This window comes from Rattus norvegicus, chromosome 5, assembly GCF_036323735.1.
Source record: "Rattus norvegicus strain BN/NHsdMcwi chromosome 5, GRCr8, whole genome shotgun sequence".
Lineage (NCBI taxonomy): Eukaryota > Metazoa > Chordata > Mammalia > Rodentia > Muridae > Rattus > Rattus norvegicus.
This window is the reverse complement of record NC_086023.1, coordinates 127,768,762-128,339,047: the sequence shown is the minus strand read 5'-3', so window position 1 is coordinate 128,339,047 and position 570,286 is coordinate 127,768,762. Positions and strand designations below refer to the sequence as shown.

The window sequence follows — 570,286 nt, the reverse complement described above, 5'->3', positions numbered from 1 at the left end:
CTTCTCCTGAGAAGACCTGACTTGTTTTTATGTGGTTTCTCTGCCCCAGTGTAGGTGTATGCAAAAGTCCCTGGGATGGGGATCTGTACTCAGAGGGGTAGACTTCCTCGTCCATCCCTCCAGGTCCTGGAGTGGGCCCCTGGTAAGGTGTATGATGAGAGGGAGTACAGCACAGGCCCCATCATAAGAGTTTCACAGGCGAATAAAAGAATGAATGAATGGCCAGGTGTGCAACTTTAATCCTGGCACTCGGAGGCAGAGGCAGGCAGATCTCTGAGTTTGATGATGCCAGCCTGGTGTATAGATCAAGGTCCAGGATAGCCTGGGCTACACAGAGAAACCCTGTCTTGGAAGAAAAGAAGAAGAAGAAGAAGAAGAAGAAGAAGAAGAAGAAGAAGGAGGAGGAGGAGGAGGAGGAGGAGGAGGAGGAGGAGGAGGAGGAGGAGGAGGAGGAGGAGGAGGAGGAAGAGGAGGAGGAGGAGGAGGAGGAGGAGGAGAAGGAGAAGAAGAAGGAGAAGGAGAAGGAGAAGGAGAAGGAGAAGGAGAAGAAGAAGAAGGAAAAGACAGGGTTGGTGGCACATGCTTTTAATCTTAAAACTTGGGAGGAGGGGTTGGGGATTTAGCTCAGTGGGAGAGCGCTTGCCTAGCAAGCACAAGGCCCTGGGTTTGGTCCCCAGCTCCAAAAAAAAAGAAAAGGAAAAAAAAAAAACTTGGGAGGAAGAAGCAGATGCAGGCAGATGTGAGTTCGAGACCAGCCTGGTCTACAAACCGAGTTGTAGAACAGCCAGGACTACACAAAGAAACCCTGTCTTCAAAACAAAAGGATGGGGGTTGGGGATTTAGCTCAGTGGTAGAGCGCTTGCCTAGGAAGCGCAAGGCCCTGGGTTCGGTCCCCAGCTCCGGAAAAAAAAAAGAACCAAAAAAAAAGAACCAAAAAAAAAGAACCAAAAAAAAAACAAAAACAAAAACAAAAACAAAACAAAACAAAAGGATGGGCTGGAGAGATGGCTCAGCAGTTAAGAGCACTGACTGCTCTTCCAGAGGTCATGAGTTCAATTCCCAGCAACCACATGGTGGCTCACAACCATCTGTAAAGAGATCCGATGCCCTCTTCTAGTGTATCTGAAGACAGCTACAGTGTACTCATATACAATAAATAAATAAATCTTTTTTTTTTTGGTTCTTTTTTTCGGAGCTGGGGACCGAACCCAGGGCCTTGCGCTTCCTAGGTAAGCGCTCTACCACTGAGCTAAATCCCCAGCCTAAATAAATCTTTAAAACAAACAAGCAAACAAAAAAAAGGATGAATGAATGAGGGATGGTAAAATGGCTCATCAAGGTAAAAGGAGAGTATAGCCTCGTCTAAATTGTCTGACCTCCTCACTTGCACACACACATGCACACACCCACACACAGCATGCATCAATAATATATATATTAATTTTTAAGTAAGTGAATAGGAAAAAGAATGATTATTACACCAAATACAGGTCCCGCAGGGTGGACTGAACCACTTAACCCAAGTAGCCTGGACGGTCACTCCCTGTGCCTGTTTTCTTGCTAGATTGTTGTAAGTGTTTTAAAAAGTGGTCAATTTAAGCTGAGCCGGGCGGTGTAAACCACCAAGCTACTTGGGATGCTTAAGCAGGAGGCCAAAAGTTCAAAGCCAGATGAGAATCTGTCTCAAAATAAAAGGGAACAATAAAAAATCTCAATGGGGGCAGAAATATGGCATTAAAAACAAACAAAAAGACAAACAGCAATGACAAAAACACTTTACAATTATTATTGTTGTCTTAAAAAAATAAAAACAAAAACTGAGAATGACACCCGTGGTCTGTCCTGGAACCTACGATATAGGCCAGGTCAGCCTTGAATTCACAGCCTGTCTCTGCGCTGGGATTTAATATATGAGTACACTACCAGGTCCAATACCTTCAAATTCCAAGAGGCTGGAGAGATGGATTGCTCTTGCAAAGGAACAGCTCACAATTAACTCCAGCTCCTGAGACACAACACCTTCTTCTGGCCTCCTCTGACACTGCACTTAGGTGTACAAACCCACATACGGACACACACACACACACACACACACACAACTAAAATTTAAAATAGAGAGGCATGCAGAGTTATAGGAATTCCAGGCCAACTTGATCTACATAACAAGATCCAATAAGCCAGAGCTACATAGTGAGACCCAGTCTCAAATCAATCAATCAATCAATCCTAGGGACTATAGAGCTGCTGGCTCAGTTGTTAAGAGTACTTGTTGATCTTCAAAGGACCTGAGTTCAAGGACTAGCACCCAAATGGTAGGTCACAACCATCTGTAACTCCCCTCCCCCTCACAGGATCCGATGCAGGCATCAACCATACACGTGGCACACACATATACATGAAAGCAAAATAGTCACACATAAAATAGAATGAATAAATCAATCGACTCCCACCAGAAACTGGGAGGCAGAGGCAGGTGGATCTCTGTGAGTTTAAAGTCAGCCTGGTTTACACAGTAAGCTCAGACAGGACAGCCAGAGCTATGCAGAGACCATCTCAAAACAAAACAATAACCAAACAGACCTGGAGAAATGTCTCAGCAATTGAGAATACTTCCTGATTTTTCAGAGGTCCTGAGTTCCACTCCCGGAACTCACATTGAAACCAGCCTGCAACTCCAGTTCCAGAGGATCTGACACCCTCTTTTGGCCTCCTCAAGCACCTGTACATACATACGCATTAATACAATAAACCTTTCAAAGTATATACATACATATAAAGTAAATGCAGTTCTAAGTGGATATACTTTAACATACTCATTTTATAAACAGTGATGGTGGAGCCAGATGTCTAGTTACAATCCTGACTCTGCCACTTGCTAGGTAACCTGTGCCTCAGTTTCTCTTATGAGCAAGGAAAATAATAATCACTTGTTCCTCAGATTTAGGGGAAGATATTTACTCCAAAAAATACTGAATAGTGTGTTAGAAATGGGGAAAATACCTTAAATAAACTATTATTATTATTATTATTATTATTATTATTATTATTATTATAGTGCTTCATTTTGGTTTATATTATTAGCTTATAGCCCAGAAAGCTGCAGGCAGGAAGCTCACTGCTACCCCTCTCTGCTGCCTTTCCCAGAGGCTTTTGCTTTCCTTGGAGTGTAGAGCAGATCAGGGAGACCCTGAAGATACTGAAAACTGCTCTTGACATTTCACCATGGAACGACCTGGTGCTGGTTTTGGCAACAGTGAGACATCATGACATTCTTAGACATCTGTGCTCAGGTCCTAGCCAGCCAGCAAAAGGCACATGATGAAGTGGAAAGTGTCCAAGACTCGGAGTCTGGAGGCGTTGTTTGTCTTTTTTTCCCCTTGTACGGGTGGGAGGATAGGGTGGGGAGGGTCGGGAGAGTGGGGAGGGTGAGGGGTAGTATTTTCATCACACCGAATAAAACATCTCTGTCTACTAAACATGTTCTCCATGCAATGGACCTGTGCAATTGCTGTAAACAAAGAACAATCCTGCTGTTACGGGGCTCAGATGGAGTCTGGGGTAAACACACAGAAAGTGCAATGGGCCTTCTGGTAGTCCCCAGGCTGCAGGAGGGAGCAGAGATGTCTTTGATGAGTCAGCCCCAGGTCAGACAGACTCCAAGGACAATATGGACAGAGTACAACCTGTTCAAAAGCAGTGCAGAAAGCCCAGTGTGGCCCAGGAACTGAAGGTTATTACAGAGAACACCACAGTGGAGTGCGGGCTGTGCCTCTGTGTGTGTGTGTGTGTGTGTGTGTGTGTGTGTGTGTGTGTCTGTGAGTGTGTATGTGAGTGTGTCTGTGTCTGTGTGAGTGTGTGTGTGTCTGTGTGTGAGAGAGTGTGTGTGCATGTGTGTGAGTGTGTGTGTGTGAGAGGTGTGTGTGAGTGTCTGTGTGTATGTGAGTGTGTGTGTGTGAGTGTGAGTGTGTGTGTCTGTGTGTATGTGAGTGTGTGTGTGTCTGTGTGAGTGTGTCTGTGTGCGTGTGAGTGTGTGTCTGTGTGTGAGAGAGTGTGTGAGAGTGTGTATGTGTGTGAGTGTGTGTGTGAGAGTGTGTGTGTCTGTGTGTGAGTGTGTGTGAGTGTGTGTCTATGTGTGAGAGTGTGCGTCTCTGTGTGTTGCGTGTGTGTGAGTGTGAATGTGTGTGTCTGTGTGTGAGTTTGTGTGTGTGAATGTGTGTGTGAGTGTGCAAGTGTGTGTGTCTTGTGTGAGTGTGCGTGCGTGTGTCTGTGTGAGTGTGTGTGACTGTGTGTCTATGTGCGTGTGTGTGTGTGTGTGTGTGTATGAGAGAGAGAGAGAGTGTGTGTGTGTGTGTAGATGTTGAAGGTGGGTGACAGTGTAGTCACTGACACTGGGTTATATTATTTACAGAACAGATTTCCTCTGTCCTTGATAACCTCATCAGTAAAGTTCTTTTTTCTCTCTCTAAATGTTTACTACAGCGGAACAATCTGCTAATGCCTGTCTGGCTGTTCACAGAGAGGGAGAGACAGTTGCAAATCCTAAGAATGCAGGGGGCGGGGCGGGGGGTCTTCTCATTAGTCTGGGACAAGAGTTCTCAAGTTTCTGGTTGCATCAGAGCAAGCTATGGCTTTTGCTTTGGTTTTGCTGCTGAGGGTGAAACCCCGGGCCCCACACTGGAGAGGCAAGCACCCTACAACAAGCTTTACCTCCAACATTTTTTTTTGTACTCTATCTTGAGACAAAGACTCTCTCCGTTTTCCAGGCAAGCCTTGAATTTGTGACCCTCCTGCCTCGACTTCCGGAGTAGCTAGAATTACAGACCTGCGCCAGCAGGAGCCAACGTGAGGGCTTATAAACAAAGAACAGTTTGCTGTTTCTTACTCCTCACCCCAGCCGAAGTCGGTCGGGCTGAAGTGAGTCCTCAGATTTGCATTTTTAACAAGTTCCAGCTGCTGCTGCTGCTGCTGCTGCTGCTGCTGCTACCCTGGGGACCTCCCTCACAGCACAAGTGGCTCCGAAGAACAAAGACAAGCTTTGTGGACTCTGGTCACAGAGGTCAGAGACCCCACACAGAGCAGAGCCCGAGAACCTGGTAGAATTTGTTCCCCAGGACCCCATGTATATGGGATAGACGAGGGTGGACCAGAATGAGGAGCTGCCTATAAATCTCAGGCAGCATAGATTCCACCCCAACCCGACTTCAGCGTTGCTGGTTTGAATTTGTTCACCCTGAGGAGGTTTTCACTGGGCTTGGCTGGTCAAAGTCCAGCGTTAGAAACTAACTGCCCACCCCGTGAGACAGGCTCCCCTCCCCCCAGAGCACAGACAGGGAGGAGGCCCTGTGAGCTGACACACAAACACAAATAGTCTGAGCTCACTGGGGCTGCCAGGCTCACATCGACCAGCAATTATTTCTTGTAAATTGCTTTCCGGGTTATGTTCAGAACATGTGCCTGTGACTCCCTGAGAACAAACACTCAGAGGACACAGAGCGAGGGCGTGGGGGCTGGCTGCGGAGTGGGCTGCTTACGAAGGGGGACTAAGAGTCTGCATCTTCAGCCAAATTTTAGAGACTAATCTTGCACTCCCCTCTATCATCCTGCCAAAGAGTAGTCCATCCCCTTTTTCCAAACATCCACTCATCTGTCTGTCTGTCTGTCCCCGTAAGAAGCTGGTCATAAGGCTGGAGAGATGGCTCATGCATTAAGAACATTGGCTGGGGCTGGGGATTTAGCTCAGTGGTAGAGCACTTACCTAGGAAGCGCAAGGCCCTGGGTTCGGTCCCCAGCTCCGGAAAAAAAAGAACCAAAAAAAAAAAAAAAAAAAAAAAAACATTGGCTGCTCTTCCAAAGGACACAGGTTCTATTCCCAGTACCCACGTAGTGACTTACAACCGTCCATAACCGCTGTCCCAGGGCATCCAATGGCCTCTCCCAGCATCTCATGCACACATGTGATACCCAGACATATGTGAGAGCAAGACAAGCACACATATAACAAAATCTTTTTAAACAGCAGCAGCAGCAGCAGCAGCAGCAGCTCTTGCCTGTAGGTGTGCTATAGGTGTCTGTAGGAAATGGCTAACCTGGTCAGAGACTTCAGGAAGGAAATGGTGTGTGAATCAAGTCCCAAATGCACTGGCTAACTTTGTGGTGCAAGGCAAGGGACACAGGAAGAATCACAGATGAGGAGAGGGGACAGGAGGCTGCAAGTGGCTCTCTCTCTCACTGGGTAACAAGGTGAACAATGGCAAGAGAAGAAGCTGGTGCTGAGAATCAGGGCCGGAAGCCCTCCTTTGCCCTGGTCAGAGGTTGGGAGTTTAACTTGACAGCAATGTATGGGAGGACTCATTCTCCTGAGTCTGCAAGGCTCTCTGCTCTGGGGAAACTTATTGAGTTCCGGCCCTGGAGATCAGAATAGTTCATCTGTAGGACCATGGTGGCTCATGTGCACACAGGATGACCCTCACACCAGACAGACCCTTATCTCAGAGCACAGAGCACAGTATACTGGCCTCCTCTAAGGCAACGGAAGCCAAGCTGTAAGCAAGTACCCAGGAGAGCCACGTGGACAGAGCATTCCCAGCACTCTGATTGGCTCTTGCACACCTCACCATGCCTCACAGACCACCCCAGTGGATGGTCTACTTTGGGTGTTGCTTGACCTCATGTTGTGACCCTACTGGAATGGATCCTATCGATAGAGGCTCACTAAAATGAAGAGTAAGCTTGACCCGAGAAACCCTGAAGAAGTCAAAGTTGTCAGGTAAATGTAGGGTACGGGATAAGGACCATTAGAGCCTGGATTCTAACACCAGAAAAAAAGAGATAATCTAGAATCCTTTGTGGGGGAAATCTAATTGAATTTGACCTTGGTGGAACATGACGATATTTGATGGTGTCAAACAAAGCAAAAGTGTCTTTGTTTGTGAGACCCGTCTGGGTAAACCAGGCTGGCCTCAAAATCTTCCCGTTTCTGTATACCAAGGGTTGGGATTACAGATATGAACCGCATCTGGCTTTGATGGAACCATCTAAAATGGAGGTGGGTCAGCAGTTAAGAGCACTGGCTGCAGGTTCAGCTGCCAGCACTCACATGGTGGGTTAAAACCATCTGTAAATACAGTTCCAGGGAATCTGACCCCCTTCACGGGAATTAGAGCCACAAGAAGGGTGCATGTAGGCAACACTTGTGCACATAAATACAAAAAATTAAGACTAAAAACAAGGATGGGACCATATCTAGCCCCACCCCCAACTCTCCAGCCCCCCTCCCCCTACCACAACAACCAACATACATTCACATCTTTTGCTCTGGGTTCTGAGAACAAAGAAATAAAATCATCTTAATTCCTGTCCTTGATAGATCCCTCAGCCTATTGGGAAGAACTAAATAGACAGTGACATTATATAGTGTGAAGTGAGATATGACTTCTTCCTTCTCAAGTTCAGGGCAAGATCAGCCCGTGGAGAGGTGAGGGCTCCATTTTCAAGTGTCTTTCCCTTCAGAAAAGGAGCTCCCTTTGTGCAACCATCTTCCCCGCCTCACTCCGGGTTCATTCACCCCACCTCTCTCCCTGTGCGTTTCCATGGAGACCGCAAGCCCCTCGAAGCTTCCTGTGTTTCTGCACCCCTCCCCCCACGCCATCTCTCTTAGTTGCAGAGTCCCTCTAGGCTTGATAATATCCAGAACTTTCCCCAGGCAGGAATTATTATTCGCGTACGGTATCTGTGAAAGCTGAGACCCAGACGTTAAGCGATTCGCTCCTGGCTCCGCCTGCCGCCAGTCTGAAGCTCGGACACCCCTCCGCCTTGCACACTCAGCCTTCTGTGCGCAGCCGGCTGGCCTCCTCTCCACCTAGGCTTATTTCTCTTTTTTCCCTTCCCTATCTTTGGTAGTTCAACTTTTTTTTTCCTTATTAGAAAATCAGGGGGCTGGGGATTTAGCTCAGTGGTAGAGCACTTACCTAGGAAGCGCAAGGCCCTGGGTTCGGTCCCCAGCTCCGAAAAAAAGAACCAAAAAAAAAAAAAAGAAAATCAGAATATGTTCTGACTAAAACGACAAATGACATGAAGCTCAATCCTTACATTAGTGACTTTAAATCTATTCTTGGACTCGCTGTTTCCGAGTCCTTGGTGAACTGAAGCAGTACTGGATGATAAAGACCTGCCAAAAAGCCATCTCAGGATGCACCAGCCCCGAGTATGCTCAGGCAACAGTGTTACTCACGGTTCTGAGCCTTGCAATATGCCTGAGTACACTAAGAAAAACCATTTATGACCAGGCCAAATTTACCCAAGACACGGAGAGAATTTAGATAAAAGGCACCAAGTAATTAGAACTGTAGTTCTAGAAGACAAGAACATCAAAACCTTGACATATGGGAAGTAGACTGTCCTACAAGGCTGCTTCCCAAACCCGTAAGCCTATTTTTGTCTTCTGCACACTAATCTGAAGGTGTCATACTTAACACGGTAACAATACAGGCGTGAAAGGACAGTACAGATTGTGATGTGCTTATTATATGCCATTTATTCTTATTAAATGAACGTTTGGGGCTGGAGAGAGAGCTCAGATGCGGGGTGATCACCCTGTTCCGTTTCCAGCACCTACCTACATGGTGGCTCACAAATAAGTAACTTCAGTTCTACAGGTTCTGAAGCAGCTTCTGATCTCCTTGGGCTTCTCTATACACTTGGTATACATACAAACACTGGCACACATGGACATGCACATAAAATAAAAATAAACAAAGATGCCTTAGATTTTTTTTTTTCCTTCAGCTCACCTCCCTGACCCCTTGGCACATTGATCATGAAGTCTATTGCTACTAAAAGAGCCAGAGTCTAATCTCAGACTTTCTTACTCTATCTGTCTGAGAAGACCACGTCTGGAGCCCAGTACAGGGTGGGGACTCTCAGGCCACTAGGGAGAAGCAGCTATGTGGCTGTCCACCACCTGGGCTCACCCATGGAGCTGGCGCCTCATTCACAGTCTCAGCTTGTCCCCCTTCCCCAGCCAGCCTCCCTTCGGGCTGCATTTTCTGCCCCATCCATATTCATGGCATGTTTTCCTTCTATTAGTTCCAATTAAGCCACTTCGTCAATGTTTCTGGAACTAAAACTTCCGGCACTTAGCTTGGGAACAGAGGATCCTACCTGTTCCCCTCCCCCACCTCCTCACTACCTAAGTCATCTGTCCCCTCCTCAACACCCCCACCTCACCCTACCTAACTCACCTGTCCCCTCCTCACCACTACCTAAGCCCCAAGCTTTCCCTCTACTCTACACCCCAGGCCAGATTGCCAGATGCATTTCTCTCATTGCAGGTTCTGTCAGGTACATGGAGTTCTGTCACCATAGCCTTGTAGGTGGAGACAGCTGACTCACCCCAGGGGTTGAATAAACCTGCCTCTTGCGGATGCCTCCTGGGGAACTGTAAACAAGGTCCATCCAGATAAGCACCAGAGGAATGAGTCCAGCTCAGTGAACTAACTTTCCTGGGCTTACTTTGAGACACCTGGGAGACCCTAACACAATCACTTCACGGAACGGAATGGTCTCACCCTAGCCTGGAGGCCCCTTCTTCGGTTAATCTCCCACACTCAATATATTATTTTGCCTTGGGGGCCCCCATGCAGCTGAAGCAGAATTGCAAACAGGTGGAGCTGAGCGCCTGGAGGAGAGCGGCTAGAATCTCAGGTGATGCTCTAATGACCTCCCCCCACCTCCCTTTTCTATGAGAAAACACCAAACAGCCATGTTCTATGTTGGGAATGGTTTCACAAGATCCTGGGAGGACCATGTTACGCAGCAGCTACCCATTTGTTCTGATGAGACCACTTCACAAAATGAAAAGACAGCAGCACATGTCCCTGCGAGTTCACACGCGTGTGTGGACACCACCAGTTCCAGCCAGGCACTACTTAGCATTTACATGGTTTCATTGAGTGAGGCCCTCATCTCCGTGTAAGAGTGTGATGGTTGGTTTTAATCTCAAGTTGCCACCCATTAGAATCACTTGAGAAGAGGCCTCACCTGAAAAACTATCCTGGTTGCTTTAATTGCTATGGGAAGACCCCGCCCCAAATGTGGCATCTTGGATAAAAAGATCATGGCAAAGGGAAGACCATACACCGTTAGCTCGAGGGTTGATTTACCCTGTAGCTGCTGCCGACTCATTCGCTGAAGTTAGAGCCAGTGTTTCCAGGTTTCTACCATGCTCTAGGGACAAGTGACTCTCAAGAAATCCACTAGATTTTCAGAGCCAGATTGAGACTTTGGAGGAACCCAGCCCCCTGGATTGAGCAAGACCAGCCTTTAGGGTGTGAAAGAGCTATTACTTCTGTTTATATAAATTCATGTTCGTCCTGTCAATTCAGTTTCCTGTCTCCCAGACTCAGGGTTGTTTTGAAAGTTATGATCAAACAGCTCAACTATAAAGTGTCCAACAATAATGTATTGTAACGGAAAGGATATCTAAGTGGTGACTTAGATATCCAGCACTTGGGAGGTGGAGGGAGGAGGATCAGGAGCTCCAGGTCATCTTTGGTTACACATGGAGTTGGAGGTCAGCCTGGGCTACATAAAGATTTGTCTCAAAAACAGAAACAAGACAAAGGGAAGGATTGAAGGGAGGAAGAAATCCAAATATAAAGATGTCTATCGTCAGCCCCGTGCTGGTCACTGTTGGTCACTGTGGCATTGTGGGATCTTGCCCACTGCAGACATCTTCAATGACCTCTGACGGGCCTCATCTTCTGCCTCATTCCCAGCGGATTCAAACTTGACAAATCCAGGCTCACACTGGGTCAGGAGATAGTCATTGATTCCTCCAAACAGGAAAATATTTTGGATGTGGGATGACCCAAGACCATCTGTCCACCCTAGCAGACAATGACCTTGAATCAGGTGATAGTCCATTTTACAGATAAAGACTTAGGCCCTGAAAGATGTATTCACTGTCACCCAGCCTCACAGAAGTAGAGGAGCCCCATAATCTATGGAACAGCTAAGAGCTGATGTTCCTCCCCCTCAGTAATAGCTCTCGCTAGGAGAATTTGCTTGGAGTAGGTTTTCAAGGACTCATCCACATTCCCTGGGACTCTGGGGTTGACTTCTATCCCTGGTCACAACCACAGTTGTGTTTTCTCCAAGACGATTCCTATGCACAGCCCCACTTCCCACTGTCACCAGAACCTGTCCTCTCCCTCGTCACTGTGGTGCTTTCTGCTCACTAGAGCCTCTTAGAGTCTCTGACTTCAGTGCACACGGAGTACATGATCACCTTCTGACGCCGTTGGGGAACCTGCCTCAGTGCTGGCAGGACAGATGGAGCACTTGGGGCTGGAGATAGGGTCTATGCATCTCGGAACCCTTGAGTTTGATCAGAAGCAGGGCATTAGCAAGATTTATTAGGGGCCAATGAATGATTTATTACCAGAGAAACCTGGTTTGAAGCCAAATCTTGGAGCCTGATATCTTTGAACCTAGATCTCAAGGGAACAGAGAGAGGAGGACGTGAGATGGGGGCTGGCTTCATGTTCTCTTCTCCGTTTCTTCTTCTACTCTTCCAAGCAGCCTACTGTCCATGCCCGGGAGCTAAAAGATCAGAATGGAGAATACAGATACACAAGTTCTAACCGCTAGTGTGGCCTGTGTCACGACACAGAAGCTGTGGGGCTTCTGGGAGAGCAGAGGAGAATCCCAACTGGTGTGAGAACCACCAAAGTTCCCCCACCAAGGGTTGGGAACAGAGCAAAAGCACATGAAAGTTTCCAGGTGCTGAGATGTGGGCCTCAGGTCAAGGTGCTAACAGCTACAGACTGTCCAGTCTTTGGGCTATGCATGTTTAGTCTATTTGAGTCTAATTACCTCCAGGTTTCTTTCCCCAGCTATTCCAATAACTCACAAATTTAAGTCTGTAGCAATCAATTCCAACCAGGAGAGGATAATTGACTCCTAACGTGTGCAGACATTTTCTGATTTTGAGAGAACAGAGTCTTCTGGAGGTGCAAAGTGTTCCTTTCTAGCCATCAAGCTGCCCTGTCCTCTCACGCCAGCCCACTCCTCTGCCAGCTCCTGCACCAACATCTGGGTAGGCCATTTATGCCTCTGATGTCTACCTTAGACACTTGGCTTTAAATTAAGTCCATGGTGACCAGGTGAGCAGTTCTGAACCGAGGCAGGAGGACTGACTTCAAACCTGAGCTCCTGTGTGCAGACCTCATCTGTGGTGCCTTGTGATGAAACACAGCTCTCCCTTCCCTTAGGAACTCTGCTTTCCTGCCAATGACAAGGGTGATCCGGTGCAAACACAGCCCAGGCCTCTTCCTGCCTTGATGCTCTACGACTGGGGCATGTACTTTATTCAGTCTGAGGTTCTGTGGGGTCTGGACACTAGAATGGACCCAGAAAACAAGAGCCCTGGTAAGATTCTCCCCAGATCCAGGTGTCCCATATGCCCCCGCCAGCTCTGAGGGAGGTTCCCCGAGAGCATCAGAAGGTTAGCATGTACTCTGTGCAGGTACTGAAGGCACAGAAGTACACAAAGTCCACCAGGGCCTTGAACTGGCCAGACCCCTGAAACATTTCCAAGAAGAATGGACAGAGTCAGAAAGTGATAGGTAAGCAGGCAGGTGCCATTAAGAAAGGATTCCAACAGTAAGTTGGTGCTGCCTCCTCCCTGTCCTCTTCCTCTTCTGAGTCCCAGACATCCCAGGCCAGTCTTGAACTCACTATTAGACAGGCGTGACCTTGAACTTGTGATCTCCTTCCTCATCCCCAGTGCTGGGATTACACTTGTGCTACCATGTGACTCTTATTGGATGCTGGGGATTGAACCCAGGGATCTGTGCGTGCTAGGCAAGCACGCTGCCAACTGAGCTAGAGTCTCAGCTGCATCCGTTGGTTCATTAAGGAGCCCTTAGAGGGCACTGAGCAAGGGCACGTTGGAGACTCATACTGAATCCTTGATGTAACCAAGCAAGGAGCATGCCAGGACATCTGGAAGGTTTTTCAGGGACTTAGTCACATTCTAGAACATGCTAACATTCTGACACACTGTTTCAGGGCTGCCCATGTCTTCACTTTGCCAGTCCATTTAAGGAACTTCTGCCCCACCCCAATTCCACAACATCAGCCAGCATGACAACTAAAACATCTCCCCTACAAGCATTCACTCTTCTCTTCATTCTTTAGATCAGTAACTTTAATATTTTGGAGAATGTAAACCTCCTTGAAGAAAGCGTTAGGAGTGATAAAATGCCTGTTTCCTCCTCCCTGAGAAAGAATTTGCATGTAAATTTTATATATCATTTCATATATTCAATGAAGATTCTTGGCAGAGTCCTTAGACTCTAAGGTAAGAGCTATTTAATTTTACCCTGTCTTGATCCAGAGGACGTTTAAGATAAATCCAGATCGACAGGTTTAAGACAAGTCAAGAGGAGACTGGATAAAAACAGGGCACAGGGGCTGGGGATTTAGCTCAGTGGTAGAGCGCTTACCTAGGAAGCGCAAGGCCCTGGGTTCAGTCCCCAGCTCCGAAAAAAAAGAACCAAAAAAAAAAAAAAAAGAAAAGAAAAACAGGGCACAAAGTGGAGCCTGGACTGAGCCCTGCACAGCTGCTGTGCCCTACAGCTAGGTCTGTGTCATCTGTTTAGCTCTGAGACTCCAGCAAGCAGGGTAAAGAGGGAAACAGGTCCCTTACACAGGTCACAGTGTCCACGAGATAAAAACAAACCACTTATTCCTGGGAAGAGGCACAGCCAGTCTCAGTGTGGCAGACAGATGAGATTCCTTCCTGAAAGACTCTCGAAGAATGACAAAGGACAGGTCTCAGCAGAGCCTGCCTCAGACTGCGATGCTTTCCCAGAACAACCAATGTCTCCTCTCTTGCCTGGAACTCTCTGGGTTTTAGTGCAGTCTGAGGCAAATGGAGAAGACTGGTCTCATTTCTGTTTTAAATGTAACTTTATATTTATTTATTTTATGTGCACTGGTGTCTTACCTGAATGTATGTCTGTGGGAGGATGTTGGATTTCTTGGAACTAGAGTTACAGATAATTTTGAGCTGCCATGTGGGTGCCGGGAATCGTACTTACCCGGGTCCTCTGGAAGAGTGGTGAGCGCTCTTAACTGCTGAGCCACCTCTCCAGCCTTGACCAGTCTAATTTTGAGTTACAGCTCAGCTAACGTATGGGTCAATGAGACTACTTATCAGGTAAAGCACTTGCCACCAAGCCCGATGACTGGAGTTTCATCTCCAGAAGCCACGTGGTAGAAGGAGAGAACTGAATCCCACAAGTTGTCCCTTGACTTCCAAGAAAATGTTGAATGCGGCATTGAATGGTTTTTGGTTTGTTTGTTTTATGTGTATTGGAGTTTTGCAAGAGTGTTGAATCCCCTGGGACTGGAGTTACAGACAGTGGTGAGCTGCTATGTGGGTGCTGGGACTTGAACCTGGGTCCTTTGAAAGAGCTGCCAAAGCTCTTAACTGCCGAATCATCATCTCTCTAGTGCCTCATATGAAATGGTTTTTGTTGTTGTTGTTTTTTAAAATATATTTTATGTGTACAGACCTTTTTGTCTGCATATATGTCTGTGCACAGCTTGCATGTCTGATGCTCATGAAAGCCAAGACAGGACTTCAGATACCCTGGAATTGGAATTAGCTGTCACATAAGTGTTGGGACTTGAACCCAGGTCCTCTGGAAGAGCGGCCAGTGTCTTAACTGCTGAGCCATCTCTCCAGCGCCCTCCCCCAAACATGCACACTTGTTTTTAAAAGCTTTTGTAAACCAGGAATATAATCCAGTTGGAAAAGAACAAGTTTGAACACTTAAGCTTCTCCCTTCCATCCCCAGTGTGGTGTGTGTGTGTGTGTGTGTGTGTGTGTGTGTGTGTGTGTGTGGTGAAGGCAATACAACCACAACAAAACTACTTTAAGATTAGTCTAAGGGGTTGGGGATTTAGCTCAGTGGTAGAGCGCTTGCATAGCAAGCGCAAGGCCCTGGGTTCGGTCCTCAGCTCCAGAAAAAAAAAAAAAAAAAAAAAAAAAAAGCTAAAAAAAAAAAAAAAGATTAGTCTGCAAAGTTGTACATAATTAAAATTATTCTTGGTTTACTTGGTTTGGTTTATTTTGGGCGGGGGGGGGGCGCACGGTGAGTTGAGATAGAATTTCTCCGTGTAACATCCCTGGCTGCCCTCAAACTCACTTTGTAGACCAGGCTGGTCTCAAACTCACAAATATCTGCTCGCCTCTGTCTCCTGGGTGCTGGGATTAAAGGCTTGCTCCACCACACCCAGCTAATTTTTATTTTTTTAAAGATTTATTTATTTATTATATATAAGTACACCGTAACTGTCTTCAGACACACCAGAAGACGTCATCGAATCCCATTACAGATGGTTGTGAGCCACCATGTGGTTGCTGGGATTTGAACTCAGGACCTCTGGAAGAGCAGTCAGTGCTCTTAACCACTGAGCTATCTCTCCAGCCCCTAATTTTTATTTTTTGAGGTAGGCTCTCATGTAGCCCAGGCTAGCCTCAGATTTCTTAAACACCTGATCCTTCTGCTTCTACCTCCCAAATGCTGGCATTACAGATGTGCATCACCACACACAGCTCAACATTCCACCTGTAAAGTCTCTCACTACTCGCCCCTGAAGGAAAACCGAGCACTGTCACGGACATGCGCAGCTCTTCCTCCCCGCCCATGGAATAGGCTACCATCCCTTCAGTGTGACAACTGATGGCAATATTGACTGCCCAAGGGCAGCATCACTAGAGTCCTGTTCCATGTACAAGATCCAACACATGAAGGAACTTATGAGGCAGCCTGCCACTGGGACTCACGGAAGGGACAGTCAACTTACCTCTCCTCTGACACCCTAACCCTAACCCTGGTTGGTGCTGGGTATACACTGTATATTTTCTATTTCTGCCTCTAGTCTTTTGATAGCAAATATAATTGAATTCTGTAAGCTGAACAAAGACTGTACCTATCCCACAAAATTTCTGTAAGACTTTAAAAGGCTCAGTATTGTGGGCTGTGGCTGTTGTGGTCAATTGGTCACTTGGACTGGGTTTGGTCCTCTAGAAACTACTGACAAACAGTAATCTTTATGTGTATTTAATACAGGTAGTTTGTTTTATGTCTTTAGACTTTTGGTTTACATTTTTGAAACAGGGTTTTTATGTAGCCCAGGCTGGCCTTGAACTCCCGAACCTCTCGAGTCTACCTACTGAGTGCTTGGATTCTAGGCATATGCCACTGCATGTGGTGCTGCAGATGGAATTCAGGGTGCCATGCAGACTTGTCAATCACTACCAACTGAGCTACAGTCCCAGCCCACTACCCTCTATGGTGATTCTGCATAGAAGCCCTGTTGGGAATTTGGCAAAGGACCCTGTAGCAGAGAGAGGCTGTAGGGGTTGGTCCTCAATAATCATAGAGGACCACAGAGGTTCCTAGAGCATAATGGACAACCTTCTTCAGAGTCTTCCAGAGTGGGCGTTCCAACTCTCACGTGGGCTGCTTTAAGTGGGAGAGTGGGCCCTGTGGCCTCGCCTCTGTCACCACACTTGGTAAGGGACTCCAAACACACCCAGACAGCAACAGTTCCTGAGTTCCTGGTGTTTAGACTGCACAGCCCCTTCCCATGTGGCTTGATGGTCCCTGGGGGCAGGCAGCCCTGGCTGGCTGGGATCTGTCTGGAGGACTGGCACACTGGGCTGTGTGCCAGGAAGGCGGCCACAAACCAATGAGACACAGAAAACGAAAACATGACACCGTGGAATGCTGTGCAGATGTGAGGGGCTGGGATTAGCAGACAGAGGTGAGTTCAGAGGCCAGAGAGACTGGAGTTTGGACTGTGCCTGCAGAGAGGGAGGGAGCAAATGGGATTGATTCTGAAGGCTCAGAGTGGAATATATCTGTTACTTAGTTCCCAGAGGCTTAGAGAATGACGGTTAGACTGTGATTGAAATTCTAGGATAATGACCATGAAGTCTGACTTAACTTTTAGGACAGAACCACCTTCTCCACCATTTAACAGTGCTGTGAACATCAAGCCCCTTACCTCTCCCAAGACTCAGTTTACATATCTCTCAAATGGGAACTCTGTGACATGCCTATACTGTAGAATTGTTGTGAGGATTAGATAAAATGACTAATGCTGCTACATGGTACTTCACGTATGTTGGTTCTGCTAGCAAGGTTTATGTATGTAAACTTTATCCTCACACTAATCCAGGGGACATTTTCTTCCTCACCTTTGAGGTGACGAAATGGAAGCACAGAGAGGCCAAAATAACTTGCCCCAAGTCACACAGCTAACAAGTGGTGGAGATAGGATTTAACCTCCTGTGGAGACAGACCATTGTTCACCAAGCTGCTATTGCATTCCTTCCCGCGAAGCAGTTACTTGCACACAAGAACTGCTCGTCTCCATCAGCTGCCAGCATCACAACTGCATTTTGACAGTGTATTTTGCATACTGTGATTACATTTTGTCTATTAGGGAATCTTTCTGAGCCTAAATTCCCTCACCTCACACCTCTCCTCTGTGGTTTCCAGTTTGATCCCCAGAATTTGTCTAGTGCCGGACTTCTCCCTTGTATCTCCACAGTCTTGAAGAGATTTGCAGTAGCCACCAGACCTGGTGTGGCTGCGGCCAGCTTCCTTCCTGTCTGTTGGTGACTCAGCCATTAACCTAAATGATGGGATCACAGGACTGACAAGCCTCTGACAGATCCCAGAACCACTGCAGGCCTGGAGCAGATGCCTTCCACTCCAGAGCCCAGCAGCTACATAAACAAACTACACAATTTGCAGGGTCCAGTATATAATTAAAAACGCAGGGTATCCTAGTGTAGTTTCTGTCGCTGTAATAAACGCCATAGCAGAAAGCAATTTGGGGGAAGAAAGGGTTTACTTGGCTTACCTACCTCCACCCTGAGGGAAACCAGGGCAGGGGATCAAGGCATGAACCCAGAGGCAGGAGCTGACGCAGAACCAGAGAGGTTCCAGTTAGGTTGTCTCTGTTCCCCAGTGACAGAGGAGAAAGGTTCGTGGTTTAGCTAGTTCATGTGAGTCCCTCAAGCAAGACCTACCACCTGTCGCTCCGATAGCTTAGGGTGCTTGGTAAATTTGCTTTGGGGAAGTAGGACTTTTACAGTTACTGGCATGTGCCATGTCTTTATGAAGCTCTGAGGGCAGAGAAAGAAGCCTAAAGAACCATAAGCCCAGTGGTTCTCAAGCTTCCTAAAGCAGAAACCCTTTAATAAAGTTCCTCGTGTTGTAGTCACCCCAACCTACATTTTTTTGTAATATTATTGTTACTACATAACTGTAATTTTGCTACTGTTACAAATTGTAATGTAAATATCTGTGTTTTCTGATTTTAGGCAACCCCTGTGAAAAGGTGGTTTGACCTCCAAAGGGGTCTGACCCACAGGTTGAGCACTGCTAATGTCTAGCTCAAGCCAAACATGGACCAGGAGCTTTAATCCAGACTCCACCCTTTGCAAAGGTACAGGCCCTGAGTGGACCCTGCATCCTTTGTTCATCTCCTGCCAAGTGCCCACTAGAAGCTGAATCTAGACAGTGCAAAATGAAGGAAACATTAGGCTCCAAGAAAGTTAAAGGCCAGCTGGGCTCGCACCTCTGCTACATAAAGCCTATATGTAGATGCCAGGCCTTAACCTGAGATTCATTCTGATCTTTTTCCTTTATTTGTTTATTTATTTGTTTGTTTTGTTTTGTTTTGAAACAGGGTCTTAAGTTTGTAGCCCCAGATGACCGGGAACTCATCCTATAGGCCTTGAATCTGCAGCAATTGCAGGGCTGGGATTAAAAGTGTGTGACACCTCATCCAGCCGCAACCTGGTGTTTATAGGATCCTGGGTCAAATTCCCCTGAGGCACCAACTCTGAGGCCTGGGAATTTGTCTGCTATTCCAGGACCCTTCTGAGGTCCTAAGAGTATTCTTTTCTACTCACAAAATCGGGGCCACTGGCAGTCTATGCTCAACCCCAGGCCTACCGCATACTCACTATGACCTTGGGCAAACTATATCTGAGCCCCAGTTTCCTCATCTGCAAAATGGGCCCCACATTGCCCAGCCTTCCTCCTGGTACTCTCTTCTGGGAGGTCTCTGCACACAAAAGGCAATTGAGGTCGACATTCCCACCCCATAGCAGCTTCCTGATCACAGCTTGCGCCACTGGCATCTGGAGAGTGCTGGGGCTTCAGGGAACCTGGTCAGAGGCCATCAGTGGGTGGGGAGCAGTGTCAGCTGCTATTCCTGGAGTAATGGAACCCAGCTGGTTTCAGGTTCCCTCAGGGAACCCTGGCCCGGGGCAGTTTGCTAAAGGTGAGCAGAGTATCCAGTTTAGGCATGTTCTCCTGAGCCCTCCACGTGGCCAAGCTGAGAGGACTCTGAAGCACAGAGTGCACTGTGGGAACACCGTGTCCCTCTGCAGCTGGACTTGGCTTCTAACTCAAATCCCCCCCACAACCCCCGTTTGGCATTTAGCCTAGGCTCCGCCCACTGTTACCTGGCAACAGCCAGGTGTGCCTGACTCACTGTAAAAGGGGCTGCTTGCCCCCTCCTCACTCTCTTGCTCTCTTCTCCTCTTGAACTTGTTCCCTTACTCTCTTCCCCCTTTCTCCCCATTCCCCTACCGGCCCTCTCTCCATATACTCATGGCCAACCTCTACTCCTCTCCTCTATTACTCTCCCTCTCTCTCTGCCTTGCTATCAAACCCCCCTCCTCATGCTCAAAATAAACTCTATACTATACCATCTTGTGGCTGGTCCTTCAGGGGAAAGGGATGCCTCAGCATGGGCCTGCAGAGGCAACCCCTACCCCACACTATACAGATCCTCCAACAAACGTATTCCTTCCTCTCATCTTTTTATAAAACACAACACCCAGAATCTACTCCAGCCTCAAGACAGGGCGTGTGTGCTGCTTGGCTTCCAACATCTGAACGGAAGGATGTAGGCAGGTCACAACTAACCCCAGTTGCTGTGCCCAGGGTCTGTTGTGTTCCTAGTAGCTACTTTGGCTGAGACTCGGTTTCTCTGTCTGAAAAGTGGGGAGAATAAGTTTCCTTGCAGAGTTGCTGTCCTCTCAGACTAGAATAGTTTGCACTCAAACAGGGGTCCTGATGGAGACCATGTGCTCCTAAGTGAAAAATGCTATCAGCGTTTCTTCATGTAAAAGCTTAGTTTCCAGAGCCCTGCTGTTGGGAGGCAGTAGAACTTTTGGGGGCAGGGGGCTTAGAGGTAAGTGTTTTGTATGTGGATATGTATGTGAGACATGTATGTATGTGCCTTCATGTTTACTTGTGTATGCAAGTGGAGCCCAGAGTCTGACAGCAAGTATCTCCCTGGACCACTCTCCACCTTATATATTGAGGTACCTGTATCCAGAGATTGCTGATGTGGGCCAGGCTAACGAGTTCTGCTTGTTCTGGGGATCCCCTGTCTCCATCACCCAAGCTGTGGGATTGTAGGACGACCACACCCACCTGGCTTTCCTTCTGAGGCTCTGACCTCTGTTCCACATGTTTATACAGCAAGTGCTTTACCTGTGAGTCATCCTTCCAGGCTCACTCCCTCTTGGCAGTCCTTCCTTTCTCTTTTGGTTTTTCAAGACAGGGTTTCTCTGTGTAGCCCGGTCTGTTCCGAAACTTCTCTGTAGACCAGGCTGGCCTCAAACTCACAGAGGATTAAAGTTTTGGGCAACCACTGCCTGGTCCCATTGGTAGTTCTTAAGAATGTTGTTACATAGCTGGTGGTGTGTAATCCTAGTGCTGTAAGAATTTCACTAATTCAGGGCTAGCCTTGGCAATGTAGCAAGCTGTGGTTGTTTGAATGAGGTAGCCCTAATAAGCTCATATATCTAAATCTTGGTCCTCAGTTGGCTATTTGGGAAGGAGTAAGAAGTGTGGCCCTTCTGGAGGAGGTGTATTACTGGGAACTGGGCCCCAACTAAATGCTTTCTTTTATATTGGAGAATATATGTATATTCTTTTATATTGCCTTATAAAAGATGTTTTCTCATCCAGGTAATGGTGGTAAGTGCCTTTAATCCTACATCTTGGGAGGCAGAGGCAAGCAGATCCCTTATCAGAGTTTTGATGCCAACCTGGTCTGCAGAGTGAGTTTTGGGACAGCCAGGACACAGAAACCTTGTCTCAAATAGGTGTTTTATCATAGCGACAGAAATGTAACTAACGTAGTAGCCCGGGCTATTTGTCGAGACACTGCCTCAAAACAAAAGCAAAACATAAAATAATGAGAAAAGAGGGCTGGAGAGATGGCTCAGCGGTTAAGAGCACCTGACTGTTCTTCCAGAGGTCCTGAGTTCAATTCCCAGCAACCACATGGTGGCTCACAACCATCTGTAAAGAGATCCGATGCCCTCTTCTGGTGTATCTGAAGACAGCTACAGTGTACTTATATACAATAAATGAATACATCTAAAAAAAATAATAATAATGAGAAAAGAGATGTGACCGCGAGTCAGCTCCAGGTCAGCACTAGCTGCAGAAGCCCGAGACTCTGAGCTTGATTCTGGGTCCCTACATAAAGGTTCAAAGAACTAGCATCACAAAGTTGACCTCTGACCTCCATGTGATCACTATGACAATTGCTCCCACACACTCATCATGCACACAGATACAGGAATGGATCAATGAATAGCTACATATTTAAAATAAGAAAAGGGGAGCCAGATGGTGGTGGTGGCTCACACCATTAATCCCAGCACTTGGGAGGCAGAGGCAGTCAGATCTCTTACGTGGGTCTCAACCTTACAGCAGTCCTCCTGCCTGAACAGTGGAGTATGGGCATATGTTCCACATCCAGCTAACATAGTCCATTCACGTGACCAAGCATTTCTCCAAAATGCTGCCATCTGAATGTTTAACAAACTTGCTGGAAGACAGGATTTGCCTACAGAGTTTTCCTTCCTGTCTCTTCCCTTCTGCACGAGTGTGACATTTATCTTTACCGAGCGTAGAAATGAATCTGGTGTAATCCATGCTCCAGGCTTGTATATTCTGCTCCAAACCCTGTGAAAACAGAGGAGGAGAAGCACAAGGAGTTTGAACACTGCAGATCTCAGGGATCCAGGAGGGCTCCCAGGAGGCGACATCTGGGCTATTTTGAGGTTACTAGTACTCGTCCAGGCTCATGTCAAGGAGCAAGAAAGCAAGATGTTGGGGTTGGGGATTTAGCTCAGTGGTAGAGCGCTTGCCTAGGAAGTGCAAGGCCCTGGGTTCGGTCCCCAGCTCCGAAAAAAAAAAGAACCAAAAAAAAAAAAAAAAAAAAAAAAAAGAAAAAGAAAGCAAGATGTTGCAATGTCATTGTGTTTAAAAGTAAAGCTGAGGGGTTAGGGCTGTGACTCTGTTGGTAGAATGCTTACTTAGCTTGCTGAAGGCCCTGGGTTCAAGCCCCACCATGGCAGAAACTGGGTGTGGTGCTGCATGTCTGTAAACCCAGTACTTGGGAGGTACAGGCGGAAAGATCAGGAATTTAAGGCCACCTCTGGCTGCACAGTGAGTTGGCCAGCCTGGGATACATGGTGCTGTGCCTCAAAAACAACAAACGCCAGGAGCAGGACACAGAGGGCGGCTCCAGCTGGGGAGGGTCTGCTTCACTCACTGGTCCAGGCTGCCCTGCCTGAGTGCTTATGACTCCTCTGGGCTTTGTTTCAAGTCTGGAATTTCATTCACCAGGTCAAGAATCCCTCTTCTTTAAACAGATGCCCTAGAAGAAGGGGAAGTAGGGTGCCTACTGCTAGAGACAGGGGATCTCAGGAAATGAAAGGAGACTGCGATCTTGGTCCCTGTTAAGAAGTAGCCATGATGAACAAAGACCATCACCTTTTTTTTTTTCTTTTTTGTTTCTGTTTTTGAGATAGGGTCTCTACATCACCCTTGCTGTCCTGGAACTAGATCTGTAGCCTAGGCTTGCCTCAAACTCAGTGGTCTACCTGCCTCTGCCTCCCAAATGCTGAGAATAAAGGTGTCTACCACAATGCCATCAAGTATTTAGAAAAAACGTTTCATCCGAATGTTTGGTACATGCCTTCAATCCCAGAGAGGCAGGAGGCACTGTGTGAGTTCAAGTCCAGCCTGTCTGCACAGTGAGTGCTCTAGGACAGCCAGCTGGAACTGTGTAAGGAGACCCCCCTCCCCCACCTCCCCCACCTCCACCTCAAGAACAAAGAGTGATAACCACCTTTAATCTTAGCTCCCAGGAGGTTAGATGCAGGCAGTTTTGTTAAGGTTTAAGTTAGGACCAATGTTGGTGTCTCGGCTCGCTTCCTGGACAAAATACCATGTTAGTTAGGGTTTAAATCGCGCTCTCACCCTGATAAAGCACACCAAGCCAACATGGTTCCACGTGGAGAGGTTTAATGAGCGAAGAAGAGGAGAGGAGAGGAAAGGCTGGCCATGGGCATGTGGGGGGGAAAGGGGGATGGGGAGAGAAGGGACGGGGGTGGGGGGCAAGAGAGCAGGGAAGGGAGAACAAAGAGCGAGAGAAGTAAGAGGGAGGGGGCAAGCAGCCCCCTTTACAGTCAGGCACAGCTGGCTGTTGCCAGGCAACTGTGGGGCACACCTGGCTGTTCCCAGGTAGCTGTGGGGGTGGAGCTTAGACAGAATACCAACGAGTTTGAAGTCATAGTAGTCTACAGAGCTAGTTCTGCTGAGCTAGTTCTCAGGATAGCCAGGGTTACACAAAGAAGCCCTGTCTCCCAAATCCCGGGGGTGTGGTGGTGGTGGTGGGGAGAAGCCAATACAATAATATAATAATTGTCAAAAATTATTACTTAAAAAAAAACTTGCAAATAAATAAAAGCACCACACATTAAAATAAACCAGATCCAACATCTTTGTAACTCAATGAACTTCTATGCAGTGAGACGGCATTTGGAATGGAGCTGTGAGCACGACATTAAATTTTAAATCTTCAGTATTGGAATATATTTTATTCAAAACCAAAACAAAATCGTGAGAGAATTAGAACTAGGAAAGCATTAGCCTGATGTCATTTTTCATAACTCATGTCCATCACCTGCACTCAGTCCTTCCTCAATTATTCTTAGTAGTCTAAGCATATGTGGCTTACTTAGGATTCCTTGGCCATGAGGATATTAATATTGGTCTTTGGCATTAAATGGCCAAGCCAATGCTTTAAGATGCTAGGGTGGCAATGCTGGATCCTGTCCCTTCATTATTTCAAAATTTTAGAAAAATGCTTTTTAAGCTCAGAGCCCAATAAAAGAGGTGACTTTACCTTCAGTGTGCTTGAGCCCGGTTAGCTACAGCTGACTGGACGGAGGACTTGTTTACAACCCTGTGAGCCACAGAGAGCCTTAGTGTGAGAAGGAGCCCAAGTTTGATTTGTCTTGGTGGGGGGCTGTCAAGTCATCTCAGCAAGCAGTCACTGAAGGCTTGTGACTCCCTCATGTCTCTGAGGGTAGAGATAGAACTGGCTAGATCCCTTGTTCCCCAAGAACTCACATTTGTGTGAGGAGCAGAGACCACAAGTACAGAGGCTGGCAAGTGTCATCAATGCTCTGACAGGTGGGAGCTATGTGTAGGAGCAGGGACTACTGCACTACCGCAGCCTGGAGGAACGTGCAACCTTTCAGCCCAAGAGACCAGAGCCAGAGGGGTTCCAGGAGAAGGTCCAGTATAGGCAACCTGGGTATTTTTGTTGTTTCTTTCTCATTTCATTCATAATAAACTTACAAATGAAAGTGTATATATTCAAGGTATACAATGTGATGGATGTATACATTCTGTACTGACTGTCAGTAATTATTGAACACATCCACCCCCACTGCTATCATGTGTGTGCTGATCACCTTTTGTTGTTAGGTGGTAGTGAACACCAACTACAGGTAAATCCCTGATGCAGAAGCCCAAGGAACGAGAAGGAGCCGAATACAGTGGCAGGAGTTGGCACGGGGGTGGGAGACATGTTGGGCAAAGGACTGTCTCTCCGATTTAAACAGTTCAGAGGCCTGATATATAAACTGTAATACAATCGTCACTCATAGGGCCAGAGGAGGAGCAACAGCTGGGGACAGCTTCCACTGGGAGCCCCCAGCAGGTGCTGTTCTCAGGGAGTGTGTTCAGGCAGCAGAGAAAAGAGAGGCCCCAAGTCCCCTGCCCTGGGGCCCACCTCTTGCAGCTGCTCTATGCCATCAAACCCCCTCCCCAGAAAGCCCTTTCCTTTGCTCCCCAGATAGTCAGTGATGGCAGCTGGTTTTAAAAGCTAGACTCCCACAGAAGCTAACAATACCATGGGGCAAGAAACAATGACCTAACTGAAGAATCTGCCATTACAGTCCATCATTCTACGATGACTGCTGTGACTTAATCCTCCCAAGGATCTGACAGAACGCTTTCTTATCTACCTGAACACAGAACGTTGGGTAACTTGTCCAAGATCAGAGAGTCAATAAAATGCAGAACAAAGAGTGAAAACCAGTCTATGCCCCTTGGACCTAAAGAGTGAGGTCTGGGGCCACACAATGGCCCCAAACCTCTTGGGCTGCTTCCAAGAGAAGATCTGCGCTTGCAGCGTGGAAGCCAAAGCTTTCTGTGACTGTTTAAACTCCTCTTATCATCACCATCATTAGCATGTGTGGGTAGCTGCATACAGGGAGCCTGGAGGTTGGTTTCCTTTGCCCTGTTTATTTGAGGGTTCTGGGGATTGAACTCTAAGTATCAGGTTTGGGGGAGGGGGGCAAGCACTATTACCCACTGAACCATCTTAAGAGTCGCTAAAACAATTACTTTTTGATGAATTTTTCTCATTCCTGGTCAGGTTCCCTACACAGATTAATCCCTCTCACTGATCCCAAATGGATCCCAAATGGTGCATACCTGCACGACACAGCCAGGCCACTCTCTCTGCCCTGTGCTGCTCCACACAAAAGTTTTCAAGCAATTTCATAAAACAAACAAACCAAAAAACAAACAAACAAAAAAAAAAACAAAAAAACTTATTTTTAGATGTATTTATATCTATCTTAAAACCCAGCAAACAGCTGTTTCTTGTTCAACCCATTCACACAAGCGTCAAATCAGAATGAATGGCTCCCACTGTCTTTGGAATTGCCCAAGCTAAAATTTATGTTTCTCTTTAAATTCATGCTTGGCTGTACTCTAAATTTTGTTTATCCTGTTGCCTCAATCTCTTACCCGCCCTCCCTTGCCTCACACTCCTCAGTTCAGGCCCCACATCATCCATGTGTCCCACATTGGAACTAATTTTTTTTTTTTAAACAGAGCCTCATTATGCAGCTCAGAGTGGCTTGGAATTCAATCCTCTAAGTCCCCGGAGCTCCGGGATTACAAGCCACATCTGGCTTGAAATGTAACATTCTGACAGCTAACCTTCTCTATTGTTCCCAGCTCCATCTCAGGATGTGACCTAATGATGTAGGCACCTCAGGTCCCAGGCAGGAGTTACTCCATAAATGAGACTAAGTACCCCACGGCCAAGTAAACTGACCCCTCAGCATCTCGGACACCATCCTTTAACTGTGAAGGCAGGATTCTTTTCTTCTTGTCTTTGTTTGGTTTTTCAAGACAGGGTTTTTCTGTGTAGACCAGGACGCCCTCTGTGGACCAAACTGGACTTGAATTCAAAGTTCTCCCTGTCTCTGCTGTGTGCTTCAAAGCCATCACACTTGGGTTTGACAAGATGATGAAAAGATGAAAAGGCAAAAGTATTTGCAACAAAGAATGCTGGTATTTATGAAAACATGGGTTTTTTTTGGCATAAACTTTTTTAAAAGATTTTTTTTATTCATTTATTATAAGTACACTGTAGCTGTCTTCAGACACACCAGAAAAGGGCATCAGATCTCATTATAGATGGTTGTGAGCCACCATGTGGTTGCAGGGATTTGAACTCAGGACTTCTGGAAGAGCATTCAGTGCTCTTAACCGCTGAGCCATCTCTCCAGCCCTTGCATAAACTCTTAATGTTTAAAAAATTTATTATTTTTATGTTTTGTCTACATTTATGCATATACACGTGTGTGCCTGGTGCCTGAAGAGGTCATAAGAGGGCACTGGGTCCTTTGGAACTGGAGCTGGGGATAGCTAGCTGTAAGGCATTATGTAGGCACTGGGAACCCATGTCTTCTGCAAAAGCAGCAACTGCTCTTAACTACTGAGCCCTCCCAATTCTGGTTGTTTTGTTGTTGTTGTTGTTTTGATTTTTCTTTTTTTACTTTTTTTTAGTATAGAATAGAGTTTTATTCAGGGCATGGGGAGGGGAGTTAAGAGGGTAGTAGGGCAGAGAAAGAGAGAGAAGTAGAGGGGGCTGGGGATTTAGCTCAGTGGTAGAGCGCTTGCCTAGCAAGCGAAAGGCCCTGGGTTCGGTCCCCAGCTCCTAAAAAAAAAAAAAAAAGAAAAAAAAAAAGAAAAGAAAAGAGAAGTAGAAAAGTACAGGCTCGCCATGAGTATGTGGAGAGAAGGGGGAGGGGAATAGGGAGAGAAGGGACAAAGGGGTAAGAGGGTGAGAGCAAGAGGGAGCAAGAGCATTTTGATTTTTCAATACAGAGTTTCTTTGTCTAACAGCACTGGCTGTCCTGGAACTCACTTTGTAGACCAAGCTGGCCTCTAACTCTCAGAGATTCACCTGCCTTCCAAATGCTGGACCAATTCTTAATTTAAAAGGGGGCTAATTTGGGGGCTGGAGAGATGGCTCAGAAGTTTAAGGGTACTGGCTGATCTTCTAAGGTTCAATTCCCAGCAACCACATGGTGGTGCATAACCGGCTATGAGATATGGTGCCCTCTTCTGGTGTGCAGGCAGAATACTCTATACACAGTAAGTACGTCTTTAAGAAAAAAAGAAAGCTAATTTTCATTATGTGTATGGGTATGTGTGTGAGGTCCAAACTGAACCTCTTCCAGGACCTCTTGAATGAGACTCACAGAGGCGGTGATCAATACATAAGCAAGAGGAGTTTAATCATTCTGACATGTTGGGTTGTCCCACTTCAAGGGGCAGACTTTAACAGAGAATCATATACCTTGCAAACAATTGGGGCAGAATTTGCACAATGGTAACTAGGCAGGGTACTATGTGCATTTGGTGGAGCGAAACCACTTTCAGATCAGACTCTGTGTACTGTTCAAGACCTTCCCCAGGGCGTCGGTTGGAAGTCACAGGTAGTTTGGCTTGCAGCTGTTCCAGGAACTAAACCAGCATTTTTCTTTCTAGAAGGGAGGGTCCTTGAGCTGGGAGGTTTGTGGTGGGAATTCCCCACTGGCCCCAGACTGGCTCTTTCATGAGTGTGGGTATTCTCCAAGGCTCGAGGCACTGCATCCACGGGATCTGTAGTTACACGCAGTTGTGAGCTGCTTGACATGGGTGTTGGGAATTAAACTCGGGTCCTCTGTAAGTGTTCTTAATCACTGAGCCACCTCTCCAGAATATAATACTCAATTTTTGGATGGGGCCTAGAGAGATGTTATCAGCCACTGACTGCACGTGCTGTAGACAGGGGTGGTGGCACAGGTCTCTAGCCACTTGGGAAGCAGAGTGAGTTCCAGGACAGCCAGGGCTACATAAGAACTTGTCTTAGACTCCCCCTCTCCCCCAACCTCCCCCCACAAAATCCCAAAACACCCAAAACGAAACAAAAGAAAACTGTTGCCCTTCTAGAGGACCTGAGTTTAGTTCCCAGGACCCATATGGTGGCTCACAACTTCCTGAGACTCCAGCTCTAGGCTACTAGCACACAAGAGGTGAGCAGACCTACAGACATGCAGCCAAAATACACATATACACAGTTATGTTAAAAAATAAGGTTAAAACAAATTGTATGTGTGTGTACGCATGCACAGGTGGCTGAGAAGCCCAAAGGAGGGCACGAGACAGCTGTAGGCAGCCATGTGGGTGCTGGAAATCAAACCTGGGTCCTTGGAAGAACAGCAGTGCTCTCAACCAGAGTCACCTCTCAAGCTCCCAACCCCACCCCACCTTATTTAAAAAAAAAAAAAAAGCATCAGTGTGTGCCAGCATCCTGCTTTTTCATCCACTGGCATCTCGGCTGCTTGGACCTTTGGCTGATATTTCTATGAACACAGGCTACAAAGAAGTCCCAGGAGACCCAGCTTTCAGTTCCCTGCAGATGTGCATACAGAGGTGGAATTACTGGCTCACGGGGCTAATTTAAAATTTCCTATCTTTCTCACTATCAGGTGCCTAAACACATAGGCTTAGTCTGCCTCTGACTAATCCAGAACGGTAAACATCCCTAAGAGCTAAAGTCCAGGCACTGTCTTCTAAGCTGATAGTCACAAACCTTTGCAAGCAATTTATTTCATAAAATAATTTATTTCTAAGCTGTCAATTTTCCACCAACAGTATGTAAGGCTCCAATTTATACATGACATTTGTGTTAATAGTAGTGGTCCTACTGGGTGTGAGGTAGTATCTGGGTGACTTTGTTTTGAATACATTTTCTTAGAGCTTTGGTTCACAGCAAAATTGAGACAATATAGCAATTTCCTATGTATGAAAAGATCAGCCCTTACACAAAACAGCCTCACCACCCTCTGCTGACGGCTTATGTAAACACACCATCCCTAAAGCCCTGGCTTACCTCACGGTTCACTCTTCACATTTTTCCAACTTGAAAAAATGGCTCATGACCTGTATTTACTGGCAAAAGTACCATACAGAATGGTCTCGTGAGCCTAAAATACTGTTCTCCAACCATCCTGCCATGTGAACTTCTTTTAGAGTTTTATGCTCTGTATAAATGACTTTTGCCTGTGTATATACTGGTGTTCCATGTATGCCTGCAGAGGCCAGAAGAGGTTATCGGAACCCCTGACACAGGACTTAGAAGGGTCTGAGCTGACATGAGGGTGACAGAACCAAACTCAGGTCCTCGATAAGAGGAGTTAGTGCTCCTATCTGCTAGGTCAGCTCTGCGGTCAGCCACCTCAGATTTAACTGCAGTGCTGGAACTGATAAGGCCCAGGAACAGTGCTCTACCATGAGCCACAATGCCAAGCTCTAACTTATCTCTAGTTTTTTTCTTTTTTGGTTTTTCAAGACAAGGTTGCTATATACAACCCTGGATGGCCTCCAACTCAAGAGATCCACCTGCCTCTGCCTTCTGAGAGCTAAGACTTTTTGAGGATGCCAGTATCCTACAGTTGTAATCAAGAATCCTTTCAGATTGGCCTTCCATTTGTTAAGGCCCTCTATGTCTTTTGTGACTCATTAATTTTGTAGTAGATGTCCCATCGTCTTTACTGAAGGACACCTTCATTGCTTCCAAGTTTGGGCAATTATAAATAGGCTCCTAAGGAAACACACATGCTGCTTTTGGTATGAGGATCTTTTTAATTCCCCTGGGGAATTAGAAACGTACAAGATTACCAAAAGACACTGTATATTTCGTTTAAATACTGATCAACTGTCTCCCCAAGTGGCTGTGCCATTGTTTGTCCCTGTTCATGACGCATGTCCCTGCCACTCCGAATTCCCCCTGCACTGCGGTTTGGCCCCTCTAGTCACAGCAGTGTTCAGTGCAGTATACACCCTCCTGCCATGCTACGGAGGGCATCTCATACATACATTTGCTATTTCTCTATCTTTTTTCCCCTTTAGACAGGGTCTCACTATGTACCCATAGTCATTTGTCTCGTTTTACATGTTTTATTCCATGTATTCATTTACTGCGTGTGCACGCCTTCATGGGTGAGAGGGCATTGTGCAGGACTCAGGTGTCTACTTCCACTGTGTGATCTCAGGGATTAAACGTGGGTCATCAGGAGCTGCAGACTCGTTGGTGACTCGTTCATGTGGTTTTTATGTATAGCTGCCCAGGGTTAGTATCTTCCCAGTGCCTTTTGTTGGCCTCTGGTGTTCAATCATACCAAATACTATTTTCAAGACATTCTAAAAACAAACTTGTTGTCTTTTAAAAGCTGTCTGTGTGCTCAGGAAAAACGGTCTCCTGTACCAACTTCAGAGGGCAGTGGCTGTGCTTACAACCTTCAAAGCCTTTCTTCTAGAGCAGCCGGCTGCCAGCCTGGAAAAGGGGGCCAGGGTAGTGACGGAAAAGGACAAGCTCGCCCCCTGGTGACAAGTACAGAGACAACAGAAGGAAAAAATTCTTAAAAAGGCACACACACAAAGACAGCCACCATGATGAACACACTCCATCCATTCTGCCAGGATCTGGAGACCAATAGCACAGCAGATGGAAAAGCAACGGAAACACTTCATTCATCTGGACGGTTAACAGATTCGGTCCTGCCTGGCAATGTGGTGTACGCCTGTAATCCCTGCACCAGTGGGGCTGGGGCAGGGCTAGGAGTTTAAGGCCAGCAGAAGGCTGCTCAGGGCCTGTTTTTAAAAAAAAAAAAAAAAAAGTAGGAATAAAAAGGCTCTGTTGAGTGGACAACTTCCTGTCAGCATGTCCCAAATTCCTATCTGGAGCTGCTTCCAGAGTCATCTGTCTTCCTGCGAGGAACAGAGCCAGTCGAGAGGCTAATTTTTAACTGCCAGCGACTTGTCTAGAGGAGGGAGGCTTAGGTTTTGTCTCCTTTGGCAACAGCAAGGCTAATATAACCACCTCAACTCTCTTCAGCACAAGGCTCCTGATCCCTCTAAATCTGCTGAAAGGTCTGACTGTATCGGCAAGGAGCCCACACCACCGTTGGGTTATATAAGGCAGAGGGCGGCAGTCGTGACTGCTCGCTGTTCTAAGACCTCTGTTATGCAAATTAGGATACTTTCTAATTTTCAAGCTCTTCCGACTAAAATGATAATGATTGCTGACTCTTTCAGGCCCATGGCTGCGAAGTTTCCCAACTTCTCTTTGTCTCCCCAAGCCCCCAAAATCTACAGCCCCGCAGTTTACTCCTATTCTTCATAGGTCCAGTCTAGAAATTAACACACACACACCCCATAAACGTAGGTGTCCTCATAGAGCAAACACAAAGGATTATTTACTAAAACACTTCTGATCACTCCCAGCAGGTGACACTCTGGAGCAGATGGCACTGAGTGACCTTCAAGGGCTCATCTGTGATCAGAGAGGAGCTGCCAGGGTGAAGCTGTTGCTTGGAAGGGGGTGGGCCACACGTCACCCAAATGTTAAAGGTTGGACGTTCTTCTGCTGTTCTTTGTGCAGCTGCTGGGCCCTGTTTTTCAACATTTCAGCCTTGGCCTCGTCCTTATCAACACCATCCCCCAGTTTGTACATGCGGCTGGCATTGGCACAGGCCCAAACATGGCCCAGGTCGCAGGCCTTCATTGAATATTTACACGCCAGACCCATGTCCTTAGGAAAGCCAGGGGCGCCCTGGAGAAACATGGCACTGAGGTTGAAGCAGCTGGCTGCGTAGCTGCCATCACAGGCCCTGGTGTAATAGTCCCTGGCCTTCCCCAGGTCAGGCTGGCCATCCTCATTAACCTGTCCGTCATGTGCCAATAGCCCAACATTGTGACAGGATTCCACAGACTTCTTTCCTGGTTTCTCACAGGCCATCAGAAAGCAGGAAAAGGCAGCCTTTAGGTCCTGAGTGAGGCCACCTGCAAAGACAGAAAACAAAGAAGAAAAAGTAAACTCAAGGGCTGGCTAGAAAGCCCAGTGGAGAGCTTTTGCCTAACATTCAGCAGGCCAGGGTTCAATCCTTAGTCACCAGGGCTGAACCTTTGCTTCTAGCCAAGGTTGGGGAACAATCCCCGAGTCAAATCCTGTAAGCTAAAGCAATATGGAGGAGGGTAGCCAGTTAGGTAGCTATGAAATCTTTGGTTCACACACTTTCTTACAGGGAAGCCAAGACAGGAAGAGACATGCCAAATCCGAGCACCAGAGACTACCTCCTGGGGCTACAGTGAGAACAGAGCGTTTTAAAATAAGTAACTGGATGTTTCTTAATCTAAACTTACAGTTGGCGCTACATATTTATGAGTTCTGCATATGCAGATTCCATTAGTTAAAAACACTATTACAGCATTCAAACCAGACAGCAGCTGCAAATTTAACTAACCACGGACTGAAAATATTCCGGGGACAAAACCATGGCTGTGGTAAAAAAATGTATGGACTTCCCCCATCATCATTCCCAGAACAGTACACCGTATGACAACTATTGACAGTAGTGTTTATCCTGTCTTAGGTAACACAAACTAGAAATGATTTCAAGTGTATGGAAGGATGTGTGTGTATTTATGTGAAAACTCTGTGCACTAGGACCTAGAGAACCTATCCATTCTGATCCTACAAAGTTCCAAGAACAAACCTCCCAGGGCAGACTTAACAAACAAACAAACAAACAAACAAACAAACAAACAAGGCCCAGTGTGTGGTATACTACTTTAATCTCAACACTTGAAAGGCAGGAAGCAGGAGGATGTCTGTGAGTTCCATGATACCCAGATCTACATAATAGAGAGAACTGTCTCAAAACAAACACACACGCACAAGAAAACAAAACTGCTAAAAAACTAGAAAAGGAAGAAATGATCCAGGAGCTGGGAATGGCAGCAGATATCTATAATCCTAGCTCAAAGAAGAGGAAGGGGAAGACAAAGTTTCAGATCACCTAAGCTACAAAAGGTTGTCTAAAAAAGTGGTGGTCATTTTTTTTTTATTTATCCCCAGTTCTGGGACTTTGTTCTTTTTGAAATAAAGTCTTATTACATGTACTCAGGCTGGCCTTGAACTCTTGAGTGCTGTGGTTGGGGATGCGCCATAGTGTCTGACAAAGATTAGAACTCAAGTCCTTTCTCCTTTCTGTGAGCCAAATTTAGTGACTTACTTTCTTTTTTTAAAGAATGATTTATTTATTTTATGTATGTGAGTATACTGTAGCTGTCTTCAGACACACCAGAAGAGGGCATCAGATCCTATAACAGATGGTTGTGAGCCACACCATATGGTTGCTGGGAACTGAACTCAGGACCTCTGAAAGAGCAGTCAGTCCTCTTAACCACTGAGCCATCTCTCTGGCCCTAGTAGCTTACTTCTAAAAAACAGAACGTGATAGAAATGAAAAAATGTGGCTCTCTAATATAGACCATAAAAGACACTGCTGGGCTGTCAAGATAGTTGTCAGGTAAAGGCTTACTAGCAAGTCTGACCTCAGTTCAATTCCTGGGACTGACATGGTAGAGAGAACTGACTCCTGCAAAGTATCCCTCTGACCTTCACACATTCACTATGGTACACACATGCCCACAGAGACAGACACTCATAAATAAATGCTCATTTTAAAAGGTATTGGATTCTGTTCTCTCTCTCTAAGAAAGGATTTTCCTATTACATAGTTTTGGTTGTCCTGGAACTTTCTTATGTAGCTTAGGCTAGCCTCAGAAGATATACATCTGTCTCTGGCTCCAAATGCTGTGCCTGTCCAATGCTCTTGCCTCTCCTTCCCTGCCTTCCTTCTCTCTTATTTTAACAAATATAAATGGGTGCCTGCATATGTGCCTTAGTATCACATGCATGCCTGTGGGGCATCAGATAGAGAACTGGAGTTACAGAATGTTGTAACTGCTATGTGGTAATGGGAATGGAACCCAGCTCTCCTGGAAGAGCAGCCAGTGTAAACCACTGAGCCAAACACTCTTGGATTTCTTTACTGGGGTACTTACTTTGAAGGAAATAAAAACAGGTCGTGAGGAGACATGATGAAGCAGCCCAGAGAGAAGGAGAGCTCACCGTTGCCGGGATCTCCTGACAAGAGCTGACAGGACTAGAGTGAGAGGTCAACATTTAAATGGGAGCTTTAGTCAAGCCTTCAGCAACTACAGCAATGCCTCCCTGTCCAGGGTTTTGACCAAGACACTCTGCTAAACCAACCCTGAACTCCTAACCCACAGAGGAGAAGAGATAACTTATTATCTGGTAAAAACTTAGCATTATCTATTAAGATAATGTCAATTAGGATATGAGAAAAAAATATAAAGGCTAATTACTCAACTCTGCTCAGCATATCCTAATGGCTTTACTAATATTTCATTTTTAAATTTTATTTATTTTATACAAGTATTTTGCCTGTGTGTATGTACATGCACCTCTGTGCAAGCATGGTGCTTGAGGAGGTCAGAAGCTGAGTCTCCTGGAACTAGACTTACAAATGGTTGTGAACCTGGCTCCTCTGCCAGAACAAGTGCTCTTAACTACTAAGCCATCTCTACAGCCCACATATTAATGTCTTTACCTGAGCTGCCCAAAGTAATTCCATTTTGTTCTAGTTTATCTAATTCTATCCAACTGCTCCCCAGACCCCCACACACACATCCTGCTGAGCAGAGCGTTCTCATGCAGTTTCTGGAGGTCCATTGTTTTACAACATAAAACAAACTGTTTTAACAAACCCACACCCAAAACCCACCCCGTGTGATGCAACTGTGATCTGGACTTTACCAACCCACCCTACTTCAACTCAGGGGAGAGTTCTTTCTGGTGTGAATCTTCTCTCAGCCACTGACAAATAAAGAATTCTTGGTGGTCTGTAGTCTACTCCAATACGCATTTCATCCATCCACCCACCCATCCATCCATCCACCCATCCATCCATCCACCCATCCATCCACCCACCCACCCATCCATCCATCCACCCATCCATCCATCCATCCATCCACCCATCCATCTACCCATCTATCCACCCATCCATCGATCTACCCACCCATCCACCCATCCATCCATCCATCCATCCACCTACCCATCCATCGATCTACCCACCCATCCATCGATCTACCCACCTATCCACCCACCCACCCATCCATCCATCCATCCATCCATCCATCCATCCATCCATCCATCCATCCATTTGCCCACCCACCCATCCATCGATCTACCCACCCACCTATCATCCCCACAACAATCCTATGGAGCAAGAACTATTTCCTTACATTTTTCTTTTGAGTTCTGAGACAGGATCTCAATCTGTAATCCAACTGCACTAAGTCCAGGCCCTACTTCTCCCAGTCTACAGGTGATAAAACTGGTGCACAGAGTTAAGAATGGCTAGCTAAGGCTGGGATGGTTGTAAGGCCTCATCTGTAATTTCCCACTCAACAAGCAGAGCCAGAAGGTTCCTGAACACTCCAGGCTAGTGTGGACTACAATTGAATTCTAGATCAGTGTCTTAGGGTTTCTTTTTGATTTTAGACCCTGGGTCAAGGGATTGAGGTGCATAGTTCATGTATCAAAGCTGACCTGACTTCCAGGTTCTCCCAGCATCCCTCAGTCCCTACCTGGCATATCCTGTCCCTACCCCTAAACTTTCCAGCCCAGTGGCTGGGCTGCCCTTGCTCCAGAGGCTTTTCCTGGAATAATCCAGACATTTGGCCTCCCCCTCCCCTTTCTTCTCCTTCTCTCCTGTTGTCTCTCTTTCTTCCCCCACTACCCATGGCGACTCCCCTGGCCTCAATCCTTGGGGCCAGTGAACTCGCCCAAGAGCAGCTTCCCAATGAACCTGCCTTTAATATAATCTAATCTGGCTTGAATTGGATCATTTTATCGACAGAGAAATAACCAATCAGGTTCTATTGCTGTGCTGAAACACCATTACTAAAAGCAACTTGGGGAGGAAAGGGTTCATTTGGCTACACCTCCATAGTGTATCACTGAAGGAAGTCAGGGCAGGAACTCAAGCAGGATAGAAACCCAGAGGCAGGAGCTGATGCAGAGGTCAGGGAGGATGCTACTTACTGGCTTGCTCCCCATGGTTTGCTCAGACTGCTTCTATAGAACCCAGGACCACCTGCCCAGGATGGCACTACCTACCGTGGGCTGGACTTTCCCACATTATATTAATGAAGAGAATGCCCTACAGCCTGATCTAATGGAGGCAGTTTTTCAACTGGGGTTCCTTCCTTTCAGACAACTCTAGCCAGCACAGTCAGTGAAGCTACAGTAAAACCCTGCTTTATTAACTAACCAAGGTCCTACAGTGTGCAAACAGTAACCCCAAAGGTTGCTTCACTTAAAGAGCCATGTTCTTGGGGCTGGGGATTTAGCTCAGTGGTAGAGCGCTTACCTAGGAAGCGCAAGGCCCTGGGTTCGGTCCCCAGCTCCGAAAAAAAGAACCAAAAAAAAAAAAAAAAAAAAAAAAAAGAGCCATGTTCTTCCACTACCTCCCTGCTGAACCCCTGACTGTACTCTGTCCACAACAGTCCCCCAGGCCTGTGAAGACCTGCATCTCCTCACCTTTTCCAGTCACGTAATAGCCCCCCAGCTTGTAACAGCTGTCACCATGCCCATATTTCTCACAGTTGAACTTCAGCACCTTTGCGGCTTCATCAAAATTCTTTTGGATTCCTTCCAGATAGTCCACCAGTCGATAGCAACCTAGAGAAGAGGGAAGAGTAATCATGCCAGCAGCTGCTGTTCAGGGGGCCCAGGTACAATCAGATCAAGTCTAGCTCTCAACTGTGCCAATCAGATTTAGCAGAGACGCAGTGTCCAGCCTTTCTTAAAAGGGGACGTGTCTCCCACTGGCCAGCAATGTACAGATCAGGAGACCAACCCCAGCAATGGCTCCACCTCTACCAGACCATCTGATCCCTGTTGGCCTGGCCTAACCACTAGCCGACTTCCAATGACTGACACTGTACTAGCTTTGAAACCTCTCTGCAAGTTCTGTAATAAAATCACTAAAACCTGTAAGAGTTTGTGAATGTCTCTTGCAGTAGAAAACCAGAATCGAGAGGTAACCAACTACCTTACTCCCTGGCCTGGGGAACCTGAAGCCCAGAAAATAGAAGTGGAAGATACCAAAGCAGTGGGGAGTAAGTTTCCCATATCTGGGATTCCCCAGTTCTAGCCAGTGTCTTAGCATTCCCAGCAGCATTGAAGAGCATTTTCAGTCATCAAATATTTGAAGATATTTATATACACTAGCTCATGTATGAAAGTATATGACAGGGCTGGAGAAATGGCTCAGCGGTTAAGAGCACTGGTGGCTCTTCCAGAAGTCCTGAGTTCAAATCCCAGCAACCACATGGTGGCCCACAACCATCTGTAATGAGATCTGATGCCCTCTTCTGGTGTGCATGAAGACAGCTACAGTGTACTTATATATAATAAATAAATTTAAAAAAAAAAACAAAGTATATGACAGATACAACTGCTAAGCACACTGTCATTTGCCCTCCTAATATTTATAGGCTTAAGCCAGGCATGCATGCAAGTGCACATCTATAGTGTGCACTCCCAAGGTGGAGACAAGATAAGGAGTTCAAAGTCACCCTTCAGACCTTATGAAAGAGCATAGCTCAGGCAGGCTAGGAAAGGAGGAAATACAATAATAAAGAACTTAGTTTTCAAACACTACATCAAATTAAATAAGACAGGCTGATAAGATAGTTTATTGAAGGTCTTACAGTTAACATAGTTTGGGCACCAAGGAAGGTCTCACCAAGGACTGTGATAGCTGAGCTGAGACCGAAATATAAAGAAAGCATTAGTTACTTAAGGACTGAGGGGCCGAAGGTGCTGCGCCCAACAAAGCAAACACAAGGCCCTGGGCGGCTCCACCCCTATCAGACAACGAAACGGAGAGGGTCCAGAAAGTCCAGGAGAAAGACTGTGTAGATAAACGGAGAAGAGGAAATAAACACAGCACAAATATGGTAGGAGGAGGCTGAGGTAAGGAGGCATGAAGACAAGAACCTATAAAACACCCAAAGAAATCAGTGCTGTGCCTCTCCATGGTGAGCATGTTACTCCAAACTATAAAGGACAGAAGGGGTTTCAGGAGTAGGAGCGTGGGGCTGGAGGTGTAGCTCAGTGGCACAGTCCCCGACTATAGTTCCGGAAGCTCTTGGTTCAATCCCAGTCCCCACAATGAAAAACAATACTGAGAAATCTCTTAAAAAGAGGAGAAGTGATGATTCACTTTGCATTTTAAAAAACATCGCACAAATGCGTTTATTTGCACCTGCCTGGATGATTGCAGAGGAAGCTAACTAGTGAGAGAGCATTCTAACATTGAGAACAAATAATTCATGTTATTTTTATGCGTTTGAGACAGGGTCTTATATAACCTAGGCTGGAGCAGAACTCACTATGTAGCTAAGGATGTCCCTCGAGTGCTAGGATCACACACCAAGCATGTGCAGCCATATGCAGCCTGAGCCAGGACTAGTACTCAGGGCCTCATGTACACTAGGCGAGCACTCAACCACCAGACCTACAGTCCTGCCCTCGGCAGTTCTCACACTGCTCTCCTCTACTCCCTGCTCTGCATCTCCTCCACATAACTAACACACCAACTACCACCAACTCCTCAAACAAGCCTACAGAATCAGGCCTTACTCAGAAGGCAGGGTACACTGCAGCAGGCTTCCTGTACAAACTTAATTCTGCAACGGGAGCTAGAGCTCAGTAGAAAACTTGCCTACCACACTCAGAAGCCCTGGGTCTGAGCCTCAGGACAGCAAAACAACAAAAATTAATTTGACTTGATTCTGAGCAATCCTGAATTCCAAAAGAGCACTTTGTTCTCCCACCTCTCTCTCCCCCACTGACTGCACAGCTCACTTCTGTGGACTATGCCCAACCACCCCGGTCCTCAGAGGGTCCATTCCTCTGAAATCTCTCTTCCACTGTGGCACGGACTAGCTCCCAAAGATCCTGGGTTCCTCATCCAGAGTCACGCTATAGTGGACTCATTTCAAAAAATACCAAGTTGTTTCTTGGGAATTAGACTTTAAGCTACTGGAAAGGTAGGCCAGGGCCATTTTCATTCTTTTCCCTTAAATAAAACAATAGGACAACAACTCACAGACACTGGATGCGTCTCAGGGCATCAATCAACCATACACTCCACTACCTTATTGCACACAAGAGGCCATTTCTGCCTCTGACCTTTTCATTTCCTCTGCCTGGCAAAGACTTACAATGAATGGTTCCTTTCCTCCTTCAAAGCTTTATTCAAAAGCCATGCCATTGGGCAGTGTCTTTCATTTAGTTCTTTTATCCTATTTCACTTACTTTTTTAAAAAAATTGAATTTTGTGCTGGGTGGTGGTCCACACCTTCCAGCACTTTGGAGACAGAGGCTAGCAGATATCTAAGTTTCAGGCTAGCCTGGTTGACAGAGGGGAGTTCCAGGCCAGGCAAAGCTACATAATGACAGTCTCAAGAAAAAAAAAAGGTTTAATTTTATTATTTTAAATTATGGACATGTGTGTATATGAGCATGTGGTGTGGAGGCAGCAGAGGCCAGAGGCATTGGATCTCCTAGAACTGGAGTTACAGATGCTTGTAAACTGCCCCATGAGGGTGCTCCAGTCGTCTTGCAAAAGCAGTATGGGTTCCTGACTGCTGGACCATCACTCCAGTCTCCTCTCCAATTCTTCTTTTTGGACCCGGTTTTGCTATGTAGTCCAGACTGGTCCTTAAACTCCCGAGTTCTAAGTGATCCTCCTTCCTCAGCCTCCAGAACGCTAGAATTACAGGCGCGTGATCCAAGTCTGGCTCGCGCTTACTACTGTCATATTTCACTTATTTCCTGTATGTTACCGATTCCCTCAAAGACAGGTACGCGGAGGTTCCATTTTCCGTCACACCTAAAGTGCTAGCACCCCAAACCCGACTACACAGCGTCTAGCTTGCGTGCTCCGCCCTCTGAAGCAGGCCCCGCCCACATGCCGGTAGTGTTCCCTGACCCTGTCCTTAGGCGTCCTCGGCTCGCCACGTGACCATGTCCGCATGCCCACGCTCGCGTCCCTCCCCTATGTCCCAGGCTGCGCGTTCAGCGCTCACCCTCCGGGTCCTTTTCGCGGTAGCACTGGTAGTGGCACTCCACCTCCATGTTCTCCAGGAAGGACTTCACCTGCTCCTCATCCTGGAAGTCAACCAAGCCCGCCATGACTCCGACTCCTACAAATCGCGTTTAGCTCCGCCCCCAATCACGTGAGCCAGCCCAGGGGCGGGGCATTCCGGCGGCGTGCGTGACGTCAGCGCTCTGCAGTATGGGGGCGGAGGGGAGGAGACGACAACAGCTTCCCATCAACCTTTGCGTTGGCAACGTCCTCTGTCAATTTTTCTTCACATTTTTGGACACCCCTCCTTAAACGTTTTCTCCCTGTAGTCAGGACCAGCCATCCGTTTTTTAGTCCCGGTTTAAAGCCGACTCAGGCGGGAGTTCCGATCCCTGCCTTCCCAAAGCTTGCAGCATGCTCTGCAGCATCGTAAAGCAGATCTTGAAATTCATTTGGGAAAGCATTTATTTGGGCAGCAAGCATTTTGAGTACCTTGTGTGTCCCATATATGGCCAGTCATCTAGCTTAGTAGACATGGTAGTGAATAAGAGATCTGCCTCAAACAAGAGGCAAAGAGTGAGAGCAGAGGTTGCCCAAATACACATGCGTGTTAACATATATACACACCACCTCGCTCATAGAACTGTTATGTTAGATAGGATGATGTAAGTGAAATTTTTGGCATAAAATCTAGTATATAGTAAAGATTAGCTATTCTATATTCATTTAAAACTGTTTTGTTACATAAGTATAGGCATAGAAGTAGGCCTCTGTGATAGTTTCCAAAAAAATCAGATATTATTTTCAGTATAGACATTCTAACATTACTAAATAAAATTCGTATTGCTTAATGTTAGGGGAAAATTAGTTTAAAGACTTTAGGGAAATTTTATTTTTGGGTTCAGGGTGTTATGAATTCAGGTTTATTATATAAATATGTGTATAGGTTGCAGTCATCTTTTTAAAAAATGTTTAGGTAAATATATCTTAAGATTGGTTAGCTTCTGGATATTCTACTATTCTCATCAGCTGAGAACACTACCACAACATGGTGGTGATAGCTAGTGTTAGGACAGCAGCATGGTGGACTGAAACCAAGGAATGCTACAAAGTCACACGATCCAACAGATCTAACCAATTTATTAAACCGAAGAGGTTTATTGGGGCAGGGGAAAGGGAGAGGCCACTTGGGAGTGGGCTCATGATTTTTAAAAGCAGTTTCAAGACACATCTTTCACAGGATAGCACAAGATCTGCTTTACTCCAAAGCCTCTGAGTAAAACTGACATTTCAAGGTGGCTACTTTTATGTCTGGTTTCTCTTGTTTTTCCTTTCCATAGATCTCACTTTAAGACAATCCTCCCCAACCCCACTCAGCCTACTGAGTATTATTACAGATACAGGATACCACATCCAGCTACCCATGTTCTTTATTTTGTTTATATCCCTAGTCACTAGAGGGAGCCCTTAGAATACATGTTCCAGGCTGGAAAAACCTAACCTTTAGTTTTGAGCCTCCCTCCTTAACCTACTCCTAACCTAATCAAGTAGATGCTTACTTGATTTCGTTCCGTATAATTGAGACAGGCTGACTCCATGACAGGCTTCAAATTGGCAGTTTAGGAGTCTAGGCCTAAATCTCTGTTTCCAAGAACTGAGAAGTCCAGGCCTCAGAAGAGGCCTGACCACCAGGCCTGAGGCAAGGACAATGAGTCAGCAGCAGTTTCCAAACTTCAACAACAGTTTCCAGACTTCCCCAGCAGCAGTTTCCAGCCCCCACCCCCAACCCCACCCAGCCCCAGCAATGGTTCAGGATGCCTCTAGAGATAGAGCGAACAGATTAAGATAGAGGTCACCTATCCCTCTCTGGAATTCCCCTAATGTGTTATAAATTGGGCCTGTGAGCTCACTTCGTGGTCTCCATCTTTATAGATAGTAGACCCCAGCATGCTGGACTTCTGCAGAATTAAACACTCTTTGAGTTTGCATACTATTTGAGTCTGAGGTTTTATTCTTTGGCAAATCACTGACCCTTACCTAATATATTACGAAGTGGAAACTTAAGGGTTCTTTGGAAAATCAGTTGTGTGGGATGGCGTTTTGCTGGGGCAAACAAGTGGAGGAGTATTTTCCTGAAGAAGACACAGGTGAAAGAATGCTCTGCTAAAGCAAGCATGTGAAAGGACACGTCATGGAGGAGCCTTCAATAACAACATACTTGTACTGGTCCTCCTTACATTGTATAGTTGAGCTCCATTTGTCAGGACTCCATAGAGAGAAACTTATCAAAAAACTTCTGGTTGTGTGCCGTGACTTCTGCTGCTTCCTTGGACTCGGGCTGACTGGCAGAGTGATGTCAGCTAAGAGAGGCTCATATGCTGAGGCAAGACGTGGTGAGGCAAGACCGATGGAGGACATGATGGTTGGAGGGAGTATAAACAGCACTCCATGGATAGTGAGAGGGCTTGCTTGTAGATCAAGCTCGGCCACACTTCTTGGTCTCGAATCTTTGCTGATCTTTGTTGAGAGATGCACAGCCAAGAACTTCTCCTGGTGGTGTTCTTCTCCCTGACCCTCCTGCTGACTCGTGCCGATTTGGCTGAGGCCTGGCTGTCTCAGCTAAGTTATGTCACCTCTGATTTGTGTTTGCTATCTAGACTCTACCAAACTGGACTGCTGGTGTATCCATGAAGTGTTTGTGAGTGGATTGAGCTCCCACTGCTGACCTGTGAACTGAACTGCCGATTTCCAGACAACACAGATGAGAGTTGCTCCAAAGAACAATTTCTAAACAGATCCACTTCCCCCATATTCTTCCTTTCCCACCACCTCTGGAGGGTGTTGGGCTAGAAGGGAGGTTAAAGCGTTTAAGAACCATTGTTAAAAGTAATCATTGAGGGGGTTGGGGATTTAGCTCAGTGGTAGAGCACTTGCTAGGCAAGCGCTGGGTTCGGTCCCCAGCTCCGGAGAAAGAAAAAAGAAAAAAGAAAAAAAAAGAAAGAAAGACAAAAAAAGTAATCATTGAAAAAAATGAAAGCTACAGTATTACGAAAGGACTAGCTTTGTTGGGGAGACAGATCTTAGTTGAGAATCATGACCTCACTCTGAGGAGGGAGCCCTTTCCCATTGTGCTCAAGGTCCTGGGTTCAATCCTCAGTGCTGGAGGTAGGAGGGTGGAGAGAAGAAAAAGAGGAGGAATAGGAGGATAAAGGTGCTTGCCGCCAGGGGCACTGAGTTCAAACTACAGGACTCTCACAGTGAAGGAGAGAACTGACACCCATGAGTTGTCTTCAAGGTCACCCTTGATTATGTACTAAATTGAGATAAACCTGAGTTAAGGAGTGAGACCTAGTCTCAAACCAACAGCAATAACAACAAACAGACAAAACTAGGGGGAAAGGTAGGAATTCCAATACCATATTTATTCATTTGTGAGCCTGGACCTCATTTCTATCCTCTAAGTACAAATCTATTGCCTCCCGTCAACGTAACTAAAAAAAAATCTGTGTGTGTTTTATGCTTAGCATGGTGCCTGGTTCAATATAGCGACTGTTGAAGAAATGTTTCTTGTCATTCAGGGAACGGCATAAAACTCTTTGTTCCACCAGATTGATTTCTATGTCCCTTCGATGGTAAGAGGGTCCAGAAAGAGGAAGGAGCTGTAGTTTAGCTCAGTGGTAGGGCGTTTGGCATGTGCAAGGCCCCGGGCTGGATGCCCAACTCTATGAGAAAATAGAATAAAAATAGAACAGGATTCAGTGGAGATGCTACAGATAATTAAAGTCAAGGACTGGCCACAAGAACTGCTTTTCTCTTAGTCTTTATTTATGGAGTTAAACTGCAGTGGAAGTACTGAGCAGTAGAGGGCAGTAGAGGGGTGGTGAACAAAGGTGCCTCGGGGACAAACTCTCAGTGTGCTTTCTTTGTTGTTTTGTTTTTGAGACAGGGTGTCACTGTGTGGGCCTGACTGGCCTAGAACTCACTGACTATAGACCAAGCCGGCACAGAATGCACAGAGAATCTGCCTGCCTCTACCTCTCCAGGGCTGGGGTCAAATTACACCTGGCCACAAATGTAAGCTCTTTTTTTTTTTTTTTTTTTAAGATTTATTTATTTATTTCATGTGAGTACACTGTAGCCGCCTTCAGACAGACCAGAAGAGGTCATCGGATCCCATTACAGATGGTTGTGAGCCACCATGTGGTTGCTGGGAATTGAACTCAGGACCTCTGGAAGAGCAGTCAGTGCTCTTAACCACTGAGCCATCTCTCCAGCCCCCGAGTTCTTATTCTTTTTTTTTTTTTTTTTTCTGGAGCTGGGGACCGAACCCAGGGCCTTGTGCTTGCTAGGCAAGTGCTCTACCACTGAGCTAAATCCCCAACACCCCAAGTTCTTATTCTTAATGGTGAAAGGAAAGCTAATTACAAACAGCACAGACCTACAAGATGGCTCAGTGGGTAGTGGCAATTGCTGTACAAGCCTGCCAGTCTTGAGTTTGATCCTCAGAACCCACATAAAAGTGGAAGGAAAGAATCAAATCTATGCTGTGCAATGGTGGCAAATGCTTTTAATTTCAACACTCAGGAGGAAGAGGAAGGGGGATATCTGAGTTCAAGGCCATCTTGGTCTACAGAGAGTTCTAGGATAGCTAGGGCTACACAGAGAAACTCTGTCTCCAGAAAACCAACCAACCAAAGAACAGAATTAACTTCCCAAAATTGTCCTCTGGCTTCCATGTGTTCACTAAGATACACACCTGTCTCATAACACATACAATAGCATAATTTTTAAAAATAAGCTCCAGTGTGATCATTTCATCCCTTAGATTAATAAAGACTGTTGTCCTAGAGATTAGCAGTTAAGAGTACTTACAGCTCTCACAGAGAATGATAGGTCAGTTCCCCCTCCCCCGCTATACTGAAGGTCATAACCACCAACTTCAGCTTTGAGCACTCTGCTGTCCTCTTCTGGATTCCCGGGGCACCTGCACACATGGCACATACACACATATGCAAATTTAAACATTTTAATCTTAAAAAAAGGGGGGGGGGCTGGAGAGATGGCTCAGCAGTTAAGAGCACTGACTGCTCTTCCAGTGGTCCTGAGTTCAATTCCCAGCAACCACATGGTGGCTCACAACCATCTGTAATGGGATCTGATGCCCTCTTCTGGTGTGTCTGAAGATAGCTACAGTGGACTCACATACATAAAATAAATAAATAATAAAAATACATAAATAAAGTGTGCCGGAGCTAGGGGTTTCACACAGTGATAGAGTGCTTGCCTAGCTCTCCTGGGTTCAGCCCCAGGAGTTCCAGGATGGCTTGGAAAACAGCAAGACATTATTTAAAAACAAAAAGTATTTAGGCTGAGGAAGTAGCTCATCTGTTGAAGAACTTGCCTGGTACCCTGTGTTCAGTCTTCATCACTTCATAAGACAGGCATGGTGCGATCCTAGCACTTGTGAGGTAGAGGCAAGAGGGTCAGAGTTCAAGGCCATCTTCAGTTGCATATCAAGTTCTAGGCCAGTCAGAGTTTCATGAAACACCTTTCCCTCTCCTTTTCCCTTCCCCTCCCCCTTTTCTCTCTCTTTCTGGTTTTCCAGACAGGGTTTTTCTGTAGTCCAGGCTGTCCTGGAACTCACTTTGTAGACTAGGCTTGCCTTGAATGCAGAGCTGCCTGCTTCTGCCTCCCAATTAAAGATATGTGCCACAATGCCCAGCTAAGACTCTTTTCTTTTCTTTTCTTTTTTCTTTTTTTTTTTTCTGAGTTGGGGACCGAACCCAGGGCCTTGCGCTTGCTAGGCAAGCGCTCTACCACTGAGCTAAATCCCCAACCCCAAGACTCTTTTCTTAAAAATTAATTTCAGTCAGGCATTGTGACACATGTTTATATTCAGGTGGCTGTGACAGGAAGATAGCCCTGTGTTAAAGGCTAACCTGGGCTACATGTCAAGATCTATAAACTGTACAAACACTGTTCTCAGTTAAACAAGAACAGTTTATTGAATGCACACACCAGAAGAGGACATCAGATCCTATTATAGATGGTTGTGAGCCACCATGCGGTTGCTGGGATTTGAACTCAGGACCTCTGGAAGAACAGTCAGTGCTCTTAACCACTGAGCCATCTCTCCAGCCCCTTCAGATCACCTTTATTAGCAGACAAAATAGTAAGAGCACATGCTAAAACCATGCCATCGGGGCTGGAGAGATGACTCAGCGGTTATGGACATTTGTGGCTCATGAAAGGCTCCATCATGAAGAGCCACGTTCACATCCCAACACCTACACTGGGAAGCTCACACACACTGGGAACTCTAGCTCCATGGGACTCAGTGCCCTCTTCTGACCTCATTGGGCACTGGTTCTTTTTTTTTTTTTTTTTTCTTTTCTTTTTTTTTTTCGGAGCTGGGGACCAAACCCAGGGCCTTGTGCTCGCTAGGCAAGCACTCTACCACTGAGCTAAATCCCCAACCCCTGGGCACTGGTTCTTGTCTGTGTATATCCACACACATGTACAAGCATACAAGAAATTAAAAGAATAGATAAATCGTTTTTAAAATGCCCTCTTCCTTCCTTCCCTCTTTTCCTCCTTCCTTCCTTCCTTCCTTCTTTTCCTCTGGTTCTGTTTGTTTTTAAAGATGGGGTTTCTCTGTGTAGCCCTGGCTGTCCTGGAATTCATTCTGTAGGTCAGGCTGGCCTACAACTAGGAGATCTACTGACTCTGTCTCCCAAGTGCTGGGATCAAAGAAGTGCCCTGCTAGGGCCCAGCTCAGTTCTTTTCTTTCTATTCTCTTTAATGTATGTGGCTGTTCTGTATGTGCAGTTATGTCTATGTACCACCCGTGTGCCTGGTACTCAGAAGAGAGAGAGAGAGAGAGAGAGAGAGAGAGAGAGAGAGAGACTGAGACTCTGATTACTTGGAACTGGAGTTGCAGATTGTGGCGGGCCACTATGTAGGTGCTGAGACTCAATTAGGGTCCTCTGGAGGAGCAGCCAGAGCTCTTAACGGCTGAACCAACTTCCCAGGTCTCTATATTTAGCCTTACGAGCTATTTCAGGAGAAGCATTGATATCTGCTTTCTGTTGGTGTCCTAGTTAGGGCTTCTATTGCTGTGATGAAACACCATAGCAAAAAACAAATTGAGGCCATGGAGGGGTACTGCTTACTGGCTTGCTCCCCACGGTTCATTTAACTTGATTCTTATAGAATCCAGAACCATCAGCCCAGGAATGACCCCATGTACAATGGCCTGGGGCCCTCCCATATCAATCACCAATTAAGAAAATGCCCTACAGGCTACTTACAGCCCAATCTTATGGAGGCATTTTCTCAGTTGAGTTCTCCCCTCTCAGATGATTCTAGTCTCTGTCAAGTCAACCTAAAATTAGACAGCACAGTTAGAGTATGTTGCCTTTTGTTCGTTTCATTAATTGACTGGTTTTTGTGACAGTTGCATTTATCTCAGACTGGCCTCAAACTCATATATGAGCCTCTGATTCTCCTCCAGCCTCTACCTCTGGAGTACATCACTGTGCCAGGGTGGATCTAACCCAGTCCTTCATGCATGTTAGACAGGCACTCTGCTTGGTGTCTGCTCATTGGTTCTCTCAGGTTGTTACACAAAGGAGTTACACTAGTCCAAGAACATTGTATAAGCTTTGAGGTTTTAAAACTCCTGACAAGGGGGCTGGGGAGATGGCTCAGCAGTTAAGAGCACCCGACTACTCTTCCAGAGGTCCTGAGTTCAATTCCCAGCAACCACATGGTGGCTCACAACCATCTGTAAAGAGATCCGATGCCCTCTTCAGGTGTGTCTGAAGACAGCTACAGTGTACTTATATATAATAAATGAATGAATAAATCTTAAAAAAAAAAAACCTCCTGACAAGGGACAGGAGGGATATTCTACTCGTTGCAAGGGAATTATCGCCAAAACTTGGAGAGCCATAAGCATTTGGAAACTCGAGAACGAACGTTCAGCTGATTGTTCTTAGCCTGTGCACCCTCTCTTAGGAATTGTCGTGTGTTCTTACTCTGGTCATCCTGTAGCTGAATTACTTCATATTCTGGAGGCTCGGTTGCAATACCATTGCAGACGAATTCATTCCTAAATGCATCAGTAGTTTCTTCTTATGGTAGCTATCGGCAGACCCTCGGAAAGTAGTAAGGGTCTGTGTTGGGTGGCTCAGAGTCCTCAGTGCTGGCGTAAAGCAAGTCATCATCCTTCCTTGCATCATCAAAGGGGTTCGAAGAATGAAGGTTCTGAATAGTGGACATTCAGCATGATTCCTTTCCTTGGGTGGCGTGGCCAATGGCAGGCAGCTGTATGTGTGTTGCGGGGGCGTGTAGGGAAGTGAGAGAGCTCTGGGAGGAGGCAGTTGAGGACTTGAAGGTGGGTCAGTGATTCTTGTTTTTATTGCATTTATTTATTTGCTTGTGTGTGTGAGTGTGTAGTGTGTGTGTGTGTATGTGTGTGTGTGTGTGTGTGTGCTCTTGTGTGTGCACCTGTGTGCAAGGCCAGAGAACTTAGGGTAGTATTCTCTAGTGTCAGCTGAAATTTTATTGTTTTGTTGTTTCAATATATATTTAAAAAATTAATTTTATGTGTACAAATGTTTGGCCTATATGTATGTATTTGCACCAGGTACATGCCTGGTTCCTGCAGAGGCCAGACAACGGATCTCCTGGAGTTGTAGTTATAGGCAGTAGTGAACTGTCATGTATGTGGGTATGGGAACTGAGCTATCTCTTCAGCAGCCCCCACCTTACCCCAACTCTCATCTTTTTTTTTTCCGGAGCTGGGGACCGAACCCAGGGCCTTGCGCATGCTAGGCAAGCGCTCTACCGCTGAGCTAAATCCCCAGCCCCAACTCTCATCTTTTGAGATAGAGTCTTATGCATTATAGTCTAGATGGTTTCAGACTGTTTCTGTGTTTGTTTTTGAGACAGGGTCTAATGCTGGCTGGTGTGAAACTCATAGGGATCCTCCTGCCTCAGCCACTTCCCCAGCCCCGTTCAGTCTGGGTAATTCTGCCATCACATCTGCTTAAACTTGTTTTTAGTATGGAGCCAAGATTGTCCTTGAACTCCTGATCCTCTGGCCACCATGCCCAGTCTAATGGTTCTGCAAACACGTAAGAAAAGAGGTTCAGACATGTAAAGGTCTCTCACCACACAACCAGCATCCTGCCTGTGGCAGAGCTGCAGGACCAATTATGTTTTGCTATGAGGTCATTGTGGAGGCTTGGGATTGGTGTTTGTATATTAACTGACTTCCCTCAGCTCCTTTGCACTCATAGTGACAAAGAGTCTGGACAGGGTTCTACCTCAGTGTCCTAAGACTTTCTCAGCTCTATGTCTTTGCAGATCTCCTGAGAACCTTCTGAAATGGGCAGCACAGCAGTGGGGGTGACCTGCTTTTCCTGCTGTGGCCAGCCTATTGCTCAAGCCAGGGAGCCTGCCGCCCTCCCCCACTACCTCCTTCCTCCCACCCCAGGCTATGACAGCTGCCACCTGAGCTCAGACTGCAGATCAAGGGTGATTGACTTCAAGTCACACCACCATCACATGACTGATGGCCCAGAGGCTGAGTAAAGCTGTGGATCTGTAAACCCCTGAGCTTGAAGCTGGATGGGTCCTGCTTTACAAGGGGAGATATGGAGTTCATAGAGGAGGAGGCTTGGCACCAAGGCACAATCAAAGTCAGTGACAGCCCTGAACTCCTTTTTTCCTCTGAGGGTAACAAGTTGGCTGGGAATGTTTCCAACTCTGTCTTTGGACTCCTCTAGATTAGGGTTTCTTTTCTTTTCTTCTTTTTAAAGAATGTTTTCTACTTATAAATTAGTGTATGTCTGCCTGTGAGGACAGAGGTTATCAGATCACCTGGAGCTAGAGTTACAGACAGTTGTAAGCTTGCCTGATGTGTGGTGGAAATTGAACTTGGATCCTTATCGAGGAAAAGACTATGTGCCTTTCATCACCGAGCCATCTCTCCAGCCTCTAGATTAGGGTTTCTTAAAACTTTTCCACTCCCAACTCTCTCTCATCAAAGAATTTCTAAGTGACTCCAGGTCTATAAGTAAATCATTTGCTCATAATAAATAATTAAAAGGTTTGTGTGTGTGTTGTTTTTGTTTTTTGGTGTAGGTAGGAAAGTGAGACAGAGTCTTGCTCTGCAGCCCAGTCTGGCCTAGAACTCACAATTCTTTTTTTTTTTTTGGGGTTCTTTTTTTCAGAGCTGGGGACCGAACCCAGGGCCTTGCGCTTCCTAGGTAAGTGCTCTACCACTGAGCTAAATCCCCAGCCCCCGAACTCACAATTCTTTTGCTGGGTGTTTGTCCAGGGCTGTAATTCTAGCACTCAGGAGTTAGAGGGCAGATCAAGGTCCTCCTTGACTTCATATACTAGCCTTGCCACATCAGACCTTACCTCAGAAAACCAAAACAATGGGCTGGAGAGAAGGTTCACGAGTGAGTTAAGATCACTGATTGCCCTTCCACAGGACCAGTTCTTATACCAACACTCACATGGCAGCTCCCTACAGTATGTTAGCGCCAGTTCCTGGAGCTCACACGCCCTCTTCTGGCGTTTTGGGGCATTGCATGAACATGGTCATGTTCATGCAGACAAAACACCTCTATAGGTCATTTTCCTTGTCTTTCTATCCTAACTAAAAAAATAATGAGTAAACAACTTTGTTAGGGAGATCGCGCAGATGTGTAAGCTAAGGATCATGTAGGAGGAGATGTGTTTGCTTGAGAGTCTTCCTCAGGTAGAAAAAGGCAGAACTGAAGGACTCTTGGAGTTTGAACTGTCTGACCCCTTTGAACACCAGCCTGCTCTACCTAGGGAGTTCAAGGCCAACCAGGAGACCTCGTGAGTGAGACCTCGTCTCAAACAAACAAACAAACAAACAAACAAACAAACAAACAAACAAGCCTTTCACTGTAGCAAGCACTCTTCCAGGTTGTAGAGATATATCAATGAACAAAGAGATAAAAAACAAACAAGCAAACAAACAAAACCCCCGGCCCCTGTGTAGTGTAAATCTTAGCAATGTTTGAGGACGATATCATATAATTAATGAAAATGGCATGTGATGCTTGGTGTTACGTGGATACGTATCACACACTCAGCAAATGCCAATTGCTATCAGCAGGGAATGAGCCTGAAAACAGAAGCCACTTCCTTGTGTTACATGAAGCTGCTAGTTCCTGGGGAACTGCCTATGTCATCAGAACTTAAAGCAGGGCTTAGGGCAAAGCCGGGCTGGGCAAATATTGAAGAATGCATCATCAGAAGTCAGAGATCAAGCCATGAATGGTGGCCACACCTTTGATCCCAGCACTCAAGAGACAGAAGTAGGTGGATTTCTGTGAGTTCAAGGCCAGCCTGGTCTACAGAGCAAAATTCCAGGACAGCCAGGGCTACACAGGAAAACCCTATCTTGTAAAACAAAACAACAAACTAAAAAGAAAAAAAAGAAAAAAGAAAGAAGGAAAAAGAGAAAGAAAGACCAACATTGAAGTTTCTCTGCCTTTACTATGGTGTCTTTAAACCCACAGCTCAAACATAAGTCACAAACTGCAGATATGCCTTCTGCCCGTCATCTGTAGATTCCACACCTACCAGTATTGAAAGGTAACTTCCTCAACACATCGCATGTTGCGATAGGTCTGGAACGTGGTTGCTATGTTGTCAGGTCTGTGTTAAATCAATGAATGGACACCTTAACATTAGAGATTTGAGCAAACCCAGGCATGGAGGTACACCTATGATTCCAGGACTCAGGAGGTTGATAGGGAAAGATGGCAGACAGATGGCCCACTCTAGGCAGGCAGATGCTACTTTACATCCTGCGCTTGTTTTGTTGGGAGAGGCAGAGGGGAGATGTTGAAACACAGGAAGTGGCACCAGATAGTTAATCCCAGTTCTTGGTTTCTTTGTGTTGTGTGCTGTTTGCTTGTCCGTCTGTTTGAGACAGAGTAAGGTCTCACTGTGTAACTGTGGCCTGGAACTTGCTGTTGACCAGGCTGTCCTTGAACTCTCGGAGAGCTGCTGCGTCTGCTTCCTGCATGCTGGGATTATAGATCTATGTCACTATGCAATGAGGCTCTTACTTTCTATCCTACCCCAAGGCTAGGAGGAGAGACACTAACTTTAATCCTAAGAATTTTCTTTGTGTTTAATTGTGTGTAGGTGTGTGTGTCTGTGGGTATGCACATTCAACTGCAGAGGGCAGGTGGCAGATCCCCGGGGGCTAGAGTTACAGGTGTTATGAGCCACTTGACGTCGAAGCTGAAAATGAGCCAGTCAGTCTCCCCTGCACTCAGGCTTTCTTCCTACAAGCCCCCAGCCTCAGATCAGGTCCCGACACGCAACCTTGGTCTCACTCCCAGCCTAGTTCTCCTTGAGATTGGACTGGTCGGCCTTGGGCCATGGGCAGGCAGCTGAGGTTTCTTTCTCTTACATAGCTGGCCTTATTTCCTATCTTTCATTTGGGTGCCTATTTTACCAGACTACGAACTCCTAAAGGTTAGGAACCCAGTCTGGTTTATTTGACCACTTGGTCCCACCTGTCACTAGGAACTTGATAGGTATCCCATTAATTCTCTGTGGCCAGTGATTTCCAAAATGTTTTCTGAGTGTAATGCATATTTTTGTATTTTTAGAAATACAAAACCCCTGAGAGTTGGGACCTGATATTCATACTGAAGGGTCCGGTTGGTGGTTATAGCCATGCATGCCGAGTGCAGACTTGGGGAAGTTCAAGTGACCCGGTTGCAAATCTAAGGGCATAGAAAGAAGCTGGTTTTGTGGTAAATTATCTCAAGTCAGCTTAGATATAGCGCCTTCTAAAAAAAGCTTACAGCACATACACTATGATTGGAGCAACACAGATGTTAGCATGGCCCCTGTGCATGGACAACACTCAAATCCATTCCATATTTTTAATTAGGAATGGTGATTTATAGATTCCAAGACTCAGGAAGCTGAAGCAGGATTTCCATGAGTCAGTGCAGTACAGGCTACACAGTGAGAGCCTGTCTCTATGAAGAAACAGCCACGGGCCCTAGAGAGATGGCTCAGTGGTTAGGATTGGGTGCTGTTTGAGCAGGGGATCTAAATTAGCTTCTCAACATCCCTGTTGGACTATTTACCTGTAACACCAACTCCATGGGACCCCACATCTTCTGCTAGACTCTTTGGGTATCTGTAATCATTTACACACATTACACCACACACTCACACACACACACTCACACACACACACTTAAAACTAAAGAAAATAAATCCTTAAATAAAATCAATTCAAATCAGCAACAACTAAGCCTCCAGGATTCCTGAAGTCCCCCACCAAAACATAGCAATGGCTACACGTGTGTACTCAAGCATGAGGGAATTAAGTTTTTGTTTTTGTTTTTTTTTTTCTTTTAGAGCTGGGGACCGAACCCAGGGCCTTGCGCTTGCTAGGCAAGCTCTCTACCACTGAGCTAAATCCCCAACCCCGGGAATTAAGTTAATAATAAGTTAATGTGGACTTCTAAATGTCACCGAGTGCTGACCGTCAGAAAGGCACCTGTGCCAGCAGGGTGTTCTAACCAAGTGTCACACAGCACTGAAGATGAAACACGAGCTTGCTATCTTTGGAGTGATCTGCTCCAGCCTGCCTTTCCAGCGCTCTCTCCTACTTCTGGCCACACTGTTTGCACAGACAGTAATAAGACAGTAACGATGGCTTAAACCCATTGTCTGGATTCATGCTTCAGCTTCACATAAGTCAGTCTCTCTACTTCCTCCACTTTCCCAACATTTAGATAATTCTCCCTTGGGGAAAACAGTTCACCTGAAAAAGTGTTGTAGAAGCCTTCTCTGACCCGACTGCTTACCTGGGCTGGGTATCTCTGCCTTCCAATAGGTTTCAGAGTTTTGTCTATGTAGCCCTGGCTGGCCTGGAACTTGCTACATAGATCAGGGTGGCCTTAAACTCACAGAGATTCAGCTACCTCTGCCTCCAGGGTGTTGGAATTAAAGGCATACCCTACCACATCCAGGTGGATTTTTGTGTATTTCTTGTTTTGTTGATGCTGGGAGTAAAACCCAGCGCCCCGTGAGACACAATCATGAACTCTTCGGGTGACATACATCGCAAGTCCCGGCTGTGCCATGTGTTCTATTTTTTTTTTTTTTTTTTTTTTTTTGGTTCTTTTTTTCGGAGCTGGGGACCGAACCCAGGGCCTTGCGCTTCCTAGGTAAGCGCTCTGCCACTGAGCTAAATCCCCAGCCCTTATGTGTTCTATTTTTGAGACAGGTTTGCCACATTGTCCAGTTGAGTCTCTTGACTTCCAAGCTCTGATGATCCTCCTGCCTCGGTGTGCTGCACAGTTTTATGTTAACTTGACATAAGCTAAACTCTTCTGAAAGGAGGAAACCTCAGTTGAAAAAACGCCTCCATGGCTTGTGTGTCAGCTCCCGCTTCCAGGTCTCTGCTCTGCTTGGGTTCCTTCCTGTCCCGACTTCCTTTAGTGGTGAACTGTAGGAACACGGAAGTTTAAATAAAGCCTTTCCTCCCTGAGCTGCTTTAGTCATGGTGTTTCACCACAGCATAGTAACTTTAACAAAGACATTCAGCCGCCTTAGTGGCTGGAACTACAGGTGCAGGCCGCTGTCCCCGCCCAACCATTCTTCTTTGATTGACGGATCGTGTTCTTTTTCTATTATGGGCCTTTTCCTACCATGACACTGGAGGATAAGGGCTAGTTCTTATTCATTTGTGCGTCCAGGTGTTCCTATACACAGCAGGACACTAAGGAAAAGTATTCATTGGGCAGGTGATCAGCAGGAAGAATGAAGAATAAAGGAGTTATTGGTTAAGGAGTCAGAATAGAATTCCTACTCAGTCTATACTTTTAAATTTTAAATATTTATGTTTTTAATTATTTTTCTGTGTTATGGGTGTATTGCTTACATGTGTGTCTATGCCCAGTGCATGTGGCTAGTGTCCTTGGATGCCAGCGGAGGACACCAGATCCCCTAGGATTGGAGTTAAAGACGGTTATGAGCTGTCACGTGGGTGCTGGGAATTGAACTGGGTCCTCTGGAAGAGCAGCCAGCACTTTAAACGACTGAGTTGTCTCTCTCCAGCTCCATCTCTCCTGTGCTGCTCCCTTTTCTCTCCCAGAAAGTGAAAGGTTCTTACTCTGTGACTCAGACTGGCTTAGAACTTACTGTCTAGCCTAAGCTAAGCTTAAACTCATAGCACTCCTTCTGCCTCAGCCTTCCAAATGTTGAGATCACAGTCTTGGACAGTCACATCCTGGTCTAAGAATTAAAAATTCTAGAGCCAAAGCCTAGCCTAGTCTAATTAAATTGGAATATTTGGGTGATTAACTAAGGATTTATGGTTTTGGAAGCTCCATAAATTGTTCTAATGTGAAGTCGGTGTTGCAAACTACTGGTTTTTAGGGGAAAATATCACAGCCTAAACTTAGGTTCCTTGAAGAAGAAATATAGAAAAGGAGGGACAGAGACCTGGGAAATCACTCTTGGAGCCTGGCAGTGATAGCACATCTTTAAGCTCAGCGCTCAGGAGGTAGAAGTGGCAGATCTTTGAGTTTGGGGACAGCCTAGACTTCAGTGTTTCAGTGTGAGCTCAAAATAGCCAGAGGGCTACACAGAGAAACCATGTCTCAAAAAAAAAAAAAAAAGAAAGAAAGAAAAGAAAAAAGAAAGAAAAAAATTACTCACATCATTCCTGGTTTGGGAAGATCTTTGCAAAGCTTCCAGGGATGGTGGGTACTTCTGTTGGCTAAGTGTCTGCTTCAAAATCTTGAAGACTCGCGTTTGCTCCCAGATTCCCTGTGAAAAGGCTTAGTGGTGTATGTTTGTAATGGCAGCCGGAAAGGCAGAGGCAGGAGGACCTTGGGGTTTACTGGGGAGCCAATAGAGCATAATTGGTGAGCCCCAGGCTAATGAGAGACCTCCTCTCAAAAATAAGATGGTGTCCACCATATGGGTTATCAGGTAAAGATGCTTGCTTCCAAGCCTGACAACCAGAGTTTGACCCCTTGGATCTACGTGGTGGAAAGAGAGAACCCCTAGTCCCTGGAAGTTGATCTCTGACCTTCACAGAAGTGCCACGGCAGTCTCGCACCCATACATACACCCCTACAGAAGAAAACCTGTAAAATCCCAGTGACATATAAACTGCTAAGATGTTAAGTTGGTGGATTTTGAGTGAATGCTTGGTGGTAAACCCTAAGGGGGAAGAAAGTATGCAGGATGAGCCCAGGCGGTGTTTAAAATGGGGAGGGAAGGGCTGGAGAGATGGCTCAGCAGTTAAGAGCACCCGACTGCTCTTCCAGAGGTCATGAGTTCAATTCCCAGCAACCACATGGTGGCTCACAACCATCTGTAGAGAGATCTGATGCCCTCTTCTGGTGTATCTGAAGACAGCTACAGTGTACTTATATATAATAAATAAATAAATCTTTAAAAAAAAAATGGGGAGGGAAGTGACTGTTAGGCAAACATGAGTTTGGGTTTCGGGCATCCTCACAAAACGTCAGGGGCAATAATAAAGCAGTTCTGTAGCCTCCCAGCTGGAGAAAGGGGCGGAGACAGGCCTAGGTGGAAAACTCCAGGTTCAATGACAGAGCCCTTCCTTTGAGGCAGGGTCTTTCCCTGAACCTGGGTATATTTGTTTGTTCTCTTTTTCTGTGATAAAACACCATGACCAAAAAGCAACTTGTAGAAGAAAGGGTTTTATTTGGCTTCCATGTCACCGTCACTGTTCATCACTGATGGACAGCAGGAACCTTGAGGCAGGAACTGAAGTAGAGACTACGGAGGAATGCTGCTTACTGGCTTGTTCCCCATGGGGACAAAGCAAAGCTCAGCCTGCTGCTTTCTTATACAACCTGGGACCATCAGGGGTGGCACTGCCCACAGTGGGATGGGCTTGCCCATGTCAATCATTAATCAAGGAAATGCTCTACCGACTTGCCTAAAGGTCAGTTTGCAAAGGCATTTTTATCAGTTGAGTTCCTTCTTCTCAGATGAGCCTTGCTTCTCAGATGAGCTACCACAGTGGTCTATCATTTTTCTCAGTGAGTCTAGAATCCAGATAGCCCTGTGATCTTCTTGTGCGGGCCTACCTCAGAGTTTGACTTATAGGCATGAGTGGGCTACCTGGCTTGTTAGATGGGTGCTGGGGTCCCAACTCTGTCTGACTCTCCTTCTGGTTTCTATCCAAATCAGTTTCCTTTGCCTTCTGGAATCAAACAGAAGTAACAAAGAAGACACACTGCAGCAGGAGAATGGCGCTCAAGGTCTTCCAGGATCACTATCACCAACGTGTCCTGAGGGCAGGTTGGCAAGGCAATATCTTGGAGTCAATGCAGACATGGGGAAACAGGAATTCTGGGAAAGGCACCAAACAAATTGCTTTGAAAAGTGGGACAGGTGCTGGGAAATGGCGGAGCAGTTAAGAGAGCTTGCTATACTTGACTTGGGTTCCTGGTACCCAAGTCTGCTGGCTCACCAGTGCCAGGACTACAGATCCAGGGATTTGACATTCTTCTGGCCTCTGAGAGTGCATTCACACACATATACACATAAATAAAAAATAAAACCAATCCTTAGCATAAAACACATGCTTTTAATTCTAGCACTCTAGAGGCAGAATCAGGTGGATGTCTGTGTGTTTGAAGCGGCCTGGTCTATAGAGTGGATTCCAGACAGCTATGTAGAAAGACTCCGTCTCAAAAACAAACAAAGAGACAAACAAAAACTAAGATGAAAGGTAATTAGGACTAATGATGTAGCAGTCAAATCAGCCCATGACTGGGAGTGATTTTTTTTTCTTTTGTATTTTTTTTTTTAAAAGATTTATTTATTTTATGTATGTGAGTACACTGTGGCTGTCTTCAGACACACCAGAAGAGGGCATCAGATCCTATTCCAGATGGTTGTGAGCCACCATGTGGGTGCTGGGAATTGATCTCAGGCCCTCTGGAAGAGCAGCCAGTGCTCTTAACTCCTGAGCCATCTCTCCAGCCCCCTCTTTCAGACTTTTATTTTATTTTATTTCATTTTATTATTATTATTATTATTATTTTTTTGGTTCTTTTTTTCGGAGCTGGGGACCGAACCCAGGGCCTTGCGCTTCCTAGGTAAGTGCTCTACCACTGAGCTAAATCCCCAGCCCCAGACTTTTTATTTTTAATTATGTGAATAATGTATGTGTATTGTATGGGCATGTGAGTGGAGAGGCCAGAGAGGGTGCCAGATCTCCGGGAGCAGAGTTACAGTGAGTCATCCACCACGGGTGCTGAGAACTTGGCTTCTTCAGAAAAGCAGCACTAACCACTGAGCCACATAACCAGCCTCTAGAGAGGATCCTTTAGGGAAACTTCTCTGAATCTGGGGTCCTCATGCATAGTTGGAAAGCAGCTCAGTGTCTTGTGCTGTTTACAGAGTGGCAGCTGGCATTTTCCCATAGTAAGCTTGGCTCTCCATGTAGGGGAGGAAGTCACTTACCTTTAGTTAGTCCCCAAAAGATAGAAGACTTTCAGAATAGTTCCTGCCCTCAAAGTTTCAGGGCTATGAATCTTAAAAATAACAGCAAAGCAAGGCAGGTGTGATGCTGTACACTTTTAATCCCAGAATTAGAAGGAGCCTGAACCATCAGACTCACTTTTTTTTTCCAGACTCACTTTAAAAATGTATTTTTTTTACATTATTTTATTTAAGTGTGTGACTGGGTAATTACTATAGAGTTCTCCTTTATCATAATATTAATATATTCTTAGTCAGTCCCTCCACTTTTCTTTTTTCTTTTCATTTTTTTGGACACAGACTCTTACACTGTAGACCAGCTTGGCCAGAACACACTGTAGACCAGGCTGGCCTCAAAATCTCCCTGCCCTGGACTCCTGAGCGCTGCTGTCTTAGGCATGAATTATCACCCCTGTAAGTCAGCTCCTTTTTGAGCAGTTCTGGTGAGCAGGAGCTGGAAAAGCCTAGGCACACAGCCCACGTGGGATAATTCTCACTCTTACATTGTTCTTTATTTGTCTACAGTCTGCTCTCCAGAAGCTTCCTGTTGCTTCTGTTGCTTTGGTTCTCTCTCCCAGGGAGGCAGACAAGTCCACACAGTAGCTTAGCAACTTGGGACTCCCCTTGGCTTGGGCTATGCACAAACTTCAGTTCTAACAACTCACCTAGCAAACCCATTGGCAACCTAGGACCCCCTCCTGTAACAAGTCCCATTCAACACACTCTAAACAATGAGGTAAGCTCCTTCCCCCCACCTCCTGACAACCATCAGACATACTCACAATTTGATCATACTGTAGATCTGGGGACTGAGGTGCAATCAGCCTGGATGGTGGTGGTGGTGGTGGTGGTGGTGGTGGTGGTGGTGGTGGTGGTGGTGGTGGTGGTGGTAATGATATTTTGAAGCAAAGCCTCACTATGTAACTCTGACTAGCCTGGAATTCACTATGTAGATTAGTCTGGCCTGGAACTCAGAGAGATTCACTTGTTCCTGCTTCCTGCATGCTGGGATTAGGGCATGGGCCAGACTGAATTAGTTTTGGTGCAAGTACAATAAAGCAAACTGTCCTCTGAGTGAACTTCATGGAGAATCTTCCATTGCCTATAATTAAAATCAGATGCATTATGGGAATGTCCATGCACAGTAAGCAAAGACTTACTCAGTCAAAAAAGAGAATGATCTATGCTGTACCCTTTAGCAACCAAAGGCTTCCTTCTTTTGAACCATATAAAATGAAACCCCGAACAATAATCAGACCTCTCGAGTAACTTCCTTCATGTGACCTGCTGTCAATCTTTTAAAAACATTTACATTTATTCATTTATGTATATATATACAGAAGTCAGAGAATGACTTGGGGGAGTCAGTTTTCTCCTTCCAAACATGTGGGTCTCTAGGATCAAACTGGATCAGACTCAGGTCATCAAACGTAAGAGGCAAGTATGCTTTCCTGCTGAATTTTACCAGTCCTCAACACCAATCTCAACAGTATATTTCTTTCTGATTTCTACTATTGCTTTTCTTTCTTTCTTTTTTAAGATTTACTTATTTTATTTATATGAATACACTGTCGCTGTCTTCAGACACACCAGAAGAGGGCATCAGATCCCATCACAGATGGTTGTGAGCCACCATGTGGTTGCTGAGAATTGAACTCAGGACCTCTGGAAGAGCAGTCAGTGCTCTTAACCTCTGAGCCATCTCTCCAGCCCAATTCTAAATCTATCAATCTTTTCCTTTATGGCTTTTGTTTTTTAGTTAAGATTTATTTTATTTTTAACTATGTATATTGTGTGCAGGCATGCACAAGTGCAGGTGATACAGGCATTTGTGAACTGCCTCAGAGTTGTGCTAGGAACTCAGGTTCTCTATAGCTGCAATCTGAGCTCTTAACCCATGAGCTGTCTCTCCATCCCTTTCTGAATGGCATTAGCTTTTGTTTTCTATTTAAAAGTATTTTCTTCATGTTGAAATTATGAAATATTTCTCCCAATTTTTTTTTATTTCATTTCTTTGTTCACATTTCGGTTTATCCTGCTGCATAGTATGTGGTGTAGATTTGTATCAAAAATTTTCTAAGTAGCTAACTTCTTATGGTAACACCAAATACAATCTCACCCTTTCTTTTTCTTATTGATTTGATATTATATCTTCGTTTTTATTTTTTTTTTTCAAGACAAGTTTTCTCTTTGTAACAACCCTGGCTGTCCAGGACTTGTTTTGTAGACTAGACTGGCCTCAAACTCACTGAGATCCGCCTGCCTCTGCATCCTCAGTGCTGAGATTAAAGGAATGAGCCACCATGCCCAGCTGATATTCTATCTTGATGTTATATTACCATGTATATTGGTTATATTTTTGGACTTCCTAATTTGTTTTACTGACTACACATCAACTTTAGCTCCATGCTCCACTTTTTGTTTTTAGACAAGATTATTATGTAGGACCCAATCAGCCCTACGTCCAGAAGGTCCCACTCATGAAAACATGGAGATGGAAATCGATGCAATAAGCAAGAGGTTTAATGATCCAGCGCACTGGGGTGACCCTGAAGACAAAGTCCACACCCTTTATACTGTTTCAGGTATAGGCTTTAAGTTACAGCATGAGTTGGTTATTTCTCATTGGTGGGGCCTATTACCTTTTTGAATTCATTGGTGGCCACCTATTGTCCTTTGAATTCATTGGTGGGAGGCCCTTGGTGGGGAAATATCTTTGGAATGCAGAGGGTTTGGTGAAGGATCACTGCTAAGGGCCGTTAGCTCATTTCCTGGAACAGGGTATTATCCTAAATTCCACCTGGTGTTTGCCTAAGGCAGCCTTTGTCCTTAAGTTTGAACCTTACAATTGTTGCTTGATTTTTTTGGTTTGGTTTTTTTGGGGGGTTTCTAGCTCTGTAGACCAGGCTAGCTTTGAACTCAGATCCGCTTGTTTCTTCTGCCTCTAAAGACCTGTGCCATCACTGCCCAGCTTTTCAGACAAGATCTTACTGTGTAGCCCCAGCTGGTCTAGAACTTATAGGCTACCCTGGAATTCACAAGGATCCCACTGTTTCTGCATCGTAAATGCTGGAATTAAAGGAGCGTGCCACCATACTTGGCCTTGTTTTTTTTTTTTTTTTTTTTATTTATTTATTTATTTATTTATTTATTTATTTTTTTGAGATAAAGTCTTGGCTTTTTATAGCCTAGGTTGGCCTAGAACTTGCTAAGTGGTCTACCAAGTACTGCTTGGCCATGTGGAAGGGGATGGTGTGACATGGTTTCCTGCCTCTGGAACACGGCCAGCAGGGTGTGGTCCTCCCCAAGTATTGACAGTTGCTGTGTGTGAGGCTTGTGTATACATATTTCCAAGGTTAATTACTTCATGATAATCAGAGACAGCTGGAGTCCAGGAGGCAAGGATGTGTCTAATGTCTCAGCAAAATGGAAAAGGCTGAGAACTTCAGGAGAGCCCTTAAGGCTGTGGGAAAGAGCTCTGTAAACAGGAGTTCAAAAACATATAATTTCTCAACTATGCAAAATATAAAGATGTGATATAAATTGTATAAGGAGCTTCACAGACCTAAAAAAAACAGAGGCAGCTACACTATGAGCCAGTTTGTAAAAAAGATACAAAAACAGACAGATTTCTGAGTTCAAGATCAACCTGGGACAGGTTGAATTTAGGTTTAGGCACGGTCGGAATGGTAATCTCAGGATGGGATCTCTCCCGGCTAGGTTATTGTCTGTGTTTACAAAGACAGGCAGATCTCTGAATTCATTTGCAATGCTTAGAGAAAAAAAAATGCACTTGCTGTTGCTGTCCTTTTCCTAAGAGTCAAGGGGCTAAGGTCATGTGGGATGGTCAAGAGGGAACCTGGAGTAAAAGTCTGAATTGATATGCAAATAAAAGAACTGTACTTTTAGTCTGCATGAAAGGAGCTAGCAGAAATTGATAGTTCTTTTTTTCCAGAATGTTTTCTAGCAAGAGCTAAACTGTCTAGAGAGCTCTAGAGAAAGAACATAGCTCTTTGAGATTTTTTTTTTTTTAAACTGGATTTCTGATTTTGGTTAGAAAACCCATGAAGAGTGAACACATCTCTTTTAGAATTTTTCATAGCTCTTTTGGAATTTTTTTAACTGGATTTCTGACTGTGGACCCAAGAATTACTTAGAGAGGTAACATAGCTCTTTTAGACTCTTCTAGAAAATCCAAGAACTTTTTTTTTTTTTTTTTTAATAGCAGCATTTCTGATTCTGGCCACAAAACCCATGAGCTATCAAGAGACCTTTTAGAATTTTTTTTCTAGCAAGAGAGAGGTGTCTCAGTAGAGAGCTATCTCAAGCAGGCTACAGACAAGCTATCTACAGAGAACTGCGTAGGGAGTCATCTGGAGTAGACTACAAGGCTGCCAGCTTGTACCCACAATTTGACTTTGAGTCGTTCTTTTGCTGCTCCCAAACACCCCTTCCTCAGGACCCCCAACCAAGCTGAGAGAGGAGAGATAGGGATGGTAAAATCAGTGGTGGGGTGCTTGCCCTGCTTCTAAGTGTGCTGGCCTGAATTTGATCCCTGGGTTCCATGTGATGAAAGAAGCCAGCTGCCAAAGGATATTGTCTGACTTCCATGCTCCATGGTGAAGGACCGTAGTTCTTACTGAAGTGTAAGAGCTATTAAGAATCTTGGTCTGGGGGTTGGGGATTTAGCTCAGTGGTAGAGCGCTTGCCTAGGAAGCACAGGGCCCTGGGTTCGGTCCCCAGCTCCAAAAACAAAAAAAAAAAACAAAAACAAACAAACAAACAAACAAACAAAACAAACCAAAGAATCTTGGTCTGGTTGAAAGGAAGTAGGTTATGGGGTTCCTGTGAAGGATCCTAGGGGCTTTTGCCAGCCTTACACCCATTGCCTCAGGTCAAGATCAGGCCAAGTACCAGCTTCCCACCTCAGGTCAAGGCTAGACCAAGTTCCATTCTCTACCCACAGTTCTTGGGAGGAGCAGGGACATTCTTGAAAAACCACAGAAGGTACTGATAATCATCTGACCTTCTGGTCCCAGATAGAGTTCAAATGCATGTCCTATGCTTGCTAGTCAATAGATTCAAAGGTCAATATGCTTAGCCAATAAGTTTAAACTGTAACCTTGGTGATTTAACCTGTACCCCTAAAAATATAAAAACTGCTTGTTCTAGCCATTTGGGGTTGCCTTCTAATCACTTGCTACCAGGGTCTGATTAAAGGTCGACCCTGATGTGCCGGAAAAAATAAACTTCTTGAGTTTGCATCGAACTCTGTTCTCATGTCTCATTTGGGGGTTCTCCTGGTAGTTAAGGCTCACTTTGAGCCTTACATTGGCACACATATATGTACACACACACACACACACACACACACACACACACACACACACACGCACAGGCACACACGGTGGAGCACAATAAAGGAAGACACCTTATATTAACCTCTGGCTTCTACATGTGCATGTGAACCTGCACACACCTTATATATAAAGAAGAAACAGAGTGTAGCGATACACAATTTTAATTTCACTTTTGGTACAAAAGTAGATGGATCTCTGTGTGTTAGAGGCCCACTTTGCTTTATAGTGAACTCTAGGCCAGCCAGTGCTACATAGTGAGACAAAACAAATCATCATCATCATATTGGCTGGACATGCTCAGTGGTGGAGCACTTGCCTAGCATGATTGACCTGCTTGGGACTTAATCCCTGCACACACACACACACACACACACACACACACACACACACGCCTGTCCAGTTCAACTAATTTAAACTTATCCTTGTCTAACTTATGAATGAGTGGGACTCAGACTATGGTTATTTAATTTGGTTTTGACAATTACAGGGAGTAACCTCTAATGTACTTTTCTTTTCTTTTTTTTTTTTTTTTGGTTCTTTTTTTCGGAGCTGGGGACCGAACCCAGGGCCTTGCGCTTCCTAGGCAAGCGCTCTACCACTGAGCTAAATCCCCAGCCCCTCTAATGTACTTTTCTAATTGCTGGCCTGGCTACTTCCCTAGTAGTGTACCCCAGTTACTTGCTGTTTCTCTTGGCCATGAGCTCATATTCCATCTCTTCCCATGTTAGCTTCCTCCTCTTCCTCCTCCCTCCTCTTCTTCCTCCTCTCCCCTCTTCCTCTTCTCCCTCTCCTCTTCCTTCTCCTCCCCCTCTCATCTTCCTCCTCCTCCCCTCTCATCTTCCTCCTCCCCCTCTCATCTTCCTCCTCCTCCCCCCTCTTCCTCCTCCTCCTCTTCCTCCTCCTCCCCCTCTTCTTCTTCCTCCTCCTCCCTCCCTCTCTCTCTCTCTCTCTCTCTCTCTCTCTCTCTCTCTCTCTGCAACCATCCACCAGATAACTCAAAATCTGCCTACCTCTAATCCCTCCAGTGATTGGCTGTACCGTTTTTAATTAACCAATAGCTTTAAGTGAAGGAGCAAGTTTTGCACAACAAAAGCTGCCAAATGTGAGCATTCACTCCTAGGAAACTAGACCTTCAGGAACAGAGTTTGGCATTACCATACACAGCAACAGACCAAACCTCCACACTAGAGTAATCAAATTCACAGAGATTAAAAAATTAGGTCTATGCGAGTTTTGAGTGTGTCTCAGGTAGAGAGCTTGCATAGCACATATGAGGCCATCGACTTAATATCCAGCACTGCAGCAACCTCAACAAAAGGTAGCACAGTGCTTGCCAAGGGACGGTGAGAAAGAATATGGGCATAGACATTCAGTTTTGCAAGAGCAGCAGAGTCTGAGCAGTGAGGATGTTGCCCAAGAGGAGAACACTTGCACAGCATGTGCAAAGCCTTGTGGTTAATTCCCAGGACCACACACAAGGTGAAAGCAATCAAGTGGCAGCCTTCTGGAAGTGCCTGTTTGGCAATAGCTATACTAGTACTTAATGCTGCCCTGATTGTATTAAAAATGGAAGATGGCCAAGTGGCAAAAGGCCAGGGGGTTAGGTCTCCAGAAGGTGTGCTCTGGAAAAACAGTGACATACTTTCTCTAGCAAGGCTACACTTCCTAATATCGCCATCCTCTGTGGGCCAAGCATTCAAACACAGGAGTCTGTGGGGGCCATACCTATTCAAACCATCACAGCGGAGAAATGGGAAAGTTGAAGCAAGCATGGACTTCATAGTGAATTCAAGGCTAGCCTGCGCTACAGAGAGGGAAAAAAGTATAGAAGTGGAATTTCAGGAGGTCTGGAAGTCACTGTCAGTGATAAAAACTTACATGGATGTTCTCTTTTGTCCATTTAAGTTGTCAGTGATTTGAAGGCAAAAATGATTAGGTAAACGAGCACGAGGAAGGAAGTATGGGAGGCCTGGGAAGAGAGACTTGAAGTAGCTATCTAGATGGTGGAAAAGTACAGTGTAGCCAAGCAGCGTTGGAACATAAGATCAAAGGAAGGAGAGGCATTCAGTCCCACAGTGTGCTTTGGGGTTTCCCCCAAGCTGTGGCTTCACTGCAGGTTCAGGATCGGAACTTTAAATTTACATGTTTTAATTTATTTTATGTGTGTGAGTGTTTTGCCTATGTGTCAGACGCATGCATGGTGCCTTCAGAGTCCAGAAGAGGGTGTCAGATCCCCTGAAAGTGTAGTTATGGTTTTGAGCCTCCGTGTGGGTGTTGAGAACTGAACCTGGGTCCTCTGAAGAGCAGCCAGTGCTCTTAACTGCAGAGCCATCTTCCAGTCCCTGGAGTGCTTTTTGATAGTAAAAAGGAAAGAGAGGAGATAGAGAAAGGAAGTGAATATTGGGATGTGACTCAGTGGCAGGCAGAACACGGGCCTATATGCTATATAGAGGGACCCTGTCTCAAAAAAACAAAACAAAAACAACAAAACAAAATCATATAACAGAATGCTGAAATCACTAAGAACAATGACAACAAAAATTAATGACTATGAATCAGAAGTTAAAATTTGAAGAATGAGGGTAACCACGGCAGTCTCCTGGAGGTTAGGTTTAAATCTCTTCCAAAGCAGAAAAAAAGCGAATCCCTGTGAGAGGGCGTTGGCCCCTTTAAGGGTTGGTGTTCGGGAAAGGGAGTTTACGCTGAGAAGGGGCGGAGTCTGAAGGGGGTGGGATCACCGGGGGGCGGGGCAAGGCAGGCACGGGGAGAGGGGCGGGACTTCTAGGGGGCAGGGCGCGGTAGGCTCGGCGAGAGAGGGGCGGGACCTCGCGTGGGGGGAGGCGGGGCGCAGCAGGCGCGGCGAGCGAGGCGGAGTCTGAGTTTCGGTCAGGCTGCGGCAGCGGCTGCTGTAGTTCAGAAGAGCGAGGCCGAGGCCTGGGCCCAGCCCGGAGCCGCTGCCTGACCGGAGCCACCTGGAGCCCCCGCGCCGGGTGATCTTAGCGGCGGGCTCGGGCTCGGCCGGCAACCACACGCAGGACCGAGGCTGCATGCCGGAGGACCAGGCCCACACAGCCATGGTAAGCTAGCGCGGCCTGTCCCCCTCCTCCCCCCTCCCCCCGGGCTACCGCCGGGCAGCCGTCTCACTCTTCTTCCCGCACCCTTGGCCTCTGCCTCCTCCGGCTTGCGTTTCCCATCCACCAGCTGGAGCAAACACCTTTAGGAGACATCCCTTAATCTCCCTTCTCTCCGGTGACACCCTTTTGTCCCCCGGTGACAGCCTCCTTCGCATTCTCCTCGTCCCCCCTCCCTGTCCTTAACCCTCGCCTTTCTCCTCAACCATTTTACCTTTCTCCTCTATGGTCGTTAATCTCTTCCCACCCCACACTTTTCGTTCTCACACTTTGCTTCCTTTCCCTCCTCGATCCCCTTCACCCTTCTGTCTCCAGCGCCCCTTCTTCCCCTTGGTCCTCGACCATCCGCATTTCCTCTGTCGCTCGTCGGATGTCCTCCGTCGCCGGCTCACACATCTGTCCCCATTTCCTTCTGCAGGCTTCAGGGGGCTAACTAAGCAGGAGCAATTTGAAGGCAATTGCTTCCCAGGAGCTGTTGGGCGGGCACATACAGATTAGTAGTCTTTCTTTCCCCTTTCTGTTTTGGAGTGGGGAAGTGAGGGGAGATTGGCGGTATGGAAGATTAGTCTGGAAGCGTTACTACCTAGTGTCATTGCAAAAACCGGAGTGAGGTGTGTTATAGAGTACATCTTGAAGCCTTTTGCCATCATCAGGCCTTTTGACAGAAATAGTGAAAAAGGTTGTGAAATTTTTATTTTGAATGCGTTTTCATGTGGAGTTACTGTTTGGGAAATTAAAAATCTCTTGTATTTTGCAGGCTTGACAGTTGTTGCTCAGAACACATGATTTGTTTTTTGTTAGGCAGAGACCAAGGGCATTTGAGGTCTGAATATCAGGTTGGCAGTCAGATTGTGACAGTCCTTCGAATACCTTCCTTCTAAAGGTTGTATTTGTTTTGCCCTTTCTGCCCTCTCTTGGAGAGACCCTTTCTTTGCAAATTTTCCTCTGCTTCAAAATGGCTGTGACTACAGCCCTCTTTTGAAGTGAGTTACCCGTGTTTTGCAGTGTATATATTGAAAGCATTGTTCCATCATATACAATTGGCTAAATTTTGATCTCTGGGAGGAATAATACATTCTAGTCAAAAAGACTTCCTGCTAATCATAGTTTCCTAGTTTGTATTTCCCTCTATCTGGTTTTTAGGAAGGTAACTTACTATCTGGTTATTTAACCAGGAAACCCTCCCTCCCTCCCTCCCTCCCTCCTTCCCTCCCTCCCTCATGGACTCTGCCTCTTCTCTATTGTCTTTCCCCAGTGATTTCGGCTCTCAGGCTCTCACTTGTAACTGCTCTCACTGTGTGCTGATCTGCTCCTTCCCATGTTAGAGTCAGGAAACAACTGGGCCTTCCTTAATTCCCTTTAGTCCCAGTGCCCAGGTCAAGTAGACACTTGGATGATTTGATTTAGATCTCATTTCCTTACCTGACAAATGCAGTCTCTCACTGAAATGTGAGGTACCCGGCAATCTACTCAGGGCGAGCTGAAGCATATTTTGGTGCAGAAAGGAGTAGAGTAAGATGTAGCAATGACTCCAGACTAGAGGGCCATCTTGCTGGAGAAGGTTGCAGGCTGTTAGACTTTTGGCCTTTCCACCGACTGAATGAGTATAGAAAGAGGACTGGGATTCAAAGAATCATTTGAGCTGGGCCTGAATGATGGACCATTTGGGAAGGAAGGAAGAAGACTTCATCTCAAGTGTGAAAGATATGTTGTGAAAAGTTGGGTACTCCTTCAGTCCCACCACTGGGGAGGCAGAGACAGCTGGATCCTTGGGGTCAGCCTGCTCTAGAGAGTTCTAGAAGAGCCAGGGCTACAAGAGAGACTGTTTCTGGGGGAAATGATTTATAGTGAAGGATTACATGTTTACTACCTGGAAGGATGGAAGAAATAGGATGTGGTGAGAAAGGAATTGTCTTAGTCCGCTAGGTTGCTGTAACAAAACACCATCAGTTGGCTAGCTCATCACAAACTTTATGAGCTTTGGAGCAGAGACAACCCAGGGACAAGGACCAGCACATATATTGTCTGTTTTCTTCCTTTGAGAGTGTGTATAGAGATGGCCATATGTGCTCATGTGTGTGTGTGCATGCGTGTGGAGGCCAGAGTTGTTGTTTTTAATATTTTGGATTTTTTTTTTTCTTTTTCTTTTTTTCGGAGCTGGGGACTGAACCCAGGCCCTTGCGCTTGCTAGGCAAGCGCTCTACCACTGAGCTAAATCCCCAACCCCAATATTTTGGATTTTTAAAAGATATGTATGAGTTACTTGCCCGTGTATATGATGTGTACTACACGTGTGCCTGGTGCCTGTGGAGGTCAGAAGAGGGTGGCAGGTCCCTTGGAACTGGAGTTATGCATGGCTGTAAGCCATTATTTGGGTATTGGGAACTGAGCCTTGGTCTTTGAAAGAGCAACAAGTGTGCTTTAACAGCTGAGCCATCTCTCCAACTCCCCTTATTTGTGTAGTTTTTTGAGACGGGATCCTTTACTGGATCTGAAGCTTGCCCATTTGACTAGACTGGCCTGGTCAGTGAGCCCCAGGGACCTGCCTGTCCCTGTCTCCCAGCACCTGGGTTACAGGCGCACATTGCTGTGCTGAGCTCTTGTGTGTGTAGGGAGGACCCAAGTGCTCTCAAGGGAGGCGTTTATATTTCCCTAGCTCCTCCTTTCTCTCCTACAGCAGAGCCTCAGTGTAGGCTGGTTTAAAACTCACAGTGTAGATAGTGGAGGACAATCTTGAACTCCTGATCCACTGCCTCAGCCTCTCTAGTGCTGAGATTTTAGGTATGTGCCACAATGCCTGGTTTATGTAGAGCTGTATATTGAACCCAGACCCTTGTGCATGTTAGGCAAGGAGTCTGTCAGCACAGGCATTCTGAGTTCCCCGTTTTGGTTTAAGACAGTCATGTTACATAGCTCTACCTTGTCATGTGGGACTGGCTGGGCTCCGACTGAAGGGTGTCTTCCTGCCACAAGCCTCCCGAGTGCTGGCATGCGCCACCATGCCCAGTGTCTAGAGGGAATTTTTGCCCTGGTTCATAGATGGCATGTTTTCCCTGTATCTCCTGGGACAGAGGAGGAAGGCTCTTCTCTGGGGCCTCTTTTTTTTTTTTTTTTTTCTTTTTTTCCCCGGAGCTGGGCCTGAACCCAGGGCCTTGTGCTTGCTAGGCAAGCACTCTACCACTGAGCTAAATCCCCAACCCCATGGGGCCTCTTTTATATGAAAGCACTATTCTCATTCAGACAGGTGATCTAACCACTTTTCCAAAGGCCCCACCTACTTATACATCATCTTACAGGCTAGAATAAGTATTCAACATATGAATTTGGGAGAAACACAGCAGATAATTGGGAATTATTGTGTTTTAAACTTCATATTCAGCTAACTAGAGTTGTTCTTGTTTGTTAAATATGTACACAGAGTAAGTATGTGGGAAGGGTGAAGAGGAGAGTAGTAGCCCATTGTGGGCTGGAGATTACTAACAGGGGCTGCGTTTTGTTTTTCTTGCAGTAGTTTAATATATTTAGCAAATAGTCAGATGATTGTTACAAAGCTTCGTATTATACATTTTCAAGTGTTATGGTGCATTTTGAATACTTGATATATTTAAGGCAGAGGTTTTCAAAGTTTACTGTGAATCAGGGAGGACTTGCTTGGCTGCCTACTGCAGATCTTGATCTATTACATTTGGAGTTGAGCCTGAGAGTTGGCGTTTCTCTCAAGAACTGATATAAGTATAAGACTGATACTTGAGATTTAACATGCAGCCCTGACCTTCCACTCATCCAACAGTGTTTCTGGAGTGCCATCTGACTGTGTTTGCACAGGGAATATGGACAAAACAGGTGTGGTCCCTGCCTCCTCATATCTCTATGTATATAGAGTAGTTTTAACTGTGAACAGTTTTAACATACTTAAACATGTGCTGTGAAAGACAAGGTAGCATCACGGAATATGGTAGTCAGTGGTGGCTTTGGAGAGGACCCTTGTTTCAAGTGGAGTCTTGAGGAATTACATTTGAAGAGTTCTGTTGCAAAGACACAGTATAGTCAGGAGGAACCACATGTGCACTTGACTTTCCTTCCAAGAAATTCAGGGAAATCCTGATGGTCCTGCCTACTCCTCAAAAGATGAAGAACAATAACAACAACTCCTGGGTCACACCCATCCTATTAGCAGCTCACACAATACATTGGCTGTCATTTTTTTATTTCTAGCAGTTATTGGTTAGAGTCTGTCTCATCTTCAGGTATACAACAGTGATGAAAGCGGATCTCTGAGTTCAAGGCCAGCCTGTACTACAGAGTGAGATCCAGGACAGACAAGGCTACACAGTAAAACCATATCTGAAAAAAAATAACAAGACTTGGGCTGGAGAGATGGCTCAGCGGTTAAGAGCACTGACTGCTCTTCCAGAGGTCCTGAGTTCGATTCCCAGCAACCACATGGTGGCTCACAACCATCTGTAAAGGGATCCGATGCCCTCTTCTGGTCTGAAGACAGCTACAGTGTACTCATATACATAAAAAAATAAATAAATCTTTAAAAAAAAATAACAAGACCAAAAAAGCCCCCCCTCCAAAAAAAAAAACCAAACAAACAAATCAAAACCAGAAAACAACCACAACAACAAAATGGGTGCAGTGGAGCATCCCTTTAATCAGGAGGTAGAGGCAGGAGGATCTCTGCCAGTTCAAAGCCAGCCTGGTCTACATATCGAGTACCAGGGCAGTCAGGACTACAAAGAAAGCCCCTGTCTCACAAACAAAAACCACTCCGAATAGAATGTTGAAGAACACTTGATGTTCTTCCAGTGGACCCAAGTTCAATGCCCAGAACCTGTATCAGGTGGCTCACAGCTACTGTAACCCCAGCTCCAGGGAATACCTCTGGTCTCTACAGACACCAGCATTTACATGCACATACTCACACTGACATACGTAATTAGAAATAAAAATGAATCTTAAAAACAGAGGGGGGCTGGAGAGATGGCTCAGTGGTTAAGAGCACCCGACTACTCTTCCAGAGGTCCTGAGTTCAATTCCCAGCAACCACATGGTGGCTCACAACCATCTGTAAAGAGATCCGATCCCCTCTTCTGGTGTGTCTGAAGACAGCTACAGTGTACTCATATATAATAAATGAATAAATCTTAAAAAAAAAAAAAAAAAAAAACAGAGGGGAGGGGTTGGGTATTTAGCTCAGTAGGCCCTGGGTTCGGTCCCCAGCTCCGAAAAAAAGAAAAAAAAAAAACAACAAAAATCACAGAGGGGATATTGGGAGAAGGAGGAGAGATATGGACAGGGGAATATGGAGTGGAGGGAGGGCCAACAAAACTAAAAGTACAATAGTTCCTCAAAGGATACTGGGAAGAAATCTCTTAGGGGTTCAGAGTGCTTTTGATGCTGCTCCAGGGTTTGGTCCTCAGTATCCACATCTTCTGGCTTACAATCTCTTATAACTCCAGCTCCAGAGGCTCTGATGCCCTCTTCTGGCCTCTGGCTGCTCTAGGCACCCGCACTCACATCCACATATTCCCAGATGGATGCACATAATTTAAAATAAGTTAGAAACAATAATATAATAGCTCGAATGTGAAATGTCTTCCATGTGCTCTTGTGTTTGAAGTTAACTGACCTGGGGAGTGCATTGCCACAGGGAAGGACTTTTGAGTAGTAGCTGGGCCTGGCTCAGGCCTTAGCCCTTTGCTGTCTAACTGCCAGTGGGATGGGTGGGATGTAACCAACTGCCTCACTTCCGCTGGCATGCCGTTCTCACCATGGAGGAATGGATGAACTTGGAGCCAGAATAAATCCTTCCCTTGAGTTGCTTTTGTCAGGTAGTTCTGGCACGAGGACGAGAAATGCTGAACATCAAGAGGGTAGAGGCACAGCTGCTGTGTTCCTAAGCTCATGCTAGCTCTGATTACTTGAGTTACGAGGTCTATTCAAGATTGAGCTAATCAGGACTCTGTCGTGGAGAAGGGAGAAGCTCATGGGTCCGTCCTTCCCTGGTATGAAAACAGAAGAGGGGCTACTAGGAGGAGAAGGGGATTGGTGGGAAGGGGCAAGAGAGACTAATAAGGGAGGAGCTGGGGATTGGTGCATGCCTTAGTCTCAGATGACAGTGGAGGATCAGGAGTTCAGAGTCATGCTTGGTCACTCTTGAGGTCTCTCCCTCAAAAAGCAAAACAGAATAACAAAAGTCACTAGTAGGCTAGGTAGAATGTGTTCTAGAAACTGAGTTTGGCATTGAGGGTGTGCTAGATGGAACCTGTGACCTTGAGCCATGTTAAGTTCCCTGCTATCTTAAACAGCTTGATGCTGTTTGCTACCTTTGTGAGATGGGCTCTTGCTGTATTGTCCAGGCTGGACTAGAAATGGTAGATCAGGAGATCTCTGCCTCACTCTCTCTCAGGTGCTAAGACCACAGGTGCAGCCACTGTACCCAGGTGGAAAGGCTGTGGAGTACTGTTACATTCGAATGGAATGGGGGACATCTATTGTTCAGTTGAGGCAATAAATGTGTAAACTCTCACTGTCACCATGTTATAATAGCGACTTATTTAAAATTACTTATTTTTAAATGATATTGTTTATTCATGTGTTGAGTATATGTCTGGAGGTCAAGTGACAACTTACAGTAGTCCTTTCCTCCCACCAGTGGAGCTTGGGGATTGAACTCAGGTCCTTAGGGACAAAGGTTGTCTTTCAGCAAGTGCCTTTACTTAGTGATTTAAATCGGAGGAAAGCATGTAAGAAAAATAATTGCAAGGACCTAGTATACCACTCTTTGGCTAAGTGTGTTTTCTGTAGTTACCTTACTGTGGCATCAGTGAGGGCAGATTGCTGATACTTTTGGAATTTTCCTAATTCTTAGTTTCTTATAAACTGCCTTTAGGGGTTTATTAAATTATTAAAAATAGTATACCACTAATTCCAGTATTTGGAAGGAACAAGAGGATCTTGAGTCAGCCTGGACTACATAGTGAAAGCCATGTCTCAAAAAAATTAAGGTTGGGAGTGTCACTCAGTCGAAGAGCACTTGGTCAGCATGTGCAAGGCCTGGCGTTAGACTCTCCAGGACCACAAAACAACTAATGATACATTTAGTAAAATTCTGTATTTAGGGCTGGAGAGATGGCTCGGTGGTTAAGAGCACTGACTGCTCTTCCAGAGATCCTGAGTTCAAATCCCAGTAACTACATGGTGGCTCACAACCATCTGTAATGAGATCTGTTGGCTTCTTCTGGTGTGTCTGAAAACAGCTACCGTGTACTTATATATAATAAATAAATAAATCTTTAAAAAAATCGGTGTTTATTAGAGTTCTTGCGAAAGTCATGAATTAGAGTATTAGCGTTTCTTTTTTTTTTTTTTTCCGGAGCTGGGGACCGAACCCAGGGCCTTGCGTTTGCTAGGCAAGCACTCTACCACTGAGTATTAGCGTTTCTTTTTTTTTTTTTTTTGGTTCTTTTTTTTGGAGCTGGGGACCGAACCCAGGGCCTTGCGCTTCCTAGGCAAGCGCTCTACCACTGAGCTAAATCCCCAACCCCGAGTATTAGCGTTTCTTAACTTTATTACATTTTGTTTGCTTTTAAAGATTGTTTTTTGGTAGCTGGACCCATTGGTACACACTTTTAACCTCGGTACTCTTTGAGGCAGAGGCAGGCAGGCAGGAATAAAAAAATGTTTTGTAGCATTGAATATTAAACTCAACTTTGTTCCAAGGCAGGTGCTCTACCTCTGAGCCATACTCCTGTCCCATGGATTGCTGATAACACCTTTATTGTCCTATAATAGCTGAGTATAGATTATATGAAGTATTAGTCATCCTGTAAAAATGCACAGAAAAATTACACTTATGTATAGGGAAGCTAAGGATAACTTTAACAATGTTCTTTTAGTCCTGGCTGCCCTGGAACACAGAGATCTATCTACCTGCCACTGACTCCCAAGTACTAAGATGAAGGATGACCTCCTCCACCACCCAACCCAGCAGTGTTCTTTTAAATCATTTATTTATTTATCTTTATTTGGAGTAGAGTAGCAGGGTGTGGATAGGCCTGCAGAGGTCAGAAGAAGGTGTGCATATTCCCCGGAGCTACAGTTACAGGTGGTTGTAAGCTGCTCAGTATAGGTGCTAGGAGTCAAACTCAGGTCTTTAGAAAAACAGCAAGTACTCTTAATCACTGGGCTATTGCCTGGGACCAAATACACTTCCCTTTTCTTTTCTTTCCTTTTCTTTTCTTTTCTTTCCTTTTCTTTCTTCCTTCCTTCCTTTCTTTCTTTCTTCTTTTTTTTTAATTTATTTTATTTACATAAGTACACTGTAGTTGTCTTCAGACACCAGAAGAGGGCATCAGATCCCATTACAGATGGTTGTGAGCCACCATGCGGTTGCTGGGAATTGAACTCAGGACCTGGAAGTCATTGCTCTTAACCGTTGACCCCTCTTTTTTCTCTTTTTAGGGGGTGGGGCAGGGGAAAAGACTCGCTATCCCTTTGGCTGACCTAGAGCCGAGAATGTAGACAGGCTGGCGCACAGACCCAGAGCTCTGTCTGTTTGTCTCCAGTGTTAGGATCAGAGGCACGTGCTGTCATGCCCACCTAACAATGTTTAAGGTTATTATCGAGTCTCAAGAACACATCTTTGGCACCTTCTGAATAAATAATACTTTCCTAAGGCTTCGAAGTATGAAATAGTTAGATCTAGACCTTGTCACATACATGTAAATGCCTTGTTATAAGACAGGGCAGAGCTGGACATGGCAGGACCTGTAATCACAGGATTAGGAGGCTGAGGATCAGGAGTTCAAGACCAATGACATGGGGAGTTGGAGAAGGCCAGCATGGTGGTGCCACAGGAGACCTTATCTTACAAAAACAAAACTTGACCTGGAGAGATGGCGCATTGGTTAAGAACAGTTGTTGTTCTCACAGAGCACCTAGGTTCGATTCCCAGCACCCACATGGTGGTTCACAACTAACTGAACTCCAGTTCCAGGGGATCCTATGGCCTCTTCTGACCTCTGAAAGCAGCAGGAGTGCTTGTGGTGCACACACATTCATGCAAATAAAACATATAAAATGAATAAATCTAAATAAAAAACAAAACAGCAAAAACCAGATGGTGGCTGGGAGATGGCTCATTTGATGAGTGCTTACTTAGCATGTGAGCATGAGGACTCACTCAGTCTTGAGCCCCAGCACCCCTCTGAAAAGCTGGCCACCGTGGCTAGCACCTGTCCTCCCGCTGCTGGGGAAACAGAGGGAGGAGGATCACCAGAACTTTCATCTGTCTGCAGTGGGCTCCAGATTCAGTGAGAGACCTTTTTTTAAAAAAATAATAAGGTTGAGGGCTTTTAAAGTGGGATTTAAAAAAAATGGATTATTGAATTAAAACTTAACAAAAGGGGAAAAAAAGATTTCTAAGAGAGAGGGAAGGTGAGAGGATTCATTAAGTGAGGGTACTTGCCACTGAGCCTGATGACCTCAGTCCGGTCCCTGGGATTCGCCTGGGGAGTTCCAGGCAAGCCAGGGCTACATAGTAAGAACTTTTTCTTTCTTTTTTTTTTTTCTTTCTTTTTTTTTAAATTTTATTTTATTTTATTTATTATATATAACTACACTGTAGCTGTCTTCAGATACACCAGAAGAGGGCATTAGATCTCTTTACAGATGGTTGTGAGCCACCATGTGGTTGCTGGGAATTGAACTCAGGACCTCTGGAAGAGCAGTCGGGTGCTCTTGACCGCTGAGCCATTGTAAGAACTTTTTCTTTTTCTTTTCTTTTTTTTTTTTTTTTTCTTTTTTCTTTTTTTCGGAGCTGGGGACCGAACCCAGGGCCTTCCGCTTGCTAGGCAAGCGCTCTACCACTGAGCTAAATCCCCAACTCCGTAAGAACTTTTTCTAAGAACAAGAACGACACTGTCTGGTAAGATGACTTAGCTGGTCAAGGCATCTGCCGTGCAAGCCTGGCAGTCTGTGTTTGATCCTAGGGATCCATGCAAAGGGGAGAGGGGAGACTGACTCCAAAGTCGTCCTGTGACTTCTGCACAGGCAACATGGCACATGCATCCCCCCTCTCCATACACCATGCAGACATACGAAACAGTAGTAACAGGCTGATGTGGGTTAGCTGGGAGAGTGCCTGCCTAACCCAACATGTAAGACATTTTGAGTTAGATTTCATAGCACTTAAGAAGCCAGGTATAGTGCGTGCATACCTTCCCCCCCAAACAACAAAACCCAAAGGTTTGGTAGGTGTGGTAGCACACACCTTTCATCCAGTGCTAGGGATGCAGAGGCAGGCAGATGTTGATGAGTTTGAGTCCTTGGTCTACAATAGAGAGATCCAGGATAACCAGGGATATGTAGTGAAGCCCTGCCTTTAAGAACAACACATTTTTCCAAAGGATTTCATGGCCCTTGATTTATGCTGATAAATACCTTTCATGAAGCACTTGGAAGGACAACTGGGAAGATGGCTCAGTGGGTAAAGGGTCTGTTGTGTTAACATGTTGTGCTTGAGTTCACGCACTTCCGAAGCACCCATGTCAATAGCTGGGCGTGGTTCTCTGGGCTGTAATCCTGGTGCCCATGGGAGGAGGTGGGCAGATCCCCTGGCGCTTATTGGCCAGCCAGTCTAACAAGTTGATGGCTGGGTAATAGCCCTCGCTGTCCTGGAAGTCACTCTGTAGACCAGGCTGGCTTTGAACTTAGAGATCCACCTGCCTCTGCTTCCCACACGCTGGGATTAAAGGTGTGAGCCACCACTACCTGACCTGCAAGTTGATGTTTCTTAGGCTTAGTGAGAACCCTGTCTCAAAACATAAGATGACAAGGGATTAAGGAAGACACTAGATGTCAACCTCTGTTCAGACACACAGACACACACACACACACACACACACACACACACACACACACACACACACACACACAAATGTTTCCTTGACAAGTTGTGCTGGCACTGAAACTTTTATCTTTTATACTAATTGTGAAGAAGACTGTCAGGCTTGTACAAATTATCTTACAAAACACCTGGCATGTAAGCAAGAGGGCCAGTTTGGATTTCTAGAACCCACAAAACATGAAAAAGGAAATAAGAATGAGAATGTTGTCTTTCCTGCTCAGATTTTGTTGTTGTTCTTCCTGTTTTATCTGAGACAGGAGATCCCAATAATTTGTATCTTTTGGCACTGAAAACCTTCAAGAAACATGACACTGAATCTGCTTCATCGTGAGTAGGAAGGAAAGCTAGTAGGAAGTGAGAAATGTTGTTGAATGACTCTTGGTTCTCTACATTTTCTTTAAAATTTCATTTACTGTTAATAGGTTACATATATGGTGCAGTCTGGACGTGGAGGTCAGAGGACAACTTCATGAAGTCTGTTCCTTCCATCTACCTTTTATGTGAGCTCTCGGGATCCAACTCTGATTTCAGTCTTACACAGCAAGTGTCTTTAAAGACTTGCTCAGCCGTCTTGCTAGTATCTCCAATCCCTTCCCCACTACTCTCTGGAGGCGAGGTCTCAGATAGTCCAGGCTGGAATTGAACTCTTTATGTAACCAAGGACAGACGAATTCCTGGTCCTCCTCCCTTCACCTCCCAAGTACTGGTATTGTAGCAGAGGGAGGATACATGTACATTTGTGTACTCCGCTGATCCACATGAAACCTATGGGTAGGTCTTGCTAGTTTGGTCTCATGACTTTTGTAACCACACATTGTATTACACAAGTTAGGATGTGATATGTTTACATGGGCAGCAGTGGGTTTATAAAGGAAGAACTTTGTGTTTGATAGTGAGTGTTTCATGTGTGGTAGGATTCAACAAATAGTTGAATAAAGTATTGTGCATGGTAACACAACGCTGGACTCTAGTTCTTTGCCTCTGAGTTCTACTCCTAAAATTTACTATTTTTTTTTAAGTCTAGAATGATGTCCCAGTTGTTAATATTAAGCTGTCAGGTATCCCCTTAAGCCTTACTTCCACTGTGAAATCCTTAGTTACAATGGCTTGTTCCCTTCCACACTGTAGTGTAACTTTTTTTTTTTTCTATTTTTTGGAGCTGGGGACCAAACCCAGGCCTTGCGCTTCCTAGGTAAGCGCTCTACCACTGAGCTAAATCCCCAGCCCCTCAAAACCTATTTTTAATGATGGTTCCTAAACACTTTAACCTCCCTTTTAGCCCACCACCCAGAAGAGGAGGTAGGAAAGAAGGGATATGGGGGCAGCGGCAGGAGGGGTGGTGGTGGTGGTGGTGGTGGTGGTGGTGGTGGTGGTGGTGGTGGTGGACCTGTTTAGAAAGGTTCTTTGGAGCAACTCCTGTCTGTGTTGTCTGGAAATTGGCAGTTCAGTTCACAGGTCAGCAGTGGCAGCTCGATTCACTTGCAAACACTTCCCAGATACACAGCAGCCCAGTTCTGTAGAGTTGGGATAGCAAACACAGATCAGCAGCAGTGGGACATCCTAGCAGAGACAGCCAGGCCTCAGCCTTGGCTCTAGTCACCACGAGGGACCTGGAGGGACAGTAGAAATTCTTTGTCAGGGAAGTGAAGACCCCTGAAGACTCAAGACCCATAAGCACTGTACAGCTAGCTCTATAAACAAGCCAAGCAAGTCCTACTTATACATCATGTGTCCTCTGGGTCGTGCGTCTGTCTCAGCGGACATCACTGCTAATCAGCCTGAGTCTGCAGAAGCAGCAAGAAACTGCAGCACACCACCAGAAGTTTCTTGGTGCATTTCTGTGGAGTACGGACAAATAGAGCCCAGCTACATAATATAAGATGGACCAATACATTTCGTGCCATTAGCAAAGAATCTTTCATCATGCGTCCTTTCACGTGCTTGCTTTAGCAGAACATCCTCTCTCCTGTGTCTGTTCAATAAAACATTCCTTCACGGGTCTGTTTTAGTCTTTCACCTGTGTCCACTTCAGGACAACACTCCTTCACATGTTTGCCCCAGCAAAACAGCATCTAACACAACTGACTTTCCAAAGAGCCCTTAGGTTCCCACTTCACTGTAGCAGTGATTTTATGGTGCCATGCTAACGAACCTGGCTGTCTCCAAGTTGTGAACTGTTTGCGAATGGGGATGTTTGCGAATGGGGACTGTATGTAATGTCTTTCTTCAGCTTTGTGTGATAAGCACTTAGTACATGAGTCGATAGAAAAGTGTTGAGTGAACAAATGTGTATGACTTGTAGAGGATCACATACACTGATGTTCACTATGTGAGTTGTGAGGGAGGAAAGAGGAAAGTCAAACTCCTGAGGGAAGTGTGGGGTGATAAGGAGTACTAGATCAGATAAGTTTCCTTTGCTAACTTGTTGGTACTTTGACCTAGCACGGGAAGAGTGGGGGAGAAAGCCACATGACTTCTGGAAGAATTATAAAGCCAGTCCCTTCATATAAATATGTGCAAGTTATTTATCTGTAATTTGTAGGAGTAGCCCTCTAGAAAACAAAATTCTTTTTAGTTTTATATAAAAATATTTTTCTTTTTTTTCTTTTTTGGTCTTTTTTTTCGGAGCTGGGGACCGAATCCAGGGCCTTGTGCTTCCTAGGCAAGCGCTCTACCACTGAGCTAAATCCCCAGCCCCTATTTTTCTTTTTTTACGTCCACTTTATGGAAAATATTTTGGGGGTAAGGCATAGATGAACAGAATCTTCTGGTGACTGAATTGACTTCAACTTATTAAATATGATCTTGAACTTCTGGCTAAACACTTTTTTTTTTTAGCCCTCTAGCCTCTTAAAGCCTATTTAATGTTATTCTCTTTCACTTTCTTTCCTTCCTTATTTACCTCAAGAGAGGCAGAGGCAGGGGATCTCTCTGAGTTCAAGTCTACCTGGTGTACATAGTGAGATCCATCTCAAACAAACAAGCAATCAAAAGACCTGGGTCTGAGCTTCAGCACAAAACCAGGAACAATTCCCCCATTTGTCCAGTAGCTCATCATACCTGTATTTTTTTTTTAAATGCGGACTGGTGGTTTCCCTGCATGCGTGTCACGTGATGGTGTTGGATTCCCTGGAACTGAGTTACAGTTGTGAGCTGCCATGTAGATGCTGGGAATTGAACCTGGGTCCTTTGGAAGAGTAGCTAGCGCCATCTCTCCGGCCCCTAATACATGTATCCTGGAGGATGATACCATCTGTGTCCTTGAGACAACCTTATTGACTTTCCTCACTTGTTAGATGTCAGAAAGGGGTAGAGTGGAGGGGTTTGATTACACCTGGTCTCAGATGCTTGTTTCTAGAAGTCTGAGTTGGTGGATTCAGTGGTAGAAGATAATAGTGGGGTAGTGACACTGAGCTGTGCAATCCCTGGCAGTGCAAGAGAAGCAAAAATCAGTACCCCTAGAGGTGCTTTCTTGGGAAGTAGGGTGGTTAGGAGTCAAGTGGGTCTGTGTGTACTGAGGTGATGCTTGTCTGTGCCTCAGGTCCAGTCTTTCATTTCAGGTCTAACCTTGTGACTTAATATTTCCCTCCCGTTGTTGTCTCTTTTGTCAAGGAGTGAAGTACGTTTGTGCTGGACAGCTCGCCTGTTTAATACCCATTGTGGCTGTGATGCAGTAGGTGTTATTTTAGGCTTATGACTATATCAGTGAACAGAACATTTTTCTTTCTGGTGGAACTTACATTCTATAATAAGCGTTAGCATTGACTCAGCTGTTAGCGTGCTGGCACTACTTCAAGAGTTCTGCGTTAGAGTGTAGTTATTCTGACAACAGTCCCATGGGGGTAGGTGTTGTTTTCTGCATTTTTTAGGTCATGGATTGAAGTACAGGAAAACTAAGTTCTAATAAATTCATTGCCTAATAAATTTACATAGTTTTGTAAACGGCATTTTAATTCAGACATCTGGAGTCCCAAGTCCAAGATATTACTGAGTCCTTCAAAAAGATGTTAATGAAAGTATATTTCACAGCCAGATGTAATGATACATACCTACAGGACTCGGAAACTGAGCAGGAAGTTTGACGCTGAGGGCAGCTTGAGCTCATAGAGTGTTCCAGGCCAATTCTTTCTATTATTATTAAATGAAGTGTAGGTTGAAGAAATGGCTCAGAGGGGATAGGAGTGTAGAGGACCGAGTTTCCAACACTCACATCAGGCTGCTGGCAGTTGCCTGTAATTTTAGATCAAATAGTCAGTCTTCTGACTTCCTTGGGTATCCATGAACACGTGATATATTCATACTGACATGTATATGTCAATAAAAATAAAATAAATCTTAAAAAAAAAAGGCAAGAACACCTGTGTACGTGTGCTAGAAAGAAGGTCCAGAGGTTAAGAGCACTTACTGCTCTTACAGGGACAACAGTTTGGTTTCCAGCATCCATGCTGGTGGCTCACAACTCCCAGAACGCAAGCTTCAATATACTTTCTTTTTTTTCTTTTTCTTTTTTTCGGAGCTGGGGACCGAACCCAGGGCCTTGTGCTTGCTAGGCAAGCGCTCTACCACTGAGCTAGATCCCCAACCCCTTCAATATACTTTCTGGACACACACACACACACACACACACACTCTCTCTCTCTCTCTCTCTCTCTCTCTCTCTCTCTCTCACTCTCTCTCACTCTATACACAGACACACTTTTTCTAAATAAATAAATGAGTAAATAAATGAATACATATATATAGACAGACATACAGACATACTTGAAAAGTGAACTCTTAGGACTAGAGAGATGGCTTAACAGCTAAGCACTAGCTGCCCCTGTGGAGGACCTAGGTTCAGTTCCTAGTACCTACGTGGTGGCTCATCACCTGTAATTCATTCTAGGGGATCCAGTACTTTCTTCTGTCTCTGTGGACATGAAGCATACATGTCACATATGCAGACAACACACACAAAGACAAACGTAAGAAAAGGAAACTTGCAAAAAATTAAAGGTTAAAAAACTGATTTTTTTTTACATTTATTTATTTAAATGTAAACAGGAATATGGAGATCAGAGTACATTGTGACAGGAGTTGGCTCTCTCCTACCACATGGCTTCCAGGGATCAAACTCAGATTATCAGACTTTGTGGCAAGCACTTTTACCTGCTGAGCCATCTTTCTGGCCCCTAGGCTTGTGTTAATATAGTGAGATCTAGTCTATAAAATAATAAATTAATAATCTCTATAATAAAGTTGTTCTTTATGCCCCCATGTTCCCCATTCTGATGATAGTGGACTAACCTCTGAAACTGTTAGCAAACCTCTGATTAAATGCTTTCTTTTTTAAGAGTGGCCTTGGTCATGTATCTCTTTACTGCAGTAGGACAGTGACTAAGACAGAAGGTTCTAACTGTGTGTGCACTTCGGCATATGTACCATACATAGTAATTAAATAAAAATGTAGTAAAAAGACTTGGGATGTGCGTTTTTGAGATAGGGCTTCTTCGTGTAGCCTTGGCTGTACTGGAACTTGCTCTGTAGACCAGGCTGGCCTCACACTCACCTGTCTGCCTCTGCCTCCTGCCTGCTAGGATTGAAGGCATGAGTCATCTTACTTAAAGGGGCTGGAGAGATGGCTCAGCGGTTAAGAGCATTGACTGCTCTTCCAGAGGTCCTGAGTTCAATTCCCAGCAACCACATGGTGGCTCACAACCATCTGTAAAGAGATCTGATGCCCTCTTCTGGTGTATCTGAAGACAGCTACAGTGTACTTACATATAATAAATGAATAAATCTTTAAAAAAAAATAAATAAAAGTACTTAAAAACAATACAAAACACAACAGCAAAGTCTTTGAGGTGCATGGGAAAGGGACACTAGGAGTGCTTCTGTTGTCTTTTGATGGACTTGTTAACCTTGGGGACCTTTCAAGTAGGAGAAGACATCTTGAACTTACTCAGAAGAGTTAGAGGTGAACCCACTACATAAAGCCAGCAACTCTAAAGGACCTGCACTCCTGGCGAAAATTTAGTTGTCAATTTGACACAACCTAAAATCACCCAGGAAGAATTTCAGTGAGAGATTGTCTATATCAGGCTTGTCTTGGGGGGCTGTCTGGGTTGCCTTAATTGGTTTGGGAAGACTGAGCCTGAAAGTGGGTCCTGGCTATGCAAGAGTGGAGAAGGGCATCTGGGCAAGCATGGATGTGCTCGTTTCTCTCCGTTCTGTGAAGATGGTGTGGGTAGTTGAAGCTCCTGACGACTTGATTTACCTTCTGTGATGTACTCAAATCTGGAATTGTGTACTAAAATAAGCTGCCCACCTCTGTTGCAGTATATTTTTATACCAACAAGTGAAATTATAATAGGAAACACATTTTTAGTACTAAAGTGAATTTTATCCTGAGAAATTACCTGTAAGACCCTGATGTCTTGGGCTTTTGAGATGGCTCAGTGGTTAAGAGCACCGATTGCTCTTCCGGAGATCCTGAGTTCAAATCCCAGCAACCACATGGTGGCTCACAACCATCTGTAATGGGATTTGCTGTCCTTTTCTAGTGTGTCTGGACAGCTGTAATAATTTATGTAATAAATACATAAATCTTAAAAAAAGAATCTGGGGGCTGGGGATTTAGCTCAGTGGTAGAGCGCTTGCCTAGCAAGCACAAGGCCCTGGGTTCGGTCCCCAGCTCCGAAAAAAAGAAAAAAAGAAAAAAAAAAAAGGAATCTGATGACTTTGGTTGTTGTTTTGTCTTTTGAGACAAGGTCTCTGTGTGGCCCTGGCTGGCCTTGAACTCAATCTGCCTGCTTCAGCCTCCGGAGTGCTGGATTGAAGAGCACCACCTCTGCCAGGTGAAACTGTTGTCTTATGTGTCTGAGATTTGGGCTTGTATTACTCTGGGGAAGGCTAGTTACTGAGTGGCTTGTATCAGCTCTTAAGCAGCTCACCTCATCCTGACAGCAGCATCCTAAGTGTCACTGTTATCCTGTCTTACACAGATGGATGTGCAGCTGAAGTCAGGATAGCTGGTTGAATTGCCTAGTATGATTTGATTACAGTTCAAGTCTCGGCCAGCCTGGTCTAACTAGCCAGCTCCAGTACCTGTGGGGAAGGTGCCTCCTCATTAGTAAGCTGTGTTATGTCTTACTGCTTGCTTCTTCAGGGTCTTGTAGCAAGGGAACCGAAGGATCTGAATGCGCTTTGCTCCTTTTAAGACAGTGTTGAGTATCATCCCTAAAGGGTGCTTCTTGCACTTGACAAAAACATAGACCTTATTACCTAGAGGTTCTGATGTCACCAGGTCTGCCACTGAGGAATTAGAGCAGTTTCACTACTTCTAATACCTGATGTTTCCAGCAAATTGTCTTCTGACTTCTATCTACACACCGTGTCATACACACAAGGGAATACAAAACATACTTACATACATATAGAATAAATACTCTGAAAAGGTTTTTAAAGTGAGGGTGAGGAATAAAGGAAAAATGGTTAATTATTATAAAATGGCACAATTGAACAGAAAGTACCTAATAGATGGATAACTGTACTTATATTTTAATATTATTATTGGGAACATTTTAAGAATTTATTTCTGGACTCCCCTCTTACCCCCCCCCCCTTGCTCTTTGTTCGCGCGTGCCCGCTCTCTCTCTGTCTTTCCCCCCTTCCCCTTTCCCCCCTTCCCCTTTCCCCCCTTCTCCTTTCCCCTTTCCCCCTTTCCCCTTTCCCCTTTCCCCCCTTCCTCGTTCCCCCTTCCCCTTCCCCCATTCCCCTTTCCCCCCTTCCCCTTTCCCCCTGGCCGACCTTTCTTCTCCTCTACCCTTTTTCTTTCATTAAACCTCTCCATGTGGGAAAAAAAAAGAGTTTATTTCTGTTACTAAAGTATTTATACTTTATTCTGATTTTTTTCAGACGAGAATAACTTGGTTAAACTTTTTATTATTATTTTTACCCTAGACTGATGGCACTCATCTGTAGTGGTAGGAAGATCAGGAGTTTAAAGTCTAAGATACATGAGACTCTGCCTCAAGTAACAAACAAAAACCTCACAAAACAAAACTTAAATAAATGCACTTTTGGTTTTATTGAAATGTAACACAGGTACTAAATTCCCTTTTTTGTTTTTGTTTGTTTGAAACAGAACCTCATGTAGTCCAGACTGGCTTCTGACTATGTAGCAGAGGATGACCCTGAATTCCTGGTTTTTCTTGCCCTTGCCTCCCTTGATGGGATTTCAAGCACACACATCACATTGGCTCCATTTTGTTCAGTTTTGTTTTCTGGAATCAGGTTTATTGTTGAACTTGGATGGTTTTGCTTCTGCCTCTCAGATGCTGGGTTTGCGGGCGTGAGCCACCCTGCTTGACTCAGATTATTTTACATACAACTCAATCATATCAGATTTGAGTGAAAACTTTGTAGGGAATTAAGTCGAAAAGTAAAGTAAGATTACATTTTGGAAGGTGTCTAAGCTAGGCTTACTATTGTTACAACAAAACATCATGACCAAGAAGCAAGTTGGGAAGGAAAGGGTTTATTTGGCTTACACTTCAGTTTGCTGTTCATGTTGAAGGAAGTCAGGGCAGGAACCCAAACAGGGCAGGAACCTGGAGACAGGAGCTGATGTAGAGGGGTGCTGCTTCCTGGTGGACTCCCTCTGGCTTGCTCAGCCTTGTTCCTTATAGAACCCAGAACCACCAGCCCAGGGATGGCACCACCCACAATGGGCTGGGCCCTCTCATCAGTCACTAATTAAGAAAAAAGTTTGTCAGGTTGCTCTACGACTGGGCAGAGAAGGATTCAGATGTAAAAATCAATAGTTTAAGAATTTTGTCTCTGTGGCTGCACCTGGCGGAGCTCAACTTTAACTTAGTCCTCCAAACACAGAAGCAGGTGGATCTCTGAGATCACAGTGTTCCCTGTCTGTCTCTAGGCAGCACATGTGAATGAGTAAATGAGTGCCTTCATCTCTGCTTTTCTGGAAACTAATCTGTTCATTTTATGTTTCTTCCTGTATTCCAAGGAGGAAGCATCTCCCTATTCCTTACTTGACATCTGCTTGAGTTTCCTGACCACCAACCTTGAGAAGTTCTGTTCAGCAAGACAAGATGGAACCCTGTGTCTGCAGGAACCGGGAGTATTTCCACAGGAGGTGGCTGATCGACTTCTTCAGACCATAGCTCTTCATGGTAAATGATAAGAGATGAAAGAGACAAATTGTGTGCTGTTAGTTGGCATTGGATTTTAAAGTACTGTCGTGGCTTATTTAATTATTTTCTTAGAAATAGTAGAAAAAGTCAGAAAAATCTGGTTCTAGGAAAAGGAATTCAGGTATTTTTACATGTTTTGCTTCAGACTTAATTAATTTTTTTCTGTCCAACTTAGGCAAAACTTTTTCTTTTTTGATTTGAGAAACAATTCTTTAAAAGACACACACACATTTAGATTTATTTTTATATATGGATGAGTGTTTGCATGTATATGCACCTGAGTGTCCCTGGTACCCATGGAGATCAGAAGGTGCCAGGTCCCTTTGAACTGGAGTTAGGGATGGTCGTGAACCATTATGTGGATACTGGGATCTGAACCCTGGCCCTCTCCAAGAAGAGCAAATGCTCTTAACCACTAAGCATCTCTTCAAGACTAAAAAGTGATTCTTAGGTCACAAGGAACTTCTCTTAACCACAGCACTTCTGGTTAGAAGGCAACATGTATATAAATACATCTTATCTTGACAGTGGTAGAGTCATACTATTATGAAGACACTGGTTTCTGCTCTTGACTTTTTTTTTTTGGTTCTTTTTTTTCGGAGCTGGGGACCGAACCCAGGGCCTTGCGCTTCCTAGGCAAGCGCTCTACCACTGAGCTAAATCTCCAACCCCTTGCTCTTGACTTTTAAAGTGAGATATTACAGATAATTTTACACATGTTCTAAGACATTTCTTTAACATTTCATGTATCCCACGATAGCCTCAAACTCTCTATGTCAATGAAGATGGCCTCCTAATGGTGTTGCAACCACAAAGTTCCAGGTTGCTGGTATTACAGTTCATGTTGTTTTGTGCAATGTTGGGAATTGAACCCAGGGCTTTGTTTATGTTAGGCAGGTACTTTACCAACTAAGCTACATCTTGAAAATACATTGGAAAAGTATTATCTGTGAAATTATAGTTCTGTAATTGAGATTTTTTGTTATTTCTGTTTAAAATTTAACTGTAAAATGTAAAATTAAACTGTAATAAAGTACCTGTCCTTCTTTAGGGTTTAAAAACTCTGACAAATAAGGAATATGATTTGTTCACAGTTAGGAGATAGAATGAGCAATTAGGTGTGGTGGTTTGAATGAGAGTGGCCCCTCTAGGCTCATATGTTTGAGTACTTGGTCCCCAGTTAAGCAAAGTATTTGGGAAAGATTAGGAGGTGTGCCACTTAGGGTGAGCTTTGAGGTTTCAAAAACTTACACCATCACAGCTAGCTCTAGCTTTTTCTGCCTGGTGCTTGTGGATCAGATGTACACTCTCAGCCACTGTTCCAGTGCCGTGCCTGTCTGCCTGCTGCCACATTCCTACCATGTGGTCATGGGTTCTGTCTGACACCAGCAAGCTCTAAGTAAATGCTTTAGTTTATAAGTTATCTTGATCATGGTGTTTCTTAGCAACAATAGAATTGTAATAAATATCCCTGTTTAAATATAAATGTTGGAACTTAGTACAGTGCTAGTAAGTGGTAGATTCCCAGTTATTTGCATATCTGTCTCCTCAAACATATGCCTTCCCCACTGTGCCGTACAGCCTTCCTATATCTACGTTTGATGTCCCTGCTTTTAGAGGCTGGACTTACCGTTTTACTGTGATGTATGTGTAAAATACTGTTGGGATGCTGGAAAGATGGCTCAGTGGGTAAAGGACTTGCAACGTAAGCATAAAGGCTTAGGATCCCCACTGTCTTGTGAGACGCTAGGTGTGTTAAGGGATGAAAACAAGAGGACAACTGTGGCCACCCTGACTTAAATAAAAAAAAAAAAAATAAAGACTCACAAGTTCCAGGTTCAGTAAGAGACCCTGTCTGGAAGATGACGAAGTGTGAGGACACTTGAGAACCCCCTCTGGCCTCTGTAGAAACCCTCCACCCCATCTATATTAAATGTAAGGAAAGAAAAAAAGAAAAATAGTGTTCGGTGTGAATGCATAAATGAGTAATTTGTTTCCATTGGTAAAGCAGACATATGTGCAGCCGAGTGCAGGTGAGTGCAGGGGCTCAGGGTGCCGACAGGTTGCAAGGTGCATTATTAAGAAAGGGCTGTGTTATTGCAACTCTGCATGCCCAGAGTTGGTTGCTAAGCTATTCCCTCTGCTTGCTTCACTCGGTTTTTGTTCTCCACAAGTTTCATGAAGACTTTTAAATGTCTAATGGTACCTAAGCTTTGAACAGGCTGGTAAGTGCTCCACCACTTAGCTACAAACCTCAGACCAAAAAAAAAAAACGGCCTTAGCTCTGATTTGATATTGGCCATCTCCCAGCTTGAATGGCATCAGTAGTATGGACTAGCTGAGATAACAGTAAAAACCCTTCCTTTAACTCCATAGTATTTATTTATCTTGACACAAATGCTTACAGCCACAGACTGGTCTTAGAGGACATTTTATAGGTACAGCTGTTATTTTTTTCTTAGTAGGTGTTGTTTGATGTGTAATATTTTTTGAGACATGGCTCCAAAGTGTCATATACTTGCAACACTGTTGTCCCCCCCTCCCCCCCAGCTGGGGACTGAACCCAGGGCCTTGCGCTTCCTAGGCAAGCGCTCTGCCACTGAGCTAAATCCCCAACCCAACACTGTTGTTTTATAGGTCATGTCTGAGTGACTTTTTATTTCCTTTACTCATTTTATTTGCATTTTCCTACACAGAAGATCTGTAACTGCCTGGTGGTTTTTTGTTTGCTTGCTTTTTTTCTCTCTTTTTTTTTTTTCCGGAGCTGGGGACTGAACCCAGGGCCTTGTGCTTCCTAGGCAAGCGCTCTACCACTGAGCTAAATCCCCAACCCCTTTCTCTCTCTCTCTCTCTCTCTCTCTCTCTCTCTCTCTCTCTCTCTTTCTCTTTTTTTTTTTTTTTTTTTTTTTTTGGAGCTGGGGACCAACCCAGGGCCTTGCGCTTCCTAGGCAAGCTCTCTACCACTGAGCTAAATCCCCAACCCCTTTTTTTCTCTTTTTAAAGGGAAAAAAGCCCTACTTATTTTACTTACTGTATTCAAGTATATGTATATGTGTGTGAGACTGGGGGGGCAGACAGACAGACAGACAGGGTTTAACTATGTAGTGAACTCACAGTGATCTTTTTGCCTCAGTCTCTTTAGTGCTGGGGTTATGGTGAGTACTTATGCCTAGATGCTAAACCATTTCAGTAAGGTTTCAAGCACTGGCTACAAGTCTGAGGCCAATCAGATACAAGGTGAGACCAGGACTTAGAAACAGACAAACCCCAGCAGAGGTTGCTGATAGTTTCCTGGGTGAGTAGGGTTGCTGCCAAGCCTAAGACCTGAGTTCCATTCTAGGGGTCCATGTGGTGGGAGGAAAGAACTAACTCCACATAGTTTCCTCTGACCTCCATACCTTTCTTTTTTTTTTTTTTTTTTTTTTTTTGGTTCTTTTTTTCGGAGCTGGGGACCGAACCCAGGGCCTTGCGCTTCCTAGGTAAGCGCTCTACCGCTGAGCTAAATCCCCAGCCCCCTCCATACCTTTCATGAGCACACATGTGCACACACATACATAATTAAATACAAATTTTAAAACTTAAAAAAACTGGGCTGGAGAGATGACTCAGTGGTTAAGAGCACTGACTGCTCTTTCAGAGGTCCTGAGTTCAATTCCCAGCAACCACATGGTGTCTCACAACAATCTGTAACTGGATTTGATCCGATGCCCTCTTCTGATGTGTCTGAAGACAACTACAGTGTACTCACATACATAAAATAAATAATAAATTTAAAAAAAAACTTAAAAAACTAAAGCCAGGTGTGGTTTGAGGCCAGCCTGGTTTACAAAGCAAATTCTAGGACAGCTAGGGCACACAGGGAAACCCTTTCTATAAAACAAAATAAAAAACCAAACCAAAGCAACCAAACAAATAAAAAAAACTAAACTAAAATAAAGTGGTTTCAGATCTGGCTGTTTGTTTGTTGTTTATTTTTTGAGACAGGGTCTGTATGTATTTCTACTGCCCTGGAGCTGGCTATGTAGGTAAGGCTGGCCTTAAACTCACAGAGATCTGCCTGTCTTTGCCTTCTGGGTGCTGGGATTAAAGGTGTGTGGCTAGTGGTTTAATAATGAATTCTAACTATATACTATGTGTATAAATATGCTTATATATGTAATAATGTATTGTGAACTTAAATTAGAAATATATTGGTATCAATATATTAGTGTAAAGTTTAAACCTCACTCATGCATAAACTGTGCAAAGTCCCTGGAAGGTTCTCTTCCATAGTTACTTTGTATCCAGACTGATGGAGACCAGCCCTCATAACACCACTTCTCTAGAACTTGAAGTTCTCTCCTTTGTCACAGAAGAAGAGAGCATAGGGAATCACAGTTGGTTCTCAGGTGCTTAAGCCTACAGCCCTTTAGCTCTAACTGGCATGTGGTCCTACCTGATTGTGAGGAAGCATAGCTGCTTATGTATCTATAGGATGAAGAGAACCAGGTGTTGGTGAATCTCTGCAATGTCTGTCCCATTCTGATTCTGCTGTTTCAAGCTCCATAAACTTGGAAAGTTTTCTTTTGTGGCTTAGTCTAGGCAACAATATCTTCATCTCACCAAATTGTATCAAGCAAGTAAAATAAGGCACATGGAAGTATGTTGGTGTGTGATGGATTTTTTTGCTATTCTTTGTTTTTGGTTTTTTGTTTTTGTTCTTGTTTTTGTGTGTGTATGTGTATATATATATTTAAAATGCTGCTTATTTCTCCCCAGGTCTCCTGAATGATGGAACTGTGGGAATTTTCAGAGGTAACCAGATGCGCCTAAAGCGAGCTTGCATTCGCAAAGCCAAGATTTCTGCTGTTGCTTTCCGGAAAGCCTTTTGCCACCACAAGCTAGTAGAACTCGATGCCACAGGTGTGAATGCTGACATCACTATCACAGACATCATAAGTGGCCTTGGCAGTAACAAGTGGATCCAGCAGAATCTTCAGTGCTTAGTACTAAACTCGTTAACCCTGTCCCTCGAGGATCCGTACGAGCGGTGCTTCAGCCGGCTCTCTGGTCTTCGGGCTCTGAGCATCACTAACGTGCTCTTTTACAACGAAGATCTGGCTGAAGTGGCTTCCTTGCCTAGACTGGAGAGCCTGGATATTTCCAACACCTCAATCACAGATATCACTGCCCTGCTGGCCTGCAAAGACAGACTCAAGTCGCTCACCATGCATCATTTGAAATGTCTAAAAATGACAACTACCCAGATCTTGGATGTTGTTCGGGAACTAAAACATCTGAATCATCTTGACATCTCGGATGATAAGCAGTTTACATCAGACATAGCCCTTCGATTATTAGAGCAAAAGGACATCTTGCCCAATCTTGTCTCCCTGGATGTTTCCGGGAGAAAGCACGTGACAGATAAAGCTGTTGAAGCCTTTATACTGCAGCGGCCCAGCATGCAATTTGTAGGTTTGCTGGCCACAGATGCTGGGTACTCTGAGTTCCTTACGGGCAAAGGACACTTGAAGGTTAGATTTTAAAACTTGTATTTTGTTTGACTGGTTGGTTTTTCTTTTTAGTTCCTCAAGTCTTCATTAGGGTAAATGTGTAATATTTGAAACACTATGATACAAGGTATGGAAATAATTGTATAGTGGGAAGGCTTGCATTAGCATAATAATCCCAATTAAAAGCCCAGGGGGGGGGAGGGCTGGAGAGATGGCTCAGTGGTTAAGAGTGTTGGCTGTACTTCCAGAGGACCGGGCCTGGGTTCAACCCCCAGCATACCCACGTGGTAGCTTACAACCATGGTAACCAGTCCCAGGGGATCTGATGCCTTCTTTTACTATTCACATGCACTAGGCACATGTGTAGTGAACAGACATACATGCAGACAAAATCATACACATAAGTAAGTAAGTAATATATATTTTAAAGAGTGACTCAGGCATGGAGCTTCATGTCTGTAGAAGACTGAGACAGGAGGGTTTGATGCCAGCCAAGGCTACATAGCAAGGACCAGGTAGTCAGGTTTATATCATGAGGACCTGTCTCAGAACAATCAAGAAAAGACATTAAAACTTTTTAATTCAAATATGTATAAAGTTATTTCTTTGACTACTGATTTGCCACCTCAGGTTGAAGGAAGAGAGCTCAGAATGCCTCTATCTTTTGTTGGAATTATTCAGTTTAATTGGTAAGAATGGTGTCTGAAATGGTTATCTCAGTATTGTGATTAGTGTAGGGTTGTTTTTTGGCTTTATGTGCCGGCTCATAAGGCCACAGTAATGGATGCAAAACCAGCCAATATAATTTCCCAGTATTTATGTGGGGCAGGCATCTATGGTACTTTCATAAGCATTGCTTGCTTTGGTGCCTCAGTTTACAGATGCTGGGATTACAGATGTGAGCCACTGTATCTAATTTAAAAAAATAGTTGGGGGCTGTAGAGATGGCTCAGCAGTTGAGAGCACTGTCTACTCTTCCAGAGGATCTGGGTTCACTTCCCAGCACCCACATGGCAGCTCACAACTGACTGTAGCTCTTGTTCCTAGGTGTCCAACACCCTCACACAGACACTGCAAGCAAAATACCAATGCATTAAAAAAGAAAAAGAAAAAAATGGATTTTTCCTATCTGCCTGCCTGCCTGCCTGCCTGCCTGCCTGCCTGCCTGCCTGCCTCCCTCCTTCCCTCTCTCCCTCCCTCCCCCCCTCACTCTTTCGTTCTTTGTTTCTTAAAAATGGGGTCTCATCACTGTGTAGCCCTGCCTGGCATGGAACCCTGCTGGTGCAGGAGGCTGACCTTGAATTCACAGTGATCCTTCTGCCTTTATCTCTAGAGTGCTGGGATTAAAGGAGTGTGCCTCTATAACTTGTCCCAAAAGATGTTCTCTTTTTTTTGGTTGATTTTGTGTATGCAAATGTTTTGCTTGGATGCATGTTTACCATTTGCTCCTAACAGCAGAGCCATCTCTCTCTAGCCTCAGAAATGGTTTTCTTAAGGGTCACGGCCTGCTGATGTTAGTACCTGCCCCATGTCTCAGAATGTTAGAATCGGAAGCTTGTGTGCTTCCCACTACGCTCCACCCTCTATTGAACTAGGTTGTGGTTTGCCTTTTCCTTGGTTTCAACCCCACCACAGCTGGTTTCAGAATTCCTCCTGTGGTTTTTGTCACCATTAGTTTTCTCAGCCTTGCACTTCCCAAGTTCGGTTCTTCCAGTCGCTGGCCACCTTGTTCCTGCTGCTCGATTTATCAACCAGGCTATGGCTCTGAACGTCTAAGAATTCCTGGAAATCTGCTCAATCCAGTGTTAATTCTCAGACTTCATCCTAGTGGTATTGGACTCAGTTGCCGTTGATTTCTTCCTTGTAAGACTTTGCTTAGCTTCTAGATATCACACTGGCCGTGTTTTATTTTCTCTTCCTTGTTTTATTGCTTCTCGTTTTCTTTTACCATGATTTCCCTCATTTTCTAAGGCTTCTGATCTTGAAACCTTCCATTGCCACAGTCTTGCTAAGTTGTGTTTTATTTTGTTTCTATAACGGATATTTCCGGTCTGAGAAGCCATTATTCTTTTACTTTAGTTCTGCTTATTGTATTTTATTTTGTGCGCTTTTTTAGGGTCTTGACTTTTTTTTTTTTTTTAAAGATTTATTCATTTATTATATATAAGTACACTGTAGCTGTCTTCAGATACACCAGAAGAGGGCATCAGATCTCTTTACAGATGGTTGTGAGCCACCATGTGGTTGCTGGGAATTGAACTCAGGACCTCTGGAAGAGCAGTCGGTGCTCTTAACCGCTGAGCCATCTCTCCAGCCCCGGGTCTTGACTTTTATTACACTTACTTATTGGAGGAGTTGTGCATGCTTCTGCATGGTGCAGATAAATCAGGTATTTATCTTCTGTACCATGTGGGTCCCAGGAATTGAACCGAGGTCATCAGATTCCTTCAAATTGCCCCCTAGCCTCCACACATGAGCCATGGTACACATGTCTTCAATAAATAAAGGTGAAAACACTTCTTTTGGAATGTCTTTTTAAAGATTTATTTTAGGTGGGGCACAGTGGCATACAACTTTAATCTCCAAACTTGGGACGTAGAGGCAGGCAGATCTTTTGAGTTTGAGACCAGCCTGGTCTAGAAAGTGAGTTCCAGGATATCGAGGGTACAGAGAGAAACCCTGTCTCAAAAAACCAAAACTCTCTCTCTATATATATATTTGTGTGCATGTATGTGAAAGAGAGACAGACAGACAGTGAAAGCTAAAGAAGCTGGATTTCCCCATGAAGCTTGTGAGCTGCTCAGTGTGGGTGATGGGAATCAAACTCTAATCTTCTGCAAGAGCAACATGCTCTCTTAACCTCTGAGGCAGCTGCTCATCCCTGGGGTGTTTTTGCAACATCTTGTAGTTAATGGGTTCCTCTTTCTCTTCCCTTTTGTTTTTATTTTTTAGATTTTTAAGTCTTATGTGTGATGCTGGGAATCAAACTCAGGTACCCTTATAACCACTAAGTCTTTTTTTTTTTTTTTTTTGGTTCTTTTTTTCGGAGCTGGGGACCGAACCCAGGGCCTTGCGCTTCCTAAGCAATCGCTCTAACACTGAGCTAAATCCCCAACCCCACCACTAAGCCATCTTCACAGCTCTGTTCCTTTTTTTCTTTTGAGTTAGGATCTCACTAGGTAGCCATAGCTGGCCTCAAACTCAGAGGTCCTCCTATCTCCCATGTGCTGGAATTAAAGGCCTATAACACTGTGCCCACTCCTCACAGCTCCCCGCCTTTTTTGAGACAGGTTATCACTGTGGTTCCTGACTCACCTGGAACTCCTTAGCTGGGACTCTGTCCTCCAGCCTCCTTGTCACTGGGTTTAAAGGCATGTCCTACACCTACCACCCTCTCTCCCTCCCTCCCTCCCTCCCTCCCTTCCTTTTTTGGGGTGTTTGGGGGGGGGTCAAGATGGTTTCTTTGTATAACTCTGGCTGCCCTAGATCTTGCTCTGTAGACCAGCCTGGCCTTTAACCCGCAGAGATCCTCATGCCTCTGCCTCTGGGATTAAAGGCATGCGCCACCACTGCCCAGCCAACCCCCTCTTTCTTTTCTTTCTTTTTCTAAAATTAAAAAATTATTACATGTATAAGTATGTGCCATAGTTTACCTGTGAAGATCATAGGACAACTTGGTTTGTCTGTGTGTGTCCCAGGAACTGAATTCAGTTTTCATGCTGGATGACGGTGCCTTTTTTTTATTCTAATCTCATAGGCCATTCCTTCCTTTTCTTTTCCCTTAAACTTGTCTACTGGTGGTGCGTGCCTTTAATCCCCGCACTTGGCAGTCATAGGCAGGTTAATCACTGTTTTGGGCCAACCTGGTCTAGGCCAGCCAAGGATACATAATGAAATTGTCTCATTCAAAACAAAACAAACAAGACCAGTTCCCTCAGACTTTCAGAACTTTCCTCTTAATAGAATTTTAGATTTTTTTTTTTTTTTTTGGTTACACATGCACAAAGTCCATATTTCTTTTTTGAGGGGGAGGGTTAGGGGTTGGGATAGGTAGGGTATTGCTGTATCACACACTGACCTGGAACTTTCTGTGTGGTTCAGGCTTGTTTTGAAATTAGGATTCTCCTTCCTCAACCTCCTAAATGTCGAGATTCACTTGTGAGCCACCATTCCTATATTTTGTACAAATTACTGGCTAGGTTTGGAGTTTAATTAGATTAAAGTTTGATCTTTTTGGCAAGACCCTTACATGTTGTATTCTTTGACTGGGCTGTCCGTGATGTCTAGTCATACGTTCCTGTAAAGTCAGTACCTATTGGTATGTAGAATCAGTTATAATTCACTGGGGATTATACAGTACCTAGGTCTGATCATTCATTGGAGATCATTATGATGTCTTGGCTATTGTATGTGTGTCTGTACACGCATGATATATGTGTACATGCATGTGCTCTGGAGAGGGTGTACATGTCAGAGCACACCTTTGTTAAATTGTTTCTCCTCTACAACCTTTACTTGAGGTTCATGGATCAAACTAGGGTTGTCATATATGCCAATCAAGCATCCCACCCCCTGACGGAGCCCTCTCAACAGCTGTGTATCTTAATTGTTTCTTTCTCGCTTGCTAGTTTGGTTACTTTATAGATTCACTTCTCATTATCTGTATTTGATTGCACAGTGGTCCCTGAACCACAGTTTCACATAATTATATTAACCTTTGTGAATTAAGTTATATTTAATTTTGAATAAACCCTCTTAGGGAGCTCGATAGATCTGGGGAAATTAACAGATCTATTAGATGAATATGTGCTAAGTGTTCTACGGTCACTGTTGGTGTTCGGTGAGTGGTCACCACACTACACTACATGGGTCGCTAAGTGGAGAATCATCATAACTAGGAAAAAGAGATTTGGGGGAACCTGACTTAGATTGGTGCGTCAGGAAAGGCTTTCTCTAAAGATGGGCTTGACCTGATGTAGGAAGTGTAAGTACAAATTAGTGAAGCAAAGAGAGAACGTTTTTAAAGGTTTATTTATTTATTATATATAAGTACACTGTAGCTGTCTTCAGACACACCAGAAGAGGACATCAGATCCCATTACAGGTGGTTGTGAGCCACCATGTGGTTGCTGGGAATTGAACTCAGGACCTCTGGAAGAGCAGTCGGGTGCTCTTTTTTTTTTTTTTTTAAAGGATTTATTTATTATATATAAACACACCAGAAAAGGGCATCAGATCTCATTACAGATGGTTGTGAGCCACCATGTGGTTGCTGGGATTTGAACTCAGGACCTCGGGAAGAGCAGTCAGTGCTCTTAACCGCTGAGCCATCTCTCCAGCCCTGAGAGAACGTTTTTAAAGTGGACATTGTATGTGATGACCTGCTGAGGCAGAGCTTGGCTTATCGAAGGATCGAGAGAAAGGCCAACAATGCCAATCGTGTTAGGATTCAAGGGAAAGAATTTACCCTAAGAGGCAGCCTGAATCTGAGACAGCAAGAGTTAAATGACAACAGAGTTAAATGTCTAGAGATTTATTCTAGGTGCTGTGTAGGAAATGCTCCCTACAGGCTTATGTCGAGTTCTTCGTCCAGTCTGCATCTCTGGAGGATGATGGCTGTGGGTGGTTAGGAAGAACCATCCCACTTGTTTCATATCTTATTTGGTTATGCTAAGTACCATTTACAGCTGATGTTAAGACGGGGAGAGGTGAGGGTGAGAAGAAGTCTAAAGACTCATCTTTTGGCTCTGTCCACAGGTATCTGGAGAAGCCAATGAAACCCAAATTGCAGAAGCGCTAAGGCGGTACAGTGAACGGGCATTTTTTGTCCGGGAGGCTTTGTTTCATCTTTTTAGCCTGACTCATGTGATGGAGAAAACAAAGCCAGACATTTTAAAGGTAAGAACAAGAAACTGGTGATGAAAAAATTTGAAATTACTTTTCTAGTAGATTTTGTGTATTTAGTCTTTGACTTTTATTTTATTTCTTTATTGTTTTTTTTAAAAGATTTATTTATTTATTATATTATATAAGTACACTGTAGCTGTCTTCAGACACACCAGAAGAGGGTATCAGGTCTCATTACAGATGGTTGTGAGCCACCATATGGTTGCTGGGATTTGAACTCAGGACCTCTGGAAGAGCAGACAGTGCTCTTAACCACTGAGCCATCTCTCCAGCCCCTTCTTTATTGTTTTTAATAGGATTGATGATCCCAGTTCCAGTTATTAATTATAAATGAGAAGTTAATTGCATATCATTATTGAAGTTATAGTAGTCTCATTAAGTAATGCTTTCCAGTGCTATATAATTACTTCAGACCAGTAGTATCCCCTGTGATGTTTTATTACAAAAAAATGAAAGTATAGGGTGGGCTCTGTGTCCTGCTCTGTCTGCCAACCTTGGATGGCTTCCCACTCAGAAGAGCTTTATAGAAAAATATTAGAACTCTGTAAGGTAGGGTGGCTACAGAGACGGCTCACTGGGAAAAAGCATTACTGGGCAAGCATGAAGATCAGAGTTTAGCTCCTAGCAGCACATTAAAAAGGCCAGTGGTTTTTGTGTGCCTTAGCTCCTGTGCTGGGGCCAGGTGAGACAGGAGATTGCTAGGGCTCGCTGGCCCCAGGGAAGGCCCATGAGGTGTAGTGTGACACAGCAGGGCAACCAGTTCTCTCCTCCAGTCTCCATGTCTCCATATCTACACACACATGCACATACACCACTCACACACACTACCCACATCCCCAAAGTAAATGTGGCTCGATTGGTAGAGAGATCTTTGCAAATTGGGGCCACCCTAGTCTGCATAGTGAGTTTTAGGTCAGCCAGGGCTACATGGTGAGACCTTGTCTCAAAAACAAAAAAGTTCCACTAATGTAGATCTGGATCTGTAACCCATGTTAACAGTCCTGTCTTTTTTATGTGTGGTCCTAGGTTCAGTCCTTACTATGACACAAAACAGCATACACACACACACACACACACACACACACACACACACACACACCACCTCCACATCCACACACACACACACACACACACACACACACACACACACACACCACCTCCACATCCACACACACAGCACCCACCCACACACACCTACAACCACGCACCACACATGCACACAGGTATATTCAGCTCAACATGGGGGAGTCGATCCTTAACTTCAGGATTCAGGGGCTGAGGTAGAAGGATCACCAGTTAGACCCCAAGTGAGCTCCACAGCAAGTCTGAGAGCGACCTGGGTTTCAGAGGGAGCGCCTGAGGCTGCGCAGAGGGTTCAGAGCATTTGTTGCTCTCGCAGACTCCCAGGTTTGACTCCCAGCATCCGCATGCCGGCTCACAGCCGTCAGTAATGGGATCCGTGACTTCTCCTGGTCTGTCTGAAGACAGCTACAGTGTACTCATATAAATAAAATAAGTAAATCTTTAAAAAGAAAAGTAAGGAGTCCTTGTCTTAATAAAAATTTAAAGTCAGGCGTGGGTGTTTGCCATTAACTCTGGCACTTGTGAGACAGAGACAAGCAATTCTCTCTGAGTTTGATGCCAGCCTGGTCTACAAATTGAGTTTTAGGCTGGCCAGGGCTATGTACTGAAACCCTGTCTCAAGAGAGAGATGGCTGGGTAGTTATAACAGCATATTTGCTGCACCCAGTGTATAGCTTAGTGGTAGAATACTTACTTGTGTTTGAGCACAAATATTCATAAATAATAATAACCAACATATTTATGAATACAAGAAACTTAGATTTGATAAGGCTACCTGGGCCGCAGGGATCTATACCTGTATCTTTTCTATAAATCTTATGTAATCATTTCCTTGAGTAGACAGACAAGGAAATTATCTGGTAAATCCATGGAGAAATCAACTGTAGAAAGGCTGACAAAAGATCATTTATGGGTGGGGAAGGTGGCATGTATGTTTGTGTCTTGGTAAGGAGAATGCATGGGGTAGTTAGAATCTGAAGTTCTTGTCTAGTTAGGTCTGTTTTTTTAGTGTGGTTAAAAGCTAGGTTTTCCAGGGCTGGATAGAGGGCTCAGTGTTTAATTAAGAGCACTTGCCAGTGACTCACAACTACCTATCTGTAACTTCAGTTCCAACTGATCCAATGCCCTCTTCTGGTAAACAAACAAACAAAATTTGGTGGTTGGTTTGTTTTAGAGAAAGGGCTTCTTCCCTGTGGTGGAGCCCTGGCTGTCCTGGAACTCTGTAGACCAATCTGGCCTTGAGCTCACGGCGATCAGCCTGCCTCTCTGCCTTTTGAGTGCTAGAATTAAAGGTAGGTCTCACCACTGTCCAGGTATAAAATAAATTTGAAAGAAAGCTAAGTTTTCAGCCAAACTGAAGAATGCGGAAGACCTTAGAGGGGAACGAAGACAGTTTTCTCATCGGGGAGAGGCTGTGTTTCATTGCATCTAACTGGCAGCACTGTCAGGGAAGGGACAGGGAATTGAGAATGATTGCCCTAGGCTCTTTGCATGTGAACGTGCTTTTGAGGTTACTCTGGAGCAACTGCAAAGCAGCCTCATTCTATGATGAGGGTTTGGATTTATGAGGTGAATTAAGAGCACTAATTGTCTTTTTGTTATTTTCAGCTTGTGGTTACTGGGATGAGAAACCATCCTATGAATTTGCCTGTGCAGCTGGCTGCAAGTGCCTGTGTGTTTAACTTAACTAAACAGGACCTTGCCTTAGGCATGCCTGTCCGGCTCCTCGCCGACGTGACCCATTTGCTGCTCAAGGCCATGGAACATTTTCCTAATCACCAGCAGGTAAGCAGACACCTTCGAATTCCCACTCTGTGGTCCTGGGTTGTCCTTTACTGCCTCCTACTTGCACATAGTTGAGTTTAATAAAGCAGGTGTTTTGTTTGTTGTTTTGCTCTTTTGAAGCAGGAGCTCATGTAGCCCAAGTTGCTCTTGAAGTCCTGATCCTCTCAAATCCATTTCCAAAGTCCTGAGATTAGGCATACATCACCATGCCCAGAATGAAAACTTATTGTGGTTCTAGGCATGGTGCCTATAATTTTTGCCTTTAATCCTAGTACTAGTACTTGGAAGACAGAGAGGCTGGTGGATTTCTGTAAGTTTGAGGATAGCTTGGTTTTGGAGCAGACAGAGCTTCATAAAAAAAACAACCAAGAGCTGGAGAGATGGCTCAGTGGTTAGAGCACTAACTGCTCTTCCACAGGTCCTGAGTTCAATTCCCAGCAACCACATGGTGGCTCACAACCATCTGTAATGGGATCTGATGCCCTCTTCTGGTGTGTCTGAAGACAGTGACAGTGTACTCACATATAGAAATAAATCTAAAAACCAAACGAAACCAAAAACATATTGATGTATTTCACAAAGGAAAACTGAGAAAAAAAATTCAGAATAAAAGATTAGGATGTAAAAGTATGGAAAAAATATGTGTGAAGGGCTTTGCAATATTAGGCTAGCACTCTGACACTAAGCCAGATGTCTTTTGGAGAGAGGAAAACATATTAAAACTGGGCACGAGATGTAGCTCAGTTGGTAGGATGTTTGCCTAGCTTACACAAATCTCTGGGTTTAATTCCCAGTACTGAATAAAAATGGGCATGGTAGTGCATCTCTGCAGTCCAGCACTCAAAATGTGAGAGCAAGAGTTCAAGGTCTTGTTCACCTGCATAGTGAGTTTAAGACTCTCCTGCAGTACAGGACACTCAAAAAAACAAAAAAACAAAAAAACAAAAAAAAACCCAAGTGTAATAAAACTAACCTGTGATAAGCATACAGCTCTGTGCATAGGCTGTAAACCACACTAATGGGAATTGTATATATGTGAATTTTATCTTGATAAATTTGTAACATAGTTCAAAAGAACCTGTGTAAATACTATGCTAATTAAAAAGTATGAATATTATGTAATATGACAAATTAGAAGCACCAACTATGTCTGGGGTTAGTCATACAACAGAGTACTTAAAAACAGTAAGGCATGGCTGGGCATGGTTGAGCACATCTTAAATCCCAGTGATCCCAGCACTTAGGGGGAACTGGCAGGCAGAACTCTGAAGGTTCCAGGACAGCCAGGGCTGCTTAGAGAGACGAGACCCAAACCAAGCACAAAAACACATAGTAGTGAGAAGATTATAAAAGCAGCTGCAGAGACAACGATGGAGAGGTCTGCCTGGCCTAGCCCTAGGCGGGACCATGCATATTCACAGCAAGGGGGCACTCTGTCACCCACAAGTACAGACAACCCAAGTGCCTACAGAGGAAGATGGGATGTAGCTGTATGGGAGAAGTGACTTCTGTAGTCTGTAGTCTGTAGTCTGCAAGGGAAGCTAGTCAATGTGGCCTTTCAGCAGGAAACTATCAATGACAGCCTCCGACCACAACCTTGATCGGTCTCCGCAGAATAGAACATACATGATTTCATGAATTCACGTGAGAGACTGAGTGTTAACCAGTATGTTCATTATTAGTATTTCTGTTGAGAAGGGGCCCAGGTAGCCTTGAACTTCTGATCTTTCTGCCTTTTCTCAGTGTTGGGGTCACAGGCAGACCTATGCATCATACCCTGCTTTATCCAATGTCATTTAAACAGAAATACATAGGCTGGGTGATGGTGGCACACACCTTTAATCCTAGCACGTGGGAGGCAGAAGCAGGGTGATCTCTGAGTTTCAGGCTAGCCTACTCTACACTGAGAGTTCCAGAATAGCCAGAGCTATATAGAGAAACCCTATCTCTAAAGCCCAAAAATCCAACCCCACCTTTCTCAAAACAAAACAAAACAAAACCAAAAACATGTTTTTTTTTAAGTTATTGGACTGACAAGATGGCTCAGTGGGTAGAGGCTGTTGCACTTAAGTCTACTGACCTGAGTTTGATTCATACTAATTCTACAAGGTGACAGGAGAGAACTGACTCCTGTGAGTTGTCCTCTGACTTTCACACATGACCATGTGCCCTGGCAGGCATGTGTGTACCTACACACACACACACACACACACACACACACACACACACACACACACACACACAGCACCACCACCACCACCACCAAACGAAACACTAGGAGGGAAAAAAGGGCTAGTGATGCGGCTTAGCAGGTAAGGATGTTTGCCACCAAGGCTGACAGCCTGAGTTCAACCTCTAGGACCCATATAGAGAAAGGAGATAAATGAAGAGGCCCCTCAAGTTGTCCTCTGATTCCCCCACAAACACACAGATGGATGCATAAAGTATAATAATTTTTCCAAAGTTAAAGACTTTTAAATTAAAAATTTATGCAGACCAGGTCTGGTGGTAAAGTCCTATAACCCAAGCACTCAGGAGGGGGAGCTGAAAGATCAGGACCACAGTCATCCTTGACTGTAGTGACTTCAAGCCAGGCTTGGGCGGTGGTGTCTGACTAGTAAAGATGGAGAAGCACTGCCCTATAATATACATTTTTTAATCTTTTATTTATTTAATAACATTTGGAGAGTGAGTCAAGTGCTTGCTGGATAATCATAAGGACCTGAGTTCAGATCTCCAGCACTTGTGTAGGAGTTGGGCGTGGGAACACATACCTGTAACTCCACTGCAGAGCAGAGGCAGAGGCAGAGGCAGAGGCAGGGGGATCCTGGGAGCTCTTCGCATGGCTAGCGTAGCTGAATCTTGTATGTTGGTTAGTTTTCCAGTCTGTATCGAGCAAGTGAAGGGAGAAGGGGATGTTACAGCAACAGGAGCAGAGGACTGCCTGGTCATAGTGCGTCAGTAGTCAAGTCATGGTGGCTTCTGGTGTTTAGCACACATCTTCCATTTATACAGTCCAGGATCCTAGTTTAGGGGATGGTACCACCCACAGTAGTTGACTCTTCTCACCTCAGTTAACCTAATCAAGATAATCCCTCAGAGATGCTCAGAGACCCATTCTTCATGTGATTCTATCAAATTAACAATTAACCATCATAGTAAGAGACCCTGTGACTTTGTCTCAAAAAATAATGTGAAGAGTAATAGTGGACAGTTAGCAGTGTACCGCTGGCTTCCACATGCTCATACACATCATACCACACATACACTCCACAAATAAATTGTTTTAAATGAGTACATTTAATATTGCCTAAGTTATGGGGCTAGTGGTTAAGAGCACTTGCTGCTCTTTCAGAGGGCCTAGATGAGTTCCCGGCACCTGCATAGCAGCCAGCAGTCACTCACCTGCAACTCCAGCTTCAGGGGATCTGACGCCCTCTTCTGGCCTGTGCAGGCATTGCATATCCATGGTACACATGGCATGTCAAGTTTGAATTTTCATATTCGTTCTGCTCAGCTGGTAAAAGTCCATGCCAATGTTCCCCAATCGTAATGCTTGTCCATCCTCCACTCTGGTGACAAGCCACTTGGCCTTTCTATTCCCCTAATAGGTCCACTGCTTTTGTTAACCATTTTCCAAGATATTGGCTCCGACATAACCTGCTCTTTGAAATGTTGCCTTACACTAAGAGCTCTGAAGTCTGTTTTCTGTGCTTCCAGACATTTCGGATAGGGAGTGCTGCACTGCTGGGAGCTCAAGAGAGGCAGGCAGGACAGTTGAAAACCAGGCAGGCTTCCTGAGAGACGTAAATACCTGAGCCTAGTACTGGAGCCTAAGAATATAGCTCAGTTGTGAGTGCTTGCTTTGACTTGACAAAGCCCAGGGTTCCTTGCTTGCCTGTAATCCCAGCACTCCAGAAGTGAAAGCGGGAAGATTAAAAGTTCAAAGTCATCCTCACTACTCCGTGAGTCATAGTCCAATTGTGCCACATGAGAACAGTCTCAAAACAGATAGAACGGGTGTGGGGTGCAGGGAGGGCTGCAGAGCTGACTTAGTGCTTAAGACTTGTTCTTAGGAGGACCGAGCATTGGGTCTCAGTACCAACAGGGAGGCTCGCAGGGATCCATTGTTGGATATACATGTTGTGTGCATATATACACACAGGCAAAACACTCATAAAGTTAAAATAAATAAACGTTTTTTAAAGTTAAAAGGTCTTCAATGTTCATAATTTAATGTACTGATATAAGACCTGAATTGAATTACCGTGTTTAAAAGTACAAAGTTTTCCTAAAGTAATCGATTTATTGATAGCAATGATAAAGAACTAACTTTAAAAGAAGAAAATGTTGGTTAGGTGTCACAGCACAGACCTTTAATCCCAGCGCTCAGGAGGCAGGGGCAGGTTGCTCTTTGATGATTCAAGCCCAGCCTGGTCTACGTAGTGACTTCCTGGACAGCCAAAGCTACATCATCTAGAGATGTCTGAACAAGACCACAAATCTGTTCTCAAGATTTAAGAGCAGTCGCTGGAGCTGGGGCAGAGTTTGGTTGCAGTGTTGCCTTGCAACACGAGCCCTGGTTCAGTGTCTCGCACTTCGCATGTTCACGCCGTCCTCACACACATTCAAATATATATATATATATTTTTTTTGGTTCTTTTTTTCGGAGTTGGGGACTGAACCCAGGGCCTTGCGCTTCCTAGGTAAGCGCTCTACCACTGAGCTAAATCCCCAGCCCTCAAATACATTTTTTAAACAGTTTTTTAAAGACTGACTTTGGCTAAAAGATAACAGAACGATGTTCTATTCAGGTTGTTATTTTCTCTCTTTCTCTCTCTCTCTCTCTCTTTCCTTATTATTCTTTAGTTACAGAAGAATTGCCTCCTCTCACTTTGCAGTGACCGGATTCTTCAAGATGTTCCATTTAACAGGCAAGTGATAGCTTAACAACTGGAGTTCAATCCCGAAGACCCATGTGGTAGAAAGAGAGGTGACTCCCTCAATTGTCCTCTAATGTCTGCACGCATGCTGTGTGAGAGCATGCTTGTCTGCGCACACTCACATTTAGATATCTGGTTTTAAAAGGTTTTAACAGAATATGCTTAAAACAGCAGAAATACTAAAATGATTTCACTGTTGAAGATAAAATGCCAGTATTTCTACATTATGTGTGCATGCATGTGTGTGGGCGCGTGTTGTTAATATGTGTTTGCACACCATGCATGTGTTATCAATGTGAAAACCAGAGGTTGACATTGGGTGTTTTCCTCAATCGCTCCTCACTTTATTTTTCTGAGACAGGGTCTCTCACTGAACCTGGAGTTCACGGAGTGGGCTAGACTGGCTGGCCCTCAAGTCCTCGGGATCCTCCTGTCTCTGCCTCCCCAGGGTTAAGATTGCAGGTATGTGCTGCCATGCCGAGAGCTCTTTTACATGGTTGCTGGGGATTTGACTCAGGACCTCATGCTTGCACAGTGAGCCTTTACCAACTGAGCTTTCTTCTCCGCTCCCGAGCTCCTGTGTCTCCACTGCTGCTCTCATTTTGATGAGCACAATGGTGCAGGCCTGGAATCTCAGTAGGAGAATCAGAAGGTCAAAGTCTGCCTGGAAATTAGGGAGACTCTGTCTCAAAATAAAAACAAAAGAGACGGGTGTGGTAGCAAATGCCAGTAATCCCAGCACATGGAAGATGGAGGCCAGAAGATTAGCAGTTCAGAGTCATCTTTGGCTATAGAGAGTTTGAGGATAGTCTGAGGTACATGAGAGTCTATCTCAAAAAGGACTAGAGTGGGCAAGATGACTTAACTGGTAAAAACCTGACCAGGTTCAAACTCTAGAGCTAATTCTCAGAAGTTGTCCTCTGATGGCCACAATATATATCAGCGTATGTACACACTCATGCACATCAGAGACAAACACTCACCACTAGCAAGTAAAATAAAAATAAACAATGCAAGTAAATAAGATACAGGGCTAGGGAGGTAGCTCTGTGGTAAAGCATTGGCTTAGACAAGATCCTGGGTCCAATCCCTAGCACAGGAAAGAAACCAGAAAGGCAATGGTTCCAAAACACTAACAGGTGACTCGTAGTCTCTTTCATTAAGAGGAAGCTTCCCTTTTCTTCACACATACTGAGTTGTACCATCCACCCTCCTCGGGCTCCCTGAAACCATGCCTGGATCTCCAAGATTGAGGAAACCCTCTTGTGTTTTCAGGTTTGAAGCAGCCAAGCTTGTCATGCAGTGGCTTTGCAACCACGAAGATCAGAACATGCAGCGAATGGCAGTAGCTATCATTTCCATCCTGGCTGCCAAGGTACCTGAACTTCGCTGAGTTATTTCCTAATGGCAGCTGTTTCTCATTCCAGTTCCTCCCGCCCACACTGTGTGCCAGAGAAGCTCAGGCACCTCTTCTCTAGCCCCGTTAGCTGTGTTAAATGTTGCAGAATGGGGGTTGATGGGCTATTCCAGCCTTGCTGTGGAGGCTGTTGTGGCGATCTGTGGTAAACTCGCACCAGTTAATTCTTAGACATTCACTTCATCTTGTATTTGTTTCCAGCTTTCCACAGAGCAAACCGCACAGCTTGGTGCTGAGCTCTTCATCGTTAGGGTAAGTTTACTCTCCCTCGTTGTAGGCCACTGCATAGTGTTTGTTTGTTTTTAATTTTTAAGTAAATTTGCTTCCATGTAGATCTGTGTAACGTGTAGAATGGCCTAGAGCTTGTGGAGGCCAAAAAGTGCATTGTTTTGTCTGTGTATACATTTGCATTCCTGGGACTAGAGTGACACATGGTTGTGAGCCGCCATTGCGGGGCTGAGAGTTGAACTCAGGTCCTTTTGAAGAGCAGCCAGTGCTCTTGGTCAATGAGCCTTCTCCCTGATAGTTTAGTTCTCTCGTCTCTCCCTCCCCATCTCCCATCTCCTCTCCTCCTGACCAAGAGCACTGTGGTATATCTTTTGTGAGTGGGTATGGCTGTGAGTCTGTTCCTGGGGATCTGAGCCAGGGTAGGCTTCACACATGCTAAGTCAACTTTCTACTGCAGAGCCACCCCTGTTCCAGCCTATCTCTCTCTATATCTTAACTAGTTCCCTTTTTCTATTTGTTTGTTTGTGTGCTTTATGTGCCTGAGTGTGTGTACATTTGCATACCAGAAGTTGTGAGCCACCATTGTGGGTACTGAGAGTTGGACTTCGGGCCTCCAGAAGAGCAACCAGTGCTCCTAACTACTCAGCCCCCTCTCTCTCCTTCACTTTTTCTAAATGAAAGTTCTCAACTTTTTAAAATATTTGTAGAGCTAGGGATTGGTGCCTATGCCAGGCAGACGTTCCACCACTGAGCTTGTATTTTTTCCAATACATTTATGTATTTAATTTTTATATGTATGAGTCTTTTGTGCACACATCTGAATGTACCATGGGAAGGCCTGGTGCCTGCAGAGGTCAGCAGGTGGCAGATACTCTGAATCTGGAGTTATAGGTGGTTGTGAGCCACCATGTGGATGCTGAGAGTCAAATCCAGGTCTTTGCAAAAACAACAAATAGTATTTAACTATCGAGCCATTTCTCCAGGCCCAAATGCATTTTTTTTAAATGTAACTTTAGTCCTTGACAGATGTAGACAGCCATGAACTAGTAGCCAGTCCTGTGCTCAGGGCCTAAGAGCACTTGCTGCTCTTGCAGAGGACTGGGTTCAGTTTCCAGCTACTACACTGGGTGGCCTATGGCACAATTCTACTCAGGGGATTCATTGCGCTTCTAGCCTCCATGGGCAGCTACTCACACATGGTACATTCATACACTCAGATACACACACACACACACACACACACACACACACACACACACACTAATTTTATTGTAAATAAAAATAAAAAGATCCCTTTTCAGAGCCAGGCATGGTGGTACATGTCTTCAATCCCAGCACTTGGGAGACACAGGCAAACGGTTAGGGCCAGAGTAGTCTACATAGTGAATCCTAGGCTAGCTAGGGCTACTTAATGAGACCTTAATTTAGACCTTGTCTAAAAACAGAGATAGAGAGCTTTGGGGAACTAAAAGTAGATATCCCAGTAATGGTGGCTGAAAGTACATTAAAAGATTTTCGTGTAACTGGAGTTAGTAGTAACGATGACAACAACTCCTTTGTTGGTTTGAGATTGAACCCAGAGACTGAGGCATGTTATTCTCAAGAGCTGGGAGTAAAGGCACGCCCTTCCTTGAAACCTGCATTTCTTAGGCTAGTTATGATAGACATAGCTTATACGATGACATGTCAGAGCCATTATTATCTTAGTACCCAGTGTAGACTTCAATTCTGTTATCATTGTGTGTGTGGCCCAAGAGGGACTTGAAGCTGTGACAGTTCTCCTGCACAGCAGTGGTACAGGGGTGAATTACCATGCCCAGCCTTTTCATTCTTGTCTTAAAGATAACTTGAAATTTGTTAGAATTAGTCCTTCTAATTCTTTAACAAGTTGATAATGACCAAATTACTTTATATTTTTTAGATTAAATTTACGTCCCTGGAAAATGGTACTATTGGTATTATTTGCTGTATGTTAATAAAACTAATTTTGTCTCCGTTCACTCCCTCTTCCTTTTTTATATTTTGTTTTGTTTTGCTTTTAGTTTTTTTCAGACAGGGTTTCCCTGTGTAGCCTTGGCTGTCCTAGAACTTATTGTGTAGACCAGGTCGGCCTCCAACTCAAGAGATCCTCCTGCCTCTGCTTCCCAAGTGCTGCAATTAAAGGCATGTGCTACCACTGCCCTGCTCCCTCTTCCTTTTTTTAAGTCCCAGATTTTATTATAATGGTATACTGTGACTAATTAAGATCCTTGATTCAAGGCTCAGCAGTAAAGGCAACTGCCACCAAACCTAATAAGCTGAGCTTCATCTTCAGTGGTGGAAGAAGAGAACCAACTTCTGCAAGTTTTCTTCTGACCAAAGGAGCTCAGTGTTTCATACATTCATTGGTGTGTGTGTGTTTGTGTGTGTGTGTGTGTGTGTGTGTGTGCGTGCGTGCGCTCGCGCGCGCATGTGAACACACACACACACACACACACACACACACACAAGAAAGAATAAAAGGAAAGGAGCAAGCAGAAGGCTGGGCTGCAGCTCAGTGAGTGAAGCACACCTGTGTCCTTGGCACCGTGCAAACCCCGTGTGCCTGTAGTTGTAGCACTTGGGAGGTGGGAACTGAAGGACAGATATTCAAAGTCATCCTTGGTGGATAGTGAGTTTGAGGCTATGTGAAACCCTACTCAGAGAGGAAGAGAGGCAAAGAACAGAACAAGTACTCTGCTTATATAGAGTCCAGTTTGGTGCTCCATACAATGAACTAACAAGTATTCTTTACAGAAAAGCAAAAAGAAAATTAAGGGATGGATAGGAAGGGAAAATGAAGGTCCAAACTAAGGGATTGTTGGCTGAGGCTTGACTTAGAGGCTAGCATTTGCTACTCTTAGGGTTTCTGTTTTTGTGGTAAAGCATCATGACCAAGATCAACTTGGAGAAGAAAGTTTATTTCATTTTACAGCTTGCAGTCTGTCATCCAGGAAATCCAGGGACTGATGCAGAGGCCATGGAGGACACTTGGTCAGCTGCTTTCTTATACATCCCTAGGATTACCTGTTCAGTGGGAGCACCGTCCACAGCGGGTCCCTTTGCAGTCATTAATGGAGGAAATGCACTACAGAATTGCCTACAGGCAAATCTTCTCAATTGAGAGACCCTCTTCCAAAGTGACCGTAGCTTGTGCCAGGTTGACTGGCCCTGGGTTGCAATAGCAGCACTGCCTTAAGAAACAATACAGGAGCTGGGGATTTAGCTCAGTGGTAGAGCGCTTACCTAGGAAGCGCAAGGCCCTGGGTTCGGTCCCCAGCTCCGAAAAAAAGAACCAAAAAAAAAAAAAAAAAGAGAAAAAAAGAAACAATACAAAACCAAACTGGATCAAGCAAATGGCTCAGAAAATACCGGTGCTTCTTGCCAACCATGACATGAGTTCAGTCCCAACGACCTGCATAGTGGAAAGAAAACCAATTCCTGTAAGTCGTTCTCAGACCTCTGCACACCTCTGGCATGGATGTGATTCACATAGACAGTAGATATAAGTATAGTTTACATTTTTTAGAACCATCGCAGGGGATGCTTTAAGCTAGGAAATTAGTCCTCGTGGGTTTGTGATTATTGGTAATCTCAAATTTAACAATTCAATAAAGAAAACATAATTCCTTTTTCCTTCCTTTTAGCAACTTCTTCAAATAGTGAAGCAGAAAACTAATCAAAATTCCGTGGACACTACATTGAAATTTACTTTGAGTGCACTTTGGAACCTTACAGATGAGTCCCCAACGACGTGCAGACACTTCATTGAAAATCAAGGGTTGGAACTCTTCATGAGGGTTCTAGAGGTTAGAATGGAAACTTACCTAATAGTTTGGACAGTTTCTATAACCATTTCTCTATTATATTTGTTCCTTTAGATAGTTATACATTTCTCTTTCTTTTGCAGTCTTTCCCAACCGAGTCATCCATTCAACAAAAAGTTCTAGGACTTTTGGTAAGATATAAACCTTTCCTGATAAATTGTAAGCCATAACTACTTTCTGTCTGAGTGTGTCCATTAGAGGTTGTTGCTTGGGCCCTCGAGACTGTGAAGATGTAACTCAGTTGGCGAGTGTCTGCCTAACATGCATAAAGCCCTGGTTGGTCTTTAACACTGTATAAAATGAGTGTTGCCAGCCAATGGTTGCTCACGCGTTTCATCCCAGAACTCTGGAAGCAGAGACAGGAGAATCTCTGAGTTTGAGGCCAGCCTGGTTTACAGAACAAGTTTCAGGACAGGGAAGCCTACCCAGAGGAACCCTGTCTTGAAAAACCACAAAAAGAAAAAAGAAAGTGCGGGTAGCACGTGATGCCAGCACCGGGGAGGTGGACACAGGAGGAGTAGACTTGCAGAGTCCTGCGATGCATGGTGATTTGCTCAGCGGTTAACAGTATTGGGTTGCTCTTCCAGATATATTCACATGGAGAATCACAAGGATCTGTAACTCTAGCCCCAGGGGATCTGATGCCCTTGTCTGGCTCTGTAGGCACTTTAGGCAGCTGGTGCATAGATGTAGATTCAGGCACTCACATTAAAAAAAGTCTCCTAAGAGTCTTTAATGGCAGTCAGTGGCAAGATAGCATCAGGAACAGAGTTGAGAATTCACATCTTGAATTGGAAGCATGACACAGAAGGGACGCGCTGGAATGGTGCAAAGCTTTGAAACCTTAAAATGTGCTCCCACTGACCATCTTCTCCAGCAAGGCCACACTCCCTAAGCCTTCTGACAGCTTCATTAGTTGTTCATCAGGTGTTCAAGCATCCAAGACTAAGGGAGACATTTGTCCCTCAAGCTACCGCGATTCCCTTACTTTAATTGTGAACTGCCCAGCTTGTATGTGTGTCAGAGAGCACGTGAGTGCTTGTGGCATAGTGTCTGAGAACTGCTCTGGTTCTGCCTCCTTCGCAGAAGACTAACTTTTCTGCCCTCTTTTTCTCCAGAACAATATAGCGGAAGTGCAGGAGCTGCACTCTGAACTAATGTGGAAGGATTTTATAGACCACATCAGCAGTCTCCTGCACAGTGTTGAAGTAGAAGTCAGTTACTTTGCAGCTGGAATTATCGCCCACTTAATATCCAGGGGTGAACAAGCATGGACCTTGAGCCGAAGCCAGAGGAATTCTCTTCTTGATGACTTGGTAGAGTCATTTGGTGGTTCCTGGAATGATGCCCGCTACACTTGTAATGGTTAAGTCTGGAAGCTTTATAATGAAGCGATAGTTAAATAAATCTTGTAACATGTCCTATGTCTGTGTCTTCCAGCATTCAGCTATTTTGAAATGGCCAACTCCAGAGTGTGAGATGGTAGCATACAGGTAATTAGCATGATTAAGGAATCTCGTCGTTGTTCTTACCGTCTTCTGCAAGTACAGTCTCACTGTACTGTTTCTCCGTAAAGTAAAGTGGTTGCTCATCGTGCTGCCTGCTCATAGTCCCAGCTGGGAGCTGAGGCAGAACTGTCAAGTTCCAGTCTATTCTGGACTATAGGACAAGAACCTGCCTCAAAGTGGATTTACAAAAATATTTTGACTTATTTTCTACTATTCATTAATTATCCCATCATTCCATGTTATTGAAGGCATATCTCTGAAATATATCTGTTCTTTAAATTTAAAGATGACCAAGAGGACTGGAGTTATATGTCTGGCAGAGTACAGTGTGTCATTCCTAAAATCCTGGGCTTGTGATCCCCATCACCACATAACTGCATGTGGCAGCCCAAGCCTGTAATGCTCATGCCGAGCGCCAGAGGCAGGAAAATGAGAAGTTGAAGGTCATCCTGGGCTACACAGCAAGCTTGGGGTCAGCCTGGGATACATGAGACTCTGTCACTTAACTCCCATCCTACCTCCCCCCAGACAACAACAACAACAACAACACAGGCACTCTGGCAGGCTAAGTCCTATGACAATTAGATGACAAGACAGGCACCTCACTGTCTTAACATTTCCAGTGCTGCATGATTTTATTATACTTACTTTTATTGCCCACTTCTTATATCCTGGTATGTTTTTGATTTCTTTAGTTTTTTGAGATTTCATTTTAGTTTTATATCTATGGTGTTTTGCCCGATTGTATCACTGTGCACTGTGTTGCATGCATGGCCCTCAGAGGCCATTGGATCCTCTGGAATGGAGTTGCAAATGGTTGTGAGCCACCATGTGGATGTTGGGAATCTGGCCTGGATCCTCTGGAAGGTGGCCAGTGCTCGTAACTGCTGTGTCATCGCTCCAGACCCTCGTCACAGTTTTTAAACCCCTGTTTGTTCAGACCAATACAGACAAACAGGCATATCCAATACTTTTGCCATGGTGTTCTACTGTTTATCACTGTCTTCAATTTTCTACTTTACAAACTGAGGTCTTTAAAGCGAGCAAGTCTTAAGGCCCAGTGTGGTGGCTCATCTCTATACTGGTGGTCCTCAAGAGGCAGAGACAGGTCGGGGGTGGGGGTGGGGGATGGTTCAGTGGGTAAAAGAGCTTACCTGATCATCTGAGTTAGATGTCTTCTACCTACAGTGGAAGGAGAGAACTGGCTCCCAAGAGTTGTCCTCTGGGCTCTGAATGCTTGCTGTGGCGTGTGGGCTTACACACACAGCACAGTGTACTCACACACACAGCACAGTGATAACTGACTTTTTAAGAGAGGTACCGCTGTGGGGCTTGCCTGTTTTTCTCCGACCTTTAAGATCTCTTGGTCATGTGTGGCTCAGCTGTGCTGTTTCTGGAGCTCACAGCCCCAGTGCCTGTGCATATTTGTTTATGATTCTTCTGTTTCCTTGGTGAATGGTTACTTTATTAATATATGGTAATCTTTACTTTTTCTGCCTCCCCGTTCCCCCTTTTATGTCAGGGGCTCTCTACATCACCCTGGCATCCTGGAACTCACCAGGCTCAACTCACAGATCCATCTGCCTCTGTTTCCCAATTAGAGGTGCATACCACAAGCTTCTTCTGACTGATTTTTTAAAAAAAGATTTATTTATCTATTATAAGTACACTGTAGCTGTCTTCAGGCACACCAGAAGAGGGCATCAGATCTCATTACAGATGGTTGTGAGCCACCATATGGTTGCTGGGAATTGAACTCAGGACCTCTGGAAGAGCCGTCAGTGCTCTTAACCTCTGAGCCATCTCTCCAGCCCCCCCTGACTGATTTTAAAATGCACCTTTTTTTCGAATATTTAAGTTGGGAAGACCAAAAAAAGAAAAAGAAAAGCTTTTGAAAGATCCACACTCCCCTCCCCTAATACAGTCTTGCATACCTCTGGTGCACCATGGAGTTTCTCAGTGCAACCCTTTCTGAAATAGGCATGACAAAGTAAAGCTGTGTGTTGCTCCTTCTTATCAGTCTAGAAATGGCATATATTTTCTTAAAGTTATAGGAATCACTACCTAGAAAATGATACTTTGTATAAAATGTGACTTTGATTCTTTTGAACCTTTAGGTCCTTTAATCCATTCTTTCCACTACTTGGCTGTTTTACAACTCCTGGAGTCCAGCTGTGGGCAGTTTGGGCCATGCAACATGTCTGCAGCAAGAACCGTATGTACCAAAAATAGAACTATGGTTCAAATTAAATTCTCCTTCATACCAAGTCATTTTTGGGGGAGTGAAAGATTTTTGAGTGTTCCTGTGTAGTTCTGGCAAGCTGGTGTAGAGCTCACTCTGTAGCTCAGTTGGCCATCAACTCTGCAGAGTCTGTGGGTATGGGGTTTGCCTGCATATCTGTTTGTACACCACTTACCTGCTGTCAAATCCCCTAGAACTGGAGTTAGAGAGTGGTGAGCCACCGTGTGTGGTGCTCTGTGCTGCTGAACCATCCCTCAGCCTCCAGAAGGCCTTTGGTTGCTTGCTCGGTTGGGTTTTGTTGTTGTTGTTATTGTTTTGTTTTTATTTTTTTTAAAGATTTATTTATTTATTATATATAAGTACACTGTAGCTGTCTTCAGATACACCAGAAGAGGGAATCGGATCTCTTTACAGATGGTTGTGAGCCACCATGTGGTTGCTGGGAATTGAACTCATGACCTCTGAAAGAGCAGTCGGGTGCTCTTAACCGCTGAGCCATCTCTCCAGCCCTTGTTTTTATTTTTTGAAACAAGGTTTTTCTGTGTAGTCCTGGCTGTCTTGGAACTCACTCTGTAGACCAAGCTGGCCCGGAACTCAGAGATTTGCCAGCTCTGCATGTGCCACCATTATCTGGATCCAGAAAGTCATTTTTAAGTATATATTGCATTGTTTTGTGTTTTGTTTGAAAAAGGTCTCACTGGGTAGATCAGGCTAGTCTTGAACTGGCAGAGATCCGCTTGCCTCTCCCTCCCAAATGCTAGGCATAAAGACGTGTACCATGACTGTCTGCACTGATTTTTAAGAATGTTTACTTTTTAGTGTATATGTGGTGTATGTATGGCTTTGTGGACACATGCATACACATTTGAGGAGTCCATTGCCTTCTGCCTTATTCTCACCGAACCAGGAGTTGGCTGTTTTGAGTAGGTTGGCTGTCCAGGGACTTCCTAGGACTTTCTTTTCTCTGTCCCATATGGCCCTGCTTTTTTATGTTCTAGGATTAGACTTCAGGCTCAGCCATCTAAATCTCCAGCCCCTTTTCTGTGCTCTGGCACACAAGGGGAACATAGACACACATATATAAAATACCCATACACAGACATAGACATATATACATAGACATATATAAAATACCCATGCAAGGGGAACATAGACATACATATATAAAATACTCATACACATAAATTAACTTTTAAGAAGATTCCTGAATTAAAGGGGATAAAGTGGAGATGATCAGAGACACCTGATTTGTGAGGCTTGTTTGGTTTTGTGGAGGCAGGGTCTTAAGATGTGAATTTGCTTCGTGCACTACTTTTGATGTGTTTTTTATTGTTTTAAGCTCTGAAGAACTTGTTTTGTTTGTGGGATGACTTTAAAACATTTCTCTTGTTTTCTTTCAGCTTCAAGGTATTGCAGCATGCTGATTGAAGAAGGAGGACTACAGCATTTGTACAACATCAAAGAGCATGAGCAGACAGATCCCTATGTCCAGCAGATTGCTGTAGCCATTCTGGACAGTTTAGAGAAACACATTGTGCGCCATGGAAGGCCCCCTCCCTGTAAAAAGCAGCCCCAGGCCCGACTGAATTGATAGCCATAGATAGTTGGGTACGAACAAACAGCATTTTTGTGGTGGGTTCATTTGGAATAGCGTGCTCTCTGGTGTTTGGGGGCGGGGTGGGGTGTGTGTGGTAAGAGTCTGTGATCCTTTGGAATTGGTAATGTACAGTACTGCCCATGTGAACAGTCTGATTTGTTTTGTGATTTTTAACTTACGAGGCAAGAAAGGTCTTCCTTCAATATTGTCTCTTAGGAAATCTTTCAGTGTTTGAACTTAACCTGTGCTTGAGATTCTACAGTTTCATGATAAGCTGCACGCACTCCTACTCAGACTTCCCTTGCAGGTGAGCAAGGCTGACTTGACTTCAGCTCCGCCTCCATGTAATTTTATATTGCTCCTGTAAAAATGCCCCCATTCTCTGTGTGTCTTTCACAAGATGCCCTTCTTTGTGTGAGTGGAAGCTGTTGTGTTTCTAGAAGCTTCTTGCTGTCAGGAGCCTGAATGGCAGTCAAAGGAATATAAAAGAAAGAAAGACTATGAAAGAAGGACAGAGTCGAAAAGGAATTAGGAAGTGCTTTTGTGGAGTTGCTCTGAAAATGGGTAAGGTTCTCCTGGTGTCCCTCTGCTAAGGTGGGAGGGAGCAGAAGCTGTTCTCCATGATGAAGACTGGAAGCACAGACCATTGCTATCCCTTCTTTCCCAAAGTCATTCTTATTCAGTGGGATAGAGACTGTTCTTGGAGTTAATTTGCTTAGTTAAAATACAGTTGACAACAGAAAATTTGTTGCAAAAATTTAAACTTGAGTTGGGGTGTGGCTCAGCGGTAGAGCATGTTCTGGGGATGTATGAATTCAATATCCAGCACCACACACAACAAAAAGGTAACTGTTCCTTCTGTTCAAATATGTGTATCTGTCAGGCATAAGTGGCTTATGCCTGCAATCTTACCACTCAGGAAACTAAGCAGGAGGAGTGCTGTGAGTCTGAGGCCAGTCTGTGTTAGAGAGTGACAGGTAGTGTCTCTCCATTATGTGTTCACGTTAGAAAAAGGTGCAAGAGAAGAGTGGGCAGCTGCTAGATGGCTAAATGTGTAGTCGACTGGGTAAATGCGAATGTTCTGATGGATTATTTTTTAGGCAGTTGCCTTTCCTTCAAGATTATTGATATATGAAGAATCAGTTATCATCCTATGAACCTGGGAGGCAGCAAATTACTAACACTTAATTTCCACTATAATTTTAAGTTGGGAATAAGTCAGACCTATAATCCAGTAATGACAAGGGTGAGACAGAAGGAATTACAGCTGGAGGTAAGCTAGGCCACAAAGTTGCAAGCCAGCCTGGGCTATATGGGGAGACCCTTTCTCACATAACAAAAGGTTTTTATTTTAAGGCAGTCTTGGTGGCACTCGCCCTTAATTCAGAACACTAAAAAGCAGGTGGCTTTCAGGGTCAGCATGGACTTGATAGCAAGACCCCATCTCAAAACAAACAAGGACACTCACACCTTGTTCTGTAAATAGGTTTAGTCTGAAATCTCTTCTGACCACATTCATACATGTCTAAAAGGTTTTCAGTAGAGTTTTAAAGTAAGTCAGGACTATTTGAGTTTGGGAAGGAGCTAGCTTAAGCTGTGCATCTGGGCGCGCACCTGCACCCTAGTGTTTGGAGAACAAAGGTGAGGGGAACTCAAGGGAACATGAGTTCTAAGCCAGCCTGGGCTACAAGAGTAAGCTACAACTCACTGCAGCATGCTGTCAACGTGTAGACCCATGTCTTACACTACTGTCACACTCCTTGGACTTGAGTGTTTCAGACTCCCCTCATAGGGGTGAATACTGAATCAAACTGAAAGAAAACAGACACGTAGAGTTTATCAAAAGCCATATTAAACCATGATTTATTTCTTACTTCATTGGTTCAAGGAGTTTTGAAAGCTATAAAATGTATTTTTACCTGATATGGTTGCTCAAACCCATGATCTACCACTGGAGAGACAAGATTGTCATTTTGAGGCTAGCCTGGGCTACCTAGTGGTGCTTGACTCAGCAGCCTCTACCCCAAAAAGATGCATTTTTCATAGTTAAACACATTTCAGAGAAAAAGTCTTTCAATGGAGTAGTTTTTGCTTTTTGTTGATATTTCTCCCTCAATTTTAATATCTAAGACAAAATTCTGACAATACAATACAGTCTGCAGTAGTTAGCAAATTGGTGGTGTTTCCTACACAGTACACTTCAGAAATATTTGAGGACTTTGGCTTCAAGTGTTGCAACAAAAATACATGTTCTTATAGGCTATTGCAAACCTTGCCATTACAAAGTTTCAGAGAAATAAAGTCAGGTGGTGGTGTACACCTGTAATCCCAGTGTCAGCAGCCACATAGTAAATTCAGAACCAGCATTGGTCACCTGATATCCTATCTGGAGAAGCAGAACAAGAAATGGTCAAAAGGACTGCGGAATGGTTCCAGATAACCTGATGCATGAAGACTCAAAACCAATTCAGTTTATATTTTCCAGGCCAGTCAGGACTGGATTGCAAAAAAAACCCAACTTAAACAAAAAGCAAAAAATCCCTAAACTCAAAGTGACTGGATCTCAAGTAAATCAAGATGTTAGTGCCTCTGTGGTTTTTCTTTGTCCGTTGGGTGGTGGTGTTTTGCTTTTCAGATAGAGCCTCACTATGTGTAGACCCTCCAAGGCTGTAGTCTGTGTTGATCTCATTCAGCTATATTCAGACAGTCCTCAGCAAGTGCGAGGGTCCCAGGCACGTGCTACCATGTCTGCCTGTGGGATGGTTTTCTTTTTGTTTTGTTTGTTTTTGTTTTTCGAGACAGGGTTTCTCTGTGTATGTAGTCTTGGCCGCCCTGGAACAAGTTTTTGTTTCCAGAATGCTAGGATTAAAGGTGTGCACCACCCACTGCCCAGCTCTGGGGTGGTTCTGGAATTTTCAACAATCCTGAATATGGGTAAAGTGTAGTAAATGCATGTGTGTGTTTATAGATTACAAACCCAGCCATCCTCCTCAGCCTCCTGTTTGTAATTGGTTGGTACTTCAGAGCCATCGGCTTTGCCGTGTGCTTTCAGCATAGTTCAGACTGACCCGAATGGCCTTGTTGAACTCATCAGTGTTCAGACATAAGCCAATGGGCCATGAATAGCAAGACTTGGATCTGCTGAAAGAAATACATGCACAAGGACCCAGGTTCAGTCCCCAGCAACCTCCCACAGAGGAAGCAGAATTATTAGACTTTGTAAGACTGGAGTCGAATAAAGCAAAATATAGCAAATCAAAGCATCTGGGTTTTGTGTACTGAGTATGTTTTGCCGTGGTCTTTGTACTCTGAAGTTTGTTTTCCTTCTGGGTTGAGAGTGCTACTCAGCTCATTACTGAAGTGAGTCATCCTGAGTTCAGCTCCTACTATCAGAAAAAAGAGACGATGATATTTAATGGTCTCTTTTTAAGTTATCAATAAAGCCATAAATCAAGAAGTAGTGGGGGGGGTGGCCACAGTGGTTATTGATCTTACCTGAGGATTTAAAAATTCCTATTAGGCCATCAAGTTGATGAGTTGATCATAATTATTGTTAACCTAGACAGGAAGGGTACTCTGGCTTACCCAGAGTGAGGATGGAAGAAACTATCTTGGGAGTTTGCTTCTATATTTTTTGTTTCTAAAGAACCAAAGGTCCATGTTTAAAACTACCAACCAACCATCCTCGATGGTGCATGCCTTTAATTCAGTACTTGGGAGGCGGAGGCAGGCAGATCTCTGTGAGTTCAAGGTCTGGTCTATAGAATTCTAGGTCAGGGCTATGTAGTGCGACCTTGTCTCAAAAAGCCAACCAACCAAACAAAAATAAAACAAAACCTCACATCAATCATAAAAATGCAGTTAATGACGTTTCTCTTACTAATGGGTCCTTTTAGGCTGCTCTCTGGTCAGTTTTTGTCTTACTCGTTGTGACTTTTTGCTTTGTCTTGTGGAATCAGAGCTAACTTAAAACTCTCCACCATCCTGCCTGTGTCGGCCAAGTGCACCACCTGCTAAGCTTCTTAGTCACTTGTTGTGCTTGTTTGAAATTGAAGGCGTGTTAGGATAAGGCCGGTCTGTCTTTGGTGCTCTCTGGCCATGGGTTCCCCCTTTGGTCCATGCTGGTAAAAAATGTAGAAACAGTAAACTTAGCTCAGCTTTTGGCTTTGTTATTAGAGATGGGATCCTCTGTAGCCCAAGCTGGTCTCAAGCTCACCATGTATCTGAGGATGACTGTACTCTGTTTGCCTCTCCATGCTATGCCGTGGTTATGGTCACGGCCACTCCCCCCAGCTATTTTCTGCCCTTTTCGAGACAGAATCTTGACATATATTCCATGTTGGCCTCAGACCTCTGAGTGTTGGGATTATGGGAATGCACCAAGCCAGGCTTAGCTTGGTGTTTTATGTTTTAAAATGCATCTTCCTCCTCCTGGGAGCCCAGAACAATGTATAACCATACTCAAAGTTGAAAGGGGGAGAAGAGGTAACCGAAATGAGCCATTTTGTGCACCTTTATTTGGTTCTTTTTTTTTTTTTTTCCCCAGAGCTGGGGACCGAACCCAGGGCCTTGCGCTTCCTAGGCAAGCGCTCTACCACTGAGCTAAATCCCCAACCCCGTGAGCCATTTTGTAACGGTAATTTTCAGTCTGTTTCCTCGCCAATGGCGCACTTTCATTAATTGGTTATTATGGGACTTTAATTGGGTTTTAAACAGTATCAATAAGCTAAAGGCAAACATTCAGTGTCTACTCTCAGCTGACATGGACTCTTCTAGTTTTATCTACATATTTATGTGGAGAGACTGTTTGGGTGAGATCTGCTCAGAGACTGCGTCCAGAGAGGTTTGCAAACTGTTTTCCTTCTTAAACCCTGTGTAGTGGTTTCAGATGATTTTGTTTATCTCGTGGATATTGGATGTTTACTCCTTGTCATTTGCTGTGTGTTGACCCAGTTTTAATTTTCAGTGTTAACTCAAAGTGTTCGTTTTAGCAATGATGCAGAGCCCACCAGTGATAGGAATAAGAGTATGGTAGAGAAGTTTGCATTGGGTTTTAGGCTCTTCACAGCTGTGTTACCTAGAATTCCATGGACTCTGCATGATGTGTGTGGCACCCTGGTCCATGCAGTTGTTTGTTTCCAAGACTTAACCCTGACAACTCAACACTGATAACTAATAGTCTAAGAAAGAACTTCTTCCCGCCTTTCCACTCTACTTTAAAAAAAATTAATTATGTAAAACTGAATGCAGTTTCTTATCCTGTGCTGACAGGATGCCTCTGTAGGACACAGCCTAGATGACAGTCAGACCAATGACAAGTAAGAAATATGCCAGCAGTGTGGTAGCTTGTGCATATGACCCTAAGGGGGCAGAGCTGGGCCAGGGAGACCCCTACTTCTGCACCATCTTGGGCTATACCCCTATATTCCCAACTACCAGGGAGGCTGAAGCAGGAGGATCACCTGAGGACTTAGGTGATTCCCAAGTTTAAAGTGAGACTGGGCAACACAGTATGATCCAGCCTTAAAAACAGAATTGTAGCTGAGTGTGTGCTGATACACAGTTTCATCCCAGCACTCAGGAGGCAGAGGCAGATGGACCTCTGAGTTAGAGGCCAGCCTGGTCTACAGAGAGAGAGTTCTAGGACAGCCTGGACTGCACAGAGAAGCCCTGTCTAGGGGGCTTAGAGGGAATATATTTATAGTTTTCAGTTTCAAAATTTATGTTGTGGCAAATCATAAATATTTCATTAATGGTAAACACTTGACTTTGAGCTTACTTTATAGAAAATTTTGAGTTCTTTTAAGTTTTTTGTTTTGTTTGGGAGTAAGACTCAAATGTACAAGTCAAATGTGTGTAGCTCTTGCTGTCTTGGAACTTGCTATGAAGACCAGGCCTGCCTCTGCCTCCTGAATGCAGGGACTAACGGCATGTGCCAATACACTGGGCTCTTTTAACCTTGTTTTAATCAACTTTGGAGCAAGATGTTCTTTAATTAATGAAAAAATTAAGGCTCTTTCACAAAGGGAAATCTTTTATAGCATTTTCCTCTAAATCAACGTTATGTGAAGATTAGAATTCTCAGATAATTTGCAGAAACTTTTTTTTTTAAGTCACTGACTTGTGGGACATTGAGATGACTCAGCAGGTAAAGGTGCTTGTGCCAAGCCTGAGTTCAGTTCCTCATGGTAGAAGGAGAGACCTGGCTCTCACGAGTTCTCTGATCCCCTGTGTGCATCATGTACACTCATGCCCCATGCTAAATAGATAAGTATAGCAAACTTATCAGCGTTTAATATCACTCAGAGGCAGAGCAGAAGGACTGTGGGCTAGAGGCCGGCTTGGGCTGCTAATGAGGCCCATCTTGGGCTACATGGAAAGATCCTATTGAAAAATCCAAAAAAGTGACTAATGGCAAAAGTGACAAACGACAAAATGTCTGAGGTTAAGGTTTCCTCTGTCAGAGGCTGGACTTATGCACGGAGAGGCTGTCTTTTGCTGGGATTGTGGGATTTAACTCTTCCCAAGACATGCAAAACCCATGGGAAAGTCGAATGTGTGTGCATTTCAGATCCAGCTCTAGATTGTCTGGGCTGGAGTATTCTGTATGGCCTGGTAGACGGGAATGTTCTGCACGTAAATCATGTATCTTCAGATGGGACATCTCTTAAGTATTAATGTTGTGTGTACAGACTGGGATTTTTCTTTTGCCTAAATAAATGTTACAAATTTTATGTAAAGCGTGGTCTACTTTTACTTCAAATACTTTGAAATTTAGCATTGAACCAAGCTCTATATTCCTCAGTAATCCATTGTGCTTTCAGAAATCTGCAAAAGTCTGCTAGATCATCATTCCTTAGTGAAATACTTACGCTAGAACCAGGCTTACTGTCAGTACACGCCTGTATTCCCAGCACTTGGGGAGACTGAACCAGGAGTCCAAGGCCGGCCTGTGTGATGCAGTGAGATCTCAAAAAAAAAGAAAATCTAGATTCATCACTCAGTGGAATATCAGACATGCTTTAAGAAAGACCCTTTAGGGAATTTAATTTTAATGGAGAATAATAAATAATAGTGTTCAACAATATTCCAGAACAGTCCATAGTGCTTATTACAGGGATCAAAGACCACACCTAATTCTAACTGGACATTAAGTCCAATTAGTCCGAAAAGAATTCCTGCTGGGTGATGGTGCACACCTTTAATCCCAGCACTTGGAGGCAGAGGCAGGCAGAGACCTCAGAAAGTTTGAGATCAGCCTAGTCTACAAACCAAGTTCAAAGACAGCCAGGGCTAGAGAAACCCTACTTTGAAAAAACTTTACAAACTAAGAAAAGGCTTCCTGGAGGAAATGATCCCTTGGTTTGTTACAAACCGTGGAGACAGAAGTGAAGCTGCACCCCCTCCCTACTCAGGCACAGTGGGGATCTCAGCAGAAGTGGTTCAGTGTCTAAGCACTGGCCACTCCAAAGGACAGGAGTCAATTCCCAGCACCCACCTCTGCCCTCTCGGGCACTGCATGCATGTGGTGTACAGGTATACATACAAACACATAGACAAGTCAGCCTGGCAGAGTGCTCATAATTTAACGTTGGCACTTAGGAGGCTGGCGTTTGATTGACTCAAGTGTTCAAGGATAGCCTGGGCTACAGAATGGGACACTGTCTCGATTTAAAAAAAAAAGGGAAGAAAAACTCAGTGGTGGCTCATATAATACTAACATTGGAAAATAGATTTAGAATCAGAAGTTCAAAGTGATCTACCACTGAGCTATATTCCAATCCTTTTAAAGTTCTTTTCCACCAGGCAGTGGTAGTGCATGCCTACAATCCCAGCACTTGGGATGCAGAGGCAGGCGGGTCTCTTGAGTTTGAGGCCAGTCTGGTCTACGGAGGTAGTTCCAAAACAGCAAGGGCCACACAGAGAATCCCTGCCTTAAAAACAAAAACATAAATAGAATAGATAAATGAATGACTGAAAATCTGAGTGTGTTGTGTATTACTGTAATTCCTTTACTGGGGAGGTAGAAGTAGGAGGATTGGAAATTCTGGGTTATCCTTGGCTATATAATGAGAGGCAAGCCCGAGTTATGTGAGATGTTATCTTAACAAAACAAAAACCAAGCTGGATATGGTGGTGCATGCCACCAAGCCCAGCTCTTACAATGTTTCTTGTTTATTTTTAGATTGTGTATAGCTATATAACTCGATAGCCTAAGCTGGCTTCAAAGTCACTAAGTAGCCCAGGCTGGACTTTAACTCATGACACTATTCTTGCTTACCCAGGGATCACAGACATGCCAACTCATGTGGATCCTGTTCCTATCATTCTTTCATCAGGGCTGGGTATAGTGTGACATAGAACTAGACAAGTTTTACCACCGAGTTCATCCTCAGGCCCGTAGAACATTTTTCTATATAATTCTTAAAGTTATTTTCCCTAACATTATATTATCTGTCCAGTAACTGACTGAGTAAAGTTTTGTTTTTTATTGCCCCACATAGGTTTACCTTGTTTTTGAGACAGGATCTTCCTGTGTGAGGCCTCCTGTCCCCAGAGTGCCAGGACTAGTCATGTATCTTTAGGTCCTGCTCTCCTTTTCATATATAATTTATTTATTTGGGGAGGCCTGGAGCTCAAGTCCTGGCACCCACATGGCAGCTCACAACTGTCTGTATCTTCCAGGGGATCTGATTCCCTCTTCTGGACAAGTACACATAAATATGCAGATAAATGTAGATAAAACACCCAAGCACGTAAGGTGAAATAAAAACTTCATTCAGAGTTGTTTTTGGTGTCTGTCTGGTGTGTGGGTACTGTCACATCTGTGCACATGCAGAGAGCAATGTTGAGGTAGCTTCTTGTATCACTCTGCCTCACTCCCTTAAGACATAGGCTACCCACCCCACCCCCACCCCACCCCAGCATTCAGGTACGGAGGTGTGACTCAGTGGATGAAGGCCAAAGACTAATGACCTCTGGCCTTGTAACTTTCTAACTGTTCTGGGGGCCAGAGCCAACTCTTTGCTGCTCTTTGTTGTGGCCAAAAGCTGTTGCATGTAGGTAGCTCTTGCCACCCTGCCTAAGTTCCAGAACTGGCAGTGCTACCAGCCCCCACCCAGATTCCTTTGAATCCACAGATAAAAACACAGGCGCACACATTACTCAATTTCAACTTGCCTTATTCCCTCAATTGCTGGGCATTTTTAAATTCCCCTGGTTAGGGTGCCCTTCCCAGAATTCTCAGCTCAGCACCCTAAATCTGCACTCAACTTCAGTTGCTCTGCCACCTTCAGTCCCAGCTCAACATCCCCAACCTCTCACCTGTAGTCTCGGCCAGTGGCCACTATGCCGGAGGTCTGACAAGGCTGGTCACCTCTCCCTCAGAAGCATGGCAAACTCTCCCTCTCTCTTTCCTGCTTCTGTTCTCTTGCTGGCAGGGGCCTGGAAGTCCCACCTATTCCATTTGCCCAGCAAAAGGGCTTCTTTACTGATAGATCAAAAACCAACTGGGGAAGAGTACCTTAGTATCAGAGCCATCCCTGTACAAATGTTGTGGTTGCCCTGGTGCCGTTTGTATTCTGATGTTAATTCTGCTTCCTCAAGAGGGGCTGCCATACTTGGGATTTCTTGTGAACCTTCTCCCCATTTTAACTGGTCAAATAAAGTCTAGAACCTGTGATTGGGCAGTGGAAGGGAAAGATGGGGCTGGGCATTTTAGAGAGTAGCGGGGAGAGTAGAGAATAAGAGGAAGATGGCCTGGAGAAGCTGCACGTAGCAAGGGATCTCCCGGGGGCTGGGGAACACAGTACTGTAGAGGTGAGTCTGCCCAGTCTAGTGTGCAGCTTATAAATATTCTGAGTTGTGTGGTTTTGCAAGAGTTTACTGGGGTTGGAGATTTAATGCAACAAAAAGCCTTTGGCTTCTGGCAACTTACCTCTTGCTGATATCAACAAGGGGAAAAGAAAAAGACTCACCTAAGACCATTGGAAACCATTGAAAACTATGTATTGATTGCTTCCTCTCTTGTCCACGGCCTTCTAGTCACCATTCCCAAGCTCCAAGATAGTAACTCATTGTCAGGATCTAACTCTATTTCATGGAGTTAAGGGGAGGATGGGGGGAGCAGGGGCTGAAGAGACGGCTCAGTGGTTAAGAGCACTCGCTCTTCTTGCAGAGGACTCAGGTTCAGCTCCCAGCACCCACATGAAGGAAGGCTGTCTATAACTACAGTTCCCAAAGATCTGATACCCACTCCTGACCTCCACAGGCAAATAGAATGGATACATAAAATCAGACTTGGGCTGGAGAGATGGCTCAGCGGTTAAGAGCACTGACAACCATCTGTAATGGGATCCGATGCCCTCTTCTGGTGTGTCTGAAGACAGCTACAGTGTACTTATATATAATAAATAAATAAATCTTTAAAAAAATAAAATCAGGGCTGGAGAGATGGCTCAGCAGTTAGGAGCACTGACTGCTCTTCCAGAGGTCCTGAGTTCAATTCCCAGCAACCACATGGTGGCTCACAACCATCTGTAATGGGATCTGATGCCTTCTTCTGGTGTACCTGAAGACAGCTACAGTGTACTTATATATAGTAAATGAATAAATCTTTAAAAAAAGAAATATTTATAAAAAATAAAATCAGACTCATACACATACACATAAAATAATTAAAGAGGGGCTGGAGAGATGGCTCAGTGGTTAAGAGCATTGACTGCTCTTCCAGAGGTCCTGAGTTCAATTCCCAGCAACCACATGGTGGCTCACAACCATCTGTAATGAGATCTGATGCCCTCTTCTGGTGCCTCTGAAGACAACTGCAATGTACTTACATATAATAAATAAATAAATCTTTAAAAAAATAATTAAAGAAAAAAGTACAGGGACCAGGGAGTAGCTCGATGCCCTCTCCTGGCGTGTATGAAGACAGCGACAGTGTACACACATAGGTAAAATAAATAATAAATCTTTTTAAAAGATTTAATCTCTCACAGTTTTAAGCACACACAAAAAAAGTATTAAAAAAAAAGAGAGAGAGAGTACGGGGATCAGGAAAACTCACTTTAATCATGTTGTTACCAGGGAGTCCATTTGCGATTGCCACATGATATGGGAATCAGACTTCCCTCCTGGGGTTTGTAATCTCATCAATAAAGGAAACTGAGAATGGATTTAAACAGAAGATCAAGGAAAATGTTATTAGAGTTTAAAAAAAACAATGGCCAGGATAGTATAGGTGAGCTGTCAATCTCAGCAGCTGCCTGGAGTAAGAGAATTGTCGAGGAAAGGAAAAGAGCTATACCAGGGGAGGTACTGATGTGACCCAGTGGCCAGAAGAGAGAGAGGCCGGGAGGGGGTGGCACATGCCTTTAATCCCAGTACTTGGGAGGCAGATGCAGGGGGATCTCTTGAGTTTGAAGCCAACTTGAAAAACCTTTTCAAAAAAAAAAAAAAATCAAAGGTTAAAGTTTTGCTTAAAAAGGGAGGTAAAGGGGTTGGGGATTTGGCTCAGAGGTAGAGCACTTGCCTAGCAACCGCAAGGCCCTGGGTTCGGTCCCCAGCTCTGAAAAAAAGAAAAAAAAAAAAAAGGGAGGTAAACCTGGTACACTGTGCAAGGAGAGGGAAATCGGGGAGCAAAACTACATTGTCTCATTAAAGGAACAATTACCCCACCTGTTGTCTGAATATACATTTTATTTCATGTGTATGAGCATTTCGCTTTCATGTATGTATGCACACCACATATGTGCCTGTTGTTCATGGAGGCCCATCATCAGGCTGTCTCGATCTGCCAGCTCCCAATAATGAATGGGGCATTTTTATTTGTTTATGAATGCTTAGGCCTATAGCTTAGGCTTGTTCCAAACGACCTCAGAGAACTTAATTAACCCATTTATTCTAATTAAGCTCTGCTGTGCCACCATTGTATCTGCCTGTCAGACTCCCTGTGGATTCCCCACTCCCTCCAGTTCCTATGTCTGCCTGGATGTCCCGCCTTTCCTCTCCTGTCAGCTCTTTATTAAACCCATCAGGTGATGGGGAAGAACGTTTACAAAACATGATGCAGGTGCTGAACAATTAGAATAACAAGACCAAAATCCAGACAGTATTCAGCTCTCTGCTGTTACAAAAATCAACACAGGAATAATCCAAATACACGCTTTACCCAATGCACACGAAGATTATCCCGACAGAGGCCAGAAGAGGGGAGTCGGATCCCCTGGAACTAGAGTTAGGGACAATTCTGAGTCACCATGTGGGTACTGGAATCAAGTCGGGTCCTCTGGAAGAGCAGTAAGAACTCTTTACAGCTGAGCCATCTCTCCAGGTTCTTTAGCATGGAGTAATGTAAGCCCGCCTTCCCAGAGATGTCCTCTTAGCAGGTCACTTGACCTGACCAGCTGCAATGTTAAGTCTCCACCCAGGCTAGGAATTCTAATCTGTCGATCAGAGTTTTCCTTGAATGGGCCTCTTATTGTTAAATAGATATGCAATCTATATCTTATCACTTAATATTCAGAACTTCTGAACTCAGTCTCCATGTAGATTCCAGCCTGTGAAAAGAGGAAGTGTGGCTGTCATGGTGGTACACCCCTTCAGCACCAGCACTGGTGAGGCAGAGGCAGAGGCAGAGGCAGATGTACCTCTGTGAGTCCCAGGACAGCCTGGTCTACATAATCAGGCTAACCAGTGAGATTTTATCTAGAAACCAAATCAAACCAAACCAAACAGCACGTTATGCTGAGGCAGGATAGGCAGCAGGTACATGAGATGACAGAGCCCTCGTCTCTGAAGCCTCTCAGCAGAGGAGCAGAATTCACAAAATTAATTTTCAACTGCTTAAGGCCTTCCCTCCCCCCAGGTCTAAACCTGCACCTCTCTATAGTCGCACCAGAAACAAGGCACAGTTGTCACGGTTTTACCTCCGCCAGCCAATGCATGGCCAAAGCCACCTCAGCTATCAAAAGGGGTAGGAGTGTTTCTTAGCAGTGCTTTTGAGATGTAACTTGAGAGCTATCAAAATGGCATACATATATGGATTACGCTGTGACAATTAATTGTGCCTCTATCTCAGTAACCATATTTGGATCTGCCTTCCTTTCTAAGAGCCTTTTTATTAACTCTCAGGTTTAAGCCTGTATTAAGCGTTAATAGAGTCCCCAAATTGACCTCATCATCTACCAGCTAGTCCTGACATTAATTCTTTTAGCATTGAAGCCACAAATCCCAGTATCTGGAGTTCAAGGCCCCTCGCAGCAACATAATAATTTATAGGCTGGCCTGGGCTCCATGATCCTCTCTCTCAACAAACATTTCCAGAGGCTGGCAAGGCAGCTCAGTGGGGCTTCGGCCATGTAAGTTTGGCATCCCAATGTCAATCTCTGATACCCATGGAAAGGTATAAGAAAGAACTTACTCAGGCTGGAGAGATGGCTCAGTGGTTAAGAGCACTGACTGCTCTTCCAGAGGTCCTGAGTTCAAATCCCAGCAACCACATGGTGGTTCACAACCATCCGTGTTGAGATCTGATGCCCTCTTCTGGTGTGTCTAAAGACAGTGACAGTGTACTCATCATATATAAAATGAATAAATAAAATCTAAAAAAAAAAAAAAAAAAGAAAGAACTTACTCCACAAAGTTGTGGCAAACATCTTTACAAGCTGAGCCATCTCACCTGTCCTCAATATGCTTTCCTCTCTCTCTCTCTCTCTCTCTCTCTCTCTCTCTCTCTCTCTCTCTCTCTCTCTCTCTCTCTCTCTCTCTCTCTCTCTCTCTCTCTCTCTCGATAGGTTCGCATCATACAGAACTGTCTGTCCTGGAACTAGAACTCTCTATGTAGACCAGACTTGCCTCAAAGTCACAGAAACCCACCTACTTCTGCTTCCTCCTAAGCGCCGGGATTAAAGATGTGTGCCACTAAACCTGGCTTCCAATATGCTCTTAATCAGTCTGAGAAAGGAACAGGATCCAATTTAATATGCAAGTCTATCTTCAAACTCTGACCGGTCTTCCCTCGCTCAGAGGATAGAGCCGCTTGGCGTTTGTCGTCTTTGATTCTCGGCTTCTCCTTGCTCAGTGCTGTTACTCTAGAGGCTTCTACAGGGAGCAGGGCATTTCCTCCCTAAAGGTGAGGCTGAAGACACTAACAACGGGCACAGGGATCCTTTGGAGCGAAGGTGGAGCCGGTAGAACGTGCGGGAAGAAATCCCGAGCGAGCTGGTGAGACGGCTCCGTGGGTGAAGACACTGAAGCCCCCTGAACTCACTTCTACAAGTTGTCCTCTGGTCCTCACACGTCACGGCGTGCGAGTGACTCCCCGAAACACATTTATACACAAAAGTAATAAAAATGCTGGGTTCGATCCCCAGCTCCGAAAAAAAAAGAACCAAAAAAAAAAAAAAGTAATAAAAATGTCTAAAAAGAAGAGATAAAAGAGAAGAAAAAATAATTCTAGGGGCTGGGGATTTAGCTCAGTGGTAGAGCGCTTACCTAGGAAGCGCAAGGCCCTGGGTTCGGTCCCCAGCTCCGAAAAAAAAAGAACCAAAAAAAAAATAATAATAATAATTCTTACCTTGTAGAGTATGTAGCTTGGTGAGTGCTTAGCATGTATGAAAAGGCCTGTGGGGGTTGGGGATTTAGTTCAGTGGTAGAGCGCTTGCCTAGCAAGCACAAGGCCCTGGGTTTGGTCCTCAGCTCCGGAAAAACAAAAACAAACAAACAAACAACAACAACAACAACAACAAAACAAAAACAAAAAAACAAAAAAAGAAAAAGAAAGAGCCTGTGCCTTGTTCCCCTTCGCCAAAACATATACATCTTATCGGTGAAAGAAATTGTCAAAAACAAACAAAAAACCCAAGTGAACAAAAATACCTCACCAGATACTTTCAACTCTTTATAACCTAAGCATAAATCTCCTCTAGGATTTAGGGCCTTGTGCTTGCTAGGCAAGTGCTCTACCACTGAGCTAAATCCCCAACCCCCATAAATCTTTTTTTTTTTTTCTTTTCTTGTTTTCGGAGCTGGGGACCGAACCCAGGGCCTTGTGCTTGCTAGGCAAGTGCTCTACCACTGAGCTAAATCCCCAACCCCCCCATGTCTTTTTTTTTTTTTTTTTTAAGATTTATTTATTCTATAAGTACACTTGTAGTTGTTTTCAGACACACCAGAAGAGGGCATCAGATCTCATTACAGATGGTTGTGAGCCACCATGTGGTTGCTGGGAATTGAACTCAGGACCTCTGCAAGAGCAGTCAGTGCTCTTAACCACTGAGCCATCTTTCCAGTCCCATCCTATCTCTTTATAGGATGGGGTCTGTTACCTCAGGACTTATGAGGTAAAGACAGAAAGATGAGGAGTTCAAGGCCACCATGGGCTACTTGAGAAGGCTGTCTCATAAAAATAAAAATCAGGGCTGCTCATGTTACGCAGTTGGTAGAGGGCTTACATACCATGTGCAAAGCCTTAGCCCAGCTTCCAGTTCTGCATAAAGCAGTCATAAAAGCTCATGCCTATATGTAAAGCATGTGGGAGGTGGAGGCAGGAGGATCAGAAGTTTAAAGGAATCCAGGGGCTAGAGAGTTGGCTCGACAGTTTAGATACTCTTCCAGAGGACCGAGGTTTGATTTCCAGCACCCACACAGAAGCTCACAACCATCTGTGATACAATGCCAAGGGTCCAATGTCCTCTTCTGGCCAAATGGAAGGCCATTCTAGACTACTGAAGACCCCATCTCAAAAAATAAAAGAAAACCAAAGGGAACTGGTGTGGTGGTTCAAACCTATAATCCCAGCACCCAGCATTAAGGCAAGGGGGGTTCCAGGCCAGCCTGGGCTATAGACTGAGACACTGTCACCCCACCCTCCAGCCCCTACTCCCTGCCAAACACCAACAATAAGAAAATAACACAGTCTATAGATAACTGCAGCATATGGAGTAAATATTGTTTCCATTAATCTGTTTATTTTCAATTAATCTTTAGGTTCGCAACAGACCTCTGTAGCTGGAATAAACATTGTTTTCCCTTTTAGTGGGGCTCTGTTTTTTTATTTTTATTTTTTTAAGATTTATTTATTTATTATATATAAGTACACTGTAGCTGTCTTCAGACACACCAGAAGAGGGCATCAGATCTCAATACAGATGGTTGTGGGCCACCATGTGGTTGCTGGGATTTGAACTCAGGACCTCTGGAAGAGCAGTCAGTGCTCCTAACCACTGAGCCATCTCTTCAGCCCTATTTTTGATTTTTTAAAAGATTTATTTATTTATTTATTTATTTATTTATTGGTTCTTTTTTTTCGGAGCTGGGGACCGAACCCAGGGCCTTGTGCTTCCTAGGCAAGCACTCTACCACTGAGCTAAATCCCCAACCCCTACTTATTTATTTATATAAGTACACCGTAGCTGTCTTCAGATACACCAGAAGAGGGCATCTGATCTCTTTACAGATGGTTGTGAGCCACCATGCGGTTGCTGGAAATTGAACTCAGGACCTCTGGAAGAGCAGTTAGTGCTCTTAACCACTGAGCCAATCCCCTAGCCCTTGATTTTTTTTTTTTTTAAACAAATAACAATAAATAGAAAAACAATGTCAGAATAAAGTTCTGGGGTCTCAGTGGGTAAAACACTGGCTGTGCTTACCTGACAACCCGAATTTGAGCCTCAGATCCCATTGTATATGCAGCACACACAGACACACACACCAGCAACAACAGAACCCCACCACAAACAAAAAACACACCATAAACATACATAATAGTAAACTAAAATTTAAGAACAAAAATACAAGACAGTCTTTCAAATGCGATATATTTAGGTCTGTTGTTTGTATTTTGCTGTATCAGAGCGTTGACCATGCTAGGCCAGCAGTCCTGATTCTTCATCTCCCAAATTCTGAGATTACAGATGTGCACCACCACCATCCCAACTTAAATCACAAATTTTTATTTTATTTTATTAGATATATTTCTTTACTTACATTTCAAATGGTATTCCCTTTCCCAGTTTCCTGTCCATAAGCCCCCATCCCCACCCCCTCACGGGTGTTATCCCCATCCACCCCCCTAACTGCCCCTCCCCCCAGACATCCCCCTGCACTGGGGGTCCAACCTTGGCAGGACCTAAATCACAAATTTTTATAATGAGATTTTGATTTCTTTTGGCCCTACCTAGTCCATAACTCACAGAGATCAACCTGCCTCCCTCTTAGAGTACTGGGTTATCACTCCCAGGTAAAATCCCTTCATCTTGACTCTTCTGACTTTCTTCAATGGCTTGTTCTCATCCTTGAAATTCTTTCCTTACAAAGTTCTGAGTGAGCGAAGTCTAACAGCCACGCCCCCGCATCTCTAGCAGCCACGCCCCCGCATCTCCTGCCGCAACCCTGGTAAATTCAGGGCCAGCTGTTTTGAACTCACCTTCCACCTTAGGAGGTGGAAGTAGGAGAATCAGTTCAAGGTCATCTTCGGCTATAAAGCAAATTCCAGGCTGTTGAAAAAGAAAACAGGCCGGAAAGGAAAGTGTTTCCTGGTCATTTGTTCTTGAAAGCTAACTTTAACATTTGAATTCCTTCATCTAGTCTGGAAGTGCCTGACCTTGCATATATCTTATCTTAATTCTCATTTCTGCCTGTGTGCTCTCAAGTAATCTTACTGTGGGGAAAATTAAGCAATCTCTCGCAATCCAAGGGATCGAAATTCGCTCTCGGTCTCTGCCTCTCACCTCTGTCTGTCTCTGTCTCTCACCCGCCTTGGCCTGGATCCCAGCAATAGCTGTATGTTAAATTAAATAAGACTGTCTTAAAGTAGTGGAGGCTGAGGTTAGCTTCAAACTAGTTTTCTGAAGAAAACCTTCAACTTTTGATCTTCCGGTTTCCACTTCTCTGTGCTCGTATAAAAACAGGTGCTGTGTTTTTGAAATTTTATTGTGTGTGCGTGTCGTGTGTGTAAGCGGATATAACACTGCACACTGTAGGCTATCCCCATCCACCCAGGTCAGCAGCCCCTAGAAATGTTTTGTACGGTTAGTTACAATCGAGGCGTCAAAACGTGACTGGTATCATACTTCTGGGACAAAGCCTTTTTGAAAATGCATTTTAATTTGTCTAAAGAACTTAAAAGTCTGGGATGGGGTAGAAATCTTGCCTACAATGCGCTGTAGATTCCTACTTTAACCCATCCAAAAAAAAAAACAAAAAACCAAAAAACCTCCTTTAATACTTGGGAGGCAGAGGTAGGCGGATCTCTGAGTTTTGAGTTCCAGGACAGCCAGGAAACCTGTCTCAAAACAAAACACCTCTCCCCCGTAAAAAAAAAAAAAAAAAAAAAAAAAAAAAAAAAAAAAAAGTAAGAACAAAATAAAAATTTACAATCAAATACACTGCGCACTGTGCTACGGCCCTCACCGCCGCGAGTCCGAGGGCGGTCGGCCTCCGAGGGGTGAACAGGAGTTGGGTGGCTGAGCCTGGGGAGCGAGGACCATTGGACGTGCGGCCGGGGGCGGGGTCGCGGTGGACCTGTGCGCGGCGTGGGGCGGCGATTCAAACGCCGGGCGACCTTCCTGCGCTCTCCTCCTGTGCTCCGCGGCGCGACGTCGGCGTCCGGGCTCGCGCGAGCGGGGGCGTCATGGTCCACTTCTTGCACCCGTTGCTGTGGCCGCGGACCCTCGTCCTGCCCTACGCCCAGCAGGACGCGCAGGGCCACTGCTTGGTGCAGGTGAGTGTGGCTGCCGTCCGGGGCCCCGGGGCGCCCGCCCGTCGTGCAGCCCGGCCCGCGGGCTGGTTGCGGGGCGGCCTCCTCCTGGCGGGCGGGCGAGTTGGGCGTGACGGTTCTCTGAGTTCGCGGGCAGGCGGGCCGGGCTCCGTGGACACCACGTCCCGCCCTCGCGTGTTCCTGTTCATTGCGCTGCTGAGGAAGGCGCCCGAGTTCAAGCCCCAGCCATGCTGAGCACCCGCTGCGAGCAGGCGCCACCCCCTCGGGTTACCCCCGAACCCGGCTCCTCTCTTCAGACCTCCAGCGCAGTCTGGTCTCCTCAGTCTGCTCCCTTCAGACGCCCTCACCTCAGCACCCCCCATCCCGCCGCTCCACTTAGACCCTTTAGCCCTTCCTTCCCGGTCGTCCCGGTAGAATCTTCTTAGTTCCCCATTCAGAGGCACTCCCCAGCCGTCCTCCCACCTGCCCCATTAACGGAGTGCAGAATGCAGAATCCCCCAGGTTGACTGGGGTCTACACTGAAACTGAGGGTCAAGTGACTCTGGATGCTCAGTGCCACCGCGGGGAACGAAAAGTACAATGGTGATACCTCGTTGTTATTGCGGTCCCCAGACAGGGTTTTTTTGTTTTGTTTTGTTTTGTGTCCCCCCCCCCCCCCCCCCCCCCCCCGGAGCTGGGGACTGAACCCAGGGCCTTGCGGCGCTCTACCGCTGAGCTAAATCCCCAACCCCAGACAGGGTTTCTAAGTGTAAGAACTTTGGCTGTCCTGGAACTCACGCTGTAGTCCATGCTGGCCTTGAACTCAGAGATCAGGCTGCCTCTGCCCAAGTGCCCACCTCTTAAGGAGGATCACTGAGTTCTAGGCCAGGAGACACCTCCCAACCAAATTAAAAAAAAAAAAATCTAATGATGAGGGGCCAATCGGAGAAGAGTTCAGAGAGCAGTTAGGAGTCTGGCTGAGATGGTGCTCTTTGTTGTTATAGGATCTGGGGATGAACATCCCTTGGTAGTCTGCTTCTCCACTGAGGTACACCTAGGCTGAAGTTGTGTGTGTGTGAGATGGGGTTTCCACTGTAGCCCAGACTGGCTTCAAACTCAGTCTCTCCACCACTGGAATTACAAACGACCACACTGCAATATGGTCACCCCCTTTTTCCCTCGAACTCATCACTGAGATCTCCTGCCTCTGCCTTCTGATTTAAAAGGGTGCAGCTCAGCCCTGAGTTTTGAAAGGTTTGTGTAAAATTGAGTTACACTTAGAAATACATTAAACTGATTCCCGTATATTAACTTTGTATTCTCCTAACCTTCAGAAGTTACTTATTTTCTCCAGCTTAAAAAGAAGACAGCTTGCTGTAATATGTTCTCTCTTTCCACTATGTTGGTTTTGGGGTCAAGCTCAGGTGGTGAGGCACCTTTGTCTGCTGTCTATCTTTCTGGGCCCCTACTTATTTTTTGAATTATGGGTATGAGACTGGTGAGATGGCTCAACAATTAAGACCTGGATTGAGTTCCCAGCACCCATGTGTGCCTATGAGTGCAGATTCCCTCAGATTCCAGAAGAGTATGGTCAATTCTCTAAGTCTACAGTTGCAGACAGATGTGGGTGCTGGGAAAAGAACTTCTGCCCTCTTAACCTCTGAGCCATCTTCTTAGCCCCTATTTTAATTTTTTTTTTATTGGAAATAAAATTCCACCCAAGATCAGGCTGGTCTGGAACTAAGTAGCTGGCCTTGCATTCTCAATTCTTTTTGCTTGTCTCTGGTTACAAGAGAAGCATTTTACCTTGAAGGTTTTTTGTTTTGTTTCTTTTTTTAAAGTAAAGACTTATCTATTTATTATATATGAGTACACTGTAGCTATCTTCAGACACAGCAGAGGAGGGCATCAGATCTCATTACAGATGGTTGTGAGCCCCAAGTGGTTGCTGGGAATTGAACTCCGGATCTCTGGAAGAGCAATCAGTGCTCTTAACCGCTGAGCCATCTCTCCAGTTCTGCCCTTGAAGGTTAACTCTCATGCCTACCTATTTCTCTGGGAGTTAATAAGAGTTCTTTGTCTATCTCCATATTTATAAAAGGAGACATTTGCTGAGCTTTGGTGGTACACAACTTTAATCCCAGCACTCAGGAAGTGGATGGATCTGTTAGTTCTAGGCTAACCTAGTCTACAGAGTAACTTACAGGATAGCCAAGGCTACACAGAGAAACCCTGTCTCAAAAAGAAACAGAAAAGGAGAAAAAAAAAAAAAAAGGACAGCATTTCTAGAACTTAAACAGATTGTTTGCTTTTAACATCTATCAAGAAATTTACTCTCTATTCAGTTTATCAAATTTATTGGAGGGAAATCTTCATGGAGTTTTAAAATTGTTTTTTGTTATAATTTTTTTTAATTTATTTATTTTATGTATATGAGTGCACTGTAGCTGTCTTCAGACACACCAGAAGAGGGCATCAGATCCCATTACAGATGGTTGTGAGCCACCATGTGGTTGCTGGGATTTGAACTCAGGGTCTCTGGAAGAGCAGTCAGTGCTCTTAACCGCTGAGCCATCTCTCCAGCCCTTTTTTTTTTTTTTTTTGAGACAGGGTTTCTTTGTGTAGCCCCTGACTATCCTAGAACTCACTCTGTAGACCCTGCTGGCCTTGAACTCAGAGATCTATCTGGCTGCCTCTGCCTCCTGAGTACTGGGATTAAAAGTGTGTGCCACCACCACCTACCTATAAATTTTCTTTTTAGCGTATATGATATTTGTAATTTTTTCCTGGTTACTATCTTTTCACCACACACCTTTTTATTTTATTAGTTGTGGGTCATATCTTTATAACTTCCTTTATTTTGCTTAGCTGATGTGTAATTTGGATTTTTTTAAAAAGATTTATTTATTTATTATATATAAGTACACTGTAGCTGTCTTCAGAAACACCAGAAGAGGGCATCAGATCCCATTTAAGATGGTTGTGAGCCACCATGTGGTTGCTGGGAATTGAACTCAGGACCTCTGGAAGAGCACTCTGTGCTCTTTACTGCTGAGCCATCTCTCCAGCCCTAATCTGGGTTTTTTGTTTATCCTTGTCTTCTATGTTCTAGACTGGCCTCTAGCTCCCGGTGTAGCCCAGGGTGTCCTTGAATTCCTGATTGTCCTGCCTCTATATCACAAGGGGTGGGATTATAGGTTTGGACCTGTAATTCTTTTTTATGGATTATATGTAATGTGTGTGCCTTGGACACGTTTGTGGAGGTCAGATGACAATTGGGGGTTTGTTTTGTTCTTCTGTCATATGTACTGAACTCAGTGTTTCAGCTTGGATGGGAGGACCTTTACCTACTGATATCTCTCCAGCCCAAGAAATCAAATTCTATTGTTATGACACACACACACACACACACACACACACACACACACACACACACACACAGAGAGAGAGAGAGAGAGAGAGAGAGATTGATTTTGAGATATAAGGCTCAAATATGATCTCTCTTGGTTCACTCAAAAATTAAAAAATTTTTACTTTATGTGCATTGATATTTTGCCTGCATGTATGTGTGAATGGGGGTGTCTGAGTCCCTGGAACTAGAGTCGCAGACAGTTGTGAGCTGCCTTATGGGTGCTGGAAATTAAACCTGGGTCCTCTGGAAGAGAAGCCAGTGTTCTTTTTTTATTGGACATTTTATGTATTTACATTTCAAATGTTATCCTCTCCACCCCTCTCATCCTCCCCACCCCCACACCCCAAGCCAGTGTTCTTAACTGTTAAGCCATCTTTCTAGCCCTGTGGTTTGCTCAGATTAAAACACATATTTTAGAGGCTGGAGAGATGGTTCAGAGGTTAAGAGCAGTTTTGTTCTTGAAGACAGGTTCAGTACCCAGCACCCACATGTGTCAGTATTGACTCTAGTTCTAAGGGATCCACATATACGCGGCACATACATGCAGGCAAAATACTCATACACATAATAATACTTTTTTAAAAGTCAGTATATTCTGTTATTGGTTCCAAACGTCTACAGATGTTCAAATGGTCGTAGTCTTGGGCTTGGGAAATGGCTCAGAGGTTAAGTGTGCATACTGTTCTTGCTCATGTCTTGAGTTTGGTTCCTGGCCATCTATGTTGAGTGACTCATAACTGCCTGTAACTTCAGCTCCAGGGGATTCTGACATTTCTGACCTCTGAATACCTGCATTTGTGTGCATGGAGCCACACACAGGCACACACTCATATGCAAATCTTCTTTTTTTTAAAGTTAGTATTTATTAGGTGTGGTTGTGCACATGTATAATTCCAACAGAAGCAGGGGAATCATTGAAGGTTCAAACCAACTTGGTCTACACGGCTAGTTGCAAGACAGCTTGCCTTCTGCTTCAGTTTCTCTGGTCTGATTATAGTGTAATTATAGGCTTATATCACCAGGCCTGGGTTTATCCCCTCCCCCATCCATCTCTTTTTCTTTATCTATTCTCTTTTTCTTTATCTATCTATCTATCTCTCTCTCTCTCTCTCTCTTTCTTTCTTTCTTTCTTTCTTTCTTTCTTTCTTTCTTTCTTTCTTTTTAAGACAGTGTCCCATTGTGTGGCTCTGGCTGTCCTCGAACTCACTATGTAGACTGGCTGAACTCTGCACCCCAAGTGGTGGGATTAAAGGCAAGTGCCACCATGTCCAGCCTTTCCTTTTTTTTCTTTCCCTACTGACCCATCTTGCTGGCCCTTCCACATTATTTGTTAAAACAGAGTCTACATTGGAGCTAATTAAACAGACAAATTAATAGTGAAAAGTAAAAATGTATTTATTCAACATGACTGTGTTTGGCAAGAGTGGCAGAAAGACCCAGTGGCACCCCTGAGTACACATCCCAAGTTTATCTATGGAGTCTTGAATGTGAATTTTAGGTTTAAGCAGAGGGCCAGAGTTATACATTACAGGAAGAGGCAAAATGTGGTTCTTCTTGTCACTGACCTAGCATTGTCTTGGTTCCAGTCAGTCCTGCAAGGTAGTGTAGTAAATTCCAGTGGTCCTTAGCAGAAGACAGTTTCCCCCTGGGTGGCCCCAGGCTTCAGCCTTTCTTCCTGGAGCATGATGCTAGAGGAAACTGCAATTTCTTGCCATATGTCCTTGTACTAGTCCATTGGCCAAAGCAAGAGATAGAAACCTCTCTTTAGAATATACTCATTCCTGCTGTGCAGATTGCTTTTATCTCTAAACCCACATCTTGTTTCTGGTGGACTAGCTGGTCACTCCTAGGATCTACTTGTCTCTGTCCTCTGACACTGGAGTTATAAAAGCTTCATTCTTTTATCTGGATACTAGGGTTCTGTTCTCACCTTTCTGTGTGGCTAGATGGCCCATCTCTCCAGCCCTGGGAGGGTCCTTGTAAATTTCAGGGGCTTCCAGAGACTTGTCAGTTGTATATTGCAGAGCCTTGTTAAGAAATCTCCAGGGTGGACTGTTGCAGTTCAGAGGAAATTGTAGCACACCAGTAATTGAGGCTGGAGTTGAGTTCCTGGTCTTTCTGCCCCTGGGGTACCCGGCTCAAAGGTGTGCCCCATCATGCCTGGTTAAGAAAAGTTTTTTTCTTTTTTGTTTTTTTAGTGGGCAAAGATAGGATTGCCATGAGTAAGATGTTTGTTTGTTTTGTGTTTTTGAGACAGGGTTTCTCTGTGTAGTTCTGGCTGTCCGGAACTCACTCTGTAGACCAGTCTGGCCTTGAACTCACAGAGATCTGCCTGCCTCTGCTTCTGAGTGCTGAGATTCCACTGTCTAGTGAGTAAGTTTTATATGAATAGGTTAGTGGGGTTTGGAGGTGTGTGTAAGTGTGAAGTTTTGCTATGTTATACAGGCCAACCTTGAACTGCTGTAGGGGAGCAGTTCGACCTCTGCTTCTCGGACATCTTAGACTGCGAGGTGGGTACCTAGAGGGGCTTTGTGTGTGTGTGTTTTATTATTTCTTTCTTTTCACTTAATTTAATTCATGTATATGTATGTTTTACATGCATGTATGTTAAGTGAACTGTGTGTGTCAAAGGTAGCCAGAAGAGGGCGTGGAATGCTCTGGAACTGGAATTAAATTAATTGTAAGCTGCCACGTGGGTGCTGGGAATCTGAACTTGCTTCCTCTGAAAGAGCAGCCAGCCAAACAGCCAACAGTAGTCAAACACCTGCCTCATGAACATTGAAATTACAGTCAGTTTTTACTTTTAATATACAACAAATATGAAAGAATTGTTGAATATTGGACCTAGAAAAAGTCTATTTTAAAAGACTTACTTTTATGTTTATGTGTTTGAGTGCTTCACCTGCGCGCGCGCGCCTGTGTGTGTGCGTGTGTGTGTGCGTGTGTGTGTGTGTGTGTGTGTGTGTGTGTACACCATGTCTGCAGGGCCCACAGAGCTCAGAAGAAGATGTTGTATACCCTGGAACTGTTATAAACCTCAGAGCTGCCATGTGGGTGCTGGGATCCAAACCCTGGCCCTCTTCAAGAGCAGCCAGTTCTCTTAACTGTCAAGCTCCAGTTCCAGCCGCGGTAATCTAGGTTTTCATCAAAAAAGGATTTGCCTAAGGTCGAAAGTTAGAGAGCTGAAGCTGAGGCTTGAAACCAGTGGATTGTGGACTGGGGATGTACTGAAATGAGCTTGTGGCTCCTGCTTGTCACCCCAGCTTTGGGAAGTGGATGTAGGAGAATTACAAGTTCAGGGTCATCTTTGGTCCCATAATGAACCTGAGGCTGGTCTGTAATGGAGGAGACATTGCCTAAAATGACAAAAGCCCAGAAAATATGCAGAGTGGATCATTTCTAACATCTGGGATGCTGAGTAGTGGAATTTCAAGTTGGAGGTCAGACTTGGCTACCAGAGAGACCCTACTCATAAGTCGGTAAATAAATAAAAGTGTCTAGCTTTGAAATGATCCTCTGCCTGTACCTGCCGCTGCCCCTTTTCCACCTAAATTCTGGGTTCACAGGTTGCGCTACCCATTAATTAAATTAATTAATTAGTTGCAACTAATTTAAAAAATCATCTTTTTAGAAGAAATTATTTATTTCAGTTACTTTGTGGGTGCAGGTATGTGGAGGTAAGAGGCCAACTCTGAAGGGTTAGTTCTTCCCTGCGACCTTGCTCCTCTAGGGAATTGAACACAGATTGTGAGGCTGGGAAGAAGTAACTGAGCCATGCTGTTCGCCCCAAAAGTGTTTGTCTGTAGTCAAGTTATCCGGGAGGCTGAGATAGGCGGATTGCTCGAGCTCAGGTTTTCAGGGCATGTCAAGTAAATCAATATGCCAGGCACAGTGGCTCAAGTTTGTAATCCCGGTACCTGGACAGAGGAGGCAAGAGATTCACTGACAGTCTGAGGCCAGTCGAGCATTGGGTTGTTTTTCTAGGACCTTCTGGGACATGGAGTGACTTATGTGGGAGAAGCTCATGGAAGGAAGGTGGGAGTGCGGATAACTTGGGGGAGTCACTGTATAGGTCCTAGTCATCAAACTCAGGCTCGGCAGCAAGTATAAGCACTGAGAATTCTAAAACTATGAACTTTAAAAACTGCCTTAGTGTTATCTCATAGGTTCTGGTAAGCTGTACATTTGATTTAAGAAGTGATAGTATTGCAATATTAGTATTATTATTATTAATTACTATCGAGGCAGGTTCTTGCTATGTATACCCGGTTGGCCTTGAACTCACTGTGAAGACCAGGTTGGTCTTGAACGCAGAGATCTGCTTTGCCTACCAAGGGCTAGAATGAAAGCTGCGTTGTCCTGCCCGTCAGGTTGTTCTGTTGTTGTTCTTTAATTTAGTGTGTGCTGTATGGAAAGCAGAGGACGCCTATAGAACCTACTTCTTCTCAAAGATAGAGTCTGACCATCAGGCGAGGTGGTAAAAAGCACCTTTACCTGCTGAGTCATCTTGCTGACCATGGTCACTTTCATGTTGAATGTTTGCCGGTGAATTCTAACATTTTTTTCCTTTTCCCCTTTTGGTGCTTTAGGAGGAAGCATCGCCCTACCCTTTGGTCAACATCTGCATGGATGTCTTAATCGCCAAATTGGACAAATGGTGTTCTAAAAGACCTGATGGAACACTGTGTCTTCCAGAGCATTGGTATTTCCCTCACGAAATAGCTGATAAATTCCTTGAGAGGATGGCTTGGCAAGGTACGAAGTGTTCTCTAAAGTGTAGTCTTACAGTACTTTGCTGTTCTTTTTTTGTCTTTGTTTTTTTGTGACCCACTGAGGCGTCACTGAGGGGTAATTTACAGGAGCGTGGGTACACCTTCAGTGGCTATACCCTTTAGGCCAACAACCCCCCAGTATCCGCCGCCCCTCCCCCATGCACATCGACCATTAGTTACATATATATCCTCATGGAGGATGAGCCCTGGTGATTCCCTTCCTCCTCTCACAGAATGCTGACAGGCTCCGGTTTTATGTGGCTCTTGTACTGAGTAAAGAAGGCACTGAGTGAAGAAGGCCGTGGCTGTGTTACAGAGGAAGAGAGTGTTCCTCCACAGGCCACTCCCTCCTCTGCCTTTTGACATTCTTTCCCTCCCTCTCTGCTGCATTGTTCTGTGAGCTTTGGAATGGGGCAGTAGAGCACACCCTCAGGGCTTGGTGTATGGTTTCCTGTGTGTGTGTTTACAGAGGACTTCAGATGATCTGTTCTATCATTTCTTTCCTTAGCCCCTTAGTAAGAGACATAGTCAGCCAGGCAAGGCCTAGTAACCCCATCTCCACAGTCACACAGCACTGAGGTGATAGGCATGTTCGGTCATGCTGGGCTCTTTACTTGAGTTCTGGAGATTTGAACTCAGGTTTTCATGTTCGAGTAGCAGATGCTCATACTCACTAAGCCATTTTCCCACCTCCAGCAGCCAGGTATTCTTTTTTTTTTTTTTTTAAAGATTTATTTATTATATATAAGTACACTGTAGCTGTCTCCAGACACACCAGAAGAGGGCATCAGATCTCATTACAGATGGTTGTTAGCCACCATGTGGTTGCTGGGATTTGAACTCAGGACCTCTGGAAGAGCAGTCAGTGCTCTTAACCACTGAGCCATCTCTCCAGCCCCAGGTATTCTTAGTGTTTGACCAGTTATACGTCCGCAGCCTCTTCACAACTGACAGCAGCGCTGATCTATGGGCATAAACGTATTTACAAGGTAGTTTCACGGGCATTTCATGTCCAGTGACCCAAACAACAGCTGTGCCTTCCTGACTATGCATAGCCTGTACCTCCCGGCTTTTGACTAAGTGTATAGTACCAGAGATGAATTCCCTCTGTGGCATGGACTCCCAGTCCAACCAAGAGCTGCTGCTTATTCCTGTAGCAGACTGGCCACTGTTGCACCAATGGCCAGGCCTTACCTGGCACCTCAGGAGTGTAGTGTGCATAGTCTGAAGCTGAGTAAAGCCTGATGACAGTTCTCCCCAACATCCTGCCTAGCGTCTTCAGCACTCTATAAGGGCTGGTTAGCAGGAGGATGATCTCAGCTCAGTTCCAGCTTGATTGCTGTGTCCTCCAATCAGTCCAATCAGAGTGCATGGAGTCTTCAGCAGTAGAGGGCTCCCAACAACAGTGTCAGTAGCCAGTGAACCTCAGTGCTTAATTATTGGGAAAATACCTTTACTTAGAGTTCTTACTTTGATTATCTCAGTCTTCATAGGGTGACCTAAGATTTTGAAGTTATTCCTGCTGCCGGCCTGATGGGTAAAGAAAATAAAGCCATTGTCAGTCTGTTGTGTGAATCGGAATAGCAGTCATGCTCAGCTTCGTAAGGATCTGAGGCCAGTCTGGGTTCTAATATTCTGTCTGGGGGTAAACAAAACAGAGAAGAGACCAGCAAGCAGGCTCAGTGGGTCAGGGCACTGACCATTGGACATGATGGCCTGGCTTCTGTCCATGGGACTTATATGGTAGAAGGAAAGAACTGAATTCCAAGTTGTCTTCTGACTCACACCTTCACCATGGCATAAATACATATTAGAAAATTAAAACAGCAGCAAGAAACAAACAGCGAGAGGGAATTAAAGGTTCTGTTTGATTTGTTATCTTAAAGATTTTGGTTTTTTACATTCGTGTGTGTGTGTGTGTGTGTGTGTGTGTGTGTGTGTGTCTGTCTGTCTGTCTGTCTGTCTGTCTGTCTGTCTGCACACACAACAGGAGTGGAAGCCAGAGGGCAATTTGCAAAGGTTCATTTTCTCCACCAGTGGGTTCCAATGTTCCAATGCTCAGACTCTGCAGCAAGCTCTTTCGACTACTGAGCCGTTTCACTGCCCCTTTAAAGTTTTTATTTTATTTAAGATAGGGTCTCACCACGTAAACCTGCTGGCCCGGAGCGTGCTATGTAGTTCAGACTAGCCTCAAAACTTGTAGAGGTCCTTGTGTCTCCAGGCAGGTACTGCCACACAAACCTATTTTCTTTAAAAGAAGATTTCATTTCTTATATGTATTAATGTTTTTCCTGCACGTACATATGTGCATGTATGCTTGGTGCTCAAGAAGATCAGGTAAAGGCATCAGATTCCTGAAATAGGAGTTACAGGTGGTTTTGAGCTGCCGTGTGGCTACTGAGAACTGAACATGGGTCCCTTGCAAGAGCAGCCAGTGCCATCTCTCCAGCCCTTACTTCATTATTTTTGAGACAAGTCTTCTTGAACTCCAGTATGCAAGTGATCCTTTGCCTCAGCCTCTTGATGACTTGAGTCTGTGGCCCGCATCACCATGCCTGAATCTGGTTATTTTAGAGAATTCTGGATGGGTTAAGTATCCCTTGTGCATTCGGCCGGGAAGGTTTTGGATTTGGGAATACAGTTGGACACCTTTTTCTTTAGATTTTTTTATTAGATATATTTCTTTATTTACATTTCAAATGTTATTCCCCTTCCTGGTTTCCTGTCCATAAGCCCCCATCTTCTCCCCTCCCTTCCTCCTCCCCTATATGGGTATTCCCCCCATCAATCCCCCTTACTGCCCCCCGCCCCATATTCCCCTGCACTGGGGATCCAACCTTGGCAGGACCAAGGGCTTCCCCATCCACTGGTGCCCCAACAAGGCTATTCTCTGCTACCTATGCAGTTGGAGCCCTGGGTCAATCCATGCATAGTCTTTCAGTAGTGGTTTAGTCCCTGGAAGCTCTGGTTGGTTGGCACTGTTCTTATGGGGTTGCAAGCCCCTTCAGCTCTTTCACTCCTTTCTCTAATTCCCTCCAAGGGGGCCCTGTTCTCAGTTCAGTGGTTGCTGCTAGCATTGACCTCTGTGTTGAACGTGCTCTGGCTGTGTCTCTCAGGACAGTTGGACGTCTTTAATGTGAAAATCTGAAGTGCTCCAAACCACAAAGCTCTTTCGGTGCCATCTCATTCCTGGGTGAAGTTATTCCAGTTATTTACTGTCCCCAAAATTGTTTTGTTCGTTTCTTTTTGTTTTGGACAGGGTTTCATGCATCCTCCCCCAGGCTGACCTCAAACTCAAATATAAGGTCGAGGATGCTCTTGAACTCATGATTCCTTCTGTCTCTACCTCCCAAATGCTGAGATTACAGGTGTCCACCATCACACCTGGCCAGGTCTTTCTAAGAATATAAATGTAAGCTGGGTGTGGCTGCTGGACTACAGAAGGAGTCCCTGTCTAACACACACACACACACACACACACACACACACACACACACACACACACACACAACACACATAACATACACACAACCCCACATACACACAAACACATATACACACACATACACTCACGAACACACACACACACACACAACTTCTCTAGAGCGCTTCACTCTCACCAGTCCCAATTTTATTATGTTCTTCCTTTGAGTACAAGGGGACTGTTTTGTTTTTGGTGTTTTTTTTTTTTTTTTTTTTTTTTTTTTGGTTCTTTTTTTCGGAGCTGGGGACCGAACCCAGGGCCTTGCGCTTCCTAGGCAAGCGCTCTACCACTGAGCTAAGTCCCCAGCCCACAAGGGGACTGTTTTAATCATCTACCGGTGTGCCCTTCTAGATTGAGTTCCTTGTCTGATATGCCCGTTGCTTAGGATGGAATCCCATATAGACAGTGCTTTGTAACTCTTTGCTAAATGGAGTTTAGTGCACCCTCTTTGTTTTACAGACGAAGAAAATGACGTCTTCCAGGGTGGGAGGGATGGCTCAGCAGTTAGCACCCACATGGTGGCTTACAACTGTCTGTAATATTGGTTCCAAAAGAGTGGATGTCCTCTTCTAACTTCCATGGGCACCAGTCACAAACATGATACCCATAGACACAGGAGGGCAAAAACATGGATACAAATAAAATAAGTCACTCTAAAAGTCTCTCCATTCCAATCTTAACATCTTAAAATCTTTTAAAAAAGAAAATGAAGGCCTAAAGATTAAGTAATTAGCTTCTTAACTCCTCCTGTATTTGGACTTAAAGTGATCATAACAAAAAGGCCAGGTGTAGCGGCACACACCTTTAGTCCCAGCACTGGGGAAGCAGGCAGAGCTCCGAGTTTGAGGCCAGCCTGGTCTACAGAGTTCCAGGACACTCAGAGCTACATAGTAAGATTCTATCTTGAAGTCCCCTCCCCCAAAAGTAATTATAGTGGAGTTACTTACTTATTGTTTGCCTGCCTATTTGATTTTGTGTTCTGTTTCTACAAACAGGGTTGGTGTAGATAAGTCTGAGTTCAACCTTCCACAAGTAGACCTTGGGCAAGATGAACTCTTTTTTTTTTTTTTTCCCATCTTTATTAACTTGAGTATTTCTTATTTACATTTCGAGTGTTATTCCCTTTCCCTGTTTCCAGGCAAACATCCCCCTCCCCCCCTTCCTTATGGGTGTACCCCTCCCCATCCTCCCCCCATTGCCACAATCCCCAAAACAATCTAGTTCACTGGGGGTTCAGTCTTAGCAGGACCCAGGGCTTCCCCTTCCACTGGTGCGCTTACTAGGCTATTCATTGCTACCTATGAGGTCAGAGTCTAGGGTCAGTCCGTGTATAGTCTTTAGGTAGTGGCTTAGTCCCTGGAAGCTCTGGTTGGTTGGCACTGTTGCTCATATGGGATCTCAAGCCCCTTCAAGCTTTTCCAGTCCTTTCTCTGATTCCTTCAACGGGGTTCCTGTTCTCAGTTCAGTGGTTTGCTGCTGGCATTCGCCTATGTATTTCTTTCTTTCTTTTTTTTAAAGATTTATTTATTTATTTATTATACATAAGTACACTGTAGCTGTCTTCATGCACATCAGAAGAGGGCATCAGATCTCATTACAGATGATTGTGAGCCACCATGTGGTTGCTGGGATTTGAACTCAGGACCTCAGGAAGAGCAGTCAGTGCTCTTAACCACTGAGCCATCATCTCTCCAGCCCCAAGATGAACTTTTTTTTTTCTTTTTTTTTTTTGGTTCTTTTTTTTTTCAGAGCTGGGGACCGAACCCAGGGCCTTGCGCTTCCTAGGTAAGCGCTCTACCACTGAGCTAAATCCCCAGCCCCCCAAGATGAACTCTTGAAGCTTCCGTTTCTTCACCTAACAGCACTAATTATATTGTTCTCCTGTCGAGTTAGTGCAAAAAGTAAATGAGAGAAGCTGGTAGAGGGTTTAGAAGAGCATCTGGCACAGCCAGCAGTAACCGTGGTGAGAATATTCTAGCAGCGTCTGTCCTCCTCATTCACTGCTGTGTCATAGTCAGGAAAGGCATGAGGTCTGGTTGTCGTTGAAAGTGGTTCTGCTTTTCTTGCAGGCAAGCTGACCGACAGGACAGCAAGCATTTTCCAAGGCAAGCAGGTGAGCCTGAAGCTGATGAACATTCGGAGAGTCAAACTCTCGGCAGCAGCCTTCACACAGGCCTTCTGCCATCACAAGCTCACCGAAGTGGATGCCACCTCAGTGGACTCCCAGCTTCTCGCCCCAGACATCGTCCACGCTCTCCAGGGCAGTGCCTGGATCCAGAAAAACCTTCAGTGTCTTGTGTTAGACTCGGTTAGCGTCCCTCAGAACTCAGGGCTACTAGCCTTGGGTCAGTTCACCGGCCTTCACACCTTGAGCCTTGCCAATGTGTCCTTTCGCAATGAAGACCTAGTTGGCGTTTCTCAGTTACCCAGCCTGGAAAGCTTGGATATCTCCAATACTCTGGTCACCGACATCTCCGCACTCCTCTCCTGTAAGAACCGGCTCAGGTCCCTCACCATGCACTATCTGAAGTGCCTGGCCATGAACAACCCACAGATTCTCGACGTTATCCGTCAGCTGAAATGCCTGCTTCACCTTGATATTTCTGACCACAGGCAGCTCAAATCAGACCTGGCTTTTTATTTGTTACAGCAGAAGGACATCCTGCCCAACCTCATATCCCTGGATATTTCGGGGGGCACTGACATCACTGATCAAGTTGTGGAGTCCTTTCTGCAGCACCGGCCTGCCATGCGATTTGTGGGACTCTTGTATACAGATGCTGGTTACTCTGATTTCTTTATGGGAAGGCAGGACTTGAAGGTTTGTCCTAACGTACATTTCGTTTTATTCGTTCGGAGCATTATAGGTTCTTGTACATTAGACTCTATATTGGGAGGCGGGGATACTTGTCTAAAATCCTCCTCAGGAATTGTGGTGGTGAGGGGTAGCCCTTTTGTTGGGGACCCCCCAAACCTGCATGGTTTTATTAATTGCCCTTAAATCTTATAGCAGCCTCCATCCCGCTGAGCACTTTTTTATAGTGAACACAGTGGTGTTCAGTGGAGTGTAGGACGGGTGGATATGGTGAAGTTGGACTTGTTCTTTTACTAACTGTGAGTGCTTCTGATTTCTCTCTTGATGGAGGCTGCTATTCACTCCAGATAGGTGCGTTGGACAGCCAGTCGAGGCAGGGAGTGTTTTTATATGACAGCAGCCGTTAGAAATGGAGTAAGCCAGAGGAGAGTTTTTAAAGTTTTTATGAGTGTAATTATTACTACAGGTATAATCATTTACCCTACTGCAATTTTTTTTTTTTGGCTGACTAGTGAGAGTAACTTCCAGGGCCTCCAGGATATCTTTTCCGAGAAGATTGGTGGCAATGTAGAAAAGGAATTCTAAATTCTAGGTAGCCCATATAAAAGACACATAATCAAGGTATTTTGTTTACAAGCAGTAAGCCTAGATTGGGCAGGTTTGAGCTACTCCAACTTACCTCCCAGCCATGTGTCCCCTGTTACTTGCTGTTTCTCCTAGTCCCAGGCTCATGGTCCACCTCCTCTCATAGCAGCTTCCTCCTTTCTTCCTGTGATTTCTTCTTTCTCCTCTTTTTACTATCTTTGACCCCCAGCCAGGTATCTGAAAACCTACCACAGGCTTTAGTCTTTTATATTAACCAATTAACTTGGGGGGCAAAAATTTCATGCAACAAAAGCTGGTGTCCTCACTAGGGGCAATCAGATCTTGGGGGCCGTTATTTAGCATTTGAATGCATAGCACCAGACCAACCCCTGAAGCACTGTTGGCCTTGAGAGCAGGTAGGCCAGTCAGGGTCTCCTCACAGTAAGCCTGTCTGGTGGTGAAGGCATGGGAGCAATCTTGAATGCCTATAATCTGAGACCTGGGAATTACTTCCCAGAAGCAAACTCAGGTCAGGCCTTTATTTTTGGGGGCAGTTGACAGAGTTCCCTTTTCAAAAGGTTCCTTAGCTGAACACAAACTAGAATGTGTGAGTCTGAGGCAGGTGAATTATAAGTTTAAAATCATTTTGGGGGTATGTGTTAAAACCCTGTTTCAACAAAAGCATTTTCTTGTCCGTTTAGTAGAGCCCTGGAATAATGATGTTCATGGTAGAGGCAGGGGGATTGTTTTGAGTTTCTTTTCACTTTGTAAGATCCTTATTCTCCTGTCCCCTGGGTTTTTGTTCTTTACTACTGAGGACTGTTGGGGAAAAAAAATCCTGGGCTGGAGAGATGGCTCAGCAGTTAAGAGCACTGACTGCTCTTCCAGAGATCCTGAGTTCAGTTCCCAACAACCACATGGTGGCTCACGGCCATCTGTATTGGGATCTGATACTCTCTTCTTGTGTGTCTGAAGACAGTTTTAGTATAGACATAAAATAAATAAATAAAACCTTGAAAAAACAATCCTCACCGGCTAGGCAGTGGAGGTGCACATCTTTAATGCCAGCACTTGGGAGGCAGAGGCAGGTGGATCTCTGAGTTTGAGGCCTGCTTGTTCTACAGAATGAGTTCCAGGATCCCAGGGCTACACAGAGAAAAGTGTCTCAAAAAAACAAGACAAAACAAATTTCTTATTGATTTTATGTTTGGAGAGAGACTATAGGAGAGGGTGTCGTAGAAGGAGGTGTGATTGAAAATCAGGAGAGCTCCGTTAGCTCTGGGCTACTTGGAATGGACTATTTAAAACACGTTATCCTGGGGCTGGGGATTTAGCTCAGTGGTAGAGCGCTTGCCTAGCAAGCGCAAGGCCCTGGGTTTGGTCCCCAGCTCCGAAAAAAAGAAAAAAGAAAAAAAGAAAAAAAACAAAACAAAACATGTTATCCTGTAATAACAGGGAAGAGGTGTAGCACGTGAGAAGTGGGGTTAAACCCTGAGAATGAGCGAGATCCTTTCCCCTGCCTTACCAGATGTTTCTCCTACATGAGTGCTGAGCCTCCTGATAGGCCTCCATGACTGTTGACTGTTGACTTTGCACATGCTCTGTGGCTTGTTTGATGATGTTTGCGTTAGGCACTGTACCCTGGGCTTCACGTGGTTTACCACTAGGACAAATCTCCAAACCACAGCTAGTTGAGGTTTTGTGGCTTTGATTTTTTTTTTTTTCTTGATTCAGACAAGGGTTGCTTATGTAGGACCTGGCTGTCCTCAAGTTTGAGACAGTTCCCTTACTTCTGTCTCCCAAGTGCTGGGATTCCAGGTACACACCACCCAGTCACAGTCTTAACTGGACTAGAGTTGCAGGGAGATGTATGTGATTCCCACATCAGCGCCTGCTTGCTTCATTACTGTACTGAGCTGCACATTTTACCCGTTGGATGGATCTGTGAGTGGGGGTTGAAGAACAGGGTTTGTTTTGAGCGTTGGCAGGACCCAGATGCTGTGTGAGGAGGTGAACGACCGGTCTGTAACTCCGTGTTTTTCAGGTTGCTGGAGGAGCCAACATGAGTCAGATTTCTGAAGCACTGAGTCGGTACAGGCACCGGTCATGTTTTGTGAAGGAAGCGCTCTATAGGCTCTTCACGGAAACACTTTCCTTGCGGGTCATCCTGCCTGTCGTGCTAAAGGTACCTTAGATTTTACCGTGTCTCACTCGGGCAATCAAAAATTGTTTACCCGCAGTCATGGTGGCCACAGCTTTCATTCTAGAGGCATCTGAAGAACAGGTCAGTTTGAGATCCAGGCCAGCCTAGTCTACAGAGTGAGCTCCAGGCCAGCTAATGCTACACAGTGAGACCTTGTCTCAGAAGCCAGAAAAATTGTTTATTGACCACTCACTACAGTAGCTCATTTTGTTAAATTGTTTTATGACAGTTTCTCTTTGTAGCCCCGGCTGGTCTTACTCCTTATTAATTGTGGGCTAAGTATACTCATCAAGATAGAATAGTGAGCCAAAAAATATGTGGGAAAGAGAAAAAAGAGAATAATTGTAGATTTAATTGTTCCATGTTTGTTTGAGCATCTGAATCTGGATGAGATCAACTTCCTTCTTTCTTTTTTAAGTCAGACGTAACCCTGGCTGACTTGGAACTCATTGTGTAGACCAGGCTAACTTCAAACTCACAGAGGTCCACCTGTTTCTGGCTCCTGAGTGCTGGCATTAAAGTTGTGTGCTCTCTCACCCAATTTTAAATCAACTTTTCCCCAGCCCCCAACTTTAATTCCAAATGTTTAAAATCTGGTCTGAGGCGGGCAGGAAGGTAATTGAAGCATTGTGACCTTTCCAGTGTTATCTTTTTTTTTTTTTTTTTTTTTTTTTGGTTCTTTTTTTCGGAGCTGGGGACCGAACCCAGGGCCTTGCGCTTCCTAGGCAAGCGCTCTACCACTGAGCTAAATCCCCAACCCCATTCCAGTGTTATCTTCTCTCTCTCTCTCTCTCTCTCTCTCTCTGTTTCTCTCCTTCCTTCCTTCTTTCCTTCTTTCTTTTTTTAGAATTATTTATTTTATGTATATGAGTAGTACACGCTAGCTGTCTTTAGACACACCAGAAGAGGGCATCAGATCTCTTTTTTTTTTTTTTTTTTTTTCTGGAGCTGGGGACCGAACCCAGGACCTTGCGCTTGCTAGGCAAGCGCTCGCTAGGCAAGCGCTCTACCACTGAGCTAAATCCCCTACCCACAAGGGCAACAGATCTCATTACAGATGATTGTGAGCCACCATGTAATTTCTGGGAATTGAACTCAGGACCTCTGGAAGAGCAGTCAGTGCTCTTAACCACTGAGCCATCTCTCCAGACCCAGTATTATATTTTCTACTTTTATTTATTTATTTTTCCTTTTCTTTTTTTCCGGAGCTGGGGACCGAACCCGGGCCTTGCGCTTGCTAGGCAAGCGCTCTACCACTGAGCTAAATCCCCAACCCCTATTTTCTACTTTTACATTCTTCTGTCCATAACTCACCCCATCCTTTTGTCCGTCTTGTAGTTCGGTTTTTAATTTTCTCTTTTGCTTTCCTTTCTTGCCTCCATCTCTTGTCCAGTGCACTTTGTAAGTGAAGTCTTCCAGTGTTGTCTCCTCACTTCCACTGCCCCCTTCATTTGTACCTCTTCTCTGCTGCTTTTTTCAGTTTTATGTCTGGCATCCCTCGGTGTTAACAGGATTTATTCTAAGGGGTTAAGCATAATCTGAATCACTGTAGAACATGCCTGAATCCTAGCTCTTAGAAGACTGGGGCAGGAGGATTGCTGAGTTTAAGGTCAGCCTACCTCCACAATGAGACCCTATCTGGAATATCCCCCGAATGGCATAATCTGGCTGATGTTTATGTCTGGCAATGTGTGTCACGGTCGCTTGGGTGACGCTCAGGAAATGGTCAGATAATTCATGATGCAGATGAGAAGTAAAGGTCTGGAGTCATCCAGCTAGTTAATGGCTACACGTGAACTTGAAGCAATTGCCGCTGCTCCTCAGTGTCCTACAGAATCAATGCTAAGAATAGGAAAAGTCTGATATTGGTCCAATAAAGCAAATAACTTGTAGCAAGGAATCGTTAATGGTGTCTCATGTAACCACAAGCTTTTCCATCTGCACCCCAGTTCCCAGATAGTTACTCAGAGGCTTTTTTATTATGTAAATGCCTAGGCTTAAGCTAGGCCAGCTCATACCTCAATTGATTATTCCATTCATTCATCCTATGTCTACCTCATAGCTGGTTTCAGCTGACTTCTTCCATCTGACTTCTTTCGATTCCCTGTGGTGAATCTTCCTGTGCTTGTATCCCATCATTCCTCTCTCTCTCCGCCTCGGATCATTAGCCATCAGATCTTTATTGACAGGTGATGCTTTCACACAGTACACAAGAGATGATCCCTGCATCTCCTCCTTTTAGTCCAATAAAAGCCTCTCTCTAACACCAGTAACCTACATACAATAAGAGCACGTATAAAAACTATCAAGGGGGGCTGGAGAGATGGCTCAGGGGTTAAGAGCATTGGCTGCTTTTCCACAGGTCCTGAGTTCAAATCCCAATGAGATCTGGTGCCCCCTTCTGGTATGCAGGCATACATGCAAGTAGAATGTTGTATACATAATAAATAAATCTTAAAAAAAAACCTATCAGATAAGAATTGCACTTTCTATCATAACATACACTACCAACCTAAAAATTGCTTAGACTGTAAGACATTTTCTTAAATCCTAGACAACTTAAGCCTGATTTTGAGACTGTAACACCATCAGAGACCTGAGAAGGATAAATATTACCTGAGTAAACAGGAAGTACAAGCAAACTGCTTCCAAAACTATAGCAAGGACAGAGGTGGCTGGATGGCTGGGCTGTCTGTCACCCAAGGTTTCTCTGTGTGGTTGGAGTGTCACCTTCTGCAGATATCGAAAAACTTTGCTGTGAAGCAGGAATTCTAAAGGACTTGCCTACCCTGTCCTTGCGAAGCTCGCTATGCCCGCTTGTCCTCAGCTGGGGCAGCATGCTGTCTGCAGCTGAGATAAGGACAGGTTTCTGCCCGGTGGCAGCTTTGTCACCTTTGAAGCAAACTCCATATGTTCATCATGTCTCACTGTCGTGAGAAGCCTTTTATTAATAAAAATACTTAAACGTCATATTCTGTAGATCTCTGAGGTTTTTGAAGATCAACTTTCTGTAGTATATCTGAATCGGCAAATATCGCTTGTTTCTAGCTATTTTCTATCTGTTCAAGTTTGAAAACATTTACAGGAAGCTAAATAAAGCTTTTTTTTTTTTTATTAACTAAACTAGTAGCTAACAAGACTCCACATGTGGTTGACTAAACCACTTGAACTTGTTAATTACCCTGAACAGTTTCGAAGACTAGGATTTTACGTTGCATTTAAATGAGTAGATAGAATACTTTAAACAAGAGTTGAAACAAATATGCAGTATATTATAGCAAATACATACCCTTAAATTATGAATATACAAAATTTCATGTAAGTATAAAATTATTTGACTTGTTGCTCTCTTTAGCTTAAAGGTAATTTAATTCCCTAACTTTTTGGGAATGAGGTCTTTCTCTAAAAACTGCCTCCTGCTGTCTGTGGGTGATGTTCTTCGTTGGGGACCCTAAGGACATTGGTGTATTGGCCAAGCCCTAGGAAAGCTAGCTGTGTCGCTTGTTGTCCAGTCTCTGTGTGGTGAGAAGTCCTTGAGATTTTTGTGGGAATTACGTTTGAGTTCATGTGTGAGGTGGGATCATCTGGGCTGCTTGGTGTCTGTTTTGTTGTTCTTGGTTTCCTCCCTCTTGTCCCGCTGCCGAGATCTTTAGGAGGTCTTCCTCTGTCAGATTTAATCTTTATTAGTTTTGATGGAATCCATAGCTTTTCTTCTCCTGTTGAAACAAAGGCAAAACCTCTTCCCCAACTCAACACGTTCCCTGCCTTACAGTCTGAGATTTTCACACGTGAAAGCTGATCTAATTCTTCAGTCCTTTCTAGAATCCAGCGTTGCTTCAGCGGCTGTGCTGCCTCTCTCGTGGGCATGTAAGACATTTAGTCAGTAAAGCGTTAGTCTGTCTCAGGGAGGTTCCTCACCCCCTTCTCTTCTGTGAGCATCTCCTTTACGGTCGGTCGTGTTCGATCTCTCTCTCTACAGCCTCTCAACCTGAAGGACTGTGTGATGCACCAGTAATGTGTTTTATACCACAGTGTTTAAAATAACTCTCATATTCTGATGGATGCATACATATGTTGAAGTGTCATCAGCCTCAATCTCTAAAGGAATCTCCAAGAGAGCCACTGTCTCTCAGTGCGAAATCTCAGAATCATTCCTTTCAGAATCCAAGGCAGAAGCCCCTTGGAATTCTGCATCGCCCGCCCGCATGGTGTATTAGCACATGTACATTTTTTTATTTTTAAGTTTCAGATTCTATAAAATGAAGCACATTCTGTGACATTGTTCTCAGGTAACTCTATTAAACATAATCTGTATTTTTTTTTAACCTTTTCCAAACTTTATTCCCAGGTGTCTTCAGCTTAATTTGCTGCAAAAAATGAATTAAGTATAAGCGAAAACTGAAAAAAGCTGCAGTGTCCGGGGGGCTTGGGCTTAAAAATATTAGAGATCTAGATAGATTTTGTCAGATCCATAATAAACAAAATTTTTTTAAAAAGGAGCCATGATATAAAACAGCAGCTCCTGTTGTAACTTCTGCCAAGGGTCACCTTCTTCAGATGTCGCTTCAGTTCAGTTTGCCGCATTCTTAGCTTCATCAAAATTCTCCACCAGATCTGGAACTTCATCCTCCTCCTCCTCTCCAGTAGCAAGTGCTACTTCTCCGTCCACAGATAGTTCGGGCAGAGCTACAGCCGGTCTCCTCAGACTGGTCAGACCGTCTGCACCAAGCTGGTTTAGGATGCTGGGAAGCATTTCTGTCAGCTGCTTTGCTCGGCGTGGCCTGTCATGGTGAAGGTGTTTGCTGCCAGAGACGCCTGGACTTTAGGGTTGTTAAAATGGACCACTGTTCCTTGGTTTGTAAACATGTTCACCTCTTCAATACCAGAGATACTGTTTACCCCTAACTTCTTTAAGGAGAACTGCAGTTTTTCTTATCGTCTGCTGTGGCTGTTCCGTGAACCACCTTCTTTCTAGGAGCAGTTCCTGTCCCACCAATGCACGAGTGTTTCCTGGTTCATGATCGTTTCTTTCATCTTGTCAGAGTGGAAATGGGGCCGCACGGGGTTCTAAGGTTCACGCTCAGGGGGTCTCGGGCAGACCAGCTGAGATAAGGCGGGCAGACCAGCTGAGATAAGGCGCACACACGCGGGGACGCCAGTAATCTGTATTCTTAACTCAGCATAAGTCTTTTAATCTAGGAATTTAATAGCCTGCCATTCTGTAATTTCGTCATAAGGTGGCCCTGTAGGCTTTAGAGCAGATTCCTCTGAAATTTCTTCATGCTTCACAGGATTGTCTTAAATTTTGCTTTATTGTTTGTAACTTAGCTAGGATGTTTTTCAGTTATTTCCTTATCTAAGTCTTCTTTCTTCTGATCCCTCCTAAAAGGGACATATAAAATTGTAATTGTTACTGAAAACAAAAATTCTTTGTATGTTGAGAAGTGAAACAAAATCATAGGGGATCCAGATGCATTGTGTCATTGCATTTTCTCTTTTTTTTAACATAAAAGATATTTTTCTTTTTAATCTCTCTCCACTGGACTCTTGCCTGTTGCAGACTTTCCCCCCCAAGCACCAACGTAGATTCAGGCCCTCGTGGCCGCCCACTCTCGGGAAGGTGGCGCCTGGCTGCCCTGAGCTGCCACCTTTCTGGCTCCTGGCCATTGCCAGCTTTTCCCATGGGCAAGGCTCAGTCCCTCTGTAGCTCCTGTGAGGTGCACTAAGGCCCTACAGTCGAATCCCACTAAAAGCAAATTTATCTTCAGCTTGTGGCTATAGGAATGAGGAACCATCCGTTGGATCTGCCAGTGCAGTTCACAGCCAGTGCTTGTGCCCTCAACCTAACACACCAGGGCCTGGCCAGGGGAATGCCTGTTCGCCTGTTGTCAGAGATCACCTATCTACTTTTCAAAGCAACGAAAAATTTCCCCTACTACCAACAGGTAATTTGAATTAAATACTTGACTGATTTTTAACTTTAGAAAACATTTATGAATATATGTATTATTGAATTGCAGTTTTTAAGGATAAAATGGGACTTAATGTTATAGAAAGAAGCAGGAAATATGGATAAGAAATGAAGCTGATAAAGCTTGGTGACGCACGCCTTTAATCCCTGTCCTTGAGAGGCAAAGGCAGGCAGACTTCTGCATTTGAGGCCAGCCTGGTCTACAGAGTGAGTTCCAGAACAACCAAGGAAGGCTACACAGAGAAACACCATCTTTTCTTTTCTTTTCTTTTTTTTTTTTTTTTTCCTTTTTTTCCGAGCTGGGGACCGAACCCAGGGCCTCTCGCTTGCTAGGCAAGCGCTCTACCGCTGAGCTAAATCCCCAACCCCGAGAAACACCATCTTAAAGAACCAAAAATACAAACATAAAGACAAAATCATTTGCTAAGAATCATCTATTAACACATCAGGCGAGATGTGGTGATGCCCACCTGTAATCCCAGCACTTGGGAGGGGGAAAGCGTAGGATCCGGATTTTCAGGCCAAGGTCAGCCATGGCTACGGGAGAGCCCGTCTCTAACAAACAAAAACCCCAGCAGGGGAGAAAGTTGAGTTGGGGCCGACAAGTTGGCTTAGGAGGTAAGAGTGCCAAACCTTAAGACCTGAGTTTGATCCTTGAGACAGGTGATGGAAGGAGAAAACTACCTTCCAGAAGTTGCTTCCTGCTTCCTGTGCATGTGTGTGCTAAAAATGAAAGCCATGAAATGTTTAGCAGCAAATTTGACTCCTTAGTAATCAAAGATATCTTAGGTTATAAACAGCAAAGTCTATGAATTTTTTTTCTTTTTTGGGGGTGGGGACATGTGTAGCTCAGTGAAAGAGGACTTGCCTAGCATATGTAAGGTTAAGGCCCTGCTTTCCAGCTCGCTCCAGTACCAAAAACCAAAGCCATCACCATTGAAAGTTCTTGGGCTGGCAATGTAGCTCGGTGGAATGGGCGCTTACCCAGCATGCATGAGGTTTGTCTTAGTTAGGGCTTCTTTCTCTCTTCAGTTTTTCGAGACATGGTTTCTCTGGGTGACCCCGGCTGTCCTAGAACTCCCTCTATAGACTCAGCTGGCTTTCAACTCAGAGAGATTCCCCTGTTTCTGCTTTCTTCTGAGTGCTGGGATTAAAGTTGGGCGCCATCACCACCCAGCGATGTAATGTACTTTTTAAAGGACTCCTGTCTGACAAGAAAGAAGTGAACTACTGCTACGTGAAACATAGGGTGAATCTAAAAACATGAGTCAAGCAAAACATACTGAAAGAGTGGGTAACAAGAGTCCATTTAAATCCTATTTCTGGCAGTAGCTAAAGTAAAGACATCTGCCACCATCCTGGTAATCCAAGGCCAATCTCCTGGTCCCACATGTTGGAAGAAGAAATGGATTGTACCAGGTTGCCCTCTGACCTCCATGTTTGTGTGCTATGACATGTGTACATACAGACATGTATACCCACACACACACACATCCAGACACACACCAAGTTAAAAATAAGAGTTGGTTCTTAAGCTCATCAGTCATGTCAGCCGTGTGTGTATGTATGTGTGTGTGTGTGTGCGCCTGTGTGTGTGTGCCTGTTTGTGTGTGTGTGCCTGTGTGTGTGCGCGTGTGTGTGTGTGTGCGCGTGTGTGTGCACTTTTGTGTTTTGCCTGTATGTATGCCTGTGAGAGGATGTCAGATCTTGGAGTTACAGACAGTCATAAGCTGCCGTCCGGGGGCTGAGAACTGATCCCGGATCCTCTGAAGAGCACTGGTTGCTCTCTTAACTGCTGAGGCGTCTCTCCAGCGGTGGCCCGGTCTTAACTTTCTTTCGGAATGGAGTATCACATTTGCTTATGAATGTTTGTCCTTTGTTCCCTAAAAGTTACAGAAGAATTGCCTTCTCTCCTTAACCAGTTCCAGGATTCTTATGGACGTTCCATTTGACAGGCAAGTAAAGGTAGAGCGTCATCTGACTGAGCTCGGGCCAGCCTCACTGGTGGTCCTGGCTTCGGATTACTAGTGTAATGGGGGCCTGCCTGGTTAAGGCTGAGGTAAGGTGTTGGGCAGAAGGTTTTCTTGAGCCTCTTTCACAGAGTGATTGGTGGCATCCTGGTTACACAAATCCAAGGGACTCCAGTGGGGCTAGGAAACACCAAGCTCTTCTAGCCCTCCTCCTTCTGCACAGAACTTCCTCTTCTGTAAAATAATGGCTCTTTAAGAGGATCAGATAGGAATATAGCTGTGCTTTGAAGTGTTGTGAAGAACTTGTTTCTGTTATTTTTAGTTATTCACATTTTTTGAGATTGTCCTTCTGAGGTGTTATGTAGTTACGTAGCTATTTCTTTTTTTTTTTTTTTCTTTTTTTTTGGTTCTTTTTTTCGGAGCTGGGGACCGAACCCAGGGCCTTGCGCTTCCTAGGCAAGCGCTCTACCACTGAGCTAAGTCCCCAACCCCATACTGTAGCTATTTCTATTGAGGTTTTTGGAACGTAAACATTTGGGGGCTGTTGCCAGAGGGCAGAGCAGTGAAGTCTAAACTGAGCGCTGATGGAGTGAGCCGCTAAGGATGGGTGACTTTGTTCCTGCAGCATTTTCGTACTATTTACAATTCAGCTTACAAATTACACATTGCCTTATTTTTCTTCAGTCTTTTTGGGGTATAGAATCCCCCCCAACCTCCCCCCCCCAATGAACTTTTTCTGGACTGCCCATCCCATGTTTTATTTATTTATTTATCCCTGGAAGGCACTTCTCTTGGGCTTTCTCTGAAATGTTCTTAATTTTTTTTTTAGTGTATGTTGTATACAATACTGGATTTCATTGTGGTGTTTTCATACCTGTATAATATACTTAAGTTATATTCATTTCCCATTGCTTTCTTGTTTCCTTCCAGCCTGAGCCTCTTCTTCACAACTAGTCAGTCACCCTTCTGCCCTTCATGTCTTTGTGTGAACCAGTTAGCTTGATTCGACTAGGAATACTTACAGGAGGATGGGTGAGGGGTTTATTTATAAGGAGGGGGCATGGGCAGCTTATCAGGGGCCACACCACTGAAGAAAGTGTCCTTCCCTCTGCTCTAAGCCATTAACTGGGTAGGCTTAAGGGATGGGGCCCTCTGAGGCCCTCTTCTGTAAGCATTTAACAGTGGGGAGCGTCTCATTGGAGCTGGGCCTCAGGGCCCCTCTGCTGTCAGTCTTTAACCACGTGCATACTCTAGGGAAAGAGAATAAAGGATTATTTCCGCTTGTTATTTATAATTTTGTAAACTTAACCTGATTGTGAGGAAAAATATGTTCTGCCTTTCAGGTTTGACGCTGCCAGGCTTGTTCTGAGGTGGGTGTGCAAGCGTGAGAGCCCAAAGATGCAGATGATGGCAGTGAGCATCACCTCCATCCTAGCCCTGAAGGTGGGCGTGTGCCACAGTCACCATTTCTGCCCCTCCCTGGGCTTGGGAGAACTTTGGCGATTCACTTGGGCCTTCTGTTTGCTTTCAGCTCTCACCTGAGGAGATCGAACAGTTCCAGGAGGAGCTTGCTTTAGCAGTCAAGGTGAGCTGCTAGGCTGAGGTGGTCACCGCCCCCTCCTGTCCTACCCTGCTTGCTGGGAATCGATCCCATGGCCTTGTAGCGGAAGCATATCCTTGGCCCTTAATAACTGTGAAAATAGAAGAAATTTATCAATGTGGTTTTTAAGTCCTTTTATTCTGTAATAAATAGAGAAGAGGTTATGTGAAATGCAGCAGTGTTTGAATGGGAAAGGCAAAATGGAGGGTCAGATCCAGCCAGATATGAATCAGATGAGGCACTTTTTTGAGGGAGTTGGGGGTTTGAGACAAAAGTTTTCCTGGCTGTCCTGAAACTCACTTTGTAGACCAGGCTGGCCTAGAACTCACAGAGATCTGCCTGCCTCTGCCTCCAGAGCGCTAGGATTAACGGTGTGCACCACCACTGCCTGGCAAATGCCACTTTCTTGAATAATAATAGTCATAATCTAGGAGAGTGAAAATATGGCACCTTAATATTGCGGCGAATAGGAACTAGCACTGGGGAAGACGGGAGGATTGCAGAAGAGATAGAGCAAAAACCTCCTGACACTCAGAGCGGGCTGGAGAAGTGACAAAGTGGGGAAAGGCACCTTGCCACCAAGCTTAACAACACGCATTTGCTCACTGTCCCCATATGGGAGGAGAGAACAAATTCCTGAAAGTTGTCCTCTGACCTTCATACATACAAAGTGGTACATGCATTCTCAGGCACACGCACATGCACATGTACATGTATGCACTCACACAATAAATAAAACTGTAATTTAAAATATACTTTTAAAGACAATGGTTTAAAAACACTCGAGCCCAGGTCTGGCACTCAAGCTCTTTGTATGAGGGGGTAGGGGGGTAGGTACCTGTTTTACAGTGAGCCAAAAGCCCTGTGTCCTGCTCTGTCACTCTCTGCTTTACTTCCTGGAGAAAGGGTCTCACGCTAAGGGTGGAGCTAGGCTGGCAACTAGCAAACCCCAGGTTTTTATACGGGTGCTAGAATTCAAACTCAAGTCCTGATGTTTACTTAAGAAACAGCCAGATGTGCCTGACCCAGTATAAAAGGGGCTGCTTGCCCCTCATCACTCTCTTTTGCCCTCTTTCCTCTCTGTTCCTTCTCTCCCCATTTCCCTTCCCCTCTCACTCTCCATATTTTCATGGCTTGCATTTAACCCCCTCTCACTCTCCCCTTGCTCCCCTCTCCTCCCTCAATTCCCTTCCCCATGCCCTAAATAAACTCTATACTGTATATTCCTTCCTGTGCTGGTACCTTAGGGGGAAGGGATGCCTCATCCCTGGTTTCCTTTTCTTTTTTATAAAATACAACAAGAAGTCCTTTTTTTTTCTTTTCTTTTCTTTTTTTCTTTTTTTTTTTTTTTGAGACAGGGTATCAGTATGTAGCTTTGGCAGGCCTGGAAGTTGATATGTAGACTAGTTTGGCCTAAAACTCTGCCTTTCTTTGCTGGAATTAAGGGCACGTGCCTCCATGCTTAAGATGTACTCTAGGGGCTGGGGATTTAGCTCAGTGGTAGAGCGCTTGCCTAGGAAGCGCAAGGCCCTGGGTTCGGTCCCCAGCTCCGAAAAAAAGAACAAAAAAAAAAAAAAAAAAAAAAAAAAAAAAGATGTACTCTAGCCTGCTGGGCAGTGATGGTGAATGCCTTAAGTCATGGCACTTGGGAGGCAGAGGCAGGCATATCTCTATGAGTTGGAGGCCAACCTGATCTACAGAGCAAGTTCCAGGACAGCCAGGGTTAAACAGAGAAACCCTGTCTCCAAAACAAAACAAACAAAAAACCAGAAAGAAGACAGAGGGAAGAAAGTGTCCTTATTCACTGAGCTAACCAGATGTGGTGGTGTACAACTTTAGTCCAGCACTGGAGGCCAGAAATGGGATTCTTTGAGTTCAAGGCCACCCTGGTCTACATAGTGAGTTCTAGGACAGCTAGGGCTACCTGGGAGAACCCTGTCTCAAAACAAAATGCAAGATTTATTTTATGTATGTCTGAGATAGGTATTTGTGACCAGGCCGGGACTAGAACTGAAAAGCTTCATGTGTGCTACAAGTACTCTATGAACCAAGCCGTATTACTAGCTCCACTTGTAGGACCCTCTTCCCCTTCTTACACAGAAGTGAGTAGGTTTAACTCTGTCTCTGGCTTTTAGGAACTTCTAACAATCATCAGACAAAAGATGGCTGAGAATTTAAATGATGTCACCCTCTTGTTTACTCTGAAAGCGCTTTGGAACCTTACGGATGAGTGTCCATTGGCCTGCAAGTACTTTATTGAAAATGAAGGATTAGCAACCATCGTCCAAGTCTTAGAGGTGGGAAGACGGGATTGCGTTTTGATATCAAGTTCTTTCTTCGTGATAAAGTAACCTGAGTATTCTTTCTTATAGACATTTTCAGTGTCTGCAATACAGAGCAAAGTGCTTGGACTTTTGGTAAGATGAACTGATTGAATTGACTTTAATTAAAACTCATACAGCACCTACTTTGTGATGGGCACTGCTGTAGTCAGTTTAAATGCATAGATTCATTTAATTTCCATTAAATTCTGAGCAAACATAACCCTTGTATGGTAATTCTGTTGCTGTGAACAGCCTACATCTTAGTGACTTAAAATAGTAGCTGTCTGGGGCTGGAGAGATGGCTTAGTGATTAAGAGTACTGGTTGCTTTTCTGGAAGACCTAGATTTGATTCTTAGCACCCACATAGCAGCTTACAATCATGTAACTCAGTCCTGGGGGATCCAATGTCTTCTCCTAGCCTCTGTAGGCACTACATGCACATGGTATACAGACATACTCAAAATAAAATCAAAAGTTAAAAAAATAATGGTAGCTCTCTTATTTACTGAAAACTCTGTAGATGTATTGTACCCAGCTGTAACTCCAGTTCCAGGGAGGAAAACAAGTTTGAGGCCAGCCTGGGCTCCATAGGAAGATCCTGACTCAGAAATCAAAACCAACCAAATGAGAGAGACTAGGAAACAGCTTAGTACAAGAACGTGAACTTGAATCCCCAGTACCCAGGTAAAGAGCTGGATGTGGTCTGTAATCCTGGCATTGGAGACACAGAGATAGGAGGGAAAATAAAATAAAATAATAAAATAAAAACAAAAACAAAAGGCTCACAGCCTAGCCAGTCTAGCCAAATCTTTTGTGCTCTAGGTTCAGTGAGGAATCTTGTCTGAATAAGTAAGAAGATTGATTGAGGAAGACAGCATAAGACAGCATATGTTGACCTCTGGCTTCCATACACATGTGCACTATATACCTATATACACTCTCTCTCTCTCTCTCTCTCTCTCTCTCTCTCTCTCTCTCTCTCTCTCACTCACTCACTCTCTCCCCTCAGGAACAAGTGGGCCTATAATTTGGTGTCTGCAGTTGTGCTGGTCTTGAGGAGAGATTTGTGTGGCTGAAATATCTAGATGACCTGATCCTGCTGTCAGAGAGATGACACTATGGTCTGCCGAGTCTTGTGGTTTAAGAACCTCAGAGTGGCAATGGAGGGCAGGACCTCACCTACAGGACCTTCCCAGACCCTGCTTGTATCCTGCTTGCTAATGTCAACCAAGGCAGTTGATAAGATCAAGCTGGGATTGAGGGCAGTGGTCATCCCTCACGGGAGGAGCAGCAGAATCCCATTGCTAAGGAATGTCAGAAACAGTTATTTTCGAGCTAAGCAGAGTCATGTGTTCAGACTGCACTCCGTCTACAGTGTGCAGGCAGGAACCGTTTGTCTTGCGTTGTTAGAAAGAGGGAGAACCAAAGAGCAAACGCAGGCAGGCGGCCTGGCTCCAGACTTTCCAATGGGAGCCCACTGGTTCTCAAGGCACTTAAATTTTCAGAAACTTCTAAAACCATTTGTCTGTGCTGCCTCTTGATCAAGATATTCCATGGTTCAGAAATTAGGAGTGGCTAGAAGAGTTGGGAATTTGGAGGAAAAGTGGGAAAAGGGAAAGCAGTAGAAGATAATCTCAGGAAGTTGAACAGGAACCTTGTAGTCTTCGATGGGAAACGCCTTATATGCTAATACAACAGTCCTTTTGTCCTCCTGGGAGCCTGGTAGACTGCTAAAGACTTACAAGAGCGTTTGATCATCAGTTAGGCTAGTGGAACTTGTGTCTCTTTGTTGGGAACTAATGCGTTATTATCCAGGGCTCAGCTGCAGAAGGAAAGACTGAATAGCTTGGACCTCAGAAAGAGGCCAATGGCTGCCTCAGACTGGCCCTGAGGACTGAAGGAGTTGAGAGGCCAATGGCTGCCTCAAACTGGCCCTGAGGACTGAAGGAGTTGAAGTGCTAACTTTACTTTTTATCGTGGTTCAACTTCACCCCTCCAGGCCTTTGTAAAGCCTCTGAATACAAAGCACCTAATGGGTGAGGCTTCAGAGTTTAGATCTCTTCATGCAAACCTCTCCCCTCTGGTATGAGCAGGTCCTACCACTTCTTCCTTCCCCACCAACAGAGGGTGGTGCCTCGGGTAGGCTGTCACATCATATACAACCCACAGAATCTCCACTGCCTCAGAATGTCAGCAAGGATGTGCTTGGAGAAGGACAGTCACATTTCCAGGAACTTCAGACATCCTTTAAGAGTTTAACAGGAAACTGAGATCTCAGTCCTGCAGCCACAGGAAATGAATTCTGAGTGAGGCTGGAAGTAGATTTGCCTCACTGGAGTCTCTGGATAAGGATGTGACAATGTGAGCCCTCGTGGTAGAGACCCAAGCCGAGTCATGCCCTCTCTCTTGCCCTGTAGGAGCTGTGAGGTGGTAAAAACATTATTTTAAGCCAGTAAGTTTGTGGTGATTTATTACACAGCATAGAGGATGAATGTAATCTGTTAAAGCCAACAGGGCGGCAGTTTTCCTTTTTAAATTACAATGTTAATTAATGTAACATTGAATTAACCCCAGCAATGTAAAGCATCTGGCGAGGCCTAGATTTGAACTCCCTAGTTCAAGCAGTTACTAGCGGTGCAAACCTGTCAAGTTTCTTGGCAGGATTGGACATTAACTGAGAGATAATACAGACAAAGCTGTTTGTCTTCCTCTCGCGCTGTGCCTAGCACTTAGTAAATGCTCTACTCTGTGATTCGCTGTTAATGATTGTGGTCCTCAGGACAGGGTGGATTGGGAGGGAGGTGGGGAGCTGGGGTAAGTGCTGGGACTCCTCGTGTAAAGGGAGCAATGGGGAAGGTGCTAGTTCCTCATCCTTTTCCTGTCCTGCTGTGCTCTGCCCTGCTGCCCTGTAGAACAACATGGCTGAAGTCAGAGAGCTCTCTCCCGCGCTGGTGACAGAAGATTTGATGGAACACACCGTCAGTTTGCTCCACAGCAGCGACATAGAAGTGAGCTTCTTGGCTGCAGGAGTAATAGCCCACCTGACCTGTGACAGACAGCAATGGCTATCCCACAGCCCGCGAAGGCGTGCTCTTCTCCAGGACTTGGTACAAGAATCAGTCTTTACAAAATCCAGAGTAATTTCTTAGACAACTTACTTTTCTTTTCTTTTTTTTTTTTTTTTTGAAGAAATGAAGTTTATTTGGGACGTGGGAAGGTGTCTGGGGAAGGGAGTAGAGGCAGAAAAAAAAGAAAGAAAGGAGACAGAGAAGGGCGGAGGGAGAGGGAGAGGGAGAGGGAGGAGAGGGAGAGGGAGAGGGAGAGAGGGAGCCAACTTACTTTTCTTGATCATGAGTTTTAGAAAAACTCTGCGTCTAGTGAATTGCCACTCATCCCATTAAATGTTATTAGCAATAATTTCTTAGTTTTTCTGTTCGGATTTTGTTGTTTATTTTTGAAGTACGTTTCTTTGTGTAGCTCAGACTCTGCTTAGATGCATGGTGGTTCTCCTGCCTTTGACTCACTGCTGGGCTTTTGGATTGCCAGTGTGAGCCACCATGCCTAACTCAAACGATAGTTTCAGAGTTTTGTATTTTTTTTAAAGTGTGTGTGTGTGTGTGTGTGTGTGTGTGTGTGTGTGTGTGTGTGTGTGAGAGAGAGAGAGAGAGAGAGAGAGAGAGAGAGAGAGAGAGAATACTTCCTGTATGCAACTGCTTGTGAAAGCCAAAAGAGGGCATTGGGTGTTGGAGTTGCAGGCAGAAGTGAGCTGCCCAAAGTGCTTCTGGGAACCAATCTTTGGTCCTCTACAAAAGCAACGAGTGCTCTTTTAACTGCCAAGCCATTTCTCTCACATCTATTTTTTTTTCTTTTTTTTTTTTTTCCGGAGCTGGGGACCGAACCCAGGGCCTTGCGCTTGCTAGGCAAGCGCTTTACCACTGAGCTAAATCCCCAACCCCCTCTCTCACATCTAAATGTTTGTATTTTCACATTTTCCTGGGAGCCAGTGAAATGTGTAATGAGTGGAATGTATCAGCTGGGATTTCAGGTTGGAGAGGTGTGGATTAGGTGTCCTTAGGCAGAGCTTACACAGAGAAGAAACTTCTGTTTTCATGGAAACAGCCAGAAAGGCTCAGGAAGCCCAGTGAAGGAAGAAAGTGGGGACAGGGCTGCCTCAACATGGAGCATTTAGATGTCCTGTTCAGTGTGGTTTTCTCACCCTTAATGGCTCATCAGGTTGCCCTGATCAGAACCTTTTTGGGAAGGTCAGGCTCTGCTAAGCCAATCATTTGAACCTTTCAGCCAGATGCCTGGTGGTTTTGTTGTTTGCTTATTCAAACATGGCCTCACTCTGCAGCCCAGGCCGACCTGGGGCTCCTGGCAGTCCTAGTTCCTAGAAGAATTAAGGAGGCAGGTGGTGGTGCACACCTTTAATCCCAGCACTTGGGAGGCAGAGGTAGGCAGATCTCTGTGAGTTTGAGACCAGCCTGGTCTACAGAGTTCCACGACAGCCAGGGAAACCCTGTCTCGAAAAACAAAACAAAACAAAAAGATTTAAGGAAAATGTATAAGTAAATGCACAGTCAGCCACTATCTCTAAAAGGGGGTCTTTGCTTTGTTTAAAAGATTTTTTTTTAACCTTTTAGGTTATATGAATGGATGTTTTGCTTACACATATGTCTCTGTACCATGTGTGCAGTGTCTGTAAAGGCCAGAAGAGGGCATCAGATTGCCTGGGGATGGAGTTACAGATGGTTGTGAGCCACTGTATGGGTGCAGGACCTCTGGAAGAGCAGCCAGAACTCTTAACCCACTGAGCCATCTCTCCAGCTCTGCTTTAAATCTTTTTAAAATCAATCCCATTTTAAAAAAATGTTCAATGTGTAATGTGAAATAGCCTATGTGGTTATTATTTTAAGCAATAGAATTAAACAACAGCACACTCTACTCTTGGTTTCTCCCTCTCTTTTGGAGTACAGCACTTAACCATCCAGAACTGGCCAAGTTCACGGTGTGACATGTCAGCATTGGTGACCTACAGGTAATTTTAAAGTATTTAGCGCTTCAGTCTGTTCTTCTGTGTACTCTGCAGTGACACAGTGATAAGGAATTACACCAAGTGGCCTTGTGCTCAGATCCTGTGGTTCAGAAAATTCTAAAAGCTTTAAGGCTCAGTTTTCTTATCAAGGGAGACAGTGTGAAGTTGTTCCTCCCTTCCTTAGATATGGGTCTATTGCTGCAAGGAAAACACCATCACCACAAAGCAGGTGGGAAGGAAGGAGTTTATTTGGCTTAAACTTCTGCATTGCTGTTCATCATGGAAGGAAGCCAGGACAGGAACTCCAGCAGGCCAGGATCCTGGAGGCAGAAGCTGATGCAGAGGCCATGGAGGGGGCCGCTTACTGGCCTCGCCTTGGCTTTGTTCTGCTTGATTTCTTATAGAGTCCTGGACCACCAGCCCAGGGATGGCACCACTCAAAATGGGCTGCCCTCCTCCCCCATCACTTATGAGAAAATGCCTCACAGCTGATCTGTGGAGGCATTCCCTCAACTGAGGCTCTTTCTCTCTGATGGCTCTAGCTTTTGTCAAGCTGACACACAAAACTAGCCAGTACACCCCCCTATATAGACTGCATAACAGAACAGACCCTCTAGGGAAAATACTGAAACTTTTTATATCCTAGAGTCCTAAATTGGCATCTTTGTATCTTTTTAGATCTTTCAAAGCATTTCCCCCACTCCTTGTCAACTTCTCTCAGCCAGAAGTTCAGCGCTGGGCACTGTGGGCCATACATCATGTTTGCAATAAAAACCGTATGTATTCAATGTACATTCACAGCAGTTGTTTTCCAGTTAATATCCTGTGTAATGAGTGAGTTTAGAATTGTTTTAAGACAGTGTTCTATCTACCGAACAAACAAAAAGAGTAAAGCCAGGCAGTGGTGGCAGTGGTAGCACACACTTAATTTTGGCACTTAGGAGGCAGAGGCCACGGTGGATCTCTGAGTTTGAGGCTAGTAGCCTGGTCTACACAGTAATTTCCAGGAAAGCTAGGGCTACACGGAGAAAGCCCTGTCTCCAAAACAAAACTAAACTAACAAGCAAGCAAAAAAAAAAAAAAAAAAAAAAAAAAAAAGGAAAGAAAAGAGGAACTCTTTCCTGGGTCAAGGGAGACAACCCAGTGGGTAAAAACACTTGCTGAACAAGGTTAACAGCCTGAGTTGGATCCCCAGAACCCATCTGCCTTTGTCTTTGTCTCACTCTCTCTCTTTTTTTTTTTTTAGATTTATTTATTCATTTTATGTATGAGTACACTGCAGCTGTCCTCAGACATACCAGAAGAGGGAACCAGATCCCATTACAGATGATTGTGCATGTGGTTGCTGGAAATTGAACTCAGGACCTCTGGAAGAGCAGTCAGTCCTCTTAACTGCTGAGCCATCTCTCCAGCCCCTGTCGTTGTCTCTTACTGTTGTTCTTTTACTGTAAAGAGACACCCTTGGGCTATAAAGAGAATGGGCATCTAGCAGTGGGGGAGGGACGCTCCTGAGCTGGAGGGAGTTGGGGCAGGGGAGGAGGTGAGAAGGGTAGGACTTTGAAATGTGTAGTGTATTTGTGATCCTGAGAGAGCCCGGAGGCCAGCATGAGCTTTGATATGCTAATAGGCACCACAGTAGCCGTAGGTCCCTTCTGCTAAAGGTCGGGGGAAATGATTGCTTTTGGGAGAACAGTTTCACAAGGTCCTGGGAAGTACTGGCCGTATCTTACTGCCAGAAATCCACCTGTAGTTAAGGTTCAGTTCATTGGAGCTCTTTGGAGTTGGTGAGTTGGAGTTCCCTTTGGACATACAAGGAACCAGCAAAAGCAGTAAGTAAGTCACAACTGCTGAGCCATTTCTCCAGCTCTGGTGTGCTCCTTTTCCTAAAAGCTAGACCTAAAGAGGTTTGAAGCATAGCGTTGTCTGGGAGAAACACACTATAATGACCGTCTGTGGTTTCATCATGTCTAATTACCGAGGAATTGACTCATTTTTACCTGTTAATTCCTAGGCCTTAAAGACTTCAGTCTTTCTGCGAATGTGGTAAAATGTGAACATTTAAAATGCCAGTTGTCCATGGAGTGTCTGTTTTTCTTTTAGCTAGCAAATACTGCAAGCTGTTGTTAGAGGAAGGAGGACTTCAGCTCATGTACGACATCCAGGAGCACGATCAGGCCAGTGCCCAGGTGAGGCAGATGGTGTCCTCCATCCTGAAGGAGTTCAGGATGCACTTCACAAGCTTCCGGAGACCCCCACAACCCCAGCGCCCTTTTTGACCTAGGGCCCTTTTGCGGGTGCTGCTTCTTAAAGACAGGACTTTCGTCTCTTGAGTAATGGGATTTTGAAACCAGTTTTTGGTTTACCAGTTGTTGGCATTTATTAACTGACTGTCTTTTGCTTTTCTCTGTGGCAAAAAGATTGGGTCCTTGGCTGGGCAGTGGGAGGCAGAGAGACAGGTGGATCTTAGTGAGTTCAAGCCCAGCCAGGACTACACAGAGAAACCCTGTCTTGAAAAAACAAGAAATGATTGGGTCCCTCTTATTCCTTCAGAACAGGGGAGAAAACTTTAGGGAGACCTTGGTGTTGTTCATTTCCTCAGCTGCTCCAGGTTAGCAGTGGCTGAGTCTGGCCTTGAGCGCAGCAATGCTACTGCTTCAGTGCTGGGGCTGCCAGCATGAGCTGCCAGACCCTGACAGCTTTAACTTTCTTTTGTTTCTCCTCCAATCTGAGGAATCAGATCATTGAGTGTGTGTGTGAACATGTGGGGTTGAAGTGCAGGCCTGGGGCTGAGGACTGAAGTGAGAGAAAAGAGTACATTGGAAATCCTCACTTTGGAAAAGCTATGTCCAAAGCTGAGAGAAAGATGAAGGGCCCCAGAAAGGCTGCAGAACATTTCAGTGGATGCTTTTCCTAATGTGGACACAAAAGGGGGTGGTTTTATGAGAACCAGCCCTGGCAGTAATGAACACCATCTGCAGTTGTGCCCTGCAGAACCATTGAGAAAGTAAATAGTAAATTCCTCTTTGGATATTAGAGAGCTTTTTTCTTTAGATTCTCTTCTCTCTCTCTCTCTCTCTCTCTCTCTCTCTCTCTCTCTCTCTCTCTCTGTGTGTGTGTGTGTGTGTCTGTGTGTCTGTGTGTCTGTGTCTGTGTCTGTGTCTGTGTGTTAGTGGCCTGCATGTTTGGGCACCATGTGTGAGTCTGGTATTCACCAAGATCAGAAGGCAGTGGATCCACTAGAACTGGAGTTAGGATGGCTGGGAGCTACCACATGGGCATTGGGAACCAAACCCCAGTCCTCTGAAGAGCAGCGGATGAACTTAACTACTGAGCCATCTCTGTAGGCCCCTGGGTATTAGAGTTTTGTGCCTTTAGCTAGTGTGGTACGGACCTAAGACATTACTCTGTGCACGTGTGTTTGTGTTACATCCATGCGTGCGTCCAAGTAAATGCCTGCAGAGGCCAGAAGAGCATTGAATTTGGAGCTAGGGTTACAGACAGTTGTCAGCTGGGCTGGGGACCAAGCTTGGGTCCTCTGCTCGAGTAGTAAGCACTGTTACTCACTCACTCTTACCCATCTTTCTGGCCAAGTCTCTTAACTGGAGTTGTAGCGTAAGCCCTCTCTGAGCATCAGTTGAGGAAGGAACTCATTCTTAACTATTCCAAGCTACAGTCCCAGCAATGAGAAGGAACAGGTAGATGGATCTGAAGTTAAGGCGCCTTGGCTACATATCACCTTGCTTCTGCTCTTCACTGCCTCAGATAATAAGGTTCTTAGTTTGTGAACCTGGGTCCTAGTACCTGGGAACACTGTATTCCCTTTGCTAGCGGGAAGGTGTGAATGGGGGTATCTGGTATAGTCTGTTGGCATTTCATCTAGGCGCCTCCCCACAGTTGCCTGGCAACAGCCAGGTGTGCCTGACTCACTATAAAAGGGGCTGCTTGCCCCCTCCTCTCTCTCCTGCTTTTGCCCCTTACCCTCTTTCCCCAACCCCCTCCCCTCTCTCCACATGCTCATAGTTGGCCTTTACTTCCCTACTCTGTCTTTCTCTGTTACCACCTCAACTCCCCTCCCCATGCTCTAATGAACTCTATTCTATACTGTACCTGGTACCTCAGGGAGAAGGGATGCCTCAGCATGGGCCATCGGAGGCACCCACTTGCCCCAAACCACTGTCCACCAAAGCACATTCCTTCTCTCTCTTTTTTATAAAACACAACAACAGCATCTGTCTAAACTGGTACTGTTTTTTCCCCAACAGTCTTCCATTGTCCCAACCTATGCTTCTGTGACTCCAGACCAGGGTTGTGCTGAGGATGCTCACCAGAGCTCAGGTCTTGGTAGAAGATGAGGCAGGCACTTAGGTGTGCAGAGGTCTGAGGAGCTTGTTACCTTCCACCTCACCTTTGCTCGAGCTAATGCAAATGCCAAGGCACCAAGTCACTGTTGCCCACCTGATTCCCTGTCCCTTCTCTAACCCTTTGTCAGTGCTCCTGGAGACTACCAAAGGCATCCATTGCCCCCAGCCCCAACAACTCCAGTACAAGCTAACAGTTGCAGCCTGTTTATTTAACACAGGGATTATCATCACAAATGATAATTTCCAGATATAAAAGCTGAGAGGTTAAATGGTTTGTCCAGAATTCCCTGAGTCATCTACAGAGAGCTGGAATCCGGCTCCGGACACTAAGTCAGATAAACCTGGCTGGATTTATTCTGTGAGAGGAAATGAAGGCGACCTTCACTGTTCCATCCACAGTGATCAGAGCCAATGACACAGACCCAAAATTTGCTTGAGTGTAGAGAACCAGGCAGCCCTGGATCCCAGTGACTAGCCAAGGTGAGCAATATGGAAAGTGGCAGTGGTTATCATGGTCAGCACCTTGGTTCTAGGTACCATGCCAATCACAGTGTTCTTGTGAAGAAACTGAAGAGCCTGCTGCAAACTTCTCCTCTGGATCCTTTATGGTGTGTGCTTAAAGGTAGCTGGGTTACTTGCCCACAAATTTGGGAGGTCGTTTCTCCCTGAAGGCTGCCATCCCTTCCAGCCGGTCCTGGGTTGGGATGTTCTACAAAGATACACTGGATATTAGTTTGGGAGGAACAGGATAAGAGACTAAAAAATGGCTGTTGCATAAGTGAATCTAACAGCTGGGCCGTGCAAAGTCGTGAGCCTCAGAGGCTGCTGTCTCTGGAAGGCCAGCCTCTAGCAGTGTGCAGTCTGAGAAGTTAGAACAGGATCTGAAGAATTCAGAGCACACATGAGGATGTCATTGGGTTCTGTGCACAAGTAGAGAGTAGTTTGAGCAAAATAGTATGCTCTTGGGTATATAACTGCATGTTCTAACTCAGCCTTAGCATACCAATTCCTCCCGATGGAGGCAGCTGGAGTCGGGCAGCAAAAGCCACTTTTTCACTCTGTGAAGCATCCATGTGTTCTATGAGTCTCTGGCTACCAAATGATTAAGGAGAGTCTCCAGGAGAAGAAAGACCTGTGATTCCCTTGGTGCTACTCAGGCTAGTTCGGAGGCACTGGCATAGTTAGACTGCATAAGGCTCCCATGTTTGCCTAGCCCCCAACAAGTGTGCACAAACAAACAGTAGTTATATACCTGGGCATAGCACATATGTTCAATGGCCATCCCTGATGCGATGTCCACCTGCAAAAAAACGTAATCCCCGAGTCAATGACTTTGACCAACCACATTCACACAGAAAAGCAGGCTCACCCTACTGTCTCTACCAGTTTGAACAGAAATGACTGCTACTTAGTAACTGATGCCTAGATTTTAACAACAGTGATAAATAAAATGGGAGGTGGTGTGATGTGACGTGGCTATTAGGTATAGGTGGCTTCTTCAGCCAGTGGCTCTTCCTCTTGACCTCTGGCCATGCCTTTTGTCACTGTAAGGATGGTCTCTGACACTGGCATAGTCACTAGTAAGCATGGTTCAAAACTTAAGTTTCCAAAACAAGTGTTTGTGTCTGTTGAGAAGTGTCTGAGACATGGTGGAAGGGTGGGGTAATCTAACCCGGGTCCCAGACGTAGTAGTGAGTGGGAGAGCTGGTCTTTGCTTCCTGGTTGCCATCTTGCCATTCCTAAACAAAACAACCATCTTATATGCCTGTCTTTCGGTTTGTACCTTCACTTTTCTCTGGAAATACCCCTCCCTCTCCCCTGTACCTCCCCATCAAGGATTGAACACAACACACACACACACACACACACACACACACACACACACACCCCAAATCAAGGAATGGACATAGGGCTTCAGGAGTGTGAGGCAAGTTTTCTATACAGTGAGGCAGAGTAGTTTAGGGTGACCACAATTTTGGGATTATAGGTGCCATCGTGCCTTGTCACTAATCATCATTCTTTGTTATTTTTCTCTGGCTAACCTTGAAATCCCAGATCTTCTTGTCTCTGCCTCCTGAGTGCTGGGATTAAAAACTTGCCTATCCACCCTCACCCTTTCAGAGGTTATTTAACTCACTGTCTACATATGACTACCTAGCAAACTGCTCATCAGTATGGGAAAGAAGCCACTTTGCCAGGCCATTCTCCTGCCTCCACCTCCTAGATGTGTGCTATCTTTCAGGTACAGAGGAGCTATCACCCCACTGGTCGCCAGGGTTGATCAGCTGATCTGGCTGGCTAAGCAGGTGTTCCCTTCCTCCCTCCCCACTCCATGGAAGCTGGGAGCTTGGCCAGAGAACGGATGATCTTCCCCAAATAGAATAGCTGTGCTCTCCTGCTAGAACCTCCAAACAAGTTCTCAAATATCAAAAGTGAGCAGCGCTGGGGTTGAAGCCAGGGCCATATGCTGGCTAGGCAAACCCTGAGCTCGTCCCCTACACTGGCTATTCTGTGGAGAATGCCGTATACGCTCTACGTAAGCAGTGGACTACTTCATCCCTGCATCTCAGTTCATCTCAGGCAGGGCTGGCGCAGTATGCAGGGCAAGAATTGACAGATTAATGTTCTGAGACCCGCACTTATGTTATATAACTAACCCCGAGCCCAAACGCAGGTACATGAGCTGAGGACCCCACAGACCTGCTTTTCTGAACCTGCTTCTTCTCTATGCAGAAGTGGTCCGGATAGAATGCACTCAGGTTACCACACTTCCCACTGAAGTGAGGTGCATGCACATCAAAATCTGACTCCAGGGGTGTTGGGATTCTGACTCTACAGCTGCGTGGTAGAAATGTACTATATCAGAAATATACTATATCAGAAATATACTATATCAGAAACATACTACATCCTAGCCAATGAATGACATATCAATCCCGACCAGTACAATCTTACCTCCATTCCTCTGTCGATGGCAACTTTGCCCAGGCGCACAGCAATGGGAGCCTAGAGGAGAGCATCCAGAGACTTGAACTAAAGAAATGTATAGCGGCCTGAGCCCAGCTTTCCCACCGATAGGGAATATTTCTGTACTGGTCATTCTTCTACCTCAAAGCTTCCTCCCTGAAGTTATCTTTCAGCCTATTCTAGCGTGCCCTACACATTACAGCCCACAAAGCATACATGTCTTTGGGCTGGACATTAAACCCAGAGTAGGCAAGGGCTCTCCTTAGACCCACAGAGGGCCCCTCACTTCTGAGCAGACACGTGAAGAGGGTTGCTGAGGCCGATCTTTCCCTTGTGGTCCTTAGCCTCGGATTGTAGGGCATATGCCACGCGGTCACGGAATGCTTAGGGAAATTTATTCTCCTGATGTGAAATAGAGGCTCGTGGGATTGAAGAACTGGGGCACGTGTATTCAGCGAGTCTTCCAAACCCCAATCACTTACCCACTGATGATCCCGCCCATCCCTCATCCCGACAAGTGCTGCTAGTGTTTGAGTTTATTTATTTACTGCATCTACACTCCAGAACCATTCCCTATTCGGTGGTTTGCCCACTAGGTGGTAACTGCTTACACCATCCCTATTCAGAAAGTCCTAGCAGTGGACAAAGTTATCAGTATGGGTAGGCGGCCAGTATTGTGGTACACAAAGGTATCTTTACCTTTACTTTACAGATTTTGGGTCTCATTATGTGGCTCTGGCTAGCCTGGAACTTGCTATGTAGACCAGGCTGGCCTCCAGGCCTCTGTCAGGTTTAAAGGTGTATATTAACATTCCTGGCTTCTTATTTTTGGTGGTGCTAAGGATTGGACCTAGCTAGTCTTGTGCACCACTGAGTCACATCTCCCACCCTTCCTTTAGCTACTTCAGAAGCTCTAAGTTCTTGTTTCATGCTTCACTCTTTGGAAGTCTGAACCACCTTGCACTTGTTGAGTTTACTCAAAAGGTGACAGCCTTCATGTCCAGCTGGCTTGCTAACTTGGCTCCCTCTGTGGAGGCTTCTGTCATTCTCTTGGTCATTCTGAGTTCTGTATGAGCTCAGACACTTTCCACTTATGCACTGTCCTTTGCCAAAGAAAACACAAAATTGGTGTGAGACAAATTAATTGTCCCTGGCTCCCAAATTAAAGGACATCCATCCCAGTATGAGGGATTATTTCAATTTAGGATGAGAGGGCACTTCCCCTTCTCTGTGGAAAGCAAATTACTTGCAGACTTAAGACGGGATCTCTCCTCCCCCAACCTTCTGTGTGCTAGCATTACAGTTAGCTCCCACAACTGGCTTCAAATGTAATCTTTTGTTTTGTTTGGTCTTGTTTTGTTTTGAGACAAGGTCTATCTGTGTAGCCCTGGCTGTCCTGGAACTCACTCTGTAGACCAGACTGGCCAGAAACAGAGAGATTCACCTGCTTCTGTGTCCCAAGTGCTGAGATTAAAGGTGTGTGCCACCATCGCCTGGCTCAGATGTAAACTTAAAGTTAAACTTTGTGCTAATACTGTTGTAAGATTATATTTTGGCTGTTTTGTTACACTTTAAAATGTTTTGGAATTAATATATTTGACCTCAAGTTATTAAAATTTTGTACATATTCTACTTCATAGGAGTGTCTGTGTGTTTGTGTGTATGCATACCTGTGTTGATATGTGGAGACGGGGTGAGAGCCTCAGCCTCACACTTCCTCGTTGGGGATGCAGGTCCACATTGTTTGAGACATGGTCTCTCCTTAGTTCCCCGATTATGGTTAAGGTGTCTGGCCTCTAAGCACCGGCCTTCCCCTCCCCCCTTTTGACATTAGTTTGGGGATTGAATTCAGATTCTCATGCAGGGGAAGGGACACTTTGCTTGCTAATCTCCCTAGTCACACATTCTGCAGTCTTATTTTTAAGTCTCATTGTAATCATGCGACAGTCACTTGGTGGCCTTGAGGAGGTCAGTTGCCTTACACCTTTTTGAAAACAAGAAGAGCTCTCAACTGTGCCTCCTGCTCCAGCTTCCTTTATGGAAAGCCAGCAGGCCTCAAGGTCATGGAGACCCTAGTCAGCTAGATCCTAAGTCTCTAAGCCAGCCCAGCAAGCAGTTCAAATCTTGTGAGATCACCCCAGAACTCATGCAGATAGCCCAGGCTATCCTTTAACTCACTAGCTAAGGGTCAGTGCCTGCTTAGCATGCACGAAGTCCTCTCTATCAACTCCTAGTCCTTCCTTCCTTAAGGATTTAAAAAAATGAGTTAACGTATGTTCTGAATATTTCAAGACACAACCACCACGGTAGAAAAGGGGACTGGTAGCAGCATATCTAGTTTTCCAGTCCTTGGGGGACACACTGTCACATGTGCCTCTTGGCATTTGAAAGGTATCTAGTGTGGATGAGGGACTGTTTGGCCATGCCCCATACAAGAGATGAAGGTCGCCATCATCAGTTAGTAGACATTGTAGCTTTGATGGCTTGAAGCCCACTAGATTCCCATCCTCAGTTCACTTTTGTGTTTTAGTTCAGAATTAAAGTTGGTGACAGAACAGGTGCCAAAACTCCAGGGCATGGGTCTTGTGCAGTTCTAGGAAACATCTGGTCTCTGGCCCTCTTCCCACCATCCCTCCCTTCTGTGCCCCTGTCGCGCGCCTAATGTCCCGCCAGTAAGAACGACGCGTGGCAACAGGATTCTTCTGCGAGCAAGCCTTTACTGTGTTACAGCTCTTCTTAGTGTTACAGCTCTCTTAGTGTTACAGCTCTCTTGAACAGGGACTCCGAGCAGCAAAATCGCTCGGCTTATATAGACAACAGTATGCTAATTATCTCTCAGGGATTGGTGGGGCTTGGATCACCCCACTACTTGTCCTCCAGGGATTGGCCGAGAATGAATCACCTCATTAGCATATTAACGGTCAACTAACACCTGGTGCATAAACCGCACATGTGCAGTACCGCTGTTCACCACTAGAGGGAGCCCTAGCAAGGGGACAAGCCTGCACATGCGCAGTAAGTCGTTTATATCCAGACAAGGCTGGATGTCGGCGCCATCTTTGTTTCGCCGCGCCGCTCTCTACATCTCCCCCTTTTTTGTTTAATAAAATGACTGGTCTAGATCTGGGTGTCACGTCAATCTTGTCATTGCTCCTGTCTTAGGTCGTTCTCATCCAAACTCGGCCTTACCCGTCATAGAGTTACCCTATCGCCACCGGGCCCCGTGTCTTAGGTTGGTCCGAGTTCGAGGAAAGTTGCCCGTCCCTGGATACAATGACTCCACATGACTGTGACAAAAATGATCTAGGGCGAACTCTTGATCTTTCAAAGAGGCCAGCCATATGTTGGGAGAAGCACCCTTTTTAATGGTGGTCATAGCCTGGTAAACAACCATTTTGTGTCTGGCATGTTCTCTTTTTAAACAGCCAATAAGCCAGAGACCTACTCCGCATCCCAGGAGGACAATAGCTCCCCGGGACAAACATGCCCGCCCACTCCTTGAAAAGGGAGAAAGCATTGGTAATCCATGAGGTAAAGTCTTCAACTGTGATGGGGTCCAGCCTAGTGCTGTTGAGGACAGCAATCTGCATCAGCAATTGTCTTGATAGTTGCTCTGCTTTCATGGACCAGTTTCCTTTCAGATAATTCGAGATTTCTTTGCTCTGTTGAAAATTCTGAGAAAAGTTAGCTCACAAAGGAATAATGCATAAACCTCTAAGGGAGGAAACACAAGACAGCTGTGTCATATGATACAGTGCTTCAATTTGTTCTTGAACTAAATCTATCCTTTGATTGGCTAATAGAAGGCCAGATGCCAAATGGGTATTAAATTCTTCTTGTATCTCTAGCACCACTGCAGTTCTTTCTACAATCTGATTGACAGTCTCAGCCGTCTGTATTTGATTGGTCATAGCGATTTCAGCTGTGGTAGCTGCGGCAGCAGACAGCACAATGGCTGAAATTATGGCTGCCGTAATTCCAAAATCTCTTTTGGCTCTCAGCAAATTAAGAATAGGAAAGCTATCTGGGTTTGCCTCCACTGGGATTGGCACAAAGGAGGGAATCTTAACCATCACTGCGGTGTCATTAGTGCCATCCCAGCATTCAGCTAAATAGCAGACTACATCAGAGCTATTACAATTTAAAGCACCACTGCTTACATTAGTGCTTATCAGAAAAAAGGTGATCTAGCACATACTGAAGTACTAGTGGCAGTATTATTTACCAAGAGGTTATTATATTGAATATTGATCAACCTGGTATCACCTTTTTCTGGTAGCTGAAACATTATACAGCATGAAGTTCTCTCCCATTAACCTAGCAAAGGGGGTCAGGGATGTATATGCCCCTTGCTCATTGGACAGCACCCATTGAAACCAAGACCAGAGATTATGCTTGTCAGTCTTATTCTCAAAACAGTAGAATTGCTATGAACTGGCATGGGTACTGGCCAGGATCTGGCAATAGCCCACAGGGTGAGCGAATTAACCTGTATTACCATTCCCAGTAGTAATAGTAGGGTTCGTAGTCTCATCTTCAGGAAGAGCAGAAGGCAATTTTCGAGTCAAACGCTCAGGTACCCAAATTGGATTTTCTTGATTCTGCGGAAAAACACAAATCGCTCCCCTAGATCTCGAAATCACGGGATCTGGGCCACGCCATTCATCAGTTAAGACATCCTTCCACTTTACTTCTACATTAGTTATAGGTGTAGTAGCAGCATGGCGATCCGTGGCAGAACGGCCATGCGCATCCAAAATTAAGAAATTTAGAGTAAAAAGAGCTAAAGAAAGTTGTTCTTTTGGTGTTCAGCTGCTGGCAATTCCCCCTTTTTGTTTTTGTATAAGCTCTTTTAAGGTACGATGTACTCTTTCCACAATTCCTTGACCTTGGGGATTGTATGGCAATCTTGTAGTATGTTTGACCTGCATTGTCTGGCAAAATGCCTGAAAGGACTTTGCAGTGTAGGCAGGCCTGTTGTCTGTCTTGAGACTATCAGGCTTTCCCCAGGCTGCCCATGCCTCTAAGCAATGGCTAATGGCATTACGAGCCTTTTCACCAGTCATCAGAGTAGCATGTATAATACCGGAATAGGTATCAACAGAAACATGAGCATATTTTAAATTTCCAAATTGAGATATGTGTGTGACATCCATCTGCCAAAGTTTTAGCTGGATCAGACCACGAGGGTTAATACCACATGAGGAGGGTGGTGAAATTGAACACAATTTTGGCAACGTAACACCACATCACAAGCTGCAGCTCTAGAGATTTTTAAATTTTTGTTGAAGAGTAAAAGCAGGTACATGAAACTTTTGATGAAATCCTCTAGCGAGATCAACCGGAGTGGCATGAAAAATAAACTCTCTACGAGTACTAGCATCCACCAGGGTGTTATTACTGGTCATGGGACCAGGCAAATTAGTATGGGCTCGAATATGTTGTATAAAAATTTTATTTTTTCTGGCCCAAATCAAATTTTGTAATTCTAAAAGAATTTGACATACAGTACTAGTCGACCGAATTGGCCCTGCAATTTCAAGTGAGCGCACCGCATTAACTACATAAGCAGAGTCAGAAATTAAAAAAATCATGAAATCTTTTGAAAACTTCCAATACAATTTTACGTTCTGTAATTTGGGGGGTGCCTGGACTATATTGAATTAATACTGGTTCTTGAGAATCAACCATATAGGCACCTACACCTGTTTTGGAGCCATCTGTATAAATATTTAACGCTCCAGACAAAGGCTCTGAGGCAGTGACCTTTGGAAAAATCACTGGATGTTCAGTAAAAAATTGTAGCAAAGGCATCCCAATTTAGACCTGTTTCCCTAGATTGGCTCATGCCACATGTTATCTAGAATGACTCCATCCAAATTTTCCAGTTTTATGTCAACTTTCTGTTACCAATGTTACATTTTTTTAACCATATCCAATAACTTAAAAGCCAATAGTCCATAACCAAGGCATGTAGAGAATATTTATACATTTAAAACCAATCAGAAAACAAAAATGAAGTGGCTACACATACCTTTAATATTTAAATCAATCACCATTTTTACTTTTTCTAGCTGTAGTTTTAAGAGAAACACCTTGTCACCTGTTGAGTCCAATAATCACAGTCAAAGATTTTTCTAAGAGAGACAGCGATCAGTTCCGTTACCTTAGAAGCTGTGAAGCTCCTTGTGTCTTTAGGATCGGCTAGTGTAAACATTTAGCCAGCCCCCTGGGGAGCTTGCCCAGCCGACTTAGGCTTCTAGCTACAGATGCAGGCTCCAAAAGCCAATTGAAACTTTTTATTTATTTGTTCCTTTCTTGAAAGGAGTTAAAGCTACATCAATGGGTGAATCAACCAGCATTTAAAATTTTAACCTTTTCTTTTAAACATGAAACACAAAACATTCAAGCAAGGAGAAGCAAAACCCAGACATAAATTGACATACATGGACAGCTTGGTGCACCAAGGACAGACAATAGACACAGAGGAAAAGAACTAGATGGTGTTCCACCAAAAGGACCCAAACATCCTACCTAAAGAACCCAGAACCAGAAATAAGCACTTCTCCAATAGGAGCCAGCAAGGAGGCAAGACGTCTCCCACCTCCTTCTGTTCCCAGGAGAGCTCCAAAAAGTTTAAGCTCATTTCCTTCTTTTGCCAAAGCATCTGTGGAGAGTTCGGGAGGAATGTTTTTCTCAACCCCATTCTCTCTCTTGTCCAGGGTGTAAACTGTCTGTAGTCAGGGTCCAAAGACTAGAAGCATCTATGAGAATCGACTTTGCTTCTCTAGATTTTAACATAACTCTAAAAGAACACATACACAAAAACATTTTACCATTATTACCTTGTCCACTACCACTACCCCAAATCTTTATCTTTGCACATGCTTTCAGTTTCTGTGATCCTTCTGAATTCTGCTTACTGGGGCCTTTAAAATCTGTATCCACCACCTGAGTTCCCATTCGAGGGGTCAATATGAGTCTGGTGGTCGAACTGAGGTCGAGTCCTGCGCTTCCCTTGTTGCTCTGCGGGAGGCCCGGGACCCGATGGTTCTACCTTTAGTTTCACTTTCTCTAAGCTGTCGGTGATGCTTTCTAGATTGTCTGACATTTCTAAGGTCAAGGCTTTTAAAGAATATATCTTATTTGTTTCCTGGTCCTGATTATCCTCTTTTTTTATCTCTGCCTTCTCTCTGTTCCTTTTATCTCCTTTTCTTTTCTTTTTTTCTTTGGAGACCTTTTCTCCCTCTGACATACTTTGTTGCTCTGCAAGGACCCTCTGATCTGTCCTAACGGCTCTAACGGCTTCCTCACATTGTTTATCCTCTAAGCAGGCAGGGACCATTTGCCAAAGAGGTTTTGGTCCGGGCTTAAGATTGCTGTCAGTGGCTTCTCTATCCCACACAAAGAAAAAAAGAAACAAAATTACCAGCCTTGCCCACAAAGGATCCATAACTTTAGGTTTCTTCACAGTGGCTCTCCACCTAGGCCCATATCTTTCTTCCTCATATATGGCTGCCTCTTCCTCTAATTCCTCCTCCTCGGACTCTGACAACTCTTGCTCAGAGTCACTGCCAGCCAGTTCTAAGGCTTCTAATTCTTTTAATGGATACAAAGTATCCTCTCCGGTTGACTTGTACTTCGTCCTCCGGGGCATACCTATTTTTTCCTCTGGCAGCGTTTCTTCCGCCTTTTGTATCTCTTTCACTTTTGTTTTAGTAACCTTTTTCTTTTTTGCGCGCTCCTAATTTCTCACTCCGCTCCGTTTCTGACATGCTCTGTTAAATCCAAAAAGGGGCATGTCTCTCGGAAGCCTAATTTCTCACTCTGCTCCGTTTCTGACATGCTCTGTTAAATCCAAAAAGGGGCATGCCTCTCGGAAGCCTAATCTCTCACTCTGCTCCGTTTCTGACATGCTCTCTTCCAAAAAGGGGCATGCCTCTCGAAGCTTACCTTTTAATTTACCTTCTCGCAGTTCTGAATCCTCTTCAGCACACTGAAGGGTCCCCTGGCACCGGCGATGTTGGTTCCCGGGTTTCGGCACCACTTGTCGCGCGCCTAATGTCCCGCCAGTAAGAACGACGCGTGGCAACAGGATTCTTCTGCGAGCAAGCCTTTACTGTGTTACAGCTCTTCTTAGTGTTACAGCTCTCTTAGTGTTACAGCTCTCTTGAACAGGGACTCCGAGCAGCAAAATCGCTCGGCTTATATAGACAACAGTATGCTAATTATCTCTCAGGGATTGGTGGGGCTTGGATCACCCCACTACTTGTCCTCCAGGGATTGGCCGAGAATGAATCACCTCATTAGCATATTAACGGTCAACTAACACCTGGTGCATAAACCGCACATGTGCAGTACCGCTGTTCACCACTAGAGGGAGCCCTAGCAAGGGGACAAGCCTGCACATGCGCAGTAAGTCGTTTATATCCAGACAAGGCTGGATGTCGGCGCCATCTTTGTTTCGCCGCGCCGCTCTCTACATGCCCCAGCTGTCACCATACCTGGGGCAGGATCTCCTGTGCCAGTGCCAGTGCCCTGTGGTAGGCAGCATCACCCTCCTCATTCTGAGCCACAGCATGATTTACCAGGCCCAACTCATGGGCTTGTACCCCATTCAGTCTCCGGCCTGTGAAGATGAGCTCCTTCGCTAGGGCCACGCCCAGGCAGCGGGGCAGCCTCTGAGTCCCTCCTGTCAGTATGGAGAGGTGAGAACAGTCAGTCAGGCTGAGAAAGGCAACCTGGAGAAGCTTATCTTAGGAAAGGTCAGGATGGGAGGCGGAAAGGACTGAGGACGAGGAAGTGAGGAAGAGTTGGGTGAAGTTACCGGCTCCTGGGAGAAGTCCTCGAGTGGTCTCAATTAGCCCCATGACAGCGGAGGAAGCTGTTTAAACAGAACAGAATGAACTTGCCCATCCTCCATTACTAGTCCACAGCTCTGCCTCTCCAGCTACTTCCTCGTGGTCCTGCCGGAGGACCACGAAGAATCCCAGCCTGAGCTGGGGGGCCCAGACCAGCAACCACTACCCCAGCTCCTGCAGCTGCAATCGTCAGCTTTTCCCTTCCTGAGCATCCACAATGGGAAAGGCTGCCCTTCTGCCCTTGTCAGACAGGCCAGGGAGCATGCCTGGATATATATTTTAATATTCCTGAGTTTGAAAGAGAAGGCATGAGGGGCTGGGTACATCTGTGGCACTCAGTCTGCCTCTAAGAAGGGCTCTCCCAGCTAAGTGTGACCTTGGAAAGTGACCAGTGACCTTTGTTATCCTCCACTACATAGGGCTCAACCCTATAACAAGCCCGGCGGGCGTTATAAACCAGATGACCCTGCCCAGTGACTTCTGCAATGAATCAAATAAGCCGACTTGGCCAAATTTAGATGGTCACAGCCCGGCTTGCTTGTCCCACACCATCCTCCCAATTCCCACTACCAAGTACCTGCTATGCGGAGGTCACAGGCGAGGGCAAGCTCCAAGCCGCCACCTAAGGCAAACCCATCCATGGCCGCAATGGTGGGTGCCGGGAAGGCTGCTGTGGAGACAAAGACTGGTTCAGCCTGCAGAGGCTGCAGGTCTGGGACAGAGGGACGAGGGGGCAGCCTGGAGGGTCTTGCAGATCCCAGATTAGGGAAGCTCACATGGTACCTCAGCCAGGTTATCTGAGAAGGAAACTTTTCTTCCAATAAGGTAAATTTCGGGCCCAGTCAGGGATTGGGAAGTGTGCTGATGCCAGAAGGCCTACTCTCTTGCTGGGGGACCTGCCTTCCTGTGTGCCGAGCCCTTGGCAAGGGTGCCAGCACACACTGGAGGCCTTAAAGGGTGGCTGCGAATTCAGGGAGCTGGGAAGGGCATGCTAGGCAATAAATAGGAACAGCCAAAGCCCGAAAGTCTGTTCCGTGAACTTGACGGCTCTGGAGTTACTGGACAGGAACTCAGAGGCCCACTGGTTACTGGGCACACAGCTAAAAAACTAAGGTTACCCCTCTAATAGAAGTAGCTTGTAGCACGGTGGCATATGCACACCTGCATTTCCAGCAACGGGGAAGTCCACCCAGACTACCTAGAGTGTCTAAAATAGAAGGAAGAGTAGATAGGCCCCTCCCTATCCATGTAACCCCTGTACCCCTCCTGAGAGCATCATCTGTGTCTCCATTGAGCTCAAAACAGAATAAGGTCTGTCTTTGGAGAAGGGGTGGGGTCAGGCAGAGGCAGTGCCAGTGCCAGCAGGGGCTCCCGGCCCTCCTCCCAACTCTCACCGATCTCACTCATCAGGCCTCGGAGCCGCTGGACAAAGGTCCCCACCTCCGCTGCACTCATCCGCTCCCGTTCCTTCAGGTCTGCACCTGCAGAGGGCAAGCTGCTGGAGGCCACTAGGAAATGGCCTGTTAGGGAATCCCAGGAGGTCAAAGGAGATCTGAGCAGTAGCAGGCAGGTAGGAAGGAAAGGAACCAGGAAGCCAGAAGCGGGTATCAGTGCAGAGAGGGGCAACCACAGCATCAAAATAAAGTGGGACTGCTTCAGAGTGGACATCCTTTGTACATCAGAGAACACTCTCAGGCGCTGGAAGATGGCTCAGTGGTTAGCACTGACAGTTCTTCCAGAGGACCTGATTCAATTCCCAGCACTAACTTGGTTAGTTAGTTAACAGCCATCTGTAACTCCAATTCCAAAGGATCCGATACACTCTTCTGGACTCTTTGGACACTGTGTGCATACATGGTGGCAAAACACACACACACACACACACACACACACACACACACACACACACACACACATAAATTAAAGAATCTTTAAAAAAATAAAAAAGAACACTATCAAGAACATGAAGAGGAGGGCTGGAGGGATGGCTCAGAGGTTAAGAGCACTGACTGCTCTTCCAGAGGTCCTGAGTTCAAATCCCAGCAACCACATGGTGGCTCACAACCATCTGTACTGGGGTCTGATGCCCTCTTCTGGTGTGTCTGAGGACAGCTACAGTGTACTCACATACATAAAATAAATAAATAAATTAAAAAAAAAAAGAGCATGAAGAGGAAACAATTTTTCTTCTCTCCCCCTTTTTTCCCAGACACTGTCATACAAGTGTAGCCCTGGCTGTCCTGGAACTATGTAGACCAAGGTGGCCTCAGACAGAGATGCGCCTGCCTTTGTAGAGTGCTGATGTTAAAGGCATGTGCCTTTAAATGATTTCAGTTTTGTTTTAAAGGGTGTGTATGTTATGTTTGTGTGCATCTATGCGGAGGTCAGAAGAAAGCAATGGAACTATGGAGCCGCAGTTTCAGATGGTCGTTAGCCATCTGACTTGAGTGCTGGGACCCAAACTCGGGTCCTCTGTAATAGCAGTTGTGGCTGTTTGAATAAGAGTGGTTCTGATTGGCTCATACATTTGAATGTTCCGTCCTAGGAAGTAGCGCTATTTGAGAAGGATTAGGAGGTGTGGTCTTGTTGGACTAAGTGTGTTGTTGCTGGCCTTCTTCCCTCTCCCCCCCCACCCCCCCCTTCAGATCAGGATGTAGCTCTCAACTGTTTTTCCAGCACCACACCTGCCTAAAACAAAAGTATATGCTCTTAATTACTGAGCCACCTCTCCAGCTCCAGTGAGAAAAGACCTCCCACAAAAACAAGAATCACAAGTTGGGGTGGTGGCACACACGTTAATTCCAGCGCTCAGAGGATCAGAAGTCCAAGATCACCTTCAGCTACAAAGAGTTCAAGGCCAGTCTGGGCTACAGGAAAATGTCTCTTTAAAAAGAAAAGTTAATTATTAATCACTTTTATCTTTTTGTCAGTCTCAAAAGTGCTGGGAATATAGCATGTCTTCATGCTTAGCTAATTAATTCTTTTTAACTTTTGTTTTGTTTTGGACACAGGGTTTCTCTGTGTAACAGCCCTGGCTGTCCTGGAACTCACATTGTAGACCAGGCTGGCCTTGAACTCAGAAATCCACCTACCTCTGCTTCTCAAGCACAGGTACTAAAGGTGAATACTACCATGCCCAGCCCATTAATTCTTTAAAGGTTGGGTCAGTAGGGTGCAAGGGGGCTGATAATTGGGGTTTTTTTCTTCCCTCTTATAGGCTTGGGGTGCATGTTTCTCTGACCTTTGAAACAAGTTCAAGGCACCTTTGTAAGAGCCAGATGATGCAGGTTTGAGCAGCTCTAGTGATAAGGACTGACAATTACCTTGTGAGCATGTTGGGACTCAATGTCTCCATATCCTCCATAAAGAGTCAGAAGGAAGCAAGGCAGAACAGAAAGAACAAAGATATGGGTCAGAGAGGCCAAGTTCAAACTGAATCTTACTCTCTGTCCCTACCCTCACTAAGCTGTATTAACTGAACTTGGCAAGGAACTTTACCTGTCTGCGTCTTCAAGTGAGTTCATATCTGTAAAATGGGAACCTACCTTATGCTAGAGCCCTAAGGCACCCCAATCCCTGAAGAAGAGAGGGTGGCAGGGAACCCACCTGCACAGAACACGCCCTTCACTGCACTTCTGAAGAGCAGGACTCGGACTTGCTGGTCTTCCCGAAGCTGGGCCAGAGCTTCCAGCAACTATGGAGGACAGAGGGCAGATATAGTCAGATACCTCCTGGGCCATCCCTGGCTACACCGTGGTTTACCCTCACTCACCTCGCTGACAAAGACATTCCCCAAGGCATTTCGGGCATGAGGTCTGTTCATCAGAATCTCAGTGATTCCTGCAAGGGACAGGCGGCTTTGAGTGACAGACGGGAAGCCTGGAGTGAGCTAGCTGTCACTGCTCAGAGAAGCTGAGGCCTGGAAGCAGGAGCATGTACGCTGTAGCAAGCCACACAATCGGGTCTCAGTGTCTCCAACCAAAGAATAGAAAACCCCATGCTCTTTCTGCCCAGAAAGGGCTTGCTGACCCTGAGGCAAAGTAACATGAGAAACGGGCGACCAGCATGGCACCCCCCCACAAACTCACTCATGCACATGCCTTTAATTCCATAGCTCCCACCCCTAACCACTCATTTTCCTCTAGACAGTAATATTCTGGCCAATATCCTATCCACCAGCCCGGATCGAGAAATAGACCTGAAGCGACCACCACGGACCCTGACCACGACAGCCCCCCTCCCCCCAGGATCACCTTCATGAATCCTATCCCAGAAAATCGCTACTCTTTTTTTTTTTTTTTTTTTCCCTTTGGTTCTTTTTTTCAGAGCTGGGGACAGAACCCAGGACCTTGCGCTTCCTAGGCAAGCGCTCTACCACTGAGCTAAATCCCCAACCCCGAAAATCGCTACTCTTAATAGTGTGTGGAGATGGGATCTGAGTAAGGCAAGTAACCCAGACCCGCCTCCAACATGAGATCCACCCACTTGCCTCTAGTTTTTGTTTTGAGACGATGTCTCATATAGCCCAGGGCAGTCTTGAACTCCTGCTCTCTGGCTTCTACCTATCAAGTATTAGGCTTACAAGAGTACACCGCTATGTCAGCAAGAGATCCGGTCTTTTTTGTTGTTGTTTTTATTTTTTTTGTTTGTTTTGGTTTTCTGAACAGGGCTTCACTTGGAAGAGATTTACTCTTCCGAATATTAATTTCAGGGGCCGTAGCTGCCAGGCCTTGACAATTTGAGTTTATCCCTGGGACCCACATAATGAAGAATCAAAACCGTCGAGTTATCCTCCGACCTCCACACACCCAAAATACGTGTTCTTGGCCTTGTAGAAATCTCTTATTTTGGCGAAGGGGCTAGTCAGCTCCTTGACTGTCCCGAGCCAGACGTTGTTACTTCCGGATCATGCCACTCCAGCTGAAGCCACCAGTTTCTGTTCCGGGGTCCTCGCTATCAAAGCTGTCTCAGATTATGCCAGCTGGAAACTTCAGTTTACCTCCCTGTGGCCAGGTTTGCTCAGCAGACCCCCTCCTCTGACTACCCCTAGTGGCCAGCAGGTATAAGGCTTTACTAGAAAATTGCAGGTTTACTACCGGGAAGAGGAGTGAAAGACACACTCGTTGTTAATTACGTTGGAATTCTTTTAAATGTTTCATTTATTGTGGGGCAGTGATGGCCGACACCTTTAATCTCAGCACCAAGGAGGCAGAGGCAGGCGGGACTCCAGGTTCCAGGCCAGCCTGGTCTACATAGTGAATTCCAGGACAGCCAGGGATATACAGAGGAACCCTGTCTCAAAAAACAAACCGAAGAACCCAACGAGAAAACAAACAAAAAGAGCATTTACTTACTTAGCGTGTGCGTGTGTGTACGTGAGTGGACATGCACATTCCATGTCCAGTGTGTGGCAATTAGAAGACATCTTGAGTGAGCTGGGTCTTAATCCCGTGAAATTTGGGATTAAGTTTGGATCTTGTCAGGTTTGGTGGCCAGGGCTCTGCCCCCTAAGCCATCTCGGTCCAAGTATAATATTATGGTTATTGTTATTGTCATCATCATTATTAAACACAAGGTCTCACTATGTATTATTTTATATTATTATTGTTGTTATTATTATTAAACACAAGGTCTCACTACGTAGCCCTGGCTGGCCATGTACAATTGGAGATCTACCTGCTTCTGCCTCCCAAGTGCTAGCATTAAAGGTATTTGCCTCCACATCAAGCCCCAAGATGCAATTCTCTCTTGCCCAGAGTCTTGACCAGACTCGAAGATGGGGGAATCCGTTCTCTTCCTATGTCCCCATAACTTTCCCTGTTTGTCTATTCTGCCTTGGTGAGACCCTGGTGGTATTTAGTGTCTGTCAAAAATGATGTGCACAGGACATGTGTATATCAGCAGGAAGGTGGTGGTTTAGATCTATTCAGAAAAACAGATCTTCAAAACTTGGTGCAGGCCTTGAAAGGCTTCGAGGAGATACTATAAAAAACCCAGGGCAATGCCATCTATTCCAGAGGATCTGGATTCAAGTCCTAGAACTCATGTGGCTGTTCACAACTGTCTGTAACTCCAGTTCTGGGGATACAACGCCCTCTTCTGGCCTCCATAGACGTAAATGCCCACAAAGGACATGAGAAGATTTTTTTAAAATGTGACCCGTGGCAAATACAACTACACACATTCAGTAATAAAAGAAGTAAATAAGCTGGACGGTGGTGGCGCACACCATTAATCCCAGTACTCAGGAGGCAGAGGCAAGTGGATCTCTGTAAGTTCAAGTCCGGCCTGGTCTACAGAGCGAGCCCCAGGGCAGCCAGGGATGTTATAAAAGAGAAACCCTGTGGCGGGGGTGGGGTGGGGGAGGGTGTTGGTGCCCAAATAAAACAAACAAACAAAGAGAAAAGAAGAACAAGAAGCAGCAAATAAAGATAAAACATCAAACTTGGGAATGGCGGTGAGATGGGGTTACATTGGAGAAAGGGATCCGCACCTGAGGTCCAAACAAACACACGCATGCTTCACAGCATATTTTTGTACAATGAAAGACCTTGCTGCTGACCGTTGTGAACTTTCCCTGTGTGTCCGTGGACCCTGGCAACTCTGTGCCTCCTTCCCTCCCTCCTTGTCCCCTCAGGTCCAGCCAGATTGGCTCCGCCGCCGCCCCGCCCCCTCCCCGATCATTGCCAAGGCTCTACAAGGGAAAAGTCCTGGCCAACACTGTTGTCCAGATCTCCTGGCGCACAACTTCACCCCCAGCTCTCCTCTCCGCTCCATACCTCCCCAGGCCTCCAGAGAGTCTGGGGAGCTCCCTGTCTGCCCTGGGCGCCCTGAGATCCAATCCTGCTCTCCTGCCTCAGTCTCCCCGCGTGTTGGATCTCCGCACACAACTTTACCTTGGTTGGGACCTGTCAGCGCCTGCACTTGGATTTCGGGTGTCCTGGTCGACGCGTGGGCAGCGCAGCCGCGGGCCCCCGGGGACATCCAGGGGCGCCGGAGGCGCAGCGCGCGGGGCAGGGCACGTAGCATCGGAGAGCTCTGGGTGGCGCAGAGAACCGCGACCTCCTTCGCTGAAAATCGAAGTTCCGGGGCGGGCGAGGCCTCTTCAAAGGGCTCCACCTACGGGCGGAGAGAAGGGTGCGGCGCTCTGCGACCCTGCAGACCCCGAGGTCACTGGTGTGTGAAAGCTCAGCTCCTCCGTGAGATGTCGGCAGATTTCCTCCGAATGCGCGGCTAGGAAGGTGGTGTCCAAAACCGGATGTGTTGTGTGCACCTTCTTCACGTGTACCCTCAGTTCATGCCATTTCGTTAGTTACTGGGCGGTGGTCTGCATTATGTCCCAGAGCCTATAAGATCGCGTCTGGCTCCCGGTTTGACCAAGTACTTTGGCTCACAGAAATAGTTCTGAACCGCCAGTTTCTGTCCTCCACAGTCCACCTAGCCTACCTTTGCAGAGGCCTTGCAGGGACCTGGTTGGGCAATCCAGGGTAAATCAGTCTAGAGTCTGAGGTGAACAGTCAAGCTGTGGGTGCACTGTTAGGCCATCTAAGAGTACAACTCAAGCCACTGATATTTGTATGTGTGGGAGCAGAGGGAGACGGCTGTCTCGGTTAAACAGTACCACAGATAGTCAGAGATCATCGGTAACTACGTAGTGATCTGAAGACCAGCCTGTGGCAAGCAAAACAAAATAACACAGCAAACGATACAATCTATTTTCAAAGTGCTAGAAGGAAAAAAAAAAAAAAGGAAAAAACAAAAAAACCTGTTTATCAGGAATCCTGTGTTCAGTAAACTGAAGAAGCAGCTGAATGCTGTGACTTGGATTCCAGATCTCTACAGGTTGAGGCAGGCTGATTTCTGTGTGTTCAAAGCTAGCCTGGTCTACATTGATTTTTGGGTCAGCCAGGGCTCCACTGAGGTGCTGTCAGAAAAGAAAGGAAGGAAGGAAGGAAAGAAGGAAGAAAAGAAAGAAAAAAATCCTTGCAAAGTTACCAAAAGAGAACAGGACTGGCTATGTGAATATCAGACAAAATGACTTTATTTGTCTGTCTCTGTGTGTATGAGGGTTTTGCTGTGTACCACCTGTGAGCCTGGTTTCCAGTGGAGGACAGAAGACAGTCGTCATCTTTTCTGAACGGGAAAGACAGGCAGATTTGCTGTGAGTTTAAAGGCAGCCAGGCTTATATAATTAGACCCCGTTTCAATTTTTTTAAAAAAGTCTTTTAGGGTTGGGGATTTAGCTCAGTGGTAGAGCCCTGGGTTCAGTCCCCAGCTCCGAAAAATAGAAAAGAAAAAAAAAAGTCTTTTAACCTAAAAAATTCTTTTTTATTTTTCGTGCATGAGTGTTTTGCCTATGTGTGCCTGTGCACCCTGTGTTAGCCTGGTGCCCCCAGAGCCACAGGGGTGTCCGTTCTCCTGAAATTACAGGCATTTGTGAGCCACCTCGAAGGAACTAGATATTGAATAAAGATACCTGCAGGAGTTACAAGACTTGACACAATTCAGATTCAAATTCGGTGAGTTTGTTCTTACTGGTAGCAGGACAGGCAACCTTAGAGCAATACAGTGTGCAGGGCGGGAGTAGAGGTTAAGGGAGGTTTTAAGGGCAGGCAAATCAGAAAGATTTGAATTGCAAAGACCCATGGAATTCTCTGAGGGGCAGGGAAATCGCTTTCCTTTCCTCCATCGACTTTCCCTTCCTTATTAGCAAGTAATAAAAGGCATTTCATCCCTCTGCCGCGCGGTGCTAAGCAGATTTTACAGAAGAAAGGCATGTTGTTAATTCCTCACAACCTATTATCCTGTTCTTTTGGTTTGGTTTGGTTTGGTTTGGTTTGGTTTGGTTTGGTTTGGTTTGGTTTGGTTTCTCAAGACAGGGTTTCTGTGTTGCCCTGGCTATCCTGACTTTCACTCTGTAGATCAGGCTGGCCTCGAACCTGGAGATTCTCCTGTCTCTGCCTCCCAAGTGTAGGTTTAAAGGCATGCACCGCCACATTCTGACTCTGCTATCCTATTATCACACCCGCAGGTCACTAGAATCTCTAAGGCATTGCAGAGCAAAGGGTCAGCAGCCCTTAAGGGATGCCTGGCTCCATATTTAGTCTCTTTAGTCATCAGGGACCAATGTAAGTTAGTGAATGGCTAAGGTCTGAGTGCTCCAGTGACTGGGATTCAGCAGTTCATTTTTGATCAGGCAAAAACAAGGTGTCTCGTCCACACAAACCATCTCACCAGGCCCTCCTAGAGAGAGAGAGGGAGAGAGAGGGTGATGATAAGGGACAGAGAAAGGAGGTTTGATCAATGTGACAATGTTAGGAAAAAGAAAGGTTTGATAGTCCCAGGTCTATCTTTGGAGCCCTGAATGATTCCTCAGAGTGGAACATTTGAATAGAAAAATAAAACAAAGGACAAAGAGTGTATACAATTGATGTCTTGGCCACGTGTGGGTGTGGTTTGTCTGATCCTGTCTCTGTCTTCTTCAAAATGTTCCAAAGAATCCCTGTTGATTGAGGGGAGGGATCGGCTGCTAGGAGACAATGGGCGTGCTCCAATACACGCCCATTGGTAGGTTCTGCTGTTCTTGGAATTCAATTTGACTGCAGTTAAGACAAGAACTAATTTCAAAGGAAAAGATGTAACCACAGTGACAGCAGCAAGATAGACTTATCTTACCTCCATCCCCGAGTTGAAGAAAACATAGAAATGTTCCAAAGACTGTTCCTAACGGTTCCTGTACAACATCATAGGTTTTCAGTGGAATATAGTTATTTCATTAAGAAAATAATGCTTCACAGTGGTGGTGGTGGCACACACCTTTAATCCCAGCACTTGGGAGGCAGAAGCAGGTAGATCTCTGAGTTTGAGCCCAGCCTGGTCTACACAGTAATCCAGGACAGCCAGGGCTACACAGAGAAACCATGTCTCTAAAAACCAAATAAATAAATAAATAAATAAATAAATAAATAAATTTTTCTTTTTTTAAAGATTTATTTGTTTTATGTAAGTATACTGTATACTATTATTGTCTTAAGATATACCAGAAGAGGGCATAGGATCCCATTACAGATGGTTGTGAGCCACCATGTGGTTGCTGGGAATTGAACTCAGGACCTCTGGAAGAGCAGTCAGTGCTCTTCACTGCTAAGGCATCTCTCCAGCCCCAAGAAATATTTTCTAAAAACAAAATAGAAAGAAATCATCACATAAAAGAAGATATAAATGTTACAGATATGAAATGTATTTTTGTTAAATAGGGTTGAAAAAGTAAAAAAAAAACATTCTTCAAATTGTTCAGTGGCAAATCAGTTTCATTTGAGGATAAAAGATTGCTTCAAATGGAAATACTAATGAGGAAAGAAACCAAAAGCTTAAGTGTATTATAGAAGGCGCCAGTCAACAAGGCACAGAAATTATATGAGTTACACTGTAAAGGACACTGTGCTGGCATCTTGGCATCTAGGGACAGGGAAGCTAGTTGGGAATTGCCTCAGTCAGATTGGCCTATGGATATGTCTGTGAAGCATCCTCTTTCCTTTTGAGATAGGGTCTCAGGGTGTAGCCTTGGATATCCTGGAACTCACAGAGACTCACTTGCTTCTATCTCCTAATGTAAGACTCTCAGAGAGAATCTTCCCTCAGGAGGGAGATCCTCGAGCCCAATGACCAGTCTGAGTCCACAGGCTGTAATCTGTAAGAGGATTTTTATTGATCAGGATATACAGGTACCTGTGGGTGTCCCAGTCAATTCGGAAGACTGGCGCGTCTAACAGAACCAGGGACGGGTTTTTATAGGGTATTGGGGAGCAGAAGCAGGCTTACAGAAGCAGATGTATGGTTGGTGGATTCAAGTGAGGCGCGGATGTATGGTTACACCCAATTGGCTATTTAAATGAGGTTGTCACACAGCAAGAGAATACGTGCAGGTTGGGGCGTCCGGAATGTCAGGGGCTAGGGGCTTATCTCTTGTTAGGTGGCCCATAAAACAATATCAATAATTTAGACTGGTTTCTGTATTTTGTTTTCTTTTATGGTCTGTTTCGTCTAAATGATGGGTCAGCTTGTCCCACAAAGCTTGGACCCATCTGAACTTTCCCAGGCTTATTTTAGTTCTGAGTCTGTGTATCTAAAAACTTACTTTTTACTTCTATAGTTGAGGGCCTTGGGCTTGTACAATTCCCTTTTTGGGAGGGGGTCTTTCACTAGTGCTGGAATTAAAAGCACATGCCACCAAGCCTCCCGGCCCTGCATTTTCTTGAGTAATGATTATCATGGGAGGGCCTGTCCTGCTGTGGTCCAGAGCAGGTGGTCCTGTGTTATATAAGAAAGAAGCAGGCTGAACAGGCCTTCAAGAACAAGTCAGTAAGCAGCATTCCTTCCTGGTCTGTCCTGGAGCTCCCTCGGTAGGCGGGCTGGACTTGAACTCAGATCCAGCTGCCTCTGCCTCCGGAGAGCTGGATTCCAGGTATGCACCACCACATTATCTACACATTAGAAGGAAGTCACAAAAGCCATCAGCGGTGCCCCCAGCACCAAATATTAACCTTTGAATTAGCTTTTGGGGTTCTCAACAGCAGAAATAAAATAGTCTTAAAGGAGTCATATACGTGCAGGAACCTGGAGAGGCTGGGCGTAGCTGGAGTTGCAGTTACGAGCTTCTTGACTGGTCTGGGAAATGAACTCTGGTCCTCTGAAAGAGTAGTAATCTCTTCAGTACTGAACCATCTCTCCAGCCCCCAGTACTTCCCCCTCCTTTTTTTTTTTTTTAAAGACAGGATCTCACTGTATATATAGCCATGGCTGGTCTGAAACCCAGGCTGGCCTTGCAGAGATCTGCCTGGCTCTGAATTTTGAGATTAAAGTATGGCTGGTCTTTGCTTCTTTGGGGTTCTTCTTTTTCCCACCCTTTATTCCCCGCTCCCTGGTTTCATTAAACTAACACTAGATAGGGGAGAAACAACAATAGGGAAAGGAACTAGGAAAATCTCTGAATCTGATTTCTTTCCTTTTGTTTCTTCTTTGAGTTTGACACCTAACCAACTGCTACCACCCCCTGTGAATGACCAAGGGCCACCAACCCTGCCGCTCAGGGGCCCTAGCATTTACCTACCCTCCCAAATGTCACACAGCTGGCAAAACCACGCCTCTGCTAGAGCACAAGGCAAATCATAGCCAGCTGCTTAGGACGCTCCAAAGCAGCCCCACATCCCCACACCTGGGATTAAAACAGAATCATATTCTTATAATATTTCTGTATTTTTTCAAAAGAACCCCAAATTCCAGAAGCCTCACTACACTAGAGGTGTGAACGAGTACGCTCAGTTTAAGACGGCAACTCTCCTCACGTCCATGAGAAATCGGAGCACTGGAGAATAAGTGCCCTCAGCGGTGTTCTACAAAACAGGGCTTTGTCCTCTCTGCCAAAGGAGAGTGCTTGTGCAAAGCCTTGTTTTTTCTGTCCTTGGTAAGGCATAAACTTCACTATGGCATCCTTAGGTGGCAGTACAGACCTATAAAACTGAAAGACCCCCCCCTTAAAAGGAAAATTATACGAGTGTAAGGTCCACAACTATAAAAGTAAAAAGTAAGTCTTAAGATTCACAGACTCAGAGCTGAAACAGGCCCGGGCAGGTCCAGGCACACCCAGGCCCTGTGGGGCCTGCCCCGCCGTTAAAATTGACAGACCACAAAGATAAGGAAGGAGGAATGCAGAACCAGCCCGAGGTATTGGAACTGACTCATAGGCCATCTGGCAGGAAGGGATAAGCCCCTAGCCCCTGACATACCGGACGCCCCAGCCTGCACGAACTCTTTTGCTGTGTTTTAACCTCATTTGAATATGTTTGAAATAGCCAATTGTGTAACCATACCTCTGCGCCTCATTTGAATATGTTTGAAATAGCCAATTGGGTGTAACCATGCATCCACACCTCATTTGAATCCACCAATCAAGTCCCTGTAACCATGCATGTGCTTCTGTATGCCTGCTTCTGCTCCCCAGAACCCTATAAAAACCCATCCCTGGTCCTGCTGGGTGTGCCAGTCCTTCCGAGCTGACTGAGACGCTCGCAGGTACCTGTGTATCTGGACAATAAACCCTCTTGCTGATTGCATCCAGTGGTCTCGGCCTGGTCATTGGGCTTGGGGATCTCCTTCCTGAGGGAAGATTCTCACTGAGGGTCTTTCAAAACAAGTTGTCAGGAGCTAAAAGCAGGAGGATCGGAAGTTGAAGTCAAGGCCAGTCTGGGATACCTGAGAACATCCCTTAAAGGGAAATAAAGTAGAATGAAACTACCTGACCAAGCAGGTCACTTTTGGGAGCAAGCCGCACAAAGATGGCTTTCCCTGGCAATGCACGGTCATGGTTTTGCTGGCTCTCACCTTTCAGGCGGCCGTTGATTGTTGTGATCATGTCACTCATGTGCGGACCTAGTATTTTCAAACTGCTTGGGTGCTTGTGTCTTCTAGGATATAGCGACTGTAGGTTAAACTGTAGAGCAGGGATTCCAGACAACTCCTACCACAGGGGTGAAAATCCTTCTCTTCAACTGATGGCCAAAATAGGGACGTAGTTCCCCCGGGCCAGGACTCTGCCCACCCCATCACGGAAGGAGTTATGGGAGATGGGTCGTTCAGCTCCCACTGGTGATTCCTAGGACAACGGTTCTCAACGAAGCTGGCATAGAGGAAATGAAAGCTGTCACCCTCTCAAGGACAGGGAGACAACTCAACATGGTCGGCTTTGGCAACCTGAGGAGTCCATCCCCCCGACGCTCCTCACATTTTACAAACCACAACTGAGACTCCAGCAACAAGAGGATTTGATACTTCTGGCCTCCGTGGGCACCTACCCCCACCCCACCCCAGTACACATAATTAAAAATTATTTTTACAAATATTTCAGGAAAACAAAAAGGTACTCTGAAGAAGTGCTTATGCCGTATGTATTCCCGAAGGCAGAAGAGAATAAAGATGTACCCATGTGGCTTCTCCAAGCAAGAATAAGTAGTTAATTCTCTTGTCAGCCACCATTTATACCATTTTGGTGGTTTTCAAATTACACCTCAAAGGCTTGTTATCTAGTTTTGGTCAACTTGACACAGCTTAGAAGGAACGTCAGCTGAGAAATGCCTCCATCACGTTGGCCTGTGGGGACATTTCCTTGGCTAATGGTTGATGTGGGAGGGCCCACCCCACTGTGAGTGATTCCACCTCCGGACCTGGTCACTTACATAACCTCTGGGTTATATAAGAAATCAAGCTACGGGCTGGAGAGATGGCTCAGCGGTTAAGAGCACCTGACTGCTCTTCCAGAGGTCATGAGTTCAATTCCCAGCAACCACATGGTGGCTCAGAACCATCTGTAAAGAGATCCGATGCCCTCTTCTGGTGTGTGTGAAGACAGCTACAGTGTACTTATATATAATAAATGAAAAAAAAAAAAAAAAGAAATCAAGCTACGCAAATCATGAGCAAGCTGGTACCTATGTAGTTTCCCCCCGTGGTTCCTGTCCCCGACTTCCGTCAGTGACCCACTGTTACCAGGAAGTGTAAAAGGAAAGAATTCCTTTTCTCCTCTAAATTGGTTTGGTCTGAGTCTTACCACAGCAACAGAGAAGCAAACTAAGACACCTGGGAATAAGGAACTATATCTATCAGATTGGCCTGTGGGTATGTCTTTGATTTGCTGATTAATGTGGGAGGGTCCAGTCCATCGGGAGCATTCCAATACCCTGCAGCGGGAGGGTCTGAGCTGTGTAAAAAATGGGTCGGTGAGAAGCAAGGAAGGTAGGTAGGTGGTAGGTAGGTGAGGAAGGCAACAAGCAGCAGTCCTCGGTAATCTTTTGCTTTAGTTCCTGCCCTGCCTTCCAGCAGTGATGGATTGTAACCTGGAAGTTATAGTATGAAGTAAATCTCTCCTCAAGTTGCTTTACGTCCTGGGGCTTTATCACAGCCTCAAAGAGCAGACTAGGCCATTTGCTGAGAGACCTCTCTCTCTTCATCTTCTGCTACAGGAGATATGTGATGCCATGGAGATAATGTGGATGGGCTTACAACCTGACAAAACCAGACCCCACTGGGGTTTCACAGGTGGTAAGTGTTGGGGTAGAAATCTCGGTTCGTGTCCAGACAGACCACACCAAGCCAACATGGTTCCATGTGGAAAGGTTTAATGAAAGAAGAGGAGTAGAAGAGAGGAGTAAAGGCCCCCCTATGAGTATGTGGAGGGGAGGGAAATGGGGAGAGAAGGGACAAAGGGGAAGAGGGCAAGAGAGCAAGGGAGAGAGAGTGAGGAGGGGGCAAGCAGCCCCTTTTATAGTGAGTAAGGCATACTTGGCTGTTGCCATGTAACTGTGGGGCGGAGCATACCTGGCTGTTGCCTGGTAGCCGTGTGGGCGGAGCTTAGATAGAATACTAACAGTAAGTACCTGCCCTTTTCCTGTACATAGACCTGGTGAGATTCCTGGAAAATTAGGTTAATGGCTGGGAAAGAAAGGGGTCTTGTTAATTACACTGGGGTTCTTGCTTCGCTTCTGGTGAGCTGCTTCCTTCTCCAGTCTCCAAAATTTTTCCTGCCTTTCTTATCCTGCCTGAAAATCACTGTCAGAGACTGGCTACAAACTGGCTCCACAGAAATATTCTAGAATGTCTGAAAGTAGCCGTGGCCCATTCATTATACCTGGGAAATGTAGTCCTCTCTCCAGGCTGAGATATAAGATGCTAATGAGATCCGAGATGGGAAGTTACTGTTACTGGTGGGACAAATTCAGAAAGCGTGCACTATGCACATGAGTTCTCGGCAGCCCTAAGGGACTGCAGGAACCACAGGTTCTGTGCTTCCCGCAGCTGAGCTGCTGAACTTTGCTCTGGTCTGCATCTCCTCACAAACTGTCCACCCCTCCTGGGCTGCAACTCTCACGTCTATGTTAGGGGACAGGAGAACCTGGAGCTCTTCTGAAGGGGCCCTCTGATTCCCAATACCTGATATCAATCAGTTTTAGTAAAAATCATAGAGGCAAAAAACAATGTTTGCTTCTAAGGGTGGGAGAATCTGGGGGCTGTTATTGCTGAGGTCTGGGAATTGCTGCATAAACCACCGTAGACCGGACTCAGGAGCTGACTGTGGCCACGGAATGTCTTCCAGGGCCAGTTTATAAAAGCAAAACCCACAGTGGGCCCATATGCAGGTACAGGAGGTGCTGCCCAGTGGTCAGCTCTGACTCAAGTTGTTCTGGCTAGCGGGACAGAACAATTCTTACTGGCTTTTCTGATTGGTTTTAAATGTAGCATATGGCGGTGGAATTTCTTAAAATTAAGAAATCTCAGAACATATACACGTAAAAATAACAAGGATAGAACATAACCGGGTCTATGACCAGTTTGACCTTGCTCTAAGTCAAGTTATTCTTCTGCATCAGTAACAATGTGAAATGACTGGCAGGCATGGAACAAAATGGCTGCGGCTCTGCTGAAGGAGCAGGCCCAACAGCTATTTTAGATGGTTTGTTTGTTTGTTTGTTTGTTTGTTTGTTTTCTGAGACAGGGTTTCAGTGCTGACTGTCCTGGAACTTGCTCTGTAGACCAGGCTGGCCTCAGACTCACAGATCTGCCTGCCTCTGCCTCCCTAGTGCTGGGATTAAAGGTGTGCACCACTGCCTGCATTTATATTATGTTTTTACCATTATAGAAATAAATAAAACATTTGAGGTCAGTGAGATAGTTCCGTTACTGCCAAGCTTGATCCGAGTCCCATCTCTGGGACCCCACATGGTAGCAAGAGAGAACTGATTGTCCTCTGACCTCCATAAATGTGCTGTGCACTCTCTTCCATAAATAAATTGATTGGTTTTTTTTTAAAAAATAGTAAGTTAAAAAGAGAAAATCATCTGATAAAATCCAGTACTCATTCTTGATAAAAACAAAAATTAAACAAACCCTCAACTAACTCAGAATGGGTAGAAAAACTGTTAGGAACAACCTCACCTAACAGTCCCTAAGATTGGCACAAATGTGTTCCCTTGTCTTAGTTAGGGTCTTATTGCTGTGAACAGACACCATGACCAATGCAAGTTTTATAAAGGACAACATTTAATTGGAGCTGGCTTATAGGTTCAGAGGTTCAGTCCATTATCATCAAGGTGGAAGCAGGGCAGCATCCAGGCAGGCATGGTGCAGGAGGAGCTGAGAGTTTTATATCTTCTTCTGAAGGAAGTCAGGAACAGACTGAGCATCCTCAGGCAGCTAGGAGGAGGGTCTCCAAGCCCACCCCCACAGTGGCACACTTCCTCCAACAAGGCCACATCTAATAGTACCACTCTCTGGGCCAAGCATATATAAACCATCACAAGGGACAAGATAAAAAAAAAACAAACAGAACTTAACTTTAAGCCTGGTGTGATAGCAATGCCTGTATCCTCAGAATGTGAGAAGGTGAGGCAGAAGAACCAGGAGTTTACAGTCATCTGTTGACCAGACATAAAGTTCCAGGCTAGTCTTGGCTGTATTTGACCCTGCTTAAGACACAAAAAACAAAATTGATTTTATTCTGAATTATCTGGCTTGTAGTGAGTGACAGTACTGTATTTTACTTTGTCACCAGAGGTAGTGAAAAAGAAAGGATATGGGGAAGTGGACCTGTTTAGAAAGGTTCTTTAGAGCAACTCCCATCTGTGTTGTCTGGAAATCAGTTGAGTTCACAGGTTAGCAGTGGCAGCTGGATCCACTCAAAAACCCCTCACAGATACATCAGCAGTCTAGTTCAGTAGAGTCAGGTTAGCAACAGGGGTGACAATGACCTATCAGAGACAGCCAAGCCTCCACTTAAGTCAGCAGGAGAACCCCAGAGGGACACCAGGAGAAGTTCTTGGCTGTGCTTTCTCAGGGAATCAAAGATCAGTGAAGAAACGAGACCTACGAGCATTGCACACCAAGTCTAGCTCAGGCTCTGACACTCTGTCGAGCCCTATTTATACCCTCCAAACATCACTATCCTCCATGTATTGCCTCAGCAGGTCCAGAAGTGACAGCAAACTGCAGCACACCACCAGAAGCTTTTTGGTGCATTTCTCTCTATGGAGTCCCAACAAATGCAGCTCAACTACACAATGTAAGGCGGACCAATACATGTGTGTTGTTAGCAAAGAATCCTTCGTCACATGTCATTTCATGTGCTTGCTTTAGCAGGGCATCCTCTCTCTTGTTTCTGCTTTAGCAAAAAGTTCCTTCAGGAGTCTTGCCTTGGTCTTTCACCTGTGTCCACTTCAGCTAAACATTCCTTCACTTGTTTACCCCAGCAAAACACCATCCAACTGACTTTCCAAAGAGCCCTTAAGTTTCCACTTCACAGCACAGGTCAAGTCTGGCCACCAGACTGTGCTGAAAAGTGTGAAGGTGTTTCTTTGTTTGATTTTTTTGACATTCTCCCTGGGTGGCCTGAAACTCCTGTAGATGCCCTGCCTCTGTCTCCTGAGTGCTGGGATTAAATGACTGGACCACCACACCATCTAAGAGTGGAAAAAGTTAGTGGAGGACATCAGGGCGGGGTCTGATGGGTGGGTATGTCAAACACATTGGTACCTCCGAGTCTGCAAATGTTTCCCTCTGTGACCATAATAACTGCACTTCAGCCTTTGAAACTACTCCCTACCTTTGAGGATATTGGGAGGCTGATTCTCTCTCTCTCTCTCTCTCTCTCTCTCTCTCTCTCTCTCTCCCTCTCCCTCTCCCTCCCCCCCCTCTCCATTCCTCTCTCCTTCCCTCCCCACCTCTACCTCTTCCCCTACCCTCATGAAACACAGGGCCCCAGCAGTGCTGGGCTTGCCCCCCCCCCCCCCCCCGCTATCTCCCTGCCTACTTTGACAATTGCCTCTCAAAAGGATGGTTTGAGAAACCTTTCCTGAATTCTTTTTTTTTTTAATTTATTTTTTAAGATTTTATTTTATTGTATGAGTACACTGTAGCTGCCTTCAGACACACCAGAAGAGGGCATCAGATCTCATTACAGATGGTTGTGAGCCACCATGTGGTTGCTGGGATTTGAACTCAGGACCTCAGGAAGAGCAGTCGGTGCTCTTAACCACTGAGCCATATCTCCAGCCCCCTTTCCTGAATTCTAAGATTAGCAACAAGCTAGGGCAAGTCTTCCAGATATTTAGAGGAGGGTGAGGAACAATACAGAAATAGTTTCCCTAAAAATAGTTTTTCTGAAATAAATACACTAAGAAAAGTTAGATCAGGGCCTAGAATCAGAATTGGGTCTAGGTAAATTCAGAAAGATGTTGGGGTTGGGGATTTAGCTCAGTGGTAGAGCACTTGCCTAGGAAGCGCAAGGCTCTGGGTTCGGTCCCCAGCTCCGGAAAAAAAAAGAACCAAAAAAAAAAAAAAAAAAAAGAAAGATGTTAAGGTGGGCATGGCCGCTCCCTCCCTCTTACTCAGTGTGGTACCAGAAGTCTTAGCTAGATAGAGTCTTAGAGAAGGAAAGGATATATCACAGTGCTGGCACAGAAACAGACACATCAATCCATAGACTCACATTGCTGACCCAGACACAGGCAATGTAACTACAGTCACCAAGTGACAAAAATAAACATTGGAGAAAAGACAGCATCTTCAACAAATGACTCTTCCACCACATGCAGAAGAATCAGAATCCTTGTCTCTCTTAACTCTGTGCAAACATCAACTTCAAATGGATCAAAGGCCTGAATGCAATACACAAAAGTCTGAAATAGGAAAAAGTAGGGGAAATACCTCAAGATGCTGGCATAGGTAAGGGCATCCAAATAGGGAATAGGACTCTGGTCACTTACGAAATAAGGCCATTAACTGACAAATGGAACCTCATGGCACGAAGAAGCTTTTTTACATCAAAGGAAACAGTTAACAAACTGAAGAAATGGTCAACATGAAGATTAGGAGGAAGTCTTTGCCAGCTCTGGAACTGACAGGATTAATACCTAGAATACAACTGGTATACCACACAAAAACCTAGTGGGCTGGATTGGGTGGTTAAGAGTGCTTACTGCTCTTGTAGAAGACCCAGGTTTCTTTCTCAGCATCCACATCAGGAGGCTCACAACTCCCTGTAGCTCTAGCCCCAGTGCTGGCCTCTTGGACACCTGTACACACATAATTCAGGAAGTCCCTAAAGCTGAGCAGCAATTCACTATCCTCCTCCCTCCCCCAAAGTACACAAGTGGAAAGGACTGCTGAAAGGCTATGTCAGAGGAGCCAGCATCTGGTAGACTCTGACCAGTTGGGTTGCCTGTGAGTCACTGAGCTCCAGGGTTCTAGCTTCTGTGAGTCATTAACCATGCTGGGGTGGGCTTTTGGTGAGATGACCAAGCCAGCTCAGTCAGTCAACAGGTTCTCCAAGGGAGGATCAAGAATTAAAAAGAAAAAGAAAACACTGTAGCATGACTTCAGTCAGTTCTGAGGCTAAGGTGGGTTTATTTTTTCCTAGTCTGCTTTTATATCATTTTAATTACATGCAAGTAATAAGGTCAATTCTAGGTAAAGGGAACAAACAAGAAAATAAACACAAATAGTCAAGGAACAAGCAAGGCAATAAACTAAGTCCCCTGATCACTGTTTCTAAGGACTTAACAGGATGACCAAGATACCTGAGCCTACTTCTCTGTCCTAACCCAAAGTCATATGCCTGGAAACCTCCTTCTTTGTTCTAGCCTAAAATCAGATTCCTCCTTGAACTTACTTCCTTGTCATGACCCAATGTCAAATTCCTACCAAGTGGCCCCAAAAAGCTCTCCACAGTGTCCTTGAGTCATTTCTACTATTGTAAGCACCCCTCTACCCATTACTCTTGTGAGTAACCCCATTAAAACCATTGCTTTATCAAGTTGGACTTTGAAAGTGGTGTCCTTACTTTGGCCTGTCATTGGTTCACTATGGAGTAAATAGACATTTGCTCATATCTCCCTAGCAATAGTATCACAATAGTAGTGCACAGACTTTCATGCAGACCCATATATGGTGGTTTGCATATGCTCGGCCCAGGCAATGGCACTATTAGAAAGTGTGGCCTTGTTGGAGGAAGTGTGCCATGGTGGGGGGTGGGGTGGGCTTGGAGATCCTACTCCTAGCTGCCTGAGGATGCCCAGTCTGTTCCTGGCTTTCTTCAGATGAAGATGTAGAATTCTCAGCTTCTCCTGCACCATTGCTGCCTGGATGCTGCTATGCTCCCACCTTGATGATAATGGACTGAACCTCTGAACCTATAAGCCAGCCCCAATTAAATGTTGTCCTTTATAAAATTTGCATTGGTCATGGTGTCTGTTCACAGCAATAAAACCCTGACTAAACAAATTGGTACCAACCTAGTGGAGTATTCCTGTGACAACCTGACCACGTTTTGGGGAGGAATGTTGAAGGACTTTGGAACTTTGGGCTAGGAGAGCCATTGGGTGTTAAGAGCTCTATGGGATGTTCTGCAGGAGCTTGGAAGATAATGTTGAGAACAGTGCAAACGATGGAGGCCTGGCTTGTGAAATTTCAGAGGGAAGATTAAAGACTCTTATCAGGGTCATGCTGTTTTGATTGTGAAGGTTCTGTGGTTCTGGTTAGCTGGGGCTGAAGAATCAGCTGTGATTAACAAAATATCAGAACTACTAAAGTGAAACTTTATGTTACTGGGACTATTGATGCTGGTTAGCTGGAAATAAATTAGTGGTGATTAAGAAGAGACCAGCATCATTGAGGTGAAATCTTCTGGGAAGTGGTTTTTTTTTTGTTTTTGTTTTTGTTTTTGTTTTTGTTTTTGTTTTGTTTTGTTTTGTTTTTGAGAGTTGTGTTTCAGAGATAGCTTGTAAGGTCTGATCTTGTAGCTGTAAAATTATAAAAAAAAAATCCTTTCTTTTACCCCGCACTAGATCTGGGTAGTACTCTAAGATATCTAGTAGATATCTTCATCTCAGTCAGCAAAATGTCTCACCCGCTCTTTTCCATCCCATATCACATTGCCAAAGGCTTCTCTCTGAGCCTGGTAACAATCTTTCCACCTATCCAGTTCCCAAGGCAGGTTGCCACCATGCCAGAAATATACATCTCAATTCCATGGCAGCCCAGTGTCTCTACCACCACAAACTCTCTTAAACTTAAATCACCATATGAAAGAACACACAACACAATAACTTCTGATACTGATAGGTAAAAGTTTAAAATTGCCCCTAGACAAAAGTTGAAGCCAAAAGAAAGAAAAATAGTCAGGTCCTGGAACTGCCTGTTCCAGGAACTAGCTGATCACAGAAAGAGTAATTGCGCCAGCTGGTTCAGCCACTTTGTTCCAGGAACTAGCTAACCATAATAGTAGCTGACAATCATGAGAAATAGGAGGTTCTTCCTTGTGATTTGGTATGGTTTTTCCTTTAAATACCCCTTCTCCCAGCCATTCAAGGTTGAACTCCTCTACCCCTGCATGGGATACGAGTCTCGACCCCAGCGCGCTGGTTTCTGTCATCCCTATCAATAAACCTCATGTGATTGTAGCAAGGATGGTCTCTCATGAGTTCTTGGGGGGTCTCGTCATCACGAGACTTGAGTGAGGGTCTCCCTGCTCCGGAGTCTTTCAATACAATTGATAATATATAATTTGCTCATTTAGACACACAAAATCCTGTACACGTCCATCCCTCAAGAATACTCATAACCTGTAAATGTGCAGAGAGGAATCTTAACATCAGCCTCCATGTTCTCCAGTTGGCTTCTCTGCCTCGCTCCCAGTCTCCTCTTTTCTCTAAAACTTTTCTCCTGCCCATCCTTCCTTTTCGTCCAATGAAAGACCTTGTTCTATCTTATACATGCCTTCACCTGTATGACATCCTACATGATCTGACCTCTTTCTGGGACCCCTTGAGTGAGACTCACAGAGGCAGTAATTGGTGCAAAAGCAAGAGGAGCTTTATTCCAACACATTGTGGTTGACTCCCTTTTGGAGAAAGATGACCCTGAGCAGACTCTAATAGGGAGTTATATATCTTGCAAACAATTGGGGCAGAATTCAAACAATTGGGGTAGGATTTGTGCAATGGTAACTAGGCAGGGTACTATTGGTGGGGTGAAGTGACCGCCAAACTGACTTGTGGTCAGTGGACCATTCTAGGACTTTCCGAGGGGGTCAAATGGGGAGGTATAGGTGGCTTTGTCCAACAGTTTGGCTTGTAGCTGTTCCAGGAACTGAATTATCTCTACTCCTCCTGGAAGGGAGGGGTCTTTCTGTGCTCGAGGTTTGTGGTGGAATTTTCCCACTGGCCTCAGATTGACCCCAATTCTGGATCTTTCAAGTTAAGGTGGTACCTTATACTTTGGCTGGACTTGGTAATGGGTAAGAGTCACCCAGGTGGTACTGGTTTTGAAGGCATGAAGGGGTCATGAAGAGCAGCTGAGGTTGGGCACTGTGAGAAGCCATGGAAGGCCATTGGTAAAAGTGCAGCCTCAGGTGCAGTTGATGGCCCAAGACTGAAGGTGTCATGCAAAGAAATTGAGGCTTGGCACCATGAAGAGAGCCTGTGAGAGGCTATTGGTGAAGCCTAGTTGCAGCATTTTGGAGACGCCAGTACCATGAGATGGTCACCAAGAACAGTAGCAGCAGTGGAGTACAGACATCTGGAGCCTAGAAGACAAGGTGTGTGCTATAAAGGGCAGAGCTGGAGAAGTGACCCAAGCCCTTGGAGGAGTCCAGAGATCATGAGTTGATCCCAGACATTGAACAGTAAGAGTTTAATTTTGCTTTTGATGGTGATTGTGCCCTGATATTTTTCTCTCTTTGAAGAAAGGAAGTATTTTAGTGGAGCCCACAGTTAAGATACTTTGATTTGTAAAAAGACTTTGAACTTTAAAAGAGATTAGAAATTTTAAAGGGATTACAATTTAATATGTAAGAATTTGTCAAGACTGTAGGACTTTTAAAGTTATTTAAACCTTGGGGATGAATAGAAAAATAAGGGTTGCATATGTAGCAGAGGATGGCCTTGTTGGGCACCAATAGAAGGAGAAGCCCTTCATCCTGCCAAGGCTGCCCCCCCCCCGCCCATTGTAGGGGTATGTTGGGAGGGGGAGGGAGCAGATGGGGAGGGGAACATCCTTAAAGAAGAAGGTGAGGGGGATGGGATAGGGGCTTATCTCCAGAAAACCAGGAAAGAGAATAACATTTAAAATGTAAATAAAAAATATCCAATAAAAGAAAGAAAAAAAAATAAGGTTGAGGCTTAATAATGATGTGTTTGTGTGTCAAGCTGACAAGGGATCCATTGTACTGGCTGGTTTTGTGTGTCACAAGCTGGAGTTATAACAAAGAAAGGAGCCTCCCTTGAGGAAATTGCTTCATGAGTTCCACCTGTAAGGCATTTTCTTAATTAGTGATCAAGGGTGGGAGAGCCCAATGTGGGTGCTGCCGTCCCTGGGTTGGTAGTCTTGGGTTCTATAAGAAAGCAAGCTGAGTAATCCAGGGGAAGCAAGCTAGTAAGTAACATCCCTCCATGGCCTTTGCATCAGCTCCTTACCTGCTTGAGTTCCTGTCCTGACTTCTTTGGTGATGAACAGCAATGTGGAAGTGTAAGCTGAATAAACCCTTTCCTCCCCAGCTTGCTTCTTGGTCATGGTGTTTTGTGCAGAAATAGAAACCCTGACTAAGACACCATATATAGACATAAAAAATAAATAAAGGAGCTGGAGAGATGGTTAAACAGTTAAGAGGATTTTGTTGCTCTTACAGAGGACCCTGGTCAATTTCCAGCACCTGCAAGGAGGCTCACAACCATCTGTAACTCCATCTTTAGGACATGGTCAAGGCATCTGATGCCTTCTTCTGACCTCCCAGGCTCCAGGCTTACATCTGGAACATGTGTATACATGCAGGCAAAACATTTATACAAATAAAATAAAAATTTAAAAGAATCTAAGTATTTTAAAGATTTATTTATTATATGTAAATATACTGTAGCTTTCTTCAGACACACCAGAAGAGGGCTTCAGATCCCATTACAGATGGTTGTGAGCCACCATGTGGTTGCTGGAATTTGAACTCAGGACCTCTGGAAGAGCAGTCAGTTCTCTGAACTACTGAGCCATCTCTCCAGCCCAAGTCTAAATTTTTTAAAGAAAAAAAAATCTATTTAAAGTATTAAACAAGAATGGATCATTCATTTGGGAGGCAGAGATAAGCAGATTCTGTAAGTTCAATGCCAGGCTGGTTTACATAGAGAGTTCCAGAACAGCGATCAGAGATCCTATCTTAAACCCCCCACCTACCCCTCTCCAAACCCCAAGAAAACAGATAGCCCAATTATAAACAAAACAAACAAAAAACCAGGTTGAAAAACTGAACAGAGTTCTCTAAAGAGGAAATACAAACGGCCAATAAATACTTTGTGCTTAATATTCTTAGCTATTAGGGACAAGTGAATTAGAACCACTTAATTTTGTTTGAATTTTGTAGGGGAATTTTAATCCAAAGATCTTCTAGGTCTTTGTGATCCAGCTGAAATGCAGACATGCCATACACCTTTTATCCCTCTGACAGGAACACCTTTAATCACAAACAGTGATGCTTAATTCAGGGGCAGACAAAGTGACAAATCAGAGAAATATTTGACAGAATGAATCAGAGATAGGATATACCAAATTTTCAGGAGAAAGGGTATTTAAGAGCAGTACAGAGGTCAGTTCAATTAGTTCGGTTAAGTAGAATTGGATTTGGTACAGTCAGCTGGGAGTCAGTACAGTGCAGTGCAGAGCCAGTTGAAGCCAGGGAATAAGAAGCAGTCAGAAGATCAGAACAAATTGCCAGAGTTAGTTTGAGGCCAAGAAGAGCAATTCAGTGAGAAGCTGAGAGAAGCCAGAACAGCTGGGATGAACCAGCCATCCAGAGTTCAGAGAGAGCTAGAAAGGGTGTGCTTATTCAGCAGTAAGACTCTGAAAGGACAATTACTTCTGGTGAAAAGTTACATTTACAGAGATTTTTTTTTTATTAACTTGAGTATTTCTTATATACATTTCGAGTGTTATTCCCTTTCCCCGTTTCCGGGCAAACATCCCCCTCCCCCCTCCCCTTCCTTATGGGTGTACCCCTCCCATCCTCCCCCCATTGCCACAATCCCCAAAACAATCTAGTTCACTGGGGGTTCAGTCTTAGCAGGACCCAGGGCTTCCCCTTCCACTGGTGCGCTTACTAGGATATTCATTGCTACCTATGAGGTCAGAGTCCAGGGTCAGTCCATGTATAGTCTTTAGGTAGTGGCTTAGTCCCTGGAAGCTCTGGTTGCTTGGCATTGTTGTACATATGGGGTCTCGAGCCCCTTCAAGCTCTTCCAGTTCTTTCTCTGATTCCTTCAATGGGGGTCCTATTCTCAGTTCAGTGGTTTGCTGCTGGCATTCGCCTCTGTATTTGCTGTATTCTGGCTGTGTCACTCAGGAGCGATCTACATCCGGCTCCTGTCAGCCTGCACTTCTTTGCTTCATCCATCTTGTCTAATTGGATGGCTGTAGATGTATGGGCCACATGTGGGGCAGGGTCTGAATGGGTGTTCCTTCTGTGTCTGTTTTAATCTTTGCCTCTCTATTCCCTGCCAAGTGTATTCTTGTTCCCCTTTTAAAGAAGGAGTGAAGCATTCACATTTTGATCATCCGTCTTGAGTTTCATTTGTTCTAGGCATCTAGGGTAATTCAAGCATTTGGGCTAATAGCCACTTATCAATGAGTGCATACCATGTGTGTTTTTCTGTGATTGGGTTACCTCACTCAGGATGATATTTTCCAGTTCCAACCATTTGCCTACGAATTTCATAAAGTCATTGTTTTTGATAGCTGAGTAATATTCCATTGTGTAGATGTACCACATTTTCTGTATCCATTCCTCTGTTGAAGGGTATCTGGGTTCTTTCCAGCTTCTGGCTATTATAAATAAGGCTGAGATGAACATAGTGGAGCACGTGTCTTTTTTATATGTTGGGGCATCTTTTGGGTATATGCCCAAGAGAGGTATAGCTGGATCCTCAGGCAGTTCATTGTCCAATTTTCTGAGGAACCTCCAGACTGATTTCCAGAATGGTTGTACCAGTCTGCAATCCCACCAACAGTGGAGGAGTGTTCCTCTTTCTCCGCATCCTCGCCAGCATCTGCTGTCACCTGAGTTTTTGATCTTAGCCATTCTCACTGGTGTGAGGTGAAATCTCAGGGTTGTTTTGATTTGCATTTCCCTTATGACTAAAGATGTTGAACATTTCTTTAGGTGTTTCTCAGCCATTTGGCATTCCTCAGCTGTGAATTCTTTGTTTAGCTCTGAACCCCATTTTTTGATAGGGTTATTTGTCTCCCTGCAGTCTAACTTCGTGAGTTCTTTGTATATTTTGGATAGAAGCCCTCTATCAGTTGTAGGATTGGTAAAGATCTTTTCCCAATCTGTTGGTTGCCATTTTGTCCTAACAACAATGTCCTTTGCCTTATAGAAGCTTTGCAGTTTTATGAGATCCCATTTGTCGATTCTTGATCTTAGAGCATAAGCCATTGGTGTTTTGTTCAGGAAATTTTCTCCAGTGCCCATGTGTTTGAAATTCTTCCCCACTTTTTTTCTATTAGTTTGAGTGTATCTGGTTTGATGTGGAGGTCCTTGATCCACTTGGACTTAAGCTTTGTACAGGGTGATAAGCATGGATCGATCTGCATTCTTCTACATGCTGACCTCCAGTTGAACCAGCACCATTTGCTGAAAATGCTATCCTTTTTCCATTGGATGGTTTTGGCTCCTTTGTCAAAAATCAAGTGCCCATAGGTGTGTGGGTTCATTTCTGGGTCTTCAATTCTGTTCCATTGGTCTATCTGTCTGTCTCTGTACCAATACCATGCAGTTTTTATCACTATTGCTCTGTAATACTGCTTGAGTTCAGGGATAGTGATTCCCCCAGAAGTCCTTTTATTGTTGAGGATAGTTTTAGCTATCCTGGGTTTTTTGTTATTCCAGATGAATTTGCAAATTGTTCTGTCTAACTCTTTGAAGAATTGGATTGGTATTTTGATGGGGATTGCATTGAATCTGTAGATCGCTTTTGGTAAAATGGCCATTTTTACTATATTAATCCTGCCAATCCATGAGCATGGGAGATCTTTCCATCTTCTGAGGTCTTCTTCAATTTCTTTCTTCAGAGTCTTGAAGTTCTTATTGTACAGATCTTTTACTTGCTTGGTTAAAGTCACACCGAGGTACTTTATATTATTTGGGTCTATTATGAAGGGTGTCGTTTCCCTAATTTCTTTCTCGGCTTGTTTCTCTTTTGTGTAGAGGAAGGCTACTGATTTATTTGAGTTAATTTTATACCCAGCCACTTTGCTGAAGTTGTTTATCAGCTTTAGTAGTTCTCTGGTGGAACTTTTGGGATCACTTAAATATACTATCATATCATCTGCAAATAGTGATATTTTGACTTCTTTTCCGATCTGTATCCCCTTGAGCTCCTTTTGTTGTCTGATTGCTCTGGCTAGGACTTCAAGAACTATATTGAATAAGTAGGGAGAGAGTGGGCAGCCTTGTCTAGTCCCTGATTTTAGTGGGATTGCTTCAAGTTTCTCTCCATTTAGTTTAATGTTAGCAACTGGTTTGCTGTATATGGCTTTTACTATGTTTAGGTATGGGCCTTGAATTCCTGTTCTTTCCAGGACTTTTATCATGAAGGGGTGTTGAATTTTGTCAAATGCTTTCTCAGCATCTAATGAAATGATCATGTGGTTTTGTTCTTTCAGTTTGTTTATATAATGGATCACGTTGATGGTTTTCTGTATATTAAACCATCCCTGCATGCCTGGGATGAAGCCTACTTGATTATGATGGATGATTGTTTTGATGTGCTCTTGGATTCGGTTTGCAAGAATTTTATTGAGTATCTTTGAGTTGGTATTCATAAGGGAAATTGGTCTGAAGTTCTCTTTCTTTGCTGGGTCTTTGTGTGGTTTAGGTATATGAATAATTGTAGCTTCATAGAAGGAATTCGGTAGCACTCCATCTGTTCCAATTTTGTGGAATAGTTTGGATAGTATTGGTATGAGGTCTTCTATGAAGGTCTGATAGAATTCTGCACTGAACCCATCTGGACCTGGGCTCTTTTTGGTTGGGAGACTATTAATGACTGCTTCTATTTCTTTAGGAGTTATGGGGTTGTTTAAATGGTTTATCTGTTGAATATAGGCTTTTGTAGTAGGATCTGATGATTTTTAAAAACTTTTTTAAAATTCATTATATATAAGTACACTGTAGCTGTCTTCAGACACACCAGAAGAGGGCATCAGATCTCATTACAGATGGTTGTAAGCCACCATGTGGTTACTGGGATTTGAACTCAGGACCTCTGGAAGAGTAGTCAGTGCTCTTAACCACTGAGCCATCTCTCCAGCTCCCCTGATGATTTTTTTAATTTCCTCTGACTCTGTTTTTATGTCTCCCTTTTCATTTCTGGCTTTGTTAATTTGGACACACTCTCTGTGTCCTCTGGTTAGTCTGGCTAAGGGTTTATCTATCTTGTTGATTTTCTCAAAGAACCAGCTTTTGGTTCTGTTGATTCTTTGTACAGTCCTTTTTGTTTCTACTTGGTTGATTTCAGCTCTAAGTTTGATTATTTTCTGCCTTGTATTCCTCCTGGGTGTGTTTGCTTCTTTTTGTTCTAGAGCTTTTAGGTGTGCTGTCAAGCTGCTGATATATGCTCTCTCCTGTTTCTTTCTGCAGGTGCTCAGAGCTATGAGTTTTCCTCTTAGCACAGTTTTCACTGTGTCCCATATGTTTGGGTATGTTGTATCTTCATTTTCATTAAATTCTAAGAAGTCTTTAATTTCTTTCTTTATTTATTCCTTGACCAGGTTATCATTGAGTAAAGCATTGTTCAACTTCCATGTATATGTGGGCATTATTTTCTTATTGTTATTGAAGATCAGCTTTAGCCCATGGTGCTCTGATAGGACGCATGGGCTTATTTCTATCTTTCTGTATCTGTTAAGGCCTGTTTTATGACCAATTATGTGGTCAATTTTGGAGAAAGTACCATGAGGTGGTGAGAAGAAGGTATATCCTTTTGTTTTAGGATAGAATGTTCTTTCAATATCTGTTAAATACATTTGGTTCATGAGTTCTCTTAGTCTGTCTATGTCTCTGTTTAATTTCTCTTTCCATGATCTGTCCATTGACGAGAGTGGGGTGTTGAAATCTCCTACTATTATTGTGTGAGGTGCAATGTATGTTTTGAGCTTTAGTAAGTTTTTTTTTCTTTTTCTTTTTTTCAGAGCTGGGGACCGAACCCAGGGCCTTGCGCTTGCTAGGCAAGTGCTCTACCACTGAGCTAAATCCCCAACCCAATAAGGTTTCTTTTATGTATGTAGGTGCCCTTGTATTTGGAGCATTGATATTTAGGATTGAGAGTTCATCTTGGTGGATTTTTCCTTTGATGAATATGAAGTGTCCTTCCTTCTCTTTTTTGATGACTTTTGGTTGAAAATCGATTTAATTCAATATTAGAATGGCTGCTCCAGCTTGCTTCTTCAGACTACTTGCTTAGAAAGTTGTTTTCCAGCCTTTTACTCTGAGGTAGTGTCTGTCTTTGTCTCTGAGGTGTGTTTCCTGTTGGCAGCAAAATGTTGGTCCTCAGTGCATATCCAGTTTGTTAATCTGTGTCTTTTTTTTTTTTTTTTTTTTTTTGGAGCTGGGGACCGAACCCAGGGCCTTGCGCTTCTTAGGCAAGTGCTCTACCACTGAGCCAAATCCCCAACCCCGATCTGTGTCTTTTTATTGGGGAATTGAGTCCATTGATGCTGAGAGATATTAAGGAATAGTGATTGTTGCTTCCTGTTATATTCGTGTTTGGATGTGAGATTATGTTTGTGTGCTTGTCTTCTCTTTTTTTGTTGCAAAAGGATTAGTTTCTTGCTTCTTCTAGGGTGTAGCTTGCCTCTTTGTGTTGGGCTTTACCATTTATTATCCTTTGTAGGGCTGGATTTGTAGAAAGATATTGTGTAAATTTGGTTTTGTTATGGAATATCTTGGTTTCTCCATCTATGTTAATTGAGAGTTTTGCTGGATACAGTAACCTGGGCTGGCATTTGTGTCTAGGATCTTCTGGCTTTCATAGTCTCTGGTGAGAAGTCTGGTGTAATTTTGATAGGTCTGCCTTTATATGTTACTTGACCTTTTTCCCTTACTGCTTTTAATATTCTTTCTTTGTTTTGTGCATTTGATGTTTTGACTATTATGTGACAGGAGGAGTTTCTTTTCTGGTCTAATCTATTTGGAATTCTGTAGGCTTCTTGTATGTTTATGGGCCTCTCTTTAGATTAGGGACATTTTCTTCTATGATTTTGTTGAAGATATTTACTGGTCCTTTGAGTTGGGTGTCTTCACTCTCTTCTATACCTATTATCCTTAGGTTTGATCTTCTCATTGTGTCCTGGATTTCCTGTATGTTTTGGGCCAGTATCTTTTTCCATTTTCCATTATCTTTGACAGTTGAGTCAATGATTTCTATGGAATCTTCTGCTCCTGAGATTCTCTCTTCTATCTCTTGCATTCTGTTGGTGATGCTCGTATTTATGGCTCCTTGTCTCTTCCTTTGGTTTTCTATATCTAGGGTTGTCTCCCTTTGTGCTTTCTTTTTTTTTTTTTTTTTGGTTCTTTTTTTCGGAGCTGGGGACCGAACCCAGGGCCTTGCGCTTCCTAGGTAAGCGCTCTACCACTGAGCTAAATCCCCAGCCCCCCTTTGTGCTTTCTTTATTGCTTCTATTTCCATCTTTAATTCCTTCACCTGTTTGATTGTTTTTTCCTGTAATTCTTTCAGGGATTTTTGCATTTCCTCGCTATAGGTTTCTGCTTGTTTATTTGTGTTTTCCTGCATTTTTCTAAGGGAATTCTTTATGTCTTTCTTGAAGTCCTTCATCATCATGATTAAACGTGATTTTAAATCTAGATCTTGCTTTTCTGGTGTGTTTGGATATTCAATGTTTGCTTTGGTGGGAGAATTGAGCTCCGATGATGCCATGTAGTCTTGGTTTCTGTTGCTTGGGTTCCCGTGCTTGCCTCTTGCCATCATGTTGTCTCTGGTGTTACCTTGTTCTGCTATTTCTGATAGTGGTTAGACTGTCCTATAGGCCTGTGTGTCAGGAGTGCTGTAGACCTGTTTTCTTGTTCTCTTTCGGCCAGTTATGGGGACAGAGTGTTCTGCTTTCAGGCGGGTAGTCGTTTCTGTCTACTGATCATCAGGTGTTCCTGTGGGTGTGTGTCCTGAGTCCACTGACAGGTCACTTGGAGCAGAAAAGTTGGTCTTACCGCTGGTCTCGGGTCTGGAGTTGCTCCTCAGAGTCAGGTTTCAGCTCTCTGTGAGGGCAGCAACCAGAAGGGCCTGCCCCACCTTTGCTCGGGACCCTGTGCACAGGGGGCCCAGATGGCGTTAGGCGTTTTCCTCTAGAGTCAGAAATGTGGGCAGAGAGTTGTCTCCTCTGGCTTCCCAGGCTTGTTTGCCCGTCTGAAGGTCTAGCTCTCCCTCCCCCAGGACTTGGGTGCAGGGAGCTGTTTGACTGGGTTCCTTTATATCTGAGCAGTCTCTCTCTCTCTCTCTTTTTTTATCTATTCTTTGGGAATTTCACATCATGAACCCCAATCCCACTCATTACTCAGTCTTCCATGTCCACCCCCACACTTGTCAATTTCCCCACAAAATAAAATAAAAAGAAAAGCAAAACAAAAGTGTTTAGACAGCAACTTGTCCTCTATCACCTCCAGCCTGCTCTCGGGCCAGTCATGGGCCGCTCAGCTGCCCCATCTTTCTAGCCTCTCTATCACATATTCATTTGAAGTACTAGCATGGGAAGCTTTGGTGTGTCATGCGGGATATCCTTTTACCCAAACAGCCTTACTTGCCAGTGTTCATTGCGATGAGTCACTAGTTTGGTTCGAGGCCTCTGGTTTCTGTCACACCATGAGCACTGGACATTTGCTGAGATTCCTTTTGAATATCCTGCAATTTCCTGAAATCAGAGACCCTCCAGCTATAGTTATACAGGCCAAGCCACTGTGAGCATTACAGTAGCCTACTGTATATGAGGTAGATGTTAGGGTGGGACAACTCAAAGCCCTGGTTCTGGGCCTGTGTGGTAGGCAGCTGAGTTGGTCAGCCCAAGCCTCTGTCAGCAGCAGCAAGGGGTGGGGCCGACTCAACACCGCCCTTAGAACATCAACATGGCTTCAGGCAGCATTCCAGACTACAGACATCTTCATAACCTTTGGTGGTGACTTGGCCACAGACATCAACATAGCCCATGTTATCTGGACCACTGACCCACTCAACAGTTGCATGGACCTCAGGCCTCATCATGGCCTCATGGCATTCACATCAACACACCCCTCCCCTGAGTCAGGCAGCAAAGCCAAGGACGTTACCACATCGTCAGTCAGCAGCACAGACCACTTACATGTTGCAGGATATTTGCTCACATTGTGAACCCCAAGATTGTGTTTACTGAAAACCCCTGTTTCTAGTTGTGACACACCTTTAATCCCTCTGGCTGGAATACAGACATGCCCTTTGTACACAGTGATAATTCCAAATAATGAAGGTAAAGTTAGTTTGTAGAAGGACCCAGGGTTGAAAAGTGATGTCTAATTGAGTGGCAGACAAAGTGACGAACCAGAATAAGATCTGTCCAGCTCTCATGAGAAGAGAGAGGAGAGGGAAGCTACTGGGGAGGGCAGAGCAGAAAGAAAAAGGGAGGCAGTTTTACTGGGACAGTTATACAGAGACAAGTTACAGAGAGAGAACAAGCTAGACATAGATGAAGATAGAACTAGACATACTAAGAAGGAGCCAGAAGATTAGAACAGATGGCCAACGCTAATATGAGGCTGTGATGGTTTGGATACATTTGGCCTAGGGAGTGGCACTATTAGGAGGTGTGGCCTTGTTGGAGTAGTTGTGTCACTGTCGGTGTGGGCTTTAAGACCTTCATCCTAGCTGCCTGAAAGTCAATATTCTCCTAGCTACCTTCAGACGAAGATGTAGACGTCTCAGCTCCTACTGCACCATATCTGCCTGGATGCTGTCATGCTCCTGCCTTGATGATAATCGAGTAGATCCTCTGAACTTGTAAGCCAGCCCCAATTAAATGTTGTCCTTTTAAGAGTTGCCTTGGTTGTGGTGTCTGTTCACAGCAGTAAAACCCTAGCTAAGACAGAGGCCAAGCAAAGCAATTCAGAAACTGAGAGAGAGAGAGAGAGAGAGAGAGAGAGAGAGAGAGAGAGAGAGAGAGAGAAGCCAGATTGAATCAGTCATCCTGGGGAGGAGTTTGAGCCAGAGCAGCTGACTTGAACCATCAAGCTACAGTTCAGAAAGAACAAGAAAGGGTGAGCTCATTCAGCTGCAAGCCTCAGAGGCTGAAAGCACTCTAGGCCTAGATTAGACTGTAATTAGAGGTTAAGCTTCCAGGACTAGGTCTAGGTAAGCAGACTGAGGCAGTGAGCTTCTGACGTGACATTTCATACACGTGAATAAAAGTTGCTGTTATACTCAAATCAACATAGATTTCAGGTTTTTCTTGGCTTTGGATAGCAGCATGGACCACCAACACCAACATGGTTTCTGGTGGCCTCACAGACCGTGGTGGTCCTTCCAGGAGGTTTAATCTAGAAAGTGAAACTTTCCTCACCTCCAGCCTCCATAGTTGCCCAGAGCCAGGGTAATCCAAGACTGGTTAGCATGTTTGGGGGCTGAGTCCACACACCTCCCTGAGGACCCTACTGGGCAATGACAGCATGTCAACCTCAGCCCCGTCTCTCACCTGTCACCAACATCACATATTCACTTTTCTCTCCATAGAGCATTCGTCATTCTGCTTTTCCATCTCCCCCACCTCTCCACCACATATTTCATCATCAGGGTGGTGTCCGTGAACCTGGTGCCCATAAAAACTTAATTAAAAAATGTTATGTGTATGAGTGTTCCTTCTGAATGTATGCCTGTGCACCACTTGCATATCTGGTTATGGAGAAGGCCAGAAAGTGGCATCAGATCCCCTGGAACTGAAATTAGCTGCCATGAGGGTGCTGAGAATCTGGCTCCTCTGGAAGGGCAGCCAGTGTGCTTAATGGCTGAAAAGCCTCACCAGTCCTTCAAAGGACTTTTAAAGGGAGGGGTAGAGGAGTAAGGAGCAATGGACAGGAAGAGCATTGCTCAAGGGAACGCTAGTCTCCAGAAGCCTTTTGCTCAGGATATTTTACTGGTTTTTTGCTTGTTTGATTGGTTTGTTTTTTTAAACCTAGAATATTCTTGACTTTTGACTCCTAAGCCAGCTCTTACCATTTTCTTCCTTCCTTTCTTCCTTCTTTCCTTCTTTCCTTCTTTCCTTCCCTCCCTCCCTACCTCCCTCTTTCCTTCTTATTGGGAGTGCAAAGGTCTTTAAGCCCACTGATCACCAGGGGAAACAGAAATATTAAGCACACAGTGTTGTCTTTTAACAGGAAGATATTTATAACCTTTTATATTTATAACCTGGATATTTTCCAGGTTACATATGCTTAAAGAAGCTGGCAGTAAGCTGCTAGGCATCAGCATCCAGAATTTTGTTCCAGCCTGGCTGACTAGCTTGGGCTGAACTGAGCTTCCAACCATAACCCTTTTTAAAATTATATTTTAGTTATATGAGTACACTGTAGCTGTTTTTAGACACACCAGAAGAGGGTTCAGATCCCATTATAGATAGTTGTGAGCCACCATGTGGTTGCTGGGAATTGAACTCAGGACCTCTGGAAGAGCAGTCAGTGCCTTAACCACTGAGCCATCTCTCCAGCCCCTGTTTTAACCTACTAATCACAGTTCTGACACACAAGTGGGCAAGGAATGGCTGCTCAGAAATACTGCTAGCCCAAGATATGGTAACTAGGCTCCAGTCCTCCAACATTTCAGCCTCCGGCTGATCAGTCTTTGCAGACACTGCTTATTTCCAGGAATTCCTGGTCGCAGAGGCAAAGACACAAAATAAATTTGTTAATTTAATAAATTAATAATTAATAAATTAATAAAAACAATCAATACATAAAAATTAATAAAGTAATTAATAAAAATAAATATTAAAAATATTTTAAAAAATAGGTAAAACAGATGACAAAACAAAACAAAAACACCCCCCTCAAGACAAAAAAACAAAACAAAAACCAAAATACAAAATCCTTTGGAACCTATTAACTTAGCAGATCATTACCTTTTACCAACCCAAATCGGTGTGTGAAGCCTGTAGGAGAGATTGGCCCATCGTTCTCTAACTTCCTTTCTGATGTCTCCACCAATGTTTTTAAACTTGCTTTGATTGACCTGGGCCATCAGGTCATTATTTAACAATCTCCAAGGAGATCTCTAAGGAGATCTCTAAGGAGAGCATGGAGTGAGAAAACAAAGGAGGAGATAGGAAGGTTTGGGATCAGGAGGGCTTACACAAGCGATGGCTCACGCAAGAAGGTTATTAAGTACCAGGTCTCTTATACACTGTTAGTAGGGGAGCAGTGGGACAAAGTGGGCAGAAAGGTAAGTGCTAAGCAGGCAATGTTGCACAGGGGAACAGAGTTTCTTAAGGGTGTGGGAGAACGGCACGCTGTAGTCTTGGGACTGATAAGTCCGGTCTCTTCAGGGGAAAGCCAACTTCCCCGGAAGTAGAATCCTAAACTCCACACTAGACCTTGCCAAGATTAGGCAAGGATCAGAACTAGGTTCCCTTTGTCCTTTCATCCAGGCCTGCGAGGAAGTCTCAGTTCAGCCAGGCTTTCAGCACTTAGCTTAGGATTTTGTTTTCCCTTACTGTAGCACATCCTGAAGCTAATTCCATAGGGAAGATGGGACCTGGGCTAACTTAGCATCATGTTTTCTGGGCCATGGTGCCTCAAGTTCTGTTCTAGAACAAACTACCTCTTATTCTCTTTGAGATGAGAGCTGCGTTGCCTGTGTTGACACCTAACATACAGAAGACATCTTTTTCTATGGACCAGGAGGACATAGTGAGAAGCTGTAGCTTTAAAGCAGTGGGTGTTTCAGTCAAGGGTGAAATCTGCAGCCAAGAGTGAGATGCTAATGGGTGACATTTGAAAGAAGTGGCTGTGTGTGTGTGTGTGTGTGTGTGTGTGTGTGTGTGGTGTGAATTTCTGTGCATGTGCCTGTTTGCAAGGGTGTGGGTGCATACATGTGTTTAGAAACCAGAAGACGTCTTCCTCAATTGTTCTTATCTTTATTTATTGAGGCAGGGTTGCTCTGAATTGGGAGCTCTCCTGATTCCCTAGTCTAGCAAGTCAGGAGATCTCCTGAGTAGCAGAGTACAGGCAGGCTTCTGTGCCTGCTGTGCTCTTATGTAGGTGCTAGAGATCTAAATATGGTCCTCAGGCCTGCAGCATAAGTGCTCTACCCACTGAGCCATCTCCCCAGCTCAGGAAAGGAGTGCTCTGTCTGCCTCTGCCTCCAGAACACTGGAGTTAAAGGTGTGTGCACCACTCACTCCCAACTTCAAACTACTGATTTTTAGAGCCAACTAAAAACAAGCAAAGGGCGAGAGGCTTCACTAAGTTTCCCTTGCAGTGTGTGTCTATGATCAAGTTCCTACCGTGAAAGAAAGTTCCTGGAAAGAAGCTGTGCGTGCAAAGGCTGGTGGCTGGACGACTGGACATGGGGAGGGGTGCGGGAATGTCACACAGTGGGGAATCTAATTACAATTTTCTGAGGCTGTCCTTGGTCACCACTGTGTCAGATCTAAAATCTTTTTTTGTTTTTATTGTTATTGTTTTGGTTTTTCCAGACAGGGCTTCTCTGTGTAGACCTGGCTGTCTTAGAACGAGCTTTGTACCAGGCTGGTCTTAAACTCTCAGAGACCTTCCTGTCTCTGCCTCCTGAGTGCCAGGACTAAAGCAAACAAAACCAACCAACCAACCAAATAAACAAACAAATAACTAAACCTGTGGAATTTACTAACTTAATAAACACTTAATAAAACACTATTCTCCACCAAAGGCCTAAGACAATATTGTTAGGTCTCAAAGATACCCGGGACAAATGACAAACTATGAACGGGTGAAAGCAGACCAGGAAGCTCTCCTAGAGGTATGTGTGTGTAGTTAGCATAATAAAGGTTATATTTCATTATGCTGAGGATCATCACACAATGGTCACACTCTAAATTCCCAATCATGTGCTCAGCCTTATCTCTCAAAGGCTGCTCACCTGCTCACCTTAGCTGTAGGTCAGGCCTAGTCTCTAACAGAAGTCTCTGATTCAAGGGTCAGAGTCTTGGGGGAGACTCTCGGTCTCAGGGCAGATCAAGGTGGAGTCTCTCTGAATGTGCACTGTTCTTGGTCTCTGCTTATATACTGTCCAGTGGGCATCGTGAGGTTCTAGGACTGCGTCCGGTTATCCTTAGTCATGTCACTGGGCTGCGGTTGTCAGGTGCAGCCTTGTGTGTGGTGGGGTTCCTAAGCTATTTTTACATGTCTAACCGACATTTTTTACTATGTTTGTTATACTGTTGCCCCTCTCTGCACTTCTCACTCAGTGTCACTAATCTAAACCTCACCCTCCCAAAGCTGGGGCTTCAGTCAGCTGGCCATGTTCTATCTGGATCCTTCCAGATGCCTCTGGCTGTGCTCACCCTCATATCTTCAATAAGCTATCTCCTCAAATATACCTAAGAGCGTTATGTTCTCATTTTGTAAGATCTGACCCTCAGATAGCATCTGAGACCTGCCAGCCTGTCTGTCACTGCTTCTCTGCCTTGTTCTTTAACTACAAAACACTATGAAACGGTTTCCATGTTAGAAGACACAGAAATGGGGTAATTGAAACTGTGTTTTTGTGGACAGTGGCTGTTTTTTATTTTACTCTCCAGAATGAATTCTCTCTCTTGTCCCCTTTGAGGTAAGAGCATGTTGTTGTTGTTGTTGTTGTTTTTATTTTTTGTTTTTTTGTCAACACTGGCTTTCCTCCTCAGTCCTTTCACTTACAAAGCAGAGTCCTCTGCAGTTTCACCACTGTTAACACCATCTGTCTTTGCCAGGCACAGGGATGACACAGGGTGGCTTTGTTTCCTTGTGCAGGGTCTCCCTGTGAGTGGATATTGTCAATTTTCTGGTGACCTTTGCTAACTCTAGAGCCAGGCCTCACCCAGATTTCCCCAGACCTTTTCTCCCAAAGTCTCCCTCCCTAAACCTTTCTCTTTAGTTTTGTTTCTCAGTCAATAGAATCCATCTTTAGGGGAGATGTCACATGTACTTTATATAGCCTGCTGAGCTCTACTCTATCAGCCAGAGGCCACATCAGATCTTAGACCTTAAGCTATAAAACCCACCTTCATTGTAGAGTCATGGGTACTTTGCAAGAGTTTTTGATGTAGTTACATAGTAAGCTTTACTGTGCACATGGGACTGAGATAATCATCACTAGGAAACATTTTCCAAAATTATATTGTACTTAAATATGTCTAAAATAAACTGGTCTGGTATCATACTCTGGAAGTTTCTTACCTCAGGCAGCTCATGATGCTTGCAGGGACCCCACGGCAGTGGATTCAGTTCTTACCAAGCCTTCTCAGTATTCAGTATCAGGACCTTATGGTGTCCTGCTCTGCTTCCCCCTGGATGCTCTCCACTGTATCTGTATGTGACACGTGTCCCCAGTCTCCCTGCTTGTATCTCAGCTCCTCTGGTGGCCAAACGGAGTGTATGAATACCTACCCTTAAAGATCCTTTTATTTGATGTGTGTGAGTATTTTGGCTGCATGTATGTATGTACACCACATGTGTGCCCAGTTCCCATGGAGGTCAGAAGAGGGCATCAGGTACCATAGAACTAGACTTCCAGATAGAACTGGACTCCCAGTTGTGAGTGTCCAATGTGGGTGCTGAGACGGTAGATTGTGTCCTCAGCCCACCACAGCTGAGTGTACAACTTTGGGAAACACACTATTTATCACCTCAAGTGTTGATTTTAGAGTTACAAATAATTGGCAGGCTATGACTAAAAGAACTTCCAACCAGTTAAATTGAAGGATGTATTTTATTTATTTATTTATTTATTTATTTATTTATTTATTTATTTATTTATTTTTGAGATAGAGACTCTCTACATAGCTTTGGCTGTCCTGGGACAGGCTATGTAGACCAGGCTGGCCTTAAACTCACAGATATCCACCTGCCTCTGCTTTCCCAAGTGTTAGGATCAAGGGTGTGCTCCACCACACAAGGAATAATTCATAAGCCAGACATAATCAAAAGAGGCTCAGGGGGTTTAGCATTCTGACACGGACAATATTTACAGATAGAACAACTGAAGGGCAGTAAAGAAATAGTGACAAACAAGCTACACAAAGAAACCCTGTTTCACACACACACACACACACACACACACACACACACGTGTGCGCGCGCATTACATCTTTTTTTTTGAGACAGGGTCTCACTTTGCAGCCTGCACAAGGCTGGACTTGAATTTGTGGTATATCTACCAGAGAATAACATACAGACACTCTTTTTCTTTTTTTTTTTTAAGATTTTTTTTTTATTTATATAAGCACACTGTAGCTGTCTTCAGACACACCAGAAGAGAGCATCAGATCCTATTACAGATGGTTGTGAGTCACCGTGTGGTTATTGGGAATTGAACTCAGGCTCTCCGGAAGAGCAGTCAGTGCTCTTAACCATTGAGCCATCTCTCCAGTCCAAACAGACACTCTCAAAGCTGAAAAGAAAGTCTGTATTGTTGGCTCCTGGCTGCAGAGGATACTTGCCCAAATCATGCGACCCTGGTCCTTTGTCTTTTATGCATAAAACCCACATTCTGGTCAGCACATTTCAGTTAGCAAACATAACTAGCAAGAAACAGAACTATGGAAACCGAAAAGTAAGATTAGCCCATGTAGGGACTTCCCTGGTCCCTGGAACTATGGACCAGGTCTTTGATGGGTTTGGTCTTTGTACCATTTTTGGCAGGTGTTGGGGTCTACTTGCTGGTTTTAAGGTCAGAAGGGTAACTCTAACATGGTGTCAGTTGTGTTAAGGTCTGAGGACCTGCTAAAAATTCACAGAGATCTACCTGCTTTTGCCTCCTGAGTGGATTACAGGAGCTCACTGCCACGCTGAGGGTTTTCGTTTGTTCCTTTATTATTTATTTATTTACTTATTTGTTATTATTGTTGTTTTTGAGACAGGGTTTCTCTGTAGCTCTCACTGTCCAGACCAGGCTGGTATCAAATTCTGAGATCTGACTGCCTCTGCCTCTGCCTCCTCTCGAGTGGGGAATATAAAAGGCGTAAACCAACCACTAAACCCTGATCTGACTTAATTTTTTTTAAAGATAATTCATCTTTATTTTATATTTTATATGTCTTGCCGGCATGTATGTCTGTGTGAGGGTGTCTGATCCCCTGGAACTGGAGTTACAGGCAGGAGCGTGCTGCCATGTGGGAGCTGGGAATTGAACCCGGGTCTTCTGGAAGAGCAGCCAGTGCTCTTAACCTCTGAGCCATCTCTCCAGACCCCCTGACTTAATTTTTAAAGACATCTTATCCATATGACTTTATTAGTGTACACTGTGCTTTAGCTCACATACTGAGTGTTGTAACTGCCCTCACAGATACAGAACGTTTCTAACACTCTAAAGAATCTCCACAGGCTTCTGATTTTCCTCTGAGGCCAGAGCTTCCATTTCAGGTCTTCCCTCTCTCACTGTAAAGAGAAGAAGCACAGAAACTGAGGTCTCCTTGAGAAACTGCCTGAATCTAACGCAGTAGGTTAAAAGATCGCCAAGCATGCGTAGATGCCCTACACTGCTTCCTCCTGCCAGCTTCCTGTAACTCGGCTCCGCCCCCGACGCGCGGCCCCGCCCCTGACGCCTGGGGCTGGGATAAGTAGACCTAAACCGGCTCTGGTTCTGCAAAGCTTCAGTCTGTAGGAGGTTGTTCTCTTTGCTGCTAGAGCCATGCCTTCAGTCGCGTTGAACTCTCCGCGCCTGCGCCGGGTGTTCGTGGTCGGAGTTGGCATGACCAAGGTAAACAGCTGTGAGAGGCGTGAGATCTGCCTCTGTTATTCCTAGCAGTCCGAGGTGACTGGGAAGCACGGCAGGGGGGAAGGTCACAGTCTGCTCTGCTGTCTCTTCTACCCAGAGAGACGACTGGAGGCTGTATGATGCTATCAATAGGGTCGCAATTTCTCACCTTTTTTTCTTCTCCTTCTTGTTTGCCTTTTCTAGCTGTTTAGTCTTTGAAGGATCCCCCAGCACAACACACATCTTACTCACACTTCCTTAGATTCTAAATCCCGAGCTAGGCCGGCCGGGTGGCTCACATCTCTAGTGGTGATTATTAGGAGATGCAGCCAGGAGAATTGCTGCGAGTTTGGGGTCATAAGAGGACTATGTTGCAAGACCTTGTTTCACAAACCAAACCAAACCAAACTGACAAACGAAACAAACAAACAAAAAACGTTTGGAGCTTGGACAGAGGCCAGGCTATCTGAGAGAAAGAAGACATTGTGAATGTCACCAGCTCTGTAGTGGCTTTAAGTGCTTTTCTCAGATAGCATCAGGTGTGGCAGTGGGTTTTAGTTGGGAGCTAAGGACGCTCAGCTCTTAACACAGGTACAGGTTACCTTGATCCTCTGACCATATTTCTGTTTCTCTAGGTCTAAGGCAACCAGAAGCTTCCATAGTCTTTTCTCCCAATACTCTGACTCTTCTCTGTGTTCTAGTAATGCCAGGTTACCTGTATCTCTGTCTTAATCTTCAGCAGTTTTGCATCTAGTGGCACTAATTGCACCAGCTCACTTTCCCTGGTTAGTATCTTTGTACACTTTTTTTTAAAAATTAACTTGAGTATTTCTTATTTACATTTCGAGTGTTATTCCCTTTCCCGGTTTCCGGGCCAACATCCCCCTAATCCCTCCCCCTCCCCTTCTTTATGGGTGTTCCCCTCCCCATCCTCCCCCCCATTGCCGCCCTCCCCCCAACAATCACGTTCACCTGGGGTTCAGTCTTAGCAGGACCAAGGGCTTCCCCTTCCACTGGTGCTCTTACTAGGATATTCATTGCTGCCTATGAGGTCAGAGTCCAGGGTCAGTCTTTAGGTAGTGGCTTAGTCCCTGGAAGCTCTGGTATCTTTTTACTCTTAAAGGGCAGTTCAGATCTTACCTTCCAGAAAACCCTTCATTATCTCGGCTTTCTCGCAGAGCCTTGAAAACTCTAATTTACTTTGATGTGCTGGAATTCTTTGTTTAGATGACTATATTCTCCTAATGTATTGCTACAGGGTGGGTACCACAATTATTCACAACCACAATGATAATCACTCCTGCCGAAAGACACTGAGTGCTAGTTGATTGATATTAGATGGGTGTACTTTGTGTAAGAGTCACTGCAAAGAATCTTTTTCTTTTTTTACTGTAAAAAGAAAAAACCTTACATTTTATATTATCTTAGTAGTAGGGGGAAACATATAATTCACTCAAAACATGTAAATAGAAAAGTTGATCAACTTAAAGAGCATCCACCTGTTTCTCAGAGGGGAGCTTCTGATATAAGTAGGTGGGCAGTAAAATTTTTTTTCTTTTCTTTTTTTTTTTTTTTCCAGTGCTGGGGACTGAACCCAGAGCCTTGCACTTGCTAGGCAAGCGCTCTACCACTGAGCTAAATCCCCAACCCCTAAAAATTTAAAAAATATTCCTTAGATTTTTTTTTAAACATTATCTTATATGGCCCTGGCTAGTTTTAAACTTTTGATTCAGCCTCTCAAACTTCTCTACTGCTGAACTTACAGGTGTCTCCTTCTCCCATGCCCTGCTAGTTTGTTGTTCCTTTTTAAAGAACCTCCCATTGGTTGTTTAATATCTGTTTATATGGACTGTGTAGAAAAAGCATAGTTTCTAGAAAAACAAAAGGTGGGCTGGAGAGATGGGTCAGAGGTTAAGAGCACTGACTGCTCTTCCAGAGGTCTGAGTTCAATTCCCAGCAACCACATGGTGGCTCACAACCATCTATAATCAGGTCTGGTGCCCTCTTCTGGCCTGCAGGCATACATGCAGGCAGAAAGCTGTATGATGTATACATAATAAATAAATAAATGTTTAAAAAATTAGAAAGACAAAAGGCATGTTTAATTTTTTCCAGTTGGGAGGTTGAGGTGAAGGGGGCATTAGTATTCTGTAGGGAAGAGGAAAGGAATTAAAGACAGTTTCATGATTTAAGCATGTATGCAGTACATGTGCTGTGTTATATTGAGGGTCACCGTGACAAAAATGAATAAAAGCAAAAAGCAAGATGGGGCTGGGGATGTGACTCACTTGGTAAACACTTGCCAAACATGCCTGGAGCCCTGAGTTCCATCCGCAGTCTGCATAGATCAGGCATGGCGATGTGTGCTCAGAGTTTCAACATTCAGAGGGTGGAGACAGGAGAATCAGAAGTTCAAGGCTGTCCTCAAGTTTACATAGCAATTCACAGCCAACCTGTCTTATGTAGGATCAAGGGCCGGCAAGATGACCAGTAGGTAAAAGAGCCTCCCATTAGGCTTGGCAGCCTGAGTTTGGTCCCTGGGCCTCATACAATGTGAGCGAGCTAACTCTTACGTCCTCTGCCCTCCCCATGTGTCCTGCAGCCCGAGTGTGCCCCCTACACAGTATAGACACACATACACACTAATAAACCAAAGATACATTTATTTTACAAATATAATATTTGTATTATATATAATGTAATTTTTATAAATAAAATATTTATTTATTTATTGTTTTTTTCCTGTTTTTCTTTCTTTCTTTTTTTTTTTTTTTTTTGAGATAGGGTCTCACTGTGTAGCCTTGGCTGTCCTGGAACTCCCAACTCCCTCTGTAGACCGGGCTGGCCTTGAACTCACAGAGATCTGTCTGCCTCTGCCTCCCGAGTACTGGGATTAAAGACAGATTTTTAAAAACCCACATAAACAAAAAAGAAGAAAGAGGAAAAAGAGGATAATTTGGCATGTTTAGTTAAGCGTGGAAGATTGGAAAAAAAATGAACTTATCTCTTGTTTTTTTTCCCCAAGTATCATTAAAACAGTGCGAAACCATGCACACTGGGGCATAAACTGTGGGGGAGAGGCCAGAAAGTATTAACAGTGGAGAGAAGCCGGGTGTGGTGGCATCCTAGCTCTCTGCAGATGGTAACAGAATCATCTCAAAAACAAACAAAACCCAACTGTCACAAAAAGAAGGGAATTAGTTCAAATTCTCCATGTGGTACTGCCTAGCTTTGTTCTTCAAAAACACAGCCAAACATACACTACCTTCCTGGCAGAGGTTGGGAAATTTATTTGAAATGATTCCAGGAGAAAAGTCAGCTTGTTATGACACTGTCTTATGGTGAAACTTAGCAGGTGATGAGCCTCACCCATGCTCAGGAACCTTAAATAGCATTAAATAACATTTAAAAAGGTTTTGTGTGTGTGTGTGTGTGTGTGTGTGTGTGTGTGTGTGTACATGTGTGTAGATGTGTACACATTTGTGTACATGTGTGTACACGCAGTGGCGAGCATGCTGAGCTCGGATGACGACTTTGTGGAGTTGATTTTGTCCTTCCATTGTCTTTCGGGTATTGAGGAATCTAGATCACCAGGCTTACATGGCAAGCACCTTTACCTGCTAAACCATCTTGCCAGCCCTGTTGAAACTTTGTTATCATTTTAAAATGTTTTGCTGGTCCTAAGAATCAAATCCAGTGCCTTAAGCATGCCAGGGAAATGCTATAACACTGAATAAGATCCTAAGCTTTGAGGATAGGAAGTTTGAAGGCAGCCTGAGGACATGAGAGGCCCTGTTTCAAAAATCCAACCAACCAACCAACCAGCAACCAACAGTGACTGCACGCAGTACTGAAGTGGAGTGGGAAGTGGTGATGTGAATATGTGAGATTTTTCATCTGTTAAACGTATTCCCAGCACGGCCACACGAAGAGGCCTAGAAACAGTATCTCCATCAGTGGTATTCTAGATGCTAAGACTGAGGTCCTGAAATATCTTTATTTTTTTCTGGAGGTGGGGGTCTTACTTAATCCCTTCTGGCTTCAAAGCCACTCACTATGTAGCTGTGGATGACTTTGAACTTGTAAACCTACTGCCTCGACCTCCTGAATATTCAGATTACAGATGTGTGCTATCATGTCCTGTTTCTGGGGTCCTGGAGATGGAACCCAAGGCTTCATGCATGTTAGATATTCTGCCAATTGAGTTATACCTCCAGGCTCCCAGGCCTTTAACCCCTGAAGAATCTTTATCTATCTATCTCTATCTATCTATCTATCTATCTATCTATCTATCTATCTATCTATCTATCTATGTATATGGTCGATTGGAGAAATTACAAAATCTAGATGAGATGACTTATCAAGATAAGTCTGAAGAATTTTGTAATAATCAGTTGTGAAGAAATCAGAACCCCTTTGGGTTATGTCAAGATTCAGGCGCCAACTTAGACTAGGACAGTTGAGCTTGTATGTAGGCGTGCATGTGTGAAAGGCTAGAGGACAACCTCAGGGACCATTCTTCAGGCACCTCGTCTGTGTCATTCTCTCATGGTATCTCTCTCTCATCTCTGACTCACCAAGGTGACCTCCTGTGATCTGTCTCCTCAGGTCTAGAGTCATTAAGAGATGACCACAGCGGGCCTTACGCAAGACAGTTTTCCAGCTAGGCCACTTTCCCAGTCCAACCATTTGACCTTTAGACAGGATAACATGGTAATAGATCAAAACCCCATGACATGACTAAATCTTAAAAGCAAGTCTTTGTAGGACATTGGTGAACCTACCTGTCTCCTTTAAAACTGGCAAATAGAGTGGAAACTATCACCTAGCTGTAGTTATTATCAATGATAAAATTCAAGTTCCTAGGAGTCTTGTATCTGCTAGTCAAGTTCTCACTAAAATAAGAAAACATCGTTAATGAGGTAAGTGTTGACATTAACAAAGGTGAGGTTGAGAATTTTTATTAAAATGTGCAAGAGAGGGCTGGAGAGATGGCTCAGTGGTTAAGAGCACCCGACTGCTCTTCCAGAGGTCATGAGTTCAATTCCCAGCAACCACATGGTGGCTCACAACTATCTGTAATGGGATCTGATGCCCCCTTCTGGTGTATCTGAAGACAGCTACAGTGTACTTATATATATAATAAATAAAATAAATCTTTAAAAAAAAAAGAAAAAAAATGTGCAAGAGATGTGTAACTCATAGAGTTACTGATGTTTTGGTTGTTTTTTGAGACAGGGTCTCACCACATAGCCCTGGCTGTCCTGGAATTGATTAGGTAGACCAGGAAAGCCTTGAACTCATAGAGATCTGCCTGCCTCTGCTCCTGAGTGCTGGGGTTAAAGGTGTGTACCACCACACCTGGCTAGAATTACTAATTAAAATTTTTTAATGAATTATTTTATTATTTGTATCCCAAATGTTGCCTCCCATCTCCCCGAATTACTAATTTTTAAATTTTGTTTTACTTTTAGACAGGATCTGGCCTCCAACTCACTGTGTAACAATAACAATTCTTCAGTTCTTTTTTTTTTTAATCCTCTCCTTTTTTTAAAAAAAAATTTATTTTATGTATGTGAGTACACTATTGCTTTCTTCAGACACACCAGAAGAGGACATCAGATCCCATTACAGATGGCTGTGAGCCACCATGTGGTTGCTGGGAATTGAACTCAGGACCTCTGGAAGAGCAGTCAGTGCTCTTAACCGCTGAGCCATCTCTCCAGTCCAACTCTTCAGTTCTTTATGAAGGGTTTGTTGGTACAGTTTCAGATTCCACATCACAATTGATCTTCAAATTCTTTCTACTTTTAAAGCTTTATTTAGTGTTAAACAGAGATATCCACAACAGGGAATGTGGCTCAGTGGCAAAACCACCACACGTCAAAGCCCTGTTTTCTTGTTGTTTTTGTTTGGTTGTCTTTTTTGTTTTTGAGACAGGGCCTCACTGTGTAGTCTTAGCTGGCCTGAAACTTGGCCTAGAACTCACAGAGATCTGCCTCCTTTTCTCTGCCTCCTGAGTAGTGGAATCAAAGGGGTGTAAGTCCTGCACAGCACACACAGACATGAACTTTTTTTTTAAATGAAAGAACATTTAAATATTTACATTTCTAATTGCATGTCTGTGCCATGCAGACTTACTTCATAGATTTATTGCGTAGGCTTTAACCAATACAATGTAAAACTAAAATTGAACTACAGATGGGAATAAGTATCAGCTATGAATCTGTTTCTTGTTAAACCAGATATCAACAGGAATAACAGAAATATGGCTCTGTGGGATGACCCAGTGACAGTGTTTTTATGAGTGAATAACTGAATGATTTTTTTGTGATTCTGTTGTAAAAACAAACAAATATAACCCTCAATTCCTGTTTCTACTTATCATCCTCTCTGTGTTCCAGTTCATGAAGCCTGGAGGTGAGAATTCAAGAGACTATCCTGATTTGGCAAAAGAAGCAGGTAATAGGGAAAAACAATCATCATGTTTTGAATACCTAATATCTTATTGTGTGGCTTGTGCTTTTTCCATGAGTAGAGTGGCCTTGCAAGCACAAAAAGAAACAGTTGTGGGGAAGAACTCCCATGGGGCTTGTCCATGGTGCAGTGGGAAGGGGAGGGAAGGCAGGTGGGCATTCTCACAGCTAGACCAGGCAGCATCACTTCCTTTCGTGTGTTACTAAGCTGTGTGTTGGGATATCATCTACTCAGGCTGGAGAGATGGCTCAGAGGTCCTGAGTTCAATTCCCAGCAACCACCTGGTGGCTCACAACCATCTTATAATGGGATCCGATGCCCTCTTCTGGTGTGTCTGAAAACTCACATATATAAAATAAATAAATCTTAAAAAAAAAAAAAAAGCTGTGTGTTGGGATATCGTCTACTCAGCTTTAACTCTCAACTCGACACAGCCTAGAGTCACCTGAAAAAGGAGTCTCAGTTGAGGGATTGTCACTGGTCATGTCTCTGGGAGACCGGCTGTTAGGGATGTAGTAGGAAGGCCCAGCACACTGTGAGTGACCCCATTCCTTGGGGAGTAGTCCTGGCTAAGCCCGAGCCTATGAACAAGACACAAGAATCCTGCAGTGGTCCTCCATTGTTTCTGTCTTTGCGTTCCTGCCCTGATTTCTCTCAGTGATAGACTGTGAGATGACGTTTAAGCCAAATAAATAAACCCTTCCCTTCCCTAGGTTGCTTTTGGTCAGAATGGTAAAGGCAGCCGAGAAAAGAAAAAGAGGGTCATTGTCTCAGTTACTGTTCTATCGTAACGAAGAGACACCATGTCCAGACCAATGTATAAAATAAAACACTTCACTGGCAGCTTGCTTAGAATTTCAGAGGGTGAGTCCATCCGGCGAGCGGGGAGCATGGCCACAGATGGGCAGGAGCTGGAGCAGTAACTGACGGCTTACATCCTGATCCACAGGCAGCAGGTAGGGAGAGGGCTAACTTTTGAAACCTCAAAGCCCACCCCTAGTGACACCTCCTTTGACATTGCCATATCTCCAAATCCTTCCTGAACAGTCCACCAACTGGAACCAAACATTCAAATTCATGAGCCTTTGGGGGCCATTCTCGTCCAAACCACCACAACCACTGCCATGGTTTGTATATACTCAGCCCAGGGAGTGGCACTATTAGAAGGCGTGGGCTTTAAGACCCTCATCCTAGCTGCCTAGAAGCCAGTATTCTGCTAGCAGCCTTCAGATGAAGATGTAGAACTCTCAAGCGTCTCCTGAACCATGCCTGCCTGGATGCTGCCATGTTCCCATCTTTATGATAATGGACTGAACCTCTGAACCTGTAAGCCAGCCCCAATTAAATGTTCTTTTTAAGAGTTGCCTTGGTCATGGTGTCTGTTCACAGCGGTAAAACCCTAAGTAAGACAACCATGAAGTAGATAGCTTAATTCTAGTGTGTGTTCCCTGGACTTAAAACTGGAAAAGGGGTGCTCACATTCAAAATGTCGCTGAAAACTTGAATGATGCTTTTTCCTCTCTCCATTTATTTACCCCTGCCCCCCCCCCCCCCCCCCGAGAGAGAGTTTCTCTGTTTCTCTGTGTACTCCTGGCTATCCTGGAACTCTCAATGAAGATCAATCTGGCCTCAGACTCACAGGGATCCATCTTCTTCTGCCCTGAGTGCTGGGATTAAAGGCTTGCATCACCATCGCCTGGCCCTTCTTCCCGTTTTGCTGAACTAACCTAGAGAGTGTTCTTTCTCTCACTAGGCTGAGGCACTACTAAATGAGATGCTACACTTTGTTATTGTTTATTCTAGTGTGAACTGGTACTGAGAAGACCCGTGTCAATAAGACCTGTGAGCTGGGACTCATACGCCTGAGTTCCAGCCCAGAGATTTACATTGTTTTCTTTTTCTCAAAAAGGGGATGAACTGGAACTCTTTGCACGCTCAAAATAACTAAATAAATAATAACTCCTTGAGAAGTTGCTAGGCACCATCCTCCTAGGGAGCTTCTGCCAGTTCCTGTTAGCTTATTGCTAGGCAGCCCCAGAGGAGTGCCTGTGGTTAGTCCTTGGATGGCTATGCTGATTTCCACTTCCATGATGACCCTGCTGTGTGCCCAGTGCAAAATGTAGATGTTGCATCAGTAAAATCATTTTATTTATTTAATTAAACCATTTATTTAATTACCGGCTATGGCGGTGGATAATTCCAGTGCTTGGGAGGTGGAGGCAGGACCATCAGAAATCAAGACCAGCTCTGTCCACATGCGATCCCAGCCCCAAGTAACAGCAAACAGAAAGAAGGAAAACTACGATTTCTTTAGTAACACATGAATATAATATTTTGAACATAAGCCTGCAGTGTTGAGATGAAGTTATGAAGTTTGAATTAGCCATGCAGACTAGCTAGTAATATGAAATCCAGTCGACTGCCCAGCTTCCTGTTTTCTTTGCTTCTTTCTTCCTTCTTTCCTTTCTTCCTTCCTTTCTTTTTTTTTCTTTTCTCTTCCTTTCTTCATTTTTTCTTTCCTTCCCCCCTCTCTCTGATTTTGATCTCTCTCTCTCTCTGATTTTGATTTTTGAGGCAGGGTTTCTCCATGTAGCCTAGGCTATCCTGGAACTTACTTTGTAGTCTGGCTACGAACTCACAGAGATCCACTTGCAGGGATTAAAGGTAGGAGCCACCAGCACCACCCTGCTTTTCTTTTTTCTTTTCTTTTTTTTAGTTAATATATTATACTATGGATTGGACCATTGGACCTGGGGCATCGTGCATTCTACCACTGAACTACGTCCCTAGCCCCTAGTTTTTCATTAATAGAAACTTTACACAAGCAACCTTTTGTAGACCAGGCTGACCTTGAACCCCTGTTTTGCATCCTACCTTTAAGACTAACTTTATTGTGAGGCATTTCAAGCCTTATTTAGAGTTATTTAGGAAATTTTAATTTTTATACAACATTTTATTATATTTATACTATAGTATTTTTAGAGACTTGTGTTCCTAAGTTCTTATTTCAGAGTAACTTGGTGAACATATTGATAAAGAAATACTTGGTCTTGTCTTTTTTTATTTTTGAAGGTAGCAGTCTGATTAATGGAATAGTGACTGTGAACACTTTTAAAGACTTTTGACAACTTTACATTTGGAATATCACGGACAGAATCCGAGACTGCTTCTTTTCTTGTGTGTTTGTTTTTGTATCCTAAGTTGGCCTCAAACTTACTGTGTAGCTGAGGATGGCCCTAAACTTTTGGTTCTCTTGCCTTCACCTCCCTGGGTATTGGGATTACAGGAATATGTAGCTGTACCTAGTTTATGGGCCACTGGGGATCAAATCCAGGGCCTGGTACATGCTAGTTACACCCCAGCTTCCAAATCTCCGTTCTTGTTCCACAGACAAGATGGCCAACTGATCCTCGCTTTATGAATGGGCACCTCAGTTTTTGTTTTGTTTTGAGACAGGGTCTCTATTATTGAAGCTCTCGCTGCCCCAGAACCCACTCTGTAGACCAGACTGCCCTTGACCTCCCAGAGGTTCACCTCCCTCTGGTTCCCAGATTCTGGGATTAAAGGAGTGTACCAGGAATGTCCCACACTCCCTAACTGTGTCCAGCAATGGCATTCTTTCCCGTTTTGCTCCCCTAGAAGTGTGGGGATGTGGAGGTGAACGGGACAAGGACGTTGCTCTTAAGGAGATGGAAGAGATGGGTGGTAGCACACACATGCAATCCCAGTATTTGGGAGGCTGAGGCAGATTTGCCCTGACTCAGTGCCAGTGTGGACTGCATCGTAATTTATAGGCCAGCCCAACTCTGTCTAAAGAAATGACTGCAACAAGGAGTCCAAATAACAAGCAGGTGGGAAAGCAGCTTCAAGGCTTTTGGTTAGGCTCCAACTGGGAGGTAGCTCAGGGGTGGGGTCGCTTAGGTTCTGCTGCTCTGAGTTTAGCATCCTCCCCTATGCCCCACCCCCGCACCACATAAAATGGGCGTGGTTGTCTCCACCTGCTATGAGAAGGAAGATAACAAAAAAGTGATGTGACAGCTTAGAGAAAGAAGGGGAGGGCTACGAAGATTTGGGAGCCACTTCGTCTTTTGAGCTGAACAAGCGATAAAGAAGTAAATGGAATCTGAGGAAGCTCTAAGTGGAATTTCGGCTCCCCTGAAGCCGTCCGTGTCAAGTGGTTTTTGACAAACGCCTCCGTTTGTTTCCACAGGCCAGAAGGCATTGGCGGACGCGCAGATCCCTTACTCCGCAGTGGAGCAGGCGTGCGTTGGCTATGTGTACGGTATGTAGTAAACAGAATCCTCTAAACCTGTGCGCGGAAGGTCTTACAGCAACTGCATAAGCAAATGTTAACCCGTGGGACAGGACCCAGAGGTCACCTTTGTGTGTTGTTGGCTCAGTCTGATTGTTCTTGTCATTGCTGTGTTATCAAAGCAGCAGACAAATTAAAATCATGGTTTTGAAACTTGGCAATATGGCTCAGTTGGCACTTAGAAAAATATTTCTTAGTCCAGCACATACCTTTAGTCCCAGCACTCAGGAGGTAGGGGCAGGCAGATCTCTGAGTTCAAGTCCAGCCTGGACTACAGAGTGAGTTCCTGAACAGCCAGGGCTACATAGTGAGACCTGAGAAAGGAGGAAGAGGGGGGGAGGGGGAGGAAGAGGAAGAGGAGGAGGAGGAAGAAGAGGAAGAAGAGGGTGAAGAGGAGGAAGAAGAGGGAGAAGAAGAGGAGGAGGGGGAGGAGGAGGAGGAAGAAAAGGAAGAAGAAGAGGATGAGGAAGGAGGAGGAAGAAAAAGAAAGAGGGGAAGGAGGATGAAGAGGATGGAGAGGGAGGAAGAGGAAGAGGAAGGAGGAGGAAAAGGGAGGAGAGGAGGAAGAGGATGAAGAGGAGGAGAGTTTGTAGTCTCATATCTACCTATTCTCATACCCTAGCCCCCTTTAAGTACTGGAGATTGAACCTGGGGTCTTTTACATTCTTGACAAGTCATTTCCTCAGCCCACTGCTACTTTTTGGCAATCATACTGTATTTTAGCATCGAAGCTACAAGTTTATTAGTTAGAAATAAAGATATCCTGTTTTTAGACATTCAAAGTTCTTTAATATTTTTAGTTATTAGGAAAGTACAGTAATTATATGGCATCATATTTATAATATTATAATGAATCTTTGTGCGTGGCCTTCATATATTTCCTATACTCTTCAGGGTAACAGGAGAAGCCTAGGCATAGACTTACTGGGGCATAATGTGTAGAATGCATATTGCCAGGGAGACCAGTGAGCCTTGCATTTATGTAGAAGACTCCTGGTGAGGCTGCACCTCAGCTTCCGTCATCTTGCTGTCCCAGCAATCCTCCTGCCTTGTGAGAGGGAAAGTTGTGTTTGTACAGTGTGGGTCACATTTTCCTCTAAGGCCTGGATGCAGTGTCCATGAGCCATCATTCCCTGTATCACACCACTCTGCCAGAGTGAATGCTTTGCTATTACCTACCCGTTTATTCCCCTCTCCACCTCTATATCATGTAAAGAAAGTGTAAGGTCGTGCTCAGGGACACAGTGCAGACTCCAGTCCTGGCTAACGCAGGAGGAGGCAGGAAGTCATCAAAAGTGCATGCTGCACTGCCCCATGTGATGTCCAGGCCTGGAATCTCAGCTCTCAGGAGGCTACGGCAGGAGGACTGCTATGAGCACCAGGCCACCCTGAGCTACTGAAACCCTGTCTTGAAAAAGGAAGAAAGTGCAAACAAACTTTTGTTATGAGTGCATCTTCTGTTTGCACCATAGGGGACAGTCAGTGCTGTGACTGTTTCTGACTCAGAGGTCAAGGTGCACCACTGTCCTGACTGTGCAGGACACTAGGGCCAGCTGTAACAGTGAAGGAAATACAGCGTGGGCGCGCTGCCCTGCAGCTCCTGTATGTTTACACCTTGGGTGTTCAGGTTTTATGTTTCTCTGTAGGTGAATCCACCTGCGGGCAGAGGGCCATCTATCACAGCCTGGGGCTGACTGGCATCCCTATCATTAATGTCAACAATAACTGCTCTACCGGTTCTACTGCTTTGTTTATGGCCCAGCAACTGGTTCAGGGAGGTAAGGTGTGCTTCATCATTAATGTCTTACAGTCACTTACGTGTGTGGGTGTTTTGTCTGCATCTGTGTCTGTGTACCACATTCTGTGACTGCAGAGCTGGAAAAGGGAATCAGATCTCCTGGAACTGGAGTCACAGATGGTTGTGAGCCATCATGTGGGTGCTGGGAATTGAACCTGGGTCCTCCGGAAGGGCAACCAGTGTCCTTAAACACCGAGCTTTCTCTCCAGTCCTTCATGCTTGCTTATTGCTCTAATGTTCTTTTAAAAAATTTTTAAAAATATCTATGTATGTATATGTACTGGCTGGTTCTGTGTGTCAACTTGACACAAGCTGAAATTATCACAGAGAAAGGAGCCTCCATTGAGGAAATGCCTCCATAAGGCCCAGTTGTAAGGGATTTTCTCAACTACTGATCAAGGGGGAGGACCCGGCCCATTGTGGGTGGTGACATCCCTGGTGGTCTTGGGTTCTATAAGAGAGCAAGCTGAGCAAGCCAGGGAAAGCAAGCCAGTAAGAAACATCCCCCCATGGCCTCTGCATCAGCTCCTGCTTCCTGACCTGTGTGAGTTCCAGTCCTGACTTCCTGTGGTGATGAACAGCAATGTGGAAGTGTAAGCTGAATAAACCCCTTTCCTCCCCAACCTGCTTCTTGGTCATGGTGTTTGCGCAGGAATAGAAACCCTGACTAAGGCAGTATCTATATATGTATCTATGTATCTGTCTACCTACCTATTTATTTATCTGTGTCCACACTCAGCAAGACACATACACCGAGGCCAGAGGACAGCTTGTAGAAGTTGGTTCTCCTCTTTCACCATGTGGTTCCTGGGGACTGGACTCAGACTGTCAGGCTTGATGGCAAGTACCTTAACCTGCAGAGACATCTTGTTGATCCTTGTCCCACGTTCTTAAATAAGTATGGGGTAAATGTTCCCTTTCAATCACTTCTCTGGGTTTGCTCAGAGAAGAGATTGCTTAATAGCAAATGACCATATATAATGTATGGCTTTAAAAAAACTTGTATTGGGCTGGAGAGATGACTCAGCAGTTGAGAGCATTGACTGAACTGCTCTCCCAGAGGTCCTGAGCTCAATTCCCAGCAACCACATGGTGGCTCACAACCATCTGCAATGGGATCCGATGCCCTCTTCTGGTGTGTCCGAAGACAGTGACAGTGTACTTATATATAATAAATAAATAAATACATAAATAAATAAATCTTTTTTTAGAAAGCTTTTATTATTTGTTTTTGTGGTATTAGTAATGAAACCAGGGGCCTTGAGGATGCCAGGCAAACACTGGACCAGGCAGCGTATCCCCACTGCCTCCCAAGGCTTTACTGAAATAAAGTTCCCAGGCATGAAGTTTGCCCTGATGAGCTGTAGTCATAAATGCAGCCAGCATGGTTGTGGGTTTTAGAACATTTTGTCACCAGTAATGTTTCAAGGGGTAAGATCACAGGCTCCAGAAACCCATCAGCAGTCTCCTGCCTCATTCACATTCTGGTCCTCACCACTGCTGCTTGCTTGACTGTGAGCTCATCTGCTCCATCGGTGGCCTCATGTGATGCACCACATGACACATGACCTTTGCCACCTCTTTCATTTAACTTCCTGTTTAAACGTTCATTCTTACAGCATGGGTCACCATCTATTCCTGTTTACGGCCACGTAGCATTCTGCTTCATGGCTAAGCTATATTTTGAATATATGTCCATTGTTTGATGGATGCTGTTGTTTCTTCTTTTCCTTTTTTTTGGCTGTTATCAGTAATTACTGCCACAAGCATTTGTGCACAGATCTTCCTGTGTATATATGTCTACATTTATATCTGTACAAAGTATGTATTCACCCATATCAGAGTCTCCATTTCCAAATACCCTGGGCCTCTTATTGGGCCTTCTTGCAGTCTACTGATTTGATAATTGTTCTACTGCCCCTGGGTTTTGGGGTTTGTAGTCTTACAGCTCAAGCTGATGCCCTTTAACCTCTTCTTGGAACTTTGTCATTTTACTGTTTGATCAAGTTGATGCCCTCCCTCCTCCCTCCACTCTTCCCTCCTTCCCTCTCCCTCCACTTCCTCCCTCCCTCCCTTCCTCCCCCTCTTAATGCTGGTGACTGAACTCAGACCTCCCAGTCTGATACGCACAGGCTTTACCACCGAGCTGCATCCCCCAGCAGTTCTTTCTTTTTTTTTAAAAGAAAATCTTTGATAGTGTAATAATGTTTTGTTCTGCATTTGAACTTTAACATAATTTTTTCGATGTCCTTTTTCTCCTAATACAATTCTTTTGAGAATCCCCTTTTATATTTTAATTAAAATAATAAAATTTAAAATGTTAAAAATGTATAATAACTTTAAAATTTAATAATATTTTTGTGGGGTGCCTGAAAATTAAAATTTTTAAAATATTTACATTTTTTTAAAGGTTTAGCAAATTGCGTGTTAGCTCTTGGGTTTGAGAAGATGGAAAAGGGATCCCTTGGTACCAAAGTAAGTAATTTATTGTTATTTTGGAATTATTTTAACATTATGAGAATATTGTCTATCTGACCACTATAAATCAAGTCAGTTAGTAAGCAACATAAAAATTGATTTGGTGTTTAAAAATACATATATTTTAAGATTTATATGCTTTTATTTCTTTGTGTGTACATGCATATGCCTCTGTGTGTGTCTGTGTGTGTGTGTGTGTGTCTGTGTGTGTGTGTGTGTGTGTGTCTGTGTGTGTGTGTGTCTGTATGTCTGTGTGTGTGTGTGTGTGCCTGTGTATGTGTGTGTGTCTGTGTGTGTGTCTGTGTGTGTGTATGTCTGTGTGTGTGTGTCTGTGTGTGTGTCTGTATGTCTCTGTGTGTGTGTGCCTGTGTATGTGTGTGTGTCTGTGTGTGTGTATGTGTGTGTCTGTGTGTGTGTGTGTCTGTGTCTGTGTGTGTATCTGTGTGTGTCTGTGTGTGTGTCTGTGTGTCTGTGTGTGTGTACGTCTGTGTGTGTGTGTGTCTGTGTGTGTGTATCTGTGTGAGTCTGTGTGTGTGTATGTCTGTGTGTGTGTGTCTGTGTGTGTGTGTATCTGTGTGTGTCTGTGTGTGTATGTGTGTCTGTGTGTGTGTCTGTGTGTGTGTATGTCTGTGTGTGTGTGTGTGTGTGTCTGTGTGTGTGTCTGTGTGTGTGTCTGTATGTCTCTGTGTGTGTGTGCCTGTGTATGTGTGTGTGTCTGTGTGTGTGTGTATGTGTGTGTCTGTGTGTGTGTGTGTCTGTGTGTGTATCTGTGTGTGTCTGTGTGTGTCTGTGTGTGTATGTGTATGTGTGTGTCTGTGTGTGTCTGTGTGTGTGTGTGTCTGTGTCTGTGTGTGTATCTGTGTGTGTCTGTGTGTGTATGTGTATGTGTGTCTGTCTGTCTCTGTGTGTATGTGTGTGTGTCTGAGTGATTGTATTCTACATGTGTTTGGGCTCCTCAGAGGCCTTAAGAGGGTATGAGGTCTCTGGGTTTGGAGTTATTGGTTTTCACAATGTGGCAGGTAACAGAGTTTGAGTTCTCTGAAAGAGTAGCAAATGCTCTAAACTGCTGAGCCATATCTCCAGCCCATGATCTGAAATTTTATTTTATTATTACGGGGTCTCATGAAGCCCAGAGTAGCCTCAAACTCACTTTGTAGTTGAGCTTGATCTTGAACTTCTCTCCTGGCAAGTTCCTTGTTACTGTAAGAAAAACAATGTACTGTTTCTGTCCAGCGCCTTTGTGGGTCTCTGTGGCTGAGGCTCCGCCTCCTGCTTGGCCTCGATTCTGTTTTCTGTTTGTCTGATTTACCTCCTTCAGATCATGAGTACAACTTTCCACATCCTGTAGGTATGCTGTGCATACAGTCAACAGTCACTCTCACAGAGACAGGGGTCACTCTTTTGAGCAGGTAGGAGAGTCTGATGGTTGGCTCTGCGGGTTGTCAAGCCTTTTGGTCTGAGGGTGATCTTAAGGTAAGGCATGTGTGCTCATGAACATTCTCCCCCACCCCACACATCAAATAAACATGCTTTTTTTTTTTTTTGTTGTTCTTTTTTTCGGAGCTGGGGATCGAACCCAGGGCCTTGCGCTTCCTAGGCAAGCGCTCTACCACTGAGCTAAATCCCCAACCCCAATAAACATGCTTTTAAGGAATACTTGCTTTATTGGGAGAACTAGTTGCAGTGGCTGGTCCTGGCAGGGGGCTGTTGGCACATTTTACTATTGAGTACAGCTGAGGAACTGAATTTTTAATTTAATTCTAATCAATTTAAGGTTAAATGAATACTGTTCCATTATTGGAAAACTTTTGGGTGTATTTGGGATAACTTGGGCCTGTAAATCTGTTTTACAACTATGATTCTGTGAAATATAAGTGCAATGAGCATTAGGTATTCCCAATGAAAATTTATTTATAGATTGGGACGCGTCATGAGTATAAAATATGCACAGTATTTTGAAGACTTTGCTAGAAGAATATAACTCAAGAGGCAGAGGCAGACAGAGCTCTGTGAGTTTGAAGCCACCCCATCTCTACACAGTGCGTTGCAGGACATCCAGGGCTCACCCTGCCTCTAAAAAGTAAAATATCTCCCATTTGTACATTGATTACTTTTTGAAATGAATGCCAATATGTTTTATAAGTAAATAAAAATATATTCAAGTTTGTTATAGTAAATGTTTAATCTAAAAATTGGGGTTTCTGTCCTGCCTTGGATCATTCAGTTCCCAGGTAAAAGGCACACAATCTAATATTTTATTAGAATATTAATAATATTAGAATCTAGGTTACTAGAATCTACGTCCCCATCAATAACCCCGTTATGACTTGCCATGTTCCATCCGAGATGCTCTTCACTCCGATTGGCCAGCCTCATGGCCAAGTTTTCATGACTCACCTCCCCCAAGGCAACTTCTCTCCTCCTCATGATCTCTCCCTCTCCCTTTCACTCCACCCCACCAGATAACTCAAACCCTCCCACCTCTAATCCAGTAGCTGGATGTTGCCAATTTTATTTAACTGATAGTTTTCAACCAAGGAACAAGTTTTGACAACAAAAGCTTGTAAACGTGAGAATTTACTCATAGGCCTAGACCTTCTGGTACAGAGTTTAGCATTACAATACATAGCAACAGACCAAATCTCAACATATACTTATAATCACAGACCCCCTCCTCGACATCTTTTGTAAGGACACCAACCCTGCTCATGAAGGCCCTGCTCCTGAAACTAGCACCTTGGGGATTAGATTTAAGCATGTATGTATGTATGTATGTATGTATGTATGTATGTATGTATGATGTATGTATGCATGCATATATGATTTATATATATGCATGTACATATGTATGATGTGTGTATATATGAATGTATGATGTATGTATGTATGTATGTATGTATGTATGTATGTATGTATGTAGAGAGAGAGAGAGACAGGGTCCTGCATGTTCCAAACTGGCCTCTAACTTGCTATGGAACTAAGGCTACTCTTAAACTCTTGACCCTTCTGCCTCTACCTCCCAAGTAGTGGGATGGGCCACTATACCCATATTTTCATATTTTCCTGCTACAAAATATTTCTTGATGATTTTATTCACATTGATCATTTTGTTTGCTGTGCTCTCAGGATAAGCAAATGTCTTGACAATAGTGTAAGCTGCCAGAGACATGTTTATATCAGCTGCCCATTAAATTCTATTTTTCTCTTTAAGTATTCAGATCGGTCAAATCCACTGGAAAAACATATTGACGTCTTGATCAATAAGTATGGAATGTCTGCCTGTCCATTTGCTCCTCAGCTGTTTGGGAGCGCTGGGAAAGAACATATGGAAACATATGGTATGTTAATGAAATAGCCTTTAAGGCAGTGGTTCTCAGCCTGTGGGTCTCAGCCCCTTGGGGGAGGTCAACCTTTCCTAGGGGGTCACCTAAGACTATTCTGCATGTTACATATTTACATTATGATTCATAACAGTAGCAAAATTACAGTTATAAAGTAGCAGCAAAATAATTTTATGCTTGGGGGGGTGGTCACAATACCAGGACAAACTGTATTAAAGGGTCACAGCAGTAGGAAGGTTAAGAATCACTTCTTTAGAGGCTGGGCGTGATGACCCATGCTAATTTCAGCACCAAGGTATTTGGATCTCCTTGAGTTCAAGGCCAGGTTGGTCCACATAATGAGTTCCAGGTCAGCCAAGCATGTTTAGTGAGATCCTGCCTCAAAATAACATCAGAAACACCACCTTTCAGGCTTATTACTAGTTATGTTCATGCAATAAGAAATAATAGGTATTTGTTAAGGATATGTGGAAGGACATATGTTAAGGACATGTGGAAGGACATATGTTAAGGACATGTGGAAGGACATATGTTAAAGACATATGTTAAGGACATGTGGAAGGACATATGTTAAGGACATATGGGATGTTTAAGATATAAAGTATTTTTGAAAAGATTTCTTTTCATATTTTATGGGTATGGTGTTTGCCTGTGTAGCACATGCATGCCTAGTGCCCTTGGAGGCCAGAAGAGGGCATGAGAGCCTCTGGAACTGACCTTACAAGTAGCTGACACCCACTACCTGGATGCTGGGGATTGAATCTGGGGCTACACCAGCACACTACCAACTGAGCTACATTCGCAGACCCCCTCCACGATTTCTTTTGTAAGGACACTAACCCTGTTCATGAAGTCCCTGCTCCAGAAGCTAGCACCTTAGGGATTAGATTTCAGCATGGGAGGACTGGAGAGATGGCTTCACAGTTAAGATTTCAGCATGGGATGTTGGTCAGGACATCAGGATTTTGTTCACTGCCTCCCTCCTGTAGAGGCCCCATCTCCTAGTCATTGAGGCCAGACTTCAGCATTAGAATTTCAGAGGGAGGGGTTGGGGATTTAGCTCAGTGGTAGAGCGCTTGCCTAGGAAGCGCAAGGCCCTTGGTTCGGTCCCCAGCTCTGAAAAAAAGAACCAAAAAAAAAAAAAAAAAAAAAAAAAAGAATTTCAGAGGGAAGGAATTAGGAATATCTTTGAGGCCCTTTGATAATGTTACGGATGAGGGCTTAAAATCTGTGGAGATCCTGTGAGACAAGCCGATTCCTGACTGTGAAGTCAGTAACTGTCACTGTGTAGCAAGGAGAGTCTTTTTCAGTTGTTTATGTAGTTGTGTTTATGGGTACTGACAGGTGACTGCAGGACTTTGCTCACACCGGCTCTGCTGCTCGTCCCGTACAGCACTAGAGATGTGGAGTCCAGCAGACTGGCTTTCATCTTAACTATAATAGCAGGAAGACGTGAAAGCCACACTGATAATAACCCATTCTCCAGTTACATTAGGCTTGGTAGTGCTGTAGGCCTAGTAGGGGCAAGTCAGACTGTCACAAGTTGCTGGTGGGCATGGAACCTAGCAGTTTCTCTTCCCTTCTGGGTTTACCTGCAGCGTATGGAGGGTGTTTACATGTGGTTGATATTATAGCACTGTGTGTAGAAGCCTGTCAGTAACTCTGATTCTTCAGTAGAGTGCTGGGTTAAGTGAGCAGCTTGGGTGGGTTTTTAAAAACTCTATTTTGCGGGGTTGGGGATTTAGCTCAGTGGTAGAGCACTTGCCTAGCAAGCGCAAGGCCCTGGGTTCAGTCCCTAGCTCCGAAAAAAAGAAAAAAAACCAAAACAAAACAAAAACACAAAAAACTATTTTGCAAATAAAGTTATAAAGACTTTTGCAACAAATTGTGCGAATGTCATAAAAGCTCTTAAGTTTCCTCACATTATAGAAAATGAATGTGACCAGATTACAATTTTGTTGTTGTTGTTGTTATTATTATTATTATTCATATGTGTGTGGAGGTGGGAGGGCAGCTTTTGGGAGTCGGATCTTACCCGCCTCCTTGTCAAGGCAGGGTGTCTCTTCTTTTGCCCTGCACTGTATACTCCTACTCCAGGAGAGTGGTCCCTGGGCTTATGGATGATTCTCCCGTCTCCCATCTCTCTCCACAGGTCCACTCTGATTACAGATATGTGCTACTACATCTAGATTTTTAAAACTAGGTTCTGCATATCAAACTCAGTTCATGAGTCTTGTGTGGCAATCTCTTATACCCACTGAGCTGTCTCCCTGACCCAGTAGCTTAAACACTGAAATTCTTCACGGTCAGTCGAGAGATTATTGGTTTGAAAGATAGTATGACTCACTTTTAGACTTGTGAAGTTGTCGCTCCGATGGTTTTCACATTTATTTATTTATTTATTTATTTATTTATTTATTTATTTATTTATTTATTTATTTATTTATTTATGAGACAGGGTTTCTCTGCACAGTAACTCTCTCTGTAGACCAGACTGGCCTCGAACTCACAGAGATCCACCTGGCTCTGCTCCCCGAGTGCTGGGTTAAAAGGCATGAGCCACCATCACTGGCATGTTTTCACTTTTGTTCTGAAATAATTTCAGACTTAATGACAATGGTGCACAAAATATTCCTAATACCTTTCTTTCTAGAATCATTTATATTTTGCTATGCTTTTTTGGGTATCTTCCTCTGTATTTCTGTATAAGAGCAGGCCAAGAGTAGTGGCATCTACCTTTAATCCCAGTCTGATCTGCACAGCGAATTCCAGAGTAGCCAGAGCTACACACCCTGCCTAAAAATGAGTAAGTTACAGGCTTTCATGGCAAATTATAACAAACAAATCAATATAGTACATATATTGTATATCAAATCAAATATTTAATAATCAAAATCAAGAAATTAATATCAGATCAAGTAGAGTGATGTGTGTGTCTGAGCTGTTGCAGGGGACCTGCTTGAGGCCAGACCTCCAAAGCCAGCCCAGACACCATACATAGCAAGACCTCAAGCTCTCCCTGCTTCAAGAGAAAAATTAGTTAGTGCTGACACGGTACTGTTACCAACCTTCACGCCTTGTTTCCAGCTTCATTAACTGTCTCACAAATGATCCCCCTTTTGCCCTAAGAGCCCTTCATAATTTTGTTCACTTTGAATTAAAGAAAAAAAAAACTTACTTTTGATGTGCATGGCTATTTTGCTTGCGTGCATGTCTTTGCACCACTCACATACCTGGTGTCCACAGAGACCAGAAGAGGGCAGTAGATCCCCTGAAACTGGAGTTGCAAACAGCCATGTAGGTGCTGGGAATTGAGCCTAGGTCCTCTGCAAGAGGAACCAGTGCTCTTAACTGCTGAGCCACCTCTCCAGCCTCCTACGGTTTATTTTTCAATGTTCTGTTTATTTCTGTTTTTGTTTTTCTTCAAAACAGAGCTCCTCTTTGTAGCCCAGGCTGACCTCAAACTCAGAGATCGGCCTGCTCTGCTTCTGCCTCCTGAGTGCTAGTTTTAAAGGAGTGAGCTGCCACACCTGGCTTGCTTCCATTATTTTGGAGACGGGGTCTCATGAAGCACAGGCTGATCTGAACTCTGTATATCCAGGCTGGCCTTGAACTCCTGGTCCTCCTACCCCTGTCTCTTAAGTGCCTACGTTACAGGCGTGTGCCACCATGCACTGCTGTAATGGAGACTCCCTCCCTCTTTTTGGTTATGCTTACCCAGTTTGGGTGTTATTTTGTTTTTGAATAGTCAGTCTTCATTCGCCACATTGAAGTCACACAGAGGTTTACTTTATATCCTGTGTTGCTGGGTCCTGGGCCTGTGCTAGTCAAGTGCTCTATCACTGGGCCCCTGGGTCTTCTGGGCTTTAGATTTAGACTGGCCTCATAAAAGATTGGTTTTTACTTTTAATTTCTATGGAGTATGGGAACCACATGCTCTTTATAGATGTGGTAGAATTGTGTGACACTGAGTCAGAGTTTTGGGGGGTGGGTAGTTGTCCAGTGATTGTCTGTGTGTCCTTTTCGTCTGTTTGTCCTTTGTTCTTTCTGCTTTTCTTCCTCCATCCCCCCATTTCTGCACCCCCGCCCCCATCCAAGGTTAATGTAGCCCACTGAGGCTGGCCTCTGACTCTTAAGTAGCTGAGGATGACCTCGAATGCCTAGTCCTCCCTTCGTCACCTCCTTCCTGGGTGCTGCAAACAGGCTTGTGTCACCACATCCCATTTTTGCTCATGATTGAACCCAGGGCCTCCTGCATGTGATGCAAGACCCCTGCCCACTGATAGACATCCTCAACTTAGTTTTCTGTATTTCTTTTAGGCTAAATATTTTATTTGTAATGGGATCAAATTTAGTAATCTCTATTTCTCCAGTCAATTGTCTGTTTTACTTAGCTTTTTTTCTGATCAGCTTGATTATGACCCTAAAAAGTAATGTCCCTATTTATTAACTGATTAAAAATAACATTTACAATTTAAACTTTTATTTCTAGGGGTCTGGGAAGAGCACTTGCTGTGCAAGCATGAGGGCCTGAGTCAAATCCCCAGTGCCCATGCAGCACATATAAATATCATGCACATGCATGCACACACAAATACATGGAAGTTTTTAAAAGCCCTTTATCTCTAATATAGGGACATTTTTCTCTGCGTGCTCACACCTGGGGAGGGTGTCATTGCTGGAGGACTGTGGGCCGCCATTGGCCCCTGTCCTCTGTCTGCTGCTTTTCCTCTGGCTGTTCTTATTACCCCAAGGTTTGTGGTTGGGATTTGGCCCTTTTTTGCATTAGTCTGTTCTTTTTCTTAACTTACAGACTCTGAGGTTTGGGTACCACCGTTCTCCTGCTTTTCCTGATTATATGGTACCACACACTCGCGCTTTTCCTTTTGTTTGTATTATTTTTGGAGGTTACAGAGACAGATGAAGCAGCTTCCGTTGGCCTTAGAAATCATGTTACTGGTGTATTTTTAAACTCATATGCTCCCTTAAGGTTTATATTACTGGAAATGGCTTAATAATTTTTCTAGTCTAAAATTTGAAAGAGTTGAATTTGTTTTTGTTTGTCAGAAGGTTGTACAGTGTAGCCTGGGCTGGCCTAGAGCTCATTGTGTAGCCCAGGCTGGCCTGGAATTCATGCAGGCCGCTTGCTTGGTTGGCTCTCCCTCCCAAGCCCTGCACTTACAGGCATGGACTACCTCGTCTTTAACTTAACTCGTTGGACTCAGCAGATGGTTGTGGTTTTATAATATCATTCTAGGAGGTTGGAATCTTTTTATACTAAGTATATTCTTTGAACAGCCAAAATTCTTTTTTTTTAAAAGGGGAACATTTGAGGGTGGGAGATTTATGTAATTGAGGATGACCTTGAACTCTTTTTTTTTTTTTTCTATTTCTTTCGGAGCTGGGGACCGAACCCAGGGCCTTGCGCTTGCTAGGCAAGCGCTCTACCACTGAGCCAAATCCCCAGCCCCGACCTTGAACTCTTAATCTTCCTTTCTCCACCCACAAGTGCTGAGATTACAGGTATTTTCTTCTATGCATGGCAATATCCATTAAGAATTAATTGGCAGTTCAGAGCTAGTGGTCATCTACCATTTGGCTATAGTATCAGGCTTAGGAAATAGATGGTAAGAGAACTACGCCGCAGGATCCTTTTCTAGGAGATGGCCTTTTATATGTGTGAGGCTATGGAAAGCCTTGTCTCGAAAACAAAATAAAGCAAAAACAACCAATCAAATACCTCAAACCAAACCAAAAACAACAACAACAACAACAACAACAACAACAACAACAACAACAGCCCTTCAAATCTCTTTTCCTATAGTTTTTACCCACAGTCTTTATTTTGAGACAGGATCTCATTGTGTAGCCTTGGCTAACCTGGAATTTGAAAGTGTAGACCAGGCTGGCTCAAACTGGCAACCTGCTTCTGCCTCCTGGGTACTGGCATTAAAGGCATGTACCCCAGCATCTTTCCTGTTGTATCTTTTTGAGATAAGGTTCAATGTAGTCCAGGCTTAACCTCTTGGTCCTCCTTGTTCCTCTTCCTGTGTGTTGGGATTACCGGTGTTTGGCACCACTCAAAAACTGCGAGTCCTGCACTTGGCCACTGTTTTTCTGGTAATTGCATCACACTGTTACAGCACCTGAGTCTGTACATAAATAAAACCTCAGAATGGGACCTATTCCAGATTGGGCAATGGTGGTGCACGCCCTCAATCCCAGACCTGGGAGCCAGAGGCAGGCAGAGCTCTGTGAGTTCAAAACTATCATATGCTACTTGCTGAGTTCCAGGCCAACCAAAGGCTAAACAATGAGACCCTGTCTCAAAACACAACACAACACAACACAACCAAACAACACCACCCGTATCTAGAAAGCATGCATAATTTACTGGATATAACTTTTCTAAAGACCCTTCTGCTGTGTCATAAAGGGAAGTTGCTGGGATTGTTTATCAGGCCATGGTGGACGTGATTGGCATGCCCACCCACTCCAGACTTGGGAATGTCTGGCAGACACCGGATCACTGTTGGCAATACTCTCCAGCTAGGCACTAGGGCTCCAGGCTGTATTTTCTAGTTTTTGAAACTGAATCTTAATTATAATAGGATAGACAGTTTGAACTGTTTACATCTCATATGTCTCACTCAAGTCTAATTATAACAAAGTATATGAATGGTCACTGTCTTCGACCCTGATATCAGTGCAAGAGAAACTATGGAGATATTTAGTCAAACACTGAATTCCAATGTGACATGTGGGGTAATGAGCTACAGGAAACAGCACGTTGATATTTGTTCTCTCTGCAGGAACAAAGGTTGAACACTTTGCAAAAATTGGATGGAAAAATCATAAACACTCAGTTAATAACCCGTAAGTATTTCAGAGGCATGACACAAAAATCTGGTGTGCCCTACTGTATGATATGCAATTTATTCTTGGAAAACAAATGTAAGATCTCAGGATATTAACTTGGGTGTTTATTTATTTATTTTATAAAAGTAAGACTTGTACCCAAATCTTGGCTTATTTTGCCATTCTAGTTTGTGGCTTATTTATACTTTTTTTAAAAAGATTTATTCATTTATTATATATAAGTACACTGTAGCTGTCTTCAGATACACCAGAAGAGGGCATTGGATCTCATTATAGATGGTTGTGAGCCACCATGTGGTTGCTGGGAATTGAACTCAGGACCTCTGGAAGAGCAGCCGGTGCTCTTAACCACTGAGCCACCTCTCCAGCCCCCGGCTTATTTATACTTAAAGTATCATTACAGCCTAGTGGTGGTTCTCCTCCTCCCCCTCCTCCTCCTCCCCCTCCTCTCCCTCCCCCTCCTCCTCCCCCTCCTCTTCCCCTTCCTCCTCCTCCTCCTCCTCCTCCTCCTCCTCCTCCTCCTCCTTCTTCTTCTTCTTCTTCTTCTTTCTCTCTCTCTCTCTCCTCCTTTTGATAGGAGTGTCACAGTTTGGGACTAACCCTGGCTAGCCTCCAATTTATGGAGATCATTCTGCATCAGATTCCTAAGTACTGGGATTATAGGCATGGTTTTTCCCACCTGGTTTTAATGATTTTTTAAAATAAGAATTAGAGAGATAGGTATTAAAATTTTTAATTGGGGTCGATAATGTAGGTTAACGATTAGCATATGTGAGGTCCTAGGTTCATTTCTTTGCACAGCAAAATCAATTGTAAAATGCATATTAAGTTTATAACTGAGATGAATTTCATTCTCTTTAGCATTATTAACTTATTCTGGAAAAACAATATAATTGTTCATATCCTAAAAGTAAATGATATCAGATGTATTCAGGTTATTGTCAATCAACAATCTCTGAATGCTTATTGGTGGTTCATAGCATGAACTCAGTATTTTCTGGGGGAAAGGGCTCCATTGGGAACAGAATTGATGCCACATAATTAGAATAAAAGCAATTCCATGTACGTATTTGGTCATTTTCTTTTGCCAATAAAATATCATGGACTGGGTGAGTTATAAAGAATGGAATTGGATTTATTTTGCCTTTTGTTTCTGAGCATAAAAAAGTCACAGTTCTATGTCTGTCTTCTTTCTTTCTTTTTTTTTTTTTTGGCCGGGGGTGGGGGCAGGGTTTCTCTGTGTAACCCTGGCTGTCCCCGATCTCACTTTGTAGACTAGGCTGGCCTACAACTCAGAGATCTGCCTGTCTTTCAGTTGCTTCTTCACTTTTATAACTACTTATCTCTTGTTTAGGTATTCCCAGTTCCAAGATGAATACAGCTTAGATGAGATAATGAAATCAAGGCCAGTTTTCGATTTTCTGACTGTCTTACAATGCTGGTAAGAAAGGCATGTTAACATTTCCTGGACATGACCCCTCTCCTCCCTACCCATCCCTCGGTGGTTAACCCTTACGCTGTCTCTGCAGCTTCTATAGAATGATCAATGTGCTGCCCACTCTGGTTACTTCAGTAACGTGTGCCCGCTCTGGTTACTTCAGTAACGTGTGCCCACTCTGGCTACTTCAGTAATGTGTGCCCACTCTGGTTACTTCAGTAACGTGTGCCCGCTCTGGCTGCTTCAGGAGCGTGTGCCCACTCTGGTTACTTCAGGAGCATGTGCCCGCTCTGGTTACTTCAGTAACGTGTGCCCACTCTGGCTACTTCAGTAATGTGTACCCACTCTGGTTACTTCAGTAACGTGTGCCCGCTCTGGCTGCTTCAGGAGCATGTGCCCGCTCTGGTTACTTCAGGAGAGTGTGCTCCTCACTCTGGTTACTTCAGGAGAGTGTACCCACTCTGGCTACTTCAGGAGCGTGTGCCCGCTCTAGCTACTTCAGGAGTGTGTGCCCGCTCTGGTTACTTCAGGAGCGTGTGCCCGCTCTGGTTACTTCAGTAACGTGTGCCCGCTCTGGTTACTTCAGGAGCGTGTGCCCGCTCTGGTTACTTCAGTAACGTGTGCCCACTCTGGTTACTTCAGGAGCGTGTGCCCACTCTGGTTACTTCAGTAACGTGTGCCCACTCTGGTTACTTCAGGAGCGTGTGCCCGCTCTGGCTACTTCAGGAGAGTGTGCCCGCTCTGGTTACTTCAGTAACGTGTGCCCACTCTACTTCAGGAGCGTGTGCCTGCTCTGGTTACTTCAGTAACGTGTGCCTACTCTGGTTACTTCAGGAGAGTGTGCTCCTCATTCTGGTTACTTCAGGAGAGTGTGCCCGCTCTGGTTACTTCAGGAGAGTGTGCTCACTCTGGTTACTTCAGTAACGTGTGCCCGCTCTGGTTACTTCAGGAGCATGTGCCTGCTCTGGTTACTTCAGGAGAGTGTGCCCACTCTGGCTACTTCAGGAGCATGTGCCCACTTTGGTTACTTCAGGAGCATGTGCCCGCTCTGGCTACTTCAGGAGCGTGTGCCCGCTCTGGTTACTTCAGTAACGTGTGCCTACTCTGGTTACTTCAGGAGAGTGTGCTCCTCATTCTGGTTACTTCAGGAGCGTGTGCCCGCTCTGGTTACTTCAGGAGAGTGTGCTCACTCTGGTTACTTCAGTAACGTGTGCCCGCTCTGGTTACTTCAGGAGCATGTGCCTGCTCTGGTTACTTCAGGAGAGTGTGCCCACTCTGGCTACTTCAGGAGCATGTGCCCACTTTGGTTACTTCAGGAGCATGTGCCCGCTCTGGCTACTTCAGGAGCGTGTGCCCACTCTGGTTACTTCAGTAACGTGTGCCCACTCTGGTTACTTCAGTAACGTGTGCCCACTCTGGTTACTTCAGGAGCGTGTGCCCATTCTGGTTACTTCAGTAACGTGTGCCCACTTTGGTTACTTCAGGAGAGTGTGCCCACTCTGGTTACTTCAGGAGAGAGTGCCCACTCTGGTTTCTTCAGGAGAGTGTGCCCGCTCTGGTTACTTCAGTAACATGTGCCCGCTCTGGTTACTTCAGGAGAGTGTACCCACTCTGGTTACTTCAGGAGCGTGTGCCCGCTCTGGTTACTTCAGGAGCGTGTGCCCACTCTGGTTACTTCAGGAGCGTGTGCCCACTCTGGTTACTTCAGGAGAGTGTGCCCACTCTGGTTTCTTCAGGAGAGTGTGCCCGCTCTGGTTACTTCAGTAACATGTGCCCACTCTGGTTACTTCAGGAGCGTGTGCCCACTCTGGTTACTTCAGGAGCGTGTGCCCGCTCTGGCTACTTCAGGAGCGTGTGCCCACTCTGGTTACTTCAGGAGAGTGTACCCTTATTTCCTGTTGCTGCTCTGAGGATCATCCCCTCCTGTCATGAGAAGATACATTTACTTCTTCCTTCTCTAGTTTAGACTGCTCTCTGTTTATTCATTAAAAATGTGCGTAAGATGCCAGTGCGGCCCTGCGGTTCTTGGAGCATTTTGTTTTCCCTCTATAGACTTTAATACAGGAAGTTTTACTCTGTGGTAGATAAGAGCAGAAAGGAAAGAAGGAATTGGGGCTCTAATGATGCTCATGGTCACATCTTGAAACTTGCCTGCTACTCTCTCACTCCTGGAACATGGACTGAGTACTGTGTAGTCCTGTGTAGACTCCTGCCTGAGCACCGGAGATACTGTCTGGGATGCAGTTGAAAAATTGAGTCAGCTGACACCTGTTACAGACTGAAGGACAGCCTACTTAGAAAATCCTTCCTAACTCCCTGGGGCCTCCTACCCTTACAGCTTACTGTAGGTCTGTGTTGAGATCTCAGGGGTCTTACCTCCAGATTTTCTATATTCCCATTCTATTTGGTCCCAGCTTCCAAATGGGTTTCAGACTGAGCTCTCGGGGTATAACAAAGCTGGAGTGATGTGAGCCCATAGTCGTGTCTGCTGGGGGCCAGCTCCAGTGTCTTCTTTCTTCTTGGTGATTCTTGTGGCAGTTGAGGGGGAGGCGCTCCAGTGGGGTAAGACTTGGTCTTATGATACTTACTGTTCCTGTATAGTAAGAAAATGTTTATCTTAAGTTTAAGTCACTTTGCTACTGTAGCTGATCTGCCTAAGTTCCTTTTGGGCCAGAAACTGCAGTCTCTGGCAATTAGCACCTCATCATAAAACAGCACGGGATAAGTAAAGGATTAATTGCTAGAGCCTTTTCTCTCTTGTCCAAATGCTTCTGACTTGTCAGGCTAGTGGGAAGTTTGGAGCAATAAGCTTCTATTGAACCAGGAGAAGAGACTCATGCTTGCAGAAGGAAAAACACAAGCAAATATGGATTAAACTCACTTAAATTCATATACAAATTCATGCATATACATTCATTCATCTCCATTCAAACCAGTTTGGTCCAGTTTACATAGTCATCTCATAATTACATACTTAAACACACACATCCGTACTTAAATATGCATATTTAAGACCAAGCACTGGTGCAGAAAGAACTCACTCATTCTGGATGAAAAATGAGCTCCAATCTTTGTTGCATAGAGAAAGAAAAAGCTTCTACCCTTTTATTGCTAAATAAATTAAAATCAAGTCTGTAAGAAGAAAGTTTTGTTCTCTTTTGTAAGACTGTGCTTGCTTTGCTATTAAGAAAAGACCTGTTCTGTCCCATGCTAAAGAGAAGCTTGCCTGCTCCTTCTGCTCTCTCTGTAGCTTCTTGTTTCCTCTTCCCCTCTGCATTCTGCATATTGATCTCTTAAAATTTTAAGTTGCCTTAACATTTCTAAGTTATTCCACTCTGCATTTTCCTTCTAATCTTGCTCTCTCCTGCTCTGATATAATAATGCTCTTGCTCCCAATGCCTTACTCCCAATACTTTCTCTCCAATGTTATATCTTCCAATGTAATCTTTCCTAGTCTCCTTTCCTAGGAGAATAGATCACATGGTTTTGCCAAGCGTAGATTTTTTTTTATTTTATAAAAGTTCACTAGAAGTTCGAACATAAATTCAAATCATAAATTGAATAAAAAGTTTACAACAGAGAGTGTTACATGAATATCCATTAAGAATAATTATCTAGCTAAACATTCCGTATCTGTCACTAGCTCAACAGATTCATTGAAAGTTAAAAACCATAATTTTTGTGACTAAGGTATTAGTGAAGTTTTGTATAGATAAACCCTGTCAGTATTTTATCTTCTGTCCTTGCACCTATAGTAGATCCTTAGTTCCCTTTGTATGACCTTTGGTTAATTGTTTTACAACCTCTTGGATTGCCCTCTAAGTTGTAGATGCCTGGCTTGCTGTCTCAGAAGCAGTTGATTCATGAGACTTGAAGACTGGCAGATTTCTCATTGCAGTTTTGATTATCAGAGAGGGCTTAATAGTAGTCCTTTTATAAAAGAGTTTCATAATTACTAATATAATTTTAGGAATTCTTATAGGATCATCATTAAGAATTAAGAAATCATCTATTTGGGGATTTGGCTCAGTGGTAGAGCACTTGCCTAGCAAGCGCAAGGCCCTGGGTTCGGTCCCCAGCTCTGAAAAAAAAAAAAAGAAACCATCTATTTGTCTATATAGCATCACTATAAGGCAGTGCATCTTCATTGTTCTGCAGAAATCTGCTCAAAAGACTGGGCTAATGCCTAGTGAGATACACACACACACACACACACACACACACACACACACACACACACACACGACATATTAATAGTGGGAATCTTTCCTAAAATGAAAAATCCTTGCCTGCAGGAGCAAACCCATTGTAGATTTTAATCCAAGGAGGATTCATCTCAGGAAGATCACTTGCTAGTTTTTAGCTTCTCCTAGATGGCTCCTGGCGTGTGTCTTCATAGTATTAAGACAGCAAGCAGCCTTTTAGACTTACTCTACAGAAACTCTCCAGAAATCACCTTATGCATATCCAGGATTCTTCCAGTGAGAGTTTGAGGGAAAGACTGCAGACTGAGCAGTGAAGACCATTTGAGGTCTTGGTAGAGGCTCAGCCTCAGTGGGAAGCTTTTGCAATTTAACTATAAATATCACAGAGAAGAACGTGAGTTGGCTAGGAAGCATGCTTGGTCTTTCTTCTCCTAGCCCTGAGTCTGAAACCCGAGGAGATGCTGGTGCAAGTAATGATTTTCACTTCTGATTAGTCCCACCTCAGATGGTGCCGCAGCAGCAATTGTGTCTAGTGAGGAGTTTGTGCAGAAGCATGGCCTGCAGTCCAAAGCTGTGGAAATTGTGGCACAGGAGATGGTGACTGACATGCCCAGTACATTTGAAGAAAAAAGTGTTATTAAAATGGTATGTCTGAGATTCTTTTTTTAAAAAAATCAAATGAAGGAAATACTATTTTAAATTGCAACCTAGCATTTTATTGTCATTGGCTCTGGAAGGTATTATAAAAACTTGATCTAGAAAGGTTCTCATTGTATCCCATCTGTAATGATTTGTGAAGGAGATAGACTTGGTATTGTCCTGTAATTGGGGCATAGAAGAAGGAGGATCAGGAATTCAGGGCTAGCCTCACCTACATTGCCAACCAGATGTTATTTAGGTTGGAGCCATGAGTAAGGTATTTTAATTCATTAGACATTCTGGGTTGGGGTTTTGGGTTTTGTTGTTGAGAAAGGGTTTCTCCACATAGCCCTGACTGTCCAAGAACTCTCTATGTAGACCAGGCTAGCCTCAAATTCAGAAATTACTAGCTCTGCCTCCTGGGTGCTGGGATTAAAAGTGTGGGCCTTTAACCAAGAGAAGGTAAGAGTTCAGACCTAAAGTGAGTTGAACAATTAATGGTTTGCCCTTAGTCCACAGAAACAATTGCATGGTAAAGTATAGTTTATAAAATAGCTTTTAACACTTGCTACAAATCTGAAATACCCACGTAACTTAATCAGTGCTTTGGTTTGGACCTAAACTGTTCCCTATATGGTCATGTATTGGAGACTTAGTCCCTGATCCATCATTGTTTTGAGGTAGTCTTTGGGAGATGATTGGTTCATAGGGGCTCAAACCTAATCAAAGTACTAAGGAATCGATGGATTCATAGCTCAGTGGGATTCAGGGCAGAGAATTGTTGAAAAAGCTAGCTCTCTGTCTGCTTCCTGGCCTTCATGAGGTGAACAGCCTTGCTCTACTATGTGTACTCTCCCATGATGTTGCTTTTAACTTTGCAATGGGCCTGGTGTGTTAGCACCAGGTGATCATGGATTGAAATCTGCAAAACCATGAATCCGACTAAGTTTTACCAGTGGGGCAAGGTTGCACCCACCTATAACCTCAGAACTTGAGAGGTAAGGCAGGAAGAACAGGAGCACAAGGTCATCCTTGGCTATACAGTGGATTTGAGGCTAGCCTGGGCTACATGAAATCCTATCTAAAACAGAAAACAGAAAAAAAAAAAAAGCTTTTGGACTCTTCAGTTGTTTTCTTAGGTATTTTGTCTCTGTGTTGTGACATTGACCAGTAAAGCCAAGACCATGAAATTGAGTTAGGGCATACACACTATGCTCAGGTTGTCTCATAGCACACTTTATAATAGTATTTTTGCCTTATTCCTTGAATAAAAATTGGGGCTGGGGATTTAGCTCAGTGGTAGAGTGCTTACCTAGGAAGCGCAAGGCCCTGGGTTCGGTCCCCAGCTCCGAAAAAAAGAACCAAAAAAAAAAAAAAAAATTGAACATGGCCTGTGCAAAATGGTTTGAATCCTGCGTGATCTTCTAGAATAGGTTACATATTTTCCTATAGAATTGCCCTCTATTTTTCACTGTTTCTGTCTCATAATGATGTATTGAAAATCCTCTACTAGTGCAATTATACTCTATGACCCCATCAGTGCAACTATACTGCTATCTCAGATTCTAAGTCCTTTTTCAGTATCTTATTTAAGCTTTTATAGTTTATGGTATAAAATTCAAGATGTATATTTTTTGATATTATCTTATTGAGTGTTTTATATAATGCAGAATCCGCTGAGATCTCAATATATGTGATATTTTGAGCTTTTCATGTTATGCATGTTTGATGTTATGCTCTCTTAAAATCTTTGTCTAAAAGGCCAAATGTTGATGCCCTTTGTTTACCTGGCAATGGATTTGGTATAGGTTGGCTATGATATGAGTAAAGAAGCTGCCAGGAAGTGCTATGAGAAGTCCGGCCTGGGTCCCAGTGATGTCGACGTGATAGAGCTTCACGATTGCTTCTCTACCAATGAACTCCTGACTTACGAAGCACTGGGGCTCTGTCCAGAAGGTAGTGTCTTTGAAGGGGCCTGGTGTAAATCCTATTGAGAAAGCCTCACTTTCATCATTAAACACTACAAGTCACTAATTGCCTTTCCCTGCATGTTGACTATGCCACATCGTTCAAACCGGATGTAAGAGGTTGTGGTAGGAAAGTTTTCAGAACATCCAGTCTTGGACAACACAAACACTGGCATAACAGAGTATGTACTTAATCTACATTATGCAAATTAGTTCTAAGAATGTATGGTTACATTTTAAAGAGGATTTATTAGGCCTGCAATCCCAAGTATTTTTGAATTGTGTTTAAATAGACGTGCAGAAAGAAACATTAGTTTTGGTGGGTTTGAAGGGTTCTTTTTCATTTCTAAAGCACACCGCGTTCCTCAGAGTACAGACTTTTAGTTGCTTCGCCATGTCAACACTTGATGATCAGTTGCATATGCTCACAGGGATGTAATTGTATCTTAATCTCAATTTTCATATCACCCATTACTGATGACATTGAAAAATCTTTTTTGTGCTTACTGGTCATTTGTGTATCTTTAAAAAAAAATATTTATTATCTTTCTGTGTCTACGTCAGTGCCTGCGTGTGGTTATGTGAATGTGTTACTTCAGTGCCCACGGAGTCTAGAAAAGAACACCGACTCTCCTAGGGCTGGAGTTACAGCTGGTTGGGAGTCACCCTAAGTGTTAGGAATCAAAGCTGGGTCCCTGGAGAAGAGCACTGCGTGTTCTGAACTGCTGAGCCATCGCTCCAGCACCTCATCGTATGTCTTCGTGTGTCACGTCTTTTATATCTATTTAAATCTCTGCCCCTTGGTTCTGTTATTTGTCCTTATTGTGTATATTTTATAATAAATATATAAGTAATATAATATTAGTATATTAATACTATATATATATATTCTAGATACATGTCAATGACAGTCAGTTACGTTGTGAATGTTTTCTTCTAGTCTGTGTCCATATGGTTTAGATCGACTGTTTGATCATGTTTTCTACTTGTGTTCTGTACTGTTTTCTTCCTTTGTTCTCCTGTCTTCTTTTGCATTACTTGAACATTTTTAGTATACTATTTTAATGTATCTGTTGGCTTTTTTGGCATGATTTCAGGATTTCGGTAATTAGTTAATGATTACTGTGTGTATTGTGTGTATTGGCCTAGCACACGTAAGTGTCATGTGTGTATTGTGTGTATTGGAGTGTGTGTGACCTAGAACAGGTAAGAGCCATGTGTGTATTGTGTGTGTTGGTTTGTGTGTGGCCTAGCGCACATAGGAGCCAGAGGACAACTTCATGGAGCTACTTTTCTCCTTTCCCCATTGTATGGGTTGCAGGGTCACACGCGGGCCATCAGGCTTGTGACACGGGCGCTTTACCTGCTGAACCATCTCAGGTACCTTCTGATCTTTTTGCTTCTGTGTTCCAAGTTCTGGCAAAGTTAGCTGCACCCTTAGCCCCTCCGTCTCTTTTTCTCTGCCCGTGGCTGTGGCTAGGATAGTCTCAGCACTGTTGACATTTGAGGTGTTATTTTGTGGTAGAGCTTGTACATCTTAGGGTGTTCAGCAGCGAATCTTCCTGGCCTTTTATACCCACAGCGTGCCACAAATGCCTCCCACAGCTGTGATAGCCAAGAATATCTCTAGACATTACCAATCTCTCCCTGGGGTAAAAATCTCCCAGCTAGGAGTTGCGGCTCTAAGGTCACGTGGGTGTACGTTACCTTTAGTCTCCTTGGAGATAATATGGGGACTCTTCGCATGCAAAGGAGAAACCTTGGCACCATAGAGGACCATTATCCGGCCGACATCTCTCTGCCTTCACTGATCTTTTTCTTTTTTTTTTTTTTTGGTTCTTTTTTTTTCGGAGCTGGGGACCGAACCCAGGGCCTTGCGCTTCCTAGATAAGCGCTCTACCACTGAGCTAAATTCCCAGCCCCCAACTGATCTTTTTCTTATAGCTGTCATGTATATCACATCTGTTTGGACTGAAAAATGAACGTGATGAAATAATTTTCTTTCGTTGTCATTTGAAGGCATTAAGAAAAGGTTTTTCATATTTACCTAGATATTTATAATTTCCATTGCTTTCTTCACTCTTAAAGATCTTGTGGGGGTTGGGGATTTAGCTCAGTGGTAGAGCGCTTGCCTAGGAAGCGCAAGGCCCTGGGTTCGGTCCCCAGCTCCGAAAAAAAAGAACCAAAAAAAAAAAAAAAGATCTTGTGTTTGTGCATACGCAGGAGAGCTGTAGCATGCCTGTGGAGGTCAGAGGACTGTCTTCTTTTTGAGATAATGCCGCTCTCTTATTGCTTGGGAGCTCCTGGACATTCTCTTATCTCTACTTCCCATTTTGCTGTAGGGCTCTGGGCTTTTACATGGCCAAGGAAACCAGAAGAGGGCATTGGATCTGGGGTTTCAAATCCAATGGTCTTTGTGTTTGTGTCACAATACTTTTTTTTCCCAACCCAAGACTGACCTAGACTGGCAGGTTATTCTTCAGTGACAGGCTCCTGAGGGGAGGGCCAAGGGATGAGAAATTAGAGCACACAAGAACGTTTGGGATCAGGAGGTCTTGTACAAGCTGATGGCTCATGCGGACAGTTAAGAAGTATAGCATTTTACTTATGGTATGCAGAAGTGAACACAGTGTGCAGAAAGCTGTATACAATGGGGGGATGAAGTCAGCAGGAGCTAATCAAGCTATTGTACATACACAGGTGGTCTCAAGAGCATCACAGACTGCGCACAGTATCCTTGGGACAGGTAACTCCCGTCTCTTCTGGGGAAAAAGCCAGGTTCCCGGAAACCGAAAACCATATATTCCTTGTCCCCATTCCTCTCTGCCTCTGGGCAAGGATACCGAATTAGCATTCTCTTTTGCTTTTTTCATCAGGGTCTCTGAGAAAGCCTCAGAATCAGCCCAGCCCCCAACACAAGGATATATATATATATATATATATATATATATATATATATATATATATATATATATATCTCACGTGTATGCTTATTGCCCGAGGAAACCAGAAGAGGGTGTTGGATCTCCTGGAACTGGAGTTAAAGCTGGTTGTGAGCTGCCATGTGGGTGCTGGGAACCATGCCTGGGTCCTCTGCAAGACTGTATGTGATTTTTCTTTTTTTTTTCTTTTTTTTATTTATTTATTTTTTTAAAAGATTTATTCATTTATTATATATAAGTACACTGTAGCTGTCTTCAGACACACCAGAAGAGGGCATCAGATCTCATTACAGATGGTTGTGAGCCACCATGTGGTTGCTGGGAATTGAACTCAGGACCTCTGGAAGAGCAGTCAGTGCTCTTAACCGCTGAGCCATTTCTCCAGCCCGTGATTTTTCTTTTTAAGTGCAACAAAATAAAATAAGTAAGATAACACAAAGCTACACTGGAGTTGGACAGGGCAAACCAACTGAAGGAAAAGAACACTAGAGGAGGCCCAAGAATCAGGAATCTGTACACTCAGGAATCCTTTAGAAACGCTAACCTGGAAGCCAGTATATACACAGAGACCTGAGCAGACCTGTGCAGACCTGTGCATGCTGCCTCAGTCTGTGAGTTCCTATGAGCTCTGACCATGTGGATTTGGAGGGCCTGTTTTCTTGGCATTCTCCATTCACTTTGGCTCCTACATTCTCTCACCTTCCTTGGCACTGGGGAGTGGAAGTGGGTGAGTTCCTCTGCCCTGAGGGGAGGGATTTGAGACATTCCATTCAGGGCTTAATGTTCCACAGTCTCTCTCTGTTTTGGAGACAGGGTCTCAATACACTGACCTTGAACTCACTGTGTAGACCAGGCTGGCATCAAACTCACAGAGATCCCCTGGCCTCTGCCTGCTGGGACTAAAGGTGTGCACCACTAGGCCTAGCCTGTATGTGCTTTAATCACAGCCATTTCTCCAGCACTCGGGGGTCTTTCCTCTCATTCACAGCCATTTCTCCAGCACTCGGGGGTCTTTCCTCTCATTCACAGCCATTTCTCCAGCACTTAGGGGTCTTTCCTCTCATTCATTTCTTTAGCCCGAAGACTTTCTTTTAGCATCTTCCCTCTTCTTTTCTTACTTTTCTTTTCTGAGATAGTACAGAATGGACATCGCCTCCTGGTCCCCATGTCCTCACCTCCTCCCAAGCTCTGGGAAGCTGAAAACCATCCTTCCTGGTCCTTCAGTTCTGGAGATCTAACCCCGAGACTTGTTCATGCTGAGGCAAATGCCCCATCTTTGCCTTACGTTCTGGGATCATTCTGGGATCACCACGACATCTGTTTTAGAGCCTTTAATATTATCCCATGAGTCTGTGACACTTGTTCTTTGTTTTTGTAGTATTAGTGATCAAACCTAGTTCTTTTCCTTTGGGGGAGAGGCGGGGGTTGAGGCAGGGTTTCTTTGTGTAGCCTTGGCTGTCCTGGGTTTACTCTATAGACATAGTTGGCTTTGAATTCAAATATCCACCTGCCTCTGTTTCCTGAGTGCTGGGATTAAAGGTGGGCACCACCACTGCCCGGCCATCTGTTCATTTTTAAATCTCCTTTCTGCTCCAAGTCACTGGAGTAAGACTTTTTTTCTTTCTTTCTTTCTTTTTTTTAATAAAAATTTTTTTACCTCTCTTTTTTTCTTTTCTCTCTTTCTCTTCCTCCCTCCCTCCTTCTCTCTCCCCCCTCTTTCTTTCTTTCTTTTCCTACAAGCTTCTTGCTTCAGCTTCCAGAGTGGTAGGATGTCCTTTTCTTCTTTTTCTCCTTTCCTTTCTTTATGGAGTCAGATCTCAGGCTGGGGTTATTAGCTCAGTGAGCAGTGTTTGGCTTATATACAGGAGATCCTGAGTTCAATCTCTGGTACTGGAAAAAAAAATGAATAAATGAACAAAGAAGCAGGGCCTGTGTGTGTAGCTTTTCTGGAGTTTGCTATCACAGAGCCGGCCTTGACCTTGCAGCCTCTGCACCTTGTGTGCTGGCCTCCCAGGCTTGCTCTACCACATCTGGACTCTGTTTTATTTCGAAGAATTCACTTTTAAAAATCTATTGGATTCATTTTCTTGCTTCTTGGCTCTGCTGAGAACTCCTGTCTTGGTGTTTATATCCCGAGTCTCCTTCACCTTGCAGCTCCAGTGTCAACTTGAAAGCTCTTGATAACTTTGTAGTCTGGAATTTGGGGTTTGGCCTTTGTCCAGGGTCTTTCCCTCTTGGGCGTTGGTTACATTTTTTTTTTCAGATTCTTTGTAGGATAATTTTAGATTGCATCCTGAACACATGAATGTTACTTTGTTTAACATCCTCTGGAGAGGAGTGGTGGGGCCATGTAATATGAGCAGTAGGGAAGCGGGGCATCAACCTCCAGGGTCAATTGTAAGGATCAACTGCCTCCCATTTCTGAGACAAAGTCTCTTGCTGGGACCTGGGGCTCCCCGGTTTTAGGGTAGTCAGGCTGGCCAGTGAGACCCAGGAAATTGCTCATCTCTGCATCCTCAGCACTAGGATTACAAACACACACACCACATCCAGCTTTTTATGTGGGTACTGGGGACCAAACTCAGTCCTCAGGTGTAGTAATGTTCACTGAGTTCTTTCTCCAGCTCCACATTGTTTGTGATTTAGCCAGAGTCAGCCCAGTTTGTCCTCACAAATTCTGACTTGCCTTCTGAGGTGGCAGCGGATGCCTCTTGTTTAGTTCCTGAGCCTGTACTGTGTTGGTTTGGAGCCATCCCATGCATCTGTAGCTTTGGGGTGAGCCTCAGACTCACTCTCTAGGTATAAGTCTGCGTTCAGAATTAGGGAGACAGCGGGGCTCTGTTCTGACTCTCTCTACTGTGGCCTTCAGTGCTGACTGTCCAGCCTGTGGAGTTTGTTTTCCTGGTTCTCTTGGTACAAAGGTGGGGTTTCAGTGGGGTGGTGCTGCATACCTGTAATCCCAGCACTTGGGAGGCAGAGAAAGGAGGATCTGGTGTTCAAGGTTAGTCTGGGATACTTTTGACTGTCTCAAACAGCCAAAAGTGTGTGTGTCGGGAGTAGGGAGTGGGGTGTAGAGGAAGGGGGATAGACTTAGTTCTAGAACACTACCTTTGTTGACATGCCGTGCTGTCCTGGAATGCAGTTCACTTGTGCAGAACTGACAAGAACAGCCTGAGGAAGCATAATGAATCCAGCCTTGTGCGGCAGCTTCCCTGAATCTTCACTTGCTAATCTTCTTGCTTTTGTTTGCTTTGCAGTCCTCAGGTAGCTGTGAGTAGCACTGTGTGTGTGTGTGTGTGTGTGTGTGTGTGTGTGTGTGTGTGTGTGTGTGTGTGTGCTCATGCGCACACGCTATTTGCTTTTCGGTGGCTTATCTGTATCTCAAATCTAAGTTCAGAACTGGAGTTCCAATGTTTCCCAAACTTCTTCCTCCAACTTGGACATCCTTCAGTTGACCACACTGGAAACTGGAAAATCATTCTTCTTAAAGATTTGTTTTATTGATTGATTGATTGTGTGCCCCTGTGCATGGTTGAATGTGCACGCATGTGTAGAGCCACCCACAAAGGCCAGAAAAGGATGTTGGATCCCTTGGTTACAGGAAGTTGTCAACTGCCCAAGTCTGTTTCTGGGTACCAGTTTGTTGCAAGCTCAGCTCTTAACTGCTGAGTCATCCTTTAGCTTCCCCACACTCAATCTTCAGTCACCTATCTCACACTGCCCCCACCAAATCCATCTTTGAATCCTGCTGGCTCCTACCCTGCCTTCAAATAAATTCTGAGTGCACCACATCTTGCCAGACTTTATCACTGCCAGCATGACTCCTTGGGTTGTGGTCCTCTCACAGCCAGCCCCTAAGGCTGCCTAGGCACCTCCAGTCTCTTCACTATAAGAAGCAGATGGTTGTATTAGAAGCTGGCCACTGTCCTATCTCTGCAAAGCCTACTAGCTTCTCCCCAACACAGAGATGCAGGCCAAATGTTGTCTCTTTAACTCCTCTCCTACAGTTACAGTGCCTCCTTGTTCAAGCACCCCTGACTTGTGTCCCTCAGGGGCCTGTGTCCAAAGCCCCATGTGGCTTCTCCAGGGCTCTCTTCCTTGTTCCCACTTTCCCAAACTCTCTTCCTTCTTTCCGTGGTGTGGCTACTCAGCATACTGTTATTAGGACTGCACCTAGACCATCATCACATCTGGGGCTCCCAGATCGGTATTATTCCGTCAGAAGAGCATCCGGAGGAACGCCTTATATAATTCATGTGCTTCTGTTTATTTTGTAACCACTCCCAAATAGTGAACAGATCATTACAGGTAATGTGGAGGCCATGAAACACATGAAATGAATTTGTAGTTGTTTTTCGTTTGGGTTTTGGTTTAAGATAGGGTCTCAATACATAGCCATGACTGGTCTAGAACTCACTATGTAGACTAGGTTAGCCCTAACTCATAGAGAGCTGCCTGCCTCTGTGCTGTGGTAAAAAGGTGAGCTCTTGAGCCATGTCTCCTATGGCTGTGAAGCCTCTTTTTTCTTTTCTTTTTTTTTTTAACTTTTATGGTTCAACAGTGTCTTCAGTCTTTCTCCTTTTTTTTTTCTTTTCTTTTTTTCGGAGCTGGGGACCGAACCCAGGGCCTTGTGCTTGCTAGGCAAGCGCTCTACCACTGAGCTAAATCCCCAACCCCTTCAGTCTTTCTCCTTAATTTCAGGAAAGTAAGTTTTTTGTTGTTGTTTGTTTGTTTTGTTTTCCTTCTTTTGATTTTGCTTTTTGTTGTGCTAGAAGCAAACACTGGGACACATGCACGCTAGGTAAGCACTCTACCCAAAATGCACCTCCAGTCTTGCTCTTTTGTTTTTGCTTTTCAAGACAGAGTTTCTCTGCGTAGCCCTGGCTATCCTGAAATTTGCTCAGTAGGCCAGGCTAGCCTCAAACTCAGAGCTCTACCTGCCTCTGCCTCCCAAGTGCTGAGATTAAAGGCATCTGCCACCACAGCCAGCATACTGTTTTTTTTTTTTTTTTTTAAAGATTTATTTATTTATTATATATAAGTACACTGCAGTTGTCTTCAGATGCACCAGAAGAGGGCATCAGATCTCATTACAGATGGTTGTGAGCCACCATGTGGTTGCTGGGAATTGAACTCAGGACCTCTGGAAGAGCAATCAATGCTCTTAACCACTGAGCCATCTCTCCAGCCCCCAGCATACTGTTTTTTAATTAAAAAAAATGTATATATCGAGCTGGAGAGATGGCTCAGCAGTTAAGAGCACTGACTGCTCTTCCAGAGGTCCTGAGTTCAGATCCCAACAAACACATGGTGGTTCACAACCATCTGTAATAGGATCTGATGCCTTCTTCTGGTGTGTCTGAAGACAACTATAGTGTACTTATATATAATAAATAAATTTTTAAAACATGTATATATCACACTGTATTACAGCTGAAACAAGAGAGGAAATTCATTTTGGAAAATTACAACTTTTGAAGCTATAAATTTTAGTTAAAATGTTGCAGAGTATTTATTTTGACCACATTAGTTTTTTTCTGTTACAGTTGGGGCAATTTGGAAGCCACAGGGCTATTAGGAACTACCAAGTGCTTATTTCATGCAAAGCATTCTTGAAAGATAAGACTTTATTTCTCAATATCATTACTCAACACTTAAAAGCATTTGTAACAATTTATTAGGCTCTTAGGAAATGTTTATATTAAGAAATCCTTGGCTATGTGGAAGAGTTAAATAAACATGGCATCTGTCCAATGTATTATTTTAACATTTGTGAACATTAACTTTTTCTTCCACAGGACAAGGTGGAGCACTGGTGGACAGAGGGGACAACACTTACGGAGGAAAGTGGGTCATAAACCCTAGTGGAGGCCTCATCTCCAAGGGACACCCACTGGGTGCCACAGGTGACAATGCATCCTTGTCAGAATTATACTTTAGGCCCTGATCTGGTTTTTGTTTTGTTTGCTTGTTTTTGTGAACGTATGTGTGCACATTCGTGGTCCATGGCACACGAGTGGAGATCATAGGACAGTGATCTCTTTCCAATTTTATGTGAGTCCTGGGGATCACACTCAGGTCATCTAGCATGGTGGCATGTGTCTTTATCTGCTGAGCCATCTTTCTGACCCTCGTTTTAATTGTTTGAGACAGTCCTGACTCAGGTTGGCCTGGAACTCACTATGTGATTCAGGATGACCTTAAACTTGAAGCAGTCCCCCTACCTGCCCCTCGCAAATGCTGGGACCATAGCTGTGAGCCACCATGAGTGGCTGAAGTCTGTGATTTCAGTATGCTTGTCTTCTTTGAACTCAGACGGTGACTGGAGCTCTTCATGCTTTTGAACTGCAGTCATTTGATTTTCCGTTAGCTGCAGTGCACTTAGCTAACAAGATGTCTCCTCACAGAGGTCTTAGTAGACTCGCCAGGTGAGATTGTTCCTCCTCCGCACTGCACGGGACTCATTTTCTCCTGAGAGAACTGGACTAGGAGTCCTGAAATTAGAATTTTACCATGGCTCCCCTGCCCACGAAAAAGACTGTTAGGTCTTTAGCTGAAAAATGACAACTTCTGTATTGGAGTTTCTAAGGTGACTTACTGGTAAAATTCTGTGTAAAATACTGGTTTATTTCTGTGAAGACAGATGGTGTTGTAAAGATGTTTATTATCTTATAGTGTCTTACTGATGAGTGGACGATTGTAAGTTCTTGCAGCTCTCACAATAGAGAAGTTGCAATTAACAATGTACTTATTAGCTAACTGATTTCATTTATAGTTTAAAACTCAAAATTTCCGCTGGGCTTGGTGATGCTCACCTTTAATCTCAGCAGTCAGAAGGCAGAGGCAGAAGGATGTCTGTGAGTCAATTGAGGCCAGCCTGGTCCACAGAGAGACAGGACAGCCAGGGCTACAGAGAGAAACCCTGCTTCAGACATCCAACAATAAATGACAGTGAAACACCCAGATTCCATAAGCTTATGATACAGTAGAAAGTAGAAAAGCTAGATGTTGTGTTGGGGGAAGAGAGAGGAAGACAGTGTGTGAGGGTACAGGGGTCATTGCAGGATATGGCACTTACTGTCACTTTACAGTCAAACATTTGTTTAGGATGCAGAAGGCCCTGGGTACCAAAGGCTTCCAGAAAACAGATAAACGAGGGTTGGGCCAGGAGGACAGACTGAGTGTACCAGGTAGCTGCAGTGTATGCACTGCCTTGCTGCCGTGTTCTTTTGTTTCTTCTTTGGTTCATTTATTATCATTTAAAAAAGGATAGGCAGTTTTATTAATTTCTCTCTTTTGTGGAACCACTTCTCTATGAAAGTTTGTCACGGATGCTCAGAGAAGTACTGCATGCGTCTTCCATTTGCCAGAGTCTGCCTTCTAGGACTGTTATGCCCTTCACGTATAATCTGAGTCTTTTGTGAGATTTATTTTTATTCCACTTATTTATTTATTTTATTCATATATTTGTTTATTCAAGACAGCGTTTGTTTGTATAGCCCTGTCTGTTCTGGAGCTCACTCTGTAGATCAGGATGGCTTCAAACTCAGAGATCCGCCTGCCTCTTCCTCCTGAGTGCTGGGGTTAAAAGCATGCCTCCCCCAACTCCACCCTGGCTTATTTTTAATTATGTGAGTGTGTGTATTTACCATCAAGATGTAAGTATCAGCTGGGACATTGGTAGTATATGCCTTTAATCCCAGCACTTTGGGAGGCAGGCAGATCTCTATGAGTTCTAGGCCAGCCAGGTCTACAGAACTCATTCTAGGACAGACAAGGATACACAGAGAAACCTTGTCTGCAGGAGGGGGGTATGGTGGGGAGGGATGTAAGTGTCACTATTGCACTTTAGATATTTTGCTGTGCTAGTTATTTTTGTGGTTCACAGGCTCCACAGCAGATCAGGACTATTGATCCCGTCCCTCCTCCCCCTTCCAGCTTATATAGCATAGCACCTTCTGGTACTATGGAAGCTAGTTCTCAGGAAGGAGGCGTTTGGAGTAGATCCATCTCAACTTCTCCAGTCTGGTGTTCAAGTGTGTGCTGTCTTTAGCAATAAACACTTACCTTTGACTTCTGGGATGAAATCAAGCTTGAGCTCTCCTGACCAACAATTCAAAAGGAGATTTCTTATGCCCGGCACAGGACTTTTTATTAGAAATGTGGCATAACTTCACTTAAACAAACAATATAACAATGTATACATATGTGTATGTATATATCCACATACACTTATATGTATTACGTGTATTTTAAGTAAATGTAAAATAAGGATTCCTTCTATTTCGAACATTCTTTGTGTTACAGATCGCTCCCTACTCCCACTTCATTTTCCCTTTCCCACTTCTTGAGTTCGATTTGAATTTGAGCTCACTGCTTTTCAAAATATTCCCATCTCAATTTTTTTTTTCACTTTTTTTTTTTTTTTTTTTGAGACAGAATCTCACTATGTAGCACTGGCTGTCCTGGAACTCACACTGTAGACCAGGGTGGCCTGCCTCTGTCTCCGGAGTGCTAGGATTAAACGAGTGCCACCGTGGGCAGCTGGACGCTGTGTTTTCCATTTCAACACGCCAGAGAAGAATGGGATGAAGAGAGCAAGTTTTGATTTCCTGAACTCGAGTCTTTTTAAAATGCTAATTCTCTTAGCGTGGGAACTAGCTGTGATTCTCGGGCTTTAAGCTCCGGAGGCGGAGGCGAGCTTGGCTTTGGCGGGAAGTCCCAACTAGCGGCTCGCTGGGGCGGGTGGGTGGAGTTTGCGTTCTAACACGGCCCGGGACGCTCTGTGCTCGACTCGCCAGGTCTGGCTCAGTGCGCGGAGCTCTGCTGGCAGCTGAGAGGTGAAGCCGGAAAGAGGCAGGTTCCTGGGGCAAAGGTGGCTCTGCAGCACAATTTAGGCCTTGGAGGAGCTGCTGTTGTCACCCTCTACAGAATGGGTTTTCCCGAAGCTGCCAGGTAAGTGACATTCTAAGTTCTGTCACTTTTGTCCTCGTCGTTTACAATAAGTGACGCTTGCATTTAAAAAAAAAAAAGCCAAAGAAACCAACTACAGTTTAAGCATTTAAAGGAAAGTATGACATTACTTCTTTAACATGGCTTTAAGTTAAGACTTAGTTTTTAAACCATAGCAACCTTAGGAAAATTTTGTTCAGAAAGAGGCAGCGAAGCCAGGAGTGCTGACCCACAAGCCTGCGGGAAAGCAGGCAAGTCACCTTTTGGTTGCCTTTCTCACAGTTGTCTTTCTCCTTTGGCCTCTGGCTGCTGGTTCAGAGAAAGCCATCAAATATATGTGCTGTTAGACCCTGGCAGATGTGTTTCTGAAACAAGCCCTCATTGCTGCTTGAATTCCCGTGTCTTGCTTTCTTCCTCTCTTTGATGTATCTGTCTCTAGGTACCTCTTGCCCCAGCCTTCTGGGATCCCTCAACTTCCTTGCAGCCTCTCAGGGTTCCTCTTCTTCCTTTTCGAAAGCCCAGCTTTCCTCTGTGTGCTTGGTTTTCAACCACCTCCTGTACCCGATATTATGTGTACCTCTTTTGAATCTTTCCCTTTATTGGCTCCATGCCCCCGTTACCATACAGCAGCGAATCTTCCCTAATCCACAAAATCCTTTTTTCTTCTTGCTTTAATTCTCTTTCCTGATGAGCCTTTCACAGTGAACCACCTCAGGGTCTATTTTAAGGTCTGGTGCATTCTGAGCTGAGTTGATTATCCTTGACTGTGTTTTTCCTCCTTTAACCACTCTGTAGCTTTTTAATGGGCTCTTTTTCTCTTGAAACTCTTGGTAATTACTTAATCATTTATTTATACGTTTTGTTCTATAAAGGATAGGGCCACTATCTATTATAGTCTTAACTTTTACAAACTTTGGGATGGTTTTCCTCTCTCTGCCCTCACTCTTCTTTTTCTGCCCAGAATTTTGTTTTTGTTTCAAATATTAAGATGCATCTCAAACCTGAGAGTGTCTTCTTTGAAATACCCATGAATCTTTTGTAGTCCTTAGGGCGCTAATCTTGTTTCTTCTTAAATCGGACCCATCCGTTGTGTGCTGATGACACTGGAATACTACCCAGGTCACACTTTCAAATGAAACTTCTTAGTAAAAAGAAAAAAAATCAAGCTATGAAAAACCAACACAGGGGCCTGGAGAGATGGCTCAGTGGTTAAGAGCACTGACTGCTCTTCCAGAGGTCCTGAGTTCAATTCCCAGCAACCACATGGTGGTTCACAACCATCTGTAATGGGATCTGATGCCCTCTTCTGGTGTGTCTGAAGACAGCTACAGTGTACTCACATACATGAAATAAATAAATCTTTAAAAAAAAAAAAGAAAAAAGAAAAACCAACACAGTCGGTATAATTGGCATATATACTTCATTTTCTAAAGAGTAAAATTAGCAAGTTTGCCCACAGGTTTTTTTTTTTTTTTTTTTTTTTTTTGAGACAGTCTCACATGTTCATCCAGGCTAGCCTTGTATTAGAGGCAGTGAGCTTCTTGCTTTGCCGTTTTAGTCTATGCCTGCAAGTCCTGACATGCAAATGGTGCAGTCTGTAATTATCACCTCCATCGAGGTTCAGAATGGTTTGCGACCTGCTTCCCCTGGTCCTTTGGTTCCCTTTCGCTCTGCTGAGACAGGGTCTCACTATGAAACTCTGGCTGACCTGGAACTCTGTGTGAACTCACGAGATACACCTGCCTCTGCTTCACGGTGCTGGGAGCATGCACCCTGCCAGCTCTTTCTTCCTTTGTGTAGGTTTTCAGCAGCCCTTACTCTGCCCTCCTTGCAACACCTCCCCCCCCCCCCCCCCGCTCTGTTTGCTGCTCTGTAGTTTGCTCTTTTTATGAATGCCAGTGAAATCATAAAAAGGCGAATTACAGGGGTATTTCTTAAATTTTAGCTCCTGTTGATAATTTTCTAACTTTCTCTTCTGCAATTACTGATACTCTGCTCTAAGGAAGAACTCCCCCCTGCCCCCCCCCCCCATCTTTAAATGTGGTTCATATACACTGCATGAAATCACAAGGCCTTATTCTATCCAGGAGGTCACAGTCCGTGACTGCCCTTGGTTTGGCCAGTAGGAACCCTCTCAAGGTGACCCTTGTGCTCCACAATTCTGTATAAGTACTTCCTTTCCCTCTTTTCTGGCTCAGGAAGTTAGTCCAATCTCTTCTTCCACTTTCTTTTTTAAATTTTTAGTATTTCCGTGTGTGTGCTTTGGGCTTGCATATGCGGGTGAGTGAAGGTTCCAGATTCCCTGGAGCTGCAATTATAGGTGGTTGTAAGCTGTCAGATGTGGTTCTGGGAACCAAATCTGGGTCCATGTCTGCAGCCCCTCTTGTCCTTCCCATGGCTTGTCCTTAGCCTGGCCATTTCTTCAAGGAGCCTTGGTTTCCTTTAGTGGAGAGTGATACAGAGACACCAATATGACTGCTGACTGGCTTGTTCTTGCCACTCCCAGGCCTTGTCAGGAGACACGTGCATGTATTATATTAGTTCAGCTTGACCTTAAATAGAAGTTTAGGGTAATATTATTTAACTTATGTGTTGTTAATACCCACCATCGGTTTTTAGCAGTTAGAACAGGAATTTAGAAAACTAGTTACATGCCATGTGTAGATGGTGTCACTTTAGTTTCAAGGGTTTTATTTATTTATTTATTTTGGGTGGTGGTTTTCCAGACAGAGGGAGAGGTGACCAGAAAGAGCACCCTTCTAAGGTTTTGACCACACTACCTGTTTTGGGCCTGTTAACCTTTTCATCACTTAGGAAATATTGAAAATATTCATTTTAGAGTTCAGAAAACTACCAGAGTGTACCTGCCCTACACTGTAGCTGCTAGGCAAACTGAATTTATTCCCCAGCGCTTCTGCCTTTCTTCTTCCCTGTGCCTCTAGTCCGTGCCTCTGGGTAAGTGGTTGAAAGGGTCTTACTGAATTCTGGTATCACTCAGGAGTTTGGAAAGGGTGACCTTGACTTTTTAGTACACCATGGGAAATAGCCCTTGACACAGCCCACAGCTTGGTCAAGGGGCACCTGGTTGCATTTCCCATCATATCCCGGAGAGGTTTCGTAACCAGCTCTCCAGGCCATATATCTGTCATGTCATCTGGGCTCACCCGCCTGCTCTGAGGTCAAAGGGACTTACAGATTGTCTGTGAACTTTACTCCCCAGTTCTTACATGAATTCATAACCCTCTCTGATCAGAACAGGTAATAATTTTAGAACATTTTCACTCCCCCCTCTCCCCATGCTCTCACTTCCAGTCTGGCCCACTTGTAGCTTGGCAGCTGCATATGAACTCCCTGTCCCTGGATTTGCCTGCTCAGCATATTTCATACAAAGGAAGTCACATGGCATTATTCTTTCATGACTGGCGTCTTTGATTTAACATATTTTCAAAGACCGAACACTACCCCATTTGTATGGAAGCTCCAGGCTCTTCTTTTTTTTTTTTTTTTTTTTTTCCAGGCTCTTCTTAACCTTCGTCCTCACTGGTCCTTATTAGCAGTCCTCGTGGGTGTGAAGGGATACCTCACAGTTTTGCTCACATCTCCTCAGTAGCTAATCATTTTCTGAACATCATTTCCTCTGCGACTTAGTCATAATCTGTGTATCTTCGTAGCGCCCTTCGCAATGTAAAAACTGGGGTATTGTTGAGTTGTAAAAGCTCTTTACCAACCAGACCTCTCCCTCCATTTTCTTTGTGAAGTTTTGCAGTGTCATTCAGGAAGGCCTTATACCTGCCTCTGACTCCCAACCATGCCTAGCCTAACCACCACTTTCTGAAGAAAGGCCTACTATGTGCCTTGAACACACTAGGTGCTTCCGCTGTGCTGGGTATTAAATCCAGGGGGTTGCATGTGCTAGGACAGGACTGCAGCACTGAGCAGTGCTTCCCCAGACACACTTCCTTGTATAAAACCCCAGATACTGCAGACCCAAACTCCTGAAGATACATTGGTGATCAGGGTGTAGACAGTTTTGCTAAAGAAACTGCCAGTTAGCAAGTTTCTCTTTCATGTTCTCTCTTCACTCCCAGTCCATGACATCGTTGGTACAGAGCCGGGAGGACCTTCAGTGAAATGTCCCACTTACCTAGTGGGAATCCAAACACAAACTAGAGTTGTCAGGAGTTTGGAAAGGGTGACCTTGACTTTAAATTAATCATTAAGCCCTTTCCAACATTACCTGTGATAGATTTAGTTCAATAAACTTGTGTTTACCAAATTCAAGTAAAAGCCAATCACAATTAAATTTCTACTAAAATTTTGCATCTAAAATTGTGAGACTCTCAGCATGACGGTATCTGTGTGCCTATATTCCAAGAACTTGGAAGGCTGAGGGGGAGATCACTTGAGCTAGCCTGGGAACACAGCAAAACAAAACAAAGCAAACAATAAAACGAAAAGAAATCATCAAAAACATTTTTTTTGTGTGTGAAAGATAATATCTCAGTTTATGTTATTATTCATTTTTTTAAATAGGACATGTGACTTGCAAGTGACTTGCAAGGAAGGATGTTCAGAAAATAATGACAGTATTTTTCAGGTTTTTTTTTTTCCCTAATCTAGACAAAAAGTTGGTTAATCAATAGCATGGTGAGCTTTACCAAACAAAAAAAGAGCCTTGACTTTTGCAAATGTGTCCTGGACCTGCCACATAGGCCAGATACTTTGTACCCTTCTGGGCTGCCTGGGTCAGTTATTTTACCTGATAGAGTCGAGGTGTGGCTAGTGTGAAAGGGGGCACGATGATGATTAAAGATTAAAAACCAAACTAACAACTAACTAACAGCTAACTAACTAACTAACTAACTAACTAACTAACTAATTTATTTATGAATGACAGGCTTGCACTGTGCAGCCCTGGCTGCTGTGGATCTTGCTGTAGCCTAGGGTGGCTTTGAGATTTATTTACCTGCCTCTCTCTCTGAAGTGTTGGGATTAAAGGCATGCGCCACTACACGAGACAGTGTTTTTTTTTTTTTCCGGAGCTGGGGACTGAATCCAGGGCCTTGCGCTTCCTAGGTAAGCGCTCTACCACTGAGCTAAATCCCCAGCCCCAGTGTTTTTTTCTTAAGATTCACTTATTTTATGCATATGTCAGGTACCGTCTGCAGAGTGAAGTGGATTCCATGGAACTGGAGTTACAGACACTTGTGAGCCACCATGTAGGTGCTGGGAACTGAACCTGGGTCCTCTGAAAGAGCAGCCGGTGCCCTTAACTGCTTGAACCATCTCTTTGGTTCCAGAGTTTCAGTTTTATAAGATGAGATTTTAGAGCTGTATGACAGTGATAACTGTTCAGTATTCTAAAAATATGTGTCGTCGCTGACTGTGCAGTTAAAAGAAGTTTGGATGATGAAGTTTTTTGTGACGTGGGGGTTTTGTTGTTTAATGTTTTGAGATATGGTCTCATTTAGCCCAAGATGGCTATGAACTCACTATGTACCTGAGGATGATCTTCAACTTTCAATCCTCCTGCCTCTACCTCCCAAGTGCTGGCACAGCCAGATATAGCAGTGCATAGCCTAACACACTTAAAATATTGCAGAAGATCTTAATTTACGGGACTGTCTTGAGTAACCTCTTAAAGAAATGGAGCATTCCTTCTGGGCGCAGGCACAAGACAGTCCTTTCGTGTGGCTTCCACAGAAAGCTTCCTGTCTATCATGTTCAGAGCTGGATTCAGTTCACTGTCCCATAAGAGGGGATCTGTATTCCGAGTACTTGACCTTCTGGTAGCGTTTTGACATACTTGACTTTTATCTCCTAGACTTCTCTGCTCTAGGCTTCTGTGACACTTTGCCTGATTTCTGAGTGAGTCAGCACTGGTTCTCAGACCTCTAAGTAATGGATTCCAAAGCCCATTGTCCTGGAGGCAGTCTTCTCGGTACTCCATTCCAGGATTTCAACACTTGATTCTGCTCATGGTTACCCCACTTGATCTAGCCTGGACCCCTGTCCACAGCTGAGGCAGACCATCAGTCCTCTGCTCCCACTTCACTCTTCCTCATCCCCTGCCACTCCTGGCCGCCCCCAAACCCCTGAGTCATCCTCTCTACCCTCTTTCCATGTCCCTCGCCCCAGCGACAAAGGCTGCAGGTTCTGCTCTTCTCTTGACTCCGTTCCCTTCACTCACCTGTTCTCATGTTCTCTCTGAGTCAGTGCACACACTGTTATGGGGGTTGTCACCGCCCACTCTTCTACTTGATGTTGCTGTCTCCGTGGCTTCCCAGATTCCTAGCTTTGGGTAGCCTGTGTCTTCTGCCCGGTCTCCACCTCCATACTGTGTCGTTGTCTCCTCATTTACTGTGCTGGTCACGCTGGTCTTTTTTCTTCGATCATACCAGCTCTTTCTACCCTTGAGGTCCCTCTCCTTGCTTTAATAAGATATTAGTGGAACTTACCTCTCAGATCGCCTTGAATGCTATTGCCTCTCATGTCGCAGGCCGTCACTTGATGTTGCTTGTATTTAACAACTGGTATTTTTTTTCCATCCTTTCTCTTTTCTTTTTAAAACAGGGTCTCACTATGTATTCTTGGGCAGCCTGGAACTCCCATGTGGAGCAGAGATCTACTTGCCTCTGTCTCCCAAATGCTGGGATTAAAGACACACAATACTATGCCTAACTTCTTTTTCTGAGACAGGATCTTATTAGGGAGCCTAGTTAGCTTGAAACTATGTAGCCAAGGTTGGCCTTGAACTCAATCCTCCAGACTCCCTCCCAAGCACTGGGGACTACAGGTATGTTCCACCACACCAAGTCAGACAGTTTTGAAGTGACTGAAAGGGGATGGGAGTGTAGCTCCTTAGTAAATTGTGCTTAGTTTGTACTAGGCCCTGGGTTCAATTCCCACAGAGAGAGAGGGTTGGGGAGGATAAGAAAGAGGGCAAGAAGAAAAGGAGGAGTATATGGGGGTGGGGGGTGGAAAGAGAAGCAGTACTGGGAGTGGATGCTGTGTTTCCCTCCTGGATCTCCTAAGCTCCTCTGCCTGCACAAGTGACAAAAAGAAACCCAACCCCACTGACTGGGAGGCCCAGTTTTGTTCTCTGCCATGGTCTCTCAGAACCAGCCTTTCTCCTGTGCTGTGACCACAGCACCTAGGACCTCCTTTAGTCTTCCTGTATTTCCTTTTCCACCTTTATACCTGAGTTCCTTCAGGCTAGCATGGCTTCCCCACCGAAACTCTTTATAGGGCTGGTTCATTTAGTAGTTGAAGGTGTAATGTAAGTATTACCTCCCTAGAGGGGCTCTCCCTGTCACCAGTATCTGCAATAGATGTCCCCTCCCTCTAGCGGCCACTTGGTTTCTTTTCTTCAGGTAACTGTATGCTTGTTTGCTTGTTTGTTTTTGCTTGTTAATGGTCTTGGCTTTAAGTTTCAGGAGGGTGGCTTTACCTTGTGGGAACTTAGTATTTGCTGTGGGATGGAGTTGGGTAATTGTTTTATATACTTAGTGAAGATTTTCTTGAGATGAGAGTTGCAACATCTCTGTTCTTGGGCTTTTTGAAAGTTACTGTTACCTAAATGTTGACAACCCAGGCACTTCCATGACTCCCAGAACTGACACTGATCCTTCCACAGCTCCTTCAGAACGCACCAGATTTCAGCTGCTCCCACCAGCTCTGCAGGGGATGGATTCAAGGCAAATCTCATTTTTAAGGAAATCGAGAAGAAGCTTGAAGAGGTGAGAGCTGTAAATAAAACACTACCAGAGACCAGAGCCTGGGCTGGGAGGTGGAGCCTGGACTGAGAGGCGGAGATCTCTCCTGATGCCAGAGGTGCACAAGGAGAAATCTCACCAGGTGCTTTCAGGACCACCAGTCTGAGGAGGCTCCTCTGTAATTCTAGTCAGACTACCTTGCAAATGCGCACATCTCTAGATGTGCTTTGTTTGTTGTTTTTTGAGACAGGGTTTCTCTGTGTAACCCCGGCTGTCCTGAAACTCACTTTGTAGACCATACTGGCCTCGAGCTCAAAGATCTGCCTGCCTCTGCCTCCGGAGTACTGCAATAAAAGGGGTGCACCACCACCACTGATATACTTCTCCATATTTGAATGTAAAGACTACAGTAAATCATTTAAATTATTTTCATTTCAGTCTTCTTTGTTAGGAAGATATCCGGTTGTGGGTATAATTCAGATGTAAGGAGTTCTCATTCATTTTGATAGGCTCTCTTTTTTTTTTCTCTTTTGTCTTTTTGAGACAGACTGCCTGCTGGCCACAGGCTCAGACAGTCTTTCTGCATCAGCTCTGACGTTCTGGGTTTGACAATGTAGCCAATAACTTCCTCTGAATTAAAGAGATGGCTACTTAAAAATCATTCCAGAGGTTATTTTAAATGAATCTTTAACTGTACCTGATATCATAGTGCTTCACTACTGTTTTTTATTAGCATATAAATACTAGGTTTCATAATGGGATTTTAAGCAAAATTTGTTTTTGTTCCTCTTGTCCTCATCTTCTTTTCCTCTGAATTATTTTTTAAAATGGAATTATTTACTGGCTTTTCCGCCTTGAAATGTGTCTCATAGTTTATGCTGGCTTCTAACTGTGACCAAGGATGACCTCACTCTCCTGCCTCCATGCCCGTGCTAGGGTCACAGGAGTGCACTGCCTTAACCAGCACTGCCTTACCAGCTTTTTGTTTGCATTTTTCAAAGTCTTTTTTAAAAATTTGCTACTTTGTTGTTGCAAAAAAGAATTGATTTAAAAAAAATCCACATTATACATGGATACATAAAAGGGGGAAAAATTGGGTAGCTTCAGAGTTGGCTCAGCAGTTAAGAATGCTGGCTGCTTTTTTGGAGAGGACCTGGGTGGGTTCCCAGCTCCCACAGAGTGGCTTAAATCAGTTGGCAACTTTGGTTCCAGAGGATCTAATGCTCCCTCGTGGCTGCTCCAGGCACATGTGCAATATACTTACATAAATGTAGCCAAAATATTCATACATATTAGAACCTGACACCTTCCAACAGACATACATGTTGGCAAAATACCAGAGCATATAAAATAAATAATGAATTAATAAAAAATCTACTATATCTAAACTCATTAGCAATATGTTATTAAAAATAAGTAAAAACAAATAAGTAAATCTTTTTAAAAAGAAAAATGTTAAAATTTCCAAATTGTACCACTTAGAGTTCACTAAAATATTATCATGAATATTCTATTTGTCATCCTTCATCTTGTGTAAAACTAGAATTTTACACAGCCAGGACCATATGATACATGTCGGGTTTATCATACTATACATAAGAATCTATGTTTATGTGCTATAATTAGTTATTTTAAAAAACTTTTTTCCTTAGATTTATTTTATGCATGTGGGTATTTTGCCAGCATGAACTGTAGTTAAGCTTTTGTGTGCGTGTGTGTGTGTGTGTACGTGTATGTAGTGTGTAAGCTACCAAGGTGTACTTTTTCTTTTTTTTTTAAGATTTATTTATTTATTATATATAAGGATACTGTAACTGACTTCAGATACACAGAAAAGGGCATCAGATCTCATTACAGTTGATTGTGAGCCACCATGTGGTTGCTGGGAATTGAACTCAGGACCTCTAGAAGAGCAGTCAGAGCTCTTAACCACTGAGCCATCTCTCCAGCCTGTACTTTTTCTCTTAAAGCTTTATTTATTTTATGTGTATGGGTGTTTTGTCTGCATGTTTGTCTGTATATCAGAAAAGGGCATTGGATCTATGGGACTAGAGTTACAGATGGTTGTGAACCACCATGTGGGTGCTGTGAATTGAACCCAGGATCTCTGGAAGAGCAGCCAGTTCTCCAGCACACCCATAATTAGTTCTTGATAGAAAAAGGTCATACACAGACAATAAAAGAAAGAGGTACTCATAGGCAAGATTAGGTATTTAGTTCACTGTTTGAAATGTAATAGTCTCTTGGAGTCTCACTCTTCATTTTAGATTTTAGACCAAACCAGATACAGTTACAGTCACAGTCACAGTTCAGATCACACATCTGAGAATAGGCTGAACTAAACAACAGGTATCAAGGCTTTTAGGCCGGGATTTCATTCCTGCTAAAGCCACAGCAGGAAAGGCCAACACTGAGCACATTTCATTAGTTTTTACTGTAGGCCAAGGACTTCTGACATCTGACTGCACTATGGCTAGTGTGCCTAGCCAGTATTCCAGGGTTTTTATAATGATCATCAGCCTTCTGGGGCTGGAGCAGAGCCAGGCTGATGGCTGTAAGCATGGCTGGGATAGGAGCTGCAGGACTATTAGGCTGCCATCTTGGGGGATGACCTCATTTTGTTTTCTCCTGTGGTATTCTTTATGGCCGTGTATATAGGTCTTTCACATGCTTTCAGAACATTGTACATGTTTGTATATATGTGCCATAACTTATTTAATTAGCCTTTTATGATAACTATCAGATTAGATTTAAATTTTACAAATATAGTGTTGTTATAAATTTCCTCTTGTACTTTTTTTTTTCTTTTCTTTTGTTCGGAGCTGGGGATCGAACCCAGGGCCTTGCGCTTGCCTCTGAGCTAAATCCCCAACCCTCCTCTTGTACTTTAAATACTAACTAGTTTAATTCAAAGACAGAATTGGGTAATTACGTATTTTTCAGTTGACTCTAGCTCTTCAGACTCCCACTAGAGAGAGGATAATACTCTGCGCTTACTAACAACTCAAGAGAATAGCTGCTTTTTTTTCTCTACAGCTTCTCCAAAACTATATTGGCTTATTATATAAAAATCTTTGCCAGCCTAGTCAGAAAGAGGTAGCTCACTGCCATGTTTTGAATACCTTTCACTATTGTGTCCACAGTAAAATGAGGAATTCTATGAGGACATAGTTCAGAGGTCACATAAGAAGATTGGGTCCGAGATTACCACTGCGCGGTCAGGTCGGCCGGGGATAGTCAGGGAGGACTTCCTTACTGGGATTAACAAAGACAGGCTGTTTCAGGTTTGCACTTGGCTTTCAGCTGTGCAAGCCTATGCCTCCTGCTCTCGTCTTAGTTCTGTTCCTTCACAACTGTATCCCAGCCTGTGTCTCCTTCCCACGATCGTCAGTTTCCTCAGGGTTTGGAGTGCTAAAAAGGGAAGTCTGGGCTCTTTGTCAATGAATGCATTTTCTGCCTCAGCGGAGGCAACCTAGCAGGAGGTTTCATTTCCACCTTTGTCTTCCTTAGCATACTCCACGGGCCGCCTTTGAATTCTGGCCCTTTTTTGTCCTGTTGTGTTCATAGCAGCACCTACTCTCTGGCCTTCAGTCCACTCAGAAAGTACTTTTCCTCCCATCAGAGGCATTTAAGACTGCTTGGTAGGAATGTTCTCCAGTTTTGCAACCGTGTTTTTCTCTTTTAAAACTCTTACCTACTTTCACTCCTGTTTCAAAGGAAAATTATTTATTATTAACTATAGAGTATGGGTTTTTAAGAGGGTCAGTTGGTTCTTCCAAAGGAACAGCAAGTGCAAATTAATTTACATCTATTTTAGGCAGTGGGAGGGAAGTGGTAAGTAGAACTTCTAAATGCTTGCTGAGATTTTCCTGCTGTAACTCATTGGTGTCTGCTCTGACTGATTCGTGAGGCACTGTGCAAGGAGGCAGACATACCTGGAAGTGGTCCTTTACTGACCACTGGCCCCAGAAGAAACCTGGCTGGACTTGATCCTTAGTATTGCGAGGAAATGTACCTGCGACTCCTGAGAAGCATGGGTGCTGACTAGAACAGCTATTTCGCTGATGGACCCATGGCTGCTTCTGGTACCCAGGCTGAGGTAGTAACTGTATGAGGAAAGGCTGACACACCAGTGCACTGACTAATAAAGGTAGTGAGGACACTAATCAGTAGTGAGGGTGTAGAGAGATTTGAGCTCTTATTCAGTGCTGGTAGGGCTGTGCGGTATTGGTGTGACTGTTTTGAAAGTTCCTTGAGGAGTTAAGCAGCTTATGATTCAGCAACTTCCTCCTATCTACCTACCTACCTACCTTCCTACCTACCTACCTACCTACCTACCTTCCTACCTTCCTACCTTCCTACCTACCTACCTTCCTACCTACCTACCTACCTACCTACCCACCCACCCACCTTCCTACCTACCTACCCACCCACCCACCCACCTTCCTACCTACCTACCTACCCACCCACCCACCCACCTTCCTACCTACCTACCTACCTACCTTCCTACCTACCTACCTACCTACCTACCCACCCACCTACCTACCTACCTACCTTCCTACCTACCTACCCACCCACCCACCTTCCTACCTACCTACCCACCCACCCACCTTCCTACCTACCTACCGACCCACCCACCCACCCACCTACCTTCCTACCTACCTACCTACCTACCTTCCTACCTACCTACCTACCTACCTACCTACCTTCCTACCTACCTACCTACCTACCTACCTACCTACCTACCTACCAACCTACCTACCTACCTACATACCTACCTACCTATGCACCTACCTACCTTCCTTCCTACCTACCTACCTACCTACCTACCTACCTTCCTACCTACCTACCTACCCACCCACCTACCTACCCACCCACCTACCTACCTACCCACCCACCTACCTACCTACCCACCCACCTACCTACCTACCCACCTACCTACTTACCTACCCAAGAGAAGGAAGAGCCTCTGTCCACAGTATTCATAAAATCCAAAACGTGAGAACAATGAAAAGAGGGCTTGGGAGGAGGCTCAGTGGGTAAAGTAGTGGCTTCACAAGCAGGAGGACCCACGCTGGGATTCCCTGAGCACCTGTGCAAAGGCAGAGTGTGGCGGTGGGCTTCTAAAACCAAGGGAAGACACGTGGATCCTGGGAGTTTGTAGGCTAGCCAGTCTGGCTGAAGCTGAGCTCCAGGTCCAGTGAGACCTTGTCTCAAAAAAGCGGAAGCTGGGCATAGTGGCACATACCTTTAATCAAAGCCCTGGGGAGACAGAGGCAGGTGGATCTCTGTGAGTTTGAGACCAGCCTGCTCTACATAGAGAGTAGGACAGCCAGGGCTATATCCAGAAACCCTGTCTATGAATGGATGGATGGATGGATGAAATAAAATGGGCAAACAGGTGAGAAAGACATTAGTTGCTGGCATCCCTGTGTACCTGCATGAGTGAGCACCCCTCCCCCATGCATACCTATGTGTATACCACAGACAACACACATGCACACACATACAGCAAAACCCAAAAATCAGTAAATAACCATGTTCAGTAGAGCATTACCTGACCATAAAAAGGAGAGCGGTACCGGTAGATACTCAGTCCAGCATGAACCTTGGGAACATGTTAAATGAAACAGGCCACTCACAAGAGGGCACTGTATGGTTCTATTTATAGGAAATGTTTAGAATAAGACAGTTTGTAGGAACAAAATAGTTTTGTGGTTTTCAGAGACTGGTATCAGCAAATGGCAACTGATGGCAAGTGGGTGTAAGTTCACATGAGAGAGAAAATGCGACTGTTCTGAGATTAGTGACGTTGGGGTCGTTTGTTTATTAGTCACTCTCCCTTTCACTGTGGCCACATATGTGACACAGCTGTTGAAGGACAGCAGGGTTTATTTTAGCGCCTGGTTTAAGAAAGGTACTGCCTGAACATGGTGGGAGGGATGGCAGCACGAGCATGGCCAAGAGCACAGGCCCAGAAAGAAGGGCCGGTGTTAGTCTGTTTCTCTGGGATCCCAGCACATGGGATGGTGTCACCCACACCCAGGGTCGGGGTTCTCTCCTCCACTAAACCTCTGGATATTCACTAACAGACAAGGCGTGTCTCCCTTATGATTCTAAATCCTTCCTGTCAGGTTTATATTGAAGATTAACTGTCATACACGTCTTAGAGCACACTAAAAATGTGACTAAATTGTGTACTGTGAAAAAGTGCATTTTGTAAGGTCTGAATTATACTTCAATTGTTGTTACACTGTGCATGTGTAAACACACACACACACGGGGACAGAAGAGAACACAAATCTGTTGTGTGGTGTCAGTTGGTGTGAATTCCTCCGGGGGAATAAGCATTTGAGTGTTTGAGGTGCTCATTACAGTGTCTGAATACAGTGAACACTTTGAATCTTCGTTAAGGGTAAGGATAGGGATGAAGAGCCCTGGATATGTAAACTCCTGCAGGACATTAAGTCTGAAATGGAGGAGGAGAACAGGATCTACAAGAGAACTCAAAAGTAGCCAGGTCCAGAAAAAAGGCATGAAAAGATCACCATATTTTCTATGTGTCTGTAATAACTCAGCCACAAAATATAATGAAAAGTAAATTATTAACAAGAACACTATAAAACACCTAAGAATAAATTTAGCTGCAAGTGCTGCCGGGTGTAGATGCTCTTGATTGTAACTTAGTGCCACTTGGGAGGCGGAGACGGGAGGAGGGCTGCCAGTGTGAGATCAGTCTAAGTTACAGAGTAAAACCATGTGTCAAAAACCAAACCTGCACATACACAAACACACACACGTAAAGATTTTTCTCTATTGAGAAAGAGAAGGGCAAACCGGGTGTGGTGATGCATGCCTTTCATCTCAGCCCTCGGGGCAGAGGTAGGAGGGTATATTAGCTAGAGAACCAGATGACCCCCACCTCCTCCTGATTAGGGTCCCACCGTGCAGCCAAAGCTGTCCTAGGACTCAGGTTTTTAGCTCAGGCTGGCCTTGAACCTTTAGTCCTCCTGCCTCAGGATTACATGCATATACCATCACACCCAGACTGCTCTACTGGATTCAGAGTGTCTTTATGCAGCCCTGGCTGTTCTGGAACTTGCCTATGTAGACCAGGCTGGTCTGGAACTCACAGAGATCCATCTGCCTCAAGGTTCTGAGAGTCAGGATTAAAGACTATTCACCATCACCATGTTCAGCCATCACACCTGTTTTCAAAAAGTTAATGTGATGTTTCTTTATATGATAAAATTAGAAATGATTTGTGTTTTCTTCTTTTTGCTTAACAATATTTGCCATTTTTCTATAATGAATATGCTTCTTTTCTAAAAAAGATATCAAAAAATTAGTTGTGCCTCTTTTGGTTTTTTTTTTTTTAAAGATTTATTTATTATATACTGTAGCTGTCTTCAGACACAGAAGAGGGCATCAGATCCCATTACAGATGGTTGTGAGCCAACATGTGGTTGCTGGGATTTGAACTCAGGACCTCTGGAAGAGCAGTCAGTGCTCTTAACCACTGAGCCATCTCTCCAGTCCCATTTTCTTTTTTCTTTTTTAGTTAAATTTATTTTTAAATTAGTTTGTAGTTTTGCCTACATGCACTAGAAGAGGGGATTGGATCCTCTGCAGATAGTTGTGGGACACTATGTGTTTGTTGGAAATCAAACCTGGGTCCTCTGGAAGAATAGCCACTTTAATCACTGTGTCACCTCTCTGGGCTCTTTGTTTCCTTTTTTAAACTAGAAATTTCTTTGCCATTAGCGTCTGTGCCTGTGCACACGATGTGGTGGGGTATGTACATGATGTGTGCTGTGACTCACCTGTGAAGGTCAGGACGACTTAGTGCGGCTCTTCTCTCCTCCTACCTTTATAATGAATGGGTCTGGGGATTCAAGGCGGGTCACAGGCAAACACTGAACCATCTTGCCGTCGCTGCCTTTCTTAAGGGCAAGGTGCGCATGCCATTGTCTTCCATTGTCCACTGTGTGGCTGCCTTGTCCCTGTGTTCCCTTTTATGGGAAGGTCTTGTCACCACAGAGCAGAATACTGCTAACCTGTGTTGGTCCGACTCTCTCAATGCTGTGATCTTGGTGCCTAGCAGTGTCTGGGGCCATGTTTCCAGAAGATGCAGAGAGCAGAGTGAGAATGAAGTGGGAAGGAGAAGGGAGCTGTCTGCTAGAGATGACGGTGACATTTTCTGTATTAGGCCATTGCACTCCCAAGATCCAGAATTACGAGGCAAATGGAATATTGTTTACATAGTTCTTCATACTAAGATAGAAATTGAACTTTTAAAGAGAGCTTTGGTTTCAGAATCACTTTTAGTCTTGATTGTGGAGAATCAAAATTAGAAGTTAAGGAACCGACTTTGAATCAAGGGCTCTTCTTTCTTTTTTTTTTTTTTTTTTTTTCCCGGAGCTGGGGACCAAACCCAGGGCCTTGCTCTACCGCTGAGCTAAATCCCCAACCCTAGGGCTCTTCTTTCTTAGACAGGGCAATGCGGGCTCTGTCTCCAGAAGGTGCTCCAGGCCGCTGCCCCCCCTTTCCCTGTACCCAGCTGCTTTACAGAGTGGACAGGAGGGGGAGTTGTTGCCGCTTTCTTTCTGACTCCTGAGTAGATAAAATGGCTGTTCATGGACTCTGCCGTCTCAGCTGCTTGCATGATGTACCTGTTTAGAAGGGGAAGGAAGATAACTCCTGATGTCACTTCTGTTTCCAGGAAGGGGAAGAGTTCGTGAAGAAAATCGGTGGCATTTTTGCCTTCAAAGTGAAGGATGGCCCCGGGGGCAAAGAAGCTACGTGGGTGGTGGACGTGAAGAACGGCAAAGGATCGGTGCTTCCGGATTCAGGTCAGTGCCCCAGTGGCTTCACTCGGAGCAGCGGAGCAGCACGGAGCAGCGACCACTTCACAGGGCTTCCAGCTGGGAGACTAGTCCCTGCAGTGCTCACAAAGGCCTGCCGTCAGGTGACAAGTTCTAGAAAAGAACTGTTCAATCCTTGGGAGGATAAAGGTTCTAACCACCCCTTCCAAAGCCGGGGACTCCACATGAGAGATACCACTCTTAGACTAGATTTAGATACGTGTGACTTGGATTTCTGGCCCTGTCGAACCTGACCTTGGTTGAATAACCCTTCTGTAGAAAAGCAACCTGAGGGAGAATTTATTTCACTCCATATAACAGTTATTATCAAAAGCAGTCGGGACAGGAACTCAAGCCAGGCAGGAACCTGGAACCTATTTTCTTAATCTGGGTTTTCGCCTCTCCTGGTGACTGTAGCTTATTTCAAGTTGACAAAAAATTAGCAGCACACCAAACGTCTAGGGCATAGCTGATGACCTTGAGAGACCTGGCTTTGTTCACCAACTCTGCTCCCTCTCATCCAATCTTTCTTGAACCCATTCCATAGCCTTTGTCTGGTCTCTTCCAAATTTGTTCTTGCCGAGGTCCTTGGTGATTGCCACTTCACTGGATGACGTGGTTAATCCCAGCCCTCATATCACATGCGCAGGCTTTTTATTAATTTATTTACTGGCTGCACTTTTGGACTGGGCTTGGTAATTTCTTCATCTCCTAAGTTCAAGGCATCAGAGTGTTGCAAGGCTTAGTTCTGGTTCACTCTCTCCCTGGGGATCTTGTGTATCCTCATGTTTTAAAAACAATTTGCTGATGACTCCCAGGTTTCTGTGCTCACCATGGGCCCACCCCTGAATTCAGAACTGTCAACATAACTGTGTAACTGACGGATGTATGAGGATGCCTGTCTTAGGACAATTCTACTACTCTAATGATATCACACACTGGGTAGAGAGACAGTAAGTTGGCTCCCATTCTCAGAGGCTAGGAATCCACCACGGAGCAGCTGCATCTGGTGTGAGAGTTTTGTTACTGTGTTCTGAGGCAGTGGAGGAGGGACAAGGGAAGTGGGCCAAACAGGAGAGCAGGGTGGGAGCTGAACCCTTTCATTTCTCAAGAGCCTATCCCTGAGGTAATGCAATCTATCTATTGCTGAGGGCAGAGCCTTTGTGGCCCTTGGCCCCTTTTTAAAGGCTTTGCCACTTAATACCACTCCACTAGAAACTAGACTTCAGTGTGTGTTAGAGGGCACAGTAAACCGTGTTGTGTGCGAAGCAGAGCTCTGGGCCCCTCTCCCCTTAAAGCATGTCCTACCGTGGTCTGCCCTGTTCTCTACAAGTTGTGCTTTCTTAGGTCCTCAGTCCAGAAGCTTGGAGACCATCCCTGGCCTCTTTTTCTCATACTCTATAGTCTAACTCACCACTGAATCCTGTTTTCTACTGCGGCCTGGTGGATCTGAGCTCTGCGTGTCTCTGCTCCTGTCCTTGTCCCTCCGTTCTTTACACAGCAGCCTGATGATCAAAACCAGAGTCAGATTTGTGTCCTTCTCTGCTCAAAACCCTCCTCCTTCTCCAAGTAGTAGAATCAATTTCTGTGATGACACCGTATGGTCTGGCCAGCCTGTCCTGCTGTGTTCTCCCTCACTTGCCCTAGCAACTGGCCTCCCTGAGCATGGGGAGTTCTCATCTGGGAGCTCTGTCTATTCTGTCTGCCTCGGATAGTCTTCACTGGATAGCTTCATCACCCGATCTTTGTTCAAAAGTCCCCTTCTCTGCAAGCCCTTCCCTGACCATGCTGACTGTTGCTTTCTGCCTGGCTCTTTGCTGCCCCTCCCCCCTCCAATCCCATCCCCACTTATGAGAATGCATTCTATGAAGGCAGAGATTTTTGTCTGTTAGGTCACTGTTGCATTCCTAGTGCTTCAAGTAGTGCCTAACACATGGTTGGCCCTCAGAAACGTGAACAGGGCATAAAGGAAGGAACAATTGACACTTAAGTACAGTGGCATATTGCACTGGTGGGTTTCTCTTGCCAGACAGGGCCTGGTATAGTATAGAAAGATGAAGGGCTGGAGTCAACTTACTAAATAGTTTAAAATGCCATGATAGAGGGTTGGAGAGATGGCTCAGAGGTTAGGAGAATTCTGGCCGAGGAGTCAGGTTCAAATCCATGCCTCGATAGTGGTTCATAACTTCATAACTCCAGTGTCAAGGTAGCGGACACTCTGTTTTGGCCTCTGCAGGAGGTAAGCACATATGTAAAAACATAAGTGCAGCCCAAACACTCACACACATAAGGTAATTACTTTTTAAATTAAAACATTGTCACAATAGAACCTTTGATAGCTATTTGATATAATCTTGGGGGAGAGGGGTATGTTTTGAAACAGGGTTTCTCTGTGTGGCCCTGGCTGTCCTGGATTTCACTCAGTAGACCAGGCTGGCCTCAGATTTACAGAGATCCTCTTGCCTCTGCCTCCCAAGTGCTGGGATTAAAGTTGTGCACCACCACACCTGCTTTGTTAGAGGTTTTTAAGAAAAAGGGGAAGAGCTGTGCTTTAGAGGAAGAAACGTGCCTGTGGCACTTACTCCAGTGGCCATATTGCATGGCACTCCAGTGCTGTGAGGACCACAAAGCAAAGAGCCAAGATTTGTTTTGGCTTGAAGTTTTCAGGAGCAGCTGACTCCATTGTGTCTGGGCATGAGATAAGGAAAAACATCATGGTGGGGCAGTGTGAGAGATAAAAGCTGCTCACCCGTGTCAACCAGGCCTGTCATAGAGCCAAGAAGGGACCAGGAACACATTGTACCCTTCAGAGACACAGCCACAGTGAATGACTTCCTCTAGTCAGGCCCCACCTCCTAATACCCATTCAGCTTCAAACTCCTCCTTGAAAAAAATTGGTGAAGTCAGAGCCCTGGCAGCTCAGTCACCTCTCAGTAGTGCCACCAATTGGGAATCAAGCCTTTCCTGCGTGAGCTGGCAACCCTTCACATCTAAGCAGCAATAGGCCCCATGACTGGAAAGCCAGTGAGCAGGGCAGAGAACGTTAGGGTGGCGTCATCACGGTCCAAGTGACAGCTTAGTGTGGCAGAGACCAAAGCGAGTGCTTGAGGGTGGGTGCCAGGAGCATCTGACTGAGGGGACCTGGGGGCAGAGGAAGACATGTGTGGCAGGTGGTGGTGCTGTATTACTGACACGTTAGTTAAGGAGGTCTCGGAGGGAGTGCGCCCTCGGCAGCACAGGCAAAGCGGAGGGGTGTTCTTACAGGGGTGCACACTCTTCACTGGGATTGTGCTTGGGTATCCAGACGCTTTGGAGGGAGAGGAGGTTGTCGGGGATTCCGGATTAGTGGGGTGCATTGGAGCAAGGGGGAGTGCTTAGGGGCACTGCTCTATGCTCTGTTGGATGGAACAAATGGGGCGCCTGCCAGGCACTGCCAGCTGACTTGTTTTTCTAAAATATGAGGTGCAGTGCTGAGGAGGTGTGGGAAGGAAAGGCAAGGTGTCTTCTAAGCGCAGCTTTTGAACATAGAAGATGCTTTGGGGAATATAGTTATGGCTATGGGAGTATAATATAGTTATAGGTTTTGTTTTTGGTTTTTGGTTTGTTGTTGTTTTGTTTTGTTTTGTTTTGAGACAGGGATTTGCTATGTGGCCCCAGCAGGCTTGGAACTCACTGTGTAGTCCGGTTGGCTTACGTAGACATCTGCCTGTCTCTGCCTCCCAAGTGCTAGGATTATAGGCATGCGAAATTAAAAAAGATAAACTAACAAACAAAGGTTAACAGTTACTTAGAATTCTATTTCCTGACAGATGTTAAGGTAACTTTAAAAATTCTCTCGTGTTTTATTTAGCTGGTTGTTTGGTCGTGAAGGATGGTTTGTGTGTGGAAGGCTATTGCATGATGTCAGAGAAGCCTTCCTCCCTGCACAAACGTCTGCTGTGTGCTCCCCTCCATGTTTTCGGCACCCTGCTCCAGAGTGAATAGCGTTAACCTGGGGCGGGGTAATTTCTGCTAAACCTGACACCTGTTGGCAGCCAGGAGTTGTGTTGAAATGTGGGCTTAGCCTGTAAAATCCACCACTGGACACTGCCAGCTCCTTTTACACCCAACAATGCCCATTTGTTAGATATCAGCGGTGCAAAGCCTCAGCGCCATGGCCCAATTTGAACTGGCATTGTGAGAACTGCAGTTCTGTGTACACGGCAGCAGGAGTTATGTTACAGTAAGAGTTAGACGTATATTTCGTTCATTTTGTAAGTTCATCTCTTCTTGCTTCTTAGATAACTCTTATTACCTTCTCCATGAGTTCCTCCTCTCTTGACTTCTTTGAAACAACTCAGACAGTAGTTCTCCCAGAAACCAACTTCTGATGTGATGAGCTATTTCTTTGTTCTTTCCTTCTGCCCTCAGCTACTGTGTCATCACCCTGGCCCTTTATGGACAGAGGGTAGAGAAGGCCTTTGGCGGTTGCAGTGCAGTGGCCATTGGGTTGTAAGACATACTGTGAAGGTTTCTCTGCATTGGGCTTTAGTTGTTTAGGCATGTGGCGCCTTCCCTGTCTCTTTTCCTCCTCTGCCTCCTCTTTCCCGTGTAGAGTCTCACTGTGTGCCCCCGTCTCAGTAGTCTAGAAGGCCTGGCTCCCATGCCAGGCTTTTTTTTTTTTTTTTTTTTTGTTCTTCTTTTTGGAGCTGGGGACCGAACCCAGGGCCTTGCGCTTCTTAGGCAAGCGCTCTACCGCTGAGCTAAATCCCCAACCCCCAGGCTTTTTTTAAAAAAAGATTTTATTTATTTTATGTATGTGAGTACACTGTAGCTGTCCTCAGACACACCAGAAGAGGGCATCAGATCCCATTACAGATGGTTGTGAGCCACCATGTGGTTGCTGGGAATTGAACTCAGGACCTCTGGAAGAGCAGTCAGTGCTCTTAACCACTGAGCCATCTCAAAATCAGGTTTCTTTATGTAACAAAACTCTGTCTGTCCTGGAACTCTTTGTAGACCAGGCTGACCTCACAAAGATCTGCCTGCTTCTGCCTCCCGAGTGCTGTGATTAAGGTGTGCACCACCACACTGGGCAAGGCGACTCTTTTGAAGAAAAAAATTTTCTCCTTAATTATGTATTTACGTACATATCTCTGAGGATGTGTACATATGGAGTACAGGAGCCTGAGGAGCCTAGAAGAGGACAGTGGATCTCCTGGAGCTGGAGTTCCAGTCAGCTCTGAGATCCTGACCTGGGTGCTGGGAACTGAAAGGGGCTCCTCTGTAAGAGCAGCGTGCGTGCGTGCGTGCGTACTCTCCTACTCTCCGTCCTCTCTCTGGCTCCCCTCCCCTGTTAGAGCAGTGTGTGTACTCTCCGTCCTCTCTCTGGCTCCCCTCCTCTGTGACCACTCGGATCCCAGGCTTGCCTGGCTTCTCTCACTGAGTCGCCCTGGCCTGCTGAACCGTGACAGAGGACCCATACAGTGTGGGCAGTCTTCCTGCCTCAGCCTTCTGAGTGGGGACTGCCATTCCAGCCCCTGGCCCATCTCTTTCTTCAGGTCCCCTCATCTGAGCAGGTTATTGGCTGTTCTGTATTTGTGACACCCTCTGCAGGGCACTTGGAGACACAACAGTAAACAAGACTGAGGCGAGTCTGGCCCCCCTTGACGTTTCGTTCTTTGTACAAATTCAGATAGGAAACATACACAAGTGCACAGCGTGGTTTTAGATGAATGCAATAAATAACAAAATAGAGGGGTAGAAGATGACTTGGTTTGGGGGAAAGGGTGACTTTCATTTGAGCTAATCTCTTATAAGATGAGGAGGGTACTGACTGATGCCTAGAACACTGCTGGCAAATCTGATTTCTTAGTGAGTTTGCCCCTTTGTGCTGGGATGTCTTCAGACATTTCTTTGGGGTGGGAGTGTTAAGTCATCAGTGCACCCATCTCAGCCAGGGCTGTGCTACAGTGCCCTGTTTTATATTCAGTTGTCTCACATGTTTTATGGTACCTAGTACAGGCAGGTTGTTTGTGTTTGTTTTTAAGTCACATCTAACAGGGTACTGTTGTAAAATTATAAAAACAGCAGTCTTTTACCCCCACTAGATTCGGCACCACAGTGCCCCAAGATATTTGATAGATATCTTCACCTCAGTCAGCAAAGCCTCTCACCCGCTTTGCTCCATGCCATATGACACTGCCGATGGCCTCTCTCTGAGCCTGGCAACAATCTCTCTACCCATCCAGTTCCCAAGGCAGGCTGCCACCATGCCAGAAATATACATCCCAATTCCGTGGTGGCTTAGTGTCCTAGCTGCCACATACTCTCTTAAACTTAATCCGCCACAAGAAAGAACACACAACACAACAACCTCTGGTCCAATTGATACAATATAATTGCCCACCTAAACATACAAAAGCCCTGTACACATCCATCCCTTAGGAACATTCATAACAACCTGTAAAGGTACAGAGTGGAATCTTAACATCCAACTCCATGTTCTCTCAGCAGCTTCCTCTCCTGTCTCCTTCTGTTCCAGTCTCCTCCTCTTCCCTCAAACTTTTCTCCCGCCCATCCTTCCTTCTCGTCCAATGACAGGCCTTGTTCTATCTTGTACCTGCCTTCACCTGTATGACATCCTACAGGGTACAGTAGATAATTTATATTCAATAAAGTCTATGTTAAAAAAACCTTTTAGGCTGGGTCATGCTGGCACACATCTTTAATCCCAGCACTTGGGGGAGACAGGCAGGCAGATCTCTGTGAGTTCAAGACCAGACTAATCTACCTAGTGAGTTCCAGGATGGCCATGCATATTTGCATGTGTATGGCGAATGCCTATCTGTGGTATCCTGATCTGTCACTTTGTTATATTCCCTTGAGACAGGATCACTCACTGATCCTAAACTCAGAGCTAGGCTTGAGGCCAGCAAGCCCAGTGACCTTCTAGTCCCCACACCCCTCCCCCAATGCTATGACACCCAGCCTTTTATGGGGGTCCTGGGATCTGAACACTTGTGCAGCACCTGAGCTGTTCCCCAGCCCCTCCCCTAGCTTCTCTCAGCTGACTGTGAGGAGTTCTCTCACTGTTCTAGACACAGATTGTGGTAGATCTCTAAGTTGTAGGAACCTTCCCCTTCCCCTTCTCTTACACTGCTTTAAAACTTGTGGTGGGGCCTGGTGAGATGGCTTAGTAGATTAAGGCACTGATCTCCAAGCCTGACAACACACTGGCATGGGTTTTCCCATGTGCATGTGAACACACACACACACACACACACACACACACACACACACACACACACACAAAATGAATGAATGAATGAATGAATGAATGAATGGGGAAAAAAAGCAAAAGCAAAAACACGCAGCTACTCATTTGGGTGTTACCTGTGGCTGCTTTTTTAGAATGCTTATACAGTATGACATAATTGTGACAGAGACCTGGTGACCCCCAAAGCCTAAAGTATTTAGTGTCTGTTTTATTAAAAAAAAATGTTGACTAACCCCATATTTAGGTAATTATGTATTTTTTTTCTTGCGAAACAAATTATCATGACTTTAATGGTTTGAAAGAATATACACATCAGCTAGACTTGTACTTGTAATCCTAGTTTGGGGCTACCCTGGGCTACATAGTAGGGGCGCACTTTTCCAATGGTTAAGGAGCTGATGGCAGGCTAGCTCAGCTCTCTGCATAGGGTTATATAAAACTGCAGTCAAGTTCTCGGCCAGCGCTAGGCCCCATCTGGAGGTTTGATTGGGTTCGGCATCCAAGCTAGCACAGCTTGTTGGCACAGTATGTTTCCTGTGGCTGTGAGAATGACAGCTTTAGTGGCTTTAGTGGCCCCCAGCTCCTTGGAAAGTATGTCCCTCTCTGTGGAAGTTTGCATGTACCAGCTAGGTCTTCAGAGCCAACAGGAGAGCAAGTGTGAGTTTGCTAGCAAGACGGATGCTTACTTAACTTAAATCCCAGGGAATCCCTCCCAGCAGTGTTGCTCATTCCTTTGGCTGAAGCAACCAGGTCCTGCTCACACTGGCCCAAGGGATCGTTCAAAGGCAGGCAGGGATCATGAGGCCACCCAGAGTCAGTCAGCCACAGTAATAGTAACACAGTAACAGTAACACAGTAACAGTAACACAGTAACAGTAGCACTAAGAGGTCAGTTGGTTTTCCTCTACTTCTGTTGGTGAATACTATTTCTGAGCAAATATGGAATCCTTGTTGAGGTTTACTCTAGAGTTGTCTCTGCATCATTGTTACTGCAAATAAAACACAGTTTTCAGATCAGGAGGCCCAGCTTCACTTCCTGACCATGGCTACATTGTGTTGCATGGTGAGGACACACCTACTGAATGCTACAGTGCTACTCAACATCAAGGTTACCCTACCTTGCCAGACCACCACAGAAGTGTTCCCCTCCACTGTCCTCATGCTGCTTCAACTGCGTCTCATGGAAGGAGTGGTCTCTGGGTGTCTGTGTTCTGATGTTCCCTCTTCTCTTTCTCCTTTTCTCCTGCACACGTCTGCTTTAGATAAGAAGGCTGACTGCACAATCACCATGGCTGACTCAGACTTGCTGGCTTTGATGACTGGTAAAATGAACCCTCAGTCGGTGAGTACAGTGGGCTCTGACCCTGACGGGACAAGACATTTGTAGGACCACACCATCCTGGGTATTAGAGGAGGCTGAGACAGCCCCTGCACTGAGCATGGAAGAAACAGATCTATAAGAGTTCCATGCAGCGATTAGGGAGATAACTTACCCTATAAAGCGTCTGCCGCCCAAGTGTGAGAACTTGCCTTTGGATTGCTAGTACTGGGCATGGCTATCCATGTCTGCAGTCTCAGCGCTGGGGAGACAGAGACATGTGAATCCCTTGGACTCACTGGCCAGCCAGCTTATGGAGCTGGTGAGCTCTAGCCTCAGGGAGAGAGAGGTCCTGTCTCACAAAATACAGTGGAGAGCAAACTGAGGAGACACCCTTGGCTGATCTCTCCCTCTCTCATCAAACACAGCCAATATGCCGTTCCTGGCTGTGTCAGCCCACATGCAGAGAGAACAGGCATCAGGAAAGGCGCACCACGTAAGTTAGCAGGGCAGGGTAGAAGGCAAGCACTTTAGTGAGGAAGAGGTGGTGTTGAACACGTTCTTCTGTGCTCCCCTTCATGCCTGAGCTCTTCCTTTTCCTAAACCCTCTTTCCCTGACCGACTTCCCTTTCCAAGTCCCCTCCTTCAAGGACTGATTGACTTGTTGAGTACGGTCCCTCGTGTGGCCTAGCTTAGTGCCCCCATTAGATCCTGAGGGTCACAGAAGACAAGTGACATCTTACTGTTGAGCACAATACCTGATGGTTTTAGGTTGCTATAAAGAATTGTTAGATTTAAAGGTGTGTTTCACTAAACCGTACATGGGCCTCATATGGTTCTTCCCGGTCCCCAAGTTGTCAAGGAGTTCTTCCTGATAAACAGAGTGCACCAGACTAGATACACTGAGCCCTCCATCAGCAGAAAAGAAGCCCAAGGCTTTCCTCTCTGTTGTAACCTCATTTCTAATTGTTTAGATCTTGCTTCTGGTATTTCCAGATAATTCATGACTGGACAAAACTAAGCCTGGCTTCTTTTATTCCTTTTTAAGTGGGTTTTCTCGGTGTGCCTCAGTAACGCCATGGTGAGCAGCGTGCACTTTGATGGTTCAGCGCTACACCTGCCCTGGCACTGATATTACCAACCACAGTCCACTCCAGAGACCTGGATGGGACAGAGGCCACCAGCACAGGAGCTGGCTGCCATCCTCATCCCAGCTGCTGCGCCCATTCTGTGCACACCGCACAGCTTGGCAGAGGTTCACACTTTACACTGCACAGCTCTTAGAGGTTCACACTTCGCACATCCGCTGTCCTTGCTCTCCTATAGTTGGGCTGTGTACAAGTGTTTTTGGGGGGCATGGCATCAGCTTATTTTCCTTTGCACCCGTTAACACCCAGAAGAGCTGAAGATTAGAGTAGCAGACCTCTCTGCTAATGGCTAATGGCCTTTCCTTATGCTTACTAGAGGATTCAAGTGGGAATCAGTAAATGCAGTGGAAATTCTCATTTCAGTGTCTGGCTCTAGTTGAAACGAAGCAGGGATGTTGCCAGCAGAAACACAGAGACAAAGAACACCTAAGGGGCCAGATTAGCATGGTCCTCAGGCTTGGCTTCTCAGTGGATGACACACGTGCTTTCTCCATTATTTTCTCAGTAGCTTTTCTGTAGTACAGCTGGTTCGTAGTTTTAAATAACATATGTTAAGTATATTGTGTTCTGAGACACCTGACCTTTAAATTGTCAGACAGAAGGCTTTGTGCCTTATAAAAAGGAAATATTTAGTTTGTCCCTACTGAGGGACTAGGGGTATTAGTGACCCTCACCAGGGTGTGGAAAAACCCAGCAATGCTGCTTGCATCTAACTGTAAGGAACTTTTCTCATCCAGCTCTTCTTATTTGGGATACTGAGTTAAGCACTAAGGCTATCAGGAATCATGCTGTGTTCTTCATTCTGCTACCTTGGAGTCTCCGTGGGACTTTGCTACACAGTAAACTTAGTGAACGCCATGTGATCTAATCCCCAGCCCTGTTGGATGGAACAGTTCACTCTGCCCTTACGTGGCTGAGGCTTTTCACGAGCCAGAGTCACAGGAATCTCCTCAACGGACAGGGTGTCCTCGGCACGGAGCAGCCCTTCAGGGAGAGCTGAGCGACTGGAGCAAAGGCCTCAGTGCTGCTCCAGCCGTCTGTTGACTCCTGAGCTTTCTAAGTGGGGTTTGAGTGTGCTTTCCCCAGCAGCCCCTGTATCTGAGAGGTCTGCTGCTTTAGTCTTCGGTTCCTCTGGGTGAAATTGTCATTTTATATGTTAAGACCATATGTAATGTTTTAAAGAAAATTCATCTAGTGTCGATCTGTTTTGTCTAGTATTTGAACAAGGTACACTGCATTTGAGGTAGAGAGTTCCAAGTTTTAGGAGAAGATAGTTGAGGGTTCCGCTCCCTTCTGTTCATGTAAAGCATGGCTGTTGGGAATTCTTCCTTTCAAGATCTGGTTCTAAATCTATTCCAGAAAACTAAGGTCTGTATTCTGCAGAAAGTTATGGGTCTGGGTAGATGACCTCAGGCTTGGATGGTCGAAGCTCTGGCAAGGGCTGAACAAAATACACTAACGACTTTTTCTTTTTATCACCACAGGCCTTCTTTCAAGGTAAACTGAAAATTGCCGGTAACATGGGCCTGGCCATGAAACTGCAAAGCCTGCAGCTTCAGCCGGACAAAGCTAAGCTGTGAAGAGTCCCTTTGGCAACCTCAGGACATCAAGATGAGATGTGTGGATACGTAGAAATCCACGTCTCCCTGTCAGGACTTAGACTGACACTTCCTGAATAGCATGAGATAGATTTCTTGCTAGGTGGCTATGGCCAATTGTATTTCCCCCAAGCTGGGGGTGCAAAGGGCCTCCCAGGCTACACTGCTGCTTTGAGGACTTGCATTCTACTGTGCTTCATGAAGCTACTATGTTAATGATGGTTTGGGGTAAACTTGAGTTTCAGAATAAAGTTCAGAATAGTAAAATCTAAAGACTGTGTAAACAGAGCCCTTGTTTTGCTTAGGAGTACATTTAAGGATCGTCGTGTTGGACACTCGGTGTGACAGTTTCCCCTTAGAGGGACTGGAGAAGAAACAGATTTCCAGAGTTGACCAGGAATTAGTGCCTCACACTTAATTACCTGCATCAGTTTCTCACTAATAGTTCTTAAAATAAAATTCTGTACTGAGTGTTTAAAAAAAAACTTTAAAAATGTTCTTTTCATGCCATCAGAAACAGTTCTTTTCTTCCCAAATAAAATACAAGAATTATGGTCAGAGCTTAAGAGAGAATTTACAGCTGAACAGAGCTGTTTTTAAAATATTTTTAAAGTGGGCATCTTTTAAAAAAAATCAGCATCGGAGCTATGGGATGCCATTGCTAAAAATAATTGAATAAAGTTTCTTCCAGAGATACAGGCTTCAAATTATATTTTCATACTAGTAAGTTTATAAACTGGGTCTCACAAATTTCCTCTTTCATGCATTTGGTTGTCTGCATTTATCTTTCTTCCTGGTTTTTCTAACTCTAACGCTGTTTGTTATAATTTAGGTTTGGGATAAAAATATGCTTTTGGAAGATTTAAAAAGAAAATTAAAACAGCTCTTCCTGATTTCCTTGGCTTTTATTGTGTATGGGTTTTCTCCCCCAGTGTTCTCTAAGCTATGGAGCAAAGAAAACATTGGGTTCTTATAACCCAGATGTCGCTGGACATTATCTACCTGTCGCTTTCACACAATTGCTAGTTCTTGACTGGGGAGGCGGGACACGTAGTGGGAAGAACACCAAGGACTCCTCTCTTACGCAAGTAAATTACTGCTTGCCCGGGCCCTGTTTTCTGGGTTGTTAGAAGAGGTTTGAGTTGGTGGTCCCCCACTAGGTTAGAGAGTTGAGCAGTCCCTAGATCAGTTGTTTGTTTTTGGAGAGGGGATTTGAGACAAAGTCTCAAATGTAATCCTGGCTGGCCTGCACTCTTCACATAGCTAAGGCTGGTCTTGAACTTGTAGTAATCCTTCTGCCTCTGCCTCCTGAATGTTGGGGTCACAGTGCCCAGGTATATGCCCAGCTCTTCTTGTTCTTTCACCCAAAGGTCAGAGGTCAGAAGTCAGGTGCTTTGATTCCATCTAGGTGTTCAGGATCCTTGTTGGTGCTGTCAGGATTGTTCAGGCCCCCAGACCATTTAGCTTCCTGTGTTCTGTGATTGGCAGGGTATTTGGTCAACAGTGCCTGAGGGCAAATTAAACCAAGACAGGTTGACCTCAGGTCCCATAGGATGGATTCAGGGTGGCTTCTTAACTCTGAGAAGAAAGACCAAGGAGGAAGTGAAACTCCAGATTTCTCTGTAGTTTGGGTTTGTGGCATCCGTCTGCCCTCCCTGGTCCTAGATGACAGAAGATTCTAGAAGTAGGACCTAGGAATCCTATAAACGTAGAATGGCATAGGTGTTGAAATAAGTTCACACATGAATGTAATTTATGTGTACGACAGGAGATACTCAATGTAAGAATGCAGGGCCAGTGCACTCCCCTTGAGCACTGATGGTTGGAAGAGAAGAGGTTAGTGGGCCAGGGTTATACTTGCAAGTGCTGCAGTGTGACAGGCCGAGCCTCAGTGGTCTGCTGGGTCCAGATGTTGAGCCCCTTTGCTGTCCTCACCATCACCTGCTCCTGTGGCATCATGGCTGTAGGGTTCCGCCCAACGTCTGCAGCCACTTCATTTCTCTAGATCGATTTCCCAGTATTTGATGAGTGGTTGCAATGTAGAAGGCACTAGGGCCCAGTGCAAGCTCTGGAGGAGGTGGTGAGCTTCAGTACAGCCGGGGAGACAAAGAGAATCATTCCAGACCATGGAGTGCTGTACAGCAGATGGCCAGGGTGCCATGAGAACGGTCTTGCAGTTAGGGACACCTATGAAGAAGTCTTTTTAAAACTGAGGACAGAAGGCTAAGGAGGGTAGAACTAAGTGAGGAATGTTGAGTTAAAATGTGGCCTGTTCTAAAACTTGCAAGGGGGTCAACGTGCGTAGGCCACAGTGGGTCAGAAGGACAGACCCATGAGGAGAGCAGAAGGAACCCAGGAGCTTCATGTAGTAGGGCTGGTAATCCTGTAAGACTGTAAGGTGTGCCATTCTCGGTGTAGCCGCTGGGAGCTGAAGACAGGGCTCCCTGTTTGTTGCTCTGCCGCTGTCCACCTTGCCGCCATGACATAGGAAGAGGAAAAGCATGAAGTGTTCTTAACGCTTTTGGTCCTGTTTGTTCAAACAAAGCCACATGTGCTCACTCTTCGGCCCCACATATACTGAGTTGGAACGATACAGAGATGTTAGCATGGCCCCTGCGCAGGGGTGACGGTCACATTTGTGAAGCGTTCCATGCTCTTAGCATCTATAAATCTATTTTGTACTTTTTGTACCCTGGGATACTTACAATCAAAACTTTACTAGCATGTTGAATAAATTTAGTCTCATTAGAACAGAAAACAAAAGTCGGGTGTCCCACCTAACTTCAAAACTCCACATGTACCTGCAGAGGGTAGTGGTGGGGTGTCTGTGGCCAGATTGTGACCCCCAGAACAGGGACCACAGCAGGGTGTCATGTTTTAGCTTCCACCGTCACAGCTGTGAGGTAACGTACTGAGCAAGGTGAGTGTCTGAAGGCAAAGGGGTGGTGTTCTCTACCAGGGTGTCTGTCAGCAATGGAGATTGGTATAGAAAAGTAGGCAGAGCTAGCTGGGAGAGCCTGGCTACCTGACACGGGAGAGCTGACTGCAGTGACTAGCTACTTGCAGGGTGGGCCCTCGCTGGCCCACAGCGAGACCTAACCGGAGTGTTTGAAACACATCTCTTGAACGTAAGTCTGGGGTGCCCAGGAAATTCCAGGTAGAAGTATTCAGGAAGGCATTCAGTTAACAAGCTTAGGGCAAAGTTATTTTGAGACAACATTTGGACTTCGTGCACATAGGGGTTGACTTTAAAGCTTCAGGAATGGATGGTATTACTTAGAGTTAAGGAATAGGATTTGGGTAAGCCTTGGGTAAACCAGAGGTGAGGTAGATAGGAAACTCTAGAAGAGCACAGCCAAAATTGGGAAGGGTCTGTGAGGTCAAGTAGTTTGATATCTGACAGAATTGGCGCACATGGAAATCATCGGTGACCAGAATAAAATTGGCTCAATAGCATAGTAGGGGTGAAGGCTGAACTGGGATTGGCTTTGTAAAATTCAGGAACGTAAATGAGAATTGTGTTTGGTTCCCAAGAATTCATTCTGTGCAGGCATATTATTTGATACACTGAAATTCAAGCCAATTACTATATCACACACTGTTTTCCATACCCACCTGACCCCTGTCCCCATACACTTCAGGTAGAAGTATTCAGGAAGGCATTCAGTTAACAAGCTTAGGGCAAAGTTATTTTGAGACAACATTTGGACTTCGTGCACATAGGGGTTGAAACCCTCCGTACACTTTGAAACTCAATTCCATCCTTTCAGGAAGTTGTCTCCATTTGCCGCACAGCATTCCTTCATGGGCATATGTTTCTGTCTCTCCCAGAGAGCTCATTAGGACAAAATCTTCCCATGCATCTAGCCCGAGCACCCCCTCCCCCAGGCTTGACTGTCATTGCTTATGTGAGTGGAAGGGGAGAAAGGAGAAGAGAAGCTTACCAACAATTTCAGCTGAAGGGCATGTCTGAGGATGGAAACCTAGTCACAGAATCGCAGTCTGTTAAATAGACCATCTGTGCCCTAACGATGAAAGAAAACATTAGGAATTCACATTAGGAATTCTTCCTTAGCCTGACTTGTCCTGATCTTTCTTTTTTTTTTTATTTATTTATTTATTTTTTTTTTATTTATTTTTTTTTATTAACTTGAGTATTTCTTATATACATTTCGAGTGTTATTCCCTTTCCCGGTTTCCGGGCAAACATCCCCCTCCCCCCTGTCCTGATCTTTCTTTGAGAACATTCAGAATGTCTCATAAATCTTTCAGCTAAAAATGGGAGCCTGGAGTAAGTGTAAGAAAGGTCAATTCATGCTCCTGAAGGAAATGGAGTTGTTGATGGGTTCATCATGAGCTTTGCTGGTTTCTTCAGATGGGCTCACACAGATTCCTGCTATCTTCCTGGGTAAGCCAAGGAATGATGGGAAAGCCTGGGAAGGAGGAAGGGGGAGGCAGAGGCTTCTGGGGTCAGTACCTGACCAGGCCGGGTCTGCCCCTGCAAGCCAAGTTAGGATAAGCATCCAAGCTGCACTGGCCTTTAGCGTCTTTCTTTACAAAGGGAACCAGGTCATTTAGACTGTAAATACCTTGAATGTTCTAGAACTCATCTCTGTCCCCAGTGTTAATTAGAAGTAAGCCTTAAGAAAAACTTCAAACGAGGTTTTAAGCAGTTGTGAGCCACCAGATGTGAGTGCTGGGACCTGAACTCAGGTCCTCTGCAAGAGTAGTGTGAACTCTTAACCACTGGACCATCTCTCCGGCCCCAATAACTATTTCTTGAAGTGATGAAGATTAGACAGTAATAATTGAAGTTTTGTTTGTTTATTTGAGACAGTCTCCTTACAGCCCAGGCTAGCTCTAACTCACTGTGTAGCTGAGGATGACCTCCAACTCCTGATCTCCTGCCTCCACAGACCACACAGCCCCACAGCTGGGATTATGAACAGGTGTGCACCACCCCGTCTAGCCTAAGATCCCTTTCGGGTTGTGAAGTACTTTATTCTCCCCCCAACTCCAGGCTTTCTCTGTGTAACCTTGACTGTCCTGGAACTTGATTTGTTTCGCTGACCTCCTTGGATCCCCACACACGTGTGACACACACATAACTAACACATCTTGAAGTGATTGTGCCTGCCAGGTGTGAGGGTTAGTGGCTGTAGCTTAAAACGCCAAGTGCAAGTTAATCACGTGCTTCTGAGGTTATTTGAGAGAAGTTCTTTCATTACGAAGGAGTGATTGGTGTGAAATATTCTGAGAATTCACGGAGTTCAGTTACTTGTGTTTAGTATCGAGGGAAATTTACCTTTAATCAACCATCTATATTCTTATGTTTCCTCAAGAACCATCAATTTTTTAAAAGGTTTATTTTATGTGAGTACATTGTTCTCTCTTCAGACACACCGTAAGAGGGCATCGGATCCCCACTACAGATGGTTGTGAGCCACCATGTGGTTGCTGGGAATTGAATTCAGGACTTCTGGAAGCATAGTCAGTACTCTTAACTGCTGAGTCACCAGCCCAAGAACCATCAAATTTTTTAAAAATTATTTTTTTAATTATGTTTATGTATGTGTCTGTGTATCTAATATGCAGGTGTCCCTAGAAGCCCCTAAAGTGTGTCAGATGCCCTGAAGCTGGAGTTACAGACAGTTTTGAGCTGCCTAACACGGGTGCTGAGAACTGAACCTTGGTCCTCTCTAGGAGTAGTAGGTGTTCTCAACCATTGACAGTTCTATCGAGCCCCACCATCCAATACCCTCCCTCTCCAGACTGGGTCTCTCTATGTAGTCCTGGCTGGCCTGGAACTTTGTAGGTAGGCCAGGCTGGCCTTAAACTCACAGGAATCCACCTGCCTCTGCCTCCTGAGTGCTGGGGTAAAAGGCATGATTAAAGGCATGCATCATTACCAGCTAGCCACAAACCATTAAAATTTAATCGCCTCTAAGCAGTAACTAAATGAACAGACACAGAACCACTTAGTATGACATTCAAAGACTTAGATTTTGCCAAACGTTGGAGTTCTAGCTGCTCTACGCAATGGCTGCTTTCTGAAGACAACAAAGTCCATAAATACTATTAACCAGAGAAGAAATCAGGTTGTACCTCCGTGTAAATGACTCCATGGGTTGGACCCACACTGGTAAGAATTAGAGATTTGTACTAAACAGCTGAAGAGGGGCCTGAAAGATTTACAGGCCATCAGGAACTACAGCCAAGTCTGGCCAAATCTTAGTTTTTCTCAATAGAGAGTTAGAAAATCTCCTGGAAAGGTCCGATCTTAGATGTGTCTGGAGACTGCTGCAACGAGCAGCTCTTTAATTCTTGGTGAGAGCAGAGAATCTTGGGCTAGATTTCTGGCCCTTGAGAAGTGTGGAGTCCGATTCCATTTGGCTGGATGTTTTATCTGGTATGGGATTTTAGCCAGACTTCTTGAAGAACTATTTTTTAAAAATCTAAAACTCACTGCCCAAAGTGGCAGTCATATAGTCAGCTCTTTTAAGTCTTTGCTGCCGGTATTCCTGTTACTGTCTTCAGCAGGATGTTGACACAGCAGATGCTTGTCCTGGGGATGCTGCATTTGTGGCCATAAACATTGCATACATTGGGGACAAGTGATTATACCGTGCTGTTTATTTAAATTGCAGGCAACAGGGATGGAGGTGTAGCCTGGTGGTAGAAAGCTTTCCTAGTGTGTGTGAGACTCCCAGCCCCCAAATGAGTGGATCACAATTGTCTGAGATTCCAACCCTTGGGAGATCCGATTTTTTTTTTTTTTTTGTTCCTTGGGCACCTTCATTCATGTGCACACACCCCCTCCACACACATATACAAGTAATTAAAATTTAATCTTTAAAGAAAATAAGATTGCGGGGCTGGAGAGATGGCTCAGTGGTTAAGGGCACCGACTGCTCTTCCTGAGGTCCTGAGTTCAAATCCCAGCAACCACATGGTGGCTCACAACCATCTGTAATGAGATCTGATGCCCTCTTCTGGTGTGTCTGAAGACAGCTACAGTGTACTCATATATATAATAAATAAATAAAATATTTAAAAAAAAGAAAATAAGATTGCATAAGTTACAGGCAAACAGAAGTACTAGTTTTATAATCAACTACCCACTATTGACCTTTTGTTCACCTGCAAGTTATTTTATAATTCACTTTTTAGAGTATGGTGTCTTCTGTAGTGTGAAAGACACAGGGTGTCCAATACTATACACTTTGTTGAGGTCAAAATAAATGGACATAAAGACACCACATGAATAGTTAGTTGGCTTAGGCAGTTCAAAGAAGCCTTAGGTGTGACAAGATGATATCCAAGGGTAGGGTGTGACGACAGCTCACACGTGTGAGCAAACAAGATCAGAGAGGGTGCAGGTACAGAATGAGAAATTGTTGAAAATCAGTTGAGGACTAGTGAGGTAGCTCAGTGGTTATGAGCACTTGTTGCTCTTCCAGAGGACCCCGGTTCAATTCCCAGTACCCACACGGTAGTTCAAAACCATCCATAACTCCAGTTGCAGGGGGATCTGACACTCTGGGCACCAGGTGCATACATCGTACACAGACATACAGGAAAGCCAAAAACTCATAGATTAATAAATCTTTAAAAAAAAATAAGAACCAGTTGAACTTCTTGGCAATAAAAACTGATAGTGAACAGAATAGAGGCAGGGACCACAGACATATCCTAACCCTGAGGATGTTGTGAGATAGACCTAAGTAATGGCTGAGGGATCATCTGAACAGAGACCATGACCTTTCACTGGTGGCCATTTTTTAGGACTTCTTTTCAGTTATTTCTTCTATGAGCCAGAAAGAAGACTTGTTCCTCTTGTTTACATTTTATACTTGGACTTGGCCATAACTTTGGAAGAAGTGAACTCTTCCAAAGCTTTCAAGTTTTCAGTGCGCGAGCAGCCTGAGGTGGACCAACTGACTGGCCCTGCTTTCAGACCACCGAATGGCTGTTGCACAAGAGAATCTCGCTGGGTCGGAACCTGAAGACCCAGGTTTCAGTTCTGCCTCCAGCTGTGGTTTTCCCATCATTCTCTGCTTCCTTGATGAGTTTTGTCTTTGTGTGTGTTCATGTGCACATGTGTGCACATGTCTTTGGAGACCAGAGGTCCTCACTAGGTGTCTTCCTCAGTTGCTCTCCAGTAGGATCCTGGGGTTGGCCTGGCTGTACAATACTAGGGTGCTTTGCAGACAGGTCCTAGGCTTGCACAGCAAACATTTCACCAACTACTCTGTGTTTCTACCCTTTTACCTTATTTTTTGCAAACCTAGAATTCACCAATTAAGCTAGACTAGATGCCATTCAGCCCCCGAGATCTCGTCTCTACCCAACACCTCCAATTTCTGACACTATAGGTGCATGCCATAACGTTGTGTTTTTTAGATATGGGTGCTGGGAATTGAACTCAGGGATTCCTGCAAGCACTTTGCCGACTGAGCCATCTCCCCAGCCCCAAATCTTGGCCTCTGTCCAAAGCCTTCAGTCAGCAGGTCTAAAAGCACACGTACTTGAGAAGTAATAGGCAAGCAGATCAAAAGTTCAAGGCCCGCGCAACTTGAGATCCTGTCTCAAAATAAAAAAAATAAAAATAAAAACTGAAGAGGGCTGAGGATCGGGCTTAGCAGGAGATCGTTCACCTCACGTGCACAATGACCCCGGTACTATGATAACACACCAGCAGCAACAGCATAGCCTTCAGAGAGACCCCGTAGCCCCAAGCAGCTCTCTGATCAAGCTCCTGTTGGCAGCCCAGCATTCAGGACTCTGCTACTGGATAAGGGAAGGTCTTGAGTCCTGAGCTCAAGGTAGGAGAAATCCTTTTCTTCTCTGACCATAAAGAATAATAAATACCGTGCCTTTCCCTTTCTCTCCTTCTCAACATCAACTCCCCACCCTGACTCTGGCAAGCCTTCTTGTCCTTCAGCCTTAGCTCCATGTCATGCAGGCGCTGTGTCCTTCAACCCCCCCCCCCCCAAGCTGCTTCCTTCTCTTTTTAATTTGGCACTGGGCCTGGTAGTGCAGGAGTTTCTTATCTCTCAACACTTGTCTTCTTAAAGAAAGATCTTAGTGTACATGTGTGCTACTGGTGTGTTACTACAGGCTTGGGGTGCTAGAGTGTGAGTGTAGGGAGTCAGGACAACCTCCGGTGTGAGCCCTCACCTTGTATTTGATTGAGACAGCTTTGGAGGATTCTGTCCACTTCCCATCTCCCTGTTGGAGTGCTCTGGGGTCACAGAAGCATGAGCTACAGTGTGTGGCCTTTACCTGGGTTCTGGGGATCTGAACTCAGGTCACCAGGCTTGGGCAGCCCATGTTTTGCCAGATGAGCCATCCCTCCACCCCCCTACCCTACCACTTTTTGAGACAGAATTTCACTGACTTTTGGTTCATGGGTAATCCAGCCAATAGAATCCAGTTCTTTTAGCTCCACTTGAATCTAGGCTCAGTTGCCTCCAATGTGCTCTCTTCCTGCCCAAACTACCTAAATGCTAGGATTACAGGCGTTCTCCTTGATACTAGTCTTTATTTCTATTGGCTGTCTCTTGGAGTTCAGTCAGGTCTGGATAGCAGTCTTGTAAAAACAGCTGTCTTTTTTTTTTTTTTTTTGTACTTACTGTGAGACCAGAGCTGGATTTTTCTGTTTAAGACAGACAGTTTTTAGTGTGTAGCCATTATTTTTCCTTTGGGCCCAAGTCTTCATCCAAACCCTGCCATTGACCCCATGCACTATGGTGATCTTAGACTGAACAGATGCTGACACTGAGAAGCAGCACAGGTAGTCACCAGGGTACTCATCCCTTCTGAAAGCCAGGGGGCTCGCTTCTGCGGCAGGATAGCCTCCGTCTCCTACTGAGACACCCGCAATCCCTCCGGGCTCTGTACTGTAGCCTGTGCCTTCAGCACCACACAGACACGGTGCATGTGTGTGGGCACTGGCTTGGCAAAGCTAGTTTTGATGGTAGAGGAAGTGAGTGTGTAGCATTCCAAGTGCCTGGCCCCTAAAACACCCTGCCTTTCCAGGTATAGTCTACCAAGCCTTCCCCACAGGGCTGGCTGGCCAGGATGTTTAAGGACAGTGCCTGGCACTTGTTGGCACTCAGTATGTGCTGATTTTCCTTGTTCTAGACGACTTTTGGTTCATGGGTAATCCAGCCAATAGAATCCAGTTCTTTTAGCTCCACTTGAATCTAGGCTCTGTCCAGAAAACACGAGATGCATCTCTGTTGGGCCCTGTCCAATCTTGTGAATCATACCAACTTTCAAGTTTGAGCTCAGAGAGGATTGGAATTTGAGGCCAAAGAAGGCAAAATATTTCCCTTTCCCATCCGTGTTAAGTTCTTCAGTGATGGGTAATGGAAACAGATGGCCATGGGTTCAAACACTGGCTCTGTCCTTACTCACCTAGCTGCCTGTCTGCATCACAGACTGCTGTTGAGACGGGTAGATGGACCAGAACCCTCGGCTCTCAATGATGTTAGTTATGCGGCCTGACAGAGACCACACCCTTACTTGTTAGATGGGGAATAATCTTCCTTTGCAGGGCTGTAAGAATTAGAGACCAGTGCATGGAGATATAAACAGAGCCTGGCAGCACCATTCAGGGTCTTGGCAGTTTAGGTGGCCAAGTGGTTTCACATTTGATTTATTATCTTTATCACTCTCAGAGCTAGATGGGTCCTGCCCGAAGGCCAGAGCACATACATGTGAGAGACAGGTTTGTTCACAGCAGAGGTGCCAAGTAGCACCCAAACCCAGTCCTTTCCACCAAGAAGTCCTTGGCGCCAAACAGTGTTGCTTCAGCTGCTAGTACTTAATGAGCCTTTACTCGGAACCATTTTCAGCTCCCAGGAGCAATATGATGGTGCCTTAAGTGCTCTCTGCTCAGTCCCTGGACTTCTCCGTGACTAGGACCCGCGTGCGTGAAGACCCCGGTCCAGTTTACTCCCCTTCAAGGTTCACCAAGTTGTGGGCCCAGCGCCAGTGCAGTGAGGGCGGATAGTGGGGAGGAGCAGAGGAATTTTGCCGGGAAAGGGTCCAGCAGGGTCTTGGCTGACGCCGCGTTAGCCACAGCTCAGGACCCTAGGGTGGGAGAGGGAACAGGAAAGGTACTTGTGCCCGGAAAGGTTGCAAAATCTTCTCATGCTTGAGGGAGAAGCTGAGAGCCGAGGAACTGGATGGAAGGAGCCTTCTCGGCTCTCCTCAGGTGCGGGGGGCCTGACTGGGTGCGGTCCCACCCCGCAGGCTGGCAGGCAGAGGTGCTGCGCTGGAGGCACCGGGTTTTGGGGGCGTGGTACGGCGGCCGGCCGGGGCGGAGAGGGGCCGGGGCGGCGGCAAGAGCTCCCGGGAAGTGGGGCCCCTGCCAAGCCCGGCGCCCTGGGCTCAGGCCCTCCCTCCCCGGGCCCGGCGGGACCCTGCGCCTGTGTCGGGAGAGGCCGGCGTCCGGCAGATGCTCGCGGGGCGGGGGCCGGGGGAAAGGCGGGGAGAGCGAACCCACAACAAAACTTGGCTCGCTCGCGCCCACGGCTCGACTTGAATGACAGGAGCCGGCGCCCGCCGAGCGCAGCGGACACCAGGGAGCCTGTTCTGCCCACGGCGCGGCGCGCAGCGGCAGGTAGGACGCAGGCGGCCGCCTAGCCGAGGGACCACGGGCCACCGGCCGCGCCGAGGCAGCCCACTCTAACTTCCCGCCGTGTTCTCATGGCCCCAGCCGCCGCCGGGGAGGGTGGCCCATATCCCGCCCTGTCCCGCGGACCCTGCTCAGGGGGCACGGTTAGGTACACCGTCATAGGGGTGGCGGGACCCCTGCGGGATCAGGAGCAGGGGGAAGGGGACGCTTTTTCTACTCGACATTCAGTCCCAGCCTTCGGGCTCCTCCCGCTGCGCACATCTGGAAAGAATCTGGGAGCGGATGGGGAGGGGAGGTGGAGGCACACGGGCGTGTGACAGGGACTGTGGGGGCAGGTGAAACTGGGAAGGGGCCTGGACCTCTGCACTGAGAACTGGGGCCCAGGGCATCCTGCATCTTTTCACGTCAGTTCGTCGGGGGTGGGGGGCTCCACCGAGTCCAACACCGACCTCTTTACATACAGAAACAAGCACAGAAAGGCAGAAATCAGCCCCCAGGGCTCTGGGCAGGTGAGGCACATGGTCAAGCAGCGGAACTTGGCTTCGTCTGGTTAGGTGCGGTCTAACGCTCCGACCACTCGGTCTAGGCATCTGCTTCCAGCGGAACACAGAAAGGGGCAGGGCAAGGAACGTGAATGGTCGTCCCCAGGTTGTGTGGGTCACGGAACCACCATCAGCCTGGTGCAGGGTGGAGTGGGGTGGACCTGGATGGGTGAGTTGGAATACCTGACTTGCAGTCAGGTGGAAGAAGGGGGGTGGGGTCGCTTGGAATTCCTGTGCTGGGGCCCGGGTTGGGAGGCAGCTATGGCGAAGCTGAAGCTCCGGGGGGGTGGGTGGGGGGGGAACAGAAGGCAGCGAGTGCTGTCGCCCAGGCTAGGATGCAGGTGTGCAAGAGGTGACAGAAGGATGAGCATTGGCAACCTGAGTGTCTGCTGGGGAAGGTGAAACCACACTCTGCCTGGCACGAAGTTGCACCTAGGCTGTGGGCTTGGAGGAACCCTGGATGGGCCTTTCCTCCTCCACCTCTTCTTCCTTTTGCCCTGGAAAAGCCCAAACGATCAGATCGTGGGCTCACAGGGTGAACACCATTGGGAAGGGCCCGGGCTGCTCTGGGAAACTCATCAATGGCTGGTTTGGGGCTACCTCCTTCTGTATACTCTTGGAGCCCTGAGCCCTGTCTTCGGTGTGTAAGGTAAGAAGTGTCAGAGTCGGTGACTTGGTGCACCATGACAGGGTACTCTTTGTCCCTTCCGTCTGAATCCTGGGTAGGAGGTGGCACCTGTAGGCTTGTTGGAGTCATACATAAGAGTGCTGACCATGACCTATTGGAACCCTGCTGGTTTCCTATCACCAACATCCTGGCATGGTGGTTGATGTCCTCAGCAACCTGTGCTTCCATACCCAATTTCTATTCCCTGTTTACAGGAGCAAACACATTGGCCTTTTCCCTGCCTCTTCACGCTCTGCCCATGATTTCCTCTGCTTTGTTCACTGGGGGAACTCCTACTGAGCCTTCAAGAGCAGCTCGGGGCTACAGGCAGACAACAAACATTAGCCCTAGTCTTAAATTTAATTGATTAATCAATTAATTAATTTATGTGTTGTGTGTATATGTGTGTGTGTGTGTGTGTGCATGTGTGCATGTGTGCATATGCGTGCGCATGCCATACTAATACCATGACTGACTGAGCCACCATGTCCTTGTTTTGTTTTGTTTTTGTTTTGTTTTTGTTTTTTTTTAAAGACTTATTTGTAATTGTGTGTTTGTGTGTGCAGGTGCTGGCAGGGGCCAGCAGTATCAGATCCCCTGGAGCTGGGGTTACAGGCGGTTGTGAGTCATCCCAGTGAGTGCTGGGCTCAGTCTTCTGCAAGCAGAGTGCTGCTCTTAACAGGTGGGCCATCTCTCCCCAGCTTTTGACTCTCTCTCTCTCTCTCTCTCTCTCTCTCTCTCTCTCTCTCTCTCTCTGTCATACTCAGCTATTAGGCAGGGAATCTGAATAGATTATATTGTAGGTCTTTCTTCTCTGCTTTTCACAAATTCATTCCACTCCTGGAATCAGGGGAGATTCAGCCTAACCCTGAAGGACGGAGCCAAGACCTCTGGGCAGAGGGCTCCTGAGGAGTCTGAGATTTCTGAGGGGGGCAGCAGTAAGGGCCATTTGCCCTTGAGTTTCCAGCCTGCAAATCAGGAGCCTAGTGTAGGCCTGGTCCTGGGTTTTTTATTGCTCCAGCAAGCTATAGCCCAGAGGAAGCTCAGTGAGCGTCCAGGGCACTGAGTGCAGAAGGTAATGCTGGGGTCTGGCATCTGCTGCAAACCTTGTCCATTCTCCCTTCTTGCCCTGGAGTCCCTGCTTTCCATCCGTGTACCAGCACCTCAGCCTCTTTGTTCCTCACACAGCTCTGCCCACCACCTTCATCTGCAGTCTGTCTGTCACCCTCTTCACACCAGCAGCTCCTCATCTTCCAGAAACAAGGCCCATACTCCATGCCTAACCTGTCCTGGACTTGCGGCCATTGTGCCTACTTGTGTTATTCCCAGTTCCCACATGCCACAGGCAGTCCCGTGAGCTTTGTAGAGTTTTCCATACAGACTCTCTGAACCCCAGGTCTTCCTTCACACACATCGAATGTCTTGCATTCTTGCCTGATGCTTGCCAGTCAGAATGGCTAGTGTAGACTTCACTTCCTCTAGGAAGACATCTATGAAAAGGTTATGCTTTCTCTGGGCTCTTGTGAACCCCATGTCTCCCTCTTATAGCTCAGATGACTCTGATTATACATCAGACCCTAGAGAAGCACTGACTAACAAATATGATGTGAGCCACAAACGACTGTAAAGGTGTTCTGGAAGCCACATTAAGAAATAGGAAATGAGGGTTGGGGATTTAGCTCAGTGGTAGAGCGCTTGCCTAGGAAGCGCAAGGCCCTGGGTTCGGTCCCCAGCTCTGAAAAAAAGAACCAAAAAAAAAAAAAAAAAAAAGAAAAGAAAAGAAAAGAAAAAGGAAATGAGAGGCCAGAGAGATGGCCCAGAGAGTAAAGGCACCAGCTGTGCAGCTCTGAGTACAACCCCAGATGCAGATGGGTACATGTGTAACCCTGGCATTCCTGTGCAAGATGGGAGGCAGAGGCAGGAGAACTGTCTGGGAGCTTGATGCCCAGATAGCATGGGGTATGCAACGCAGGTAAGCAGGGCAGGCATGCAGGGCAGGTAAGCAGCGCAGGTAAGCAGGGCAGGTATGCAGTGCAGGTAAGCAGTGCAGGTAAGCAGGGCAGGTAAGCAGTGCAGGTAAGCAGGGCAGGTAAGCAGTGCAGGTAAGCAGGGCAGGTAAGCAGTGCAGGTAAGCAGGGCAGGTAAGCAGTGCAGGTAAGCAGGGCAGGTAAGCAGTGCAGGTAAGCAGGGCAGGTAAGCAGTGCAGGTAAGCAGTGCAGGTAAGCAGGGCAGGCATGCAGGGCAGGTATGCAGGGCAGGTATGCAGGGCAGGTGTGCCATGCAGGTAAGCAGCACAGGTAAGCAGGGCAGGTAAGCAGGGCAGGTAAGCAGGGCAGGTGTGCCATGCAGGTAAGCAGGGCAGGTGTGCCATGCAGGTAAGCAGTGCAGACTTAGAAACAAGAATGGAAGGAGAGGGCGCACTCCTGACCTCCACATGCTCAGCACCCAGACTGTGGTATTCTGTCTCCCTCTCCTTCCCTCCCTTCCTCCCTCTCTCCCTCCTTCCTTTGTCCTCCCACCCCCCCGGTTTTTATCTATTTAAAGAGAGGGTCTTACTATGTAGCCCTGGCTGGCCTGGAACTTTCCTTGTAGACCAGGCAGGTTTGAACTCACAGAGCTCTGCCCGTTTCTACCTCTGGAGTGCTGGGATTAAAGGCATGCACCTCCATGCCTAGCACAAACAATTTTTTTTTAATGTAAAGTAAGACAGGCAAACTTAATTTGCTTAACTCAATGTATTGAAAGTGTTAGGAATTTACATCGTCAATACTGATGAGGCACCTTACATTATTGTCTGCAGTGCCTTTAAAATCCACACACCCCGTGTGTTCTTTCAAGCATGTCTCAACATGAACTATGGAGAAATTGCTCCACAGCCACATGTGGCCATGAGGATCTACTCCAGTGGACAGGGCATCGTGAACCTCTCAGCCAGGAGCCTGCCCCATGCTTCCTTGTAGGGCCCTGACACTTGGTATCCTTGGCTTCCTGGGAAGCAGCAAGGGATGATGCAGGAGCCCTGGACCTTAGCTTGGCCCCTTAACACCTCTCCCAGTGGGCCTCTGCTCGCTGGCCTCTAAAGGAGTGATGAAGACATTTTTGGTCTGGTTCAGAATGTTGATCTAAACTATATATCTGTACAGATAAGCGTGTGGATTTTTATGGAGATAAGCCAAAGGTGAGAGAAGAAAACCAGCCTGTCCAGTGAGTACCTTGTGCATGTGAGGACCAGCTCCTTCCCTGCACCCATTCCACGGCCTCCTGCTCTGAGTGAATTTGAGGCCCACTTCCCTCCCCCCCCCATTCTCCCACCTCCCCTTGGCTGCTGGGGCTGGAAGACTGTGGAATCAGCTATGGGGGAGGGGAGGATAATGATCTGTAGAAGGGTGGTGAGGGGAGTGGGGGGGAGGGCAGTGTCACCCACTGATCTCTACTGGGCTCCCTGGTTCTCTGCCACACTAGCTTTCTGGGGTTCAAGTCTGCTTAGACCAACATGGACTGTATGTAGGGTTAAGGGACTTGGCTGTCACCTTCTTCTTTCTTCCCCTTTCCTTGGGATATCTCATCCTCCTAGGGACCTCTTTATGCTGGCACCTGAATCCAGTGGGTAGTGGTTATATCACCTGCTCCAGAGGACAGGGATGTGATCTGCCTCACCTGTGTGCCCACAACCCAGGGCTGGATCCAAGATGGGGGATCTGCAACATCGAGGGCAGAGTGGTGTCTAAATAGTGCAGCAGTGGGGGTCATACACAGGTGGGCTAGTGGGCTGTAGCATCTCCTCAGAGCAGCCAGGCCAAGAAGTCTAAGTGCGTTCTAGACATGGGACGGGCAAAGAGGGGTGCTAGAGTGGGGAATGAGGTGTTGGGGGCAGATCATGCTGCGAAAGCAGAGAGGTGGTTCTCAAGCGGGGGGAGGATCTTGACTCCTTCAGGGACCAAATGACCCCTTTCACAAGGGCTGTGTATCAGTTTGTATCAGTAGCAAAATTACAGTTAGGAAGTAGCAATGAAAGAAATTTTATGGCCGGGAGGTCACTACGACATGAGAAACTGGATTAACGGTTGTCGCATCAGGGAGGTTGAGAACCACTGGAGTAATGGAAGGGGGAAATTCATCTTTATTCATTTCTTGAGCATTTACTGTGTATATCTCATTGACTTATGGATTGCCCATGGAGGGTACTTCTGTTATCTCTACCACAGATGAGAGAAACTGAAATTTAGACTGTTGCAAAACTCGGCCAACGTCACACACTGATGAGAGCAAGAGCTGCTCTTAGCCATTGTTCTCCACAGCCAACCCTCCAGTGTCACTGACAACCTCCCAGTTCCCCCAATCCTGCCACAACATGCTCTGGTCAGACCCTTCTAGCTGCTGTATGGTTGGATTTCCTAAGGCTCTGGGAAGGACCCAACCTGGCTTGTGCACTAATCACTACTCCATTCAGGAGTGGAGCCCAGAGCCTGGACATAGGCTGGTGCACCCCTCATCTACTCAGTGGAACATGTTACTATGTAGGGTCAGCATCGTAGCAACAGTCAGATGAGGAGGCTGAGGTTCAGTGGGGTGCAGTGAATTGGGGGTGGTGGTGAGGCTTTCACTGGGAATGTGGGACCATTTCACTGTCTTCTGTTGCAACTCAACGTATCCCAGAGACATTCCTGAGTTCTTGTGATGCTAAGCCCTGGCCTGCAGGACCACAGGGACTGTGGTAGCCAAGTACTATCCTTAGCCTGTACTCGTCTCCTGCACTGGGGATCACGGGCAGTGTCCATGTGGGCATGTGAGGTGCTGGGGAAGATGGCTAAGTGGCTACACATCAGGACTCAGCAGGTCATAGGACACAGCAGCCTCAGTCACCTTTTTGCCTGGTGTTGGGTTCACTCAGCCTGAATCTGCACATAGAGAGTTATTGACCCAACTCAACTATTGCTAAGAGAGTGTTCATGACCCAATTCAACTATTGCTAAGCCTTGGGCAATCTCAGATTCTACACACACACACACACACACACACACACACACACACACACACCACACACATACACACACATATACACACATACACACCACACACACACTCACACACACACCACACACATACACCATACACACACATACACACACATACACACCACACACACACTCACACACACACACTCACACACATACACCATACACACACATACACACACATATACACATACACACCACACACACACTCACACACACACTCACACACATACACCATACACACACATACACACACATATACACACATACACACCACACACACACACTCACACACACATACACACATACACACATACACACACATATACACATACATATACACATACACACACATACACACACTCACACAATATACACATATACACACATACACACACTCACACACACATACACACACATACACACATACACACACATACACACATACATATACACACACATACACACACACTCACACAATACACCATACACACATACACACACATATACACACACGCACACGCATACACACACTCACACAATATATACACATACATATACACATACATACACACACTCTCACACACACACATACACACTCACACACATACACATACACATCACACATACATATACACACACATACACACATACACACATACACACACAACATACACACACGACATACACACACACACACACACACACACACACGAGAGGGAAAGGGTATTTTGATTTTGGGCAGAAGGAATAGTATGTGCAAAGGCCTGAAGGACAGGACCATTATGGGTCCCTTACCATCCTGTGTAATGTGTTGGGAGAGAGTTGGAAGAGTGTCAGGGCGAAGCCCTGGGGCCCTACATCAGAACTAACACACACACCTGCTTGGGGATGGACCAAGGTCTGTCAGAACAATGGCAGTTTAACAAAGTCTAGGTTCTGCCTCAGCTTCCTGTGAAATAAGGGCACAGATTCCTCAGGAGCCAGACTGGTGAGAGTTAAAGAAGGTTTTGCAGCCCTGACAAAGGATGGGGCTTCATGGCATTTCTATCACCACAGGGGATATTCCCAATAAGAGAGGGTAGTAGTCATCAAGGTCTAAGTGCCAACTGTCTCGTGACTTATAATGGCTTCCTGTATAAGTGCCCAATGTGTGTGACCAGTGAATCACCTGGGACCTCAGTGGGCTGAACCACTCCTCCTGCAGGCATCATGGCCGGCAGCAGGGGCTTGCCACTCCTGCTGCTGTTGCCTCAGCTGTTCCTGGGTCCCGTGCTGCCTGTGAGGGCACCTGTGTTTGGCCGAAGTGACACCCACACCCTAAGCCCTGAGGAGAATGAATTTGTGGAGGAAGAGGAGCAGCCAGTGCTAGTACTGAGCTCTGAGGAGCCAGAGCCTGGCCGGGCCACCATCGACTGTCCCCGAGATTGTGCCTGCTCCCAGGAAGGCGTCGTGGACTGTGGTGGCATCGACCTGCGGGAGTTTCCGGGAGACCTGCCCGAGCACACCAATCATCTCTCTTTGCAGGTAAGAGTGATGCCATGCCATATGTTGTCCCCAGCACACACATGGTTGTATAGCTCACTTCTTACTCAGAACTTCCAATTTTTATGGTCCCAGATTCAGGGCAACAGGGGAGATCAGACTCACAGAGTCCTGGTCCCACCCTTGGGGTGCCTGTGATGTCCTGGTTACAGAATCCTGAGATATAACCTGCTGGCTGGTGGAAGAGTCTGGGCTGCCACAAAGATTTTAGAGTAAAGGTGTCTCACCCTGGGCACACAGTTGCCAGCCCTGAATAGACTGGGTGCTGCTAACACCCATACAGGACTAGGAAAGCCAAATCAAGGGGATTCAATTCCTGGAGGCAGTGGGCTCAGAGCAGAAAGCGAGAGTGCTGGCCCCTGCTGAGGCCCACCGGATGGATGGATGGATGGATCCTGTCATATCCAGGACAGCCCTGGGGAGAGGAGGAACTGTTACTCCAAAGGAGATCAAGAGAAGGTGGCCTGTGACTACTCAGGGGGGCAGGGCAGGGCAGGCAGTGGGCCAATGACAGGAAAGGACAAATTGAAGCCAGTCACATACAGACTGTCTCACGTACCTGCTGTGAGTGCTTCTGGTTGTGTGCAGTGCTGGGTATGTAGGAAGGGCATAGTCCCGCCCTGACTTCAGGTCTCACAGTTCATGGGTAAAACAGATAAACGAGTAAACAAAGAAGTCCAATAGAGGGCTGGAGAGATGGCTCGGTGGTTAAGAGCACTGACTGCTCTTCCAGAGGTCCTGAGTTCAATTCCCAGCAACCACATGGTGGCTCACAACCATCTGTAATGAGGTCTCATGCCCTCTTCTGGTGTGTCTGAAGACAGCTACAGTGTACTCATATATAATAAATGAATGTTAAAAAAAAAAAAGAAAGAAGTCCAATACAGATAAAAGGGCTTAAGGCTTAGCCATGCAGACTGACCCAACACTCACAAGACAGAGGCAGGTGGAACTCTTGAGTTCAAGGCCAACCTGGTCTACAGAGTGAGTTACAGGACAGCCAGACCTACACAGAGAAACCCTGTCTCGAAAAATAACAACAAAAGGAAAAAGAAAGAGGTGGGGGTGGGGGGAACTTGAGCTATGGGGCCGTGGAGCCATGGGTTAGATCAGGCTCTCCCTCCAGCTCAGGAGGGCTTTCCAGAGCACATGGTTGGAAATCTTGAATTCTCAGGGGAGTGGGGACTACAGGGCCAAAGAATGGGATATTCTTCTGTTTAGGGATCAGCTCCATGTGGCTGTCACTTGGTGCGGGTCTGAACTACGGGTAGATGTCTGCATGTGGGCTTTTTTTTTTTTTTTTTTCCAGAGCTGGGGACCAAACCCAGGGCCTTGTGCTTGCTAGGCAAGCGCTCTACCGCTGAGCTAAATCCCCAACCCCTGCATGTGGGCTATTTAAGAGTGGGACTCACATGTCTCTGTGTCCATTGCTGTACACTCACTGTCTGCCTCAGAGAAAATTCCAAGGCAGGTGCCCAAGACTGGGCCAAGGGTGGGTACAGAAGCCCCATGTACCCCCAGCCCTACCTGCTGCTGCCCCATCTCCACACAGAACAACCAGCTGGAGAAGATCTACCCCGAGGAACTGGCTCGGCTGCAGCGGCTGGAGACGCTTAACCTACAGAACAATCGCCTGACATCCCGAGGTGAGGAGTGGACGGGAAAAAAACCCTCATAATTCCTCCACTTTGAATTAATCAATATTAAGATTTTGGTATTCTCCATCCCCCATTTTAAAAGATAGCAGCTTTATTTGTATGTCATCTATGTGCCATAAGTGACTCAGTTTAAAAGACCAGCCCAATATGATGTGTTTGGGTGAGTTTATACAATGTACAACCACCTCTTGTGACCTGCAGCCATTCATTTTAGACTTTAGCCCACAGCTGAACTCCTGTAATAGCTGTGGAGGCTTGCTTTGTTTCACTTAGCACGGTTGCTAGAGCTCTCTCTGGCTGTCACAGCAGGGTATTCCATGGAGAGACAGCCCATGGTTTATGTAACTGTTCCCTCTCCATTGACTTGGGCCAGTCCCAGCATCTGGTGGTCCTGGAGTGGGAACTGGATGTCAGAGGCCAGCTCAGGGCTGGAGAGGGTCCAGTCTAACTAACTGTAACATGCTTTCTGTCCTAGGGGACCAGGGGTGAAGCCTGTCCTGCTGGGAGCTGATCCCAGCTTGGCTGCCCCTGCCTATAGGTGGGGCTAAAGTTGAAAAGGGGCTCTGGCCCCCTGCAGCCATCCCCAGGGAGCACTCCTTCCTGGTCAAAGGATGAGACTGGGTCTCTCAGCAAGCCCTTAGCTGCTTGCTTCATGCTTGAGCCACAGGAGAGGGAGAATGAAGGCAGGGTGGATGCTGGAACTGATTGGGGATGGAGGGTGCTGCCTAGCAGGTTGGTGGTTCGCCTGCTCCCCTGTAGCATCTCCTTCATCCAGGGCTCTGACCTGTCCTTTAAAGGGCTCCCAGAGGAGGCATTTGAGCATCTTACTAGCCTCAATTACCTGTACCTGGCCAACAACAAGGTGAGGGCCATAGAGGGTATGTAGGCTTCCCTGGGATTGGGTGGGGTTCCCTGGAGTGGGTGGGCTTCTTTACCTTCCTGACTCTCTTCCCTTGAGCTCTGTGGTTGTTTCTCAGTGCCCTTGACAGCCTGGCCTCTGGGTCCCTATTGCCCTGGGTGTTGAGAATGGGACACTCATCATCCCCTGTAACCTAGAGCGTGTCTGATAATGAAGCAGCCAGTAGCTCCAGCACATGGGTGGAGGGAGAGCCCAACAGGCCACACAGGCACTAGGAAGGCTTCTTAGAGGAAATGGCATTGGAGTTAGGTATGAAGGGCAAGGCTGGGTCCCGGCAAGGCTGTTCAGTTGAGGTGGCCTGCGTTCAGCTCCCCAGTACTCAAGTGGATCATTTGAGTCCAGAAATTTGATACAACCATGGACAAAAGGAGATACTGTTTCAAAATGTATACAAGTAAATAATAAACAGAAAGTGTGGCATGAGTGGAGCTTGCCTTCCCTCCACCCATGGAGTAGTCAGACAGACTTCAATTCTCACCATTTCTTCTGACCTCTAATCCTTTCCTTTAACCCCAGGAGGTCAGAAGAGTAGGGACAGGTACAAAAGGCTTTGATAGCTAGGCTAAGGGTTGTGGGAGCTGGACACATTTTGTTTTATTAAAAGATGGATCAAGTTTCTACATCGGAAGAGTAGCTTTGCTGTCAGAGAAGAACCAAGGGAAGGAGAGCAAATGAGCCCAGCGGCAGGGCCCGGAACTAACTTCTGCACCTCTATTGGTCTTTCTGTCGGCTTTTCCTTTTCTAGCTGACATTGGCACCCCGATTCCTGCCAAACGCCCTGATCAGTGTGGACTTCGCTGCCAATTATCTCACTAAGATCTATGGACTCACCTTTGGCCAAAAGCCAAATCTGAGGTCAGAGGTCAGAGGGATGATCCTGGGTGTGTGGGAATTATAAATGTGGGAGGGGGGAGTGTAAAAGGTTTGGGAGAAGCCAAGGCAAAGCAGGAGACACAGACAAGCCCTGAGAAGGGGCTTGTTGTGCTGTGGGCTGTGGGTTGTGTTCAGGGGTATGCGGTGGAGGAACACCAAGGCCTATTGGAGGAACCTGAAGGCTGAAACCTGAGGGCTGAGGAGGCCCCCATCCAGTAAATGAGGAAAAAAGGCCTATGCATGGGAATGGTGGGATGTGGGTAGGAAAAGCCACTTCCGGCAGGCAGAGATGCTCTTCTTTGAAGCTGCTAAAGGAGGTATGACTACTCCCAGGACTTCTACCCATGGCAGGTGTCTGGCTTGGGACCAGGAAGTCCTGTTTCTCCTGCTAATTTATGTGGTGACTTCTGGCAAGGTGCTGAGCCTTTGGTCCCTGTTCCTGGCCATGCAGGGGTTCTGAAGTTCTTTAACTCTGTGTCCCTGGGTTAAGAGGGTAGAAAAGTACCCTGGGCCCTTCTTCAGCTTGAGGAGGAGTTTGAAGTCACACGGCAAAGTTAGCTCATGGCCAGGAAGCCATGGTGGGGTGAGGACTGCCCCTCAATCCCGCAGGTCCGTGTACCTGCATAACAACAAGCTAGCAGATGCCGGGCTGCCAGACAACATGTTCAACGGCTCCAGCAATGTCGAGATCCTCATCCTGTCCAGCAACTTCCTGCGCCATGTGCCCAAGCACCTGCCACCTGCTCTGTACAAGCTCCACCTCAAGGTGGGGAACGGAGAGGGCAGGTGAGGCAGAGGCAGACCCATGTCCCGGGGACAGAACAGCTGAGGGAGAAGCATGGCCCAGATGGGCATGGGGATGCTGAGTGAGTCTGAGAGCCCATCGCAGGGTATTAGCTACCTAGGGGAGCGGGCAGGAGTCTGGGTTTGAGGGGGCTGCCTCCCCTCCTGGTAGCCCCTAGGCTCCTCTGCACACCTCATCCTGAGGCCTGGTTCTTGCCTCTGCCTGTCACTCTGATCCATCCCTCCCTTTCCTTCTAGAACAATAAGCTGGAGAAGATCCCCCCTGGGGCCTTCAGTGAGCTGAGTAACCTGCGGGAGCTGTACCTGCAAAACAATTACCTGACCGACGAGGGCCTGGACAACGAGACCTTTTGGTGGGTCCCTGTGTCACCGCATCCTTCGCAGCAACACCTGGCAGTCTCAGCTTGTCTCAGCTGGGCATGGTCACGTGCCCACTTTTCCTTGGTTGCTTTCTCTGAAACCTGTGGGGCTTATGTCTGTTGCCATTTCTGTCTCTGGGAACAAGTCAGGCATACAAACATGGGCTGCTGAAATGGCAGATGTCTGTGGGCCTCTGCCCAGCTTCTCGGGTTCCTCTTTTCTCCAGGAAGCTGTCCAGCCTGGAGTACCTGGACTTGTCCAGCAACAACCTGTCGAGGGTCCCAGCGGGTCTTCCGCGCAGCCTAGTCCTGCTGCACCTGGAGAAAAATGTCATCCAGAGTGTAGACGCTGATGTGCTGACACCCATCCGCAACCTGGAATACCTGCTGCTACACAGCAACCAGCTGCAGGCCAAGGGCATCCACCCGCTGGCCTTCCAGGGCCTCAAGAGGCTCCACACGGTGCATCTATACAACAACGCACTGGAACGTGTGCCCAGCGGCCTGCCCCGCCGAGTTCGCACCCTCATGATCCTGCACAACCAGATTACAGGCATAGGCCGTGAGGACTTTGCCACCACCTACTTCCTGGAAGAGCTCAACCTCAGCTACAACCGCATCACCAGCCCACAGATGCACCGAGATGCCTTCCGCAAGCTACGCCTGCTGCGTTCACTTGACTTGTCTGGCAACCGCCTGCAAACACTGCCTCCGGGCCTGCCTAAAAATGTACACGTGCTCAAGGTCAAGCGTAATGAGCTGGCTGCTCTGGCGCGTGGGGCACTAGCTGGCATGGCCAAGCTTCGGGAACTCTACCTCACAGGCAACCGACTGCGAAGCCGGGCCCTGGGACCCCGTGCCTGGGTGGACCTTGCTGGTCTGCAGGTACTACAGAACTGGTCGGTGCAGGGGCCATGCCGGGGATGGGGTGGGGCTGGGGCACTGGGAGGGGGAAGGATGATGGAACTACTAGGATGAGCCATCTCGGCTGCTAGGATGAGTGGCAGTTGCAGGAGCCCGTTTCCGGTGGGATAGCCAAACTGAGCTTATTCATTGGATACATGCTGGGGAGGCGGGCCTTAGAGTAGGAGGGCCATGACTACGTGGTCCAATTTACTTATAGGTGCAAGAGCAAAAGGCACAGTGAACACAGTGACTTGTGTCTCTGTGTGGCCAGGCCAGGTCACCATGAGGGTAGAAGGAGGGACCCACATTTTAGTCTGACATGCTCACCACTGGCGGTGGGGTGGGAATTGCCATCAGGGCTGGGGTGTTTTCAAAGAATGCTGGGAAGAGGTGGGGCCAGAGAGAAGTCAGGAGGTATCCTGAGCTTAGCAGGTTGAGGAAGCTGGCTCTGCAGCGTGGCTGGGGTCTCTCATCCAGTCTACCCTGCTGAGAGCCACACACCAGAATCCAGCCTCTGCGCTGTTCCTCAGGAGAGAAACTTGGCTCAAACCCTCTATATTTGCTCCCTCTTGTTGCATTCACTAACTCACTGAGGTGAAGGGGCCGTACCCGTCAGGGAAACTTGGAAGCTACCCTTGGCATGCTTCTTGCCTCTGTTGCCTACATCAGTCAGCCCGCCAGCGCTTAATCTGGCTTCAGCCCTCCATTCAGGCTGCTTATGCCCTAAGCCACCATATTTTTTAACCAAACCCCCAGGTCCTAGGATCTCACCACTTTCGGTTCCTGTCCAGTCTTTCATAGCTCCCTGCTTCCTTGAGGTGCCAGGCCAGACTCCCTGCAGTGGTTTTTCAAGCCTCCCACTGCTCCTGGTTCAGCACACAGCATCCCTTCTACTGGAAGCACAATACCTACCTTGCTTACTGGAGACATCTATTCGTTTGTTCATTCATTCATTCATTGATTCATTCATGCATGCATTCCATAAGTCTTAAAGAGTCCCCACATTTGTAGGAGACACCGTTGTTCCAGAACTGGGGATGCTGTGAGGAATAAGGAGAGTACCACTCTTGTTAGGGGATATCTAGGACTCAGCCTAAGTGTCACCTTGCCCAGGAAACATTCTTACCCTTTAGCAGGGACAGGCAGGTCAGACACCTCCCCAAGCCTCAGCCTGGTGAGTGAGCGAGGGAGCAGGCAAGCGGGCGAGCGGGCGAGCGGGCGAGCGGGCGAGCGGGCGAGCGGGCGAGCAGGGATTCCCCCTCACACTGTGTGTCTCTTGACTGGCAACTTGCTCTTTTTGCCTCAAATCCACCCTGTGCTAATGCCCTGAAAAGCATTTCCTGGCTCAAAGATGGATGAATCCTTTTCCCACTCCTTTGTTACAGCCAAGCCCATGGCTTGTTTTGTCAGGCTTTGGTCCATCTCCACAGTCCAACTGGCTTCCTGCAAGTGGAGATGGTGTCTCACAGAGTCCATGCTCCAGCACCCATGGGCACCAAGTGTCTCTGGAATGAATGAGGGAGGGCCTGATGAAGCAGAGACTGGGGATGGTGCCAATGGCTGTGGAGGGAGACAAACTGGGAAGCAAGCCCTGTGGGCCGGGGAGGCGACAGAATTGGAAGTTTGGGGCTTTACTGCAATCCTGATGTTAGCTTACCAAGCTGCATGGGATGTGAGTCTTAGTTTGATGACCCTGCATCCTAGCCTCTCGAGATGATGAAGGGGCTTACAGATCATGTAGTCCTGGCCCAGGGCAGCACTAGTGTAGGTCTGGAGAAGGTGCATTGGCACTGTGAGGAGTAACAAGGGTGGCCACAGAGCCAGTGCGTGCCAGGTCCCCTCCCCAACTTCCCTGGCTATTGCTCCTAGGTTCCAGGCACAGAGCCTGGGGCCTGCTTGTTGTACCAGGGTTTCTGAAAGCCTCCTACCCACTCTCCTGGCCCTCGCACATGTGACCTGCACATGTGGATCTTGGCGTGATGGAAGTGACAGGTAGATAGAAGAGGAAAGATTGTGACCTGCAGGCAGCTGGGCTTTGACTTCATGTGCAAAGGCAAGAGGGACTGGGCAGGAACCATATCAATTAGAACACGTATTTGGCGTCTGGCACAGCACATTCCAGCCTCTTAAACATGGATTAACCTCGCCAAGCTGTTTCCCCACCTGGAAATGGTGGTTGTCAGACCCTCTCCCCTCACTAGAGATCTCATTAGCAGGAGATAGATTATGGCTTGCCGGGAGTCTCTAAACTGGTAAGTGCTCTGCACGGGTAGGAGTCTTTAACCCCCTGTTCGCCCCTGCAGTTGCTGGACATTGCTGGGAATCAGCTCACAGAGATCCCGGAGGGGCTCCCCCCATCGCTGGAGTATCTGTACCTGCAGAATAACAAGATTAGCGCTGTTCCTGCCAACGCCTTTGACTCTACTCCCAACCTCAAGGGGATCTTTCTCAGGTAGGAAGTCCCGGCAGCCCTGCTTGCTCCCCCTAACAGCACACAGGACAGATGAACAGCTGAGACCTGGAGGAAAGGCCGGCAGTAGAATGTGGGTGTGGAGCCTGGCTTCAATGCTGACTGGCCAGGGAGCCCTGAGTGCACTGCAGGACCCCACAACCCCGTGCCGCCTCCGTCCCTGAGGGTGAGCACACTCTGCCAGGCCTTCGATGGCTCACAGGTCTGTTAGTGGGCATCAGAAACATTACAGCCAAGTGCAGGGTACTGTTGATGCTAATGTGGTACAGGAGGAAGCCCAGAGAGCATCTCACTAGTAACCCCCAGCTGTGAAAACATGACAGCCAGGTAGGGCTCAGGTGTCAGACCAAGAACACAGGTGCCTAGGTTCCTACTGGGATCCAGGGTTAGGACTTTAGGGAACTCAGCTCCCACAGACTACGGCTTCTACTCAGACTCCCCGCCCTCATTTCAACTTGGCCCACCAGATCAGAGAGAAGACAGACTAGAAGACAGGCCCAGGGTGGTGACACTGGGTGGTGTGACTTGGCTTCCTGGGCTGAGTTTGCCCCTTACCAGCTCAGCCATAGCCTTGCCTGGTGCCTGTCAGATCTTGAGCTTAGTGGGGAAGCGCAGCAGAGGCAGCTCCTGTGGCTGCCGCTCTGCACACAAAGTGACTATGCATAGAGGGAAACTTTCTTGCCTCTGCCACCCCTTTCTTCAAGCTATCAGCGTCCTAACAGGTCTGTTCGACATGGCGCACTGCGCTTCTTGGCCTCCCACCTTCAAAACTTGCTGTGGCACTTCCCAGACACCCCTCCTTGCCCCCTTTCTCCTCTGAGCTGGGTAGGTGTGAGGGCACCAGCCAGGCCTCCTGGCGCTGACCTGTGGACTTCCACTCAGGTTCAACAAGCTGGCTGTGGGCTCCGTAGTAGAAAGCGCCTTCCGGAGGCTGAAACACCTGCAGGTCTTGGACATTGAAGGCAACTTTGAGTTTGGTAACGTTTCCAAGGACCGAGGCCACAAAGATGAGGAAGAGGAAGAAGAGGAGGAGGAGGACGAGGAAGAGGAAACGAGATAGGACAAAGTGACCCAGGTGGGTGGTCTGTGTGTGTGTGACATCACCTCTCACCACACCCTGCTGTCCCTGCGCTGCCTTGGCTTTCTGTGTCAACTTTATCTTGTCTCTATTCTATCCATTCATTTTGAAAACCTATCATTTCGTTTGCATGTAGAATTGTGCCATGTGAGGTATGAGTGTGTGTGTGTGTGTGTGTGTGTGTGTGTGTGTGTGTGTGTGTGAGAGAGAGAGAGAGAGAGAGAGAGAGAGAGAGAGAGAGAGAGAGAGATGCCCACAGAGGCCAGTTTGTGCTAAGGCATTCATTCTAGCTCAGAGAGATGAGTATTGTGCTGGGAGATACTCTGGGGTACAGAGACTTCAATGTTTGGGGCTCAGAGGAGAGGCCTGGGCTAGAGATGGGGATCTAGTTACTGTAGGCCTTGAGATAGGTATAGATGTTGAGGGGGCTAGAAGAGTTTGTCCAGGGCAGGGAGGGAGAGGACAGCCATAGGTAGTTAATGCACAGAGAGTCTGCACATACACATGCATACTGTACACATGCACACATGTACATGTATACATACTTTATTCCAAGACACAACCATAGGCAGTTACATGTACATGTCTGTGTGCACAGGGTGTGCCTATGGATGTATGCAGAGGTATGTCTATGGGTACCCACTCACACAGGCTTACATGTGGCTACATGCATACACAGCACATACTCAATACACTCATGGACTTCTCTAGAAGGGGGCAGGGGCTCCAGCTGCTTCAGTACGAAGAGCCTGAGGGAGGTGGGAACTGCTGTGCATAACTCAGTGTGTCTGCATGGAGTCCTTGTGACGTCACAGGGAGCAACTGAGGGAGAGGTCGGGATGGAGAGAATGACGGGGAAGGTAGGGAGCCTATTTGCTCTGGGGTGGCAGTAGCTGAGGGAAGCCATGTAAAACTCAGGTAAAACTGTTTGGTACTCCTTTTGGCATGGGTGGCATGAGTGCTCATGGGATATGCTGTGGGGGGAGGGTACTCATGGAGGAGCGTGGGTACCAGGGCTGCTGTAAGGACTGCAGGAGGTCGGTAATTGTCCTGTTGTGGAAGGAGGGCCAGGGAGCTGAGTGGCTGCTGTCACAGGCAGGCCAGTGGCTTGATGGCTCGATCTCAAGTCACATCAGCCTGAGGACCTTGGCTTTCTACCCATGTAGTGGGAGATGTTAAGCATAGAATTCATTTATGGCTGACTTTTTGTTCGGGTTGTGGGACTAGGCTTGGTAAGGAGGAGGGCAGATGGAAGTGTTAGAAGCAGAGACCTGGGAGGAAGCTGAAACCTGGGAGGAAGCTGATAGGAAGGGTCCAGGCAGACAGCAGTGGTCGGAGGGGCTGTCTAAGGTTAGCTAGGACTTCAGGGAATATGCTAGGCGTTATGAAGCCAGCGTGTGGCCATGGCCGTGATTGGAATGACTTGAAGTAGAACCTGGAGCAGAGAGGAGCTGGTAGTGGGGGATTGTTGATGGATGGTGACAGCCGTGTGGACGGATGATGGAGACAAGATATCTACTAATGAGAGCAGGATTTGTGAGAGGGCTGTGAGCCTGGAGGGGCAGACCTAACTCCCAGGGCCAGCCATGGAGGTCGAGTGCCTGCCCTGAGGCAGGGTCCTTAATAGCCAGGGATCAGCAGGGAGGGGTTGCTATTTCATGAGCACTCTTGGTTCTCACGGAAAGGACTGTGGAGTTCTAGGGTGAGGGAGAACCTCCCCCCCTTTGTGGAATGTTGACTGCTGTTAAGTCAACTGAGTGGACTGCTGGGAGAAGTCCACTCCCAGCAGCCAGGCTTCCAGAACCCCCTTACTTGATCCACCTCACCCAAGGCTGGTTGTAGCTAGTCCTGACTCTCCAACATGTTCCACAGGACGATGGACTACCGGACTCCTTTCTGCAGCCCAGGCCTGTGCCCCATGAGCGCCCCCTTCTGACACACCCAACGCTGAGCCCAAGAGGCACCCGAAAGTCACGGGCTGAACACAGTCTCGTGTCCCACCCCTTCCAGCAATGTGTCACACAGTCAGACACGTGCAGATACCACTTTACCGCCAACACCCCCAGCTTGGCCACGTAGATAAGCCAGCTGCATATGACCTTCCAAACTGGCTCTCTGCACAACCTCACACTGATACAACTCACACACACACACACACACACACACACACACACACACACACACACCCTGACCTCAGAGTCCACACTGGCCTGGTACACTCAGGCAGCTACCCTCTCCCTAATTCACTTACACAGAGTGACCTATGCTACCAAAAGCTCTTGCTTCCGGCCAGTTGTGGCCGTACACAGTTGGCCCTGTGCCTTGTCCTCTGGTCCCTCCCTAGGAGACGCAGGGTTGTCTCCTTGCTTTGTGGCGGGGTGCTTTCCACTTTTTGAGACTCAAAAGCTGGCTTTTGTTTTGTGCTTTCCCTATGGGGATTTGAACCTTCTGCCTTCTACCATGGCTTCACCTCCTCCCCGGGTGCTGGGCAGTCCTACTGCTGGGAGCCCCTTTTGGTTGTGCCCTGGCAGGAGGTCACAGGCACTTGAGAACAACCTCAAGAAGGCTTGGGAGGGGAAGAGGCAGCAGTGCATGGTGGGGGTTGGGGTGGGGTGGAGCGGCAGCAGCTGCCTTGGTCTTCAGTTCTGCAGGGAAGTTCTGGGTACCTTTGGTTTTGTTTAAGGAGAAAAAAATATATATGAAGATAAAAATCTCAAAGCTGATTTTTCCTGTTACAGAAAAACTAATATAAAGTATTATCCCTGCCCTTGCAACCGCGCTGTGTCTGTGTGTGCTTCCCTCCAGGCGATGGGCTGGCATCTGCTTAGGGTGAGCAGGATTCAGCAAGCAGCTCCCCTGGCCAGAGGAAGGAGGGTCATCACCAGGACTGAGGGGCCCCGCAGGAGTGGCGCAGACAGAGGAGGGATAGGGTACAGTAGCAAGGCAGGAAGGCCTGGTGCATTCACTCTCTGGGTGGAAATTCGCCTTTAATGTCAGGCTGCTGCACAGGCCTGCACATTCCCCTGTCCCTCCAAGCTGAACCTCCAAACAGACGACCAATGGGCCCTGGGCTGCTTGGAGCCTAGCTGGAAAGTCACCTTTGTGTGGAGGTATTATTACTAGTGTTACTGAGGTAGTTTGTGCTGTCCAAGCAGGGAGGAGGCAGAAGGCAGGTCTGAGAGCTCCTTCAGAGCTGATTTGGGGACCAAGTCTTTTTAGGTATTCCCAGGGACGAGGTGAGGGACACGGCCATTGTGCCACCCCGATGAGGGAGAGCTGGGGTTGGGTTGAAAGCTGTAAGGGAGGCTATACCTAGCTGTTATTTGGATCTAAATGATGGTAGGGATCTCCCTGTCCTGGAGGTGTGTGTGGGTGAATATCTGTCAGGTTCGCCAAAATATAGAATCCTGTCTGTGGCTGGCAGGGAAGACAACTGGATTCCTCAGAGGTCTTAAGGAGAGACTCAGGGAAGGGCCAAATAAAGCCCATGCACATTAAGGGGAAGTAACTTTGCCATTTGATCTTTCCCGGGTGGCCAGCAATCAACTGACAAAGGATAGCTATGTGGACCCTTGAGAGAACCATAGAGAGTGGTAGCATGGGAGGGTGTGTCCTAGAACTGAGGCCCTTCCTGGAGTCTTTACAGTCATGGGAGGAGGGTAACTATGGTTCAAGGGTGAGGGTGTGTGCTCTTGGGGAAGCCTGTCTCTTCCCTGGGTCTCACATTCTCCTGGGCCTGGTATGCAACCCCTCCAGACCACAGTTACACCCCCTTCCCAGACCCCCACTCCTACCTCCAACCCCACCTAGAACAGATTGTATGGTCAAACTGTTAACAAATGCAGCTTCCGCTGAGATTTCTTCCTTTTCTGAGATTTCAGGGTCAGAGCCCAGACCAAGCTAAGCAAGAAGAGGAAGTCTGTCCGCCGAAGCCCTGGAAAAGGCCCAGCTATAGTCAGGCCTATTGAGGTGGCCTGGGGTCACAGCTCAGACAGGCCTGTCCTCACCAGGTCCCCAGGACAGGCTGATCTATGCCGTCAGCTGGCATTAGCTCAACAAAGAAAGCTGCTCAGAGTCCAGTCTCAGCTTTATCATCTCAGTAGCTGGGGAGTCAGGAACAGGAGGATTGCTGTCAGTAGAGTCTACATAATGGGTTGCTAGCCCTGCCTTACCATACCCTGCTTCAAAGCACAAAACAAAGCATGTAGTCTGTCACGTCCGTGAGTCTTGAAAAATCAAAGATTTTTATTATCACGTTATTGCAAACACGGAAGGGACTGGGGACTCTCACTCCATTTTGCCACCCAAAGAGTTCAGACCCCAAAGTACTGCTAGTCACTTGGCCAGAGCGTCCCAAGCTGGGTCTTTCTCTTTCTAGCCCTCTTTGCCCACCCATCTCATGAAAGGCTGGCTGAGCTGTACCCATTGGGTCTCCCAGCCCTAGTGGCATCAGTCTCCATGTTAGATGAGAGAGAGGTCTGGAGGACAGACACGGACAGGCTGTAACGTGAAGGCAGCAGGCCTCAGACCTGGGGTGGGCCAGCCCTTCTTGAGTTAAAGCCACATGCTGTGGGGTGGAGCAGGGTTGACCTGGCCAGGGCGCAGCTAGGGCAGAAACAGGGACACTGTTGTTATATCTTCCTGAGTTGGAAGCTGTTGTGGCCGTGGGGACCCTGGAGAAGGCAGAACCTCTTTCACTGTTCCTTGTTCATTAGAAGGGAGTGGCTGAGACGCCAAAGACTTGAATTAACCTCTTGGCCATGATGGTTCTTTCAAGGAGTGGTTTTAGCTCTCAGACCCACCCCTCCCCCAGCTGTTTTTCCACAAAGAATAGGCAAATACCCCTACCAGGTGCCTTCATGGGCTCAGGTACTAGAAACTGTCACAGCTGGGCCACGAGAGAGCCATAGTTGCTGACTGGGGCCTCTGCACACAGTTGTCTCCCTTTTGAGATGCTATTTCTCATCGGTGGCTGGCTAGCCCGTCAGGGTGGGATGTACCAGATGCTCAGGTATGTTTTGAGTTTAACTCCTACGCTTAGCCCAAACCTCAGGGTCTGGCCTGGCTCTGCGGCCCTGCAGGCTCACACATTGGTCTCCAGCTCATTGATCTCGATAGTGCAGTGGTCTAGGCTGGCAGTGGCCAGCTCTTCATCCTGCTCTACCTGGACCGGGATGTGGTGTGGACACTTGGGGCCCAGGGTTAGCTCTGAGGCCTCAGCCACACTCTTCACACAGCCGTTCTGCTGGGCAGCCACGATCTCCTGCAGTGTCACTGGCTTGGTTTCACAGGGCAGCAATTTCTGGATAGGAAATGGGGCCTCGTTAGCACTAGGAAGGGCTGAGGTAGGTAACGCTGAGCAGTCTCAGGGCGGCTGGGAGCCACTGAAAGAGATGTTTTTATAAACACAGCTGGGCAGCCTTGGCAGGTTACAGGGCTCTCCAGGCACCAGTTTGCAAGCTGCCTTGCCTCCCTGCCTCCTGTTTTGGTCAATGAAGGACTTGCCTTACAGAGTCCAGCCAGGAAAACAGTAGCTTCCCTTCCTTGCAGTGAAGACATCACATACAGGCAACTCTGCTGCCCCACAAGCATCCCGCCTGAGGGGCAGGGTTTTCTCAGAGGGAAGAAGTTTCCTCACTGTTTCACTGGTTAGGTCTGGGTGCCCTGCGGGTTGAGTCCTCCATGAATGGGGGTTAGAGAAGCTCGTCACCTGCTGGGACAAGGAGCCCAGAGCTATGCAGGGTGTGATTGAAAGCTTCCCAGTGCTTGGGTGAAACATCTGGGACTCTGTAACCACACCCGGCTTCATCTCCTGGAACAGTGGTTCTCAACCTTCCTAACGCAGCCACCACTAATACAGATGTCCCCTCCTGTGGTGGTGGCACCAAATCACGAAACTTTCACTGCTATTTCATAACTGCAATGTTTGCTACTGTTACAAATTATGCTGTAAATATATGAGATGCAGGAGGATATCTGATCTATGACCCCCGTGAGAGGATCATCAAACCTCAGAGGGGTCGCCACTCATAGGTTGGTAAGTGAGGCTTCCTGGAGGGACACCGCTCTCACCTCAGTGCCCATGTCCTGAGCAAAATCCTTCCGGCAGATGTGGGCCATGATCCCTGCTGCCAGCGCATCGCCCAGCACGTTAATCATGGTTCGGAAGCGATCCCTGGCGAGCCAAGGTTGACAGTGAGCTGCGGCAACCTCAACCGGAAACGGGTAGAGGGCCACACTCGACTGGAAAGTGTGAGGCCACCCCACAGAGGCACAGACAGGGACCGCAGGCAGGGATGCACCTAATCCACCCGCAGTGGTGCTGAGCAGCCGAGGAAACCCTTTGGTGACACAGGCCCTGTGTTTAGAGGGGCCAGACTTGGGGTCACTACCTAGAATTCCAAGAAGGCTCCGTTTTCACTTTTGGATGCTGGGACACCAGTCGCACAGCTGGCATGGATTATTGGGGTACCCTAGCATACCATCTATAGCAATCCCCCCACCCTGCTGCCCTCAGCAATGGGTGGGGCTGGGTGGGGGCCGGAACAAAGCACTCACAGTGCCCAGTCTACAGCGATGATGAGGTTGATGTCATCGGTCGGCAGTCCCACAGAGGTGAGCACAATGACCATGGTGACGAGCCCTGCCTGCGGGATGCCAGCCGCCCCAATGCTGGCTGCAGTGGCTGTAATGCTACAGAGGGAGAAGGATGTGGCAGGGATAACTACCACTGCCCTGGCTCCAAGGAGACCAGAATGCTAGAGCCTGGGGGCCAGCAAGGGTGTGGGGGCTGGCTGTCATGATATCCGGGGGGGAGGGGGCGTGCTCGGAGAAGCAGGTCCCTGTTTGGAATCCTTAGGACTCATGGGTCCCCCAATTCCCATCCATGAGAGAACTAGAAAAAGTTGGAAATCTGTGCCTTTGCAGGACAGAGACGTTTGGAGATTCTGGCGGTCTATCAGCACAGCTCCACCCCAACCCCACTCAGGGCCTATCCTTGTATGCAGGGACTGGCCTACAGGGAGGCCACCTTAGACTCTGTCCCATCACAGCAGCCTGTGCTTGACACAGCCTCACTGGTCCTCAGGCCTGGCTCTTGACTCTGCTTACCCTGATCCTGGAGATCAGGCTTCCCCAAGGCCCAGCATCAGCTTTGCCTGTGGCCGGCCTCTACCCATGTCCTTCCTGACCCAGGGGCCCTCTAGAGTGTGGCTTTGGGACACACCTGATAGTGATGATCTGGCCAAAGTCTAGCTCGTAGTTGTTGACCTGGGCAATAAAGATGGCAGCCACAGCCTCGTAGAGCGCAGTGCCGTCCATGTTGATGGTGGCGCCCACGGGCAGCACAAAGCGAGCGATGCGTCGGTCGATGTGGTTGTTCTCCAGCAGACACTTGAAGGTGATGGGCAGGGTGGCTGAGCTACGGGCAGAGGGGCAGGTGTCTGCCCGCCACCCTCCTCCAGGATGGTCTGGGCCTCTGAAGTGAGCCACTGTGGGAGAGCCAGTTCACTGATCCCCTCACAGAAATGTGCAGTGTACATGTGGGTCAGCTCGGGCTGGGTGGAATGACCCCGGGAAGAATACCCAGGAAGGCAATGGGGAGAAATGGTTCAGTGGCACAGTTACACTGTGTGCCTAGAGTATCTGCAGTGCTGATGAGACTATGGCTGATGAGGCCCAGAGACTGTGCCAGAGTGCCTGGGCCTGGAGTCCAGCCTCCCACGGGGCCTCAGCAAGCTCTGTAGCCTGGGCACCTTGGTTTCTTTGCACATAACTCCCAGGCCACAGGGTGATGGCAAGATCAAGCCATGCAGTACTCAGAGAAGACTTATCTCTGGGAAGGGGCTTCGGCTTCAGGGGTGGGAGGGACCTCTGACGGGAAAAGCACAGTATGGTCCCAGAGACTGAGGCTTAGGTCAGAAAGGCGAAGGTTGCAAGAAACACCAGACCTTTGGCCCAGAAAGATGGGCTCCAATCCCCATAATTCCCTCCACTGGGAGCTTGGACACTTACTCTTAGGAGAATACTTCCTCATAAGGCATAAGGATCATGGGTGATGACTCCCTCCCTCCTTCCTTCTCTTCCTCCCTTCCTCCCTCCCTTCCTCCCTCCCTCCGTCCCTCCTTCCCTCCCTCTCTGCCTCGTCTAACTATCCCAGGTCCTCAGCTACAGTGTGTAGTCCCCAAGGCTGGGCATGGGTTTCACTGGTTCTAATCGCTTTCTCACCCCAGAGCATTATCTCAGCCTCTGAAGCAATTCCATGCAGGAACCATTATTCCAGTCCAGGTATGGGGGCACTGAGGCCTGGGAAAGTGGAGTGACAGCCTGCCATCACACTGGCGTGCTTAACAGAACCAGGACTCCAGCCTTGGCTGTCTAGAAAGGCTGCCAAGGTTGAAACAGGCTATCCACCTGGAGCAGACAGACAGAGCGCCTCCCGTGTCATGGGATCTGCCCTGACAGGAACACACGGGGCTGTGAAAGCAATACATCCTCTCTGCCCATGGAGTAAGGGAAGGTTCCATGAAGATTGAGGAAGCTTTGGAACCATGGGCAAAGGGAAGAGGCCTTGAGAATGATGGAAGCAGGCAGAGCCTTGGGCATTAAGCCCCAATATGGTTATATTACCTATATGGTCATATCGCCACCCCTGGTGTCTGTCTGAGGAGCCACGTAAGCACCTTCAATGGTTCTGCAGCTGTAGGTGAATGACGGCTAGACAGATGGATAGAGTTCTGTTCTGCCTACCCCAACCCTCTCAGCTCTTCATCTGGGGCTACCTGGAGGAGGTGGCCAGTGCAATGAGCAGAGCTTGGAGGACGCCACGGATGAAGACGATGGGGTTCTTCCTGGTGATGAGGAAATACAGCAGGGGCAGGATTAGGAGACCGTGGACCACCAGCCCACAAACCACGGTCACGGCATAGAAGCCCAGCTTCTTCCCCACAGCCTTGGGGTCATCCATCTCCAGGATCTTGCCAGCGATCAGGAAGACAATGCCGAAGGGGAAGTACCTGGAGTGGCAGAATGGCCTCGGGTTCAATTCAGGGTCCCCTCCCACCTGGCACCTTGTCACTGTGTGATCTCATCTCAAGCCCCTTGTGGCTCACAAGGGTGAGACTGACTGAGGTGCCCAGCTGAGAGCCAGGTCCCTCAGTTGCCCCAGCCCTAGACAGACTGCTATGTCCTTGAAGAAGCCTCATTTTAGCTCAGCAAGGCCATGCCTCCTAGGTGACCACAGTCCTCTGCACACAACTCTATCAGGCATCTAAGGTCTGAACTCTGAACCAGGATTGGTTACTGATTCTCGATTCCACTGTATGCTTTCTTCAAGAGCCGAGCTAAGCAGGCTCAACATGGGGAAACTGAGGCCAAGACAGCAGAAGGCAAGGCTGGATTGGGCTGGGAACCTGTGCAGTCAGTCAGCTAGCCCTCGTGGCCCAGGTCCAGGCCTCCTGTGCAGTTTGTTGAGCTCCTTAAGAACGCACTGAGAATGGTTCAGTGATGTGTCCAGGACAGGAGTGGGGGAAAGAGGACTCTCCCTGGAGGAGACTTACCACCCTGCCACTGCCACGATCTTCATGACGGACTCATTAAGGCACTGACAGAAGCTGACCAGGGGGGTCCCGCTGTCACCCATGCGGCCCAGCATGATGCCTGCGGGGTCACACAGAGAGATTCACAGGGGTACCAGGCCGCCGTACAGACACAACTGATGGCAAAGCAGGGACAGATGGGCGCATGCGCCCTTGCTGACACCCCCACAGCCCTAAGGCTCATCTGTAGTCATTCTCCACACAGCAGTGGACATTTATTCCCTTGAGATAAAATGCTCCCGAACACACTCTGGTGAACATTTCCCGGCTTCTGCCGCACTTGCCTGACTCCACTAAACCACCGTGCTCTGCCCTTCCTCACTGGGCCCTGGCTTCACGGACCTTAGGATTCTGGATAGCAGCTTCCCTGCTGCCTTAGTGCCTGCCCCAGTCTGTCTGGACGTGAGTGTAGTTCTCTTGGCAGGGATGCATGGGGAGACTGTTCCTTGGGGTGAGCCCTGAGATAGAGAGTGCCACCGTGCCTTTCTTGGAAGGGTGGCTGGTGACTGCTGCCATTCTGGGGAAGTCCGCACTCTTGAGACTATCCTCCGAAGCGCTGCACACCACTTGGCAACTCAGTGGCTCTCTCAGCAAAGGAGAGATGGCCTGTGGGACTCCAAGGAAGGTCTCTGTCACCATAATTCACACAGGAGTCTCCTTGTGAAAAAAGGTGAAAGCAGGAGAAGCCTGGCCTCAGGGTGACATTGGGCCAGGCCTGCCCATCTGACCTTCCACATCCTGGCAAATAGGAAGCCAACTCATGCAGTCCAGCTCTGAGTGCCCTCTGGCTATCCCCCTCCTCACTCTTACTTGAGTGTCTCTGGGGTGAGACTCTGCCTAACTCTGGTGGACATAGGACACAGGTGAGAAATGAGGCGCCCCATAGACAAGGTGACCTGAGCACCAGCCGTGTCCCACATATCAGGAAAAAGACCTGGGGATGAAGGACGGAAGACCCTTGATGAGAACCTCTGTGCACAGTGACATGGATGTGCACAGAGGAGGGCGCTCCCGGGTGCACACGGGAGTGGGCCCGCCAAGCACAGGCGACTATGACACACAGCCTGTTACGCTGCCCAGTTGAACACTGAACGTCTCAAACATTTCTTTCACTTTGTTACCAGGCAGCCTTTACGTCCTGTCCCCCAGGGTGTGGATGGAGGGGAAGAAAGCCCAGTAGCCAGGTTGCCAGGTGCATGTGCAGAGTGTCTAGTGTCAGATTCAGGTCTTAGCCCTCTACTTTGGCCAAGCCAATCAGAGCTTTGCTATCCTTCACTGCCTCCATACTCACTCATGATCTAAGCATCTAACAGGTTTCTCTGAGCCCCGCCTTTGCTAGTCACCATGGAGGGCTCCGGCAAACAGACTGTTAGCCAGGCAAGCGGTGCTAAGCCACCTAACTGAGGCTCAGTGCAACTCCACACAAACAGAGACTGATGCCACAGGGTCAGATGTTCACGGTGGAGCATCCTGAGCCGAGAAGCCATGACCTGGGCCCCTGACTGGGTCTTAGGACAAGAGGACCTTGATGAGCATAGCGTGCTTATGGGGAGGGATGAGAGAGGCGACAGGAAGGACAGGAACAGTGGGCTAAGGTTAGTAGAAGCCCGGGTCATAGGACAGCAGGGCTACAGAGCAGCCTGAGCTATACCCCTGAGTGCTGTAGCTTCTAAGGCCCCATTTGGTGTCAGTCCAAGTGTAGCCTGCAGAACAGGACCAGCTTCTTGACCCTGAGGACACACCAGAAGGGACAAGACAAGGTGCAGGGAATGTCCAGGAAGCTGTAGCAGGAGCCATATGGCTCCAAGGAGGTAGTAACAGCAGAGCAAGAGGAAGCAGGCTGGCAGGATCTGGGTAGGGGGGATGTTCCTGGGGCCAGCTAGAACGTGGCCCAGATGTCTCGTACATAAGAGAATGCTGAGCATGCGGTAAGAGAACAAAGTGTAGTGGAAAAGCCAGGGCAGCAGCAGCCAGCCACGCCAGGGCTGGAGCTTCCCCCCAGAAAAAAAGGGGCCCTGTGTACAGTAGTAGGGCTGGTGGGCAGCATCTTCAGCAGAAGATCGTGGACCTGAAGCCAGACAGTTTAGGGGCCTCTTTAAGAGGGAGAAGATAGGCGGAGTAAGCCCACTAGGCAGAGGCAGGAGGGCCAGGAATTCAAGGCCATCCTCAGTGAGGTTTAAGCCAGCCCAGACTGCATGACACATTGCCTCAAACAAAACAAAACAACATCCCCTCAAACCAACCAAATAAACAAGAAAACAACCAACCAACCAACCAAAAAAAAAAAAAAAAAAAAAAACCAAAAAAACCTGCATTCACTATATACATGTAAGAAATTCTCAAAAGTAAAGAAAAAGTTTAAATCACAAACCCAGGAATATAAAACGACCCCCACAACAACTTCAATGTGCCTTTGAAGGTTCACATACAAATAAGGAACCCCCAAGTCACACCCTTAGTGGCTTATAGCAAATCATTGTGGTTGGAGGGGACTTTGGAGACGTAGAAAATAGTTGCAAAGGGAAAGACATGCTCAGGAAGGCCACTGTGCACCTCAAGAAACGACACAGAAGCTCTGTAGAGAGAGGCAGCTGGAGAAAAGCCTAGAATGTAGGATGAAAGTCTTTACCAACAGTGACAATCCCTCCTCATCGGCTCATGGCTTCAGTGAAAGGTCCAATAGCAGACTTGTGGGAGGGGCTGAGGGCTGGACTGGAGGGAGGAGGGTAACCCCAGGGGGAGGAATTCTCAGCATGAGCAGGGCTTAGAGCCACTTAGGAAGGGCAGGGAAGAAGGGCCTGGAATGTTGGGAGGGCACTGCCTGGAGCAGAGCCAACGCATACCCATAGTGGCCGAGAAGATGACGATGCCTAGCACGTTCATGCCGTCACTCGTACCAGGCTCTGACTTATAGACAATCTCAGGCGGGGGCGTCAGGTCCAGGGCAAAGTTCTGCACACGTGAGCCGTTGTCTTCCTGGACCCCGTAGATGACGATCCCCCGGGGAGGGGCCTCCTCCGCAGCCCCTTTGGGAGACTTGATAACTGGGGTGGTTTTGGTGCGGTACTGTTGGGGAACATGCCGACCAGGAAAGAGTTGGTATCGTGTTATTGCAGGAAACATCCCGAAGGCACATTTGTATGCACTTATATGGGTGTTAATGGGCTGTTGAAGGAGAGGCTCACAAGCTTAGGTCCTTGTCCACCACAAAGAGAAGGGGTCCTTCATTTTGCTGCATACTGCCTGCAGCTCTGTCACCACCACTTGATTCTCTTGCCCTACCCCAATCTATGGCCTCCTCTGCCAGAAGCCCTGTCACCCACTTTGCCCCTTCTTTCAAGGCAGTATCCATGCACCTGACAGCCGGAAACTTTGCTGTCCATTGGACAGATCTAGAACCTTCCTAGAAAGCTCCTAGGCCCTGGGCCTGGTTGATGATGTCAGCCACCCAAGGTCTTCCTCTGCCCACCAGTCTATTATTCCTCAGATTCCAGGAGCCCATCAAGAGGCAGCTGTCCCTTCAAACAGCAGAGTATCAAGATGGTAGGATTTCTTAGGGGAGGAGGGGAACCTACTCAGGAAATACATGAACCAAAAGTCCCTGGCGTGCCACTCACCGATAAAAAGGAACCACAATTTCATCTTCCTCACTGGAGGAAACGGGTGCTTCCCACATCCTTGGCATGCGGGAAAAAACCATGTGAGGTTCACTGCTACTAACATCAGCACATATAGAACCGAATCAGACACACTTCTGTGCCTTGGTAAAGAGAATGCTTAACCAAAGGGGGGCATTTAATTTGGGTCTCAAAAGATAGTTTGGCAAAAGGGAACTGTCATAAAAGAGGCCAACACACTGTCTCTGTAACGGTCAATAATCCTCCATCACTAGGGCTGACCACACACTGCCCTGCTACCTTTCGGGACCTTGCACCCTGTGACTGTGCTCACTGTTGAGGCTCAAGATGTTGAGACTTGCTTCAGCTTCACAGACGCTTGTTTTGGGGTCTCCAGACCTGCCTGATTTGCATCCTCGGTGCAAACTCAGCCTTGCCCAGGCTAGGGGTTTAGGAAAACACTGTTTTGCACCAGGTAATAGGCACACAAGAGACAGGGTAGAGATCTGGAAAGAAGCTAGTGTGGGCAAAATGATTGGAAACAACTTGCATGGCACAGAGAGGGAGGAGGGTAAGGTTGGAAGGACCTGGCCTCACCCTGAGTGTTATAACTTTAGAGTTTGATGCCTGGGGAGGAGGGGGTGCTCATGCATGGTGAGGGTGTGGTAGGGGAAGCAAGGCAAGCCTTGTGTGCCCAAGGATCCTACTTTCCCTGTAAGACTTTGATCCAGAGAAGCAATTTCTTCTGCTGCTTCTAGGCCCTGGACTGAGAGATGATTTTCCTGCTTGAACTGAGAGCAGGGTTTGTATTTCTTTTCTTGAAGTTTATTTTATTTTTTTACACAGAGTCTCATAGTGTCCAGGCTGCCCCGACATCCCGGGTTCTGGGATTACAGATACTGTATCAAACTTTGTTTGTGTAAGGCAGGGCATTGCACGCTAGGCAAACACTACCAATTGAGTCACATTCTGCAGGGCCTGCTTGATGTACTTTAATGTTTTCCTAATTCCCAATGACCGTTCTCCCAGTCAATGTTATTATTATTCTTATGGAGGGCTTGTTTTTTTTTTTTAGAGAGAAAGCAGGTTTAGAAGCGAGCCTGGCCTGAATTCACCCACTCTCTTGTCCTTGACTACTAGTATAGTCTTGAGCAATGATCTACTTCTGAGCCTCAGTTTTCTCATCCAGGAAATGGCCTGTTCTTACCTTAGTGTGGACACTAAGGATGATGGGAAGGTGAGTGTGAACACCCATGGTCTGAGCCAGGTGCTCAGTCATGGCTTTCTTCTGCCCCACGAAGTTTCTTTATGAGCAACTGGAACCCAGCACAGGGGTGTGACAGTGGGAGGTGCTAAGATGTGGATCCTACCCATGTCCCTTCCCCCGACCCCTGCTTCCGGGGCATCTGCCTGTAGGAGACAGGGAGACTGCCAGCCTGTGTTACAACCATGCTCAGACAGCCCTGCCTTTCCTGATCTCCCGTCCCTCCCCTCCACGGCCCGGCTCTGCTCACCTGTTTGAATGTGGCTTCTACCAGGTTGGCTGGAAACATGTTCCTGGGAAGAGGAGAGAGGCAGACGCTAAGGAATTTCAGTGCCAGGAGAGGAGGTCTTTGGAGGTGGGGTCATCATTGGTAGTGGGCAGTGGACCCTTCCATGAGCCCACCCAGGTGCACCCTCTGCATGCCATTGGTTCCCACTGATACTTAGAATGTTCTAATCAAACATGGTGTCTTTCCAGGCCCAAGCCTCGCCTACTGCATACCCTCCCCCACCCCACGACTGGCATGGCACACACACGTCCCTGACTGCTTAACTGCCAGGCAAGCCAGCACATTTCCCCTAGCCATGTCTGTCAGATTCCTAGGCAGACCCATGGTCTTTCTATGTGAGGGTTACCTTGCCAATCCTAGATGTTTATCTTCCTAGAGATAAACGTCTCTTAAAGGCAAGTCTCCATGTTCTCTCTGCATCCTTCTGTTTGGTTGGGTTTTGAGACAGAGTCTCACTAAATAGACTTGGTTGCCCTGTATCTCACTATATAGACCAGGCTGACCTACACAGCTTTGCCTCCCAAGTGCTGAGCCTAAAGATGTGTGCCATTGACAGGTGGTGGTGGCAAACACCTTTAATTCCAGAGCTCAGAAGTCAGAGGCAGGAGACTCTCTGAGTTCAAGGCCAGTGATCTTTTTTTTTTTTTCTTTTTTTCGAAGCTGGGGACTGAACCCAGGGCCTTGCGCTCACTAGGCAAGCGCTCTACCGCTGAGCTAAATCCCCTGGTCCAGGACAGCCAGGGCTAAGTAGAGAAACTCCTGTCTCAAAAAACCAAAAGGAAAAAGAGGAGGAAGAGGAGGAGAAGGAAGAGGAGGAGGAGGAGGAGGAGGAAGAGGAAGAAGAAGAGGAGGAGGAAGAGGAGGGTGGGTGCTACCACACCTGGCTTCCCCTCCATCTTTGATATCCTATGTGTGAGGGGGTCCAGCTCAGGACCCAATACACAAATGAACCATTACAGTTATCTCGTCAGAGATTGGCTCCGGGACCCCTCTGAATCCCCCAATTTGGGGGTGCTGTGTTAGGAATTAGCCTACACTGCAAGGACTGCGCACAGCCCCCACAATGGGCATCCCGCCTGGCTTTCAATCATCTCTGAACACTGTGCAGTTCCTGCAGCCTCGGCGTGTGACAGGAGGAGCTGTGGTGTTGCAAGACAAGAAACCCAGCACATTTAGTGCACATGCAGTGACCTTCCTAGAAGTTTTTGACCGCAGTTGGTTGACTCCATGGACATAAAACTCATGCCAATGGAGGGCTGTCTGTGCCGCATTAGTATTTATTTTAAGGCTGAAGGTGGAGGAGCTCTTGTCCTGCCAGAGATAAAAATATGCTAGACAAGTATAACTGTTGTCAATGCAATGTACTATGCACACAGCCATCAATATGGCTCCCACTGCATAGGCCTGGAGCCCAGGGCAGAGCTGCCAATGGCTAGCATTCCATTCTGTTGTCATTTTGACGACTTCTCCTCCTCTTCCTCCTTCTCCTCTTCTTCCTCCTCCTCCTCCTCCTCATCATCATCATCATTAATGTGTATTGTGTGTGCAGGTGAGTGACATGGCATGTGTGTAGGTCAGAGAACAACCTGTAGAAGTCAGTTCTCCTTTTTCATTTTTATGTGGGTTCTGGGGACCATACTTGTGTTGTCAGGTTTATATGGCAAACAGCTTTATCTGATGGGATATCCATCCATCCATCCATTCATCCATCCATCCATCCATCTGTTATCTATCTTCCTATCTATCTATCTATCTATCTATCTATCTATCTATCTATCTTTCTATCTATCTATCATCAGGGTCTCACCAGATAACATAGGCTGCTCTCAAACCTACCATCCTCCCAGGCGCCTAGATTACAAGCGTGTGCTACTGTGCCTGACCCAAGTACTCCATATTTGGGAAAGCTGTTTCACAAGCCAGCGAGGAATTAAAGACTCACCATTCAAACTGAATAGCTGACCAACCATTACTATTTTATCACTCCCTGAACACATACAAAAGGATTTGCTAAGAATAAAGCAAATCAATGGATTTTAACTCATAGAAAAGAAGAAAGTCCTCAGTGCCCTGTGACATCCTAGCTTGGATTCCAGAACACAAGAGGACATCTATAGGCAAGCGAGTGGCATCTGAAAGACAGAGGAACGGTGGACGCGCCTGCAGGCTCAGCTCTGGAGAGGTGGAGGCAGGATCAGGAGTTCGCATCATCTTCAGCTACCTGATGAGTTCAACCAGCCTGGGTTAGCTGAGTCCCTGCCTCCAAAGACCAAACAGACGAGGTCCGTGGCTTAGTTCAAGGTGGCCCAGTTCCCACTTCTTAGATTAAAAGGTCCTGAGGTTATATCTGATGCTAACATCTGGGTCACTGGTAATGGTGCGTAGCATTTCTTTTCTTTGCTACCCCCTAAAAACCTAAATGTATACCAAAATGAAGATCTTGGGGGAAAACCAGATGCTTTCTAAGGTATAATGCAAATGGAATTATAAAACAGACAGTAGGCAAACTGGAGCAACTCAGTGACCAAAGTTATCATCCTGAATCTGCAGAGATTTTTTTTTAACAAATCCTGCTTTTTTCCATCTTCACCAGCTATCTCCTCTCACAGGAATCTCAAATCCCTAGAGGGCAGAGGCGCTGGCTCTTTCCCTGCTCTGTCCCTGGAAGAGAGCCCGACACATAGTAGGCACTCTGACAATATTAAACAAATGGGTCACAAAACAGTAACACTCCAATAGAAAAAGTCACGTCCCAAAAGAAGATACAAAAATGCTTCCTTAAGGGGCTGGGGATTTAGCTCAGTGGTAGAGCGCTTGCCTAGGAAGGGCAAGGCCCTGGGTTCGGTCCCCAGCTCCGAAAAAAAAAGAAAAAAAATGCTTCCTTAAATGTTTTGTAAAACGTCAGTCTACACGCTGAGGAAGTGAGGGAGATGAACGCCTTCAGGAGACCCCTGCAGACCTTTCCCTGAGCAAAGACACTCCCATCCTGCTCTTCAGGCCCCTCAAGGACAGTTTCATACCAGGGATGCTAGCACCCCCAGATCTGGAGTCTGTGTTTCCCGGAATGGTGTGAGTAACATCCTTACTGCTGTCTGCCTGGCTCGTCCTCTCGTCACTTGCTCTGGCAAGAATCCACCTTCAAGATTCAGTTCACACATGAGTGAAGCCACGCACGTGGACGTGTGTGTGCCTAATTTCCAAAGCCTCCTCCCCAGCGGCTGGGGCCAGAAGAGGCCTGCTAAGATTTGGGTTCCATGGACACATCTGGCCAGAGGAGGAGGGTGAGGAGCAAGAGAGAGGCTGGTGGGGAGTCTTCTGTGACCACTGTCACTCACCTCCCCCCCAGAGGCTCAGTTTTGTCATGGGGGCTTGGGGGTGGGGAGAAGCCCAGGTCGGGAGCTGGATAGCTTCTTTCCTTGAGTTGGAAGCTAATGTCTGCCTTCAGATTCCACTGATTGCCAAAGGGTGTGAAAATCTGTCACGAGCCTCAGAAGTTTCCAGGGACTTACGAGGTGGTTAGCTAATGACCTTAAGAAAAGACTCCTTAGCCTGGGCCAAACTAAAAAACCAAGTGTTCATTCCTTCGGGACTTCCTTTAGCATGAGGTCACTTTATAAGGCGGGCCATGACATTGCCACCAGTGTGCTTTCCTCCTTATGAAGGCCTGTTAGGGTAAGAGACCCATAGGGCCTCATCCCCAAACCCTGATTCCCATCCTCTCGTGTCATGAATAGGACAGTCTCAGAGGCATGAGAAGAATCACTGAACTCCATCCCTGAAGAATGGCTTTAGTCTAGAGCCTTGTGTCCTTTTCTCCAACTTTCTGGACTCTTTTTGGAACACAGATAAAATAACCAGAGCTCGAGCAGTCTTTTTGGACCATAAGACATACTGCCGATGAGATCCAGGGGTTAAGCAACCAAGCACACAGGCCAAGCCTGAGATCCTGGTGACAAGGAATGCACACTTCTGAGAAAAAGCCTTCTCTCTCACCGAAGCCTCCATTGAAGTTCTTAGCTGCAGCACAGATGCATCTTAGTCACTGACAAGCTCGATGGCAGACTCAGTTAGGACCGTTTGCTGTGCAGTGGAAGTGGTCACTTTTAATCCCAGCATTAGGGAGCCAGAGGCAGGTGGATCTCTGTGAGTTCGAGGCCGTCCTGGTCTACAGAGTGAATTGCAGGACAGCCAGGGTTAGAGAAAATTTGTCTGAGCAAGAAGAGGAGGAGGCAAGGGGGAGAAGGAGGAAGAGGAGGAGGAGGAGGAGGAGGAGGGAGAGGAAGAGGAGGAGCAGAGGAAGAGGAGGGGAAGGGAGGAGGAGGAGAGGAAGAATAAGAACTACTGCTACCACCATACTTTTGATTATTAATTTGAAAATACTCGTTTTCTTTTGGTTCTGAACTCTTTCAGGGAGACTCCTTCTTTATCCCATTAGTCCTGTGCCCTAGTAGCAGCTACATAACGCATAGACAGAATGTAAGTGGGGACATAACCCGTCATACCTGCAATTCCCAGGGCCTAGCCTGGCTCCCTGCTGAGGCTACCCTCAATATCTGCTGTTGGTACTTTCTCACTGAGATGGGCCCAAATGTCCCTGCCCCCCCACCAAGGCTCAAAGGTGAGGACTGCTCGTTTACAAGTACAGCTCCTGAGAGACCCATCCAGCCTCTGGGATGCTAACGGGGAGTTGCGAATGGAGCCAAGTTATTACTTAATCTCTGTGGTGTTTTAATAAGGTGGAAAAAACAGCAGTCAGCTCTGATTAGTGTTCTGCTTAGACTCTCTGAGGCCGCGCTGGGAGCCAACGTCAGGGTTCTGACTTGGAGCCCTGGGAAATGAGTGAATGGCTTGGCAGGTCAGCCAGGGATGTGGTCTGTATTGATCTGGAATCATCTTTGAGATACGAGATGCAGCTTTGCTCTCCTAGTGGTGCGCCCTAGGGCCTAGTTTCCCTGTATGACCAGCCTCTTGTCTTTCTGATGGTTCACAGTGTCACTTGTGTCCCCAGGATCTCTCTGTCATGGTCATACACGTTCTTGTTCAGTCACCAGCACTTAGCAGACACCTGCTCCGGGCCCCTCATTTCCTCCCAGAGCCTCGAAGAGCTCTAACTTTTGAGGCCCCCTAGACTGACTTTCACACTGCTTGAGGCTGAGCTCTTTTGTGTTTCCCCAGGAGTTTTTGCTCATGCCCCACCCCCACCCCAGCCCCACCCCCGCCCCAGCCTCTTGCTGGCTGTGGGTCTTGCATATGCAACTACAGAGTTGAAGGGACCTTGGAAGGACATTCATCTACCCAAGGTCACAGTGGCTCTGATTGTCAGAAAAAGAGAGGCAAGATGTTAGATTTCTCTGGTGGTGATTTGTCACACAGGAAGCACGTGACCCTCCCCAAAACCCTACCCTTCCACAAAGATGTGGCATCAATGATACCCAACCCCCCAGCTCTGTGGAGCACTGAAGCAGAAGAATTGATGTCACCATGTGAAAAGCCACCAAGCGCAGACCAACACTGGAACATTTGACTCTGACACATGTATGGGACCCAGAGCCTGGCAACCCTAAGCAGGCAAGGGGGGAGGGCGGGGCTCCCCACGGATGAGCCGCTCTTCCCACCCTGTAAAAAAGCTGTTTTGAATCACAGGGTCTGAGAAATGATGGATCACAGGAGCATAATCCTAGAAATAACAGCTCTTAGAAGGAGGCCTCCCAAAATTCCTCTTGCCTTGGTCTCTACTACACCCGTTTTCCTCCAGCCCCTGTCTGCTCCAGACGCAGCCTGCAGAGTTGCCAAGGACCAAGTCCTCTGGGCCCCTGCTCCACGCTTGGCACATGCTGTTCCGGAATGGCAGAGGCATCTCCAGAGACTTAGGCCTCAACAGCACTGTCAGCACAACAAGCATGCGTGCGAAGTGCCTGCTCTGAGCATGCGTGCGAAGTGCCGGGTGTCGGGAGGTTACAGAAAAAATAAAGAATTCTGGAGGTGTAGCAGTGTCAGGTCGTGAGAGGGGCTGGCAGAAAAACTCATTCCCACAAACATAAAAGCAGGAAGATGGCCTCAAGCAGGGACATCAGTGCAGTGAAGAATAGGCACGGTCACTCACCATCAACGGCCATGCGGGCGCGGGGGGGGGGGGGGGGAGGGACAGCATGAAGCCAGGATACACATGGCATGGCAAGAACGGCTGAGCTGGTGTGGTTAGGCTCAGGGGAAGAGTGGCGGGAGCTTAGAGGACCGGAGTGAAGCTGTGTGAGGCAGAGGGGACACCTCTCAAGCAAACCTTGGAGACCAAGTGGATGGCTTGTGGGTGAGCCATGGGCACTGAAGGGATGGCCCACTGAGCTGCTGTGTTGACCGTACATCAGACTGGAGCACGAGAGCCCACTGGACACTCCGGTGGGAGGTGCTGTTGAGGCAAGCATGCACTGGATGGGGGTGGTCTGCCGTCTGGTTTTGAATTCAGAAGTGAGATGCTGCGTGTGGGAGATTGGGCGGTGTGGAGGAAGATGGATATGGCTGAGATCTTTTCTTCAGACATGTTAGCTTGGAGATATCATAGACAGTGTGTGCTGGGGCCAGGAGTTCACACTCCAGGGTTCCAGGTTGAACCAAAATTGGAGAGCACTGGTGTCTAGGGACATTCAAAGCCGTGGTATAGGATGTCATAGCACCTGATGGGCAAAAGCCTCAGGCTTCATCTTTTCCACCTTTGTGGTTAGAAAATGTCCAGGCCAGTGTCTTCTCACAATGAGAAATGCTGCCACTATGAGAAAACCACATGCATCCCGCTGAACTGTCTCAGTCAAACCGTCCCGGGCTCTGCTGTTACCCAGACCTCCTGCCTCCTGCACCCTAAGTGCAGACCCTTCCAGCCGATTCCAACCCCAGCTGGTCATTCACGTTTATCAGTTTGTTACGCAGCTGTAACTGACTGATACACAGGAGGACGGGATGCTGAGTGTTGGGCATCGGTTCCCAGGAGGAGGAAAGAATGCTTCTTTCTAACTTTGAGCCAGGAGAACCACTCAGAGGCCGTGGTATGTGTCCTAGGGCTTGAAGAATGTAGAGATTTGTTCCTGACTCATACCCAAAGACCATGGGAAAAGCTTGCACTTCTGGCAAGAATAAATATACTTTCCACGGGTCAGCTGTGTCCCTTAAAGAATGGACTCCGCTGACCAAGAGAGTAGCCCAAATTTAGGGACTGAGCAGAGATCTTGCCTGAAGAGAGTGTTATAAGTGACCAGAGAAAACAGGGATTATTTTAGGAGAGCCCAATGCTAGGATGGTTAGGACCCACAAAGTACTAGGTGAAATATAACCAGGGAATGCTTGCAGCAGTTCACACGTGATGAACTGCTCTTGCCCACTCTCCCATCAGAGTGGAGTGGGCAGGGCAAGCCAGAAACTTCCACTGCAGCTTCTCAAACCCTTCAGATCCACAAGGAGAGGACAGGGTTGGTGTCAAATCGGTGAATCTGGGGTTTTGGAATTAGACAGACCTGGATTTACATTTTAAATGGATTAGAAGATAAGGAGTCTGGGAGGAGACCATGGAGCAAGTCAGCCAGTTGAGCCCACTGGTCATGTGGCCCTGTGGGAGTAGGTGTAGCCTAATTGGAGGAATATGTCACTGGGGGCAGGCGTTGAGGTTTCAGAAGCTCAAGCCAGGCCCAGTGGTTCACTCTCTTCCTGCTGACTGCAGATCCAGTTGCAGAACCCTCAGCCCCTTCTGCAGCACCATGTCTGCCTGCGTGCCACCATACTTCCCACCATGATGATAATGGACTAAACATTTGCTAGACTAAGCTATAAGCCAACCCCAACTAAATGGTTTCCTTAATAAAGGTCGCTGTGGTCATGACATCTCTTCACAGCGACAAATCCCCAAGATGCAGCCATTCCCAGTGTGGTGTGTACACAGAGGCCATCCAGGCTAGATCCTGGCTAGGCCCTCCATCCTCGGGGCCAGCTGCCTTATCATTAATTTCAAAATCACCTGAGAGATTCAGATTCTCCTGTGGCAGGTATCCGCCTGCTCCTAAAGCTTCTCACCTTGCTCACCACCTGCTATCCACTCAGATGCTAAAGCCAGAAACTGATGTCGCCATAGCCAGCAGCACCTGCCTCATCAACCCTTGCTCTCATCCTCCTCATTCCGACGATGTTCCTGCTGGTCCTTCCAGGCTTCCCAGTCCCGACCCATGGCCTCCACCCTGCACCACCCCAATCATTTCTGTCTGCCTCTCCTATCCTGCTCTATTCTGGTCCGTGGACTCTCCAGCAGTCAGAAGGGGCCTTCCGTGGTATTCCATGTCAACCCTGTGTTTGAGAGTTATGTCCTGGGCCAGGAACATGCTCAATGGCTAGCATTTGTCCAGCATGCACAAGACCCCGGGGTGGATCACTACAGCTGCAGAAATAAACCAAATCTGTGGCCTTTAGAAGTGGGCCCGCATTCGTAGCCTTCATCCCAAGAGAGTGACTCTTCTATAAATGGGCAGGTGGAGCCGCCTGGGCTAGGCCTGGGCCAGCTGGCACTGGCAAAGGGGCAGAGGAGTGATTGACGGGCCTGTGGGGGCCATGCTCTATGGCAAGGTCTGTCGCACTTTTGTATGGAGCAGAGCACAGGTCCATGGAGCCAGAGTGGCTAGTCTCCCTGCTGGGTAAGCTGGGAGAGACACCCACTCTTTGAGTCTTGTTTTCTCATCTAGGGCAAAGGGACCGAAAGAGAAAGGGTGAGACCCATAACTACCAGCCTCCTGCCTCGAAGGCTGCCTCAGCAGCTGTGGGACCAGTCAGCTCACAGCCCTCCTCAGCCTGCTCTTCCTCACCTGTCCCCAGTCCCATGGAGATGGTAGAGCTCAGCAGGCAGGCGGTTCAGGGGCTGGGGACAGAGATGTTCACCACTGACATCAGTGTACCAGACGGTCACTGGGTTCACCATACATACTCTAGAGCAGACCTGAGCCCCCACATTCTATGGAGGCCACACAGGGGACCTGTACCAGGCCTGGGGATTTACCGGACAAGGTCCAGGAGGGCATCGGCTGAGCTCATGACTGGCTTTCCACTCTGTTCGGTGGTCTCCTTCTGTGCTGCACCACCAGGGTGGATGATGGAGACCATGATGATGCCCACGACGACAGCCAGAAAGGTGGTCCACAGGTAATATGCCACGGTGAGGATGCCCAAGCGGCTGGAGGTCTTGGCATCCAGGGAGGCAAGGCCAGACATCAAGCTGGAAAGCAAGGTGGGTCAGGTTTGCGAGAGGCACGAAACCTTGGCCAGGAACTCTGTTGTGTTATTGTGGCTTCCTCGACACATGTGCCCTCATGTGCTCCAGAAAGTCTCCCCTGGGTACTCCAGTCCTGAAGCTCCTAATCTCTCTCTCTCTCTCTCTCTCTCTCTCTCTCTCTCTCTCTCTCTCTCTCTCTCTGAAACCTGGGTCTCCAGCCCAGAGCATCACACTTCTGGATCAGTACATAGGCTGTCCCCTCTTCATGGTTCCTCCCAGAAGCTCCCCGTGCTCACCTGACTATCAGACAGGACCAGGCTGTGGTAATTCTACAGTGAGGACGCCACCAATGTTAGGCATCTGTTCTGGGGCTCTCTCAGCCTGCAAGCCTCTTCTCTCATGACCCTGGTTGTCACACCATGTTTACCTGCCTAACGCCATCCTAAGATTGAATGCACGTGAAAGGGACACATCTGACTTTTCTGTGGGTCCCTGGTGCCCAGCACCGGCTGATAGGACTACAGGCTTACCCAAGAAACTAGAGTGAGGCAGAGGCAGTAACCTCACCTGCCAACTGGCCACATGACCTCTGACAGATTCGACTTTCTTCCCTCTAGGGATCCAAGATCGCCCTCCCCACATGAGAACACAGAAGTGAACCTTAGCCCACCCATCACCTTGCCGGCCAGTGCTGAGGGCAGCTCGGCTGTTGGGGGAGGAATTAGAGATTAATTAAGGAAACGCCTGGGCTTTGTTTTGCTGCCAAAAGGATTTTCCTCCAAAGCCCTTTCGTTCTTCCAGATAAAGGAAGTATTTGTCTGGTTTTAATCATGTAAACAAGAGCAGATAATCCTCCTGTTCCTCATGTTCTCCCTAATGCCAGCCCTGATACCTCCCAGCAGCCAGTGCCCATCCCTCAGACCGGGCAGCTCTGCTTAGCCCTGGGCATGGACTGGCCCTCCCATTAGATCAAGGGTAAAGATGCCTCCTCCCATAGTCCATCTGGCCTCCTCTGCGCTTTCTTCTGTCCCACTCCGGTTCTTCAGGTTGTTACCTCTTAGGGTGCCTCCTGAGGTTTGATCTTGGTATCTATTGGAGTGCTAAGCGCAGGCTCCCAAGACTTGGAGTCTATCTGGAGTAGACTCAATAGACTCATGGGACCCTGCCCCCAAGCTATTTCTGATTGGTAAATATAGATGCCAACAGGCAGTCGCTGGACAAAAGAGACATAGGTGGATATAAGTCTCACAAGCTAGGGGTCAGAAGAGAGCCATGAGGAGAAAAAGGTACAGGAGGAAGAAGGAGAAGCCACTATGGGCTGGGAGTCAAGAAAACATGGCCCCAAGGACTGGCCAATTGGAGTTAAGAGCAGCCCAGATAAAACATAGTAAGAATAAATAATAACTCAGGGTTACTGACAGAAAAATAGATTCTAATGACACAGAAGGTTAAGTATCTGCCCAGCTCTGTGCTATTTAAGGCTTGTTGTAAATATAAAGGTTGTGTGTGTTTTAAATGGTCAAAGGTAGGGTAGTAACCCTGGGTCAGGATTAAATAATTTTGACAACAGGTGCCCCTGAGAGTAGGCTGGAGTCTGAACAAAGTGCATGAACCAGCCCAGGGCAAGCCCACAGCATCATGGTTCCACAGAAGGTAGTAGAACTAATGGAGGGAGGATGGGAGAGAAGGAAGGAGGGAGGAAAGTACAAATCTTTATTCTCCTCTTCCACTGGGACCATATGCTAGTGACGGGCTTAGGGTTGGTCTCAGACACAAATCCCAAAGGCCAGTAATGGGATTGCAGACCAGAGGCTGCTGGGACCATTATCCAAGAAAGATTACTTCTTCCCTCTCTCAGCAGAACCCTGTGGTCAGGCCCACCTGCTGTAGGCCATAGGGAAGCCAGTCCCTGAGAGAGGTGCCCTAATTCACCCACATTAGTGCCCTGCTAGACCAGAACTCGGGCCAGCTCTAGGCTTGTCTGAGTTTGTGTCTGGATCCTGTCACAGACCTCAGGAAGTGGTTATTCTGGCAGGACACAGGACAAGCGACAGACAAGCGCACCAAGACACAGGGGGACACAAGTACTACAGAAGTTGGACAAATCAGTATAATGAGGAAAGTGGCAAAGGCAGTTTCTCTTAGGGGAGAGAGCTCTAGCTGAAGTATTAGGGAGGGCTTCCTGGAGACAGCAGGATTGGAGTTGATTCTTCTAAGATTTGGAGATGGGGCCAACAGGAGTGGGTAGCAGGAGACATGGGACTTTAAAGTGTGGGGACACTGTGCTGCTCAGTGAAGTCAGAGCTCAGGTGCAGGGTAAGGTGCAGTTATAGGACAAAACCAGACTGTAGTGGTCTTGAATGTGGAGTCAAGAGGGACTGGGAGGCACCCTGGGGTGCAGAAGAGAGGGAGCAGGACACTGCTTCCCAGATAGCATGTCTAACAATGTCTGCCTGGGATGGGAGAGGACAGAATGAAAGATTCCCAAGGTTTGAGGCAGGCGGTGTTCCAGGGTGACTTATGCGTTCCCTGAAGCCACTGAAATGGACAGAAGCTAAACTTTGGTCTTCAGATAAAAAGATGTGTAGTGACAATTTTGGATTTTTAGTTTCTTAAAAAATCAAAACAAAACAAATATTTAAGAGTATGATTTTGTTTAAATCCCAGGTGTGGTATATGAGGCTGTGTCAGATTGTCCACAGCAGCTGACCATGATTTTCCTTGTGCTCTAGCAGGGGTGTGGTTTTACCAGCAGCAGTGAGTTTCTACAATTGTGTGACATTTGGAATTCTGGGAACTTTTCAGAGGATATTTAAGTGCTAGAGCCCCGATAGGTGGTTAGTGGTTGTTTGTCTATTGCTCACTGTTGGTCTCCGTTTGTTAAATAGTCACATGGAAAGATATAAGAAGAAGGAGGGGGAGGGAAAGGAGGAGGGGGAGGGGGAGGGAAAGGGAAAGGGGGAGGAAGAAGAGGAGGAGGAAGAAGAGGAGGAGGAAGAGGAGGAGGATAAGAAGAAGAAGAAGAAGAAGAAGAAGAAGAAGAAGAAGAAGAAGAAGAAGAAGAAGAAGAAGAAGAAGAAGAAGAAGAAGAAGAAGAAGAAATAATTAGATATCCTGACAGCAAAGATCAAACTGGCCCCAAGAAACTGGACTCCCCAATCATCAGGAAGTTGTCTAATTATAATGTCACCCCTTTCTGACCCCTGACTTTATTCAGGGATTTCTTTCCTTTTCTCTCTATTTTTTCTCTTCTATCTAGTGTTAGGAGTTGTAAGGGTGGAAGAAAAGGGGACAGAGAAGGGTGGAAGAAAGAAGAATCCACAAAATAGCCAAGAATGGCTGCAAAGACGTCTGTGCACCACTGTGCTAGGCAGTCCCCAAAACGGACAGACCTGTCCCTGGGAAGACAGGCCTAATGTCAACAGGGAACCCCAGAGCCTCCTGGGAAACAGACTCCTCTCTGACTCGCAGCCCAGATTTACAGCTTGAAGGATTGTGTGCAGAGTGTGATGAGAACTGGATTTCCTGAGGAACCACCATGGACACCTGGCTGTTGGGGCTGGGAGGGAGGAAATGCAAATGCAGTCGCAATCTGAGGACTCTGGCTCAACCCCAGGGAGCACCATTGTCTGAAAGGATGTGCAACCCTGCTCAGAGCCCACCCCACCCTAGCTCACTTACCACTCAACCAATGGGACTGGTGAGCTGAGGTGAGGCAGGGGACAGGAACTGTTGACAATAGCCAAGAGAGCAGGCAGCTCCCCAGGCTGGTGCTAGCAGTGCCCAAGGAGACTGCAGGCCACAGCAGTGGCCAACAAGACTGGGAAGAAAGTGCCAGGAGAGCACAGAGACCAGCACCACTCCCGAAACTGGTGGACACAGGAATGGGGTGGGAGTTTCTACTAGCTGGTCTTTGGCGTTCCTCCTGCTGGTGAGCTTAAGAGCTGAGTGTAGAACAGTGGTTCTCAACCTTCCTAAAGCTGTGAGCCTTTAATGCAGTCCTTCATGCTGTGTTGACGCCCAACTGCAACATTATTTCATTGCTACTTTGTAACTGTAATTTCGCCACTGTTGTGGGGCGTACTGTGAATAAAGAGTTGGTTGTCCTCCACAGGAGCCAAGACACACAGGTTGAGGCCCACACTCAGCGAAAGTGTTTCATCTGAGAACTGATGAGCTAGGGCTCACTGGTACTCGGGAGTGTTAGGCTGCACAGATGCCTGTGTACCTGTGGCTGAAGTGAGTGTCGGTTTTCCTTGAGTGGAGGGAGTAGGCTCGTTACTGTGTTGTTTTTTCTATATCTCCATTTTCTCTCCTACACCGGAATGGAGCATGTCTTGTGTGATAGGAGACACAGCCCAGACATTCTGCCTGGCAGCCACAGAAGCTGTGGCTTACCAGAGTTGTCAGTTCCCCAAAGATGTGCTCATCACTCCTTCCACGGTTCATCTTCATAGCCTTGTGAGTCAGCGGCACCTCGAGGAATCCCGATGTCGGGGTACCCACTCCTCCTCCTCATTTAGATTTGCTAATAGTTGACTGTTTTTTAGGGGCTGGCCCCAGGGTCTTTGGAATCTCCTCGCTCGACCTCCCAAGTGCTGGAGTTATAGGCCTATGCCCCTTGCCTCTTAATTTCACAAAATTCAAAAAGGCCAAGACAGCCCAGACCACAATATGAGACCCTGTCTCAAAAAAAAAAAAAGTAAAAGGAAATATAAAATTGATTTAATAATACTTTAACCTGCTATATACAACCTATTACCATGCATAATCAATATGAAATTTTTTATGCTGCTCAGGCCTTACATTTTAATTAAAATTAATTAACAAATCAATATACACATACTAGCTGTATATCAAGTGCTTGATAGGCTAGTGGCTATCATAGTGAGAAGGCTCTGAGTTGACATAAGGACAATGGAGCCCAGGGTGCAAGATGCCTGGCCAGCCTGCTCAGGAAGTAAGTTCTAGAATGACGACTGGACCAGGAGACCCTTCTCCCCCATTGTCTAAGGCCTAGTTTAGGGAATATAATGACTGTCATGTGATCCAACCCATGCAATCCCTTCTCAGTTCAGCTCTCAGAGTTCTGCCTTGTCCATAGCTACAGCCTGTAGGTTGTTGATGGTGAGCCTGCCGTCTGAGGGAGTAACCAAGTACAGTGAAGTTGACCAGCTGCGGAGCAAGGCTTACAGACACAATAGTGGGGCCCATAGACATGACCTCAAATACTCCTCGTGACTTAGGGGAGGAACAAAAGCCTCATTGTCTGACCTGCTCCAGGTTTAGGTAGGTGCTCCTAGGAATGCCTAAGGTCAGGAAAAGGCCCCAGGAAGGAGCCCCAGGGAGGATGGGAGGCCAGAAGCCTACAGCTCCCTCTCAAACCATCTGGTTCACTACTGAGTGCCCAGGGATTGGGGATCAAGAGATTGAGGTGATTAGAGACATTAGCTTACAGAGATGGTGGGGAGCTGGCCTGACTCCAAGCCTGTCTCAATCTGCAGAGGTGGGGGAAGGGAGGTCATGACCGTCAGGCTCCCGGGGAAGGGGAAGGCGAAGGTTGCCTGTGCACCACATCAACATCCAGGTTGACACTTTGAACCCCAATGTGGACCAGATAACTGGTGGAGAAACACGATGGTGGACAGGATTGGAGGAGATCCTCTCGAGGCCCTGCTCATGCACCTCTCCGCAGAGAGCCTAACCTTAGGTATCAAGTACCTTTGTTCTTGTGTGAGCCCTCGAACAGTATAAAACCACTTTGGGCTGGCCTTCCTCATCCTTACTCCAGCTGTCCTGCTCACCTTGGGCTCCAGGAATCTCCTTTTGCAGACTCTTCCTCCTGGTGAGCCTCTCTGTCCTCTCCCTGTCTCATCTCCACTGTACCAAGGTCATCTTAGACAGCATGTCTGCCTGGAGTCTAGCACAGGATGGCAGTGGAGGAATTTGAGCTGAGGGAAATGGACTAGGTCTCTAATCCTTGCACTTGGGGCTAAGGCAGGAGACAGAGAATTTGAGGCCAGCCTAAACTATGTAGCATGCAGTAGGCTTTCTGGATCCCTCCAAGGGTAGGCCTTAGTCTTGGCCTGTGTCTAGGTTCCCAGAACCCAGGGCCTGGCTAGCCCTGAGTGTCAGTTTGTTGATGGGAGTTGCTCTAGATCAGACTGTAAGGACAGTTTGGGGTTCTGGTGACTTTGAGCAGAGGGTTCCTTTGAACTGGTCCCTTGAGCTAACTGGTCCCCTGGGCAGGATGAGGGGGAGTTTCCTGGCACTGTGTTTGGGCATTGAAGCACTTGGTGCTAGGACTCAGGGAACAGATGGGGTATCAGCAACCAGATGGAGTTGAATCGCAGACAGTATACAGGGTCTTCAAGACCTGCTTTTAGGCTTCCCCTTCCTACTCAATTTATCAGTGGCTTAGCCAAGGCCACCAACGTCATGTGGACCCAGTTTGTAGAGGACAACAAACTGGAAGGAACAGCCCATGTGCTAGATGAAGGACCCCAGCAGGCTGAAGGGATAAAATTGAACGCAGGCAAGTGCTGGGGGATGTGGGGGGAGGACTGCTGCTTGGTGTTTGTGCTGTTTGTGGTGTTTGTGGTGTTCGTGGGAAGGGGACTCTGGTGGTTTGCTGAATAACTTGATGAGTCACCAGGGACTTGGGGCCATTAGCCAGAGGGCTCAAGGCTACCACAGACCTGCCGACTGGGTTGAATTCCATTGGGAAAGGGACAGGGCCCCTCAGTCAGCAGATGGCAGTAAGAGAGATAATGGCTCTAGGGGAAGCATCTAGGGTTTCCTGGAGGACAGCGGACTCTGCTACTGTGTTAGGCAGCTATGGGAACCTCACTCAGTGCCTGAGGTAACTTCCAGTGGTGCCATCCCGCCCTACAATGTCCAGCAGGACTCCTGCTACCAGCAGACCTGACCGAGTCCTTGACTGAGTGAGTTCTTGGCTTTGACCTTAGCTGAGCTCTCAGGCTATAAGAAGACAATCCCACAGGCAGGGAGGTGTGTGTATGAAGGGGTCTGGGCCGTGAGAAAGAGTCTCTTATCAGCCTTTCTAACCCCCACTCCAGTAGACACAGGCACAGTCTCTGACAGCAAGTGCCACGTTAGCGCCTAGTTTCACTTCCCAGATGGCTCCGCCACACCCCTCATCCCACAGGCAGTTCGCTTTAAGACTAGAGGCAGGACGTCTTGAAGCCAGTTCACTAAAATACGAAATACGGGCCATCTGGTCCCAGGAATCCCTCCAAAGTGCAGAAACCCCCTTGAGCCTCCACTTAACACCACATGGGTCAGCAGCTACCATGGGACCACAGGCTGGTTCTGTTTATTAGGAAGTACTTTTCCTGGAGCCAGGATAAAAATCTATCTCCAGAGGAAAGGATCTCTTATAGATACAGGAGCCCTTTGCACCATCCAGACCACTCCTCTCTGATTCCTAGGTGGGATCCTGTGGAGCTGCCTTTCTCTCATGGTACAGAAGGCCAGGTATTGGAGGGTACAGTCTCCACCATGAGCAATGACTTTCTAAACACACCAGCCAGGCTACCCAGGAAAGAGTAGCCAGGCTGAGCTGAGAAAGAGCACTCCTGAGGGACAGGAAGGCCTGTGCATGTGGGGGCGTGTCTCCTAACACTCCTTCTCCTGGGGGGCTGATGGTGTCTGTCCCAAAGCCTAGAATGGAGCTGTCTGACTGGAGATCTCCTGGGTAGTGAGTCTTCACAGAGGATGGTAGGAACTCTTTGAAAATCACTGATCTCCCCTTCGTTGTACACATGTTATCACACCAACTATGCTGGGTGCTTGCTCTGAGTACTTGGGGTCCTGGAAATGAATGAGAGGCTTGTGGTCATCGCGAACCTTATTTAGGTTCAAGACCTGCAGTGTAACAACAGACCTCTGGGTCACCACTGTGGCTGATAGAGATCCAAAGTAATTGGTAACCCATGAGGGACCCATCTTCTCAGAAGTGGCTACCCAGTGGATCCTAGGAAGGTAAACAGGAAGAAGAGAGGATGGATGGGGGACTTTCTGAGTCCCTAGGCTGAAGGTTTGCCCTACCATAGTCCCTAGCTGGGCTGTGTTTCTTCTTTTGATCAGCAAGGGTCTCAGCTGATGAGGCAAGAGGGCCAAGAAAGGCTCCCGGGTCCCACTGAAGGAGTTGCAGAGCCTTGTTCAGAAAGGCTACCCGACTTCAGGGTTGAATCCAGAGGTGCAGGCAATACCAGGTTTGACATTCAGTCTGTGGCCACCTCCAGCGTGCAGCCTGTCTCACAGAGCTTGGAGAACTGCTCTGAATACTGGCTCCCAAACCAGACTTCAAGACTGCTTGGCCCAAGCCCATCTCCAAGGAGTCAGAACGTGGGTGTGTGGAGTAGTCTGCCAAATAAGAGTGCCTCGGCAGGGGGAGAGCGGGTGGGGAGAATTTTTGACCAACATGATTTCCTGATTCTAAGAAATTTCCATTGAAATTCTTACAAGAAACAGGAAGGAAAACAATACTTATGTGGGCATATGATTGTATCGCACACTTGCTGCACACACACACACACACACACACACACACACACACACACACACACACACACACATGACTTCTCTGTGAGGCAGAGCTAACAAAACACCCCGCCGTGTTCAGCCTCAGTGAACCACAAACATATGGCTTCAGTCTCCTTGAATGACGCCTGGTTTGGGAAACTGGAGAAGTGGGGGAGGAGCATTTGAGGAAAAAATAAAACAAGGGAGAATTGGAGGCTCTGGCTGGATCCAGATGTTGGGCTAACCACCCCCAGTTTTTGTGTTGTTCTTGTCTGCAGATGTGTGAAAGCGAGACACAGTTGACATCCCAAGGTTAACCCTGGTGGAGCCACAGTGGGACACACACACACACACACACACACACACACACACAACATGCACTCATGCACACACACAGACACACACACACATAGACACAGACACACACACACACAGACACACACACACACACACAAAACACACACATGCACACACACACAAATGCAAACACACCCACAAGCACTCATGCACACTCAGCACCTGGTAGGCCTGCCTTGTAAACTTGCACTTGTTCTCTTTCTATTTTATGGCAGAAGCCAAGAATGCTGTAAACAGCACAATTTGAGATTAAGTTATTTACAGAGTCCTAGGTGCAAAAACAAAACAAAAAGCCCCAGTGGTGTGCCCAGGAGCATTGCAGGAACGGGAAAAGGAAGGGCTCGGCTGTAGCCCCCAGTGGAAGCGTGTAACAAGAGCCCCAAGGCACTGGTGCAGGGTGGAAACTCTTAGGACATTTTGTTGAATGAAAACCAAAACAAGCAGGAGGCAGATTTGTTTTCGTGGAAGAACCAGGAAGGTATCCTTGAAGAACTTAAAGGAACAGAAAGCTGTGGGTGGTTTTTTCTTTTTTCTGTTGGACTATGAACATAAAACGGAAGGGATACACACAGTGAGGACCCTGCTGGGATAAGGTGAGGAGGATGCTTTCTAGGTCTAGGAGCATACTCGAAAGGAACCAAAGGACAGGTAGAATTGCAGGGCTGCTCAGAATGGCAAACCACTTGCTGCCTACCTAAGCAGCATCCCTGAGGGAGGGCCTGACATAAGTGAAGGATAATGCTTTAGCAGATTCTGCCCACCAGACCGTCACTGTCATGTGACACAGGAGTTTTTCAATTTTGAATGAGGCACTAACACTCAGTGACAGAAACAAGAGTCTCTTGTGGCCACTTCCACTTTGGGAAAAAAATCTCTCATTGGCAGGTATGAGGTGAGGAGGGGATTGCCGCCCAGGGGAAGGGGTCCTCTGTGGTTTGATGAAAGATCTGTAGACTTGTGGAAAGGTGAATCAGCTTGCAATAGAGGCTCAAGGGCCCTCTTCAAAAAAACCCTTGTCCTTGTCATTGAAGTTAGTGGCAGTGTACACCAGAGAGCCCACAAAGCCAGATGGCAGGAAAGGCCCTCAGGGAGACCTGGGAAGGAAAGGAGAAACTGAGGCTCAACCTCCAGGGTGTGAATCTCAGGGTTTGCTGAGGAGACTGAATTAAAAGGAAGAGTGAATGCTTGGGTTTGACTTAGGAAGAGGCCACAACATCTCTTTGGTCAGAGCAGGGATATATGTCTTCCCAGGCTCCTTGGAGACACGATGCAGGACCAAGAAACCCATGGCTAATGGCTGGCCAGCCACATAACCCCTCTGTGGTGGTTTGAATATGCTTGGCCCATGGGAAGGGGCATCATCAGGACATGCGGCCTTTTTGGAGGAAGTGTATCACTGTGAGGGTGGGCTTTGAAACTCAGTCCAGTGCAGAAGAGATAGTCTCTCCTGGAGGTAGTTGGATCAAGATGTAGAACTCTCAGCTCCTCCAGCACCATGCCTGCCTGGATGCTGCCTTGCTACCAGGCATGATAATAATGGGCTAACTTCTGAACCTGTAAGCCAGCTCTAATATAATGTTGTCTTTTATAAGAGTTGTCTTGTTCATGGTGTCTCTTCACAGCAAGAAAACTCGAACTAAGACACCTTTTGAGCTACTTGGAAGCTTCCATCGAGTGAAAGAAGCTGACTTTGGCCTCTGGGATAGAGGGCTCAAGAGTAAGATACTGGGTTTCACTTGAACTGAGGGTTCCAGACAGTAAATAAAGTGCATCCAAGCCCAACTGAACTTCCCCTAAGTTGCCAATGAGGCCCAGAAAGTCCTGGGTTTTATCTCTAGCATTTGGTGTGGTGGGAAAGGTCTATAATTTCAGTACATAGGAAGCAAATGTAGCAGAAGTTCAAAGTCACCCTTGGTTACATATTAATTTTGAGGCCAGCCTGAACTATAGATATCATGTCTCAAAGAAATAACACCAAGCACACACACACACACACACACACACACACACACACACACACACACACACACAGAGCAAGCAAAGAACCACCAAACACAAAAGCAACAGAAGCTGGAAGTTGGGCCCTCAGACCCTCAGGAACTTCTACCTAGGGCCTGAGAAGAGCTTAAAGGAGGATTCTTCCATGGGGGAGCCTCCAGACCCTACACTGGGACCCCATGGGACACCAAGATACCAAGATGAGGAACCTAACCAGGTTTGAACTTTGAATATAACAAAGGAGACTGAAGACCCTAACATGTCCTCCCAGGTTCCTGGGAAGTTGCTCTCTTTGTGACCTACTGACTTAAAGCAAGGGGTGTCCGTGACAATGGGGAACTGGGTGAGAGTTGATGGGTTGTGGGATTGAGAAAGCAGAGGAAAACAAGAGGCAGTGGCTCTGAGAATTTATGAAGCATGAGGAGAAGTAGCTCAGAGTGTCATGACTAAATCATGGTAAGACCAGAAAGATATGGCTGTGCCACTTGGGAGGGCCAGAGCCGTATGAATGGCTGTATCAATGTCTCTGTCATGAGGACTTCCCAGGGGAGGTGGCATGTATGTTATGACCCCTGACAGCAGAAACAGGTAGAGAGTTCACAAAACGTCTTTGAGATGCATTAATAAATTAGGAACAAGTCTGCCACCCATCATGCACCGGGCTGTGCCGAGTCATATGCCTTCTCATAGCAGCCCTGTGAGCAGGGTGATCTTCCCATCCTGCAGGTGTTACTGAGGCACTCATGCCCAGCTAAGGGCTGGTGAGATAGCTCAGGTTCTAAAGGTGGGAGCTGCCCAAACCGGTAACCTGAGTTCTTTTTCTGAAGGCTGCATGTTGGAAGGAGACAACTGACTCCTGCAATGTCCTCCAACCTCCCTGCATTCTCATCAACACATGCTTCACCCCCTGCCAAATAAATAAATAACTCTTAAGAAGTGGGGCATACACATCTAGAGGGTGATCTCAAAGGTCCCGTTTTTTCCTGGAACCCTGTGTGGGATTCCATATTCACTCACCCCTTCCTCCCTCACTGTGATTTTCACAGCCACAGATAGCTAAGTGCAGGCTGCATTCACCTGGGCTAAAGTTGGCCTGGACAAAGGGGGCTCGTGAGTTAAAAAACTGTGGAAGAATGACTGAGAGAGATGGATGGCAGCCAAGCTCCAGTGGCCTCACCTCACTTTCCTCCTGGCTCTGTCCCCTCCCAGATGGTAGGGCCCTCTACAGCCCTCACTGTCATGGCCATGCTCCTCTCAAGTCTCTTGCATCAGAGAATGCCAGATACAAGTCAGTATGAAGGCAGGGGAGACACGCCCAGTGCCCCCAGGACCCGGTGTTCAACCTTTTAATGGAAGAGCGCTGCTAACTGAATCACTCACTCCTTGCTGGGATAAGTGGCTATTCCAGGGAGGAATGCTCACTTGCCTGTTGTCACCACTGGGCTTTAGAAAGGCACCCAGGTCCCGGTACAGGCATGTCAGATGTGACTGAAAATTCACTGACCTGGTGGTTCTGACACAGCCAGGGTTACAAATATGACAGGAGGAAGACACAAGTTGTTGCCCATAGCTACCGACAACTAAGGAGGCAGGAGGTTTGCACAGACAGGAGAGTGAGCTGGAGTGCAGGTGGGAAGACACACGGAAGGACAGGTGGTGTGCTTAGAATGATTAGACGGCCAGGAGGATTCCAGGAGGCAGGTTGTCCTAGAGATGGAGCAGGAGCCAACGGTAAGACATGGCATCTCACTGGTGCTGTCAGTGTCCTCTGCTTCCCAGAGGCAGATGCTACAGAAAGCTACCAACTCCTGGGGCACCATCAGGAGCCCCTGGCATGGAGGTGCAGGAGCCCTCAAGCCATGCTCTTCAGCTCTCCAGCTGGACCATCAGGTTTTTAAGAGGCTTTGAAACCTCACCCTGCTTTGAGTCTCTTGTTAGTTCTGGTGGAGTCAGTCCTGCTGAGGCCTGGCATCTGAGTAGAACAGTGCTTCTGGCTTGCTGTGCCTGGAAACAACCCATGTGGGACCCTTACCAGAGCAGTGCCCCAGGGCAGGGACACCGGCCCAGGGCTGGCTGCTCAGGGTTGGATGGAGGACAGACTCTGGACCTGTTTATGAATTAAAGAGGGAGGGCTCAGCAATGAGATGCTTGGGGCTCATCATTCAGGGGTGTGAATATGGCTCAGTAGTAACAACTTGTTTAGCCTTTATGGGATCCTGGGTTTGAGTTCCAGACCAGGAAAACAAGGAGGAGGAGGAGGAAGAGGAAGAAGAGGAGGAAGAGGAGGAGGAAGAGGAGGAAGAGGAGGAAGAGGAGGAGGAGGAGGAAGAGGAGGAGGAGGAGGAGGAAGAGGAGGAGGAGGAGGAGGAGGAGGAGGAGAAAAGTAATACATCATTTTCTCCCACAAAGGTTTCATTCTCCATTGCTAGGAACCACTAAAGCAGGTCCTTTTCTCAATGGCCCGACTGTCCTGCACCTGCCCTAACAATAATAAACAGAGGAAGCACGAACACAGCTTTACTCAACTTAAGACAGCATTCCAGTCCCAGCAGGAGGAGTGTCCTGGTCTAGTGGAGAGAGTAAGGAGCTGGGAGGCTGTCACTGGGAGCACAGGCCAGGGAAGAGCGCTTTAGCTCACACCGATGACAATGGGGCAAGACTAGGTGTAAGGCCTCAGATTTCCAAACAGGATTTTCTTGAGCTAAGTGACAAAGCCAGGGTGAAGCTTCAATGTGACTACCAAGTCCATGTTGGCTCTGATTCCCTGCCCAAGGGGCAAGAACAACAGAAGCAGAGTAAAGGGACACAAAGCCACCCGGAAGGGAGCCTGTCTCACTTCCACAGCTCTGGGGAACTGTGTTTCCCTGGCTGGTGTTGTCTCCAGCCTGTGAGCAGCTTAAGTTCAAGGACTAAGTTCTGGGTCTACAGTACCCATCGCAGGGCTGAGTACCTGGCAGACAGGCTCAGGAGAGCTGATGTGACACAGCCACTGGCTCGTTAGGCGAGCACTCTGAGATGACAGTCCTTGGGAAGATAAATGGACAAGGCAAAGAGTGGGCATGGCGGGACGATTAAAGAACAGTAAGTGTCTTGGGGCAGGGCGGAGCAGAATGGTGGGGAGGGCTCCTGTGGAGGGTGCCTTTCTAAGGAGGCAACTGTAAGTCACTGAGATACAACAGAGAAGGAGTAAAGGGTACGAAGGCTCCAGGCTGAAGGGAGAGCATGTGTGGAGGTCCAAGCCGGGGAAGAGTCTGGTCTGATCAGGGACCAGTGGTCCAGTGGATTAGCAATGTGAGGTTAAGAGATGAGGTAAGGCTTGGCCCAATCTGCTTTCCTGAGACCGTTCTGGCCTCTGAGTGGATAGACGGCCATGGAACAAGAGCTGAGGTACGGAGACCAGCAAGGTGCCTGTGGTTTCAGATGAGGAAGAGAGCTCTGGGCCTATGTGGAGGGGGGTTCTGCCTAGGAGACAGTTGGCTCAACTTGCTGACAGCCTGGCATCGGGCAAGGAAGGAGCCAGAGGACAGGGCAGCTGTAGCGGCCATTTACAGCAGAGTGGAGGAAAGCCCAGCACTGGGCAAAATCTCTAGGCGATGACACCGAAGTTCAGATTCTGTGAGCCATCCAGAGACATGAGGCAGGCTGTTATTAGCTTGTGGGACTCACAGGAGAGATGGGGTGCTCTGTTCTTGGGGGTGCTGAGTAGTTATAGGTTTTATTTGAAATACACACCCCGTCCCTATCTCATGTGTTGAAGGTCTGGTCCCAGTGCAGCAGTGTTCAGACGTGGGGTCTTGGGGAAGTGAATAGATCATGGGGCTCTGAGCTCATTCACTGATGGGTTCTGAACTTATCAGGATCCTGGGACAAGTCACCGGTGTGTGCTCTGGAGGATGTATTAGAACAACAGCCTCTCCCCCTTCTCTTTTCTTTTCAGGTGCCACGGGCTAAGCAGTTCTATCCCACACACCCTCCCCACCACGATGCTCTGCCTCACCATGAGCGCAGTGACCATGGACCAAAACCTCTCAGAGGATGAGGGAAAGACCTTTCCTTCCTCAAGTTGATCTTCCTGGGTGTTGTCACTATTATGACAAGCTACATAGGACCAGGAGAACACGCACAACATGAGGTGGGGAAAGGCCCAGTGCATAGCAATAACCAGAGGCCTAGCAGAAGACAAGACATGGGGAGGAAAGAAGGAACTGAGAGCAGGCAGAAGCCAGTGGAGGGGAGGGCATCAGGAGAGGATTCCAGAAGGATGAGTAATTGACCATTTTGACTCACATGAAGAGATCACACACACCAGGGACAGAATCTCCCTTGGACTTAGCAATGTGGAGGTCACTGTTGACTTTAACAGGCTTCAAGCTCACGAATGACTGAAAGCTTGCATAAAAGGAGGCAATCATTGGTGTGGGTCAAGGAGTCAGGAAGGGTTCTGGAGGGTGGGGGTTGAAGTAGCTGATTGGTGCCCTGGCTGGGAGAACTGTCTCCACCTCACAAGAAGGCCAGCTCTTCCACAGCAGACAGCCATAGAGGCTGGCTCTGGGGCAGAGCCCCGTGCCCCTCCCACCCCCTCTCACCTGGAGACCACCAGTGGTAGGATCAGCATCTTCAGCATCCTCATCAAGAGTTCTCCAGGGAACTGGAAGTAGCTAATCTCCTGAAACAGAGCAGGGGCTGGGTCAGAGCTGGCGGTGCGGAGTTCAAATCGCTTGCTTCCTTGCCGTCTTTAACACGCTGCTGTCTGCTGCATCCTGTCTGGAGCCAGGCGGACGAGAATGGCTTGGAGCTAAACAACCCAGATCTTGATGAGCCCCTCCCTCACAGCCAGTCTGAGCTTCCTTATCACCAAGAGGAGGATAATACTTCATAGAGTCATTGGGAGGCTCATTGAGCGACTGTGCATGATCACTTACGCCTTGAGTGAGGGAGCACTTCAGCATCACACCTGGCGAATCTTTCCCCATCAGTACCAATCATCCACCCATCCAGGGAGTAAGATCTGCTTCACAATCAGTAAGGGGTAGGAGAGCCAGATACATGCGGTCTCTACAACCCACATTAGCCAGGCATCACCACACTGGGGTCCCCAAAACAGACTAAACAAGGTTCCTATACCAGAAACGGTTCCAATCTAGTTAATGAGGAGATTGGCCAGTAAGCCACAGCTTTCTTACAATCCAGTAAGATTTGCTCCGCTAGCTTTACCCCTGAGAAATGCCAGGTCTGGAGGCAGACGTACCACTCCATGTAAAGCACGCACCTTCAGCCTTTCATAGGCACCATAACCTTGGTAATAGCCATCCAGGTAGAAAGGAAGATATTCCAAAAATATATTTGACACAAGTGCCTTGCCCTTTGGCTATCATACCATTGAGACATACACCCCAAGGAGTAGGAATCTCCTCAGGAGCCTCACGCTGGGAGTAAAGGGATGAAGTCTGGTGCCAACCAGAAAGAGAACTTGTCTCCCACGGACAGATTTCATACAGTTCTGATGAGGATCAGGCCCCCTTTCGGAAGAAAGGGGAGCCAAGACAATGATGGGTTGATGGTGGTGGGAATACAGCCAGAACCACTCAGCTGAGGGTACCTCTTGTCCTCTATTCTTAAACCTTCATGCCAGGACTGTGAAGATGGCTCCAGAGGTCAGTGGCCTCTCTGGTCCTCTTCCTGATGTAGCCACATGGAATAAACCTTCATTGCTTATACGATCACTTACTTCTTTAATTGATCTATTGAGGGTGAGTCCTAAGCCTAGCTCATCATGGCTGCCAGGCCCTAGGCTTAGCTCCTAGCAGCCCCGGCCACTAGCTGCTTCCAAATGGGAGTCCACAGGAATGGAACCCATCAAGAGGAGCAGTGTAACTGAAGGACAGTTAAACGTGCCATCCAGATAACAAAATTCTGCCCTTTGCGTGTTCTACAAAACAACTTGTGGTTTGTCTGAAATTCTAACATAGCCACACTAACACTAACACAAGCTGTTCCTAAGGCTTAACTTCAGGTTTTCTGTTTCTGTTGATTGGGATCCTTACTCCAGAGGGGAGGGGGGAAGGGAGAGAGAGAGAGAGAGAGAGAGAGAGAGAGAGGATGTGGGTGACAAAGCTGAAGGATCTGCAGACACCACCAAGTTACATTTCGGTGCCTCAAACTATCTGAAAAACTAGTGCCAAGCTGGGTGTGGTGGCACATGCCTTTAATGCCAGATCTTGATAGCACATCTGTGTAGGCAGATCTCTATGAGTTCAAGGCCAACCTGATCTACGTAGTGACCTGCAGACCAGCCAGGGATTCATCATGAAACCTTGTCTCAAAGGAAAAGAAAAAAAAAAAAAGCAAAAACAAAACCAGTGCTTGACATAATGGTTTGTTAATGGTCTGGGGCCTTGAAAAGCCCCAAGCCATGGATAGACTTGTGTTGCTGTATAGACCCCCCCCCCATCCATGTCACAGCCAATGACATGTAGGAGAGATACCTGGGCTTCCCACATCCATATGCTCCAGCAGAGTCTCACAAAACTACATTCCTCATGTATCATGTCTGTATCTTTATGTGTTTGCAGTACTGGAGATTAAACTTAGGCTCTTGCATGACCATGTCCTCTATTTTTTGCATTAATTGTGTCTGTGTGCATGTATGTGTATATGCATGTGTGTGCGCATGTGCGTAGGATGGCTTGTACTTGGTTGTCAGCGGATAACTGGTAACAGTCACTTTCTCCTTCCACTATGGGCTCTGGAAATGAAACCAGCATGGTCAGGCTAGCCCAACAAGCACTTTTACCTGCTGAGCCATCTCACAGGTCCAAGGTTAGCAATATCTTAACCATCAAATATTGATCACTGTCGAGCCAAGCAACATCTTTCCAGCCATGACCTGTTATTTGTACAACTTACGTTTTGTCCCTGAGACTAATAATTGACTGTTTTTTATTTGCTTTGTTTTCTTTGAGCTTCTTACTAATTTCTCCCAAATGCTTTCTATCTATTGAAACATCTAGGCGAGCATTTCCTACAACAGAAGCCCATCCTTCCCTTTGATCTCATCTGGACCTCCGGTCTGCAGTTTTCCACAGTCCTGTTCTGAGTTGGTGGAGGGTGGAGCTGTTCTCAAGGCCCAGCTGCTGTCCGGGTCTCTTGGCTTTCATCATGGGGTTTATCCTGCACAGGATCCAGTGATTCTTGAGTTGTTTGTTTTCCTGGTTTCCGTCCTTATTTTGCTGGAACATCTCCTTTGGTGGCTTCCTGAGATTCTGAGTCCTTGGTCCTACTCTTCCCTCTGACAACAATCTGGTTATAGCTGACATTCTCACGGAAAACAATTTCCTTTTCTGGTTTTTAAATTATTTTATTAGTAGTGTTTATGTGTGATGTATGTGTGTGTTTGTACATGTGTTGTGCATGTGTGTGATGTATGTGTGTGTTTGTACATGTGTTGTGCATGTGCAGGCCTACAGGCCAGGGCACATAGGTCAGAGGATAGCTTTGAAGAGCCAGTTTTCTCCTTCCACCTTTATGGGTTCCAGAAATCAAACTGGTTGCTGGGCGTATGCAGCAGGGATCCGCACACGCCAAGCCATCCAGCCACCCTTCCTCCAGCTTAACGGGATGTTTTCTCTTAAACTGCCAGTCCTGCCAGTATTGCGTGCAGAAGCCAAGCCTTATCCCTGAAGTGCCTTTTAGAGCTCCTCTGTCTGTCTCCATCTTTCTATGACTTCACAGTGATGTGTCACAGGAGGGGAAGACCTTCCTTCTTCTTCTTCTTTTTTTAACTCTAAAAGGCTTTCTTGTATTCTCCGCACATTTTCTCTCCTACTTTTTTTTTTTTGTGGACATTCTCCTTTTTTCATATTTCATCATTTGGTTTAATTTGTTAGACTTCACACCTTCTTCCCAGCTGCTGACGTTTTCTTCTTCTTCTTCTTCTTCTTCTTCTTCTTCTTCTTCTTCTTCTTCTTCTTCTTCTTCTTCTTCTTCTTCTTCTAAATTGCAAACATTCTTTTTATTCTTGCTTGTTCTTCCTTTTTAGCATCTATGTTGGTTAGGTTTTTTTTGCTTTGTTATGTCTGGGTTTGTTTTGTTATGTCTGGGTTTGGTTGGTTTGGTTTGTTATGTCTGGCTTTGGTTTGTTATGTCTGGGTTTGGTTTGTTAAGTCTGGGTTTGTTTTGTTATGTCTGGGTTTGGTGGGTTTGTTTTGTTATGTCTGGGTTTGGTTGTTTTGGTTTGTTATGTCTGGGTTTGTTTTGTTATGTCTGGGTTTGTTTTGTTATGTCTGGGTTTGGTGGGTTTGTTTTGTTATGTCTGGGTTTGGTTGTTTTGGTTTTGTTATGTCTGGGTTTGGTTTGTTATGTCTGGGTTTGGTTTGTTATGTCTGGGTTTGGTTTGTATGTCTGGGTTTGGTTGGTTTGGTTTGTTATGTCTAGGTTTGGTTGGTTTGGTTTGTTATATCTGGGTTTGGTTTGTTATATCTGGGTTTGGTTTGTTATGTCTGGGTTTGGTTTGTTATATCTGGGTTTGGTTTGTTATGTCTGGGTTTGGTTTGTTTGGAGTGGGGGTTGTTGTTGATGTTGTTGTTGTTTTGTTTCATTTTGTTTGTTTTTGTCAACTTGACACAAGCCGGGGTCATCTGGGAAGAAAAACCTCAGCTGAGAAGATGCCTACATCAGATTGGTCTGAGCCAAGCCAAGGGGATTTTCTTGATGAATGATTGATATAGGAGGACCCAGCCCACTGTGAGCAATGCCACCCTGGGCAGGAGGTCTCCAGCTGTGTAAGAAGGCAGGCTGGGCAGGCCACAGGAACAAGCCAGTAGGCAGCAGTTCTCCATGGCTTTTGCTTCAGTTCCTGCTCCCAGGTTCCCTTCTTGAACTTCTGCCCCAACTTCCCTTTGTGCTGGCCTACAACTGTGAGCTTACATAAACCTTTTCCTTCCCGAGTTGCTTTTGGTTGTGATATTGTTTAACACAGCAGTAGAAACCAAATGAGGGTATGGTAGCACAATACCTTTAACCCCAGCACTCGGGAGGCAGAGGCAAATGGATCTCCGAGTTCGAGGATAGCCTGGTCTACAGATTGAGTTCCAACACAGCCAGGGCTACATAGAGACTCTGTCTCTAAAAAGCAAATCAATCAACTAACTGACCAATCAATCAATCAAACAAACAAAGTGTTTGTGGAGCTAGGACTGGAAACTATGACTTTGTGCACACTAAGCACACAGTAACATTGAGCTACATCTCATTTTTTAAAAATCACATTTATTTACTTGTGTGTACTGTGGACACATATGTGCTATAATTAGCGTGCATGTGGAGGTCAAAGGACAACTTTCAGGAGCCAGTTCTTTCCTTCTCCCATGTGGTCCCTGAGTATTGAACTCAGGAAGTCATCAGGCTTGAGAGCAAACATGCTCAGCCATCTTGACAGCCCTCTTTCTGTTTTATGATAACTACAATGTCTCTCATCTCTCCAAAGATCTTAGGAAACGAGAAAAGGCCTCACTATGTTGCTCTGGCTGACCCAGAACTTGATATACAGACCAGGCTGGTTTTGAACTCATGGTTCAGCCTATGCTTCCAGAGTTCTTGGATGGCGGGCGTTCATCACCACTTCAAGCCTTTAAAAATTGATTTTAAGGTTCTCCAGAGACCCTACTTTCTCTTCCTTTAGTTTCTGGTTTGACATCTGCAGATTTTCTCACATTTCTAGTGACTTCCACTCATAGGTAGACATGGAATATGAAGCTTCTGGGCTGTTAACTGCAGGGAGGGGACAAGAGCCTCTTTTCTCAAAGAGCTCATAGGCCTTTCTGTGAGGATCCAGCAGGAGGCCTTGTGCTGAAGCCCAGCTGCCAGCTGTCCCAGGGTTCTGCCTAGGTGGCCACACCTAGGACCCAGTGTCTACAGGTTGCTGTAAACTGTGATGGGTTGCATATGCTGGGCCGAGGGAGTGGCACTATTAGGAGGTGTGGTCCTGTTGGAGTAAGTGTGACCCTATTGGAGTAGGTGTGTCACTGTGGGTGTGGGCTTTAATACCCTAGTCCTAACTGCCTGGAAGTCAATATTCTGCTAGCAGCCTTCAAATGAAGATGTAGAACTCTCAGCTCTTCCTCCGCCATGCCTGCCTGGATGCTGCTATGCTCCCACATTGATGATAATGGACTGAAACTCTGAACCTGTAAGCCAGCCTCAATTAAATGTTGTCCTTATAAGGTTGTTTTGGTCATGGTGTTTGTTCACAGCAATAAAACCTTAGCTAAGACAGAAGTATTTACCTCACCACTGCCCTTCCCTCCCCTCACACAGCTGGATCTGATGTCGCCCGAGCAAGCTTCTCTGGACCCTGTGCAGGCTGGAGCTAGACACGGAAGAAACAGAAGTCGTCTGACCATGTGGCCTGGAAGAGCTCCAGGGTCTAATGATTTCTGTCCACTCCTTACTTCACCCCTGCTTTGCCCTTCCATACCGAGCCCTTTGGAGTTCTTTAAGAAAAGCTACTCAACATCTGCTCTCATGGGCCATGATGCCAGCCTTCTGGGTTCCTCTGAATGGGGTTAGCCAGCTCCACCCACTTCCCATGCTGTCTAACCAGCATCCTTTCTCTTTGGTTTGGGTACTTGATATTTTTGAAAATATTCTATCAGTTCCTGCAAGTTCCTCACATATGCGCTGTGGCGTGAGTGGTGAGTGTCTGGGTGTGTGTGTGTGTGTGTGTGTGTGTGTGTGTGTGTTTGTGTGTGTGCGCGCGCACGAGCGCAAGCGTGTGCATGTTTTACAGATGCATATCCATGCACACAAACACACAAAATAAATGTAATAATTTTTAAATTTTTCATTAAATTCATAGAAAGGAAAGAAAATGGATTTATTTATAAATCCTCATAGCTTAAGTGGAAGTCTCAAAATGTCTCCATTTTAATGAATTATTTACATCCAAACATTAAAGAAAATCACATTATTTTTGTGAGTTTCTCTTCACAAATAGAACAGTCTACCATTTTCCAAATTTCTGCCTTTTGTATAAGCTCAAACAATTGGAAGGATTTGCTGTCTGAGTCATAAGCAAAGAGACCAAACAACAACAACAAAAAAAATCCTGGATTTCAGAGGACAAAGCTCAGAAAGCCACTTCCTGCCAAATGAGTATTCTGACTCCATCTGCACCCTCCTTCAGTGTCTCTGCCAGGTTAGTCCAGACCTGAACACATCCACACCTCCAAGAAGATGAGGAGGGGGCTCGGACACAGGAGGTCCCAGACGAGCTGTCTTTTACTAAACACTAATAAGAAGTCCAATTTGTTTTCACAAAATAATCTCCCAGAATAGACGGTTGCCTCTCTAGCACCTGAGTGCAGGTCCCCGGCTGGTTTCATTTGGGCACATTCATGGTCTTTGTGCCTCCTGCTCCCTGAGGATCATATCTTGGGGTCAAGAAAATCCATGCAACCAGCAAGATCCTGACAACCTGAGTCCAGTACACACACACACACACACACACACACACACACACACACACACAGAGAGAGAGAGAGAGAGAGAGAGAGAGAGAGAAGAGAGAGAGAGACAGAGAGAGAGAGAGACAGAGAGACAGAGAGACAGAGAGACAGAGAGACAGAGACAGAGACAGAGAGCAGATCCAGATTTGTGGGAGAAGCAGACACCCATTTAAAGAACTTGGAAGAGGGCGGCCGGCAGTTACAGTGCCACAGTAGAGGAAAGGACACCGAAGGGACAGTGAGGCAGGATTCATATTTCAGATGGGCACTTGGCTTAGAGCAGGAACTTTCCAGTGCAGGTCAAGTGCATTTGCTGCTTCTCTTGTTGCGGTGACCAACTAGCTAGCAGAGCTACTCAAAGGAAGGAGGGTTTATTTCAGCTCAGACTCAGAGATAGAAGATCCAGCTGCTCATGGGGAAGTCACCAAAGCAGGTCAGGAAACAGAGAGATGGTGCTGGTGCCAGCTTGCTTTCTCTTTTTATCTACTCTGGGTCCTCCCACCTGTGGGATGGTGCTGTTCACGCTGAAGGTGGGCCTTCCCTTTCTGGAACACAAAATTAAACCTTTCTGGAGGCAGCCCCTTATACTTACCCAGGGGAGTGTCTCCACCCTGATTCTAAATCAGAGTGGTCAAGATCAACCATCGCAGACAGACTTCGGCAGGAAGACAAGAGAGAGGGTGAAGTGGCATTCAGTAATGTCTGTATACCAGACATTGCTGATCTTTACTCCCTTCAACAATTCTAGAAGATACATGTGCTCCCTTTACTCCACAGATAAGGAAAATGACGCCAAAGTAGAGAGAGGACTTAGCTCAGCCATTGTGGGTTTAAAGGTTGGGGCTGATGCTTCAGAAGTCCCTGCTTCTTCCTAAGTAACTTCAGGGGGTAAGCAGGGTCACTTGGTTGCCAGGGAAGAGGACATCATTCGTTAGTGGAGAGTCTGAAGCCTGGCTCCAGATTCAGAGACAATTCAATGTATCAGGGAGTTAAAGGGTGCTGAATCCTGTCTGGTCCACAATCACCCCGTCTTCCACCCAGGGATCACTCCCAAGGGTTCACTCTTCCTCTCTGTGGCTTTGCACAATTGTCCCAAGCCCATGTTTGATGATGGGAACCTTTCAGCTTTTGCTCTCTGCACTCCAGTCCCTTAATCTCCCTGTATATTCCTATAGCTCTCCTCCAAATAAAAGGCTTGATCCATTGCTCCCAACTTTTATACACCCCTGAGCCTTATTCTGCTGCATAGGAAACCCACCCTGGATCCTGGTCATGAGGGACCTGTAGGGGTGTTCTCTGAAGACCCCTGGTCTCCCCTCCATTGCTCTCAACTCTCAACCCTATGCTTTTTCAGTGGCATGTCTTTGTCCCCATCCACCTTTCTGTGCTGGCTTTGTGGCTTTGTGGCCATTCTGCCAGCCATTTTACTGACATCTCATACTAGTGGGTGTTTTTACACCCATGATACAGATGGGAATGTTGGGACCCAGAGAAGCAACCTGGCTCTCCTCCTGCAACACCTCTAGAAGCCCCAGCCCCACAGACCCACACACCCGAGGGCCTGACCTGTGGTGAGAGGCGCTGGGTCCTGAGGAAGAAGCCAAGGAGGCAGCCCACGATGACAGACAGCACAGACAGGATGAGGAGCCCGTTGTGTCTACACACTGCCCGCCCTCGAGCCAGAAAGGCGCCCAGCACCATGCTGAGCCCAGCCTGTTGGCACCATTCCATGCACTGTAGGTTGTGGCCCAGGTCTGGGCTGGAGGCACAAGCCTCTCTGCTTACAGGTGAACGGAATCCTAAGCACCTATCACCGGCCTTTCAGCCATGGTCTGTGCAGCTGCCCAAAGGGAAGTCACAATCCTATTACCAGCTGAATCATTAGGAGTGAGGAGCAGATTAGGGCCTGGGAAATTAGAGCAGGCCACGTGGTCGGGGCATCCAGTCCTCAGAGCCAAATGCTTCTCTTGAAGAGGGGAGGGACCGGACACCATGGGAGGAAGCAGAGGTGCTTCACTCCACCTCATTCCTCAAAGATGTAGAAGCGAGGCAGCGAGGTACCAGTCAGTGCCCACCTCAGTGAATGCTAGTGGGCATCCAATGGCTGTCCTAGACGCATGTTGTTGTGTCAGCATGATTCATGCTACTGTCCCCATGAGTGAGTGCCGTAAATGTGGCACTTTGCCGGTGTGGACTCAGGGGGTCCCTCAGCACAGTCGATGAGCTGGCAGTGTGGGGTCAGGTGACTGAGAGGAATTTAGACTTGAGTTCAGTTGCTCTGACTTCAGCCTAATGTCAACAGGAAATGAATAAACTTTCTTCCAAGAGGTCCAAGCCCAAGACAACCCACCCCACACCCCTCAGGGACTGTCATTTATTTTAGAAGCATTTTTATTTATTCTTTTTTTATACATATAAACGATGCATCTTGATCACATCGGAATGAAACAAAAAGGAGGACATGGCTGCTCCTAGGTGTGGTGGAGCAGAAGGTTTGTTGTAGTTAAGAGGAAGAAAACAGCCAGAGGTATTTGGAAGAATCTAAATGGATGTGGCCAGACTTAGCCGGGCCATGTGAGGAGAGAGGGAGAGGGAGGGCAAGAGAGGAGCCAAGATCAAGAGGGGTCTGAGCCAAAGACTGGTGTAGCCAAAATGGCTGAGTTATCTAGGACCAGAGAAGCTGGGGGGCGGGAAGCCCAGGCTCTGGGCTGGAGTTCAGGGTAGGGTATGCCAGCCAAGAAGATCCTGTAGCAGGTAGGGCCTGAGGAATTCTGGGAGGACCTGGGGGGCAGTGTTACCTTTGATATGACAATAGGCATCTCAGCCATTTGTCCTGGGTTTGAGACTTAACAGCATCCATCCACAATAGCAACTCCTCCGGGACCCTCCCCAGCACACGCTCTTCCCATCTTCTTGTTTCCTTTTTCTTCTTCTTCATCATCTTCATCTTCAAATAATCTAGACTGCAATTAGTGCTGTCTGCATGAGTGTGACCAGCCTACCAGTACACACACACACACACACACACACACACACACACACACACACACACACACAGCACCGATGAAAAACAATCCCCTTGCCCCAGCAGTCATCAATTGCCAATCGCTCCCAAGCTAAGCTCATAAGCCATTCTCCCACCCACGCTGGAGCTGTTGTCCAGCTTGATCTCGTGCAGGTCTATGGGGACAGCCAGAGCTGCTGTGGACTCGTGAGAGCAATGGTCACACCATGTCCAGAAGAGGACATGTCACGGCACTCCGCCCCACCCTTCGGCTCTCGGCCTTCCAGCCTTGTCTCCTAGGATGTCTCCTGAGCCTTGAGAGTTGAGCTAAGTGTCCCATTTAGGGTGACGTGTTCAACAGTCTCTAGTTTTCAGTGTGTTGAGCTGTCACACGGCAAAGAGAGGTTTTTCTGGCTAAAGTTGACAATGGGAATACGCATCACTTTTTAGAAGGTAGTTTAACAGCAGGCCTGTCTAGAAAAAAAAAAAAAACAATAGGTCTCTGCTGTAACGGGGTCTATGGCTCTCTAGCCACAGGCCTTTGTCTAGGTTTAAGGCACCAAGGTCTGGTTATTTATAAGATGGCAAAACCCAGAAGATCTGCATCCGAGACCCAGGTCTGCTACTCTAGCCGTGTGACCCTGGACAAACCATTTTATCTCTCTCTGCTTCAGGCTCCCCAGTCATAGAGCAGAGACGATAATAGCATCTAGCCAGAGGGGCTACGAGTGAGGGTAACGGAGAACTCTAGGCATGGAACAGCAACCAAGCCACTGTGGTTGGAAAAATCACCACACAGCATCTCAGCGGGAGACTCCTTCCTGCTCTTGCTGTGGCCTGCTCTGCCCTGTAAGCCAGAGGGAACTGACCTGCCTGTGTCACTGGGCATCTGTAATCTCATTAGGGTCAGTCAGACCCATCCCCATCGGGCTGCAGCAGTAGGGAGCAGGTGTAGTGGAGGTGGGGATGTGGCAGCGATGGAACACACACAGTGGCAGCTTCCTCTCAGCGAGTGGCCGGGGAGGAGCTGAAGGGGAGGAAAGGAAGCCGTGCACAGACTCTGATGCCCTGTTAGCAAAGAGATAGATTCTGGTCCCGACTGAATCAGCTTGTGGCCTTGTCCTCAGTACTGTCCAAAGAGAAAGGAGTGAGAAAACCAGAGCAGCCCAAAGCCTCTTCTCTTGGCAGGAGAGGAGGTTGGGTACCTGCCAGTCTAAGGACTTTTTTCTCTTAAAGCTCAAAGCTCCCTGATACACCTTCAACTCCAACAAATGCCTCATTTTCCAGTTTATCAGGTAATTAATTGTTGCATGCAAAATCCTGGGTAGACTTAGCAATGGTTTTAAGCATCACCTACACCCACCCTGAGCTATGCTAGAGTGGATGTGGCTTGCTTCTCACTCAGGCTCTGAGACTGGTTACTGGAATGTGCCACACACACCACCTCCCCCCCACCCCATCATCACCCGAATTACTGCTGACCCCGTCCCTCCACACTCTAACGCTCCCTCCGGGCCGCCGGCCCTTCCCAGCATGCCAAGTCTCTTCAGTGATTCCACTGACTTTAAGCAAGCAGATGTTCTGGGTACTGGGGACAGAACAGTGTGTCAGATACAATCTGACTCAGAGAACCTTCAAGAAAAGTGACTACTTCACACAGAAGTGTGAGTGAGTGGCAATGAGCTTGCTACACACAGCTTTGAATGAAATCTAAAGGCTCCCTTGTTAGAACCCTTTGACAGGTCACTTTGGCCCACAGAATCGATTGTCTTTTAGGATCTGATTAAATATGCATGATTGTGGTGGTTTGGATAGGAATGGCTCGTGCAGATGCATGTGCTTGATCGCTTGGCCCATAGGGAATGGTATAGGAGTAGCTGTAATGGTAATGGAGTAGCTGTGTCCTTGTTGCAGGAAGTGCGCCACTGTGGAGGCGGGGCTTTGAGGTTTCCAATACTCAAGTTACATCCGGTGTGGAATACAGTTCTATATCTTCTGATCAAGATGTAGAACTCTCAGCTCCTTCTCCAGCACCATGTCTGCCTGCATGCTGCCATGCTCCCACCATGATGATAATGGACTAAACCTCTGAACTGTAAGCCTGCCCCAATTAAATGTTTGCCTTGGTCACGGAGTCTCTTCACAGCAGTAAAACCTAAACTAAGACAATGATTATAATAAACAAACAAACTTGGGAAATGCTGGTGAGACAAATAAGGCCAATCAGATTCGTCATTCTGGGTCAGCTGAGGGTCAGCTGCTGAGGTCCTGCCTGGATGTGTGGCTCGACTGACAGAGTACGCGCCTAGCGTGCCTGAGGCCCTCTATCCCCCTCACCCTCAGCATAAACCAGGCATGGTGGTGCACATCTGCAGCCCCAGTATGTGAGATGTCCAGGCAGGAGAATTAGAAATTCAGGATCACCCCCAGCTACTTAGGGAGTCAGAGGCCAGCCTAAGTTATATAGGATGATGTTAAAAAACAAAACCAAACCAAATCATTCATTCAAATTCATTGCTCGGGTGGCCGTGTGAACTTGAGCATTTATTTTTAACCTCTCTGTAAAGTGGGGAGAAGGCAACAGTCCTTGATAGGCTTGCGATGTGTTCCCTACAATAGTGTACACAAACGGCTTAGGTCAACGTGCGGCCCCAGATACTCCTAGGTTAGCATGTTTCCATTCGGGTGCATTAGGTCTTCAAGGGGGATGGTTGACTCCAGCCTTGTTTGTTTGTTTGTTTGTTTTAAGTAATTAGTTTATTCCCAGTACTTTTCCCAGTACTCTGCTGTTCCGAAGAATCAGTCATTACTGAAGCTGTCAAACCAGACAGAATAAGGGGTTGTTTCTTCCAGATGGGATAGTCACTCTCTATTGAAGTCCAGAAGAGCCAATAAACCACAGGAAGACAGCTCTTTAGGCGTCTGCTTGAAACCAACAGCTACAGCACAACTGCTGGTCTTCAGTGAGAGCCATGGACTCCCAGCCTTGTTGTGGGGACCTCAGAGAGTTCTGAGACTCTGCGCCTTGGGGTACACAGAGGAAGCTGCAGCCTCCAGAGGGAAGCGCACCCCTCGAACCCCAGGATATCGGAAGCCTTGGGACCCGTCCTTATTGGCTTCCTATTGCTGTCAGAAACAATATGACCGAAAGTGACTTTGAGAAGGAAAGGCTTTATTTGGCTCACACCTCCATCACAGTTCGTTATTAAGGGAAGTCGAAGTAAGAACACAAGCAGGGCGGAAGCTGGAGACAGGTGCTCCAGCAGAGGCCGCCAAGGATGGAGGGGATGGACCACATGGGTTGGATGGTTCTGGTGGGTAGGGTGGATCTGATGGATCAATCGATCAGATGGATCAATGGATCTGATGGATTTGATAGATAGGATGGATAGGATGGATCTGATGGGTCTGATGGATCTGATCAACCTAATGAATAGGATGAATCTGATCAATCAAATGGATCGGATGGATCGGATGGATCAGATGGATCTGATAGATCAATGGATCAGATGGATCAATGGATCTGATGGATTTGATAGATAGGATGGATAGGGTGAATCCGATGGGTCTGATGGATCTGATCAACCTAATGAATAGGATGAATCTGATCAATCAAATGGAGAGGATGGATAGGATGGATCTGATGGATCAATCGATCAGATGGATCAATGGATCTGATGGATTTGATAGATAGGATGGATAGGATGGATCTGATGGGTCTGATGGATCTGATCAACCTAATGAATAGGATGAATCTGATCAATCAAATGGATCGGATGGATCGGATGGATCAGATGGATCTGATAGATCAATGGATCAGATGGATCAATGGATCTGATGGATTTGATAGATAGGATGGATAGGGTGAATCCGATGGGTCTGATGGATCTGATCAACCTAATGAATAGGATGAATCTGATCAATCAAATGGAGAGGATGGATAGGATGGATCTGATGGATCAATCGATCAGATGGATCAATGGATCTGATGGATTTGATAGATAGGATGGATAGGGTGAATCTGACGGGTCTGATGGATAGGATGGATCTGATGGATAGGATGGACCCAGACAATGCTCCCACAGACTTGCCAGCAGGAAAATCTAATAGAGGCATTTTCTCAATTGAGGTTCCAGCTTCCTCGGTGACTCTAGCTTGTGTCAAGTGGACAGAAACAAAGCAAAGCCAGAGTTAAGCACCACAGGGTCCTTCTTTTCCCACCACAGCACACACCCTCTGCCTGTTATATGGAAGACATCCTTCCTCAGACTCTCAAATCTTTGCCTTTGCTGCTTCCTCTGCCTAGCATGTCCTTCAGTGTCACCACAGTCCCAGGTCACATGCCACTCTTCCTTGACACCCTCTCTGACCTCCATCAATGTGCATCTCTGTCTTCCCAGCTCCAGTTCAGGTCAGCTCAGGTGGCTTCCATAAGTGAACAATGACCTGCGATATCCTACGATTGGAACACCTCTGTGGAGGAGCCCCACATTTGGACAGTGGATAGTGGAGGACCCCACAGCTGGGCGGTGTGGTGTGGTAGAGCCTCACAGCTGGGCAGTGTGTTGTGGAGGAGCCCCACAGCTGGGCAGTGTGTTGTGGAGGAGCCCCACAGCTGGGCAGTGTGTTGTGGAGGAGCCCCACATTTGGACAGTGGATAGTGGAGGACCCCACAGCTGGGCGGTGTGTTGTGGAGGAGCCCCACAGCTGGGCAGTGTGTTGTGGAGGAGCCCCACAGCTGGGCAGTGTGTTGTGGAGGAGTCTCACAGCTGGGCAGTGTGTTGTGGAGGAGCCCCACAGCTGGGCGGTGTGTTGTGGAGGAGCTCATAGCTGTGGGGTGTTGTGGAGGAGTCTCATAGCTGGGCAGTGTGTTGTGGAGGAGTCTCACAGCTGTGGTGTGTTGTGGATGAGCTCACAGCTGTGGGGGTGTGGTGGAGGAGCCCCACAGCTGTGGGGTGTGTTGTGGAGGAGGCTCACAGCTGGGCAGTGTGTTGTGGAGGAGTCTCACAGCTGGGCAGTGTGTTGTGGAGGAGTCTCACAGCTGGGCAGTGTGTTGTGGAGGAGCCCCACAGCTGAGCAGTGTGTTGTGGAGGAGTCTCACAGCTGGGCAGTGTGCTGTGGAGGAGTCTCACAGCTGTGGGGGTGTGGTGGAGGAGCCCCACAGCTGGGCAGTGTGTTGGGAGTTGGCATCTAGGGGGCTGTAGGTGTTGGGAGTTGGTATCTAGGGGGCTGCAGGTGTTGGGAGTTGGTATCTAGGAGGCTGCAGGTGTTAAACTGTTGCAACACAGAAAGTTATTGGTGCTTTCAGCATGTGCCAGTCTGGAGCCCTAAGGCAGCACAACTCTGCCAGGGTTTGCCCAGTAACGGCAGGGTGACCTTGCTTGCTAAAGAGTAGGGAGAGGCCCAATAGGCTTGCCAAAAATAGGGCCTGTTTGGTTTGACCTCAGTAAGCCAGAAAGCAGTGCAAGGGAAGAGCCTGTTCTGAAGGAGGTATGGGGTGATAAAGGAGATGGTTGGGCAGAGCTGGAGAACAGTGGCTTCGGGGCTGGGGCCTGATTCCTTCCAGTGGGTGTCAAGACACATTAGCTGAGCTGTCTAGACCCTTGGTTGGGTTGGGGTGATGACAGCTCTGGGTTTGTTGGCAGCTTTCCAGAGACATACCAGAGGCGCCTGCCTCTCCCCCGCTCACCTCCCTAGCTGGCCAGGGCCTGAGCCCTTCTGGGAAGGTTGTTGTGGGCAGCCAATCTTGCCGATGTGAATTCCTGGTATCCTGGAGACCTGGCTAACCTCTGTGGAGGGGCCCTGCACTGTCTCACTGGCCTCACCAGACAGAGGGAAGTGATTTGGTGGAGGACTCATGCCTGTACCTGCCATCTCCTTCCTACAGTGTCTCAGGCCTGAACCCCAGTGAGATCAGCTGCTGTTCCCTGGGGAGCGCTCTGTCCCAGCTGCTGTGAGCACTCTAACTCCATCACCTGGGCTTACTCAGGGGAGCCATCGGGACAGCTGACCTCCTGAAAGGGCTAGACCAGAAAAGTATCTAGTCACAAGGCCTGTGACATCGGATCTCACTATTTGATTAAGTAAAAGAAATAACTAAAACATAGAATGCAGATGCTCAGTCAAAATAGTCATACCTCAGGGGATCCATGGGCTTGTGGCCACAACACGGCACTGTATGGTCCCAGCCCATGCTTGTGGAGAGTTCTAGCAAACATTCTATGGTGGCAATGAGCAAAATCCAAATCTCAACTCCTGGTGGATGCTGTGTGGTGTTTCTAAAGTTAATGAGCCTTCTTTTCTCCCTTCCCATTTAGGAAACCCATGGTTTCTACACTGTACATGCTGCCTCTCACTGGAGTATGTTGGGTGGAAAAAAGTATAAAGTTAACACATGCCCAGGGAAAGTTTCAAAGCCAGTCAGAACTCTTTGTATCAAGTCACAGAAAATTAAACCAAACTAGCACAGGTAAGAAGGAAATTCATATGTGGTCCGATGGCAGAATTCGTGGGCCTCAGAGCCAGGAGGACATTTGCAAAATCAGTGTAGCATGTCTCTGCTCACAAAGCAGGAAGACAAACTCAGAAAGAAAGCATTAAAACAGCTTGCTGGTTATCACAGTCCCAACTAGTCATCTGGTTTTATTTGCTAGCTAATGTAATTCTCTTGTTTAGTGCAAGTTGTTTGCTTTGCTTTACATAGGAGCTCCTGTAGCCCAGGCTAGCCTCAAATTTGCAATCCTCCTGCCTCAGCTTTCCAAAATGTCAAGATTACAGGTACTCTGCCAGACTCACAATGCCAGTATCAAGTGCAAATGTATAGCTGCTTGCTTGGTGTGGTAAGTCTTTAACCTTAGCACCCAGGAGGCAGAAGTAGAAATATCTTTTCAAGCTTGAAGGCAGTCCAATCTGAGTTCTAGGACAGCTAGGACTACCTACTGAGACCTGCCAAGCAAACAAACAAACAAACAAACAAAACTTTAAATTCTATTCAGAATTCGGAATTACCCAAATCAAATCACAGTTTGTGGTTTGTGTCTCCCACATGTGTATGTATTTGTTTTTTAGCAGACCCAGGAAAACACTGCACAGAACTGCACGAGTCGTACTCCATGGGTGCTTTCTGACTGCCTAAGTAGGAGTAGGGAAGAATTTGAGAGGAGCCAGTGTCCTCACTGTCCGTGTTACTTTCACCTTTAATTACCCGCCACTATGGGGAAGGCAGGTATGGGCATTGGGTTCGTTGGCTGAGTTTCCCAGAATGCATTCTGTCCTTGTTGAGTGCAAAGCAAGCTCCATTTGAAGAAAGCAGGGTTCCTGGAGGCTGTCGATGCCTCCTTCTTGCTCACTCTCAGACAGAATGTGCTTCTCTGGAGCTTGCTTACATCTTGCTGTACTCCCATGACTCCCTGGCTCGCACCCATGAGGCGTGCCGCATACAATGTGAGAATGGAAAGGCTGAGGCGGCGCTGGGCTTGCGTGATAAATATCTCCTCTACTCACAGGAAGATTCACTGGCCCGTCACACATTGCGTATAGAACGCGAGTTCAAAGGTAAAATTAAGATGGTTTTATAGGTGATGACAGCAGAGCATTAAAGCCAAACAGGAAACCCTTCTGAGTCCAGGGCTTTTGCGGCTACGTAAATCACGCCACACTGAAACCATCACTGTTTCTAAGGCGGGGCAGGTTGCGGATGTCAGAACCCACGGTCAAGGTGGAGCCCAGCCATGAGACCATCTGCACCAAGCGTGGGCTGGCTGGAATGCTCTCCCTCTCCAGCGCTTCCTTCTGCAGACCAGAATACTCATTCATCCTGTAGTTTTGTATCTTTGACACAGGGTCTCACGCTGCAGTCCAGGCTGGCCTAGACTTTTCAGTGAGATCACAGCTGGCTGAGACATCACAACTGGTTCACTCGTGCACTCTTCCCGCAACACACACACCATGGGCAGCCATGAGGAGTACAGACCTCAAGCAAATGACTTGGGTTTGACTCCGTTACCCTGTGCCTTGGGGCTGAGTTTTCTTATATGTAGCATAGAAATAACGACATTCTAGCATACAGAGGTGAACTCACACATGTGATGCTCAGAACAGCTGTGCTCATAGTAAGCACTGCCTGTATGGATGCAACTATTGTAATCTTATTGTTCTGTCAGTCATAGTCTAGACACAGGGGACACTGCTGACCTCTAATGTATGGTGGTTTGGCTTACAGATTCTTATCATTATAGTAAGTGTATCAAGATGTAAATTAAGGAACCTCCAGACTCCCAGAGTATGTATTTAAATTTTTATTAGGTTTAGCGTGTGTGTGTGTGTGTGTGTGTGTGTGTGTGTGTGTGTGTGTGAACATTTGTCTGGTGTGCAAGAAGCCCTGAGTTTAATTTCTAAATAAAATCTAGGGATGCCACTGTCAAGATGTAGGCTTTTCAGGGACTAGTAGTCCACTTAGTACTTCAGAGACTGAGGCAGGAGAATCACTACAAGTTCAAGACCAACCTCATTTACACAGCAAGTTCCAGCCAGCCTGAACTACCCAGTGAGATCCTGTCTCAAAAAAAGCAAAACAAAACAAAGAATTGAGTCTTAGCCATCTCATATAAATATCTCTTCCCTCCCCATTAGCCAGTATCCCATTTTGAACATTGCCATTAACAGCTAAATACTAACTTACATGTCCTGGTCCCTCTAGGTTATCCACGCAGTGATGAGTTACCAGTCACAGGGGACACAGATGTTTGCCATTACCTAACCATGTCAGCCACTTCCAAATCAGCCATTTGACATGTCTCTTCACTATGTATGGAAGGTCCCATGAAGCCACATGCTCACCAACATTTGGCACTTATTAATCATTAACTTTTGCCGGTCAGCTCAGTGTGAACGAAGCAGCGGTCCATGCTGCATATTTGCATTTCCCTGATTATTATATTTGCATACATTTTAATATATTACGGAGCCATCTGTGCCTCATGGTGGGTGAAAACGCCATTGATTTCTTCGGAACATTTTTAATAGTGTTGCCTTTTCTTGCTGATATATAATCTGATATTAACTATCACGTATATGCTTTTCTCTAGTTTTAGATGTCTTTAGGTAGTAGGAATTACAATTTTTAACGTAAGTCCATTCATCCCTCCTTTATGATATGTCTCCTTGTGTCTTGTTTTAAAAACTGTGGGAGACCTTTGCATAGCACACATGGGATTTGGGCTTGAATTTAACACTGAAAAAAGAGAAACAACCCCAAACCTCCCCCAAAACAATGAAGTTACATTCCTTGCCACATTTCTAAGAATTGTTACAATGTTACTTGTCTTATGTGCATCTTTAACCAACCTTGTTAGGCGGGTGTGAAATCTGATACTGTTTTTCCTTAGGTTACTTAATTGTCCCACATACTGAAAAGCTGAAATGGCTGCACTGAAATAAAATTCAGTTTGTATCATTTGGATCTGTCCCATTGGGTGACTGTCTACACTGTTAACAGTTTGTCATGATTACTACAAGTTTGTGTCATTTTAAAATACTTTTCATTTTTTTAAAGGTTTCTTTTTGGCACATGCCTTTAATCCCTGCACCCAGGAGGCAGAGGCAGGTGGACTTCTATGAGTCAAGGCCAGCTTGGTCTATGAGTTTCAGGACAGCCAGGACTACACAGAGAAACCCTGTCTTGCAAAAGCAAACAAACAAAAAAGGATTTATTTTTACGTTTTAATTATGTGTGTTCTGGCAGAGGGGTATGTACCCATGAGTGCAGGTGTCTAGGGAGGCCAGAAGGGGTGCTGGAATCTCAGGAGCTGGAATTATAGGTGGTTGTCAGTCACCCCATGTGAGTGCTGGAACTGAATTAAGGTTCTTTGCAAGAGCGGCACATACTTTTAACCATGGGGGTATCTCTCCAGCCCTTTAGTACTTAAAAAATATTTATTTTCAGAGAATGGTGTTAATGTTGGGTCCAGTTCTAACTTCCATCCCCATGCTCCCAGAAATAAGACTCAGACTCAAAATATATTTACAAATTCCTTGGCCACATAGGTAGGCTCTTCTCTGACTAGATCATAACTATAACAACCCGTTTATTTTAACCAGCACTCTGCCATGTGTCTGGTTGCCTGTGCTCAGGTGCCATGCGTCTGTCTCCTCACATCTCCCTGGCCAATCTCCCACCTGGCTCTATCTCAGAACCCCTTCTCTCTCCCAGATGTTCTGCCTCTATTTGCTGCCTAAGCCAGTCATAGGCTTTTTAATTGACAGGTGATGTAGCCATACAATACACAAGATATTCTCTCTACAATTCCCCTTTTTGGTCCAATAAAATGTTTATTTTCTTTCAAATATAAATCAAACACAATTATAACAATTATGAAAGCTATAAGGTATGCTATAGATTTATAATATACAGTCCATACTATTTGGTAATTAAGGAAATTTTTCTATTATCTATCCTATCTTGGTGTATTTAAAGTTTTGTACTTAACTCAAATTTTATCTTAACTTGTATTACCATCCTAAAAAAATCTTCTTAGACCTAAACAATGTAAGTCTATAGTAAGACTATGACTATTTAGTCTTCAGTCCCATCAGAGACCTGAGAAGGAATATTACCTGAGCATACAGGAAGCACAGGGATGCAGCTTCCAAAAATATAGAAATGACAGAGATAGCTGACTGCCTGGACAGTCCCCAATATTCTCTGTAACAGTGGAGCATCTGTCCTCGGCCTCCTGGCCCAGAATGTCTGACAGGCCTTTTGGGAAGCAGGAATTATAAAGGACTTGCTTATCCTGTCTTGGCAGAGCCTAGCAGTTGACTTCCCTGCATCCGTTGTCCTTCCTGGACAGATCTGTCTGCGGTTGAAGCAGGGGCATTTTCTTTGCCCAGTGGCGAGCTCGCCACAACTGAAGCAACTCCATATGGAGGTTTCGATGCTCATCATCTTCTCTGAAGTGGAATGGGAGTGCTGTGAGGGGCAGACCTGCCTCGTAGTCAAAAGATCTTTTAATAATGAAACAACTATAAATGCCATATTCTGTAGATCTCTGAGGTTTTTCAAAACCAACTATCTATCTGTAGTATATCTGAATTATCGCACATTGCTTATTCTTAGCTACTTACTATCCAAATAACCTTGAAAACATTGAATTGTAATTAACTAAACTAGTGTCTATTTGATTGACTACTTACTTGTATTACTTAGTTAAGCTAAATAGTTTTTAATAGCGGCTATTAAAAGGACTGGGACTACACCTTATCTTTTTATTTTATTTTTTATTTTATCTTTTATACCTTACCTTTTTAAATGAGTTGCATAGGCATAATACAAGAGCTGAAACACACCTATAACAAAATTAATTTTAAATTTTGTATCAACATACAAAGATTTATACTGTTGTAAACCTTAAACCTGTATCAATATACAAAATTCTATACTCATGTAACAAAATACAATCTCAATTCTGCATCAAAATATAAAGATCTTTAATAATATAAGACTATGGTTACAAAGTTTTTTGGTTTAAGAGTAGATTCAATAATCTACCACTATTTGCCTAATTTCTTATAATATTTCTTTATCTTCCTCCCATTTCTTTTCAATCTCTTCCCTTACCTAAGAAAGAAAAAGGAAAAGAAAAAGAAATCCTGAATCTAACCTTCCTATTTCGTCTTTTCCCTTCCAAAACTATAATTATTTCTGATCATCCTCTAAAATGACAGCATATAACCAAACTGTCCACCTCAATGTAAGGGCCTTCTGATAATTGCTTCCTGCTAAACTGGGTAAAGAATCCCCGTTTGGGGGCCCAAGAAAATTAGAAAAATTTGAGAAAGCTAGCTGTAGCATTTTTAGTCTTGTCTCGATGTGCTGAGAAAGTTTAGGGCTTAACTGAAGTGCAGATTGGAACGGTCTGAAGGGCTGGATGAACCGAGGTCCTCTGCGATTAGCACTTCTTCCTGAAACTGCTCTGGAAGAAAGTCTCTGAAACAGCATCAGTCTGAGGCAGGATCAAGCAGGGAGCTGGAATAACAGGTCTCAGCATCTCAGCATCCCCGAGGGTGAATCCTGTCAGGGCTGCCCTCCTGGTCCTTTATTCTGTAACACACAAACCTTACAAGCAGCACATAGTTCTATGGAGACATTTGTGTGGGATGTGCAGGGTGCACAGGTCAACTAAGGATGATTTCCTGCTCTTTGTTTGGGCAGGTGAAAGACAACTGTATTCTATAGGTTGGTTTGATCATATGATCAAACTGCAATATACATCTCCATTCGTGCTATATAAAAGGATGGCGTGTAATAATAAGTCACGAGAATTCTGTAGCCAACAAGATGTATTGGCCGTCTGTAGACATTTAAGTCTCAGCCAGTCCCAGAGCTGTCTCCATCTACAGAGACCAGGGTCTATGTCACCTACCTTGATTATCTTGTCAATCCCCCTCTTCTTGTCCACAGCCAATCTTTTCAGGAGGTCTCCCTTTGTCATGTCTGATTTTTATCAATTTGGAAGGAACCCACAGCTTTTCTTTTCCTGTGGAAATATAGGCATAACCTCTCCCCCCGTATAACACATTTCCTGTTTTCCATTCTGAGCTTAGGACTCCTTTAAAATAAACAGACTGGTTTATTGAGAGACCAGATCTTTTGGGTTAAGATTTTATCTCAGAGAACCTGACCTAAGTTAACTAACAGGCCAGTACCTAGCACTGGTTTCCAGGCTACCCCGCAACAAGACCTGTGTCTAACACCAGTTTCCAAGTTATCCCCCAACAAATCTGCACTCTGGGTAACAAGCCTGCCCCTGACACTTCACTTCCTAACAACCACCATCAGGAGGAAAATAGGTTAAGTTTATGGTTTGGCTCCCAGCACCAGCCAATTATATTAAAGGCCATAATCCCTCTCCCCCAATTAGATGTCTACCAGGCTAGATACCCACTTCTTGCCTCTATAAATGAGTTCCTGAAACGGCTCCTTGGTGGTCCTTTTGAGGATCATGAACGTTTCCTGGCACAAGTTCAACAGTTTTTTTTTTCCATAATACAATGTCTTTCATCAGCTATAGTTTTTTGTTTACTAGCATTCAAAAAAGTTTAAGGTTAATAAAGCACTGTATAATTTATCTCTGGGGGGGTCTCTGTTACCCCTTTTTGGTTTGTTAAGCATCTCTTTTTAAGCATAATTGGATCTCTTCACAATTGCTTGTCCTGTAGGATTGTGTGGTACACCTGTAACACGTTTTATATCATAACATGTAAACCGTCACTTCGTCTTATTAGAGACATGTGCTGGAGCATTGTCAGCCTTAATTTGCATGGGTTTTCCCATAGTGGCCATAACTTCTAACAAATTCATAGTTACAGAATCAGCCTTTTCAGAAGCAGTCACCCACTGAAATCCTGATTGTCTATAGTATGATGTATGCCTTGTAGTTTACCAAATCCATAAAATGAAACACATCCACTTGCCAAAATGCATGTCTTTGAGTACCCTTAGGGTTACTTCCTGTAGGTAAAGGAGTTTGGTTGTATAAAGAACAAGTAGTGGGTTCGGTCCCCAGCTCCGAAAAAAAGAACAAGTAGGAAACTTCCTCACAATTTCCTTGTCAGTGATAGAGAATTCTTTCTTTAAACCTTTGCTGTTAACATGGTGTTTTTATAAAACTCTGAAGCCTCTAGTATAGTTCCTATCAATAGCTGGTCAATTTCACTATTACCTTGTGGCAGAGGGCCTGGCAGACTGGTATGATCCGATGTGTATTATATACAATGGACGATTCTTAACTTCTGATCACTTGTCCTAGCTGAATAAACAGCTCCAACAATTCAGAATCATTCTAAGTTTGGCAGCCTCTATATGCAAAACAACCTCTTTGTTGTGTAGAGCAGGCTGGTCTAGAATTCACAGAGATCTGCTCATCTCTGTCTCCTGTGTCCAATGTTATTTATGTTTAGCTCAGATGTTGTACAGTGCCTGGCCACACCCGCACCCTTTGTTTACAGGGATCGGTGTTTTGGCCTTCTGCCCTATTCAGCCAACTTAAGGCTGCATTTCCACGTGTTAGGAACACTGAGCATTAATTTCCGTAGGACAAGATTGGGCCGACCTGCTGTGCCAAGCTTGGGAGAACCTGACGTGACTTATCCTGCAGTTGTGGCTTCCAGGAATTCTCCATGGGTTTTGCCATCTGTGGCTGTATCAGCTGCATTCAGCCTGTATGCTGGATGTTGCTCTTGGGAGAAGCCTCTATGTCTTGTTTTTAAATTAGTAGGGGGTCTCTTTATAAAGCCTCTTTCCATACAACCTCTCTGCAGCTTCCTGCTTCTTGGCTAAGAAATCTCCTTCTTTGCCATTTGTCTTGTGCTATTCTGGGGAGCTTTGGCTTTGGTTTGTTTGTTTGTTTCTTTCTTTCTTTCTTTCTTTCTTTCTTTCTTTCTTTCTTTCTTTCTTTCTTTTTTTTTAAGAGATCAGACCTCTTGTCAAGCTAGTCTGACTACTCCTGCTTTTTACCAGGGCCTTTTTAGGCTGTCAGTTTGGGTTCTAATTGCCCCATGTTGGGTGCCATTTTGTTGAAGTTAGGACCCTTCCTACCTCCCATTCTTATGTTCTCAGAAATAAGACTCAGACTCAAAATACCTTGGCCATTTAGCTAGGCTCTTCTCTGACTATATATAACTTAAAATATCCCTTTATTCTAGCCTACATTCTGCTACATGGCTGGTTAACTGTGTCAGGTACTGTATGTTCATCTTGACACATCTTCCCAGAGAATCTTCTGCCTGGTTCTATCTCAGAATCCCTTCTCTCTTCCAGATGTCCCACCTCTACTTCCTGCCTAAGCCATAGGCCTTTTAATTGACAGGCAATGCATCCATACAAAACCCAAGATAGTTTCTCTACAGGATAGAGAGATGGCTCGGGGATTAGGAGCACTGGCTGCTCATAGAGAGGAGCTGTATTCAATTCCCAGCATCCACGTGGTGGCTCACAGCTGTAACTCCAATTCCAGGGGATCCGACACTCTTCTGAGGATTCCATGGGCACCAGACAAGTATGTGTTGCACAAGATTCCTGCAGGTGAAACACCCATGCAGGGACTGGAGAGACGGTTCAGTGCTTACGAGAACTTCTGAGTGCTGGGATTAAAGACACCACCACCATCTGAGTGCTGGGATTAAAGCCACACAGCTTAATAATTAGTTTATTTTTTAAAGATTGATTTTATTTTTAATTATGTATGTGGGTGTGGTGGTTTGAATGAGAATGGCCCCCATAGGCTCATATGTTTGAATGATTGGTCTCCAGTTTGTGGAGCTGCCCCACATGGGTGCTGGGAATAGAACTTAGATGATTTGCAAGAGCAATTCACACGCCTAACTGAGGACCCAGTCATCTTTGATACTTTTTAAGGCTCGTTCCTTCTGCGTCATTGTCTATTCCTCCTCCTCCTCCTTTTACCGAACTTCAATAAACATTTTAGAGGAAAAAAGAGACTTTGAGCCACACTGGGTGTAGCTAGAGCATAGGAGACCTCAAAGTCCACCCCCATAGTGACACATTTCTTCCAACAAGATCACACCTACGCCAACAAGGCCACGCCTACTAATAGTGCCACTTCCTATGGGCCAAGCATTGGCATGCATGAGTCTCCAAAACATTTTAGGGGAAAAAAATTGTCAAGACCATGATTTTAATTGTAATTTCATGTAATTTATTTACCAGTTTGCACAATTGACATCTTTTTAAATGAAGGTTTATTTCCTCTTAGCAACTTAAAAATGATGTTTTCATTATTACTCCCTGTGTGGGGTTAGAGGATAACTTTGTGGAGTCAGTTCTCTCCCCTTCCACTTTTGCCTCTCCCCATTTTAGATTCACTTAAGCTCCCAATGATTGAAACGTAATAAAAATCTGCTATTGGGTAACTAAAGACATGGCTTAGTAGTTAAGAGCACTGTTTGCTCTTCCAGAGGACCCAGGTTCAATACCCAGCACCCACATGGCAGCTCATAATTATCTGTAACCCTAACCCCAACCAACACCCTCTTCTGACCTCTGAGGGTATCAGGCCATATATCACACAGGGTACTCACGCATTTGCAGACAAAGCACCCATATACATAAATAAGTTAAAACATTTTTAATTAACTGGGAAACATTGTGTGCAAGTTATTGGTCTTACAAAGGGCCAATCTATGTGAAGTTTCTGTTGCTGGGGCAGAAGGAAGCCTCCCTACAGAAAAGGGCAGATGGCACTGAAAGGAATCGCAAATGCAGCTCAAGAACTGGGGATGGTGTGGTGGTTTGAATAGGTATGGCCCCCATAGACTCATGTGTCCATAGGAGGGGGCACTATTAGGAGGGGTGGCCTTGCAGGCATAGGTGTGATCTTGTTGGAAGAAATGCCTCATAGTGGGATGGGCTTTGAGGTCTCCTATGCTCAAGCTACACCCAGTGTGGCACACAGTCTCCTGCTGTCCATGGACCAACACGTAGAATTCTCAGCTCTTTCTCCAGCACCATGTCTGACTGCACACTGCCATGCTTCCTACCATGATGTTAATGGTTGAACCTGAAACTGTAAGCCAGCCCCAATTAAATGTTGTCCTTTATAAGAGTTGCTGTGGTCATGGTGCCCTTCCACAGCAATAAAACCCTAACTAAGACACATGGCCTTTCAACATAGGTGAAGATGCCCATCTTCATTCAAAATAAGACAAACAGGTTGAAATTAGAGTTGTCTGCACTGTAGCACATTCTACCTGTGACTTTGTGATGAGACACATGTGTCCTTGCTGGAGAGATCGTCGGGTTGATCTCTGAGCTGCAATTTGACAATTTCTGTAAAAGTTTCAAATCATTTCACCGTTTAGTAGAACACCCTACTTCTAGAGTGATCCTAACTTTTCTTTTTTTGACAAGGTTTCACTGTATGGTTCTGGCTGGGTCTGGAACTCATTGTTGTGTAGACTAGGCTAGCCTCGAACTCACAGAGATGTACTGGCCTCTGCCTTCTGTGCCTGGCTCTTGAGAGGCAGGAAATGACATAAGCAGAAGGCTAGTTTCTTCTAGCCTTTTAGAAGGAAAAAACAGTAATGCTCACAAAATGGGGTTGGTTAGCTAGTCAAGCATATGAATGGTAAAAAGCCTAGAACAGTGGTCTTTGTACTTCCACATACAGGAAAGGAGAGTCTCCAGCAGACACTAAGAAAAGGGAACATAGGAATAAATGTTTGTGTTACCAATGTTTACGAAAGGGGCCTGGAAAGTTCCAGAAGAAAGCAAGAGAACTGTGTTTATTAGACTAGAGAAGCATGGATCAGAGCCATGGAGAATGCTTGTGGAGACAAGTTGCCAGCTGTCCGTTTGCTGCCTGTGACCCAGTGGGTGGGAGTGGGTCCTTCGTGCATGTTTATGCTCCCAGGGGTGTTCTGTGACACAAGGCCGGCCGGGACTTTAAAAGCTGAGCCCTTTGAATGTTGCCCTGTAGGGATGTTTGGAGCTCCAGGGTCTTGTGTCAATGTGGCCTTGACATCAGAAAAGAGCAAAGGAGACGTAGCACCCCGCCCACTGGCCGCGCCCCAGTTCTGTGATCTCTCACATCAGATCTCAGCCGCCTCGCCTGCTCAGTGGAGATGTGCACCTGTCTTTTCAGGCTGCCCAGAGGTCCCAGCTCTGTGGTGACATGATGCACAGCACACACACACGTTAGCATGGATTTTCAGGGTGGTTATCATATCAGCATCTCCATGCTTCTCCTTTGGTTTATTAAGCAGTCGATGCAAAAACTTCTAAGTCATGAATTTGTGGCTGACGTCCTTGTTTTGATTGGCATTCTGAGAAATTTTTGAAAACCTAACTTAGTTGCCAAGATTTAAAACTGTGGATCTTTCATAAAAACCTGGGGTTGCGGCTTTACTGGAAACGCCTGTATGACTGCAGTCACCTCCGATGCTACCTGCTGCCTTTTTGCCCAGTCTCCCGGACCCCTTCTAGTGCAGGTCTCCAGTTTGAAAGCTGCCTTTGCCCAGTTCATCTCATCTCACGCTTTGCCCTGAGGTAGTTGCTGACATCCTTTGGGATGATCATGTGACTTAGTCTGGGTGGGGATAATAGCAACAGCAGTCACATGCACCAGACATGTTCCAGGGACTTTGCAGGGTTTAATTAATTTAACCTCAACAATAATTTTACTAGAAAATGTCATTATTTCTATTTCACAGTTAAGAAAATTGAGGAACGGAGGAAGACAGTTTGTACAGCCAGAAACCTCAAGATAAGGAGCTGGAGTGAAGCTTGGTGGGATAATGTGTGTTTAGCATGCACAAGATCATGGGTTCAGAGGGTGTGGGGAATCAAATAGGTGCAAGCCCCATGACCCTTAATCCACAGGTTCTGTGGTTCTATGGTTTTCAGTAGAGTGTTAGCTCTCTTGTTTCTTTTTCTTCAAATGTTGGGTTTGTTTTGTTTTGTTTTTGTTTTTGTTTTTGAGATAGGATTTCTCTGTGTAACCCTAGCTGACCTAGAACTCTGTTTGTAGACCAGACTGGCCTTGAACTTATCAATCTGCTGTCTTTGCCACCTGCCAGAATGTCTCGTTTTTAATGGAACAAGTTAAACCAATTGAGAACGGGCAACTCAGGCCACTGTAGAGAGGAACCACTGTAGAGCAGTGGGTCACATGTCAGATGTCCGGCATAGCAGATATTTACATCACAAATAATGGCAACATTACAATTATGAAGTAGCAGCAAAGTAATTTTATGGTTGAGGCTCACCTATGTGGGATATGGCCTCTATTCTACTTCTTAATGGCTCTGTGCCTTGGCGGTGCTTCATAACCCATTAATTGTGACACTTACAAAGGGATGGTGGCCACTCTGATACCTGTTAAGCTTCCACACAATGCCTGCTGCTGCTGTTACCCATCAGGGACAAGTGCAAGGCTCTCTAGGATGATGAAGGTGGCGCCTGCCCTGTGCTTCATGACATCCTGGCTTGAGAGATGCAGTAAATTCAAGAGAAGAACAAGGACCCATTTGAAATCCGCTTACTGACTGAAGGGAACCTAGCCTGTATCCTGTCCCTAGTGAGCTTCCAGGGTTGCAAATGAAGGGATCACTCTCAGCAGGGAAGCGGGTTTTCAAAGAACCTAGTGATTATAGAGCAAGGATGAGGTTAAGGTGGGTGTGTGTGTGTGTGCGCGTGTGTGTGCGTGTGCGTGTGTGTGCGTGCGTGCCAAAGCTTCTGTTTTGGTCCCTGTGGTACTCCCCGCTCTGAGGGCAGTGCGTGGCAGGTAGCATAAGTGTAAGGGATATTGAGATAATCTACACCAGAGACTGCTGCAATCTGTCAGTAGCCGCAGTGTCTATTAATATAAGTCATAAAGTGGGGACGTATGTATTATGGGGTCTAGGGTCGTCCTAATTCAATTCGAGCAGGTAAGAAAAGCTGGAGGCTAGAGAGATGCCTCAGCAGTTCATAGAACTTGCTATTGTAGATGACCCGGGTCGGGTTCCCAACACCCACATGGTGACTCACAACTGCCTATCACTCCAGTTCCAAAGGCTCCAGTGACCTCTTCTGGCCTCCGTGGACACTGCATGCGCATGGTGCACAGATACACAAATAGACAAGAATACCGATACACATAAAAATAAGTAAAAACCTTTTTAAGAATCCAAAGGCTGGGGTGTATGTAGCTCAGTTAGTGGAGGGCTCACCTAGTCATGCATAAAGCCCTGCATTTGATCCCTGGCACCACGTAGACGGAGTTTAGCAGCATGCTCCTGCACTCCCAGCACTTGAGCGGTACAAGCAGGAAGTCAGGGTTCAAGGGCATCCTGGCTGTAGCTCAACTTGGAGGCCATCCTGGGATACTTGTCGCTCTGTCTCAAAAATCAAAACAAAAAAAAAAAACAACAAACAAACATCAAGGACAGAGTCTTCTGATGCAGAACTTGTAAGTCTGACTCAATCACAAGGAAGCACTTTTTCCCTTGGAAATAACCAGTGGTCTTCTGTCATCTGTTTGATACTCATAGAGAAGGACACTGAAAACCAAATGAAGCCAGCTCAGATTACTTACTATCTCATTGCCAGTTCCTATTTCAGTCTTGAGACAGAGCCATCGTGCACACTGGAGACTCCGGAAGATTTTATAGTAAGAACCCGAGACCCGAGACAGATTGCAATTTGCAAGGATCCCCTGCATAAACAGCCCTGCCTTTCTGGAACAGGCTCCTTGGGATCCAGCAAAGAGATTGAAGTTTAATGTGCTTGAGCAAAATGATTTTCCCCAGCTGACACAGCACAATGGTGTGTGTCTGTGGTCCCAGTACTAGGGAGACAGAGCAGAGAGGCTCACTGTGGCCAGGATGTTTGAGGCCAGCCTGATTAACAAAGTTGGAGCTCAAAAAGTAAAAGAAAATAAATTTAAGCAATAAAAGTTTTCACTCAGCATTTTCTTCTCCATGCTTCTGGAGATTAGGCAAAAATTGCTGTCTATCTTCCAGAGACAGCTGGAAATAACTAGCCACAAAATGTTCTTTTAATTCTCATTAATTTTTATTTTATGTATATGAGTGTTAGCCTGCGTGTATGTCTCTGTACCATGTGTGTGCTTGGTGCCTGTGGGGGCCAGAAGAGGGTGCCAAGTTATCCAGAACTGGAATGATAGATGTTTGTAAACTATCATGTGGGTGCTGGGAGTTGAACCCAGGTCCTCTGCAAGAACAGCCAGGGCTCTTAAACGATGAGAAATCTCTCTAGTCCCAGCAATAAAGAATTGTAAAAAGTTAAACCTCTGACTTATCAGAAGACAGAAATGTTACAAAATATTGTTCTGTTTTTCTTACATATAGTTCATTAATTTCTTTTCAGGTTTTAGGTTTTGGGTTTGGCGCTGGGAACTGAACTGAGTACCTTTTTCATGCTAAGCAACTGCTCTACCCCTTGTTGTTGTAAAAATATAAAAAATAAAAAGTTGTCTTTTATCCCACTCTAGATCCGGCACCCCAGTGCCCCATGATATCTGATAGATATCTTAAAACTCAGTCAGCAAAGCTCTGCTCCATCCTGTATCACACTGCCAAAGGCCTCTCTCTGAACCTGGCAGCAATCTCTCTACCTACCTAGTTCCCAAGGCAGGTTTCCATGCCAGAAACACACATCCCAACTCTGTGGCGGCCCAGACCAGCCACTGCACACTTTCCTACACTTAAATTGCTATATGAAAGAACATACAACACAATAACCTCTGATCCAATTGATAAGATATAATTGCCCATCTAAACACACAAAGCCCAATACACATCCATCCCTTAAGAACATTCATAACAACCTGTAAAGGTACAGTGTGGAATCTCAACATCACCTGCCATATTGTCCTACCACGGCTTTTCTCCCTGTCCCTCCTGTCTCTTCCTCCTTTCCGTTCCAGTCTCCTCCTCTTCCTTCAAACTTTTCTCCCGCCCATCCTTCCTCCTCGTCCAATGGCAGGCCTCCTTCTATCTTGTACCTGCCTCACCTGTGACATCATCCCATAACCCCCGACCTATTTCCCCAGCTCATTGTTTTAAATTAGCAAATAAAAGCATATATATTTATTCAAGGATGCTCGATCTTGTTCTCAATTACTACTCACTGACATTGTTGACCACCCCCCACTGCTGTTTTCCATAACTGAGATGTAATATTTCGTTTCAGGGAGGACCTCGTGCTAGCTAGTCTTATGCCAACTTAATGTAGGCTATAGGCATCTCAGAGGAGAGAACCTCAAGAAGCAAACACCTCCACAGGACCCAGCTATATGCAGGCAAGTCTGTAGGGCATCTAAAATTAGTGATTTCTTATAAGAAAGCAGGCTGAGCAAGCCCTGGGTAGTAAGTCACTAGGCAGCACCCCTCCATAGCCTGTGCATCAGCTCCTGCCTTTAGGTCCTGCCTGATTCGGGTCCCTGTCTTGGCTTCCCTCAATGGACTGTGATTCAGACATGTAAGCCAAAGAAGTCCTTTTCTTCTCAAATTGATTTTGGTCATGGCGTTTCATCATATCAACAGAAGCCCTAATTAAGACACAGCCTTTGGGGCTGGGGATTTAGCTCAGTGGTAGAGCGCTTACCTAGGAAGCACAAGGCCCTGGGTTTGGTCCCCAGCTCTGAAAAAAAGAACCAAAAAAAAAAAAAAGACACAGCCTTTTCATATTTCTGAGTTAAAGTGGTTATACACATATATACACAGAGAGTATACGGTTCAACAAACAGCACAAGGTCACAGCGGACCACATATTTGACAGTAATTTGAAATTGTTGTCACCTTGTGAAGGTATGTATAGCCATTAAGTCCCAGTGCAACCTGTGACTCTCGTGTTTGTGGCGGTGCTACCCTTTGCTGATTGTGTAAAGCTGCACACAGCTCTGCGCACAGGGATTGACACCTGGTACAGGTAACGGGTGGCACTGCACTGTTGCTAGTTGACTTCTGCCCACAGTACTCTACCTTCTGCTATTATTTCAGAGTGAGCTCACTCTACATTTAAGACAACTGGTTGACCCTACAGCAGGTCTCCATGTGAGAGCATCCGCAGTTCCAGGAGTTCTCCCCAAGCCTTGGATGGCTGCTGCATAAATACCAATCTTTCCAGGCCAGAGAACTCAGGGACATCCAGATGCTCTTGCCGCAGGAAGCTGAGAGCAATCGTTGGGCCCTAGAGTCTCACCAATTGAAGTTCTGTTTGTACATTGAAGAAACCACCCTGTGATCTCAAATTTCTTAACAGCTCCTTGAAGGTAATGACTTCAGAACTCACCAAACTCTTATGTGTAATAGCTGTGATGGAAATGAACTGTGACCAGGGTATGTCTTCTTGCCCAGAGCCACTTTCTTTTCTTTGTCCCTGTGCTTAAATACTAAACTCCAATTCTGCTGCATACTGACTTAGGCTGTGTAGGACCGTGAAAGGCACCCTGGTTCCCTGTTGAAGAGGCTTGAAACCCTGGTGACCCTGAAAGTGACAGTAGGCATTTCACCTAACTCCCAGAAAACCAGGCCGGTCACTAGCCACAGCCCTCCACAGATTTGTGGCCATCAGTCACGTAAGGGCAGTGCCCCATGACCCTCTACAGGTAGAGGACGTGACCACAGGTCACATAGGCTGAAGACAGATTCCCATTATAATGAGGTACCCAAAGGCCTAGAGGCTTAACCAATGAACTTTCCTTCCCAGACATTCCTCCCTGCCTGGATGCCCAAGAGTCTGATAACCTGATGGCCCAGCCTCCTTGCAGGCCTAGGACCCCACAGACTGCGCTTCCCCATCCCCAAGGGTGTCCTGCAGCTGCCCTATGGCCTGACACCTGACTGGCACCGTGGTGTAAGCTCAGTCAACTTCCCCTGTCCAGCCTCTCCAAAGCATCCGGACCCCTGTGGCGGAGTGGACATGAGACCCTACAATAACCCTACAATGTGTGCCAGTTATAAACCTACAAGGCTGAAATTCTTTTCTGAGGCAAAGTCAAGGACTTGGCCTTACAGTTCTGAAAAAACTCTTCAGGATGTTTTAGATGTCAGAGACCCAGTTGGAGCTGTGTCTCTGGCTGGTGCCCTGCCATTGCTGACAGAGGACAGTAGACTCTGGTTGCCAGTCTACTGCCCTAAGCCTGGGAGCCACAGCTCTGCTGTAGTAACCTGCCAAGAACAGCCAGGACTTGGGCAGTGGCTGTCAGCATTCTACCAGCCCTGACCACCAACTAAAGGCCAACTGGAGACTGCCAAATACGTTCTCATGCAATCACATAAAGATAAAATTTCTAGTCTCTCTCTCTCTCTCTCTCTCTCTCTCTCTCTCTCTCTCTCTCTCTCTCTCACACACACACACACACACACACACACACACACACACACACACACACACCTTCTTGATGAAGCCCAAGACTACATACATCATGGAGTCTTTATACTATAAAGTTTTTCTGCTTCTGACTTACCTTTGAATTTTTTGCCAAATACAAGCGATGGTGGGTGACTTGCTCTAGCAAGTTCTGAGTCACTAACCCATGTGCCCCACCCCCCAGTGGTCTTCACCTCCTCCGAGAGCCTCTCCTCACTGTCCCGAGTGCTCTAGGCTCCTACCTCTCACCTGTACCTATTGTCTCTGAGGTTGAACCATAATAACCAGGGTGGCGCCCTCCACGTAATGGATGCTACACAGAAATTCCCTTCTAGTTTAAGGGGAAGTGTCCTGCTACGGATCTGAGTTCTCATGTGTGCTCACAGAGATAAGCCTGGGATTACCTGGGCAATCTTTGAGGTATCCAGTTAACTCCTAGTTATTCTGAATTCCTTAGAAAATGGAGTCTTCGGAACTGAGGAGATAGTTCAGTTGGTGGCATGCTTGCTGTGAAGGCTTGAGCATGTGAGTTCCTTATCCAACACCTATGTTTAAAAAAAAAGCCAGGCTGTTTGCATCTATAATCACAGTGCTGAAGAGGAGACAGAAGGGTCCTGGGGCTTGCTGTCCACAAGTCTAGCCAATCTGTATGCTCTAGTGAGAGACCCTGCTTCAAAAGGTAAGGTGGAGGAGCTAGACAGATGGCTTCACTATTAAGAACACTGGCTGTCCTTTCCGAGGACCCAGATTTGATTCCTAGCACCCACATCTGTAATTCCAGCCCCAGGGAACCCAACACTCTCCTCTGGCCTCCTCAGGCATTGCAGACACCTGATAGACAGACTACATACTGTCAAAACAGCATACATATAAAACTTGTTCATGAAAAAATGGTGGGGAAAGGTTGAGACATACCCCCAACATCAACATCCATCCTCTACACTCTGTCCTACATGTGCACGCATGCATGCACAGAATGGAGTTTTCTTGTGAAGTAGATTTTCTGACGGACGTGTGTCTAATTTCACAAACATTGTAGTAAAAAGGTCGGAAGCAATAGTCAAATGTAATGGTCTACCCTGTAATCGCAGCACATAGAGTATCAGGAGCTGGAGGCCAGCATGGGCTACATGTGAACAAGATCTCACATGTAGAGTTGTGAGTGCTTGGGAACAGTGTGAGCCAAGCCAGGCGAGCTATGCCGAAGTTGGTGGCTGTGTCTAGGGTGGAGTGGCTATCCCTGGCCTCGGGCTACTATAGAGCTAAGCATCACAGAAGCTTGTTTTCTTACTATTTATTGCTCATAAAATTGATTGCCACCCACCTTCATCCTCCCCCATGACCCTGGATCTCCTCGTTGTTTAGATTATGGGTAAACAGCTGTGGGTGGATCCAGAGAGACTCAGAAGGCAGCAGAGACAGAGGAAGAGGCTCCCTTGGGGGTCCTTGAGAAGCTGTTCTGTCCCACAGTGCTGAGACCCCCCCCCCCATTTTCCATCTCTTCATCTCTTTGAAGCACATGTAATGCCTCCCAAAGCAGGGAGAATCCTGTTTCCTGAGCATTGTAGAAAGTTCTGTGTCTGCCTTTAAAAAAAAAAAAGAAAGAAAGAAAAGAAAAAGAAGAAATTTCAAACATCCTTTTCAAGTTCTGTTTAGCTCTTTTTATAGCTGTGTTTGAACAAGCTGAACCAATGAAATGTAACATCCAACTTGGGGACTTCAGTTGATCACTGAGTGTTCTGAGTAAAATCTGAAAGTGCACATCATGGAAAATTCTAAAAACCCGAGTGCCCTGCGCCCCCACCCCGTCTTCTCACCATTGCCTCTTCTTTTTCCATCTACAGCCTCCTGTGCTGCCCTTTCCAGAGCCTTCTCCATGCCTGTTGTTAGGTGTGGCCTCTCCTCTCAATCCAGCTGATAAAAGCTAAGATTCATCATGCTTTTAAACCCGGTATCCAGAAAGTCTAGTCTGGGTTGCTGTGGTGAAACACCATGACTGAAGGCAACTTGGGGAGGAAAGGGTTTCTTTCAGCTTTAAATTCTCAGGTGACACTCCACCACTGAGGGAAGTCAGGGCAGGAACATGAAGACTGAAGCAGAGACCACAGAGGGCACTGCTGACTGGCTTGCTCCTTATGACTTGCTCAGCCTGCTTCCTTACACAGCCCAGGACCACCAGCCCATAGTGGGTGGGCTGCCCCCTACCCCATATCAATCATTAACCGTATCAACGAGGAGTCAAGAAAATGTCCCACAAGCCTGTCTAAAGGTCAATATGGTGGGGACATTTTCTCTATAGAGGTTCTCTCTTCCAAAATGACTGTAGGCTGTATCATGTTGACATAAAAAAAAGTAGCCAGCATATGGAGGCAGGGGACCAGCTGTTCAAGGTCATCTTTGTCAGCATAGTGAGTTCAAGGCCAGTCTGGAATGCATGAGGTCCTGTCTCAACTCCCACTCCCTCGCAAAACAACACCAACATTGCCACTTTCATGTGTCCTTCACACACACTTTGGAGAAAGAACCGTTTATCATCTCCGTGGACCCACAATGCCTTTCGTTCTGCACCCACGGATCACACTAGACACCTGCTCTCCACAGCAGGGCTGCATCCCCTCAGGGAGGTGGCCATGTTTTGCTTTCAGTCGGCATGAACTCATACAGAAAAGTTTAGCTACTTTAGAAATATATTACAATGGTGCAGTCTGCATTCCTAAAAATTGAAGTGGGTGCAGTAAGGAAACCAAAATAGGGCAGCCTCGTCTGGATGCACCCAGCCCTACAGAGACTTCATGTGCCAAGGTGGGTGGATATCCAGGTGGGCCTTCACCCTCTCAGAGAAGAGGAGGGGGTGGGAGGGAGGGACTGTGTGAGGAGGGTCAGGAGGAGCAGAGGCAGTGAATGAATAAATATATTAATGGGAAAAAAGAAAATTCATGCTTTTGGTAAAACTGCTTAATAAAATTCTACAGACTGCTTTAAAAAAAAAAAAAGCCGGGCTTGGGGATTTGGCTCAGTGGTAGAGCACGTGCCTAGCAAGCGCAAGGTCCTGGGTTCTGTTCGGTCCTCAGCTCTGGGGGAAAAAAAAAAAAGGCACACTCTGTAGGTAAAAGTTTATTCTAAACTGCCAAGACAGGGAAAACAGAGAGAACAACTGGGGTGGGAGAAGGGGATGGGGGGTTGTATTTCCACGGTTTAAAGGGGCATGGCTACCTGGGAGGAGGGGAACCTGTAAACTGGGGTGGAAGACAGGGGTTTAACAGGCATCTGTTGAGTAGAGATTGAAGGAGCCTTAGAAGCTACCACAGATCTTGCTGTGCTAATAGGCACCTCGGGCATATGTTAATGGAAGAAAAGGAGAACCCTTCCTTTAAACAGGTAGAAACTATTTTCCTAAGTCTCTGATGGGGTGCAGGCTTTGTCTAAATGCCAGACTTTGGAAAAAGGGATATCTTGGGACTAGACACCTGGCACTCAGGAGATTGAGACAGGAGGATTACATTCAAGGCCAGCTAGAGTTACATGGTTAGACCTTGTGTAAAAACCAGAAGAGAAGGAGGAGGAAGAGAGTGAGAGAAAGGGGAAGGAGAGGGGACCAGGAAATGAAGGGAGAAGAGGATCTGGAGAGGAGGAGGGAGCTCTCCTCTCCTGTGTGAAAACATCAAGGCCTAAGTACACACTGCAGGTGCTTCAGAGGGGGATTTGAGGTCGAGAACAGTGCCCACTCCTCCTCACACCCAGCTCTGAGGGAGAGAAGAGAAGGGCAGGTTTGGAGAGGGAGAGTTCTCTCCCTCTATGCCAGATGGCTCCAGGGTCCCCTTTCACATCCTCTCTTGTCCTTCTCCATTCTGTTCCTCCATCCCAGAAGCTGACCTATGAAGACATGCTGGGCTGTTGTCTTCAGCTTCAGGTAGGACACACGCAGACCATGAGGGAAGGATTAGGATGAAGAAGACAGAGGAAAGTGGGTCGCCACATTTCCCACTGCTTCCTTCTTGTGGGCCACCTAAGGCTGGGTGTAGTCTGAGCAAGGTCACATGCTCTATCCGTGCAAGTAATCACGCAGAGGTGGCAAGCATTGGTGGTGGTGATGATGCCCATGTTACTAGGCAACGCAGGGACTTCCTAGTTTTGAATTCTTTACATCTTTGTAAGCCTGACCTTTGTTCAAATGTCCCCAAATACCCAATTTGAACACACCAGCTGCTCCCTGCCCACTCCACCCTCAACCGAGGAGACACACATTAATGTCCTCCTTAAACCTGGTGGGTGAGATTCGGGGAGGGAAGTCCAGAGAACTGATCCCACTTCTTTACACGTGTGACTGACTACAGGGCTGGGAGGAGAACACATTGGATGGAAGACTTGCACTGGGCGATGGTCCCCTGAATTCCCCTGAAGTAACTGTGTGTATGTTCATACGTGTATGTGGAGAGACAGACAGACACAGCACATCTCCTGCGGACTGCTTACATCAGGGCACAGCAGAATGACTCTTTACATGCTCTGATGGCTACTTTTTATGTCAGCTTGGCTGGACCACAGTGCTTAAATACTTGACTAAATATTATTCTGAGGGGTTGGGGATTTAGCTTAGTGGTAGAGCGCTTGCCTAGCAAGCGCAAGGCCCTGGGTTCGGTCCCCAGCTCCGAAAAAAAAAAAGAAAAAAAGAAAAAAAATATTATTCTGAATGCTTCTGCCAAGGTATTTGGGGTCAGATTGACATTTAAATAGGTGACCATTGGGAAAAGAAATTTGCCCTCTATAAATTGACTTGTCTGCCTGGCAGATTTTGGGGCTTTACTGCCACATATGTGTAAGCTAATTGCTTGAGAACCTCAGCCCCTCTCCACCATACTCTGCTGGTTCTGTTTCTCAGGGGAATCCTGACTTACATGATACTTTCCCCGTCAATGAGTCAATAGGGGATCCATCAATGGCGGCCTGCCCGGGGCTTCATTTGACTGGATGTTTGTCACCTCTTGAGAGCCATGCAAGCCGTCCCAAAGCAGGGAATCTGCTCAGCATTGAGTAGACTGTCACGCTGGACTGCCTCCACCAGCCCCGCCCTACCTATCCGCCTAATGACTGGCCCTTTTCCCTGATTTTTTTTCCTTATTTTCCCCCACATCTGTCTGAAGCATAAAGCCTGAGTGGTCAATTTAAGCTAACTTTTAGCTTCCACCTTCCCGTTCCCAGATTTCGCCCTACTTCTGGGTATGCGGAACACTTCTTACCAGTCACACAGTACATGGCGCATGCTCTCTAGGCATAGTGCCCTGTGTTTGGACCAATCACATGGTCCCGGGTTTCAGGATACTCAGAGCCTAGGAAAACCCAGGTTGGGAACAGATGAATGTGTCCATGATTAGCAATGCCCCAAGACCACACTGGCTGGGGAGAGGAGAGGCCGCTTGCAGAGAAAGGATCATCATAATGTTCCCTCCCCTACACCTCCAGGAAAGCCCAAATGTTCTTCCTGTATTTCTATCAAGATTGGCCAAAAACCAAGATCACTGATTCTTTGGATCAAGCAGTCAGCACATGGGCCGACACAAGAAGACACTGGGGAACTCTGTGACAGGTGCACTCCAGCTGGGGATTGGCAAACTCTGGATAAGGATACTGAAGAAAAGATGGTTGACCATCTGCCCTCTGTCCCAAGCCTCTATAGGAAGTGTCCAGGTAGCATTCACTCAGCCCAATTCCAATTGTGTGCTGCAACCCCATTTTGCAGAAAATGAGATGCAGAGAGCTTGTGACTTGACAAGACCACTGCTTAGCAGTGATGGGGGTCAGGATTTAAAACCAAAGTCTCACTCCATGGCCCTTGAGCCTCCTTGCTGGACAAGTAGCTAACCCAGAGCCCTGAGCAAGCAGACAATCTCTGACAAATAGAACAGGGTATTTCCGATGGATGTGTATTCTGGAGAGCATCCTTCTGCGAGCCCTTAGCATGTTCTCTGTTTTCTGCATTAGGAAGCTTGAAGCATTCAACTTCCCTGCAGTGGTGACTGATGGTGCAGCTGCACTTGTGAGAACACACAGTAGTCCCAGGGCTTCTGGAGAGTCTGGATGACATCAGTATAAGATACTTAAAGAGAATTTAAATGCACAAGAACTAAATAAACTCCCACAATCACTCACGGAGATTCTGGTGTGTATAAACAACAGCTTGAGGAAGTACGGCTGGCAGCCCATTGCCAGGGATTTCTGTTTACCAGCTAAAGTGGCGCCCCCGTGTGGCCAGACTGCAAAACACGGTTTGCAATGGACTTGAATAGCCCCTTTGAAATTGCATCGTAATTAGCTTTTATTTAAATTGGGAACGGTTATATATTTTTACGCTAGACACAAGATCAAAATTCATTAGTATTTTATACAGCATGGTTTTATATATATTCCAACAACTTAAATTTGAGCCCGTTACCAGTGCCTGTGAGGGCTATGGTTTCGGTGGGAACCTTGCATTTGAGCTTATTGGCGCTTTAGGGAGGAGGAGCTAGAAGGCTACCAAGAATAAGTGTCATGCAATCTGGGTTTGGGGTGAGTTTTCTAAAAGAACACACAGAAGTGGACAGCAGAAGCTGATGTGGTGACACATGTTTGCAGTTCCAGCACTCAGGAGCATCCAGCACTCAAGGTCATCCTCTAATACATAACACACTTGAGGCCAGCATGGGCTACAAGAGACTCTGTCTTGAAAAAGGAAGGAAAGAAGGAAGGAAGGGAGGGAGGGAGGGAGAGAGGGAGGGAGAGAGAGAGAGAGAGAGAGAGAGAGAGAGAGAGAGAGAGAGAGAGAGAGAGAACAGGGCATTCTAGGCTATGACACACAGAGGAACCAGAAAGGACTTCAGGAAAATTGGATGTGGGGGATGCCAGGCCCTGAGAGAGAGGGAGATAGAGCTGCAGCTGGGGAGAAGGATCAGGTAGGGCAGGACAAGGAGGGCCATGTGTGCTGTAGGAAGGTCTGCTTCTCTCGTGGAATGGAGGCTGCTGAGTGATGGGATAATTAGGAATCACAGAGCCAGACCCAAGGAGAGAAGAAAACACGAGGAACGGGGACACAAGTCGCCAAACTCTCGCTGAAGCAGCTCACTTGTTCTTCAGTTATTGACCGAGCCCCTGACTCCGTTCCAGCCACTGCTCGCTGAGCATTACAGCCAAGACAATAAAGGAAAAGACAGGCTCTGGGAGGCTCTGTTTGAGAGCCATGAGCAACAATGAAGCAGAGGACAGAGATGTGGTCATGAATGGTTCTCGACTTCCGTAAGGTGATGGGAAGCTCTCTGGTGAAAGACTGAGTAGAAGACCACTCAATGGGAGCAAGGGAGTCCAGGATCCCAGGTCCTGGCAGGAGGCATGCTGTGCAGAAAGACCAGCAAGGGCAGAATCCAGCAGCAAGGCGGCCAGGAGGCTGGAGTGACCGGAGGCCTGAGTGACTGAAGCAGAATCAAGTCTGGTGAGTGTGTGTGTAAGAGAGAGAGAGAGAGAGAGAGAGAGAGAGAGAGAGAGACAGAGACAGAGACAGAGACAGAGAGAGAGAGAGAACAGATGCTTAACATTTGGACTTTTTGTTCTCTTAGAACTGACTATGCGACTTGGCCACAGTAGCATGGGAGCAGCTTGAGATTGTGTGAAAGAGGGGGGTGGGGGCTGGGGATTTAGCTCAGTGGTAGAGCGCTTGCCTAGGAAGCGCAAGGCCCTGGGTTCGGTCCCCAGCTCCGAAAAAAAGAACCAAAAAAAAAAAAAAAGAGTGGGGTGGGTGACAGCTGCAGAGATGGCTCAGTGGTTTGCAGAGCTTGCTGCCCTTCTAGAGGACCTGGACCCCATTGCCAGTACCCACGCTGGATGGATTGTAATCACCAGTAACTCCAGTTCCAGAGGGGCCCATGCCTTATTCTGGCCTCCCTGAACACGCATGCATGCTCACACGCATACACACACACTCACACACACTCACATTCACACACACACCCATACGCATTCACACACACTCACACACAATACACACCCATATTCACACTCACACACACTCACACACACTCACATGCACACATACACACTCACACACACATACACACACATATTCACACTCACACACACACTCACACACACTCACACGCATACACACACTCACACACTCACATTCACACACACACCCATACGCACTCACACACACTCACACACACCCATACTCACACTCACACACATCCACACACATTCACACATACACACTCACACACACCCATACTCACACACACACATTCACACACACACACTCACACACACCCATACTCACACTCATATACACATTCACACACATTCACACACACACTAACTCACACACACACACACACTCACACATACTCACTCACACACATATACACACACATCATGAAAATTAAATAATTCTTTTCTTCTTTTTAAAGAGTGGGCAGGACTGCGTCCCTATAAGACTTCCTAGACAAACATGGCAACCATGCAGAATGGTCTGACAGTCATGGTTAGTCTCCAGTGTGGACACTGGGCAATTATAAGGCTTTAGTTTCACTGTAAGTAAGCTGGGCCTGCTCTGGCATTTCATTCATGCCTTTGGGTACTGTGTATGAACAGATGGTCATCAGAGAGCCAGAGGGGAAACTGGGAGTCTAACTCCTCTATTTCTTGTCTGCAGGGAAGTGGGAAAGTTGATCAGCTTCTCAGGGCTTCAGGCTCCTCCTTGTAAACTGGGGAAATCATAACACCCATGCCACAGGGCTGAAGTGAAGAGGAAATGGATTACTGCATGTGAGGCACATAGAAAGTGCTTGGCACACAGTGCGATTACATAGTGTCCCTACCTTTACTGATGCACTAACTTAGAGGAGCCATTGTGCTGGTTTGAACTGGTTAAAGAGACGAAAGGTAACTGGAGTGGCTGGAGACATGGCCCAGCACCAGTTGCTCCTCCAGAGGGCCACAGACCACCCAGGGGAGTGTGTCAGCAGAGGGACCAAGGCTTGGATTTCAGGTAGAGAATGGATTTGGCATGACAGACAGACACAAACTCGAGGTGTGTGCTGCTGCAAAAAGCTTTACTTCTTGGCACATATTTAAGTAGTTAGAACAGGTACATCATAATTGGCAATCATTCAGCTCCTATTCATCACCCCACCAAATGTCCCTTGCAAAGAGGAAAGCTGAACATAGTCTCAGAAACAGTTCTCAACTGCAAACAATAGTTTAAAAAAACTGCAGTTATACTGCCAGATTTGTGGGCACCAGGTATGCATTCATCATTTATCTTTGTCATAATAAAGTTTAAACTCTATATTTATGGCCCCTCAGAATAGGAAGGAAACTTTTGTAACCATAGTTAACCCTTGATAAGTTTGTTCAACTTGTTGGAACTTGTCTATGATCTTCCTAAAAGAATCGTTACTGTTTTGAATCATGCTAAACAAAACTTTCCCAAAAGGGGGAAAGGCTTTTCTGGAACAGTCATGTTCTTGCTGCAATTAATTTCTCTCCTATTTACTGAGAACTAACGGGTGCAGCAGTTGAATTAATTGCAGCCGTTGAGTTCATCAGGACCATGATGGTGTGAGACGTTTCCGTCTCTGAACTTTCAGTTCCTGAGACATCTAAAGGTACATGACCATCTTCCCACACTGCTATATTCTTAAAATCAGATGTTGTTGACAGGCTTAAAGCTGCCAAGATCACCAAGGCTAGAACACAGAAGGCACCTCCACCGCAAGCATAGACCCCAGTCATATTTTTGTAGGGAGACTGCCAGAGACCTCCAGGAGGCCGAGCCATTCCAGGCACAGGCCTCTGTTCTGGATAGAAACGAAGCACAAGAGCTTCCTGTTACACAGACTCCACTGGAATGGGTGTGGCACCAGAGGACCTGAGCTTGATTTCCAGCACCCATGTGGCAGCTCACAACTGCCTGTAACTCCAGTCCTAGGGATCCAATGCCCCCTCTGGCCTCTGTGAGTACTGCATGTACATGGTGCATAGACATGTGTAGGCAAACCCGGAAGATATGTAAAAATACATAGAGTTGGTAAGAAGCTTTTTTTTTTTTTTAAAGAGACTTGTCTCAGGGGATGCGCTGGCAGGCCATGGCGGACCTCACCCTATGCGCGTTCCTCACCAAGGTGCTGTGTGCTGACAGTGGCCACAAGTTTCTGCAGGACCTGCGCGGCCACGTGGAGCTGTCGGAGGCGAAGCTGCAGGCCATGCTGAGGCGTGCGGGCCCAGAGCGCTTCCTGCTGCAGGAGGTGGAGTTGCACGACGGCCCGTGGGACCCGGAGGCGGAGGTGGCAGCAGGGCAGCAGGCTCGGCTCGGCTCAGGCGGTGGCGCCACGGGCTGCAGGGTGATGGCCGTGTCCTCCGCGCGCCTCTGCGCCCGCTACTAGCGGGAGTGCCAGGCCTGCGACCAGCTGGACTTGTGTTGCCGCCACATGCTGGGCAAGTGCCCCCACCACGACTGCTGGTCTACCTGCTCTCTGTCCCATGATATCCACACACCTGTCAATGTCCAAGTTCTGAAAAACCAGGGCCTTTTGGCCTCAATGAAGCCCAGCTTCGAATCCTGCTTTTGCAGAACAACCCCTGCCTTTTCCCAGAGGTCTGTTTGCTGTACAACAAAGGTGGTGATGTCCTTTATGGCTCCTGCAACCTCAAGGATAAGTGCAACAAGTTTCACGTATGCAGATCCTTTGTGCGGGGTGAATGCACTTTTCAGACCTGCAAACGCTCCCACCAGCTCATTCATGCTGCCACCCTGAAGTTGCTAGAGGACCAAGAACTTCGTGTTTCAAGTGTGGTGAATTTCCAGATAATCTCTACCTACAGACATAAGAAGTTGCACAAGATGCTTGAAGAGAAAGACAACTCGACTTCTACTGAGCAATCACAAGGCCTTGGGAAACAAGGAACCCCCGGGGCCGGGGCTGTGGAGGCCAGGCCTTTCTTCCCTGCCGGTGCTCAATCGCCCTGGAAGCCCCAGTAAACCTTAAGGATCATTGAGCATCGGAGGAAGCAAGAAGCAGTTTGTGCATCTTGGAGGATCAGAAGGAAGACTTCTGCTGAGATGGAGTTTTTAGCCGGTCTTTCTTTCCCTCACTTAGTATCATTGGCAACTCCAATACCTACCTCACAGCTGATTGGCAGAACCCAGGGTAGAAACGAAAATATACTTGCAGTTGACGTTGGACCTGGAGTTGGCAAAGAGAGGGTAAAATTCTGAGCACGCAGTCCAGGGTGAGTCCTGAAGCTGTAGCCTCCCTCTGTAGCTCTTGAATGCCTTCGAAGCTCTGGATGGAGGACAGGTTTCTGCTGCCTTCTTGGTCCAGCTGGTGTTTTCTAGACTTCATTTATACAGCTTACATTACAGACATCACAGTTTGTGTGCTCTGTCCTTATTTGTTACTTGGGTTTATACATAATCCCTTTTTGCACAGAATTATTAATATAGTTTAGTCACCTCTCTTATTCTGGAATATTTCATACTCCTGACAATGTTTGAATATCTCATTTTGTATCTGTGCAGTATTGGGTTTAAAAGCCAGTTTGTACTTTTGCCTGGCTTGTAGGTGCTAAACAATACTGTCTTCTTATACACATTTCCTTAACCATCTGTGTAGATAACCTCCGTCCTTGCTTGCTATGGGTCTTGCTTGATTTTGTGAATTTCCTGTGTTGCATTTTGTGGCTCGGGCCCTCTGTGCTGTTGTCAATACTGTGTTTGTAATATTCAAGTTTCTGGGTCCATCCTCAGCCAGTATCCCAGCTAATAGTCTTTGGGCTCTGCCCAGAGGTTTCTACCTCACCCCACCTCTCTCATCGTCTGTCGAGCCTATCAGAGCTCAGCTGCTCTATCTTGAAGGATGTGTAATTCGTTCCTTCCAGTTGTATCTCCCCCGAATGGATGGAGACAGGCCATCAGGAATCTATATATATATCTTACCCGTTTCGTGGTTTCTCCCTACTTCCTCCCTCAGCCCCTCCGTCTCCACTCACCCTGGTGTTTTCAGGGTGTGCTTTGGGGACATTTGTTGTGGTCATGTTCCCCAGTGTCACTTTGTTTTGATTTGTGTTTCTTACCATAACATGACATTTGAGAAATAGTAGCAATTCAGTAAGTTTTCATAAAGCCGAACTTCCCTTATTTGGAGAAACTTTTATCATGATGCCAAGGGATCGAAAGAGAGGAGGGATATAAAAGTGTCCTTTCCAAATGAAAAACCAGTTTCCTGGACAGTAAGCTTGCTGACTTACTGTTTTTCACTTCAGTGGTCAGTGACAGTATTTCTGAAATTGTGTTTTACATTCTTTTCTTCCTTTTTAAATTTATAGTTGTGATTTTTTTTCTGAGTGTGCGTGTGTGGTGTGTGTGTGTGTGTGTGTGTGTGTGTGTTGGGATCTAACCTAGGACCTTGCCCATGTGAAGCAAAGTCCTCTACCAACAAGGTACATTTAAGTCCTGGGCTTTAAAATAAATTTTTAGGCCAGTCACTGTGGTGTAGGCCTTTAATCCCAGCACTACAGAGGCAGAGGCAAGCAGATCTCAATGTGTTCATGGCTGCCTAATCTATGTAGTGAGTTCCAGGCTAGTCAGAGCTGCATAGTGAGACCTTGCCTCAAAAGAAATGGCATTTAATTATTATTATGATTTATATGCTGTCATTTTCCTTTATATACGATGTTACTGGTCTGTAATCATTGTTGCAACATTTTATTAAAGTCTGTAATATTTCATTTAAAAAAAAAAGAGAGACTTGTCTCTGGAGATGCTCCCATGGAAATGCTAACAGGACTTCCTGAAGTGTCTGTCCTTGAGTGAAACAGAAATTCAAGACTTTTGTACTTTTCTGCCAAGTTACTGGGAAAATGGAGTCACATCTGGTTCGGTTTGGTTTGGTTTTCTTAAGCTATGGGGAAATCAAGGCAGTAGGGTCTGTCAGTCTGGCTCAATGGCGCTCACACTGGGGGCTCAACGAAGTGAGACTGAACTGTTAGGGATGATTGGAGTGGCCTAGCCAGGGAGGGAAGGATAAAAGGTAACCTGAGGGAGTGGAGAGAGGTGTCTGAGAGGGATGGCAGGGAGAGAGGCTGAAAACCAGGAGGAGTATCATATAAAATAAATCACTGAAAGGAGGCAGAGAGGGAGGTGTAGTCAGCAGAACTGAACTTTGACAGAAGTAAGTATTCATTGTTGGCATCTGGGCCTCACAGGCTTGTAATCCCAGCTACTTAGGACACTGAGGCAGGAGGATCACAGGTTCAAGGCCTGCCTGTGCTACAGACTGAATGCCAGGCTGGCCTAGAAAACTTAGTTACAACCTGTCACAGAACTAAAATTAAGAGGCATTTGCCTACCACGAATAAGACTGTAGTTCAGTTCCCAGTACGGAAAAGAAAAAGGAGGGTAGGGGAGTTCGGGTGTGAATGCTTACTGGGGTCAGGCATAGAGAACGGAAGGGCTGGGGGTGTAGAGAATTCACCTAGCATGTCGTGAGACCCTGGGTTTAATCCTCAGCCCTGGGTGGGGGGTGGGGGCTGAAGGGCGTCTTGTTTAGGAATTCCATTGCTGCAAAGAGACACCATGACCAAGGCAGCACTTATAAAGGACACCATTTAATTGGGGCTGGCTCACAGGTTCTGAGGTTCAGTTCATTATCATCAGGGTGGGAAGCATGGCAGTGTCCAGGCAGGCATGGCGCTGGAGGAGCTGAGAGTTCTACATCTTGTTCCAAAGGCAAACAGGAGAAAACTGGCTTCCAGGCAACTAAGAGGAGGGTCTCAAAGCCCAATGCCACAGTGGCACACTTCCTCTAACAAGGCCACACCCACTCCAATGAGGCCACACCTCCTAAGAGTGCCGTCCCTGTCACTATCTCCACGGGGTGGAGCGGAGGTGGTGGAAACAGTACAGTGTGCTGGAATACAGACAGTTATTTGGGGATGAATGGCTGGAAGGAGAAGATTAAAAACGAAGCCGTGGCTGGGGATTTAGCTCAGTGGTAGAGCGCTTACCTAGGAAGCGCAAGGCCCTGGGTTCGGTCCCCAGCTCCGGAAAAAAAAAAAAAAAAAAAAAGAACCAAAAAAAAAACAAAAAAAAAAACAAAAAAAAAAAAAACGAAGCCGTAACTGAGACAAGGTGTGAGATCCAGACAGAGCTGCGAGTGATAATGAAGCAAATGGGTGCCAAGGGTCTGGCTAAGGCCTGGGACCCAGAGAGATGAGGGGAGTCCAGACCTGCTGCTGGTTGCTAAGGTCTGAGGGCCAGCTGCCTCTGAGTTCCGAGGATCACTGAAGGATGTTGGGGAGCAGTGCCCCTTCTCCGTGGCACCCGAGGTACACTGCTACTGCTGGGCAATTGCTTTTAAGCCCACCCTGGCATCTGCAGACCCTGCCACCTTCCACATAAAATTTTGTACAATTGGCACCGAGTGAGGGCTTGGGACGACGCCTGAGGGACTGAATGAAGGCAAGCTGTAGGAAGGCAGCAGTTCCAGTCAGCTTGACAGGACAGTGATCTTCTTTTTCTGGGCCCCATCACACACATCACAGAGTGTGCTCCCCCACCCCCACCCCCGCCCTCTACCTTCTCCTCCCCAACTCCTTTCTTCTTAGACAGGTGGGTGGATTCTTAACGAAGACCAACCATGTTCAACACAGAAGCACAGTTGGCAGTCCATACAGATCTGGATCTCACTCTAACAATTCACAAGGGCCACTGGTTGTTTCAGGGTTGCGATGCCTGCTGTCTTTCGGTGGAGGTTGCCCAGAGTGGTCATACAGCCTTGTCTTCCTATGACTGGCCCTGGGATTTTTAAGGCGTCTATTCAGTAGGTGGCAAAGGATCAGTCCCACTGCCTCCCAGTCAGTCCACTCCGGGACCACTCCATTTCCTGCTTTTTAATACAAGGCCAGCCACTGAAGAGTTAGAAAAACAAAATTTACATGGATAAAAGGACTTGTCCCAGTTAGAGTTTAACTGCTGTGAGCAGACACCATGACCAAGGCAAGCCTTATAAAGGACAGCATTTAATTGGGGTGGCCCTCAGGTTCAGAGGTTCAGTCCATTATCATCACGGTGGGAGCATGGCAGCATCCAGGCAGGCATGGTGCAGGAGGAGCTGAGAGTTCTTCATCTTCATCGGAAGGCTGCTAGTGGAAGACTGGCTCCTAGGCATCGAGAACCAGGGTAGTAAAGCCCATGCTCACAGTGACATGCCTACTCCTAATAGGGCCACACCTCCTAAGAGTGCCACTCCCCAGGCCAAGCATATACAAACCATCATAAGACTTAATTCTCCTTGGCACTGAAGAAAGAATATTTTTCCATTTGGAAAGTTTTACGAACAAATGGGACGATTAGGAGTCTCAGAAATCTGGGTCCATGTGAAGTATATCCCCAGCCATATACTCCACTTGAGGATCCTCCTGTCTCTGGTTAGGGAAGCATCCTGGGAGACTTACTGCCATGAGTATTAAATTAAATACGCACAGCACTGAGCTTCTGAGTCCGTTGTTTGTGACTGGGTCTCACTCTGTAGCCTTGGCTAGCCCGGAATGCACTTTTAAACCAGACTGGCCTTGACCTTGCTTCTTCAGTCTCTGCCTCCCAAGTGCTAAGATTGCATTTGTGCAGCCCCTGTCCCCACCATGAAGGTCTGGCATCCACATGCGTGCACATATATGTGCACATACAAACAGAAAGGAAAGAGTAGGAAGTAACTGGAATTACAGCTTAGAGCACAGAATAAAGGCAGCCCAATGCTATCCATTGGAATAATCTCGTGTTCCCTCAGAGAGGAGAAAGTGGGTGAAAATGATAATAGACCATGAAGGGTGCTAAGCTCAGAGCCTGAGCCTCATTCTCCACTAATCTTTGCTAAGATTTTACAAAAACTAAATGTTGATGTGGTGTAGTAGTACATGCTTTTAATTTCAGCACTTGAAGGCCAGCCTGGCCTACATAGCAAATACCAAGATATTCAAGACTATATAGAGACCCTGTCTCAAAAAAAAAAAGTTAAATGCAGACTAGTAACAAGCACAGCAAATGCTAGCTAGCTCTCACCACAGCCATCACTTCATCACTATTGTTACTCCTGGCAGGTTTTTGTTCTAGGACTATTATACAAACAGGATACAGAATGAGCTGGAAAAAACCTATCCCTCCCCTGTTCCCCCTCCCTGTGTGCATGTGCGTGTGTGTGTGTGTGTGTGTGTGTGTGTGTGTGTGTGTGTGCATAACATATGTGTTCAGGTACCTCAGGAGGCCAGAAGGTGTCGTCCAATTTCCTGAAACTGGAGTTACTGGTGACTGTGGGCCTCCTGATGTGACTGCTAGGGACTGAACCCAGGTCCTCTGGAAGAGCATCAAGAAGTTCTCTTAGCCTTCAAGCCATCTCTCCACCCCCTAGGATATGATTTCAAAGGAAAGACAAGAGAGGTACAAGGGAAAGGGGGATATAGTAAGAGTGTTATGGGACATAAGATTTTGAAGGAAAGGCAAGAGAGATACAAGGGAGGAGGTGATATAGTAAGAGTGTTATGGGACATGAGAAATATATACCTAAGTTATGGAAGGAAATGAGTTTGGAGTATTTCAGAGACAGCCCAACTGGAGGAAAATCGTCTTGAAGGACAGGGATGCGAGGTGTCTAGGTGGGACTCCAAAGCTTTTTTCCGAGGCCTGTCCTGAGATCATCATCCACTTCAGGTCAGGGGCTGTGTATACATCATTCCCTGTGCAGAACTGACCTGGTTTCAAAGCATCCCCTAAGGAAAGCTGGTTGTGTGGTATCATCTTCAACTCAGCCTGTTTCCACATGCCTCTTACTGTCCTCACCAAGCTGAGCCTTGAAAGGGGCATTCTCCTGCCACTGGCGTTGCAGGGTCTAACAGGCTTGAACATGGCAAAGTGGGGCTGAGAGACTTTGCCTTTTAACCTTCTCCCCCTTGCTAAAAACTGTTTGCTTTCTTATAATTAATCCCCAAGTTCTGTTCCCTTATTTGGCCTCTGACTCATTTTGAGACAAAACACCAAGGTCCAAAAATCAAAATTCATTGTTTGCCTAACGTGCAATCAAAATTAATTTACCAACTCACCTTAGCACAGACTCCACCCCCTTTTTCTCCTTAAAAACCCACTCCTGCTCCTGCACAAAACCAAACAAAAACCAAACAAAAACCCACCTGCTTTTTGCTTGCTCCTTTTTGGTACACACACACACACACACACACACACACACACACACACACACACAGTACCCCTCCTGGGTAATAATCTCCTTTGTGCTGAGAATTTGATGTCTGGGTATGCCCTGTACAGGCTCCAAGGGGGCCACCCTCCTAGGTGTCAGTGGCTTTAGAACCCCATATTTAGTAGAGGATGACATTTAACTCTAATGCCTCCTGCCTTTCCAGCAGAAATATCTAGAAATTGACCAAAGCATGTTGCAGAATGTTCCAGAAAGGTCCTTCCTATCTTAAACAGCAAGGCCACCATAACTAGGTCCTGTCCAACTTGGCCAGAGACGTGAGAGAGGGTGTGGATGACACAGGAAACAGTCGGGCTCACAGCTGGCTGGAAGGAATCCTTCTATCCCAAGGAGTCTTTCCCAGGAGGAAAGAACAAGAAAGCTCACTCAGGCTGGAGGGGTACCTGGAGGGCAGATGTCTCTATCCCTTTCAATATGTACACAAACCCAAAACTATCCCTTATTCGCTCTACACTTACCACTCAGCATTCCAGCCAACTACCTGCTACGTGTCATCTCCGGGTGTTGATATCCTCTCTTTAAGAATTTGTTGGATCAGGTTCTCTTAATGTAGTGGGCCAGCGGTTCATGAGCCTAGGAAACATTTTGTACTTGATAAAGTGTAAGATGGGTGGCATGAAAACGATCACAGGCAAGTAGAGACACATCTCTAACAAATGCTGCCTCTTCAGTCAGGGTGAGGAGGCTTCATCCCTGTCCTCCTCTTCCATGGCTTACCCATCCTGGCGTTGTGGAGTCCTGAGGAAAAACACATCAGCAAGAGGGCAGGTGACTGCCATCGTGACGTTAGGAGATCTCTCCATTGTACCAATGTAGACGGGTATTCCTGGGTAGGAAGGCCCAATGCTTATAGGCAGGGCTTAATCCTGATCATCAAAAGTAAGGAAGTTTAGGTGAGACAAGGCCTCTTCCCAGGGCTAAGTGAGGGTCACGTTTAGATTCCGGGGAGGTAAACTCCTTTAGAGTCCCAGTGGACCTTTCTATTATCACTTGGTCTTGAGGGTTAGGCAATCCCAAAAGTATGGTTAATCTCACTGAATTGTTGAGAGGCATAGGCAGGGTCATTACCCGTCTTGGAAGCCCATGGAACACCCATAACCAACATAACAGATTTCACAGCCTTGATGTGGAGGGAAGCTTTTTCTCCCATCAAGGCCACAGCATATACAAGGGAGGAGCAAGTGCCTACAATAGCTTGTACATATCTAAAATTACCAAAAGAGGGCTAGTGAGTCCCACCCATCCACCAAATAACATTGGGGAGTAACCTTCTTGGGTTGACACCTCCCCTATTGAGAGGCACTCACGGTGCAAATGGGGTGCAAGTGAGGTGAGATCTTGCGTGATGTCTGCATTGTGTCATGGATAATTCTGGAAAGTGCTTTTCTAAGTTTCTCAAGGAAAGGAGAAATTGTTGATGCAATGGTCTAGCCTGTTCCAAGAACCCCTGGTCAACAGTCATTAAGTCAGTCATCTCATTGCCCTTAGCCAAGATTGCTGGCAGCCTGGAGTGGGCTATGATATGAGAAATGAACCGTGCTGTGCCCTGTGCTCAAGGGCTCCTTGAAGGGAGTCATAAGGACGTGTATGGGCTTTTATAACTATTGTGTAGGACAATGGTAGGGTTCAAAGAGTCTATACTGCGTACTGATTGTCTGAAAATATGACAGGCTCAGTCTGACAGAGTTCAGAGATCCTCAGGAGTCCCAACAACTCCCCTAATTGGTCTGATCCAGGGTTCAGAAGGATGGAGTAACATCCTTCAAGTCTGGCCTCTAGTAATATCCCGTATCTTTGTTGGCAGTGGCCTTAGGGATCAGGGTACAACTGGGGAGGCTGTAGGGCTTAATTTCAATATGTAAGTGGGAAGGGGCCGCCAGGTGGTTATCTGGGGAGTGTCTGCAAAGCCTGTCATCATTTCTTGAAAAGTAAGGGAATCTGCCATTACGGGTTGAGAGTGCTTAAGAGAAAAGGGCAATATTACCTTATCAGGTTCCTTATTACAAATTCTCTTGCCAAGCCTTAAGAGCAAGCTTAAAGGTGATTTCATATTTGGAAGTTACCTTATGTATTTCTGAGTGAGCTTGGTGCAGTCACATGAGGGGGCCATTTTGCCACAGGGCCCCTAGGACCCAAATAATTGTTGCCAGCAAAGGCCTCAAAGGGTCATGCCTATTAAGGCTCATGTCAGACAAGCAGGCCATTATCTTCTGCAGGAGTCTCTTACCGTCCTGCGTAAGGGTGATTTTAGTCAGGGGCTATCGGGGCCTTCCGATGGGGAGAAGAGATTTCTCATTTCTTAATCTGGGATCAGAAGAAATGGTTTTAACCAATTAACAGTCCCACATAGTTATTGAAGCCCCATGAGGGAGTAGATCTCTTTCCAAGAAATAGAGAAGGCCAGGGGTCTAATCTGCTTAGAAAGAGAATCCCAGAGAGGCATACAGGGGCACTGACTGAAGCTTTTCAGGGGGCAGCCCACAGATTAAGCTCTTCTAAGTCTTAGGAGCTGTGAGGTAACTCCTTGTAAAGGAGATGAATCAGGATGTGCCAGCATAATGTTGTTCATCTAGCGGATGATCAAAATATCTTCAGGGACTGCTTGAGGCACAGCTCAGCCACTGAAAGCTGGCAGATGGTGGGTCTATTTTTCATTCCCTGTGGGAGGATGTCCATTGGTGTCTCTTAGCTGGTCTTTTCTATACTAGGCTCCCACACTGTAAAGGCACATCTGCATCCGTCCTGTAGTGCCAGGAGGATTTGGAAAACATCAGTCCTTCATATCCATCACCAGTCTGTGACAGAAGGCTGGGAGGGCACCGGGATGAGGCAGTCCCGCCTGAGTAGTCCCCATTTCTCCCATTTGTTCACTGATAGTTCTCAGATCTCGTAAGGGTCTATATTTTCCTGACTTCCTTTTTATAACAAAGATAGGGTGTTATGTCTACTGGTCGAGGGCTCTAAGTGGCCCAATTTAAGTTGTTCCTCAACCAGTTCTTTGAGTGTGGACAATTTTGGTTCAGTGATTGGCCGCTGGTTCACCCAGATATCAGTATCTGACGTCCAGGCCAGCAGTGTGGATACCGAGAGTCAGATACCGAGATGGAAGGAGGCCCTGGGTGGGCGGTGTCCCTTAGAATTGGGGGTGATCCCCTTTTAGGAGGCCTTGAGCTGTTCACGTTCCATGATGTCATCAAAGAAGACCTGATTATCCATTGTAAGGATGGCACCCATGTCCTCTAATGTGTCCCTGCCCCAAAGAGTGTGAGGGATGTCAGCAACAACAAATCCCATCTAGATGTCCAGTCATGGGTGAATGTGAAAACTTAAGGAGAGCCTGTCAGCCATTGCTCCTGCTGTGACTGCAGAAAGACAGGACATCTCTGTAGAGACTGCCTGAACAGTAGGCCAAGGACAAAGTGTCCTTGCAATAATAAAGGATTTCACTGGGCGGGAGACTGCAGGTCTTAGAACTCCTCTGATAAACTCTGAGGATGTCTTAATGCTCCGAAAGGCGTGTCCCTCAGCCCTGTCAATAAGAGGAGACTGCTCCAAGACGACTAAATGGTGGGCTCTCCTTAAGTTTTCACATTCACCCATGACTGGACGCCTAGATGGGATTTGTTGTTGCTGACATCCCTCACACTCTTTGGGGCAGGGACACATTAGAGGACATGGGCACCATCCTTACGATGGATGAGCAGGTCTTCTTTGATGACATCAGGCAGGCCTCTCTGCAAGTCTGTCCTCAGATCTTTGCCTGATGCCAAGAGGGCACTGGGAAAGGTAGTCAGAGTTGCTATAGGGTCTGGCCTAGGTCAAGGTCTCTGGTGGACACTACCCATGTATGAAGGCTATCATTACTGTGGACTGCCACCTCTGCGTCTCGGGTGGAAACATTAAGACCCTCCCAAGCCAATTGTTTAAAAGGCATGTCTCGAGTGGGTCCTGAATCGACCCTTCCCTCCACTGCCTCAGTAGTCCTTGTGAGAAAGTCCATAAAGGACTTGTCAGATTGTTGTAGGGAAGTAGGCAGAGGGATCTCTGGGAGTGCAGGCCTTAAGGGCCTTGAAAGACAGATTGGCCACCTGGCTGAAGTAGGCTGGTTGGCTGATAGTAGCTTTTGTAACTGGGTTATTGTTTGCCCTGTGGGCCGGTCAGCAGGTCTAGGGTGATGTTAAGGTTATATTCAAGATTTAAGTGTGCCTGACTCTCAGCCAGGTCCTGATGTGCTGACCACCAGTTTAAAAACGTGGTGGGCTCCAGTACTGCTTTAAGAAGATTGTATCAGTCATAATAGGTTTGTGAGTTCATGACCTTTGTGTTCATTGGCTGCCTTTCTAATTAGAGCAAAGTAAGCCAGGTTTGTATGTACCTCCCTGTTCCCTGCGCTCTGGACAGCTCGCTGCCTGACCTTACCTGCCCTTGGGGCTTGGGTTGAGTTGGCACAGAGCCATGCAAGACACAGACTCAGGAGCAGGTGAGAATGCTGTAGCAAGCTCATCTGAGCTCAGCTGCAAGCTCCTTTGATACCCTCCGCCCACGCCCCATTGGTCCTGAGAAAATACTTCCCGACTTGCTAGCATTGTTTGCACCAGAAATCTTTGTTCTCTCAGGCAGTCCTCAATTAGGTCCTCCTACAGGAGATGCTTTTGTAGCTGCACGGCGCCCAGCGTTTACATAGAGGCAGCTCTGCTGTTCCTGCTATACCTACCTCCCTTTCTGGACAAAGGACACAAAGGAATAAAACAAAAGCCTCATGCTTATATGGGGGCAAAGCACATAGACCACGAAGGGGTCAGTTTACAGTGCGTGTCGAGGGGCGGGGGGAAGCCAAAGGAGGGCACTTGACCATAAGGCAAAAAGGATAACTGCAATAAAAAACAAAACAAACAAACAAAAAAACCTGAACTCAAGCAAGCTCGATGCCCATACCCACACGGGTAGAGAGCACTGTACTAGGCCCCAGATGTTGCTTGTGACTCCGACCAAGACCCTTGGAGGAGGGGGTAAGTAAGCACAGAGTCAATAATCCAGACTCCCAGAGGCAGGCAAATGGCAGAAGAGGACTCGTTTACTACGGGAACTGGGCAAGCCTCTATACCTCCTTCCTAGCATCTCATTGTTTTTCAAGTAGCCAGATATAATGCTGTCATTTTCTCAGTGGCTCACTCCAATGCCTGATCCAACATTAGCAGTCTCTAGCCGTGCTGGAAGACCTAGGTTGGCTCAGGAAGGAAGTATCAACGGCTCATATGCCAGCATTGCCACTGGGCCTGCCTGGCTAAGTTCCTCCTGTAGTCAGGGACTCTTTTATCAACCACACCAGCACTGCAGTGTTCACTCACTCTAGGTAAAGCCTGCTGGAACCTGGGACTTAGGCCTCAAGCCCAGACGATTCTAGGTTCCACTTCCTCTCATTTCTTTGACTGCTTGACAGTTCGCTTATGCTGTGTTTGGTCTCCCTTCCCCAGCTGGATCTTTTTGTTGAAATATGAACTCTTTCTTCCCTTATCTAGTTAAAGTCTCTTGTTTCTAAGAACATTTATTTGGAAATTGAATATTACTTTTAACCTGGCTACTGTGTTGTATCCTTTCATAGTTAATTCAAACTCTGGGGATTACTTCAATACAGTTGCTTCAGTCTCCGGGATTTTTTCTCTAAGTAGATAAACTTCCTTGATCCTTACACAGTCTTCCTAGACTCCCAGCTCATGATATCTTAATGTGGTACAGGTTCATACCTAAATAAAAGATGCACAGTACTTGCCCACAGAAGGGCCAAGGCTAGACCAGGGTACATAAATGCAAACAAGGACTCTGCCCTTGAGGACTTCAAAATTTACTGTGAGAGGTAGATAATTAAATAACTCACAATTACAGCTAAGCTTTTTGTAGGATTGTGGGAAAAGCACTGTGGAATCACAGAGGGGAGGATTCACTCTTGCAAGATGAAGGATGAGGATGGAGAGGAACTCCTGAGACACGGGAGCTCAGGAACCTTACAGCTCTGAGGTGGGGCAGTGTCCCAATGGAACAGCATCCTGAGACATGGGAGCTCAGGAATCATAAGCTCTGAGTGAAAGCCTCCTCAGCAGAGGTGATGCAGCTCTCAGGGGAGCTAAGGAGCTCAGGAGCGCTCCCTCCCGCCCCCCCTCCTTTACCTCTTCTCTTCATTGCTTCTTTTCTTCTTGGCTTCTTCCGAAGATTTCAGGCTTATGGAACGCTACATGGACCTAGTATAAGCCTAACAAATTGTATTGGTAAAATAAGTATGTCTATTGTTCAGTAAATCTAGAACTGTGGGGGAGTTTGATCTTGTTCTCTACTTATAAGACAAAGGTTTGAAATGTTCTTGGTCTCTAGGGACCAAACTTTGACAAGTTTAGGTCTGCCCAAATGCCAAGTTTCAGCGTTTCTTTTTTCTCTATCTCTGATTCCTATTCAGTCTGTGAAAGGAAAAGAGGGCAGCTTCCGAGATATATGCCTGCCGCCTTGGGACAAGAAGTTGGACTTACTGTTCAGAGACCAAGCCCTGCCCGAGTGGGCGTGGCCCGTTCATGGGCGTGGCCGCGGTGTGGGCGGGTTCTGCGAGAGGATGAGTGCGGGCGGGGCCGCCGCCGGTCCGCGCCCGGAAGTGCCCTGTGGGCGGAGTTGAACTGGACGTTAAGTCCCTGCGCGGTGTCCGGCGTCCGAGGGCAGCGGCCTGCTTGCTCAGGAACTCCCTCAGCCGCCGCGTTCTCTAGCCGCCGTTGCTGCCCGGGACGATGATGCCGCGCCTGCTGTTTCGTGCCTGGCCCCGCTGCCCCTCGCTTGTCCTGGGAGCCCCTAGTAGGCCCTTAAGTGCTGTCTCGGGGCCGGACGATTATCTGCAGCACAGCATCGTGCCCACCATGCACTACCAGGACAGCCTGCCCAGGTGAGCCCAGCCTCCTGGCCCCGGCCACAGACCCGACTCCTGGCACTCAGGATTTGCCCTGAACCTCCGGCCTTGGAGGCAGCCAAATTGCCCAGCTTGGAAAACCTGAGACTGTGAGAATTCCCTGGCTCAGAAGATTCAGAAACTTTAAGACCGCTCCGAAACCCTCCCGTCTACAAGTTGTGATTCCCACAAACTCCCTCTCCATTAATCTTTCAGACAGCTACCCTGAGCCCTTCACACGTAGTACCTGAAAACCACCCGAATCCTTACTACTAGGGTAGTCTATTTGTTTTGTTTTGAGACAGGGTTTCTTCGTGTGCCCTAGAACTAGCTCTGTAGATCGCTGGCCTGCAGTGAACCTCTTGTTTCTGCCCACAGAGTGCTGGGATTAATAGCATTGGCACCTCTGTTCAGGGAGGAGAGCCAATTGCTAACATGGGTCTCCCTCGGGTCAATTTCCACTATCCACCTTCTTTACTTGTTGCTGAGAACAACCCACTCCTCTTCCAGTACCTGCTCTGTTAGTGTCCCATCAGATGCTGCAAGCACACCTTCGTCCTCAGTTTACCACTCTCCATCTTCTAAGGTCAGACTTAACCTAGAAACTTCTCATCCCCACCAAACCTTCCTCATCACTCTTTCGGGTGGTCCCCAACACTTCACCCACACTACCTGACCTATCCAAACAGCCCTAATGAGTGTTTCCCCATGTCAGTCACCCCCTCTCCCCAATACCCAGTACTTCCTTAAATCTGGAGTCTAGTTTTCTCTCTGACCTCTCAGCTTTGATCTGGCTTGCCAGATCTACTGCAAGGATAGAAAACACCTTCTTCTCTAAGCCACACCTAAATCGTCTTCTCTGCATTCACTGTTTATTTCCCAAACCAAGCTCCCCTCTTGGTGTCCTTCTGATTCAGCCATCCTCCTGTCCAGGAGCTTCCTGCTCCATCCAGGAAAAAACAAACATTGTTCCAAGGTATTGTCCCTGCTGTGGGGTTTGCTTTCCTCCATGTCCAGCAGTTATTTAACTCAGTGTCATCTGCCCACCCTGCCTTATCAGCAAGAATACCCTGTGTGCAAACGTGTAAAACCAGGCTACAGTGAGGTTCTCTGAATTCAGCGGGAGGGAGGGGGAAAGAGAAAGGGTCTTTACTATGGTAGGATGAGGGTGTACCGTGGCCTCTCCTGACAGCCTGTGTGAGCTGCACTAATATGTAGGGGAAAGGTGAGGGCTTGGGAAAGAGTGTTTTGATTTGCTGAGTCAGAAGGGCACTGACCTTCAGGCAGGCCTGTGCCTCACCCAGGTTTAAGATCAGGTGGACTGTTGGCAGTTGAGAATTGGGAACCTGTAAGAACATTCAACATGGTTTAGTCTGTACAAACATCTGTAAGATCCTGGAACTAGAAATAGTATTGCTTGTGTCAGGTAGTGGCAGGATCCTGAGGTATAAATAGTATCATTAGTCAAGTATAATGGTACATACCTTTAGTCCTGGCATTCCTGGACGATGGCTGTGAGTTCAAGGCCTGCCTGATCTATTTCGTGAGTTCCAGGATAGCCAGAGCTGTATTTTAGAGCCTGTCTTGGGGAAAACAAACAAATAACTAGCCCTCTCCTCTAAAAACCCAACCAGCCAACCAACCAAACAAACAAACAAACCCATACTAGTACTGTGTGCTCTTCATGGTGACTTTCCTGGTGCTTCATCTAGAAGTGGGAGTCAGGTGAGATTCTTTCTGTGTCAGCAATTCTGGGCTCGTGAAATATATTCTCTCTGAGTCTCATCGATGTCACACTTAGCCGGGAGCTCTGACCTTGAGGTCGACCTGGTTTCAGATTCTGCATATGTCGTGGGTGCTGCAGCTTTGCACAGTTAGAGCCACAGTCCTCGTGGGGCGAATGGCAACACACAGTTCTTTGTACTACTAGGAGACCCTCAGGATAAGATGCCAGGGATGAGGAGAGCATTGTCACACCCATTGTTCCTCTTTATCACTGCTTCGTTTTAGCCACAGTGGCCTTGGACTCCATCTAGTAGGAGCCCTGGGATTATCATTTGCTTGATTTTTTAAAGTGTTGTGGCTTTTGTTCTTGTATATGCTAAGATGTACATAATGGGGATAGAGAAATGGCTCAGTGGTTAAGAGAGATGCTGCTCTTGCAGAGGACTTGAGTTCTGCTCCCAGGACCACATCCAGCAGCTCCCAGCTGCCTGTAACTCCAGCTCCAGAGGGAGTAATTAGAATTAAATGCACCGTACAAAAGCCCCTGTGCAGGTTTGGCATAGAGCGCTCAGTAGGCATTCACAAGCATGTTACCTGGTACGTACGAGCTGACACTGACAGCAGTGACTTAATGTCTGGGTAGGTGAAGGAAGCCCAGTAGAAGGGTGACACTGACCTGGAATTTGATATTTACCAAGTGAGAGGAAGAACAGAGCTGCACATGAGGAAAAGGTGCCTGAAACAGTGTTGTACATAGAGAGGTCGAGAGGTAGGCATTAGCACAGAGCTGCACCATTTAGGCCTTGCTGGTTTGGGGCTGGAGTGTTTCATGGGGAGGGACCCTCTGGGGAGTCGTGTTAGATCTACAGTGATAGCTGGTATTCAGAACATAATGGGCAGATTCTGCAGAAAACCCGTGTGGGAGACAAAAGTGGCAGGGTTCACCTGGCACTAGGGTAACTGGTAGAGACTGATTTGTGAACTCCAAAGCCAGACTTCTTGTTTTCCAGAATAACTTTATTCTAAATGACTCTTGGGAACACTACCCCAATTATAACTAGATCCTGTAGACAGAGAAGGTTTATCTGTGTTCCTGCAGGCAGAATGCCGAAGTCCCTGCTTTGGGGAAGCAGACTGGGTAGGAGAGCACGGAACTCAGTAGCTTACATAGGAGATAAACTGCTTAGCATTTCCCCTCCATCTTTATTCGGGCAAATGTCTGTTAGATAGGGATGGGTGGCATAGGAAAACATGAGTGGTGGAGACGAAGTTGCTGTGAGCATCTCTCCGTACCTGGCTCTAACCTCTTTTGAGGCCTAATGAGTCACCCAGAGCCAAAGGAACTAAACATCCTCTCCTGTTTGAGCTTGTTACTAGGAGAATGGTTGGGGAACACTGTATAAAAAGATTGTTATAATAAGAGTCTTTCTGCATGTTGCAGAAAGTCCGGTTAAACTGGCTTCATTAGCTGGAGATCTATGAGCTCACACCAGCTGTTTAGCCTCCTGCTGAGCTCTTCGTTTATGTGATTTCCTTCTCAAGCCAGCCTTCTCTTGGCCTTCTCTTCGGTTGCAGAGAGGCAGCCCACACACCAACCTAGCTTACACCCATCTCTTGGTGACCAAAGCTAATGAACATTGCCGTTTCCTAGAAATTCTAAGTCCCATCTCATTGGTTTTTCACTGGGTTGCCAAGGATCTGACCAGGAGGCTAGAAGGCCACACTCAGGGTGGGCCGTCCACCTCACTTAGCCTAAGAAAATTCCTCATAGGCATCGGTACAGGCTGGCAGTTCCTCATTGAAATTGTTCCCAGGTGATTCTAGACTGTGTGGAGTTGACAGTTAAGGACAGTTCTTACCCTGTCCTTAGTGTAAGAACTGTAGGTAGGTAGGTAGAACTGTAGTGTAGGTAGTCTGGGTGGGCTGGTCTGCCAGCCCCAAGCATCCCTGTCTCCAGCTATATCTAGTGCCAGCATTACACCAATGTACTGCCATACCTGCTTTTTAAAAGTGGATTCTAGGGTCTCAAACTCAGGCCCTCCTGCTTTTTAAGCAAGCACTTTACTGATTCAGCCATCTTGCCAACCTAGAATTCACTGTTTTCCAGTATATCAGTTTTAGCATATTCACAGAACTGTGCAGCCATCACTACTGTCGAATCCATCTTATCATCCTGTCCCCTCAAAGCCCATCCTCGTTAGTCAGACACACCCACTCTGTCGGCCTCCCCTTTGTAGCCCTTGATCTTCCTTCTGGAAGGTGACCTGATGTCTGAACTCAGGATTGTTGGATGTCAACAGTCAGACATTTTCAAATCAGTGTGCCACCTATTAAGAGAATAAACTTGCAGTTGGCAAACTCCCACTGCTTCTGGTTTCACTCTTACTCCCTGCTTGGAAGAACCCATAAAAGTTGAAATGGCCAAATTAGAGCAATAAACTGTCACAATATATGGTCCTGAAAAGACTGTATGTTCAGGGTGAGGAGGATAAGGGAAGAAACACAGATGATAATGTCAAAACCCATAGGATAATTGGAGAGTTTCTAGCTTATCTTGTATATGCTAACAATTTCAAACATCCATTAATGATCTCACAGTTTGGTGAGCAGAGAAATAAGAATTGCTACAAAATTGAAAAACAAAAACCCTACTTATTTGTGTGTATGTGTGTGTGTGCGTGTGTATGCAAGTGCATGTGTGTGCTGTGTGGGCATTCATCTGCTGTGTGGAAGAGGAGGACAGAGGACAGATTGCAGGTTCTTTTGCCTCATGTGGTCTCTGAGGATCAAACTGAGGTCATTAGGCTTGGAGGTAAAGGCCTTTATTCACTAGACCCTCTTCCTGGCCCTGCCACTAAATTTGGTATGGAAAAACCTGGAGAGTGGGTCCTTCTTGGGAGTGGGGTATTATTGAAAGAGTAAGTGTGTTATAATAGCAAATTTGAACTGGCATAGTGGCTCACCTCTGTAATCTCAGCACTTTGGAGGCTTAGGCAGGAGGATTGCCATGAGTTTCAGTCTATCCTGGGCTCTATAGCACGACCTTGTCCCCAAAATAACAACTTTGGCCTTTTGTGGCCCATGTGCTGCTATCTTCTGTCATGTTATGATGTAGCAAGATGGCTTTCAAGAGTCTAGTCTTCTGCCAGGTGAGGTGGTCCATACCTTTAATCTCAGTACCGGGGAGGCAGAAGCAGGTGGATCTCTGTGAGTTCTTGGCCACCCAGAGCTTCATAGTTAGACCCCAGAATGAGAGAGAGAGAGAGGGGGGGGGGGAAGAAGAGGAAGAGGAGGAGGAGGAAAAGGAGAAAGAGGAGGAGGAAGAAGAGGAGGAAAAGGAGAAAGAGGAGGAAAAGGAGAAAGGGGAGGAAAAGGAGAAAGGGGAGGAAAAGGAGAAAGAGGAGGAGGAGGAAGAGGAAGAGGAGGAGGAGGAGGAGGAGGAAAGGAAAGGAAGAACGAAAGAATGAATTTGGACTGGAGAGATGGCTCAGCAGTTAAGAGTACCAGCTGTTGCTCTGCCAGTGGACCTGGATTCAACTCCCAGCATCCACACGGCAGCTCACAGCGGTCCATAACTCAAGTTCTAGGGGATATGACACCCTCATGCAGACATGTATGTGTATAAAATAAATTAAGAAAGAAAGAGAAGAGGGGAGGTACATCCCAAGCTATGCTCAAAAATAAAAAGAGAGAAAGACAAAGAAAAAAGAAAGATCAATCAAGCCTTCTCAGACTCCCCAGTCTCCAGAGCATATGTTTTTCTTTGTAAATTATGTTGTCTTGTATTGTGACCACTTAAAACAGCCTAACGCTGGGTGGAAGAGGAAGTAATTAGTTAATTCATCAGATATAAGTTTATTAAAACCCTTCCCTATGTTGGCCCATATACCAATGGTCACCAGAGAAGAAGCTCTATGGGAAGAATTAGTAGTGGAAGGGCCCTCTCTGTAAGACACCATAAGCGCAAGAGGCAGTTCTGTGCCCCTCCTCCTGGCTTCATACTCACACCAGTGGCTGGAAACTTCCAGAAGCCTGCAGATGTTACAATTCAGGGTCCATCCCAGGGGCTTTCCTGGAGTGAGCTCAAACAACTCTCTCCTCCTCTAAGTTATTTTGCTCAGGACTTTGCAGCAACAAAAAAAACTCTTTCATTGTGTAATTAGTGATTTAAAACAAAATCACCACTCTGAAAATGTTCATATTCCACTGAAGAAAAATTCAAACGTTTGTATTAACCTGTTTTTCACAAACCACTGTTGTCTCTGATTTAGGATTTTCCTTAAAAAGAAGGGAAAACTCTTAATTCCTTTGGTGTTAAAACCTAAGAAATTTAAATAATAATCTTTAAATTATAAGACAGCTGAGGGAGCATTTGGGACTCCTGTATAAGTCAGTGCCTAGAAAGGGGTCTGTGACATTAAAGCGTCTTGAATGGTCCGTTACCTGAGGGTATCTAAGTTCACAGTGGCTAGAAATAACTTTCATTTATTCTCATTATGAAATCATAGATAAGTAGGCATTTAAAATAAGTAGGTGTAGTACAGCACATCACAAGCCGAGCTGTGTGGCCAGGCGGAAGTGGCCACACCTTTATTCCAGCACCTCGGAGGGAGAGGCAGGCAGAGCTCTGAGTTCAAGGCTAACCTGCTCTACAAAGAAAGTTCCAAGACAGCCAGAGCTCTGTTACACAAGAAACCCTGTCTCTAAAATCCAATAAATCAATAAACAAATTAACTGAGCTGTGCTTTGTGGATAGTTGTTTGGTTTTCATGAGGGACAGTTAAAGTTCAGTATTTTGCACATAACTTAATTTCATCTTGGTAGAAGTAAGGTAAGCAGCTACTATTGTGTTAATACTAGGTTGTGTATCTTTAAATGAAATTATTGATAGGCAGAGAAGATGCCATGCCGTCTGTATTTCATTTCGCCATTGGAGCAGTATCCTCACTATCATAGCCAGTAAGTCAGCCTTGGGCACTCTTGCTGTTGTTTGAGCACATGGGGTGCCTAGCAGTTACTGATAGGATGCTGGTGCTGGGCGGTGTAGTGGTCAGTTTCTACCTTTCAATGGATGCAGCCTCCATTTGAGCTGTTTTGGGAAGATCTTTGCTTCCCTTCTTTTTTTTTTTTTTTCTGTTTTTTTCTGAGACGGTTTCTCTGTGTAGTCCTGGCTGTCCTGGAACTTTCTATGCATGCTGGCCTCGAACTCATCGGAATCTGCCTGCCTCTGCCTCCCAGGTGGGAGTCTGGGATGCCTTGATTGGGAATCTGCGTGTGAACACTGAAGGTCCTGTTTCCCAAATGGTTCTTGATTGATTAATAAAGACGCTAGCAGCTGTGAGCTGGGGAAATAGGTGGGACTTCCAGTCCCTCCACCCCACCTCCCATTGGCCATTGGCTACTTCCCCGACTGGGCCTGGGGTAGTAGGCAGGATGTTAGAAACTTAACTAAGCTGAGGGCAGATTTAGTGTTGAGCTGGGACTAAAGGTAACTGAGTAGTTGAAGCTGAGGGCAGATTTAGGGTGCGGAGTTGGGAGTGAAAAAAAGGGCGTGATGGCCAAGGAAGGCTTGGAAGAGCCAGGCCACTGAACTAAAAATAAGCTAATGTGTGTGTGTCTTTCATCAGTGAATCCAAGGGAACCTAGGTGGGGCTGGCAGTGCGCTCCACCTGGAGCTTAAAGTGGGGCCGCAAAAACTACACGCAACACTGGAGTTATAGCATGAGCCTCCACTCTGGCTTTGTTTCACTCTTATGTGATTCTCTTTTGTAAAGTGCTCAACAGTATTTTACAAACAAAGCTTTTTTCCTTTCATCATGGGTTGTTGGGAATGTATGTTCAGTCAAAAGGTAGAGCTTAGTACTGAACAGTGTTAACAGTTAGTATAGCTGACCAGGAAACAGAAATGCTTGGGAGAGCCTCTACTTTCTCATTTCAAATCTATTATTATTTATTAATTAATTAAAATGCTTTTATAGGACTTTTACTATAATAGAATGGGATCGACCTAACTGTTGGTGCAGTAGTAAATTCATCAGCTCTGATCGTTGCTACTCACTTATTTACTGTAATGCTAGAATCAAACCAGGGCCTCAGGCATGCTATGCTAGGGAAGTGTTCTACGCTGACCTACATCCCAGCCCCATCACTTCTGACTTCTTACTGGCTTTTCCTTTTTTTAAAAAGGGGAATTAATTATCCAGTGCTTGGTTTACTAGTTTCACTTGCAAAGCTTCTTGGCGTCTTCCAATGCTGTCAGCCTCACACTGACTTTGTGTTCTCCCTAGGCTGCCTATCCCTAAACTTGAAGACACCATGAAGAGATACCTCAATGCACAGAAGCCTCTCTTGGATGACAGCCAGTTCAGGTAAACACTGAATCCGGTGAACCATTGCTAGCAAGTAGAATTGGAGGGAGGCTAGCAAAAGTGGTCACAGACCAAACTCCAAGCGATAGCAGTTGTCTGACAAAGCCTCCCGAACCTAGCACCTGCTTTATATTTGCACATTCAGGAGGTAGGCTTGGATTCCAAAGGACTAATCCAAAGTTCCTCTAACTCAACAGGAGATGGGTTATAAGCCAGAATGGCGTGTTTGTGCTTTATCTTGGGAGGTTGGCTAGTATTGGTCATATTCAAGAGACCAGTGTTCTGGGGAGGGAGACCCATAAAAGATTATAGGCAGACCAGAGTGTGCTTGCTGAAGACAATTACCAGATTGGATACTGTGCCCCAAGCACATGCTCTTTTCAAACATCAGAATGAGACCGTATATGGAAACCAGGTTGTTGCAGATGTAATTAATTTAGATGAAGTTCTGCTGGGATCAGACGAATCCCCAGTCCAGCACGGCTGATGCTCTTCAGAGTCGCTGACAGCCAAAAAGAACTCAGGTAGAGATTGGACTGTTGTGTCTACAAGCTCAGAACACCAAAGACTGTTGCCAATACCAGAAGCCAAGAGAAAGGCATGGAACAGATTCTGTCTTCCATGGTCCGCACAAAGAACGCCATCTTGTTGACACCTTGGTTTTGTGCTTGTAGCTTCTAGGCCTCCCAGAGAGTAAAACCCTAGGGTTTTGTGTTTGTTTGTTTGTTTGTTGTTGTTTTGAGTCAGGTACATAGTACTGGTTGTCCTGGAACTTACTATGTAGACTAGGCTGGACTTGAACTCACAGAGTTCTGCCTCTCTCTGCTCCAGAGTGCTTGTGCACCACCACACTAGGTTTTCATCTATATTGGTTTTGTGGCAGCAGTAAGAGCAACCTTAGGAAACCAACACAGCACAGACTGAAGAGAACATCACATCTGGTATTGTTAGGACAGGTGTATCAGGGCCTTGTAGTGTGGTCTAGCTGGTGCTGTTGCCCACACTGCGAGTCTTCTGTACAGGTTACTAGTATCGTCATTAGTCCACAGTAAAAGGAACGGGTGAACTGTTCATAGGTGTCTGCTTTGAAATAGTCTACAGTTCTTTTAAGCAATGCAATGGCTTCCAGTTACTGTGCCATGTTTTCCTCGCTCCCAAACTTTATGTGTTTTAATTCCTCGAGATGGCATTATTATCTCTCCTTTATGCAAATAGAAACTGAGACCTGGAGAGATGAGCAACTTGTCTGCAGTCAGCTGGTTTGAATGTGGCAGAGCTAGGATTCAAACTTGGCCCCTTTTGATCCCAAAGCTTTCCTCCGTGCCAAACGGCCTCCTCGTGGACAAGTGTTCTGTGAGGCACCTTTGGCCGGCCCAGTTCCCTAGGTGCATCCATCGTAGACTCCCGTGTGCTCTTCTGACCTCATTCCAGGGTCTGGGAGATGCGCTGGGCACCCAGAGTGTGAATTCCTGCCCAGGAACCTGTAAATCATGTATTCCCCACTGTGGCTTGACCTGTCTTTTCTTGAAAATTGCAGGAGAACAGAAGCGTTGTGTAAGAATTTTGAGACTGGCGTTGGGAAGGAGCTGCATGCCCACCTGCTTGCTCAGGATAAGCAGAATAAGCACACCAGCTACATCTCAGGTAGGTGGGCGGGGCGGGGCGGGGGGGCGGGGCGGAATGGGCGGGGTTCATCGGTCCCCTGAGACACCTCAGCTCCTTCCCTTCCTGAAGTGTGTGGAGGGAGGCTCTGTGAGTCCCAGCGCTTAAGCAGGTGTGGGCTGGCATCCACATACGAGACCAGCGGCTTGCCTTCGCAGTGCATGGGGTTGAGACAGAATTTAAGATTCTGTCTGAAAAAGGTGCAAGAGTCTCGTGCCGTGAGTGTTGTTCAGTCCTGCACCATCTGGCCTAATGTCCTCTGCAGCCTTATCTCATGTGCCTCTCTGATGTGAGTCATGCTTCAGCCACCTGCTGCATCTGGCTTCCGGAACTGTCCCCATGTTCTCATTTATCATTTACATTTTGTTCCTGGTAGAGCGATCCTTCCTCTGTGATCCAGGTAGAGGCAGTTGGTCTGAGAAAACCCAGTTTTCGTTGTCTTCGGTCTAGAGTCAGTGGTGTTCACCCCTGTTCTTACACTTAAAAAAAAAAGGTGTTTTATTTTTTTTTTATTTAAGAAATATTTTATTATTTTTGATATTGGGGGGGGGTGTCTCCCTTTGTAACCCAGGCTGGTTTCAATTTCATGAAGCTTCAAGTAGCTGGGATTATAGATGTACCATTACACTTAGCATAATATATATTTTAACTGTACATTTATCTATTTTTGGCCGGGGTTCATGAAGTCAGAGGACAGACTGCAGAACTGAGTTCTTTCCTCCCACCATTTGGGCTCCTGGTGCCAAATTTCAATGGTCTGACTTGACAGCAGCACTTTTACTCACCCAGCCATTTTCCCATTTTCTTGGCCCATTGTTTATAGTTTTATCCATTATACGTACATACATACGTACATACATACATACGTACATACATACATACATACATACATACATACGTACATACAGTTTAAAGAACCATGTAGGCTGAAGATATGGCTTAGCAGTTAAGAGCACTCACTGCTCTTATAGACCTGGGTCTGGCCACTAGCAGCCATGTGAGGTAGCTCACAACTGCTTTTAACTCCAGTTCAGGGGTTCGACCCCTCCTTCTGGCCTCTGTAGTTCCTGTACCCAGACTGCTCACATACACTAATGCAGACTCATATACGCATACATTGTCTATTGGATATTTCTTTATTTACATTTCAAATGTTATTCCCTTTCCCAGTTTCTTGTCCATAAGCCCCTTCTCCCCTCCTCCCCTTCTTCTATAAGGGTGTTCCCCTCCCCATCTACCCCTGCTTATCACCCACCCCCGCATGCTTTTTTAAAAATCAAATTATCTTGTAAGACTTGTTGGGATAAGCAGAAGTTGGCCTACTCACCCTAATTTCTTACTTTTCACTTGACTATTTCTCTATTTACTGACCAGGATGGTGCTATGTAGCCCAAGCTAGCCCTGGATTTGTGATCCCCCTGCCTCTGCTTTTTTTTTTTTTTTTTTTTTTTTTTTTTGAGACAAGGTTTCATTGTGTGACCCTAGCTGTCCTGGAACTTGCCCTGTAGTCCAGGTTGGCCTTAAACTCAGGGATCCACCTACCTCTGCCTCTGCTGGGATTAAAGGTGTGAGCCACCATCACCTGGCTATCTTTAATCTTTTTGGCGGTGTCTGTTCCAGGACTTTTAAATTGTTCAGTCAGGGCTGTGACCTCTTGGCCTGTGGAGAAACTGCTCTCTTGGCATCTTTTCCCTCATCGTTTGCCTTATTTTCACTCTTGGCACCTTTACCGCCGGCCATGGCCTCTCTTCAGCCTTTCCTCATGTTGGGATGTTGATTTCTTAGACTTCATATTTCCCTCTCTCGGCTCCTCCTTCACTGTTTTCAGAGATCTTTGCCTTTTGGGAGCAGAACGCAGGAAGCAGTCCCGTGCTCTGTGCATCCTTGAGTGGTAGACACTTGGTTTGGCTGGGTTGCAAATGACTGAGCCACAGGATTTTGAAAGCTATTTCCCATTGTCTGTTAGCTCCCATTGTTGCTGTTGTCAAATCTGATATTATTCCGAGCTTCAACCTTTGTCTGTTTTCTCTCTGACTCTGGAAGTTCCTGGTTTTATTTACGTTTTTGTCCCCAGTGTTCTGAAACTTCACATAATGTATTGATATGTATCTGTCCCTACTTATTTTTGCTGTGTCACTGATTGAACCCTCTTGCTCACGTCGTCCATCTGTCCTGAGATGTGTGCTGTTTTACTTATTTCATTTCTTCTCGTCTGGTGAGGATGTTTTCTCTTTCTGGGCTGATGACTGTTCATGCCCTAGTCCTCCCGTGTCTTAGCTCTGTCATATTTTCTGGAACTTTATTTTCTCTCTCAGCTCTTCTGTGGAATTTCTAATTCCTGGTCTTTGCTCTCCACTTCTCCCCTCTGCTCCACCAGCTCATTTTTGGTCAGGATTACTTTTTTTTTCAATGTTTACACACACTTGCAGTTGTCATAGGACAACTTGTAAGACTTGGGTCTCTATTATTATGTGAGTCTTGAGGATCTAACTCAGGTCATCATGCTTAGTGGCAGGTGACCTTACCAAGCTTGAGAAGATTTTCTTTTTAAGCTTATTTTTAGAATGTTTTTAACTTTCTTACTCTTACTCACTGTGATCTCTGCCCTCCCAGTTCCTTTCCCTTTCATCTTGCCTCCCCCCCACTCCCCGCCCTGGGAGCTGAGGACGGAACCCAGGGCCTTGTGCTTGCTAGGCAAGCTAGGCGCTCTACCACTGAGCTAAATCCTCAACCCCTCATCTTGCCTTTTGTCTGATGCTGCTTCATCCCTGACTGTCTACTGATGAGTGGCATGTTCTCTGTGGGTAGGCATACCTTTTGTGGTTGGGTTCATTGTTGCCTTGGGTGCCTCTGATGGTGGTGTCTCATTAGAGTCTTTAGGAAGGTACTTCTCGTCACCCCCCACTGAGTGTGGTGTAGAGAAGTGGGGTCAGGGCTTCAGTGGTGTAAAGAAGTGGGGCCAGGGCTTCTGTGAGCTCAGTTGGGATGTCTTCCACCTTCTCTCAATGGAGAGAACAAGAGTGGGGAAGGAATTATAGAGTTGCAGGCAAACATGCCATGGTACCATTTTGCCCTGGTTCTCTGGGAGGTCTGCTGTGTGAAGCAGGTTGTGTATTGCCTTCTTGCTAGGTTGAGATTGGCCGCCTTCCATCTGTCTTGGGCATCACCAGTTGCCTACATACTTTCAGACTTTCAGTCTTTCCTTTCTCATTCTCTTGACCTTAACAATGACTGGCTTGGCATTTTTGTAATCCTGGATATTCTGACTACCCAAAAGGCTGAGACAGAAGAACTACAAACTTCAGACTAGCCGTAGCAACAGTGAGACCATGTCTAGGGTCATAAAAAAGATACACACATAGTAACAGTTGCTTTAGAGGGTGTGGGAACTAGAGCTCTCATATAGGGCTTATGGGTATTCCTCAAAAGGCTTAACAGAAGCCAAGTGTGGTGGGCAAATCTTTAATACCAGCACTCAGGAAGCAGAAGCATTCAGATCTCTAAATTCAAGGCCAACCTGTCTACAGAGTGAATTTCAGGACTGCTAGGGCTATGTAGAGAGACACTGTCTCAAACAAACTAAAAAAAAAAAAAAATTAGAAAGGCTTCGGAGAGACTTACCTAGCTTACGTATGTTCTTAAAAGAAGTGAGAACATGTGTCCACATAGAAACTTGAATATAAAGGTTCATAGGATTATCATAATTGGCTAAGGGGGAAAAACCCCAGATATCCATTAACTGGTGAATGGATAAACAGAGTACTAGATCCATGTTACATGCATGGTACAACCTGGGTAAGCCTCAGAACCATTATTAAAAGTAACAGAATCCAGATGCCACAGACCATGCATTGTGTGACACTGATAGTGCGGCATAAATCACTGTGCAGCCAAATACGGTTGGTCACCTTCTTGAAGCTAGTATCATTTCTTTTACCTGAGCTGGAATTCTTTCCTTTCTTAAATTTTGTTTTTAGATATTGCATTAGCTTTTTTATGTTTTCTCTTTCTTAGGCCCCTGGTTCGATATGTATTTAACTGCTCGAGACTCTATCGTTTTAAACTTTAATCCATTTGTGGCATTCAATCCGGACCCAAAGTCTGAGTATAATGACCAGCTTACCAGGGCAACCAACTTGACTGTTTCTGCAGTCCGGTTTCTGAAGACACTTCGGGCTGGCCTTTTAGAACCAGAAGTGTTCCACTTGAACCCTTCCAAAAGTGACACAGACGCCTTCAAAAGACTCATTCGCTTTGTTCCTCCCTCTCTGTCCTGGTATGGAGCCTACCTGGTCAACGCATATCCCCTGGATATGTCCCAGTATTTCCGGCTTTTCAATTCAACTCGTATACCCAGACCCAATCGTGATGAACTCTTTACTGACACCAAGGCTAGACACCTCCTGATCCTAAGAAAAGGACATTTCTATGTCTTTGATGTCCTCGATCAAGATGGGAACATTGTGAATCCCTCAGAGATTCAGGCACATCTAAAGTACATTCTCTCAGACAGCAGCCCTGTGCCCGAGTTTCCTGTGGCATATCTGACCAGTGAGAACCGAGATGTCTGGGCAGAGCTCAGACAGAAGTTGATTTTTGATGGCAATGAGGAAACCCTGAAGAAAGTGGACTCTGCTGTCTTCTGCCTCTGCCTAGATGACTTCCCGATGAAGGATCTTATTCACTTGTCACACACCATGCTGCACGGCGATGGCACAAACCGCTGGTTTGATAAGTCCTTTAACCTCATTGTAGCCGAGGACGGCACTGCTGCAGTCCACTTCGAGCACGCGTGGGGGGATGGGGTGGCAGTGCTTAGGTTTTTCAATGAAGTGTTCAGAGACAGCACTCAGACCCCTGCCATCACTCCCCAGAGCCAGCCTGCCGCCACCAACTCCTCTGCGTCTGTGGAGACGCTCAGCTTCAACCTCAGCGGTGCTCTCAAGGCTGGCATCACTGCTGCCAAGGAGAAGTTCGACACCACGGTGAAAACCCTCAGCATTGACTCCATTCAGTTCCAGAGAGGTGGCAAGGAGTTCCTGAAGAAGAAGCAGCTGAGCCCCGATGCGGTGGCCCAGCTGGCCTTCCAGATGGCCTTCCTGAGACAGTATGGCCAGACGGTGGCTACCTATGAGTCCTGCAGCACTGCAGCCTTCAAGCACGGCCGCACAGAGACTATCCGCCCAGCCTCCATCTTTACTAAGAGATGCTCCGAGGCGTTTGTCAGGGACCCCTCCAAGCACAGTGTGGGCGAGCTTCAGCACATGATGGCTGAGTGTTCCAAATACCATGGCCAGCTGACCAAAGAAGCAGCGATGGGTAAGGCACGGGTGAGGACACTGTGGATCTTGCCCTCCGTGAGCGTCAGTCCTATGTCACTCACATCAGATCCCTACCCATCACTAGGGTTAATCTACTTGCCAACTCCCAAATGATCTTTTCCTATGCCAGCCATGTCTGAACAGCCAGAGCAGCCACTAGGGATCAGAAGCTAAGGTGACATGGGGACTTTCCCTCATTTAAAGTCCATCTCAGCTGCAGTAAATGGTTTGTTGTGTTGTTGCTGTTTCCCCTGCCCCTTAGTGGTTCAGACACATTTTTGGATTTAGGGTTTCTGAGCCTGCCCCATTATCTCACCTCAGCTACAGTGTAAATAGTTCATCTCAGAAGCCCATGGCAGTTATTGGTTGGTTTTTTTGAGACAGGGTTTTCCTGTGTAGTTCTGGCTGTCCTGGGACTCTCTATGTAAACCAGGTGAACTCAGAGATGTGCCTGCTTCTGCTTCTGCCAGGGAACATATGTTTGTGATAAAATTCAAGAACTGGAAAGGACATTGAGGATCTCATAGTCTAGTCCTGTTGTGTAGCATTTAATAGCGCCCTGGAATGAAGTGGTGCTCAAAACAGCTAATTAATTCTTTATCCATTCTTTTACGTTAGGAAGCTAAGCCACTGGCCCAGGGTTACACATGGCTGAGATAAGAACCCTGGGTAGATGATGTCCTTACAGCTTTTTCCACCCAGTCAGTCTGTTACGCAGAGTTTTACCCAGTTTTCTTAACGCACTCAAGAAGCAGTGATGGGTGAGGCAGGTGGTGCATGCGTGTGTTGCTGAGGGATGAACCCAGGGCCCTACCCATCGAGCCTCGATTCAGTTGTGAAGTGTGTGGTTCCTTTCATGCCATCTGGCTCTGAAATGATTCAGTCTTTTTGTTTGTTTAATTATTTTAGATGTATTATTTTACTGTGTGAGTGTTTTGCCTGCCTGTATGTATGTGCACCATGTGTGTTCCTAATGCCTGTGGAGGTCAGAAAAGGGCATCGTATTTCCTGACACTGGAGTAGCAGGCAGTTGTGAGCCGCTATATGGGTTCTGAGAACTGAACTGGGTCATCTGCAACAAAAGCTCCCCTGGGCCAACTCTCCAGCCCTTAGTTTGTTTGTTTGTTTGTTTCTCTCTATGGTAGTAGCTGACCTGAAACTCAATGTATATACCAGACTGGCCTTGAACTCAGGAGATCCTCCTGCCTCAGCCTCCCTAGTGCTGGGAGTAGTTATGCACCACATTCAGTGTTTTTAGCATCATGCTTTCATGTTAGGTTCATGTTCTGTCCATCCGTTAGCAGCTGAGAATAGAGTTTTTACGTGTTCTGGAGTGGCCTGCTGTATGGTAAGCTAGAGGTACCTGTGCCGGGGTAGAGAAGACCGTTCTCCCACTTTTTGTGTGGTGGTTCCTATTGTGGCTGGGGGTCACCTACAGTCTTCACTGTGATGTTCTGAGACTGGATTTTCGTTTTGTCTGACAGGCCAGGGCTTTGACCGACACTTGTATGCTCTGCGCTATCTGGCAACGGCCAGAGGACTCAACCTACCTGAGCTCTATCTGGATCCTGCATACCAGCAGATGAACCACAACATCCTGTCCACCAGCACTCTGAACAGCCCAGCAGTGAGCCTTGGGGGCTTTGCCCCTGTGGTCCCTGATGGCTTTGGCATTGCATATGCTGTTCACGATGACTGGATAGGCTGCAATGTCTCCTCCTACTCAGGACGCAATGCCCGAGAGTTTCTCCACTGTGTCCAGAAGTGCTTGGAAGACATTTTCGATGCTCTAGAAGGCAAAGCCATCAAAACTTAGCTTCCTAGTCGCTGAAAAGCCTCCATTCTTCCTCATGAACATGGATGTTCATGTAGCTGGAAGGTGCCATCTTGTGCCCAACAAAACTAATCCCAAGGTGCTTCCACAGCCAGTGCTGCAGGCTGAGCTGGAAGAGCCCAACTGAAGGTAGTGAGAGGTCGCAGCTGTAAAGCCCTCTTTGTTCAGGAGATAGGGTTTGGAAAACTAACTCAGCTGTATTTATTGTTTAAATAGAAATAAAACCTGGTGTTGCTTAGAAATATGGTTCCTTTTTCTTTTAAATCCTCCACCTTGTTTTCTAATCCTCCAAAGAACTTCCCACCAGCATGAACAGGTTACGCAGTGACCTTGGGGTCCCAGTCTTGGGGTGGCACAAGTCCTATGTGCCTGTAAGCTTGCCCGGGTCTCTGGGATACAGTCTATTTAAAAGCGTTCCTTCCTGAGAAGCCCTCGGTTCTGTCAAGGTTGGACCCCCAGTGTAGGGGATTGTGTGTGTGGGGGGGACATAGATGGGGAGGGGAACACCCTTATAGAAGGGAAGGGAGAGGGGCTAGGGGGCTGATGGACAGGAAACTGGGAAAGGGACATTTGAAATGTAAATAAGAAATACCCAATTTTTTTAAAAAATGGAAAAAATAAATAATTTTTTAAAAAGGCATCCCTTCCTAAGGTGTGAACTTATAGACCAGCCGGAGCAGAAGCTCTTCCCGGGGATTGGAAGCTACTTCATTTCCTTCTTTCCTAGTCGGATAAGAAATCCTCATTTGTTCTTTTGTTCTTGCTTGCTTGCTTGCTTCCTAGAATTTGTTTTTATTTTTAATTTTTTAAATTATTACTATTTCTTTCTTTTTAAGACATGGTTTCTCTGTGTCCTGGAACTTGTACTACAGTCCAAGCTGGTCTCGAACTCAGAAATCTACCTGTTTCTGCCTCCCCAGTGCTGGGATTAAAGGTATGCGCCACCACCACCTGGTGATTTTTTTTTTTAATTTTGTGTGTGTGTGTGTGTGTGTGTGTGTGTGTGTGTTTCTGTCTGTCTATCTGTGTCTGTCTGTCTATTCGCCTGTATCTGTACATGGAGATATGTACAAGTGAGTGCAGGTGCCTGCAGAGGCATCGGATCCCTTGGAACTGGAGTCACAGGAGGTCATGAGGTGCCTAATGTCGTGCTATGAACTGACTGAACTTGGGGTCCTCTGGAAGAACAGCATATGTCCTTAACCTCAGAACCATCTCTCCAGCCCAGGAATTACAATTCTAATGGCCATGTGTTTACTGACTGAAGTCTGTGTGCTAATTGTGACTTCAGGTAACAACACATGTCTGTATTGTGTAGTAGCGAACATCTCTTATGAGGGAAATGAACTATTTGTTAGGGTGCCACTGTGGTATGAAAGGGGAAATTTGTCGAGTGTGTGTGCGTGTATCTAAGGATGGCTTTTGTATATAATCTTACCATCTGTAGTGGCTTCCTACTGAGCTCTTGAACAGCAAAATTCTGGTTTAGGTTCCTCACAAATCACTTCAATTCATTTTCTTGTTTAATCCTCTTGCTAGTTTCTATAATAAGGGATTCCTGTAGCATGTGTAAGATGTTGCTGGCCCATGAGTACTCTTATTGTCTGCGTGATGTCTGTCTGTTCTCTAGGGAGCTTCCATTTGAATACCAAGTTCCTGGTAGCATTGGTGATAATGCCCCACTGAATTGTGTAAGGTCGAAAAGTTATACTGTGTGTGTGTGTGTGTGTGTGTGTGTGTGTGTGTAGCTTTGGCTGTCCTGGAACTCACTCTGTAGACCAGGCTGGCCTCGAACTCACAGAGACCAAACTCCCTCTGCCTCCTGAGTACTAGGCCATCACCAGCTGCTTATTTTTAAATTAAATTAAATTTAATTTTATGGGCATCGGTGTGAGGGTGTCAGATTCCCCGGAACTGGACTTACAAATGGTTGTTAGCTGCTATGTGGGTGCTTGGAATTGAACCCTGATCCACTGGAAGAACAGTGTGCTCCTAACCACTGAGCCACCTCCCCAGCATTAAGGCAGTATACCTTAGGTGCATACTGATTATCATAGTCCAGTGTTCTTGTCACTCTCCCTAACTCTCTTCCTGTCTTAGGCTCATGATAAAATGGAGGCTCGGATGGTGTGTTAGTGGTTTTTCTTGTCACTGTGATAAAAGGCAAAGACTTATTCTGGCTCCCAGTTGGAGAGGTTATTTATCGCAGCGACTGGGGTGCCATCGGTGGCAATGGGACAGCTGCTGGTTGTGTGGCAGATGGACCAGCAGCCGAGGCAGGGAAGTAGGGAGGGCGGTGCTCCGTCTGTGTGGCTCCAGGGTCACTTTCTAGGCGTGGCCAGCTGGAAGGGCCCACACCAATGTATGTGACCCTCCCTCACCCATGTGCTGTGAGGAAGCCTCATGAGTTCCTCACAGTGAAGTCAGTGGGACTATGCTTCAGTTTGTTGTTGGGACCTTAGGAGAAGAGGTTGGTTGGCGTGGCTTACAGTTCCCCCCGGGAGTACATGTTAACAACATTTGGCATAGTTGGTAGGATATGGCGAACAGGATGAGTTTATGAAGAGCAGTGGTATCCCCGACACCAGGAATGAGACAAGCGGATGAAGCCAAGTTGTGTGAGTTGGGGTGGGGGTAGTGGTGTCTGGAGGAAACTTTGGCATGGTGATATTCCCTGTAGGGCTTTGTAGGATAATGGCCCAGACATGGACAGTGCAGGAAGTAGTGAGATGTGTACCTAAGGTGTGGCCAGCAGGGTCGGAGCTGGCGGGAGGGGGAGCCCATGATGGCAGGCTTCTTCCAGGCGGTGGAGTGGCATTACTGCTTGATGGCTAGGACTTCTTGATAGAAGTTGGGAGATGCTTTGAGAACTGCCAGTGGTCTAGAGCAGGCGTTGCAAGTCCTGGGAGTAGCACACTGCTATGGGTAATAAAAGATCCATCTGAGGCCAGGGGTGGGGACAGTCCAGAGGCAGACTGGGGATATTGGGTAGAGGGTGAGACAGAATGATAGAAAGAAAGGGACACAAAGTGGTGGCTTTGGCGTTGGCATTCCTGACTAAGCAGGTAAATTGGGTGAGACAGATGGAAAAATGGAGGTGTTTTCTATGGCTAAGGGGCCAAAAGGAAAGGCCAGTTATGTACAGCCCCTACTTGAACCCCTAATTCTGGTACCCCTGGGAGGAACTTGGTCACAAAAAGATCTGGTTTGTGAGGCCATGGGACACAGGAACCGAGATCAGTTCCCATGTTGCAGAAGCAGAGAAACTGAGCAGTGTGACCACACATCAATCCTTGAGATGAGCTGCATAACCTGAGGCAGTACAAGGGGATACTGAATCATTAGAGTCATTAGAGATGTTTGGCCATCACAGGAGAAGTCCCCATGGCTATCAGGGACCACAGGACAGCAAAGGAGAGACCAGCTCTATTGAGGGAACTAGGTGTGAGGAAAACAGTGTGTGATGTCCAGTTGACTGGTGCTGATAGGGGAGACCTTAGGAAGAACTGGCCTTACCAAGGACCTGAGACTGACAGAGCTCCAGAGCTTTGCAGAGCCTGTGGTAGGCAGGCAGGGTCTTTATGAGGTAGGAGAGCAGTAGGCTAGAAGTAAGAGGTAAAGCAGAGAAAGGGAGATGGGGAGGGAGAGGGAGGTGTCCGTCTACCCAGACTGTTACTCAAAGGCAAATATAGCAACATTTTGTGTCAGGCTTTCCTCCAAAACAGTCAAAGCGTGTGTTAGTGAACTTCTGTGATAAATGCCGCAAGTGCAGAAGGCCACGTCCATCCAGAGAGCTACAGCCACAGTGCCAGCCTAGAGCCTTTTGACTCAGGGAACCAGCCTGATCAAGTTCAGCACGGGAGAGCAGGACCTCACCACTAACTCTGAATAGGCCTAAGAATTGTGAGACAGCCTTACAAAGCTGTTATGGGTGGGGAAATGAAGGGAAGTTTCATGGACAAGTACCAGGACATGTGTCCTAACTAGAGTTTCTACTGCTTTGATGAAACACCATGATCAAAGAGTGAGCTAGGGGGAGGAAAGGGTTTATTTGACTTCTGTTTCCACATCACTGTTCTTCATTGAAGGAAGTCAGGATAGAAATTCAAACGGGGTAGGAACCTGGAGGCAGGAGCTGATGCAGAGGCCATAGGGGAATGCTGCTTACTGGCTAGCTCTCTGTGGTTTGCTCAGCCTGCTTTCTTGTAGAACCCAGGCCAACCAGCCCAGGGATGGCCCCATCCACAATGGGCAGGACTCTCCCCCTCGGTCACTAAGAAAATACCTACAGGCTTACCTGCAGCCCCATCTATGAAAACATTTTTTAATTGAGGTTCCCTCCTCTTAGATGGCTTTGTATCAAGTTGACATAAAACTATCCAGCACAGTATGGAAGTGGAATGGTTCAGAGATGACTGAGGGTTGTGAAAAGCTAAGTTGGTGCCTCCTGTCTATGCTACTATACCCAATATGGGTGTCCTGATTCTGATGGAACTCGGCTGTCTCCTTTCTCTAAAAGCTAACATGCCTGCCCCTTCCCCTCACCTCCCTAGTGTTTCTCCCTTGGCTAAATCCCTCCTTTTTGCACAACTGTATTTCACAGAGTGATGTCCAGCCCCCAGTGAGTGTATTGTGACACATCATTAGACCACTCAGCCCTCGTCTTCCGCACCGCTCCTGTTGCCCATTCTGGAGGGGAAGAGCACCTGGTGCTGCTCTGTGATTTGAATGAGAAATGTCCCGTTAGTCTCTGGTATTTGAATGTTTGTTTCTAGTTGGGAGCACTCTTGGGGACATTTAGGAGGTATGGTCATGCCGGGAACTGCCTTTGAGAGGGCGGGGGAGATCTTACCTACTCTAGTTGGGTGGCTTTGCTTCCAGCTCACAGTTCTCCGTATCCAACCCTGCATCCCTGCCCCGATGGAACCGGAAGCAACATAAACTATTCTGTAAGTTCTGGTGTTTGGTCATAGGAACAGAAAAGTTGACTAGCAGAGCTCCCTGATCTTGCCATTGTTATCTTTGATGGTGGCCTGAGATCACTTCTGATTCCCAGGCACTTTGTTGCTGGTTGAGGTGACAGTTATTACGTTCACCAGAGGCCACAAATCTTTCCTAAGTGAACTATTGTGAGGCGGTTCTAACTGGCTTTAAATGTAACCCACACCTATGGCTTTCTCCTTGTGTTAGATTTTCTTTCTGTTCAGAACCATTTATCTCTGACTGGAAGGTGTGGGCACAGAATCTGCTCATAGCCCCTCTCTAAGAAACACAGGCAAGCTACTTTTCTGCTTTTTCCCACCCTAGGGAGCAGCAAGAGGCAGCTGTTAGGCAAAGGTTTTATCTTTGCATCTGACAAGAAGACAGTCATGTTCTTCTAGCTTGTCAAAAGCAGCAGGGTGGCATGGAGGGCTGGCAGTCTGAGTCAGGCTGGCCCCATCTGAGGCTGTAGGGCACTGACAACTGAGCTCTGGGCTGGTTCCAAGTGGGTACTGGGTCACTAGAGAGCAGTACCGCCTGGCCGCCCTTCTGATCAGACCATTGGTCTGTTGCTTCAGTGCAGGAGCCCTGGCCGCATGCTGAGCGTGCAGTCTGCATCACCCCTCTCCCTCCTGCAGCCCTGCAGCACCTCCTACTGTGAAGTGCAGCCCATTCTGCTGGGAATGCTCCTGCCAGATAGTCACAGGCTGCTTCCCCCGGGAGAGGCACATCTGACAGGCATTCAGTGGCGCCAGGAAATTTGTTTTCAACAGTTTTCCCAGTGAGAAGAATGGCTGGGGAGGTATTGCAGCTAATGGCTTATGCCCCACTTCCTGCTGGCTCCTAAACACACGAGCTCCAGTGTAACCCTTTTAAAGCATTTGGTTTAGAGAAGTCCTTGGGAAACAATGCCAGAGAATGTGCAGATGCACAGAAGAGCAATGCCTCCCAGTGCTGAGAGCACTGCAGCTTTCTAGAGGCCTGACTTGAAAGCTCCCCTCCCCCACCCCCACTGGCACATGGCTTAGGACCGTGTTGTGTATGATTGCCATAGTCAGCTAAGCAGAGACCCTGGACGTTTCTGCTCTGAGAAGTAGCAGAAAAGGCTGTCGTATACCACAAAAGCCCAGCATACCACAACCACAACATCGTTATTAACAAAAGCCAAGCTTACACAGTCTAGCTAAGAAAATACCCATTTTGGATAAAGATGGTACTTTTGAAAAAAAGCTGCTTAGGGACAATTCAAGGGCAGACTGAGCACTTTTGCTTAAATTCCAGACAGAAGCCAGTGTTTGGGAGCAGTGAGATGGCTCAGTGGGTAAAAGTGCTTGTCACCAGCCTGATTCACGTCCCAGCAGGAGAGAACAGACTGACAGGTTATCCTTTGACCTGTGTGCATGCAGCACAGCCTACATCTCCCTTACACATATTTTATAACGTGGACTAGTGAGACGGTGGCTTGCTCGGTGGGTGATGGCACTTGTTGGCAGATCCCAATTAGATCCTTGGAATCCATAGTAGAAGGGAGAACCAGCTCCTGTAGTCTCCTCTGACCTCCAGATATTCTGCCCATCTTGTCATCTCCCCAGACTCCTGAAACTACCTTTATTTACAGCTTGTACAGTGTATAAGCCTGGTAAGAAGAGGCAGGCTATTAGGCTTGCCAACAAGTGCCATTACTCACTGAGCAAGCCACCGTCTTACTAGTCCACTTTTTAACATTTGTGTATGGGAGGCGCATGTGTGCAATGATGTCCTCAGTCACACCATCGGGGCTGATCTTACTGAGTGACACACTACAGAGCTGAAACCGTCCTCACATTTACATGAATCAAATAAGGCCCCAAGATGGGAGACACGTGCCCAGGGTTTGCAGTGAGGCAGATGCCGAGTCCAGTAGTTCCTCCTGTAACATCAGCACCGAACACCCAAGCTGACAAGCCTCGGCTGGAACACGTATTCAGTGCACAGGCAGTGCTCCAACCTTGCCTTGTTGCAATTTAACACTTGTCTCTACACACGAAGACTTAATAATTAACATGTTCACTTGCAACACCATCTGTCACAAGGCTAATACCACACTAGCTGAACTGCCACTTCTCTGTACGCTGTGGTATCTGTGAGTCACAGGAACTTCAGAACTGACTCAAGTTCTATTCGAACAGAAGTTGCGATTTCAATTAAATTTATAAAGTTTTTGAAAATGGGTGTCTGGTTGAACATTGTCTATCTATAATAACATAGGTTTTTCATGACTTTTAGTGAAACTTACTAGTATTCTCCAGTTATAGATTTCTTTGAGATTAAACCCTTGTTAGTTTGGGGAAGCAGGTATGTTTTCTCGCTGTTATATTTCTTTGTGGTCCTTGAATCTCCCATGTTCTGTAAGTGCTCTGTCCCTGAGAGACACCCCACCCTAGGCTGCTACTATAAAAGGCATCTTTTCTTGAAATTTTGCTTGTCAATTAATTGAAATGCCCTTGATTCCTCACAGACCTTAAATCTAACAGCACCTCTGAACTCTGCTGAACTTTCTTCGTTCTTTCCTCTTTTCATCTTTTTTTCTCTTATCACACTGATGGGACCCAGCAAAACAACAGAAGCAGTGATGGGGAGTCCTCAGCACCCCAACCTTTCCTCACTCATAAACACAGCACTGCTCTTGGCTTTCTCCTAAATCTTGGTCTGTCAAGGGCTTCTTTGTTGCTGTTTTGGTTAAATAGGTATTGAGTATTTCCTGTCTGCATAATCTATTTGACTTCTTGATGACTACTTCTTCAACCAGGAGAGATTTCATGAACTTAACACACACTGGCTGAAGAGTCTAGAAACAAGAAAAGCTACTTCCCAAGTCCAGAGCCACCGGCTTGCTGCTGGGGTAGACTGGCTTGGGCCTGGTGGGTGAGAGACAGCCTTGAGGAAGGCTCAGTCACAGAAGCAAGAAACAGGGCTGTTGCAGTAAATATTAGGGGTTTCTACTTCATCTTGGATCATTTAGTCCCCAAATAAAAGACACAAAGCCTTTACATTCTAATAAGCTTTAAATCATGAGAGCTGGGCAGATGTCAACCCCTCTATGCTGCTCAGCCACCCCAAGGTCTCACTTGCATGTTCTGCCTGGGTCACTCCTACTCCAGCAGGTGGGCCTCCTGGCTGTGCGCTCACGAACCACCTTCCCGTGGCACGCCCCTCCTCCTTCCTCTCCCTGGGTCTCTCTTTAGACACCCCCATGGGACTAGAAGACCCAGACCAAACTTCTCCAGGGGGCTTAGTATACACAACATGCTTGCCAGACTAGAAGGGAGGAAAAGCAGGCACCTTCCTACCTTTCTTAGATGTGGCCAGTTTGCCAACTCCGTTAGACCCTCTCAACCAGCCTGAGGACGGCAGGCCCTTTTCTACTCTCAGAAGTGGGAAACCATGGGCTACAGAGGAGATGGCTCAGCAGTTAAGAGCACACAATGCTCTTGCAGAAGACCCGAGTTGGTTCCTAGGATCCACAATGGGTGGGTCACAATAGCCTGTAACTCCAGCTCTAAGGGACATGACATCCTCTTTTGGTCCCCAAGGGTACCAGTACTTATGCTACACATAAATACACACAAGTATGCACAATTAAAAATACAATCTTTCTTTTCTCCAGTAGAGTACTGGAGAAATGTGTGTGGAAACAGTTTTTCCAAATGGTGGTTCCCCAAGTATGAAGGCACAGCATACTCATTGCCTGCACTCACAGCTCTGTCTGCTGTGTGGGGATCTTCGGTTCCACGAGACTCAGTGGACCATGATTGCGGTCTTCACTCCGAGAGCTGGCTGGAAGCAGAACAGGAGATAAGTTGGGACCAGGAAGAGGTGCTTCAGGGGACGCAGAGGCTGATCACAGGGAAGACTTTGATGTTGACTCTGACAGGAAGTACTCTATCACAGCAAGTGAACAGAGCCATTAGCCAGGGATTTTGTGACGTGGACAGAATGGGCCAGCGGTGGGCTGCTGGTCTCTGGAGTGGACTCTGGGTGTGAAATGAGCAGCTGACAGATACCTGGGTTCACTGGAGAACCATGTGCTCAGGAGTGTTTTAGTTTGGAGCTACTGGGTTCACAGCAGCACTCCATTGGCTTCTCTGCCTTTGTGCCACTGGCTCTCACGCCTTTGATCCTGTAGGCTGGCCTGCCTATTTCTTAAGAGCTGGAGAGACTTTATTTAAGCTGTGTGCAAACTGGATCCGGTACAGAGTAGGATTAGAAAGCAAAGGCCTCCGGAATTCATTCTTATCTGTGGAGAAGTACTGCTCAGACCACCTTCACATACCACTGCGGCACCAACAGGGGCTTTATTGGTGGGACTCAGAACTGTGGCTAGCCCTGGCATGCAGACTGTGAGGGCTTGGTACAGGTGCTGGGAAAGCAGAGCTAGAAGCCTCCATGGGAACTGCTGCTCAGGGAGCTCTGTCTCTGTTCTTATAGGCAGGTGTGCAGGCAGAGAGTTCAGCACTTCACAAACTGATGGGTGACTTCAAAGATCCCCACAGACTCCTGAGTCTTCTCATCATAGTCTGTCCAGTCCTGTGAAATAAGAAGGCAGCGTGTTAGCCTTTCAAGGCAGAACAGGACAATGTGGACAGTGGAGAACCAGTTCCAAAGCCCAATCTAGGCTCTGACTCAGCTAGTCATGAACGCAGGAGACCCTTAACAGAGCAGACAACCCAGGCCTAAACTCCATCTCTTGGTCTTATAACCAGGCAAGTCATGTCTTTCCCCAAACCTGAGCTCTGTCCTTTATTACAAAAGAAAAATAGGGGACTCGAGAGTGACTATTGAAAGAATGAAATGAAACATTCATTTTCTATTCACATGGAAACACACTTTGCACCACAGCTGGCACAAGGTGGGCACAGAATGCCACCTGCTGCTGTTCAAAGGAGCCAGAAAAACAGAAAGCTGGGGTTCTTCCCTCAGGGCTAGAGTGACAGGCCTGTCTATCTGCAGGGTTGAGTCAATACTACAGTGATCACGCAAACACTCCAGCTACTGCTCCTGTGAACAGGGATAGCTTCTCATGAGCATCTGGTCACACGATTTCCATCAACCAGTAACTACCTCCATTCTACTTGTTTAAGAGCAGCGTATTTACTGTGCAGCTCAGCCACCAGCACTGTAACTTGGGCCTGAATGAAGCTTATCTACTGTGCACTTTCTGTGTCAGGTGCATCTAGCCTTCCTGCATGCATAACCATGGGGCCGCCTGGCGGGGGCCATGCTGGAGGAGCTGTAGTCAGCAATGAAGCTATGGTCACCGGTTAGCAAAGCAGCCATGGCTGTACCTTGGAGAGGCAAAGCCACAGGGGGATTTTGCTCAGAGTGCCCTTTGCTGCTGCTGGGCCTTATTGTGCTTGATGCTATGGTGCTCTTCTTGTGTTTATGAGGGTGTGATTACTGTGTGGGAGATTCCACCCCTCTCTGGGCAGTTTACCTGTAGTGCGAAAGAGTGACGATCTTCCCAGGACAGTGCTGTGAACATGGATTAATGATTCAGTTGAACTTTCTGAGAATAGTTTAAAGATACGAGAGGCCAGGGCTTCTTATGAGATATATAGAAAGATAGCAATAAAACTAGCAAATACCTTTCTTCAGCTGCATGGAGATAGGAAATAAGAACAGGGAAACTTCAGGTACTGCTAGCCCACAAGGCTTGCCTGTGAGAGATAGGCCAATGATTGAAGAAAGCAATTATGTTCCTATAACTATGGTTAGTCGGAGTCTCCTGGCCATATGGCTTACAGAGGAGATTATCAGTTTTTGGACTGCACCTGAGAACACAGTTGTAAGAGGAAGATAAATGACCCTAGGAAGTGAGAGAAGGTGAGTAGATGGTTAGCTAGGCTAGCTCTGCAAGGCTCTGTAAACTAGAACAACAGGCGGCGGCCATACTGTAGCGGCACACGTCTGCCCACCAGTGCAAGAAAACTGGCTGAAATAGACTTTGGTTTGAGTTAAACTTTATTAATCAATAATAAAAAATACTGCTTTGGGGTAAAGATGTAATTCTGGGAGGAAAAGTAGTAGAAAGAATGTTTAACTGCGTGTGGGCTTCTGAGGAAATTTGTTTTTGAAATATGTGATTTAGGATTATTTCTGCGTAAAGACTTTTGTTCTGAGTAGTAAATAAGGGATAAGAGAAAAAAATAACATTAGAGAGAATAAGAGGAAATATGAGCTTGCTTCAACTATAACGTATCTGTGTGTCTTCTTATTGCCAACTTCACAGTTCCTCCTCAGAGCCCTGACCTACTGGAGCTGGAATCTGGCAGCTGCCCTTAAACGTTATACCTATGGCCATTTCACCAGCAGAATCACCAGCCAAAAGCACACAAATCTGGAGCTAGCTTGAAAGCCCTGTTTGCCAAAAAGAGAATTCCCACCAGGTACCACATAACGTCTTGCAGGATCCCGTCTCACCTTTTCTTGCAGATTGATGTCACTGAAGACTGTCCCTGACTCCACACCTTCAGCAGCAAACCCAGCCTGCAGGGACAGGACAGCAGGAGGGGGAAAGAAGGTGCCTGTGAGTACTTGCCCAGGGGCTGCTCTTCCTAGCAAAGCCTTCAAGATGAAAGGCAACTTTAGGATACACAACTGCTCCTGGAAAACTCGAGTCTCCAAGTTACTTGGCCCCGCCATGGTGTCTCTAAATTACAGCTCTGGCCCAGAAGACTGTCTTGGTTTCCTTTCTGTTGCTGTGATAAGCATCAGACCCAAAAGCAATGTGGGAGAGTAAGGGTTTACTTTCGTACAGCTATCATCCAGGGACCCCAGGCAGGAGCCTACAGACAGGCAGAGACCATCTGGGGGAGCTTCCTGGCCTCTCAGCTACTTTTCTTTCCCATCCTTTTCTCTTTTTTGAGACAGTCTCACTATGTAGCTCTGGTTGACCTGAAACTTACTATGGAAACCAGGCTGGTTTTGAGCTCAGAGATCCGCCTGCCTCTGTCCCTCAAGTACTGGGATTAAAAGCGTGTAACCATGTCCAGCCTCAGCTATTTTTCTTATATATCTCAGGCCCGCCTCAATTAGCAATTAGCAGTTCTTCATTTGAGGCCACCTACTCAGGTGATTCTAGTTTGTGTTAACAAAAACTAACCAAGTATAGAAGCAGGAGTGGTAAACTCTCCCATCAGGCCGTGTGTTGAAGGATCTGGGTATGCACCCAACTTTCCTCTCTGAACCTTAGTTTGTGGGGTGTTTGTTTGGTGAGTTAGGGTCTCTCTACATATCCCTGGCTATCCTGGAACTTGCTATGTAGACTGGGCTGTCTTTGAACTCACAGAAATCCACCTGCCTCAACCTCCAGTGCTGGGATTATAGGAGGGACACACTACGCCTGGCTCTGAACCTAGGATTTGTTTGTTTGAAACAGGGTCCCAGGTTGGCCTTGAACTTTCCGTGTGGCTGAAGATTTTTATTTGTGTTTTTGTTCATGGCATGGGGATGCCAATACCATATTTTCTATCTTACCCCCACAGACTTACTGTAAGGTAAAAATGTACAAACAAGGGATGAGCACTGACTGTGAGACTCAGACACAGACCTGGGTTCAAATTACAGTCCTCTAGTAGGACTCTGGTATGCTGCAGCCTCTGAATTCCCTTGTCTAAAAACTAGGATGAATCACTCCACAGGGTTATAGTAAGGATAACAGAAAGGTGATGGGCATGGAACACAGCACACAGTAGGCATTTAATAAGTGACAGTTACTATCCACAGACTTCCTGCTTTGTGGTGTAGCTCAGTGCTAGAACGCGGAAGGGAAAAGCAAGATGGAGTATTCCTATTTTAGTCTCTGTGAGAAGCAAAGTTCACTCACTTCATTCCCACCCCAGAGAGTCTTAAAAATACATACCTGGGGCTGGAAGTCAACTGGTTCAAGGCCCCGGCACTCAAACTCTACTATTGTCTTGAACTTCTCGTTGTCTTCTGCCTAGAGAGGAAGTGTACTGAGGAGGCAGGGCCTAATGGGCCCTCAGGAGACCCCCATGCCCTCTGTCTTTTTTACCATGTGGGCCCTTACTTCACCCGTGAGCCTAGAATAACAGAACAAGTTAGCCCTTAAAAAAGACAAAAAGCCTATGTAGGGTACTGCTCCCAGTAGGACCTTCTGTAGACACAGATTCTGCAGAAGAGTAAGGATCCTTGGGCTAGCCTTCCTGCATGTCAATAGAGCAGAGGAAACCCTACATATTTATTGTACTGAGAGCCAAGCATTGGCCCTAACACTATGTTCAATGAATGGTAAATGACCAAGACAAGAATGTTAAGCTACAAGGGCTCTAGACAATTCATATGGTCCCAGTAAGTACACCATGGCCTTTTGCTAACCATCCACCATGTCAGGCTGGTTCAGGGGTTGAGAGCACTGTCTCCTCTTCCAGAGGTCCTGAGTTCAATCCCTAGCAGTTGCTATAGATGGTGGCTCATCTGGTTCCCCCTTCTGGATTGCAAGCATACATGCAGGCAGAATGCTGTATACATAACAAATACATCTTTTAAAAGTGAGGGGAAAAATCCACCGTCTACCATACCGTGAGAAAGGCTGGGTGCATGGAGAGGGTATCTCTGGGAGGTGGGTAGCCAGGAAATCTATGCCTACTTCATCCATGGCTCAGACTACCATGCCCCGATTTTCATCCCATGTACAGTGTTTCAGGAAAACACTGCAGTGTCACTCAGTGGATGATGTATATATGGGGGACAAAAGGTACTGAGCAAATAACAACTGTGTTAAGTGCATGAGAGAGTAATAAAGAGGGGAGCATGGTGTCAAGTACCTGGACTCTCAGCATTCAGGGTGCTGAAACAGGAGCATGATGGTTTTAAGACAAGCCTGGGCTACCACTGAGGCCTAGTCTCAGGCAAAACAAAGAGTTAAGTACATGGGGCCATATCCAGTGGCGGGCCACTCTGATGCAGCTACCCTTGAACCCACACCTCCCAGCCATCGGGTCAGATTTAATCCCACCACTCCTGACACTACAGCAGGAAACTTACATTGTAAGACTTGATGGTGCTGCTCAGAATTTCTGAAATACAAAAGGAAAAGCTGATTTGAATCTATACCAAGATCCACTCGGGTGCCCAGACGTGGCCTGGGAAAAAGGGAGAGCTGCACAGGTTTTAGTACTTCACACCTAAGTCCACCCCCGGACAACACAAGCCTGCTTCCGGTCAGCCTGGAAGAGCCTGCTAGGCACTGCCTGACCTACCAATAGAGTTCTCCCGTGCACACAGCTTGCACTTCTGGACCATGGAGGCACTGCCTCGGCCTCCTTTCAGCGCCACACTGTCCTGACGAGAAGCAAACAGAATCTCTAGTCATGTAACAGTTAGACGAAAGGGTCCCAGAGAGCTCTCATCTCACCACCTCATCCAGTAGAACAGACTAAGACCACAGAAGTGAGTTTACTTGCTGACAAGTGACAAGAGGGTGAAGGAGAGCTCGGCAGTAGAGCATGCTCAGGTTGTGCAAAGCCTAGATTCAATCCCTGGTTGGGGCAGAACCCTAAGGAGTCTTCTCATGGTTGAGAAAAAAGGTCCTTCTTGATTTTGAACTCTGCCTCATATCCCAAAGATGCCTGTTGTTCCCCATTCGGGTCACATTGGTGCTCTTTCAAAATCATCCCCCCGACCCCCAAAATGGTCAAAGGAAAGAGAGATGAAGGCCAGTTTCCACAAATTTCTGCCCAGAAGCGTATGTGTGTATGTGGTAGGGACCATTACCATCAGCCGGATATATTGCCACTTCTCTGAAATCTCACCACAGTTGCCACATTTCATCTTGGGGAAGAAAAAGAGTATTAGGTGAGCAGGTGACTTGAAAGATACCATGGGAAGGATAAGCATATTGTAAAACAAGTTCATACCCTAATATCTCCTCTTAATTTATTTTAGATGAGATCTCACTACATAGCCCAAACTGATTTTGAACCTTAGATCTTCTTGCCTCTGCTTTCCAAGTATTGGGATTACAAATAAATGCCACTGTGCCTAATATATCCTATCTTCTAGGTAATTCTTACATCATCCTAAGGTCAGTGCCAAAGAGGACATGAGCAGATTTATCTCCAGGTAAGAACAAGTTGTTTCTGATGCTGTCACCCCCGCCTTCCTCTAGAATCTGTGCCATTTGGCTGGGGACACCAGGTTGTCACAGGCCCTAAGCAACTCTGCTGGTTAGGAGCTCTGTGCTTAGAGTCCTGAGTGCTGGGGTTCACAGTTCCTCATTCTGTACTGTTTATTTCTCCTTCATCATTCTGTGTTTCTTCAAGTGAAAGAAGTCCATTCTTCCAATGAGCACTGGAACTCCCTCTCTAAACACTTGGAAACAGGAGGCTGTGGGTGCAGTGGTAGAGCACTTGTCTAGTGTGGCCTGGTGTGTGTGTGTGTGTGTGTGTGTGTGTGTGTGTGTGTGTGTGTGTAAATAAAAGTCATCAGTTACGGCTTCCTGAAAGACAAGGCTTTGGTTGGGTATGTGAGTCACTGAGACAGACTAGAATAAAGCAGAATCTGCGACAATAAAGAGCCTCACACTGTTTGGACCTCTACAGACCATACGCACAAAGAACCTACCCAGTTTACTAGAACTGTGTGAAAACGAAGGGCAGCTAACGTTCACAAGAAGTAAAACGAGCAAATAAAACAAGGTGAGTTTATTCACCATATTAAGTAATCACAAGGTCCTTTCAAATAACATTTTGTTCAGTGTATGATTACAAACCAAGAGCTGGAAGGATTTCACATCAGGAGAGTGCTAGCATGCGGCCCCAAATTCAGATATAACTCCAGAACCAAAGAGGGATTAAAAACAGAAAACTCCACCATTCGAGGAGGCCAAACATCTGTAATCCTAGCAAGATCAGTTCAAAGTCATCCTTAAGGCCAGCCTAGATTAAATAAGGCTAATGTTTAATTGATAAAAAATAATTTGAATTCCATTCTGAAAAGCTCAGTTAGATGCCTGGTTAAGTACCTCAGACCCTAAAGAACAGAAAGGCTCCCAATTCAACACAGAGATCATGGATTGGCCCTGAGCTCTAAAATGCCCACCGCCTCCGGATGCTCCTCCCCTTCCCAGGAGAAATCCGTCTTCCGTCGTACCTTGAGGTACCACCGGAAGTCTTCGCCCACTGGCCGAAGGTTCGTGACGTTCTCCAGTGTGGCTTTGAGCTGAAGTGCGATTTTCTGAGAAGAGGGCGGGACAAGCTGAATGCATGACCTCGCTGCGTGCCACGCCCCACTCCGCCCCTCCCGGTTCAAGCCCGGCCTCCCAGGCCTCACTCCTTCCACTCCCTCCTGGTGTGAGCTCGCGACTCTGAGCTCCTCGCCACCTTCGCCCCATATCTCATTCAGCTACCGGGGCGGGGATGCCCCCATGGCAAATCGCCTCCTCTTACCCCCATAGCTGCTCGTCCACGTTATACTACTGCGACAGCTGCTTTCCGGCCCGTCGTAAAAGCTGGTGCCGCCGCGCAGCCTCAGTACGGGTGGGCGGGGAGCGGGGCGTTGGTGAGCGGTGTAGGCTGGCTTTTTCTGGCTGGTCCCTCCTTAACTTGCCAATCGGGGCTGCTCCTCTGTAGGTTCGCTGGAACCGTTGGAGTCGTTTATGCTAGAGATGGTTACTGATTCTCAATCTGTGCCATCATTAAGCAGGCAAGATAGTCAGGCTCGAAACGTCTGCCAAACCTCTCTAAGCCCTCGGTTCTCTATCAGACTTCTCACTACCCTATGGTCCTGAGGCTTCTCAGATTACATTGCAGCCTCCCAGGTTTGGGGTAGTCGCCCTCTAAACTGCCCACTGAATCGACACGATCTGATAACTCGACCTTTCCCACAGGGCTGCCCTGTGTCTAAGTCCTTCTCGTGGTACCTATGTCTGAACAGTTTTCCCCCACCTTAGAGTCATATACTTACTGACACTGCAGGAGCTGGGGGCACCAACATTCGATAACATGTCCCATTTTTCTCAAGACGGTTTCTCTGTGTAATAGCCCTGTGGGTGTCCTGGACTCGCTTTGTAGACCTGGCTGGCTTCGAACTCAGAGATCCATCTGCCTCTGCCTCTCAAGTGCTTGGCCCCCACTTTTATGGCCTAGTCTTTTTAAATTGTAGGTTTATTTTGACAGGTAGTATTTCTGTGTTCCAGAAGCATGCATGAAGCTCCCACTGAGGCTAGAAGAGGGCATCATAACTCTTTAACAGAGTGCTGTGAGCTACTCCATGAATGTTACGAATGAAACGGGGTCCTTTACTAGAGCAGCAAGTTTTCTTAACCTGACAGCCCCCCTCCCCGCCCCTCGGCCCCTTGCTCGATACCACCCAACTGTCCTTTACGTATCTCAGAAGTTTGGCATCCTGGCATGCCAGATACAAATGATAGCCCTAACTTGAGTATGAAACGTCTGAGGACGCTTGGGACCTTGTCTCAGACTAGAATGTCTCAAAAGCTATGTATTTAGGCTCCTTATGTCCCTTCAGTCAAATGAAACCTACCAAATCCCATTCCTTCTAGTGCAATCTAATCAGCTATTTTCGGAAAGCCATGAAATTTAAGTAATGGCAAGAGACAGTTCCTGCCAGTCTATCTGAAGAGTTCTCCACACTAGATAAAGGATATATGTAAAGAAGCCCAACCACAATACAATTTTCTGCCCAAAAGCTAACACTAATGCTAGCCTGGTGTTTTACTACTGAACTATAACTCCAGCAATGAATTATCTTGTGAATCTTCAGGGTTCCCATTGCCCTTGAACTGGGTGTGGTGGCACCTACCTATAATACCAACACTTGGGAGACTGATCCCAAGTTCAAAGTCATCCTGGGCAGCAAAGGGAGGGGAGACTTTGTTGAAACAAAATCCAGGTACCTTGTCCTGAGATACTGCTGAGATTCTTAATTCTCACTGTGTTGAAAAAATTATTTATGTGTGTATTGGCACACGCCGATGGCACAGCACAGGTATGGAAGTTCTGAGCTCTTGCCTTCCACCTTGTTAAGGCAGGGTGGTCCAGGCTGGCCCACATAGGTCCCAGGGATGTGGATGGTGGTCAGGTTTATGCAGATAGAGCTTTTTACTACCAGAACCATCTCCTTGGCCCTCACTGTATTTTTAAACCCTTCCCCATTATTTCCTGTAAAATGGTAGTTTTTAGACAGTTGCTTAGGGTTTTTTCTTTCCTTTGTCAAGTCTCCCTCAGAATGTTTGTATTTATATATTGAGAATTCACACATTCAGGTGTTTAGAAAAATGACAAAAAAAGATGTTACCACATTTATTAAAGACCATCATTTATTGTTTATAAAAATTGCCCCAATATACAGAAAATTCCTAATTCCGGTAACTAAAAACTCCCACCCGCCTTGTGTCCACAATATCCAATCTAGATTGGCTTGATCTTGAAGTGTAATCCAATAAGGCTGAAGACTAAACACTTCAGGTCCTGGACAAGATAATAAAACACTCGCAAGCCTTCTGGATCCCTGGGATACAAAGAAAAGGAAACTGTTTAAGAGCAGAGAAAAATTGGCAAATGCAAAAAATGAATAACCCTATTACTATAAAAACGCTGACGAGGCAGCACATGTCCACTAAGACGATAACTTATTAAAATGGAGTATTATGAAGCCATTTAAGCAATGCTTTTATTGTGAAAAATACATAAGGGGGAAACCTGTGATTTCTAAAACTGTATATAGAAGTGGAAATTCAGGTCAGTCAGTGATGGAGAAATGCAAGGCTCTAACCATGTTCAATTCCCAGCAACACAAACCAAAACAAAAAGTCACACCTCCACCCCAGCACAGCGTGAGGGGCTTAAAATCTGTTCTTTTTGAGGTTGGGTCTTATTAAGACTCCAGAGCCAGATGCTGGGGTGAAAGCCTCTTAGCTCAGAGGGGCAGAGAAAGCACCCAGCTGACCTTCCTCATCAGCCAATGTCCCAGAAGCCATTTCCTAAAACATTCTTTCAAACTGAATGCCTCTTGCTTTTACTTCCTGTGTCTATCTGCCCTCCTGACTCCATTACTCTCTATGGCTTTTTCCTATGTTCATTCTCTGTCAATATTCACTCCCCCTTTTGGCCTATGGTTGACTTAATTTAATCCTGTTTACAATATCCAAGCAGAAAGCTCTTGGATTAAAGGTGTATGCTAAAATTGAGCCACACCACAATTAAAGGCAGGGTTTTTCAAAGTAAATAACACAATCTCGGGGTTCACAGGGTGACCAGATATTCCTGTGCCATACTTCCCAAGTACTTGAGATTTCAAGCATGCATCACTATGCCTCAGCTTTTGATGTTTTCTTTTCTTTTTTTAAACATTTTTATTTATTTATTATGTATACATCATACAGCTTTCTGCCTGCATGTATGCAACTACAGGCCAGAAGAGGGCACCAGACCTGATTATAGGTGGTTGTGAGCCACCATGTGGTTGCTGGGAATTGAACTCAGGACCTCTGGAAGAGCAGACAGTGCTCTTAACCTCTGAGCCATCTCTCCAGCCCTTGATGTTTTCTAAAACTAAGAAATTACATGTGAAGATGTTAGGTGGAGCTGGGCAGGGACGGCACACATGCTGTTCAAAGTTCAAGGCCAGCCTGACCCATATGGCTGAGTTCTTGGGCAGTCATACTAGATAATAAGATCCTTTCTGAAACAAAACCATGTTATCACTGGTTGTCTATTAAGGGCATGAAAGATCGTTCCCTTTCTCTTTTCTGTATTTCCTGTATTTCTGACAATGACCATCTACTGCTCTCAGAATAGAAGAAAAAAATTTAAAGTAGTAAGCAGGGCTGACAAGTATGTCCAGGAAGCAGAGAACTGCAAAATTCTAAGGGTTCTTTCTAGCAAACAGAGTCACATCCTGGTGTTAGAATTCAAATTTCACCAAGACTAGGATGGGCTAGTCTGAACAGTCAACCCTGAGAAAGCTGTTCCCACAGTGAGCAGCAGTGCATGGCCTCATTTCATGTCCTCTTCTGGTTGTCACTGCCCATTCCTCCACGTCACCAAGAAGCAGTAACTGCAAGAACCTCCACAGTAAAAGAAGGAACTCCTGAGAACACAATGACCTGAATCTGTAAGCGCTGCATTTGTGGCTCAGCCATAAGTGGATGCAGGTAAGCTCATGAGGTTTCCACTGTCACATGCATGTTCAGATGTCTTGTCCTGTCATCATTTCCTAAGCCATACACTGTAACAGCTATTTACACAGAATTTGGCCTTACAACGATGACTTAAAGCACATGGGAAGTACACAGACTCTGTGCAAACAGGACGCTATTTTATATAAGGAAATTAAAGATTCTAGTACCAAGATTCCTGAAACCAACCCCTCCATGACACTGAGCCATTGTAACCCGGAGCTCCCTATGAATGAAGATCGCACCGCCCACCTCGGTGTTGTCTGCACCACATCTTTGTATGATGACCCCGTGTGGTTGATACTTTTCAATCTCCAACAACAGACACAACTGATTATAAACATCATATATGCTTACTTGGACTGGTTGACATCAATAAGGGAACCAATTTTTGATGTTGTAAAAGAAATGTGCTCATCTCCAATGACAATTTCGAGTTCCTAAAAATAAAAACAAAGACCAGAGTTTAGATGAGCCCTTGTCCTGTGTGCTTGATAAATGAATACTGTCTGACTTTGATATATGTGTGTGTGTATGTGTGTGTGTGTGTGTGTGTGTGTGTGTGTGAATGAATATATATATTCATTCTAAGTATCCTCATCCAGTCTGTGGCTTGCTTCAACTTTATTTTGATGCCTTTTATCAAACAACCTTTAAGGTTTTTTATTTGTTGAGACATGATTTCTCTGTATAGCCCTGGGTACCTGGAACTTGCTCTACACACCTGGCTGGCCTTAAACTGATACGATCTGCCTGCCCCTTCCTCCTGAGTGCTGGGATTAAAGACATGCGCCACCACAGCCTAGCTAAGTTTTAACTTTAATGAAACCAGATTTATAAATCTTTTCCTTTGGAAAAAAAAAGTTGTTTTGGTTTGCTTTTCTTTTTCTTTTTCTTTTTTTTTTTTTTTTGGATGGGTCTTACTATATAACTTTGGTTGGCCTAGAACTTGCTATGTAGATCCAGGGTGGCCTAGAATCCAGAGATCCCCCTGCCTCTGGTTCCCAAGTGCTGAGATTAGATGCATATGGCACCATGCCCAGAACAATTTTAGATTTTGAAAGTGACCCATGCACCTGGGCTTTAGGATAGAAACATGGGCTATACAAGACAGGAGAAACACAGAAAACAGAAGTATGAAGCAGAAGGGTTAAGTAGCACTCAAGGCAGAATTACATTTTATTTTTTAGTTATCAAAATGGTAATATTGGACTGGAAAGCTGGCTCAGTGGTTAAGAACATTGATTACCCTTCCAGAGGACCTGAGTTCCATCCCCAGCACCAACATGGAATTAATGATTCCCCTAGAACAGGGTATTCCTAGTCAGGTAGGGCTCCCTCCTCCCTATATCCCATAGAGCAGTAGAACTCCTCTTCTTTGTAAGAAGTACAAAGTGCAGTCAATAAAGCACTCACCTGCCGGCCCACTCGATCAGGAGGGGGCCACAGAGCGTCATCTTCTTTGGTGATCTCACTGTCGTCAATAATCCTCTTTAATTCTTCCATCACACTCTTATGTACATAAGCCTGCAATTGAGTTAAAATGTATGAGCCTATGTCCCTCACCGCACACCAGACCTGACACTGTAGTGTCACTAGTGTCTGTGTCTATCTCTCTCCTGGTTTGAGAGGTCACCTCATGGCCACACACATTCCCACTACTGCTGTGATGTTTGGATTCTTGAACCTCCAGAATGATGGCCTAAAAAAATCTCTTCTTTGTTTGAGAGTCTCATTTAGTCCCGCTGGCTTCCAATTTGCTATGAACTTTAATTGATTAACTGATTAATTAATTTTTAAAGTTTTTTTCCAGACAGTTTCTCTGTGTAGACCTGAAACTTGCTCTGTAGATCAGGCTGGCCTTGAACTCAGATTCGCCTCTTTCTGCCTCCAAGTGCTGGGATTAAAGTGGCGTACCACCACCACTACCACCACCACCACCACCACCACCACCACCACCACCTCCACCTCCACCACCTCCACCTCCTCCACCTCCTCCACCTCCTCCACCACCACCACCACCACCACCACCACCACCACCACCACCACCACCACCACCACCACCACCACTACCACCGTGTCTAATTGAATTACTACAAAGTCCTGGGATTGTCAATAATTCTTGTCAATAATTCTGCAATAGCCTCTGTCAGATATATTGTTACAGTGGTAACAGACAACTAAATCACCCTTTAAAGGTATGGTTTTATGCAGCTGAGACTGGCCTTGAACTCTTGATGACCATCTTGCTTTCACCTCCACAGTGCTGATATTACAGACATGACAACCACAACCTGTTTCTGTGAAGCTAAGGATGAAACCCAGGGCCTCATGAAGACAAGCACTCTATCAGCTCAGCCCCATCCTAGTCATTCTTAGATAGTACGCTTTGGAGGAGCACTAGGTCATGCAAAACACAGAAAAAGATATGATGCTGACATGGCACAAAATTAACTGCTAAATAGTATGAAGACATACTGACTGTCATTTTCAAGTGTAAGAGTGGCTAAAAGAAAACGGTTCTGATGAAGCCTTAGTGATATGGTAGAAATCCCAGCAGAATGGAGCACAAACGAACTTTACTGAGATATGGATATGCCCAAATTCCTATCATTATCTCTTACAAGACAGATAAGAGTAACTATGAACAAGCCTCAGATTTAATATCTAGGTTATCATCTTCCTATATGAGAATACAGCACAATACTTAGTCACATGGGCTTTTATAATCACGATTAAAGAATATACATATATGTAAACTTCCTAGTGTCACACAAGGCATCAGCCTGCACTTAAAAGACTTTCCCGATCTCTTTCCTCTTCAGAAGCAAATCCAATGCTCTCGTCATAGTCTATGTACTAGGAACTATATTTAACAATGTAAATATATTTAATTCTATGACAGCCCTTGGGAGAGGAAGGTTTTCTTATCCTTTGTTTTACAGAGACCAAGTTCAGCCAGAGAACTTGTCTGAGATCACATGGTCAGGAAGGGGCATAACAAGGGTACAAATCAAGATACACAGATTTCAAACAGTTACTAGCTATTCTCAGCTATTGATTCAGCGAGGAGGGAAAAGAGCGAATTAGAGACCTGAGAAATAATCTACCTGTTTACACTCCCCACACTACATCTTCCATTACCATCACTAGAGAGAGCACAAACCATGTGAAACAGAAGGCTGACTCGAAGGGAAGGGAAGGTCTGTACCTCTTTCCTGATCATGACATCATTTTTGTAATTGCTGTTGTTGGCATATCGCAATTTACCTTTGGGAGAAAAAAAAAATGAATGCAATGTATTAGAAAACATGAACATAGCAGCATTACCCTCCTAAGAATATCAGCTTTGCCTAAATTATATCCAACCCATTTCCCAGCTCTGATATCAGTCTTTCTGGTATTTCATGTTCAACCACTGAGCACCAGAAGACCGACCTGTGCATGAACTAGAGTCCTGGCAGAGGTATGGTGATGTAGCAAACGAACACATTCTCAACTCTGGCAAACAGCTTCTGCAGGTTAGCATACCCAGCTGTAAACGGGAATTTTAATTGCTATCTTACCTACAGAGAATCATGCTGATGTTCATTCAATTGGGTTGTGAAAGTACTTTGAAAACTACAGAAACTGCATATGCATGCAAGCAAGCAAGCAGGCAGACATGCAGACATGCACATGGTCACTGATCTATCTCTGCATTTTTTTTTAAATCTATTTATTTTTTTGTATATGAGTACACTGTAGCTGTCTTCAGACACACCAGAAGAGGGCATTGGATCCCATTACTGATGGTTGTGAGCCACCATGTGGTTGCTAGGAATTGAACTCAGGACCTCTGGAAGAGCAGTCGGTGTTCTTAACCACTGAGCCATCTCTCCAGCCCCTATCTCTGCATTTTTAAATTGAGCACATTCAGTTCATAAGGCCCTTTGCCTATGTGTACAGCCAAAAGACTACCTTGGGCATACCTTGAAGATGAAGATTTAAAAGAAAGAGAGAGAGAAGGAGGGGGGGAGGGAGGGAGAGAAGAAAGGGAAAAGAAAAGGAGGGAGGGGCATGGTGACACACACCTTTAATTCCAGCAGGCAGAGGTAAGTGAATCTCTTTGAGTTTGAGGCTAGTCTGGTCTGCACTGCAATTTTGGAACAGACAGGGCTACCCAGTAAGAATCTTTCTCAAAATCAAAACAATAAAACAGCCCAGTGTATTAGGTGTTGTGGTAGAAAGAAACAAGAGTAAGCTTTGGAAAGAACCACCTAATGTAGGCTGAAGTTCATACATAAAGTTACTTTGAGTGAGTGGGCGGGCTATGGGATGTACAGTAAAATGTAGGGACAGGTTAAGGGACCAAGAAAAGACAAGACAGTGTTTTGGACAGAAGTCACAGTGAAGAGACTACAAACTAAATAAAAAGTGCTTGGGATGCTGCAGGCATAAACAAAGATTGGATTCTGAGCGTGGAAAGATTATTGTAGGGCTGGGGCTGGAAGGGCAGGCAGGAACTCAATCTTGGCTGTATGCCAAGGTAGGGGTTTGAATTTTGTCAGGAAGACAGAGGACAGCTATTGAAAGAATCAGAGAACTAGAGTAATGTAATTACTTAGGCCTGCTGCTACATTTTCTTGTCCAGGATACTTTTTAAAGAACGAACCAGTCTCTTAAAGTTTTCAACTGTTTCCTGTTGCCCCTATTCATGCCTTACAAACACCTGTACAGTGAGGCTCCCGCCTAACATCTAATACTGTCCTCCAGTCACCCCAATGACCACCTGAAATATGTCTGGTTCTTTGCGGTCCTATAATCTTGACACTTGCTACTCCTATAGATGCTTTTTTTCTTCCTGAACTTCAAAAATTGATCCATTTTCAATTACGGCTTAATTCAAATACCGGCTCTTCAGAGTTCTCTCTAAAAGCGACCTTATTTTCTGATCACTCCTCACTACAAGAGATCACTGTTTGTGGTTTCTTCACGAGAGGGGAACATTTATTTTCGTTGCTCTGTCCCCAGACTGGAAAACAGCCCAATCTAAGATGGGCACTCGATCTTTGTTGAAATGTAAGCAATCTGGCTTTTTAAAAATCTACTAAGACGCTCCAGCGGATGAACAGAAAGAATCAATGAAGCCGACAAAGGAATGCGCCTTTCACAACCCAACAGCACCACGGGTCTGAGTCCCTTGCTTCGCTACATTCCGGAGCCCGCCTTCTCCTCCGCCCTCCCCGGGTCCGGTCCCATTCCCCGCAGGCAGGAGGCCGCTCTTACCGTCAGGTCGGAATTCAAACTCCAGGAACTCATGACCAAACTTGCCTTTGTGACCCACGTAGTAACGTAGGTAAAAGTCACTCTCCATGCTTCGCAAGGGACAAGCAAGACCGAACTTTAGGAACAGATGACACTAGCACTGTCTGCGGTCTGAGTCCCACACCGGCGTAATGGTGGCGCGCGGAAATGACGTCCGCCACCGCGACACTAGGAATTTTATTTCACTCTCCGGAGGCGGGAACGAATTTGCCACGCCCCCTAGCCTTGAAGCAAGATAAAGACCACGCCCCCTTCGCGGGACGTCAAGAATTCTGGAAGGTCTTGGCATCTGAGAACTGCATCCGGAGAGAGCTTCACCTGGGTTTCAGCCCCAACACAGAGTGCTGGAGTCCAGTCAGGCTCAACCTCAATTTAAAGAGACAAGTGAGTCGAACGAGGCTATTCACACTCTGAACCTGGATGAGTTTCCACAGTAAAATGGGGCAAGATGATTCGCCCATCTATGAGCACGCTGCCCCCCTTCTTCCACTCCCCAGTGTGCTGATCAGGAGTTGGCTTTGAGGCCGGAGAGCAGTGAATGTCTATGGTTTAGCGCTAAAGAGTGTAATGCAGAGGGGTCACGAGTTTGAGACCAGTAAAACTGTCACACCCACTCTAGTAGAGTCTGTGTGACAGGAAGCTCTTGTGCTTCGTTTCTATCCAGAACAGAGGCCTGTGCCTAGAATGGCTCGGCCTCCTGGAGGTCCCTGACAGCCTCCCTACAAAAATATGATGACTGGGGTCTATGCTTGCGGTGGAGGTGCCTTCTGTGATCTAGCCTTGGTGATCTTGGCAGCTTTAAGCCTGTCAACAATATCTGATTTTAAGAATATAGCAGTGTGGGAAGATGGTCATGTTCCTTTAGATGTCTCAAGAACTGAAAGTTCAGAGATGGAAACGTCTCACACCATCATGATCCTGATGAACTCAACGGCTGTGATGAATTCTACTGCTGTACCCATTAGCTCCCAGTAAATAGGAGAGAAATTAATTGCAGTTACTAACAATATGACTGTTCCAGAAAAGTCTTTCCCCACCTTTGAAAAAGTTTTGTTTAGCATGATTCAAAATAGTAATGATTCTTTTAGAAAGATCATAGACAAGTTCCAACAAGTTGAACAAACTTATCAAGAGTTAACTATGGTTACAAAAGTTTCCTTCCTATTCTGAGGGGCCATAAATAATAGAGTTTAAACTTTATTATGATAAAGATAAATGATGACTGCATACCTGGTGCCCACAAATCTGGCGGTATAACTGCAGTTTTTTTTTTAAACTATTGTTTACAGTTGAGAACTGTTTCCTAGACTGTATGTTTAGCTTTCCTCTCTACAAGGGACATTTGGTGGGGTAATAAATAAGAGCTAGATGATTGCCAATTATGATGTACCTGTTCTAACTGCTTAAATATGTGCCAAGAAGTAAAGCTTCTTACAACAGCACACACCTCGAGTTTGTGTCTGTCTGTCACGCCAAATCTGTTCTCTACCTAAAATCCAAGCCTTGGTCCCTCTGTTGACACACTCCCCTGGGTGGTCTGCGACATAAAACAAAGTTGGGTTTACTTAACTGTTTTTTAAGAAAGCTATTTTCAAAGACTCCTTCCCCATTCCATAATGTTGCCTGAAACTTGCCTTCACTTAGCCAACATCCCCTCCCTGCTATTTCTTTATTTTACATGATCCAGACTGACCTGTAACTAGTAATCCCCTCCAGAGGGTCACCACTCATGAACAAGTTGCCTTTCATTCTTCCCTGTCTTCCAAGATAACTGATGTCCAGGACAGGGATTGTAGGTCAGCTAAATGGATGCTGGATGCCTACTCCTAGTCATCTTATTTAGGAATCCAGTTTCATGGAAGCCTCTTAACAAATACCCAGTCAGGACTGGGCATGGTGGCCAATGCCTTTAATTCCAGCACTTCAGAGGCCTAGTGGAGCAGAACTCTGTGAGTTTACGTTAAGATATTTCATTTCAGATCCCCTCATTTTCCAATTTGCATAGACATCACATGCACATGGGTCACATCGCAGTGCTAACATGGATTACTTTAACAACTACCTACCTCCGAGTACTACGCTTCTGGTCTTTCCATTTTCCACTCTAGCTTACAAGGGAACCAAAGTGATCTTTCTAAAATGCAGTAGCAGCCAGGGATGGTGGTGGCACTCCAGAGCCAAAGGCGGGTGGATTTCTGCACTCAAGCCCAGTCTGGCCGATATAGTGTTTCAGGCCATCCAGGAGTGGGGTGTTGCTGTGATAGAACTGCCCATGCTTTTGTTTGAAAGTATGTGGATTTTGGGACTTTGGATTTGGAAAGCCATGGAATGCTTTAAACGGGGCTTAATGGGCTATCCTAGTAGGAATATGGAAGACTTTGTTACTGAGAGTGATTTGAATTGTGCAGACCTGGCCCGAGAGGTTTCAGTAGAGAATTTCAATATATAGCCTAGAGACTATTTTTGTGGTATTTTGGTGAAGAATGCGGCTACGTTTTGCCCTTGTCTGAAGAGTCTGCCTGGCACTAAGGTGAAGAGACTCAGATTAATTGCATTGACAAAGGAAGTCTCAAAAAAGCCCAGCAGAAATGTTATTCTCTGGTAAAGTCTTATGAAGAGCATTTTGAACAAGCATAGAAAGCTTCGAAAGGAAAAATATTTTTTATGGTTTAAGTATTAAAAGGGCACCAGAAAGTGGAATGGAGCTGAATCCTGTGTTCACAGATATTAAATTGTATTAAGGGGGTGGTGACCTTGGGGCAAGATCCTACCTGGCTAATTTTAGGACCAGGCATGGTAGTATATGCCTGTAATTCCTGGAGACTGAGGCAAACAGACCTCTGAGTTCAAGGTCAGCCTGGGACACAGGACATTTTAGATCCAGATGTGGTGGTACACACCTTTAATCCCATCATTTAGGGGACAGGCATGAGTTCAAAGTCAGTCTACAGAGTAAGTTCCAGGACAGCCAACTTTAGGCAGCTTTTGAAAGAGTTGGAAAACAGAAAGCTGGTGATAATGTAATAGAACAATGTTCCAGCACCAGCAAGCAGCAGAACTCAGCAGTTTTGGCCATGTAGCTCTGGCTTTAGAGACCAGAATAGAAGGGACTACTGGGACAATTGGTGCTGGTCAGCTGGAGCTAAAAATCAGCTGATTAAGAAGAGACCAACATCACTGAGGTGAAATATTCTGGGAAGAGTTTTCTGAGAGCACAAAGAAGCTGTGTTCCAGAGATAGCCAAGGTTGTATCTTGTGCTGCAGCTGGACTTAGTAATGTTGTAAGAGCCACCTAGGTGATACTGGTTTTGAAGGCATGAAGGGGTCAGGAAGAGCAGCTGAGGCTTAGCACTGTGAGAAGCCATAGAAGGCTACTGGTGAAGGTAGACTTGCACTGAACCAATGCCAACCAACCAAAGCTTCCAGGGACTAAACCACTACACTACCCAAAGACTATACATGGACTGACCCGTGGCTCCAACTGCAAAGAATGGCCTTGCTGGGCACCAATGGAAGGAGAAGCCCTTGGTCCTGCCAAGGTTGGACCCCCAGTGTAGGGAATTGTGGAGGGGGGCAGTAAGGGGGAGTGGATAGGGAAGAGAACACCCTTTTAGAAGGGGCGGGGGCTTATGGACAGGAAACTGAAAAAGGGAATAACATTTGAAATGTAAATAAGAAATACCCAATTTAAAAAAAAAGGAAAAAAAAATGTAACACAAAAAACCCAAAAAACAAAAAAAACTTGCGTTGGCCATGGTGTCTGTTCACAGCAGTAAATCCCTAAGACAGAGTGCTACACATTCTATTCTTTAGGACTACTATAAAGAACAATGTGGCTTTGGGCTGTTACTTTACATTTCTTTATAAAACGGGAGTGGATAATACTGAATACTTATTGCTAAGATTCAGATGTTTGTGCAAAACCTTTGGTATACATTCCAGGGTTAGCTGGTGAGAGCTCACCCCCCCCCCCAATCACTACAAGGAAACAAAACAGATTTTAAAAAATGAATTTAATGTCTCTATAGAAATAGTGTGCTGATTTTACAAATGTCCACATTTGGATGATGTCAGTACAGCGAGTGAAATGGAGCACACTTGCTTCGGTCCCTCTGCCTCTGGAAGAAGCTAGATTCCTGAGTACAGGAGCTAACGGAACCCAGGATGACAAGAGCAGAAATGGTTTATGTGACCCAATAACTTTACATGCCCTACTATTACACCAATTATGGTAATTTGGAGAGCGGGGTGACAAACAAGAAAATCCATTGGATTGTGTGAGTTTGCAAACCAGTACCTTACCCCTCATATTAACAGCTTATAGAGAACAAAATGCTATTTTAAAAGCCTGTGGGTTGTACAGTCTTCTCTTGTAGTTTTTGTAAAAAAAAGTATCAAAACCTTGCTTTTAAATATATATATTTATACAGGTAGCTTTTTTAAAATTAATTTTTTACAGCATGTGTTTTGCAAATGCATTTCCTGCTGATTCTTAAGACTGTGCACATGGTGCCCAGCCTGACTGAAGCTTTATCTAGTTAGCTGAGAATCTGAGGCCCTGAATCCTCCGCCTTCTAAATTCTTCACATCCTGGAAACTCCCAAACACCCTAAAAATATAGTGTACGGAGACCGACTCCCTATCTGCATGCATTTATGGGGAAGGAAATCACATAATTTGAAACTGCTGACTTACTGCCGTTTCGTGAAATGGTGAATGCGTGGTGGGATAGGAGTCTTGTAGTGCTGTGGGGTTAGAATGGTTTCTCCTCCACCCGGTAGCACCTGACTGTAGTGTGATTGGGGTGCCCTCTCCAGATTCTGTCTCTTTATCATCTTCTCTTCCTCACAGGCGAGAACATCTCAAAGGTGCTGCTCGGCAACATGGCATGCTTCAGTTCAAAATCCCACTGCCTGTCTGTTCTCACTAACCACATCAAAATCTCTGACTCGAATAAGTAAATAACGTCATCTCCCCGTGGCCACCGGACAGCTTGAGGTGGATGCCTGCAAAGTGCTGGCAGTGAGTTTCCCATGATGCCTTGCACACAGGAACTGACCAAAGAAATGTCCACTTACTTAGATCAGACATTATTTTATAAAGTGCCTATGTTGAAATTTTCTTCCATCCAGTTTCACATCTTGCCAAACCTCTTAAAGTTCTTTATTCCAGGTGTAATGAATCCATGTTTTCCTTAAAAGTCCTGTTGCCGATTCACTCCTCAGTCTTAGCCCAATCTCTCTTCTCACAGAAGCAGCCTGAACACCACTTTTTAATGTTTAAGACTTGGCTTTGGGGCACTTCTATGTAGACCGAATTTTTTCACCTCTTCAGGTAAAATGGTCTCTCTCTCTCTCTCTCTCTCTCTCTCTCTCTCTCTCTCTCTCTGCCCTGGGAGTAGTCTAAGTGAAATCTATGGGAAATTTACTTTCTTTTCTTGTATCCACATGTACTGCTGTGAGTTCTGAAAGGGTGAAAAACGTTGAATGCACCTGTGATGTTTGCAATGCCGGGCACACAGCAGCTAGTGAATCGTTTTAGAGAGTATGTTGCAAAGACATGAGAATAACTGAAGGGCTCAACAGGATTCACTGCCATCCATTTAAATCCCCTCTCATTCTTCTTACTCCTTGAGTCAGAAGCCATCTCAGTCTGTCCCTCTCCGTGTACACACATGCTGAAGAGTAAACAAAGTTATAGTCTGATGTTTCGGGAAGGTCATCTCTGTTAGTGCCTTCATCAACCCACAGGGCAGAGAGCTGTGGGAGAGGAAGCAGGCTTGAGACCTTGCTCAGGCCGCCCAAAGTTCTCTTCCAGAGAAGAGAGGGTTCGCTTCGTTTTCATAAGTAGTTAGCTGAACTTTCTGCCCTCTTGGTTTATCACTAAGCTTTCTTCTGGATGTTACCAGCTGTGGATACACATGCAGAGGAGAAGGGCAACAGAAGATCTGAATTAAACCCAGACTGCGGCTCGAAAAGTCTCCGAGGATAGGAGGAAGTGGGTCTGCCTCCTCAGAGTGCTTCCGCTCTCCAGCCGCCCCTGGATTTGTCCGTCTGTTTACTGTAGGTTACTTTCAGACTGCAGCTGTCGCGCATTCAGGAAACATGGTATTTTGATAATAATTTAATCTTATTAATCACCTTTTGGAAACCCTAGATGGTATGTTTCAACCCTGTTGTGAAGGCTAGGATCTGACTAAAAGTTCAGAAACTATGCACTAACTATCACGGTCTCGGTTTCCTTGAAGGCAGATTAAAGAAAAAAAGAAAAAGACAATGCCTGCCTTGTATAAATTTTGATGCTTTCACTTCCACCTTATTTTCAGTAAGAACTGATTTTCCTTTTCATCCCTGGATGAACAGAGATGGGTGAGCTCCAGAGGAGTTGGGCTACCTGTTCTTGAGACTGGAATGGAGTCAGGGGCCAGCCGCATTTATTCAATTAATATCTCAAGACCATCAACACACGCATCCAAAAAGAAGTCGCCAGACATAATGGCCAAGCTTGGAACACAGCCATTTTTTAAAGGTTAGGACAACATGAGTGACACAGAGCAAGCTCCTGGGAAGAGGAGGACAGGCCTCCAGATGGCCTGCCTGGAAGTCGAAAGGGCGTCAAGCAGGTGAGCCATTCGAGCTTCACCGGTTTGGGGGAAGCTGTCATGTGGGAACACGGAAACATATGTCTCAAATGTCAAATTCCAGTTGTGCCAAATTTAGACATTAGTCTGCCACCACTTAAGCCAAACACAGAAGTGTCATAGTTGTCCTGGTCATTCAGCTGGAGTGGATTATAGAACAGAGAGAGCTAGTGGGGACTGAATTCCTTCTGGGACTATGGGATTACATTTCCAATAGAGGATTCCACAGACAGAAAAATGGCATTTCTCCCACCCCATCCCCAAGGCTCAGAAAATGTAAAGGTGTTACATATGAAGAAAATTCTATACAAACACCTAGAGTTTCTCCTTTTATTTATAAAGCAATGAAACATGCCCGATATGCTATAATATCTCATGGTATTTCCCCAAAATATAAATTTGGACGTATTCACACTTTTGGACTTAGTCTTATCCATGTGAACATACGGTCGTAAGAAATGTGTATTTTCTTAAAATGTTTCCCCTACGTAAGAAAAATGGTAGAAAGTAAGGGGATGAGAAATAGGTGTAACCAAACCTATTCCAAAATTGTCGTCCTCATTCACGCGACTCAGAGCTTCAGTGCCTGAGCCTGTTCTTACAGTAAACTTGGAAATCCTAGAAATGCCTTCACTTAGCTCTAGAGTAGGGGTTCTCAGCCTTCCTAACGCCTCAGAAGCTTTAATACAGTCCATGTTGTACTGACCCAACCATAACATCACTTCATTTCTACTTCATAACTGTAATTTTGCTACTGTTATGGACCATAATGTAAGAATCTGTGTTTTCCGATGCCTTAAGTGACCCTTGTGAAAGGGTCTTTTTGACCTACAAAGGTTGAGAACAGCTGCTCTAAAGGCCCGACCTTCAGGTGCTTCAGAGGAAGCTTACTGAAGCTGACCCGAGCCCTCACTAAGCTGAATTTTGAAGGAAGGACTCTGCTGTCTTGAGCTCATGAGGGCTTGTAACCCCCGTGCAGTATCTGCACACTGACCAGAAAGCCTAGGTGGGCATCATGACAGCCTCAGAGGAACTGAAAAGCTTTGTGCTGGCTTGTCAGGACCTCAGGAGTAGCCATAGGTGAAAAGATCTACCTTTCCCACCACATCTCTGCACAAACCATGGCATCTGTGTTCTCTGAGCAAAGTTTCTGAAGGTGTCTCTGAAAACTAGACACCCCTCTTGTGGACCATTTTAAAATAACTGTTTGTATGTATGTGAGCAATAGTCATAGCGCGCCTCTTCCCTACAGGTTTTTTTCTCTCACACAAACACACACACATAAACACAGAGTCTGTGCAGTGGGCCAATCATACCAAAAATAAATACTCTCGCTTCTCTAAATTATTTATAGAGCTAACCTTACTTTTGAAATATGTTAATAAATAATCTAGATGGGGAAAGGAGTTGAAGTGTTCTTTCTTTTTATACTTATGTTGATGGATAGCCACAAAGCATAATTTTATTTACAAAAAAAAAAAAAAAAACCAAGCTCCTCAAACCTAAAAAAGCTCTCAAATCAAACATCCTCTGTAAATACTGTATTCAAATGATGAGTAAAGTTTGTACCATTGGCCCCGTTTGGTTATGTGCATCATGTTAGTCACTCAGCAGTGGCTGTCCCATGAATTCTTCACGGGTAGTGCAACCAGTTAAAAAGTGTATAAAACATTATACATATAAAAACGTTCACATCCTTTGGATGTCTGCAGTTCATCATAACTTTGTGGTTACCTTTCCGCAACATAAATTTAAAAAAAGTTACACGCACTCACACACGCTCACACAGACCCATATATAGAAATGGCATTCATCCAATCACACACCATCCAGAGAGAGTAGTGCATAGGACTGAACTCCATGAGGCACGAAGTGGGCGGGCCCATCCTCAGGGCAGTCCGTCATCTTCAAGACTTAATGCCACTCGCTGGGGAAACAGACCAAAGAAATCATCGTTAGAGCTATAAGAGGCAATCCTTACCGAATGGCAACAAAAAAATCAGACGCACTATTCCTGTACAGACACTAGTTCATATAATCTTCACTGCCAATGATGAGATTTACCTGACTTATTTTAGAGGTGAGAAAACCGAGGCTCAGTCAACTCTGGATCACACAGCAAATGGCTGAACTCAAGTTTGAGCCCATGTCTGTGCAGATCTACAAGTGTAGCTTTTCCCCACCATTCTGTTCTGTCCTTTCAGAAAGAAAGGTAGCAAAGACCTAACCTTGGCTCCTTATAGTAGTTCAAGTTGGGTGAACTTAAAGAGGGTCAACTGTTGAATGTTAAACCTTGGGCTATTAGCCACCTATCCCCAGAACACAAATCACAATTAGGCAGGTACCATGCTGGTGCCCCTCTTAAATGATGAAAGAGTACTGGAAAACGATACAAGTAATTCAGTTCCTCCCTCTCCTGTCCCTCACTTCCAGTTACTGGATGCTCAACTCTCTTCTGCCTCAAATGGCTAACCAATGGCTCTGCTCCCTGAAGGGTTAAATTCTTTGCTACACTTGTGTGATTTATATCTCCCTGCTCTGCATTAGTCTCAGAGTTCTGGACCAGAAAGCTCCAAAACTTATTTTTGAACAAGGATACGAATCCGACGTTCCTTGGCTCATTGTGAGTGAACCCTAACTGCCACTCTCCTCATTTCCGGCCACCATCTTTGGATGGACCCGAGCTGCATTGCCTCTCTCAGAGCTACATGATTTGCACCAGCCTCACTGCACTGTTCTAAGCCTTGGTTTCATCAGCTGTCAGTGAGGCTTGCACCTACTTCATGGGATGCGTGAGAAACTCGATGGAAAACTGAGTCTGGAGTTCTTACATGCTATCTAGCAAGTATGATGTCCAAAGTAGTCTAGTCTAACCTAACCAGCATAGAATAAGCATTTTCCAACTCTGGACATGCTACATGTGACCAAAAGGAAAGAAAGAAAAAAAAAAAAGAAACCCATTGCCTTTCAAGGTAATTTCTCCATGCATGCTTTACTCTCAGTGATATTGTCAAGCCACCCTTATTCTTGCCACACCCATCTAGGCCAAAGACAGGCCCCAGTAGTGATGGCAAAACTAGAGGAGAAGAGGACAGAAACAGACAGGAGGGTGAGAATTCTGATTTCCAGAGCTTGGAGGACATGCACCCCATGACAGAGTGGAAGGAACTCGGGCCTCTGCGCACTACCTGGAGTTAATCTTGGTTCTGCCACTTTCTGGCTATGATCCTGGGGAAGTTATTAAAATCCTGTGGGTCTCAGTTTTCTCAACTGTAAATGAAACTGATACTACCACCCCACACAAGAAAAGCAGTGTCTGACACCGTCGGTGCTTGCCAAGTACCCCTCTGCTTCCTCCATGTCTCTAGCATGTGACTAGCAGGAGCTTATCACACAGGACAGGGTTTCTCTGTGTGCCCTGGCTGTCCTGCAACTCCCTCTGTAGTGCAGCCGGCCTCGAACTCAGAGATCCCACCTTATTAATCAGAGTAACTTCACTGCATTATCTCCTTCTCTGGAAATGACGATTCTTTAGTGTAGACTGACTTGTAATTTACAGACTGCCCTTACACTCTATAACCTCAGGAAGCAGAAACTGGGGTTTTTACTCTCATCTCACTAGTAGACATGACGGCAGGGCCATGGAACAATGGGACAGAGTCATTTTCTCTCTCCAAGCTCTAGGCTTCCTGTACCATGCCTTCTCGGAGCTCTAAAAATCTGTTTGGCGGCACTGGCCACAGTTATAGACTTACGGAGCCTCGAGAGCATCTGCTAACCCTCACAACGCCATCCGACTGTTTCACACATCTCTCCTTTAGTTTGCTTCAACAGCAGTTTGTCTGCCACACCTTGAGTGACATTATTTTTCATGCTGTTCCTTCTGTCTAGAACAAGCCCTTTCTTCCTCTGTCCCGATATCAAGCTTACAGTGTCGCTTTCTAAAATCAGAAAGTCCGCTAGGATTGGCTGTAGCTGCCTAGGTTTAAGGCCCTCACTCACCAGCCCCTCCGGCTCAGAGTGGCACTGCCCTACCTTGCACTTGACGACAGGCAGCTCGGAAAGAGGGTTCTTCGGGAGTTGGTGCAGCTGTGACCTTGGTTCTCCCGGCAAGACAAAAAGCTCCTTGTGGGCAGGGGCTGGGTCTTCCAGGTCTCTGGTCTCCCCAAGACAGGGCTCTGCCCACAGTGGGCGATCATAGCTGCTGATTGCCTGACAGGGGGATGGACTGGATGACCTCTGAGGTCATACTCAGCCCCCTGACTCTGCTGTGCATCAATGACACCTGCTCTAACCACTTCCTAATCCTCACTCCCCAACGGGCCATACTCTTCCATGCCTCTAAACCTTTCCACACGATTCTCTTTGGAATGCCATTTCTATCCTTCCCTACCTGAAAATTACTATTTTTTTTTTAAAGACACAGCTCATGTGTTACTGGGAGTCATTCTATGCACTGGATCCCCAGATGAACCAGCAGCCCCCTTGCTGTGCTCCTACACCATCCATCCATTCAGCACTCGTTAAAGCCAGTTGTGCTATGCCAAGCCCAGGGAAACAGACTAACCACATCGGATCTGCCCTCAGGGACCTCACAGTCTAGTGGCTTAACTGCTAAGCAAAAGGTAAGAGGATTGTGGATGGAGAGGCCCAGGGAACTGTGGGAGAAGAAGCAAGCCTAGGAAGGCTTCCTAGAAAGACAGGTTCTTCAGCCTCCACCCCATGACACCAAGCATCTCTAACACTCCAGCAGTGTGCTCTTTTATTAACTCTGAATACTTGATGTCTCGTGTGGTGTCTGGCATTTGACTGGCATTCAGAGCGTGTCAGAATTCAGCCAGTTACCCTTCTGCAGAAAGTCATTGGCTTCTTAACTGCCAGGAAGACCCTGCAGGTAAAAGGTATCCTGATACTCTGCTCCCCCCATCGCCTGCTTCAGTATGGCTGTGCTCTCCCAGAGCCAAAACTGTGCCTGATATGTGGGAGGTTCTTGATAAGGTGGAAGGGAGGAAGGAAGGAAGGAAGGAAGGAAGGAAGGAAGGAAGGAAGGAAGGGAGGGAGGGAGGGAGGGAGGGAGGTGGGTGGTGAATGGAAAGGAGGAAGGGAAGGAGCTCTCCTAGCGAGGAGTACTTACTGCGGGGTAGACATGGCCAATCTGAGCCGTCCTCCCTATGTGAAGTTCATCTTCCTCTTCCTCTTCTGTTGTCTTCCTGTACACTGGGTTGTCGAAATTCATGCTCTTGGTATTCTTCCGCTTCCAGTTTCTCCAGATGAGGTACCCACTCATACACAGCAGGGCTATTACCACTGGGGGGAAAGGCCACAACACACTGAGCAACCAGGAGCTCTGGCCCAGCATCAGCACCCATCTGCCACCCCCCCCCCCCAACCTCATTACCCCTCGGCTTCCCAGCTCCGTCTGAGCACTCATTTTCTCCTGCTTGAGTCCTCTCACCATTTCGTTCCTTCATTAATCCTTCATCTGTTGTAACATCTTTCTCAACCGCTCTGGGAAGACCCCGCTGCTCCCTTAGGTGTGTTCCCAGGCCACACTTACTTTCAAATATCTGTTCTCTCAACCGAACTGAGCTTTTGAGGGCTGTGCTAACTTAGAAAAACGTGATTTTTATCATTTTTATTTATGTGTATGGTATGTGTGTCTGTGAGTGTATACATATGTACAAGCATACACAGGTATGGGTGGGGACCAGGAAAAGGCATCTGCTATCTTGGAACTGGTGAGACAGTTGGTTGTGAGCCACTTGACATGGATGATGAGAAGTAAACTCTGGTCTTTTAGAAGAACAGCCAGAGTCCCTAACCACTGAGCCATCTCTCCAGTCCTGGGCGTGTTTCTTTCTTTCTTTGTGCTCATACCTAGTATGTGCTCAGTGACACTTGCTAAATAACTGAGAAGTGTTTTCCCAAATCTGTACCCTAATACTGCTGCTAATCTGGAACTCTTCAGAAGGTCACCCTCCCTCCAAATTGCATGTCTTTCCAACTCTAAGGCTCCATCAGACAAGGAGAGTCTCTAGAAGAGGATACAGAAGGGCAACACAGTCAAAGACTTCAGAGCTGGTTAAAAATACTAAGCAGTTTGGTTCTTGTTGGACAGATGGGAAAGTCAAGACCTAGCACACTCTCTGTCCCTTTGTCAGAACAGAGGAAGGGGTGTCTTACAGGTCCAGGGCCAAGGCCTAGGAAGGAATCTATGCTTGATTCCAACCTGATGGACAGATCTTTTAGAACTGGTGCAAGTGCAAACAAAGAGTTAGATTAGGAGGATGGGAATGGACAAGAACTCAGCTGGGCATGGAGAATCGCAGAGGTAACCCAGGGTCTGCAGGAACCGAGTTTCCCAGACCGTGCCCACCAGAGCGCATAGTGGTTCTGTGCACATTGGTGGAGATGATTTAGGGTGCTGTAGAGGGGTTTCTGTTTGAGTGAGAGTACCATAATTAAAGATGGCAACAAGAAAAAGAACATTACAGGAGCAGGTAAAAGAATATTAGAAGTAATCTACTTACTCAAGAATCAATATAAAAAATCAATAGCCTTCCTTTTAGTAGGCAGTAACACATCAGAATGCCAGATGTGGGGCTCGTGCCCGTAATTGTAGAGCTCAGGAGACAGAGACGGGAAAATTATCAAAAGGTTAAGGACAGCCTGCACTGATTAGTGCAGGCCAGTCTGACTTATAGAATTTCTGCAACCTTGCCCAAAAAAACACCATCCAAACAAACATAATTCCCCCAAATAGATAACCAATTGGAAAATGTCACGGAACAGGCACATTCATGATGGCCTAGTAAAAGTTACAAAATGACTAGACTAACCTAATAAGAAGTAGGCAAATGCCACATGATCTATCAAGGTCTGCTAAAGGACATAAGTGAAGCCGGAAATAAAGATGCCATGTCTTAAGTGGGAAAGTTTGATCCTGTAAAAATGTAAATTCCTCTCACATGAGTGTGTATATCCAAAGCAAGTTCAATGAGAATCCTATCATAAATTTTACAAAATGGCACAATTACCCTCAAGTTCATCTAGAAGAGAAGCCATTAACAACATTTAAGAAAATGTTTACAAGAAGAACATTTCATAAAATACTGCTAGTGCCTGGGAACAGACAGGTACTAGGTGAGGGGACTGCATAGGCTGACATGTATCGGCTACAGTACAGATGATTACTCAAGTCCGAGAGACATGATGGTTCCCTAAATATGGCCTTGGAAAATCTATACACATATATAAAGAATTATATTCACAGATCAGAACGGGTACAACTACAAAATTAAACAGTTAAATCTCTGGCTCAGGCCGTCCTCTAAAATAATAATATGAAGCACTGAAGAAAGTTTAAGTTAGGAGAAGAAAATATTAGGAGACATTTTAATAAATCAGAATGAAGCGGGCCTTTCTAAGCAAGACAGTAAACACAGAACTAACAGAAGAAAAGATGAACAGATCTAAGACTTTAGTATAAATTTATGAATGATAAAAGATACCATTGCAAATTTAAAATCAAGTGGCAGACTGGGAGAAAGTATTTATTTTATGTATTATTAAGGTTTTTATATTTATTATGGATTTCTACAAATGAGATAACCACAAGAAAAAAAAAATGAGACTGCAAGCAGGCAATTCGTAGAAAATAAAATGTAAATAACTGTCCAGGAGTCTTTGAAAGCCTAACTCTACTTCTTGTGTGAATAATACTCATCTTCTCCCCTTCAGATCGGAAGACATTTAGATTTAATGCTTTAATTCAATTTAAGTACTGATTCTTTCAGTGAGGGTCACAGCAACCCGAGAGGACACACGGATGGCAGGAACAGAATCACTCATGACTAGACTAGTTGTCTCTCGACCATCTTCTGTGGTGAGCCCTTTCAAGACCAATTCAAATGCTACCTTCTCTAGAACCCTTCACCTCCACTCTGGGACAACTTTTCTGTTTCCTCCCCAGGAATACAAGATGCTGTTATCACACCAATGTGTCTGCCATGCCTGTACTACAGGCATCACATAAATTATGCGTTAGCACTACTGTGTGTGACTTCTAAAAGAACAAAGTCCCTAAGGGAGATGTGCTGGCTAGTCTTACGTCGACTTGACACAGGCTAGAGCCATCTGAGAGGAGCCTCAATTAGGAAAATGCCTCCATAAGATCGCGCTATAGACAAGCCTATAGGGCATTTTCTTAACCAATGATTGATGGGGGAAGGGCCCACAGCCCATCGTGGGTGGTTCCAACCATGGACTGGTGGTCCTGAGTTTGTTAAGAAAGCAGGCTAAGCAAGCCACGAGGAGCAAGCCAGTAAGCAGCACTCCTCCATGGCTTCTGCATCAGCTCCTGCCTCCAGCTTCCTGCCCTGTTTGTGCTCCTGTCCTGACTTCCTTCCATGATGAACAGTGATGGGGAAGTCTAAGCCAAATGAGTCCTGTCTTCCCAAAGTTGCTTTGGTTATGGTGTTCATCACAGCAATAGTAATACCGACTAGCCCAGGAGTTAAAAATGGGAATCCAACTAAAAAATACTGCTAAGACGTGAGTCAGGCATGAGAAAATGGACGTGTTACAGGACACAAGTGAATGTCATAGTGGGAGGGAATGAGTCAGCCCCGGGTTCTGAATCTTATCCAGGATTGCTGCCATACTGAACTGCTAGTTCAACCTCCCTAACTCTCTCCACGTCTCTCCCACTCCTGGCTTTGCACATGCTGTCTGCACTGCTTGGGTTGTTCTTGATTCTTCTTGACTTGGCCAACTCAAGCTCAAGGATTATTTCCATTGGGAAACCTCGCCTGTTCTCTTCCCTTTTAGACCAAAGCGACTCCTCGGCAGTAACGTAGCAGCTTACTCTTAGGATTTGTCATGCCATAATCAACTTACCCATATTATATGTATCCTTTGTCCTGCTGGGGTTTTTTTAAAATTACATTTACTTATTTATTTTGCGGGGTGGGGCATGCCTGCTACAAGGAGGAGTGTGTGGAACCCAGAGGACACACTGCAGGAACCAACCCTGCATCTACCATGTGCTGCAGGGACAGAACTCAAGCAGTCAGTCTTGGTGGAAGGGCTTTGGTCACTGAGTTATCTTGTCAGACCAAGACTAGACATCTATAGGATAGGACCCTGCCTTACTTATCCTTTAACTTCCTTCCCTTTCCTTATTAGAGTTTGGCACGTGGTAGCTGCTCAATAAATGTTTATTGAAAACCAAAGAGGAAGTAACAAGACAGGATGATTTACTCAGTAAATGACAAGCAGCCCAGCTCATCCATTAACAAATACATAATCTCCTATAATGTGGCATGTGAGAGAGTGGTGAGCAAGAGACGCTAGCTGGGTCCCCAAGGAGCAGTCATTTGTCTTCACATGGTGCAAGTGTGGGTTGTGGAGGTGGCTGGGGCTTGTAGATGTGCCTGGGTGTTCACACAGGGGCAGAAGTTGAAGAACAATGTGTGCCGGGCAAGAACCCACACTGAACCAGGTAGCATGTACAGTTCTTTGTCCCTCTAGTGCCTTTCCCAAACCTCGGGCACTCACCTATGGGCACGATGATCCCAATGACAGCAGCGGTGACTGTTGAACCCATCTGGCTGCCTTCATTCCCATCTGTAAAACACCATGTACAGAATGATGCCCCATCACTGCGAATCCAAGCGCGGCCTGCCCTTGAGCTGTAAGGACCACCCGCCCAACCTCTTCTTGTCCTTGCTCTAAGGTGATGCTCCCAGTTACTGTGTAATAATTCAGTCTCACTAAACATCCCCAAAACTCCAGGGGCAAATAGGACTGAGGTTATTTCACATCCGGGAAACTAAACTTTGATAAATGCAGACTTGGGATTTGAACACAGGACTCATGACCCAAGTCCAATAGGAAGCTGGGGGCTACGCGGCAGGTGAGAGCTTAGGTCTCCTTGCTGCCGATGGGGCTGGCTGTCTTTTTCCACTAAAATCCAATGCACTGTCTCCACTGTTTTGGTGGTCTGCCTGTTCTATGCACTACCAGCTTGTTTTCCTAAGAGATTAAAACCTGATATACTGGAATGTAGTAGAGTGTAATTGGGAGCATAGGCTTCTGGGTCAGGCTTCCTCGGTTCAAATTCTATCTCTATTACACATTACCCGTGTGACCCTGTGGAAGTTAATGTAATATTAAACGTATAATGTATATTATATGTATATTATATTTATCTTAAAATATTTTCTACCTCTTAGGGGTCCATTTAAGGATTAAATGGGATCATATCAGATACTTAGCACAATATCTGGCTGGCATTGCCTAATTCAAGATGGTAGTGAGGTGGTAGTAGTTATGATGAGGGTTAAATTTAAAAAGGTTTGTTAGCCAGGCATGATGGTGAATGCATATCACACCCCACTCGGGATGGTAAGGATAGAAGACCTCAAGTTTAGACTAGCCTGGGCTACATAGCGAGACCCCATCTCTAAAGGATCCTTGTTGCTGTTAAAGGCACATAAAAGCCCATTCTTAAATGAAGAGTAATTATAAATGTATTGTTTTAAATAAATATCCTTCCCTAGCTCTAAGACACCTGAGACACCTGTACAGCTCTATGCCCTGGGATCCCATGAGAGCCCTCTGAGGTGTGAGAGGAATGGCTAGCCACTGGCAATGCCCCCCAATCTATTTCTCCATGTTACTTCAAGAAACTCTGGCTAATCAGGGAGCTGCCCTGTTCACCAAGTTAGCTAATTGGAGGGCGCTGGAGAGATGGCTCACTTGTTAAGTGCTTGCCATTTAGGGATGGGGATCTGAGTTCTGCTCCCAATTCATGTAAAGCCAAGCATGGCAGCATGTGCCCATAGCCCTGGCTGAGGAAGGAGACAGGAGGAGACCTGAAGCTTGCTGGCCAGCCACTTTAGCTGAACCAGTGAGCTCCAGGTTCTGTGAGAGACTGTCTCAAGAATTATATTGCAGAACTATTGAGAACACTCCCAAGGTTGATCTCCAGCTTCAACAAGCACACATACATATTATACACCTTCAGTACACACACGTGCACAAAGATGAACATGTACACACACACACACAAACACACACACACACACATACACACACACACGCCCGCACGCACACACGCACAGGCATGCACGCATACAAAGAAGGAAGAAAACAAGCTAATTGGAAGCACTGCTGTCCCCTTGCTCTGATGTGCTAGGAAACGTCCCAAGACCTGAGAGAACACTCAGACCTCTGCCCCCATGAGAGGAAATGGAATTCCACCTCTGCAAACACCAGGCTGCCTCAAACGTCTATTCTTAGAACCTAGCCTCTGCTGGCTAAACAGCCCTGATCTGAACAATGTCACCAGGTTGCTTGGTTTCTGGGCCAGCCGTGTATGGGGAAAAAATGAGAGATGGTTTATCATTTAAAATGAAGCCCCCCGGCAATTATAAAGGTATTTTCTGGTTAATGAGATACAGCTGTTCCAACAGGACAATTACTGCTCCCAAGGATTAAAGAAGTACTAAGCTTAGTTATTCTATCCAAGATTTGGAAACAGGCACAAGCAGATCATACTTTACAGACATTACTGCCTGGGCAGCTTACCAAGGCTGCCGGGAGCTCGGATAGAGCTTTCCAAACTCGACGACACCCACCTCAGGAACACATGGAACACTGACACATACCCAGGCAGCTGGGCACTTCCATTCACAATGCCTCTTTTGCCTAGTTCCCTCTTTGAGGCAGGGTCTTACCATATTGCCTTGGCAGGCCTGGAACTCTCTATGTAGATCAGGCTGGCCTAAAACTTAGAGATCTGCCTGTCCTGTCTCCTGTTTGCTGACCACCACTGCCAGGAGCCTTTGCCTCTCCTGACCATCTTGAGAAGCAAGTCGAGTGTAGCTTATTATTGGTTCCTTTTAGGGGGAGACTGACGTTTAGAGATGAACGAATGGTTTGCCTCCAGGTCCTTTTAAACTTATGGACACCCAAGCTTCCTCAATCCCAGGACAGGACCTTCTCTCCCTTGCTTCCTCCTAAGAGGTGGACATTACAAGATCTTCCTTCCTAGCCACTCCCGACCCTCATCTTGGCTTCCCCCAAGTTATACGAAATGCAGAGCTGACTTCCTTACAGTGCTGGGAGTGGTTGCTGGTTGCAGGGCTCAGGGTGGACGGGCTGGTGCTGTGAGCCTTAGGGATGTTCACTGAGTGAGGGACGGCAGCTGTCTGGCTTGGCATCTCTGTGCTGTGGTTCTGGTAGGTAGAGTCGTGGATGGTTGTCCCAGGGGCTCCCGTAGTAGCAGGTACTGTCCTTGTCATAGCAGAGGCTAAGGTTGTAGTTGAGGTAGACGGAGGTGCTAGAGGGGAAAGACAGCAGTTTGTTGCTTTGGTGCCCAGTTATGGTTGCTGAGTTCCAGTAGGGGCTCAGCCTCTGGGCTTAGCTCAGATGCCACTATTGTGAAACTTTCCCCCATCCCCGAATGGGCCGTGATCTTCTCTGAAGCTGAGTCCTAGCACTTCACTTTGATCTGATAAAGACGGGTCCGTGGGACAGAGCTGTGGAGACAAGTGTGGAGGAGGCCTCTGTAAAAGACCAGAGGGAGCAGAAATACAAATTGAGAAGCATTTCATCCTCGTCTGTAGTTACATCGTCAGGTTTAAATTCTTCACGTTAAACAGTTGAATCTGGACATTGTAAATGATGTAACAGGCCTGATGCTCAAACCCAAGGTTTGGCTACACATGGGGACTGAGAAACAAAGCCCAGTTGTGAGGATGAAGTGCTAGTCCACCATTAGTCACAACTGCACTCAAGGGCATCTACGCAGTGTGCCAGGTCTAGCTAAGAACAGGCATCTGCTACAAATGGTCAGCAAGGACCAAGGGCTCTTTACTCGAAGTTTTCTTCATTTTAATTTTTACTTTTTGATCTGTTTTTATTTTGTATCTACGGGTGCTTTGCCTGGGCACCACGAGCTCGCCTGGTATCCTCAGAAGTCAGTAGAAGGAATCAGGGTTGGAACTTCTGGAGTTGGAGTTAGGAATGGTTGAAAGCCATCATATAGGTGCTAGGAACTGAGCCAGAGTCCTCTGCAAGAGCAGCAAGTGCTCTCAGCCACGGAGCCTACTCCAGGCCCCATTAACTTGGTTTTCAAGGGATTCTAGAAACTTCCTGAAAGTCGAATTTAAAGCATTTTATGCGCATTGCACTTTTCTTGGAGATGGGAAAGCCTTGGAGGGTGCCATGAACTCACTCTGTCAAGGACGTTTAGATAAGACGAAGGTGCAGATGTGAGAGGCAACCGGGGAAGTTGGAGGAAAAGCTGGAGCATACTGAGTCCCTACGAGTCCAGGGCAATGTTTGTCACTAACCTCGGTAGCATCTCTTCATGTCTGGGCCCAGCCACATTGTGTCAGGACAGGCACAGGTGTACTTGGGAGAGTGGCTGGAGATCTGAGGAGCAGGAAGGCACAGGTATTCACAGCCGCCATTGGGCTGGGCACTCAGCTCACAGGCATCTGCAGCTAATGGCAGGGGGAGGAGCAGACAGAGAGCATGTTGGGAGATTGACAGGCCATGCCAGGTCCTCTTGTCTACCAATAGTGAGTTCCCACCAACTGGACTTGCACAGAAATCTTTCCCCACCAGCATAGTAGCTGGGACTTTATCGTTACCCTCATTCATTCTTACAGTTCTGAGAGGTGGGTTACGGTTCCAGGTGACAGAGAAGCCTACCCTCAGAGAACACACGGACACGTTACAACTCTAGGAATTTTAAGTCTACCTCTCCCCGACTGTGTCTGTCTCGTTTGTTCCTCCTCTGGGCACCTGCCGTCTCTTTCTGCTTTAAGTCTCTAGAACTAGAATCAGGTGCAGACCTCATCGTCTTGCCCCTCTCTTTGCTGTCTCCCTTACCCTGGCAGCCATTACTGGTTACAGCTGGTCATGGCAGCGGATGACACAGCCCTGTGGTACGACTATTAGACCGTTCCCAGTAAGCCACCTGGCTAACTGTAAGGCCTGGAGACACAGGAGTTTGCAGTACTGCAAAATGGGTGCTAGAAGTAAGTGCACACTGATGTGTCGCGACAGAAGGAACTTGGCAATCAGGTGGCCTCCGGTTTAGATTTTTGTTCTACCTGCTAACATTGTTTTTTCTCTCCAACTTCAGTTTCCTCAATTGTTGAATGAGACATACAAAAAGCACCTGTTATCGGCAAAACTAGGACGCCTATGTGTTTGTTCCTAGCCTTGTGTCACACAGAGGCTGAAGCAGAGTGAAACCAGATATGACAACACACTCTACAACAAGAGGGATTATTGTATTCTTGGGGATGCTGGGTCAAGACACAAATGGGAAGACATAGCCTGTCAGGTGTCAGGAGAGGGCACAGGCAGGCGGGGACCAGGGAAGGCTTACTTACCCTTTGGCTGCTTCAGCTCATGGAAGATTACAATGTCATGTGGGTTATTAAGGTTCTCAGCCAGGATGGAGATCTCCAGGCCATTGAGCCGATTTGCGCTGAAAATGGCCTCATTCTCCAGATCCGTCCAGAATACCTTGTCCTGCAGAGTACAGATGTGAAGGGTAGGAAGCCCAGCATCCAAACTCCATCCCAGTCTGAGGGCCTCGCCCCAAGTCAGGGACAGGACAAACCGGAGTCAGCGCTGTCTACCCTGCCCACAGGGGTTCAGAGGACTCTGCCTCTGCCGGTGAAGCAAAGCCTCCTAGCTTCCTTCTGTCTTAGATGACTACTTGGTGATTCTGTGCTGCCGAGCTAGGCTCACTTCCTGAAGCCAAAAGAAAACCAAGGTTGCATGACTACACCTGGGACTAAGATAGAAGGAATGGTGAGTTCCCGAGGGCTAGTTGCTGTTGGGCCTCCTAGGAGGAACACACAAGTCTACATGGTTAGTGTTCTACATGGTTAATCCGTAGAAGAGTAGACACACATCTGTAGGCAAATTTACAATTACAGGGGCAACCATGCATCTTGTCCACGGACCCAGACACACCCTCACAGGTCATGAAGACATACTCGTGCTGAGTAATACCTTTTAGTTCACATAAAAGTACACACACACACACGCACACACACACACACACACACGCACACACACACACACAAACAGACATGTTTACTCTGGTGCATTTATGCAAACTCATGCATATACCCACACTTTACACATGCCAGGGAGATGCTCAAGTATACATACATACATACATACATACATACATACATACATACATACACACACACACACACTTAAGTTGAAGCAGGGGATAGAGTTAGAGGAGTGTCTGCACACAAGTTCAAGCAGTACTGAATGAAGCTGCTCTAAGAAAATACTGCCATTGTCCACCACAGAACACTACCCCCTTCCTCTGCCTTCCCTGGATGGCAGGGTTAGTTTGGGGGAGGAGCTGTGTGTAAGAAACTTTGGTTCTGGCTTCCTTATTTCCCCAAAAGAAAGGCTGTTAAGGTCAGAGCAAGGGCTTCTTGATTCTTTTCCTTCTTGGGAGCTTCCTGAGGGCTTGGGTAGTGTCTAATTTACTTCTGTGACGCCGGGATTTGGCACAGGTCTGCATAGCACCTCTCAGGATGCGCCCTACTCTAAATGATTCTAAGGACACACATTTCCCTGCCTCCTTCTGTATGTGAGATACAGCGGTAGGTGCCGAGGATGTGGAGAGGCAGTGTCTGTGCTGAGAGATTTACCTAGGTGACATTCTCTGAATGAGACTCTTGGGGAGAGCACAGGAAAGACTGCCAGGCAGACTGAGCTGTGAGCCTCCCTGAATGCTGTTCTTGGAGCGTATCAACCTGTCAGCTGGCGTCCCTGTTCTTTTGTTTCCCTCTGGACAAGTCTAGAAGTATCCTATTTGAACAAGCCTCTTCTGGGTTTAAGCTTCCCGACTGAGTTATGCCTACCCCTATGGGGCTCACCTCAAATACAGCTACCCCAAAAGGGTGACTCAGGAAGTCAGTGGAGAAAATCAGCATCTTTCTGTTGCCTCCATTGAAGTCGATGCTGGATAGCTGGTGCAGCTTGGAGTCCACCCAGTACAAACGCTGGCTCAGCAAGTCTTGGGGAGGAGGGGTCAGGTCAGACACCAGTTACTGCAGCTACATCTCTACTCCACGGCACTCCTCCCTGCCCACACTGCCAGGCCTCAGACTGAACTTAGCTCAAGGGAACAAAGACACTGGCCACCATGAGGGGACTCTCACACAAGACCCATGGGACTCCTAACAGTTGTCAGGATCAGTTCTAGTGCAAGCTCCCAACTCTCGTAGACAGGCAGGGCTCACCCAGGGTGATTCCGTTGGGCCACTCGATGTTGTCTGAAACCAGTGTTTGCCGGTCTGCACCATTGAGCCCAGCCTTCTCAATCTTTGCCTGGAAACCCCAGTCAGACCAGTACATGAACCTGAAACGCAGAAGAGCCCACATTAGTTTTCTCTGGGTGGGACAGTTGGAATGGCCCAAGCCACCAAGGCTCAGCGATCCACTGAATAGTTGGGGATTATGTTTAATGGGGAAACCTCTGACATCCTTCGAACTATCAAATCTTAGAACAGGCACTTTAACCTTCATCTCATGAGAGCCTCGGGAAGCTCAACTTGCCAATAATCTACTTAGTCTCAGCTGAATGGCCCATGAGCTCTGCTCTTACTGTGACAGCTCTAACCAGAACCCTAGAGCATCTGTGTGGGCAGGGCCCTTACACATCTCTCCCGATCTACTTAGAAGAGAGTAGATGACCATCTTAGCTCAGGTTCCTGCTCCTAGACCCTCATTTCTAGAGATCACAGCAGTTCACTGCTACTAATTCACACTTTCATGAGGAACATTTCCACTAAGGGAGCCCCCACCTAGGTGTGGCCAGAGCAAAGCAGCCTCTGTTAAAGGGACCCACATACTGGGCAACAATGGTCAGGGGCAGAGCAGCCCCAGGGACCCTGAGTCCTCGAATCTTACTGGTTGTACTGAGTGCATGACTTATGTAACACCCACTGGGAAAAGATACAGGGAGACAGATTTGGGATTAAGGGGAAACTCCACTGTATAATGGATCTGTATTCCACAATGAAATAGGTTCTCTGTCCCCAAAACTGGTTAAGCGGCTGTCAAATATCTATGGACAAAAGCCTGAAGAAAGGCCTCTACCTCTGAAGCTACCTGGGATCTTTAGTCCTGTAGCACTCCAAGACACACCATTTTAGCGATACAATGAAGGAGCCAAGAGTCCAGAGTGATCTCTGGTGACTAATGCCCAGTACTTTGGCTGAGGACAAATAGGATGTGGGCCGTTTGGACTTCCTTCCCTGTATCTGACTGGCCCACGGGTTTCTAGAACCTTTGACAGCTCTTGTAACAGACACGCCTTTGCTGGTGGAATGGAAAGTTTATGTGGGGATTCTCACCCTCGCAGGGGGTCGACAGCAATGGCTCGGGGCTCGCTGAGATCACGGTTGAAGAGAGTACAGCGGCGGCGTCCATCGGTTGTGGCGACTGAGACGGTCTTATTGCCTGAGTCTGTCCAGTAGATGTGCTTATGGACCCAGTCCACCGCCAGGCCCTCTGGAGAGTGCAGCTGCTCACCAATGAGGACCACCTGCTCGTCCGGGATACTGGCCTTGTCCATGTGGGCGCTTAGGAGAAAGCAGGGCTGGCCATGGGCAGAAGCTCCACCCACGGGCCCATGTGGGGCTGCCTCTGTAACCCTCCCCACTTTGTCTTCTCTCTGAGCCATGGCAGTGGGTTTTAGAGGAACTTGACTAATCTCCACTCAACACATTCCTTGAGCCACCAGGGTAAGGGACCCGGGCTGAATCAGCTAGTTTCTGGCCTAGAGGAGCTCAATTAGTGGGGGAAGAAGCTTGCAGGCAGGTACAATGCAGTGTGGAAGCCTACGGCAGCAGGGAAATGGAGACTGCACCATCCTGCAGAGTGGGAGAAGCCTCTGTGGTTGAGTCTTGAAGGACTAGATCACCAGGGGCACAAACAATGAAACCAAACACACAAAGAGACCAGTATACACAAGTGTAGACACACAGAGGTTCAGAAAGGATGCGGGGTTTGGTGTGGCAGAACTGGTTTATGGGATGCAAAACTGGGGATGAGTTCAGGCGAGAGCTGCATCCTGACAGCACTGAGCGCACTGCTAAGGAACTGGATCATCTTGGGACAAGGGTGGGAACCCAGTGGTTCCGAGATCATAGCTGGGAATGTTAGATCACCGTGGCAGCTGCAGAAAGGATGGTCACAAAAAGAAGGGAAGGAAGGGAAAGTGCTGAGGGGGAGGTTATAACACGCAGAGGTGAGAGGAATGCAGTCTGCAGGAGGCTGCACAGCAGAGAGAGGGACCACACAAACACACAGGAGGCATCAGGTTGCTGTCCCCGCGCCTACTGCACTCTGTCTCTGTTATTACTTCCATACTGCCTGCCGCCATCCGTAATTCTCACTCTGCGGATCCCGGGAATTCTCTTAAGGTCCAGACTGCAAAGCACTCTGAGATTTCACACGGGCAGCTTTACTCAATGCATTGCAAACCGTGAGTTCCCGTTCCTGTCGCTCAACCACAGGCTGCCCAGCCCCCACACCCCCATACCCGATCTCACTTGGCAGTTGCTTGTCTTGTCTAACCACCCATCCCATCCCATCTTTCTTTCTACAGTGACTCAATGTCTACCCAATGCCCGGTTATCAGCAGTCCTGCCAAGAGGATCTCAAGGGCAAAAAAGAGCATTAACTCTCCAAGGAGGCCCAGATATGCAGGGAGCCGGATATTATGGCATCTGAGACAGACAGGAGAGAGACTTTCTCACATGTTTGAGGAGGGTCCCAAGTGCTAAACTCACAGCCAATGACTGGGGCACCCAGTGATGACCAAGGTACTACCATCCAGGAAGTCTTCCCAACCACCAAATTGGGTCAGAAGTCTCCTTAGAACTTTCTCTCATGACTATAAAAAGGTGACCAGTAGTGATATGTGGGCTCCTCCAGACAGAGGCCAGATCTTAGTCATCTTGAGTTCCCAGGGTCCAGAACGCAGGTTCTCCATGGAGAACCCAAGGAGGTTTCTCCTTTCCCTCATTTCCTCTGTCCTGCACTTCACGGCTTGGCCACCAGGGGTCAGACACAGTCTAGGATGTGGACTCAAGGCTGTTTTCCCACAGGTTGGTGAGTCCTGGTCCTTCCACTCCTGCTCTGATTCTATATCCCTTGTCAAGCCCAACTCTGCCCTGAGAGGCAGAGGCCAGCCATCCTCCTGCCAGCTGCCCCTCCCTCAAGCCTCCCATGCTTGGCTGCAGCGTGCAAAACACTCACCTGTAGATCTTGCGGTAGGAAAGGTCACACCAATATATTCGATTGGTATCCACTTCCACGTCCAGCGCCACGACATTCTTGAGCATGGGGATGAGGCGTGAGTAGTCCCGCTTCACCAGGTCTATTCGCCGTACTTCGTGTCGGTTCGTGAAGATTAGGGATGGGCTCCTGCCAGCTGCCATGCAGGGAAGCAGTGTCAATGGAGGAGGCAGGGAGCCCAGGGGACCAAGTCTCTGCCCCTCGTTTGCTGGGCGAGAGGTTCATTTGTAGGAAGAGGGAATGACGGCCCCTACTTCACAGGCTGGAGGGCAGACGAATGAGTACCACCACAACTGTACTCTCTATCAGGTACAAACTCCCAAGTGCGTCCTCGTGCCTGCACTGAGGCCGTCGGCAGCATCCTGGATTCCACTGGAGCACCCAGTGATGACTAGGGTACTGCCATCCAGGAAGTCTTCCCAACTGCCCAGTGGGGTCAGAGGTCTCCTTAGAACTCATGAGTGCAAAAAGGTGACCAGTAGTGATGTGTGGGATCAGGCAGAGGCCAGATCTTAGTCATCTTGAGTCCTCAGGGATTCCAGCTAAGCTACCTGCCCTTCCCGGCCCAGCTTCACTGACTCTGGTGCTTTTTAAGTCTTTCCCTTGCCCCAGAGTGTGTTTCTTTCCAGAGAACACTATCCGTTCTGCTCGGGGCTCCGCTCGCCATCCTGCAAAAACGGCCTACCTAAGGCGCATAAAGGTCCTAGAAAGATAGCCCAGTGGGTTAGGACATGTGGCATCTGACAAATCCCATACATGCACTGGACAGAACATACAACTGACCATGTATATTCAAAACCCATTTTTAGACTCCAGAGTTAGATTCAGAAGGTCACATGGGGGCCTGGATATTCTTGACTTCCGTCTGGAAGATTAGTGTCCCAGACAGAGGTCTTTAAGGACACTGCACTGCCCCGCCCACAGGTGGTTTTGAGACATATCAGGCAATTCTTAGGCACAGTTCCCATGTTTTCTAGAACACACTTCGGTCAGCGACCTGGCCCCATTTCTGTGCATCTGTGCCAGGCTAATAGGGACAGGATGGGCACAGTCCAGAGCCATGTACCAATCAGGGTGTGTGTAGTGATGGAAACTTTTGGGGTAAGGGGAAAGAGGGAGCGGTAATACAAACAGCCAGAAAATGGGGCTCAAAGTACAGGAAGCGCCAGATGCAAAGCTGGGTTCTAGGTCTGCTAGGTCACCTACAAACCAGAACTTTGCTTACCCCAAATTACAGCCATGACTTTGCCTCTCCGAGGTGGTAAGCTGGGACAGGGAGCACCTTATAAATTTTATTGAGGGCTGGGTCAACAACAGGGACCTGTGTGTTCATGATTTGAGTTTTTGTATGACTGCCCCTTAGATAGTCACATGACTTTTTTCAGAATGTTGTCACCTACATACGGGCCATGGCACTCCTGTCCCGGGTGGAAGTAAAGACAGGTTAGTGGGTGAAGGTGCTAGAGTGCAGTGTAGACGGGATATTTTAGGATTTCTGGGTTTCATATCAAGTATTGTACCTACTGTGTTACCGTATCTATGTGTTCTCTCAAGTGTTTGTGGGAAAATCCACACTTTGACTAAACTGTTTGTTCAGCACCTCCATGTGGAGCGCTACGGTTTCCATACACTCAACCTGTGGCACACACAGCCTGCGCTCCTCTTACACTGGCCTCTTTCACCCCACCCCCACCCCAAGTTATTTGTCCTTGGAATACTCTGATTCATTTTTCTCTAGAACCCCACATTAAATGTACAAGCAAATCCTGTTGCTTGGCCTTCAAAACACACACACACACACACACACACACACACACACACACACACACACATCTGTTCGCTTCTCAACACTCTCACAGCAACCAGCCTTCTCCAAACCTTTCTCCTGGGGTACCATGGCAACACATGGTTCCCTCTGGCCCTCTGCAGTCTGTTCTCAGCAGTGAAGCCGGGCAGAGCCTAAACCTGACAGTGCATTTCCCTTCCACTCGGAACCCTCTGAGGGCTTCTCTCAGACGCAGGAGAAACCAAGCCCGTCTGTACAGCAGTCTAGAAGGCTCTTGGGGAGTGCCCCAGACACCTCTGACTTCACCTCTCCATAGTGTCCTCGTTCCAACCACACCAGCTTCCTCGTAACTCCTTCAAAGTCCGAGCATGCTCCCTGCCTGGGGCTTTTCCGCTTTCTGTTCCTTCTGCCTGGAATGCTGTCCCTGCTCGCCCCTTCACTTCCACCGGTTTCTCATTCAAATGTCACCTTATGGAGAGCGTCCCTGACTATTCTGTTTAAAACCATAACCCACCATTCTCTCAGACTCCATTCCCTACTTTATTTTGCCTGACTTGCCACCTGCCATGAGCTATATTTTGTCTAGCTATCTTATTTCTTTTGTCTGCCTCGGTCACCAGCAAGCACAGCATGCCATTTGCTGACTGAATCTCAGCACCTACAGCAGTGCTACTGCATTTAATATGAAGAACTAAATAATTACGTCAGCTGGATGAGTGGATCAATACGGAGAACTGCCCACGTCTTGCTCTTTGTGGCTCTCTGGCTCTACTGGCTCTGTGGTCTAAGCAAGCTTGTGCCTATACACTGTGCTGTGCTAATGTGGGCTGCAGGTATCACAGATGGCCTAACCATGCCCGTGGGTGTCAGCATGCAGCACATCGTGCATGGATGTTCACTTGTACTTTGAGCACTGCGTGTGACCCATTTGCTTTCTGAGTGTACATGTGTGTTTAGCCACTCCTCACATATGTGGAGATTTGGTGTTTTCTAGACAACCTCCCGCCCCAGAGCTGTTCCCTATCCTTTAGGAAGTCCGTACCTACAGCTTTACAGTTCTTGGTCAGCGTATCCATCTCATAGCCGGGGTGGCATTCACACTTAAAGTAGCCCTTGTAATTCACACAGATTTGGCTGCAGGCATCTGGGTCCTGGCATTCGTCAATGTCTGTCGAAAAGACCAGAAGTCAGAACTAGCAGGAGGCTCTGCATGTGCTTGGGTAGACGGGGGAGGGCTCACCACCACAGGTCTTTTGGTCCAAGAGCTGGAAGCCTGCTGGGCATGTACACTCAAAGCCGATCTTGAGGTCAGTGCAGATGTGGGAGCAGCCACCATTGTTGTGCAGACACTCGTTCAGCCCTGGGGAGGGATAAAGGCTGCTGACCTCCCCGTGAGAGGCAGGGAAGTGGCCCAGAGCAAAGCCAAGCCTAAGGGCAGCAGACACCCACCACCAGGAAACCAGGAAGCTGCATAGAACCAATAGCCAGGTGACTGGGAAGGAGGCTCCTCCAAGGGCAGGCTCCCCAATTAGACACCACCAGTGGAACAAAGAAAACACGGGTCCTGGTCCTCCTAGGCCAGGGCTCCATCTGCTACTAGACTGGAAGCAACTAGGTCTTACCTGGACCTCTGAGGTCTTTCACAAACACGGTTTTTACAGTTCCTTCTTCCTTCTAACCCTTACGCCTAAGCTTGCAAGTATAATGTTTACCCCTGGGACACCCCCCAGATGCCTTCTAAATGCCTCTATGTATCCCTCTCCAGGTCCGAGGGGCTCTGGAGGCAGGGGACACCACTTTGGAATGCTGCTGCCCTTACACATCTCTTCCTCCACGTACTGCCTCCTGTAGCTTTGCTCCTCTTCCCAGCTCTGCTCTGTGGGGCCAGCCAAGGTGCAGGGGCTCCCTCGGATCTCTGTAAACTGCTGACTTCTGGTTCCCAACTATTTGTGTGCGTCCTTAAGGCAGGGCCCAGAGTTGGTTTGCCAGTTGTCAGACGTCAGACAGTGCAGAATGCCCTTACTTGCTACAGCTGAGTCTCTAGGCTACACTTTTTAAATATGCCTGTGGCCAAGTCAAAATTCTCTCCTACCGGGATTTACACGATGGAGCCTTTTCAACTCCTCTCTGACCTGTCTCACTGAACCACCATGCCACAAGCCTAGACCAGGATTACCAAGTGCTGCAAAGAGTGAAGGGATGCCAAGAGCTCATCTGGGTCTGGTCCCTCATTCTCTGCTCCCTCACCACCTTCTGGAGGGTCCTAGGGGAGGCCAGGACCAAGGCTTACCAACTTCTCACAGCACCTTCTGAGCTTAGAATCACAGACAGTTAATCCCACAAGCCAGCGGAAGTACCACAGCGACCAGCCCTTTCCCACCAGGCTCATGCACTGTTACTCCAGCCAAGCAAAGCAAAGCTGAGCGGGGCCAGCCGTGGCCATGCACCCAGCTGGTCGGAGCTGCCCATCCCAGGCCATGCAGAGCTGTGGGCATCCCACCTCCAGCCGGAGCCATGCTTAGGGAATGTCCCCTTTACCCCTGGGCCTCCTCCTGTTTCCCTGGAATATTGGTGCAACTGAAAGAACAAGAGCACATCAAGCCCATGACTTTGGGGGACTGGGAGTAGCTCAGTCAGGTCCATCCCTGGGAAGCCCCAGACTTCTGGAGATGGTGTGAGTCATGGTAGCTTCGGACGAGTTTCTAGGAGAGCTCCCACAAGGAACCATTTGGTCACTCACACCCTCTGTCACCTGTCTTGGGTTTTCTTATCCCACAAGCACCATCCATCCATTTGTTTTCCCGTCCACTCGCTGCCTCAGTCCCGCACCCACCCACTTCCTTCCTCTCTTTGCAGGTCGCAGCAACCCGCAGTTCTATTTGCTGGACTCAGCCACGGGGTATGTGTAGGGTGGCGCTGCCCAGGAAGAGCTCAGAATGACTGCGGCTTCTGATGAAAGAAGGCGTGGGGTGTCTCAAGGCCAACATGGATTGAGAGAGAAAAGCTAGGAGACCCCCGGTTAGTTTATCCATGATCGTCTTCTTTGGAAGGCCTGAAGGGAATCTGTGTGCTTCTCTAATTCTGTGTAGCCGGGAGAGGAAGGAAGAGGCTGGAGGCCTGAGTAGCATCTGGTGTCACCGTCCCCAGCACGGTACGCACCTGCATGCACACACCTACACACGTACACACACACGCTTATGCGCAGAGGCATAGGTCTGCAGGCTTCACAGACATAGAATTGCAGGCAGAGATGCATGGATGCAGTAATTCAGAGAGGTGGGTATGGATACTTGTCTCTCGCCAGCACAGACAAAAAGAACACAGGTGGACACAGACAAGCACATGTTTCTCTTTGACATGTCATGCATGAGGACAGCGAGCTTGGTAGGTTAGTAGTCCCTAGGTAACTGCAGATCTGAGTGTTGTGGGGAAGCAGGTTCAGCTGCTCTTGCTTCCCTGTCCCCCTCTCCACGGGTCCCTTCTGTGGGCAGCGGGGTATCCGGGTATCCGTCCCTGCAAGCCCAGGCAGAGGCTCAGTGGGCTTTGCTTAACTACTTTCCTTTCAGTCAGTCTGACTTCATTTACATCTTCAGTAGGGGAGCAAAGCTGGTCCTGGGGTGTTCCTCTGAGTACCCAGGAGATGCGGGTGGTCTTCCAGGAGAGAGGACAAGGAGGGGCCAATCTGTCTGTTCTCTGGGGATTCCTTTGTCCAATTCTCTAAATCCTGGCCTGAGACGAGCAGAGTTGACTCACGAACTCTTCTGCACACACAAGGGCTCCTGCTTCGCCTCCAGCTCAGAGCCTCTGCTCTCCTCACTAGTCCTCGGAGAGCTGACTCACCCTACTTCTCTCTAGTTAGACTGCAACTCCGAGCTCTTAGAAAGGGGACACTGCCTGCTCCCATCCAGGCCTGGCCTGTGCTGTGCTGCTGGGATAGGCTCCTAGCAGGCTCCCTGGCTGCTTGTTCCAGCCTTTGACTTTGTACGGTGTCCTGCCATGGACTGGAAGAGCTCAGGGGCCAAGGCCATGGCTAGATCAGCAGAGCAGGAACACAGAGGAAGGGAGAAACTTGCAGAGGGCACACACTCAGTTTGCATGAGGCTGAAATGAGGAGGCTGATTTTGTGAGAAGCAGCCTAATCTGAGCATGTCGACTGCAAAAGAGGGCCCCGGGGCTTTGCAGCCATATAGACCGAGCGATTCCATTGACAAATGGCCCGTTATGAGGCTATGGGAGAGCACATGGTCGAGAGGGTAAGAGGGCTCCAGCCTGGATGCCAGGAGGGAGCAAGGTGAGAGCATTAGTTCAGCCGTTAGGTGTAGACAGATAGCATACCACACACTTTCTGAGGCTCATCCGACCAGTCCCGGCAGTCCCTCTGATCATCACACACTTTCCCGCCGTCCACGCACTCGCCACTCTTACACTGAAATCTGCGGGGACCCTCACAAGTTGACTCTGTCGGGCCAGACAAGAGAGGGGACAGTGCCGGTGAGACAGTTGGGTGGGAAGCACAAGGCTGGGCAAGGCCAACTAAGGCCCACAGAAAATGCACAGAGTTCAAAGGTTAACCCCAACAGGTCTCAGTCTCTTAAGGGACCTTAGGACAGACACTCATATGTCCACACAGGGGCCTTTGTCGGTCCTGGAGGCACTTAAGAGCCCTGGGAGTCCCGCGGGGGAATGTCTGCCCCACAAACCTGGGATAAGGCAACCTCACTGCCTCGTTGCCTTCACTACTCTGAAATGAACTCTCCCAGAAGAAGGGTGGTAGGGTCTTTATCCCTGCCAGGCAGATGGTGACCAACAGAGCCACCAGAGACTGAGAGGGACTGTCACTGGGGGCAGGCTTTGGTCTGGGAACAAGTAAGAAAGGCCACAAGGAAGCTTGAGTGTAGACAGACACGACACGGGGAAGTTAGATTGCAGTGCCCAGCCTTGCCCCCTTACCCCTCTTCAGCTTTTACAAAATCCTTAATCAAAAGTCCAGTTCTTGGATCCCAGATCCCCAGGGATGAGGGGCAGGGGACATTGAAAGGGTCAGAGATCAAGGGAAGAGCTCCCCCAGCTCTGTTCTCTCTGAGCTTGGGAGGGGCACGAGCCTTTCCTCACAGAGGACCCTTGCCACAACCACACGCACCCTGCAGGCAGCCGGCTTCATCACTCCCGTCCAGGCAGTCCCGCTCCTGGTTGCACCGTTTGATTGCAAGAATGCAAGTCCCATCCCCACACTGGAAGTCATTCTCACGGCAGGGTCCTGGTGCTGCTGAGACAGGGGCAAGAGGAGGTCAGGACCCACGTGGTGCCAGGACATCTTTCCCCGCCACCTCATGTCCTATCCACCCCTGGAAAGAGTGAACCAGTGTCTGAGCTTAGGAGGCCTCAAAGGACACCTACCCAAAACATCTCTAGTGTACACATGGGGAGACTGAAGCTCAGAGAGGGGGAAGGCCTTGCCAAAGGTCACACAGCACTCCAGTTTCCTGTTTCCCTGTCCACCACCTCAGCACAGACATGAGGTTTTCCACTGAGTCCCGGTGCTCATGACTTAGTGATTTAGTCCACTCAGCCAACCTTTTCTGAACCTGGCACTGTGCTGGGTGTTGGTGGGGAGCCCGGAGACTAAGAGCCCATTTCCAGAAGCTCAGGTGCAGAGAGATGGGAAACGCACAAATGAAGAAAGCACAGTGTGAGTCGTGCCTGTAAGAGAGCAGCGGGGATCTGGAAGGCCTGGAAGGGACCCAACATAGCTGGGACGGTGAACAGAATCTGACAATGTCGGTATGAAGGCACTCCTAGGACAGAGGTGAGGGGAGGTTGGGGGTGGGGAGGGTAGGAACCAGTGCCAGACTCCTTGGAACAGAAAAGGGGTAGCAACGGGTGTGATGGAATGGCCACACAGCAGAGACAAAGGTACTAGTGAAGAAGCCTGGCTTCTGGGGTCAGACCTGACTGAGCTCCACTCCTTAGCAGCCATGTGACCTCCCGCAAGTCACTTCATTCTCCCAGTCTCTGTTAAAGCAGGGTTTGTACTCCCAGTAGGAAGATCATATCAGCAGGCTCTGGGTGGGACTGAGTGACACGGAGGGGGCTTACAGCAGTCGGCCTCGTCAGACTTGTCCTTGCAGTCGCGGTCGCCATCGCAGCGCCAGCCCAGGTGTATGCACTCGCCGCTGCGGCAGGTGAACTGGGTGGTAGGGGCGCAGGCTGCTGGCGTGGCCGTGGTCCCCTGGCCCGCTCGCCCGCAGAGCTCAGCGGCCTCATCCGAGCGGTCCTCGCAGTCGAACTGGCCGTCGCAGACCCAGCGCTCAGGGATGCAGGTGCCGCCTCCTCCACAGCGGAACTCGCGGGGCGGGCAGGCCGGGTCCGAGCAGCCTCGCTCGTCGCTGCCGTCGCCGCAGTCATCGTCACCATCGCACACGAACACAGAGGCCAGGCAGGAGCGGTTGCTGCACTGGAACTCGTGCGGGGCGCACACTGCGCAGGACAGAGAGCCGGTCGGCCGGCCAGATCCCATCCCTCGTGACCCAGCCCGTTGTTTCTGCTGCTACAAGGGTACAGGGAGTTCTGACCCTCACCTACAGGCTGGAATAGGTCCTGCTGGAGACTCGAAAGGGGAGCTGACCTTGGGTCACAATTGCCCATTCTGAGTCTCTGCCCTGCAGCTAGCAAACATGGTGGGGCAGAGTGGGGCTCCAAGGTTGCACAGCGCTATTGTCTTGAAGGATAGGAAATCATCTGTAACGTGACTGGCACCAGATGACAGGGCAGGGGTTTGTCCGTTTGCGGCATAGTTGTGTGTACAGCTTGAAGAGCTATTTTATTTCTCCAGCCTGGCATCTACTACCCTGGTCCCCACACCTCACTCACTCCTGAACATTCCCCAGCTACGACCACCTTGATGATTTGCTAGACCCGGGGCACACAGTTCCTCTCTAAGGTTTTGTTCAAGTTGCTTCATCTTCCGGAACCCACTGCAGCCTACCATTGCTTCTAAATTAGAGTTCTTCCACTGCATGGGGCCAAATCCACCTGCATCCCTCACGTGCTTCTGTTTCCCAGCTTGGGAAATCTCCCTCTGCCCCAGCCTGCCTTCTGTGTGCCTTTCACAGCCACCCACATGTCTGGGTCCTTCACACTCCCTTATTCTAAGGACAGGTACGGAGGCCCCTTGCAGGGTGTAAATGAAGGAATTAAAGAACAGGTTCTGGTCCTGTCTGCAGCCTGGGCTTCCTCTCTCTGATAGGCTAGTCTGGAGTCCACAGGAAAGACCTTAGAGGCCAGCCAGCCGGAAACCTGAGGCTCAGAGGGGAGCGCCTTACTCACCGTCACGTGTGATAAGAGAACCGGAACTCAGGTTCCAGCGCATTACTGTCTACTCTGTTTCCTTGTTTTTGTTTTTGTTTGTTTGTTTGGTTGGTTGGTTTTGGGTGTTTTCAAGGCATCCCTTGCCTCCTCCCCCACTTTAGAGCTCCCTCGCTGAAGGCTCCAGGGGGTCAGGAATGCTGTAGCTATGGTCACCACCAACAGGGCGGTAGCAGTTCCCCAACTCTCCACATGGGGGCGCCCGGAGCCCACGTTTCTATTTTCTGGTGACAAGATGTCAATTTTCAGTTACTGAACATAAAATAAAATGTCTTCGGTGTTACAGTGTCAGCAGATCATGTCATGTTCTTCTGACAGTTCTACAGAGCCCCTGATGGCTGCATTTCTCCCCCTCTGGGCTTTTGGGATGTGGTGGCACCAGAGGGGAAAGCACCTGCTCTCTGGTAACCCAGCCCCCAAGATGGTGCTGCTGCTGCTGCTGATACCCGCCTGCCTGTCTAGACAGTTTAAACAAGCCTAGGAAGAGAAGATTCCGTCTTCTGAGAGTTCTGAGAGGAGTGCTTCATAGCAATGGATTCCCAGCAAGGTTCTGAAGCTGACAGTGACTGGCAGATCCCACTCCCACATTCACAGGCAGAACAGAGCTGGAGAACTCTCAGAGAACTAGAGCACGACAGTGTCCTTCCCTGCCCAGGCCACAGTGAGCCTGAGAGGACCTTCTCTCAGCTTTGGTTTCTTTAATTAACAGGAAATGCTCCGGTCCCAAAAACGCCCTGTCCACCTGCAATGTAGCTAGTAGCCTTATACTGGAAGGATCATGTGACTACGAGGCTGGGGTTGGGGTGGGGGCTGTCATGGGTGGATGAGTTCTCACAGAACTATCCCAACTGAAGCTTTAGAGTGTAGAGCCTAGCCAGGACCCATGCCCCCACCTCTGCTTCAGAGCCATCAAACCTCTGCACTTGGAATCTCAGAAGCCTCAAGAGGAGATGGCCTGGCTCCTGGACCAGGATTGGTGGATAGGGAGAGAGTGGGGAGTGGGGAGATGCTTGGAGAGGCGGTGACGTGACGGGCAAGCGCCTGGGAGAGCCAGCGACCGGCAAGTGCCTGGCATATACCCTACTAAATGACCACGTACATCTCAGCCCAGGCTAGCAGCACAGCCAGTCTGTAGTCCCCAGGGGAAGACTGTGGGATTACCTCATTGTCCTTTCAGAACCTCACTCCAGACCTGGCACATCATAGGTACCCAGAAAAGTGAAATGAGTCGGGCCACACAGAGTCCCTCCACCCCTACCCCCACCCCTCAGCCCAAACCCTGCTGGACTGCTCTCTGAGAAAGAGATAATCCTGTGTTTGAAGTTCAGCCATGTGGAACCTTCCCAGTGACCACTTCCATCTGTCCCTGCTGAGGCTGCTTCGCCGCATGCAACATGCGCCCCAGTCTGAGATTTCGGCCATAGTCGTCCTTCACACCCCGAGAGTCTGTGAGCACGAGCCCTATCCCCAGTGCTGCCAGTGCCCTGGCACAAGACACCACATTTCAGACAGCCCAGTTTTGGGTCCCCCTGTTCTTGCTTGGAGATCAGGAGAAACGGCAGAATTGTAGAATGGATGAGCAGATGTCAGACATGGTAAAAAGCTGCGTGTAGACCTGAATTTGAATCTCAGTTCCACCCCCTCAGCCTTGGGCATATTTCCTCCCTCGTCTGAGCCTCAGTTTCCTTGTCCATTAAATGGGGATGGTAATGGCTAGTCATGAGGTGGTCATGAAGGAAGAACATGTCTCCTAAGTGCCCAGCCGTGTGTTTCTAATGTTCTTATCATTACTCTTCCCTCCCTGAAGCCCTCCCAAGAAGGGGTCAGCGCTCCTGAGGCTGCCTGACCAGTGGCGCTGGACTCACAGGTAGGACAGCCGGCCTCGTCTGCTCCACCCTCACAGTCCTTCTCCCCGTCACAGCGCCATGAGGCAGGCACACACTTGTGGCTGGTGGGTCCGCAGCTTAGCTTCTCGGCAGGACATTCTTCACTGGCTGTGGAGACAGACATCCGCGCACGGCTTAGCTAAGGGTGACACGGGCCGGGCCATAGCACCAATCAGTCCTGCTACTTGGCCTAAAGCCCGGCAGTCCGATAGGGCCCTCCGGCTCCATGTCTTCATCGGAAGCCAGTCTGTACTAAAGGCTCTGTCTTCCAAATCCGACCTCGCCCCACACAGCCCTGCCTAACACCTTCTCAGGGTCTCCCAGTCCAAGGCACGCACGTTGTTCTTGACCTGAGGGCCCCCCAGATGTCTTCCTTTAAAGATCTAGCAATCCCACCCTTGATACGCTCCAACCGTGTGCCTCCGGGTAAGATATGACTAACTGGACCTCAGTTTACCTTCCAGATCAGCAACTGTGATCTGAACCTGTGGGCTTAGAGGGCTCATCAAAACCTTAGTGGTAACAATCCGAGTCTCTCCAAAGATGGTGCCGAGCCTACCGCGGTGAGCAGCCTCTACCGTGGCGAGCAGCCTCCACGTGCAGGGCCCAGCGGGACTGCACAGCTATAATTACTGCAGCTGCAATCAGAGGCTGACTCAATCAGGGGCCTAGAGCCCCTGGGCTGATTCTCAATTTGGAAGAATGAGTACCCCGTTCAGGACTGGGGGAAGCTTCACATGACAGCCGAGGCAGATGCAGCTATGACCTCTGGTTGGCTCCCTGCTGCCCTCCACCGTGTTCAGGAGTCCCGGCCTCAGGTCTAGATGACGCCAGGCACAGTGCTAGACGCCTCCATTTAATCTTTATAATAACCCAGCAGGGTGAGGATTATGTCTCGGCCTCCAGCATGGAAAGTAAGGTTGTGGGCTCTGAAGGCTGCCTGGGCTTGAATCACAGCTCAGTCATTCGCTGGCCACGTGACCTTGGCCTAACATACTTCTCTTTGTGTCAACCAAGTGTAGATGACACAATGACCTGCTGCATAGGATCGCTTTGATGACCAGATTAAAGTCTGTAAAACGTTTAGAAGAACATTCAGCCTAGGCTTAATACGTGTACCCGGGTATTATTATCCACACATAACCAATAAGACTCCGAGTCTTGTTTATCCATTAAATGAATAACACTGAACACTGCTGGATACCAGATATGACGTCCTGAGTTCCAGACGCACACGCACACACAAGAATGGCATGAGCATTTGGCAGCTTTGTCTGACAGCAGAGACTGGCCACAGTTTCATACCCCTAGAAGAAGGGTGATTTATGTCTCACTCTGATCTATGATCTGTTTCCTCTCATTTTATGTCTATGGCTGGAATGAAAGGTGCAAGAGATGAATAAAAGTGGGCAGATGCAAGAAAAGGCACAGAGAAGTGGGCAGTGGGCAGGGGGAGGGGCAGGGGGCAGGGGGAGGGGCAGTGGGCAGGGGGAGGGGCAGGGGCAGTGGGCAGGGGGAGGGGCAGTGGGCAGGGGGAGGGGCAGGGGCAGGGGCAGTGGCAGTGGCAGTGGCAGTGGCAGGTGTCTAAGTCAAGGTCCCCAGTGATCACATACTATGGCGGTGTGAGGAGAGCGGATCCCAAAGCTATCCCATGGAATACCTTGAGTACAGGGCAGGCTGGGAACGTAGTGTTCACAGAGTTCACACTACAGAATTAACTGTCAGGCAGAGCTCTGGAAAGCACTGATACTCAGTGAGCTTCTAAAATGGCCACATTTGCTGGAAGATGGTGGCACATACCTTTAGTCCCAGCACTCAGGAGGCAGAGACAGGCGAATCTCTGAGTTCAGTGCCAAACAGAATGAGTTCCAGGACAGCCAGGGCTACACAGAGAAACCCAAAAGCCGCTTTGGGCTGTCTTGTGGGGTGATGAAGGGGGATGGGCATTTGGGGAGAGCACGTCTGTCGTCAGTGTTGGAGAACCACGAGCACATCTTGATGCTTCAGAACATGAAGCAGCTGGAGCTGACCAGCTGACCAAGAGGTACTAACCAAGGGGCAGGAGCTGAGGGGCTGTTAGAGGTTCAAGTTCCTGGGGTTCCTGGGCTCCAGGTCATGGTGACTGAATGGAGATGTTGAGGGCCAAGGAATTTGCATTTTAAAAAAGCTTTATATTTTTCTTCCAGTGAATTTGTGTCTGCTATGTGTGTGCGGGTGCTGGTAGTGGGAGGGAAAGAGGATATTAGATCCCTGGGTGGTGGAACCCGAACTCAGGCCCTCTGGAAAAGCAGAACACACTTTTAACCACTGAGGCACTGCTCCAGGCCCTGGAACCTGCATTTTGGTATCAACCATAGCAGCTCCTGGATACCTCTATGGGGGAACCCCTGAGTTAGCACCCTAGGGAAACAGGGGTTCAAATATTTGCAGCCCCCCAAGAAAGCAACAGGTAGGTGGAGAAGGTGAGCACGAGGTACTACCCACTCGTAAAGCGAAGCCTCACAGTAGAAAGGGCCATGGCCATAGTAACACGCATGTAAGTGGGTCAGCCTCTCCCGTTCAATGCTTGCTTTCCCACGTCCACCTCACTTGAAGGCAATTAAGCCATTGAGAGCAACGCCCTCACCGATGGGGCTAACGCCTTTTTTTTTTTTTTTTTTTTTGAGCCATAAAGAACAAAGTTATGTCGTTTGCAGGAAAATGAATTCAATCAGAGATAATCATATTAAGCAATTAAACTAGACTCCGAAGGACAAATATTGCATGTCTTCTCTCATTTGTGGTTCTAATTTTATATAGATATATAAAATTAAGTGTGTATATATGACATTAAAATAGAAGCAAAATTATCTAGAGGAACAAAGGGGCTAACAGGAGAGGGGAGGGTAGAAGAAAAGGAACGTGCTTAACACAATGTATATTTGTGTGAAAATGTTCTTGTGGACCACAGTACGATGTGAAATTATAATATGATACAATCATACAATATACAGATGTTCGAGGCAGACTCTGTGGCCCTCTGCTATGAAGATCTGGGTGAGAAAGCAACCTCTGTGAGGAATGAACCATCACCAGACACCAATCTGTGATGCCCTGTGTGTGTACCAGAACTGTATGCAATAGATTTCTGTTATCTACAACATACCCAGTCCACTTCAGAGGCATCTAGTAACCCCCAAATATACACAGCACATGAAAGACAGAGTCTGGGTTCCTCTGAACCAAAAGTTTGTAGTCTGACCAAAGCCCTGTCCTTCCATCAAACCATACAGGACTGAGAGTCAGTCCCAAACTCTCTTACCCAAAGCTGAGGTGACTGAAATAGCCTCTGGCCAGATGCACCACCTTGGAGGCCCGGCTCTGCAGCCCGCAGTGCAGCAGGCAGCCGACTGAACTTTTAATGAATATTTATACAGTTAACGGCGTAACCTTTCAACAAGGACAATGATTAAACAATCTGTCTGCTTCCTTTCTTTATAATTAATAAGGCATTTGCTGTGTCCCTAAATAGACAGTTCTAATTACAGGCTCTCAAGGACCCAGCAGTGCTTGCTACGGGTCCCTTCACCCCTACAGAGCCTTGGAAGGCCAGGACGAAAGGAGGCCAAAAAGAACAAGTTGACAAGCATCTCTAGGAGTGGTATTCTAGGGTCCTGAGAGGGGCAGGTACATCAAATGCCTGCCTCTCTTGTGATGTGGTTCCCCAGGCTCCAGGTCAGGCCTCGCCACTGCCCACTGCCAAGCTGTGAGAAGTGCTGGTGGGTACTGCCCAGACCACAGAGCAAAACCCGGAGGGTGGTAAGACGCTTGCTGAGTTATGGAGGGAGCAGAGCTGGACTTTGTTCCGGATCTATCCTGCTTAGCCAGTGCACATGAGGAGACTGCTGCTTTCCCTGGCATGGCTAGAAAGGTTAATGAGGTGCCCACCCAGTCTTTGCTCAGGTAGGTCGAGCAAAGATCCTTGAAGTCAAGACTTATAGGTAAGTTGGTATAGGCCAAGGAGCCCAGATTTTAAAGTCGATAGACCTAGGATCAAATCTCATTTACTAAGGTCCTTAAACAAGACACTTGACTTCTGGCTCTCTAGGTCTCCTCTGCTGAAGAGGGGGTTGAATGATTACCTAGGGTTGGAAAGTGGTTTACATGAGGCAATATGGAAATCCCTCTCCTCAAAAGCCTGGAACACGCTTGCAGCCCAGGAAACAGTTACTCTTGTCCGTCCCACGCACTGAAAATGTAATGACTGTGGCTGGGGGAGCTGAGTCCACCCCTGGGAGATGCACAGGCACTCACATGTCTCATCGGGATATGGTCCCTATCCCAGCACAGCCTTTCCCTCAGGAAAAGATGCTCCCAAGGGACACCCTTGGCTTCCTGTCCAAGTGTTTCAGTGTCAAGTGTTTCTAAGAGGCTGAAGCAAAAGTCCCTATTGCTGGATAACGCTGTGAACCCTGAAGTGACTGAGGGTATGTATGACTTTCCCAAGAACCCTGCTCCAGAAACCCTTTGCCAACTCATAAGTCAATAAATTAAGAAAAAAGAAAAATGTTTGTTGCCAGTACAACTGATGGCTACTCACCGGCCTACAGTCTTAGAGACTTGAGTTTCATGGACAGACAACTTCCAAATGGGGATTTCCTGCTCTAAGGAGACTGGAGACTTGGGCCATAGGGAACCACTAGTGTCACGTGGCTGGGAAACCTAAGGGCGGGTCTTAGGAGGGCCACCTTCGCAGCCTGTCTCCCTGAAGGAGCAGAGTTACACCGGGGTCCTCCACACAGCATCAGGCAAAGTGGGTGATGTCAGCTCTCCAGGCCTGAACTTCCTGATCTATAGGACGGTGAGCAGAGGTAAGGAGGGAGGGCCCCATCTAGCTGCGGAGGAAGAAAAAAAAAAAAAATCCACACTTGCTGTAAGGAGCACCCAGATCTCTAACTCATTTCCCTTGAACCAGTCTCTCGGCTCCCTGCCTGCGCCCCTCCCAGCAGATGCCTGAAGATGGGTCAGAGGCGTCCCCAATCAAGAGAGCTATAATTAGAGCCCAAATGACACTTTCATTAGGCAAATGTTCTGGGCTTTCCCATCGTGACTCTGGCTGTATTTGAGGAGTGTCAGTCCCCTCTGCTTCTCACAACCCCCTTACAATATTTCAATAGTATGGATCTCGTACCCTGATAGTCTAATAAACTGTTAAGTGTGGGGCAGAGAGTTTGTGGCCCAAATACAAACACAGACAGCGCCGGTACTCACTCCGATACTTGTAATTTCTCACTGCAAATGGAGAAACTGAGGCCCAGAAAGACTAGGCAACTTATATGAGGTTTCAAGGCAAACGACCTGATCCAACTGAACCAGATCCCAAGCCTACTGTCCTCTTCTACCTATAATCTTTCGGTTAGGGGTGAGGAGTAAGGCGCTATCCGGGGAGCTGGCACAGTCCCAGAAACCTGGTAGGCTATGGAAGTTGCTATGGCAACACCAATTAAATGGACAGCGGGTTGGCTGCTGGGTTTTCATTCAGTTGGGAAGCTGTGATCAAGCTTGCGACTCAGTCCAGCTGCCCCAAATTCTGCCTGGCCTTCAAGGCCCTCTCTGGATGCTTCTTCCAGGTAGCCCTCCCTCGTCAAAGACACCATGACCATTGCCATGGTTCACAAAGTAGGATGCCAGACTTTGCACCCCACTGGACAAGGGCAAAAGGAGGGTCATGGACCGCTAAGAATTTAGGAATCTTAAAATGGGGAAATCTTTAGGATTCTAGTGGGCGGGGGAGCAGTGGACATAGGACCTCACTGGAATTGTCTGGGATAATCCATGGGGAGTTGGGCCTCTTCACTCCTGGGTGCTGCCCTGGTTGCTGCTCCCATGAATCTCAGAGAGCTTGAGAAGCCTGTCTTTTGTCACGGGGAGAGACACTTGCCACAAACAGGCTGTGCGTCTGCGAGGCAAGTCTATCAAGTTCTTAAGGCCTCGAGCTGCTAACTCTAAGGGACCTTGGAGTCCAGAGTGGGGTATGTGGGCCCATCATAGGTCAGAAGACAGTGAGCATTCTGAGGGAGAAACACAAGGAAACGGGCAGGATAGGAGAGAGGGGCGGTAAGAGGGTCAGGGAGCACGAGGTGGAAGGGAGAGAGCCCAGGAGAGGAGGATAAGTGAGGGGGCCAACAGGGCTGGGAGGAAACAATACCCCTAAACAGAGTAGGGAGAAGGGAGCACAGCCCTCAGGCAGCAAGACTGCCCCTCCCCCAGTGGTCTACCCAAAGCCTCCTACCTACACCAGTGCAGAACTGGCTGACTACTAGGGCGGGAAGCCCCAACCCAACCCCAGAAACTCTCTAGGAGGCACAGGACTCTGTCCCTTCTGGGCTCAGAAGTCACAGCCAAGAGGCTACACTGGGTCCAGTCTGTTTCTTTCTCTGGAGGATATGCAGCACCCTTGCGTGCCCCAGGCTGGCATGAAGATGGGGGTGACAGGCAAGTGTGGCGGGGCTCCCTTCTTTTGGAAGGGCAGGAAAGAGTGCAGGGCTTCCTTCCTGCCTCCAGGCCTCCCAGGACGGCATGGAGTGGCATTTGGTGTGGTAAGCAAAGGATGGGCCTGCAGTAAAACCGGGCACGGCTTGGCAGCTGCCTAGGAAATCAGACCCTTTGTCTGGGGCGGGGGTCTCTCTTGCTCTCCCTTTCTCTCTCTCTCTCTCTTGGAAACTGGTAGCTCTGTTGCTAGGAGACAAGAAAACCCAGTTATCATCAGTGGCAGCCTTAAATGGGACTCTGGCCTCCATTGTCCCTGCCTCTACCTCTGGGGCAAATGTTAGCCTCAGAAAGGGGCTTCTGGATCTCCCGTTCAGTCCCATGTCCTCCACGTGCTCCTCACAGCCTTTTGTCTCAGGCCTGCGCTGCTAGAGCTCTGCCTCTGGACCACTGGGCCCTCCCCCGCCCCCTTCTCATCTCCTTTTTAATTTATCAAATGTCATGGAATGACCTGCCAGGTCTAAGTTTGCTTTGAGGATTAGAGCCTAGAAAAGAAATCATGGAGAGACAAAGCCCTGAGTGTGGAAGGCAGTCCCGGAGCACCAGCTACACCACCTCACCCCGGCTCCTTATGTCGCTATGTAGCCGCAAAGAACAGGCCTCCTGCACTCACTGCGCCTGAGCCGGAGAAAAGAAGGGGGCCTTGAAGTCTCGGCTGGGTGGCCATGGACAAATCACTCCAACTCTCTGAGTTTCTGTACGGCCCTCTTTGAAAATTCAGAAAGTGGCGGTACCTGCCTCTAGAGGCTGCTAGGAAGATAAAAGGAATACAAAGAGCTGAGCGAGGTGTGGCCCACGGTAAATGATTAACGCGCACCAGCTGCCGTTAGTGCTGCTGGAATTACAATTCGGAGCCCGAGAGATGAGGCAGGGCTGCTTCTGAGTGATATTATAACTCCTGAAGCTGCAGGGACAGAGTCCAACCTACGAGGGGGCTGAGAAGGAAGCCGGGAACAGGCAGGCAGTGCAGCTCAGTAGACACTGCCCGTTTACCAGGAACCAGCCACTCCCCAGAGGGTCTGGCACAGAGCATCCTCTGACCCCGTCCTGTGAGCCTAACAACCTGCCAGCCTGAACGTGCTGAGGAGGAAAAAGGCCGGGGCAAACTCACAACACGTGGCCTTCGATTCATCAGATCCATCAGGACACTCCTCCTCGCCGTCACACTTCCACCGCTCCGGGATGCAGTGGCCATTATCACAGGTAAAGTCGCTGTCTGTGCAGGTCCTCTTGGCTGTGGGACAAAGATAAGACAGAGCATAAGGGTGAGCACTGAATGCTTTTCTACGACAGGCAGGAGGCAAATGGGCATGCTCAGCCTAAGAAGTGTACCAGCAAAGCTCCCCAAGGGTCTGTAAGCAGCTCGACCCCAGCAAGGCTGGCACGTGGCTCTGCACCATAGCATCCGCCCGCTTATATCCCACCGCACAACCAGGGCCTGTGGGGAAGCCCCAGGGAGCTCACGACCATGAACCCTAAAAGGAGATGGTGACGATTCTGTGGCGAGATGAATAAGGAATTTTGAACTCAGGACCTCTGGAAGAACAATCGGTGCTCTTAACCACTGAGCCATCTCTCCAGCCCTTGAGGCCATTCCTAACCTGTGAATTCCCTCTTGTTGACTATACACTGGGAGAACAGGAAGGCTGAGGGATGGCAGGAAGTTACTGTGTGAGGACGTGCCATCGACCCTGGCACATGGCAGGTGCTTGCCGTCAGTACAGCTATGGCTGTTTGTCTGGATAGTAGTTAGAAGGGAACAAGATGGGGTGCCGTGTGCCCATGCAAGCTGAGATCTCATGGCCCATAGCAAAGCAGAGGTAAGGACATGAACACCATGTCCAGACCCTATTTGCTGCCTTATGTGTCCAGTTCTGAAAGAGTGGAGAAGATGGTCCTGTCCCAAGGTTGCCCTCTTATTATTTCTCTGTATTGTTCTGGTGCCTGGCACTGATCATATATCTTCTCTTCAGGCAAGGGTGCAGCAAGGCAGCTGTTCCAACAGGAAACCTGCGGGTGAGCATGGCGGCCTGCCCATCCTGGAAAGTGTGGAGTAGAGGTTGGAGGATTCCTTGTGCCCTTCATGTTCTCCAGGGCCTCCAAGAGTCAGGGACTTCTCAACATCACCTGCATTCAGCTCCCCTGAGCCTTACCTAGACTGGGGGTTCAGGGGTGGTGGCAGGAAGGGAGGAGCCCTGCACAGGGAGAGGGCAGGCCTGGATTTGCATTTTTGGCTGTTTTGCTTTGCTTCATATTCTCAAGTGAGACACTTTCCCTTCCAAGCCTTTGGCCTTCGTAGGGAAAGGGAAGGGGATTTGGTAAGACACAATTTTTTGGGCATAGTAGATAGTCACAGGCCAAGAGGCCCCAGAACTGGCAGAGGCCCTGGAGTCCTATCCCTGAATGACAGTAGAACTCAATGTGATATTGGGGCCACCTGGACACTGCCCCTCTCTATCAGATTGAAGGTCTTCCTCCTTTCCCTCCCCTTTCCAACTTCCCAAATGGGAACCCGACTGCTGCTGGTCCCTACATAGTATTAATGCGTCCCTCTCAGCCAAGGCTACCATCAGAAAATCCTTACACTGCTTTCCCACTATAAGCTTGGATGTACGTCCCCATCGCCTCCTGTCTCTGTCGAGGACCTCCCCTGAGTTGCCATGATCCTCTCTACAGCTTGGCAAACTTGGTACAGATGGTAGATATGTGGGGCTTTCAGCTGCATAGGCTCTGTCCAGCTCCTCAGTTCTACTCAGAGCCCTGACAGGAAAGTGGTGGGAGCACAGGGCTGTGTTTCAGAAACTTGTTTGCAAAGACCAATGATAGGCTAGTTTTGGCCTGTGTCCTTAAATCTGATGTCCTTTGCTTCCCGTCATCACTGATCCTGTGGTCTGGTGTGGCTTGCTTTTCTCCCGTCTTTCCACAAGGAACCACGTCAGATTCCTCACAGAACCCAACTCAGGGCAGACTGCAGGAGGACACCACTCCCTGACTGGCATCTCTGCTCTTACACATCCAGGGTAAGGCTCCCCCTCCTTGGTAAACACAGCCCATGGCCTGAGGGTTTGTTGGTTTTTGTCTGTACCTTTCCCTTTTTGCGGTCCTCCAGCTTCCTAGTGGGGTTTTGGGAACACTGACTGTTTTCTCTGACTCCGGTCCATGTCTGCTTTGATTTTCCATGGTGTCCTTCGGGCATCGCTATTCTGAGTTTTCCTAAGACAGATGCCTTCATTTCTTATTTTTCTAGCTCTCTTGATGTTGCTGGGTGTTTTACTCAGGACACCCCCCAGAAAAGCAGCCTGATACATCATCATTTGACAAAGGCAAAGTCCTGGGCAGAGATCTTAAGTTATATGCCTAAGGTCCCATGTAAGTGACAGCAGTACCTGGAGGAGCCTGAGAGAGCCCCAGTATCCAATAGGCCTCTGCCCCCTGGGAATGCAGAGAGTAGGGCAGCTAGTCCAAGGATCTCCAACAAGGAGCAAGACGAATCGTTTAAGGTGATGCAGGACTGCTATCACCGAGCACAAGACAGCCAGATCCCATCCCAGGATCCTTAGTTCCTGGGCATTCTGGGAATGCAGGGGAGAGCTTGCTCTCTGATATGCCAAGCCATGGCAGATACTGGGCATGGAAGCCTTAGCAGCCAAATGCCAGAAATGGCAGCTCAGACTTAGCAGACTTAGCTGACCCACAGCAGACTGCAGGACTGACTGCTCCAGTGTCTGAACAGGTTTGGTCATATTCACCCAGATCTAGACTCGGTCCTCTCACCCCAAATCCTGCAATACCCTCACAGCCATCCTGGTCGCTGCTCTCAAGCTGTTTTACAGAGGAAACTGAGGCCCAAAGAGGTGAGTAGATAGGTGGTAGGAGGACTTCGGGGGTCTGTGTGACAGCTGCAAGAGGTCTACAGACCTGCAGCCCTGATGGTATTGATTAGCAGGGGAAGAGCACAGGCTCCTGAGACAGAGGCCCCTCAAATCTCAGGGACCTCGTCACAAAATCAAGCACAGAGGCTCCTGCACAAAGGTATACCCTTGCCATGTGCCCAGGAGTGTGTCGCAGAAACCTGTCCTGTGACAACCCATGCTTGGGCATTGTACCACCCTGGGGAAATGAGGGGGTATGACCACTGAAGTCCCTCTGTGGGACCTCTGGGATCACATGGAAGGATCTGGCACTGGAGCTTGAGATGAATTCTGGCATGGCCACCTCTTCACTAGGTGACCGAGGGCAAGCCCCCTCTGTCTCTGAGCCAGTAGGTATGTGGCTTCCCTGTGTAGCACTGCCACAGGACAAAAGGCAGAAAAGCTCAGTGACTAAGCTCAGTGTCGCCGGGTCCCTCCAGGGTAACCAGGCTAGCTCAGCCCTGCCACGGGAAGAGGCCAAGCAGTCGGTCAAGCTGTCATTGCAGGCCCAGCCAGACCCTACTCTCCTGGCCTTGGCCTTGGTTCCCAGAGTAATTCCCCAGATGGACTCCAGGCTGTAGTTCCCTGTTTCCAGGGATTTATGTCCCTCTGTGCCAGTCTGCCCTTGGACAATGCCCACCTCTGTGAGTCCCTGTACTCCACGCCGCAGGAGTGATACATAGTCATCCAGGGTCTGCGACATCATAATCTGGTGCCATGGCAACAGATGGACTGCCACAAAGGCCCTGGGATTCCACAGGGTGGTGAGGAGGGGCCTACCCCAGGGACGAGCAGAGGACAGTGGGAAATCCAGGACAAAGGGAATGGGAGCCACTGCTATGTATAATAAGAACTCAAGCCAAGGAGAGCGTCAGTCAGATAATTCGTGGTCAAAGGGGCTCCTCTGCCACCTGTGGCTGTGTGACCTTATTTAAGATGCACTACTTCTCTGAGCCTCACAAAACACACAGGGCTGCTATGAGGAGCCAATGGGCTAAGGACTGTGCTAGGGATTCGTGAGCTGAGAGACAAAAGGGGACGTGGCTGAGTATAAAGTCACAGCCCTGGCCCCAGCTGAAGGGTTGTGTGTGGTGCACAGTTGTCAGTCCTCACATCTGGGTGGTGGTGGTGCTCCTCAGCTACGGAGGTGTGGTGCTGACTGGCTGGGTTCTTCAGTAGCTCTCAGCCCCTGTGCCCCTGCAAATTACGGTGCTCACTCATCACTCCCACCCCCACCCCCAGAGGCATCCTTCCCAAAACAATACACACCCTCCAGCCAAGGATCCCACCTACACTCCTGGGAAGAGATGTGGCTTCAAATAAGTCAGCTGCCAGCTGCCTGGGGAGGCTGCGCTTGAGCTCAAGTATCTGGGTCCACTGTGTGGCGGGGAAGCCTGATAAAGACCACTAGAGGAACACCGTGCCCAATGGAGGTGCCTAGGCGAGGATGTGGGCCTGGGATGAAGGGTGTTCTCGGAAAGGCACAGCCCTGCACTGGAGGAACCAGCAGTCTGTATGGGACTGGAGAGTATCATGGGGCCTGAGAACTCTACTGGGCTAGCAGTCACCTTGCTCTGCCTGACATCAAACTGCCTCTTGGAGGCTGGTTTGACCTTGCTGTCCTTGAGCTCACCCAGAGACCCACCGAGAGTGTGGCTAACCCAGGACAACTTCTTCAGCAGGCAGTGAGACCCACGGCTCTGTCTGCTTTGGGATTTGCTAAGGCTATGCAATAAGGACCAATGGCTCCTAGCAGAGGAACACAGTCAGCATATAGGCAGAGAGTCTGGGCAGCCATCTGCTTAGATCTTTGGGATATACTTTTGCCCTCAGAGAATCGTGATGCCACCAACTTAACCAAAGGCACTCTACCCCCAAACCCCCTCAAAAAGCCTGCAGCAGATACCTGACTGGCTGTTTCTCCCAGCACATCCAATCTTGTTTAATGGAGATTCCCACTTTTGGATGCCATGTTTATTAATTTTCCAAGGAAAGGAAGTCCAGTGGGCCACATCTGGGAAGCGCTATGTGATGCAAGCTCTTGATGCTATGGGAAGACGAGGTCCTTGGAAGGAAAGCCTGGCCACAGGCACCTAGCAGAGAATGGTACCCAGCCATCTCACTGTGGGCCTCTCCTGCTAGATCATGAGTAACAGGGGTTCAAAGAGCACTCAGCAATGAGGAAGCACAAGTCCTCACATCCATCAGGGACTGTTTGAGGGAGGGTTCAGGACAAGGAGGGGGGACTGAGGCCAGTCATCTGGGCCAGGGAGGTAGGAGAAGTCAGGGATGCGAACTGTCTACCCTCTGGTCTCCTGAGCTCCAGAGAGAAGCAGAGCAAGAGACCAATAAGAAAGGTGGAGTCCAACTGAATATTGCACCCGAGTGACCTGGGGTGAGTCCCTGCCCTTGGAGGGAAGGGGAAACCAAAGACATAAAACTTCACCCCAGAACCTACCCAGAGGGGCTCACTCAACTGCTTCCACTTCCTCTCTCAGGCCCAGGCCAGCACCGGGAGGCCTGGCTCTGCCTGCAGCCAGCCCTAAGGCAGCTGGGCACTTGTACCCTGTTCGGGGAGATGAAAGGGCTGCTCCCCACACAGCTACCCTTCTGCAGAGCTCGCCAGGCCCTGAGGTTGCCAAGACAACTGCTGCCAGCAGAATGAAGATCCGGGGTGGGGGCAGGGGGCGTGCCAGCCCGCCCCTGGCCTACTAACCTGGCAGGCAGATTTAAATGACAGCCCAGGAAGCTACTATTAAACTGTCACCCCAGTCAACAGGACGACAGACTAAGAGTGTTCTCCGACTGCAGCAACAACACAGCAGGAGTGAGAGAGGGAGGAGACGGTGGCCTGGAGCAGCCTGCACCCCCTTCCAGGAGGCCCTGGCCTGCAAGCCTGTCCACCCACTGCCAGTGGCACCCCCACCTCCCAGGCTGTGGCGGGTCCTGGCATGGAGCTGCAGCTTGATGCAAGGCCTGACAAAGGTTATTTTTCACACTTAAGAGGAACCTTTTCCCAAGTGAAACTCCACAATGCAGAAAACAGATAAAAATGGGTCTGTGCTGTGGAAACAGGGCAAGAAGTAGGGAATCCCATCAGCTGTTTCCCTTCAACAGCCCTGCAGGAAACTTCATGACACTCTAGGAACTGGAACCACCCCACCCACCCACCCCAGGAGCTACTTTGTGGTCCAGCAGCTCTGGGTTCAAATCCTTACCCATCTCCAGGCAGTGATGTTCCTATATAAGCCCTGAGTTTAAAGATCCTGTGGGTCTGACATTTAAAGCAGCTTCCCCGTCTCAGGCACTAAGTCTCTAAGGACTCCTAGTTGCAGTGCCTCACACCCTGTATTGTCCAGGTCTCTCTGACAGACACTGCCAGTCAGAGATGTGAGAAGTGGACGACATAGCTGCAGCCCCACAAGGGGATGTTTCCATAGGTTCAGGCAGCCACACTCTGACACTCCACAACGCCAGGCTCTTGGTGGTTGCTAAGGGAGCCCTCTCATGGTCAGATCACTTAAGCAAAGTCCTCTTTGTTATTAAGTTGGTAAAAATTTCCCTTGAGTTTTCACTGTTGTTTCCTGCCCTGTGCACCACAGGTTATACATATTCTATCTCGGGCACATCGGGAGTCAAAGAAAAGGTCCCCAAACACTGATAGGGAGGGGCCAGGAGGCCAGCCAGAGGCCATGTGGGAGGCACCTGCAGGATCACGAGTGGGGATGGTGGAGCTGGGCCTGGGGCATCGGATCATCTGGTGACCTCTGGCTGTGGCAGATGTCATCAGCATGACACCATGAGCGTCCAGTACTACTTCTCCCCATGAAGAGATGGGATTTCCTGCCATCCTCAGCTGGGGACCTTAGAGAAAGGTACCATTACCAGATGACAGGAGAGAGTCCCAGAGAGATGTGTGCAGACCATCACAGCCAACAGTGTCTAAGCTAAGTCATGAGCCCATACCTCCCTGGCCCAGCTCCTTCCCCAGTGTCCTCAACCTAGGATCTCCCTCAGAGAACATCTCTAGCCCCACGTCCCTAAGGATCAAAGCGGCCTCTTCCACTCTGGACTTAGTTTCCTCATCTGAACCAACCTCTAAGGATTCCCTCCAGCTGATGTTCTAGACCAGTGGCTCTAAGACACACATAGGCTGTGACCTTTGGTATGCTCCAAGGCCCACCAAAAGGGTCACTCAGGGCTTCCCACCACAAGCCCCTCCTTTCAGATCCAGCACGTCCCAATTGGTGTTGGACACTCTTCTGACCCTGGTCTGGCTGTCACCAAGGGAAGTGCAAGCTCTCACTGGGGTATGTGGGACTCCCAGTCGCCACAGGAAAGATGAGCAGCTCTGAGGGAGACAACAAAGGCATCCTCCTGTCCAAGTGATTTGTGGAAGCAGGCAGTATTGAGCCAGTGACAGCTGGGGGTGGGGGAGGGTACACAGGGAGACATGGTTAGGATGGGATCCGAAAGGGTCCTGGGCTGGTGCCTGCCAAACCCAGCGTTGCTTGGAGGCACAGGTGCACACCCCACGAGCACCATCTTTTACAGATCAGATCGGCCCCATCCTGGAATGTGGGCTGCCCACCTGGCACTAGAATTGCAGGTCCCAGGGAAACAGCTAGAAGAAAACTCAGGGCATCCCCAAAGTCAAAGCTTTCAGACAGCAGGAGGCAAGACTGGGAAATCCTTTTAGATCAGGGGCTCTAGCCCAGGGTTCTACCTGGCTCCAGCTTCACAAATGCCACTGGGGCAGAGGATACCTGAGTTGTCTCAGTGTCTACTGACCAGAAACCTTCCTACCTAAGTCCAGACAAGCTTGGGTACCACTGTGCCCCCTCTGACAAAGCAAAAGCCAGTGGATCCCTGACCTAGAGTGCTACCCCTCAGGAGGTGATTTTCCCACCCCCACCCCCAGCCCCAGCAGTGTGCACAGGGCAGCTCCAAGGAGAGCAGTGGAGGCCGGGTCATGCAGTACCACACAACTATCCACTATCAGCACCAGGAGGAGATAAGCTGTGAGGAGGCCTCTACCAGACAGGACCATGCTGAGTAAATCATCCTAGAGGCTCAGCACACGGTGATCCAGGCTCACCCACCTTCCCCAGCTGGGACCAGGGAGATGCATCAGTCCAGTGCAATGGAAAACCTCTCCAGTCCACAAAGCCAGGCCTGGGCTGAGGCAATCTTGGGCACTACTCTAGGTTGCCTCTGGCTTCTGGGAGGTTCACTGGACAAGTCCTTTACCTCCTGTAGTTCAGTCTCCTCCTCCTCCAGTCATCAGAAGAGAAAAGGCACGGTTTGTCCATGAGCCCAATTGAAGGGCTTGCTGCAGGTGCCAATAGGTGAACGTGAAGGGGACAGATGGGGAGCTCTCTAGCTGTAGGCCAGCATGTCAGCGCCAGCTTCCGGAAGGAAGGGCAGGTGTTTGTTGGGGTGGCAAGGTCAGCTGAGCCCAGGGTCCAGGTAGACGCCCAAGGGACGGAGCAATGGGCCCTGAAGGCAGGAACAACCAAGAAGCTTAGCTCAGAGGTGGGGGGGCCAAAGGGGAGGTTTTGGGGGACACAGAGATGGGGGGGAAAGTCAGCTGAGCTCAAAGGACTACATCAAGGCAGACGTTCCTATACAGTCCAGGCCAACCTGAGGTTACAAGGACCCCAAAGCAATGGCCATAATCCAGAAGGGTCTTGGTTAGAGGCAAGGGTGGTCGGCTGGGCCTGATGGCATACATCTTTAATCACAGTGCTTAGGAGTCAGAGGTGGGTGGGTCTCAAGGCCAGCCAGGGACACATAGTAAAACTCTGCCCCGTCCCCTCATCCCCAAAAGAGCAAAGGTAGCAGAGATCACTCACTTCCCCTCTCTGGACCAGCTTTAGGACATGGATACCAAGCCAGGGGAGGGAAGGCTGCCTGAAGTCTGAAGTCAGTCAGTCTCTCTCTCTCTCTCTCTCTCTCTCTCTCCAGTCTCTCTCTCTCTCTCTCTCTCTCTCTCTCTCTCTCGTGTGTGTGTGTGTGTGTGTGTGTGTGTGTGTCTGTGTGTGTGTCTGTGTCTGTGTCTGTGTCTGTGTCTCTCTCCTCTCTCTCACTGAGGTCCTATGCATTGGCTAACCCAGACCTCTTGTGTTTAGTGAGACTCTGGTCACAGCTGTGCAGCCCACGGTGACACAGGAAGCTGTACAATGATAGACGAGTTCATGTCTCAGGCCATCGGTTTCCTTGCCTAGGACACAGGGCTGACATTTTGGAGCAGTGCAACTTTGAGAAGATATAAATACTGAAATCGTGTAGTGAACTGGATCACTCCACCAAGGCTCTTCAACATCAAAGCTTTCCGTCTGGGACTTCGGGGAGAGCTGGGCTGCCTTCCTTCTGGAATGGTTGAAGGCTCAGATGGACAGGTGCTAGATGGGGACCAGGCCGTGTAGGGCATGAAAGGCAGGCAGGACAAACCTGGAGCTTGGGCCTTGGAGGCCGCCTGGCCCAATCCTCAACTTCATGATGCCAGAGAAGCTGTGGCTAACCTGAGGCGACATTTCTCAGGTAAACTTAGTAAAGCAGCTCCCCTCTCATGAGACCCAGCAGGACAGAGCTGAAGAGATGGGGGAGAGGCAGCTCAGCTGGTAACGCGCCTGCTGTGTAAGCAAGGGGACCTGATTCTGCGCCCCTGGCACTCATATTTCAAAAAGAAAAAGCCACGCATAACTCTAGGAGAGGAATGGAGGACAAGTAGAACCCTAGAGCTTACAGGCCAGTCAGTCTAGCCAAACAGTGAGCTCTTTATTTAGTGACATTCAGTGAGAGGCCCTGTGTGAGCACAGTACGTATGTATGTATGTATGTATGTATGTATGTATGTATGTATGTATCTATCTATCTACCTATCAGTCAGCTATCTACCATCTATCCATCCGTCCGTCCATCTGTCCATCTATCTATCTCTATCCCTCCCCATCTCTCTCTATCGCTCTCAGAATCACAAAGGAGCCATAGAACCACAGATCCAGCTCTTCATATTCCAAGATAAAAATTGTAGAGTCTCGAAACACAAAGTTAGACCACTCAGGTCCACTGGGCCAGAACGTGGGCACTAGTCACAGAAGCTTTCCAACTTGGCCATCAGGGACTCCCAACAGGCAAGCTGCAGAACCCCAGAAACTCTTGTCATGGGATCTGACACAGGTGCCAGAAGCAGCAGGCATGGCCGCCCCTCCCCCCACCGCAGGCATAGGAATCCCGTTCCCACCACTGACATATGGCCAGTCTGTGAGGCAAGAGGCTGAAAGCTGTCCCTCCTGAACAGGGAGGGAAATAAGTTCTCAACGGGAGACCCCCACTTTGTACAAATGGATTCTTCACCCTCCTTGTTCTTTGGCTCTGGTCAGAAAGATTCTCAGGGAAGTGGCAAGGAGCCAAGAGCTGCCACGAAATGACTTTAACCGGCAGACAGGCTGGTAATAGGTTTCGGTGGGAAAAAGGCAGGAGCAGGCGATTCATTCCAACTTGCTATGCGATAAAGAAAATTAAGGCATAATACCGAGGAGGCAGTGCCACGGTTAACCTGTGTGGAATACCAATTACTTCAAGCTTCTCAAAATTACTAGAAATAAAAAGAAAACCCCAGAAGAGCGTGATTGTGGCCCAAGGCTCATCTGGATTAGGCCGTTTGTTTGCCCTGGCACCCTAATGATGGGAGTGAGGGAGAATTCCCCGTTACCTGGGAGACGGCTGTGCCAAAATGGGGGTGGGGGAGGCAAGCCCACGTGCAGCCACTGGTCTGCTTGGCAAGTGCTTAGGGTAGGGGATCCCCAGGTTCGCTCAGGGAGGGCTGGGTGCAGAGGCTGCTAGGCCTCCCCTCGTCCTTCCTTCTTGGGTACCTTCGGTGCTAGGGTGTGTAGCGTCTGGGTGGACCTGCAGGGAGAATACCTTGTGTACTGCATGGACGCATCACCTGTCAATTAAAAACCCATGGCCTATAGGAAAGAGTAGAGTAGAAGGTGGGACATCCGGGAGGCAGAAAGAATTCTGGGACAGAGCCAGGTGCGGGGGATTCACTTGGGAAGAATGTAGGTTACAATAAACGGATTATTTCAGGTTATGATCTAGTCAGAGAAGAGCCTAGCTGTATGGCCAGTTTACATTTTGAGTCTGAATCTGAATCAGTTACATTTCTGACAGCATGGGGCTGGGAGGAAGAACTAGGTTTAACCTATACGAGGACCAGCTTCATCCTACTTAACGGGAGTCTCGGGTCCCTACTGCTGTAAGCCGTAGAATCAGGAGCCGGGGAGGTGCTCACTGTGTGCCAGGCACCGGTCAGGTACTGGTGAACTGTGAAGTTAAGGGAAGACTTCAGAGGGACCTTATCTCGGAGCACTGGCCCTGGGAGACGACCCACTCACTCATCTGAAGCCAGCCAGAGGGCAAGCAGCACCCGCAGAGTTGGCGACCATGGTGCACAGATAGAGCTGAGCAAGACATGGGCTGAGGAAGGGAGCAGAGGCAATGAGGAGGGCCAGAAGCCCGGCAGCTTCCCTGCTCACAGGCCTCTGGCCCACACCTCACTACTCCACTTTTCCTTGGCGCTCCTTATGCAAGGGAAAGATACCAACTGCCTGGAGCCAGCCTGTTCCTCAGTAACCCTCTGTGGCTTGCACGGAGGTGAAGCCACCTAACACACAAGCATTACCTGCACTACAGAACAAATTCATTCCCCTTGGTCTCCCCTTCAAGTAGCCAGTTCCTGTGGGCATAGCTGTTTGGGAGAGTCTAGTCTACTGCCTGCTGTGGTCTTCCTCCTGCCAGGAACAGGTTACACAGGTCCCAGAACTTAAATCCTGGCTCTGCCCCTTGACAGCTATGTGACCTCATGCAGGTTACTTGGCCTGGTATATATAATTTACTCTTAGATGAGGAATGAGAGGCTTGGCCCTGACCATGGAGCGATGGATACCTCATTACTCCTTAAGGTATACAGAGCCTATTACATATAGTTCCTCGCTTAATCTGGTGCTGAGAAATGAACCTAGAGCCTCATGCATGCTCTACCACTGAACTACATTATCTATCAACTATCTATCTATCTATCTATCTATCTATCTATCAACTATCTATCTGCCATCTATCAACCATCTATCATCCATCCATCTATCTACACTTATCTAGCTATCATCTATATAACCATCTATCTATTATCTATCTATCATCCATCTATCTATGTATCTATCATCATCATCATCATCATCATCATCATCATCATCGTCTATTTATTTTGGAGACAGGGTAGCAGATAACTTTGTTCCTCAGGCTGACCTTAAACTCACTGTGTAGTCAAGGATAATCATGAACTTCTGATCCTCCTGCCTCCACTGCCATGCCTGATATGCAGTGCTAGGGACTGAACCATGGGCCTCGTGCATGCTAGGCAAGCACTCTTCTAACAAGCAACCTGTCCAGTCATTACTTAGTTCTTAAACTCTCCTGAGGTTCAGAGAGGGACAGAATGGGCCTGCATCACACACGAGCCAGTAGGCCTACTGGGTCCAGTGCTCTGTAGCGGCTCCGGGTACCCCCTCTAAGGAATGAGAACATAGGAACTGCAGAGGAAATTCAGAGCCTGATCCCGGTCAGTCCTGTGAAATAAGAGAGGGTTACTCTTTCAGGAACCTCTCCGAGCCACCATGCATAAAAGATGCGCAAGGCACAAATTGCTGGACAGGGCAATAGCCTAGTGGAACAGAAAAAACCACCACAGGGAGTCCAGAGACCGGGCTCCAGTCCTGTCCCTCCATCCTGGCTCTGTGCTTAGATCGGCCTGGGTTTCCCCATCTGTCAAACACAGCACAAGGACTCCTGCCTCCGTCCCAATGCCAGTGTATACCTGCCAAACCTAGCTCCATCTTGCCTTCTGACAGACAGTCTGTGATCACCACCTCTGCCAGGAAGGCTCAAGAGGCCGCTGGGCACCTAGCCCAGCCTGTCTCATGTTGCCCTGGAGCCAGGCCTGGGCCTAGACCACACACAGGGGAGTGTGTTGAAATGGACATGTAGGCCCTCAGGCACAGCACACATGCAGACGAGCACGCATGCACAGAGAAACACTCAGCCCCACCCCCACCGAACCACACCAACCACACTGTGTACACACTGCAGCACACGGCCTGCATACCCACACACACGCACAGGTGGCTTCCTATGATGCTCACACACTGCAGGAAAATATGCAGAGATTTGCCTGCCTCTCCTGTGACAGCCAGATGGTGGGATTCTCCCACTGGGCTACCATTTAATGCTCTAATTAATTAAAAAAAAATCCTAGGCACCCAAGGCCTGGATTTGTTCCAAATGTCTCCGGCATGCCCTAGTCATAGGCCAAGAAAGACAACAGGATTAGGAGGAGGGGGTACACTGCACCTAACAAAGGTCCTACCCCTCACCTTGCTAAGAAGTGGGCAAGGGCCATCTGCCCCTACAACTCAAGCTGGGAAAAGATTACACTGTAGCATTCTTGGATTTTCACCTGGGGAGCTCTGTTTCTGCTCGAGGTGGGAAATGGAAGATAGGTCCCTTAGACTGCAGGGCAAGGTGAATGTGTTTGCCAACACTGAGGTGGACTGCAGACTTACAGGAAGATCCAAAGCTGTCTTTGCTAAGTCCTACTGTGCACAGAGCCTGCATGCTTCCACAGGAGGAGTCTGCTGTAAGACAGGAGTGAGGCAGAGCTGAGGGACCAGGCAGAGGGGCTGCCAAGCTCCCTGCCCCGCGCTTCTGTACTCTAGTGCGGCAGTCAGCTGGAAGCAGTCAGCTGACCTAAGTCTTCCAGGGAGCCAACCCCTTGCCCCCATCCACCCACACACACACTTGCACGTGCACACACACGCATGCAAAAACACACACACACACACACACACACACACACACACACACACACACACACACACACACACACAGATGGAGGAGGGTACAGGAGAGGGAGAACTGAACATCATTCGCCCTCCAAGCCTTTCCCAATGTGGCCTTTGCTTCTGAGCATTTGGGAAACACGTAGTAAATTTACCGCCTCACTTATGAGTAATCTGCTGTCAGGAGCTCTGCCTAAGAGCAGGGCTGAATAACAAGGCTTAATTAATGTTAATGTTGTGACAGATCTCAACCTGAGTGGGGAAACTCCCCATATCCTATACCCAAGCCTCTGCCTGCTCTCTCCTGCTCATGTGGGAGGTGAGAGGCTCGGCAGGGGTCTCAGACTCAGAGATACTGATAGACAAAATGAAGACTGTCTCTAACACAGGATTAGGGCGGGGAATGGGGTCTTGAAGCCAAAGAGAGAGGGAGGGATGGAGAGTGGGAGGGGGAGTAAGAGAGGGAGGGGGAGTGAGAGAGGGAGGGGGAGTGAGAGAGGGAGGGGGAGGGACGAAGGGAGGGGGGAGAGAGGGAAGGGGAGGGAGAGACGGAGGGGGAGGGATGGAGGGAGAGATCAGTCCAGGATACCAGAAGCCTCCAATACCTATTTCCAATAGGGCTGTCACACTGCCCTTGAGAGCCAGACCCTAGCCCCAAATCCTCTATCCCTTCCTATGCCATGTGATCGTAGGTGAGGTTCCCTGCCTTTTGGTGTCTCGCAGAGTAAGGCCATTAAGTAGCCACTGTCCACTGTGACCATCAGTTCTCAGTCCTCTGAGGTGGGACCACTATGGCCCTGTGCAGACAGGATACCCTGACCCTAAGAGGAAAGCTCACCTACCCGACTCTCATGCTGTGTGACTGTGGTAGAGTGGGTCACAGTACAGCGGAGTGAGGCGCCGGTGCCATCCATTGCATTCACTGAAAAGAGCACCTTGAAGAATCCACAGAGCCAAAGTTTGTGGGGGAAAGGTTAGGCCCTGGGGCTGTCTCGGGTTGGGCCTAGCTAGACTGTGGAATGACTTGTAAATGACATGGAAGGAAGAAGAGTTAGTGGGCACTCCACCAGAATGGCCCCAGAGCCTGTTTTTTCAGCCACTGAGGCTTAACTAAGCTGCCTCTACATTCAGGGAACTCAGCCAGTGTCAGTCAGGCTCTGGAGAAGAGAGAGCAGTGGCCACAGCCCAGGAACAAGCACAGCCCCGAAGCCTCCGAAGCCTCATCCATTCCCCTCAGCTGCCCAGCAGAGGCCTGGTGCGAGGCAGACGCAACATAATCTATCATTAATGACTCGTTATTATTAATAATGAGGGGGCTGGAGAGATGGTTCAGCGGTTAAGAGCATTGACTGCTCTTCCAGAGGGCCTGAGTTCAAATCCCAGCAACCACATGGTGGCTCACAACCATCTGTAGTAGGATCTGATGCCCTCTTCTGGTGTGTCTGACGATAACAACAGTGTACTCACATACATAAAATAAATAAATCTTTAAAAATATATTAATGAGGAGATGCCTGTCTCAAGGAAGAGGCCAGGGCCTTAGCCCTACATACATCTTGGGTTACTCTAGGCAAATCGCCTGTCAGTTTAAGGGCGTTGGGATCACACATTGGCTTCAGAGACAGGAGGGGCCCTGGGCCCTAGGTCCTCAGTCCCTCATGTGAAATTACACAGCTAGAACTTGGTTCTAGAGACCTGGCTGGTAGTGAGCTAGAGCACAGAGTCCACCTCCAGAAAAGCATTGGGACGCGGCACCCAACCACCCCAAGTACACCCAACCCCTGCTCCAGGAGGTCCAGCCTCTCACCCTCTTGATGCATCACTCTCTACCTCACTTACCTCCTCTGTGAAGGGGTAAAGGCAGGTTGTGCTGACAAGGCACATGAACTGAACAGCGTGACCCAACACAAGCCGAGGGCTTAGTGGAGACCTCAGCCAACACCCTGGGGACCCAACCCTGTGAGGGGTCACTAAGAAACTAGGCAGACTCAAGGGAGTCTCAGTGTTCACAGAGATGCTGTGAGTCAGAAAGACCAGCCAGAGGCCCTGGTGGCCCTGTGGAAGACTGAGACGCCTGAGGCCTCAGGGCAGACAGACAGAACATTCTGAGAGCTGAGGACTGCGTTATGAAAGAGCGAGGCTCTGCCTCAGAAGCTATGCATGCAAAGAATCCATCCACCTACCCACCCACCCATCCACCCGTCCAGCAAGCGTCCACTGGACTCTCTGTGCCCACTGGAGGGGGAGCCATCCCTGCTTGTTGAAACCACCCTAAAGAAACAAGACACACCAAAGGAACCAGATCAACACCAGGCCAGGACTGTCCACTCTTGAGTGAGCAAGGGGCATGAAGGCAGCTTGGTAAAGTTAGGTATGAGTGCTGGCCCAGGAGGCATCCTGCTTGAGCCCTACCCTGTGCACTCTGCGATCCAGAGGCCTCCTGTCCCAGGCCCTTCTTTGGCCACAGCTCAGTGTCAGTCCCCAGAGCCCCTGCCCACCCCCAACATCCAGTGAGGAGAGCACATCTGTCCTTAGTGGGTAGGGCAAGAGCACAGCCAGTCGAGGCAGGTGTCAGGCTCACCCCTTGCCCACTCTCCAGCCCCACAACACCTACACGTAACCCACCCCCAAGTTCCTGGGGAACGGGCTCTAAGGAGGCCAGGCAGCCAGACCACCAGCTGCTTCCCCTCCCTACACAAACCATGGACACAAAGCACCCTCCCCCAGCTCTGCAAGCCTGTGGTGACAGCCTCTTGGCACCAGCTCTCCCCTCCTCCATCTGTCAGGAATCGGTGCAGACAAACTGTGAGAACCAAAGAGGAAGTAGCAGTGCTGCGTGGACCCCTCCCCTCTCCCTGCCTTCCAGAGCTCCCTTCCCCTCTCCATCCCTCCTCTTCCATCTGTCTCCATGGTCCCTACAGATGAGGACATTGACAGAGTGGGCACTTAGAAAGGACGAGGACAGGCTACCCAGCAACACCCTGACGCCGCCGTGACCATAGCCACCCTCAAGTCTTCCCTTCTCCCTAGCCATCAAGAGATGCTGAGATTGAGAGCTCAGTGTTCCCACCTGTATAATGGGTATAGTAATCTCTTACCACGCCACCCATGAGCTTCAAGACCACACATGGAAAAGGCTTTGTCCACTGTGAAGCTTCACAGGAAACAGATGGCCAGTGTCTCTGACATTGTCTAGGGTTTCAGTGCTGCCTTCCCCTGGGAGTCACGAGGCCACAGCAGGACCCAATGGATAAATGTCCTTCACAGTAGGGAAGATCACAAGAGGACCCTTCGGGGCTACAATCTCCCCATAATTCTGAGAGGTGAGCAGGGTGAGGATGAGGAAACCAAATAGCCATCCTATGCTGTGCCAGAGGCAGACGGTGGATCAGTGCCCAGGAGTCCCGGTCCTCTACACAGCACCCAGGATGCTCAGCCATGTCTAACTTTCCACCAGGCTCTAAGTCTCTCTGCACTCTCCAAAACATGGAGTAGAGACCAGCATTTTTGTTTTCAAGTGAACCATGCCCAGCTGGCTCTTCAAGTACCTGGGGAACCCCTGCTGTAGGGCTCCAGGAGTAGGGAGCAGCCATCAGGACTTGTGGGGGGTGCAGGAAGGCTGGCCCAGTGTTCAGGGGACTGAGGGCTTTCTGAGCTGTGACTTTTATTTTTAACCCTGAGACAGTTCTAAGCAGACCAAAATGAATGAGTCACGCTTGTGTGGGGTAGCACTTGGCAAGTGACAAGAAATAGGCAAACATAATTTTCATTGGAAAAGCAAGCTGCCTGCTGGTCCCACCTGTGAGAGTCCAGGAGGAGGGGAAGCTCTGGTCTGACCCCAGCCATAACATATAGGGGAAGGTCATGGGTCCTCCACCACAACATATAGGGAGGTCATGGGTCCTCCACAACATATACATGAAAGGTCGTGGGTCTGCCACCCCTTTATAGTGGCAGAGGCTGAGGCTCCGAGGAGATAACACATAGAAACTGGAGCCGGCAGCCCTGGGGTAGGGCCCATCGCACATAACCAAACTCAGGGAACATTGGAGGGAAAAACACGGGGCTCGAGTTTCCTTCACGCTTCCCCACAAGTGCCAAGGGGACAGACATACTGCAAGAGGTAGAGTGCACTGGGCATATGCAAGGGACACCCTCCACTTATCCTGATTCCCCCCTCCACCACAGGCATTCCCCAGCCCCTGCTCCCACGTGTCACATATACATTGTGAACCACAGATTATTATTAGATCATCACAGAGGGACCGGGACAGAAATGGAGAGAAACCTGCAAGATGAGAAGTGTGTCAGAGAAGCATCCTGGAAATGGTGGGTCTACAGTTAAGAGGGGTTGGCCTGCATGGGGGAGAGGGAAAAGCTTTCCACTTGGAAATGGCTAGAGTACAGTCCAGGGGTTTGGGGCACAGTGGAGACCTGAGGCCGGCCTCGGAGGAGGCAGGTGCAAGGTAAGCTGCGACTGGCTCTGAACATCATCTGAGGAGACTGCCATCTCTGAGGCAGACAAGGAAGACACCCTTGCCCCTTTCAGAGTGCCCCTGAAAAGCAGAGGTTAGACAGGAGGCAGAAGACCCAACTCAAGGGTGTACTGCCATGGAGTCTGGGAGGGTGAGTGTGTTGTGGGTAGGGGGTGGGGCACAGACTGACAGGTGGGTGGCAGGCAGGGGAAGAATTTTGGGTAAGGATGCAGGGAGTGGAGATTTCCAGCAGAGCCCCACACTCATGCACTGTATCATGGCTGTCACAGACCTCGACGCTGCTGCCAAGGAAGCTAAACTTTCTGTAGGATGTCACCTTTGTCCCGGGACAGCATACATGTTCTCGGGGAGTCAGTGATGTTACAGGAGGCAGGCTTGCCAATGACGTCTGAGGATATGCAGTCTGTGAGCCCCACAGAGGTCAGAGAGCTGGAGACCTTCAAGCGGGATGTGCTTCCTTGCACTGGGGCAATGGCAGGGTAGAGAGGAGGGGGTTCAGAGTGGGCTTGAGAGAGGTAGGAGCAGCCTCTGTAAGCAGAGGCTCCTAAATCAGCTGGACCCAGAAGGCAGGCAGGGAGGACTGACTGAAAACACTGCCTTGGCAGAGAGTAGTGGGCAGTCAGCAAGTTTCTTGTCTCGAGCTGCTAGACCCTACCCCTGGCTGCTGAGAGATTCCTGTGTGTGCTAGCCAGAGCCTGCTTCACTCTAAGGGCCAAAGCTTGCTCAAGTGGTGCCTTAAGACTTTCATAAGGACATCTCTCTGAGGCCAGGCATACAGCCTTTAGCAGTGCACAGAACAGAACAATTTGGGCCGCTGTCTTGAAGCCCTCCCCATTCCCAAAGATGAAATGCTGGAGTCGGGCAGGGGACAGAAGATGGAGCTGAGGCAGCCCTTCAGCCCTGCCTGTCACAGTCTGCATCACAGGCAGTGTCCTCTCTGAAGGGCCTAGTGTCCTTCCCTTCCTGGGCACATCCAGAGGCAGAGCCAGACACATAACCTCCTCTGCACATCACCCTCTGCAGGTCCCCAAGGCTCTGCGCTCATTCTTTAACAAGGTTCCCGGAAGGACTCACTCTAAACTGGGCCAGTAAGTTCCAGCCTGGGCCATGGGAATGTGGGGTACTAAGGAATCTTTCTGGGGGCTCCCTGGCCCCTCCCAGCCCATTCAACAGTGGTACAGGAGGCAGTCTCTCACGACAGGTTGAAAACAGGTTTAAAGGTTGTCAAAGCTTGCTCCTGCTGCTTCTGCTTCTGTAATGGATCCCACTGTCACCCAGAGGTAGTTCGCAACAGGCTCCACTCTCGATGGCTGGACGCCCCAGAGGTCAGGCAACTTGCCCAGAGTTGCTCAGCTGCAGTGTTGAAGGTGAGTTGAAGCCCTGAGAAGGATTTTCACATCTGTGCTCCCAACTGGTCATGAGCTAAGTTGAGATTGCTAGTCAGGCCTAGAAAGGAGCTGGGGCTGCAGTTCAATTGCTGCCCCCAGTGGCTCAAATACTGGTCTATGAAGCCCTCCCTGGGGGCTTTACCAAAGTCCTGCAGTTAAGTCACAACAAAGGGCAGCTTGCTGGGTCTGAGGGTAGGGCTGAGAACCCTGGGGTTGAGGAGCTTGCAACACAGTTCAGTTCTCTATCAGGAACAAGGGTTCAAGCCAGGGTTTCTGGAGAGAGAACTCAGCACGGAACTGTAGGGGCAGGAAAGACCCAGGCCAGCGAGAGAGAAGGAAAGGCAGAAAGTGCTGAGCATAAACTCATGACTGTAGACCACACTGTGTGACCTCCAACCCATGGTGTATACTCATGGGACCACAGTGTTTCTGGTACTTTCTGGTGCTTTCCATGAGATAGGCATTACTTAGTCCCTACACGGGACAGACGGGTTTGTGTTCAAGGGACTTACCCAGGGCCAAGGCTGGAGCTCCTTAACAGTGCAAACCACGATGGCACTAATACCAGTTGGTTCAGCCCCAACCAGGGATGTATACAGGTAAGGCTGGCAGCAAGAGGAGACAAACAGCTTTTCACAGGCAGCCAATACCAAGTCTGCTCTGGCTAGCTCACAAGTCACCCCAGGCGGCTAAGCAAAAGTAAACAGGCATAAAAAGATCCAAGGAGAGATGGAGGAGATGGCTCAGGAGGCAAGAGCACTTGACCGGATGAAACCCAAAACCCATGGAAAGCTGGCCATGGAAGCACAGCGAGCAGCCTGTAAGCCCAGCATTGGGGGCGCACACAGACAGACCAGGAGCTTGCTAGTCAGCCAGCCTACCTGCAAAGTGAGTTTCAGTCTCACGGGACAAAGAGCAACAGAGGAAGACAAAACCAATATTAATGTCTGGCCTTTGCATGAACGAACACACACACACACACACACACACACACACACACACACGTACCACACCACCATATCACACACGTAAACACACACCATATCCACACCACACACATATACACTTACCACCGCCCCCAAACCCCACATATATATACACACACCATATCCACACCACACACATGTACACTTAGCACGCACGCGCACACACACACACACACACACACACACCTGTTTACATGGTTTCCACTTTTTGTGTATAGTTTAGACCATGTCCCCTCAGGTTAGGGCAGAGCCCCTGGGGTTCATAGGGTTGGCTCTCCTAGCTCCCCAGTCTGTCTCTGGATGTGAGCCTTCTGAAGCTCCTTGGCGCTTCCATACTCAGGCCCTGACTGTGGTAAACTCCAGCTTCTATGAACACCCTGAATTTCAGGGGAAAACAACAGAATACTAGAGAATTTGTGCTGAGTATGGCCTAGAGGTACCCAACTTCCAAGAGTAGACCCCCCTCAGGGGTTCATGGACATGCCAAATGGCCACCTGGTGAGATGGACCTGCAGCCTGGCCCCAGCTGTGGGTAACTACCTCAGTCCTCAGGGAGGGGCCGGACAGCACATCGCAGGCTGTGGCCCAGGCTGCAGAGGCACGGGACAGACTGGAAACAGATTGCTGGTGACTCTCTAGTTACAAATAAATACTGGCCACAACAGCCTGGAAGGCAGAGGTGTGTGGGGGGGGGTTGCTTGATTTGGGCCACCTTGGCATAGGTAGGAGGAAGAGTGTCACCTTGGTTTGTCCAGAATAGTCATTTCCCTCCCGGTTATACCTGCTTCCCAACATACACTGTATGCCACAGCCAAAAGAAGGGACTTTTTTTAATTGAAAATTTTTATACACTATATTTTGATCATATTCTCCCCCGCCCCCCAACCCCAGATCCTCCCTATCTCCCTCCTTACCCAACATCATGTTCCTTCTCTCTCCAAAACAGACAATACAAGACCTGGACTTTAAGGCTGATGGGCAGCAGATGGTAGATCGAGGTCTAGGAAGTGGGCATGGAGGAGGGCTGGCTTGAATGTCCTTGAATTCGGGCCATCAGGAAAGCCCATGCTGCCTCCAGCTATTCAGCTAAGCAGCTTAACCTGGGCCTGGTAGGACCTTCCTGCTTCTTCAGCCTCCTTGTCCCTGATGTCCTCCTGGGCCCACTGTGAACCGAGGGTGAGCCAGCTCTGGGGCCATCTAGAAGCTGCCCTGGGTCCCACAGCAGTCAGGATGGGAGTGACTGCTGAGGCACTATTGCAGCCTGGTCACCTCCTTCCCTCCGGGCGCTGACCTACATCTATCGCTCCCGCTGTTCTCTCAGCAGCTGCCCTCTTGCTGCGCCCTTGGTGGAGGACAGCGGCTGACATATGCAGGAATCACATGCTCAGGGAGGGGCTGGGAATGTATCGTCCACTGGTCTTCACACCTCCGTGCTGTGGCTGCTTCAGGATGGCTTGAGGGGCAGCCCAGCCTTGCTTGTTTGTTCTCTTCCCTCCATGATGGTACTGGTCCAACCCAAAGAGGAGCTTAAGCGCACAGAAGGGAAGGCAGCCAAAGAAGACTGCACCTTGCGGCTGAGCTCTGGATCCCCAAATGCTCAACTGCTCTCTTCTCAGGTCCAGACCAATATCTAGCTCAGGGTAGTCAACCTCCCGTCCCCCAGGCTCTCTCCGGCCCCGAGCTCAGACCCAGGCAGGAGTTTGATGTTCAGAGGGCCCAGCAGTACAGATAAAACCAGGACCAATGAATGAAAGGAAAAATAAAGTTCAGGTGGGGAAGCCACTTGTCCAAATCATATGGGCAGTTTGGGTCAGAAACAGAGTAATCACCACAGAGCTAAGAGGGTTCTACTAATGCAATGAGACAGATGAAGCAAGCAATAGTTTGCATTGTGGGTTTTTGGTGGATGAGTGTCCTTGGGCCAGAACACAGTTGTCCTTTATCTCTGCTCTGTGTGACCCAGATATGGCTACTTTGTGTCATGGGGCTAGGACAAGATGGCCCTGTGCTTAGGGTCCTTTGGGACACCAGGGCCATGAGGGCATACAGGGGTATCCCTAAGGTTTGCTCATATTTTGTTGTTTGTCTCAGTTTTATGTGTTTTGCTTTGTTTTTTCTTTTTAGTTAGAGTCTAGCTCTGAAGACCAAAGAATTTAGGCTGCCCTAAAATTCCAGATCCGCTTGCCTCAGCCTCCCAGCCGCTGGGGTTACAGACATCTCTAGCCACAGGAGAACACGTCACCACACTGGGCCACCCTCATAGGGCGGTATAATCCAGTCCATTTAAACAGTGTACACCTATGTTACTGGCCTGGGACACTCTATATGATATGAGAAAATGATCTAAGTGACAGGACCTCGCTTTTGATTAAGAGAATTACTTTTATGTAATCAGAGGTTATTTCTGTAAGGAAAAATAAAAACAAATAAACAGGATCCACTGAAGTTATGGCTCCAGAACTCCCAGTAACCAAGCAAGTCCTGTGAGGCCCCTTACCCTGCAATGCCTCTTCAGGGCAGTGGGGCCTACTCACTCCATTGTGGACCTTCCAGATCCATGTCTGTGGGGCAGCACTGAGTGTGACAAGCCAGTGGCAGGGAACTGACAGAGTAACAGGGAAGAAGTTCCTTGTAAAGCCAATGGCCAGGCCAGTGTCTGGAGTACCACCGAGGGCCACAGGACCACTCCCATGGCTTTGGTGGGTGCAGTTTCCCAGAAAGGCTTTCACCTGCTTGTCCTGACATGTTCTAGAAGACAGCATTTGGGGCTAGAGAGATGGCTCAGCAGTTAAGAGCATGTATTACTCTTGCAAAGGGCCCAGGTTTGATTCCCAGCACCCACATGGTGGCTCACAACCATTTATAACTCCAATTCCGAGATGTAACACCTTCTTCTTACCCCCGCAGGCCCTAGGCACTCATGTGGTATATACATATATACAGGCAAAAGAGCCATACACATAAATTAATAAATCCAGAAGGTTGTAGGTAAAGGCAGTGAGGGATCATGGGAGCTGGGTGCTGGTGCTGGGCGACTCAGTCATCAGGACATTCAAGAAGCCTGACAGGATCCCAGAGTCTATACTCCCAAGGTGCCCAACTCTCCTAGTTATAGGTGCTGGACTGGCCCCTAGTGAACAGAGGCCAGACCAGAATGGTGGGAGAAGCATAGAGTTGGTACTGAGCAGAGTTCCCCTATGGGAGCCTTTCTCTTCTCCTCTAAGCTCTTCCTGGGCCTTTCCAGCCCCAGCTTGGGTGACATAGCAGCTTGTAGCAGGAGGAAAAGCTTAGGGCCTGGTAATGAAAACATCTGCAACCAAGGGTCCTTTTTGACTGATGGCCAAGGGCACACCCCAGAGCTAGCTCAGGAGGGAGCCAGCACACTCTATGACAAGGGCTGGCAGAGAAAGGGAGGCTGTGGCACGCCTCTGGGTCTGACATGAGGTCCTGACTGGTGTATGTGAACTGATCTCTTCCTTTCGGCTGCAGCAGACCCCATAGACAGAAGCAAGCCCTACTCCTGACCAGTCAGGTGGTTCTCAGTGTTTTTCTTCTATGACATGCAATCACATACCGACAGGCCTTGCCTAGAGGTTTTATATAAGTAAGACCCAGCAGAGAGCACATTCAGGAAGCCATGGGCACAGAACAAATCACTTTACCAAGCTTGCCAGACATCCTAAGAAGCCAGACAATGTCCAGCCAGGACAGCATATGCATGCAGTCCCCACCAATACCAGAGTCCAAAGCTCTGGGGTGTGGCAGGCACATGTGCAAGAGTGGGAGTGGGGATGCCTGATCTTCTTCCCCAGTCCCACTCAGGAGCTGAACACCTTACTTCTCAGAATGGGCCTTGATGGCCCCGGAGGTCTGGAAGGCAGGAGGCAGAGTGCAGGTGAAGCTGGGAGAACGAGTTGACACTGCTTTCCGGGGCCACTGTCCCGTCCTCCTTTCTCAGTAGCACAGCTAACAAAAGCCCATGAGGCCAGGAGAGGGGCCTGTGTTAGGACTCCACGGGGTCTCCAGGGAAGGTCCCTTCCAGTCCCACTCCCCAGGCTGGAAACGTGTGCCATAGGGAGACAGGACTGGGCACTGTGTCCTTTGACCCCAAGAGAGCGGACAGAGCTGAGAGAGAAGCTGATTTGTGTTTGTACTCATAGCACTCAGTTGGCTGAGGCAGGAGGATTACTGTGAATTCAAGATCAGCCTGGTCTACAGAGTGAGACCATGTCTCAAGAGGAATAAATATGAAAAGGGGGACTAGTAGGGGCGAGCAGGAGGGAGGGAGGGCGGGAGGGGAGTGGGGAGAGGGAGAAGAAGGAGGAGCTAAGGCAGTCGGTTTTCTATGGCAGAGCTCCAGTCCAGAAGCCAGGCCATCTGCAGCACACCAGCCATGCCATGTCTCTCTAAGCCTCTGTTTCCTCTTTAAAATGGGAATAAGAAGAAAACAGAGGTAAGAAAGCTGAAGAAAATAAGCAACCCAACACAGCCACAGGCCAGTAGGCAGCGCCTGTCAGTGGAGATCTGCAGAGGAAGGTGACTATTCTGGAGTCCCTGGGGCCTAACCCAGACCTAGGTGAGAAGGCACCTGAGACTAAAGATAGCAGGGTAAGGAAAGGTACCCTGGGAAAGGTGGCACCTACACCTTCAGAGACCCAGCCACCTTCCTGGAACAAGAGGTCCCTGGGGACAGACCATTCACCCTGGGCCAAGAGAATGCCACCTGACTATACCCTGAAGGTGTGCTTGTTCCGCTAGCCCTCCAGGTCCCGCTCTTCCTCTGTCCCTGAGGTCCCTCGGATTCACCTGCTACCTCATTCCCCAAGGAGGAAAGCTGTCTTTCAGCCAGTCAGTCAGTCAGTCAGTCAGCAGCAGCAGCAGCAGCAGCAGCAGCAGCAGCAATAGCAACAGCAAGGGAGGAAGAAGCCACACAGCCACCGGCCAGCTGCAGCCTCAGAAACTGAGGGGACTCTGACCCAGGAGGGGCCCTGGAACGCCCAAGGGAGAGCCTTCAGCACTCGCAAGGCCTGCTGGAACAATCCAGTGGCACAGATGGCAAGGCAAGCTTGGGGCCTGTTGCAGTGCCACCTACAGCAGATACAGGTAGGAGAGAAGCAGGAGGCTGCCCACTAGGACCTGCCCTTCCCAGCCCCAGATTACTTTCAGAGACCTGCCACATCTGTTAGATTCATTTCTTCCCCAGTCTCTCCCTTGATACATTCTGCACCTCTAGGTCATCTTAGAGCCACCTCCACTGTGGCTGTACCATCATCCCCTGCCTAAAGCCCCCCAACACACATACCCACACAACCCCTGCCTGAAGCCACACCCCCGCTGGAGCCACACCCCCTGCCTGAAGCCACACCCCCTGCTGGAGCCTTCAGAAACTCTTGTCCTGGAGTAGGGTTTGGGTGGCTGCTGTAGTAACAGTCTTAGAGATGTTCAGCTGAGTTTCACCCACCACGCTACCCACTGCTACCCATCAAGCATCTCCTACTCACCAAGCATATTCTCTCAGTTAACCCCACATCTCTGGGAAGGAGGGACTATTGTCACCAGGCCCACTCAGTCAGGGGGGGACAGCTGGGGTTATCTGATCCAGAGCTGCACAGAGTTAGGATTTCAGTATTCCCAGTCCCTTATCTCAGCCTGAGGAAAGAGTGGAACCTTCTTCAGGGAGGACCTCCTTGTCTAAGTTTCAGAGGGTGGTTCTCAATGCTGCAACCCTTAACAGAGTGCCTCATATTATTATTTATTATATATTAATGATATTTTAAAATTACATTGTTGCTGCTTCATAACTGTAATTTTGCTACTGTTATGAATCATAATGTAAATAACTGATATGCAGAATATCTTATCTGTGACCCCCCACACACAGGTTGAGAAAGACTGGGAAAGCAGGGAGCATAGGAGAGAACAGTGCTTGGGAAAGCAAACGGCACACACAAAGGCCTGGAGGTGAGAAGAAGGAGGCAGGTGACAGAGCTGCAGCGGTGACCAGGCTTAGAGGAAGACGCAGGAAAAGTCTGCAGGGCAGTGGGCACAGGGCCCAAACATGGAAGGCCAACAAAGAGGTCACAGTCCTGGCTCCATCCTCAGGGTGCTGGGGTGGTGGAACAGCTTGGTCACCCAGGAAAACCAAGGTTCAGAGAAGAACAGCTCTCTGTCAATGATGTCATCTATCCAAAGGGACAATGAAGTGGGGCCTGGTGTCTTGGTTAACTGCAGCCAATCGTGCACTACATCACAAGCCAGGACCTGTAGCCAAACTGTCATCATTCGTAAGGCCACCACCAGGCAAGCTCTGGCATCCCTGTAGCCAGGACCAACTAGTGGGCCTGAAGCCTGGGAGGCTGGGCTGTCACTGAGTAGGGTAGATGGATGGTGGCAGATAGCTAAGGCAAGGGAAAAGCAGGTGAGTATAGGAAGGGGGCTTCCTGACCCAATCTCCCACAAAGCAGTCCAGCATTCCAGGAGCTAGGGCAGTCTGGGGGAGGGGAGGGGACCCTCACACGTCTCAGGATGAGAAATGGAGAGAACCCATGCAGGCTCCATGGTAGCATGCCTGAATGCACATTGAAGCAATTTTACTTAAACACACTGTTCCTTACCCCTCTGAGCCTCTACAAGGTGGAAACAGCTCAAGCCTCTCAGGCTCCACCATCTTATAGACTGAGGAGCATCGGCAGAGACACGTGGCCTGGCTGGCCGCCTGGAGGTCCCGAACGCTTGGCAAGTGTGAATAGATGCTGTGTTTGATGGTCCAGGAGCAAAGGGCTGGCCAGAGACCAGAATCCCCACCTCTGCTTCCAGACACCAGGAAGCAACAGGAAACCCAGGCCTACGTGAGCCCACAGAAGTCCCACCCAACTTCCCCTGGCTGGAGACCTAGGACGTCAGACCCTTCCTCTGCTTTGAAGGCACATTGGGAACTGAAGCTCCCATAAACGTTCCTTCCCTAGCCCCTGAAGATAAAGATCAAGACTTAGAAGACCTCAGTATGAGTTTCAGAGCCAAGGACAAACTGTCTGACTTGAGAGTCGGGGTACCTCTCTGAACACTGGTGGTGACCTCTGCAGCATGGGGTCCGTGCCACCTTTCATTTGGGTTTGTTGAGACAGGGTCACACTACCTAGCATTAGCTAGTCTAGAACTCACTATGTAGACCAGGATGGCCTCAAACTCATAAAAATCCTCTTGCCTCTGCCTCCCAAGTGATGGGATTAGAGGCACACATCACCACTGCCCACCTGTGTCTCTTATTTTAAGATGTCACGTCTCGAGTGGCTCTTCCAGGGACGAGCTCCGCAGTAGCCTTCTATAGGAAGCCTGTCTCAGCCTCCTCAATGGGAAAGCTCCCTCTTTCCCTTCATACTTGGGCTGCATCAGAAGCTTGGATTCATTGTGCCCACCTACACTGAACAGTTTTACAAAGAGAAGCTGACAACCAGACCCCTTGTGAACAGAACAGAGTAAAGTATCAGGGGTGGAGTGAGTCTGGGCAAGTGGACTGGAATGGTGTACCCTCAGTGTATGTATCTGTGTGCCCACAGAGGCCACAGGAGGGTGTCAGATCAGATCTGGAGCTGGAGTTACAAGAAGTTTCGAGATGCCGGCCGTGAGTGTAGATGCTTGAAACTGAACTCTGGTCCTCTGCAAGAACACTAAGTATTTAAAGTACAGAGCTATTTCTCCAGCTCTGTGGGGAAGAATTTCAAAATGCCTCCCGCCCCTTCTTGCCAGCCCCATGAAGACTTCCTATGAGCTAATAGAGAAAGGAGAGACAGGCATCCCGATGGGCACCAGAAGAAGCAAGCTCGTAGAGTCAAGCCACATGTGACTAATGTGTGCTGCTACTACAGCCACTATACTTTCTACTCCACACCATTGACACCACGGACATCTGCCCACTAACTGCCTAGAACCCAGCCTCACCCATCTCAAACCAAAGCAGCTGCCAGACTGCCTCAGAGCTCTCCTAATCCCACCTCAGATTGCCGACCACCCTTGCCCGTCAGGCCCTCCTGTCCACAACACACTCCTACCACATCAACTCATGCCTGAGCTAAGAGGCAGGCAGAGATCTTGACCAAGTTCTGCCATCCATCCTGCCTATACTGTGTGTAAAAACACCCTATCTCTCAGCCTCTCTCTACCTATAAAATAACAAGGAAAACATCACAACCACACTTACTGGTGTTCAAAGAGCCAAGGAGATAAGATACAATGTTTCTATTTCTGCATCTTGTCCTGTGTGCGCCCCTCTAAGAAAACCAGAACAACTCTACAACTCCCAGGCATGAGATACCCTCTAATATTTTACCCAACCACAGCCACATAGAATAAGAAGTAGGTTACGAATTCTGGTAGAAGATGCCTAAGTTCAAGCTGAGTTTGAGGCAGAGAACCAACAAAGTAGGAGAGAGTTGACTCCCACAAGTTTTACTCTTATCTTCCCATACATGCTTTACACATGTTCTCCACCCCAAATAATGCTAAACCAGGAAACCTTAAGGACTTAACAGACTGCTTCAGAGTGTTGTTCAGACTACCGTTCCTGAAAGCTGAGCCTGTGTTGACACCCTCCCCCCATTCTGACACCATGCTCCCACACTGCAGGACTGGCCTGGTCTGTACACCCAACATCCGGCAGGCAGACAGCAGGCCTCCATAATGACAACTGAAAGGTCTCCTAGGTAGATGTGGCTAGAAGAGTGTGGGTTCTTGGTACCAGGAAATGCATTCCTTTCACAGCAGAGAAAGCCTGCTAAGTCTGTTGCAGCAGGGCCCCAAAGCCACCTGAATAACCCCGCCTGTGCAAGGGGGAACTTCCATCAGTTGCTCAGGGTGTATAAAGGCCACGCACAGCAAAGCCATTGGGGCTCCTATTTGGCTTGCCTTTTCTGCCGTTACTCCGGAGGCTTCCAGGAAACACACTCTTCCTCCTGAGCCCCTCCTTGCTGTTGGCCCCATGACTCACACCCAGGCTGGGCTGGCAGGAGGAAAACGCTCACTGAAGGGTGACTCGACAGAAAGGCAGCGGCTGTGACCAGAACCTGAGTCTACCACGCGGAGGATGCGCGCGGGGGTGCGGCCGGGGCGGGCCAGGGCAGGGCCTAGAGCCCTTTACAGCACACTGCCAGCCCCACGATTGGCCGCTCCGGCCACAGGCCTATGGGGTGGTCCTTACGTAGCCAATCAGTGGCCCCGGGGAGCCCATTCATTCATAAAACCGAGCAAGGAAAGAGCCCCTCGCGGCCCGAGCTGCGTGGAACTTTGAAGTGCGCGCGCCCAGTGGGGTCCAGAGTGGGTACCCGATCCATAGAGCTTAGAGGTGTGCAGGGGCTGCCGCATCCCCGCCTATAGTCTCGGGCTAGTAGCCTCAGCAAGCCGGGCTGGGCTCCACCCTAAACAGGACACGCCTGCCACCCGGCTCCGGCCGACAGCTAAGAGCCACCCAGCCCGGAACAAGGCGGCCAGTCCGGGGCAGGTGGCCCCATGACGGATGCAGCCACGTGCGCAGAGGAGCATGGCGCCCCCCACGGTTCCCCCTCCCCTGGTCGCCGCGGCGACTCACGGCAGTCGTCCTCGTCGCTGTTGTCCGAGCAGTCGTTGTCTTCATCGCATCTCCACACCGAGGGGATACAACGCTCGTTCCGACACCGAAACTGGTCCTCTTCACATTCCTTGACCGGCCCTGCGGGGGATGGGGGACGGGTTGTGAGCTGGGTGACTGCACAGGAGCCCCCCCACCGTGCAGCCCTGGCGGCCGAGAAGTCCAGCGGGTATAGGAAAAGGGGAGATACCGGTGAGCTCCGGAGCTCCAGGCACCTTAATTCTGGGAGAGGACAGGATGCCACGGGTTCCTCCACTGCAGGACCGACTGATGGTACAGTGAGACCCGACACCCGCTTAACGGCCCGTGGCTATACCCCGCCTTCAGACACACTCACCCTCACACACAAGGAAAGTCAGGTCCACGGAGACCTAGCCTGAGGGGAGCCCCGCACACTGGCGACAAACGCACCGGGCACAGGGGCTCAGTCTCTTCGCAACCTGTCACTCTCCTCGGCCCGTAGGGGTCCTCGGAAACGCATTGTCAGGAAAGGCTGAACCGCTTCGCTCGTCACCGCGATGGAGCGCGCGTCTCAAATTAAACCAAACCCCAGACCCTGAACGACTATCCCCTGCAAAGTTCACGGGCCCGGGGGACCCGGCGCCCATCCCCCAAAAGGGTGCCTGGAGTCGGGGCATAGCTTCGGTAACCAGAACCGTGAGCGGGGATCCAAGGCGAATCCAGGGAGCTGGAACCCCCGAAGCCTCTCTCCTGGGGCCTCCCGGTACAGCACCTCCTCCCCCCGGCCGCGCTTTGTTGGCGGCTCCGAGCCGGCCGGGGAAGCGCCGTACGCACCTTGGCCGCCAGGCAGCGGATCCGCTGTGGAAAGATGCTGAAGCTGTAGCAGCAGCAGCAGCAGCAACAGCAACAACGCCAGCGGCCGGAGCGCGCCCCGCTCTGGGCGGCCCATGGCGGGCCCGGGGCTCCGGCCGCCGCGCCCCGAGACCCCCGCGCCGCCGCCGCGCCTCAGCCCGCCAAGTCCTTGCCGCGGCGCCGGGGCTGCCGCTGCCGCCGCCGCCACCACCACCGCTGCCGCCCGCCCCGGCTCCCCGGCTGCATTTCAAGCAGGTTCGGTGACGCTCGGCGGCGGGGCGGGCTCAGGCTGGGCGCGCGGCCCCGGCCCTGGGCGGCCGCCGCCGGCGCGCGCGCTCCCTCCCGCCGCCGCCTCCGCCCCACGCTCCTCCCGCCGCCGCCTCTTCTCCTCCCCCGCCTGTCCTTGTCCCCTCCTCTCTCGGTCCGAGCCCCACGACCCTGCTCTGTGTGCGCGCAGGTGCTGGGAGCGAATACACAAGGACGAGCCCGGCTAGGCTCTGCCTCCCCTCCCGCCCCCGCGGTTTCCCCGCGGAGGTAGCAAGCGGATGAGAGAAGCAGGCTATGGAGGAGAGCCCAGGCTCGGAGAAAGATGTTCTAGACGCTCAGGCCGGTGCAGTGAACGCGCGGAGCGCGGGAAGGCTGCAAGCATTGCCAGGGAGAAGCTAGGGGTGCCGGGCAAGACCTGACATAGCTTCAGATTAGACTAGTCGCTTTCTGTGACCATGTGCACCTGTGATTATTATACACTGTGTGATCCTGAGAGAGGTGGGGGCCTGACGCACAGACTGTTATCCATATTCATCCTTCTCTGTTGGCCAAGCAGAGGAGCAGATCAAGGGCCTGAAGGCATGACAAGGTAATCCTTGCTGCGGAGAAGGGCTGGGACTGTGGAGGCCCAGATGTGTCATCCTTGCCGCCAGAGGCCGCACATCTAGTGTCTCTGGGCCCCACTAGCCTCTGCACAAAGAAAGCCCCTCCTTGACAGTGCAACCCCTTAGACTAGATTCCAGCCACCTGCCGGTGAGCCTGGCCCAGCAGCACAACCTTCTTCACAAAATGAGATTCCTGGGCACTGGTTGTAAACCAGACCCGCCGAGAGTGCCATGGCACAGTGTTAAATCGGCCCTCTCCCTTGAGAAAACAAAAAGAAAAAAAGAAAAAGAAATAAAGAAGAAAAAAGAGTGGGAACTGTGATTCCTATGCCCCGCTGGGTCAGCAGCCTCCTCAGCCTAATCTCTTCCCCTCAAAGGGTAGCCCATGACAATGGCTATGGCCACCGCAGACCTTGGAAGATCACAAGTGCTTCATCCTTTGGTCACGTTAAGGCCCCATGCTGGGTCTGGAAATCCTGGCCACAGTGAGGTCCCTAGCAGAGGGGAAGACAGACCATCAACAGAAGAAAATTTAACAAAAACGTATACAGCATGTGCTGTGTGTGTTGGTTGAAGGCATCGTAAATAAGGTACTTCCCTAATCTCCCAACGTTTGCATATTAATTAAAAGAGAGAAATTCAGAAGCAAAAAGAGTTCTATCAGATCATAATTGTGATGAAAAAATAAACAATATGAGGTCGTGGAAGTAATTTAGAGAGGTGATCACTTCAGAGAAGGTGACATTTCACTGACAGCGAGGAACCTGACCACATGATGGTCAATAGCAAGGCTATTCTTGGCAGAGGGAAGAGCGATGGGGATGCATCACATCGTGGCAAACTAGTGGTGGGAGAAGTTATCGCATCAGGGGAGGCTTTGGGGAGTCCGCAAGGCCCAATCACAGGATGGTTTTGTAGACCACAGCAAGGAGTTTGGATTTTGTCCCAAGCACAATGATACCCACTGTGACACCCTCAAAGGTTAGGATGGAACCCCTCCTACAACCCAGATTCTCCCAAGCAGCTGCACATGGCTTCTGCTCTGCTCTCCTGGGAAACTCAGTCCCATTATCAGGCCTCGGGGAAGGTGGGAACTGGGGAGTCTTGGTGGTTCCTTCTGTACTAAGATCCACATCTGAGAGAGTGGGAGGTGTTTGTCTTTCTGGTTCACCTGAATGCCTCTCCAGCCTCATCCATTTTCCTGTAGATATCATGTTTCATTTTTCTTGTGTGTGTGTGTGTGTGTGTGTGTGTGTGTGCACATTTCTATGCACACGTGTGTCTAGAACTCCTCTTACAGACATATCTCAGACACCATCCATTTTGTTTCTTTGACTCGGGTCTTTTACTGGCTAGTGACTTGCTAATTAGACTGGCAGGCCAGTGTGCCCTAGGGAATGCCCCATTTCGGCTCATTCAGGCATATGGGATTACAGGCACACAATACTAGACCTGGCTGTTTATCTATGGGTTCTGGAGATCAAACTCGGGCCTCATGTTTGTAAGGCAAGCACTTTACCAGCTGAACTGTTTCCCCAAACCCATAATATCACTTTCCGGTGCAGCTGAGTAAAATTCCATGTGTGTATCATCAATCATATTTTCAAACTGTCAATCAACAAACAGGCCACTGAACTGAACACGTACTTTTCAAAGGAAGAAGTATAAAGATTCAATTAGTATTTTAAGGTGTATTCAACATTTTTAGCCATCAGGGAAATGTAAACTAAAAAGACTTTGAGACTCCCTCACTCACTGTAGTCAGAATGGCTATCATCAAGAAAGCAAATCCTGGGGGCTGGAGAGATGGCTCAGCGGTTGAGAGCACTGACTGCTCTTTCAAAGGATCTGGGTTCAATTCCCAGCACCCACATGGCAGCTCATAACTATTTGTAACTCCAAGATCTGACACCCTCACCCAGATGTGTATGCAGACAGAACACTCATGTACATAAAATAAAAATAAACTTAAAAAAGAAAAAACATTCCAACAAAGCTGCTGAAGATACGGCAAAGGGGAACTCTTACTCCTGTGGGAGTGGAAATCGGTAATCAGTGCAGAGGTTCACTGAAGAGTGAACAACTGAAATATTGCAGCCTCGCTTTATAATGCTGGTGCACAAGGACTCTATGCCGATGGCAAAGATACCCACACATCCACGTTTATTGCTGCTTTGTAATGAAAACGGGGGAATCAGCCTAAACGTCCACCAGCAGGTGAGCGGATAACAGATACTCCGTGGAAATACCCGGCGTCTTTTCTGACCTAATAGTGGAGGTCACATTGTCATTCCTGCAATGCTCTGATGACTGCACAGGTCATATGGGATGAAACTCAGGTGTGTGACCCCTAGGATGTGAAGACTCTGGGGAATGCCTCGCAGGCTGGCTGCGCCATCATCTCCTAGGGTGTTCGAGCTCAGGTTAGCATAGCTGGCGCTCCTCAGAGGGGCTCAACACACAGCACACTGTGGTTGTTCTCATTACCGCTGGTCACTGCTTCTGTCACGTGGAGAGTTAAGCACTCCAGAAGGACTCTGAGCAGTCACCGTTGACACAATTGCCATTGACTGCAGGACCTTTTGTAGAGAGGAAGGCACTCAGCAGCTGAGAGAAGAATGTGGTTCAAGAGGCACCTCGGAGGACAAACCCCCGCCTCCTTCTCTTGTTCCTCAGCCAAGTGCTGTCAGGAGAGACCTGGGAAAACCGCTCCTCTTCCTTGCCTCCTATCAATACTGGCTAGCTAGTTCCCTCTCTTTCTGGGGGCTGGATTTAGTCAGCATTTCCTGTGTCTTCTACCATATCGGTCCCGTTTAAATGACATTTCCCATTTCTATGAGTCTCTTCAACTATCCTTCTCCTACAGGCATCTCTCAGGATCTGGGGAGGGTTGGTCCAGGAACACTCTCCCTAGGGTACCAAAGCCAAAGCCAATAGATAGCCAGGCAAAGTGGTACAGCCCCAGCCCTTGGGAAGTTGAGCAAGAGAGCAGAGTTCTGGGCCAGCCCAGGATACACACAAAGACTCTGCCTCAAAAGGAGAAAAGACAAGTTTCTAGCTGCTAAGATCCCTTCTATAAAATGGGTGCATATTTGCATGTAACCCAAGAACATCTTGGACACTCGGATAGGTCGCCAGCAGCGTTAAGAGGCCTAACACAGGTGAATGCTCGATGGCTGTTCTGTTGTGTTGTTTAGGAACAAGGGGGGATGTGTGCACACGTTCCGCAGATACACTGTTTTTGTATGGTATTCTGCTGTTTGAGGTCGGTTGAATCTGAGGATGTGGAACTCATATATATGAAGCACCCACTATGCTTTCCTCAAATCCTCCCACTTAATAAACCTGGCTTCCTCCTAAGCAAAAATCTCTATGAAATCACAGGTTTGCCATGCAGGTTGCATCTCCGAACACATTGAAATGAGTGTGTGACAGTAAAGACAGAGCCTCCATCTCGGCGTGCTTCTCTGAGGGATGCTTTGAGGCACCCCATTTGTTCTGGGAAAAGGAGTAGAATACCAGAGCCCATAATAGAAGGTGTTCTTCAAGGTGTTTTGGAAGTGTCCCAAGTCCTTGACACCCAGGACCTATGACACAGAACCTTCTAGAGGGACACACTCACAATTTTTTGTTTGCTTTTGATTCAGATTACTGTTTAATTCATTACCTTTTCAACAAAGATTTTTAAATTTTAGATTTTTTTATTATTATTTTCGAGACAGGTTTTCTCTGTGTAGCTCTCTGGCCATCCTGGTACTTGCTCTATAGACCAGGCTAGCCTCAAATTCACAGAGATTGGCCTGCCTCTGTTTCCAGAGTGTTAGGATTAAAGGCTTGCACCACCATGTCCATACCCATGTCCAGTGAATTTAGTTTATTTTAATGTGCACAGGTGTTTCACCTGCATGTGTGCCTGTGGAGGCCAGAGGAGAGTGTTGGATTCCCTGGAACTGGGGTTGCAGGAAAGAGAAGCCAGAACTCAAAACTGTTGAGCCATCTCTCCAGCCCTTAGTCAAAGTCGTGTTGGCACACAGTTAATGAAAATCTTAAGACATTGGGTCCCCACTTCCTTTTCCCTCTCCCATAGGCAGCTGCTATTAACTTGGGACTGAATTCTTTGTGGGATATCTACATCACTAAATAGCACAACTCATTCTGTTGCTTATACTTCCAGTTGTTTTATTTATTTAGCGTGTGTGCACATGTGTACCAAGGCATGCATGTGGAGGTCACAGGATAACTCAAGGAGTTGGTTCTCTCTTTCCACCACGTGGGTCCCAGGAATCTAACTCAGGTTGTCAGGCTTAGCAGCGGGAACCTTTACCGAAGTCATCACTGGCAAAGAAATAGGCAGCCTGGCTGAGTTCATTTCTCTCTGTTTTTGATTATGTTCCAAGGCTTCGAGTTCCCACCTTGACTTCCCACCATGACGAGTGTAATGTGAAATGTAAGCTCCCTCCTCTCCTCTGAGTCGCTTTGGCTTAAAGTGTCTTACCATAGCAAGAGAAACGAAACCAGAGCCATAGCATTGACTGTGTCTGCATGGTTGTGAAACCCATCACCGTCATCCACACCCATCAAACAGTAGCTTGCGTTCCCACCCCAACCCCTGGCAACCATCACCATGTTTCCTGTCTCAGTCAACTCAACTGCTCGAGGAAGTAGAGTATTGTTCCTCTGGGCCCTGAGTGTTTCACTTATGTCTCCGAGGTTCTTCTGGACCAGGGCATGCTCCAGGATTCCATCCATTATAAGGATAATAACATTCCGTATGTATTCTAACCATGTGACAATTGCACTGTTTCTATTGTACCCATCGCCAGTGCTGCTGCGTGCACACACATGCACACACGTGCACACATGCCTGCTTTCAGTTGTTTGGAATATGTCCAGACGTGAACTTGCTGGGCTGTGTTGTGACTGTCGGTTTAACTTTTGAGGAGCCGCTGGGCCATTTCCACACCTCCATTTCACATTTCCATCCAGGATGCACAAGGTTTCCCAATTCTCCCTATACCAGCCAAAAGTTGCTGGTTTACGGAGTCTGTTATTTGATTTGTGGAGCTTGGAGACTATAATAGCTATCCTAATGAATGTGAGGTTACTTTTAAATTGCGGTTTGATTTTGCATTGCTAATGATCAGGGATGATGAGCATATTTTCATATGCTTTATTGCCCATTTGTTTGTCGTGTTGGATAAATGTCTATTCAAGTCCTTTGCCCAATTTTAAATCAAGATGGAGCAGTTTTGTGGTTGCTGTTATCGAGTTATAGGACTTTCTGGATTTCCTATAAAGAGTTATTGTATCTGTGTGTGTGTGCATGCGTGTGTGTGCATGCGTGTGTGTGCATGCGTGTGTGTGCATGCGTGTGTGTGTGTGTGTGTGTGTGTGTGCGCGCGCATGAGAGTGCAGATGCCCGTGGAAGGCAGAAGGGGGCATTGGGTCCCCTGGAACTGGAGTTGCAGGCAGTTCGGAGCTGCCTAACACAGGTTCTTTGCTAGTGTGGTCAGTACATGTTGTCACCCACCGAGACACCTCTCCAGCCCCAATCCCTATGTTTCCCCTGTCAGCCCCTCATCAGACGCACATTTCCCATTCTGTGCATGATTCTGTAGATGACCTCTTCCCTCTGTTGATGTTCCTTTGCTAAACGTTTCTTTTAAGTTTCCTTGCGACCCCATCTTTCTATTCCTTGTTTGTAGCCGACGCTTTTGTTGTTGCTTTTCGGGAGGCTTTTTATATGATAACAAAAAATAAAAAAACATGCACAGCGTGGTGTGATGAATATTTTTCTAACACGGCTTTGTGTTTAACTTGGAATTAATAATTGATATTTTTTTTCCTTTAGTGTGTGTCAGTGTTCTCTAGAGTCACAGAACGTATGGAATGTCTCTCCGTATTGAGGGAATTTATTGTGATGACTTACAATCTGCAGTCCAACTACCCCAACAATGGGCAGCTGTGGATGGGAAGTCCAAGAATCCAGTAGTTAGTTGCTCAGTCCTGTGAGGCTGGTTGTTCCAGCTGGTCTTCTGCAGAAGTGGGTTCCAACAGATGTGCTGGCGAGTAAATGCAAGCAGATGAAGAAGAGCGAGTCTTCTTCTTCCAATGTCCTTATGTAGGTCTCCAGCAGAAGGTGTGACCGGGATTAAAGGTGAGTACCACCACCCCTGGATCTGGAACTTGCTTTGTCCCAGGATGACCTTGAACTCAGAGATCCCCTTGCATCAGTCTCCTGTGATTAAAGGTGTGCACTACCTTGTCTGGGCCTAAGCCTTTCATGGCCACTATGCCTCAAGATCTCCATGCCAAGCTCCAGGTCAGAAACTTGTGTCTTCCAACCTCAAGATCTGGATCACTGGTTAACCCTCCAAATCTGGATTGTAGTCCATTCCAGATGTAGTCAGGCTGACAGCCAGGAATGGCCACTGCATTTAGTATTTATTTATTGCTCAGTTTCTGTGTGTTCATGTCTTATCCCTCTCCAGTCTCCCTCATTTGTATAAATCTCAGTACAACCACATGCAGGGAGTATCCTAGAAGCTCTCTGTCCTGCATGAGTCCTGTAGTCTCCAGCTATTTCTTCTTGGGTTGGTCTTCGGGGATGAGCTCTCAGGTCCCATGAGGCTTTGAGGTCACCTGGAGCTTTTCTGACTTCCCTCCTGGGTGGGATCCTCATTTCCTAGTTCCCATGTGTCTTAGGGTTTCATTGCTGTGAGGAGACACCATGGCCAAGGTAACTCTTCTAAAGGAAACCATTTCATTGAGACTGGCTTAGAGTTTCAGAGGTTCAGTCCATTATCATCATGTCAGGAAGCATGGCAGAGTGCAGACAGACATGGTGCTGGAGGAACCAAGGAGTCTACATCTTGATCCGAGTGGAGCTAGTGACACAGTTCAGAAGAGAACTAGGATGAGGTCCCACATGCTTGAATCCCAGAACCTTTATGAGAAGGAGAAAGACCAGAGGGACACACTTGCCACACGATGCCCTATTTTGCCTGAGGACTTTGCTCGTGGGAAAGCCATCGTCAGATGCAGCCCTTGACCTTGGATGAGAATCATGAGTCAAAATGAACCTCCCTGCAGTAAAATGTACCCAGTGCTGTGTTGTTAGCAACCGCAAAGAGGCTAGAACTGGGGTCCTTAAGGTGAAATCTTAAGGGCTTCACATTTCTAAAAGTGTTTCATATTTGATTGGCAATTTGCCGGGTACAGAATTTTAAACTGGAAATTTCTCTCTGAATTATGAAGACTTGCTCCTTCGTCTTCAATTTTTGTCAGAAAGACCAACAACATTCTGTTTCCCAATCTATCAAAAGAGCCCTGTTCTTTCTCACTCAGTGTGTCTAGGAACATGTTTGTTTCTAGTCATAGTGTTGGGCACATAGTAGGTCCTCTTGTTCTGGAGACATATCAGCTTTGCTTTGAAGGTATTTTTCTAGAACAAATTCTATAGAGACTTTGTTCTTCCTGGGGATAATTACTAAACCTCCTCCTGCCCCCCCACTCCCATCCCTCACTCCACAACCACACCCCACCACTACTCCCTGTCCCCCACCCCCCACCACTCTTCTCCCACCCCCACCCTTGCTCCCCACCCCAAGCCCTGCCTCCCACCCCCTGTCCACCCCTCCTCTACCCCATCCCCCACTCACTCCCACCCCCACCCCAGTGCTGCTAGCTCTTGTTCGTCTACTTTTCATCCCTTTTCGTTTTCCATTCTGGAAAACTTTCAGCCCTCTACAGAATTAATTTTTCACTTATATCAAACTTCCAAGAGCACGTGGCTGTCCAACTGCTCCCTTCTTACACAACCTTCTTCTTCCTTCATGGGTGCAATACTTTCTCCTGTTCCTTTGAAGGAACGCACTGGTGATGCTTCTGCTGAGGTGTTCCTCACCATGCCTAGACTCTGCTTCCTCCAACACAGCCCTCCTCCCCCAGTTACTGACAGTGCTACCCACAGACTGGGAGAGTGTGTCACAGCATAAATAATGAACAAAGCATCGCCACCCAGAACATGTAAGGACGTCTCACAAGTCACCAAGAGAACAACTCGATTTAAAAAGAGCAAAAGACGACAAACAATCGCCACCTCCGATGAAATAGAAACGGAAGGTAAATCTGAGCAAAAGCAGCTTACACGTAATAAAAATCAGGGAAGTGCGAATGAAGAGCCAGAGAGAGCCAGGCACGGGGGCACAATGCCTGTGGTCCCAGACACAGGAGGATCTCCGAGTCCAAGGCCAGCCTGGTCTACAGATCACGGTCCATGGCAGCTAGGGTAAATAGACAGATGCTGTCTTAAAAATGAATTAAAAAAAAAGAGTCAGGGTTTTTCCACAAAAAAAGGAGCCCAATGGTGGGAAGTATAGTCCGTATGTTAAACAGCAGCTGTTTCCTTTTTCTTTTTATTTATTTATTTTTTTCCGGAGCTGGGGACTGAACCCAGGGCCTTGCGCTTGCTAGGCAAGCGCTCTACCACTGAGCTAAATCCCCAACCCTCCTTTTTCTTTTTAAGGCAGGATCTTACTACCTACTTCATACTTGACTCAAATTTACCATCCTCCTAAGTTAGGTGGGAATCGCAGGCGTACACGTTATATCTAGCCAGCAAGCTTCCTTTTCTTCCTCCTCCTCTTCCTCTTTTAAATGTATCTAAGTGGATGCAGTGTGCGTTCAGGTGCCCGTGCAGACCAGAAGATGTCAGATTCTTTGGAAGCTGGAGTTATAGGTGGTTTTCAGTCACCCAACATGGGTGCTAGGAACTAAACTTGGGTCCTCTCAGAGAGTAGCAAGTGCTGTCAACTGACGAGCCATCTCTCCAGCTCCAAACAGTCTCGTTTATCCCTAATTCAGTGCTAGGTGCTGCAACTACTTTGGAAGACTGTAATTTCATTCCTAACTGCAAGATCTGAGAGAGACAGAGAGAGAGAGAGAGAGAGAGAGAGAGAGAGAGAGAGAGAGAGAGAGAGAGAGAGAGCAGTTTATTAGTTGCTTGAAATTTTGCTAAGGTAACAGACTCTGAAATCCCAATGCAGTGGTAATAAAGGTTTATTTCTTGCTTGCACCAATACAGTACAGGTCAATGAATCTCCTGAGCACAGCACTCACATATCCAATCTCCTTCCTTTCCTGAGGTGGGGGGTTGGTGGTGGTGCAGGGGACAGGCTCAGGGTCTTGTGTAGTCTAAGCTGGCATTGAACCAGCGGTATAGCAGAGAATGCTGCTGAACTTCTGATCCTCTTACCTCAGCTTCCCAAGATGCTCAGTGCAAATTCCTTCTGTTTTATGAGACCCTTATCTTCAATTCATGGGCATGGTGGGAGGCAGGGAGAAGAGCAAGAAGTGTCATTCTAGGGGTAGTGGGGGAGGCTGGGCCTAGGAATACCAAACATCACTTCTATATACACATCTTCTGTAAGAACCCAGTTGCATGGTGTGTTAGTCCATTTTATGATTCTATAACCCAGCAGTTCTCAACCTTCCTAATGCTGTGACCCTTTAATACAGTTCCTTATGTCATGGAGACCCCCAACACTACAACTATTTTTGCTACTTCATAACTGCAATTTTGCTACTGTTATAAATCATAATGTAAATATCTCTGCGTTTCCTGATGGTCTTAGGTGACCCCCATGGAGGGGTCAGTTGACCCCCAAATGGTTCATGATCCACAGGTTGATAACTGCTTCTATAGCAGACCAACTCATACAAGGTAAGTTACTAGGAAAGTAGGTTAATTTATCATACAGTCCTGGAAGCTGAGAAGTTCAAGACTCGGTAAAGTTGTCATGGCGTGCTGGATGGCATCACTACGAGCGATGGATGGGCAAGTGAGAGAGGTAGTGGGTGCCTGGGAAAGAAGGGGACAAAAGAGTTGACCCAATTTATAACAGCCAGCTTTTGTGAGAACTAATCCATCTCTGTAGGAACTAATCCAGTCTTACAGGGAAATATTATCCCCCTTAAAGGTTTTGCTTACCAACACAATTACCTCGGCAACCAGACTTCGATGTGAGTTTTGGTGGGAGCCAACCACAGCACTTCAGCTCCTTGGGAGTTTAGGCTGGGAAATGCTGTTTTCCTGATGGCCTGGGAAGACGAAACAAGGCTGGCGAGCCCGTGGTCACACGGGGCAGAGGAACATTTCCTCTGAGTCCAACATCAAGTGACACCAAAGGTGGGACTAGGTCAAGGTACCCAGACCCCAGGGGGAGAGTTTCTTTGGGTCCCAGGGGAAAGCCAGACCAGCTGAGGTCAGGTCAGTTCAGGTCAGCTCCAGTTTGCCTGCTTTAGGTTGTCTTGATGGTTCATAGGCTAATCAACCCTCACATGGAGATTTTCTAGTCTTAAACTTTTCATAATCTCTTAATCCCTTGGTGTCCCCCTCAGGGTCCACGATAGCCTAAGACTTCCATTTTCTCAAGTCAGAGGTCTGGCAGCTTCAGGTCCTGCAAAACCCTTCTGGGGATGAGGCCTTTGTGGGACAACAGCCGCAGCCTGTTAAGGCATGTCGGTGCTGATGAAACAGCCACTGGTTTCCAAGGTGCTTTCAGATCTGGAGCAAGTAGAAGAGGTGGTGTCCCAGTCCCCAAAGGCCATCTGTCCTCAGCAACAGCTCTTCTTCTTCCCCACCACAGAAAGACCCCACCCTCCTGGGTTGGCTTGGTCCTGTCCTTTCACCTGGTAGGGGGAGAAGACAGGGAGGGTTAACCATCGTAGGGGACCCAGGGATCAGAACCACCCTGGGAAGACTGAGTTACTAGGCAATTTCCTTCATTTCTCTGAACCTCTATTTCCTCATCCATTAAATGGGTGCAATTATCCCCATTTGTCAGAATGACCCCAAGAAGATACCTTAAGACAATGGCTGTAAAGAGGGATGGCTGTGAGCCCAGGATCTGTGCTGTGAGCCCCAGGTCCACGCTGTCAGGAACAGTGTATGGGAAGCCTATGGGCTCCTGTTAATAAGAGAAGGGCTTCTTATCTAAGGCAAAGATGATGGGGGCACAGCCAGGACCAGGGACTTGCTAACTGAGGGGGCCTTAAGCACAAGGGAGAAGAAGAAATCACCACAATGTGGTTATGACTCCTGCAAGGCTCCAGGAATTAAGAAGGAAGCTTTGTCAGGGATGGAGACCAGGAGGTAGACAGGACTCCCAGCATGCCCTGGGCCAGCTCGGCTTCCTGTTTCTAGGGAGGCAGATGGCTCAACTCCTGTGACATTTCCATGCTGCTGGCTCTTTCCAGAGGTCAGAGGTCACAGCCTGAGCACCCAGGTAGACCCAAGCAGACATTGGGTTAAAGCTGGGAGGATTTTGTGGGGAGCCACTTGGGAGAGGAATTCCTATGCTCAGTATCTTCATGGCTCATCTACTCTCAGACTAATACTCCTGAGGCACTGAGGAGAGCTGTAGGGCTTAGGGTCCAGCATGTCTGTTCTGTGCCCCAGTGGCCATAGGTTAGGCAAGGACTTGAGATCTAGAAAGTTTGGATTAAGCTCTGACTTTATCACACACACACACACACACACACACACACACACACACACACACACACTTGTTGAGACTTCAGGTAAGACCCCTTACTTCTCTGTACCTCGTTTCCCCAGTTCATAACAGGGTTCAAAAACAGTAACACCGGTGCCCGCTGATAGTGTTGATTTAGTGAGCTAATATGTTCAAAATGCTTAGACCAGCACTTGGTAGAGTAACCGTGAAAGCATCTGCCGCTGTTTTGTTATTTATTACCTAATTATATTCCTACAACCACCCTGTGAGGCTCACTTAATGCTTTCATGTCAAGAGCTGGTATTTGGATCCATGGGCTGAGTGTGAACCGGTCCCCAGCTGTGTGGTCTGGGGAGAGTTGCTGTCCCTTGCTGAGCCTGGTCTCCAGGTCTGCAGAATGAGTTCATGCTGTTGTCATGAACTGGTACAATGGTGTAGGGAAGGCTCTCACCCAGTCCAGTGGACGCTACTGGTGAGTCACGACAGTGAAGGTTTGGCCAGGATCTCAGAGCCAACTAGCGGGTCTGACTTGAAACTCAGGAGTACTGCTAGGCTGCCTCTCCAGACCCTGGCTTCCTCATCTGTTAAGCACAGAACTGAGAAGGTTGCTGGGTGGGCCCTCAGGGCAGAGTACACAGCGTGCAGCCTGAAGAGTGACAGGTGTACTATAGGGAACAGGATTAGAAACACACAACCCCCCCCACAGATAAACACACACACACACACACACACACACACACACACACACACACACGGCTGGGCAGTAGTGGTGTATACCTTTAATCCCAGCACTAGGGAGGCAGAGTTCAAGGCCAGCCTGGTCTACAACGTGAGTTCCAGGACAGCCAGGGATACACAGAGAAAACCCTGACTCAAGGGGAAAAAAAAATCAGGCAACATTCCCTTGTTCCCGTGACCAGGACCTCTTCCTGGAGTCCAGTCCCTTATTGAAGCTTCCCCAGGGTGACACATGTTTGATCTCTGCACATTAATTGTGACCCTATACCAATCTCTCAATCTCTCCCAGCTTTGCTGGTGTCATCTGGTTACCTCATGACCTGGAGAAAGTACCTACCGTGTATGTGAATGGCTAGCACTTACTGTGCTGTGTCAGACTCTTTGGAACTTGAATTAGCTGCTTCCTTGGCCAGGTAAGGATGGAAAACATTTTTAGAGTCGTAGTATGGGACAAAAGAGGCAACAGGAAGACCAGAGCCAGACGCCTGTTAAATACTCTCTAAACCTTTGTGGTACCTCAAAGTTTACAAGGCACCAAGACCCCTTCATGATCATTGGGAAAAGGGGGACAGTGAGTGGGCAATACTATGATTGTTTTGTTACCATAACCATCCATCCACCTGTCGGCCCAGCCCCTTTCAATGACCAAAGCCCCTGGAATAGGAGGCCGGGGCTCTTAGCATGACTGCAGTAGAGAGCCCATTATATGCCAGGGGCTGCCCAGTCCTCAGGGTGAGTTGCCTGACTGGAATGGGAAACAGTGAGATTAGATCTTCTAGTTTTTGAAGAAAAGTTGACAATCTGGACCTTCATATGAAATCTGACCTCATTTCTCTTGAATGTCTGCAGCCAACAGACTCCTGGAGCTGGAGAGATGGCTCAGCGGTTAAAATGCTCTTCCAGAGGTCCTGAGTTCAATTCCCAGCAACCACATGGTGGCTCACAACCATCTATAATGGGATCTCATGCCCTCTTCTGGTGTGTCTGAAGACGGCTAGAGTGTACTTATATATAATAAATAAATAAGTCTTTTAAAAAAACAAAAACAAAAAACCAGCGGACTCCTGTGCTGGCCGCATCCTGCACGTTTGAGGCCTCTGGGAACCGGAGCTCAGACCCACAAAGCTGTGGAGCGGCTGAGCCTGGATTCAGAGCTACAGTTCCTGAGAGCCGCGGGAGCCAGGAAGAGCAGAGCTGGCACCTTAACACCTGCGGACTGGGAATGTCTCCTTAGACACACAGGCTCAAAGGGACAGAGCTTTACAGATGGAAGCTCAGGCAGTGAGGCTGGGAATCAGGAAGCTCCAGCAGCGGCACAAACGAGATGCCCCGCCCACACTTCCTGCCTGAACACCTGTGCTGATGCTTGCTTGCAGAGTCCTCAAGGGCAGGCTGAGGACAGCCTTGGGGAACTGCAGGAATTCTTGCTTCTGTGAATAGTTCTGATCCAGATATCTGCCCAGCAGTCTGCTGATCTCAACCACAAGGGTACGGCTGGATCTCAGTGACAAAAGCCCAAGGACGTCACCGCATAAGAGATTTGACCCCATCCTTCAATTGCACAGAGAACCAAAGCTAGTTGGCTTTTCCATCTGTGTTTCAGGGCTGATGGTCACCCCACTGCTACCCAACCTTCAGGAGTAAAGTGGCAGCCCATGGTTCTGTCCAAGAGGAGGTTCAGCTTCTGAAGGTGATTAAGGGCCTGGGCCAAGTTGGCCCCTCAGTTAGGACCTTACTACAAAATGACATAGGAATTGTCAGGTCTCTGAAGGACAGCAGGACAACCTGCTTCTTCCTTTGTGTTGACCCTGGGTTCCCATGGCTCTGCTGCCTGGTTCCTTGTGCTTGGCCTGTAAATTGGGGATAAAAATATCACCTTGTTACTTGCCTATAAAACATAACTATTTCTGAGGCTGAGAAAATGGCTTGGTTAGTAAAGTCCTTATCATGAAAGCCTTAGTTCAATTCCCAATGTGCACCTGAAAGACAGACGTGACCAGCCATGCTGTAATCTTAGAACCAGGGAAGTGGAGTCAGAAGGATCCCTGAAACCTGCTGGGTAGTAATTCTGGTCAAACTGGTGAGCTCCAGGTTTAGTGAGAGATATTGTTTCAAATCAAGATAGAGAGTTACCAAAATGACACTGGACATTGACCTCTTGCCTACACACACACACACACACACACAGACACACACACAGAGAGAGAGAAAGAGAGAGAGAGAGAGAGAGAGAGAGAGAGAGTAGAGAGAGAGATGTTCATTGTCTATGTAGTGCCAGCTGCCTCTTCCATGGGACTGAACCTCCCAGGCCCAGCTTTTGTGTTGGGAACTTCTCCATAAGATTAATGCATTTTGGGGTTGGAGATTTAGCTCAGTGGTAGAGCGCTTGCCTAGGAAGCGCAAGGCCCTGGGTTCAGTCCCCAGCTCCGAAAAAAAGAACCAAAAAAAAAAAAAAAAGATTAATGCATTTTGACACTTGTGAACAAGCACACACTGGTTCCAACTGCCTGCTATAAACTAGAAAGCCCCTGTCCCCCAGGGTCTTGGTAAGACAGGGCCAGGCTTAGATGTCCAGTCTCAATGTGCCCAGAGCAATCCTTTCAGGTGAAGCTTTGCCAGCAGCCTGGGGTCTCTCAGGAAGAAGCTGAGTCGACCTTGATGCTGCCCCAGGGTCATGCCTACAGCAGCTGAATGCCTGCATCCCTGCCTCCCTGACTCCTGGCTTGCCCATATACTCTGGTTATACTCTGGCCCCTGAAATCGTTCTTCCCACTCAGGAGAGTCTCCTAAGCCCAGAAAGCACTTCCTGCTCCTTTTTAAAGCATGCCACGGCTCCATTGTCCTCCAAACCTTGGTCTGGCATTCTAGACATTTCTCAGCCTGGACCTTGCTCTGTTCCGCCCCCCACCCCTCATCTCCTGAGAACCACACTGGGCCCCCAGCCTCCAGCTGATCTTTGCATGATCTTTCCCTCCCCAGGCCTTTGCAGCTGCTGTGGGGTCTTCCTTGTATTCTTTCTGTGTTTAATGCTTGAGGCCACTTGCACATGGCAGAGCGCCACCGGCAAAGATAAGAAAGGAGCCATAACACACACATTCCCCTCATGGGGCAATGCTTCCAGAGGGGAAACCAGATAACAAACAAGTGAGTAAGTTAAAAGTGGGTCAGATGGCATGGAGGACATCACACACAGCAGGGATCGGAGACAAGAAGCTTTGTAAGTCTGAGGATCTAGGTCAGTGTAGAATGTCTGTTTTAAATGTACTAGTCCCTAGGTTCAGGACCCTGTAAGGGGATTTTTTCCCTCTGATTATATAGTTTCTACTACCTAGTTCAAGGTTGTAGTTCATGATTAGCTTTGAACTTAAAGGGATTCTCCTGCCTCTGTATTTCAAGTTCTGAATGTCAGACACCTTGCCTAGCTCTGGGATTTTGGAAAACTGGGAAACTTGTGTGCCTGGGAGTCAGGGGGCTGAATCCAGTGCTGAGTTTGATGGATGGTTACTGTTTAAAGTGTGAGATCATTAATAGGGTCCCCAAGGAAAGTCATCCATTTCTGACCTATTAGATACCAGAGAGTGGCAGTGGGTAGGAGGCAGCCTACCCAGGCTGAGCCTTGAACCCAGACTCCTGGCCTACATACCTCACTGCCAAGAACTCTTGATGGGGGAGAGGTGAACTGCTGATAGCCTAGGCTCGCCTCAAATTTGCTATGTAGCCGAGGATAACCTTAAACTCCTGATTTTTCTGCTTCAGTCTCCCAAGTGCTAAGATCACTCCTAGCACCAGCAGGAACTATTGTCTCTCTGAGGCAACAGGCTACAGGCTGCTGAGTCTAGAGCCAGTTTGAGAGATCATTTCAGGTGACCAAGCAAAGACTGATGGGTAGAACTTAGGGGGCAGAAGGAAAATGTGAGGATCCTGGCCTGGGCTTCCAAGAGCCATGAGAGCTATTGCTCATTCCTGTGGTCCCTACAGTAGCCAAGGACTGTGGTCTGGAACCCGGTTCCCCAGGTGACTTCATTTCTGTATTTAATTTGTCCCATCTGTCACACTGACAGCTTGTAGTCAGACCACCGGGGGCCCCTGACCTGGCCCACCATGTTTCTACCCATGCTAGGTAAATGAGGTGGCTTCTCTGCTGCTGGTCTGCCAGAGGGGCCTGAGAACAGGACAGTTCAGCTGGTTCTCAGGCGATCACCAGGATGGGAATCTGATCCAGAGAGCTCCCTGGCTTTGGGAGTCCATGAAAACCCATTGTCCCTCTTTTGCAGGTATTAAAGGTGAGGCTCACAGTCACACAGCTGCTAGGGGCTTTTCTGCAGCCCTCTGCATCACCCCTCCAAGGACCACCAGCAGACCTCATATTCCCTGGCTCCTACATGGGGACACCGCACCCCAGAATATAATGTCAAAGCAACCCACTGCTAAGGAATGTGTGAACTGGAAGAGAGGGTCTTTGTCAGCTTCGGGTCTCTGGTGGGACACAAACCTCTCAGTTTCTGTGAAATAAATGCTCATCTAGTTTTGGACAGAGACTTCTTTTTAAAAAATCATGTATGTGCATTAAAAGAAAAAAATCCTACGTGGTCACCTCTCAGGAGATGGAGTTCCCTATGGCAGGGGCCTCTAAGCAAAGGCTAGAAGAACTCCTGTGGTAGTGCCAGGCCCTCGGCCTGGATGCAGAGCCAGCTGCCTGCTTGTTTCACGACCATTTACGTAGTTCACCCTGGTTTCAGGTTCTGGGCCCTCTATGGATGACGTCAAGAGACACTGACTGATGTAGACTGTAGAACTTCGGATAAAGATGAAGCAGCATCTGATCCTCTGGGGACACTAATGATCCTCTGAGAGGGGACATCAACAGAGGCCAGAGGGGTGAGAAGGAAAAGTGGGGTGAGGTAGGGCTTCGAACTCCTAGGAAAGATGCCCAGGCTCAGGGACTGTCCGATGCAAGGGCCTGTATCTGCAGCAGCCCCCACAGTTTCCGGCCCCACCCAGGAGGCCCCAGCCCTGTCAGTGAGGTAGGTTTGGGTGGCTCGAAGCCTTGTTGAAAGCAGCTGCAACCCTACACTGACTTCAACGCGGCGTTCTCAACCTGTGGGTCAGGACCCCTCAGATGTTCTGCATATCAAATACTTAGATTACATTCGGAGAAGTAGCAAAATTATAGTTATGAAGTAGCAACGACACAGTTTTATGGCTGGGGGTCACAACAACATGAGGAACTGTATGAAGGGGTCGCAGCATTAGGAAGGTCAGGAACCACTTACAGCCTGACTTTCACACTGGGTGGTGCCGGTAACTACCAGGGGCGTCCGGAGATTGGGGAAGTTTGCAGATGAGCCTCTTACCCTCATGGTGATATATTCATTTTAAAATGAATTTATTAGCACACCAACCCATGTATTACTGCCAAGGACTCTTGGGGGAAAGGCTTTGTTTACCTCAATTCGAAATTGAATGTGCTCGCACCCAGGCGATGTCAGTAATTGGAGGAGGCTGTCCATAAGGGGTTCGTCTTTCTTGTTTTTAGCGTCTCCATATAATCCAAATACTTAGAGCATAGCATGGTTGGGGGAGATAAAATTGTCTGGTGTGGGGGAAGGGAGCCAGGGCCAGCCTCTTGCATGTTGGGCAAGCACCCTGTGCTAAGCCACACCACAGTCCTAACTCTCTTTAAAAACAGTCCGTCCTTTGTTCTCTTCTCGGTGGCAGGACATAGCAGTTAGAATCGTAGACTTTGGGGCCCTCTGCTTTGGTAAGGCTTCTGCCTGTGGCCTTGAACCACTTCTTCAACCGGCCTTAAATTCTGCCTCTGACCAGAAGACAAGGACAGTACTCAGTATCTTACCTCCCAGAGGCTGTGATGGGCTAATCACAGGGAGTCCTCAGATACTGAGTAAACTACAGCTGTGCCAGGGTTGACACGTTCTTAGAGAGCTCACAGGGCAGTGCATGAAACCCTGAATTGTGAAGGGGTCCATGTACTGCCTTCTCTTTTACATATGTAGCTGTGTTTATTACTGTCGTGTATAGTGTATGTGTACCTGTATCAGTGTATGTTCATGTGTGTTCGTGTGTTCACATGTATGTATCTATGTGCACATAGAGGCCAGATGTGCAAACAGGATGCCTTCCTCTATCAACCTCCACCTTATCTTCTGAGACAGGGTCTCGCTGAATCAGGTGTTCACTCACTGCAGATTCGTGTAGCTTGTTATTGTTTGAGACAGGGTTTCACTGAGTACCTTGACTGGCCTGTGACTCACTCTACAGACTAGGCTGGCTTCAAACTCATAGAGATCTGCCTGCCTGTGCCTCCCAGGGCTGGGCTTAAAGGTGTGAGCCACCAATCCTAGCTCTGTGCCCAGCTTTGTTCATTTGTTCATTCATTTGTTTGTTTGTTTGTTTAGAAACAGGGTTTCTTTGTGTAACCCTGGGTGTTTTAGAACTAGTTCTGTAGACCAGGCTGGCCTGGAACTCACAGAGATCCAGTTGCTTCTGCTTCCTAAGTGCTGAGATTCAAGGAATGCACCCCCACTGCACGGCTGTGCCCAGCTTTTTAACATAGGTGCTGAAGATCTGAAACAAGGTCTTCACATGCTTGCATGGAAAGCATTTTACCTACCAAGCTTTCTCCTCAGCCCCTTCCACTCCCCTTTGCCTATACATATATACTTATGTGAGCACACACACACACACACACACACACACACACACATATATATGCACATGCTCCCCTCCCCACATTCTGGCCTACTCTACGTGGTGCTGAATACATTTTGGTGGATCAGGTTTATCACTGTGGGCTTTGAGCTGTTAATTTTTTATTTCAACGTAAAAAATGTAATAGCATCACTTTGTTTTGTGCTCATTTTTAAGATTAAAGTCTACTCGAGGCGACTCACGCTGGGTTCTCCTGTGCAAAAATAATGAAGCATCCTTTTAGAATAAAATTCAAGAAGCAAGTCCAAATGAGAAGCTGTTGGGCAGATAAATATGATCGGAATACATTCTATAAAATCCTCAAAGACTTAATAAAAATAGTATATTAAAAAGAATTGTCATATCTCTTTAAACTTCAAACTATTTAAAAGAAGAAAGTTTATTTTTAAAATGCAGTCTTGGGGTTTTTTTTTTTTGTTTATTTGCTTGTTTTTTTTTTAAAGATTTATTTATTTTATTTATATGAGTACATTGTAGCTGTCTTCAGACACACCAGAAGAGGGCATCAGACCCAATTACAGATGGTTGTGAGCCACCATGTGGTTGCTGGGATTTGAACTCAGGACGTCTGGAAGAGCAATCAGTGCTCTTAACCACTGAGCCATCTCTCCAGTCCTGTTTGCTTGTTTTTTAAGGAGCTTTTACAAAATAGCAAGTTGATTAAGGGACAGTATTCGCCTCATGTCAGGGCTGGAGATTAGCAGGCAATGCAGAGTCTGACATGGCCTTGGTAGGGTGGAATGACATGGTTCCTGCCCCTGGAATGGGGCCAGCAGGCGTGGGCCTCCACAAGTGGCAATTGCTGCTGTGGGCATAAGGTTTGTTTGCATAATAATGCCCATTATTTTCACATTCCTCCAAGGAATGTCCCCCTGTTAACATTAAAGACTAGATGAGTCCAGGAAGTGAAGGTGTGACTGTGTCAAAATGGTAAATGCTGGGACCTTCAGGATAGCCCTTCAGGCTGTGGGAAAGAATTCTAAAAGCATGAATTTGAAAATAAATAATTTCTCAGAGAGATGGCTTAGCAGTTAAGAGCACTGGCTGCTCTTCCAGAGGTCCTGAGTTCAATTCCCAGCAACCACATGGTGGCTCACAACCATCTGTAATGGGATCCGATGCCCTCTTCTGGTGTGTCTGGAGACAGTGACAGTGTACTCACATACATTAAATAAATAAATAAATAAATAAATAAATAAATCTTTTTTTAAAAAAGAAAATAAACTTCTCATCCTTGCAAAAATATGATCTAAAGGAACAGAGGCAGCCGCACTGAGCCAGCTTGTCAGAAAGATACAAAGATAGACAGATTCCTGAGTTCAAGATCAGCCTGGTGCAGAGGAGTTTAGGTCCAGTCATGGTCAAATGCTAATTCTAAGGGCAGGGTCCCACCCAGCTATCTTATTGTCTGTGCAATAAGTCAAGAGGGAACCTGGAGTAAATAAAGAACTGCTATATATGTAACGAGCTGTGTGTTCCGGCTGCATGAGAAGAGCTCGCAGAAAGTGATAGCAGTTCTTTTTTTAGAATTTTTTTCTAATAGGATTTCTGACCTTGGTCGGAAATCCCAAGAATACCTTTGAGGACCAACACAGCTCTTTTAGAACTTTTTCCGGTTTTCTGATTTTGATCGAGAAACCCAAGAATTACTTTTAGAATTTTTTTTTTTTTAAAAAGCAGGATTTCTGACTTGGTTGGAAAGTTCAATAATTTTTTTTCATAGCAGCTTTTCTGACTCTGGTCAGAAAACCCATGAGCTATCCAGAGAACATTTAGAATTTTTTTTTTTACTAACTGAGAGAGCTATCTCGAGCAGAAAGCTTTATAGAATAGCAAGAAAAGCTCTCTAGAGCAGAGCAGAACGCAGAGAGAAATCAGCCTGGAAAGCTGTCTCCAGCGGATTACAGAGCCAAGTGCTGTCTACAGAGAGCTGTCTAGAGCGTCATCTTGAGCAGAACATAGGCTGCCACCTTGTAACCCATGTGTGAAGCTCCCAAATCCCTGACCTAGCCGAGGCTGGGCCTTGATACAGATAAGCAGGAACTCTGCTTTGCTGGGTTTGTTTCCTCCCAACCCTGACCAGGGGGTTCACAGATAACTCAGTAGGCAGGAGGGAAGGAGGAATTACAGGTGACAGGCACAGAGTGTTCTTTGCAGCCTGTTCCAATCTCTGAAGCCTCTTCCAGCCTCCCCCGCAGCCTCCGCAGCCTCCACAGCCTCCCCCACAGCCTCCCCTAGACTAGCACTAGCCTTCTACAACCTTCACCTAACAACCCACACACACACCAGCCGCACACCCACCCTCAGCTTTTCCAGCCTCCTCCAGCCTCTGAGCTTCCCACTGGCTGCATCCCTCCTGAGGATGCAGAAAGTGAAAGGGTGTCTGGTCCCGCAGTGATAGCCATCGAACAGCGGTCCTCAACCTCCCTGATGCTGCAACCCTTTGACGTGTGTGGTGGCCCCAATTGTAAAACTATTTTTGTTGCTACTTTATAATTATAATCTTGCTACTGTTACAAAGCATACCGTAAATATTTTTGGAAATGGAGGTTTGCCAGAGGAGTCTGACCCACAGGTTGAGAACTGATGCAGTAGATTCTAAGCAGATAGGTGGGAAGAACCTGGCTCCTGCACACATATACACAACCACATGCCTTCCTGACCCCACCCCCCCCACAGTGTCTACTTCTCCTTCCCCTCAGTTTCCTCATCCGTTCTCTGCCACCATTCAAGAGAAGGGGAAGAGAGCAAGCAGTGTTAACCAGCACCTTGGCTTTCTTGGCAAACTGTAACTTCTGCCCTTTCTAAGAGAAGGCAAAGCCACTCCCAAGGGTGGGTGCCTCACTCCACTGTTCCCAGATCAGCCACCATGAGGGCAGTGATGTCCCCAGCAGAGGTCACTTTTGGTCCTGCCACAAGTTGTTTACTAAAAGCAGGTGTCCTGTCTGGTATGCTGGGTCATTCAAATATGCCATTCTATCCCACCTCTGCTAGAAGGCATAGACAGGAGACTGAGGTCTGGGGAGGGAGCAACTAGTCTAAGGCCACACTAGTTAGTGGCAGGTATGACAGGGCCTAATTGGCCAGGATGTGGAGCAGGAGGCCTTTTCTCTGGAACCAGCCTGTTTTCCAGGTCTGAGGAGCCTCCCGGGAAGCAGGAGGATCCTGGTCAAGGCCTCTGTTTGTCTAATTTTCTAGCCTAATTAAACACCTGCAAAACTATTTGCTACCTCAGATACAGGAGGAGTCCTCAGGGAGCATTGGATGGGGAAAAAACAACCATTCAAATCCAAGAAATAAACAGCCCTGAAGGAGTGCAGGTCAATAATTTCAATGTCCTATAATTTCAGCTCCCATTTGCCTCTTCCCAACCAGATAGTTGATACTACTTGCTCTTAAATAAAGAGACTTCAAAAGCACCTCCGTACCTCCTTCCCCCTAAGGCTTCCTCAGCCCAAGAGGGAATGCCTGGCACCAGCCGTAGTTTATGTGGGCCAGCTGTATGGCCGTGAGTGCCTGCCTAAAGAGAGAGAGAGAGAGAGAGAGAGAGAGAGACAGAGAGAGAGAGAGAGAGAGAGAGAGAGAGAGACAGAGAGAGACAGAGACAGAGAGAGACAGACAGACAGAGAGAGAGAGAGAGAGAGAGAGAGAGAGAGAGAGAGAGAGAGGATCTTCCCCAGCAGGCTCCAGCTACATGAAACCTCCTGTCACTCCCAGAATGTACTATAACAGGATGGGGGCACTGTCGCCATTAGCTTTTGCTGTGTGGTAAAGGCAGTCGGTTTAAGACAGTAAACATTTACAAGCCAGCGTTCATTCTGATCTCACTGGGCCTGTTGCAGCCGTCAAGACTTCCCTTCTGTGACAGATGACTTATGAAACTGACTTCAGCCCCAACCC

The 570,286-nt window shown here is 46.7% G+C and overlaps 11 protein-coding genes, 1 long non-coding RNA gene, 2 other non-coding genes and 3 pseudogenes across 61 annotated transcripts; 8 read left to right on the top strand and 9 right to left on the bottom strand.

The window, feature by feature from the left end:
• Window positions 1-30,112: 30,112 nt before the first annotated feature.
• Window positions 30,113-40,964, bottom strand: Coa7 (cytochrome c oxidase assembly factor 7). Of its 2 annotated transcripts, XR_005504397.2 has the most exons (4): window positions 40,806-40,964; window positions 37,246-37,386; window positions 34,683-34,783; window positions 32,568-32,615 (listed from the first exon to the last, which is right to left on the bottom strand). XR_005504397.2 is itself a non-coding variant. In NM_001106674.1 (3 exons), the coding sequence occupies exons 1-3, from the start codon at window positions 40,909-40,911 to the stop codon at window positions 32,167-32,169; spliced, it is 696 nt and encodes a 231-aa protein (NP_001100144.1). In that variant the 5' UTR covers window positions 40,912-40,948; the 3' UTR covers window positions 30,113-32,166. The 2 variants fall into 2 exon arrangements, 1 of the variants encoding a protein (NP_001100144.1); NM_001106674.1 differs by lacking the exon at window positions 34,683-34,783 and having other exon boundaries at window positions 30,113-32,615; window positions 40,806-40,948.
• Window positions 40,965-67,601: 26,637 nt separating this feature from the next.
• Window positions 67,602-124,755, top strand: Zyg11b (zyg-11 family member B, cell cycle regulator). The gene is made up of 14 exons (NM_001426994.1): window positions 67,602-67,805; window positions 87,782-87,947; window positions 92,727-93,481; window positions 99,218-99,358; window positions 102,059-102,235; window positions 107,105-107,169; window positions 108,454-108,553; window positions 108,797-108,847; window positions 112,489-112,650; window positions 112,752-112,799; window positions 113,787-113,984; window positions 114,109-114,161; window positions 116,294-116,391; window positions 117,819-124,755. Exons 1-14 carry the CDS (start codon window positions 67,776-67,778, stop codon window positions 118,007-118,009), a joined length of 2,235 nt encoding a protein of 744 aa, NP_001413923.1. The 5' UTR covers window positions 67,602-67,775; the 3' UTR covers window positions 118,010-124,755.
• An 11,830-nt stretch (window positions 124,756-136,585) lies between these two features.
• Zyg11a (zyg-11 family member A, cell cycle regulator) lies at window positions 136,586-175,316 on the top strand. Its single transcript, XM_233348.11, has 14 exons — window positions 136,586-136,739; window positions 144,717-144,882; window positions 150,453-151,204; window positions 153,828-153,968; window positions 159,755-159,931; window positions 161,848-161,912; window positions 163,271-163,370; window positions 163,459-163,512; window positions 165,663-165,824; window positions 165,900-165,944; window positions 168,765-168,959; window positions 170,829-170,890; window positions 171,566-171,663; window positions 172,988-175,316. Exons 1-14 carry the CDS (start codon window positions 136,650-136,652, stop codon window positions 173,161-173,163), a joined length of 2,283 nt encoding a protein of 760 aa, XP_233348.6. The 5' UTR covers window positions 136,586-136,649; the 3' UTR covers window positions 173,164-175,316.
• Window positions 158,454-159,095, bottom strand: Btf3-ps13 (basic transcription factor 3, pseudogene 13; annotated as a pseudogene).
• Window positions 175,317-175,436: 120 nt separating the features above from the next.
• On the bottom strand, window positions 175,437-194,807 carry Echdc2 (enoyl CoA hydratase domain containing 2). 8 transcript variants are annotated; one of them, XR_005504398.2, is made up of 11 exons: window positions 193,973-194,557; window positions 190,849-190,916; window positions 190,683-190,770; window positions 188,471-188,557; window positions 187,654-187,746; window positions 187,043-187,099; window positions 186,720-186,907; window positions 178,204-178,254; window positions 176,501-176,548; window positions 176,252-176,340; window positions 175,823-175,957 (listed from the first exon to the last, which is right to left on the bottom strand). XR_005504398.2 is itself a non-coding variant. In NM_001106675.1 (10 exons), the coding sequence occupies exons 1-10, from the start codon at window positions 194,103-194,105 to the stop codon at window positions 175,880-175,882; spliced, it is 891 nt and encodes a 296-aa protein (NP_001100145.1). In that variant the 5' UTR covers window positions 194,106-194,162; the 3' UTR covers window positions 175,438-175,879. The 8 variants fall into 8 exon arrangements, 5 of the variants coding, with proteins under 5 accessions (XP_038965505.1, XP_006238569.1, NP_001100145.1 ...); XR_005504399.2 differs by lacking the exon at window positions 176,252-176,340 and adding an exon at window positions 177,949-178,104 and having other exon boundaries at window positions 175,870-175,957; XR_005504400.2 differs by lacking the exon at window positions 176,252-176,340 and adding an exon at window positions 177,949-178,086 and having other exon boundaries at window positions 175,870-175,957; window positions 193,973-194,554.
• Window positions 194,808-229,032: 34,225 nt separating this feature from the next.
• Window positions 229,033-303,334, top strand: Scp2 (sterol carrier protein 2). The gene is made up of 16 exons (NM_138508.5): window positions 229,033-229,117; window positions 235,519-235,576; window positions 239,802-239,873; window positions 241,550-241,681; window positions 244,112-244,176; window positions 247,391-247,517; window positions 254,333-254,396; window positions 255,754-255,840; window positions 260,537-260,687; window positions 262,490-262,637; window positions 271,389-271,496; window positions 274,392-274,545; window positions 282,179-282,281; window positions 290,980-291,109; window positions 299,642-299,721; window positions 302,330-303,334. The coding sequence occupies exons 1-16, from the start codon at window positions 229,049-229,051 to the stop codon at window positions 302,423-302,425; spliced, it is 1,644 nt and encodes a 547-aa protein (NP_612517.3). The 5' UTR covers window positions 229,033-229,048; the 3' UTR covers window positions 302,426-303,334.
• A 1,660-nt stretch (window positions 303,335-304,994) lies between these two features.
• LOC120103223 (U6 spliceosomal RNA) lies at window positions 304,995-305,101 on the top strand. The gene has a single exon (XR_005505313.1). It is a non-coding gene; the product is annotated as a U6 spliceosomal RNA (small nuclear RNA).
• An 8,428-nt stretch (window positions 305,102-313,529) lies between these two features.
• Podn (podocan) lies at window positions 313,530-335,141 on the top strand. 10 transcript variants are annotated; one of them, XM_039111168.2, is made up of 14 exons: window positions 313,595-313,667; window positions 314,005-314,075; window positions 315,866-315,981; window positions 318,443-318,477; window positions 321,522-321,841; window positions 323,412-323,505; window positions 324,315-324,379; window positions 325,182-325,291; window positions 325,919-326,075; window positions 326,351-326,466; window positions 326,700-327,357; window positions 329,682-329,830; window positions 330,731-330,923; window positions 332,799-333,700. In XM_039111168.2, exons 5-13 carry the CDS (start codon window positions 321,527-321,529, stop codon window positions 330,906-330,908), a joined length of 1,842 nt encoding a protein of 613 aa, XP_038967096.1. In that variant the 5' UTR covers window positions 313,595-313,667; window positions 314,005-314,075; window positions 315,866-315,981; window positions 318,443-318,477; window positions 321,522-321,526; the 3' UTR covers window positions 330,909-330,923; window positions 332,799-333,700. The 10 variants fall into 10 exon arrangements, with proteins under 10 accessions (XP_038967093.1, XP_038967096.1, XP_038967094.1 ...); XM_039111163.2 differs by lacking the exon at window positions 313,595-313,667 and adding an exon at window positions 314,677-314,801 and having other exon boundaries at window positions 313,773-314,075; window positions 318,443-318,503; XM_063287057.1 differs by lacking the exon at window positions 313,595-313,667 and adding an exon at window positions 314,554-314,599 and having other exon boundaries at window positions 313,773-314,075; window positions 318,443-318,503.
• Window positions 335,142-335,148: 7 nt separating this feature from the next.
• On the bottom strand, window positions 335,149-379,279 carry Slc1a7 (solute carrier family 1 member 7). Of its 3 annotated transcripts, none has more exons than NM_001108973.1 (11): window positions 378,903-379,279; window positions 370,419-370,498; window positions 354,718-354,933; window positions 345,654-345,696; window positions 343,366-343,588; window positions 340,484-340,583; window positions 339,707-339,940; window positions 338,152-338,346; window positions 337,485-337,619; window positions 336,999-337,101; window positions 335,149-336,228 (listed from the first exon to the last, which is right to left on the bottom strand). In NM_001108973.1, the coding sequence occupies exons 1-11, from the start codon at window positions 379,065-379,067 to the stop codon at window positions 336,010-336,012; spliced, it is 1,713 nt and encodes a 570-aa protein (NP_001102443.1). In that variant the 5' UTR covers window positions 379,068-379,279; the 3' UTR covers window positions 335,149-336,009. The 3 variants fall into 3 exon arrangements, with proteins under 3 accessions (NP_001102443.1, XP_017449026.1, XP_038966390.1); XM_017593537.3 differs by having other exon boundaries at window positions 335,154-336,228; window positions 339,707-339,775; window positions 378,903-379,192; XM_039110462.2 differs by lacking the exons at window positions 354,718-354,933; window positions 370,419-370,498; window positions 378,903-379,279 and adding an exon at window positions 349,686-350,825 and having other exon boundaries at window positions 335,154-336,228.
• Window positions 379,280-383,178: 3,899 nt separating this feature from the next.
• LOC120103276 (small nucleolar RNA SNORA2/SNORA34 family) lies at window positions 383,179-383,314 on the bottom strand. Its single transcript, XR_005505355.1, has one exon. It is a non-coding gene; the product is annotated as a small nucleolar RNA SNORA2/SNORA34 family (small nucleolar RNA).
• A 27,705-nt stretch (window positions 383,315-411,019) lies between these two features.
• Zc3hav1-ps9 (zinc finger CCCH-type containing, antiviral 1, pseudogene 9) lies at window positions 411,020-418,221 on the top strand (annotated as a pseudogene).
• A 1,048-nt stretch (window positions 418,222-419,269) lies between these two features.
• LOC134486962 (uncharacterized) lies at window positions 419,270-427,826 on the bottom strand. 5 transcript variants are annotated; one of them, XR_010066569.1, is made up of 3 exons: window positions 427,689-427,826; window positions 420,511-422,097; window positions 419,270-419,419 (listed from the first exon to the last, which is right to left on the bottom strand). It is a non-coding gene; the product is annotated as an uncharacterized LOC134486962 (long non-coding RNA). The 5 variants fall into 5 exon arrangements; XR_010066570.1 differs by having other exon boundaries at window positions 421,983-422,097; XR_010066572.1 differs by having other exon boundaries at window positions 420,511-420,608; window positions 420,816-427,701.
• Window positions 427,701-445,598, top strand: Cpt2 (carnitine palmitoyltransferase 2). Of its 2 annotated transcripts, none has more exons than XM_039109299.2 (5): window positions 427,701-428,443; window positions 436,459-436,539; window positions 438,077-438,183; window positions 442,216-443,531; window positions 445,007-445,598. In XM_039109299.2, exons 1-5 carry the CDS (start codon window positions 428,292-428,294, stop codon window positions 445,106-445,108), a joined length of 1,758 nt encoding a protein of 585 aa, XP_038965227.1. In that variant the 5' UTR covers window positions 427,701-428,291; the 3' UTR covers window positions 445,109-445,598.
• Window positions 445,599-453,947: 8,349 nt separating this feature from the next.
• On the bottom strand, window positions 453,948-463,640 carry Czib (CXXC motif containing zinc binding protein). 3 transcript variants are annotated; one of them, NM_001034132.1, is made up of 8 exons: window positions 461,784-461,824; window positions 461,488-461,571; window positions 460,111-460,167; window positions 459,597-459,678; window positions 459,382-459,413; window positions 458,237-458,314; window positions 456,796-456,861; window positions 453,948-454,902 (listed from the first exon to the last, which is right to left on the bottom strand). In NM_001034132.1, exons 1-8 carry the CDS (start codon window positions 461,787-461,789, stop codon window positions 454,825-454,827), a joined length of 483 nt encoding a protein of 160 aa, NP_001029304.1. In that variant the 5' UTR covers window positions 461,790-461,824; the 3' UTR covers window positions 453,948-454,824. The 3 variants fall into 3 exon arrangements, with proteins under 3 accessions (NP_001029304.1, XP_063143466.1, XP_008762089.1); XM_063287396.1 differs by having other exon boundaries at window positions 453,950-456,861; window positions 461,784-463,640; XM_008763867.3 differs by lacking the exons at window positions 461,488-461,571; window positions 461,784-461,824 and adding an exon at window positions 461,360-461,475 and having other exon boundaries at window positions 453,950-454,902.
• On the bottom strand, window positions 463,625-471,004 carry Magoh (mago homolog, exon junction complex subunit). 2 transcript variants are annotated; one of them, NM_001100536.1, is made up of 5 exons: window positions 470,804-470,962; window positions 468,747-468,805; window positions 466,952-467,062; window positions 465,893-465,975; window positions 463,625-463,866 (listed from the first exon to the last, which is right to left on the bottom strand). In NM_001100536.1, the coding sequence occupies exons 1-5, from the start codon at window positions 470,889-470,891 to the stop codon at window positions 463,767-463,769; spliced, it is 441 nt and encodes a 146-aa protein (NP_001094006.1). In that variant the 5' UTR covers window positions 470,892-470,962; the 3' UTR covers window positions 463,625-463,766. The 2 variants fall into 2 exon arrangements, with proteins under 2 accessions (NP_001094006.1, XP_006238572.1); XM_006238510.5 differs by having other exon boundaries at window positions 463,658-463,866; window positions 468,702-468,805; window positions 470,804-471,004.
• A 3,836-nt stretch (window positions 471,005-474,840) lies between these two features.
• Lrp8 (LDL receptor related protein 8) lies at window positions 474,841-546,812 on the bottom strand. Of its 21 annotated transcripts, none has more exons than XM_006238570.4 (21): window positions 546,511-546,812; window positions 545,677-545,796; window positions 515,527-515,649; window positions 507,867-507,995; window positions 504,733-505,113; window positions 503,777-503,902; window positions 502,972-503,094; window positions 501,175-501,213; window positions 499,877-499,996; window positions 499,679-499,804; window positions 496,812-496,986; window positions 494,903-495,130; window positions 493,787-493,905; window positions 493,421-493,560; window positions 491,897-492,038; window positions 490,844-490,996; window positions 489,604-489,828; window positions 487,041-487,109; window positions 482,617-482,789; window positions 481,518-481,694; window positions 474,841-479,409 (listed from the first exon to the last, which is right to left on the bottom strand). In XM_006238570.4, exons 1-21 carry the CDS (start codon window positions 546,623-546,625, stop codon window positions 479,371-479,373), a joined length of 3,042 nt encoding a protein of 1,013 aa, XP_006238632.1. In that variant the 5' UTR covers window positions 546,626-546,812; the 3' UTR covers window positions 474,841-479,370. The 21 variants fall into 21 exon arrangements, with proteins under 21 accessions (XP_006238632.1, XP_038967076.1, XP_006238629.1 ...); XM_039111148.2 differs by having other exon boundaries at window positions 503,777-503,899; XM_006238567.4 differs by lacking the exon at window positions 481,518-481,694 and having other exon boundaries at window positions 546,511-546,811.
• Window positions 546,813-567,889: 21,077 nt separating this feature from the next.
• On the top strand, window positions 567,890-567,957 carry LOC120103250 (U7 small nuclear RNA; annotated as a pseudogene).
• Window positions 567,958-570,286: the final 2,329 nt, after the last annotated feature.

What these genes read in the sequence shown, in the direction of transcription:
- Slc1a7 (NM_001108973.1), bottom strand. Translation starts at nt 379,067, where the DNA reads ATGGAATGGTGCCAACAGGCTGGGCTCAGCATGGTGCTGGGCGCCTTT. An exon ending in ATCGTGGCAGTGGCAGGGTG is followed by an intron (nt 339,941 to 340,483) that starts GTAAGTCTCCTC and finishes CTGCCACTCCAG; the next exon opens with GTACTTCCCCTTCGGCATTG. An exon ending in ATCGCTGTAGACTGGGCACT is followed by an intron (nt 337,102 to 337,484) that starts GTGAGTGCTTTG and finishes TTGGCTCGCCAG; the next exon opens with GGATCGCTTCCGAACCATGA.
- Magoh (XM_006238510.5), bottom strand. Translation starts at nt 470,891, where the DNA reads ATGGAGAGTGACTTTTACCTACGTTACTACGTGGGTCACAAAGGCAAG. An exon ending in TCAGCCTTCTGTTTCACATG is followed by an intron (nt 467,063 to 468,701) that starts GTTTGTGCTCTC and finishes ACTCAATTGCAG; the next exon opens with GCTTATGTACATAAGAGTGT. An exon ending in ATTGATGTCAACCAGTCCAA is followed by an intron (nt 463,867 to 465,892) that starts GTAAGCATATAT and finishes TTTGTATCCCAG; the next exon opens with GGATCCAGAAGGCTTGCGAG.
- Zyg11b (NM_001426994.1), top strand. Translation starts at nt 67,776, where the DNA reads ATGCCGGAGGACCAGGCCCACACAGCCATG. An exon ending in TCAGACCATAGCTCTTCATG is followed by an intron (nt 87,948 to 92,726) that starts GTAAATGATAAG and finishes ATTTCTCCCCAG; the next exon opens with GTCTCCTGAATGATGGAACT. An exon ending in CAAAGCCAGACATTTTAAAG is followed by an intron (nt 99,359 to 102,058) that starts GTAAGAACAAGA and finishes TGTTATTTTCAG; the next exon opens with CTTGTGGTTACTGGGATGAG.
- Echdc2 (NM_001106675.1), bottom strand. Translation starts at nt 194,105, where the DNA reads ATGCTACGTGCCCTGCCCCGCGCGCTGCGCCTCCGGCGCCCCTGGATG. An exon ending in AGGACTTCTCCCAGGAGCCG is followed by an intron (nt 186,908 to 187,042) that starts GTAACTTCACCC and finishes CCATACTGACAG; the next exon opens with GAGGGACTCAGAGGCTGCCC. An exon ending in CCATCGACAGAGGAATGGAG is followed by an intron (nt 176,549 to 178,203) that starts GTAAGATTGTAC and finishes GTTTTTTTGCAG; the next exon opens with GTGGACATCGCATCAGGGAT.
- Czib (XM_063287396.1), bottom strand. An exon ending in TGCACGGGAGAACTCTATTG is followed by an intron (nt 459,414 to 459,596) that starts GTAGGTCAGGCA and finishes TTTGTATTTCAG; the next exon opens with AAATTCTGAGCAGCACCATC. An exon ending in CAGTTGACTTCCAGCCCCAG is followed by an intron (nt 456,862 to 458,236) that starts GTATGTATTTTT and finishes CTGTCCCTGCAG; the next exon opens with GCTGGGTTTGCTGCTGAAGG.
- Cpt2 (XM_039109299.2), top strand. Translation starts at nt 428,292, where the DNA reads ATGATGCCGCGCCTGCTGTTTCGTGCCTGGCCCCGCTGCCCCTCGCTT. An exon ending in TACCAGGACAGCCTGCCCAG is followed by an intron (nt 428,444 to 436,458) that starts GTGAGCCCAGCC and finishes TGTTCTCCCTAG; the next exon opens with GCTGCCTATCCCTAAACTTG. An exon ending in GCACACCAGCTACATCTCAG is followed by an intron (nt 438,184 to 442,215) that starts GTAGGTGGGCGG and finishes TCTCTTTCTTAG; the next exon opens with GCCCCTGGTTCGATATGTAT.
- Zyg11a (XM_233348.11), top strand. Translation starts at nt 136,650, where the DNA reads ATGGTCCACTTCTTGCACCCGTTGCTGTGGCCGCGGACCCTCGTCCTG. An exon ending in ATTTCCCCTACTACCAACAG is followed by an intron (nt 159,932 to 161,847) that starts GTAATTTGAATT and finishes GTTCCCTAAAAG; the next exon opens with TTACAGAAGAATTGCCTTCT. An exon ending in CCTCCATCCTAGCCCTGAAG is followed by an intron (nt 163,371 to 163,458) that starts GTGGGCGTGTGC and finishes GTTTGCTTTCAG; the next exon opens with CTCTCACCTGAGGAGATCGA.
- Coa7 (NM_001106674.1), bottom strand. Translation starts at nt 40,911, where the DNA reads ATGGCGGGCTTGGTTGACTTCCAGGATGAGGAGCAGGTGAAGTCCTTC. An exon ending in CCGCGAAAAGGACCCGGAGG is followed by an intron (nt 37,387 to 40,805) that starts GTGAGCGCTGAA and finishes CCTCTTCTCTAG; the next exon opens with GTTGCTATCGACTGGTGGAC. An exon ending in CTATTACGTGACTGGAAAAG is followed by an intron (nt 32,616 to 37,245) that starts GTGAGGAGATGC and finishes CTGTCTTTGCAG; the next exon opens with GTGGCCTCACTCAGGACCTA.
- Podn (XM_039111166.2), top strand. Translation starts at nt 321,527, where the DNA reads ATGGCCGGCAGCAGGGGCTTGCCACTCCTGCTGCTGTTGCCTCAGCTG. An exon ending in TGTACCTGGCCAACAACAAG is followed by an intron (nt 324,380 to 325,181) that starts GTGAGGGCCATA and finishes TTCCTTTTCTAG; the next exon opens with CTGACATTGGCACCCCGATT. An exon ending in GGCCAAAAGCCAAATCTGAG is followed by an intron (nt 325,292 to 325,918) that starts GTCAGAGGTCAG and finishes TCAATCCCGCAG; the next exon opens with GTCCGTGTACCTGCATAACA.
- Scp2 (NM_138508.5), top strand. Translation starts at nt 229,049, where the DNA reads ATGCCTTCAGTCGCGTTGAACTCTCCGCGCCTGCGCCGGGTGTTCGTG. An exon ending in AGGGATCCCTTGGTACCAAA is followed by an intron (nt 244,177 to 247,390) that starts GTAAGTAATTTA and finishes TTTCTCTTTAAG; the next exon opens with TATTCAGATCGGTCAAATCC. An exon ending in AGAACATATGGAAACATATG is followed by an intron (nt 247,518 to 254,332) that starts GTATGTTAATGA and finishes TTCTCTCTGCAG; the next exon opens with GAACAAAGGTTGAACACTTT.
- Lrp8 (XM_006238570.4), bottom strand. Translation starts at nt 546,625, where the DNA reads ATGGGCCGCCCAGAGCGGGGCGCGCTCCGGCCGCTGGCGTTGTTGCTG. An exon ending in TGAAGCCGGCTGCCTGCAGG is followed by an intron (nt 503,095 to 503,776) that starts GTGCGTGTGGTT and finishes CTGGCCCGACAG; the next exon opens with AGTCAACTTGTGAGGGTCCC. An exon ending in TGCCTGTCGTCAAGTGCAAG is followed by an intron (nt 479,410 to 481,517) that starts GTAGGGCAGTGC and finishes CTGTTTCCCCAG; the next exon opens with CGAGTGGCATTAAGTCTTGA.